Below are 576,716 nucleotides of genomic sequence, written 5' to 3'. Positions count from 1 at the left end.
CAGCTGGCTTGGCAGCGAGCAGCAGTGCCAGTGAGCCTGGCGGCAAGCAGTAGTTTGGCTGCCTGCAAATGCTGCCCACTGCCTGCTGCCTGCCGGCAAAGGTGGGAGACTTAGGAGTGCGGGGAAGGGAGCAACCCATTTTGAGGGGAGCAGACACACTGGGGTGTCAGGCAAAGCTGGACATAAAATAGGAAAGAGTTTTCATAAGTGTTTTCAAGGAATGGATTTTAGCTCTGGAAGTTTTGTGGAGACCTGCACTTTCATCAGCCTTGAAAGTCTGGGAACACTGGAGGGCTTTCATGTGGCATTTTTGGAGGTGGGGGAGGACTTCGGTATTTTTAGAGGCTCTCCATCTCTCCTCTGTTGTGTCTTTGCTTTCTCTGTTTGAAGGAAAGTGGAGAGAGGAAAGGGAAAAAGGAAACACTCCAAATTGAAACAGGAGGGCTTGAAGTTTTGCTGGAAAGCAAAGGAGAAGAAACCTCCCCTGGTGGCCCTTTCCTGGGGGGAGAATGAAAGGAAATGTAGTGAAATCAAAGTATTTGTGGAAATGTAAATTCCTAGTAAATACCATGGGGGAAGGAGACTGTGAATATTTAAGTAATTCTACTTAGTTGTATGAATGGCAGCTCAATCCTGGTGGGGGGACTGCCACCTCTTGGAGCCCTGTGACATGGGACCCCCCTACACCCCACAGCAAGCGATTCATCCCACGGAATTAATCTGCACTGCCACAGAGAGATGCTCCCTGCTCCATGGGAGTTTCTATTTTTGCCATGACTTACAGTCATCACTGCTCTAATGGGAATGGCCGGGTGTTAATGAGCATCCCCGGATGAGATATCTTGACTCGCTGTGTTTGACAGCAGGATGCACGAGCTCCAGCCATCCTTGTCAGCCCCGGAGGTGGCTGATGGGCCTCAGCGGGACCTTGCGTGTGACTTGGACAGGAGAATTAACAAAGACATTCACTTCATCCAGAAGGGAAGAAGATTATTTGCTGAGAAAACTGCTGCAAGAGGAGCAAAGAGCAGTCCATGATGCTACCTGCCTTTTGTAGAAAGAATCTGTGCAGATCCTTGCCCAAAAATCTGGGGTCTTGGGAGAGAGGGCTTGGCACGTACAATGCTTTTGGAAGCACATAAGTCTACCAGGGCAATTGGTTGGTTAGTGGCTTGTTTGTATTGCACAGCAGCTGGAAAAACTTTCTTTCTGGGAGGACCTCTTAGTAGTGAGCGTCAGAGGTCCTGTCCCAGACACCCAGAGTGGGAGGACAGGGACCCAAGGAATCCTGCAGTGTGAGCCGGCTGTGCCCTGAGACTGATGCCTCAGCAGCTATGTACTGGCATGGACACACAGCCTGCAAGACTCATGGCTCACCCTTGGTTGTCTCCCCAAGGTGATTCACAGCCATTTCAGGGATATCTATTGCTGCTTAAACCCAGAGCAGGTGAAGTTCTTGGCTTAGTGTTACACCTCTGTGCCCAGAGATCCCCTTCTCATCAAGTCTTTGGGTAGGAAAATGAGAGAAGTCTAAGTCATGGGTTAAAAAATCAGGACAGAGCTTTCGAACAATTTATTTTAAGCATCCTGATGACTTTCTTCTCTAGGACCTGGCCTTGCTATGACCGTGGGAGTTTCAAACATGGGCAGAGCTCTGGTCTGGCAGAAAAACATGGTTGCAAGAGCTGGAAAGCACTGCCCAGACCCAAGGGGTGCCAAAGGTGCCCAAGATGTTCCATGAGGCTTCTCCTGGCAGCCAGCACACGAGCTCCTCACTGGACTGGGAATGCTGGTCCTGTGTCCCCTCTGAAGACAAGGATGGGGAATTGCGACTGGGGAGAAAAAAGTAATTCAGAGCTCCTCAAATCTGCAGAGTTAGTGTGAAGCTGGTAGATAGTGGAGGCAGGGGAGAGCAGACTCTGTTGCTGAGTACTCAGCATGAAAATGCGGCTGCAGTTAAAGGGTCTATTAAAGAGCCGAGACATACACAGACTTTATTAGCCACATGTCAGAAAGCACTTTCTACAGTAAATCCTACTCAATAGCCATATGCTAGGAGAGAATTAAATGCCTTTTAGCTCCCAGACAGTTATGTAAACTTGAGAGAGAAGAAAAAAAAGATAACAAATATCAGCAGAGGAGCCTTTAGTACATACCAGTTATTAATGTATTTATCTAGGCCATTTATTTATTGAAGATATATTTTTTTTTTCTGGGACAGGGCTATTAAGTCTGACAGCTTAATCAACACCCAATGGGAAAAATGCCATTTTATAAAGTAGTTAAACTCCCATTGATTTCGATATAAGCTCTATTTTTTATTTTGCATTTTTTTCCCAGCCATCACAGTCTGTTTGACAGACTCGTTAACAAGATATTAAACTGTCCCACTCTTTTTTTGAGGACAATAAATTACTATGGAGAAACATGCTGTTGTCTTAACAGATGCCTTTCACAGTGTAAACATCCCTTGACTGATAAGCAGAGGGAAGCAGCGTGCAAACTAGCCTTTTCATGCTAAATAAATAACAGGGCTGGAAAACTGGCACTGAAATCAATGCTGTTTTGCTCTGCGAAGAATGCTGTACTGGAGGACAGGATGGTTTAGGAGATGGATAATGGAATACAGAGTTTTTTGCTTGGTTGTGGTTTGCCATGTTAATCCATCCTGACTGTGGGGGAGAGGAGCTTTGCGGCTGCCTGGGAGATTCATGCAGGGATGTGACTGATGAGGGCTGTGGTGGTGGGCTGCATGGCCTCATCTTGCTCTGGCATGGATGTTGGTCAGAGCAGGTCCTTCCCCCAGCCGTTTTCTTCTCCTGGGTGACGGGCACAGCACGGCTTGCAGCAGGAGCTGGCTGACCAGCAGCTCAGAGGGGCAGAAGGAATAGTCTGAGGTGACACTAGGTTGGTGACCCACGAGCCAAAGTGGGCCCATGATGCCACATCATTGGGCACAGGGGAACCCCTGCCAGCCACAGCACAGCCTGGATGTGGGCATTAGCAAGGGTCTCCAGGGTTAGATGATGGCAGCAGTCTGCTAGCAGGCAGGTGGGAAACCCACCCATCCACAGAGAGGAGGAGGATGGGGACTGCAGAGTTCATTACCAAGGGCCAGAACTAACATGCCAGCACCAAGCAGGACTTTCTGGATGTCCTCTCCAGGAGGGGTGAGGAGGACAGACCCACAGGTGTCTCTGCATGGCTACCAACTCCAGCTGGGCAGGAAGACTGGGGAACGGCCAAGCACGTGGGGCTGCAGGTGGTGGCTCAGCATCATCTGGCTCAGTTCAAGTCCTCCCTGAGCTCTCTCCATGATAGGCATTTTAGGCTGGATTCCTCCTCTGGCAGGAGCAGCTCCACCCAAGGTGGTGTCACAAGACATCATTCCCCAGGACAGCAGCACCTTCTCTCCCAAGGAACAAAAAGATGCCTGCAGTCAGTGACACCAGCAGTTACCTCCCCAGGGGCTGGGCCTTGGCCAAGCCACCTGCAAGTCACTGTTCAAGGCTCCCAGCGCACCCTCATCTTTACGTTGAGTGCTGCTGGGCTGGATTGGTGACTTTTCATTTGCAACTGTAAATAAAGGGGGTGAGTTTTTATTTTAAAGCTGAGATTCTGCCAGACAAGACAGCAGCTCTGAGAGGGGCAGCTCTGAGTCTGGCTGCAGGGCATGGGCAAGCTGTTCAGGGCAGCTTCATCCCTGGTCTACAAAGAGGGTCCTGGCTGCTGTCACAGCCACCGGTGTTTGGTGCTGCGGTAGCAGTGGAACATCACAGCTCCTGCTGTGTCCCAGTGCTTGCCATGCTCTCAGGTATAGATGCTGGCCATGCTCAAAGCCTTGGTGTCTATCACACTGAGGCAGCAAGAAGAAAATGACAGACTTAAGATTTTGTACATTTAACCTTAATCCTTGTATTTGACCCTGGTGAGGGTCCTTTTCTTATAATCGTCACATCCAGGTCTTTTCCTGTGGGTGCTTTCCCAACATCCCTACTAACTGCTGCATTGAGTCAAAAACATCCTGGCATCCCCTTTCTCCCTCCTCCCCCCAAACCAGTCCTCCCCATCCAACATGTTCCCAGCTCAGAGCACTGCACTAATACTCCATTTTATTGCATGCTCTTAATGATGCATCTGCAGATATTTCCCCTCTCTGAGCAAATTCTTGCTGGGATGGAAATTTAAAAATGAGATTCAGATTGTTTCCACATCACAGGGCACAGCCAGGCTTTAAATACAACAGAATTCCTGAAATCCGTTATCCTGTCACCTAAGCATTTAAATAATTAACTACAGAAACATCCCACAGGCCTGGCTAGGAAGTCAAGAGTGTTTGCATTCTAATTGATCACTAAATGCAAAGCAAACAGCTCAGGGATCTGTCAATAATTACTTTAGAAGAGGCAGCTGTGGTCACTAAGATGATCTTAATCTACTCAAAGGCTCAGCAGCACTTACAGGTGTAAGCACCGGCTCTGGCTGTTCACTCTAATGACTTTATTATTCCTATGTCATTAGTCCTGTTTCTCTCTAAGTTTTGCTAATGGGCATAAACATAACCAGCTTTTGCTACTGAATCATTCTCCCCCTCCTTTACTTATTCCTTTCACTCTGTGGGGGCTGCAATTGCTTTCTATATCTATGCACATACGCATATGGATCTTTCCCTTTTTTTTCTTTTTTCTTTTTTTTTTAATTAGAACTGAAAGGACAATTTTCTTGCTGAAGGTGGCAATCAGAGGGGAGCACGGTTCATTTCCAAGGGGCTCCCACCTCCAGATCCCTAGCACATGATGTGCATCCCAGGCTGCCTTACATAAAGACACATCAGAGTGAGGAAATGAGCCTGGCTGCTGTTTAACTGTTGGGATGCTGTCGCAGCTCTTCTCTAGGAGCCTGGGAAGCTGAAACAAAGCCGGGGCATCCTCTGAGTGTGTCGCTTCCTAAATCCATCATGCCCTGGCTCTTCGTCCCTCCTGGCACCTCTGTCCATGAGCTTGGCTGAACCAGGCCCAAGCATGCTCACTCCCTCTGTCCAGACTCTCTCCACTGTCCCCCTCCTTCCCTGCTGCCCCAAAGCCCCTGTACCACCTTGGCTTCATGTACCAAAAAACCTTGGGTTTGCTCAGGGGAGGCAGCTTCCTCCTCTTGGGTCCCAGCATCTCCCCCCTCCAGGGCCTGGCACTGCACCAGGGGCTTGGTGGCACCTCCGTTAATGAGGACTGGTGCAGGGGGCTCTGCAGCTCCCTTAGTAAAGATCTGTGACTGACCATATCAGAACTCCAGGGGAGATTGTTTTTCAGGATTTTCCATGAAATGACATGTCAGAAACTGCATTCCCACTGGTCCCTGTAGGGAGATGACTCGGGGCAGGACAGTGACTGTAGGGAGACAGATAATTTTGCACTTTCGGGATGGTCCTTCAGTAAAAGAAGGGTGGAGGTGAATAAAAGGAGGTGTTGGAGGACAGGTAGCTTTACAGACTCACTGAGCTCTGCTGGGCACCAGTAACGCCCCTCACTGTACACCCTGCAGCCACATTTGGAGCAGCGCTGATTAAGTCTTATTACACAGGCATTGAGTATGAAGCCCAGCTCTGCCTCTCTTCAGAGACATCTTCCATCCTGTCCTTCCCTTTCCTAGGGCAAGTCAGGCAGGTCTGCAATTGCAGTCTCCCAGTTAGCTGACACATCACCACTTTGTCCCTGTCTGCAGCAACAGCTCTTAGGAAAGTTCTTTTGGACAAGTCTGGTTTGGGAAGCAGCAATCACTCCCCATCACAATGTATATTTGTACTGGAAAGCTTCCCCAGCCCTGTCTTTCTTCAAACTGCCACATTTCAGAAGGATAAGTGCAAATATATGCTGCTACATGTCCCAAGCAGTGGGTTTCAAGAGAAGCACTGCCTCCTGTGCACAGATGTCCTGGAGGAGACACAAACCAAAGGTGAAGGGGACAGTGCTGACATTTTAGTTTGAGGAGGAGAAGGCTGAGGGGAGACCTCATCACTCTGTACAACTACCTCAAAGGACATTGTAGAGAGGTTGGTGCTGGTCTCTTCTCACAGGTAATTAGTGACAGAACAAGAGGGAATGGCTTTAAACTCCAACAGCGGAGGTTTAAGCTGGACGTTAGGAAAAAATTTTTCACAGAAAAAGTGGTCAAACAGTGGAATAGGCTGCCCAGGGAAGTAGTGGAGTCACTATCCCTGGATATGTTTTAAGGGTCATTTAGATGAGATGCTGGGGATATGGTGTAGGGGAGAACTTTGTAGAGTAGGGCTGATGGTTGGGCTTGATGATCCCAAGGGTCTCTTCCAACCTGCATGATTCTGTGATTCTGTGACATCCTGGGACAGGGCAGAGTCACGGAATGTCACTGCACACTGGTTTGCACACCTGAGATATGGAGCCACAGGTGGCCCTGGTGATGCCCAAGGTTGGGCTTTGGTGTTTTCCTCTGCCTTGGTCTTTCTGTGGGGCTTGAGGCAGGACACCATGGCTTGAGGAATGCTGAATTCCCAACAGATTTATCCAGAAATGGCCTTAGAGGCTCTTGGATTTGGTCTTCCTTAGTTTTTTAGAAGGGTAGCGTGGATGGGGGGACATCCCCTCTCTCTCTCTCTCTGGGTACATCACAAGGTGAGGAGTACAGGGAACCCCCTGCTGCTTCTAGCCCAAGTTTCTTTGCACCCCATGAGCAGGTGGTCATGTGTCCTTTCCTTCTTGTCTGCTGGGACAGGAGCTCTTTCAAACAGCCACCACTGCATTTATGTGGCACATAAGACTCCCCAGACCATGCAGGGCAGAGAGGGTTAGTCCACTGCGTGATCCCTTTAAAAGCATTAATATTTCTTCATTCAGCAATGTCCAAAACTGCCTGCTTTTGACTCAAACTCCTTGTTTAGTTCAAACTCTAGCAGGATAGAGGCCCAGACTCACTCTTTTCAAAGCCAGTCATCTAAAAGATGGGAGGATAGTTTCCCTGCAGGCATCCCAGCACTGCTTGGAGGTGGTGGTGATGTATCTTTGATGTGTCCCAGCTCTGGGTGCAGGACACACACGGCAGGCAGTTCTGACTCTGCCATCCCCCGGCCTCCCAAGGATGAAGCAGTGATGGGCACTGCTGCTTTTAACCTGGAGCACAGATCTTCTCGCCAGGAGTGTGAAGAAGTGCCTCGTAGGTGGATTATTTTCCTTGGCATTAAGCTTGAATAAACAGGCAGAGGACACTGGGTGAGGGACGGAGGGCACAGAGCACAGAAACATGCTAATGAATGTAGCATCCTTGAGTATGCGAAGGAAGGGAAGGCAGACAGAGCTGTCTGTGTGGGAGGCCTCAGCACTGACAATACACTAATCAGTACAGCTTCTGCCTCAGCCCTGCTATTGCTCATGCATTAGTTGAGCTGTTATCAAAAAGCTTTCCCTTAGCCCACCCCTTAGGTGGTTCTGGCTCACAAAGAAAAGCAACTCTTGGTTTTCTTTGGAACATCCTACTTATAAGATCACCTGTGACCAACAAGGGGCTGGGGAGCCCCATACTGCTCCCACATCCACCAGCTGCTTCCTACACCCCGCTCTCCAAAGGGACTCGCCAGTCTCCTTTTTCCAAGTTGTGTGGTGCAAGTATCTGTTCACCCACCTTGCTCAGGGCATCTTCCTCTGTGAGAGACAGAAGTGATTTAAAAAATCAGATCCCCTTTCTTTATTTTACAAGGTGAAGGGATGATGCTACAATGATGTTTGTGCCACTGTCACAAGCTCCACCATTGTTTGTGGTCAGCAATGTCCCAGCCCCACTGTCACTTGTGTCCACACGGTCCCCTGTACTGTGTGCATTGGGTTTCAGCCTTTTTTTCCTCTTCGTTGCATTAATCAGTGAGGTAGCAACAAGCCTGGGCTATTCAGCTGTGTCTTCGCTGAAGTAACACAGAATAAATAACTCCCTTGGGCAGTCTTTGGGAGAGCTCCCTGGAAAATGGAAAAGGCTGAAAACAGCTCTTTTAACAATCCCCACCATGGCTCCGCCACCAGCCTCTTTGGCTTTGTGATTTATTTCTTTTCAGGAGTGAGCTAGACCGTGAAATCACTTTGAAGTTTTGCTCCTGAGACGAAACATCAGGAAAGTATTAATACAACATTTTATTTATTTTTTTTTGCGATAGAGGAAGAAAAGAAAACCAAGGCAAAAATAAGAAGAGCTCCTGCAGAGTTGTTTACTCTAGATTAAACTGTCCCAGACTCTCCGGATCTTAACAGCTTTAGCTGAAGAACAGCCTGAAAGTGATTAATTTATAAGGTGACAAATATCACTTGCAGGCAAGAGGCAATTTGACTGTTTGGCTGAGAGTGAAGAGACTGTAAACAGGTTGTTTTACCATGTGAACAATATATTCACTATCAAGTTTGGGGTAAAATTCAGAGCTCCTGGTGCCTCGGGTTTTTATATCTGACCCAGAGCTTTTCAGCTGTAGCTTTGCTGGTCTCACTGATGGTCTTTTACCAGCTGATGGCCATTCACAGCTATGTGTGGCCTGAAGGCCACATAACCCCTGAGAGCTGCCGCAGTGAGTGACTCAGCCAAAACTCTGCTGGGTTGTTCTGGTCAGGCAGAGGAGGGTTTTCAGAGGGAAGGTGCAGACATGCTGCCCATCCCGGGGAACACAGCACTGCCTGTGCAGCAACCTGCAAACACCAGTGGCAGGGCAGGGGCTGGAGCTGCTTCCCAAGTGTGGGCAGAGTTACCTGTCTCGTGAGTTGTCCTCAGAAGGCCAGATCATCTCTCAAGACTAATGACATTAATTGTGCCTGGATGAAAGAAGACATACACCACTTAATTTATTCTTCCTGTATTGCGTTTGATTGCTTGTTGTTATTACCCCCCCACTGGATAGATCTTGTACTCAATTATTACACTGATGACCCGCTTTTGCTGCTAATGTGACACTCTTGTTTCCTCTTCACTACAACAATCTCTGAAATAACACAATGCATCAATTCTGTGCAGTGGCACACGGGGCTGGGCATTGTGAGGCTCCCATGAGCGGATGTTGAGCAATTCTGGCAGCATGAGACACAATCCTTCTGCGATATTGCTTTAATGAAACATTTTGCAAGTTGGAGTTGTCTCTGCTGCTGTCCTCAGGCCCTGTGTTTTGACCAGGCACCAGAGGCTTGAGAATTATTGATCTGCATAAGTCGGGGAGTTGTGAACAAGGTTGTTCCCTCCAGCAGAAGGAGTCATCTTGCAGGAGATATATGAAGACATTGGCTCACACCTTGTATCTACCACAGGTTTCCCATATTTCTTCATGGTAAAATATGCTCTGGCTCAACTAAGATAATAATTTGAGGAAGACTGAGAGCTGTAGGAAACACAAAGCATTGGCAACCCACAACCAGGATGTGGGATGCCTTTATAGCCTAGCAGGTCAGACAATGGGGCGCAATACAGACCAAGACTTGAGCTGTCTTCTTCCAAGTCACATTGACTTGAAAAATCACTCCTTCCCCGCTTCAGTTGTGTCATGATACCTTCTGTGCAGCAAGATGGGAGTTCCCGTCTGCCACCCAGATCCCCAGTTTGACTTTCTGCATGGTCTTGCCAAGCTCAGCAGGGAAACAGGTCACAACCATGCAGACTGAATGAGACCCTGGAGGAGGGACATGTGCAGAGCAAAAGATGCTTATCCTACCACAGTGATTTGCTTTCACAGGGCACCTGTCCTGAGCTGTCCACCAAACATCTTGGGTCCAGGGTGTTTTCCTCCCTTCTTGTGTTCTCTGCAGAAGTTTGTCTCCAATGTCTGCAAGCGTCTGGCATCTCCTTTGTAACCTCTGTGTTGCTATGCCCATGCTGCTGAAAGAATATGCTGGAAATTGCTTGCTTCCCCCAAAACTGTGCCTGGGACTCATGGAGGAATGAGAGGGTTATCCTCTGCAGAAGGATGCTGGGTCTCTACAGTTGTGTTCCAAGCAGACCCACACTCCTCTCCCCAGTCTGAGTGAAGCCCTGTTGCTACCTTATAAGTATGTGAAGGGCCTGGGTGGTTTTCCCTTCCCCATTGCCTTCTTCAGCAGTGATGTATTTCAAAACAAGTTTTTCCAGTTCATTTCTACAGTTACAGAGAAAACCCCTTCCCCAAGGCAGTGATTCTCTGACTCAGTTGCTTTGTTTATATTGCTGGCTGCAAACAGGCTTTCAGAGCTGGGCTCCAACTTGTCTCCTTTTAATAATGTCTCAAAAAAGACTGGTTGGAAAGAGGTTCCTGAAGGATACTACATCTTCAGGTCTCAGCAATGTTCATTTGTTCTCTGCTAAAGGCAGTGCTCAGGTTGGTTTTAGGGAGCTGTGACCATCACAGGGCTGTTGGACAGACCCCATGCAGGGGTGTGGAACATCTGCTTCCCTGGAAAGTATAAAAGCAGATTATCCTCAAAGCTCAGCCTCTCAGTGGCAGTTAAAAGCTGGGCTGGGGCAGTTCCTTCCAAACCATGGCCAAAACCCTTTAATTGAGCCTCCTTCTGCTGCCAGCGGTGTTTTATCTGCTCCGTGAATTCACGATCAAGGGCTCAATCTCAACCTTTGGCGCTGACTGTCTGGCTGGCTGCTCAGCCACTGGGGGCATCCCTGCTGCTCTTCCAAGCTTCCTCCCATGGACCAGCCGATAAAACATCCCTGGTACTAGCAACTGATCTCAGAGATGTTTTATTTCCCCTTCACATAATGTCCTAGTTTCTCATAAATGCAGGAATATGAAGCTTCCAGTTCTGCGTGGTACAGAAGTGCCATTAGGGCGGTCGGCGCAAGCGCTGAGCAGCAGGCAATTTAGGATGATAGTGTGCTAAAACGGTTGAGCAACCCACTGTCAATTCAAAAGCTTTCTGGCAGCTCTCTCTTCATTTTGGAGATTTCTATCTTAACAGACTATAAAGGAACAGATTAGTAGAGATAAATTGGATAGCAGCTTGGCCTAATGTGTCAGCAAGGCTAGATTATGGCTCTCTGATGCTATGTAATGCTTGGTAATGCTCTCAGAGACTTCTCCCAGGTCCTGGAAGAGGCTTTTGTGGGCTTCTGCCCAGAGCACAGGGGCCCGCGGGGGGCAGGGAGCGCCTTGTGCTGATCTTTGTGGTGGTGGTTCGAGGCTGTTTCACACTCAGGTGCTGCCCTGTCCCTTGCCAGCTATGTTGGCTGCCTGGACCCCAACCATCCCCATGGGCACTGGAAAGAGAAAGGGGGTCTGTCAGAGCACAAGGAGGACTTCAGGCTTGGTGTCATCTCCAGCTTGCTCCTTGGAGTTATCATTCTTCCTTCCTGGCTGCATGCAAAGCTGAGGGAGGACCTCCTGTGAATTTAACCCCTTTGAAGTCCTGAGAGGCATCGAGCCCTCCAACGCGGGCGAACCCGCCTTGGTGCTTCTACAGTTCCCTGTGATCCTTACCCTCCTCTCTGATCTTGTCCAGATGCCCACCACTTGTTAAATACAGCAGATTTTGCATCTTTGCATCCAGCTGCTTAGCATCATCCAGCTTCGATATGAAGAGATTCGCAGTGGAAGATATCTGTGAGCACGTTCCTGTCTGCCCGTAAATGCAGATCTTTTTTCCTTTTAAATCCTGACGACTATATGAACTCCATTCTATTTACTCCATTGCCCACAGGCAAATTGTAAAATTATAGCCCTGTGCTTCAGCTGGGAGGCTGTGCTTTGAGCAGTTGCTGCAGCTCAGAAACTCCTATTAACGCTGTGCTATGAAGAGGAGGGTTGGGGACCAGGGAGCCTCTGATTACACAAGATAAAAATGATGGGAAGTACTCCAAGAGGAATGCACTGAAAAGACTCCCCAGTTTATTAACCACTGAGAATGGGGTGTGTACTGAAGCTACTCACTTTAAGCCTTATTTGCCACTCTAGGGGATTTTGCTCACTTTCCTCACTTAATCCACTTACTTTTGTAGGCAGACAGACAGATGGACAGGGACTGATCTCTCTCTCACTCCTCACTGAGATATCTGCTGACCTCCCTCTGCCTGACACCATCATTTAGCGGCCCCTGCCTGCATTTCTTTAAGGTGTTCAAAGTTGTTCTTTGATAGATAAATCCTCCTGCATCTTAAACTGCCAGATCTGAAATAGTCCTGGCTGGAGAAGGGATTAAGCAGCAAATCCTTTCTTCTTGGTGCTCAAAACAGACTATTTCTACGAGGCATTGCCTGTCTTGCCCCTGAAGGCTCATGCCCTGGAGAGGGGCACTTCTGGCACTGACCTGCCCTGGGAATTGAGAGAAGATCCCCTAGTTGAGCAGGGGAATGCCCTGGGGGGTGCCCTGGGGACCACAGGGAACAGGGGAAGCAAAATGGCCTCAACTGTCTACAGAATTTTGCGTCATTGTGCTTTTAATCTACTCGCATTAAGAGCACTTGCATATCTGGATGGAAACATCCTTAGGCATAGTTATTATATTAATATGATGTTTTTTAACAAAATACTCTAAATCTGAACATTAAGTTGCATTCAGTGTATCTCTGGAGATGTTTTGGAAACCACCTAGCAGTAATCTGGACTCTAAGCCCACTCAAAATGGGAATCCCAAGAAAAATCTATGAGAGATGGTATCTGGGGTCCAAACTGGCAGGTAATGGAGTCTTCAGAGCTAATAACTTCATGCCCTTTTGTTGACTGGCAGCTTCAAAATTGAATGTCTCTGGTTGTTGCTCTTGGGAGCAGAGCTTCCTGTGGCTGTTCCTCAGCAAACAGTGATTAAACTGCAGCTTTATGCTGCTAGAAAAAAAAAAAAAAAAAAAAAAAAAGAAGGAAAAAAAGTAGCTTTGTAAACAAGCTCTCAGGAGAAACCCTCCAGCTTGCCCTGCTCGCCTTGTACATTCGGAAAGCAAATACCAGCCTCCTTCTTCCAAATTCTGAGGTTCACTTAAAAATTTCCAGGCTGAACTGCTTTAATACATTTCAAACACAGCTGGGAAACTGATTTGTTGTTTTGTTTTTGCCACTGTTCAGATTCTTATTTTTCCAGCTTGACTGTGAGCTGCACTTGAAGAGGAGAGCAGAGACAAGGTACCTGGAGCCCTGACTGCACAGGGCAAAGGTTTGGGGTTCACTCGTTATCCAGGCAAAGCTCTCTGCTGGCTCTTTCCTGCTCTCTTGGTTGCTCAGAGACTTTACCCCAAAGGCGAGCTGCCTTGGCCAGACCTAGTAGGGTGCTAAGGCGTAGCAGGGCCATGAGGCATCATTCCTGGCACATGGGGTGACTCCCTGAATGCAGCCAATGCTACACTCTCAGTGCATCGTTTCCCCAGATTTGCCTGCTGAGCAACTCTTCTGCAAGAACATTTGGAAATGAGACACTCGTGCATGCCATAAATGAGCAATCACATTTTTTGTTTGATTTGCTATCCTCTGACTTTTTTTCTCCTCTTTTCTCCATTTTCACTTAGAGGTGCTCAGGACCAGACATGACTGCAATGGATGTGACGCAAAAGCCACTTACAACTGTCCTATCCCCGTGCCAGGGCTCTGGAGCAGGCACTGGCTGCGAGGTCGAAGCAGATGCTGAGAGCAATAAACGCTGAGATTAAACCCAGAGGAATCAGTCGTTTTCCTTATGCCCTTCAAATAAAGCCCATTCCTGTTGAACAGGGGCTGGTTATTGCAGCATCATGAGAGGAGGGATGTTGCCATATAGCTAATGTGATGATTTCAGGTACAGTTGCTGATGCCTGATTAAACATCTCTGGGATCAGGCAGACTGCTTGGATTGAATGGGCCATTATTCTATCCTGGTAATAGCAGACTCACAGAAGCACGTTATAATTAAAATCAGGATAAATGTCATCGCTAAACTTTGATGAGAAGAGCTTCTGTCTTTGTGCACATCCAGGCACGTCGGGTGAAAGGCAGAGGACAGATTCTGCAGCACTCTCTGTTTCAGCACATGGGAGCACTTTGTAATTGTACTGTGTTGGGGGGAATTGGGGATATGAAATATAAGTTAATTCTAGAGACTTGAAGGAGTAGAGTAGATCTATTGCTATTGCCTGAACTGAACATAACGCCTGCCAGGCTCTGGGTTCAAAGAAGCGGGCATGGGAAGTGGGTGGTGGGACCCTGAGTCCCAAGCCCTGCTATGGGTTTGGGGATGCACTTGAGCACTGGTGGCAGCCCTGGTCTCCACACTGATCTAGGATGAAGGGGGTTAGAGGACTACAAAGACGACTAGAGTGATGCAGGGAATGGGAGAGCTGCCTTATGAGGAGAGAATAAAATAGCTAGGACTCTTAGCAGGGAGAGGAGAAGGCTTGAGAGGGATGAAATCATGAAGGTTTTAGGTAGGTGACTGCAGTCTTGTTCACCACATCCCACAGCACACTCATTGAAACTAGCAGGCTACCAATTTAAAACAGATACAAGGTGGCAGGTTTTTTCACAGAGGTAGCACATTTCTGAAACACCCTGCCTGGATGTTGTGGAGCTGACAGTGTCAGCAGGGTCTGTGCGACTGCTCATGCAAGAGCTGGTGTTACTGTGGCTGTCCTTCAGCCCATGGCACAGGGCAGAAACAGCACCGAGCACAGTACTACCCCACCACTCAGTGCTCAGCAAACTCTCCTTATTTCTCAGTGTAAGCTATTCAAGTAAAGGTGTAAAATTCCTGGGGCTGCTTTGCAAGTGGGATGTTTGTCATGATCAGCGTGGGGTGTCACTTAAAACCTGATTCATCTGGATCCCCCTGGAAAGACATGTTTAATATGAATTATATTTTATCCTCCAGCAATTTTCTGACTGTTCCTCTCTATAGATCTGCAAGATACAGAAAATGGCATATATCTCCTATCATGCAGCCAATGTGGAAATTAAACAACTTGTTTCCTCAAGGGACATATTTTCCCCCAAGCAGGAGCCCAGGTAGCAGAGCTGGCAGGCTGCTTCATCGCTTCTGGTTGCAGAGACACAGCCTTGGTCAAAGCCCCTTGGGGACACACACTGTCTGTGTCCAGCTGTCCAGATAGCATCCCTCCTGTTCAGTGCAGCTGGATTCCACCTCCCTTTCCCTGAGATAAAAGCCAGCTGGGGATGCTCCAGTGCAGTCTCTGCATCATGGGATCCCTGAACCTTTTTGTAAAGGTGAAGCCCCCCAAATTGTACAGATGAAGCAAAGAAAAGGGATTCGTTTGCTCCACACCTCCCTTTCCACCCAGCATGGGTCATTTCCCAGAGCTTTTCCTCTTGGAAATGTTTTCCACCATTTATCTGGGCTTTGTCCCCCAGCCCTTGCCCTGGCTCAGTACCATCTCGCTGGTCCCACTCAGGTTTCCCTCTCTAGGCTGGAGACACTGCCCCAACCCTTGGGCATCACAGGGGCTGCTGTGCCCCAAAGTCCCATCAGAGAAGGCATCCCTGTGGCTGGGGAGTCTCTGGCCCATTTGCAGACTACTGTAGCCATGCACGGAAAAATCCCTGAGCAGGACCAAGGTTTACAGGCTGACCCTTGGGTCTGAGTCCGTAGGAGGGCCGCTGCCTGCTCCGCAGTACTTAGTGCACAGCAGACACGTGACAGCAGGTGTGTAATGAGTGTGTGTGCGTCTCTGCATGTGTCCGCCCTATTTGCTTGCCTCTGTGAGTACATATGTTTGCAAGCACACGTGTGAGCCTGCGTGTCCAGACTCCTAACCCCATTTCTCTGGGAAGAAGCCACTCAAGAGCTCTTTCCAAGTAACATTTCCAATAAAGAAACCTGCGTAAATGGTGCGTAAAGCTTTTATGAATCAAGCCCTTAATCAGAACTTCGGGTTTCCAAGCACATCCTTCAGGGCTAACAGCCATTTAATGCATTCATCACATTAAGAGTTAATTTACAACACGCGGTTTGAGACGAGCTCTCGGCCCTTTGGTAAGGATCTGCCTGAAGTGCAAGCCATGCTTTAACAACCCAAATGTATTCTGCTCTCAGGAAAAAAAAATTACCCCTGATATTTTTGCCCTTCAAGGGAGACTGTGGGTCGTGGAACAACATAGCAGTGGTGTGACAGGCCCACTGCCGTGTTCATGAATTTTAGATGCCTGCGAGAAATTATCTATTTTGCCGGACCCTTGCTGGGCTCAATCAGTTCCTCCGTGGTTGGTGACAATTAAGAGCCAGTATGATGCAAAGAGGATATTTTAGACACTGCTTGACACCAAGGCTCCCGTCCCACTAGCTTTAGTCTTTTCTCTACCTCCTAGGACATGTCCCTTCTTTCTCTTTCCCCTAAAAGGATCAATATGTCTGACATGCTCCCAGTTTCCAGGAAATGGGATTTCATGTCCAAAGGCTGTGTGTTTCTATACAGAAATGATAATTATGTTGGAAGAAGAGGAGTTCATTGCCTAAGGCCCATCTGCTCCTGCAGGATGTTGGGGAGCCTTGGGGTGGGACTGCAGAGTACTTCGGTCCATGCAGAGTGGGTATCAGAAAGGATACCCCACTTCTCACTTTCCTTCCTCTTTCTGTTTCCTAAGCAGATAACAATTTTCAGACCATTTTTCTCTTTTGAGACAGTACCATTCTGAAGCCAAGCCACAAATCTGCAAGTGAAATAAAAAGGCCATGCAAAGCGCTTTGTTAAGCATCGTCTTTCCTGGGGAGATCTTGCAGAGCTTTGCAAAGCTTTGCAGATCTAGAAGGTCACAACACTCAACGTGCTGTTCTCTTCATGTCTCTTTTGTCTTCTCCCTCATAGTAACAGGTCAAAAACTGAGACACAGGGGACATGATGGGAGATTACAAAGCCGAAGTGCCAGCACTACAACACTCTCCCCTCTCCTAAACCCCACTGTCCCCCTTTGCTGCACCAGCACTACTGCATGGCACAGCTCCCTGTCTCAGCCTGTCACATCCCAGCTGCAGATGTGGGCTCCACTGTATTCAGGAGAGTCATACCAGAAGAAGGGAGATGATAATCAGCTGTACCCCTGATAGAAATGACCAGAAAAGCTTTACCATTTTGGATTAAAAATAGCTATTTTAATTTGAATTAAAATCTTTTTCAAAACATATCAATTTCAGCACAATATTGTCTAGGAAAAAGAGGCTCAAATTATCCTGTATTCATATGATGGCATTGGATGATTTCCATTTTTCATCTGTTTTGATTCAAAAACAAACCCACAGTTTATAAGATAGATATATGTCTCATGTAGCTTTAAAGGTCAAAGCAAAATGCAGCTTGAATTCACTAAAAGTAAACATTTCAATTAAAACAGTTTTTACAAGTTAATAACACTGGAAAAGTCTAAAACTTTGTGGTTTTCTATTTCAGAACTGGAAAAAAAAAGAAGGATTTGTGGAATTTTAACAAAAAACCACCCTGCTCTTCTACTGATGGGCTGACATGAGGAACACAGGAAACCTGGGTTCACACACCTCACCTGCTTGATTTAGACTGGAGATTTAGATGTACCTCTTCTACCAAAAAAGCCTTACTTATCTATTATGGGCTGCTGTCATTACCCCTGCTCAAATTGCTCCACTTTTCCACAAGGTAAATAGAACAGACCTGTTAGGCTTTGCCTGGACCTTGCTTAGAGCAGCATCCCTCCAGCAGTGTATTGTCCCCTGCCTTGATCTGACTCATTTTAAACTGCCAACGAGGAAGATAGCATTGCTCTTGCTAGACAAGGTTAGCTCAATCTTCCATTAAAAAAACATTCCTTGATATGTAGTTTCCTCCCAGCATCTGCCTGTTCCTCCTCTTGCTCAGCAGAAAGTCTCTGCCCACGAGCATCTTTCCAACATTACAAAGTCTGGCTCACAAATGGGGAGATCTGCTCTCTTTTGTACAAGCATCTTGGTTAGCTTAATGCCAGCTACAGAGGTTTTCCTGTGTTTATATAAGATTGTGAAAGCTGTGTGGTGTTACTGAGAAAGCTTCAATTTCCCAGCCCAGGCAAATACTCCATTGACTTTTGAAACAGAGCAGAGACAAGTTCTTCGCTGCACAACCAGCAGACAAATAATCCTCACACAATGAGTTGATCCAGTCTTTGAATTTGGGAGCCTTCTACCATGTAAATACATATGAAAGGCTATTAGCTCTTTTGATCATATTAACCTGCTGCTGTGCACAATTAGTTTGAAATCTTTGTCTGAAAAGCTTCGTATTAGTGGAAGAAGAGACACAAGGGAGGGATTCAGCTTGTCAGAAGAAAATTACTTTTGAGCAGATGAAAATTTTGTATGATTATGTGACTCAAACATAATTCTTGCTAGTCTAACGTGGAAACCAAGCCCGACTGTATCATAGAGAGCTCCAGGATGCCACTGAGCCCTCTGCTAGGCTTGTCTTGGGGCAGACACAGTATCTGACTGTGGGTGGACACAGCATATCAAATAGTGGGGTGACAAATAGTGACAGCACGGAAGAGAAGACAATGTCAGGGCCTTGATACTAAAGAATACATGATCTAAGTAAATGTTCCCATTTTAAAGATCTTATCAATCAGTGGCTGATATATATAAAAATTTCCAAATTAAATGCTAAGTTTCCAGTCCAGTATCTTCTCTTACCCATGAGATGATCCCTCCCTTTCTCCAGGGATGCAGTTTTGTGTTCTTTGAAAATGTGTTGATCAACTCATGGGATGGAAGATTTTATATACTGCAGTTTCACCTTGGCTGTTGACCGTATCAGTATCATTGCCTCAAACACCCTTGGTGTCTGGAAGGAATGTCCATCCTTTTTGCTCCAAACACTGCCTGACATCATCCTTTAAGTAAACCCTTGAGGAAGCTCACTATCCTTGTGAGATCAGTCTGGCCTCTGCTGGAACCGATCCTACCTCCTCTCTCCCACATGAACCATTCACCTGACAATTTATCACTTTTAGCCTCTCCAGTTAGGTGAAAGGATTAAGACAATGACAGTGTTCTTTCTCCTATACAAGTCATGGGAATTACTGCTTCTACTCATAGATTTCTACCTTTGCCTTGGTCTTAATGCTTGAGGTGGCTGGAGCTGCAGCCTCCCAAAGGAAATATAAAGCTCCTCAAACTCGCTTCTCCACTCGTGCAATAACATCAGTGTCTTTTATCCACAAAGACCATATAAGCAGTGAAACAGTCCATCTGAGCTGGGCACAGTCAGGTTTCCAGTGCAACTAAATATGAGGATCAGTTATGGGGGGAAGGGAAGAATTCAACCCTGTTCAACAAGGGTATTCCAGAGGGAGATGGTTAAAATAATGCATGAGGCTAATTAGCCATGTTATTTTCTTGTTATTTCTGGGTCCCCTGGATGGCATCAGATGTTTGATAGTGGCTATTCTCCAATCACCAGCAAAAGGAAATAAATAGCATCTTCTGAATGCTGGAAGAAAGTTCATTATACTGCATCTTCATCTGTGCAAGACGTGGTGAGATCAGCATCTCTGCACAGCTACTTGGGGCTGCCAGTGCTACCAGAAAACAGTGGTTCTCCTTGTTTCATGTGTCTGGCAGTGCTGGTATGCTCTGGTCTTCCTGGAAAAAGCTCACACCACACTGTTTGAAAAATCTAAGCTCCTTGCTCTGCAACTCGCACTGCTGTCATATCCTTAGCTGACATTCAGTCTACACAATTAGAGTTAAGTGCTTTGTTTTTCAAGAGGGAGATGGAGGCAGAGATGAAAGAGCAACGCATGCCACATGTTTTGTATTTGCACACATGCTGATTTAGCCTCTTGCAAAGATTTAAGTGGAGCAGCAAAGAGGCTATTCTGACCACTCTAAAGGGCCTTGTTGGCAAAGGGACCTGGGTCCCGACATTGCCTCACTGAGCCCTCTGTGTTTTTTGCGGCAAGGTGGTGAGAGGAGAATGTGAGTCCTCTTGCAAACTTAATTAGAGTTTGGGAAATGTTTGCCTGAATATGGCATCCTGGTTTGTGTTGGGCAGCAAACTGCTGGCTTAAAATACCCCAGCCAAATGTTTTGGTGCACAGAGCTAAACCTTCTGAAGTGGGAGGAACTGGGCATAAAAGACGCTCAACAGTTATCAGTTACTTGGCACCTAGCTTTTTCAGAGGATATGAGACCTCATCTGAGGCAGAAAACATGCACATTATAGATGAGGCCCAATTTCAGACCTGTTCTTGCCCTCCTAGACAGAAATGGAACCAGGCAGCGAGCAGCAGCAGGGAGAGAGGGGGATTGCTACTGTTCGTATATGCAGAGGAGATGGTTCCCCACAACTGCATGCACTTTCAGCAAAAGCAACTCTGGGATGTGCTGTGGAAAAGCTATATTCCTTGGACAGTTTCATGGAGGATGATACTGGGAAAAATTATACCATCTGAGCACTGTCATGCTTCTCTCCTAACTGAGCTGAGTGACCCATACGCTTTTTGGCACTGTGGGGGACTGTTTGCTAAATGAGACAACAGCTAGGCATCTCCAGGCTGGTGATAATTTGGGGAATTGTAAAGAAATAAATTGTTTACCAGTTGAATAGAGCAAAGAGAGGAAAATAGCAGGGAACGCAAACACCTGAGATATCTTTTCCCTGCAACCTTGTTAGTAATGGTTCTCTAAGCAGTAATAATGCAGGAGCAGCCCTTTACCTCCACAGCTGACTGAGATGATTTTCTAATTAGCCAAACTTTCAGGTTGCCTTTCTTGAGCTCTGTGATGTGTTATGTAGCTCTGCTTGTCATTTCCACCCTTTCAACTCACCTTGCTGCCTGTTCCTCCTTGCAAAAACCATGAGACCCAGGCACAAGTTCATAACTGCACATGTCCTTGTACTCAGGAAAATGCCAGAAAGCTGCTTTACAACAGCTGTGGCAGTGAGGAACAAATGAAGGAAAGGGAGCTCTGCTTCTCTGTCTGGGGCTTGCCCTGAGTGTTGGACCCCTGCAAATGCCATTGGATCAAAGCCAGTCTCAGGGACCGCTGCAGCAAAGGGGCTGGACTCAGGGAGAGGATCTGCTGTCCCCAAGCAAGAAGGCACCCAGTGAGTACAGCAACCCCTTTAGCTCAATCAGCTCCTGCAGGGCCACAGAGAAACCTGACTGTCCAGGTGGAAACTAAAGAAACCCACTGCCTCATTTACAGCAGTGATTCCTCGTTAATGGATGCAAATCACCATAGTCTCATGGCTGGATCTTGCTCTGAGCACACCTGATCTGTGAATATCAGTTTGTCTAATACATCTTCTTCCTCAATCTGTATCTCAAAGGCTTTCATGTGGCTTTTCCAAAGTGTCCCTCAGGACCTTCTGTGCCTGCCAAGGCACCCTGGATGAAGGGGACCAGGGTCTCCATACAGGCTGTTCTGAGTTAGTCTTGGAGTGCCAGCAGCACCGGGACTTTTCAGGTTTGCAGGTGTCTAACAGTCTGAACACTGATGGGAAACCTCCCTAAAAATATATGGCCCATTCAGTCAGGAGTTCTCATTGGATTTCTGAGTGGAGTTTTCTGAACTGTGTAGTCCACGAGGTCAAACTAAATGGTTTTAGGACTAGTATTTCTAGTCCTAAGAATTTGCTAAAATCCCCTGCTTCTCTGTTGCTTGGTTTCCCCTGCCTTTAATCTTCCTGAGACTCGGAGAAATAAAACCCCAGGGACTGACTTTTGCCTTTTTCTTTTGTAAGGACTCAAGCCATCTCTTCCTTGGGGTCTGTGAAGATGCTTGTTACAGTGACTTGCCTGGGCAGAAGAACGTGCTGGGAACAGGATAAGTAACAACCACAAGGAGGCAAGTGTCACCCAGTGAAAAATACTGCTCTGTTCTCTAACCTTTAACTTTCCAGTGAAACAGGGAGCTCTTGTGTCTGGTGGCAAGTGATCCATTGCCAGTCTGCCTGTGTGATGTGCTCAGGGGGCTGGAGCGGGGATATTCCTTAGAGGTGTGAGCACATAGTCAGGATGTCACTTGTGTGTCTGGGGTATGGTCGGCTTTCACTGCTGCCGAGCACTGACACACTGTGTTAGCAACACAGAAGGGAATCTCGCAGGGGTGCCTGTTTTTGGGCAGCAGCACTTGTGCTTTCCCAAGGATGCAGTCATACGCAGTGGCCTCTCAGCATGAGGCAAGTACCTGTTACTCAAGCACTTTGAAGCAAGCTAAGGTTCTCATTATTTTCTGAGCCTGGCAACAACGCTGTTCCTTTATCTGAGGCTGTTTCTTGTGCTTCTGAGGAGCTGACAGTCCACCCACTCCCCATCAGTGGGGAGAGCTCCTGAATAAGCATCCTGCAGGTATGTGCACTCCTGCAGGGCCCAGCTTGATCCCTGGATTGCTTTGCAGGCCAGGGCTGTATTCACACCACCATTAAGCTGCCATGTAAGGATGGTCTGGAGAATATCCTGGAGACCTAATCCAGGCTATATCTGTGCCAAAGATGAACTCACAGCTCGTGGTAGCATCTCTAGCCCAGGCAGCCTTTTCTAAATGGGTACTGGAAGAAAAATAAAGCTGGCAGAGAGCAGCTGGAGAAAGGGAAGGACCTCAGCTATAACATCAGAGTTCTATTGGTATTTCCTTTAGGTATGGAAATTGTAATTAAACTTTTCTCCTCATCCCTTAGTGGGTTTTGGTTCAAGCCCTGCAGGTCACTTTGGTGGAGAGACAGTGCTGATTCACAGATACCAGAGAGTAGATAGTTTCTCTACTGGACTATTTTCTGTAGTGACATTTAGTCACATTACTCACACTGTCAGCACCTTCAGCCTGATCCAATAGGGAACCTGTTCTGAAGAGCATCACTGTGCAAATGCTGTAAATCACATTGCCCCCAGCAATGGGACTTGCAGGGATGGGTGTGTGCTGTGGGAGGGCAGAGTTTGGGAGAGGCATTGGAAAGCCAGGCTGCAGGTTGCTGGGGTGCTAGAAGTCCCATTACTAAAGACTTAGCCTGAGTTTCTTGGGCATAATGGCATACTTCCCAGTCATGATGCCTTCTTTCCATGGGCTCTCAGGGTTGTGAGCCATGCCAGGTACCTCGAATGCTCTCAGATCTGCATATTGAAGTTTCTCAGAGATGAATTACCATGTGTAATTGCCGTGATGGATAACACAGGAAGATATTGAACGGGGCCCTGGAGTCATTCAGGACCTACATTCGCCCCTTTTGCTCAGATGGAAAATTAAATGATTCTTAAAATAATAAATGTACACCCTGGAGAGAAATACTCAGCTGCTCCCTCAAGAGGTACTCTGCTGTTCTGGTGTTGAGCAAGGAATAATGAAGGTAATTGAAAAGTTATTACTTTGGGGGCAAATTTGTCTTGGCTTGTATAGTCTTGCAAATACACTTGACTGGTGATGCAATCCACGTACTGCAACAGGGAGAACAGCCATGCTTTAGAAAACCAGGCCATCAGATCTGGGGTCAGATTCTGCACCGCCTTGTTCTTTGTGTGGTTGCAAAGGTCTTGAGCTAATCCCATGCCAACCGGCTGTATGGTGCTATTTGATCAGACCAGGATGAGAGTGTGCAAGCTAATGAGTGTCATCTAGGCTAGGGCAGGCTAAGATCTCCCACACCACGGAGGAGAACTCACTAAGCTGCAGGCTTATGTGATGTAGATCGGATATAAAGAGCCCTACCATTGGCATTACTGAGTCATGTCAAAGGAGACTGCAAGGATTTGGCCATGCTTCTACTTACTGGTATCAGCCATTCAGTCTCTTCCATGCAATTTTGTCTTCTCTGTGGCCATAGCTGAATGGTGGAGGTGGAAGCTGAGTGGGAGGACCAGGGGGTGTGGAGAGGACTGTCTGGACCATCTGGCTTGAAGCACAGTGAGCGAGCTGGAGAAAGCCCATCAGAAGCCACTGAGATGGTGGTGGCAGATTTATGAGGCGAGGTGGGAGGGTATGGTTTGTTTGAGTCTGAAGATGAGAAGGATGAGGATATCACTGCTAGCTTCAGCTACCACCAAGGGAACTGAGAGGCTGGAGCTGGACTGTCTTCAGAGGTACACAGCAACAGGACAAGAGGCCACAGGCCCAGGCTACAGCAGGGGCAATGCCAACAAAGTATAGTGAAAAAACACCTTTGTAATGAGTGTTGCAGCCCCAGGGCAGGGCAGTGGTGGAGGAATCTCTGTCTTTGAAGATATTAAAAGCTCAGCAGGACAAGTTCTAGAGCAACATGACTGAACTTTGAAGTTAGCCCCTTTGTACAAAGGGTAGGACCAGAGACCTCCAGAGGTCCCATCCTGCTTCTGTACTGGCCCCACTCCTTCTTTGGTGCTGATTTGTAAAGAAGATGAATTAAACCTTGCTAATTCTGTGGAGGCAAGAAAGCTGCAGGAGCTGGGTCTGCCTCACTGGAGAGTTTTATCTCAGACGAAGGTACAGCTGCTGAATACTTGGTGCTGCTAATGGTTTGAAGGGGGTTTTGGATCTCTTAGACCAGGCAGTGTCAGTGACTTTGTCCCCTGCAGCTCAGTGAGGGGTAGGAGTCTCCTATGAGATAGCACGTTGATTTTTTGAGATGTTTTTAGTGATGGTGAAGGAGCGGTTGTGTGAGCATCCAGCATGTGAGTGGTCCCCCGTGCCCTGCGCTCCTTGAAGAGAGAACAGCATGAGAAAAACAGAAGGGAAAATTTGCTCCTGCGTGTCTGCCTGGGACCTAGCCTGGCTGCAGGGAATTACAAAGCAATACTTACCTCAAAAAGGGGGGTTTTGGTTTTTTTGGTTGGTTTATTAGTTGGGGTTTTTTCTGTTTGTTTTTAAAAATTAATTCAAATGAAATGGAAGTTTTCACATGTCGAGTTTGTTTTTTTTTAAAAAAGCTCTCAAATAATTAGAGTGCTCAGAGTAAACAGGCTCTTCATGCTTTATTACCTGATGTGTATTTTGGCTCCATTAATGCACTGTGGCATTTCTGCCATTTACCATATTTAAAAATGTTTTAAAGATGGGACTCAAATCATCAACATTAATTGCCAGCAAAACAGAAATGAACCTTCTAAAAGGGAAATAATTTTATAGCTCTAATTTGATTAAGCTGTAAAGCTCATTGTTTCCATCTTAGGTGGACAGTAAAAACACAAGTAAAGTTAATATTTATTAATCTTAATGTGCAGGCCAGGTAATTACATTGCCCATCGTGGCAGTGAGCACTATATGACTCTCACTTGCTCTCTCGCTGTATGTTTGCACACCCTTTGGGAAAACAGGAAAGAGAGGAGGGTTTGGTGCTAATTAGAGAGATGAAATTCTCTTTTCAAAGGGCTTCTGATTTTAATCGTGTGCTCTGGACTATGGATGCAGATAGGTAATTGCGTTTGATGACAATGGCCAAAAAGCAGGAGTGGGTGAGCAGCTCTGGAAGGGGCTGTGACTTACATATGCAGACATATGTGTGTAGGCATGCGTGTGCGCACACACACAGAGTCACACATATACTCTCCTGTGTGGTGTTCATTTTGCATACTTCCAAAATTATTTCCCCCCCTGTTTTTTCTCTTCTTCACCCTCTCCTTGCAGCCTTTAAGCAAATCCAACTCATCCTGATGCTGCGAGCAGGACCAGCAGCGCACTGTCACCAGCATGAGCTGTGGGACAGATGTGTCAGGGGCATTGCTGGAACCTGAGTCTTTAGCTCAGGAACTTCTGGGGTGTTTCTCTCCTTCTGTGACTCTCCCTGTGCAGTGTGACAAGGGGACAGAGCAAAGGCAGGGGCAAATCTGAGCCGAGCATGATGGCTGGCAGGGAGAAGAGGTTGAAGACCAGGAGAGCTTTTTGCAACCGGTGGACAGATGCTTCTTGACTGCTGGTTCTAACCCACCTCAGGACAGCTGTGTCTGGAAGGCTTTGCTTTTAATGGTTTTACTTGCCATGTGTCTATAAATCTGCTCATTTCTATTACTGCGTTGAGCACTTGTTAGTGTCTTGGCTGGTAGACCCTGGGCTCTTCTGTAGGAAAGATGCTTTTACAGCTCAGGTATCGATACAGATGTGGGAGAAAGATCATGGCAGTTGCCCAGGGCAGATAAGACCCATCACTTTGCTAAATCAGAACCGTGCTAGGTGCAGAGAGCTTTCATGTCTCTGATTTGCATGTACCTCTATCAAGCCCACTCTAACCACAACGGCTTCACAGGGGAAGCTGAGCATTGTCTTCAGCCAAACCACGTCTGTTCGAATGCCCAGCCAAGGCCCCACAGCTCTGCAGACTGGGCTAGCTGGATGTGAGTAGATACAAAACCTGTGACCTCTGGATCAGCACTGACCTGAATTAATACAAGTTACTTCCACAACCATTTGTGCTAGGCAGAAGCAGATTTAGAATTTGTCTATCCTCCTCTCAATCAACCCAATGAAGAAGAAAAGAGCCCCAGAGCATCACAAGTCTACCGTTTGATTTCCCCACCAAGCCTGCTCAGCATCTTGCAGGATTGGCCCTCCTGCATCCTGCCTTTTAATTGCTGACTGATTGTAATATGGGATTTTATTTTCCCTATAATGACTCTTGGGGCCCCCAGATGTTCTCCTCAAGTGTGGTTGCGTCAGCACTAGAGACTGAATGACTGATACCAGCAATTTTTACAGCTTGAAAGAAGAGAAATATGTGAAGGGGATTTAATTTAGCTCTAATATTGTGTCTTCATCTTCAAGACTCTACAAGAAAACGACACCAAAAGGTTATTTTACAACGAGAGGAGGGAGAATTAGCCTGAGAGAGGGAGAGATCACCAAGCTGGCTTTCTAATATCAGTTCATTACAGAGAACACGTTTGCACAGTCGCTTTGCTGCTGCTGTTAATTTAAGCCTGGATGATTAAAAGCTGTAATTGCACCATTTTAAATAAATGTCCGCTATCTCGATTATTATATTTTTAATTAGTGTGGCTCTGTCGAATGCTTTTATCCCTCTGATTGATTTGTTTATACTGTATATATTTATAATTCATTGATCTCCCTGACCCTGCTCTCTCCTGAGCATGCAATTTGGTCATGATTCCAGCAAATGGAAGAGGACTGAACCAGGAAAGAGCAAAAGGTACCAGGTCACCTCCCCCTTATGAGCTCTTTGCAGGTCTCCTTCTTTGCCTCCCGACCCAGGTGCTCTTTTGCTCTTTGCTCTTCCCCAGGGCTGTGGGGGAGGATGAACAGCCTGGAGGACTGGCTATCTAGGAGGCAGGATGGGGGAAAATTGAATAGCCATCCTCAGGCTGTGAGCAAACCTCAGGATGTGGTGCTGGCAGGAGCATCCCAGGACCCCAAGGTTTCATACTGTGTGTTAGGACCCATTCCTTAACCCTTGCTTCACAGGCAGGAACCTGCTCCTCTGTCTCTGGGGGACTCTAAAAATGTAAATTTTCCCTGGCAGGCTGGGTTACATGTGCTGGAAATAGCTCTTTCAGGGCACAGGCCTCCACTGTCCAGATCTGAGTGTAAAGCATATTTCTAAGCCTTGTTGTCTTGACATCACCCAAATGTGACTCGGGTAAAATCCAGAATAAGGACCTAGACCCATGCTGGACCATGATATCCCCTTGTGTGCTGTTGTCTGCCAGGGGCAAGGAGGTGCAAGCAAGAATAACTTGCAGATCATCATCTTAATATTCAGGGCACTCCTGATTGCTACTCTGGGGCTGTGCTGTGGGGCACACGTGAGAACGTGTTGAGAATATTTGAGGTCACTTGCTCCTGTAGGACTCCAGGACATCTGTGCTGATGTACTTATCTCCTATCACATGTAATATCTGCAGGACAGGGACTGTTACTTTTCTGACTTTGTGCTGAACCCACTATGGGAGGTTCCTGACTCCTGACAAGGGCCCTGAGGCACTCTGATAACACGATGCAACACGATGAAGAGTCTGCCTGCCTGGCCAATACTGCAAAGCTTCCAAACACTTGACTTTCCCTCATTTTCTACAGTCTCTGGAACCCTTAAGGAATGGATCAGCTGTTCAGCATTATAGAAGAGGAGCCTGCCTGTGTCCCCTGGCTACAACATAGTGTGTGGCCTCAGCATATCAGTGCTGTCTACTGGTTAATGTCTTTTCCTCCAGCAGCGTTCCAGATGCAGCACTGCAGCTGCAGCATGGGTCAGGACAGCCTGGTGACAGCACGTTGCCAGAGAGGCTTCTGCAAGGGGAACACTATTACTGGGCAAGTTTCAGTGTGGACTGAGTGACAGTGCAGTGGATGGACAGACCCTCCCAGGTAACTGCTGGAATGTTTGTGCATCTGTACAGAGCATTTCCAGGATGTGGTGGAGAGGAAGCTCCAAAAGCAGCTGCTCATGGGGTACTGGATACGAGCAAAAAGGGAGCATAGCATTGAAGGAAACCTCCTGGAACAGCATGTCCAGTCATCCGATCTTACAGCTCAGCACGGATATGAATTTACTTTTGGAAAGCTATATAAAGGGCAGCCATTTGTGTTGCATGTGAGCTACACAGCTCCACTCCAGCCTCAAAGCTTATGTCCTTTAGCACAAAAAGAGATGGAGTCCCAAGGACAGAGCAGGGAGGAATCAAAGAACAGAAATTGTAGAGGCTCGTTGTGAAACTTCCAGCTAGCCAGCCTGAAAATAAGGCAGAAACTAGATATGGGTGTACCAGAGCCTGATTTCATGGGTACTGGAGCAGCCCCTGGGCAGGTACAGCACTGGATGAATGGGGTAGGTGAGGGGATGACTATGACTTTGTAACAGTATTAGAGAGAATTATAATCTGTAGCAAACGGGTCAATTTGGCCATTCAGAAAGGGTAATTACACTTTCAGATCTCTGGGGTGTATTTTTCTTGTTGGCTAGTAACCAGACTGTGTATTCCTTTTCACTTATTTTAATTAAAAATATTGGTTTGCCATGTTCACCAGGCAGCTAGCACACTCTGCCTGAGTACAAACACTTAACAGCATTCTGTAATTTGCTGAATTGTCTATTAATAAATAAGCCTAATAATTTAGTAAGCATCCTTGAAGTGATTACTGTCACACCTAATACAAAGCTGAGGACTCCAACTTTCAGGAACTTACAGGCAAGAGGGCTGTTAAAGACAAATCAAGGTGGTTTTACATGAGAATGACAGTGTGCTCCTTGGGAAAAGGTGGACAGAATGGGCTGGGTTGAGGCATTGACGTTCTGCTGCTGTAAGTAGTAACTCTGTGCTCATGCTCTTGAACTCTTTCAGTCTGACAAGTGGAAGTGGATTTGAAACTCTATGTCTTATTGATTTTACCTAAGAGAAAACAGAAACTTGTACAAATCACTTTCCCTAATGAATGTCCTGTTGCAGCCTTTGCCTTTGGTAGGCTCTTGTGCAACTGGTGGTCATTGTGCAGAAAGTCAGAGATGCTGTCCAAAAGCCCTGATCTCTTCAGCCACCTCCTAGCTGGGCACCAGGGCACTGCTGGTCTGATACTTTACTAACTATGAATGTTCTGACTGCTAGAAAATCCCATATCAGAAGGACCCTGTGGACATTGTCCAGGCAGGGTTGGGTCCTTGACTGGTTGTGTGCCCTGTGTCCTGGACAGATTTGTGTGTTCTGGGTTCAGTTTTGCCTCAAGGCATTGGTTTCACCCACCTTACTTTTTTAAACGTTGAAAAGTTGTGCTGTGACATGAAAACATGAAGACTTTGCCCTCTGGAAACAAGCAAACCCTATAGTTGTTCCCTGCAGCACACAGGGAACCTGGGAGACCCTCTTCCCTTTGCCTGGGTTTCACATCTTCTGGTCTTGAGATCTATCTCCTCTTTGGCTTTGAAAAGGGTAGCAATTTGCTCTTCTTTCTATTTACTTCATCCCTTGGGGAAGGGATCAGCCTCCACATGCTTACCCAAGGAGCCCAGCCTGAGATGGAGTGACACCTCCCTATGTACACACATGCTTTTATGCTCCCCAGCTGAGTACTGGTGCCCCAGCACTGCCTGCCCCACTCTTTGCTCTTCTGAACAACAGCAGCAGAGACATCAACAAGAAACTGAGACCAGCTCCTGGAGGCTACAGTCCCAGGGTGCCAGAGCACAGATATCTCACCCAGTATTCATGCTGGAGTTTTTTCTTTTTTGGTTTGTGATTCATGTGGATCTAAGGGGAGATGCTTCCACCTCAGGGTACATCCCCAAGGGAGGAGGAGGAAGATGCTCTCTAGTGTCCTGTTCTGTCTGGATGATGGCCAGACTTTGCTTCACATAGCTCTGCAAGAGGAGGGAGAGGTTTTCTAGGAAAGACTCCAACTCTCCCTCAGGCCATTTTTTCTTACATTCATATAACTCCTGTAGACCATCCCTCAAACTCCCCTTGGAGCAAATTTTCTAGAACATGCTCTCTAAAACATCACCTGCTTTGTCCTTTGCAAACCTGTGAGCTGCTGAGGGGGTCTCCTCCCCTGCTCCTAGAGATGGTTTGTTTGCCCCTTGCTTAGCAGTAGGACTGACTGTCTTTCAGAAGTAAGCTTCCACTTCGGAGACAGCTGGATCCTCAATCAGTGTAAGGTTGTCCAGGATCCTCACTCCTTTCAGCTTGCACAAGTTGTGCAGCAGAGTTTTCAGGATCTACAGCAGGAGTTTGTGTGCTGCCTCAGTTTTTCCTTTGAGAGAGCCTTTATGAGCATGTGGGCATCTGGCAGGATTTCATCCAGGTTGACAGTGTTGATGGTGCCTGTGAGAAGCTGTGTGGTCCTTCACAGGCACTTGGCCAGCAGGTCAGAAAACTTATCTCAGCAGTCAGGCTGTCTTGGAAGAGCTTCAACAAAGCACAAAAAATCCTCACATGGTCAGATTTTTCCAACACCCTCTTCATGAGGACATTAACGGACTGTATGATCTTCTGATCTTCCTCTAGATCTTCATCCAAGAAGTCTAGCATCAGGGTAAAGATATCGTTCATTACATCCTTAACCAATTCCACTGAGGCCTCCTGAGCCAGTTTCTTCTCCTGGAAGACACAGCTACAGGCCTGGAGAATTCAGTTACATCACAGAATGATTTATTCCTTCCCCCATATCTTATCTGCTTCCTTTTGCTGGTTGATAAACTTGATTGATTGAAAGCTGCCTACAAGGCACTCATTAATGTGCCCAGACATGGCTTCTGTTCTGTTCTTCTGTCTCAGGATCTCCTCAGTTTTTTTCATTGCCTGGATGCTGGTGTTAGTATCACCCCTGCTAATGTGACAAATAAGGGGATTTGAGGATTGGCAGCTGCTCAGCAAGCCACTGCACCAGCTCTTGCTTCTGTAAAGGCATTTCTTCACCTAGATCTTCTGAAATGTCCTGCCCACCCAGTCACTCCAGTGTGTTGGTCTGTGCAGCCCAGGCATTCATGGCAGCCAGGGTGGCAGCTCTCAAGCTGCTCCTACTTTCTCTAAAAAGAGCAATGAGGGGAAAGCCAAAGTCCTTCATGTGCTGTTTGATGTTTGAACCCATGACTGTGGAGAGTTGCTGGAGGACCCTCAGGGCAATCTGTAGCAGGGTGGGGTTCAGACTGCAGACACAAGCCCTCCCGGATCTTGGGAACTCTCTCATGTTTGGCTGGATGAATCTGGTGCCCTGAAGGATGCCTGCAACCTCTTTCAGGCCCTCCCTCTGGATGGTCCAGTTCTCCTGCAGCTTTGACACCAGCTTTGGTGTAATCCTGTCACCAATGTCTATGGCTTCAGTCCTTTTGTGATCCCCTGGGTCCCCCTGGGTCCTGTCATCTAGGCATGGCTTGGGGTTGGCACCACTGGCAATTGTTGGAACCTGTCCATGCAGTTTCTCCAGCTCAGCATCTATCTGGGGAAGAAGGGGCAGCTCCTCACTCTCAAATGGTGCTCTCAGCAAGTCTCCCATGTACCAGCAAGGTGATGGCTGATCTCTGCACACCTAGGTGAACAACAGCAAGAGCGATCTTCAGGGTATTGACCAGTGCCTTGGCCTCCATCCCTGCAAAGCCAAACTCCAGTATTGCATTTGACAGACAGTCCAAGATCTTGGAATGGATCCTGGAGTAATTCTGTGAGAAGGCCAACAACATAGCTGTTTTTGCAGTCCAAGGCAATGAACTCTGCTATAGCTGACAGGGGTCCTTGAGCATTGTTGCTGCATAACACATCTTCCACCATTTCTACCACACTTTCCAGGACAATTTGAGCAGATGTTCTGTAGAAATCCCCGTTCTGGGCTAGCAAAGTGATGATGTGAAGTTTCTTTTGCATCACCTGAGGCTTTGTTTCCTTGTGTCCTTGTGACAGCAGTCTCACCAGGGCTTGGCATGGTATCTTGCTTTTCTTCATTTCCCTGAAGATCTTCTGAAGGGTATCCATGCTGGAAATCCTCTCTTTCCAATCTTTGCTTTCCAAAGCTGTATGCAGGTTTCAGGGAGAACAACCACTGCCTTTTTCTCACATGCTTCTGCTGAGAGCTCTGGTTTGAACATGTTGCTTGAGTCTAATTTTCCTGTTTGATATTGGCCTCTGTCCTTCCAGGGATGGTGGTGTTTCCTTCCAAGGACCGTAAACCAGGAGGAAAATAGTATTACTGGGCATCCCTGCTGCTAGGCCATGCTGAGGGGATAGAGATGTTAGGGCAGCAGCTTTGGGGCTCTCCTGGCAGGGTGCATGGAGCACATGAAAGAGCCCTGGAGTGCACCAGCCATTGAGAGGTTGGTGTAACACTGGCTGTGCTGGGGGGACAGACCATGGGGAGCCACACTAGTGTGGTGGTGCCCCATTGCCACAAGCAGCTACTGCTCTTCCTGCAGCAGGGACTGAGACTCCAAGGTCTGGGACCACTTCTTGTAGCTGGGAAGAGAAGACATCAGCACAGGCAACATCACCACCAGCCCCCATTGCCTCCAGGGGCTGTTATTCAAGCCATGGAAGATGCAGTCTCCTGCAGCCTGGAGCTCTCAGGTCTGGGAAAGAGTGACTGCCAAGCATTGTGCCAAAGTGCCACCATCAGAGGCCATGTGGTCCCCTGAGCCTTTAACTGGACATAGCCCTTCCTCTCTCTGCCCCTGCTATTGCTGCTTAGACTGTGAAGTTTCAGAATAGCTGAGTCAATAAGGAGCTGTTCAGGATGCTGAATAAAAGGAGGAAGATTTTCATGGAAGCAATTTCTTACAAGTTGCCATTAGAATAAACCTCACTGCATTTAACCCTAGATAGAACAGTTCACTTACTTATTTTCATGTTATTTAACTTTCTTCTAACCCATTAAAAACTGGCAACTCTGACATGAGAAATGCCTTTTAGAAGTGAGAAGTAGGCACTTAGCTTGAGGGAAGAATCTTTCAGTGCAGCAGCACTGCCTGCATCCTCACACTACTCTGGCCCCCGAAAGTGCAGCTCCATGGAAAGCCCCTCTTTGCAGGAGCCCTGTCTCCAGCCCATCCCCCTGTGGTAAGGTCTTAACCAGAGCTCCGATAGCCCCTGGCACAGAGGACACCCACCCTAAGCATCTGCTCTTACAGATATAAACCATAAATAGGACAATCTGTGCTCTTTGGCTCTCTCTGCTGGCTGCAGTGAACCCCATTCCTGGGCTTGTGCTCAGCAATGTCCCCCCCCATTGCACCCTTTGGGGAACAGGCTGTCGTGGGGAGCAGAGACACAGGGAAAGGAATACTGTATTTGAGCCTCTGTGAAGAATCACAAACCCTGACAAGCACAAGAAGTAAAATAGGGAAGAAAAGAGGCGGCAGTGAAGATTTACAAAAGAGTCTTGCAAATGTGACAGCCAATTTCCAGGGGGATCCTTTTTCTTCCTTAAACCTCAGTCCTGAGCAAAAGGAGATATTTTCCTTGAAGGGGGAACAAAGCTGTGTAAGGGATCAAACGCTCTACCTCGGGATACAGCAGCACCAGGCTTATTTCCAGGTGGAGAGGGATTCATCAACTTCTCCTCTGTGCCCAGGGGAATCTCCTAACAAGGGTTGAGGGATGAGCAAAGGGAGGGCCGGTGAGCATCTCTCGGATCACCTCCCAGGAATGCTTTGCCAGGGCTGGAGGCCAGGAGTGTTTCCTCCCTCCGCACAGAGGAGCTCAGCAGGCTGCCAGCAGCAAGAGACAATTGCATGGAGGGGGAGACAGGCAATGGAGAGCAGTGGGAGGGATGCTCTGCTGTTGTGTGCGGGACCAAGTCCCTCTCTCACTGGTCCAGCAGCCAGAGAGAGTTTGATGAGCAAACTGTGAATTGCAATGAATCATTTTATGCTTTGTCAGGGAATCTCCCCGTAGGAAGTACTGGGGACCTTCATTAAATTAGTTTTTTTAACTGAATGACCAGGTGGGTTTCTTTGTCAGATGATGCTGGAAATATTAGTTGATGGCACATTGTACTATACGTAGGAGAAAAAACAAACTTGGTGATTTTCTGGTGACATTTTTTGTGTTCTACAAGTTTTTTATGGGATAAGTCTCCTGAGACTGCCATCCGAAAAGTCTTCTGAGGTACTCACAGCACCTGGCCAAAACGCTATCCTTGGAAGTGCAATTAGGAGTTAATAATAAGTAACAAATAATTCCCTAATAAAACAAAGGAGAAGACAATGCTCAGTGTGAGTGAGTTTTATTCCATTATTCTGGTGAGAAGCTATCGAAGAGTCAGAAGGTATTCAGAGAGCAGAGTACAGGCTGTTCCTTCATCATAATAACTTTTATTGCCTAGGTATAGTTTTTCTCACCCTGGTCAATAAATATTCTGCTGCTTTGCTTTCAGAGAATTAGGACTTGGTTGCAGCAGTGAGTGCTTCTTTCCAAATGCCCGGTGCTGACCCACATGGGGTCTGGGCTTGCTCTGTTGCTCCCTAGAGGTGCTGGGAGTTTAGGCAGGATGAAAGGGAAGAAGATTCCTGTGGTGAGAACAGGGTTCTGGGAATCTGAGATGCTCCCGGTGTCTGCGGCGGAGTGATGGTATAATGCTTGCTAGGAGACACAGAGGGAGAGTAAAGGCAGAGGCAGCACAGATAATCTTACAGGCTCTTCTGGGTAAAGGGCAGTTGTGCCCATGGGTCCAGGCTCTTGGTCTTTTCTGTGGAGCCTAAAGGAGTTAGCTGGTGCCAGAGTGGACTGAGGCTATGAAATCTGGATCCCACAAGTATTTCTTCTGTATCACAGCTAGGATTGTTTTAAGCGATCTGTCACCAACAAGCCTTCTGGGCCAAGGAAGACTTGCCTTTTTTACCAATTTGGGCTGCACATTAAAAAATTCCTGGCCTGCTTGCTAGAGTGAATGACCCCCGCTGGCATCGTTAGTTGGAGAGTTTGCTGCTGGGGATGGCTGAGAAGCTCATCACTGACTTCCCATCGGGGGATGTATGTTTCCAGGCCTTATACAAACTTTTCTGGTTTTCATTAAAAGCAACTCTTCAGACAGCAGTTTCAAGCCCTTTCATGTGGTTCCTCATGGACATTTCCCTGCACTGCCTCAGATGAATCACTGGCTGAAGGTACCTGCTGGAATGGGGGTCAGCCCATGATACCAAGTGCAAGAGGAGAGATGAATCAGCTGTGTGTGGATCATCAGCCCCTAACCTCCCCCAGGCCCGTGCTGAGGCTGCTCCTCTGTGGAGCCTCAGCTCTGAGCTTCAGAGAACACTGCTTGAAAAGCTCTCACAAAAACTGCTCTCCCCTTTGGCAGCTCTGGCCCATGGGAGCTGACCATACCTATGTGCTCATCCCAGATTCAGCATTGACCAGCAAGAGTCTTCCCAGCCCAGGACACTGTTCCACGTCTGCGTGGCCAGTGATTCAATATAGTAATTTAATCTCTTTACCCCATAATTCCCACCTATCAAAGAGAAACAATAAATATTTGTCTTTCTAGTCTTTTTAGCTCAGCAGGGCAAGACCATCTCATGCATTGTGTTTGTATGGCTCCCAGCACCTGGGATTTCTGGCACTGCTGCAGTGCAATTACATGTGGTGATACTGTATTTAATGCCCTGGGAGCCGTCTACCCAGACTCCAGGAGCTCCTGAGTTGATAGAAGGAACAGGTTTGTCTTTCTGCCTCTGAGCTGAGGACATTCGCACATGCCTCCACCAGTATATCTTCATTAAGCTTCACAGAAGCTGCCGTGACGTGACACCAGCTGTATTGCTGAAACAGGCTTGTGTAGCCTGTGAATCACTCTGTCTTTAATTCCTGCTTGTGCTTGAGGATCATCTACATCCCTCTTTGTGATGAGATTCACTCCAGTAATTGCCAGGATTAAACTCCCTTCAGAAGCACTGGCTGAGCATAGTGACCAAGAGGAAAAACCTCAGGCGAGTAGTGGTCTATTTATATCCCATGAAAGACAGACTCGGTGCCTAAGAATATTCAAGCCCCTGGCACTTCCACCTCCTTTCTGTTCCTGTAGCTGCTGTCTTGAGACTGTCTCCGAATTGAAGAATTAGCTGCTTTTTGAAAGCTAAGTGGAACCTCAGTCAAGACAGGAGCAAGCAGCCAGTGATGGGGAGGTCGGTGCTTTACTGAATCCCCTAAAATCTGCTCCCTTGACGATGCAGAGAAGCAAAGGAATCAGATATGAGCTAGGGCCATTGCTCTCTCTTCAGAGAGTCTGTCTCCACTCTTTCAAATGAGGTCCTGTCTGCTTTTAGGGTTGAGAATGATCTGCTTTACCTGCACTTCTCAAATGTCTTTTTGGAGGCTTCCCTGCCAACAGTGCCAGCCCTGCCCCTCTCCCAGGGGTGAGTTAATCCTGCATCCTCCACAGCTGCACCAGTTGCAGAAATCCAGAGGGTGAAAAAGGGTGCCCGGTGTGCCAGGGCTCTCCTCCTGTCCCCCCAAAGCACCGAGAGGATCGCCGTTCCCTGCCCAGTCTGCGGCGCACCCAGCTCGGGTAAAGGGGGCAGACCCCTTACCCCTGCCACGCTGCATGTAGGGCAGTGGAGGCTGAGGACCGTCCGTTTCTCCAGGTCACACCAGAAAATCTATCCCTCTTACAAGGGAGGAGGAGAGGAGGCTCCCAGAAGCCAGGGAGGTGCAGGATCATGTCACAGCAATGCTTCTCCAGCCGGGCGAAGGATCCAGCTTTTTGCTGGCAGCAGCCAAGCAGGGAGCAAGCAGCTCCTAACCCTGCCTGTAGCACAGGCAGCAGCCGCGGCTGCCCTGCTCCAGGGAGGTAGGGCAGCATCCAGTCCTGCCTCTGGGCTCGGAGGGGCCGATGCCAGCAGGTCCCCTCCCCGTGTGCATCCCTTGCTGCCCTCCCCGTTGCCAGTCGGCTGTGGAGCAGCCCAGACAAGCCCTGAAGTGAGAGAATGTGGCTGGGATTTCACATTGGCACTGCTACAGTTCCCAGGGATTCACCTGCCCCCAAGTCTAATCTAACAAACCCCTGCCCGCAGGGAAAGGAGGCGCAGACCAACGGCCCACGGGCCATCAGGAACGATGCCCCACAGAGAGCTATGCTCAGCACAGGCCAGAGGCAATTTAACATGCCCCCAGCTGGGGAATCCACCTCCACCAGGGTCATGCTCAGCCCTCCACCCATGAGCATCTCCAAGATCCCCTATTTTTCAGCTTTCCTTCACATATGATGGCTACAAAATGTTTGTTACCTTTAATGCTGAATGATGAATTTCTCATCAAAGTGACAGCTGTGCTCCATGCAGGATGTAAGCTCTACAGCTCCAACTCGCCCACGAATGCATGCCACAAACCAGAGCAGCCAGAAAGGGAAGAGACTGCAAAACCCCAAAGAATATCTCTTCCATTGAGAGAAAAATGTCTTTTTTTCCGATGCTATCTTTTACTCTACTAAACCTTTAAATATACTTTTAATGATGATGTAGTGGGTAGAAAAACTGCTATAACCAGTTTATTAGATTGACAACGGCTGATGGCATGGGGTTAACATCTCAGCTTTACAGGGATGTGAAACTTCCCCCTGTGCAGAACAAAGGAAAACTTTCCAAAGGAGAGGATGTTGAAAGGCATAAAATATGCCAGGTAAGAACACATATTAGTGTTTGTGGATGAGGAGGGAATGAGGTATGTGTGGGGTAAACTTGCACTGTGAAAGACTTTTATGATCCCCATCGCTTGGAATACACATCTGTGATTTACAGTGATGCCTCTGGTGATTGGGTTGAAATCCTCTAGACTGACTGAAGTGCCAGTGCTGTGGATTTGACTCAGCCACAATTACAGGGATTTGATATCTAAAATACCACTGTGTCTTTAGGTGCTTTAGAAAGACCACAGCAAAAAAAAAGCCCAACAGATATTTTAAGAGATACTGTGTGTGCACACATACACATACATGTGGATGCTGTTTGCTGCTGCTGCCTTGCGACAGGAGACATTTTGAAGACAAACAGCCTGAGAAATGTCTTAGGTTTTCTCATTGACCACCAAGTCTCAGCATCACCGTTTGAAACATAAACTTTATTGCAACAAAGAATTAAAAATAGTACATCTGAAGTAGTTGCAGAGTGCATGTCATTAAAGAACTAGTCAGAAATCACAACTCAGGCGAATCGTGTACAATTGGAACAGAAAGTTTTATTAAAACAACTGGAAATCAAACTCAAATTTTCCTTGTTTGTTTAATTTCACCATAACCGTGGATTGTGTATTTACAGTCTTCGCCTCTTGTGGTGAAGGTTCTGCTCAGGGCGGGGGGCTAGGAAGAAGGCAGGGATGGATGGGGAGGAGAGGTGGGTTTCAAAAGCTAACAGGATGTGAAAGTTTTCCAGAAGAAGTTCTTGCAGCCCGCTTTGCGTTCCCGGGGCGCCAGAGCAGGGTTTGAGTTAGCCGAGCGCTCCAGCTCCAGTCTCACTTCGTCCTGCTCAGCCCCTCGGGACAAGTCCTCAGACTCCAGGGCTTCATTTTCTGTCTGGCTTGGCTCTGAGAGCAGTTCTGCCAAAAAGTACTTGGCCAGTTCCTTGGGGGAGAAGAAAGAGAAAGAGAGAGAGAAAGACCACAATTACTCCTTGGTTTTGGGGGGTCACCGCTGTGTCCCTCTAAGACAGCTTTGTGCCCAGATTAGAGACATGCAGGACTCTAGAGGAGAAGGGGAGCTGTGGCTATCTAAAGAGCCCAGCCCGACAGCTGCTGCGCAGCAGCTGTGCCCACGAAATAAAGTGGAGTGGAAGAGCACCAACATCTACCTGGTGTGGGGAAGAGATGGCTGTCCTGGCTATGGCAGGGAATGAACTCATCTGGGCACCACGTCACCTTCCCTTCCCTTGCCACCTCCAGCACACTGCGCTGGACTCAGCGAGGATGCTGCGAGGCTGCTGCTCGAGTGCCACAGGAAAGGTCTTTGGGGGAACTCGCAGCAGAGGCTGACTCGGGTCACCCTCTCACTGGGGGCTATTTCTCCTTGTGTCCCTCCAAGCCCTGGCTGTCCCCTTCATGGCTAAGGACATCCTCCTGCTGCTCCGGGGCAGGTGCCTTGGTTCAGTGCCCCAGAGAAGCCCTGGAGAGCTTCACCAGGGGCTCTGTCCTCTGCCCTGGCAGCGGCTGCTCCTCATAGCCAGCAGTGCCCAGCTGGGCTGGGCTGGGGGACGCTGTCTCCCCTTCCCTTTCCCGGCTGCCCAGCCTGTCGCTGGCTCAGCCCCAGCAGAGAACTGGGGGGATCTGTCAGAGAACTGGGGTCTGCAGTAAGAAACTGGGGGTCTGAAAGGGGGACACTGGGGAGGTCCGGTGAGGAACTGGAGGTCTGCTCTGAGGGTACTGGGGTATCCAGTGGGAAACTGGAGGGGTCTGCAGCAGGGAAGTGGAGGGTATGCAACGGGGGTGCCAGGGGCTTTGCTGGGGAAACGGAGGGTCTGCAACGGGGAATCAGGGGGGTCTCTGCAGCAGAGAAGCGGGGGTCTGCAGCAGGGCCGTCGGGGTGCCCAGCGGGGTGTTCGAGGGTGCCCGGGGTGGCCGCCCCGTCGCGGGGCTCTCACCTGCTTCCCGGCGGCGGCAGCCAGGGACTTCTGCAGGAACTGCCGGAGCCGCGGGTCCGAGGGGGCGGCCGAGACGGTGCCGAGGGCCAGGGCGATGGAGAGCAGGGCCAGGGCGCACTGAAGGCGGCACGACAGCATCTCGCCGGCGGGTCGGGCGCGGAGAGGCGGCGGCGGGGAAGCGCTGACGGCTCCGCTGCGGCTCGGCTCCGGCGTTGGGGATCTCCTCGCCGCCCGCCGCCTTTATAAACCCTTCTCCTGACGTCAAGGCGGGGGCGCCCCCCTCGCCCCACGCCGCCGGGGGTGGGTCCCTGCCCGGGACCGGGGCGGGGGGGGCAGGACCGGGGATGCTCCGCTCTGCCCATGCCAGCCAAGCGTCCACGGTGCCCCCCCGAATACCCCACCTCCGGCCGCCCCCCTGCCGCCCCCGTCCCCCGGCTCCTTTTCTCCCCAAATTACCGCCCCTCTGGAGCCCCCGACCCTGCTCGTCCGCTCCCTCCTCCCCAGCCACAAGCCCCCCGGCGCGGCGGTGGGGTGTCCCAGCTGTGCACCGCCCTCACCGCAGGTCTGACCCCCATGCCGGAGGGATAAGCCCCCCAGCAGTCCCGGTGCCAAAGCTCCTCACCCTGGAGCGGCTTCCCGCCCCGTCGGGTAAGAAACGCCTGCAGTGACCAGGGAGCTGGAAAGGATCCCTTCAAGGGCGGATTTTCCCCCGGCTTCAGCAGGGAGTGGGGGATGTTGAGCTGCTCCCGGGGGTCCCTTCTGCCTCTCTGGTCCATGTGGGGCTCTCCGGCACCGGTCCTTGCCCAGACCCTGCTCCCATCCACCGGCCGTCGGGGCAGCTCCCCTGGCAGCCGGCAGCCTCCCGGGATTGTGCCCCGGCTCTGCGTAAGCTCTGCAGCTCGGGGAGCAGTGAAAAGTCTGTGCCTCGACCGGGGCGTGCAGGTCCCTGGCTGAGCCTGCAGGGACCCCTGTCTCCATCCCAGGGTCAGTGGACCTGCTGGCCCGATCGAGGATGAGCCTGCTCCAGTAGGAAGGTCAGTGTCCCCCACTTGTCCAGCCTGTCCCCGTGAGCTGGCAGGTGCCCACACTGAGTAAAGCTGCTGCAAGCCCCTGTCGCCCCAAAGGATGGGCCTCTTCAGCTATCTCCCACCTGGCAGGAGCAGAGCAGGATGTGCAAGGAACAGGCTCTGCTACCACCCAGAATAGGGGTTTCAGGGTCCCTCCCGCATCTCAGTTTCCAGCTGAAGAAAGTCAAAGGCTTGTGGAGACAAGGACCCAAATGTCTCCAGAAATCTCCAAGAGGACATTTTATTTCACATCAAATTAATGTGCCTCCCCACTCTTCAACCCTGGTGCTACTGGCTGGGTTTGCTGAGGCTGACCTGGGAGCATGGAGCATGAACCAAGGTGTTCCTGCTCTGCTTTACAGTCCAGCAAGAGGAATTAATTGGTCACTGATTCCAGACCAGGCAGACCTCTGGGCTTATCTGGGACTGCCCTCCCTGCATTGTGCCTCCCTCCCTTTGTGCAGACCTCTGCAGCCATATATCGCCTTCATCCTCTGCATCCTCCCCAAATCATGGTGCGCATGAATGACACCCATGAAGGACAAAGCCTTCATTTGTAGCCCAGGACACCCCCTGGGTTGGGTTGACCTGTGCTGCTTTTACAGCCAGCTTTTCTCCAGCTGCCTGACCTGAACAAAGCCAAGCCCCGCACTCCTGGGACCCTGTCTGTCTTCTAGCACTGGCATTGCTCTGGGGTAACTGGTAGAGAGGATTCAGTCCCTGCTCTGGTTGAGACACTTTCCCTTGTTTTGGACACAGGACACAGCCTCCTGCCAAGGCCAACAGGAGGGATATGGACCCAAAAAGAGCAGATTGCCTCCAAGGGTCATGAGTCCCAGATACTCTCTCTTCATCATGTCCCTGTGCTAGCAGCTGAACCAACATCTCTTTCCTCCTGCAGTCAAAAAAGCAGAGCTGGTCCTGGGCATGGCAAACACCAGGGCATCAAACCTATCCTGTCCCTCTTGCCTGCCTTCAAGAGAGATTTCCTAAGGATGGTTTCTCCCAGTAACAGTAATTTCCCCACTTGTCCCAGCTGTGCCAGTAGCAGCAAGCTGGGCTCTCCCAGTTTACTTGCACTGGAATAGACTTCTTTTGTAGCCCCCAAGCTCTCACCCTTGGCACAGCAAAACCCAGCTGCACCATGCTGCAGTGCCCAGCCCCAACTAACCTTGCAAAGGACCCCAACTCCCCAGCAGCTTGTCCCAGATCCCACAGCCCAGGGCAGAGCAGCCTGCTTGGGTGCCGTACCAGGGAGGAGAAGAGATGGAAATGGGAGGCAGCACTGGGTTATTTTGGACTCCCCTTCGGATATTGAAAGTTGTTATCTATTGTCCTGTGCCACTTCACACAACAGACAAGTGTCCAGCCTGGCACTATTTTGCCATTCAGCTTCCCAAAGGGAAGGGGAGACTGGGAACCCCCATCACTCCTGAGTGGGGAGGTGTGGCAACCAGGTCCTTGAGATTCCACAGTTACGGATCTGCACTGATGTGCTGCAGGGTTCAGTTCAGCACCTGTATTTCCCAGGGTATAGCAGTGGGATGGAGTGCAGCCTTGGACCGCTGCATGGGATGGAAAGCTGTGCTACGTTTCAGCACTGTTAGGTCCCATCTGTACACCAATGTGGAAATGGGAGATGTAGGACTTGCTACAGTGCAGGAACAACCTCCTTGATGAGTTCCCCATCTTTCTTGTTTCCTGTCAACTTTGTGTGGGGCCAGCAGGACTCAGACACATTTAACAGGATTTTGCAGAGGTGCAGAGCTCAGTCTGAGATGAATGGGTTCTGGGTGAGCCAGCAGGACTGGTTTTAGGAAGATGGTATGGTCATGCTGGCATAAAATGGGGGAAGATATCAGACTTGAGTCCTTAAGGGGGTTTGGGAGGCCATTCTTGATGCCCTACCTAAACCCAGACTGCTAAGTACCCCACTCTTCTCCAGCTACCTGCAGCCCCTCTGTGTATGATTCCAGCCCTACTAAAGACTTTCAGCCCAGAGCTGTTCCTTGCTAGCCCCTGTCTTCACTCACCCTTTGTTTTTCATTTTAATATCTATCCAAGCCAAGCCTGTCCTGCCAACACTCCCTGGCCATGTGCAGGGCATCCTGCTGCAGAGCAATAGTGCACAGCAGGGCTGCGGGCTTCGAGAAGTGGTGCTGCAGTTTGATGTGTGCAAGTCTGTGAACAGTCTAGTTCCAGGCCAGGACAGATGCTCAGCCACCTCAGGGGTCCCTGGTTTTGATGGTCACTCTGGCTACTGTGGCTCTTCCAGACACACGGGGACAAAGTTTGGAAGACCAGGTTGGCTCTGACTCCATCCCTCAGTGCTGGAGCTGAGTGGCTGTCCCCCTTCTCCCCGCTCTGTCTGGGGGGAGGCTAGAGGGATTATACCAGTGTCCTCTAGCAACAACAAAAAATATTACTGCAGGCTAATAGCTTGGATTTGTCCCACTGAATTTCAGATGCTTACTCAAGGAAAGCAAGGGTATGCTCATTTTCTGGTCCTGTGCCCCATCAGGAGATGGCTCCTGAGCCAGAGCAGCCTCAGGAAGGCTCTGATATCCACTTCGGCTATTTTTCTCCTCTTGGGATTCAGCTGAGGTTGTGAGGCTGGTGGAGGCAGGACCAGAGCCAGGGCTTTGATGGGAATGTTCCCCTAGAAACATCTCAGCCTGTTTAAAGGAGAGAAACTGAGTTCCCATCAGGTCTGAGCCTTGCTGATGGATAAAGTGTTGAATGTGCCAGAGTTCTTTGTGATCTCAGGTAGTATTTGGGAGAATGACTCGGATGTTCTCCATCTGAAAAGTATTGACATTTAATTTCAAGGAGAATCTAAAGGAAAAATACCATTTAAATGAAGATGAAAACATGTGTTTTGGTTCAGAAAACCCTCTTGTTCTGACCTGAAGGAACCAGCAATGAGGAAGTGGAGAAAGGGCGTCCATCTTCTCCATACATCTTTGGACTGCCTCTTGCTGAGTACTGCTGGGGAGGGGGTAAGGGCAGACCTCCAGATGTCCTTACGACTCTGGCACAGGCATGGAGTGGCGAATAAGTTGCAGATTGATTTAGCAGTTGCCCCTCCCCCAGCCCCTCTATGGGATCAATGTGCTCTGAATTTTTTTACAGTCATTCCACAGCCAGATAAATCCATCATCCACTCGGCTGCGGCAAAGGCTATTCTGTTCCTTTCTTTCTGACGCAGCGCTGCGGGGCATGTGTCTTTGCAGACGATTGAATTGCATTGAATTCCTGTGACTGCTTCCTTACCCCCACATTTCCAGCTCTCTCCACAGATCCAGACAGTCCAGCAATGCCCAGATCTGCGTGCACAGGCTGCACGCTCAGTGCTGTGCCAGCAAAGCGTGCCCTCTGCTGTCACCACGGCCATAAGCCTGGCTCTGTTCACACCTCACCTCCCTGCTTATCACCTACAAAATGCTCTCCAGACCTTCTCAGCTCCGCTTTCATGAACAGGACAGTTTTATCATGTATCACTACCTTGCCAGCAGGGAAATGCTCTTTTTCTTATATTCTAGCACTCAACCCAGTAGGGCCAAGCTGGGATCTGGGAGCCATGGCCATGGAATTCCTCATTCTGGCTCTGGACATGTAGCTGGTGTGAGGCAGTGAGGAAGCTACCACAGCCCCACAGCTTGGCAAAAACCTAGAAGAGCAGGTTTCTGCTTGGGGAGGGGTGATTCTGCCCCAGGAAATACGGAAGAGCAGTTGGTCGTGCCTGAGTGATAATGGCAAACAAGAGCTCAATAAGGGAAGAAACTCCTGCCCAATGATACCATGTGTCCCTCCAGTGGGCCCTGTGGTGAGCGGTGGTGTCAGGATTGTACATGGTCTTGCAACAGCCCTGAGAGGTTTCTGGATAAAATGATGTTTCTATAGTAAAACTGGGGCACAAATCCACAAGAACTGGATTCTTCATTAATTACAGGACTCTGAGATTTCTGCTCCAGGTAGCAAAGTTGGAGAGGAGCCAGGCTGTGAACGTTCACAGAAGAGGGATCCTGCTACCTAATTTTTGTGATGTTTCTAAGAGCCCAAGCTGCGTTCAGGATTTCTGTTGTTGCTACCCAAGATTCATCCTTAGTCTCAGCCTCCTAGGATGCTGCCATGGAATCTGTAGGGCTGAAATCAGCCCCCTTGAAGTCAGACAAGGGAAATGTGCAGAAACAAAGGTGAACAGGGTAAGCTAAGCACTGTACCAGGGTATTTACCTGTACTACTGCGGTGACTATCAGGAGCCAGGGATGGGGCTGTGTTAGGGACTGTACAGATGCTGGTCCATGCTGTAAGGAGCCTCTAGCATAAGGCAAGAGATGAAGGTAGGTGAGCACATGAACTCATGAACTAATACAGGGCTCTGCTCTCTTGCTCTCTATAACTCTCCAGCTCCACAGCAAGAGCTTGGGCCTCCCTCCCCTCTGTCTGTGACACTGGGCCCCTCTCTGAGAGGCCGGACCAGGAGGCACCAGGTGGCCATGGGCACATGTGTCCAACCCCACAGACAGGCAGCGTGCACCCCAGCGACACAGGATCCTGCCCGTGGGATTGCAAAGGCGCTCTCAGGCCTCTCTCGGGCAGCTCAGGCTGCAGCTGGTCATTGCCCACAGCAGATCCGCACTGGGGTGGGGGGAATGGGCTGGCCCTGGGGATAACCTACAGGCAAGCACCTGCCTTCTGCCTACAAAACTTCCCCCGGTTGCAAGATTTTCCTCGACAGCAGCAGATGTCCCAGCTCAGGCTGCAATTTCTTTTTTTTTTTTTTTGGACCGATATCTTCATTCCGGAGACTCCTTGCTTTAAACTCCGTCTTCGCCTGCCCTCTCGTGGAGACCCGGCAGAATACAGCGGGCCCGGCGGGGCGATGAGGGGCTCCCCCGCCGGGAGCAGCCGGGGCCGGGGATGCTGCGGGCGGGGGGCGCGGCGGGATGTGCGGGGCAGGGGCCGGCAACGCTGCCAGAAGAAAGCGAGCGCCGACGGTGTCCTTGAGCCCAGCTATACGCCGAGCAAACATTCACATTTCGGGAAGTGACCGCTCCTGTGCCTGCATTTCCACATTTTAGTGGTGGTTTTGCTCAGCACAGGTTTTTCAGCACCAAAATCAGGCCCGAGGACAAAAGGTTAAACTGGTGAGCGCAGCAAGTTCGGCACAGTGGTTCGCAGCATCGCTGTGGGCACCCCTAGAGCCCTGCTCAGCCCCACAAAACCTGAATCCCCATTTCTTTCCTGGGCCTCCCCTAAGTAAGAGGGGGAAGGAGCTAGCAGTGTGGAAAGGTTTGGTGGGGTTTTTTTGGTTTGTTTTTTTTTTTTTTTCAGTGCAGAAGAAATCTGAAGAAAAGGAAAACTCAACCACATCCCCACCTTTTGGGCAGGTCTTTATGTGGCAGGAGGAGATGGGTACCAAAAGAGCTGCTCAAAGACATTCTGGGAAGCTTCCTGGAAACCAGCCAGTTTATCAGTCTGGTGGGGACCTCTCTTCTGAGGCTCAGCAAGAGTCAGACTCTGTATTTGGAGCCGGGTTTTCAAAAGGCAAATTACTCAGTGGGACCAACATGGGCAGGCCTGACCAGTTCAGTGTTTGTGGGCTCCTCAGCCATAAAACACGTGTAGGGCAGCCCCGTGTGTGACTGCTCCCTCGCCTCTGCAAACACCAGCCGCGTTGAGCAAAGCTTGTTGGCACTGGTTGGCCGTGCCAGATGCCTGCAGACCTCTGGCCCGTGGATAGTAAGGGAGAGATTGCTATTGCTTCAGCTGAACTGTCTGGAAAAGCTGTGACATCATTGTTTAAAAAAAAACCCAAACAACTGTCAGGAGGAAGAAACGCAGCCACGATCCAGGAAAATACAGTATTTATTTTGCAAATGGAGCTGAGCAAGTCAATGGGAAATAGAGGTCGTGGCTATGCAGCCTGCTTGTCTGGGGCAAGTGGAACTGTCAGCCCAGCCCAGCCACTTCCAAAAGTGACAACTGCAGTAATTAGAGAGGTAGTGAACTAAAAGACAGGCAGCTCCTGACAGAGAGGGGAGAAACCTAAGTACGTATGTCAAATGAGGATAGTATATGTGTCAAAACCCCATTGTGTGGACAAGCAGTGCTACCAAACGTTAAAAACATACTGTGGAGAATTGAAGAGAGGAAGCAAGTGAGGGAGCAAGGTGGAAAAGCAGGTATTTGCTCTTCCCAATGCTTAGGCAATGCCCCATTTGTTGCCATTTTTTCTCCCACCCTGTACCTAACATGAATAAACTGGTGAGGGCTTGTGCTGGGCTCAGTCCTGCCGAGCAGTCAGTGGGGTGCACCCAGCCTGCGGGCTGAGAAATAGGCTCCTGCCCTGGGAGAATGCATGAAAAGAGAGGTTTTTGCAGCCCAGAGGACCTCACCCCACAAAAAGCCTACCCTGCAGGCTGCCAGGCAGCCATTCTGCCCAGCCAAATCAAACAGCAGGAGGAAGGAGAGGCTGGTTGCAGCTCAGTGCTCAGCCCTTGCTTTCTGGGGGGCTTCTTCACGTGCCAGCAGATCTGGAGTGCTGGGAGACAAACCGGAGGAGCTGGGAGTCCTGCAAAGCAGTGCTGCAAATTGGCTCCCCCAACTTGGCATTTCCCTCCCATGCAGGGCTGCCTTCACTGTCTCATGTACACCTCTGTCCCAAGGTGTCTTGAAAAGCTCATCCTCCTCTTCATCTCCAGCTCCTCTTTACAGCAGTCAAATCTGACCCTGCAAGCAGCCAGGCTATCTGCTTCCAGATGGTGTTTCCAAGACCCCCACACTGTGAATCACACACACACACACACACCCCCCAGCCCTGAACCAGAATTATCCATGAATTAACTAATCTAAAAATGAAACAAGCCCTGGGTGGCTCAGACCCCACCCTAGGCCGTGATGAGCAGTGGTCCAGCCCCATACCAGTGCTGGTTGCAGCCGGTCCTGCCTGTGTAATTCAAAGCAGCTTTTTACATGAGGCTCTTCGGTTTTCTGCAACTAGTGAGCCCTCAGCAGCAAAGAGCTGCTGTGTTGCTTGCACAGAGCACAAGGCACCTGCATGCATCCCAGGCATCCCCACTTCCCAGGGGCCTGGTCACCCTGTGGCTTCACCCCCCAGCTCCATACAGCCACCCAAATGGACCAAAGCATCTCCTCTGCTTACTGGGGGAGAGCAGGGGGACTCCCTCAAGCTGGGCTTTCTCAGCTCTGGCCCACAGCCAGTGTGCAGTGGCTGGAAGCCCAGAGATGCTATTGGCCAGCGAATTCCTGGAGGGGGTTACAGACCCTGGTCCACCGACGCATTGCACAAGACAGCAGAACCAGCAGCCCCCTGTCACCCCAAGCATTGGAAAGTGAGAGGAGCAGCAGGCAGCCTTCTTCCCTGAACAATTCTGGCAATTGCATTGGTTTCCAGGAAATATAAATAGCTACCCGGCCATCTGGAAGCAGCCCTGGGCTGGTCAGCAAAAGGTCTCTCCCAGGCTCTGCTCTATTTCTGCTGGCTGCTCAGTGCAAATGCAGAAAGTATGAAGGAGATGGCACAGTGGGACAGTCCCCATCAGGATGCAGAGCAGCATGTTCAGGTCTTGCTCTGACCTCATATCAGTGACCATCTTCACTTGATCCTGAAAAAGGCTGCACCAAGCCAAGATGCTCAGCCCCTTCCTGGGGCACCCACTGGCCTCCAAGGTGCTTCAGGAGAAGGACAGGCAAGAACAGACCCTTCACTCCATCATACGTCACTTTTCTTCATTTTATTCTTTTATTTGTACAGCTATATTTTACAGAACGCATTAATGCAGTTTAGACACAGCCCAAACCCTGTCTCCCGAGATTGTTTATAACACAAGCATGTAAAATAAGACCAAAAAAAACCAAAAACAAAAAAAATAAAAACATTCCCCGATAGAGAGTTCCATCAAAACTCCTTTTGCAATATCAGGCTGTACCTTGAAGAAACTGAGCTCAATATAGTCCATACATTGAAAACTTCCATTGAAAAGAAAGGCACCGTGCGAAACCACATTTTACATATATACAGACTGAGAACTAGAACAAAAAAAAATTACACTTTATTATTATTTTAAATTCCTTCTGCAGCTTTGTTGGTTTAATACACACTTTTTTGTAAATTGTAAACCTTCACTTGCAAAAAAATACAAATACACTGATGCATTTAGACAAAATATTTTCTTACTTGTACAGATGCAATACTTTAAAATATCTCCTTAAGTGCTCTATCATAATAAAGATTCTCAGAGTGGCTTCTGCCTGCAGAGTCCAACTGAGCCTTTAATGCATTTTATATATTTTTAATATAGCTTTTTTTAAAGGTCTATATATATTTATTTTATATATATATTTATATATTTATATCTATATATATTTACAACTCTGCCATAGATTCCTTCACCTTTGGTTAAAAAAGTTAAAGCCCTCTCTTTAATAGCATACTTTCTCTTTAAAAGAACACACATTTTGCATACAAAAGAAAAAATCTGTTCCCATAAATCAACATTACATTCCTCATCTTCAAACGGCAAAGGCTGTGAAGGTTAGACTCCAGAGTTTATCAACACTCCACTGCACAGACATTTAAAATGACTATTTTTACTTTTTACGTTTTATATACAGTAAGATCTGAATAATTTTATTTTTCTTTTTGTTTCACATAACTGGGAAAGATAAAACCCGTGTATTTGTGATTTTTTTTTTAAAATTTCTAATGTTTTTCCACCTATCTGCACTATGGGTTTAGAGGCACTCCATCATATGATGAATTTTTTTTCTTTCTTTTTTTTTTTTCTTTTCTTCCTTTTTATTTTAAAGTGTTGCAAGTATCCTTTGGACAGCTTCGCCCCCCCACCCCAAGATGACCTCCTCCTGGGAAATCCTGTGCCTTCAGCAGGCCTTGGGGAGCTCCGGAGGCACCTCGCTCGCAGAGATGCGGTACTGCACCTTGGTGTTGGTGATGGCCCCGTGCTTCTGCCGGAGGTGAAGCCGCAGCTGGCTTTTGTGGCGGAAATGCAGGTTGCACTTCTCACACTGTGGGGTGAGAGGCAAAGGCAGAGGGTGTGAAACGTGGTGGCAGGGATGGTAGGGGACAAGTCCTCCCCTTCAGGGTGGGGGTCCCACAGCAAACACCTGTTCTGTCCCCCACCCCAGGGTGCTACTCCCATTATACCGGTGGATGAGGGAAAACTGGGGACGTGATGGGAAAAGCACCACCCGGGGGCACCCCATCCCAGGCTTTCAGCAGCACATTTCAGTTTATGGGATGCACAAAGGCCGAGGTCCCTTAGGAGAGGATCCTGGCTCTGGTGGATGTAGTGCCAAGCTCCTTATCTGGATGCTCAGACCAGCTACAGGGCTATTTCAGGAGCTGCTTTTGACCCCTGCCAAACTGGATGGCTCCAGAGGGATGTTTGGATGATAACCCCTGCTCCGATTCCCTCTCTAGCAGTTAGGGAAAGCCAGAAAAGCCTCAGCAAAGAGCTGGAAGCACCCAGGGCTGAAAGAAAGGCAGGGCAGGCTGCTTGCTTGGCATGGGTGCCACCAGCACAGGTGACCCCAGGCCAGGCTGTCTGCTCCTCTCCCCCATCCCCACACACAGCGGGTGGCTGTAATTTAAGCCACAGCTATTTGAAGAAGTGTGACCTTCTTCCAGATGGGGTAGAAGAAAAAAGAGCAGCTAACATGTACCCAGCCTGGGCTGCACGTCAGTGTTTCCAATGCAGCCGTTTATGACAAAATACCATGTCGGCATTGGCTAATGCACAAGAGGGGGACGAGGTACAAGGAGCAGGGATGTGACCTTGGCACAGGGCCTCACGAGGCTGCTGAAGAGCATTGGGGTGCTGCAACCAGCTCACACAATCACCCAGGTGTCTTCTCAGCCCCCCAGGTTTGGCAGCATATTCCCCCAGACCTGGCTGAGAGACATTCCTAACCACATCCCCCCCCAAAAAAAAGCAGGGTCACTCACATGATATGGTTTCTCTCCTGTGTGGATTCGAAGGTGACTTTTGAGGGTCTGCAGGTGCCGGAAGCGTGTGCCACAGATCTCGCAGGGGTACGGCTTCTCCCCAGTGTGAATGAGCACATGAGCACGGAGGTGGGCCACCTAGAGAGAGCAGTATTGGGTGAGGACAGCCCCAGGGATGAGGGCACCCCACTGGGAGCAAGGGCATCCCACCATAAGCAGGGTTCTGCCCAGCTGCCTTTTTTAGGTCTAAGTGGGACCTGGCAATAGTGGCCCTGACTCCCAGCTAAAACCCATGTGTCCGAGGTCTGATAGCTTCAACACTTACCAGCAAAAGGAGGAGAGGAGCTAAAACCAGCAATCAGGCTTCCTACTAAGCCAAACTGGCCCACACGGACCTTAGGGCCCCTATTTTTCCCACACCACCATAGGAAGAGCTGCCCAAGGCAGCGAATATGGCCTGTCAGCCTCCTCCCTGCCATGAGGCATCTCTGGTCCAGCCATGTCCCACCTCCCCAGGCACTGCAGGTCCCAGAGGCCACATGCACCTGAACAAATCTGGCCCCGCAGGTCTCGCACTTGTAGGGTTTCTCTCCGGAGTGGATGCGTGTGTGGGTTTTCAGGTTGGCTGGCCGGTTGAACTGTGCCCCGCAGATGTTGCAGCGGTACGGCTTTTCTCCTGCAGAGCCCAAAAGAAAGGGTGAGGGATTAAGCACAGACATCTCAGCCTCCATGATGCTCCCCAAAGCGAAGTCCCTTCAGGTGCCAGACCCCATGCCATGAAGCACTAGCCCTGACTCCTGTCCCTTTTGGAGGTGGCTGTGGACAAGCAGCATCAGTCAGGACAGCTCAGGATGTCCCCACAGCAGGATGAGCTCAGGAGGTACCTGGGCACCAGGTACTTTTTCTTTTTTGGGTTGGGAGTGCAGCCTTCAGGGCAAGACAGAAAGTCAGGAAGCTCTGCCAGTGAGGATTAACAGCATTGTTCCTCCTGGCCCCATGACAGTGGCTGGTGCCTGTGTCTCCCTACAGCCATCAGTAAGACTTGCAGGGCCACCTGGCTCCCTTTGAGCTCCTCATGGTTCCCAGAACATCCTGCCTTGGTTGTTTGTCACCTCTTTAGAGGAGCAAAAAGAGCTGATAGAGCAGAAAGCCAAGGCATGCCCAGTGACCCAGCTCCCAAGTCATTATTTGGTTACAGTCACCACTGCTGTCCCCCAGAGATGGGGGAAGCTGCAAAGAGGTTTTAACCAGTTTCTTTAGGATGGTTGAAGATGGGCTTGATATGGAGCAGGAAACATCCATTGTCTATCCCTTCTTGCCTTTCTCTTTTGTTTCCAGGCTTCGACCCCACACACCCTCAAACTCTGCCCTGACATTTGTGTCATCTCATTCACCTGTGCAAATCTCCTGGAGCTCAGGTGAGGCTGAGGGAATTTATGTCTAATTAAGTGCAGGAACACTGAGTCGTCAGCATGGGCTTCCCTTCCCCAGCTAGTGAACTGGCTGTTGACATGTTAAGCATGAAAAAAAAAAAAGTCCCTAGGTTTGTCAGCAAATGACTAAACCCTTAATATCCCCTTCCTTTCTCAGCTTTCATTGTGCTGATTCACAGAGCCCATCCATTCACAGATTTTCCCATCAGCAGAGTTTCTGCCAGGCTAGATATGATCTCGATTTCTAGGATGTAGGAAAAAAATAATCCCAGACCCCTCCTTAAATGTTCTTTTGATTTTTAACTTTTTTTAAGTCTACCACAATGTAACCTGGAGGCCACGCATCTGATTCCAGCCATGCATTTTGCAAGATGCCATTAGCAACAGTCGTGCCCAGTGCTTTACAGCAAAGGAGCTTGAGCTCCATCCCTGCTGTGAGGCCAGGCAGCATCTCCCCGGTTCCCAGGTTTGGTGCTCTGCCCAAGGGCTACCTGGCAGTGCCAGGCAAAGCACCTTGCTCTTCCCATCAGGGACAGCTTGTGACATAGAGCAGGGGATGCCGGACCTGGGATAAACCCAGCCATAAACACCTGCATGCCCAGTAACCCGCAGCCTCCCCAGTAAGTTGTCCCCGTGGCCAACACTGTACCTGTGTGGACAGTTTTGTGGCTGGCAAGGTTCCCCTTGTAGCGGAAGGAAGCCTGGCAACGGTCACACTTGTAGGGCTTGTCACTGTGGACTTGCAGAGAGTGTCTCTTGAGAGAGGCCTCCTCAGAGAACCGGCAGTCACACTCGTTGCAGAAGAAGGCTCCATTCTCTGGGAGGGCAGAGGAGAGAAATGAGATGGGCAATGCATGGGCCAGCTTCTTGATGGGCTTGGGATGGTGGAGAGGGGCAGCCAGGGCAAGTGTTGGAAGAAACTGAATGCAGATGTTCGCGGGCAGCAGTGCTTGCACCGTGCCATTACTTCCTGACCTCCTTGTGCACGCAGCAGCAACATGGTTTGAGAAAGCAAAGTCATCGCAAGCCATCTCTCTTTCATTGTGACACAAGCTGCTTCCAAGAAGGCAACATCTCACCTGGACCTCTTTCAGAGAGGTCCACAAAGGCACCCAAGTTATCAGGCATCCTCCAAAGGATGGATGCTCAGCTCTGGGGCAACCCCAGCACCTTTAGAGGTCTTAAACATTTGCATGTACAGATGCTTCCTTAAGCATGGGAAGACCATCACCATCTGAAGCACAAGGCAGGTGCCCCCAGTAGGAGGGTGCCTAACTCTAAAGTTCTGTATGGGGTCCCCTCTGTGGATCTCTGCCCACACCATAGGTGACAATTTTGCATTCCCACTCCCTGAGCTACAGGCAGATGGGTGCACAGATACGCGTTTCTTGGCTTGTGGAGTTTTGCAACAAGATTGCAAGCCTCATTATCTGCATTTCTCCAGATGTACATATTGGGCTCCCTGATAACAAAGATATCATGACGGACGCATGAGCCACACCATCTTGCCCAATCCCCATTAGGGTCATTAAATCTGCCAAGCTTGTTCTCCTGTGGTTCTGGTGGGGTGGGGTGCACTTTGTTTCCTGTCCTTAGCTGCCAAGTTTGCAGCAGGTGACTAACTCCCTGCACAAGGTATCTGGATGGTGTTGAGGAAGGGGAGGAAGGAAGCAATTCCCGTAAGCATATGTCCCTCAAATGCATGCACACAGCTGATCAGCCAGTTAAGAGGGGACTGTAAAGCACCTTGTGATCCACCAGCATCAGGGAGAGGCCTGACTGCCCATTTGGACACAGGGCACTGTGTGGACTACACAGCCTTGCCTGCAGGTTGAAAAAGGAGACCAGGGATGCAAGACTCACCGCAACTGGAGTCAGAGTATTCAGACTGGGTTTCCCCAATCTCCTCTCCAAAGTTTGAGCCAGGGGTGTGAAGGCACATCTCAGCATGTTGTGGGGACTGGCAGCCACAGGAGCTGCACTTCGACGAATGCATGTACAGTGGGGACTGCCCTTCGCTGCTCCGGGGGGACCCATCCCGGGACCTGTGGAAGGACAGCAACACACATAGCTGTGAGAAGGCTCTTGCCGTGCTTGAGCTACCAGGCCCTTGTTTGCACCCTTCCAGACACGAGGGACAGCCATGTTTTATGGGGACACTTTTGTGGTGAGATGCACAGCACAGCCCTGACCAACAACAGGTCCTTGAGCCTCAATCCTTCGGGTGCCCATCACCAAATGACCTCAAAGCTCTCTAGGAACAGCCAAGTCTAGAGGATAGCATACTGTTCCCTGGTAGTTTGGCTCTTCCAAAGCTGGGAAAATCCAGGCTCCAGAAACATTTCAGAGCCACCAAAGTGAGCCAGGGATTCCTGACCCAATGTTCCCAATTGCATCACCAGTTCAGGCTAGCATCGCTATGGTGGGGACTGGCAGTGATCCACCAAATGCAGAGGCTTCCACCTGATCATGGCTGGACTTCTCAGGCCAGTGCTACAGATATTTCACACATTTCCAAACCCTCACTAACAATGCGGGTAGTCCTGTCTCTCATGGGGACGGGAGGGGTGTGTAGGGTGGGGAAAACTTACCTGTTAACGATATTGTTGAGTCTGCTTGCTTGCGGGATAGTAGAGTCTTCTCCATTCACACTCATCTTGGTGGGGGATTGCACGCTGAGATGCTCTGGCTCCATGGACTGCTGGCAAGTGGACATGGGCATGTAGGTGCGAGGAGAGAGGGTTCCCATCTCATTCTGGTCAGCACTGTCTTGCTTGGTGTTCTGATTGAGAGAGTTGAGGACTATGAACTTGTACTTCTTCCAGTTGCAGGCTTTGGGGTCTGTGGGGCTCTTGGTGAAGAGGGAGCTGGAGTTCTGGCTGATACGGGCATTCTTGCTGCTGCTGGACTCGGTTGGCGAGTTGGGCTGACAGTCTGACTTCTGGGGGCTCTGAGGGCTGATGAGTCCCTTGCGGTCCAGGGGGGTGTTGGTGGGCTCAAAGTGCTGGCTGATCTCATCCTCTGAAGAGGTCCGCTCCTCCTCTTTGGCCACTTTGTCACAAGAGAAATAGGCATTGTTCCGGATTGAAGGGACGACAGGTTTGGGGCCAGAGGCTACGCTGTAGTGCATGTCACTCCTGGCTTCTTCAGCAGCACCTTCTTTTGGAGCATAGATGGTAGCATGGCACATGTTGGCCGAGATGTCGGTAATGGTTCTCATGTACTCGGTGGGGATTGTCCTGGAGCTGTCACACGGCAGGATCCTCTCCTTGGGGAAGGCACCTGCCCTCGAGAGTTCGGAGAGAGGCATCCTCATCTCCCGCAACTCATCATCCACAAGGAAGCTATTTAGAGGGAGAGGGCTGTATCCATGATATGAAATGGGGGATCCAGACAAACTATTGATCAAACCAGGTGCAAAGGCCCTCCCATTGCAGAGGGACCCATTTTGGAGAGGCATGCCGTTCTCAGAGACATCTCTGCTCCGATACGCCATCACCTCTGGGTGGCTCAGCATCCGTCCAGCCAAAAACTCTTCCCTTGGGCTCTTCACAGCAGACACCATCTCTGCTTCACTGAAACGAAGCAAAAAGTAGGGAGACAGTCATTTTCAGCCCACAAGGATAAGTCTGCAGATACTTTGTCAGTTCTCCCCTCTCCCACCCAAACACACCATCCCAGGCTCTCCAGTGTCCACTCATGGCGCTCACCTAGACTTGACAAACCTTCGGCAGGTATCAACCACGTGCTCCATCTGCAGGTACAGTGCTGTGGCCATCACAGCCATGATATTGTTCTCCCTCAAGTTCAGGCGGGATGTATACATGAAGTCCAGGAGGATGCAAAACCCCTCAGGGTTAATTTCGGGATCCAGGTTGATGACATTCAAGTTGCACTTGAGCTGGTCAGTGAAGATGCTGTAGAAGAGGCCACTGCAGGGAGGAGACAGGAGAAAGATGAGCATTATGACAATTCAGCAGAAGAAAGGAGAATTTGTCTGAAATCCCTTAGTACAGAGGGGTTCATGAACGGAAAGGGAGGAGGAGGCAATTACAGAATTCCCTGAGCTTCACCCTTATTATCAAGCTTGGTTTCTCAGCTTAGTAAGCGTCTTCAGCACTGCACTTTTCGCAACTGGAACAGCCTGCTTTTAGATCTCACCTGCTCAACAACTCCCCACTGCCTCCATTTAGAAATTCCCCCCCTTTTTTTTTTTTTGTTGCTGTTCTTACCACCACCCCCTTCCCACTGTGACTCATTTCTTTCAGAAGCCTCTTGGGGCATCCATGCTCACTCTTTAACCAGAAAAAAAAAAAAAAAAAAGAAAAAAAAAGGAAATGTTGGCAAAACAGATTTCAGATGTCTTAATAGTCAAACCTTGGCTTTTTCAAATCTTTGTACCTTATCAGCAGGAGACCCTGGAAGGCATCTGCCATAATTCAACTGGGCAATGGTGGGATGTTAATTAGCATTCACTAGGAAGCAGTTCCAGCAATCCTAGGTGCTGGAAAGGGATTTCAGACCCCACCGGGCTTGCAAAAAAATCAACAAAGGTGGGTACAGCCAGTGGCCTGGAAGCCAGGGAGGAATAGCTCTAAAAATAGCAGCAGCAGGGGACACCACAGTCACAGAGGACTCGCTTGCCCCAGCGAGCATCCAGCCCTCCCTCCCCTCTCCTGTCCTGTCCCTGCGGAGCATTTGTGCTCTGCCTTCAGGGATGTGTCTCTTGTCTGCTGTGCTCTTGTTTGTCTCCATGTGCTGTGTGTGGGCAGATGTGGGCACACAAGGAGGAGGAAGGTGTGAGCATGCAAGGAGAAAGGTGTGAGCACTGCACTGGAGGCGAAAGGTCTCAGCTCTAATCCTATTACAGGTACAAATTTCTTAGCAGTCCCTTTCAAATCTGCTTCTCTGTCTCTGTTTCCCTGTCTGTAAACACCACAAGCCATCCTGAGGCTGCAGCAGTGTTGCTGGTAGCCAAAAGCAGAGGGAGCATGGAGGAGAGGCAGTGAGGGGACCCTGCTCTCACCTGCAGGCCATCAGGACTGTTTTGTGGGCTCTGAACTGTTCCCGATTCACGATGATGACAACATCAGTCAGGATATCCCGGCTTCGAAGGCGGTTGAGATTGAGGAGGACATCGCTCGCATGGCGGGTGAACTGGATGCAGCTGTCTGCTGGTGAGGCCATCTTGAGTCTGCTTGAAACAGAAGCAGGAGGAGGATGAGAATGAAAAACTAGCCAGGCAAGTACCCTAAACCCAGTGAAGAGACAGCTGGTGCTCTGGGATGTGTTCAGACAGCCAACTGCTGCTGGTAGGGACACCAGCAACTTGGTCCCAAGGCAAACAGCCCTGCACCATGCCAACCCCCTGCCAGTCTGCTCAATGAGGTCTCTCGGCCAACAGCGAGACCTAGCATGTTTTCAGTCCCACCCAGAAAGTTGGCGGGCAAAGGCAACCAGACCCTCCTGAGGATTGGCTAACCAACTGCTCTTTCTCCCTGCCTCGCCCATGGCAGCTCCACCCCAGCCCACTCCTCCCACCACCACTCAGGTTTATCTCCATGAAGCTCCCAACACAGCTTCCTATCCTTCAGATCTTCCTCAGGAGCCATCCCCCTCACCCACCCGCTGTCTGGTTGTAAATCCAGCCATGGGAATCAAAATAAGCCTTAATGTCTCAACTAAAGCTGAAGGATTTCAACATCCGGAAAATCGAGCCCACAGTGGAGCACCAGCCCTCACCCACCGGCAAACTACTTTCCTGCTCCCAAGTGGTGGCTATGCTGGAGAAGACCTGTCCACAGTTTCCCAATGAATTGATGATGGCAATGAGGAGTAGAACTCATCTAACCTGCTGGGCTGCTACCCACACTGCAGCCCAGTCTCTCCCAGTGAGCAAGCCTTAGGTTAGTCGAGGAACACAAAGCCTTCCCTCAACAGAAGAGCCATTGACCGATCTCAGAGTTCTCCCAACTAGCACCCAGGAGAACCCACATCTCCCTGTGCCTGAAGTTTGGGCTGGAATCTGCATCTTCAGCACCAAATTTCTCCATGATCAATCAACCCCCTCCCACAACCCTGACTCCTCCTCCTTCCCCAGTGGCATATGAACGTACAGTATTTTCTACAGAGCAGCTGCTCTCCTGAAAACAAATTCCAGCTGGGTCTAATGAAACATTTCATTCAACATGGTAAAGGGAAGGGGGCGGGGGGGGGGGGTTAGGAGGGGAAGCACAAAATTTAAATTTACATACCCAATGCCTCAATTCACAGTCCAAAAGTTTCTTTCAAACCTACAAATAAAGCACAAGAAAACAAATGCCACATTAGCTGGTAATTATGAATTGGCCATGGCAGGACACAAGCCTGCTGTTTTGCTCGAGTATCAGTTGGATAAAAGCTAGAGATAACAAACCTTCTACTCTCCAGTAAGGTTAACATTTGTTTCTTCCGGTACAGTACGTTCTTATCACAACCACAGGCTTTGAGAATCCAATCATAGCTTCTTCCACACCCTCTAGCCCAAACCATGGGCGTATGCCAAGGAGATTTTAATTTCCATGACTCAGGAACTTAAAGGCAGGTGGAGAAGGGAAGTCGAGCGAGAATTTTCTCACCACTTCTTTCAGAGATAACTCTTCCCCTGCCAAGACTGAATTCCTGGCCAGTGCCATATCCAAGACCAATGCCATATTCCCAGCACCTCGTTAACAGGTATGACTTACACACAAACATCTGCTGCCACTCTGCTCAGAAACCTGGAAAGAGCCTGAATCCAGTCCTTCAAAACAGCTACTGCCCTTCTCGGAATACCCACGCGCTCCAGCCACCAGTGAAAACACCCTTGGACGGGACTGCCAAACAGACTTGGGAGGATATGGGCGTCAAGTACCAAAGTGACTTGGCCAGGATCACATAGGAAGCCAGTGGCGGAGACGGATGAGGACCCAGAAAAAACGCCTTCCTCTGGCTGCTGGAAAAGCCTTCCCCTAAACCGCAAGCTTTGTCTCCAGCCACTGGCTTCATGGGCAACATGGCTGGGGCAGCATGGCAAGAAAACCCAGGAGTCAACTGCCTTCTAGAACTCACACTATTACTCCCAAATGTATTTAAAACCAACAAAGGCAATTGACCTGGCACCAACACAGGAAGAAGGTCCTCAGACAGCCACTCCAAGCAGGGAAAAATGCAAAAAAAAGTGACCAACAAACCCCAAAAACTTCATCACGCTATTTTAAGGACCGACCCCAAACACTGGATGGAGACAGCAAGGCAGCCAGCACTTGCAGAGATCCCATCCAGTCCTGTGAGGACAAGTGTCCCCTTCCCTCTCCTTTGTGGGAGATGCACAGTTCTGGTGCCAAAGGTCCCTCATGTCCCTGGAGATGCAGGGGTAGGATAAAGAGGTGAGATTTAAGGCAAGGTATCACACACAAAACACAGAGGGGTGTCTTAAAGCCCCATTCCAGCCATCAAATGCAAATCTTCAGAGCCGCTCTGAGCCTGAGTAGTTTAAAACTTTACGCACACACAAAAAGTGACTCATTTCCCAAATACTGCAGACTCTGACCTTTCTGTACACACTCGCTGCCAGACGCTCGCTACCATCAATTGCAAGCCAAGGGACTCGCGGCACTCTGCAAGGAGCCCAGCACGCATCCGTGTGTCCATATGAGCGGATGTATGCACTTGGGGCAGACGAGTGGCATCCTGACCTTGGCTGCAGCAGCAGACATGCTCCGCTGCGCTCCCGGGGACTCACCCGGGTGTCATAGACACGGGGAAGTGACCCATCCATAAACCAACACAGTTGCAAACTGCGAGATGAACTCTGCGCCCCTGAACATCACGTGAGAAGTCGTTGCTCTATCGCCAAATTCCCTTACTCAAGCGAGGCCGCAGCACTGTCCGGAGAAACACCCAGCTCCCCTCCCAGGGCAGGACCCCAGCACAGACCCCTCCCCACCCTCCCCAAGTATCCCTCCCCAACGCAGTGCTGCTGGAACGCCCACAGCTGGCTGGGCAGGTGCATCCCAAGCAGCTCCGGGCTGCAGGATGTGGGCATGCAAAAGGGAAAGGGACCTTCCTTCCCCTTGCTCTGCTGAGCCGCATTAACCCTGTCCCTCCCGGTCTCTGCACAGCACCAGCTCTACACCCCAGCATGGAAGGATGCTCTGACCAGAGACAAGCAGAGAAGGGGACAGCAACAAGGAGCAGAGACCAGTGATGGGGAGCAGAGACCACCAGGACCAAGCATAGTCTTTGCCATCCACACCCCCCTCAAAGCCCATGAGGCTCCCCCAGGCTCAGCTGAGGCCAGAGCATCACCCCAAGCTCCCCCCAATGCAGTTTTCCTGCTCAGTACCTTGCAGGTGAGGGCTCTCCGGCAGTGCTCGGGGATGCACGCCGGGGCTTGCTGTGCCCGGAGAGGAAAGTCTGGGCCAGGCGCGGGGCCCATGTCAGGGGTGGCCACACGGGACTGTCGCTGCTGCTGCCTTCCAGGAAGGCAATGGGTCTGCCCCGGCGGTTCAGGGAACGGCCCTTCCCTGCCGGCACCTCCCCGAGAAAACCCATTCCTGGAAGGGAGCCCAGGGCTGGCTCTGCCCTCCCTGCAGCCGGCTCGGTAAGCACAGGGAGGGCGCACCTGCGTGGAGGGGAACCCTTCTCAGCAGCACACCATGCAAAGGGGAGACCCTCACAGCTCCTCCACCCCAGGGCAGAAGGGAGAACCAGGGATTCCCGTGCCCTCATCCATCTTTCTGCCATGCACAGGCAACCCCTCCATCCATCACTCTCCCAATCACAGGGACTCCCTTTTCATCCATCCTCTCCCAGCCTTGTTCACAGGGAGGACTCCTTGCCCCTCTACCCCTCTTTGCATAGGGGATACCCCATGGTCTTTGCCCTCCTCCCACCCCCAAATATACAGTCTTGGGGAGGGCACCAATCACTCCCCGGCCCTGGGCCCCAGTCTCCTACCCCTCCAGAGCCTGCAGCGCCGACTCCCTCTAATCAATCACCCCGGAGGGATGGCTGGGTGAAGTCTCCCTTCCCCACAGCCTCATCCCACACAGTGCGCTGAAACTGCCCGCCCAGGGGAAGCTCCATCCTGCCCCCTGCTTCCTCCCCAGACCCACGGGAACATCCCCCCCTGCCTGCCAGGGCACACTGCCAGCTGCCTCTTCACCCTGCCAAGGCATGCCTGGTTTCTCCCAAACAGGGACCAGAGGGACAACCAAGAAAACGGGGTGGTGTGAGGGACCCCTCAGGCACAGCCATAGGTGTTACAAGCCACGGTGAAGAGGATGTTTTTGGCTGAGGGAGTGCAAGCGCCCAGCTCGGCTTTCCTGATGTCATGGAATCAGGGGGCACTAAGCGTCCTTTAGCTGTCACAGCAGAGTTTTATTAATTTAGCAGCTTCTGGTTGGCGTCTAGGCCAAAACGTGGCTGGGTTAATAATAATCCAAGAAGAGATCGAGAGAAGTCCTAGCGCACGGTGTCAGCACAGATCAAAAGCAGCATCACTAGTGCAAGCCCTGTCGTATTTTCCATCATACCCTTCCGTGAGCGGATTGCACTCACTCTATCGAGCGGTCTCTGCTAACTTTCAGTCTGATCCAATTTCCTGCCAGCAAACAAATGTTTCTAGGAAATGCAATACATTATCTGGACGGGTTTACTATCAGCATTTGGAACCAGGAAAACTGCATATTTTCTCGAGCGCTGCAGGGAACTTTATAGTTTGTACTTCAAAAGAGGGTTTAAAAGGATTGCCCTTGAAAGCTGGCCCGGCTCAAGCCTCCACATTGTTTTGGTCTTTGCAAAAGAAAATGCAGAGGAGGAGGGGGAAGCATACTAAAGCTGTCTCCAACGTTTTCCACTCAAGAGGACTCCCCTGCCCTCTGTGGAGCCAAGCTCCGACCGTGAGGCAGAGGCGGTGCGTGCCCTTGGGAAGCGAGGAGTCAAGCCTTCTTCAGCATTTCAAACGACCCCAAGCAATTTGGCACATTAATTTTTCAAGGGAAGGCAGGAACCGTGTTCCGGCTGAAGTTGAGGGAGCTGCTCCAGAGAGCGAGGAACCAGCACCGTGCTCTGCCAACACCAAGCCCTGCACCAAGGTGTTGACCCGATGGTGGGGTGCTGACAGAGCCGGACATCCCCAGCAGCCGAGCCGGGTCCCTGGCCCGGCTGGGCTCAGAGGAGGTGTCCCATCATCCCGACCCTGTACCGGGGCAATAAATCACCAGCTGGCACCAATGCCCCCCCGCCACCCTGTCTCTGTCCTCCTGGGGCTGAGGGTGGCACAGCTCATTTTGGCAGTGTGGGACTGCTCTGGCATCCTGCCTGGATGGGACCAGACACATATGCAGCTTGGGGTCCCTTGGCCAGAGGAGAGACACTCTGTCACCCCTATATTTAGCCAAACAGATTTAAGGAGACCCATTTCAGAGGGTGCCCAGTCCTACTGGACACGTTCTTCAGGACCCGCTGTCCTGCAGCGTTCTCATCCCAAGCTCTCTCCTCTGTAAACAGGGGTCCCACATTCCTGCTGGGCACTCGCCATGCAGCCCACAGGCAACGGACTGACGAGGAGAAAGAGGGGGAGGAATACAATATAGCCCAAAAATTCCTCCCCTTGCCCAATGCCCTTAGCTCTCCCTGTGCTTTAAATGTGAAGCTCAGCTGAGATTGCTGAGGTTTTAAAACAATCCTGAAGACTGCACACTTGCTCCAATTTAGGGGTGTGTGTCTTTTGGCTGCCAGCATCCTGCAGCAATGGGAACACAGAAGATGTAGCATGGATTAAAAAAAAAAAAAAAAAAGTGGGGAGGACTACATTTGCAGTCTAAATTTGCAGTCTGAAGGAGTTTACTGGTCAGATGCTGACTTTTGGATACTCATCTAACCAAACTGCAAACTGTGAACTCCTGAGGTTTGCCAATGCCTGCTGTAAACATGGAAACCAAGTGTCACTTTTTGCCAAACAGAAGAATGGTTTAAAAATAGAACTAGAAAAGAATACAGGCACTCGGCATACAGGGCTCCCGTTTATAGACTCCCATGCTACTATAAAATGGAACAAGAGGTTATGAGCACACAGGCAACTTTTCACCAAATTTAGATTTTACAAACTTCTCAGAAACCTGAAAACAACATTTCAGGCTCCAACTGAACCAGTAAAAGCTCTTCGTGTGGAGTTTGCAGCCCAAACATTACAGCACACTGACTAAAACAGGCATGAAATGTTTTTTCAATCTCAACACCATAAATACATAAAGGTACATACGCTGCACACTGAGAAATGAACCTACTGGTTAGAGCTTCTTTTTGCTCACCTATAGACTTTGTAACAAGATTTTCTTTTTAATGGAGTACTTACATAAAATGAGAGGACACTCACCCCTGCTTCTATAACACAGGACTGCTTCACAAAGTTTTACCACCTGTATTTGTAATGGGTTTTTGAGGACAACATTACTGCTTACTGAAAAAAAACAACCCAAACCAAACTCTGTTCCTACAAAGTAATATTAGGCTGTTGCCATCAGGGGCTGAAAGCTTCCCCCCTCAAAAAAAAAAAAACCACAAAACAAACGCCAAAGCATAGCTTTACAATACATCCTAAATTAGGCAGAAATTCAAGGGCAGATTAACACCACAACTCGGAAAGATTTTCACATGTGATTTCATGACCAGAGCGGAGAGAACTCCATATGGAAATGTCAGTGACTTTAATAAGCGCTCAGTTGTTTCCAATTAGGCTCCTTAAGTAAGTTCAGTGGCATCCAGAGTTTCCTCTGCCACCTTCCTCCTGGCAAGCTTTTTTTTTTTTTTTTTTTCTTTTTTTAAAAAGCAGTTAATAAACATGTTCCCACTCTCCCGAGACTCCCGGCTCCGCCAGCCCCTGCCCTGGCCGGGGAGGAGGGAGAAGACATGACACTAGATGGCACCAGTTAGCTTTGCTGAAGGAGCAATTTTTCCCCTTGGAAAATAAAACATCCCAACCAAACCTGGAAAACATATAATTTTGTCGATGTAATTCTGTTTCTCTTAAAACGCGTCTGAGCAACATTATTTTTATGAGCTTTTCCAGCCTTGTTTTGAAAAACTTAATGTTTCTGCTAGGTTTATTTTTGTCTCATCAGACAACACTGAAGTCCTCCCAGCGCTGCAAACAGGGATGTCTAAAAAGTATTATAAAGACTTTTGACTCTTTTTTTTTTTTCTTCTTCTTTTTTTGGGGTGGGATTTGTAAGAATCACTTCTCATTCCGACTTCTTCCTTCGCAATAATAACTAACCAGTTAACCTCCACTTCCTCTCCCAATATTGACTCAGACAGTCAGAACTGAGGGGGATTGGAAACTGGAATTGAAATGCATCCCAAGAGATCTTTGATCTGTTTTGCCAGTCAAAATTGAATGCTCGGAGATGAAGTCTTTTCTTACTGGAACAATGTACTAATCCATTCTTCTGGAAAATTGCTAGACACCCTCATCAAGCCTTTAATGGCTTGGTGATTTGTTTCACAGGGCAAAAATTGCCATCTATAACGTGAGTTTTTAAACCTGAGATCCTATCATTAAGAGAAAATATCTGAACCTCAGGTACTGCCTCTCCGTGTATATATGAGAGATTTCCCCTAAAATATTTTTAAAGCAATTTTTGAACTGTAACCCCCCCCAAGGACTTCAAGAATCAGCCTGTATTTGCTCTTAAAGCACTTATCCTTTAAACCTTTGGACCAAGACGGCAAATAATAATTTTTAGAGCATTTAAAACCTCATGACAAGAATCAATAAGCATCCCCAGATCGAACGAGGGCCTGATCCCATACCCAGCCCTGCTGACACTTCCCCTGGCGCAGGTAAGAATTTGGCCCCAGACAGAGATTTTGGGCCAACGCAGCGCTTCTTGCTGAGCCTCATCTGTCTGGCCCCAGCCTCCCTTCGCACTGATCCTGCGCCTACTGGAGTCAGTGGAAAAAACTAACCCAGGCCGGGTTTGTTTTTGTTGTTTCTGACTCATGATTTTAAGCCCAGATTTGCCTCTTCCCTGGAAATGCAACAGGGGGGTCAAAGGCAGCTTTTTAGGCACATCTGAGAGGCCGCCGCAGATTTTTCTAAACAAACGCCTTGCTTTCTGTTTCCCTCCTTCCCAAGAGGCGATTTCATAACATTTCATACTGTGACTTTGCAAACTAAAGGCGGAGGGGGGCGGGGGGGGGGCAGGATGGCGAGGCGGAGGGGCGGCGGAGGGGGGGCGGGAGGGGGGGGCGGCCGGGAGAGGTCGCTGCCGCCCGGCCACGAAAGTTTTCATAACAAAGTTGGGCTTTTTCGGTTTTGTTTTGCCTTTTTCTTTTTCTTTTTTTTTTTTTTTTTTTTTTTTAAGGGGGGGGGTGTTAAAAAAAAATTTATATATATACAAACGCAAAACCACACACCTAACCAAAAAATAAAAAGCCTTGTCCCTTCCCCCATTCGCTTTTGGGTTTTTGGGGGGAGCCGGAGGGAGGCTGGCGGAGCGCAGCGGCGCGGGCCGGGCGCGGTGCGCGGGGGTTGCGCGGCTCTCCGCGGCCGGCCGCGCCGCTCGCTCCAGGAATAGCGTGTGGCCGGGGGCCAGCCCCGCGGCTGCCGGCGGCAGATTTACGAGCGCCTGTCGCCGCGCCAAGTCCGCCGCGGTAGTAAACACAGGGGAAGGGCTGCGATGGGGGCACCGGGGGGCTCCCCCCGCCCCGCAGCCGGGACCCCATCCCTTGCACGGCTGCACACCATTTTCCCCGCCGGCCGCTTTCCTCCAGGCGGAGGACCCCTCTCGTCCTCGCGGGGGTTGTTTATTATTATTATTGCTATTATTATTATTTTGAGCACTGCGCGTAATGGCCGGAGTTGCTCCATACGCTTGCCCCCACCTCCTTCCCGAGCTCTGCATCGCGTTTTATTTCCCAGCCGGCAGAAGCCCGTCGCGGCCGGCCCGGCACACACCGTCGGGGCGAGCGCGGTCCCGCCCCCCCCGCCCCGGGCCGCCGCTCCGCGATGCTCCGGGGCCGGCAGCCGGTGACGGCCGAGCCTCCCCGCGGGCTCCCCCCTTCCCTGGGCAGAGAAATGCCGCAAGTCTTCTCCATCACCGCCCGCTGTTAGCCCGGGGCTTGACAGATCACGGCGCAGCCCCGCCACAGGTTGCAAAACGCACCAGCCGTTTCGCAGTTGCATCGGGGACGGAATAACAACAATAACGATATATTAATCAAAACAGAGTGAGGGGGGGAGGAGGGAAAATGATACGGAAAGGCCGGAGCGGCGGTGCCCGGCGCGGCCGAGCCCCCGCGCTGCCGCCAGCCCCGCTCCGCGGCGGCTTTTGTGCGGCGGCGAGACGACAACAGCGACACAACCCGCACGGAAAAAAAAAATTAAAAAGAAAACAGAAAAAATAAGAAGAAGGGGGGGTGAAAAAAAGAAAAAGGGGGGTGTGGGGGAAATAACACACCCCGACCGAGGGATCCAGCCATTGGGAACCGACCCCGAGTCACGCAAAACGCCGCCAGCCCGGCGGCCGGCAGTCCCGCTCGCCGCCGTCCTGCGCCCGCGGGGCGGCTGCAGGTGCAGAGAGGAGCCGCCGCCGTCCTCCCCGTCCCCACCCGGCCGTCACGCGTGCGGGAAAGCCAATAATCCCCGATAACCGACAATCCCCGGGAGAGGACGGCGGAGGAGGACGGGGGGTCCCGGGTGCGTTCCCTTATACACGCTCCCGGCGTTAAGACATGCAGGTACCCCTATTTTTCTCGCTTGACAGCGGGCAAGGAAAGAGGGGGGTGTGTTTGGGGGGGGGGAATTAAATAAATAAACGAGGCAGGGAAAAAAAAAATGTAAAATGTAAGGGATAATAAAAAAAAATAAATATTGAAGGGCTGTCGGGGCACCTGCCGCGGGAAAAGGGGGGGAAGGAGAGAGGGGGGGAAGAAAAAAAATGGGTAGAAATATATAGAGGCGGCTCCGCGCCAGGCGTCGGAGCGGGGCAGGGAGGGAAAGAGGAGGGAAAAAAAAAAAAAAAAAAAAAAAAGGAGAGAAAAAAAAAAAAAAGAGAGCGAGCGCGCGCGAGAGAGAGAGAATTAAAGGGTAAAATCGGCCGCGGCAATAGAAGCAGCAATCACCTGGTCTCCGGGCTTTCCTAGAAACTCCTTGCATCACCACTTCTAAGAACCCCAGTTCTAAGAATCAACAGAGCCCAATTCTCGGAATTTGAGCTGCAGACTCTACCATCGCGCTGAGCATGGGGAGGGCCGCGGACCTCCCCCCGCCGCTCCGACGCCGACGCCGACGCCCTCTCGGGCCGCGGGGTGTCCCCCGTCCACCCCCCCCGAGCCGCCCCCTTCGGGGGCGGCTCGGGGGGGGGGACGGGGGACACCCCCGCGGCCCGGGAGGGCAGCGTTGGCGTTGGGGGTCTCATGGAATCACCCCTCCCTCCCTCACACCCCCCCCCCCTTTCCCCGTTACCGAATGGTCGCGCCCGGGTGGCGGGTCACGTGGCGGAGGGTGCTGTGTGTGACGTGGGGGCGCGGCGGGGTGGCGGCGGCGGCAGCGACAGCGGCGGGAGCGACAGCGGCGGAGACGGCGACAGCGGAGGAGGAGGATGGGGGGTCCCGGGTGCAACTCCGGGCTGTGCAAACATACATCCCCCCCCTCCGCGCGCCCCCACTAACCCTCATTCCCTCTCTGAGAGAGAGAGAAAAGGAAGAAATCTGAAAAAAAAAAAAAGCCCCAACAAACCCCCGCTTTCTATTTTTTTTTTTTGTTTTTTAAATATTATTTTTACATTTAATTTGGGCCGGGGGGTCACTTTCGCCTTTAAAAGCAACCCTACCCCCCTAAAAACAAAAAAACAAACAAAAAAAACCAACCCAGCGAGCAAAGCCAGGATCCTGCTGCATTGCACTGGATTTTTACTTTTTTTTTTTTTTTTTTTTTTTTTTAAGAATTATTTTTCCCACAATCAGCTTTTTTTAATAATTTTTGCAAGCAGCCACGCTCAGCTCACGGCCTCCGATGGGGATTTACTCTTGGGGAAAGAAGCTTTTTCCTTAAAGATCCCCCCCTCCGTGTGTTCCCCTTCCCTTTTTCCTTTTCGTTTTTCATTTTTAATATTTTTTTTGCCAGGATTCTCCAGACTAGAAAAAAATATTTTTTTATTTTTTTATCCATTTTCTCTTTTCCTTTCCAGGACTCTGGAGTGGTGGGTTAATTCTTTGTAGCTGTTGTTGTTATTGTTGCAAAATAATCTGTAAGTCTGTAAATACTCTGCTTGTATGGAAATGTCGGACTGTGCTGGGGATGCAAAACCGGGTTGGCTTTTCTGGAAGGGATTTTATTTCGGCACTTTTTGACTATTTCTGGGCAAAAGGCCTTTGCTGGGAGGTGTGGGACGTCGGGGAGTGTGTGGGGGGGAATAATGCAAAACCTTTGCAGTCCAGATTTCGGATGGGTTTTGCAGGGGGCTGCAGAAGGAGGTGGCCCATCACCGCAGCCTTCCCCCGGTCCTGTATGGAAATGTATCACGCTGTATGTAAATCCGTTGAGATTTCTGCCTCTATCGCCCAGCCTTGCGTATTTATTTCAAGCGGGCCTGCTGCGAGGGTTTGTCTTGGGGAGGGGGGTGTGTGTGTGTGTGGATCAGCGGAGCTCAAGTCTCATTTTTCTTTCTCTGTCGTTTTTTGGGGCTGTGAGGTGCTGCTGTGGCAGGGAGCAGGGGGACGGCACGCTCCGGGCTGCGATGACATTCCCAGGCCGTTGCAATTAATAGAAATTTGTTTATGAGAATGACCACTGCAGGTCACAGTGCCCTCGGTCCACTAATGCAATGGCTCAGAGCTACTGCTTCAGCCACCGCTGAGCCCCATGGAGGGGCCACCTTGGACGCAAAGTCCCCGGGTGCTGCTTTTATTTTGATTTCTCAGCTGAGTCTTGAACCGAAACACTTTAAAGGAAGGGTGGGGGGAAAAAAAAATTAGGAAGAAAGCCCTTCTGCTAATCCGACTCATATTATCATTAAAAATAGCCCGGTGGCAAGACAGGGATGGTACTCCCGAGACACTTGAGATGGTACAGATATGCTGGAGAGACAGCTTTCCTGTAGTTAAAAAGCAATATGTAATTCCCAATGAGTGAGTGCAGCTCAAGCTGTGTGACTCCGATTCCGGCCCAGGGCAGGGAGGGGGCTCCCCGGGTGTCTGCAAGCAGCCGAAGGAGGAATGGACCCAATAATATAAACTCTGCTCTGAGATTTTGATTTCTTTTTTTTTTTTTTTTTTTACAGCAATGAAATTAAAAGGAAGGCAGTTGTTGGGGGGGGGGGGGGGCAGATTTTTTCTGTTTGTCATTTCTCTGCAGCGTGTGATGCTTTCGCTTTAGCCGGAACGTGTGCCCAGCAGAGCCCAGCGCCTGTAGGACGCTGGGGAGAAGTGAGAGGGCTGCCGCTTGTTGGTTTTTTTTTTTTCGGTGGAGACCCGAGGTTGAGCACGGCTTCTGTTCAAGTAGCACTTTTATGGGGGAGATTTCTTACTCTGCCTGGCCGATGCCAAGCTGAGCTTGCATCACAGTTTCCATTCTAACCCTCCTCGTTACCGGGACGTAGAGAGCAGCCACCAGGCTGCCCTTTGGGCTGGGAACTGGGCGGCCTGGGCTCCTTCATGGGGTTTTTGGCCTTTCTCCTCCAGTTTTGTACCTTCTCTTTCCCCCTCCATCACCTGGGGCCTGGCTACAGCTCCACAGCAGCTCCTGCCACTTGTCCCCAACTCCCACTGTTTCCTTCTGCCCCCCAAAAGCAGCAGCGGTCCCCATAGTGCTTCGCTGGGGACTCTGGGGTGCCGGGGATGGGGTCATTTCCCTGGGACCCCTCTCCCCACATCGACCAGAGGGGTCAGTGCCGAGCGAGGCCTTGCCACCCTCTTCCCTTGCCTGTCCCATCTGGGTCCCAGCTCCAGGGACCAGCTTGGCAGCCAGTGGCGGTGGTGGGGGCTGCCAGGCGGGCAGGGTGGCGATGGCCCGGCGGGGCGGCCTCCCTCGCCTCCGCTGGCCGACAGCAAGCAGCTTCGCTCTGGGGGGGAGGTGGCCCCATGATGGGGAGGGTTGCCTGGGGTAGGAAGCCACCAGCAGCCCCCATGTTGGCTACAGGACATTCCCCACCGGCCTCGACCTTGAGCTCTTTCTGTGGCACATGGAGGGGCAGCAGCTCGGCCCCACGGGTGGGGGGCTGCAGTAACCCCACTGTGGGGGGCCAGCCCCATGCACCCCTCTCTCAAAAACACCCCCCCACACACCTTGCAGAGAGCCCCTCACCCAGGCAGGAGTTTGAACCCTGATGTACTGCCCTGAGAAGTGGTGGCGATGCCGGGACGGGGGCGATGCTGCTGGAAAACCGTCCCCTGGGAGTTAGCAGGGGTATTTCTGGGGGCACCAGAGGAGCCGGAGCGGAGGCAGGAGCAGCGCTGGGCATCGCTACAGGTGCCTCACACCCACCATGAGGTGTCTCGCTCCAGCCTCTCCGTTTCCCCCCATCAGCGAAGCTCCCCAGATGAAAAGCAACCCCTCTGCCTGTGTGTTGGCATGCGGGGCACAAAACGGTGTGAAATTATTTAGCCCTCCCCGAGAGCTGCAGTTTGTTGTTGAAGGCCCTCGGAGCCGGTGGTGCTGCTCGGTGGCGACGGGGAGCCCCCGGCATTTGGGTCGTCCCCCCCAGGGGACACAGCTTGGGTTTTCAAGCAGCATTGAGGTTAGTGCGTATTTTTCCCAGGTGAACTGCAACTCTGGAAAGAAGTGCCTCGTCTTTTACAAAATATTGGTTAAATAAACAGTGCCCCAATATAATTCTTTCTTTTGAAATTAACTCCTTCAGGCCATGAGGCTTACCCATCCCCACACAAAATAGCTGCCAGGAGTTTTATGGGAAAAAAAAAAAGTGTCTGAGAGAGAAAAGTTTAGCCTGACAGAAGACAGCCCATAAATCTCTCCCCTTCCCCGTGGCAGTCGAGGATGGGTTGTGGGAGCAGCCTGCCTGTTTCAGAGCCGGGTGCTGCCGCACCAACATTACTTAAAAGGAGTTTTGTGCATATTAATGCGCGTGCACCGAGGCCAGGCTGCACACTGCATGGGGACAGCCTATTCCCTGGCTGAATTGAACTATCTTGTTTTCTAATCTAACCTACTTTTTTTCTTTCTCTCTTTTTTTTTTTTTTTTTTGTCAGAGGTTGGTGCTTTGCAGGAACCTGTTCTCAGTGCAATCTCAGAGCTTTTTGTGGGTGTCTGATTTCTGTAACACGTTTTGGTTTCCAGTATGAATGTAACGTATGAAGAATATCATGACACTGCTCTAGGTGTACGTGATCTTATCTACCTGACATTTAGGGTTTTTTTAACCGTCCAATTCTCCTGATTTGCATAAAAATCACATGATTTTTCTTTTTTTCCTCCTTTTTTTCATGCATCATCATAACAAACTACTCAGGTTTACCAGGCTGTTTTCTGCCTGTCAGCATGAACGCAGGGCCTGTCTCTCTCCCCTTCCTTCCTCCCCGATGGAGGTTGGGGATGTCAGAGGTAGCACTTGGAGGGGACCTGTGATCCCAGACAGCCACTGAAATCTTTAATAAGCAAGCGTGTACAGTTTAACTTCCAAGAAAACAAAGCAGCTGAGCATGCATCCCATCTGGTTCTTCTTAATTTAAATAGATGAGACTTCATTTTATTGATAAGGAAACTCCTCCGGAACATCCCCCCGGATCCCAGAAGGCTCCCCCTGCTGCAGCCGTCCTCATTACAAAACAAGGCCGCAATTAAAATAAACTCCAAGAGCTAAACAAACTGCTGCCTCTCGCTGGTCATGTGTTAGCTTTAGCCTTTAACGCAGAACAAAATGTTTTCCTGGGTATCGAAAGAGGCATGGGCTCTGGCTGGGAGGGGAAGAGGGAGCAGCAGCCAGGCGTATGGAAATGGCAGGGAGTGGAGTACTGCGATGCTCATCGGGGCTCCTTTTTCTTGCTTGCTCTTTTTTTTTGGTTTTGTTTTGTTTTGTTTTAATTGGAGTGTTTGTGATCTGGCTCGGTCCTTACTGTGAGGGAAAGGACTGGAAGTGGAAAAACTTGAATGTCGTGGTAGAGCCTGGCTGTTCCAGCACACTCTGGGCACGCCTGACTGTACCTCGCCCCTGCCCAGCCCGGCCCCGAGTCAGCCCACCGACCGCTTGTCCCTCCTCAAACCCCCGGCCCAGTTTGTGTTGCTCCCATCACGCCTCATGCAGAGGCTTTAGGCGGCCATAGGTACCACTCAGCATCCGCCAGCATCTGGAGCTGGATGGGTATGGGGGGGGGGGGGGTTGCATGGGGAGCCCTGGAGGACAGGAGCAGAGAGATGGAAAGACAGAGGGAGGGAGGGAGGGACACCCAAAGGCTGTGGAGGGGTGTGAGAGCCTGAGAGCACATTGTCGCCTCCATGTCATGTGCAGACACCCTGTCTGGGGTAACGAATCGTGCTTGGACCAATACCTCATGAGAAGAACTGCTCCGAAGATGAAGGGCTGTGCATCCACGCCACTCTCAGATAAAACCCCAGGATAATATTCCTGCGAAATTGCCCAAATAACTGGCATATCTGCTTGGCTCTCACTGCCAGGAGACAGTGCAGACTTGCCTGTCAAAAATTACTTTCCTCCCACATGGGCAAAGAAGTGAGATATCTATCTAATCTTCCAAACACTGACTATGAGTAAATATCAGTTACCAGAAGGTACGTAAGGATTGTCCCTGTCCCACTGAGCACCAACAGCCCCCTGCCATCTCTGCCCCATCTTTGATTTAAAAGAGAAACTTCACCCAGAGGTCTTACAGCCACAGATAATTGCCTCCTACCCCTCCCCAGTCCCAATCAATTTTTAACCAGTTATGGACCAAAGCCTGGCAGTGCCTTGATGGGGCAGTGCTGGGTGAGGAGCCTCCTAGCAGGACACATGCTGGGGGAGCCTTTGCCTGACCAGCAACCCCAGCCCACTCCCTTGCTTGTCCCCAAATCTTGTCATTCTGGCACCCACAAAAATATGAAGCGTGTAGCCCATGGAAGCTGAAAATCCTGAGCCCGTGGCTGAGCGGCACCACTGACCTCTTTCCTTTCCAGCAGATCTGTCAGCTTTCAGCTGTCAAGATTAAAAAAACCTCACTAACCCCTACAGATACTTTCCTGATAAGGAGTTATGCTGAGGTAGTTCAAACCTAATGCAAAAGTGTTTGCTTTGTTGGGGAAAAAAAATGGAAAGAATAAAGGCAGTGCTTGCTTTGGATGGTTAATAGTATTTTTTATTGCTCTTATGCTCATGCCTCTGACAATCTTGCAGATCCCTGATATTAAAAAACAGAAGAGAGCCTGAGAAGAAGGATGGTGCCTTAAAGTTTTATGGGCACAAGCACATTGAAATTAAAAGAGGGATTTGCATCAATCCTGATCATTTTGAAACAGGCCTCTAAAGTTCAGGCTAAACCAGCCTGGGGTTTTTTTTTCCTTTTTTCTTTTTAATAACTCCTCGGACTTCTCAACCAGTAGAGTGCTACGTGAATTTCAATTTCTCTCTACAAATAAAACATCGATGTAATTTTTATGTTCTTTGAAATGATCTGTACAGTTTTGTTCACTGAAACACTTTGATTTAGACTTAAAGGATTTAGCAACTGGATGGGAGGGTATCTGGAAGTAATGGTGAAAATGGTAATTATTTGTTTTACTGCCTCCTGAAATTCTTTTATTTCTCTGTACTATCTCTAAAAGCATGTCTGGCAATAACAAGCTGCCTCTGAAAAGAATTCAATTAAATATATTGCCAACAGAATATTTTATAATTTTTTATACCAGTAGTTAGAGTGTTAAATAATATATTAGTAGATTTATAGACTACATTTAGGTATGACTATGAATAGCTACAGTAAAAAGCCAGAATATTCACGTAAAAAGGGAGGGGGGAAGTTTGGTTTCTGGGTTTTAAGATTTTTTTTCTCCTCGTCCTTCTTATTTGAGTTTCAGTTTTAGTACTTAAAAAGAATTAGATTTTCTCATCTTTTTCTGTTATTCTGAAATGACAAGAATAAGTCAGCTATTTTTTGAGACAAAAATTCCCGTGGGATTTTTCCTTGTTTTAAATAATTAAATATTAAAGGAGTAAGAAGGAGGCAGATTCTACGATATGGACATGAATCGAATGGGATATTTATTTGCATAGGTACATGTCAAATAGGGAAGGATTGATCCCGAAGCTGTATGAAATTGCCAGTCACTCCATTACAGTGTTACAAATAGATTATTACCCATAAGAACATAACTCTTAATGTCCTAAAAATAATTTAACTCTAGGATTATATTTATTTAATCTGGTAAATGACAAATATATTTTTAATTCCTATAAAGCAGAAATAAAACATCTCCCAGGAGCTGGAAACTAAACCCAAATGCCCCCCCCCATTTTTTTATGGACATTTCTTTCCTTTTTTTTTTTTTTTTTTTATTCTTCTTTCCTTTTTTTCCTCATGAAGTCTCATCGGCTCTTCTGAATTTTGCAATTTAATTCTCCTTCCTTCTCCCTCAAGAAAAACAATTTTCATCAGAAAACATGATACTTTTTTTCTGCCGAGCCTCCCAGCAAATTGCCTAGCTCTCTCCAGACAAGTTTCTAGGATCAACAAGTTAACCTTCAGAAAGATTACAAAGGTACAAGTGGGCTGCTTAAGAGGTGAATCATTAAACATAAGGTGAAGTAGTCGACTGCAGAAGGTTTCAATTAAAGTGACAGTTCAGGCAGCCTTCGCCTGCCCAGGAAAGGTATGCTTTTCTTCTCAGTGCCGCGCTGGGAGCTGCATCCATCCCGGGCAGGGAGGGTTGGTTCCCCCCGGCCACATTCTGCCTTGCCAGGGCTGCTGCTGCTGCTGCAGTCCTCGCTCCTGCAAACAACTCCACCGGTTTCAGTGTGATAAATTCAACTGTGACAGCATTAAATATGGGAAAGGGGCCAGATCTCCTTTCTGTCCCACCCAGGCTGGAACGAAGGAACCCGCCTCGGACCTGCCTTCCCAGAGGTTTCACCCAGTGCTCTTCATTACCCCAGCCTGAGGGAGAGCAGGATCAGGCCCACAACCTTCCCCATTACTTCCCCAAATCCTGCTTGCTTCTACTTACTATTATTTTTTAAAGTAGTTTTGTTTAAATATGACAGCATATTTAATAAGCAGCCCCAGGGTGGAGGGAGGAATGCGAGATCCTTGCCTAGTCGTGGAAATCCTGCATGCCTGCTGCCTCGTTCGTCCCTGCATCCCCGCAGCTGCTGGGAGCGGGGCTGGAACATTGGCACCCCCTTACCGAATTTCCCGCAGGTGCCCAGGGACTGTCTGCCCCAATGCAGAGCCTATATCTATACGCAGAGGGCAATGCATGGACGGCCAGCCCACAGGCAGCTGCTACTGCTCTGTCTGCCCTGCACGGAGGTCCCGCGTGCTTGGAAGGGGTACGTGCAACTCTGGGCTTGTTTTTCCTGGCTTCGGGGAGTACAGGCATCACGGTGGTGAGGCAGGAGGTAGAGAAGGGTCAGGTCAGCTGTTGTCCTGACCTGGAGCAATGTTGTGACATTTTCTGGCACTTTCCTGATTTAAACTTTAAATATTTCTGGGGTTTATACTTCGCTCTGGCATGTCCCCGTACAGCAGCCCCAAGTATGGATGAGATCCTCTGCACAAGGATGCTCCCGCGACTGGGTTAATTCCCTCATGCTAATTCCTTACATAATCATGTGGGCTCAGATCCTCAAAAGTATTTGTGTGCCTGCCTCCCTTGGAAATCAGGGAGTTTAATTGTCTGCTAAAATTATTGTGTTTTGTTTTGAAAGCAGAGTAGGAAATAACAAACTTGGGTTTTATGAGATTTGTTTGCCTCTCTGTGGTCACAGAGCATTTTATCTACCTTTGCAAATAAATTCACTGTTAAATAGTGTAGTGCCCAGATTACAGATGGATTTTAAGACTGTGACCAGTAGGAACTGGGTGCCAGCATAGGTTAGAGGTGCTGGGTCTTGGCCTGTTGGTGCTTCTGGTCCGAGCTGGTAAAATGAGTATAGGACAGTGGCACGGTCTCGCAAAGGTGCTGGAGGGAAGAATCCATTAAAGACTGCAAGATGCTGAGATAGTAGGATAATAGAGATCACGTCAGTGAGAGATGCCATCTATTACAGATAACTATTGCACAGCTGACTGCATCTCCCTCTCTGGAAATGGCTCCTTTCTTAGTTTCATTTTTGGCTACACGACCCAAAAGAATTCTTCTCACTCCTTGGCATTTGTCCCCTTCAGATACTTCACACAATACAGAGGAAGGAGGAATCAAAATACCATGACATTGAAGTTTATTGCCGATTCTGCTCACGTCGGTTGAAATCAGTCACTAAAACCTCAGCCTGCTGGACCTTGTGCTCTGTATTTTTCTTGTCTAGGTAATTGCGATGGCAGCAGGGGGAGGTAAGTAGAAGGGAAAAGGACTGATTTTATTAGGTGTTAGAAGAGCTTATTAGAAAACAGGGGGAAAAAAACAATAAAATTATTAAGATAGGAATTAAAACAAGTGATGAAATCCAGTCCCTGCTGACTGCAAGGGGACACTTCTCTCCTCATGCACCCTTTCTCAGTTTGGAAGATGCTCAGGCACTGATAAACATTTTACAAGAGTCCGACTCCGTAGCAGCAAGCAGTGGTGAATATCAGTAGAAAAAATACTCTGGGGCCGGGATCAGCCCGACAGTTTCAGAGGCAGCATTTAACCTGCTGTCTTGCAGCCTGTGGGCCCTGTTTGGGTTTGTTGTCAGCAAGCAATTTGGATCTGCTGTATACCTGGCTTATATTTAGGACAATTAAATTAATTGCTGGAACAGACAACCCTTTTTAGGCCCAAGGCACTTTTTGCCCCCCTTCTCAATACCGTAGGGCTGATGTAGTGATTCTGGGGCTTTGGTTTGGCATTCAGAGCGTGTGTGTATTTTGCGTAAGAAACAGCAGCAGGGATGGATGCTGCTAGACAAATATTTGGTTAATTTTTGTAATTATTAGTAATAACAATACTCTGCTCTTTCAAGCACCTTTCATCTCCGGGCATTTTTGAAACACAAGTAAAGCCAAGCCATGCAGCTCCCCTCTAGGGGCTGTAATTAGCTTTAGCTCCATGTTGTAGATGTGGAAAGCGAGGTGGAGGGAGGCAGGAGGATCAGAAGTGCGGCAGAGCTGGGGAGCCGTGCCCTGAGCACCAGCCAGCAGGGCCTGCCTGAAGCAAAGCTCCAGCCATCACCAGGCTCTTAGTGGACCCATCCTGTGAGGCAAGATCATCTCACCATGCTGTGCTGATATTTGAGCCAGCTCCTGAGCCAGGAGCCTGAACTTTGTCTCCTGGGAGGTTCAGGTGCACTCTGGCCAGGCGGGTATCCCTTGGCCACCAGCTTATGTCATCTTCCACCAGTGTCAGAAGTGATGGGGCAAGACGGTTTCATGTGGTTCCCTTTCCCAGCCCTCCTGCTGCCTAGGCTCCACATGCCAGAATCTTACGAGATGAGGATTGTCCCTCAGTGACCAAGAACTTTGGAGGCTAGTCCCCACAGCTGTGGGCCACCACATCTTCTTTGGCAGCTACAGACTTGCCACGTTTGCTTTTTGCCTCTGGCTGGCTGTTGTAGGACCTCTTCCCCTCATGGTTAGGGTGCTTCTTCCAATTTCCACCCTATGTTTGTTCACAGACTGTTGGTCCCCCACCATGCTTAGGTCAACTCTGTGCCAGCTTTACCTTTCTGATTCTGTATGCTCTAGGTCTCTTGGACATCTGTGTCCAGGCTGTGTTTGTATTGCTTTGAAATGGGTAGAAAACTCAAAAATTTTATATTATGCTTTAGGAAATTAATCATCTCATTCCAAAGTGATTTAATAGATCTCTGCCTGTTTCTGACTGACTGATCCCTGTCCCTCTTTTTGGCTCTGAACCAGGGCAGCAGAACACACCATTTGTCCTGCAACCTGGCCACCAACCCAGTAGACTCCCCCGTGCCCTTATAACCACCTCCTTCTGCAGTTAATACATGGGGCTTTTGTCCATGACCCTGTTGGATATAGTTGTGGTGGCTGAAGAGGTTGACATTCCACACTGTGACTCATGGATGTATGTGGAGGACACAGGCTTCTCAGGGGTGAACTCTCTGAGATCTCAGGACATGAATAAGGTGATTTGCATGGGCCTTTCCAGTCTGCACCTTCCTTTAGTAAGTTCATGCCGTGTTAGCCGGAATCTAGGCCTAAAACTAAGGTGGGTACGTATGTTCTAGATCTACTTTTGAAAAAAAAAAAAAAAGAAAAGGAAAAAAAGACTTAATAATCTATTATTCTATTCTATTCTAAATGCATCACAAATGTGTGTTCATAGTAAGTTTTCCTGTTTAGGCCCTAAGTACCATCACAGAGATCCTGACTATAATGCTGAAATTAGTTGAGCCCAGCAAGATTGTCAGAGCTTTGACCCGACAAAAGGATTCAATCACCTAAGTGTATTTCAGATCCCAATTGACCCAGTACTTCTCTCTTTTATTATCCATGCACAATCTCTCCTGCTGTGCCAAGATTTCTGTGTTCTTCATTTCTCTTCCGTCTCTGATGCCACAAAGTCAAGTGAATGTCTTCAAGGAAATCTCAGTAATAAAACCTATTTCCTCCTTCCTGCTGCAAAGAGAAAGCAGAGTAATAATTTCTTTATCCATCAGGGACCGGTTAATGCCTCGCTCCTCATCATCACCAAATGCAACTAATAAAGGAGTAAAGGAGATTTGGCAGTTTAATGCAGCAGCTAATTTTGTGCCTGCTGCCCTGCCAGAAAGTGTTTTCACTTTTGGGTGATGCCAGAATAGCAGAGCTGATTAATTAGCCTTCTCTTGAGCAGGAAGAGCTCAGCTAAGATGCCTGCAGCCCCCAGACATCCCAGGCATTGGCCAACCTTGTTAGTAGCCGATGTTCCCAGTATCTCAAGAGTTCATCGGTATGTCTGTCTGAGTAAGGCAAAAAGATGACAGTGCAGAGCTTTCCCTCGGGAGGGAGCAGGTCTATAATACAGATCAGGTCTAGCTCTGTCAGTGAGAGAACTGGCTAGAGAAAGCTCCTAGCACGTACATGTGGCCAGGCACCACTGACGTGGTGGCTCACACTAGGTCAGTTCTGCATTTGAGGAAGACAGTACACAGGCTTTCAAGTCCCTATGCAGATCCAGCTTTGGAGGGGTCAGTGCTGAAGCCGTCTCATGCAGGTGTGGTTTCTACAGGAGACGGCTCTCAGGAACATTAAACACGTTTGTGTAATGAGCAGAAGTGCAAAACAAGGAAATGCCAACCTTGATGGGAGAGTCCCTCAGCAGAGACATTCAGACTCATTTGTCGACTGCAGTCAAATACATGGGAGACACCAGCCACACATGTGGGCAGCCCCTCAGAACAGCACATGCCCACAGGACCATAACAAGCAGAGCCACTGTGCTGGCTCAGTAGTGCTCTCCGTGGGTTTTTAACTCATCCCAACCTCTCCCTGCCCTGCCTTTGTCTTCCGCAAGGTGTTTCAGAGCAGCTTAAACCCGTGTATAGATTAATTAAACTCAGGGACAGGAACAGACAGTTTCTGTAGGGCCTGGTTGTCTTCCTTTCCATGTAATTTCTCAGAGGTTTTATGGTAATGCCTGTAAGAGTTTACAAGACCAGGAACTTAGTATGTTTGTAGGCAGAGAAACTCCTTTCAAGCATGTGATGTGTAGGATCCAGCAAAACAAGTCCTTTGGTCTTGGTTGGGTCCCTCTAGATGCTGTGACAGTGATGATAATACCAAGAATTTCAGTCTGGAGACTTGAACAACTGCTGTCTGAGAGCCGGTGGGGAGATGAGTGACTGTGAAGAGGGGAGTGGGCAGATGGTATGGTGTGTTTCTCCTCTGGACCTGCCTCTGGGGTGCAGAGTGAACCTGGGAAGGTACCCCAGTGTGAGCATCTTCACTGGGGCTGGCTAGCTGTGCTGCTTTTGTAACGAGTGCAGGAAATTTGATGCTCCAAAGAGGTCCTTCATTTCATCCCCATGAAGCAGGCCATGGTAGGCTGGTTGTGCCTAGACATACCTCCAGATGACTCCTCAGATGCAAGCACCAGCTTTGCAGATGTTCAAACACAGCTCCCATCTGGGGTTCCCTGCTTGTTCCCAGTGACTGGTCCTGCTGGGCTGGTGCTGAGCAGGTCAGAGCACTGGCTATGCCCTGGCTCAGAGCCAGGCTGTGCCTGTGCTCCACCTGTAATGGCCAGGGTTAAAACAGAGGACAGAAAGTCAGGGGAGGCTTTGGGAAATATGGGTCTCAATCTCATCTATTTGCTGACCCTACAGCAGAAGGTGAATAACTGTTTTTTGTGATCTAGAGAGTATGGATAGGTTAATTAATGTCACAGAGCCCTCCAGATGGAGGCCACTGTAAGCACACAGTGTTGTTATGATAGTGAATGTTGCTTTACTATCCTTACACAGTGTCATTACTCTATTAGAGATGTTGCTGTGGGGAACAGCACCTGCACTACACCAGCCAGCAGCAGAGGGGAAGACCCCTTTGATCCCACCTCCCCAAATCAGCTTTCCTGGGAGCTGCCCTCAGGCATAGCTGCACTTTGCCGGGCTCACTCCGATAGACCCGATTTTCAGTTTGGTCTTGATTGCAGCACATCCTGCTCACCTGGAGTGGGGTGCCAGGGCTTGCTGTCCATCCTTCTCTGCCTTTGCCTCTCAGATGCCTCTGTGTCGTTCAGGGTGCTGTTCCAACCTTGCTTGTGTGCCCGTCTGTCTCTGAAGTGGAGGGATTTCTGCCCCAACAAGTGGAAATCACCCCCATCCTGAAGGTATCATGGAATCCCTGGGCTATTCCTGCCTCCTTTGTCTTTCTGTGCATCACTCCTGCCAGCCCTGTGTGTCAAACTGAATTTCCCCACTTGGGTGCTAATTCAGGGAGACACAGGCTTAACTTCATCCTTATCCATCAGAGAGCTTGAACACATCCTTAGCAAGAAGCGAGGGCTTATACCCTATTGCAGGGAGGTGAGGCTTAAGACTGTCTGTAAAATGATCAGGTCAGAGGGAAATGTGGTGTCTCTTGCACAGACACCCAAAACATCTGGTGACATTTCAACATGCCAGACTGCTAAACTGCAATACAGAGAGGGGAAGCCTTGATCCAGCAAAGGAGATAAGACAGTTGGTACAAAGTAACCAGTACAAAACTGGACTAAAAGCAAGAGAAGGTTGCATTTATGAGGTGGTGCAGCCTGGTGATGGGGCAGCAGCCTTCAGGCACAGTGTGCCGTGATGTAATGCAGAGATAAGGGAGAACAAGCACGCAGATGGAAAACAGAAGCAGGATCAGTTTTTCATTTTTCTGGAGCGAAACACTCTTCCATGTAAAACATATTGTGCAGGTGTCTCTATCGCACCATATCCAACTTCACAGTGAGGGGAAAAATGTTGCTTTTCTTCCACAGTCCAGCTTTGATATGTCCACTCCCATCGGCACAAGACCCTGGGGATTGCTTAGGGGATGCAATGGCAAAGCGGTTAGGAAGGGTGGCCTTGGCCTTTCCCAGGCACGGCAGTGCGTGTGCATGATGAGAGCTGTGTGAGGCTATAGCATCCCCCTGACCGTGCAGAGCAGCCCCCCTGTTCCTGGAGAGCAGCATGCCGAGGTCTGGCTGTGCAGGGGTTGGTGGGTGGCCCAGTGTGCTGTGGAAGTGCTGTTAGCACGTGGTGGAGATGGAGCTGCGGGGGCAATGCACGACTGCCTGCTTCCCAGTGTGCGGTAGAGATTGACAAATCAACTCACCTTGATTTATCTTGCTCTCCCAGATGATATCTTGAAATGTCTCAATCCCATTGCTCCAGCCTGACCTGCCAGATAAGAGACAGCTTGTGCATTCCTGGGACAGGGTTTGGGCAGCCAGTGAGTCCAGCTGGCAGGAGGTGCATGCCTGTCTGAAAGGGGACAGTCACGAGATCAAGAAATGCTTTTTCTTCAGGAGAACTTGTTGATTTTAAAAATAAAGCAGCCACAGCCTATGCTCCCAGGAATGTCTGGGATCAGGAAAATGGAAAGACGTTTTTCCATTCCTCGTGTAATTTGCACTGTAAAACCTAAACAGTGTTTGTACTTCTGGGCCTCCCCAGCTCCACACTTCTGTGACATTTACCGACAGTGTTTTGGTGAGAGACCTTCCTCCAGATCACTAACATGGCTGAAGTGACAGTGAAAGTGTCAAATTCCTGGTATCCAACAGCTCTCCCCTTCCTACCCAGAGCAGCCAAGTGGATCTAGGGAGTGTTCCGCTCATGGAGCAACCAGCCTGATCTGAAGGTATCTTTGGATCAAACCAAGGCCCAAACCTGTAAAAACTTGTGCACCTGCTCAGCAATGAAAGCATGAGTAATCTCAGAGACTGAACATATTATTTCTATCATTTATTTGTGCGCGCTATTTCTATGGCTCTCTTCCCCTATTATCTCAGTGTCTCGTAAACATTAATGAATGGTTCTCAGGTCCCAGCACACTGCTTCATTGTTTGGGTTACAGGTTATAAGGAATTATTAAAATGACAGGAAAAAATGGGGGGTTGGATTTAAAAATGTCTGGTTTCATTAAAATTTCTTTCCCTAGCTTCTGGAGCGCAGGAAATTCAGGCTACCCTACCGGTGGGTTTTTGAGCCATTTCAGAAAATCAGAATCATTTCCCAGGCTGCTCTGTTTCATCCCACTCTGAAAGATTCATGAAAGCCATTAAAGGTGCCTCTAAACCTTGCTGCCACTAAAGAGTTAATGCACATGGCTATAAAACAAACTTTCAGGTAATTTCAGATGAAAACCCATTTCCTCTGATTTAACTTACCTCTGAGAAAAATGTTGTTCCTAACCTTGGCTGCCTTCATTTTCCCTGGGACCTCAGAAAGACAGGGCTGGCTGAGGCCCACCCGGGCTGGGCTGTGTGACCGCCTGCCCTTGTCCCCTGGAAGGGTGCTCATCCCCTCCAGTTCTGGAGGCTGGTGCAGGGAAGTGACTGCTGTGTCCCTCATCAGGGAGATGAATTTCATCAGGGAGCAAAGCCCTGAAGGATTGGGTTTTCAGCAGTTATGCAGCTGAGGACCTCATGTTGGGTGCTTGGGAGTGATATTTTTGTCTCTGGACCCCTGACATGATTGCTATGGGGTTGGGACAGGTTATCTCAGTGTGGGATCAAGACTTGGGGTGGGTTCCCTGGTCTTCAGACTGGGGACTGGCCTCATGTCCTCTTGCCATCATGGGAAGGAGAGTGACCTACACAAAGTCAACCAGGAGCTTGAGGACCTCAGTGTGTCACTTGATCACTCTCTGTGTGACACCATGCTTGGGGAAAACCTTGCCAGAATGTTAAAAGGACAGAGTTGCTCCTATACAATATGCAAAGCCTGGTCTGGAGATGTATCTTCAGCAGTGAGATGTTGGGTGCAAATGTCCAGGTAAGTCTGAGTTAAGTCACACAATGGCAAAGAGCTGGGAGATATCCTCAATTCCCAGGCTCAGAGCTGGGGATGGGTGAAATTCTTTCACCTGAAACTTCCCTTGTGTGAAAAATGCAAATTTGGTGACAAACAGTTTTGAGCATTAGTGCCAGTTGTACTAAATTGTTTGTCCTGAGAAAAAATTTCCAAGAAAGTACATTTGCAATGTTTATTTCAGTTTGAAATTCCCCTCCATTTTACTTGTAAATTGCTCTAAATCAAAGTGCAGCATTTTCTCCTCACCTTTCACGGTTGTTGTAATTTAAATAAATAGTCCTAGTTGCAATCTGAACTAATTCCCTCCTTCCTGACTTTTCAGAACTACTCATGAAACAAAACAACTCCAAATTCATTTTTTCAGACAGCTCTCCTCAGAACCATTAGACGCATTAACATCCACCACATAAATGAAACCACAGGCTATCAATGTTTTGAGACAGCTGTATTTCCCACCAGAAATTTGCATAGCATCACCTTTGTAGCGCTCTGAATTACTCTAACAATATTTTTTGGGGAAAATGAAAGTTACTGGTACCAGGTCTAGAATTAGGAGACTAAAAGTCCTTAAGCAAAACCCCAGCCATGATCTTATCCACGAGTCCCAGGTCTCTCCTCCTGCCTACGTGCTAGCACTGGGCAACCTTCATTCCTTATCCCATCTCTCCTCACTGTATCTGTCCCTAACAAAGTGGCATCATCCCATCTTCCTAAACCATTTCTTTCTTCTCTGGCAAAGCCATCCTGCTGAAAGATCTGGTCCTAAGAAAGGTTTAAAACACCTTTTCTGCAACAAAGCATGACCTTTCTGAGGGTTCCACCTGCTACCTCTGCAAAATTTCCATTTTTGCCACCATTTAAGGTTTTTATCAAACTCTCATCTAACAAAGTGTATTTCTCAGCAACTGGAAGCAGAAGCAATTCAGCCCTGTGGGCAGTGATATTTGTCTGCATCAAGAAAATTCTCCCGATTGGACAGAAAATGGATATTTTTTCCCCTGTAATATATACTTCTAGTGAAATCCCCCAGCTCAATTCCCCTCCCCCCTCAGAAAAATTATAAGAGCAGAAAGAGATAATAATGAAACAAAAAAATGCTTTTCCTGCAGAAAGCACCATTTCCTGGTGAGCTCTGCCACCAGCACGCTCCCACTCTTGTCTCCTGGGAGGCACGAGCTGAGAAGGTGCGGGAAGGCAGCAGCTTGCCCCGGTAGCTGTGTGCAGTTCCTGCCTGCTTTTTGCTTCCCCCACCCCGAGGTGACCAGCCCCATGGAAATGCAAGGTTTTGTTTTCCCCACAGTGGGGAACATGAAAAGATGAGCCTTTTTTGTTTCGCACAGTTGAGTGGAGATGAGGACCATGGTGGGCTGACACATTTCTCTGCTCTCCAGTGAGCCACATCTTCTCATCAGGAATGCTGATGGAAGTTGCCCAGCTCCCTCCACCCATTGTCATGCTGGGATGTGAGGTGGGGCCAGCAGCTGAGGACTGTGTCCCTGAGTGGAGGGGCTTGGTGTGGAGCCCGCAGCCCCCATCCCTCCAGTGGGATGGAGGAGGCTGGCTCTCCATGGTCCCCAGGCTGGCATGCAGTACTCGGCACACCAAGCTCACCCTGCTACCTGCACCCATGTGGAAATTAGGCAATATTTAAGGAAAAAGGATGGGGGTGGGAAAAGGAAAATGAGAAAGAAAAAGAAATGTGAAGGAGGTGATGATGATGAAATGTTTGCCCTGCCTGGAAAACTGCCCTAGCAGGGCAGGGGCAACGTGAGCAGCACTAGCAAAACACACTGACGCTACCCCAGAAACAGCCTGTGGAAAGATGTGGGTCAGTTAAGATGGGCGTACTCAGGAGGCCCATGCCCAGAAATGCCAGCTGTAGGAGTCCTGCTGGGCAAATGCCAGGGCACTGTCGTTACATGGCCATTGCAGAGAGGTGCTGCCAGGGCTGGAGAGGAAGAGGAGGAGGAGGAAGAGGGAAAGAAGGTTTGGGAAGTTTCTCTCATGTCAATACCATGGGTCCTGGAAGCCCAGCTCAACATCCCTTGCCCTGGGAAGTTTGAGTCTTGTCCTGACAGGTTATGCTGGAGCGGCCTGACTGAATGAGGAAGGTCCTAAATAAGAAAGCCCAGGGTGGGCATTCTCCACTGTTCCATGTTTTCCTCTTGTGTCTGAGTTTGGGGGCTAGAGCTGCTCAGAAGTTCAACAGGTAACCTCTGACTTTTGTCTCTGGGCTTCCCTGCAGGGAGTTTGAGCATTTTTCAGCCTGTGCACGCTGAAGTGTTGCCCAGGAGAGCTTGGTCCTTTCTGAGCTCATTTACAAACCCTCATGACAGGTTACTTTGCAGAGTAATCCTTTGCAGAGCTTTTTCTTCTGGGGACAAAACTCTTCCTGAGGACAGGTCTCCAGAGAGAGGCCTTGAGCTGGTACCAGATTGTCATACTCAAGCAGGTGCAATATTTTGCATGGAAAAACTTCCTCTAAGAAGACTCAGATTTTCTCTGTGTCCGTCAGTATCTCCCAGAGGTGTGCAGGCACTGGTTTACCACATCTGTGTCAGATGCTTCCAGGGTAGGAGCCTCCATCCTGTCCCACCTGCAGCACCACAGTAAATCCAACACAAGTAGAGACAGTATTCGGAAATGAGTCTGTCTCTCTTACAGCAGCAGAGCAGGGAGCTGGCGATGGTTCGGCTGGCCTTGCCAAGGCACTGCTTGCTCCCTCCACAGCTGGCAAATGCTTTGGCACCTGCAGCTGCTCCCCAAGAGACATCTAGGAATGGAGGAGCTGTTGCCCACTTACCACGCCTGGCATGGCAGATTTGTGGAACAAATCAGGATGAAAGTGCTGCATATGAATAACTGGGGTTTAGAGATGCAGCTAAAGGAATCATGTACCCACAGTTGGGTACTACTTGTTATTGCTTTCCCTAGGCTGTTTGTTTGGGCTCCACAGAGATGTGCTGGATACTTAGAAACTCTCAGGTTCTGAAACTTTCCACTCACGTCAGGGGAATAATGAAAACCCAGCTCTAGTCATCAGGTTCTCAAATTTAATCACTCTAAAACATGTCAGCTTTAATCCCAGCCCCCATGAATACTTTATGACATCAACTACGTGTTGACACTCAGAAGTCAAGTATTTTTTAAGGTATTGTTCAGATCTTTTATAATTAAAAGGATTTAAAAATATAGAAATGTATTAATTTTACTCCCTCTAGTTTCTGTCTCCTCCTCTTCTGAACAAACCAATGAAGTCATAAAAAGCAGGTGTAATGGAAAACAAACCCAGAAATCTCCCCGCTGAGAAATGTTGTCTAGAAATGGATTTTTTTTTTTATTTCAGCAGGAGGAAATGGTGACATCAAAATGATATTGTAACATAGTTACAGTATAAAGTGCTCTAGATGACAGCCCATCATCTCATATGCCTTCTATGCTCCAGGTGTTGAAAATAAACCACTTGTCACAGAGACCGTAAATGTATTTCAGAGACTGAGTGAGATCCAGGAACATCAGATACTGTGGCTATCCTGGGTGACTGGTTGCACTGAACTTCCCTCTCACTGTGAGGCATTTCAGAAGCATCCTGGTGGCCCCACTGGTCCCAATGGTCAAGAATCACATCCCAGTCGTATGCAGTACACAGCCCATGATGGGGCACCAAGCCCACGTGCAAAATGTTCTTGGCCTCGTGCTGTCACCTACACCAGGGTTTTGCCTTAGCAATCACACTACAGCTAGTCCCCTGGCCATCCTCACCAGGAGGCAAAGGACGAACCTGTGGGCTTGGTGGGCAACTGTCACACTTGTCTGATATCCAGAAGTGTCCCACTCATTGCTCAGGGCATTTCCACCTGCCTCTCAGCTATGTGCCAGGGTCCCACTCCTGAGCTGTATCTTAAGCTCTATCCCTTGCTTTCCAGAGCCAGGCCCTGGGCAGGGCAGTCATTGCAGGGCAGTCATCTGGGACCCATGGCCTTGGAAGAGATTTTGTGAGGCTGTACCATCCCCATGGGCCATGGGGAACAAGAGGAAGGAAAGAAACAAGACTTGGACTCTGTTCTCTGGAAAAGGTTTGGCCAAACATCTCTGCACTTCCCAGAGTATTCATGTGGTGCCAGCAGCCAGGTTCCCAAGGCACAGAACAGTTGCCTCTGACCACCTCCCTGTGCCAGCAGCTGACAGTGGCCACACCAACATCAACAGCAACATCCCACCACTCAGGTGCTGTATTTTGCTCCACCACATGCACTTTAGCCACCCCTTCTCTGATCCTTGTTGTAGGTATAAAATCTCCCTGCCAGGAAGCCTATTCAGCAAGGCCAAGTATTTGTCTGGTTCCTGCAGGGCTCCCAGTGAGACCAGTGAAAGCCATTTCAGCCAGAGCTGTGAATGCAGTGATGGCAGGGTCTGGCAACTACACAGGGAGAAGATCCAGTAGTGGGGGAGGCCAGCTGAGGAATTCACCTTGCATCATGACTGGAAGCTGCTTGAAATATCCAGGTGGTTTGAGGTTACTTCTGTCCATCCCTCTGACCCTGACCCTCACCTCATTCCTTCCCACATCATACCTCACCCAATCCTTACCAATCTCATGTTCATCTTTTCACCACTGGGCCCCCGCTCCCGCTTGGTGTTCTGCAGGTCTTCCTTGCTGCGTCACCACTTGATTCCTCTGCTTTGCATGGTGAGGACACTGGCTAACTACACTTTCCTGTCCTCCTTCCCTCCCACCCATAGCAGGTTGGAGGGAAGCAGTTGAGAAGGAGCTGGGGGATTCCTTCAGCCTAGCGGAACCAGCTGACCTCCTACAATGTCTCTTTTTTAGGAAGGGACAGAGGAGTCATCCTTGCAACATTTTGTGAGTTTCTAGGATAATGTACAGCGTGACAAAGAGAAAAGAAACCCAACCACTTATTTGAAGACTACGGGACACTCAGGACTGACTCAATTTGATACTCGTGTTCAAGTGGGGAATGATTGAGCAAGAACTTGATTTTATCAGAAGGAGGTTGTCCATTCTCTATTCCAGCAGGGATTTCTTTGGTTATTATCTATTCACGCATTTAATTTCTTTAGAAACAGCATCTGCCCAAAAGCTCTGGGCAGTCTGCCATTCCTCTGATGTACAAAGTGTACTTGTTATTGAACCTGGGAATGCATTAGCTGCTGATCAGGCCTTGGTCTTGCAAAGCTTTTTCCATATGCTTGATGCTATATGTATAGGGGATATTCAGAGGAACAAAGCTAAGTTTTCCATTACTCTTTGTGTTGCTGGAGTTACAGTGAGTTACATTCTAACCACTTTTACACAAAAGACACAAGATCCCACCCCACCTGGACATGTGGAATGCAATGATTCTTTCCTACTTGTGAAATTATGTCAAGTAACTAATGTTTTCAGCAGGTGCTATTCACTGTTTCATTCTTTAGAAAGGTCTAAAGTAGAGCAATTCTTCTCAGCTGCAGTCTATGCAGTCATATGGTCTTGTCGCTCTCAGGAGCACTGGACGAGTCCACCAAGTGTCCCAGACTTTCAGCTGGGGACTGATTTAAAACAAACACCTGCCTCTGTGCACAAATTGCAGGTCAATAGAGCAACTCAAGCACTTTAGGCAGCCCCAGTGAAGTGACATACAATCTCTTGCTACTGTTTCCTGCAAAAGCAACCATTCCGCTTTGCACAAGAGTTTCTGACACCAAAACTACCCATAAGAAAGAGGATCCCAGAAGATCCTAAATCTAGAAAAGGACAAGTTCCTTGGAAAATATGCATATATGCCTCTGGAAAAATTTCCAACTGTAGTAACTACCAATAAAACCTATTTTATACTTTTGTGACCAGCTGAACTTATGCAATCACTCTGCTTCTTACATAACGCTGGCAAAATGCCACCCCCTCCCTGTTCTGGAAGAACCAAACTGACATGTTAGAGGAATATGATTGGAAAGGCTGGCCTGGGCCATTACTTTGCTGGAGCACTTAAAGGACATGTGGAATATACTGAAGATGCCATGAAATAATAGCCCATGTCAAACAAGTTCTAGGTCTTCTAGGCCTTGATCTGGCCACTGAACACACCTGTTCCCAAACTGGGGTGACATGTTGCTCTTTCTTTGGAGCGTATGGGTGGACCCAGACATGGTCTTCTCTGCTCCACCCAGCTCAAGGGACTGGGTGAATCCAAGAAGACACCATGGCAGGAATTAACCACGTGGGGAAACCCACAACATTCCCATTCTCTACCATCCTCACCAGTAGCTTGTTTGCAGTCTGTCCTTGCCAAGGAGGTGAGTGCAGGTCAGTTCCCTGGGTAGCGCCAGTTTCCCCTTATTAGTAGAAAGGAATTTCCCACTCCTGGTTAATGACAGACCAGATATGTGCCCTTCATCCCTCTGCTGCAAGGATCCTACATGAGGTCACTGCTGCTGAGGATGTTCTCATTCAGCTCATGTGGTTGAGTGGAAATTTGGTGGGAAGGAATAGTAGAGCTGCTGGTGACACTTGGGTTTGACAGGCAAGGGGAATTGTTTTCCTGTGGGCAATGTTCCTTCTAGCCCTGCTGCGGATGTATAAAGAAATAGTGGAAGTTGAGAAATAAATGAGAAAATGCAAAAGCTGCGAAGAACCTTCAATATATTTTGTGGACATTAAAAAAGACCCTAACCCTAAAACAGCTTCTGTGGGCTCCAGAAGTAAAGAGGAGGCATGAGCATATGCAGCTGAGGACCCTCCATCCTCTCCATCTGCACTGCGGCTCTTTGCCTCGTGATCGCTTGGCTACAGCGCTGGTGCACGTAGGACCATGCAAGCTCCCTGGAGAGGTGGGAAGCACGGAGGGGTGCCAGGCCCTGCTGCAACCCACACCACCGGGGAGCGGAGTGTGCTGGTTCCCCGCTGGGTGCAGGAGCCAGGGGCGCAGATTCAGCCTGTGCTGGAGCAAGCGCTTCAGTGTAAACACCAGGGTGGGGAAGGCGTCTGGGCCAGGGCAGGCTCAGACCTGTGCAGCACTGGCAGCCTGGCTCTCTCCATGGGGTTTCTGATTTCAGGAGCAAAGGCGTTCCAAGAAAGCACCCGTGCTGGGCACACAGACCCATCGCCAGACACCGCTTAGACTGTGGTCTTCTTCAGCCCCTTTCTTTGCCTCTCTGCAGCAACTATTCTGTTGTACAGATGGAGTTATGAGCATGGGCTTTTAACAGAATAGTTTGTGAAAAAAAAAAATTACTGTGTGGTTATGGCCTTCTTAAATCTGCTCATAAAGGGCTACAACAGGCAAGGGAGGAAATTACTGCTGACCTGCAGCTGGTCAGCTTCTGTGAGGGCTCTGTCCAGGCTCAGTGTTTCACTGAGCTTTTCAAGATGTCATCTCATGAGATTTTACAAGCTCAGTGGGAGCAGGCGAGGTCAGTGCCTTAATGGGAGAGGAGCGAGGCGACGCCAGGAGCGGGTGCGCTGGTTCGGCAGGCGGTGCTCTTGCCCGTGCCGTGCCGTGCCGTGCCGTGCCATGCCGTGCCGTGCTGTGCCAGGGGAGCTGCGCTCTGGAGCGGGGCTCTGATCACTTCGGTAGCTGCAGTGGTGTTGGTTTTCAGGAGTGCTCAGGTGTCAGCCCCAGCGGCCAAGCCAAACTACTAGTGGGTTGGAGACAGAAGGCCACCGAACAGGTTTGAAGGGATGAGGAAACATTTAGGTCATTTTTATCCAGAGCTCGTCTGCTATCTCTGAATCTTGCCAAGTGGGCACAACACCAGGAACAGGAGGTGAAGTGCAAGAAAAAAAACAATGCCAGGCTTTTTTCTTTCTTTCTTTCTTTCTTTTTTTTTTTTTTTTCACCTCCTTCTCCTCTCCCATCCGTTTCAGTGAGATTACACCAAACGCAACACATCTTGAATGCATGTGACATGATGGAGATGCAGACAGCCAAACTGGCAGCCCAACTAGTTTGGTGGAAACTCAACTCCACTCTTTGGAGATCAACTTGTCTTCACGGAGTGAATGGGTCTTATCCACCAACTCTTCACACAAGTTCTGCCCAGCCACACTAATGGGGAAGACCACAGGGATGTGGGAAAGGTCTGAGCTGGTCTTCATGGAGTAGAGCAAGGGCTGCACACCGGGTTTGAACAGAGAGAACCAATTAAACTCCTAGATTCTCCAGAACACTGTGTTTTTGAGGACAGAGCGGGGATATTTATCCCCTTTTCATTTCTTCTCCTGGCTCTGGAGCAATGTGGGCTGTACACACAGTGTAGGATGTGAGCACATACTGTACATCTGAGGTGAGATGAAACACAAATATGCCTTTTCATAATAGCATTTACACCTGGAAGAGAAGACCGGTTTATTACCTTGGTAAACAAAAGTTAGAATTCAAGCAAAGTACAAACTTTGCCCCAGGCTATTCTGACAGCGCACCTTGTGTTTGTGAAGTGAACTCCGCTGCTAATGTGCAGCGTGAAGCAACGGGGCCATTTCCAACCCTCCCCCATCCCCTCATCCAAAGCCCAAAGTTTGAAACTTCTTTCTATTTTTTTTTTTTTGGAGGAGGTACTTTTAGCTGCTAAGGTGCACCCCGGCCACACCAGCTGAGATGGCTGCTGGTGGTGGGGAGGGCTGTGCGTGGCATATCTCTGCTGTGCATCGGGTTTTCTCTCTTTCTGGAGAGGGTGGGGATTACAAGGTGTGTAGATTTAGCAATACACACTGTGCCGAACTGAGACTTGTGCTGCAGGAATATACTCAGGGATGAGAAATACCTAGAGTCCTTCTCTGCACATGGCCTGCTACACGAGAGGACCTGAGGACCACGGACCTGGTTACAGCCCACAGGGTGGCTCTCAGACCTCCAACGCTCCAGTGTTTCAAGAACTGGACAAGGTTCTGGACCACTAGGAAACTGTCTTCCTATGTATAGGACACATGGACTTAAACCCAAAAGCCTCCTGGGAACCAGATTTCACTCTGCAGTAATGCGATTAGTTCCCATGTTGCACAAAAGAGCAAGCTCTGCCCTGTGCCCCAGCTTGCTGTGTTGCAGTCCACACAATCTGCCAGCTGGGCAGAGAGGAAGGGGATCCAGATAGATCTGCGAGGAGCTGGAGCAGCAGGATGTGTCTGGCACCACACTCCCAATCCATCAAGCCTTAGCCATTTTTATCCATGCCAGAAGACGGTTCCTGGACCATGCATAAGGCTGGCTCTGGGCTGGCCTGCTCTGTATCCTCATTAGGCAGTGCCATGTGCTAAGGGCAGAAAACTGCCAGCTTTGCCTGAATAAAAGAATGAGCTTGTTAGGGTAAAATTTACAACTGTTCCCAAATTTCTAGTTCAAATATTTGACCAAGCAAAATCCCAAACTTTTTTTTACAAGTTTGAGAAGTCCATATAATTTCAATCTGTTCTCACTGACGCCTTTATTTAATTCTGGTAACAAAAGGGTAAGCGATTGCAGTGCTTAAATAGTGTCAGAGAGGCTTTTAGCTTCAGGATCTGCAGCTCATAAGAAAGACTAGATTTCTGGTGAGACTGTTCTGTTGAAAAGTTTCTGAAGAATCCCCACTCCTGGGTGTTATTTCCAAAAATGTAAATTGCCCTTGCTGGGCCTCCATGGAGCCGATGTGCCCAGGGTTGTAGTGAGGATGGAGGCGTGCCAAGACAGCGCAGCTCTGCCTGCTGCCTGGCAGACAATGGTGTCCCCCTGCAGTGGCATCTGCTGACCCAGCTCTGGAGGTCATTAGCGAGACACTGTGTATCTCACCAGGCCATGTATTTTACTGCAGGTCATTGCCTGCTTTTTCTGATGACTTAAATACTCTCATCACTCTGTACAGGAGCTGTACTGCCAAGGGGATCTGAGCCTTTGAAAAATCTTGCTCTTTTGTAGACCACAGTGTTTTTGTTGTTTGTTTTATTTAGCTCTGTTGACCCCAGAAACCTCGAGGGTTACTTTAAGGAAACAAAACATGTCTGTTGGCTAGATGCAACTGAGCTAGAAAATACACCAGATATTTATTCTCAGAGCCCCATGTTTCTGGCAGTTAGAATTTACCCCCTGTGTGAGCCCAGCTACTAGAGCATGGCATGTACATTGCCATTTATCTGTGCTGCAATCTCTTCGGACAGCTGGGAGGGGACCTTCTTGTGTTATGCTTTCAAGGGTAGAAAACCAGGACCCTGAATGGTAAAAAAATGACTTCTACAACCACATTTTTTCTGAGTCATTGACTGCTATTTGTTTGCATGAAGTGAAACATCACCCTCCTGAAAGCAGCCACTGCCACAAAGGGGCAGACCCATAAGTAGACCTTAGGCAACAACACTGAATTAATTTAACATATGAAATCCAGCAGAGAGTCTTAGTGGAGGAAAAACATCTACAGGGACATGTTAACAAGTGTCCTCTGCCTAGGTGAGGTGTCCCTGGATGAAGTGCCTTAAATCAAGGAAGTGGTGGAGGAGATGACAGAGAGGAAATGCTCACTCAGCTCTCTGATCATAACTTCTGTTGACCTGCTCACTTTTCTGGATTACAAAATAGTCATGAGGGTTAAATTTAATCTGAATATAGCAACCCCATTAATACAAGTGTGATTTCAATTTGTTGAATGATGGCTTTGGCTATGTTTACTGCAAGGTTTTAAAAATTCTTGGAAGACAAGTACTTACAGAAATTAAATGCATTTCTGCATAGGATTTGTTTAACCACATCAAACATGCTTAAGTATACATTGTACAACTGTGGGACTCAGTTCTGATTGGAGATATAAGATTCCCCCGTGCCGTTTCTGCAGCACTATGACATAACTTTGCCTGGCTGTTCTAGTCACTTTGCTTGAGTGATTAAAAACAAGATGAGGCAAAGCAATGAATATAGCCCTGGGAAAAACTCTGCCTGGCTCATGAGAGATTGCAAATGGACCTAATAGATCACTTCCATCTCTCACTTCTTCAGATTCAGTCACGATCCTCTTAGGCACTTTGCAAAATATGCATGACCGTACCCATGGATTTGCAATGGGTCCAGAGATGAACAGAGCTGTATCTAAACCTGTCTGAGAATGGCTGTGTGAACTGTGGGTTCTGGTCAGTGTTAGGGCACAACTTGCTGCATCTCCAATTTACACGTCTTTAAGCTAGACCAGAAAAAGTGTTGTCAGTTATGAACATCTGGTTCAACTCTTTGCACGTGATACCCACCACAGCCATGAGATTTACAACTGCTTCCCAGTGGTGCGGGGTCTGGGTCTGTCCTGGAGTGTCCATTTTCTCAGTGCTCGTGTTTGTCCTGAAGTTTGTTTCCACAACATCCTTCCAGAAAATCTCCAGCTGAAAACAACACAGTGACTGGAAGACAATCTTGTCTTTGCGCACTGTGAGACATCACTGAAGTGACACAGCTACACCTGGGCTCCAGGAAAAATTGGGCATATTCTACTGGCTGTGTTGACATTTGCAGCACCTGCACCAGCACTTCACTTGGGCTCCAGCCACCTGCATGTGGCAGTGAGACCAGTTCCATTCACCTGAATAAACACACCACACTTGTACAAAACTACTGAACAACTGCCTTGTGTGTGGTGAAAGGGTCACGTGGATCATGGTGCAAAGCAGCTTTGTCTAGTGTTCTCTACAATGGATCTCTTCTGACATTGCTCCTCACTGGTACTGGTAAAAAAAGAAATGCTATCCATGCAGCTCAGAGATTGAATGGTGAGCCCCATAGGGGATGTATCCTTGTTATGAGCAAAGATGTACCTGGGAACAGCTGCCTGTGCACCAGGCTTCCTCTCCATGTGGCTGGCATGAGCTTAGCTGCAGCCCAAAACTGCAGCCGAGTCATGTGAGAGACACCACGTTTGTGAAGGGCTGGCCATGGGTTGTCCGCCTGTGGAGGGAGTGGTAACACGCTCTGGTATGCCGGTCCCTCCATGAACAAGAGCTTGGCTAACATTATAGCCCCAAACAGGTTCAAGCTCTGAAAGAACTGCAGAGAGCTCCCAGACTCAAGTGGAGCCAGCGCCCTGCTTGGGTGTGAGGATTTATGATACAAACAGTCCAGGGAGCAGAGTCTGAGATTGCTCAATGGACAAGGCATATACATCTCGAGAAGCCTTCTGGGGCAGTGCTAAGTAAGGGACATGGATCTTGGGTTTGCACCTGCAATTCCACCTGCGAACACTCTGACACAGAGGTGTGAACCTGCAGAGCTGGACTATGGACATGGACAGAAACAGGGTTTATTTCCCCATATATGGATGACACGTTCAGGTGTGTCTGCTCTTGTGTGCTCCTGAGAGTGACTGAGACTCCCTGGGCAACTCCACGTCCATGCATCCCCTCAGTGCACCTGAGGAGAATGGGGCAGCTCTCGGCACTGGAAAACAAGAGCAAAGAGTTCAGTTCAAAGGCTTGAAATGCTTAGTTCAAAGACATTTTAACACTTCATAGTTACTTTCTCCGTGCTCTACTGTCTGCCCGTTAGCTTTAGTACAATTGCCAGATTACATCCAGAGTAAACCTGTTGTATAGAATACAGCTTTCTATTTGTTACTTACTAAATATATCAATAATCAGCTTTGTCCTAAAGCAGAAGGTATTTCCAGCAAATGCTTGCCTGCCTAAGCTAATGTAAAATGTTGAATAACTTCAGTTTGCAATTCACTAAGTATTTCTTAAATACTGAGACAACAACAATAATAATTTTTGTGCTTTCATTTCTTCGCTTACTGAAGATCTTAAAGTGTGTTACAGAAGGTAATTGATAAGGTTTCACAAGAGGGAACTGGGCATTGCTTTGATAAAAGCATTATTTATTAGGAAAACACTGAAAGGTCTCAGATTTGGAAAAGCTTTGAAAACTTCCCCAGATTTCTTTGCAAGATCTGCTTCCTTATAGAGGTTGTCTCTCCCCAAAATACTACTGTCCCCTTCCCACAGAGCCTCATCAGGATTCTAAGGGATGTCCAGGGCCCTGGCCATCACAGTGCCACCACAGTTGGCCTGGCTGTGACTGTTCCTGTGGGACACAGACCTGCTCTGTCCCACTCCATGTTGGAGTTTGGCTGGGCTCATCAGCCCCACAGGACGTCCCCCTTTGCTTGTGCTCAGCATTGGGGTTCATACCGGGAGCAAGAGCAGACAGTCTTGGAACCATGCTGCAAGGCGAAACAGGGGAAGTTTGCTCTCCACGTTTGCTAAGGCTCAGCTGCAAGCCCTAGGCTTATGCCATAGCAAAGGGAGGGCTAATTCAGAGGTGGGGGAGCAGCCAGGTAAGAGGTGCCTTGCAAGTGATTGCCTGGGAGCAGTAACAAATCCGTGTCAGGAGATATCTGAGGAAAAGTTAGACAGTGCCTTCTCCAAAGGGCTCAGGTAAGGTCCTTCCCAAGCCAGGTCTGGGATTCAGAGACCTGGGCCTCTCGCTGCCCAGCTTTGCATGCAGGAGCACTGCTCATCCAGTGTTATTTATGGCGAACGGCTGAGTGCCCAACCATCTGGAGCCCAGCCCCACTAATCATGTCCTCTGCCAAAATAAATTGAACCTAATTGGTTGGAAAAGGAGGAGGGGGAAAAGCAACAACAGCAAAATCAACAACAACAACAAATACCCCAACTCACCCCAACCCAATGCTCAAAACAAATCATTAAGTATCATTTAAAGTCAAATTGCACCAACTGTCTGACTGAGGCTTGTCCAAGTTTGGCCTTATCAGCATTCAGCACCACTGCCCCGGGATGGACAAGGAAACACAAAATATCACTAAAGGGTAAGCCGGGGAGAAAGAGCCCATGTTTGTGTTCACTCCAAGACCCTTTATGCTCTTCCAGAAGATAGAAAAAATATATCTAACTGGGAAGCAGGTCCATTTATTACCTTTGCTTACAGTGTTGTAAGGGGTAAGGGCTTGTAAGGTTGTAAGGGGTTACAGCATTGGTGGATAAGGGAGGAGCAACTGATATAATCTACCTGGACTCGTGCAAAGCATTTGATGCTCTACCGCATGACACTCTTGTCTCTAAATTGGAGAGACATGGATTTGACAGATGGACCATTTGGTGGATAAGGAATTGGCTGGAGGGGTGTACTCAAAGAGCTGAGGTCAAAGGCTCGATGTCCAAGTGGAGAACAGTGATGAGTCACATTCCTCAGGGGTTGGGATTGGAGCCAGTGCTTTTTAACATCTTTGCTGGTGACATGAACAGTGGGACTGAGTGCACCCTCAGGAAGTTTGCTAATAACACTAAATTGTGTGATGTGGTCGACATGCTAGAGGGAAGGGATGTCGTCCACAGGAACCTTGACAGGCTGGAGAGGTGGGCCTGTGCAAGCCTTATGAAGTTCAACAAGGACAAGTGCAAGGTTCTGCATGTGGGTCGAGGCAATCCCAAGCACCAATACAGGCTGGGTGATAAGCCGATGGAAACCAGCCCTGTGGAGAAGGACTTGGGGGTACTAGTGGATGGAAAACTGACCATGAGCCAGCAATGTGCACTCACAGTCCAGAAAGCCAGCTGTATCCTGGGTTGCATCAAGAGAAGTGTGGCCAGCAGGACAAGGGAGGGGATTGTCCCTGTCTACTCTGCTCTTGTGAGACCCCCTCTGCAGGGCTGTGTCCAGCTCTGGGGGCACCGACATCAGAAGGACATGGACCTTCTCAAGAGGGTCCAGAGGAGGCCACAAAGATGTTTGGGAGAATGGAGCATATCCCTTATGAGAACAGGCTGGGAGAGCTGCTTCATCCTGAAGAAGGCTCTGGGGAAACCTTATAGAAGCCTTCCAGTACTTAAAGGGGGCTACAGGAAAGCGGGGGAGTGACTCTTAGAGAGTATAGTGATAGGACAAGGGATGACAGTTTTAAACTGAAAGAGAGTAGATTTAGATTAGATATAAGGAAGAAATTCTTCCCTGTGAGGGTGGTGAGGCCCTGGCACAGGCTGCCCAGAGAAGCTGTGGCTGCCCCCTCCCTGGCAGTGTTCAAGACCAGGTTGGACGGGGCTTGGAGCAACCTGGGCTAGTGGAAGGTGTCCCTGCCCGTGGCAGGGGGTTGGAACTAGATGTTCTTTAAGGTCCCTTCCAACCCAAACCATTCTATGATTGTATGACTAATCTGGCTAGAAGGTGTCTCTCTTTCTCTCATTTCTTTGCAGGAAGAGCAGGAGCTCACACCTCCTGGCATTGAGATCGACTGGTGCTCAAGGCTGCATGGCTACAGGTCAGCTCTGGGCTCTGCTGCAGCTCTCTGCAAAAAAGCCATGTGGCAGTCCTCCTCCTAGCCCATCCTTCTTCCATGGAGGAGCTCAGGACTGTTCCTTAGAGTCTACCTTGGTACCAGAGCATCCACAGACACTTCCCCACCTCAGGGTGATACCAAGGGAGGAGAGTGGCCAGCGTGTCTGCACCTTGGGGACCCCTCTGCCTCGGTGGGTCTCCTGCTGCCTCCTGATCGGTTGGGTTCTCACACCACCTCATCAGCACAGGATCTGATCTTCCTCTGGCGTTAGGCATGGTGACATGATTCACATCTGCTGCTTGCCTATTCTCTCACCCTCTCCCGGGGGAGGACCATGTGCAAGGCACTGTTCTGTTTTGTTTTCCCTCTGTGTCTGTATACATATATTTATATATGCATAGGTGGAAACACAGATACAGATACAGATACAGACATGGATTTCCCACCTTTCACCTTCCCTCCCACTCACAGATTAATACTTCTAGACATGCTGCTCTCTCTCCAGAAATAAGAGTGAGGCTGTTTGGCTGCACAAACCCCAGCGTATCCTGGTCCCAGATCTATGTTTTAAAGAATGCAAGTGTGGAAAAATAGGTCAAAGTTCCTTACACCTACCAGGTGGGGTACTTGGTCTGGGATAGCACATCGAAACTATTTTCCTTCCTAGGCAGGCTGTGGTTTCCCCTCAAAAAGCTTTCCACCAGAGGACTTTCTCTTAGCCACAACTAAGATGGTGCTATAGGGCTAAAGAAGAGATGTTGCCATCTGGGCCCCCTCTCCTGGATGTGGTGTGTTTCCTGAAGCAGTTTTTATTTCCCATTTCAGGGCTGTGGGTCAGATGTGATAATAAGGTTGGGTATGGAGGGGTGCATGTCCACACCTCTCTGTCACCCACTGGAAAGGTTCCCTGCTCCCACATGCACTCTCACATGCACAAGGCTCTCCCTGACCCATGGGTTTCTTCTCTGCTGAGTTTTTTATGCTAGCAACTAGATGGGTATAGAGAGGGAAGTCCCAGCTGAAAGCCTTCAGAAGTTATTTTGTAAACTGTGATTTTCCCTAATCTTCTGTCTCAGAGGTGATGGAAATCCTCTGGACTCATCTATGAGCAATGTCTCTTGGGACATCTCTTAGATGTTTTGAACAGCAGTAATGGGAAGACAGAAACGTTTTGGATGCTGTGATTTTTATTTTTTTCTGCCTACAAGCCAGAAATGCCTTCCAGACAGGCAGCGCATGGATAAAAACAGGCCACGTCACCAGAGGGACCATTCCCCAGACATTGTTGACAAAGGTGAGAGAGATGTTTCACCCATGCTTTCAAAAGCTCTTCGCTTCTTTTTCCCTTTTCAGTGGGGCTTATCCATTCCCCATCTGGAAATGCTTTCTCCTCTGCTCTCTGTGAGACTCCTCCGTAGAGCTCAGTTCCAGTTCTCCCTTTTCCATTTTCCCTGACATTTCCTTTGCCCTTATTCCAGCTACAAAGGACTTCCTAGTCCCCTGCTCATCCAACATTTTATAATCCCCTCCAAAAATGACTCAAGCTTCATCCTCAAACTAGTGCCGTCCCTTGGAGCCCCTGCTCCTTGCAGGCAGCTGTTGCCAAACTCCATGCCAGTTAGAACCCTCCTCCTAATTTTTTTCCCAAATGTCTTCATACAGCAACTGATCCCCCATTTGTTCTCATGCCAACAGGATCTTTTAGCTTGGATAGCTCTTCTCCCACCCCAGCGTTCATGCCTCTGGTGTATTTACAGACAACAAAGCTATGCCCTCTCCTCCTTAGTTTTACTAGACTAAACAAGCCAAACTCTCTTGAATGTGGGTGAGAAACACATTCCAGAGACCTGCCGAGCCTGGGACACTGATGGGAACGGCTGCTGGGGGGGCCCTTTGGGGCCCTGCAATGCTTTTACTTCAAATTGCAGGAAGAAAGGAGCCTGTCTGACTGCCGGAACAGTTTATCTCCCTCTATCCCCATCCTTGGACAATTTTTCTGCCGTCTCCTGCTGGACAGTTCCCCCACTCCCACTGCCCTCGTCCTCCTCCACCCCGGGCTCACTCTCGGACCTCTGCCTGTCAAGAAGTGCTGTGTCTGCCTGTCTGCCTAACCTCCTGCACTGGATTTTCAGATGGCAAAGCTGTTTGTGAGGGTAAAACTATTTGTCGTCCAGTTTGGTATCGTGTGGGCGGGCAGGCTGCAGAGCCGCCTCTCCTTTCTTCCTTCCTTCCTTCTTCCCTCCTTCCAGTTGCCGTGGCCGTGGTAAAGCCTTGCACAGCCCCCACATTTCATCCTTTCTGCTCTCTGAAGGAAAGAATGCCATAATCAGTGGGGATGGTCATTTCCTTGCACTTTATGAATTTATTCAACCAGCATGCAGCAAGTGCCCATTGTCTGGGGGATGTTTGTGCTACTCTCATATTTGATAAGGGCATAACCAAATCACCTTCTGTCTCAATACCCCTTGTCCTGCAGCTGTGGCCTGTGCCTAAGCTTATCTCTATGCCATCCCTTTCAGAGTGAAGGACTTTTTACTCAAGCATTTTGAAAAGAAAGTTAAGAGGCAGGGAAGAAAACAGACATACTCTAGGTGCCTTTCCCTGGGCTCAGAATGGCAGTGCAGATGAAAGGTCTCATTTTCCTTTTGCTCAGCCTGGTCAAGTGGGTTTCACTTTTCAAAAGGCGCTTTCCAGCTCTCTCTCAAAGGAGAACGGCTGTCTGGGTTTGCAGCAGGGTGAGTGTGTGGTGGAGAAGGTCCTGGTTTCAGTGCATTGGGGTTTTTAACCAATGAAAGGATTGCCATCAGATTTTGAGCTGAAATACACCTCACTTGGGGGACCACTGACCTCTCTCTAAAGACAAGGTTTTGGTTAGCAGCAGCTGCAATGTTGCAGGCTGGGGTGTGGAGACCTGCCCAGCCAATGGCTGTCAGAAGTGCAGAGGAGCCGCTGTGGTCAGCTTTCTCTTTTTGCGATTTCCTCTTTTTCGTTATGACTTCTTGGCCAGTCTACATCCCAGAACTGCAAGGCTCCTGCAGCAGCCTGCGGGCAGCGGCACGTAGAGCAGCATATTCATACCATGAAACCATATGGAGTGCTGCAATATAACAGCCTTTCTGCAGGCTCTGTGTGTGTGTCTATGTGTATCTGTGCATATACATATGCTGGTGTTTCAAAATGTGATTTAAGAACACAGTGAGTGAGGAGAGTTCAGTGGGGAATAAAGAACAGGAAGGTAACAGTACAAATGTAATGAGTTTCAAATCTAGGACCACCTTACTTCATTTTAAGAAAGCCTTGGGAACAGTGTATTTCAGCTGCAGCTTAATATATATTTGCCAAAGAGTTATACTTAATTTCATACACACACATTGTTCCTGCAGAGCACCAAAAGCACTTTACAGAAAGACAGCAAGCTATTGAATCAGGTTTGAAGCCTGGAGCTGTATCCTTGAGACACTCTTTTTTTGAGACAACCTTGGCCTAGACTATTTTAAAGTGACATGAAACTCGGATTGATAATTTCTCTTCCCTAGCACAAAAGAGCTCCCTACAATAAAAGTTTGAGCTGTCCCTGAGAGAGACAGAGCTCTGCCAGGCAGCTGATCCACAGCTGTGGGATCCCTCGGTCTGTGATCCTTACCCTGAAATCAAGAACTGGGCACTGAGCCTAAGACTGTTCCAAGCAAATCCCTGTTCTTTCTCACCCACAGCCCAGGAGTAATGAAGATGAAGCCATACATGACTTGTTGCCCAAGTGAAAAGCACAGAAATAACATGAGCAGGCTGGTGTGAGAGCTGAGGAGAGAATTAGACACCTCACACAGTTGCACTTATGGGGCACTGACATCCCTGGTGGTCATCCAGCAGCTGGGATCCATGTTTCTTGATCATCACTTGTGGTGCACAGGCAGCTTCCAGAAGTTTCTGGACAAGTCTGTTCTGCTCATGAGAACTTCAGAGCTGGAAGCCAGGGTCCTTTGCTGCTTTGGGATGCTGCAATGTAAACTCAATGGGTTTCTGACACCTGCCTTGTGCAAAACATGGCAGTTTCAGTTCACAGTGGCTTGGGCAATCACTTTCCATTGCTTTACCTTTATGCCCGCTTGAGTTTTGCTTTCAGTTTAGGGTTCAGGCTCACACAAATCTTTGAGGTGAAATGAGCTCAATAGAAAGTAGCATGAAAGAGGATGCTACCCGGATTTCCTTCAGCCAGGGCCTGTGTTCTCTAGAAATGTGCATGAAACTTTGAAATTGGAGGCTGGTTCATGTTTTTAATAATATTGTAAACAAAATTATTAAACAAAACATTTGCTACCTTCCAACCCATGATATGGGAATTGATTTGAATGCATCCCTGCAAGTCTTTAAAACATCTTGGCTCCTTCACTATAAAGCTCCCACTGAATCCTCTGCAGGGGTAATACAACTGCTGCGACTTTTTCTCCCGAGTTGGAGTTGTTTCCAACATTTCTCCCTTTAGTTTTCAGTGTACCAGCAAATCATCTCTTTCTGTTGGAACCAGATATCACCCTGACAGCCTGAGGGGTGAAGTCTGAAATGAAGTAATAATTTAGCTGCTGTGTGATTTCTTCTTCCTCAGTATTTGTCTTGAGTGGTCCAGCAAACATCAGATTTTCTTGCAGGCTTCCTACCTCTGATCTGCTGCAGAAAATCTTGGAAATTTAGCTTGATAACTTTATATCCTTGCCCTTCACATTTTCTCCCCAGCCTCCCTGCTGCCTCTGTCCTGCTGTCTCGCGTATGCTTCTTCATGGAGTCCAGGCTGGAGTTCCAGGCAGGAACTTGTGTGATCCAACAATGCTGTGTACCTGGCCTTTAGCAATACTGCTTCCTGACACATTCTGCTTTCTAGAAGCGGGTTCCTGCCCTGTGATTGTTGCATGTATCCCTATATCACAACGGTCTCACAGAGTGATACAGTGGATGGGTGACCTGCTGTGCTGACTCTACAGTTTTAATTGGACTTTAGTAATTTTCAAGATAATTAAAATCTCTTCTGTGCAACCTTTCCATGTTCTGGGTCAGAGAGATTAAAACACAAGCCCACACACACCCGGGGCAGACTTCTTGTTCCAATACCTTCTGAGCCCAGTGAGACAGTTCTTCTGTACTGACTCAGAAGGAAAAGCACACTCTATTGAATCAGCAACACCACTTCCTTCCTTTGCAGCTCTACCATTCACACACTTACCCTGCTCTTCTTGAGAGAACCAACAAGAGCAGTCCTGAGGAAGAAAGGCTGGAGGTGCAGAGAAAATGTAGCAAAAGAGATGCAGGGTAAAATACTCTGGAGGGGAAAGGCAACCTTAATCCTCTGCAGCTGATGTCTGTGATTACTGTGCTCTTTATTAAACAATGTAGCTTGGCTGGAATGGGTGTCACTGAGCTTAGTATCCTCCCAATAGCTGATGAAATGCACCATGTCACACTGCCAGGGCAAGAATGGTGGCTGTGGGGGCTGCTGTGGAGAAAAGGTCGTTGACCCAAGCACAGAGGAGCAGCTGCTTTTACTAGGCTATGCCATCCGATGATTCTTGCACCAGACACAGCCGCCTCAGGGTGTTTGTGATGGCTGGTCACAACAACACTATGGTGAATAACTGATTTCCCTGCTGCAAAAAACCTGGGCAGCAAGACCCATGGTGGCAGGATAATGAAAAGGCTTCCTTTTTTTCAAGACCTATCATATTCTCATGTTTGGCTCTGATGGCTGAGGGAGGCCTAGAGTGGTACAACCCTACATGCCAAGGCAGAGTGCAGGGGTGACAGCAACTTCCCACTGCAGAACAGTGGTGTTGGCTGGTGCATTCTGGTGGCCAAGGGTCCAACACTGTTGCCTTCCATTGCTTGCAGCTAGGAACTGCACATGGCCTCAGCTGTGATGGGAAATGGGGAACTATAGCTCCAGATGTGCTGAGCCATGGTACCAGTCATGCCTCCATGTCCCTGGTACAGTCATTCAATGATGGATTTCATGTCCCAGTGAAGAATGGGACAAGGAAACACCAGACACAACTACAAAGCTTCACAAACCCTTGTTGGGATGTTGCATCTGCCCAGGGACTGTTATGGAAGAGGATGAGTTTATAAAGCTTCAGGAATGGTCTGGGCAAATGTCACCTGACTGTCTTCACTCAACCTCAAACTGATGGCCCAGGCATGCGTGCAGTGTCCATTATCAGCATCACTGGCCAGGAACCATGTCAAAGGAGCTGTTTACGAAGACAGGGAATGAAGCCATCTACCCATTTCCCAGAGTAATAGCAGTGGTTGGGATTTATGTGGCACAGCTGGATTTGAAGCAGTAACCTGTGGGCCAGTCCTCGAGCAAGCCAACTCCCTGCTCACTGAAGAGAGTCATACTGGTTTGAGACCATGCGGGACAGGAATGCAAGAGCAGACATGAGGAGGAAGATTTCCTTTCAAGCTAGAGGCACGATAACAGGATTTGATTTTGACTTTTTCTAATTCTTCACTATTTTGACACCATTCTGATTTTTTTTTTTTTTTTTGGTCTTTTTCACTAAACCTTCACAGAATCGTGTGAACCAGGGAGCTCAAAAGCTGCGTGAAATTTTTGCCCCGGGCTCTCAACATGTAAGATGTGTTCGTGTGTGTGAGTATTCATGCCTTCATACGCACAGATGAGTCATTCGTACTCTTGCTCATGTTATTTCCGGGAGGGGGAAGTGAGGTTTAATCCAAGGTAGGGGAATGCAACACACAGACCTCCTGGCATGGGGGGATGGTGTGCATGAAGGGTTTTCTGGCTCGTTGGAGGTGGCTGGAAGGGGAACCTACTGCTGCTTTCCTAGTGGAAGAGTGGGAAAAACAGCCCTTGGCCCCTGGTACCTGGCTGGTCAGAAAGCAGCAAGCACATATCATCTCCGTTCCCTCACTTTCTGTATGTCACTGTGGGCAGAGGCAAGAGTCAGAGAGGAAACCGCAAGTGGTCTGGGCTGCCGAGTCTCAGCAAGCAGCAGAATGGGCTCCAGGTGCAGCCTGTTTGCTTGCCAAAGGACCTGGTGCATTGCTGTCTGTCTCTCTCCTGGGGAAACATCACCTCCTGCATGTTTGCTGGGACATGCCACCTTTCCTTGCCCTATCTACCCTTCTCCTTCCACCACCTTCTTGAGTAGAGACTGACCTTTTTTGTCTCCTTGTTGTCCCTTCTTATTAAACCTATCTGATGGCTGGCAGATTTAGGGCTGGCAAAAAGGTGCATGCCCAATAAAAACTGACCCAGATTGTCACCCATGATTTGTACTGAACTCAAATGGGACTGTTCCTGAGGCTCTCAGTTGTTTAATTCAGTGTAAGATGAATTATTTTTAATCATCTCACTCCTTCTGGATCCTGGCTGGGGACAATACTGTCTATATTACCATATATTAAAATGGAACTGAGGTTGAAAATACACATCAGCAAAGCAAGCTGTTCCTGGGGTGATTTATGGCTCATCCCATAGCAAAGACCAGTGAAAATCATCCAAGAAGGTGTATCCTGCAGAGAAGGTGAGCCTGAGTCCGGAGAATCAAAAAGTGCAGATAGGATCTGGATAAACTTTTTAGGTCAAGATCCATTGGTGCAAGCACCACGGGAATTAGAGGAAGGAAATCAGGCCAGGATCTGGCCCAGGCCTTTGGTTGTCACCCATCTCCCATGGCTGGGAGGGAGAAGAGTGGCGATGCCCCACATCCAGGCACCACGTCGCACCCCTGGTTTTGTCACACAGCCCCTCCATGTGTGGTGGGTGCCTCTGTGCTTTCTGTCTGTGTGTAGGTTATGCGTCCCCATGTTACATGTCACCGGTGGAAGCTGCCCTGGCTCCCTGGCTGTGTCCCTCTTGCCCCAGAGCATCGCCATCATTACGACACAAGTTGTGTTTGGAAATGTTTGCTCAGTTCAAGGCAGATCTATGTCTTCTCTAGCATCTTTTGGGACTTCTGTCTTCTGTGACGCCTTCTGCAAGTAGATGACACACAGGTGCCCTTGTCCCCTCACACAGTCCTCCTTGCTCCTGTGGTTCAGGACTTTGCAAAAGCCATTAGTAGCTTCATTTTCCTGCATGTTGCTGGACATCTATTCAGAAGTATCAGAAGCAGAGACATTTCCAAAGAGCTCTCAGGCATCAGGAAGAAAAAGTCAGTAAACAGCTCCACTGAACTCTGAATGATTTTTAATGTAAACCTCCCTCTTGCCTCTCCAGGAAGATAAGATTTTCTTTGGAATCAGCTAGTGGTTGTTTCTGCCTGCTGGGAAGGGGGAGCAGGCTGAAGCTTCCTCTAGGCATCAGTGTAAGAGCCATCAATAAGATGAATAGTACAAAAATCCTTTGTGGTTGTTGAAGCAAGCACCTCAGTCTGAGGACAAACACCCCAGTTGCATCCTTCACTGCAGTACTGGGGAGCACTGAGATTCTCCTGGTGACACCTAGGATTGGCCAGGGCTGCCCCAAAGTCAGGCAGTGACTCTGCAGGCAGGATACCCACAGGCCTGTGACCAAGAAGCCAAAGCCACTCAGGGACATCCCTCCCACATCCTTTCCCAGAGCAGGGCTCTCTCTGAAGCACTCTGGATGCCTTACCAGCAGCACTGGGAGCTGCAGTCTGGGGAACAGGTTGTGGCAGCACTTGCGGGGAGGTACTCAAAATGTAGGAAAGCCATTGGTGTGCCAGCTTTGCTGCCTGAGACAGGGTTTGCTGGAGATGTGGTGTTTCACCTGAGTTGTAGAAACTTGGGAGATTATAGTGGGAGGTGCAGAAACTTTGGTGCAGGTTGACCTAGAAAGGCACACAAGGTCAGAACTTCTTAGAAGTTCTGGCTTATTTTCTTTCAAGTGACATACAGAAGATTTTCATTAGTGTCTAGATGGACATTAATGGCTTTGCAGTTTTTTGTGTCACTCTGGAAAGTCCAGTTTACTTTCCCTTAACTACTGGAGCCTTTTCCAGGCACACAGATAGGACAAAGGATTATTTTTTTCACTGAGTTATTTCCAAACAGCATTGGAATGTGCCTTCAGAAGATTGATAGAGGAGATGGAGGACCTTGACATGGTGGCCTGATGGAGATCAGAGATGTCCTGCTAACTTGGTAAGCCGTGGTTGTGATTTTTCTAGTCTCTGTGAGGGTTAAGGGGAGGTTAATGCACATGGATGTGATAAGACACCTGTGGTAGATATTCTGAACAACCAGAGAGCCTGGGCTGACGCAACTGCACAAGAGCAGGTAGTTGTGGATATATAGTGTTCCTGCTCTGAGCCTAGGGCCATGGTAAGAAATGCATATGTCTGTGCATAAGGCCTTTATTAAAATGACCTCACCCATATGTATACATTTTAATCATGTCAGTGAATGCCTGGTGTGTTTGTTTTTAATACAGCACTTGTTTTGATGTTACAATTGTGATGATGTGGATCTAATGGTGGTGACTCTTCATCTTATGCCTTAAATCCAGAGCTGAAAGTGAAAAGACACTTTGCATTACTTTAAAATACAAAAGGGAATGTCCCTGGGCAAATTAGTCCTTCATTTCCATTCTAGACTGTAGTCAGCTGTCTGCTGCCTGGAGTCCACAGTGCACAAGTTGCTCTGGAGGTCACCTGAGGTCCCTTCTCCTGCTGCCTCCTGCAGACGACCGATAGGCGACCGAAAGGCAAACAGAACTTTAGGGGAAGGTTCACTTACACGCTGAACTTCAGTATCACCTTGAGGGTAAAACACTGTCTTTGCTAGCCCTGACTTTTATTTGAGGTGCTGTTAATTCCCTCTTTCTTGCCCTGAATAGCTCTAAAAAAAATCTCCAAGAGGAAGGTATATAACCTAATAGCCAAGCCTAGCACAGCTTTCCATCAGACACTGTGTTGCTGGTGTTATCTATTACACTAGCAGTTCCCATCAGCTTTTCATAGAGGAGAGGTGTAAAGAAAAAAGCGTAAACTGAAAAAAGATCAGCAGAGATGTTGGCAGCCAGTCCATGTGATGGAGCCTCAGGAAAACCAGGGATTTCTAGCTTCAGCCTTGCACTTTGTCCTTAAATTGTAGCATTGTCACTGGGTCTGCAGAGATCTCGCCGTTTTGTAATGCATGATGTGTGCTGGTGATAGACAGGCAAGCCAGCGAGCTGAAGGCAAGCTGCCAGCCTTCCCTTCACTTTGAACGCCCTTGGCCGTCCCGAGACTCGTTCCAAAACATTTAAATTGCTTAAGTGTGCAGTGATGTGTTTTAATTAATGCAGAAGAAGGGGGCAGTAAAATACACGTCCCTTCAGTACTAATTTGGCCTTGTGGTTGAGGCGCAGGTGCTAAAAAGCCAGGAGTGCCTGGATCTGCCTCTGCCTCATTGCAGCATGAGCAGTGCCGCAGTTTCCCCAGTCTCCGTGGGGCTGACGGTGCTGAGCTACCTTCCTCAGGTGCCTGGGACACAGGGTACTGTGGGAAAGGTGAGTATAGCACACAGGTATTCATAACACCTTCTTGGTGCTCTGTCTAGGAACTGAGCTTGGCAAAATAAACAGCAGGTTTATTATTAAACAGCAGAACCTGGAGACTGAAGCCTTCCTGTGACACACTTTGTGAACAGTTTTAATAAGTGGCAGAGTTTCCTCCAAAGTCCTCTCTCCATTGCAGGGCAAGCGATAGCATCATACAAAGAGATTGCTGCTCCCGTTGCACAGGTGGGGAACACAACTGTCACACAGCTGTGCGACTTGCCCAGGAAATGTGGCATTGAATTAGGGCTTCACATATGCTGTCTGGAGGCTTGTGATTTACCCCAAGACCAAATTTCATTTAAAAAAATCCCCAAACAGCCTATGTGTGGTCCTGGAGAGGGGATATTTCTGGGTCCACTATTTTCCCTATGAGCACAACGAGGAAAAGCAAAGTGGAAAACTTTCTGGCTCATAATCAATGTAAAAGGGATCAGAGGATTTTTGAGTTTTCAATGACACCTGGATTATTGCGGGTTACATGTTGGCTCGTTGAAGTGGCCTGACTTCAGCACCTACATCTTAACCATGATTCTTTAACAGAGGGAGGATATCTTGACTTGACCATGTAAATATATTGTCCCCTGCAATGCCAGCAATGCTTCCTTCTGAGAGATATCAATGTTTTAAACGTCTCAACCTGCAAGCTGGTCATCCAATGACCTGACTGAATTTGGAAATAAAAGGTCAAATTCTCAGCCAGGCTGCAACAGACTAGGACGTTTTTGTGAGAGATTTCTCCTTAGAAAGCCGCCGTAACTAGATCTTCTAAGCTCCTTAGATACCCAGAATTTGAATGGCAGCTAGGAATGGCTTTGATTTTGTACAAGTTTTATTGGGGAAATTTAACCAGCACATGCAATTAGTCAGCGTGAGTCTTACCAGAATGGTCAGTTCCTTAATTTAATGAGCATTACAAGAGTGATTCATTTCAAAGTGGAACTTTGTTATATTGCTGCAAAAAGAAGAAACGACAGAGAGGAACAAAGAGAATGAGGAAATAGTTGTTTTAGGCTGAAAAGGGAGCAATATGTTCCTGGAAGTACACTTTCAGCCCCGGTGCAGGCCTGGCTCTAGCTGAGGGAGAAATCTCTGTATACAGTTGGCTTTTCTTTTCTTAAAAAGGTTTAGCCTTATCTATTCAAGCCAAAGCTCTGCAAGGCTGCAGGTACTGCCTAACACCATGTGCCAGACTGCTTTGTGCTCTAGAGCCATGCAAGGAGCATTTTCTGTGCATTTCCTTGTTCTGTGAAAGTGCTAACAGGTTAAATGCTTGCATAGAAATGTAATGATAATGATGAATGCATTCCTGCCCAGGCTCTGACCATCCTTCTGACATAATCTATCCTTCTTCAAGACTATAGATATTTTGCTCATGCCGATGGGTGTTTGGCCCTGCATTCGGACAGAAGTCACGAGGAGATGAAAATGTTGCACCTCTTGCAAGATTCAATCCACCCATTCTTGACCAAGTATATGCCTTCCAGAGTAATAAAAGCAACATAGCAACTAAGCCTGTAAATAGGAGATCAAGCAGAGAAATAAGAAAGCATTCATTGCCTGGGAAAAAGTCCTGGCAAAGCTCATGGTGGTGAAACCAAATGGAAATATTGCAAACTTTCACCTAGAATAAACAATCTGAATCAGCTGGAAGCGCTTTCCATCGCACTGGTTCCCAGGAATGGGGTTGCATCATTTTCTTGACACAAGGCTGCCAAAATCTGTAGCGACATACTAGAATCCTGCTGATTAGCCAAGCTCTTGGCATACTTGTATGGCCAGAGATTTTTTATTTATTGTTATTTTTCTGGTAAGAATTGCTGGTAGATTAAAAATGGGAGGCAGGCAACACAAATACATATTTATTTGGGTGGAGGAGACTTTGGCTTTAGGGTAGAATAATGCGTTGTGTTACGTGGCAGCTTTCTGTCGGAGGACCTCAGACATGAAATACCATTATTAACCTCCTAGCATCGTCTGTGGCAGATGAGACATGCTCCATTTCTCAGATGGTCAAAAGCTGGCCAGAGATATTAGGCACTGAATGCTCTCAGATCCCCTTGAGTCAAGCCTGACTTGCTTCTCCATGGTTCTGAGGACCCCGCTCCATGTTTTTATATTAACTTTTGAAAGCTGCCTGCGGCACACGCAATTAGTAGGCACTCTGGTTGAAGAGTTAGTGCCACATGAGGATCTGAGCTCAGGAGCTCTGGCTTTCATGCTTTGTACTTGTTGGGTTATGTCTGGAAGCAGGGACACTGTCCCTTAGTGTTTGCACTTCAGAATTATCCTACAGTGAGAAAATAATTTTTTCTTTTTTTTTCACAAATGTCATCTTTCATTTCACGTCTGTTCTTCAAGCACTGACTAAGCTATCTGTTTAGATGGCTGTCTAGCCCTTGCTACTTGCCGTTCTTGGGACACATAAACCAGGTGCTGGAGCACCCCCTTCACCCACCTCATCTTTACCAGTTCTCCCACAGTACCTATTTCTTCTTTTCACCCTTCACTGCCTGAGCCAGTACCCTCCTGTTGTTCAAGGCAGCCTTTGTACACACTTCCTTTTTCTCTGAAACTCTAGCAACACGAGAAGTATGAGCTCAGAATAAAACAAATAACAATGATGAGGTTTCCCTCTCTCTTCAGCATGGTTTCCTTTAGGAATCCTGTTCATAATTTCTTGCCATTTGAGACAGCATCCCAGGAACCAAGCTGCAACATAATAGATTGTGGGCTAAGTTTGAAGGGGAAGCCAGATGCAGACAGGAGTACTGGTGAGGAGTGGAAGGAAACAGAGAAAGTTCAGATATAACTGGACATCCAGCAAGGCCTTGCAAAGCCAACTGGCAGCCCCATCTTCCAGGGAACAGTCTGAAAGCAGAGATTTGTCTAAATCAGAAACTTCCATCCAAACACACATGAACTTTGAGAAGGGTCAGGTCCAGATTTGTTCCAGATGGACTCCAGACCTTGATAAGAATGTTCCTCCCCTGGGCCTCAAGAGCATCTGAATCCTTGGGCAGCCTCTATACTGACCTCTCCTTTCCAGGGTCTGCAGGATTTTTTACTCAGTTACTAGGTCATGATCTTACAGGAGACCAACCCACTTTGGGATTGTTTGTTTCACTGTCCAGGGACATTCTTCTTTCTGCAGGGAGCTCTGCAAAGCAATTTTTCAGGAGGGGAGGAGATTCAGCATGACTCAATGGTGTTTAAGAAACAGGGGAGACAAATGAGGAGATCCTAGAGGTACTTCCTTTCTAAATAGCTCAGAGATTAGTAACGCTTTGCCATACCTGTAAATAGTTCACACAGAGACATGAATGCCAACAAGAGCTCTGGAAAGCTGCACCTCTTTACCTCTTGTCTTCAAAGTGCATTTGTGATTTTTCAGCAACTACCTACCAAAGCCAAGAGAAAATAAAAAGATCCCTGACCTTTCACTGCTCTGATTTCCTAATAATTTGGACACCTTTAATCCTTGCCTCAATCCACAGGGCACGATTGTGTAACACAGACACAGTCCAGGAAGGGCCTGGCACAAGAGAAATGCTGGACCTGGAACACCCTTGATGTGCAAAAAATCAGGAGGAGTGCAAAGAAGAAAGCATGTCTGGGGGCTCACAGCAGCGCTAACCGTATTTCTTCAGTGTTTAGGGAATTAGTCAACACGTGGAAGGTCTTTGCTTGTCACCAAGATGGCCACTCAGAGTGGTCAGACAAGTTGGGCAGTGAACACATTCACATTAATATTTGCTGTCACCAAGATTGCAAAACAAAAGCAGACAGATCATTTCAGGACTTGGCCTCCTTATCTCCACCTACCACAGCCTATAAAGTTGCATAAGAAAACAGGACTGAATAGGAAGAAGTTTGAAGTGGAAACCTGAAGAGAAATAAGCAGATACAGCAACACTGAAAGGCAAAGCTCCCCCAGAATGGGATTTTATGGTAATGGCAAAGTAGTTCTGAGCTTGTCTCAAACCCTGACTTCACATCCTACCCATCTTAGGCCAAAAGAAGTTAAAATTAAGGAGGCTTCTTTTGTGGTTTGTCATATGCTCTGTGATTATGGACACTCAAAAAGCTCATTCTACTGAAAGACTCAAGGATGAGCACCCCCTTGGAAAACTTCCTTGTTTAACGTGTGTAATTCCAGTATGCAAAAACTTAATGACTGAGAAAAAGAGGAAGATGTTCCCATTGTGGTTTAGTGGTGACAAAAGGGTTAATCATCTCCCAACACTCCCGACAGGGCCACACTAAAGGCCATGGGAGTCCCAGCCTTCTCCTAGGCTGCAAGAGCAGCACAACAGGGACAGCCCCTGCAGAAACAGGATCTCCACAGATCATGCAGCAGAAGAGACAAAGTGGCTCTGAAGTGCTTTTGATCTGTTGGAAACCCTGACTTTATTTTTAAAAAGTGAAGATTTTTTATCGGGAGACATGAGCATCTGCTTAGTGACTTCTCGGTGCAGGGGACAAACAACTCACTGGTGTCTTGCCAGGGAAGCAGCAGACAGCATTAGGTCATGGCAAACAGTTCTTTTTGGGCTCCATCTGTCAGATAAGGACCGTATCACTGGTAAGATGTTTGTTATGACGCACTCCTTCAGCTAAGAGAAGCCAAATGTGAAGCTTGGTAAAGGGAGAACCTAAGATGCCCTCCCTAGACCAGCAGCAGCCGATCTGCTGCCATTAGTTGGTTAATCTCTCATTAGCTCAGGTCAAAATGAGCTGTGTGAAGAAGAAATGTCTCTGTCATGACATGTCAGACCTGTGGAGACAACTGAATCCCAAGTACAGAATCTGTTAGGGGCCACAGGGATGGTTCTGGCTCTGAATTACCCACGCCTGATTATGTGTGAGAGACAGCATGCATCAAGGCGTGCTCTGCAGCCTTCTCCAGGCTCAGCCTGCAGGAGACAAGTGTGTGTTGCAGCCTCACGTTCACCAGCTTTGGAGCAGGCCCTACTTAGCGACCATCCAAATACAATGCTGTCAAGGAAGAAGCGCAGCACCTAATAGTGGTGTAGATTAAGATGAGATTAAAAGAAAACCTGTGGTTCAGAGGAATGACGCCATGGAAAACATCAAGGAAAATGAGATGGAATGTGCAGTCATTAGCAAATTGCTTTATTTATGGCTATTGGACACTGCTGTTGTGCCAAATCTTGAATTTATTGGGTGCTGTGGATTTCTTCATTAAAATCGTATTATTGAATTGTTATTTGTTGCAATTTGCAGTGACTGTCCCCTTAGCTATTTTTATTTTTCCTCTGTGTGTGTGTATGATCCTGTAAAAACGGGCCAGTCTGTGGGGAGAGAACACATTTCTAGTCGTGCTTTTTAAATGGCATAGCTGATTTTGTCTGAGTTCACTAGCTCATCTCCTCCATTTTGGCTTTGTGCTTCAGCTTGCAGGCTGCACCGCAGTGGCTCCAAACCCTTTCCCTCCCAGTTATTAACGTTAAGCTGACAGGCTTTAAGCAAGGATTTTCAGGTGTCTTTACAAAGCCCGTGTTGGCTGCTAGGTGTTCCCAGGAGGCTGCAGATCCTGGAATCTTCCACCCTGGCAATGTGCCCAGCCCATCGCAACTGTGACCTTACCAAGATCTCAGTACGGGGATTTTGCAGCTGTTCAGAGATCTCCAGACACCACAGCAAGTGGTTTCTGCTCTCCAAGCCAGCCAGTTGCTGCTTTAGATGATGCAGACCCCAACCCTTTAAGGTTTTCCCACTGTTCCTTGGCAAAACCACCTTCAGAGTTGGTCTCTTTGAGATGGAGATGGAGCAACAAGTGGAGGATGGTGATTGTGTCACTAGTCTTTAGTTTGCTAATGACAACGTTTTTGGCAGCTGGTCTTCAAGGAAGGCACATAGAGACGGCAGGCTAGGGGAGAGCTGAGATCTCCAGAGCTGATGATTGGATCAGCAACCAAGTCTGCACATAGGCTGTATTACACAGAAATCACATCAGCTCTCTTCTCTCACAGTAATGAAATCAGTTATGTGATGCTGCATGGATCCAAATTGCATTTATGTAGTTTTATGCTTCACAGCCTGCTGGATCACTGCAATAGCTGTGCAAAGCTGACAGTGGCTGCAGAAGGACAGAAGCAGCTCACCCCCAAGCCCTGCTCCCTCAAATCATGCTCTCCCCTGATGCACATTTGTGTGCTGGAGCACTCTACAGCAACCCTAGAGCTCATATTCTGGATTGTCCAATCTATCAAGTTATCAAGATTTACAGCTCTTCTCTGTCTTCTGACCAGGTGTGGTCATAGTAAGAGCACAGATCCTCACCCAAACAAGGTAGACATTGTTTTTCAGTGACATGCCCATCATCAATCCCTACAGGAATATTTTTTGGTTTAGAAGATCAGAAGGACATCACATTACCCTACACTCTGTGCTGCTGTTTTGCATAACACTTCCCAGTCTGTTTGAACTAATCCCTGGGCTCTCTCAGGTCTCTTTCAGGTGTCTTTTGTCCTGAGGGAGAAATCTCTCTTGAGAACAGCAGTATTGGCCTCATGTGTTGCTCAGTTACAAGCAAGCAACAGGAGTCTGGTTACAACCAGGTTTGTTAGCAAGTTTCACATCTTGCATGAAGCAAGACCAAGAGTTTTGAATTTACTTTCATGATCTTTTTTTTGTTGTGAATTGGAGCACTTGGGGAGTAACCTGGATGCTAAAGGAAGCTGAAACAGGCAACACTTGGGGTATTCAGGGCAGGTGGGAGTGTTCCTAAACCATCTCAGCAGGTATGATACTGGCCTGACACCATCCTGCACCCATCAGTTTGTTGCCCCCTTTTTTTTTTTTTGGTCCAGTACCTCGTGAAATGAAAAGCACAAGTGCAGAGAAAGCTCTGTGGTGACACCTCCCTTGTGGTGACCTCTCCCGCAGGGTTTAGCGGTCCCAGGGGGCAGCAGTCTGTGTGGAGGCTGGATGTGCACTCACTTGCCTTCAGCAAGTGGCATCTCACAGATGCTGAGGTCCAGGGTGGAGGATGCTGAAAGGCCCATCATTTGTATTTTGGGTCTTCCCTTCATCTTTCTCCAGGCAAAGGACACTTAGCAGGGCCTGTTCCTCATGGTAGTGAAATCTAAATAATCCCTCTAATTAGCTTTCTGACAAAATCAGGCTACTGGCTTTCCTCCCAACACAGACACACACACCTGGGAAGGCTGGGTGCAGCGGTTTCAGGGGAAGATAAGATGCTGCTCTGTCAATCAGAAACACTGTGAATAGCATTCACTCTGCTTTTGTGGCACGGTTGTCCCTTCCTGTGACTCTTCACCAGGCTTCCCTGCGGATGGAAGGCACCTGGCAGATGGCTCTCTAGACTGCCATCCACAGACCGGCCGAAGCACACGCACACACCTGCCTTCAGCCAGATGGAAATTGGACATGTCATCTATTGCCAAAGAAGGTTTCTTCAGTACCAGAATAACTAAAACTTCCTTAAAATATGCAGGAGTGCTTCCAGATTGCAAAATGAAAATCACTGCCCGGAATCACTGAATCCAAATTAGGGAAATATCCCTTTAAAGAAACCCATTGGCAATATAACTAAAGGCCCTAAAGCCAAGCTGATCTTCATCATAACTTCACTGAGTCCAGAGAAATACACCAGGGATTAAGTTTGGCCTGACAGTGAAAACTACAGGCAAGTGAGAATGATTCCCAGAATCAGGCTGAAAAATATAGTTAGATTTTGCCCTTAAAGGAGTAATTTTCTTAATAGATAAAATGAAATGCTTGTCAAAATTATTGCAAGCATATGGAGATGAGATGATCAGCGTTGTATGAATTATTTCCTTCAGCAGCTGGTAATTCTAAAGCTTGCAACCTTCCTACTGGCTCTTCTAGATTTACTACCTGTCCTATTTGTTCTTGCCTTGCTAGAGCCACAGACTGTGGGTATTTGGTGCTAATCCCAGGTTTGCCACTGAGTTTCTGTGGGATTTTGGTGAAGGTTTTTTTGCCCAGTATCCTCCAACTCCATCTCTACTGGTACATCAATATGTGGAACTGATCCCTGGGCAATGTTAAGGGTAAAATACCTGTTGTTATCTTCCAGGATTGGGCCCTTGGTCCTCAATGCCTTGCAAGCGTTACCAAGCAAGGATGAAAGTTAGCACAAAGACAAAACTCTCTCAGAAGCAGTGGCTGCATATGGGACTTTCTTCCCAAGAGAGGAGAATGAATGACCACAGAATTAATCTCTTTCAAAGCTCTGTCCAAAACTCATTTGTTGTGTTTAACTTGTTCTCAGCAAGTCCTAAACACACACTCAGAAACAAAGAGTAGAAAACCCAACTGTCGCTGTTCACAAAAACAAACAAAACCAAAACAGGAGCAACTTGCCAGTGTGCTAAAAAGATCACTACCAACAAACCTCTATAAAATAATCAAGTTATTTCACTTACAGTATTGAAAAGGCAAAAAGAGAAAGGTTAGAGGCTTTTTTTTTTTTTTTTTGGATGTTTATCAGTTTGGGAGCAGTTACCAAGAACTCCAGGGTTTTTCATTTGCTTTCTCACCCTCTTGTACCTTCCAAGAGGCAAGAGGCCTTTTAAATTTTATTTTTCTTCCTCAGCTTTGTAGTTCTTGGTCTCAGAATTCATGGCTGCAAGGGAGTGCTGGAGACTCCCTCCTGAGCCCCAGCACTTCAGGGATCCCTGACTATCACTCCCTCACCTCTGTGTTTAACTCATGTTTGGCACAGCACAGCTTGATCTCAATCAGACCTCCTAGGAGGGCAGCCAGGCTGGATTTGACAACATCAGGAAATGTGGATCCAATCCTGCCCCTGGAATTCATCCCAAAGATTAAACATCTTCACGGGTAAAATGCGTGCTACTTTCTTACTTGAAATTACCAGGATGGAGTGTGCCTTTCCTGGAGTTAAAGACATTTTTCCTACCACCATTTCTTTCTGAAGGTGCTTACACATTATAGTGACATCATCTCTCATTTAGTTTCTGGATGAATTTAGTATGTTAAATTCTTCAAGTTTCTCAACTTTTTTCTTAAAATGCAGAGACCAACAATGGGGAAAATATTTTTCTGGTTAAGACCATCTGTGGAACAAGGACTGGTCCATACTTCAGTCTGCAGCTCCTCTTTTCATCCATTCAGAGCTCCTGCAAGGCCCTTTAGCCGCAATATCACACTCAGCTCCTTGTCCACTCTGACCTCAGCACCCTTTCCCTACTCCATGCTCTTCTTTCCAGGATAGGGGTTCTCCCTCTGCACCAGCCAGCTGCATCCCTGGATGCTCAGCACAGGGCTCTGGCTGTCTGAGCACGTGTGCTCTGCCTGCATGAGCCCAGTGAGCTGGATCTCTCCACACCACTGCCCCCACCTCTTCATCAGATACCTCTCTACCTGCCTGGTGTCATCTGCAGGTTTTGGCAGCAGTCGTTGTGCATCACCTTCCAGATGGGTGATAAAAGCACTGAAAATAGTTGGATGTCCTGTCAGTCCCCGAGGCTGTCCTCTGGGGATGTGCCCTGAATGACTTGCCAGGGACTTCTCATTTAGTGGAGCTTTAATCTCACTGCTCCCTAAGCCACGTACAGCATGTGCTATTGATATCATATATTCTGATTTGTGAAGAGAATGTGTTAAGTCAACCACCTTGCCAAAATCTATCCCATCCACAGAGTTGCTTTTCCCAACCAAACTTTTAACCTCTCCAAAGAACATAATTAGTTTTGTCTGAAAAGCCTGGTTTTCATTTAAAAAGACTGAACCAGCTGCTGAAAATAATAATAATAATAATAATAATAATAATAATAATAATAATAATAATAATAATAATAAATAGCTTTTAACTCCATTCAGTTCAGTTCCCCAACAGTTTTTCCATCATGTTGTCCACAACTGGTTTCATCCCATTGTGTAGTTCAGTTGTGCTTTAAAACCTTGTTACATCCTTGTGATTTTGAAGATGCTGAGAGATGTCTAGGATGAGGTGCCTAGTGCTTTGAGGAGACAAGATCCTCTTGGGAAGGTCTCAGGGTAGAGTGCCTGCTCACACATCATGTGTTCTAAGTGGGCCAGATATTGATCTGAAACTGGTAGAAATTCTCTAGCATGATGCAGCTACCATTTACATGCAGAGGTGGGGGAGTCTGTGCTAGAAATAGCATGGGAATGTTTCTTTTTCCTTTTTTTAACCACTTTTACCCTTCATTAAGTGCTTTCAGACCCAGCCTCAGGCTTGATTTATTTTTGAAAGAACATTTTTAGCCACTGTGTCTTAAAGAAAAAAAAGAAAAAAAGAAAAAAAAAAGTCTGCTGAATTTATTTTTAAAGAAGAAACCACGCACATGCACACTCTGTCACAGTTTTTTCATTTCTCAATATCCCTCAAGATCCTCCCCACTGTGACACTGGCATATCGCTCCACTCCTCTTGCCTACAGTGATATAACACCTTTGGGGTGGCAGGTCTTCTGCTTTCTAGGCCGGAGCATGAAGAGCAGTAATGTCACAAAATTACCAGTCAGGAGCAGCCCACTTCAGAGTAACCCACCTGAACCTGAAGACTGAGAAAAGTGTCTTAAGCAGGTATCTGCCAGTGTTCAAACACCCAGGCTTTCTTCCTGGCTCTGATTTGATTCTTGTTGCTGTTAAGTTTCCTTTCCAACTGCCCTGATAATGCAAGACTTTGAACTAGCAGCCTTTCTTCTTGAATTTGTAGGCATTTACTAGCAGTGTTTAGTTAAGGGACTAGAGATGTACACCAAAGAGGATGGGATATGGTGGGTTCGCAGTCAAAGCACAAGGCTCTGAATCAGGAAATGATCAGAATCAACTTCGACTGATGGGACCAGCCCACAAAGCTCAGCTCTGCATCTGCTTTTGTACTGAGCTCCAACTGCCCTCAAATTTAGGCTGATTTGGTCTGTGGCTGCTGCATGGAGATCACCAATTCTTTCCTTGGACTTTCACAAAGCAAATGCTTATTAAAAGCATTACCGAGTGTGCCAGATTGCAAAGAGAGTTCAGTACAGCTTCTCACCAGTGAAGGATTTTGGACCCTGTGGACATCACTGGCTTGCAGGTGTCACGAGAACTTTCTTAGCTTGTCTCCTGAGATGTGCTGCTCACACACAGCCTTAGCTTGTCCCCAAGCTGGAGGTCAGTGGCCACAAAGCTGATGGCATCCCTCTTCTCTGAGCTATCTGTGTGCATCAAGCCGGAACTATCTGCGAGGAGCAATAACAAATTCCCTCCACGTTCAACACCACCACAAAAGATGTACAGTACCTGATTCCCAGATGGCAATGTTAAAAACAGAAGGCAACATGTCTGGGAAAGTACCTGAGGCATACCTGAACAATAGAAATAATAGAGATGTAAGAAGAAGATAGATACTTTCTTTTTTTCTGATATATGCATGCCTTGTGATCACTTAAAAACAAACAAACACCTTTTTTGTGTCAAGCAGGAAACATACTGACTGAATAGAAACACAGTCCGAGTGCTAGAGTGAAGTAGTTGAAATAGGTGAAAAGTTGGTTAGCGTGAGCCTTGTGCCAGGCTTGTCTGCTCCTGATGTCTGTGTTGTGTGTCATGTGAGCACGTAAATCCTTGGAATCCCTCAACCTTTATTCGTGTACTAGCAGACTGAGTGCATATCTACCTTGCTAGCAACTTGGAGGACTTTTCTTAAGGGCCAGGGTCCCCTGGCTAGTCTGCTTGCACACTCCAGAACACGAGGCTCGGGATAGGTTCTTATGCATAGATTTTATTTTAGGCCCTCTTAGGACAAGGTTTAAAAGGCTGATGAGAGGAAGAAGTGGCTGCCTTGTCTCACACATTCCAGGAGCTAAACATCCTGCAGAAACCCAAGATGAATTGTTTTCTGAGATACCTGTCCAAACATCAATGAGATGGAGATACCACCCCGATGAGCAGCAGGCAGCTTCATGCAAACATACCAGCTTATGTCTCTCCAGTCTCGCCCCGCCTGCATTTGTTCCTCTTTTGCCTGATGGCACATCTCCCCCACACAATGGCATGTAAAATCTAATCTCTACTGAAAGCTCTTCAGGGCAGGAACTCACACATTCAGATCCAAATAGGCTACTCATGCCTTTTTAATTTCACTGGATCAGAATAACAACAGCAAGGAAATAAAGTAACAGCCAAAGAATCAAGTCAGCGCAACGAAACAGGTCCCTTCCCTGTTTTACAAGTTGCATCCACACCACCCCAATGGCAGCGGGTAGTCTTCTAGTCACCACTGGCAAATCTTTTCCAATCAAGCAGCCCCAAAAGCTCTTAGCCACCAAGAAGTGTCCGGTGATGTCCACTACACCCAAAACCATGTTGACTAGATCATGCCTGTGAAGCATCCCAGGGCTCAGAGGTGGCCAGAGCCCTTCTGTACCAGCTCAGGGTCTGGGAAGAGCAAGCCTGGGGTTGGTGCACTCCCATGCGCATCTGCACCCCAGGCTGGCACCATGCTGATCTCCGCAGCCATCAATCCTCCTGCCATCTGGATGACAGTTCTTGCACAAGACCCATGCCATTACATAAGGCTGAGGCTGTTTACAACTTCCCGCCCAGCGCACACCCGCCATGTGTTCATCAGGATGGTTCATAGTCAGTCCTGGAGTAAACAAATGCAACTTCACCAGAAAACATGGGAGCCACACCTCTTTACTCCAGGTGTGCATTTTGGCCCACTATCTGTTTCTCCATAGCGATTAGTGACTGGTATTTAAGACAATTTCTTAACAGGAGTTGGGATCGGTGGTTTATCTCCTCATTAGCTTGGTAATATCATTAATTAAGGTTATGTCAGTGTACATGATGCCACAGCAGATGGGTGTTATCAGTGGCAACAGCCTTCCAGGGTTTGGGCTCACAGACTGCCTACTGCGATGCACCAATTAGCATCCTTTCCAAGGCTCGACCTGCCCTTTCCCCACACTGTGACTGAGAGCTTGCCCCACAGTAAATACAGTTTGAGGCAGGCTCCAGAAATCCCCTCAAAAATCCCTGCTCTCCCACCAGTCTCAGTATCCCAGCTGACGAATGAGTTCAGAGAGGGAACAAGCAGCAAATGTGGAGTTTCGGCAGGACAAAGCGGGGGCACAAGGGCTGTATCCTCTGCCGTGTCCACCCCAAGAGCAGCGTTCCCTATGGTGTGAGTTAGGTCCCCCACATAATGTGGTGACTCATTCAGCTGACTCTGCATTTTTAACTAATTAGCAAGTTACTGAGAGACCCAGGGCAGGATAGCTTAAAGCAAACAGGCTGGCAGGGCTAGAAGGAATTGGGTGACCTTTATGTTCCCTCTGAATTCAACCCATGCACATTATGAGAACTATGACTGTGAATTTTGTGGCTTCAGAAGTAAAGAAACAGTGTGTTTAGTCTGTCCTGCTCAGGCGATACACGTTGTTGCAGTAGAAAAAGTGTGAAGACCTTTTAAACACTTTCTTCTTTCTCCCCTTTTACTCCAGGAGATGTATAGTTAAGTCAAACACACCCTTGGGTCAAGTCTTGCCCTGGTTCTGTGCAGAAGTCCCAATATATCCCATAGACTCAGCACACTTTAAAAATACGTCAACAGTAGCATGTGCTGGCCAGAAGAGATTTTAAAAAGCGGTCCTTCAAATGAATACAGTTTTAGTTGTTTTCCTCGGTTGTTTGAGGTCACAGTTCCCCCACCCTTGTTAATAAAGATGTGATTAATGACTTTTGGCAAAGCTGCTGCCTGAAAGAGCCAATGCTTTAGGAAAAGCAAAACCAGTTTTCAGGTATTTTCTTTAAGGTTCATCTCAGAAACACACAAATACATTTCAAAGCATTTACAAAACACACTGACGCCCCCTTCACTCTGTCTCCAGCCCCCTTCAGACACATTGCCATTCATAGCCTGCATAATTGTTTGCATTTACCTGGGAGAAAGTTCTTGCTGTTCTTCAGCTGGAAAGGAAGCCCCTCTGCATCGTGGGACACATGAGCATCAGCGCAGAGCAGTTATCACGGGGCTTCCCAGGGTGGCCGTGTTGCAGTAATGGCTTTGTGATTACTCTCCCCAGACTGAGCAGTACCTGAAAATCCTGAGTGAGGCCCCCAAATCCCTCTTTAAATAAATCACAGCAGTAGGGAAAAAAACCCAACAAACTCACACAACAAAAAAAAATGAAGTTGTTTCCTCTGAGAATGCTGGGCTCATGTTTTAAAGCCTGTTTCTGCAAGCAGGGAGGCTCAGAAACCCCAGCAGTTAAAAGCAAGACAGCAGAAGTTGGGATTCTCACAGCCAGGCCCAGGGTGTTGCACGGGGGATTTGAGGGAAAGCACCAAAAATTGGGGTGTATGTGAGAGGTGCAGTAGCAAATGTAAGAATTTAAGCAGCATTGCCTCTGCTGAGGGCCCACTGCTCCTAAGCAGGGCCCGTTTCTCACAACAGCTTGATGTGGCTTAGCTTTCACAATCAGGTGGTTTAAATCTTCTTGTTGGCATGGTCTAGCCTGCACCATGGAGGGCAGCACTGCTTTTGAGGGGGCCAGAAAGGATGTCTGAGAGAACATAACTCCTGCTTGGGGATAGGGATAGAGATGGGATAGGGATAGGGATGGTTGATGCCGATGCAGACATGGGGTTATGGATGTGGATGCAGATGCACCGGGCAGTGACGAAGCCTGAAGGCTCATGCATGGGGAATCAAATCTGCGTTGTGAATTAACACCACAAGAATTAGGACCAAAGCAGAGGTGGTCATGTCTCAGCCCAGGAGGGTACAAGACCCATGTGCCGCTAATGTAAAGACCACATCAGCTCCTTAGTCCTCCGCGCTGACCCTCGTCGTGCTGGAGCTGATCTCTGAGGATGTGAGCTGACCTGTCTGAGGCAAGCATGGCTGCAACTCCACGGCAGCTGGACAGAGAGCTGGGGATGGCTCTGAGGTACCTCAGTCCAGGCATGGGCACATCATGTGCCTCACACTGTGCTCAGTGGGGATGCTTTTGCAAGGGGGCAGTTGTGCAGCTTTCCCTGGGGAAGGGGTGGCTGTGCAATGAAACGTTCTGCAACCCTGACATGCAGCGCTTGGCAGAGCTGGTGTTTTTCCAGCTGCAGGAAACTGTACTGGAGAGATCCAGTTTGGATGAACCTCTGACATTTTATAATCCAGTGGAAAAAAATGAGGGCTCCAGTGTCAGCTTGTCTTCAAAGCCAAAGCAAATCCTTTAAATTAGAAGACCACTCAGGCTAAGGGATTATACAGAAATTCTCATTGCTGTGCACTTTCCCCAGCAGACACCAAGATGTCTTAAAGCACTGCTAAACTCCAGGCAAGCAGGAGATGTGTCTGTGAGCTCTTGCCACTGGGTTTCTGGACTGGTCCAGTCCAAGTAGATGGTGAAATGGCAGCACTTACAATCAGATCCCAATCCATGTGCTGAAGCTTCCCCAAAATTGCTGTGGGTGGCTCTAATTATAACCTGTGTCCTACCGCCTCCCCTTTCTGTGAGTAGGAAGGAGACGAGCTTTCTTGTTACTCTAGCTGCCTGCCCGTTACCAGTTCGAGATTGCTGGTGGGATAAGGGCTTTCCATTTGTTTGTAGTACTGATGTCCTACTTGGCAACATGCACCTCATTCCTTCAACCCTACAAAGGGAAGAGCCCCAAGCAAAGCAGGTTTGTAGCTGGCTTAGCAAGAGGGCTGCTCTGCATTCCTGTAAATTTCCAGGTTCAAGTGCAGTTTGCTTTTCTTTGTTGCCAAGCCAAGTGGACATCTTGCCCCCCCCCCCCCACCCCCCCCATCCCACCGCCAAGCCTTTGGGAAGGCTGATGGGACCTGAGAGAAGCTGCGGCTCTGAGGGCAGGCGCGGGGCCTCAGCAAGGCAAGTGGTTCAGTGATGCAGATGAAGGCAACCAAGAGCTGCACCATCCGCCCACCTCCAGGCTTCCAAAGCAAAAGGGAAGCTTGCTCTTGAGGTCTGAGGTGAAGAGGTAAGTACAGGTATAGATCCAAGTCCCCAGGGCTAGTCTGATTTATTTGGCAGTCCAGCCAGCCGATACTTTCAACCTTGGATGCAATGACTCTTTTCTTCTTAGCATGTGGCTTATTCTTGTGTTCCCATTACTTTATTACATGTGTGGTTGGTGTTTCTTCATTGTTTTCTCCTGTACATGATTGACATGAGCAGGAAGGAAATGTGGAAACTATAGAAACTGTTCTCTGTGCTGAGGGAAGGTGCCTCATATTCTTCTGAACCCAACCCCATTGTTTGCTGCCGCGCCCACAGGCACGTTCTCTGTCGTGCACTGGAAGGACCAGGGCATCCTCACCCAGGTTTGGGCAATGGTCACCATGAGAGTAAAGGGCTGGCCCCATTCCCACTTCAGTCTGCAGGAGTTTCACCCCTGATTTGATCAGGGGAGGAATCAGACCCCTAGTTACACTATATAAATAGAAGGATTTGATTTCAGACAGATGGATATCAAGTTGTTCTGAATATTTCCCCTGATTTCATTAGTGAGGTGATTTGTGTTACAAGGAAAACTTGTTCTGAAGCTGTCATTATTTACCTAAAATGCATCTGCACTTTGAAGTAGGCTCTGGAAACACAAGCAGAATGAAATTGCCCATAAAGCAGAGGTGGAGTGGCTTTTTCTGAGGTTTGAGACTGTTGGGTTCCCTCTACACTGGAATGCAAAATTAATGCCCTAAATTTAAACACTCACTAGGCTTTTTTTTTTTGTGTGTGTGTGTGTTCATGACTTGAGAATGAATTCAGTCGTAAAAACAAATGCAACTGACACATTTGGCATGCAAAACAGCCATTGTTTTGCCAGGGGGTTTCATGAGCACGTGTGTATGTGTTTATCTGTAAAACAGCTTTATGGAAGACTTGCACAGTGGAAATGTTGGCTCTGGCTGCCCAGAAGACGTTAGCATCCATTTCTGGTCCTCGGTCCCCTTACAGATCATCCAGGTTCTGCCCTAAGTATCAACCCAGCTGTATCCAGTTACAAAGACTTAACATCATACAAGAACACTGCAGTCCCAAGCCATTAAATGAAATAATTTAACGACTAAATTTTCAGACTGGAAACTTATGTGAGCTCAGACACAGTGCGTGGCTTTGTGCGTGCACCTTGTTTTGCTGTGCTGCTTTCTTCCCAAATGAATGGTGTGATAAAAGTAGCAGCAGCAGCTTAGTGCAGAGTGCCTAAAAAAAGGTGTTTGTTTCCATCGCAGCGCTTAGCTCATTGTTCCTGCTACTCGTCCTGTTGACTGCCTGCTCAGGAAGGCCATGTTCCCAGCAGCCAGGAGCTCCTGCCTGCTACCCACTGCTCTGCTATCAGGTTCCTAAATTCACACTTTTCATCTCCAGTGCCTCCTTCTCTGTCTTTGTCAAAAGAAGTGGTTTTTAACTTGTCTCACAGGAATGTGGTGGAGACTTTTAAAACCTCTGAAAGCTGCTTACAGTTTCTCAGGTGGCCACAGAGAAATGAACACTGGTATAAGTAGCTGGAGTTACAGGCATGCTGATGTGCCAGCTCTCATGTATCTGTTGCCTAAGCTGTGCGATAAATTGCACCACTCCATATTTTCTGGCCACCGGAGGGTTAACTGAAATTCCCTTGTATGCTGTACTTGAATGAAAATGCCAGCAAGCTCTGGTATGACGATATTTATATCTGAATCATTTTGGACAGTCTTGGGATGAATGGGATCTTGCAGGTTTGCTCTCCATTTCACTATTTTTCCCCGGTGCTGCACTTTTTCCCAGAGAAGGAACAGGCAGGATCAAACCCCTCTGGGCCCTGGGTGCTGCCAGATCTCCAGACAGGGTCCTTGCCTACCTCTCCTGCCTCCTGTGGTCGGGGGACATGGGCTCGTATCGAAGGGTGAGAGATGAGTCAGTCTCCATGCTTCTGTTCTGTGTGGCTTCCTGAAAGCAAGCATTGAATTACACAGCCCAGTTTTGCTTTTTTTTAATTTGCCCACCAGATTCGGAACTGAAACCATCAATTCATTTCACTGAAGATCTCGTTCTCAACGCAAATCAGCAATAGCTATCTCAGCTAGCACCAGATTTCTACCCACTGAATCAGCCGTCCTGGCTCCTATGGGAATGAAGGTACCTGTTTTGTGGTACGAGAGAGGTTTTTTATTCAGAAAACAAGGTATGAAATTTCCCTAGACGTTCACTACACACCTTTATGTCCCTTATTGGAGACACGTTAACCCCACAGCAATGTGCTGAGGTGGAAGAGGGGAGAGCTGACAGTGGGCAACATGGGGAAGGTCCATCTGAGCATGAGATTTCCCATCCTGAGGCACACCATCTGATTAGCGAATGACTCCCATGGCCTCCAACCATGCTAATTTGAGATCTACTTCCCAGATCACAGGCCCATGTTACTATCCATTTCCATAACCCCATGTCACATCGGCTGTGTTGAGAGCATAGGGAAAGGATGGGTACCATAGGGTGATGGCCGCGAGAAGGAGCTCTGCTGTGTGTTGGTCTTGCTGTGGTGTGTCAGATAGGGATGGTGCTGCCCCAGGCTCCAGAAACAGAAATTCTCAGTATCTGTTCTCATATCTTTCAGAGCTGAACCAAAGTCCACTGAGATCAATGGAGTTTTCACACTGACGACCATGAGTTTTGAATTCTGTTTCCCGAGATGAAAGTGTTAGAAACAGGCAGGAAATTATCCACTAGGAAATCTGTTTCAATCACCCCCTTTTATGGCAGATGCTTTGGAAATGATTATGTGCTGTGTAAAGAAATACGGCCTTCTGAATTTATCCAGGCTAATTCTGAGACAACCCAAAGCTCTTTTATACTGTTCAGGCTGTGCAAAGAGTCTTAATGCACACAGAAATTAATTTACAACCAATTTAATTTGTCTTTGTTCTGCCAGAACCATGGAAAGCAGAAAAGCCTAGGTCTACACTGTTTTTCATACTTGTGTGTTGGTCAAGAGCGTGTTTTTCTTTAACTACTGCAGTTAGAGTGATAGAGTGAGCATTAGAGTGATAGTCAGACAGAGTGATTCCCTAGGGTGGGTGCAGCAATGGCTTTATTCAAGTATAATTTATCCCCCCTTCTCATAAAGGAATAAGCCCCACACGTATAAACACCTCTATAGCATTACAATTCCAAGCACAGTAGGGAAGTTTCCTGCTTTCCCACACGCAGACACAGGCTTACAATAAATGTTGAGGCCCAAATCAGCAATCATCAACTTGCTCCATACTGTGGGATGAGTTCAAAAGAAAGTAGTGGGACAGATGATTCATCTTTAACAAAAATCTCGTTTGCAATGGCCTTGACAAACTTCTCTTGCCTTCTATTTTCTTCAGTTTCATGTTATTTGCCACACATCTTGACGGATTTCCAACTGACATCAGTGGGCTTGAGTCTATCTTCAACTGTCTCAGAGGTTCATCTTACATTTGACCTCATGACCCCATGAATTCAAGTCCTGGAAGTGTCAAGCAACTCATTAGTTGCTACATGTAGATTGATCTCAGCCACTACAAAAGCTCACTTGCTCACACACATGCAAAACTCTTAAAAAGAGCAGTTCTGATGGATCTTTCTTTTCTGTTCACAAGGATATCCCCTCTGATATTTGTTTCAGTTTTGGGATATTTTTTTCTCTCCCTGATTTAAATTGCAGACCCCTTGGGTTAAGGAATCTTGACTCTTCTCTAAAAGCACTAAATCTAGCTGGGGTCTGTATAAATCACAGTATCAGAGACATCCGTTAATTTGCTTATCTCTTCCTTGCAGGGGAGGGCTGAAAGGGAGCTGTTGTTGTCTTCAGCCACTCCATGCTGGAGATCCCCTAGGTTTGAATAGAAAGCCAGGGTTTCAGTCTGCCTGTACAGGAAGACAATCCAAAGTTCATCCACACTGTCTGTAAGTGGCTTCATGCTCAGCACTGCGCTCAGGCGACTTACAGTGCCTTTACAAGGAGAAGAGTCCAAACTCTCCCTGCTGATGCCGAGATGGGGCACTGAAGGGTGAGGGTTGACCTCTTTGCAGACCAGGAGGTCCAGGAGATTATCCAGATGCTTTCAGCCAGATTTAACCCCCAGTGATATGGATAGAAAGCCGATGGCATGAGAGTCACCATGGGCTCCAGCCTCCTCCCTGCCCGGGGTACCCCAAGGGGCTGTGCTCAGGGGCGGGTTGTAAAAAGCCAGGTGCATCAGCTAGGGCCAAGCAAGCCTGAGTGCAAAGCAAAGGGAGACCACAATTTACTTTCTCCCAACAGAAGGAGAGTTCTGTTTGCTCTTCCCATAGACCTCACAGTTTCACCACCTATGTGGCTGTTTCAGGACAGCCTCCCCAAGCTGTTTGAATCTCAGGAATGGCAGTTAGAATGATGCTCTTGTTCCCCACTGCAGCATCTTCAGGTTTAGGACAGCACCAAGCCCATTGTTGCTGAAAGGCTTCTGGGACATGGACTGGTTGCCAAAATCAACCTCCCCATGTTTCCTTACTCTGAACATGCATTTGTGGCTGACTTCAGCCAGGAGATATCAGCACACGGTTAAAGTTAGGTGCCTGCTTCAGTTCCCAATCAAGAAACATATTCACCATGTAAACCATGGTGCTACTCGGTCAAAACAAGTCAAAATAAAAGCACTGTCTACTAAGAGTAAGAGGGATTTGTTTGGTATAAATTACTTGGCAAATAATCCTGCACCTCAGATACATTTCAGAAAATCGTGACCTATTTCTGGATGACTTATCATGCCCACACGTGGCAGAATTCCTCCAATAAATCAGTTGTGATGAATGATATCAATGTTGTTATTATTATTATTATTATTATTATTATTATTATTATTATTATTATTATTACCTGGTTTGGCCACCTTAAGTGTTCTGAGACAAGATGAAAGTACAGAAACTTCTAATGCTTCCCTGTAGAGTTGCTATTGTAGGACTGAAAGAGAGAAGAATGGATCAGTTTTTAGTAAAACCCATGGTTTATGTAAAGCATCTGATTCAAAACCTATTTTCTATGTAGCCTTTTCTTGCAGACTGAAATAGTAGGCTGCATTCAAACTAGACTTTGAGCTCAGTGAAAAGGAAACGCTGATGAAAATCACGACTCAAATACCCTCGCATCATTTAATGCTGTTTGTTTTATTGGTGAGGTACAACCCAGGCCCCATTCCACTGCTGTAGAAAGAGACTTGAGGGAGGGCAGAGGCCAGCCTCAGGCTAAGACAGCTGCTGGACCGCAGGGGTGAGATTTGGACCATACCAAAGTCCACGGAGACTTTATCATCAGCTTCAGCAGGGCCAGATTTCACCTTAATGACCACTTCAAGTGCAGCCCTGCAGAAAGGAATACGTTTCTGTTATTAAAACAGGTATCTGTTGCAGGGTTCAAGTTCTCCCAAGGGCAGCCCCTCTTTCCTCTTTGCACCCACCCCAAATGATGGAGAGCAGCCATGCACCGGGTGCTGGGCAAAATCCAAGCCCCACTTCTCTGCACGTGGTTGGTGGGGTTCCCCTCTCTTCGAGCCACCCACACAGAATTCATGACAGCTTTCCTGGCTGCCCCAAGGGTTTGTGTTTCACTTGCGTGACTTTTGGGTCTTGATATTTCTACAGCAATTGCAGCTTCTGAAAAATATTTCAAACATTTCTGCCTGGGAGGCTTTTGGTTCACAGGCCATCACCTTTTGGGAGAAATGAAGCTATGAGGCAAACTATGTGCAGCGAGTGTGCACACATGCTTGTACCCACAGATCTGTGGTGGCACAAGCAGACATCTCTGCAAAAATCACTGTCCCGCTCTCATTTCTACGATCTCTAAGTAGCTTCCCATTTTCTATATATGAAAAAAATATTTATAGGTATTGGGGAAGTGGTGACACGAACTCAACCTAAAATGCCTTGCAGCAGAAAAGAGACAAAGTTCCTTGTTGTGGCTGCTGGACAAATCCCATTATCTGGTCTGGCTCTGTTCCTCACGTGAGCGGTGTCACAGTACCGGAGGCGCTCAGTTCAAGGGAGGGCTGCCACTGCACTATGCTGTGGAGTGGTGATGGTGAGATATTGGATCTTAGGAGAAAGGAGCCTGGCACTGAGCAGTCACAGCAAAAAGATACCTCTCTAAGGAAGCTGAAGCCAACACCTGAGAAGCTACACAATAGTCGTAAAAGGTGCTCAGCCTGCAGTGCCTGATGAAATATGGATCACTGTAATTGTTTCTTATGCTGCTGTAGTATATCAAAAAGCAACACAGAGACTCGGGGTATTGTATTACCACTGCACCCTTCAGTGGCTACAGCTAACAGCTTATCTTTATTTCCATGCTGACAGCACCAAGCAAGTTGATTTATTTTCTGCGCTGTCTTAAATATCAGAGAAGATATGCATATCCTAGAATCTGAGGCATGGGATACAGCAGATGAGCTAAGTGCATGCTTAACCAAAGCCTTCTCTCAATGCCCTTAGCCTTACCTGAGTGTTTGCTAAGTGAAGCTCTGCAGAACATTTGTGAGCTGGCATCCACCAAGGGTCTTTGCATGTAGCAACAGTGATTTGCTGACGTGGCTCAGGTAAGCCACAATTGCACTGATCATTTCCTACTCCCCTTTCTTGAGCTCTTTTGTCGTACACTTAACAAATATTGCTCCCAATCAAGAAATGTGTGATTAGCAGGTTTAGACGGAAGACTGGTTTCATATTATGTGCCTTCTGGTTCTGTAGCTCCGTGGAGGACATGTTTTCAGGCTTTCTCTTCAACCACAAGATTTAGAAACTTACTTTTATACTTTTTTTAAAAAGAAAGCTGAGATTCTCATGTAATCACCTACCTCCAGCAGCTGGGGCTTAAAATACAGGACCAAATATGGTTTGAAGTGGAAACAATGAATGATCAGCTTTTCTCACATGAGTAGTCCCTTTGAAGGATAAGAGTCTATAATCATGAGCAAAGTTATGTGTATATATGAGTGCCTGCAGAACCAGAACATGAACAAAATAAAAAACTTAACTTACCCTAGAAATACAAACCTTGTATAAATATTTGTTTTGTAGTTAGGGGAAATACCCTTTTTACTAAACTAAACATATTTCTAATCTTTTTTTCCTTTCCTTTTTAAAAATACCTGCTTAGATGCAGATGCCTTGTAAGCTCTACTGTTTTAAGTCTTTCTTTAAATGTTTTAGTAAATATTAAGAAAGCTTAAGGCAATAACAGAAGTTTATGACTTTTTAAAAGAGCTTGTTCCTTTCCCTCCCACATTATGCTGTGTTGTTGTTTTTTTTTTTTAAAAAAAAAAGTCACATAACCTACATCTTTATCTGCTCCAGTCTGAAGGTTTCTATTTATAGGTTTTGGTTATGAATGTTTTTTCCTATGAAAAGGTCAGACCTCGCACATATACAATGGTGGAAAGCCCTGCTTATTAAAAAGCAGGCAGATGGATTTGTTAAAAAGAAGTAATTTCATAATGCAGCTGCTGTGAAAGGAGGCTGCTTTAGCAGAAACATCCTCATGCTGCTTTATGAGAAAAACAGGTAAAGGAGTTTTGTTTTGCAGCTAAGTAATTTTTCCTTTCCCAGCCTCCATCCTCACATACGCAGCATGTTCTTTACTTTTATTTACATGCTTTGTCCTACACCCACGCAGACACACACGCACACACACACATATGCACAACTGTACACACACACTCACACTCACTTGCCATGTTTTTCCCACCCCTCACTGCCCTGGAAAGGCAGGAGGAGGTGGTGGTGCACCATTTCAGCATCTCCTGCATGGACCAGTCACCTCCGGACTGTTACCCAGGGCTCACCCAACACCACCCAACACCACCCAACACCACCCAACACCAGGGCTCACCCAACACCAGGGCTCACCCAACACCAGCCACGCTTGGCTTCTCTTGTCCAAAACAGATTACGAGTGCCCTTGGTCAGCACTGGAGAATTGGGGTAGATCCAGAGGTGGGTTCTGGCCCTGGGGCTGGGGTCTGCAGGCCAGGACCCCACCTCGCTGAGGCAGTTCCTGCTCAGGGTGACCTGAGAAGGGGTGGGTGTTGACTGACAGATGTCCTTCACCAGCACCCAGAGGAGCTGCACTGTTCAGCACAGGGTTTTGCTTCAGAGGATGGGATCACCCAGGGTTTCTGACCTTGACAACAGAATAACAACCCGCAACCTCCCTCATGACGAACAATCAGAAGAGACCTCTCTCACCTGATGATGGTAAAAAGGAGAGGTCTTGTCCTCTTTGTTCTAGCCCTAAGCGAGAAGCTTTGATTAGCTGAATAAAAAACACTTCATCCCAAAAGCTTTTCTCTCCCTCTTTCTTCCACTCTGAAGCATCCTAAGCACTCCCCACACCTGCAGCACCCTGGGGTGCTAGAAACAGTGCACATAGCCTCAGATTTCCTGAAATCCTGTGTTATTAAGAAAGGCCTCTCATGTTTTATGAAAGCATATGCAAAACTCCCAAATCAAACTTTGAAAATAGCCACTTATCTCTAATTTCTGGCTGCTTGGTACAAAAATGGCCCCCATGCTCTGACCTGTCTCTTTTGCTTTGAAGGAGCAGCCTGTGCAGGAAGGGATGGGGTTGCTGTTGAATGCATAAGGTGTCCTCCCTCAGCCTCTAAGGGCACATCCCTCTCAGGGTTTAATTTCCAGGGAAGCATTGCAACATGTACACTTTGAAGGGCTTTGTCTGTGCCAGCTTCTGCTCAGCAGCACCCCCAAATAAGTTGTCCCCAGGGTTTTAAATTTGAGAGTCCACCTGTGCAGGAAATGCCCTGTTAGTGTTTCCATCACTGGTGCTATCTGTCATGTCACTCCTGTGAGGAAAAAGGAGGATGGATTCACTGAAAACCTTCCTTTTCCCCACAGTGGGCTTGGCCCAGCACCTCTGGGCTTATTCATCGTTTTCTTCTGCTACCATGAAGTAATGGTCTGGGTGCCTTCTCCACAGTGCCCTCTCACAGGGTGCCAGCTCTGCTCCCAGACTCACTAGCTGCATGTGAAGTCACAGCGTGGCCAGGACTTCCTGACAAGCACAGCCTGCTCCAGGGAGGCAATAGGACTCATCAGTCCTGGTCAGCACCATTGACCTCCCTGGGGATAGTCACATGAGTGGGCAGTTCCATCCACCCTTCACATCTGCTCTTGGATCCATCTCCATGGATGGCTCCCCATGCCAGGATTAGATGGTCCCCCATGTGCTCATCTCAAATCCTTTGGTGGGGGGAATGGGCCGCAGCAGAGCTGGGCTCCAGAACTCCCATCCCAAGTGAAGCAAAGCTCTCATTGCTACATGCAAGAAGAGTTAAGCAAGCCTCCTGGTTGAATGTCATTTCACCTAAGCTTTCAGAAGCAGGGCTCAACAGCCTTACTCAATGCCAGTCAACTTCTTGATGGAGAGATATAACCGCTTCCATTTACCTGCAGCACTGTATTCATATCAGCAGATTATCACCTGCCAATTTGCCACCTGCTTGCACCAACAGGGTGAACACACAAAGCTTCTGGAGCAACAAAATTCATGGGATTTAGAGTTTCAGTGATGTGTGGATATTTTGCCCCAGGTTAATCTCACCCATTTTGAAATCTGATCCAGTATCTGATGGGATCCCATAGTGATCATCGGTAGACCTGGAAGATCAGCACTGGAGATGTGCAGAATATGAAGAAGGAAAGCTGATCTAGTCCAAGAGTCAAAGTGAGTCTGGAATTTGGAAACATGGACTGAAACATGAGCCTTCATGACAGACCATGTAGGTGTAGCATTTATTTCCTTATCTGCAGTGAAATCAGTAAAAAGGTTTAGTAAAACAGAAGTGGAAAAACAAGAAGAAACAGTCTTTCCAGCTGACCTGCTGCACCACTCTCTTGACTGTCGTTGTTTCAGAGATGAGCTGCTGATAGCCATTTAACCCAGTGCAACCTGGCTTTAGCTTCACCTCACATGCCCTGTCCCACTCCCAACTCCCAGGCTACTGCAGAAACATTAATTACTGCTTTTGCAAAAGAGAGCATCTAATTGCACCACGGGGCTTGATGCATGTGAAAGGGGATACATCAAATTACAAACTCTAAGCTGCAATGTCTGTATGTGCACTAGGCCGTAAGTTACTCTGGCAAGAAAAGGCATGTTACAGATTTGTAAAGTACCATGCACATGGCCATTAAAAACAATATTGCAGTTGTGGAGGCAGATATTAAAATGTTCATATCTTTTATGGTAACCATATTAATGCAAAAGGAAATCAATTTATTATAAACTTGCTAGTGGCCAAGCCTGAGATTGTCAAGCTCTCCCTCTCTGCGACCCTACATAGGAAACAGCTGTGCAGCCCAGCTCTGCTGTGCCTGGCAAGCAGGGTCCCAAATTTTCCCTTGCTCTGAGCATCCTTTGGACCTGAAACCCACCTGATGTTCTTCAGCATCATCTACGTTACCCTGGCTTGGTGTCCCCAGAGCTCTGAGGATTAAGGTGCTGTGACCCACTGAGACTAAGATGCTGCGACCTACTGAGAATTTGGGGAAAAGTGCCCGGGTCTGTCAGAGGAAGGATGGTGCACCAGTGAGGCTGGGAGGTGTGGAGCCCGGCAGCACCGTACACCTGCTTCCCAGCTGTGAGTCTGCAGACCAGGGGAAAGTGAAATAGCTCTGCCCACACCACTGTCATCGCAGGGGGCTGGGGAGTGGGGCGGCCTTAGTAATACCGAGAGCAAAGAAGTCTGCCTTAGTCAGATATTTTTAATTATCTCTCCCCACACAGGGCAGGAAGTGAAACCGAGGTCCCAGTCGAGCCCCCCCTTGCGCTCCCCTGAGGCACCCCCCGAGGCAGCGAGCCCGCCTGCGTGGTCCCACCATGCTGGTGCGCGGCAGCAGGCGAGATGTCGTGCTTTCAGTCAACTCGGTTGGGATGCTGCAAGCTGGGCTCCCACACTGTCACCCGGCATCCTCCCCAGCCCCACACAGCCCGGTCCGCCCCCATGCCACCCATGCTGCCCACGATGGGGATGCCCAGGCAGGGCTGGGTTATGGGAGGAGGACCAAGACAAAATTTTTGGCCTGCCATCATATAATCTAAGATGATCTTTCCTGGCTCTGTTTCCAGCCTAAATGGGACCTGCAGGGCCTGGTGAGCCCCCCAGTGACCAAATGCCCCAATCCTCGAAGGACTGTGTGGCCAAGCTGGTCCCTGGAAATTGCATCTCCTTGGGAATCTGTGGCAGCACTGATTTTATTGCTGCCATATTGAAGTCTGTCCCTCCTTTGATGTTCTCCTACTGATTGAATAGTATGTGGCAGGCAAATTAGAGGGGCATCATCCGAGCCTTGTGCGAATGCAGCCCTTTCTGAAGCAGCGTACAGGTGCTGTGTGATGTTGCACAGCAAGGACACCAAGCAGCTCAGAGCAGACACTGAAAGGAAAGGAGGGCGGAAAGCAGGAAACATTTGCTGCCTGCTGAGGCTCCCAGGTGGCAGAGCGGTCCCAGTGCTTGAGCTTTCACCAGCAGAGCTGCAGATCAGCAATGTCCTTGGGAAACAACCATCCTCCTGCCAGCTTGCACAGAGCACAGGCTCTGTCCAGACCTGTTCTGGCATTCAGCTTGCAGTTGCTGAGGGTGGGTATCCCAAAAGTTGCATAAAGAGGTGGTGGCTTGGTCACCTTGGGTACTCTGGAGGGGATGTTCCTGCAAGAAACCTACGAGTAGTGACATCCCACCATGGCAAAGCCCAGCTGGCAGGACCCAGATGAGCTGAAGAGAAAGATGTGAAGGTACTGATGCTTTGAGTAGTTGTGAGTGAAGACGGTGGGGCAGATCCTGACCTTGAATTCCCAGGAAGTCCCTTGAAAAGTGAAATCACTTGAATGTGACTGGGTTGAGGAGGATGTTACATTGCAAACTCTTCCCCAGCTGCTTCCTGATGCCTGTTCCCATGGCAGCTGTAGGAAGCGAATGTCTTCACCTCCCACCCTGTGCTGAATCCTTAGACAGGTGTCCCCAGCCTCCCAGGTGAGACTGTGAGGGGTGCCACTGCCACATTTGCTTCAGGGAAGCCTCAGCAGATTGTTCATTGCTACTGCGCCTGGGTGGCTTTGGGTGGTCAGAGTACATTTCTACTGTGTACAAAGTGGCTGGGCAGAAGGGACATCTGGCAAGCTGATTAGGACCTTGGGTCCATTCCCTCTAACAAGGACAACTCAAGGGAAGTGACCGAACAGCAGCGCGGTCCTTCCTCCCGTTAGTCTGATCTGCAGAGCTCGGTCAAAGGCCTTTTTATTACGGTTCTCTACTCCAATTAAAATAACCTACAGATTGTGCTTGGCAGACTCTCAACAGCATCCAGAACTAAAGCCTGTTAACAGGATACAGTCAGCTAGGTTTAGGACTTCAAGTAAGCCAGAGGCATAGGGAAGCATTTGCCAACTTCAGTGTGCCAAGTCCTATGGTCTGCCCATTTTAATTCTGGCCGTTAATTGCTTTCCCGAAGCACCTACAGGTCCCAAGTGACAGTTGGAAGCCAGTAGCCAAAAATGCACATGCCTGGAGTAACGGGAAACCCAGCTTCAGGGAGCTGCATGGCTCCCTTGCACTTGGGGTTTCACACATGGACCAAAGGAGGATAGCAGGGGCAGGGTGGTGGCCTGTGCCTGTGGACTTTTGTCAAGTCAGCATGGTGGGCTTGAGGACATAGTGCCCTTCTGCCAGTCGAGTGTTGTTCAGTGTTATATAAAGCCCTCTGGGCATTGGCAGAATTGCTTGGCCTGACTAGGAACTCAGTCCTTACAGGAGCTGTTTGAGATATGTCAGCTATTTTCTGATGATCGCTCCATCCCTCACCTCCTTCAGAGAGCGGTGCTTTGCAGAAGGATTTTCACCAGCAGCAAAGCAATGGAGCAGCATTTCTCTGGGGTGCCAAGGAGGAATTAGAAATAAACAAAAGATGTAGTTACCTCATACACTAAGGAACAGCATCTGAATTGATGGAAAGAGGTCTATGTCATGAATGTGACAATTCAAGGTCAATAATACCCACAAAAGAGATATTTCAGAGCCTCTGTGGAAGGGGAGGGGGAGAGGGGTCACAGCTCAATTTCCACATTAATTGGCTTTTGGGGAAAGCACCCAGCATAGGGTCCAAGGACCCTTTTGTCAGGTCTTGGGCAGGAACATGACCCCTTTGCTAAGTGAAGTCCTGGCTAGGGAGATGGAGGTGAGCTTCAATATTGAGCTGGAATGTGTGAGCACTGCCGCAGGAGAATAAAAGATGGGGTAAGCAGGGGGAAACTCTGTTACACTCTTTGCTCCGGGTGGATCAGCACTGGCTCGCAGCAATGCAAGGGATGGAGAAAAAAAGAAATGAGCAGAGTGAAATGGCCAGTCTGGTTTCCTCATGTAAGTTGAGAGAAATACAAAGTGTGAACCAGTGCCTGATGAAAATAAGGTGTGATTCACACCAGTCTGGAGACTGTAGGATCCAGTGATTTTCTTTCCAGCTCAGTTCTAACATCAAGTGAGTTTGATTTTTACAACTCATTCATTTTTAATGACCTATGGGTGTCATTAATGATTGAGCTAAGGACATATCTTTTAGATAGAAAAGTTTTATGTTGACAGGGGGTCTTTTTAATTGCTTCCTATTGTTTGGTTTTGTTTGTTGATTGTTTTTTTAATTTCCAAACATACACATTTTCCTTATCGTTTCTGACAACTGTCAGCCAGAAGCACAGCCTTGTGTATCTCCTGTCATCCCTGACCAATGTGCAGGGAAATGCCATGCATGTTATGTGGGAACTGTGCCAGCAATTCCAAAGATCAAGTAGGGAGAACAGATAATGCAAATAAATCATAGGCACAATGGAGAACACCCCCTGTAGGGACTGGTGGCTTTACCCTCATCCAGACCAACAAGAGTCAAAGGTTAATGCAGGTGTCACTTGAAAGGTAATTTTCTATTGATTTGCAAGTAGGTCCCTGATCTACTGACCTTTGTGCTACAGGAAATAGGAGTTCCCCTGGAGCAGCATATGTGCAGGCAAATGTATTATTTACTTTGGTAGTCCCTCTAGAATTTATAGGTCCAGGCAAGACCAATATAGATAACCTAAGGAATGTGGTAGCCCTTGTAAAGATTTCTGCCTCACGCTTAAATATTTGGGCAGCAGAATAGCAACCTTGATCGTAATTTGACAAAAGAAAACCACAAGGGCGCTGTCCGATTTCTACATCCTCTTACAGGCAGTAAAAAACACCCATAAATAATTTTCACGCAATGCCTCAGGAGCTCCTTGCAAGGGTCAGCTCAAGACTCACTGGACATGATTCATGTTGGGGAGGGGTGTAACTCCATTCACTTCTGGGGAGTTGCTCCTGGTGTTTGCAGCGGGAGGGGCTGGATGAACAGGATTCAGGAGCATGCAGCAGTGTGGTGCTGCTGATGGGGACCACGTTTTGGGTTAGTCTCATGAAGCACCTCCAGAGGCTAAGCTGTGAGCACCAGTCTCTGGCTAGACAGGTTCTTGAGTCTGGAGCCAGGATGTAGCAGCAAATCTTCTGTGGCTTGGCCACAGATTGGGAACTGTGTAGTCAAATTTTCCTTCTGTTTCTTCAGTAGGAAATGATGGATTTTTTAATGAACAACTGAAAACCCCAAAAGACTTAGCACAGAGACATGGCTGCAGCGCTCCCTGGGGACTGTAATTACGTCTCACTCTCCCTCTGCTTGTGCTGCCATGGATGGTCTGTGATTCACGGCTGATCAGAGAGGAGATAGCACGCGCGGGGAGCCTGTCTCCTGGGAAGCACAAAAGGGCGTAGGGCTTCCAACCTGAGAGTCAGCAGCAGATTTCCCAACTCAGAGAGGTTTACGTTTACAAATAAAAAGTGAATATTTTCAGTGGCTGGAAGGATAAGGAGGAAAGTGGTGAAGAAACAAGGAATATGCTGGTTTTGACCACACGCAGCTGAAATGCAAGGGTTACCTGCACATCCTGAGCTCACCTCTCTTACCTTCAGCCAGGCAAGGCAATTAAGTTTGTCAGGGTCTACCACACTTCTCAGAGCTATGCTCAGCAGTCCTCCCACTCCCATCCCTGGTGCTCCCACACTGTCCCAGGTACTGCCTTGTGCTTGTCTAGGCTGTCCCTTCCCCTGGTGCCCCATGCAAAGGAAGGGGCCACCATCCAGGAACTGGGTCAAGGGTTGTACATGGCAAATGGCAAAGGAGATGGGCCTTCTCCTCCACAGGGTTTCATAGCAGCCCAGAGGTGTTGAAGCTTGCAGAGCTGTTGCTGTCAGTCCCCAGCTCCTCTGGGTATTGCTGACAGCCAAGGCTCAGGGGTGCGGATGCTACAGAGCCTCCATGGCCTGCCGGGAAGCGTCTGGATCAGCTCTCAATGGGTCTGCCAGCTCCAAGGGAATTCAGTTCTCATCCTCCCACAGAAAGACTCTCAGACATTTCTTTTCAGCTCCGCTTCCCACACCCCACCCCAGCCCAATTCTCATTCCTGGTTCCTCTCCTTTTCCTTCCCACTCCCAGGGCCTTGATCTCCCTGCCAAGCCGGGTCTCCTCCAGCAGGCTGCTAGCTGTCATCTTCTGCCCCACACGGCCTTCTGCCAGTGATGCATCCAGGCCTGCCTCAAAATTTGGGGCACAGAACCTGGCAATTGCACCTTGACCCACCCAAGCTTGGAGTCTATCGCAGCCTGGGGACACCTTGCCCAGGTATGACTCAAGCTGCTCATTACCTGCCAGGGCTGCCAGTCAGACAGGGCATTATATACCCTGCGTTCTGGGATGGCTTCCCAGAAGACCCAATTTCAGACAAGGATTTTGGGGACAGTCTTGGCACATCCTGGGGGTGATTGCAGCTTCAATCCAGTCAGGCCTTTCCCTACCCACTGGGAAAGACAAACATGGTAGCCTGGTGTTCTCATCTCCTTTTTGCAATGCATTGCTTCTCTACCACCACCACACACACCTCTGTTCCCCAGAGCAAGTCTTGCTTTGACTTTGCTCTTGGTAGAAATCAGGCTACAGACAAGGCACCTTCATGCTCACTTGCATGGCAATGGTGTCATTCCGAGGATGCCAAACCATGCCTGTGATGCTGGAAGAAGTTAATGCTCCCAGGGCTCCTCTGCCTCTCCAGTGGAGCAGGAGGGACAGGCATTCAGTGGCTGTGTGACTCAGCAAAATTATTTTTGATGGGTTCACCCCCTTTGTCTCCCAGCCAGGAATGTGGGTTACGCAGCAGCCCACCTGCCAGCCATTGGTGCTCACCTGTCACAAGAACCAGCTTTAAACAGCCTGTGAACCACAGGCAGCCCACAAGCCACAAATTACCCAGCCCTGGAGGTGTCACCCCATCTGCAAGCCTGAAATGCTACAGCTCTAGATTTGGGGAGTCAGGGAACCTGCAAGAAAGCTGTTTCAGGAATGTTGTGCTCCCCAACACCTTCCCTGCTCCTGTTCCTCCTGGTGCTGGTAGGAATGTTCTGCCCCTTGTTCAGCAGCTGCTATGACTTGTCTGTTTCTCTGATCTGTAGGTCAGGAGAGAAACCACTCACCACTCATTGGCCATTCTGGTGTCCCCTGGGGCAATAGAGCTGGTTGAGGAATGAAAAAGGGAAGATGGTTTCATCTCCCTTTCATCACCCCCCAGTGTGGGGCTGAGCAAGCATCCACCAAGGACCACAGCCAGGCTGTACTGCTGTGTGCAACCCTGTGGCAGGATTCCCCCACCTTCCTCCAACAAGTACAGGAGAGACACAATCTTGATTTTACAGAGAAAGAAACCAGACACAGGGGGGTTTAAACATACTTTGCTTTTCCAGAGCTGCCTAGCCCCTGAAGAGAACCAGAGTGAATCCAGGTATGAGCTGGGTTGAATTCTGCTGAGCTTTTCTCCCCTAGATGTACAGCACCTGATCCATACATTGCTGCTGCTCCTTGGTTGGAAATGGTATTTATTCTTTGAAAGAAATCTGTGGGTAAAGCTATTTTTGGATTAGGAGAGAGGAAAAGAAACCCTACAGTACAAGCAAGTTTAAACAAAGCTGTCACCACAGGCGACTCTTCTTTGACTCACGTCGCCTACAGTTGGTCAGTGCCACTGCAGAGAGTGGCACAGCTAAAGATGATGATTGAAAGAAGTGCAAAAATGCATTGGCAAGACAGTGACTATTCCCACCAGCAGTCTTGCAGATCTGCTAGAGCCGGACTCTGCTCAAGTCTGCATAAGGGGAAGGCACTGACTGCTCTCAAAACGTGGTCTCCATCCGTACTTACAGGGAGGGTTTTCACAGCCGTACTTTTGTAATGTCTGTCACCTTTCCACTGATACAGTGGGCACTTGTGTCAGCTCCTCTGCAAAGGGCAAATGAGGTTTCAAGTGCAAAACCAGGGCATCTTTTAATAGGCCAGGTCAGCAGCAGATGGGTAAGATAGAAGAAAATTTACAATATAGCCCTCCCTGAGAGAAAACTTTTTTTTTTTAAAAGAGCTTTCAGCCTTTGACCTCTTTTATATGCACAAACCCAGGCTGCGAAGCAGAAGGATGCTGCTGGGTGGTGTTAGAGGTTGATGGCTGCTCCTCCCTACACAAACTCCCCCAGATGCTGCTGAGGAATGGAACGGCAGTTGGTTATTATTTTTAGCCCCCTGTTCACGTGGTCTGAGGATCAGATGCACATTCCCAGATGCTCATTCCACAAATGCCGAGATCCCTCCAGCCCTCGCTGCGTGGATGCACAGAGCTGGCACAGCACATCACAGTGCTGGGGGTAATGGCAGGGGCCGGTGATCAAGCTCCCCACCATCCTGCAGACCCCACATGTACACGTGCATGTACACACCACCTGCTTTGTTCAGGAAGCCTCCAGTGAAAAAGGATTTCTAGGAAACTTGAATAAATATGTGGGAGGAAGTCAAAGTGAATCAATCCGTCAGGGCACACACGCTGCAGAGCAGCCTGCGTCCCCCAAGGACACAGGCTGGCTGGGAAGGCGAAGAGCTGTGTTTCAAGGGGAGAAGCCGGGCAGAGGCAGGGAGAGCAGGAGGCAGGGGCCACCTGCGGGAGGAGCAGGGTGTTAGGAAGGGGATGCAGGAGAGCGGGAGCTGGACCTAATAGTGAGGGTGAGCCAAGGAGCCGCGATCCCTCTGCCAGGTGATGACAGCCAGCAGGCACTGAGGTGGGTACCACTGCCCATTCCTCCAGGAGAAGGTGGTTCCGAGGGGTGTAGAGAAGGGAAAGAGGGGAAAACAAGCCCCGTAGTGAAGAACAGTGAGAGAATCCTTGGCTCTGTCCTGAACTCTGCAGACACTGGAGGGGGACTCTGACATGTCCAAGGTGTAGGGAACAGACTGGGCACATGCAGGGCATCTGAAGGACATGCACAGTCAGTCTAACCCTGGGGAAACATGTGTGAGCTGCTTTACCTGTGACTGTGTCACACTGCTCTGAATGGGCTGCCTGGCATTCAGAATGTCAAATGACAGTCTGAAGCCCTCACCTTTCATCCAGGAAACATTTCTGGGCAGGGAAAAGAGATGCTCAGGCTAACCTAGGCTCAGGAAAGTCTTGCTGGGAGGTGATGTGCTACAGGAGTTGAATAATGCCAGGTCTGCCTGGCTATGGGAGGTGAAACAAGATCCAACGGCCTCAATCTGAAGCCAGACAGATGCAGATTAGGCATAAGGTGTGTTTCTATCAGGAGGCTTAATTAACCACTGGCACAGCCTTGGAGGGCCATGATGGATTCTCCAACACTGGCAAGGGTCCAGTTTGCATTTGGATGTATCCCTGAGCACCCTGCTCTTGTTCAAGTGCAGATATTGATCTAGTGGCAGAACTGATAGTGGAAAAGCCTGAGGCCTGGGCTCCCCAGGTGATCAGCAGTGGTGGAGCATTCATTCTGGTGTCGGTTTTGGCACCAGTGGAGATTTGGACTGGCACCAAAACCAAGAAGAGACAAAGCCTTGTAGATAAGACCCAGGATACCAAAACACTTCTGGCCTCAGTGGTGGATGTGAAGTGACCTCAAAACCTGTGACAAGGTGTAAGGACCATGGGGACATGAGGAAGGCAGGTCATTGCTTCACTGCAAGATGTTCCCATGAAGTCACTTCTTGTTTGCTCGTGACAGCACTGCAGAGAGCAAGCGATATCTTGGGTGCCCAAGGCCAGATGCAGGCTTGCCTTCTGCTCTGCAGGCTGCAAGTGGTCTCTCTGCCATCCCACTCTCCTCTTCCCTTACACCAGGCAATGGCACAGCTGCGCCAGCTGGGAGACGCTTGGGGTGAGCTTATGGGCTTGGGAGGACTTTTGCAAACTGCTGGGGTTGCTCCTGGCTTGGCTGCCTGAAGAAAACTACTTACCTTGTTTAGGGAAAACTATGTTTTACTGAAAGGACTTTTCTCCTGGCTTCTGTCCCTTAGACCAGTTTCTGACTGGTAGATAGCTATGGAGTGAGTCACTTTTTGCCTCAGCTTCCCAGTCCGCAAACTAGCTGAGAGCCTGAGTCTATTCACATTGATTCAGTCATAGTGCTCCTGAGGGAGGACGAGAGGAACTCTCTGAAGCAAACCCAGAACCTTAATGCCCACAGATTTCCAGGGGCAAAGCCTCACAGCTCTTGATATCACACTTCTTACCAGCACAGTCATCTTGAGAAAGTTGTTGCGATACCCAGAGTGGCTTCTAGCCCACGGACACCCAGCAACTGTGACCACAGCATGACACTTCATGCTGTGCATCTCCCTCAAGCTCTGCTTCTTCCCGAGGTGCATGGTACATCCCGACCCCCAGACTGGCTGGAGCAATCACCTTTGGGGCAGGGTCCCAGAGTGCTGGGCGTACCCCAGCAGCTCTGCATAGCCAGCCTTGAAGGGAAAGGGGAAGAAGGGGAAAAGAGATTTTTGATTAATTGACCTTCAGGCTTCTGGCAACCCATAGCATCTCTGGGAAGCAGGCAAACCTTTCCTGGGATGTCTGCATGTATAGGTGATCCCTGTAATAACCCTCATCAGGGCATGGCATTCTTCCCATAACAAAAATTGTACATACTCAGACTAGTAAGCAGAGGAAACATTTGCTGCTTTTATTAATAAACGTAAGTGACCTGTGCCTTCTGTTCTTTAGCAATAAACACCAACCCCACATGGAGAAGATTTGCTAATGATCCCTCCACTTTCCACAAGACTTTTAAAACATACAAAATAACTTCTATTCCCTTTTCTTTTCTGCTGAAGATAGGTAATTTGTGAATTACTGCAGCAGCGCTGACCATGGGATCTCCCTGTCTGCAGGTCTGGAGCACTCACCTCTGCGAAAAAGAACACAGAGGGGACCAGGCCTTTCTGCCTAATCTCCTGCACAGCAAACAAGAACTACAAATATTGTGAAATAATCTCAGGAAAAAATCTGGTTAATGTTCCAGGTCTTACAAAGCATTTTCCTGTGTCCACTGCTGCCCTTCAAACTCCAACCACCTAAAGCAGGACCTGCTTTCCCAGTTGACCATAGAATTGATTTAGTCTTTGTTTGTTATTGTGTCTGGTATCCTTCTCTCTGTAAACCCTATGTACCCATAGACAAACACACAAACACACACACATACATGGAGATCTCCTGCCCATGGCACATCTCAGCTCTCTCTTCTAGGGAGAAGTGCAGTCAATGACTGTTATGTTAGCCTGGGGCTGGGACAGCTGGCTTTGAGCCTGGACTCTATCCCAGACCTGTGGGTTGCATCTCTTCGATGCTCTGTGCCTCAGTTTCTCTGACTTGAACAGAGGAGAAAAGATTCAGACTTCCTTTACAAGGTACTTTCAGATCTAGAGACAAGAAGAGCTGCTTTGTGGTGGTGGTATTGGAGCCTCCCAAGCCCATCATTATTTTGCATTACTTTGATGCCCTTGAAATCAAAATATCACACTGTGATTTCATTAGTTTTCAGAGAGGATATCAGCAATCTTTCTCAAGTGTGTGCATGCGTCAGGTGAGGGGCTGAGGGTGGTGGATGTTACCTGAGATGAGTATTAATGACTAACAGTTTCAAGCTCCAACACCAGAAGTGAGAACACCTAAATCTAGATTGAGGCATTTAATTAAACGTTTATTAAACTTCCTTCAACACATGGGCAAAATTCTCCCTTGCTTTGTGAAGCCATGAATAAAAAAAAAAAAAAATTCCCTTTCACACTTAGGAGAATGTTACTTCTACTTTACTTCAAAATGAGTTGGTATTCAAGGAGCAAGAGTAGGCAGTGTCCATCTCCCTCTGGCCTCATTTCATCACCAAGGGCAGCAAAATTTAACTACACAAACAGTGGCATTTTGGTGTATCAGAGCCCAGGGCTGTAGACTGGCCATTTTTGGCTAGTTGTTTCAAGGACAGCAGCCTGCTTTGCATTAGGATTAGCAGTCCCCCCAAGCTCTGATCAAGAACATCTGGACCAGAGGATGGAGGTCTCTGTTGCCAGCCAAGGTGGAGCCCAGCCCAGCCAAGACCCATGTTCCCCGGTCTTTTGTTCCTGTGACTTTTGTAATCTATATATAAACCTTCATTTGGCATGGCCCAGGCAGGTGGTCCTCTTGTCTTCCTGTTGTCATGGCCCTGACCCAGGTAACACACAGAAATAATAATATTAAAAATCTCTAGCATCATTAAGCAGCTATAGTAATTAATCCTTAGTACTTAGCCCTACCTTTTACACTTTCAAGATACACAATGACATTCCCTGACTGTTCTCTCACCCCGCTTCTCCTTGGAGAAAACTCTATATTACTTGCTCTATTATAGAGGGAATGAAGGATAACACGTCCATGGGCAGCCATGCATTTCAGTGCACCAGATGGGAATATGGTATTATGGTTTAAACAGTTTGCTGTCCTTGAGTGGCAGTCACAGAGTTCCCTGATTCACAGGGCACTGGAAAGCTGCCAGAACAGCAGCAAGCCTGCAACCAGGTCTTGCAAGTTTGGGCAGATTAGCCCAAAGGACTCCTCTAACCACGCTTGGTGTGCTTTCTCTGCTTTTTTATTCTATTGTGCCAGGAGTGAAGGACATATTATTCTAGACCTGTGGTGGGACAGTGATGTCTAGGCTGTGCTTGGTGCTTGAGGAGAGCTAATCTCCTCAGAGATAAGCAGCAGAGCTGGCTGCATGCTATCAGTCACACTACTTGGCAGAAGCAGAACTGGGATGGGCCCATAGGACCTAGTCCTGCTCCTTGGTGCCATGCTCACAGCAGTCTGAAACACACGCCTAGAACGTAGCACAAGTAAGTCTTTAAGTGTGTGCTCAGATCTGAGCATAGGAGTAACCTACTGCAAAACAATGCTGACTTCAGGAGCCTTATCTTTGCTTAAAGGTCAGACCGTGCTTAAATTCCTCAGTAGCTTAAGATCTTAGCACTCTTATGAAGGCAAAATGAGAAGCTGTCATTTCCAGCAAAGCAAACACTGGGGACCTGGATTCTCCTTTCCCTTCTGCCCAGTCCCTTTGCCGATTAAAACTGGACATCTTCTGAATTTATGCTGGGGCAAGTGGAACAGGACCCAAGTGCTTTTCTTCACACCAGAGGAATGGTTGGGCAAATGGCGTTGGGCCAAACTGGAATAGTGCCTGCACCGTCAGCACAGCCCCTACACTAATCCTTGGCTAAGAGATGATGGCAGTATCTCACACACTCTGATGCCCTGAGGAAGGCACAAAGTGCTCCTCAACTCCCAAGAGACAAAAGCCTCCAGAGACGTGTAGGTCAGAAGCTGGGGAGCCAGGCAGCATGCAGAAGTGGCCAGGGGACAGCCAACATTCGCCCACCACGGCCACCCGCAGCACGTCCCCTGGTTGCACCATGGTGTCCACCATAGAAACCCTGTCCTGGCCCCCCAAGAGATATTTTGAGGTCTTGTTTTGATCTCCTTTGCATGTCAGTTATGCTATTTCTGAGCGTATTTATTTTTATTGTTTTCCGGTGGTGAGCTTGTCGCCTTACATTCTCGCCTTGATGTTTTCCACTTCCTCTCACTTTCATGCCTCTTTCTTTCCCCACTGGGTGGATCAGTTGAGTGTTTTTGTCATGGTTGGTGGATGAGTAGCATCCCCACCGCGCTACAAGATCTGGCCACCCCCAGTGGAGACTCCTCGCGGAGGTGGGAGTGCAGAGTCAGCCCCGGGAACCGGGGGCGTCTGTATGGGTGCCGTCACCCTCCCGCCTAGCTGGGTGCCATACCTGTTTCCAGCCACCACCAGCCAGTCGCTGTCATGTGGAGAAAGAACTGTTGACTCATTAATTATCACGATGTAGGTTATGGTTAGGCAGATGAGCAAAACATCTTCCAACTGGTGTGGCACCACGGAAAGGAAGGGTTTGCCCTTTAATCACACAGTTCCAGAAATAGTAAAACAAACCAGGCACTGCTGGAAGGGGCCACTGGGAGACAACGTCAGCTCCCTGCTGAGGAAACCCAGCTCACACCTCAAAGCTTAACTTTTGTTTAGTTTTGTCTACTCATAGTAGACATTATTAATCCAAATGGGGGGGGATCTAGGAGGAACAATGATGTCTGGCAGCTGAGGAGAGAGAAGAAACTTTTTCAGAAAACTCTTGGACTTTTTCAGAAAAACCTTCCTCTCAGCAGCATCATTTTTATTTTGTTCAAAGTATAATTTCCCTCCACAAATCTTCAACAAGACTTTTTTTTTTTTTTTAAAAAAAAAAAACAAAAACAAACACCCTAATTTTTAACTACAAAAGACCCTGGATTTAAGCAGGTACTGACGCCAGATCCATTGTAATCTTAGCCTATGTTCAACACTTGTGGAAGAAATGCACAGCCATGAGCTATCACAATGAGTGGAGCTCTGCTTTAAGAGGATTTTATTGAAGCAATTCCAATGGTGAGATACAGGAGAGAATCTGTCACACAGACAGGATCAACATTCACAGTTCCACAGAGATGGGGCAAAACAACAAGTGAAAAAAGCGGTGTGACTCTAAGGCACAAACCCATGGCCAGCTGAAGGTCAGCAAGCAAGGTGTGACCCAGGTGAATGCTGCACACATGTGGCAGAGCCAGATTGGATGCATGTTAATGAAAGCCAGTGGATTCTGTACAGCAGAGAGAGTTGCACTAACAATGAATCATTTATCATTATTATTGTACCATCAGGTGGTTAGTGAAGGTTTTCTCTCCAGATAGGCTCTTGCCTTCCTGTGGAGCAGCTGGGATCAGCCATTTGGGGAGATGAAGGAGTGGCATGCGTGCCTTGAGTGTCTGAGTCAGCCTGTTCAGCCTTAGGCTCCTCTGAATAGCCAGCAGCTCCCTGCAGAAGGACACATTAACACTGACCTCAGACTCTTGCTAGCTCAGTGCTCCATCTTTCTTCTCTCTCCTTGCTCTTGCTTTCTTCCAGTCTTCCCATTTGCACTTAGTGGGCCTGATCCCCAGCTGGTCTAAGTCAGAGTAGGACCACCAGAATGAATAGGGTCAGGCAAAATCCCCCTGGGCATGTTTTGGGCTGGCTGTTAGCCCTTGGCTCAAGAGCAAACACAGAGCAGCTGATTAGATAATTGTCAGGTGGCAAGTCCCCAGTTACTTCAGTTAGGGTCAGTGGTCCAGAGGGTCAACTGGGGATCAGCTGTTTATCTTTCCTAAGGCTTAGTTTCTCATTTATAGCTGCAGGGAAAAGTAAGGACACTTGCAGCAGGGAAAAGCAATGATAAAAGAACAGAAGCATCCTGTAGTGCTGAGGTTAGATAACAGGAGGGAAGGGGGTTTAGGATTTACTCAGGTGTAGTTTGGACGGTCTGACCAGCAAATCTCTCTTCCCTCCATCCCAGCCCTAGACTGGACTTTTTAAAAAGAGTATCAGATTTCTGGTGACCTCTCTTCTCATCATCTCCTGGGGCAGCATTCTCCCCTACTATCCATGCTAATTAGCCTGGCTCCTCTTCCTCAACCTGTGGCAGCTATGTGGAGTTCATTGGGCTTGAAGCCATAAGCCAGAAAGAGCCCATAACAAGGTTTAAAAAAAAAAAATAAAAAAGAAGACAATGAGAATATCTGCTTCAAACGCAAATCTTGCTGTTTCACAGAGAGCCTGCTCCCCAGGGCTGGGTTTGGCTGTCAGTTTGCAAGTGTGATAAAACAGACAGGAAATACAGGGTCTGGCTTCAGTGCACAGGCGCTGCCCTACAGAGATACCAGGAGCTTGCTCCAGCGCTGCTGACACGCAGCCTGGGAGCAGGACAGTCCCACTCATCTCCTGCATGGTCTGAGTTAATAGTGCTGTGGGGAAAAAAGGTCTGTCACTTCCAGCAGGGACCGTGCTGTCATGGATGCCCTGCTGTGGGTACCTGAGAGAGTGTGCACAGGGGAGCTCTGGGCAAAGCACAGCCTGGTGCAGACGTGCCAATCGGTGGCAAAGCAAGGCAATCCCCTTCCTCTCCTCTCACCTGCCTCTGTCACGTTTCCTTCTCAGCTCTCTCTTAGCTTCTCATGCCCAGCCTAATGTCCGAAATTTAGCAATTCACGCCTGGCACAGCCTTTTCCCTGCTTGCATTGGTCATAATTGTTATTGTATCAGATAGAAACATCTCCTGTCCTAGGCCCCTTGCTGCCTTCCCTCTACTTCCCTGGGAGCACTGGCCCAGGAAGAAGGTCCCAGGCCGCGTTCATGCCGCCCTGCCCAAGGCCCTGTGCTACCCTGCCATGACTTTCCGATGCCGTGATTTCTATTGAACTGCTCTGAACTCCCTTCCCACTCACAACCTCCATTCATCCCTTGACCACCTTGTTCTGCTTGATTTTGGTGCTAACATACCCCCAATTTCAGTTGCTTTACTAGTCTCCTGCTGGTGCCCTCCGCACAACCACAAATTCACCTTCCAGCCCTGCCCAGCCCTATGTTTGCTATTTTTCCAACAGCCGCCCTGCACGGTCCAGTGCTGCCTCTTTGCTTGAGCAGAGCCAGGCATGAGCTCTGCACAGCGTGGCTCCCTGTAGCTCATCCCAACCGTGGGCAGCAGCATGTGCAGGGAGCACAGGGGTGGTTGGGGTGCGGGGACACACTCCAAGGGGCTTGAGGAGGAGAGCTCATCCCGCTCCCTTCACCCCACGCAGGCTAATCAGCATCTTGCTTTTTCCAAGTGTGATATTCCCACATGGAGTGAGAGGTTTCAGGAAATTTCTGCTCCTCTCAAAATCACTTCTGATTTTTCTAGTAAAAGCGTCTGCCAGCCTCCTGCCGCCAAGTTCCTTTTTTTTTTTTTTTAATACATATACGATTCAAGCTGCGTTGGCTCCGCTCCTGAAGTCTGGCAGGTGCTCAGTGACATATGTTCTGTGATAAATGTTTATTACATAAGTTCATTCAAGCTAACATGGATTTTGAGATATAGTCGGCTCTCATTATACAGCTTGCCTTCAAAGCTCAGTGTCCAGATTATGCCTTTTCTTGTAGGGATGTCTCCCAGGGATTGTTTGCTCCTTCCCTGATTTAGCCAACTCTTGATTGGTTCATCAAGGTAGTTAACGAAGCACTCAGACCGACTCGGGGGAAGGGAGGAAAAGGAGCAATTATAACTTCAGCTTGTTCCAGCTCATTATTTTAATCACTGTGTATCATATTTGGTGAAAACATCTCTCTACAAACATTAAAACTTCGGAGCTGTCATCGCTCAGAAACAAAGGGTCTGATTTCACTGATCCCCAAGCATCAGTCCTGCCTTAGAGGTGAATTGCATCAGGTTGTTATTGCTGTGTCTCACTGGAAGAGTTGCTTCTGATTCCTGCTGTTTCAGGACTACGGATACAACTCATGCTGCCTGAGATTTCAAAGTGTGTTCATCTTCATCCAGGCTTTTCTAAAAACCTCTTGTTATTGTTTAATCTTGTTCTAATAAATTCCAGTCACTTTGTGGGCTGTTCTTTGGATGGATGAAATTACAAGGGCTGCAGCATGAAATCCTGAGCATCCTCTGCAAGTCCAGGACAACACTGCTATTGAATTTCTCCTTTTAATGTGCATCAGATGGCAAAGCATCAGGATAAACACTTCTTTGCTTTAGATGAGGAGTTTGGGTATGGCAGAAGCCAGATCTGCCTTTGGGCTGTCTCCCATGTTCCCAAGTCAGAGCCTCTCTCTGGGCTTCACAGAGTCTCAAACTCATTTTGCTCCCCAGGTTTTGGCAAGGTTCACAAGACACATGCATGTGTGTGTCCAGGAGCAGTACGGTGTGCCATTCTGGGGGGAAAAAATTAGCCCTGGTTGAAAAAGTTTTGTGTGAGGCACAGATCTCCATGTTTGCTCTTAGGGATTGGGCTGATCCTGCATGTTATCACTCTCAATGTGACAAATGCGTGTGCAAACTGGATGATTCACATACATTTTGCAAAGGTCTCGTGACTCTGGTCTCTCTGGTGAGTCCAACCTTGCTGAGGCAGGGTGGGGTTTTGGAGGGTACACCAGCAGCAAATGTGACATTTTCTTGTAGGATCCCCTTACTCCCATGAGTTGGGGGACAAAAATCTCGGGACTGTCTATAGGCAAACAAAGGCCTGGTGCAACACACTGCACTCTGCCAGGATAAGCCCTCTCCAGCGGGGCTTTCAGAGCTCAGCAAACAGGAGAGCAGGCTGCGTACTTTACACTTGATCAGTTAGGGGCAGCAGTAACAATAATTTTTTAGTCAACACATGTGTCTTATCTGGCAAATTCTGAAGCAAACGCACAGTGGACTGGCTGTTGCTACATGCCTGCACCTCTCTGGGTCTGCAATCCACGCGTTAGCAAATCTTACATTTGCTGTTTGAGCAATCTTAGTCAGAAACAAACCAAACTCTGTGGACGCGGCAGATCTGCAGATGGGAGGGTTTACAGTTAAGGGACAGCACTGGGCTATGACATGTGGTTAGAGTTATAATGTATGCCTGGGTTATTATGGTTGAAGCGGCATGGGTTTTTTTTTAATACAGCTGCATAAGATAGTATGTCAAGCCTTCAATGAATGCATTAGTTTTAGCTGGATGTGTGCACATTACTCAAAGAATCTAAGGTTAAACTTGCTGAGCTGTAAATCTTAGCGATTGGCATGTACTGTAATTCCAGGATGTCCCAAAGCATGTCTGGGAAAAGGAGAAATGCAGAGGACATCATGTTTAGAGTGCTTGGGATCAGAAACGCAGTCCGGCAAAGATCAGCTGTCTCTGCTCACACTTTGCCTTGGGCTGACTGTAATCAGCCTCATGTTTCAGAGGTGTGGAAAGGGTAAAATCTGGTGGACAGAAGAGAGTGGTTGCAAAAAGGATGAAAGGAACATTAAGGGGAAAGCCATGTCACCAATGACCCCAGACTGGTCTTCTGTTTCTCTTGTATCTTTGGGAGGAATTGGGTGTCCTTGCTGCTAAATAATGCACAGTGGAGAGCACACGGGAAACATCTCCTGCACAAAGAGGAGGAACACAACCAGAACAGCAATTAACGTGCTTTTTTAATAGGCATAGGTCAAAAGTCCCACTCCATGTCTCTTGGAGTTAGCACAGCTGCAATGGGCAGCTATCTCCAATGGACATGGCTGAAGCAAGGGGTCAGGGGCTGTGCCCTGCATCATCCCTTTTAGAGAATTCCCTCAGAAAAGGCTGTGGAAAACAAAAAATTTATCTGAGTTAAATCCCAGTTGGGAGAGACTGACTGAGCTTGAGGGGCAACTGGGCATAGTCAGTCCTAGAGGCCCTGTGGGGTCAGGATTTCTCTGCTGGGACGGGAGGATGCTGGCATCAGAGATGGAACAAGAGCCTCTTTGAAGACTGGATGGTTTCACATAATCTGGGATCGAATAAGAGCACTGAAAATAATAAACCAGCACCCCAGAAAGGGCTGGGGTTGTTAACCTGTCTCTACTATGAACTTTTCCTGCCAGGCTGCAGACTTCTTTGCTGTAACTTGTGTCCAGCCCCTAGAGAAGTCAGGAAGCACCTGCAGTGGCATTTGCATGCACTGCAAGGTTTTTGAGGCAGGGACGGTCCTTTGGTGGCTTGTGCTGGCAGCCTTCAGAGCCAGGGGTCCTGGCTGGGGCACACCTGCAAGGCAAACCTTAACAAACGGGTGTCCGTCTCAGCCACTCCGAGATGAAGCATCTTGTCTCTGGCTGGGCAGATGACTCAGACCCAGAGCAAATTAGTGTTAGCTTGGGTGGAAGTGTGATGTGAGTGTCTAGCCATCACTTGTGGGGAGGGTAAATCACAGTGTTGCAGCTCCTTAAGGATGACGCGACCATTCTCCACCCGCAGAGAATTTGGCCCAGACTTTTTTAGTCAGCTCCTTGTGGTAATGTGATTTCCCTCTGCATTAAAGACATTAATGTTACAAGTGCCTTAGATGCAGATGTGACCCATGTACCAGTGGAGGTGGTGGTTGTGCGTGTGCTGACATCCAGTCCCTCCGAGCAATGCCCTGATCACCAGACTGCTTTTGGAGCATCCTTACCTCAAAAGAAGCTGCCACTGTGCTGAAATTAGAGCTAAGATCACTCTTTAGAGAATCAATTTGCCTGACAACCCTAATCCTCAGGGGGGATGACATTAGTGTAGTGGCTATCATCAGTCAGTCTGCTGCTGGGGGCTCCCTGATCTGCAGGCGTTTGAGTACTCTCCACGCTGGGATGGGCCACTTAAAGCATTTTAAAACTGTGATTCTGGGAAATCTGGTCTAAATTGTTCAGGAGGGACAGTGAGGAATGAGACTGAGAAAGGTATCACCAGAGATGGATGAGTCTTCAGAGCTTGCAGAACCACTCACAGAGTGCTCCAGAGCTCCGTAAGATTAGGCTAAGTTCACAAGCATTCATGGACTGTGGATGAAAAGCATGAGGTTGATTTAGTTGGGTTGGTTTTCTAGAGAGGCCAAAATTCAGACTTTCTTTTTGAATGGACAGCTATGTTCTCTTTCAGGCATGAAACAACCCCTTCTGTTGTCTCTCCCATAAACAAGTCTGGCAAATACTTGGTTGAGTTGCACAGCCTCAGGGTTAAGCTTTCCAAAGGTGACTCCTCATTGTGGGGCCTCCATTTCTGGGACGGGTGGGCAGAGCTTGCAGGAGCAGCCTCTCCTTTGGAGAGCACCAGGTCTCTGACTGCTACATCCTTCAGAGATCCCTCCAGAGAGATGCCCCAGGCACAGACCCTCTAAAAGGTCTGGTCACTCCTGAAAACCCTGGCATGCCTGTAGTGTGACTGTTCTCTCCCAGACCTTTGCTCTTGCTCTTTCAGTCCCGTCCTCCAGTCCATCATTTGTTCATCTCTTTGGTGGATTCTTCTCTCATGCACCTTTGCTCTGTCAGCTTTCCTATTCAGAATGTAGATGTAGGAATCATCCAAGACACTAGTTGTGGTGGATTAAACATTGTCATTTGCATTTCCTCACCACTGCCAATTACTAGTGTTGCAGCAAAAGTCAGGATGCACACACTGACTGTTGCTGCTGCTGCTACTGATGGAAAAACCAGAAGGGAGCACTCCTTCCATCATAACATTCTCCACTCGTACAAACAGCAAGTCTCTGCACGCTGTCAGGTTGTTTCGTGCACCTCTCCTTCATCACAGCGATGTGGAGGCTTGTACTAAACACCCTGGATTGCACCGCTGCGCTGCTGCTGCCCATAAAAACTGTTTGGGGTTTGACGGGTCATGGGTTTAAAGGAAAAACACCCTCCTTGGGAAGAGCTGATACGCAGGGAAATTATTTTGTCAGAGTTGCTTGCTTAAGCACGTGGAGACAACTGCTCAGGGTCAGCCACGGATAATGAGCCTTCAGATGACAAATGGCAGTCCTTGGCTGTACAGTAAGGGGTGTATGTTCCCAGCATGCTCTCTGCGAATTATTGCAATGGCAGCACTCACTTCCCTTCTCTGGGAAAGAAACAAGAGCAAAGCAAGCAAGAACTAGCAGCAGATGGTCCCTCCTGTGCCCAGATCGTTCCAGCCAAAACAAATCTACATCCCCAGCTGAAGGGAAGGGTACAGGAATAGCGCAGGAGTGTGACTCAGATCCAGTGACTCAGACAGCAAGGCGAGGGGAGAGAGGGAGGGGGAGAGGCAGAACCTGGCGCAAGAGCCTCTTACGGATGACAGTGATTATTGCTATTATTCCAGTGAGTGCTTGCGGGCACCAACAACTCTCACTGCTGCTCCTGTTCTCTTTTTTTTGGGTTGGTTTTTTTTTGTTTTGTTTTGTTTTGTTTTTTTAGTTTTTGATGTGTGTCTCTCTGTCTCCCTTTTCTCTTTTGTGGGAAAGCTGTGAGCAACTCTCTCTGCATCTTTATCTGTTTGCGAGCTGGTAAATAGCAGGCCAAACACTTGTGTGCCAGATATCAGATAGGCTCAGCTGTTTGCATGCCAGCAGAAAATGCCACATGCCCATCCTCCCTCCGTTGGGGCAGCAGTATGTGAGATTCCAGGGATGGTCCTCGACTCGCCTCTCCCCTTCCCTCCCCAGCCCATGGACTCTTTTGCCATGTGCCTCCCCACACAGTGGTTGTGTTGAATGAGGATGATGTTTGCCCAACCTTAGCAAGTCACATTTTGACTAATGAGCTCAAGTGCTGAACTGTTGGTGTTATTCCGTCAGAGCTGCCAGGCAGGTCAGATTAGCTACTGCCACTTACGCCTAAAATGTTTTTGTGGCCCTTGGGTTTTCCACAGAGAGGATGGGTTCACATCCTGATACCCCTTAGATGCTACGAAAGGCTTTGCAAAGCTCCTGAAAAGCACTATCACTGGAAAAACTAGGCCATTGGGTGAGATCATGCATTAAGCACTAGGGGCTGGCTGAACAATCTGTCCCAGAAACCAGCCTTGGATTAGCACTGTGCTGTGCTCTGGCCCTTGGCATAAGCACAGGTGGGACGAAGGGACCAGATCCTGCCTGACCGCATCAGAGGAAAATTCCCCTGTGGAGCAGAACATCCTGCCTCACTGGGTGCCCTGGTTCCAGGCAGAGGGAGTCTGGGCAGTGGGCAGAAGGTCCTATAGAAACCCAAACTCTGCTATGTACCAGCAGGAATTCTGTTTCTTTGTCTCCATCCCAAGTCATCCTCTTGATGTCTTCCCCAGTTAGTCAGAAGTCAGAGACTTCTGATTTGTATCAAACCCAAAACTGCTCCACACTAACCCCACTGAATGGGATATATCCCATGGCAATACGCTCCATAAGCACTGGCATTGTATGTTGATGATCCTTCAGCAAAGTCTCTAGTTCACACATGCAGCTTGTGTAGTGCAGTCATGTCAGTTGGGATCTTTGGAAGAGCCTAAATGGCTGGGAAACATTGGTTTCATTGACTTCCAGCTAAACCAGATGCCCTAAAGTGAGTAGACTGTGACTGTAGCAGGTATCCCATACACAGTTTGGGTTTCATGGGAGACAAGCACCAGAATACCACTGTATTAGGACACAGAAGTGTTTGAATATCCTATCCTCTCTCCTGAGGTGGGTCTCATGACTAGCACAGTGCCTGTGGACCCAGCAGAGCTGGCTGGGGACTTACAGCTTACTCATCATGAATGCAGACACTGGCACCCAACCCTAAACTGAAGGCTCATCGGGGACAGAGTCAATGCACAGCCATGAGCATGTGCCAGCCCACGCACTGCTCACCAGTCAGTGAGGGGTTCAAGAAAGCCCTATGGTCACTAGCCCAACCAAGACATCTGTGTTGGGGGGGACAGGACCCAAAACTGAAGTTTTGCCTGTTGGGATTGGAGGGTTTTCTCTTTGGGGTAGCAGAGATGGAAGGCAGACACTGTCAGAGCTTGGGTCAGTTGCTGAGGGACATCAGCCCAAGGTACTTGAAGGGAAGAGATAAGTCGAATTTATGTATAAAAATATCTAGATGTTGTTATATAAACTATATAGATATTTTTAACTTTGGTACCCACTCTGGGTTCTATTTAACTGAACAGGATACAGAAGGTAAAACATTCTTCATGGCTACATGAACAACTTCCCCCTTCTTTGCATGTGTTGGTGAGGCTTTGACCCATTATAGACCATGGCAGTGCTATATTTTCACATGTATAATGTGCTGGTTTAAAAAAAGTGATTCAGCAGTAATGCAGACTGCATGCACGTGTGAGTAACTCAAGGGGAACTTTAACGTAAAGCCCCTTCTCCCCAGTTACACACACACACACACACACCCAGCCCTGCTATGGGCATGAAAATACAGCATGTTTTCTTCCCTTTTTGTCCTTGACCACCTTGTATAATGCTGTACTGGATGAACTACCTAAAGGATGCAGGATGATGGACAGATCACAAACCTTAGGGTCAGCCTATCAATCTACTGCTATCCATGTTGGGAGAGGAGCGAACCTTCCTTTCCCAGCCCAAGCCGATGCCTTGGAGGCATAACCTTTACAAGCACGTATACTAATGCATGATCTGATGCTGTATCTGCCATAGTGTTGTTATACCCAGAGGCTGTTCCTGGGGAAAGTTTGCATGACCTAGATACAATCTTGTGGTTCTTGCAGGGAAGATAGTGTCTGAAGTCAAGACATTGAGGTGGGAATCAGGAGTTATTCTACACCAAGCACCTGCATGGGCTTCCTATATAAGCTCACTAACCAAGAGGGGTGTTTGTTAACTAGGGTGCTGTGCAGATGAACAAGGCATTTCTATATGCAGAGTGGATTGGTACCAGAGACTGAGAGGACTTAGGTGAGGGAGAATCATTAGACTGTGTAACCTGGCCCACAGAGTGCAGATCGATTGCTTTTACCTTGTTACCCCTTACCAGCACTCAGCAACTTGCGCTCACCTAAAGCATCTCTTCCAGAAAGGTGTCTAGTCACGATCTGAAGATATCGAGAGAAGGAGAAGCTGCCCCTCCCTTTGGTCATTTGTTCCAGTGGTTAATCACCTCTTTGTTAAACACGTGTGCCTTGCAGCTAATTTGAATTTGTCTGGTTTCAGCTTCTAGCCAGTGGCGGTTCGTGTTTATGCTATTCTCTACTACATTAAAAAGCCCTGTCCCACTCACTATTTTCCTCCGATGAAATTACTTACATGCTGAACTTAACTCACCCTTCAATTTTCCCCTCCTTCCCCCTTCGGGTGCATGAAACAGATCGAACAATTTCAGTATCTTGCTCTAAGGTATTTTCTCTATTCCTTAATTCATTTCTGTGGCTCTTTCCTGCTCTCACTTTAACCACCTTTTGAATATTAAAATGTGAGCCCCAGGCCTGGATGTGTTATCTTATCCACTTTAGTCTCGGTGCTTTATATGGAGGCAAATTAACCTCCCTGATCCTACTTACTACCTTCCCTGCTTGCTCACTCCCAGGCAGTCCTTGCCACTGTTTGTCAGCATGCCAGGAGAGGTGCTTGCACGGAACCACTTACCCACAATGACCTCCAGCCCTCATTCAGGAGATCTGCTACATGCAGCCAGTCCTGCTTGTAAGGGATGACCCACACTCCTCCTCCCTCCAGGTACCCTGGAGCATTGGCTGCAGAAATTACTCTCAGGTGAGCCCTGCTTACCCAGCAGTCACCATCCCTTGTTGTGGTTGCCTCATCAACCACCTTGCCACCAAAGCCAGGTCATCCATGCCCTTTGTCAGTGACCATTTTACTTTATCTTCCAGATAGCTGATAAAAAGCATAGGATAAAACAGGGCCGAGTCCCAAACCTGCTTGGAATTTGTTGTTTGGTGATGAGTCCTCACTGACAACAACATTTTGAGATCTGTCAGTTATCCAGCTCTCAATCTGTCTCACATATCCTCTGGTTCATACTATCCTGTGCTATTTTTTAAGCAGGATGTCATGGTTTTAGCTCAATCCCCTTGTAGAAAATCTAAGTATAGCATATCTGCGTAGTTACCTTTATCAGGCAACTTTGTAATCTCCTCAAAGAACTAAATCAGATTTTTTAAGTGCTGTTTTCTCTACAACACTGAATCACATTCTCAGAAGAGGAGAATGTTAAAAGGCTATTGTTTTTTATTATTTAGGCTGTTCTCACCTAAATGAGAAGACTCAACCTATATTGTTGGTCTTTTAGATGTAGCACCTTCCAGTAGAGCAATCTAGCGAGATCACAAGGTCCTCTAGCTTACCTGAAATGCAGGAGAGGGCAATGGTTTGGCTGTACATGGCAGCTGGGTGTGCATTGGAGAGCATGACCCAAAGCAACTGGTTGCGATGTAGTATGGGCTAGACTGTGGCTGCTGTTGCAGGCCCTGCGGGCCATCTCTTGGGCTTGTGCATGTACCACCAAACCATGCTTGCCTGAAACACCAGCTCCAAGACAGAGGAGTAGGAAAGGGCTCTGTGCCTCCTTGCTCCTTCCATCCTCATGCAGTCTGCTAGTACCTTATCAGGGGGATACCATGACTCCATTGTGATAAAGGTCTAGAGAAGCAAAGAAGGGTTGTTCTCAGGTTTTGGATGCTGTCTCCCCTGCAGAACTGCCTGAGGATGGCTATGCTCAAGTCCCTTGAGTCAGCCCAGCTTTATCGTGTTACAAAGCAAGGTGAAGCTCTTGGATCTATGGTCTCATTGATGGATCAAGCATCCTATGGGTTTCTACCACTGCTCTAACCTGTCCTGCCTGGAGAATTTTTCCTGGCGAGTGTTGCAAAATTATGTCTCTCCTTCCTGGCTACAAGGGCGCACTGCAGGGAGGCAATGGAAGATTGTGCAGCACCTGCATGAAGCTAGTCCACTTCTGTGTGGGATGTGGTCGTGTTAGCAGCTGAAGAGCTGAGCTCCCACTTTTCTTTATGTGCTCTCCTGACTCAGCCAATCCGTGTTAGAAGCGCAGCTGCACTCAAGAGAAGAATATTTTATAAAGAGACTTCAAACTGGCTCTTCTGCTGTGTTAAGTTTTCAGCTACCATCTCTGAAGCACATACTTCCTTCCTGATGGCCATGTCAAATGGTTTTGCAAAGTCCTTTGCAAAGTCTTGTAAAGATGCTGAGAAAGGAGGCCCAGATACGTGGTGTTTGCTACCTCTTCTTCAGAAATGCTGTCCTCATCACCTCCTCTGTCTTTGCATGATAATTAACAATAAAGCATGTCTGAGGAATGGACAGAATTCATCAATTAGAAGAGAAACACCCCAGCCTTTGCCTTCTTAACACCCCAGTATATCACTGGCCTTGGGGTCATGGTGGACTGGGAGGCCAGATTCTGTTTTACTTGACCTTTGAGTCTTTCCTAGCAAGAAGGGAGCTCTCATGATTTATGTCACAGTAATGAAGTTCTAAAATATATGCCATGTTTCCACTGCAATTTTCTTTCTCAGATGTGCCAGCTGCTCTTTTTCACACTTTTGCTGCACATTTACGAGAGTGAGAAGGAATGCACACACATACACGCACATACACACAGCTGCAGCCGTAAGACCAGCCTGGACTTAGCCCACACAGTGCTTTCAAGCCCATGGATGTATTTATTTAGAGCAGGAGAAAGGAAAAGAAAAATTAAAAAAAAAATGTTGCTGTAACTATGTCTGGATTCCCAAACACCTGCACCAGGGTTTCCTGATATTTCTGCAGACATTTGCATCAGAGATACAGCTGCCACAGCTCTCACACCAGACCTTAGCCTCCATTTGATTGTGATTCTATTCTCATTTCATTTTGTCTTACTTAAAACAGAGCTGAAGTCTCATGTGCAGCCAGAGCTGCAATAGTTGAAGTCCACACTTGTGAAAAGTATCCAAAGCTACTTACACCAGTTTAATATCATTTAGTGAAAGGGCTGCAAAAGGCTGTATGTTCTCTGTCAGTTTAGTGTAATTTGAATACATGAAGAACATGCTGTAATGGATTTTAAATAAGACTGAAAACTTGTGTGCAAAGAAAGCCTAATTTGATGATGTTGTAGTTTTTGGAAGGGCAGACCTTTATTGCTATTTTAAGGGATGAGACAAGTTTTAATTTGTGATAGTTTTTATTCCATCTGCAATATTTCTTTCTTGATGAGTACATTAGTTTATCAGATGCTAGGGAATTCAATAGGATAACCAGGGCCAAATTCCCACCTGCCGAAAACAACAAAACAGGCTTTTCTCTGGTGGGTATTCCTGACATGTTCAGAGTCTTCTTCTTCTACTGACTTTCCTGGGGCACGATGATACCCACTACTGTGGTCCCTTACTCAAAACCGCCCAACTATATAACAGATGCCCTAGACAAGTAGTGATGGGAGTGAGAAATGCAAGTCAGGCAGCTAGTTCATTCATCCTTCTCAACTTAGAAAAAAGAGAATGGGGACTACCACTCAGTATTTCTACAGAGTTTCACTCTCTGGTTCTCATGAGGTAGCAAAAAGCTGAAAATTCTGTAGAGGAAGCCAAGCAAACAATTTCAAAAAGCATTCTTGAAAAACAAAGAAAGAAAAAACCCCACAGCAAAACAAAACAGCAACAGCTGAAATGTTTCTCTTTATCTTACAGATTCTGTAAAAAAACCCTTGATTAACTAAACCTTGATTTGGGACCCACATCAACCCGACAGTTTCCTTTAATTAAAACCTCATCCGCAGTTCAACTTAGAAAAAAACACAGTGACAACAAAACCAAACTTTAGAAAACAAATGAGATGACATCTGTTCTTCAGGCAAGGATCCTTTGTCCTGAATTCTAGAGAGCTGGTTATTTAAGGAGAGATTTATGTGAACAAGTAAGATTAAACAGAAGCAGCTACACACCCTGATGCAAGCATGAGGGTGTTGAAATTGCTCTGCTCTTCTCCCCAAAGACATTTCAGATCCCATTTCTTGAACACTGTTTATGTCGAAAGCGCTCACATTCTGATTTCCTCTACAGCCAGTTCGCTGCTTTCTGCAGTCTCTAAAAGCATCATCAAGCGTTTCCTCATTAGATAATATCATCACACACCCTAATGATTAGGCTCAGTGAGTCACCTTCCTTTTTGGAGCACTGTATTCAATCCAAAATTGTGTATCCTCTCTCCCTTGAAGAGAACTCCCTCCACATACAGATGTCTCACAAGACCAGCCCAGCTGTAGCAACAAGTTCATTAGCCAGCCCATTGTGGCAGATCCTAAAACCCCTTTGTGTGATGCCAGTAAAACTGGTGTTAGAGTTAGGGGTGTTGTGTGATAGGGGCAGTGTAGACACTTCAGAAAGGGGAGCCCTTGCCTTGGGGAACTCTGCCATTTAAGACTCAAGAAGCCAGCTAAGCACTTAGTGAAAGGCTTTGGGGATCAAGAGGATGATAAGTAGTATCAGGGCAACTGTGGGATGAACAGAGAGGAGGCAGTAAATACACCAAGCATATGGTGAAGGAGAAGAAAGAAAAAGAAACACTAAATGGAGACAATAAAAATTTTGTAGGCAACAAAGCAGAGGCTAGTAGAAGAGGAAAAGGGATGGGTCCCTCTTGTTTGATTAAAGAGGCCTTTTCCTGTCATCTTGCCTGCAGAACAGGTTTTATTATTTATCTCTATTTTTTAATTTAGGTGGCATTAGCAGTAATTATAACAATAATGACATCTCTATTGTCATATGCATTATTTGCATTCCCATAAAGCCTACAAGCTGCAGGCAGGGGCCAGGGAGAGGGCCCTTCCCCGGGGGCTGTGGCTAGTGGAGGGGACCAGCAGGGCAGGGCAGCATCCTGCGGCCCCCTGCACAAGCAGCCGGTTTGGCCTGGACTGCAGCCAGGCAGGGAAAGCCTGTTGCTCTCACAAAAGTTTTCATCAAAGGGCTTTCCTGCCCCTCCCCTCCAGCAGTAGTGCGTGGTGGACTCTTCAGGACTTTTGCTGGTTTCATTTATTTTTGTTTTTATAAACATTGCAAAAAGCAGATACTTCCCCTGGGAGATGACTGTTTGCATCCCCTTGCTTGCAGATATTTATAGGGCTCCCCTCTCTGCAACATCTGAATGCCTTGTGTTTTCAACTGGATTTGTCCTCACATTTACCCCTCCTGTGCAGGGAGTTTTGTGTAGGCACACAGGGCTGAAAATGAAGCAACTAAGCCCAAAACTTATATCTAGAAGAAGCCTACTCAGCTGTCATTTAATCTTAGCCATGCCTCAGCCCAAAGTTTTTTGACAAATTCCAGTTCTTGAGGCACGCATAATTCTGCTTCTGCCTCTGGACCAAATGCAGCAACTCGTTCTTGGTAGCATTGAACAGCACACCTCCAACATCCTGAAACTAGGTGGAGAAATGCCTTAATTCCCAGTGGAACACTTTCTAGATGTTTTCTGAGCACATGTAAGACTTACACCAAACAAGCTGCTCCACTTTTAGGGACGAGGTTTGCATGTTCCCTCTCACTTACCCAACCCACTTATAGGATGTGCCACCACATGGGAACACATCCCCACTGCCAAGCTATAGGTTGTCTGGGCTTGACTCCCTGGCTCTCCTAGTGAAATGGTGACTCACTTCAGCCTCCTGGTTAAGGAACCCATGTGCATCACCTTCCATTATCAAATGTGGTATATTTCTTCTGTGCTTATACAAGGATTGAGAAGCATTTCCTCCCACTGACAGAAAACTGTGGTCACTCCTGCTTTCTCCTTCTGGTTCAACCACCGTTGGTTTATTCTTCAGAATGCTGTCTGTTTGGATCCCATTTCTGAGGTTTCCACATGTTTCCTAGAGAGACCCAGCCCCATCCCTGAGCTCCAGAGCCCACTCTGATTTAGGTACCTCCTCCCTTGTCTATACCTGCTCCCCAGAAACCCTCCACCAACACAGAGGGTTTTATAGCAGAGGATGGAGATGTGGGACCAGCAGCCCTGTATCACAAGTACCTGTTCACAGACCAGCCCTCCTCTCTCGCAGCTTGGGTGCTGCTGCACTCTGAGAGGTTGGAAAGGCCCCCAACTTGGGACTCTGAGTGCTGGTCACAGAGAGAAGGGCTCTATACTCTATACCCACTATACCAGGCATCTGAAGTGAGCTTTGAATGAAGGGTTACAATAACTATTTGCTGCAAGCTCTTGCTGTGGACAGTAGCTTGCTTGGAGCTTGCTTGTACTCTTCTTCTGTCTTTCTACCCCTGGGGAAAGGCGTCCCTCTTGAGCTGCCTTCCTTATGCTGCTGAGGACTTGTGGTCCACCTGGATCTTTGGACCCATGATGTTTCTACCTGAGAAGGATATTTCTCTTCCAGTCCCTCCTTTCTCAAGCATTACTTAGGTTTCACTGCTTTCATCATCAAAGACGGACCTCTTAAATACTGTCCCAGTGAGTCCTGCTCAACAGAGGAGGTTTGGTGCTCCACAAACCAGGGAGAAGGCACAGCTGCTCTGGTTTCTGTCTGTTCTGCCTTGATAATTTGTTGCTCCCAGTCATCCGCCTCCTCCTAGGTCTTTTCTCTGGAGGAGGTACTCTTGTCTCCCTGTCATTGTTTCATAGACACACGCTTAGCGATTTCCCAATGGTAGTATGTGGCAACAATGAATCCCCAGTGCACGGAAATGCACATGAAATTGTATTAGTCACACGCAATTAGGCAACGCACAGTCACCATGCAATCAGGGGAAGCCTAGATGCAGATTATTGAGGCGAAGAGGTTTTTGATGAACTACATTGTCACCCCAAAATGCTAATATATGAGAAATGAAACATTTTCCCTGCAAGAGGTTGTACTGGGCAAATTTTTCAATTTGAATTTTATTTTAAAGGTTGGAAATTGCCCCTTTATCATTTCCAAAATAAAAAATTCATTTCATTCAAAATTACTTTTGATTTCACAATTTAAGCTAATGAGGTGGTTTTGGGTTGTTTTTTGTTTTGTTTTGTTTTTTTTTCTTTTTTGTACATGGCTGAACACAAAATACTTTAAAGTTATCAAAATGAAACAGTGTTGATTGGCCCCCTTGAGCTTTTTTTCCCCACTTTTATAAAATGCTTATCATCACCTATATTTGCATTTAGGGGAAATGTTTAAACATTGAAAATATTTGCAGGACAGAGCAATCATGAGCTGTTCATCTCTAAAGCAATGGCAATTTCACCACCCCCTTGTTACATGATTATGATATGCAGTCTTGTCTTCTTGACATCTTCCAGGAGAATGTTTCTTTCCTTAGGGCAGGTACCTGGCTATGCACATATTTACAAGCCGCAAATCCACACAAACCTTTCAGAGCACTTGCTAGATCATGCAGCTCTGTTGAGATGGAGAAAATGGATGTGGTTTGATTTGCCCAAGTTGGATGGGGTCTCAGTGGGGCTGAAATGGTATTGACTTAGTAAAGGGAGACCTTTGCATGTTTTGCAGTCTACAAGCGAGATTTCCAGCATTGATCTGAGGCTGCAATCGGTGTACTACCCATCATTATAATTCCATTATAATAACTGGAGACTTGTTCAGTATCTCAGAATGTTTCCCATAGGTGGAATGTTTGCACACACCATAGGTGCTGCTGGCCAGGATGCTCCCTGAGACATGGGGCCTCTTCCATGTGGTGCTGGGAATGCAGCCACACATGTTTGGGGGGAGCACCCTGAAACTCCCTGCATCGTGCATTGCTGACCGCCAGCAAGCCCTCTCTTTGGAGGGGTGGTTATCATCTGGTTATCACATTGAGCAGTGTCACCTCTGCGTTTCTTTGGACTAGCCCCTCCATCTGCACTCCTTGCCCTTTGGACTACACTTACAGTAAGCTCTGGGGCACACAAACGTTCTGTCCCGTGTTACGGCATCTCACATAGTAAAGATCCTGGCCCAGAAGTAGCATGCTCAGTGCTGCAATAATATAAACACTTTAGTACAAGACATTTCTCTGAAAATGCCCACAGTACAGTGAGTTCTGCCTAGCAAGAAACATCTGAAATTCTCACTGGTGCCTTGTGAAGCGGACATACCTACATTATTCAGCAGCCAGGGAAGCCCCTGCTGCCTACATGAAGCCAGAAAGATTGAACAGGTTGTGTCACTCAACATGTACAGCTGCTGTAGCAAGGCCACCCTGCAGCAGAGCCTGTGAGGTTCCTGGGCACTGCTAGGGGGTCTGGCACCATCGCACCATGCAGTCCCTGGATGTGCTGTGCACTTTCAGGAGCTGTTGGAGCAGGGAGCAGCAGCGTTAGAGAGCAGCAAAGAGGAATTGCTGGGATCAGCCTCATAGGTCCTGCTTGCTTCTGAGCATCAGCCAGTGAAGGGTATGTGACTTTAGCAGTCTCAAGGGTTTTGCTGATGGGATGTGTTGGAAGTGCTGTTGGGCAAACTTCGATAGCATAATGTTTGTGTCTTTCAGCTACCATGGGATGAGGGGCTGTTGGACGGTGCCTGACCTTTGTGTAATGGGTCTGTGTGAGGCAACCACACAGAGAGTAACTTCCTCAGTCTGGGAACAGATGCCAAGGATTCTGGATGCCAGCCTTTGCCTTTTTTAAATCATCCGTTTTTCTCCTTTGTCATACAGAACAATTTAAAACCTACCAGGTGACAGCGTCTGATGCTGACCAGAAGACTCTATACAAAAATTCTTCCATAACATGGATGAAAACAGAACTATAGTGTGTTACAAACCAAGGTAATCCCAAGTGCAGTGAAGAACTGAAAGACTGGGGTCTCCCCAAGACAAGTCTCTTGTGCCCAAGCTTCACAGGAAGGGGGTGATGATTAGAAAAGGAGGCTGCGATGTCATAACAACCATTGAGAATATGACAATAAACAATTTGTTTTAAATTATCTCGCATTCAGTATTTTACAGTAGGAACAACACAGATCATGAGACAGGAAATGCAGAGTAAAAGCGCACTAATCACAAGCTTTTCCCAATCAGAATAAATACATTTAAAAAAACCCATCAGCATTAAACCCCAAAATATTTAATACATGTTCACTTTTGAAATACTCTTGTCTCAAACTTGAGAGGCAGGGCTGCTCACATGCCTGTCTGGCAGCAGCTTTCCTCTGCTGAAGCAAGAATTGTATCCGTCATCTGATTCCCGTCTTACATAATACACAGCTCTGCCAGGCCACACTGTGACTGGACAGGGGAAAAATAACCCAAGATTTTCTGAAACGCACTTGTCACAGTGGTGCCTTAATGTTGGTTCACCACTGTGTTTCCAAAAGATAAATTTAGTAAAGACACAGAGGCCAACCAACCATATGAAGTGTTCTGTCTGACTGTAAAAATTAACAGGAGTTAAATTGCTCTAAGGTTGCTTGTTCTTGGACTCATTCCTCCATGTGGACCATCCCTTTCAGAAAGTCTAAGCTTGGGTGCCCTATGTGACCTGAAAGGTAAAGTACATACACATATACGCAGGTGCACACATGTACATACGTATGTGTGTATATGTATATGTTTATATACACACGCAGAGATACTTGTGCATGGGTGAACGTTTTGGAAAGACCAGTCCTTGCACCCTGCCTCAGGGAACAGAGGTCTCCAAACAGACCCGGCCATCACTTGCATGAAGAACATCTCTCCGAGGCAGTCTGGACAGTTCTCATGCCCCAATACCACTGGTCCTTAGAGTCTGAAGGGCAGAGTCATGGCCCATCCTTGGTATAGTTGGAAAGCCCCAAAAATGTTTGTGGTTTTTGGCTGTTTCCCTGTACCCTTACTCAGACAGTACCCCATGCCACTGCCAAGCCCACAGCTTGTACCCACAGTTTCTCTAAGCATTTTGGCTAACGAAGCTGGCCTGAACAAGAGGAAATGAAGCGCTTTTTTTTTTTTTTTTCCTTTTTTTTTTTTTTTTTTTTTTTGTATGCAATCATGCATCTGTCTGTCTTGTCCTGTCACCACAGAGAAGATGTGGTTGCTGGATCCTGTGGTTGCCTCCCACCACCCTCTGAAGCTGCTGTAAAGGACAGTGGTTAGGTGGCACGGAGGAACAGCAGGAATTCAAGCCCAGCCACAGTGTGGTCTCACAGGCTTCAGGTCTGGCTCCTCAGTGGTCCTTAAGAGCCCTTAAAGTAGGTGTAGGCTAGTGAACCTGCCCTGTGTCCATGTTTATAAGAGTTCTTGTTTGTCTTTCTTTCAGTGATTTGCAGTGTGTAACATGAGTGCAAAAGGGAAGCACCATAAGCACGCTCTAGTGATTTGAACTTAGTTTGTAAAAAGTAAAGCAGATTGCTGTTGTGTAGGCTCTGCATAGGAGCATCCCACTTCACTCTAGAGTTAGTTATTATTTAAATAGGAAAGCATTCCTCAAGAGTAAAGAGACATTTTTTCCTCACTCTCATTAGCATCAAGAGCTCAAGGAAATATTTTTTCCAATAAAAAAGCAAGACTTGGGGTTTTCTCCTAATGCTGCCTGTGATGTGCCATCTCTTTTCCTCTCACATACACAGCAGCATTGGTACCTCTTGATGTATCCTCAACAAACTAATCTGTCCTGATAGATGAGATCCAAGCAGTATAACTGCCTTTCTACCACACCCCTCAGGTATCTGTCCACACCACAGGAACTGAGCACTTCCCAGGTCAGTCAGCCCTGCACAGGCAGATACTGCTCAGCTTCTGGAGCTCTTCTACTCCTTTTCTTTTTCAAGTGGAGGAGACTTAGGAAGGGTTTGCACAGGGAGGGTTTTCAGGGAAGGGTTTACATCTCAAGGTCTTTTTCTCTCCTTATGAGCATTCACTTCTCTCTAAATACGACAAGGAAGCTCTGTAAATTGCCATACAATGGATAAACCCAGTCTCCTGAAAAACTTGCTTCTCCATTGACCTTTTCAATCCATTGAACTTTTATGTGACTTGGATGCTTTTTTTAGCTAAATATTTATATAGTAAACATTCAGTGTATGGATTGTTGTTAAGACTGCAAGCTCTGCGGGACAGAGGTTGGCTCCCTATTGTGCACCTTTCACAGCCATAGTCAACAAAATGCACAGCTATAGCAACAACATTCCTATGGTTTTTGAAGGCGCAGACTGTGACTGATTTTCTCAGGCACAATGGAGCTGCTATCATCAGTTGCTCTGAGAAAAAAGTTTCCAAATTCACCTTTTCTGCAAAGTCTGAGGAGAATGGAGGGGGTGTTGAATTCTATCACGACAATATTAGAAAGAAGATGAGTCAAACGTGCCACAGGGGTGTCCATCAAAGAGTAGAGATAAAAGTACCAAATTCCAGCAGCAAATTGTGCCTGGCAGACACGATGAAATAATGCTGCTTGAAGGGAGTGAGGGGAAGTGTCACTGCTCCCCGGGTGCTAGAAGTGCCTCTGTGAGTGAAGTTGTCTTCGCCGCCGCGCTGCAGACTTTCTGTCTGACGCTGGGTGAGTCACTGACGTGTGGCTCATTGCAGGAGTGCGAGTGCCTGACTGCTGTGGAAATCAGTATAGGTCAGGTCCTGAAAAAAATTTAAGGATCTGAGTGTCTTCTCTCCTGTGACGTACAGATAATATTTCCTCTGTTCCTTTATATGGTAAGGTCTTTGAGGAATGAAGTGGTTTGTGCTCAAGGTTGCAGCCTCAAGTCTTGAGCTCTAGGGATTATTTTGGCACAGCAATAATTGGGGAAGGCCAAAATTTGGTTTGTTTTTTATAGGCAGGGGACAGCTTGTGGAAATGGCAGCCCCAGAACAAACTCCTCTTGCTCAAGCAGAGCAGCAGGTAAAAGCCCATGTGAGTCCAGTCAATGCATAGCAGAGCATGACCTGGCACACTCACGCGGTCCTACCTCTGCATTAGCACCAAGGGAAGGGAGCTCCGCTATACTCCATGCAAATGGCATTGCCAGACTCTTGATGGGGCAGTGTTTGGGTTCCCCTGTTGCAGAATGACAGGCAGAACAAACCATCTGGGAAATCCTACCACTGGCGGACCGTTGGTGTCTGCAGGGCGTGCTATGTGGCCAAGGACTCACCAGCCAGCCCTGGAGGAAGCTGCCTATGCTGTGAAATTAATTTTTTAACCAAGAAACAAAGTTTCCTTTCCTGTAAACCCAGACTTATGAGTCAGCACTTCACACATCAATTATTTACAACAAAAAGCAAGAAGAGCAGTTTTGAGATTTTGTAGGATGGAGGGAAAGTAAAGGGGAGACATTGCCCACAACGCTCCTGAGTTAAATGTGCTTTTCAGGTCCTCAAGAAATTTTCTTCATTTTGGTAGTCTTTTGTGTGTAACAGCTCCAGGCCTAGAAATTTGTGTTTAGCCTCAAGGCCAATGCAAAGGAAACATGTTTTACAGCTAGGCACAGGTAGCTGAAATAATGCAGCTATGTCTTTAATCCCCCATACCAGCTATATTATGATCCTACCCAAAAACAGAGAGTGTGCACTCCCTCCTAGGAGATGTGGGAATTCAAGTAAGGGTATAAATCCCGTTTGTGCGATAATCTTGAAGGCATTCATTTACACACCCTTTGGTAATGAGTGCTCAGCTCTAGACTGTAAATGAAAATTGCTTTGAGTCACAAGGAAAATCCATGCAACTCACAACCTCAATGTCTAACGGTGCTGGTGAACACTGGCTGAAGTCATGGAGACAAACATGGCCTTCTCTAAGTGACAAAGTGATAGCTAACTGCCTAATGTCTTTTCCAGCTTCCACGGGCTGTTTGGCTGCCGCAGTGGTATAGTGAGGTGGTGACAAAGGATGCAGGAAGTTCTTATGAGGAGGATGCTGTGACGAGGAAGCAAACAAGATGAGCTGTTAATAAAAGACAAAAAGCACTGAAATCCCTCAGAATATGTGGGGAGTTTTCTGGTGAGTAATACCAACATTTTAGGAGCAGAAAAATGAGTCATTCCCATTCCACATAAACTCCTCTCATCCTGCCATGATTTACAAACCAAAGCAGTCCCATGGAGTCCCTCACTGAGGGATGGAGTAAATGACACTTCTCCTGTAGGGTTTCAGCATTTGCCCCAGACACCTGTGTCCTGAGCCCTCCCAAGGAAGGCTGCGCTGATGGGAAAAGGCATTAGGACCCTCAGGGAGAATATGAAAGGCTAGTGGGATATGCCCAGTAAGAAGAGCAGCTATCCCGTACTCTCACCAGCTGGCAGAAGTCTGCATGCAAATACATTAGCAGCCAAAAACTATATGAGGGATCAGGTTAGAAGCACCTTTCCCTCTTCTCTTCCTCCAGCCATCAGTTCATGAGTATCATTGGGTGCTGTAAGGTAGATGGGAAAGCTGCCTGCCCCGTCTTGTTTGGAGTGATGCAGCGCGTTAAAGTAAGTAGGGCTGGTGAAAGTCTTTGTTATGATGAGCTGGCCAGTGGCTCTTGCAGAGGCCACCTCACTGAGGGCTGTGAGCGATATCTGTAAACATATTTCATGCAAACATAGTTAACCTTGGCAGCTGCAGTAAAAAAGCTGCAGCTTAAATGAGCGTCTGGTTCCTCAGCCTTTCCTGTGCTATGATCTCATGTTACAATGTGAGCAAACTTCCTATCTGTGAAGAAGGGAAGTGGAGAAGCCCCGGGGGAGCTGAGGTGGATTTTCCCTCCTTCCCATCAGGTGCTACTTTTAGAGCAGGGCTGTGGTATATCCAGAGCCTGGGCCAGGGTTACCCAGGGGCTGCCTGCAGCCCTGCTGGTGAGATGCTCACCCTCTAGGTCTCTTGCTGCATTGCCATTGAGCCAGAAGCACGTTCCATGGTCTCTCTGGGGTCCTGCTGCCCACTTTGGGACACAGCCCTGCCCTAGCATGGGAAGAGGGCAGTGTGTTCAAACCCAGTCTCCGAAAGGTAGGAGACCATAAATGGCAGAGGACTGGTGCTGGCATGGAGGAGTTGTGTCAGCCAGACTGTTCTGGTGAGCTGCTTTGTCCCTTTTTTCTCCTCCAAGATCTGGGGCTTCTACTGTGCTATGGGGCACCCCTACAGCAGTCTAGTCATTCAGGGACGAGAAGAGAATCTTGTGTACCTCCATACAGCAGGGATTCTAGGGGGACTAAAGCTTACCCAGCTGGGCGGAGTAAATGGGTGACTTTCATCCATCCTGGGTCCAGTGCCAGCGTTCTACAGCAAGAGCACCAGAAACCTGTGCAGATACCTTTGGGATCCAGGTGCTTATTTTGATACTGTGGCTATGTTTGGATTTGTGCTTGCTGTGATTTTTCTTTTTTTGGACTCATAGTGGATTAGTCCTGGCTTGTGCAATTGTTGTACCATGTTCTGGTTTTGTGTTGTATGGGGGGTTGGCAACAGCGCCAGGAGACGCTTAAGTACTCTTATTATTTACCCTTATTGTACAAGCTGCACCAAGTAAGTACCAGGCATTTCCAGAAATTGCTATTGATTGGGCAACTGTGTTTACAAAGCTAATCAATAAGTTCCCCCCACCATATATTTATTTGTGATACAACTGCTCTCTTTGTGCGCCTCATGTGATTTCCAGAGCTTGTAACTTGTCCAGTGTAAATAGCTGATTTCATCCTTTTTCCTGGGGAAAAAATAGCCCTGCTATTATAACATCGTGCCTCTTCTGGTGAGGGAGGTGTATGTGTCTTCCTGCCTTTAGGGTGGGTAATCTCACCCTTCACAGGAAGAAGATGAAGGGATGGGAAAGAGCCTTGTTGTTTCCTGAACACAAGAGTTACTGAAGTCTCCTGTGGATTTTTGTCCTTTGGCCTTTTCATCCTACTTCTGTTTCTACCATAATAACCCCAGCTCTTTTCACACTGCTCTTCCTGTGACTCTACGCCACAGAAGATAACATAATGCTGTAGCTGGGACAGAGCTGTGCAAGTGCTAGTTGACCAGCCAGGACACACGTGCTGTTTGGCCAGGCAGCCGTTTCCTAACAGTTGTGTACTGCCTGCCTTTCCGCAGTGGGAAACTCGTCTGGGTCTCTATCTCCGCTCCTCCAGAGGTTCTCCCAAACCCAAACCCTGTGGGCATTTCTTGTTGCCGAAATTTCTACCACCTCCCAAACCCTGTGGGCATTTCTTGTTGCCAAAATTTCTACCACTCTTTCAAATGTGACCAAACTGAGTCAAAAGGTTCAAAAATTCTTTGAGGAGGCTGGGTGGCTGGAGGATCATCTGAGTGTCAGTCCAAAAATAATCATCTCTGTGGATGCCTGAATTGCCAAAATATTTAGAGTTCTACTTAGGTTTCAAATTAAGAAGAATTTGGATAGCTTCCTCTTCTGGCCTCAAATAACTTTTTTTTTTTTTTTTTTATGCTGCCCCTGCAGTCCTGGCTTGCCTATGGTGAGAATGAGAAAGCACACAAAGCTCTTCTAAAGGACTTCCCCACTAACTGGAAGCACCAGAATTTTGCAAGAACTTCTCTGTAGTGTGGGACTATGACTAAAGAAACGTTGGCTTTTGTTGCTCCACCACGGCTGACAATGCCCTGTGTGAACTTGGATATGTGAATGCCCCCACGTCTGTTCTCTTTTAAGGAGAGACAGACCCACATTTGACTTTTGAAACCCAATGGATCCCACATTTCTCCTTGGAAATTCCCACTTTTATCTGTATAGTCACCACAACTGGCCCCATTATGGACATCTTTAACTTTCCTATCACGCACTGATTTGCTACTGGATCCAGGATGGGATTTAAATCAAGAGGTTTGCATATTGGCTTACACAAGATTTTGAGACTTTCTTAGGAACTACCACTCTGAGCATAATTCTGAGCAAGGCCGAAAACAACATAGTGAAGCATGTGGTGTGTAAGAATGTTAATTATTGCCAAAATATTAATACTAGTAACTTTATTGTATTTCTTCAGAAATTTGGACCTTCAGCCAATCTAAACAGGGAAGCAGAAACCTAAATCTTGTTGCTAAAAGCTTCTTGAAAATTAATGGTCAGGCAATGGTGTGCCCTATATACATGAGTCTGGGAATTTTCAAATGTCACAGGTTTGGCCAGCTGGATGACTGTCCAGTTGGAGCACAAATAGCCCAAAACAAGCCATAGCAAGTGCTTCTTCTTTCCCAGATGATAGAGGACATGGGAAAGAGCTGAGTGTATTGGGAAGGTGGAGAGTTTTGAGGATGCCATTGGTACTGGGCTGGGAAAGGGATAGGTCATAGTGGCTGTAGAGGGGAACTCAGAGCCCTGTATGAAGGGAAATGTGGGGGACTCTAGGGTAGATATACTGGTGGAGTGAAAGGACAGATAGTGCAAATTCTTAGATCATGAAAAGAGGAATGATGAGCCTGGAACAGTTTGGATGATAAAACACAGGTGTATGATGAAATACTTGGTTTCTCATTCTAAAAGAACTCCTATTGCACATTTTCATCAGGTTTTTAAACAACACAAAGTGCCTTTCTTTGGCACTAGGTACAGTATAATGGTATGTCCTGAAAAAGTCAAATTGACCTGTGTATAATTAATGTTTCTGCTTAATATACCTGAAGGCTTACAGCCAGTGGAGCTAAGCTCTTAAAACCTGAACTTTTGTCTTCTGACTTCACATGAGATTACTTTAATCCAAGGCTCTAGACACAATTACAATTAGCTCCTATACCTTCCTTCTGCTCCTCTATATACTCAGTTGCTTGTTCACACCCTCAGCTTCTTGGATCATTGACTCAGACGTTTAAATGGAAAAATACTCAGCATAAGTTTATTGCAACAAGCAGAAGCAAAGGGGGTCTCTGGAAATATCTTGGTTCTTTGTATGCAGCCAGGTTCCCCTTTGTTTACTTGACTTCCCCAGTTATTTTCAAGCCACTAAGGTCATTGCTAGTTAATAGTTGTCTAGAAATCAATAGACAGAGATGGTTAAAGATAAGTTTTAATAATGGGTACAATCAAATTCTAGCAACTTTTATCTCTCTGCTGCTGCCAGTGGTGGGTGGTTTTTGTGCAGTGACTCCATTCATCTTCCAGCTGTACAAACTCCAGGCAGGGTTTTTATCTGTAAAATAAAAAATAAAAGCTATTGTAGTCCACCCTAGTGCCTAGTGGCTACTGCCCTGCTGCTGGAGAGCTGAGCCAAAGTGTGCTCAATGCCTTCCAATGGTTTCAACAGGATTTTCATCCCATGTTCACTACTGTCCTGAGAAAGGAAAGCCCCAAAACATGGAGTCAGCCAGAGACGGAGCACTGTCATTTCTTGACTGTTTTCTAAACAGAGAGGGGCGTCTCAAGGAGCATTGCTCAGAAATTCAGTTATTAGTGGCTTCTGCACCTTTAATTGAGCATTACATTGAAGTTGGATTTTAAGAGCTAAGCTTCATCTTGGAAGAGAAAACATTGTGCGATGATTTATGCCTTTAAGCTCTGGGTTTGCTTGGTTTGGAGTGTGTGCAGAGCACTGCAAAAGTCTAATAGTTATCTCTTGCCAGCTGGGCATTACCACACGCAAAAGCAGATCTCACAAATACCTCTGGTGTTGAGTGATCGCTTGAACAAGCGTGTTCAAAGCGTGCTGAAGACAATGGCTGCTGTTGGGCTTTGGATCAGGTGCTGCATGATGCTGCTTGTGCTGGAGGTTCCTTGACTGCCCACAGTTTGCCTGGCGATCCCGTGCCTGGCACTAGGTTCTCTTCCTGAGGGTTTTGCAGAACGTTATTGGGCTGTGATGCAATGGCATCGCATCCTGCTGCAGCAGATTCACCCAGATAGGTATGGCTGGCACTTCCATGTGTGCTCGAGCAAGTCAGAATCTTAGACTGTCTACTTAAAGCCCTGCAAAAGGTTTGCACAAATGCGACTGGCCGTTGGCATGGCCTGGGCTTGGAGCATCTTTCAGGAATCTGAGGGACTTGTGCTCAGTTCCCTGTTTTGCCCTAGACTTCATCTTCTGCCTCCGGCAAGTTACATCAGTGCTGTGACTCAGTTCCCTATCAGTACAATAGAAAGAGCAACACTGCCCTAACTTGTGGGATTATCGTGATGGTAAACATCTCTAAGACTGGGAGATACTGTGCTCCTGTGATCAGGACAGCCACATCAGCACCTACTGTATAAAAAGTGACCCGAGCTCTTGTATTTGCTGAATGCTTCAGGGAATGGTTTGACTTTTAGGAGTGCTGAACCTGCCCCAGGGTGTGGGAAGGGACTAGGTAACCATCTGAGTGAGTGCCCATGAACTCCTCCTGTGAGACCATTGGCAAATCCTGAAGGTCCTGCTGAACTGGCATGTCACCTGGAAACTTGCACCAGGTACCTGAGGTTCCCCTGTTGCAAGAACTCTGTCCAGGCTATGAATCAGGGAAACTCAGTCTGTGAATTTGGGGCTATGAATTCAGTCTGTGAGCGAAGAAGAGCTGCAGGGCACAACTGACTAGCCAAAACTACCTGCTTGGGGATTACCCAGAGCCTGCAAATGTTTGCAACTTCTCCAGGGTACAGAGACACTTAAATGAGTGCAACAGTTGCTAGGAACTTGGATAAGCTACTGCTGGCTGCACTGCCCTCTCAAAGCTTGCAGTGTCCTTACATGCATCACATCTCTGGACTAACTTCCCCTTCTTCCTAACATCTCCACTTCTCCCTCCTTTCTGCAAGAGCTGGTCTGCTAGGAGAGAGGTGGTCCCTTGGCCGACAGCACCCCTTTTCAATCCGCTACGGGCAAAGGCTGTTTTGGCTACTTTAGCTAGCCACAGGGACACCTGTTTGGGCAATTGAAGAACACTAGGGCATGGTTCCTAACAATTCCCTGGTGGGAGAGAGATGGGGACTGTTCATTACAAATCCTGCTGAAGATGAATATTCTGAATGATCCTAGTAGTAACCTCATGAGGTATTAGGTGAATGAAAACCGGCACAAGAAAGAATAGTAGAAGGTCTTGAGAGGTTTGCTGAGCACCCAGACAACATATGGAGTCCATTTTCATTATGAGACACAAATGAAAACAGTTCACATGTAGAGTATTTTACATTTATATGTAAATACAGTATGCAGTTTCCAAATTAATAGGTCAAAGCTGTTACCAGTTTGTTTTGTTACTAGTGTGCAGTAACAGGACACCTCAATGGATTCAGGGTGGTCATGTTTTTATGGGTAACCTAGGATGCTGCCATCTCAGCAGTGGCATTATCTAGCACACCAGCTCATCACCCTGTCTAGGAACTAGTTCCTTGTCCTTCACTTGTAAATAACTTTCAATCCATTAGGGGGTAAAAATCTCTGCATCTCTGCTCTTGATAATACATTAGAAGAAGTAAATGTCTTACCCCGGTTTTATCAGCCCCTCTTCTCTACGGATTTTGTCCACAGAGCAGTGAAATTGGAATATAGCTGAGAATCTATTCCTGCTTTCAGTGGGAAAATCACATAATATCTCACACTCAACCTGTTAAATATAATTTAATTCCTCCTGATCCATCTTCTGGGGCTAGAGGCTGTTTGCTTGTCTGTGAGGATCAGCAGGTGAGAGCATGGTTTCCTGGCATTTGTGATAAAGAAAAGTCTGTAAGCCTATATATTCTTCATATCCCTGCCTCTGTGCTGTGTGAATGGTGAGTGGCCTGTCACACCTGGCACAAAGCCACACCTGAAACCCAAACCTTTGTTGGGCTGATAAGCCAAGCCATATAATGAGAAAGGAACACTCTGCCTTGCTGTTGAACACACTCAAGGACACACACAATGTCAGGTTGTCCAAAGGTAGGAAGGATTTGTTTGAAAAGGGGAGAGGAAATAAGAAAGGAAAACCTTATTTTTTAATACTGAGCAAACAAAGAGAGGGTTTTGAATGTTTGGGGATTAAGACTTTGAATCTGTAAGCATTAGGCTCTCATTGTTTCAAATAAGGCCAAGGTCATAAATGACTTGAAGTCATGGGTGTGTTGCTTTGCATGAAGAACTGGTTAGATTTTGTGAATGAGCAGTAAATTTTCCCCAAAACTGTTTCAGTAAGGCCCAGCCTATTTGCTCCTTAGTGTCAAATATGGTCTGAGTTTTGGTCAAGGGAAAAACAGGCATGATGACATCAATCATTTTCCCATATCTTGCAGACTTCTGTTTTTGATTCTTCTGATTTTGACTTCTGTTTCAAAATGATGTTTTCTATGTTTGAAGGTGTGGAAAGAGAGGGGGCAAAGTTAAATAACTCCAACCCCAGAATTTTGCTTGTCAAATTAAATGTTTTGGACAGACCCTGAAGTACATTTCCCAGTTATCTTTGTTTTGCTAAAATTGTGTGTTTTCCACTTGGTTGTCAAGGGGGGAAGAAAGGTAAATCTTCCTTGTACTCCCAGTTTAAATCACAGTATCAGGTAGGAGATCGCATAAAAGTTCTGGGCTCATTACTTTGGGTGCAGCACAGGCAAGTAGCAAAAACAACCTTCCACTCCCTGACGAACGCCCGAACAGGAATTAGACAGGATGTAACAAGTGGACAAAACGCAAATGGGAGTGTTGGAGGAGGATGAAATGAGGAGGAAGCTGTGCCTTGCCATGGGCCAACCTGCTGCCAGATGGGTGTGAGGGGTAGGCTTGTGGCACAGAGGTGTTTTAAGGAGCTATGTGAAAGATGCTACTCTACCTGTTGACAGGAATTTTGAAGCTCACATGGTAAAAAAAAAAAAATCTCTGCTGTTTTTGGCATTAATAACTAGTAGTTTCATCAACAAGACCTGAATGTGAATGCTGTCATGGGAGTTTCCACTTTCCTCACTGTCTCAGTGTTATAATTCATGCTCAGAGCTTGTTGAGCTTGTTTGGGCCCACTGCCAAGGTCCATGCAGGAGCTGTCTGGGGGGCAGGGTGCTATCTGCCCTGGGGAGTCAACCCAAAGGCTTCAGAAGATATCAGTGAACAGACTGAGGATGCTCAAAAATGCCAACTGCTCATGGTTCCTGTTGTTTGGAAATGAGCTGTGGATGCTCAGGTCATGACTTGAACAAATGCCAGAGTAGGATTCTCGGTAGCAGTCAAATGCTTAAGCACTTTGCAATCCAGTGGTGATCAGATACTCAGAGATGTTCTTGTTGACTCTTCAGCAAGTGCTGAACTGGAGATGCAGATCTGAAATTCTCTCTGGAGTCTGCACTTCTCAAAGCATCTCCTGGAAGCTACATGAAAACTCTTGAGTTGGTTCAGTTCCATTTGACACCTTTGGAACTGTGCACCCATGTGTAGCTGAGGCAGAGAACAAGGATGAGATGGGAGGCAGCGCAGAGTAGTAGTGCAGTGGCCTGGGTGGGTTGACTCAGCTTGTGGTTGCTTGAGCAGTTAGCCCGTGAGACCTGTGAAGCCCTCTCTGCCCTGGCACTAAATCTCATCCTTGGTCTGAACCGTAGTGGGACCCCTGTAACAAATGGTACCCACCCTACAATCTACCATATGTCAATTTTCCAGATCACTGGGGTACAACAGAAAGTACTGCTCCGGCCAGCTGGAGATCAGTTAATAGTTCAGCACTTTTTTCAGGGTAACCAACAGCTGATTGATAGGCATCAGTTAAAACACTGTAGTCATGATCCAGCAGTTGGTTGACAGCTGTCCTCTCAAGGCTGGGACAAATACAATTTCCTCCTTGTTGACATTCATGTGTGGATCCTTCTGGTAGGTTGCTCCTTAAAGAGATGAGGAGAGTAGCTACTAAAGCTAAAGGAGAATGTTGTTCATTAAACACAAGAGTCTTTGGCTGCTAATTAGGAAAAAGTTTCTAACCCTCAAATTTTGAAATTGGTTCCCAGTAGGAGCAACGAATGCAAGAAAGTCCTGCCTAAGGAAGTAGCTTGACAAACTTCAAAAATCGATCACAATTACAAGAAGAGAACATTTGCAATAGCAAGAGATTAAATCCAGTAATCTGTCTTTCCAACCTCCTGTTCCAGTTGTGATCTTCCTGTGATATTAGCTCTTTTTTCAGAGCAAACTGGACTAAAACTTCAACCCCTTGGTATAATCTTTAGTCTATTCCCATCCCTAACCAAGCTATTAACTTGCAAAATCAGTTATTAAAGGCACCTGTGACCCCCTACAAACCTCCAGAGCCAACTGACTTCCTACTTCTCCTTTCTGATCTGATTTGAGGTCAAGAGCTGAATATGTTTCAGCACTCCAGTCCAATTAAAAAATTCAATTTGTGTTTAAAATTTGTTTGGGGGTCTTTAATTCCCTGGCAGTAGATTCCTCCCCTCCTTGCAAAGTTGTAGGGAAAAGCACGTTTGGTGTTATTAAATGACTCACAAACTAGCCTAGTGGCTTAGCGGGCTTATGTGAAGCTTACTGTACTCAATGGAGCATGGTGGGACACCCAGCACTGTCTGCCAGGTCAGGAGTTGAATCAGTGCTATCTGAGTGATATTATCCAGGATGCCTGGGGACAGAGGAAATTAAAAGTCACTAATGCTTACTGCCCTGAGCCAAGACTCAATTGCAGAAGCACCTGCAGGGTTGGCCTGCACACCTACTGCTTTTTTTTTCCCCTCCCTTTGTTGACTCTTCAATGTGTTTGTATTTCCAAGCCAGTGGATGGCATAAGGCTGGCTCTGGATGGCCAAAATAGTCAGGGATGAGGCAGAACTGCTGATGTGCAAAAGGTCTTGGGGACACTGTTGGGAGTGAGGGAGAACAGTGATGGGAAATGAGCAGCCCTTCCCTGTTCACTTGTGATCTCTGAGCCTACAAAAACCAGATGTGGGTGATGGCTTTTGCAGCATGACAGGAGGGGAGGAAATATAAAGGCAGGCTAAGGCTGTTCCAAAATTTTCATGAAAGGGCTTTGTCCAAGGAGAATCTGGGGTTTCAACTGACCAGAACTTCTTTACTGGGAGAAACATCTGCTGTTGAATCCCCCCTTTTTAGCTGGAAGTTAAACTAATAGAAATAGTTTTGGATCAAATGAAGCATTCCCTTTTTTGCAGTTTTTTAAACAGAATAAAAAGTTTCTTTTTAAAGAGAGTAGAAATATGAAATATCAAGGTGAGCTGAAAGTTCTGAAAAAAAATTCTTCAGTTTGACTCAAAATAAAACCTTCAGATTATTCTGAACTGCCAGTGAACCGAAAAATCAGTCATTTGCACTAATGATAAGTAACTGGCAGGTTGTTTTGCCTGTCAAATTCTGTGTCTTGTGGAGTGAGCACATTGTTGTCTGCTGACATGATCTACTGAGCTGTTAAAAAAAAAAAAAAATCAAATACAGATCCTCTCTGGCAATAAGGTTCGCTGACAGGTGCAAGGGACTTACTTTTTGCTCCTGTCTGAACCATGGAGATGAGAGACCCCAGTCCCAGTTTGTGCCCTCAAACGCCATGGTCTAATAAATATTGCAAATTTTCTTCTAGGTAGTGATGTTCAGAGACTGTCATAGCAATAATCGCTGATTATCTGGATGGCAGTGGCATCTGCAGGCAGCTGCCCACGCCAGGGCACAATACCATAGTGTGTCCCAATGGGGAAGGCAGAGTATAAAATGTTGGAGTGGAGGAAGGTAGTAAGTGTTTTTGTCAACCCTCTGCTAAAGCTTGGTGTTACCCACCACCACAAACAAGCACAAATGACAGAAGTCAGCTAGCCTCTTTGCTAGGGTAAGGAAAAATGAGGCAGAAAATGAAATCTGGGTGTCTCCCATCTTCTCCTCCCACTGTGAGATGGATGTGTGTGTTGGGAAAGCAAGCTACCTTCTCCCACAAAGGATACATTATGTGCCCCATATATCTTGATGCTTCTACTTATTTAACCTTGGGTGCTTTTCTGATAACACTGCCAAAACAGAGGGGAGCAGGCTGCCTAGCAGGTGGGGACTGCTGTTAGCTGAGAGGTGGGCTGAGACTCGTAAGGGGCTGATAGAAAATAAAATCCTGTGACTTGGGGCAGAAGCCTGCCCCAAATGCCACATGGGCCAGGGAGTTGTCCTGGACCTGTAAGAGAAGAGCAAGCTGAGAGGGAAAGGATGGCCTGTGGGCAGGGTGGATGGAGGGCTGGGGCACAGTCACCGCTGGCAGCTGCACTGCTGGGGGCTTGCTAAGCAGGAGAGGGCTCCTTACTGCAGGTCTAGTGGTGGGGTAAAAAAAAAAAGTTGCAATGAAGGTATACAGCTGTAAGTTGCTGAGGGGAGAGGATGACACATGGAGATGAACTGAAGCTGTCAACTTGCAGCAGTTCAGACTAGATGGCCAAGAAAGAACAGGGGAATCATAATAACTAATTTCATGGTACCTCTACAAGGTGACCAGGGACTTGCTGAGTGAGGTGGTGTCTGAGCTGGAAGGAAGTTCTGCTAGGAAACTGTATGAGGGTCTGGTTTTCATCTGAGGTGCATCTGGTGGTTGTGGTTAAGGCAGAAATCTGGTAGTTAAACCAAAGCGGGGGGGGGGGGGGGGGGGGGGAGGGGGGGGGGCGGGAAACAAGCTGACAGTGTGGGCTAAACCTCTCATCTTCATATTGTCCCTCCTGTCTGCTGTGTCGATCCCCAGGAGGTTTCTGACCCTACCTGCAGAAGGTGAGGCAGCTCAGCAGGAGCCTGCCCAGTGCAGCCCGAGGACTGGCTGCCAGAAAGGCTCTTGGCAGCCTTGCTGATGCTCTGGGAGAGAGCCCAACCCTGACACCTATGGAGTGGGATGGGAGCTGTGGGACTGAGCTATTTTAGTACTGAAGTATAGAAGTAACTCCTGTGCTTATTCTAAATGCTTGAGTGTTTAGGTTATGCATGGTGATTCAGTGTTTTAGCCCTGCTAGACCCTGTAAGCTTGCTACCCTAGAAAAAGGGAATCAATCTAGTGAGCATGAGGGGCCAGGTCTGGCTCTACGTCCAACTTGCTGTGATCTCTGGCATGTTATGGGGATAAAGAGCAAAGCTCAATAACTACATGCACCCCTCCCCAAGGAGCTGGAAGTCTCACTTAAGGCTTGTTTATCAGAAATCATCAGGCTATGGTGTACGTAAGCATCCTTCTAGAAGCTAAACTGGCTGCTGAACACCAGAATAGAGTAACACGTGGTGCTGTGTCTCTGTTCTCCACTTGAAAAAAAAAGTTTCATTTTCCTTCCTTAACTGTATTCTCTAAAATATAAGGTGCCAGGGTCCATCAGGTGACAGCCAGTGTGGTAGGAGAAGGGAGGGCAGGGTTGGAGCAAGTGCTTATGATTCCTCTGCTCACAAGCTGTGTTGCACACATTAGCCTTATTTTTTCCCCTAATTAAAAAATTCCAGGCAACAACTGTCTTGGACCCTTGGTGCCTGTTTGCCCAGACCAGCTAGGTACAAAATCAGAGTACAAATAACACCAGCAGTAAATAGCTGCTTTCCCTGTTCACTCTCCTGGGTGCCCCAATACTTTGTTCCAAGGAAAGTGGAATGAAGGCTACAGGAGTATTCCTGGTATCTGCAGACCCCATATGAAGGGTAAGGAGTTAGATTCAACAGGCAGTACTGGCTGCCAGCTCCAGCCTTCATTTGCTGACTGCAAACAGCATTTCTTTATCGGGTGATGGCTCCTGGTGCCAAGTCCTGGCTGCCCTCATGCACTCTTGCAGTTTTCTGCTCTTCTGCCATCCTCAGTAGCCTTTGCCATGAATATGACCCATGTCATGTGTTTCTGCTCAGTCCTGACCCTCATCATTGGGAGAAAGGACAGCATGAGTGAGGTCTTCATCTTCAGATGTGCTTGCTATTCACACCCTGGGTACTATGCCATGCATGGTTGTTCTCCTGCCCTCTTCACTCTCACTCCAAGAGAGACCGGTTGCTCTTCCTTTTGCTGTGCTCCTGTTCCACTTGTCCCCATTGCATTTTCTGGTAGAAGGAATCATTTCTGTTTTCCAGGTCTCACAGGTCATCTCAGAACAAAAAATACTTTTTTTTTTTTTGGCCTCTTTTCTGTTAGTCATCTAACAGGATCTCATCTCCAAATAACCTTCTAGCCCTTAAGGATCTTATTACCTGTCTCTCCTACACTCTACCTGTGCCAAGCACAGGCTCCTCACCGCCCCTTCCTGACACAGCTCTGCTGGGGTCGAACCAGTGGTTGCCTTCCTTGACACCTCCTGCCAAAGCTGAGACTGATGCTGCTCTGCTTCCCAGATGGGGGATTAGAGATACAGCCAAAAGTTACAGCAGAAAGTATCTGCTCTGCTTTGTTAGTCTCTTGAAAATGAAGCCAGAGCAAATTGTTTTCATTTGTGGAAGGACCATTTCTCTACTATGTTTCTATCTAAAATCAATGCAAATTTTCAGTGTTTAGTGAAGGGGTGTATATTAGGCTGCAGAAGTCACTATCCCAAGTTGAGGTCAAAAGCTGTCAAAGGTTTTGGTGAGTTTCTTTAGTTACATTGTACGGGATAAAAATGCACAGAGGATGGGTTCTCCAGGATAGAAATCGGCTACCTCTCGATCAGTGTCAGCTATGGATACTGTGTGCATCTGAGGGCTTAATCAGCCTTTCACAGAGAGTTTACACCATTTTAAGATGCAGCAGCTACTCACCATTCAGGACTTGGGTAGCAATTTCCAGGAGGGAAAGGAATAAACTCTCTGTAGCAACCAATTAATTCACAACATCCAGGGCAATGTATGTGCTGGGTCAGAAAAACTTGTAGCATCTGTTCTGTTCTGTGTCCTGTCTCTTCAAATAATAGGCTTGGCCCTGAAAGACAGATTATAGGATGTAATTCAGCATCACCAGGTAGAGGACAAGGCAGAATTACCAGATCTTTTTCACGTCTCATAACCTGTGCTCTATTTCTCCAGAAAGAAGGCAAGTAGGTCAGTTTGGATGGGATGATAGCTCTTTCAATAAACCTTACTGAACTTGGACAAAATTACACAACAGGAAGGGGTTAAACCCTAGCACAGGGAGGAACAAATCTTCACTGGACAAAAAAAAAAAAAAAAAAAAAAAAAGTCATACTTCATTTTTAGTTTACCTTTATTGAAGTTGCAGAACTCTGTTTACACTGAACAATGCAAAGCCAAACTAAGATCAACATGTCCTTGATTTTGGTTTGCATGTTGAGTACTGCATATTTACCCCTTGCCACCTAATTTGTGAATTTGACAGGAATCGAGACATCCGTTTAGACTAGCCAGGAAGACTGCAGAGTATGAGTACAGCTAGATCATTACCTAATGCATGGTTATGATGTACTGAGGGTGGCTTTGCTAAGTCTGATGAACTACAAAAACGCATCTAGACAGAGCAGATTAAAAAAAAAAAAAAAAAATCTGTTCCAAAAGCTGATTGTTGGTAGAATTAAATTGGAACGTTTCAGTTTAAAAATATTTTCCCTGTGGAAAAGCAGTAGAGGCTTGTGAGGGATCGAAGATCGGGTGTTGGCATCTCCTTTGAGGTAGGCTCACGGATGAATCCTAGTCCTTCCTGAGACCCTCTGGCCTCTTCCCCAGGCAGGGAGGGTGCTGCAATGCAATCCTGGGCTGACTGCATTGTATGGTGGGAAACACAGCCCAGCTGGAGACAGAGGGGAAGAGAGGCCCCCATTCTTCAGTGTCTGTGCAAGCCAGAGTTTTTTTCAGGGACAGAGGAGTGGTGAGTGGTCAGTATGGGGTGCCTGGGATGCATGAGCTGTTGCATGCATGTTTTAAGATATTTTTTTTTCTGTGTAGGCACACTTGGTCTGATTTGCCCCGAGTTGTCTGTCTTGGAGGTAGCACAGCCATGTATGAAAGAGAAGAGTGTTCCTTGCTTAAATTGTTCATTATGTTTGGTTGTTTTGCCCCTAGAAACTCTTCAGTAACATCAGACTTTGAAGTTAAATCCAAGTGTTTAGGAGAAATGCTGCAAAAACTGCTTTTTGTACAAATTTCTGTTTTAATGATCTAGGAGGAGCTCCAACTTTCTCACCATACTTGCTCCTTACTGTTTCTCAAATCATTACGTTCAACAGAATAAAAAGTCATCTCATCACAGCTCTCAGGCTGTCACAATTTTATTATGTTTTCCCCAAATATCAGAAAATGTAGCTATTGGTTCATTAGAATACTGAACTGGGAAGAACTTAAGCTGCCCCTGATGATCTGTGTGAGTGTTGGGATGTCTCTGACCATTGGATGCCTTAATTTGCCCATCTGTAGAACTGAAATTGTTATGGTTTTCTTCTGGCTTCCAAACATCTTTGAAAGCTGGACAGTGATGCCCATATGGTGTTTTAATAAGCAATCAATGAAAATATGGATAAATTAAGAAAAGGAACACAAAAATGAAGTAAAGGACACTTTTGCTTTCTACCTGGTTTTGCAACCTGTCTTCTAAAGGAATGGGAAATCCTACTACAGCTAAGGTTGCAAACTGAGCTCAGCTGTATTATTAGACATCAGAAAATCCAGCTTGGCAGGAGCAAGAGGAAGGCAGCCTTCCTACGCATCACTGTCAGGGAGCTATTGCATTCACTCGAGTGTGGTGTTAATGAATTAACTCTGGATCTGTTGGGTTTCTTATTTCCATATGTAGGCTCTCAGAAAAGGAAAGTGCACAGGATTTTCAGGGTTGTTAAGAAAGCAGCAAGTGATGTCAGTCTGCATCTTGTACTGTTGTCTACTTGATGCACAATGGTAGTTAATGAGGTTAACTGGAAATATTAATTGTCCTGCACTTCTTGCTGTCTACACTTGCTCTGGCTCTGGAAAATTCATGCATAGCAGCAGCTGGAAACTCAGCAAAAAGTGCTTTAACATAGGAAACAGGCAACATTTGGCCCAGTAATATCATAATGCAGGTGGCTGAGAAATCACTCACTCAATTATATGCATGAGGGGGACTCCATTTAAGAGCAACATTTGGAGCTTTATGGGCAACATAAAAGGAGAGAGAATGAGGTTTTTATATCACTGTGCTCAGTTGTAGAAGAAGCGGGAGGTTGTTTCCCACCCCTTTGCATATGCTTGGACTGTTCAGGGAAAATGAAAATGTCTGCTCAGAGATTTGGCATGACACCTGGGGAGGATGGGCTGGACCTATTCCAGAGACCCCCCTGCACACACCCTGCTATATCCCCTATTTTAGAGGTGATTTCATGTGTTCAGAACCGGGCAATGTCAAAACAAAATCCATACTCTAAAAATAAAAATCTTGGCTCCTTTGCTAACAGTGAACTCTCAGAGCAAAGAAGTTTTCAAAAAATATGATCATAATTAATTGCTGCTTTTCTTGTCCCTTGGCAGTTGCTAGAGCAAGTGAAGTAAGATTATCTCCCAGCACGCACAGCTCCTGCCATTTTATCATTGCTATTCTGTCTCCTGTAGGGACCCTGCCCCTGGAATATAGGGGGTAAATCTCTTTATTAAAGCTTCTTTTCTAATGCTTATGGTGGCTGAAGGAAAGCACACAGGTAAGATTACAACACCTGTCAGGACAAAGTATTTGTATTTTCCTTTAAATTCTTTTAGTGCCTCAAACCATAATTTTTGTGAGGCTAGGGTTGACAGGGTTGTCTCTTTGACACCGCAGTGGTTGTGTTCACCCTTTCCTCCAGACATGCCAGCACCTAAGCTCTCCCCATTCCTTCTTCCTACTGCTGATTAGAAGAACCAAAACATTTCTTTTCTGCTGGCAGGGATAGTACTTTTAATCTATTTAGAGAAGATCCATCCACTAGCTCAGTGCTCTCTTTACATTCCTAACAGAGAAATGCCTATTTTATTTTATATTAAACAAAATACAAAACTACCACAAATACCTTAATTCTTTTTTTCTTGCTGTAAAGCTTGACATCTGGGCCTGTAACAGCTCATCAGTGGATCTGTGAGATGAAGCGAATGACATTTCTATATAGAGCACTAGCTGCTGTAGAAATCAGATGGTGAAATGGGACTGCAAAGAATTTGGTATTGAGTGATGATCTTCATCCAAGGATCTCAGAGTACAGCAATCCCCACTTTGCTGACACAGATGATGGGTGACTTACTCCAACCTGCACAGCAAAATTGGCCTCACATCAGAGTATCTCTGGGGACCTGTACATAGAGCACAAGCACTCTGGAGCAGGCATCGCATCTCTGCATTTTATAAAGCTCTTTATTATAATAAGTCTTTGATTCTGGTGCGGACAGAAGTGCATCTGTAACTGTATGTGGAACGCTCGTCCCAACCTTGCCATGCATGCAACCCACTCAGATGTTTTCCTGTTCTTTTGCCTTGGCAGAAATCTGCTGCTGACTTGCACTTTGCCTTCCCTTTGAGCTGTATTCTGTATAAACATTGTTTCTGTGCCTTAAAAGCGAGCATGGGATCAAGGTAGCCTTTCTGCTCTGTTCTGACCTCAGCAGCACTGCTCCTGAAAAAAGACTGGAGAGCAGTTCCCAGCAGAACTACTGGGGCTGCAAAGGCAAAGCAAAACCCGACAACCTGGCGTAGTCTTGAGACGAACCTGGCGAAGTCCTAGGATGTGTTTACTTCCCGCAGCAAGAGTCTGGGCTCAGCAGCCTGGGCTTCCCTTCTGTGCCCAGTTTGTAGCCCCCGGGATGGGGCCGGGTCCCCGCCCGGCGCTCGGCGGCGGCCGCGCCCGGCGCTGCTTTCCCCGCCCGCTGGTGCTGAACCGCGGCCCTCGGCACCGCCTCCTCCTCCTCCTCCCCAGGAGAGCTCCTTCCCGGAACACAGGGAATCGTCCCTGCTGTTAACGGGCACTTTTACCCCTCACTGCGATGCCTTTCACTGCAGAGGGACAGCAATAAGCCAGAGACCACGGTTCATCTGAAAGTGTCGAAGAGCAGAGGCACGCTGCTGCATTTTCAGTGTTTCTCTCACTGGTTTAGTTCCTCCCTGGGTGCCCAGGGACGGTGTTATGTTCTTGCTGCAGCCCCTCCCAAGAGATTCACAACGGCAATGCCAAGTTCTTCACAGTGTGCCCGCAAGGTCTGCAGAGTTCAGAGATGCTCCTTACATGAGCTGTTTGCCAGTGTGCCATGGTGGGGATGGCAGGAGCGGATGGGACACACAATAAAGCACACCTCTGCCCAGCGCCAGCGGTCATCGTGTTGAGACACATCAAGAATTTCTGACTGTCACCAATTTCAGCATCTCTGTGGTTCCGGCATTCCTGAACGATGCCTGAGTCTCACCCGCCTCCTTTTAATCTCTGGAGTAGCTGGGCACTGCCAGGCAAATTCTGCTCGTGATGATGTGGTGCTTAAACCTTGTGCTGAGGTAATTAGTGTGCTTCAGTAAAGGCAGGTGATTTATACCAGCTGGAAATCTAGTTGTGTACTCCAGCTAGTACATTCAATAGCGAAGACATTTAGACCCAGCTGCACCATCTCAAGCCACATCTGATCAAATTTCTTGAGTCAGCAGCAAGAACTTGCTGATTCCTAGAAATCCCATGGCTTATAGAAAGATGGGAGTGATAGTTGTCTATCAGCCAGTCAGTGCTGTGCTCCAGCCTCTAGCGGGACAGGAGGGTGCCATACGGGTGGCCTAAAGGGAGTCCCAGATATTCATGGCCATCAGGAGCTCTGTGGCACTCTTCACTAGAGAAGGAGCATTTGTATCTGTCTCCTGCTGCCTTTCATTTTGGGGAGTTATACTGGCTTTTCACACTTCCAGCTGAGCCTTTTGTTGAAAAGAACTGAAAAGCTATAAAAGTCACATTGTTATTCATTGAGATCTCAGTTTTGCTGTTACACAGGAAAAGGTTCTCATAACATTCAGCTATCATTATTTTTAATGAAACCTTTCAACTTTGATTGCAACAGCCTTACATATAAACATATGTGTAAATACACACACACATATATATATGTGAGTTATGCTTGGTAATTAAAAAATACAGCTGGTTGGAATTTTCTTTTCTGGAGGAAATCACAATGTGATTCCTTTCTGACTGGAAACCATGCCATGCTGTAACACTTCAAAATCTCCTGTGGAACTGAATGCGCATCTTGTACCTAGCATGCAGCTCACCTGCTTGTTAAAGGGCTGGATGGGGCTGAAGCAGGTTTCTGACTTTACAAATTACTTTGGAAACTGTTAGGAGCTAGAAGGTATGTGGGTAATAATGGAAGCTACCTCAACAGCTGTGAAGATGTTTGCTTGCTGTTGAACTGAAAGGGCTTAGCTATATCTTAAGCAGAATACTTGGTCAAACTTGGAGACTGTTCTACCTCAAGCACAGGCATTTGGGAGCAGGAAAACTTATCTCTGTTCCTGCTCTTGTCGTTTGCTTTCAGGTGACCGTTGCTTGCCCTGTTGTTTCGTAAGAGAATTTGCAGGTGAAGATGTTCCTGAGTTTAGTGCTACAGATTCTTTGCAGCTCTAAAAACAAATCCATGATGAACCCAGGACAAACTGGCTTTGCTTTCTGGGAATATCCACAGGGAGGAATACAATGAAGTGGCTCTGAAATAAGTAAGACCTTGAAAAGCATAGGAAAAGGCATGTCAGCTTGAGTGTATCTTGAGTGGTGCAGGATGATCTGTCAGTGGAAATCTATCTTTAGAAGAGAGCTTTCTGTTGAGAGCCGCTGTGAGGTGCCCCCTGCAATCCAGCATCCAGGCGTTCCGTGCCTGACAATGCCTCATCACTTCCCTGAGAACAAGGGAGATAAGGAAATAAAAGAATGCCAGAAATGGCTTTATCAATTGGCAACTCTATGTCAGGTTTTCATTAAAACAGTGGAGAGTGGGGTGAGCAGTCTGTAGCTTTGCTTGATAAAGAGATTTCTACACATACCAAAAAAAAAAAAAAAAAGTCTAACAAACCTAACAAACCCATTACCTTTTATCTCTGTTGTACAATAGCACCAAGTGAAGGGTGTTAGTCACTTCTGGAAGAGGGAAAGGAATTTTACAACATAGAATCACATCTTGTTTCTCTCTTTCTTTTTCCAAGATTTTGTCCATCTGTTCCCTTTTTCAAAAACAAACAAACTATTAATACAGTGCTTTGAAGCCTTCTGTTCAAGGCTCTTAAAGTGCTGTACAGATATTCATGATTTTATTTGCCAAGAAAGAGACTTTAAGAGATAAATCTTAAATTCCTTGCTTCCCATAGGGCAGATGGCAGGGAGGCTCTGTGTGTGTGTGCATGTGTGTAGGGCTGATGCCACAGCTGGGGCCCTGACTTTGGACTCTGAAGAACTTGCTCAGTCCCTGGTTCTATCTCAACATTCCCATAGGATTGTACAGTAAATGCCTATTTTGTTTGTGTCTCAGTTTCCTTATTTGTAAAATGTAGGTATTTCTTCTGATCTGCCTCGCTCATCTGCACGCTGTGACCTGACTTCAGCTGATGCACGGGCACACCATGATCCAGTCCCTGCAGTACAGCCTTGGCCAGGGATCTGTGCTGGGTGGTTATTTCTGCAGCATGGCACAACCAGAGCTCTTAGCAACAAAATGTTTGGTGCTGGACTGGCTGGGTTGGGCACCATTATCAGTGTAGTCCTGGCAACAGGACTCAATTCCAGATACCCTAACGCTTGCTTGGATTCCTAGGCAGGTGATGCGATGTGGTGCAAGGACATGGAGCAATGCATTGATATAGGGCCACTGATGCCAAATCTTTTTACTTTTGTGAAGGCACTAGTAACACCTGTACAGTACTGGAGGAAATGTACATGTAGTAAGGACTACATATTGAGGATCTCCCCTAGAAATGGCTTCCTGAAAATCTCCTTGTTGACTGAAACATCAGAGCTAGGGATTGCCAGCCTGGGACAGCAGCCCAGTCATGATGTTCTCTTAGTCATTTTTTTTGGTCCTTTCTCTTGGTGGAAAAGATAAAAGGATAAATTGGATAAAATGCCCCAGATGGAAAGCTTTTGTTATCAGGGAAGAAGCAAAGGCATCCAAGAAAGGAAGGAATGAAATGTATCCAGCGCTGAAATGTATTCAGGAACATCCTAGTTACCACTTATCAAAAGTCAGAACCTCAGAGCCACAAAAAAGCATCTTAAATCCCTTAATAAAAGAGTAGCCAATGCAAAGTTTTCATTTTTTAAAATGAAAAATAATCTCCCTTCTCACTTTGTTTTGAAATAGAGCTCATGATGGTTTTCAAAATATAGTCTGCAAGTCTGACTTGGCTTCTGAGCCATTTATCCTAAACACAGACTCACAAAGTTGACCTGATCTGAATAAGAAATGGCTTTCAGCAACACTGGCCAGCCCCTGGGTTCCTCTGCATTGCAAAATTATGTTACAGCTGGGCATAGGTGGCAGCTTCTCCTCAGAAGCTCAGAATAAGATTAGTAAACTGGGTCAGGTTTAAGTATGGTGGGATTGTAGGATGTGGTAAGTGTAGCAAACAGGGCTTGGGTCATAGAGAAGAAATGGGCAGGTATTGTACGTAGACATAGGGAGAGACTGCTTGGATGAGCTGAGCAGCCATGGAGAAAGCCAGATAACCTTCAGGAGGGTTGATATCAAGCTGTGCCCACCCAAGAACAGTGCAAACAGTGGTGAAAGTACTTATTGTGTATCTAAATCAGGAGATGCTCACAGACAAAACCTCTAGGATGAGAAGACACTTGTCTGAAAGGATCAACTGATCCTTTCTTTGCTACAGCAAGAGATTCTTTTGATCTGTCTTGGGGGAAAGTGTCTTTTCATCATGTGATAACTGAGGGCAGCCAAGGCTGCTTTGCTCCAGCAGAAATCTCACCCTGCAGGGCCGGGGTGCCTGCATACACAGTCAGAAGGTTGGGATCTACACCGGGCTTCTTTTTTTTTTTTTTTTTTTTTTGGCTCATGAATATGCTAGACATGTAGGCAGAGAGGACTGAGCTGCCTGAAAGAGGGAGTATGGGTGGCCTTAAGAATCTAATGTCACTCCAGAGTGAATGGAGAGGCACTGCTGGAGAGCAATGTGAAGAGACTTCAGGGCAGCATGTCCAACTCTCTGAAAGGGTTGAAGGAAAATGAGATGTCAGAGCTCAGCTGTGTTCCTACAGATCTGTTCTCTCACCATCTCATACCACAGAGCTGTGAAAGCCACTGAATCTTTGGGTAGAGAAAGTCCCTCTGTTATAAGATCTCAGGGCTACTTGGTGGTAGGTGACACGGCAAAACAAGATACTTCAGGAGGATAGGTGGGGAACAGTGAGAGTTCAGCACAGTGAGTACTGGAGAAATGAGGCTGGGTATTGTTGTGCAATTTCTTGTCATGACTTGGCGTGACCTCCATTATGCCCATGAGATCACCTCCAGTGAGTATCAATAGCCTCTTCTCCTATGCCTTAATGTATTTTTAATACCATATAACTGCCAGAAAATAATATTGTTTCTGGAAGCTTTCACTGCAACATTTAGTTATACATTTATCCTATTGTCTGTGAATTCAGGATCCTTAGTTACCCTGGGCCCAACACCTGCAAAAGGAAAAAGGAGGTTAGGAATACATATCCACAATAGTTTTAAAATAACATTGAAAGTCATTGTTATGTGGCCTGGTTGAGTACAAAGTCTGATACAAATTGTGAAAGGCAATTTCTAGCACCTGGACTGGGATATTTTGAATTATTCCAACTTACTGATGAAGCAGTCTTTTAAAAAGCTATAAACTATGCATACAATCTTCCGCATAGTTTTAGTTCCAGCTTTTTGTTTTGTTTACCAAATATCACACCTTTTCACAGCACACGGATATTCAGTAGCATGTGAATTATGCTCTCCATCAGATGCAAGTCCTAGCTTTGCTAGATCTTAGTTTAGTTACTAGCTTAGGACACAATGTTGCCCATCTTGAATCAAAATTGGGTAGGATTTATGAGGTTGTATAAGTGCCTAAAATGTTCCAAGCAGTAAATATGGATTGGTGAGAAGAGCACATGTGAAAAGAGTGATGATAAGGACTGTGCCATAAATATAACTAATCATACAGTTATTGCCTCTACTTCAGTCAACTACATGACAATAACATTTAATGCTCCTGATCAGAGGATCTCAGATCATTCTGTAAGGAAATCTTCTTGTTCACATTATACTAGCAGTGCAAATTAATATCTGGGAGATACAGTGAACATCTGAGACTTAAACAAGCCATTACATATGACATGGAAAAGTACAAGCCTCACTTCCCTATATATCCACTGTGATGTTCTCCCCACTGGGCTATGCTGCTGTTTCATGTACATGTCTGGCTGTGGTTATATACACACCTGTAAGCACATACAGCTTCAAAGCAGCACAGAAACAGACCTGGCACCAGAATCAGTGCCAGAATTGCCTGGCTGCATGGCATGTGAAAGGACTACGGGAGAGGAAGGGCCCCTTTGAATGGCTTTCCTGGGAAGGGAATGACCTGGCAGGTAAACTTGTTGATTCTCTCTGACCTAAAATCTCATGAACTTTGGTATTATGATCCTATCCTCTCTGCTGGGTCAAGAGACAGCAGCATGATATCAGCAGTGGAGCTATGACTTGGGATCTACTTCTGCTTGGGCCTCCCATGTCCTCCCTCAGGAGTCCTCTGTCCCGGCTCTCTGGGAAAGGACTGCCTTCTGATCCCTCCATACACCTGCTGTGTAACCTGCACCTTGTAACCAGCTCAGCTCAGTGGTGAGTGGATGTTGAAGGGATGAAAAATTCCCTGCACCAAGCCCTGAAGTGGTTGGCAAGAATAGGTCGATAGTCTGATTCAGCGGTGACAACGCTCCACCCTCCTTCTGTAAATGCCTCATATCTCCTGCTGCCAGTCATGACAGAAATACAGACGTAGCTTTTCTCAGGAGGATCTAAATGTTCTGGTTGCTCTTTGGTAAGGGGGATATTTCTCCAATTAATTATTAAGTGGAGCTCTGGCTGGAGGAAGGGGCTGCAGAGATGTCAAAGTGAAATGGGGAGAGCATTTTAACCTTTCTGAAGCTCTCCTGCAATCGGCAGCAGGTTTGCTTTGTGGGTCCTGGCCAGTTCTTGTTCTACAGCACATCATCAAGGCTAGCCAGCAGAGAATGGCCTCACGGGGACTCTGCCAACTTCCATGGCTCATGGGCCCATCTTTTCTCTCTCCTTGGCAGCTGAAATATGCTGAAAGGAAACTGCTACCTACCACTCCTGGCTTCATCCTGTCCTTATTCTCCTGAGCTGAGATGAAGGGTCCTGGCTGTGCAGCTGTAGGAACCAGGGCAAGCAGACTTGAAAGCAGTTGCAGGGACAGGGAGAGGATTGATCGTCTGAGAAGGAGTAATGGGAAGGGTAGCATGGTCTATTGGATGTGGTGTTAGACTGGAAGTCCAGAGACCTGGGCTTTTATCATCCTAGATTACATAGACAAAAGACACTGCAGTGATCACCTCACCCCATGCACTGGCCCTCGTTCCTTGGTGGCACCATGAGAAAACTGCGGGGCCCCAGGTAAATCACTGCATCAACTCACGCCTCAGTTTCTCCAGCAGTAAAATAATACTCTGCTATGTTGGTGTCCAAAAGAAAAAAAAAAAAAAAGCACTTTTCAGGAGCTGAAGTGGGAAGAATTAATTGTGCTGACTTTTTCCAGGTAGAATTGCTGAGGCAGACCCTGCACTGGTGTGAATCAGTACAGTCTGTACAGTGCAAAATATTTACTATAGGACCCAATGTGCAGGAGTATCTTGCCTAGACCCTACGCTTTTCTTTTCAGGTGGCTTAATTGTCCTTACAAAAAAATAGAGGAAAATATGTGAGACAAGACTCGGCTCCATTAATTACTAGATGTCTGCTCAAGCTTGAGCTGAGCTAACACTGCAGATCAGCACAGCACTCACCTGGCCCTGTCTACCGCTGGGGACTCTGCTGTAGTACAGACACTAAGGCCAAAGGTATAATAAGTCTCTGATTCAACTTAAAAGTTGTCTAATGCTGTGTGAGGCTGTCCTCTTCTACTCAATAAATACCGCAATCAGTAGGTATCCTGAAGCTTTTCTGATTTACCCATGTCTTGGCAGCTGCAAAACAAAGTATAATTTCAGCGGTTGAGTTCCAATATTCTTCTCAGTGGCCCTACAGTGAAGATAGTGTGAGAGATTTCTCACCAGCACAGGGCCAAATCCAACAAACAGAAGTCTTAAGTGAGGAACAAGTAAACCAGGAATGACCTCCAAAGAGTTCATTCTGCTCCAGAAGAGAGGCTTTCCCAAGGTCCTCTCCAGTTTTTCCTGTTCCTATTGCCAGGTGGTGCCTCTGCCCTGGCAGGTGCAGCACCTCTCCTTGCTGCGGTCAGGCATCTCACAGCTGAAGTGCATAGCTCGGGCCAACTTTGCATTAGGCTTTGGCGCAGCACAGGACAAAAGGACAGCCCCTTTGCCACAAAACTTGCTTAGACTATAAGCCTTTTTTGGCCTCTGCTCCTTTTTTTCCCATTTTTCCTTTTCTTCGTTTCCACCCACAAAGCTTTCCTGAGAAATTCATGGTTTCAGGTCCCAGACACTTTCTGCGGTCTGGACTCCAAGACCTTGCTCATGAGCACAGCCATACCACTGACCCGGCCTGCCGTGTCTAGGGAGATTACTTGAAACATGTCTCTGCATGAATCAAGCTGTGCCACTGAAGCACATTCATCTGCTGTCCTCTTGTCCTTAGCCAGGCGTCTGCAGACAGCTCAAAAGCCGGGGTCTTGGGGGCAAGACTCCTGGCAGCACACTGCAGTGTTGGAGTGAGGAACAGGAGGCTCACTCCTAAATCAGGCCCTGCCTTGCTGCTCATCCTATCTAGCCCACATGAGTGACTCTGATTTATTTTTTCCTTTAGTCTGTCTCTCTGCTCTTTTCCATGTGGTTGCCATGAAAGGTGCCAAGGCTGCTTCTGATCCTGCATGCCCTGGTTTCAGGGCTACAGGACCTTCCTCCTTGCCCCAGGACCATCAGGTTGCAGTATAGCTCTACGTCCTGTTTCTTGGTTATGTCACAGGATTTGGAGACAGCCCTTTGCATTGGTGTCCCCTTGTTGCTTCAATCCGTGCATAGTGGTTGGTGACAGCTCCTCCTCTCAGCAGCATCAGCAAAGACACAGTTTGTTGGGGACTTCAGAGGATGAAAATTGGCTTTGAGTAGGAAAATATCCAAGCTGACTTCTACCATTAAGCTGTCAGCAGGATGTGCTGAGGTGTTTAAATATTGATGCAAACACAGAAGAAATAGTTGCCTTCTTCCGGAACAGGCGAGGGATTTACAGCGTAAATCATCCCAGAGCTATTTGCCAGCATTGCGTAGGTCACAACTGTTCCTCCCTGGTACCAGTACACCGTAACCATGGTGGTGAAAAACCCTCATCTCCTGCTTGACCAGACCCAGAAACCCAAAAACCAAGAAAGACAATGCTCTGAGTAGCACAGAGAGATGGGTTCACAGGAGAGAAGTCTTTCCTGCACCTGAGAAGGAATCCCCAGCCTGGGGGTAAAAATCTGGTGGAAATGTTGAGAGCTGGAAATTGAACCTCTCCTTTGGATCTGAATGTGATGGACTCTCCAGGGAGAGGGGACAGAAAGCTGCTGAGCTAGAATTTTGCTGTTCAGGAGCTGGAGTTTTGTTATTTGGAGCCTCCACACCAAAAATACTTGAAAATGAAGAGAAACTTTGCTCCCGGGGATGTCTGCAGTGGCCTTCCTGCTGAGCCTTCTGGCAGCAGGTTGTAAGTTTGAGCCAGAATCACATGTATGAACATTTTGGTATTTTTGTAGATCTAAATACTCAGTCTTCCTCACCTGCGTCCAAGAGAGGCACAGAAGAAGCCTTGACTTGGCTCTCAGCATGTTTCCAGAGGTAAATCCAGGCATGGTTGAGCTTCTTGCTCCTGGTGTTTCTCTTAAAACAACTGGAAAAGGTGAACATAGAGGCACTGAGGGGGACTGAACAGGGAGCACAGGACAGGTGTAAGCAGAGCCAGGAGGATTAAAACCCTTAACCATTTTCTGGGCATTTTGGACAAATGTCAATTTCTTTGACAGGGTGGAAATGAGACACAGGGGTTTTTCCCCAATCAGCTGCAAATGCAAACTCCCAGTTAAACCTCTACAGCTCTTAGGGCCAGTGCCTGGTTTTGTCACATATGAGAATAAGCACTAACAGCCCTGGTCTTGCTCAGGAACAGTGTCATGTCCCCCCACAGAAACCTCTCGCACGGCCACTCCCCACTCCCTCAGCTCAAGGGCTTTTCCTAAACATCTCCTGGCTGGATGGCGGAGCAGCACCGTGCCACTCTGGCTGCAGCTGCTGTACCACATCTGCACAGATATGGCTCACCACTGCCTCATCTTTATTTTCCTAATGCCAATCTTTCTTATTATAGACCTGTGGCTATCAGCCAATAGGCTCCATTTTTTAGACTCGTTACTGGAGTTGGGATGTCAGGCTGAATTTTTCCTAACTGTCCATAATAACAGTAATAGCTTGACTTCCACCATGAGACAATTAACCTTCTTAAAGTTTAGTGCCTCAGGCTGTGCCTCAGAAAGATTCCTTCTACAAAACAGACAATTACCTTTACTTAATAACCTTTCCCTTTTTAATCTGATATTAGTGCCAAAGTAAATGTAAAGGGCAGCACTCTATGTCCCCTCTTAAGTACTTTAAATGCCTGTCCATGAAGGCTAATGAGCTGCCATTTTGCTTAATCTAGATTTGCTGTGGATCTAACAATACTCTGCAGCATCTTCCTTTTAAAAAATTCTAGAATCCAAGGATATAGCTCTGTTTTAATTTGTATTGAAACTTTGTATATGAAAAAAGGAAAACTCGTGATGCAGAAAGAAAAATAATGATGTCCAAACTACAAAACAAGACAAAGCACATTCAGCATTGGTCTGATGCTGGTTTAAGGCTGGTTTCAGTAGGAAGCAGCGTCAGTGTCTGTAAACCAGGAATTTGTCACTGGAGCTTTGTAGGATTAGTGCCAGCCCCTCCTATTGACTCCGGTGCAGATGTGGGGTGGGGAGACAAGGTTGGGCAGTTTTACAGCTTCCTATGCGTGTCTGGTGCACACGTGGTCTGTTGGCCCTCACCAGCCGGGAACACTGACCTCTCTGGTAATGGCGGCGGCAGACCTACAGCACAAGCATAACTGCCATGCGGATGTAATTTCTTCATGGATTGCTGCTCATGGTAATTAATATGTACAACATTAGTAACTGTTGAGACATGAAATGCACTCTCAGCGCAGAAGTTATTGCTCCGCTGACCCTGTATTCTGCACTTTCAATGAGACTTCTCTAATAATATTGAAGTCAACCTTTGGTAAAACCACACAAAAATTTCTGAGGTAAATGTAAAGCTGTAGGCACTTCTTGATCATATAAGCAAACATCATTTTTCTAAGAATGCTAGTTAAAACAACAAAAAGCAGGCTTAAAACCCAGGAAAAGCAGGGGTATGGCTGCTCTTACCAAAGATGCCTAACTCTTCTGTAACTACTAAATGTATGTCTTTGGATGCAGAGTGTTTCCACACACTGCAGAATGTCTCTTTCAATTGTTTTATTACAGTGCCCTTGCTAAGTCTGTTGCCTGCTGCTGAGCCAACATTTACTCTCTTCTTGTAAGAGTGCTCTGGTTTCATCATCTCAATATAATGAGGTTTATATTATTTTTTTATTATAATAGAAGCAGCCTCGGGTCCTAATCAAGATATTGGGCTAATTGCTATGGAAACCTAATTAGACAGACCGTGTCTCAAACTCTGTAAATATTTATACATGCACTTAACCGTCTGCATGCAAACCAACTCACCCCAGCCATGGGAATGAAGCTTAGCACATGCTTAAGCGTTGATAGGAGTAGGAGTTTCCTTTAAGATGAAGTTTAGGTGTGCTGCAACAAGTAGAGAGGAGCATGGAGCAGTAATCAGATTGGGATGGTGTATGTGCAGATGAGGATCAGATCAGATAGGAGCTGGGTTATGGGTTTGAGTTAAGAGCTGAACAGAACTTTGGAGCTGCTGCATTTTTTTATTATCTTATAGCATAATAACTCAAAAAATGTGAGTCGCTGTACCAGACACAAACATAACATATAGAAATACAGGTATGTATGAAGTCTCCCTGGCCAGAACAAACTAACAGGTGTCCTTTACTATTTCTTAGCATAGCATTTTAAACATTATTTTTAAAATGTTTTTTTAACTCCATTTTAGAACTCACTTTGCATGCATGAATTGGCTCAGATTTACATGTTTATTGCAGCTGAGTGAAAAGTCAGTGTTAGCTTCGGTATAAACACTTTAGACCGCTAAGGCATTAACTTTAGAAGCTGAATATATGGAACTAATCAAAATCCTTTCATAAACAGATTAATGAGGAGACAAAAATGCACAAGTACAAGCTGCTAGGCTTTGAACAGTCACATCTATAGCACCTTTATTTATTTATTTACTTTAACAAGTATTTTAATTGGTTTCGTTACATGTCAGTTGTGGGAACGGTGAGGTGGGGTGAATTTGCCAAACATGAAAAGCTGCTGGCAGATAGAAATATAATAATGTAGCTGGAGCTCTCTGCATGAAACCCCAGGTCCTGGTGCTGATCTTTTATTTCTGTTTTTCTCTGTCCTCTGTGTTTGCTGCACCCACTTGTCTGAGCCCTGCTCCCTCATATGCAGCCTTGCAATTTTGCATGCGATATATAGCCTCCAAGGTGGAAAGAAAGGTAGAGGAGAAGGGCATTTAATTTAACATAACCAGTATGGCAGCATCCAACCAAGAATCGTAGATTCTCTGCTGCAAAAGCTGAAGATCCCCTTTCCAAGACTTTCTGTTGAAGCACATTGTCCATTAATGCCATTTATTGCTAGTAAATAACCTTGTACACAGAAAGCAATGTAACACTCCAAGAAAAAGAATAAAAACGACCCCAAAAGCAAAATTAAAAGAAACTCCTGCAACTTGTTTTTAAACCCTGTGCTTGAAGCAAAGGGGAACGGAGTGATGGGGCTGCTCAGAACAAACGTTTCCTGTGCTGTCTGAGTCACTGCAAAGTTCAGCAGTACAGTCCTGTTGGGGACGCCCTGCAGACCTCACTCCCCATTCAGGACTGTAAATTTCCTTCCTGAGTTTGTTAGCAGTGAACAATGTGTAAAAAAAAAAAAAAAAAAACCAACAAAAAAACCCCCAAAACCTAACAAAAAACACCAACAAAAAACCAACTAAAGAAAACCAAAAAAACCAACCAACCAAAACCCAACACACAATCAAAAAAAAAACCCCAACCCAATCCCACTATAGCTGCTGGCATTATGCAAAAGATCTAATGCTTAAGCAATCTGCTGCCTATGGACTTGTGCAATGTGACACCAGCCACTGCAGAAAACAGCGCAGCAGCTCTCCCAAACCTGGAGATAAAGAAGGGATCTTAGGCTGGTTGCAAATTTTCCATTAAAGACTTTTCTTTTAACCTGGCTCTTGAGTAACCTATTTTTTTTTTTCTCCAAAGTTACGTCATTTCTGTACAAAACATCAACTTCTCACTGAACCAACCAAACAAGACTCTCCTCTCTCTTTGTTAATCTGAATAATTTTTACCCTGGGAAAATGTCACAGGAAGTGCCTCAGCAAAATTTTAGTTCAAAGACCTCAAGTCCTCATCAGCCTCCAAGGAGCAGGTTTCCCACCCGCTGCCCTGACCCCAGGAAGGGCTCCCAAAAAAAGGGGAATAATGGGCAGGAGTGCCAGTGCTGCATGGGAAACCAAGTCTGAAAAGGGCAGCAAGGGAGCTGGGGGAGAATGGGGCTAAGCTCCCTGGTGCTCCAACTCCACAGTTAGCCTTAATTTCTATTTCCTATCTTTCAGTGTGTTACTGGGATGCCAAATTTTTTCTTATAGGAAAATTAAATTCCAGTTGCTGCTGAAGTTAATCCTTAACCTAAGAAAGTTCCAACTTTTCTTTCCAGCTGAGATGTCTCTTTTAATGTTTGCCCAAAGCTTTAAGAAGAAAGAAAAAAGCCATGGGATTCAGAGAAACTTGATATTTCTCATGTTTAAAAAGGTGAGTTTTTCTTTATAAAGTGAGCTTCTCTTTATACGTCAGAAAGGAGAGTAGCAGAAGTGACAACAAAACATGCAGCTATTTTTTGATTTGCAGTTTACTGTGAAGAGCTGTTTTCACCCTCTCCCTCTTCTCCCTTTAGGAAGAAGTGTTAAATTAGCAATGAAACCAGCACATTAGCTGACAGGTACTGCAAATAATCTAATCATGAGACAGCATTAAAAAAAACAATTCAGCATGTTGTGGATGGTGGGGTTATTTTCTTCAGCAATTACATCTCAAGAAAGCTTTCCTTAGATATTTAACAGGTTGCAGCAAAAGAATTTTTAAAGCACATTACAGAGTTGCTGGTAGTTGTGAAGGATCAAATATTTCATACTCACTGCTAATTTTTACAGTTGATTATGGTACATCCCAAGTTAAGCTGCTTTAGTACGAAGCTGGCAGTGCCTAACACCAAATGCCGCAAAGGAGAGCCTCTCTAGGCATAAAAGGAGAAGAGATGGGATGCAATGCTGGGCATCTTCAGTAAAAAGCCTTATTCAGCCAGGGTCCAAAAGTGACTTTTTTTAATGCTTATTTTTAACTAACTGTGAACTTGTGCAATAAGTACAGAGTGCTACTTGGCTCCTTAAATAGCTGTGATGATGAGCTGGCATTCACTTCTGTTACTATGTGAATTTATGGAGCTGTTGTCACACGCTTTGTTAGAGGAAATATATGGTGGTTCTGTCATAGGGACTGGACACCTATAATTCTCATTTTCTTTGCCTGCTCATAAATCCCTGCTGCTCTGCTGCACCGTTATTATACTCTGGTTGCTGCTATAATCCCATCACTGGAGCAAGGCTATCGCAGCTCCTTGCAGGGGAAGCGCTGAGTCACCAGTATCGCTCCAGTAGAGATGAAAAGCTGCACAGGGCTAGTGACTGCCTGCGCTGCAAAGGAGATTCATGCGCATACATCTGCTTCAGGGGCATGCCGACAAATACCTCACGGGTGGATGCTGAAAGGCACTGGGTGCCTTAGAAATGCCACTGGTTGGGGGGGGTTGCCATCTTGGATAATGTTTCATGGCTTTTGGTGCCGGACTGGCACCAAAGCAAAGGGACAATATTTGCCTTTCAATTTCTCTTCTAAGGCCCTGCTCTTTCTTCCCATCTCCCTGCTTTTTGCTCAGGTCAATGCACCAGCTATGCAGGACTTGATTGTTCTTCACTTGTGTACATAAAGCCTTGCCTTGCCCAGCAGGCCTCTGATGGCTGGCACTTGAGAAGTGCAAAGTCTTTTGTTGTTCAGACATCTTCAGTCTAGCTGGGCTCTGGACTGGTTTGATTGTGCCGGCTGCCCTCTCAGACCCCACATCTTTGCTGCGGCACTGCTTTATGTCTGACACTGGAGCCACTCTGTGCCCAACGGCTGCCACCGCCTCTTGCTTTCACAGTCAGTCCCTTCTCTCTGTTCCTCCAGCCTCCAAACCCCTTTCATCTCACCCTGTCATGTGCTGCAGCCAGCCTTCTTTCATCTTCTACCTGCCTGTGGAAATGCCCTTTCAAAACCTGCCATTGGCCTCATCCAAATCACTCTTTGAGGGGCCCCTTTGCAGCAGGGCACGTCGCTGCTGCATCTCGTGTGGCAGTGGGTGCCTCGCCAAACCCCGCACTGACCCACGCTGTGCCGGCAGCGACCGCTGCTCTGCTGCCTGACCTCCGGGAAATTACTGCTCTCCCCTGCACCTCTGTTTCTCTTTCTGGCTTTCATCTGTCTTCTTTGCTCAGGCCGGAGGCTGCTGTGTGTGACAAGCCTGACAGTACCGTGACAGCCTGGTCTCAGCTGGGAACGCTGCCGTAACGCAGATAATAACCGCAGTGCTGTAAGCCGTGTCCCTGCTATAAGCTGTGTCCCTGCTCTGCCCCTCATCTGCACAAACAGCAGTCCAGCCTGTCTCTCATGTCCACTGTTTGGAGACAAATGAGCCCTCTCAAGGAGAAGGTTTGGTTTGTGTGGCCTCTTCTGCACCTCTGTGGGAACAGTAAAGACTAAAAATTGGCTGTGTTTATTGCAGTCTTGGACTGACTGCACTGTGGGGCTTGGCCCCACGTTGGAGACAAGTGGGTCAGCTGTCAACTACATCCAACTGTGACCCTGCCATCAGCCCAGGAGCCACCAGGAGCAGCAGCTGCGTGTTGGGACAGCACTGGGATGCTCCTGTTGCTCCAGGCTCCCTGCAGGTTCCTGAGGGGCTACTGTGATTCATCCCAACAGCTTGCAGGGGGCCAAGCCTCAAGGGAAGGCATACTCCCCAGGAAGAGAAAGTCCTGAGGACAGAGGAACAGCACAATCATTGTCTCATGAAGTAAGTAGCTCTCAGGAATGATGCTACATTCTTTTGAGTGGCTCTTGCAGGGACTTTATCCATGGCCTAATTACCACCAGAGGTCTCCTAGACCCCTGGCAGCAGCCAGGCACAGAGGTGACATGGAGCTTTGTCAGGTGTGGAGTGTCCCCTCACCCTGCTGAGGGGCTCAGGGATGTCCCCCATCTTACTGTAAGCAGAGCATGGGGAGAGGGGATGGAGACACGAAGTCTCTCTCCTCTTCCCCCAGCACCGTGCGACAGCCTGCCTCGCTGGCAAGTGGTCTATTGATCAGGATCCATTGCCAATTATTTCCCGGAGAAGCAAGCAGTGATTGAAGCAAGGTTTGTTCTTCTGATACATACTTTCCTCCCTGGGGCACTGCACTTACTTACCTTCTGCTCCACCACCAGAACAAGAGGGAAAGGCATAAGCCCGCCCAAGGCTATCATTGCTTTCTAAAAGGCAGAGTAATGGAGATGGCCGATGACGGGCACTGACTGGAGGAGCTTAATCCTGGATCGTCCCATTTTGACAATAAAATTACACGTTTTGATAACAAAAGCTTCCACCTGGAGAGCTCGATGAAAAGCACGGGGAGGTATTGGTTGTAGGCAGGAATTTGCTCTACTGTTCTGCTCCTCTGGAGCTTTCATAAGTAGGTTTCTTTGCTACCACAACAGAAAGAACACCTCTTTCGTAATGAATTGCCTTCAACTACCGTGAGCCAAGCTTAAGGGTTTTTTTTGTTTTGTTTTTTAAATGTGGGAGCATAGAAAATTAAATCTCTGTCGGATTTTTTTAAGCAATTATTTTAAACACTGTGAATAAACAAGGAGTGCCTGACAAACACCTGTTATTTTTCCCATTGTGAGTCTGGCTGCTGCTGAACAGTCAGAAATGCTGCTCTTTAGAGGATCAAGTGTGTTTATCTGGCAGAGAAGAATAGGGTTTGTTTTCACCATGGAATAATGCACTGGCTGCCGTATAAAGTGCAGCACCAACTTTTATTGAATTGGAGGCATGTGTTCTCTGGCTTCCTCTGTTGCTGACAGATTGGTGAGACTCAGTTGCTTCCATCCCAGAACAGGCACCTCAGACCTGGACAGAAGTAACTGGGGCCATTTCACTACTCACTTCTCCAAACTTCTGGGTTTGCTGCAAATATGGAGCTGAGCTGCAGTACAAGTATTGATTCGGATCTGGCTCTCAGCCTTCTTCTGAAGAAATTGGGGGAGCCAAGTCTGGGCTTCTGAACTTCAGTAGGAGTAAGGTCTATCTCAAAGTCCATATTCCCAACAAGCACTGAAAAGGGGAGAGCTGGAAACAGTTCTGGGAGATTCTCATGATCAACTGCTTCCTTCTTACCCCTTTTCCCCATCTCCCTGCCTGGATGTTGCAGGCTGGTGGTACGATGGGGACAGGGTGGAGGGGGTGCTGCTCATACAATAGCATCCAGCACCCAGACAGAACAGTGCAGGGACCTGAGGCAGAGGGATTACAGAAGTAGTTGGCTGGCTGATCTGACCTGATTGAGCTGACACTTCCTCCTTTTCCAGCCTTAACCTCTGTGGAAGGTTGTCACCTCCTCTTGCCCATCTTCTGTCTGGATGGGGGGATGCTACAGGGCACCAGAGTGGGAGCTCCATGAGCAGAGCACAGCCTCAGGGAAGGGAAAGAAGTCAGAGCTGGCTGTGACTCCATGGCAGATGAGGCAAGACACAGAGGCTGACAACAATGGTTTTGCAGCATGCAATTGGTATTGCAGGTCAGGCTTGAGGTGAACTGACCAATGACCATTCTACAGAGTCAGTCCAGATCCTTTGTCCTCCTCCCCTCAGGTAGCAACAAACTACCAGCATTTTTCAAGTGCATGTCTCAAGACAGCAAGGCTTGCTAACAAGCTAAGACAAGCACCACATTAGCCCCTAGCAGGGATGATTTTAGCAGGGACACTTGCAAAGCTTGATTATAGCCAGGCAGCAAGTGTTCTGCCTCCTGGGTTTTATTAGTTGTTGGTACGAGAGGATTTTTTTTCTAAATTTTCTTGCTTCCCATAAACCAGGGCAATTTTGAAGCTCAGTTAAAGTTCAGAAAGAGGGTGCAGGAGAGAGGTGAAAGTGTACTGGGATTAACTCACTCCTGTTGGTGCTTGTGTTTTTGAGCAGTTCAGATATCCATGTGTCTGGTTTTCCTCCTTCTCCTACTGGTCTGTTACTGGTTCTGCACTGGACCTTTGCTCTGCCAGTCGAAGTGCCCTGAGCAGGACATGGACAGGAGGGGAGGGGGATGCCATGTGTGAGGCAGAACAGAGATTTGCCACCAGACTGGATGGTTTAGCAAAGCACTGGAAGTCAAGCAAAGTTGCCTGGGATCTGAAGAGCTGTGAGGGAGGCAAAGAAATTGCACCAGTTTTACTCCCGCTGGTGCTCTTTAAAAGTCTCTAGCTGTGAGCACATAGGCAGCCAGTCTGCATTGCTCATGGTGAGCTCCTGCATGGTGAATGGGGACAGCAGGAACCTTTGCCAACTGTTGGCTAGTGGCAGAAAGGATGTTTTTAGTGGTTAAGGCATAATACAGGTAGCAGAGACCAGGCTTCCATCCTGGGCGTTGTTACCAGTAAACTGTGTGAACAAATCCCTCAGGCCAAAATTTTCATTGCCCTGCCCTTCTGAAAATCAGGCCACGAGTTGCGTAAATATGGGTGTAGGTACCTAGCAGTAGGCAGCCAGGTTGGAACATTTTGGCTTTAATCCCTGTGCCTGAGTTACTTCATTTATAAAATGGGGATAATTCTCTGCTACCTCGAGGGATGCTCTGAAGCACAACTCTATTGATGCTGGTAACACATGTCCCAGCTCGCTGGATAGCTATTATTCTACACTTGACAGAAATTAGATATGGCAGAGCTGAACAAGTGGTCTTGGTGTAGTTTTCTCTGTTGCCACTGGACAGCCTTTGAATCACAACTCTCGCCCTTGCAGTGAGACAGAGTGGACTAGGTACACTTTTGGCATTGCCACAGCTCCGTGTTGCTGCTTTAAAAACCCCAAGTGTCCCAATAACTCTGCCCCTGCTGTCACTGCTCCAGGGTACTTGGACTGGCAATATAACACGTATCTTTCCCCCTGCAATGGGAGATAAGTGTTGCCAGGACACTGTATAGGGCGACTTTGAAAGTTTCTCCTGTTAGGAACAAATTGTGTTTATACCTATGCAGTTTGCTTTCTCGTAGCATGAACTCAGTATCTCTGCTGTGGGCCCAGCTGCCTGTAGAAGCCAATTAAAATAGCAAATTGATTCAGAATATCTCTGGATTGGACACTCTTCTTCTGCAATAAAATGGTCTCTTCCTCAACATGAGCTGTTGATAACAGGAAGCATTCCCATCAATTTCCCATATAGATAAATCCTTAATTCATCCCATGATTTCCACATAATTTTCAGTCAGCAGCAAGACACTCTTTCCAATAGAGCTGTGCTCCACCTTTCTTTTCCCCAGTAACCTGTCTCAGATGCTCCTAAGAGAAACACAGATGATACACCATTTTATGCTAAGAAACACGTATTTCAAAAACTCTTAACAATATTTCACAATATTGGTAGAACAAAACCTTGCACTTAGAGTCACTTTGCAATTTAAATCATAAGACACTGACAATAAGACTTTTTAATTGAAAAGGAACTGGCTGCTTGGTTTTCATCTTCTGTCCTCTTGGAAACTAAAGCGTAGAGGAAATCTTGAGAGAAGCATGTTATCCTAGGATTCCCTCGTTGGCCTCATCCTCAGGGTGAGGTGATTTAAGTTTGGGTGCCTATCTTCAATTACAGGTGTTCTATCTTCTGAGTTTCAGCCCTCACCATAATGACAAGTGAACCTCCGTGCCCACCTTTGCACCCAGCTGGTTTCATATCAGGTAGTTTCACTGCCCACACATTGGTTAGATAAAAGAAGAGTCTTCGGCTCTTTTGCAATCCTCTTACCTCCTCAGAAACCTTCTGCAATCTGGATTGTCTTGAACAAAGGGTGAGCTAAAAGATGAGTGGGATACTTCATTATAACCTCTGGCTGTGCAATGAGTCACACCTGTGATTTTGAAATGCAAAATAATAAATTAAGAGGGCAGTAGTGAGATTGAGCTGACAACCTGATAATAAAAATACTGGGCAACTTGTCAACTTCAGCTGAGTAACCAAAGAACGACACTTTCTGGCAAGCACAGGCAAATGAGAGGCTCTCTTTGCTGCACTGTTGTCATGTTGTGGCCAACAGCAATGTCTAGTGGTGCAATAAAATGTAAACACCAACTGTATTTTCTAGAGCCAACTTCTCTTTTTGTCCTCATGGAGAAGGAAGGTTGGCATCTAGGAGTCTAAAGTAAGGAATGAGAGTTGGGAGTCTTGCCTTTGTCTTATATTTACGCCAACAGAAAAATCTCTATGACTCAGTTTACCTAAATGTAGATGACTTTATAAATGGGGTTTAGAAAAGTTTAATTACTGTTAGCCTGATTCTCAGAGGGAAGGCACTGATAAATATTCTTTATTTATCATAATATACAGTCATTTCACTACAGTTGTCAAACGAACTGTCAAACTCTTCTTAATTTACTTCATTTGCTCAGTGGTACAAGACTGTGTGGTGTGGGGCAAGCTCGCTATGCTGAGCCAACTCAGTGTACAGCGCCACAAAGCCATAATGCAACATATTGCCAACAACTTGGGATGCAACTCCATGAACGAGCTTTGCAGAAGAAGGAACAGCAAAATGCCATCCTCCCACCATCATCTGGGTTCAACAGCAGTATAACGCCCCTTACATGGTGATGTCTTTTTCAAGAAATAAGAGAAAAAAGAAAGGAAGAAAGAAAAAAAAAAACCTAATCAGAATTTGGGTACAAAACAATGCCCTTCCCCATGGAAAGAACAAAAAAAGGAAAAGACTTGTCATCAACATGTCTTCTCCTTTGGGTGATTATATGAATAGGTATTTGCAACCAGGAAAGCCAGGCTCTTCTGTTGTTCTGGGCAAAGAGCTCACTCTCTTTGTCTGTGAGGGGGAGGAACGCTTGCAGTGTTTCTTTGGAGAAAGGTGCGGCTGTAGCTGTGTAACTGAGATGTTCACGTGGAAGTTTGGCATGACCCAAAATTGTCATCAGGACAAAAAGATCCCCAGACAAACCAGAAAACTTCCCAGCGGAGTGAAATCCCTACTGAAAGCATACACAGAAAGCTATTCTCAGTAGCAAGGTGAGAAAGCTCCTACCACAGTCACAAGATTTCTGGTCTTAAGAGAAAAAGATAAAGTTTATAAAAAAACCATTCCTGAAGATTTTTTTCTCTTTTCTTATCATTCCAATAAATATGGTGTTGGGGAATGGACATTCTCGTATGAGGCAGAGCCACTGCATTTCTTGTAAATGGGCTAAATACAAGCTATTTTACTTCTTGGATGCTCTAAGCAGGAACTCTTGGCTTTTGAACACTGATGATACAAAACAAAGCACTGGAGTTTTCGCCCATCACTACAATCACTAGAACTGCACATTTAGTTTCATGTGTATACGATAATGTCTGAAATAACCACATTTCCAGCCAACGGGACAGCAGTGATTGAACTGCCAAGGACGTACCCATTTGGACCAGCTGTGAGTTGGAGGATGGTTCATGGGAGGGGACGGATGATTTCCTTGTGTGTACAAGCACTTCTGATCCAGTCAGCACTATTTCACTGGTCATTTTTCCTGTCTTCAGTTCCAGAGTTTGTTAGTATTTGGCTTGCCGAGCACTGGATACTATAATGACAGAGACAGATCTAGATTGAATCTAGTTGGCAAGTGGAGCATGCCTTTTTTATAGCAGAAAGCATATCTTTTTATGTTGCAGCAAGGTAATTGATGCATTACAGTAGGTCAGCACTGTCTTGAGGGATATGGGTCCGTGGGGCAGGCTGTACCCCAGCGTCATTCACAACCTCATGTTCTTATTACATTCTGCAATAGTACATGCCTGTGTCTATGTTTTATAAAAACAACTCCGGTCAGGATGCCAAGCTGTTCTTGAAGCAAGTGAATCTGGCACTCCAGAGGAAGAGCTTGAGCCACCTTCTTGGCCATACAGTGGTGATGGAAAGGTGAACAGGATAGGTGGTGGCTGCTATATCAGATACCTGTCACTGCTAAGCCTTGACTCTGCTCTGTCATTTCACCCAGTGAAAACCTTAAGAGTAGTTCTGAACCCTGCCTGGTTGATCACCTCCACTTCCCCAGGCATGTACATGGATTTAATCCAGTGGGAGCTAGAAAAGCCTATCAGACACATGTCCATAGTGAACAACCCCTCAGAAGGTGTCATGGCTACTACTGCAACTTGTTATCTTTGACTCCTTGAACTGAATTACCACATACTTATTTACAACCGGGGCGTCCCTCAGCATGAGCAGAGAGAGACTTGAATTCCTACTGTTACCTATGCAGTGAGACACCTCTGTTTCTCCACTGCTACTGCCTGCCAGGGAATGCATAGGTAAAGCAAGACGCTACCTTTTGTCACCAAGGGCAATGTGCTCTTATTAGTCAATAGCTGTTGGCAAGCCCTGGAGGCTGGACATGCTTCTCATTTCGGCAACCTGGAGTGAACATGGAAAGCACCTGGCTACTGTGGCAACAAGGGCTATAAACAAATAGAGACCTGACTGGGAGTGGCCGCTGCAATTCTGCACACAGCACAGGAGTTTAAATGCGATACAAAGCAAGGCACCTCCTATTACTAAGGAAAACTCGAGCCATTTGTCCCTGCATGGTTCTGTTACCAGTGCCAACACACCCAGTCAAGAGACACTTTGGGATGGAGAATCGGCTGGGCCTGATGCAATGTTCTCACCCTGGGATCAGATTAGTCCTAACCCAGGATCTTATGCAAATCCAAGGCTGAAGGAAGCTAGAGAATGAAATAAGAGAAAATCCCCATGATCAAGGTTGCTGATAAAAGCAACCGCCTCCAGCCAGTGAGCAGCCACCGCCCACAGCCTGGCTTCTGGCACGCCAGGCTGGGCAGAGGCTCAGGTGCCTAATGACAGTCCAGCACAGTGAGTGCGCCCATCGGGTAAGAGCATAACAGGATGTTGTCCCATCCCACGCACCAAACAGCTCCATCTGAGCAAGCAGGAGGCCATGCCAAACACGCGGACAGATACAAACATATATTACACGCCATACACGGGGAGTCCAGGGGCAGCCGTACTAATCTCCCCACTGTAACGGCTGTGTGGAGGGGCTGAGTGTGGGCACTAGGCAATCCTCCCTTTTCCTGGGCTTGCTAGTTATCCTCTGTTCAGTGCATTATACATCTACCTTCTAGTTGTGGACAAGATTTGGGAGTTAAGAAGGTGACCATGTCTCCTACCTGCTTACAGATAGTGTTCACAGAGTGTTTGTTATGCCATCCCTTTAGTGAGAAGAGATCTACTTTAGGTATCCCAATTATTAGGAGTGGAACCAGGTCCCACAATTTGTTTCACATGAGCTCATAAAAGCCATTCAGATGGCAGCATCTTCTCTCCCCTTCATCCAATGCCACACACTGCAGAGGGTGCACATAGAAGTATAAAGCACTGCAATTAAAGAAACAACGTCTATTAGCCATTGTGATCCCTGATAATTACTCTGTCTAACCTTCCCCGGTGCCTTACAGATGCTTGATGGCTGCTCAGCAAAGCCAACTGCACATCCTACCTACGTGAGACTCTTAGTATCTGGTATCAACTAAGACTGACTTGCAGGTTCTGCCGCTTACCATTCCCAAGAAACTTTCTCCCAAAGGGAGTCTAGATACCTGGTTGCAATGGCAGGTATTTTGCCCATTTAAGCAAGTGAACTGTACTATGTTGCTGGTTGACATTTAGATCAGAGCAAGACAGATTGGAGGAAGATGTTGTAACCTTGTTTATGTTGGCAGTGGATGGGGTTGCGAAAAAGCCCTAAGAGAAAGTAACAAACAAAGGGTGTGTCTTGAAAGGAGGCCGAGTTCACAAACCTTTGCACAATGTGTAGGCAACACGTGCAAGAGCCAGGTGATTCAGAGCTGCTTTCCTAGCTCTTGTGACCTAAATCCCCCAACAAAAGGGACTAGTATGTGCAAATATAACAAGAGCCTTCTGGCCTCTGTACCTGATTTTCCAGGAAGAGCTCTTCCTCCTGGCCTTGTTGTACAGAATTACACACTTAGGTGCAGCATGGTACATTTTTTGGGTTGTGTTTCAAGCCTCAGGGACTGTTTAAGATCAGACTTGGGGGTAGTAGCCCAATATTTTAATCTTTGTGTGACTGGGTTTCTTGTAACATAAAGCTGCTTTTTACATTGCGTCGTGTAAGTTGACCCTTCTATGAATATTTTAGATTCTTTTCTTTTTTTTTTTTTTTTTTTCCAAAATAGAAAACTGCTTTTGTTTGCTTGGGGGAGCAGAGGGTTAGTATTCCATGCTGAGTGATGCTTCAAGAAGTCTTCTCTCAGCTCCAGGCATCTAGAAGAGTGCAGCAGGCAGAATCAGCAGTACCTGTTGGTTACAGGGAAAATGTACTTTGCAACTTCTTTTGGAGCTCCAGGAGGTAAGTGCAGGTGTTCCTCAGTCCTTCATTTCAACCCACAATCCTAATTACTCTTCCATCTGCTGTGGGAGCTCCTCCATAGCACAGTGCTGTGTCACTTCACAGAAAAATTTTCTGAGCCCACATTATTTCCTGGGATGAGTGTCGATGAGATGACCATGATTTTTTTTTAATCCCTTTGGACACCTCTTGATAGGTTGGTCACAGCTTTCTCCTGATTTTGTATGGGGACCACACAATGATGCTGACACAGCGCTACAGTGTCATGAGGCATTGATGAGGTAAGATGATGCAGTGATGTCATGAGAGTGGAATCTGCATATCCTGCTGGAATAAACAGACAAACACCAGGCTGAGCTCCTCCATCATCTCCTGCATTCTTAGATCTTCTGTGATTCAACCTTTTGAAGCACCTGATATTTGTTTTTTCCCACTACTGAATCATTTGCACATTATTCCTTGCTGGAATTTCCCCAATCAGTGTCTAGACAGATAGTGCTGCTTTGCAAGGAAGACAGGTGGAAAAGCACATTTTTACTCCTGAGTATCTCAGAAGCTTTTCTGAGAGGCAGAAAGTACGCTCACTCCTTTGAACATCATACAGACTACAAAAATCAGACCACAGCATGGGCAGAGATAAACACACAGTGCATAGGAAATACAATATTCAGGTAGGGTGGCCAACGCAGCGCTTGACTGTGTCTTAGTCTTTATAAATCGGCCAGATGTCTCACAAGCAGAACAGAATAAATAAGGTCTCCAGAAAGCACTCCAATACAGTGAGAGAAGAAACTTCATGAATCAGCTCGGTGTATACTGAGGTCAGTGAGGAGGAAGGCAGAAGGACATTAACATGAGAAGAGTCATTTATTAAAACGCTGCAGCCCTGAGAAAGAAGAGCAGGAATTGTTGATTTCAGAGACAATGTGCAACAACTGCCAGACTGGGGACTTCCCTTTTCTCCTGGAGTATGACCTCCTCTCATACTTTAGCTGTTCTGGTTTATATCTGTATGTTGTAGCTCCCAAACCCTCACAGCTGAGTTGCTCTGCAATATTTTTACGTAATGCATTTATTTTAACAGCTTCCCTACATGGACTGTGTGCAGTTCTTTGGGGACAAGGCCATTTTTCAAAGTTAGTGCTGCAGAGACAATAAAAAAGAGTTAAAACAGATTAGAGTTTTGACTCTTACTATATATCAGGGAAATCTTACTGGAAACCTCAGACAGATGCACAGTAAAAAGGCTAAGCACGCTGCTTCTGTGATATATTTGCCTGAAATTGCTAGAAGACTCATATAACTTTTCCCTGTTTGCACTTCAGAAACAGATTGCTTCACTTCTTGATCCAAAGTTTGAGCAGTTCATGCTTGAAAAACTGCAAACAAAGGGGCATTGGCTGATAATCATGTAATTGTGCTTTTTTTTTTTTTTTTGCTTTTTTTTTTTTTAGTGTATTTTGACAGCACATAAATCATTGTAGCTTTCCAGATAGTTATAATGGTAGAGCTCTGCTCCCAAGATTTTAAGGCAAAGCCTTGCAAAATGAGCACTGAGTATCAGCTGAGCCATGGTAACTATCACTGTCAGCTTAGCTGACAATAAAAGGAGGTTAAGCTAAACTGCACAGACTGCGAGCCTATGCTCTGCAAAGTCACACTGATTTTGTTTATTAGGGCTCAGAGGGAGCACATGGAGAGTTATCACAGCTCAGCTGATATATGGTAAGTTGTTAAGCTTGTAAGTCTCGAGTCCCTATTTTCTGATTCAGATCTGACACAGGAAATGGAAGACAATAATTAATGAGTGGAAGAGGAGATATGTCTTTACAATAGACAGAGATGGTGAGATAACCTTATTACATATTTCATTGGATCTTTTACCAAACAGATGATAGACTCATTATAAAGGGTGCACAGAACAAAGGGAACATTGACATTTAAAGAGATTCTGCTCCGGAAAGCAGCCACAGAATTGGCATTATAGTTTTCCGTGACTTTTGTGTTTGGTTTTCGGGTGAAGGAACAGTTTTGTGTCTATTAGACCTGCAAACTGTTGCAATGTGGGAGTTAGTTACACTGATTTTGAGTCTGATGAGAGTTTGGTCTTGAAATACATTTCTGTTTCTTTCCTCTCTCTCTCTTTTTTTTTTTTTTTTCAAAAAAAAACCAAAACAACTTTTTTTTTCCATGAAGGCCAGGTATCAGCAGCTTTTCTTCCATTGTTTTCTTTGTTTTATTTTTCTCATTTGTTCACAGGGTAGGTCTGCTTTTCCTGCTATATTGTTGCTGCCTCAGAGCTGCCTACACACAAGCTTATATCAGCTTAATTCAGCCAGTGTGAACTGCTGCATCTGATGCACTTTATCAGCTGTAGAATGTCTTATTCTCATTAATTTAAACAATTTTTCTAACCAACTAGAGCTGAAAAAACAGCTCTATTGATACTTAAATAAGAGAGTCTGCACAGCCTTGTGCCCTGATTTAGTTAAAACTTCTTAAAGCTGCACTCTTTTAAATTAGTGTCATTTGGTATTCACTTGATGTCTTGGAAATATCATGCCAAGCTTGTACAACCTATTGTCTTTGAGTTATATCCTCAGTAAGATATAGTAAAAGTCTTTGTTTTCAGTGAGGCTGGAAAATAAGAATTTCAGTGCTTCTAGGCTCAAAAGTATCTAAGTGCGCTGGTGGAACTGAAGCAGTGACAATACTAGAATAAGTACATGGGGTGAGACAAAACTGCATCTGGCTCAGTGTCACATGTCCAGACGTGTTTCCTTACATCTCTCTGACAGAGCACCCCCGACAGACTCCACAGCTCCCTAGGTGTCTTCGGGAACTGGGTGCTGCCTGGGTGCATTTGGGATCACTTGGAAAGTGAAGCATTTTAAGCTATCTTAAGTCTCATATGAAAACTTGTAGATAACACCCAAACAAAAGGCTGTAGTGAGGCCATTTTTCTCTTTCTGAAATGACGTTTCTCAGAATTTGAGTTCAAAGGAAATTGCAACTTTCCGGTTTGATTCAGGAAAACATGAAATGTCAGATTTTTCTGTGGAATAGAGATTTCAGTGTTCATTCAGCTCAGCCAGCAGGTGAGGAGAAGCTTAACAGTAGCACATGGAGTTAGTGACCACCACAGTAATCCCTTGAGCAAAGAGCACATTAGGCTGGAAAGCTCTGAAAGGGAAGTCAGAATGACCCTAACAGAAAACCTTTCCTAAAGGAAACCACATCTGTTCAAGCTGGCATGCAGGACTGTTCTCAAGAGGAGCGAGATGCAAAGTTCAAGGGAACTGCCTGTGAAGACGCACCGTGTCTGCACTGGGGTTTATATAATGAGCCTCGGCGCGAGGAAGCTCTTTGTTCTATTTACAAATCCCTGTATTACTGACAAGGAAACTTCGGTGGCTGCCTTCCAAAGACAACAATGAGAAAAGAAAGAAAGGTGGGTTTTTCTTTGTCTTGAAGCTCCCATGAATCCCCTCCTATTCTGAAATGTGATTTTTTTAAATTATTTTTTCCCCACTGTGTAACCCCATCATACATTTTAGAAATAGAATTACAAACCAATCAAACATGGGAGCAGTAACGAAGAGTTCAGCAAGGAACGCTGAACATATTTGTTTGAAAACACCACAGGTGCTGCTTACATCTTAAACACCAACATTATTGTGTCTGAAGAATATTGTTTCAGCCATGAAGAGGTCAAATACCAGAGAACATTCTTGGATTTTATGTGAGATTTAAGTCAGACTTGTTCCTCAAAGACAGCTTTATAAAGCAGCTTCTCTGATACAAAAGCCCTCAAACCCTGAGAAAGCTCAGGGTGAGATTGGAACACCAAGGGAGAGGATAGAACAGAGGTCAGAAAATCATGAATAATGCAGAGAAAAGGAATAGGGAATGATTAATCACTGTTTGCTATAGCATGAGAACACTGATACTCATTTTTTTAAAAAAATCACAATCATTTTTCTGTGCAGCAACAGGCTCTTATTAAAGAGACTTCACTAAGCCAATCTCTGGGACTCTGACTCTACCACTCAGACACTTTTCTGTACTCCTCAGTAAATACTTGGACTGAATGGTGTAGAGCTGCAATGTCCTCTGGGAATTAACCCTTGGTACCTGTTACTAAATCCATTCTGTATACTTACTGGTGAACAATTTGACTCTAGACTAACACCGAGTTGCAGTTCTTATGCTGTTCTTGTTATTTAGCGAATAAATTATTCTGTGAGATCCACATCTTCGTCTTTAGCTATTAACAAGTTATCATTTAATTTCCTAGGTATTTTGGGGAAAAAGGCATTCAACTGGCAAAAGCACATTTCAAAGAGCTACAAGGTAGGGATAGTCCTTCTGAGTGTTGTTCAAACTCCATTTCAGACATCAGGAGTCCTTTATCTCAGCTCTCTATCTAGGAAAATATTTACCCATTATAATGATCTAATCACAGGAAGAGGCCAGGGCTCTATTTTTTTCTAGTTTGCCTGCCTGTCTCATCATGGGGTGAGGCTTGATGCAGGGTGTGTACCAGTCCCAGATCCTTGTGCAGAGCTTGCAGTTGATGTTCAACACCAACAGCGTCAACTGGTGCAATACTCTGGGTGGCCATGACACAGTCCCAGTGCTTCCTAACGCTTCTTTGTGACATCCAGCTTCTTTGTCAGCACCTTGTGTGCAGAGCAGCCACCTCATCTAGGCATCTCCTGAGCAGCGCCGACGTGGCTAAAGCAAGGCTGAGTAGCTTGTTGTTCCTACTTGAAGGTAAAGAAAGAATGAAAGGTCTTAGTTGGAAGGCACCGAAACCAGTCTGTTTAGGACAAAGGGAGAGCAGGAGAGAGCCCATATGAAGTCTTGGATATTCAAAGAGTTGACCTGGCTGATTCTGCTGTGTTCCTACAACTGAAAGTGCAGGCTGATCTCTCTGATTGTAATACGATAGGGTAGGAATAGTTATATTCTTAGGTTGCTTGTTGCCTCAAACCCTCCTTCTCTGTAATGCTAAATAAAACAAATACTTCAAGGATATAGGTCACTATCCCTGGTCAGCTGCCCAAAGGGAGTGAACAGAGGGTAGTAAACAGCTGACACATGGGTGTAGCCAGCTTTTGATTTAATAGCGGAGAAAAGTGTCATTTTTCAGCCTACGCTTGGGAAGGGTGAGATGGTGAACATGTGAGATGGGCCTCCAGAAGTCCTGTAAATGCTGGAACCATGTGGCTGAAACATAGGCAGGATAATGCAAATACCAAATGAAAACTTTTTATTTTTTCCCCTGCAGTAGGTGTGGGCCTGAAAAATATGGGTGATGCCAAACTGTCAGCTTTCCTGAAGTTTTGAAGCCATTTGACCCTTTTTAAAAGCTCTGTGTGGAACAGGTATTTCTCAGTCTGGACTGCCAGCCCTTGCTCAGACTGTTACCATGGTTCTGCAGCTGCGGTGGCTGTGGTGGGTCTATAGCATCAAATATGTAATTGAAGGAGACGTGTCCTGCAAGAAGGGAAAGGATAAATATAGGTGGCTCTGACATCTTACGCACTTGCCAAAGCACCAGCGAGATTGTAAGGTTTCTCCGGCGCAGCCATCTTGTAATAGCTGTGCACAAACTCAGTGTCCCCAGGTTATTATGTTGAAAGGAGGGGAAGATGGTGCTCTCAATGCACGTTTATTCTCAAATTGTACGCTAGATTAGAGACAAGCAATTTGGAAGAGATCTATGAGCAATCTGGTTTAGCTCTCTGCAGACATTCCTCTCCAGCCGCAAGCAGCTCATGAGCAGCTCAAGCCCAGCTCCAGTGCCAGGGATCTGTCACCTCACTGGCAGCAAGGATGGGCTGGCTCCTCAGTGATCCAAATTCTTGATGGTGTGAGGAAATGTGCATGTGGGGATGTCTCAGCTCAGGGCTGCTGGGGTGCCCTGTGTTGCCTTTATGTCCCACAGAGGAATGAGGCAGATGGAGCAGCCTGTGGGCAGAGATGCTGTTGGTCAAGGTCAAACACATGGGTTATAATGGGCCTATAAAAATTGTTGCTCCAATCTATATTTATGTGCTATAAGGTATACAGAGCTCTTAGGGTAACTAATGGAGGTAGCAAGTCCATCACTTTATTATCTGAGTGTGTTCTCCCAGAGGCTGGGAAGGGCTGTTGCCTCTTTTTATAGACGGTGCACTGAGGCACAAAGCTCCAGAGTCACTGGGGAGGGACACGTTGGATAAATGTTTCTCATTAGAAAATGTTTATTTGTCAGACATGATTCCTTTCATGTTGTGTGTGTGGGAGTGTATCCATTTCAGCAAGACACTCTAGGAAACGTTTTCTTGGAATCTGCATGGAATTTCTGGCCAAAATGGTCCTCCACTGTCATCCCCTGGGGTGGCTGGGAGACTGTAGGTTGGGTCTCGGAGCTGAGGCTGGCAAGACGGTGAATTAAAGCAGGCAGAACAGTACCCCGATCCTTAGTTCTGACACTGGGATTTGTTTTTCATTGCGTGCTTTTTGTCCTTTATTACAAGGGAGAAAAGTCCTCCAAAAATGTTGAAAAGTTCTGGTTTTGTCACAGTAGAGATGGGAAAGCTTCCAGACTCTCCAAGATATTGGCAAATGGTGGAAGCTCTTTCCATCTTAGCTCAATCTGCAACCTTCCCAAGATCCCACATCTGCTCTGTTGCAGAGCAGGAGCCTTAACCCCCTTTTCCTACAAAGAAAACAATGTCACACAGACTGCCTAATCATGTAGCTGAGAATGGGCAAATCTGGCAGCCAAGAACTGGAGACCCAGCAGGTATGTCCTCTCCTTTTGACTTCATTGTCCTCTGTTTACAAGATGGTCTGTCAAATTGGTCACAACCCTCAATTTTCATCCCTTATATAATCTTAAACTCTTGCTTCTTTAAGGCTTTAAACTATTTAGGACCTCCGTAGGAGATGGCTAGGGATTTTGAAGCACTCCATGGAAGACATCTCCTGAGCCAGCAAATCTAGACCTTCGCTATTGCCCAGGGCACTGTCTTATGGCACGCGATTTGGGCCTACCATGTCCTCCTGGAACATCCACCTCAAGTTATTCGTCTTTGGCATTAGCCAAACTGCACAGCTTTTGATTTCTTAAACTCTTCCCACCAATCAGTCCTGTAGTTCTTCCCTCAAGCCTGCCCAAAGCTCAGGGAAATGGAAATGTCCAGGGGCCAAGCAGAGAGTTCAAGTTTTTGTTCAGATGGAAACCATCAAGAGAAAGAGTGTACTACCTCTGAGCAGGTGGGCCAGAAGGTCATTGGCTTATTTTGCGGTCTTGTCAAACATCTCCTCTATCATCTGTTACTCACCATATCTCAGACTATTTGTCTTCCAGAATAGCTCTTCATATTTAAATTTTGGTTTTTGAGGTTTGGTTTTTTTGTTTTTTTTTTTTTTTTTTTTCTGGTGGGGGTGGTTTTGTTTTTTTCTGTGTGAATTATTTCTCCTACATTTCACCAAGGGAAATCTAATTTCTTCTTTTCCTCTCTTCCTAATATTTCAGATCTCTAGGCATAGAAACACTACACCCATCTTCCCTGGTTGAAAGAGTTACATGCGAAATTCACGATTGGCATTTCTAGCTTACAGACATTATATTTATGTGGCTGTACACATTTTAACATGTTGTAACTCTATTTGCTTTAGAAGAAGAGCCCACAAAATTGATGAGTGAGGCAACATATTTAAAATATACATCTTGTAAATGTGTTAATGACTATACAGGCTATAGGTCCCTGCGGAAATAAGAAAAGGCATTCTTTTAATAAACAATGGAGTGCATCCAGTTTTTCTTCCTACTTAAGTTATTTCCAGCACATTCAGTAAAATGCTACCAGATTCAGTAATATTCGTCTCTTTCTTGGCTTCTTACATACATAGCTTTCTTCCTTGACAACAAGTCCAAGATTTTTTGGAGCCAAAGCAGGAATGATGATGTGTTTTTGTTGTTGTTGTTCTTCTAACCAGCTGTCTCTGCTCATCTTGCTGTCACTAGCAGAAGACATCTGCTTAGTACATTCAATATTTTTGCTTTGATTCTCAACAGGGAGGTCAGAGCCTATGCAAAAATGTCCCCCGAAATATTTGTTACTGCAAACATTTCTCTTAAGAATGGGATACTTCTTTGTTTATTCAGTGTAGACTCTGTAAAGAATTTGACCAATTCCCTTCCTGTAAAACGAAGCACTCATGATTTCAGTGCTAAAACCTGGACAAGAGACATTTACCATTAGCGAGATACTGTGCAAGATATCAGATGGTGTAAAATACGAAGTCCAGTGACTTCTGTTTTAATTGTATCACATCACTCTGATGAGATACTCTACACCTGCTTTTTTTCCCCCCCACTAAGCTGAGACTCAGAATATGAGGGTTCTTAATGAAATTGTCAACTTCTTTACCAATTCTGTGTGAGAATTTAATCAAAATTGATTAAGAAAATGGAGTGGTGCTAGTTATGGCTTGCCTGTGGCCACAGAACTCCAGACAGCTCTTTCTTCTAGGCACTAGGAACCTTCCTTTCTCATTAACCAAAGATCCAGTCTAGCAAAACACTTCAATCCTTAAATCCACCCCTGTTCAACAGAACGCTTAAACCTAAGCTAAAATCTCTCTGGGCTGAAATTGGATTTAAGTATGTCCTTAAAATTAAGCATGCTACACTGGCACATTGCTCAACTGAATTTCTCAGCATCAGGATTTAGCAGTTTTACAAAGATTTACCATTCCTTCCAAGTGTGGCACAGGCAGCTACGGCCCAGACAGTGGACGGAGCTGAGTGGGAGCTGAGCCTGAAATGGGTGCAGGGCAGTTTATAGTTTCCTGAGCTACCCAAACTCAGTGGCCAACGGTGAAATGATATGGAATTCGATATGACTGATCGCCAGGTAAAACCGATCATCTGGTGAACTATGTGCAACTCAAAGATGTGTACAGAGATGCAGGGTTTGATGATAGTCACTATTTCCAGTATACTTACAGAAAGTTGCAGAGGTTGTTGGAAATTGTATTTCTCATCAGTGAAGCTTCCCTTGGGGTTCTGGCCCAGACTCGATCGCTGTCAGTGATCTGTGACTTAGTAACGCTTGCCCAGTACGTGCCTTGCATTCCTGTCTGGATGCAAAAATGCCTGCAAAATGGGGAACGACAAAGCTTGGCTGTTCCTAGATTCCTTCCACCAGGCAGCAAGCATGTGTGTATCTCTAAATCAGGAACATGCACCCTGGTTGGAAATGAATTTAGGCTTGCAGGTTGAGTCTTTTCTCTCCTGTCTGCCTAGTATCCATGCTGGTGTTTCCTCATTCCTTCCCCAGTGCCACAGGAATGCTATTGCTGTGAGCTCAGACTTTGCATGTGCTTCCAAGAATACCCTGTGGAGATCGAAGGGTCAAGTGTGCTGCTGCAGTGTGTCTGGATGGAAATGGGCGTCCTCATGGTGAGGTGGGTGAAAAGTGCTGCGGTTTGGGGCAGAGGAGTCTCCAGTTGATCTAAGGCTAATTGTGCCTGATCTTTGTCTGAAAATTAGGTGGCAACTCTCCCAAGAACACGTGCTTAGTGTGTTTTCCAGCCTCTCTGGCTTTCACACACGGAAGGATTAGTTCACCAGGTGGGCGACTTTCCTGTTGTTCTGGAATTGTTGCTAGTAAGGGAATACGTCAGATCCCCGCAACTTCATCTGATTAAGAGTTGAACTGCAGCAAAATGACTTGAGTTAGAGATTAGGAAAATTTTTCTAACTGTGAAGCTCTGGAATGGATCCTCTAGATAATCCTTTCAAGCAGGGTAGGTGAACTTCTGGTATAGTTTAGGCAATGCTGCTCCTGCTTTATGGCCTGAGGGATGAATTCCTGCGGTTTCCTAAGGGTTCTTCCCATCCTGGGTTTGTTTTGATGATTTTTATATCTGAAAGCAGAGAACCAAAAAGCAGAGACCCAAACTCCGAAAAGCAAGGTTTCACCTGCTGAATTCTGGAAACTTTGTACAGAACCAGCTTGCATGCAGTCTGATGGGGTGTCATGGTGTGTCATCCCCTGCACTCAACCTTGTGCTGCAGGTTTACATGGGCTCCTCCAGACACGAGGAGGTGAACCGACTGCTCTAAAGTCGTGCAACACAGGAAAAGTAGGAACAGAGTCCAGGTTTTCAGGCTTCTAGTCATGCACCTTAACCACTAAAAAACTTCATTTCCTTGAATTAATATTGGCCCAGGCTGACTCTTGTATTACTGCCTCCTGAGTGGCCTATGCAATGTCAGGCATTTCAGTCTTTCGCTGTTTAATTCATTTTGCTGCTATGGTGCAGAGTGCAGTAGGTATTACCGAAAGAATGATTGCATATTGCCAGTACTTTTGATTCTTTCCAGGCAAAGAGCAGATTTTCACAGCCAGGCTCAACACCTTGAATTTTCTACTTTCATTTCCAAAGTGTATGATATTGGTCATGATAGGAAACTGAAAAAAAAAAAAAGAAAATTCACGCTGTGCTTGACAAGGCAGTGACCATTCTGGGCAGTGTGTTACAAGAGTAATGGGCTGCGAATCAAACTTCTGCTGCTGTGCTGCAGAGGATTAGTCACAGTTCATCTGCCTGCAAAATGGAGGTAGTAGTGGTTACTATCTCACACTTTGGAGGCTCAAAGCTTAAAACTTTTGGGATCATTCAAAGGAGGCTGCTATGTATGTGCAAAGTATTCTCTCTTCTGTTAACACGACTGGAAAATTGCATAAGCTTGATGGATAAAGAAGCAATAATTGTTGGATATGGGACAAGGAAAGTATTTGACCACTGGTTTTCTCTGAAATACGAAATGGAGAACACTTGTCTCTCATCTTGGGCCAAAGAGTTTCTTTTAGTTTTCAGATGCTTCCCCTAGATACCAGTTGATATAATACAAGGGCTGTTGCAGATTTTCAAGAAAGATCCAACAGAGAAGAAAAAAACCAGGCAACAATCCCTCTGGAAATCTGTTTCTCTGGAGTATTAAAAATCTGGGCTCTGTGAAGAGCCCCACCATGCTGAGGTTGACATATATGAGTGCCAGGAAGTCCCTTGTGCTGACCGCCTGCCCCCTGCAGCAGAAAATACCATCACAAGTTGTCCTCGGAACACAATGAAGAAGGAGCGTGACCTTGCAGCCTGCTGGTCAAAGCACTCAGCTGGAAGGAGACACATGAACTGTAGGTTCTCCAGGGAGGGAACTGAACCAGGTTTACAGGGCCTCAGGCAAAGGCTTTGCCTGCTCAGCCTGTGCTGGTCTACGGTCTCATTCACCCGGACTTTAGAAAGCAGCCATGCCCGTGTCTTTCACAACAGGCCATGTTCACAGAGCGCTCTCAGCTCTCTAGGTACACCTACGGCACAGGGCCCTGGTGACTCATGCGCTATTCTGCTTTGGTTTTGGATCTCAGCAGGGTTTAAACACAGGGTAGGCGGCTAGGACAAGGCTAAGGTATCTCTAGTTATAGTCATAATGCTTAGAAACGTCTGTGGCTGTGACTGACAGGCTCACGCAGATTTAGCTGCAGTGCTTCTAAGATAGCATCTGGTCCTGGCAGCCCTCTCCATCCCTCCGGAGGAATTTAGCACCCCTGGTACAGAGGCCAATGCAGGACATCAAACCAACCACAGATGGGGATTTGTACCCAGGACTGAATTTGGTCTAACTCATGCTTCCCCTGCAGCGGGGCCTGCCATGGAAGGGGTATCCGTCGGGGTGGGGTGGCATCTCCTGGGGTTTCCACTCTGCCAGAGCACTTGGGTCAATCTCGAGCGTGCCATAGACACTTTGGCAGCCTGGAAAGAGGGAGAGAGGCTGGATCATAACTCTGTACTCCAGCTTCTAAGTCTTTTAGGCACTTAATGTCCTTTTTTGGGTCCTTACGTGCAAACTTTCCCTCCTGGGGCTGTCAAGCAGTGACTGTGGACATTAAAGCTGGTAATGGATAAGACTGTAAACATCTTCTGAAAGTGCACAGCAGAGCCCTTCATCGTCAAAATGAAATACATTTAAAGTGCTTAAAAACTCATCCAGAAATCTCTTTCCAAATGAGTAAGGCTTGGCAACTCTCCCCCCCTCCCCGAGCCTGAATGCAATGTAACCCTTCTGTCTTCCTGTTCTCTTCAGGGCACATGCAGATACCCAACAGCTACTTACGGGGCAGCATTCCATTATAAAAACAATCACACTCGAAATCCGAATTATTTTAATTGCAGCCCTTATAAATAGCCACAAAACAATCAGAAAGCGATTCAGAAAATAGCTTCCCTTCCCCCTCTCCTTGGTATGCTCGACAGGTTTTGCTTTGAATCTCTGAGCAGGCAGCTCCTTTTGTAACTCCGAGCACCTTTTACCTCCCCCACTTCTTTAGGCGCCCCGTTTGAGGAAGCACAGGGAAAAAGTTGGTTGGAAAAGCAACCCCAAAAAAATCGTTGAGAGCCCTGGACAAAACTTCTCTGTGAAAAGTTGGAATACTGCAAAGCACGGTGCGCGTTTCTGGGCCTAACTCCCCCCCGGGTTACAGGGCGGGAGGGTGATGCCCGAGGGGTCGGGGCTGCCTCCAGCCCCGTCGTCCCCCTCCGAGGTTCCGGTGGCTCCGTCCCCCGGCCCCGGCCCCGGCCCCAGCCCTTACATGGACAAATCTGCCTGCAGGGAAAGGCAGGAATTTGGGCCCTTGACGTCAGCCCCGGGCACAGCGCAGCGGCCCGGCGGGGCGGGAGGCAGCGGCAGCCGCTTTCGCTTTTTGTTTCGGGGGCGTCCCGCCGAGATCGGGGCTGCCGCCCCCCCCCTCCCTCTGCCCGACGGGAGGTAAGGGCCGGGGGCGGGGGGGGCACGGAAGGGCCGGGGGAGGGATGCGGGAGGCGGGGGCGCCGCGGCCGGGAGGATGCGGAGGGACGCGGGAGGGGGCTGGAAGGACCGGAGGGAGGGATGCGGGAGGGCGGAGCGCGGGAGGGGCTGGCCGGGGGGATGCCGGCGGGATGCGGGGACAGAAGCAGCGAGCGCGGGAGGGGCCGCCGGGGGCCGCGGCGGGGCAGCGGCGCGGGGCGCGGGAGGGGCCGGCGGGCGGAAGGGGCCGGCGACGGGGCCGGGGGGCGGGCGCGGAGGGGCGGTCCCGGGCCCCGCCGTGGCCCCGCCCCCGGACCCGCCTCCCCCCGCCGCCTCCTCCCGCCGCCGCCGCCGCCGCGCTCGCCTCCGCTGCCTCCTCCCCCGAGGTATTGTTGCAGATAATAACTTGCCCCCTTCCTCCCCCCACCCCTCCGCCCGCCGAGGCAGCTGTGCAACAGCTGGAGCCCCCGGTCGGGGCGGGGAGCGCTGCCGGCCGCCCGGGGGGGGCCGCGCCTGGCTCCTCCCTCCGCCCGGGGCGCCGCGGCCGCCGGAGGGGGGACGGCCCGGCCCGGCCCGGTGCGAGCTCGGCGGCGGGGCGGGGGCAGCGCTCGGGTGCGGGCCAGGGCCGAACTTCCCCGGCACTTCAGCGGCCCCGCCGCACGCCTGCCCGCTCCGCGGCGGGCGGGGGCTGCCTGCGGGCCGGGGTCCCCCCGGGGCGGCCGGGCTCGGTGCTACCGGTCGCAGGTGCACCCGGCCGGGGCCGCCCCGCTCCGCGGCCCCGCCGCACCTGGTGCCCGCCGACCCCTCGGCCGGGGCTCGGTAGTAAATAACGAGTTGAGTAAAGCCCTAGAAGGTTTTTATACGCCAGGGGAGGCCCATCCTTCCCCAGCAGGTAAGGACGTAAAAGTTTCCCACACCCTTACGTCATCCAAGGCTTTTTTTTTCTTTTTATATATATTTTTTTTTTTCCCCCTCCCCCTTCCAGTTGCCCCCTCCTTCTGAACAGCCAAATCTTTCTCCTGCCATTGTTCAGGAGCACACGCTATGCCCCGGGGCTGTGCTGGGGAGAAGGCAGAGCTCTGGAGTAGGAGGTGTTGATGGAGAAACTCATGTGTAATTGCTCTGGCTACTGTACCTCGAGGTGCCGTTTGGCTCTGTTGGTGAAACAAGTGAGCGTTGGTTTCTCCTGATCTGTTTTGATTATTGTTTGGTTGTTTTGTTGTTTTGGGTTTGTTTTTTTTTTTTTCCCCACACCTGTACGAGTTGGCTTTTTGACCCAGTTGTCTTGTTTTGATGTTGGGTTCCAGTTTGGTATCTTTCTGTCCAGAGGCAATTGATACACAAAAGTTTTAAGAGCTTGCAGGAACCATCAGGCTTGCTGGTGTGTGTCGTCCTGCACATCCATACCACCATGGCCCCTGTGCACTAAGTGGTTTTGACGCATGTGAAGTGCAAGATCTCACGTGGAAGTGTGAAGTTTTTGGAAACACTCTACATTTGACAATTTCTTTATTTCCTTGGACTCATTTACCTGTAGAGTTTGTGCTTATTCTTTCCAGGAATGATTTTTGGGCAAGATTGTGTGAGAGAGCAGGAAGTCACTGGATGTCTTGGGAGCTGGGTGGTAGCAGCAGGTGCTGGCTTACCAAGTAGTTAGAGATACAGGACATTAGGAAGGCAGGGGAATATGTGGAGCCAGGGAACAGGACACAGGATTTCATCGCTGTGTTAACACTGCAGCTGTGTTCACGCTGGAAAATGTTGGTCGCTGTCATGTGCGTAACCCAGCCTGCCGTGTAGCAGTGCCGTTTGGGGATGTGAGGGACTTCCTGGTAACCCCCACCCTTGGTGCAGCAGGACTGGTCCAGGCAAGGCTAAGTGATACTCTGGAATATGGGATTTCCCTCAGGAAATCTTTCTATCTGAGGATAAAGATTTACTGTTGAAAACTTTTCTCTGCCAGCTGGCCTGTTCTATCTCCTCCTGCCCACCCTGTGACCTTTCATCCTATCACTCCTAAATTTGTTAGTTCTGTTATTCCCCTTTCAGTTTTTTAGCCTTTATCTGAGTTTTTTTTCCTGTGGGATGGGCTGTCAGCAGGTGACGGTGTGGGTGATGGCTGTAGGGCCACCTAGTAGTGAGCTCCTACCCTCAGTGTCTTAATCCTGCCTGCAGCTCCAGTGAGATGCTGGTACTGCTGATGGGGCCTTCAGCCCTGTGGCCCTCTAACTGTTGAGTTTCATATATAGTTTTCCTGTAATTGTTTTCTTTTTTTATTCCCCCCTCCCCACCTGAGTCAGCTTGTGTTGGCTGTTGTTAGGAAAAGCTACTAAGTTGGAGGAATCTGGTCCAGGATGGTGGCAGCATGAAGTCCTCATCAGTTATGGTGTTGGTGGTTTTCCTGCTGTCAGATGTCCTCTGGTCCTTGTAGGCCCTTCTCCCAGTCCTGTGACTGGAGGGCCTGTTTGGAGCACATGGGTTGCTGAAGGTCACAGTAGGCTTTTTTGGGGTTTCTTGGCTGGAGAGAGGTGCCTGGTAGTGGGTAGGTGGTGTGCAATGAGTCTGTTGCGACTGGGGAAATGTGCTTGTTGTGTACAGAGAGGGCCCTTGAGTGATTTTTAACAACTTCTTCCCAAAAGTCAGCCCCAGAGCGTGTGTGTTGTGTGGACACCATGGGCACGTTCACTGTGCACGTACCCTGTGTTGCCAGTGGTCCTGCCATCCAGAAGTTGCAGTCAGGGATATGTATGCCCTTGTATGCTGCATGGGTAAACTCCTGGGTAGAAATAGAGGATGCATCCAGGAAAATGAAGCTGAAACTGTGTCTCATTGAAGCTTCTGTAGGTATAGGTCCAAACTGCTATGAATCGCTGGTGTGCAGTCTCCACAGCGCGTGGTGCCTGGGTCAGTGAGGATTACAGCTTTTGTCATTGTGTGGTTAACTCCATTGTGCAAGTTGTCATCACCCGGTGTGGCTGGTACCATTGCCCCGCCATTAGTTTGGCTGGGTAGAGAGGATGGTACTGAGCTGGGAGGGAAGCTCCAATTCCTGTTGCACCATGGTGTGATTTTTTTCACCTTTGGAGAATGCTTGGAGATCAGTCTGGGTGTCAGGGCAGGATGCTGATGACCATGCCCATCTTGGTTGGTGTGGCTCCAGCTCTGTGGGTCCTGTCCTCTTCTGTGAGTTGCCATTTGGATGAGCAGTCACCCAGCTTTAGGGGTTAAAAATGTTGAATGATTCTGTGAAGTGCTCTACTGAAACAAGGGCAAACCACCAAAACCTTGCCTCTAGACCAGTGGTCCAGGAGTGGATTTCAGGTCCCATATCCCAGCAGTCATGGTTAGCCTACAGAAAATCCCAGGTTCCTGTGCAGTTTAGGTGCCTTGTCTCATGGAAACTTGAAGAGCACATTGGACCTCCAAGGTGCATTGCTCTGAATATTGTCTTCAGCTGGGATGTGTTAGTGAGAGGTAATGGACTCTGTTTTACCGGAATCAGGAACTGGTGCAGTGTAATTCAAGCTTTCAGACAATGAAAGTGCAGATTCAGATGTGTATCCCTCACCAAAGCACTTGTTTCTCTAGGATTGTTCAGGGGTGAAGCTCCAGAGCTGGACCAGTGAGTTTTGCCAGTGCACCTAATAGTGTCAGCTACAGTCTCAGTGGAGCTGGAATGCTTTTAAATATATAATATGATAATCGGTATGTATTTTTAATTATAACTCATGGTACAAATTGTGGTGTGGGGGTTCATAGTTGGAGTGGAGACACTACTCGCTTAATTTTGAAGCCTGACTGTTGCCTCATTTGTTAAAATTGCTGCTTGTCTGTATAATGCCTGATCATAAGACTTAAGTGACTGTTCTGATCAGTGAAGCCTGGTGTATGCAGTGTTGAAGAGTGAGTGTAAGAATAGCGGTGAGCTGGAAGACCTGAAGCAGTTTGACGGGTAGTTTGGGATTGCTCCTATATAAAGGATACATGTTAGAAAGGCATCACAGAAGCAGCAAGTGCTGTGGAAAAGGGGTCTCTGTTCTTTTGTACCAATGCAAGCCAAGGTGAAAGTGGCTGATTGAAAATGAACAAAATTAAGTGTTTTTCCTTGTTTACTAAATGGTGGCATTTATCATGCAGAACACTGCTGAGGACAAGAATTCAGCCATGTCTAGAAGGGAGATGGGACAGTTGTGTGAATGTCAGGTACAGTCAGAGTTACACCAGCTAATGGTGATGGCTCTTACATCATAAACATCTAATTGGAAAGAAGAGACTGTTTGCTGCAGATTTCTCTGAAACATCTCTTGCTGACTGTAGCTGGAGAAAAGCAGTGGCTTGGGTGGATGACAAATTGCTTGCAAAAAGACAGTTTCCATGCGTCTGTGGAAACATATACCCTCAGGGTGCCCACAGTGGTTTCTCTATTCCTTTGCCCATCATGGTTGTGTGAACAATGCATCCTCGGTGGCATTTCCTTCCTTGTCAAGCATCTGAAAGCCTGACCAGCACAGCTCTGCCTTTCTCCTAATAAACTCTTCTGGCTCTGACATGGCTCTGGGTGGGCCCTCTGCTCTGGCTGGCCCCAGACCGTGCTGGGTTTCACCTCTTCCCTGTGCTGTCTGTGGTAGCTCTGGTAATCAATACCTTCAGGTGGAGGGAAGTCCCTGTGGATGCACGGAGAGGTTTTAAAGGTAGCATTGGGATGATGAAGAAATATGCATTTCCTTTAGGTGCACCTCTGCTTTTTAGGTATGTAATTTTTTTGATGGAAAGAAGCCTTCGGGGAAGCAAGTTGAATACCAAGTCTATGTGACCACCAGAAGTCTGGGATTCAGCCTCTGTGTTTGCTGCGTGCACATGTGAGCAAGACAGTGATGCTCCTGCCTGCTTTCAGTCCTCCGCAGCCTGCTTTCTTACCCCAGTAGCTTTATCATCTCGTTTTGCTCTCACTCTCATAGCAGGGTAATTCTGCTGAAAGCTAGAGAGCTTACTGGAACTGCAGTCACGCTTCAAAAGCACGCAGGAGTGAAGGAGACGGAAACCATAGCTTATCTAAGGATGTGGGTTATCTGAGGGACAGATTTGCAAGGAACAATACCTTTAAAGAGTGTGGGTTATATGTAGGAAAATACAGGACTTAAAATAACTTTATTGAGCAGCAGCTCCAGAGGAGAGATTGGAGGGAAGGTGTTGTGATTGGCTTTCACATGTGCATTGGGGTGCTGGAGCAGAATGTTGATAAAGTCTGAAGAGCAATATGTTTTCCTCTTTTTAATTTCGGGAGCTATTTGTTTTGTAAAATAGAAACAAACAGAGAAAAGAAAACAACAAATCAAACCGAAAACCACAGACCAGAAAAACCCCACAAAGTTTAAAAGCTTTTTGAGAGCTCGTGCCTGCCCAAGAAGTGGGGGTTAGTGGGGTGCACAGCTTGGCTCTTTCCATTCCTCCTGCTTCTGGGCACAGCAGGGCAGGTAGGGCTCATGATGTTTCCAATCCGGACCTTAAAAAAAAAACCCGTTACCCACACTTAATCATTGTGATTAAGGTTACCAGTAGAGACACCTCAGTGGAGATTATGCTTTCATCTCAAAGACCTGGTTTCGATCACATTCTGAGCAAGCGTGAGAGCTGGCATGAAAATGATAATTTTTAAGTTGTTGTCAGCAAGTCTCTGTCATTTTAGACTGTCAGTATCTGTTGTTGGGATCTGTGGGTGACAGTGACACACGTGTGAGTCACTCAGAAGCACTCCCAAACTATCGCAATATGCTCAGGAAAGGAAAACAAACATCGGTAGAGTTGTGGGCTGCTGATAACCTTTTCTTAGAAAAACATACAAGCTTTGGAGCATTGCAGGCTGTTAGGGAGGATGTTTTCTGTAGCCCTTGATACCATAAGGGACCCTCGTAATACAGTGATTCCTCGATAACCCCATAAATTGCTTTGTTTTGGAGGGGTTGGGATGCTTGAGGGTTTCTGATTTATGCCAACTTTGTTTCTGTGTGAGAGCTCCTGTCAGCCCTCTTTGGGGTTTCCAGATCTGTCTGGGAGGGATCCTTTTTTGTGCCGAAGTGGGTTTATGCACTTGAGCTGCCTTCCTCCCCCTGCTACTGCTGCCCAGTGATGCTTCAAGGCAGGCAAACTTCCGCCAAGTCTTGCATGATTGTGCCGTCGGTGGAATAGTTAGTTGAGATTTAATATGGCCATTATCTTTAGGTAATAAAATATCAACTAACTTGCCATAACTATCTTGTTTAATGTCTATTAAAAGCCCCACATACTTCATTCACTGGGTGAAATTTAATAGAAGTTCATCTAAGCATTTATTGCTTATTTAATTTAAAAATAAGTTGATCTCCACAGTTGGTAACAGGCACTGAGGATTTAATTAACATTCAGTAAACTACCCTGTTAGCTCTGAATTACACAATGAGGTCTGTGCATCAATTTGTAACCTACCCTTTCCTGCCCCCTCCACCCCCCGCCCTTAGGCCAGTGGATCTCACTGTGGGGACTTGCAGTTCTCTCCTCTTCTCCCTCTGCTCCTGATCTCTCCTCGAGCTGGGAGACCCTCTGCCGGGGCTGTGTGGGTCCTGATGCTGCTGAGGAACCAGGACTCAGCTGCTGCTTTGTGGGTGGAGGAGGCTGACAGACCTTGCTGCAAACCTTGAAGAAAGGGCTGTGGAGCCCGGTGGGGTGGGTAGGGATGCACTGCACAGTGGGGTGAAAGCGGTCCAGCTCCAAACCTTAGTTAAGCATCACACAGGGAATTTAAAATATCTCCTGTAGGGCTTCTTCAGCAACATGGCTGGCTGCATGAAACTCAGGTTGGTGAGGTGTGGTTTTTTGGAAGAGAAACTTGAGGTGATTTACAGGTGAGTTGCAGGTGCTCCTGCTACAGTTCCTGTGTTCACTGTACCTCAACTGCGGTGGTTTATATCTCAGTAACATGCATGTGCACCTTCAGTGTTCTGTGTGCATGTACCCTAAGAAGCTCTCTCTGTTTCAGCAGTTCATTACCTCACCTTAACAGACTTGAATTACTCCACTTAATGAGGCGAGCTTGAATGAAAGCAAGGAATCTCCCAGACAGTGTGTGGCATGCGGTGACTGGGTTGGGAGAGTGATTGGATCAGCAGTTTATAAGTGGTTGTAGCTCCAGCTGCTGCATCTCCCCTGCCTCACTTGCCTGGGTGTCAGTAGCATTCCTGTTTCAGCTCAGCCCCGCAGGAGATCAGCTGTCTTGAATTTAACACACCTCATCACCTGAGGCAGAGACTTGGTTTGCTTTTCATGGGTTTGGGCAAATCTTGAGAGATACCTCAGGCTATTACTGTGGCCAAGACAAGCCTTTAATCTGTATTTCCCAAGAGTAACAGATAGTGACTGTGGCAGCCATGTGGCAGTCCTGTAGTTAATTACAAGCGGTGAACTTGGTTAAAAGAATGGTGTTAAAGTTGCAAAGTCCAAGTGGTCCAAAGCTACAAGATGCCAGAATGAAGGTCATTGATGAAACCTTAATTTGGCCTCCCCTGCAAGCCCGCACTATGGTATAGCCACTTAATTGCCAGAACACCTACTCTTTGTGCCCAGAGTGGAAGGTGATACTTAATGAGCATCTATTCAGTTTCTTTTTGTGCAGTGTGTGGCCCCAAGCCTTATTTACTACATACTATTCAAACTGGGGACTGAATGCAGAATTATTAATTTCCTTTTGTGCTTTTCTGGAGTGCTCTTTGCTCTTTCATTGGAGTGCTTTGCAAGTTGGGGGGACAGTTTTTGCAGTGCCTTCCCAAGGTGAAGGGAAGTTATTCTTGACGTTTTACTAATGCAATACTGAGACTTGGAGAGGAGTGATGTTGGTAGTCTGACATCATTCCTGACACTGAAATCCAGGAGAGAAAAAAAGCCAGTTAGACCAGGGTTATTCTCTGTAGCTAGCAGTCATAACTGATAATCAAACAGAGAAATGGTTGAAAAGAATTGTTTGTAATTGCAGACTGAAGTTAAGATCCTTTCTACCCAAGTCTGGAGATTACTCTGTACTGCTTATTGCAGTTATGCCTGTCTTTACAGTCTATCTCCCCCATCTTTTCTGCTTTTACCTGCCTCTTATGCATTATCATTATCCTTGACTGGGGACCAAGGCCTGTACTTATCATACGTAGGTATTGAAATGCCAAGTTTATTATGGAAGCTGGTGGTCTTTGCCTCTGGCATTTAGAAACCAGGACAGCTTAATGCTGTTTAATCTGAAACATGGTGGTGGGGAGGTCCAGAAATGAGAGACAAAATGGTTAAGGTCCAGGTGGTATTTATGTATAAAAACATATTTCAAAGAGTAGAATAAGGGTAATGGGGACTTTACAACATCCACTGGACACTTCCTCAGTGGCTTGTTTTCCCATGTACAGTAAGACTGCCATTTTTTAGGGTAGCTTAAGCTTCCTCTAAAGCTGTGGTGGTTCTCCATCACTTCTGATCCTGCAGGCAGTTTTTTGGGAGAATGAGAATTATACCTTCCCTAGCACAGTTCCACTTTGGTGCTTTTTCAGAGAATCCGTTTCTTTCCTGGGTTCCTTGGGATGTGCAGAGCCGAGCTTGGAAAGCACAGCATTGCATCTTTGCCATTTATGGAGGGCTTGGTGAACCTTCTGCGTAGTAAGTCTGAAATTCAAGTGTATGAGTAATCCAACTGAACTCTCTGCAGCTACTTGTGTCCCTAAAGATAAGCAAGTGTTTAAGCACTGTCCTGTACCCAAATCCTAATTTGCCCCCAAGGCAGACAGATGGGGAAGAAACTATGAGCAAAAGGGTTAAAGTTATCTGGGGAGATGTCTGGCAGCTTGGCAGCTTTTCTGAAACTGTGCTGTAGCATGCAGAATGGTTGTAGCCTATCTGCAATGAAGAGTCAGCCTCGTACAGTGTAGGAGATAATACTGTGAGTGAAGCAGTCAAGTTTCAAGCCTCTAACAGTGTCATTAAGTGACAAACTGTGGGGCAGAAGCGTATTTTGGAAGTTAGGAATAATGCCTTGGATCTCCACGTTGCTGTGGGGGTGAGTGTGGCGTTCTTGGTACGTAATGCCTCTTTTTGTGTCTCCCTCTGCATGCGAGATTTGGGAATAAGGCCAGAGCAGCAGGTGAACTTAAAACAATATAAATGAGTGTGTCTTTCCAAGGCACTCCGCCCACCCAGGTACTCAAGTGTCTGGGTGAAAGGATGGCAGCTTATGGAGTGCCTGTGTGTCTCCTTCCATGGCTTGGCATGGTGTGCTTTGTTCTGCTGCGTGGGAGAGCTGTGAACTCAGGGTGTGCAGAGGCTGGGGAAGTCGGTGGAGAAGTTTTCAAGGGCTGCATTGTAGAGTGGGAGGAGAAGGAGCTACGAGAGCAGAGCTCGTTGCCTTACTACACATGAGGATCCCTGTAGGGTGGATTCATTTGTAAGTTACTCTGTGTGAAGTTAGCTCTCATCCCCTCGCTGCACGCGACCTATGAGCAGTGTTTTGTGGTCACTGTTTTTACAGTGCATCAGATATCTGAGGATGCAGGACAGATGGGTTGGCATAACCTCACCTTTGCACTGCCTGGTGTCTTGCCTTGCTGTGATGTACCCTGGGGTGAACAAGAGGGTTCATGCTCTGGTGTTACAATGATCATCTGTGCTGGTATTGCCCCACCTTGTCTGGGGTCAGGCCACTCACTGGTTTGTCATACCTATACCTGCACCACCCTGGTTCCCTGGATGCCACAGCCCAAGCCTCCAGTCTGTATGCATTTGTACACCTGAGGTGGTGGTTTAGTTCTTGGGTCGTGCTGTCATGTGCAAGAAGCCCTAGCGAAAGTGATCTGCTCCAGCTTTGTGTTCAGGGCAGCTGTCTGCCTGCATCGGCTGCTCCCCATCCTTTGAAGGTGAAGTGCAGTGAGGCACAAGCAACCTTATGGGTATTTGCAACAGCACTTGGTAAGCTTCTTGTGTCTGAGATAATTTGATTCACACCTGATAAAGGGTGTGCCTAATTTCATGGGTGGAACTGGATGTACAAAGGTAGCTGTGTATTATCAGAAAGTCCCCCATTGGATCATCTGGTTTAGTTCCAGCTGTCTTGGTAGATGTGCCTGCTAGGATGGGAATACTTTCTGTGTATCTTAGCTGTGCACATTCTACTTGATGTGTAATGGAAGTGACTTCAGACGCTCTTGATCTCCAGAACATGACAAGGCCTATCTATCTAATGAAAGACATGAGTAATTCTGGGCATGGTATTGGTATGTTCCTGGGCTCCTGTTCACCCTTCTCTTTGTTTTTGCTTCCATATCCCATGGATAACATTGTTTTGTGTTGTCTATATCTCTGAATTTGACCTGTAGCATCTGGGGCTGAGCCTGCCACTTGTTACATTGCCCAAAGGAAAGTAGTGAGTTTGCCAAACTGCGTATTAAAGTCCTGTGAACCCGAGCAGAGAGCATCAGCTGCACCCATGGAGCAGCGCCTGGGTCTGAGGAGCTCCTGCCCTGGGAGATGAAGATAAAGCAGAGGATGGTGAGAGAAGAGCAGAGCGATTGACTTGGGGACATAGAGACTGATTATGAGGGAAGATGAAAAGGATGTAAAAAATGTGTGTTAGCAGAATGTGACTAAGATGGAGACCTGATAAGTATTGAAATGTGTCTGCAGAGGAAAGGGGAACAGTAGCTTCTGGCAGAGCAAAGCTATATGTCTAGGACTTGCAACCTGATTCAAAGCAATTCTGAGTCACGGGAACATGTGGCTCCTGTGGCCCTGCCATTGCAAGCCATTGCCACCTATAATCCCTTTAACAGACATGCTCAGTTAGATCTGAAACCTACTTGGGCTCTTCCCCGTCCTTCCTGGGGAGTTCATCTCCCCCATGGCTGTTTATCTCCGTGGTTCATGAGCTGTGCATGCTTGCTGTCTCATTCCTCAGCCCTTACTCACAGGAGGCCTATGTGGGAGGGAGGGACACCCAAGAGAAATGTGAAACTTGATGCAAAGTCGCTTGCCATGCGGAATTTGGGTGGCTGATCTGTTGCAGTTTGGTCTCTGGGAGCCTGCTGGAGATCCGTGGGCTGAGAGTCTGTGATCTGCAGCCCTGGTGGGGCTTCAGGGAGTGGGATGGAGGCTTGAGGGAGGGTGGGTTTCTCCTGCAAAGGACAACCTATATGGCATTTGGGGGCTCCTGGTAGAGCTGCACTCACCGAGGCTGTTAATAAATTCACTTGTGCGATTGGATGGGGTAAAGTGGAGGAGGGGAGCAGTATGACTCACCTAAATTAGCAGTGACCAAAAGTGGGCTGTAAACTATAGGTGACACCTCATGCCTCCGTCCTAGCTTCACACAGTAAGATCTGGCAGAGGAGATACAGCCATATGTGCAAATACAGTATGTGGGTTTGGGTCTCCGTCCAGCATTCAATCCATAAATAGGTCAGCCCCTTCCTTACGATAGAATTTGTGTGCACTTTACAAACATGAACCAACTAATCCCAACAGATGTTTGGCAGCCTCCTGAGCCCACAAGGAAGTTAAATATCATTGCACTTTGCTAGAGAGATGCCCAGGATTCAAATAACACCTGCTGGAAGAGCCCATCTAAGCTGGGGTGTGTTCATGGCTGTGTGGGTGCAGCTTTGCAGAGCACCTGCCACCGCTATGTTGGGCTGGTCTGACTGCAGTGGTTTGTGCTGCCTTCAGCTATGCAAGGGCCAGGCTCTGTTTCCATTGAAATCAATGACACAAATTTCCTTAGTTTTTGAGGGGAATGGGATTTAGCTTGGTGTTTGAATAATACTTTATTAAAATCCAATTGAAAGGAGGGAGCTGTGGATTTTGCTTGCTGCCTGCCTTTGTCCGCCTGCTGATGCGCTGTACTGGGTCTGGCTGAGCTGGAACTGGTTTTCCCCTACAGCAGCCCTCACGGTGCTGTGTTTTATGCTGGGAGCTGGCAGGGTGTGGGTAGCACCCTGGTGTTGGGCTACTGCTGAGTGGTGCTTACACAGCACCAAGGCTTTTTCTGACATTTTCCTCCACAGTGGGACAGGGTGGGCAAGATCTTGGGAGGGGACACAGCCAGGACAGCTGACCCAAACTGACCAAAGGGACATTCCAGACTATATGACATCTGCTCAGTATAAGCTGGGAGAAAGGAGGAAGGGGGTGGGGGTCACCCTTGGTCCTCTGAGGAAACCACTAGGTATATTGGAGCCCTTCTTCCTGAGAAGGCCCGACAGCTCCTGTTAATGGGAAGTAGAGAATAAATCTGTTTTTTTTTTTCCTTCCGCACACGGACCTTTGTTTTGCTTATATTAAAACTGCTTTTGTTTTACTCACAAGGGTTGGTCTATCATATTTTGTTTTCCCTCTTCGCCCTGTTGAGAAAACAAGGGGAAGGGGGGAAAGTGATAGAGTGACTTGGTGGGTCCCTGGCATTTAGCCAAGGTCAAACCACCACATGTACCCACCTCCTTGTCAGTGGTGTGTGAAGGCACAATGCTCCTGGCTGACTTGAATCCTTTGCTTGCTTCCCTCTCTTTCCCCACATGAGAACATTTAGTTACAAGCTCCATGATACCTTGGAGGGCAAGCACGTTATATGGATGTGTGTTGCTGAAGCAGCAGTGTATTCTGGAGTTGTATCTGGACTCTTCAGTTTGCAATTCATGTCCTGGCTGTTCCCGTTCCATCCCACCAAGAAGCACAGCCCCAGCCAGCTGCCAGAGATAACACACTTAGAACCAGGGACTCGGTAACTTTGCCTGTATGGAGTATTTGGAGGTCCTGGATAATCAATGTCTTGGAGTCTTTTTTTATCAGGAGAAGTTTGCTCAGTGTTGCGTGGGCCCAAAGCTGCCTGATGCTTTGCTTTCCCCTAAAAAAAAAGGCTATTTGGCTAACTTTCCAAAGAGAAAATGAAGTTGTAGCTTCATCATAGAGGAGTGAAGAGTAAGGAAGGCCTCTATATGTCCCAGCAGCCTCCAAGGTCCATATTCATCCTCTTAATGACATTCAGCAGCAGAAGGGGAAAAGAACAGGAATTGATCTTCTTCATATGGATCATTAGTGCCCCAACAGCAGGTCTGCAAAGAGCAACTGGGAATAAAACGAGCCCCTGCTGCATCTAATTTTTTTTTTTCTTCTGGGTGCTTTGAAAGATGATTGGGATGCTTTAGACACTTGGTTTTCTTGCTCAAGAAGAGCTGAGGATTGTATTCTTTCTCCTGGTTCTATTTTGTGCTCTGGCTTAATGGCTGTCCTGATTTTTCAGGCAGAGTTATAAGGCTGCTGAGTGGAAGGGGAGACAGCGAGAGGATAGTACTGGAATACTAATAAATCAAGGACTTTTCTTAGATGTTTCCTCACTCAGATCTTTATCAGTCCCTATTAAATAGGGTTGACAGTTCCAGATACCAGGGTATCCTCCCGCTATCTTCTCAGCCAAAGCTTCCTGAAGTCTCCTCAGGGCACAGACCCTGCCAGTTTTTGCCCTTCAGCATCTCAAGAAGGAGCCTTGGGTGTCTTCTGCAATGATGGAGGCTGTGGACTGCTCTTCCTCTCCCTCATCACTCTGAACCAGCTGTGGTTGCTTTGTGTGTGCATCTGACTTGCCCCATGCTGCCGGTTACTGCTGCCTGGTCTTTTTGTCTGCATTAGTTTAATTGAGTGAGGAGCTTGCAGGAGAGGCTATTCATTCCCCTGGTAACTATGCTTGACAATAAGAAGCTATTCTGGGGGTGAAGGAGTGGTACAGATTTGTTTTCCTTGGCTGCAGATTCGTAGCCCCTAGTAGTTTCTCACTCATATGAAGTGAGGTTGACTTGGTCTGCCACTAATTAAAAGCCAAAAGGATATGCAGTCCTCTCCAAAATAATTACCATCTTTGGTGAATGGAAGAAAACTCTGCTCACTTCCTGTTTGTTTACAGATCCCTCTGTTTTGCTGCATTACCTTTGTGCTGCCCATGATGCATGGGAGGGCCCTAGCAGGGCCAGCAGCTCCATTCTGGTGCAGAGGGAGTTTGTGCTTGAAGCATTTCTCTGCTTCTGGACCAAAGGGTACATATGGGAAAAGCACGGAGTTATCAAAAATTTTATTAAACCTAATAATTTAATTTGGTGGTGTGTGTTTTTTCTCCAAGGGAAGCCACTAAAGGTGACAGGCAAGTGTGTGCACCCCGTGTGCAGGAACACTTTTTATCTTGACTTTTTATGGGCTAGAAAATGACCAAAAAAAAAGTTTTGATTGTGACTATGCTCACTACCAGGAACCCTGAATGTGGCAGCTGGAGTTCCTAGAGAGTTTGGTTTCTCTCAGTAATTGGTTTCAGATACACATTAACTTTTGATTCATGCATTGTTCTGGGCCTGGTGACGTAGTGGAAGGTGTCCTCTCTCCTCCCCGTTTGCTCAACCTCTGTGTTTGTCATGTTTCTGTCACCATTGGGGCTGGAGCAGGAGGAGAAGGATGGAGGGTTTCCTCCCTTCAGCTGGTCCTAAGTGTCCATGTAAGTGTTTGTGCTTCCTTCAGTGCAAAGTGGAGGGGGCTGTCTGATGTCAGCATTGGCTTGAGGGCTGGAAGATGTCCCGTCCAAAGTGGTCAGGTTCCCGGACAGCAAGGGTTGGAGCCCTGTGGATCCTGTTTGCTCTGTGCATGCAAAGGCAGAAGCACATCTCCAGGCTCTCTACTTACCCCCACCATGATCTCTTGGTCGGGTTTTGGCCTCTGAGCACCAGCTGGTGTAGGAGTGACCAGCTGTCTGGGCAGTGGTCGCTGGCTGAACGTACATCCTCTCAAAGCAGTGGTACAGGGGTAAGCAGAAGTCTCCTAGGACCAGGTTTGGAGGGTGGGGCAGGACCAGCTCCATCCATAATGCTGCTTATGGGGATGTGCCCAACCTGCTGTTGGAGGTTGGTGATGGAAGCCATGCCTGCTCTCCTGCAATCGCCTCTTCTGCTTTGGTACCCAAGGTGCAAAAGCAGGTCATGTTCACTTTGCACAGGGAGAATTCCCAAAGTTGCTGTGCCTGCCTGTGGGGCTCACAAGAAACAGCAAATGGGTTGTATTTTCTTTATCTGCCTTTTTCATGATGGCAGTATCAGGCTGTGCCCTTAGTAACAGGGTTTTTTTAATGCAGATCAAGTCCCTTGTTTTAATTGACTAAGAAGAAGGAACTTGAAGAGGGTATGAACCCATGACCTTGAGATAAATAGTTTCTTATTGAGTCCCCAAGCCCCTAAGCTGCCCCCTCTTCTGAGAGTAGCGTGGTTTAATCAAAGGTCAGAGGTTTTGTCGTCTTTGAGAGCCTCAGAAAAGGAGGGCAATGTGAGCAGGCTCTTCTCAGTCCTCTATGAGTGCAGTCATTCTTGGCCTGTCAAGTTCCTATTGAGCTCGCTGTGCTTATACTCTGTTCCTAGATGATGACTCTCTTGACCTTCTCTGGTCTCTGTGAATACTGATAAAGGCCTGGTGATCAAGTCAGATGTGTTTCTGGGGATTGTAACTAGATACATGGTGGCTACGGGTGAATGGCTTATGGGAGGCTGCTGTGAGCCTCTCTGTGCAGCAGGCAGATTTGCAGGCTTGATAGGACATAGTCTTCACTTGCCAGGTCTGCCCACTCAGCCTCCCACGCGTGTCTCCTGTTTCTGGGCTGTAGGCCAAGTGTGGTATCTCATGTACCACGGTGTGGTCAGTCTTGGTGAGTGCTGACTTGTGCATGGCCACTGCTGTCTGAGATGATGTGGTTGCTCACAGAAGTCCCCACCTCATTTTATTCCCTGTGTTTCCTTCTTGGATAGTGACCAGGCATGTGGCTGTACCTCTCGTGACAGGTACAGTATTTGTCTTACTCTTTTCCTCCATTCCTTCCTGCTTCCTGACTGCAGTCACTAATACTCCCTGAGCCTGGCTGATGGCTGATATGGAGCTGGTCTTGCTTGCCTGTTGGATGCTGTCTTCCTCAATGTTGTGCCAAGTCAGTCTTTGAAAATATCAGCTAGCACGTTCTGGAGAGATCTTTATCTCAAAAAGCTTCTGTGGTTCCTTTCTGGTTTTCCCCATCACCAAATGAAAAAATAAAAACACTTGGCTTGATAACAGAAATGCTGGCTTCAGGGCTGGTGACAAAATTCCCGCTGACAAGCTTAGTATGGTATGGTAGGAGTAGGCGAGGACAGGTATGATGGTGGTGTTATGCTGTTAGGTGCTCCTGTGAATCACACCAGAGAGATGGAAGAAGGTTGAAGAAACCTTTCTTGGTCTCAAGTGTGTGATGTTACACCCAGACACTGTAGCTAACATTTCAAACGAATAGGCATGTACTCTTCCAAAATACAGCACTAGGGTGCAGCAGGTTGGAAGATATCATGTGGCAAACTCTTGGAAGAACGCAGCGAATTAATAGCGAAGAAAACTTTGTTCTGAGAAACAGATAGGTGTATGGGAAGAAGCATGATCTCTCCCTGTGAGTATCGATGAGATCGGGTGCTGAGAGATGTGTAATTGCTAACTTTGCCGTTCTGCAAACCAAAAGCCTCTTTCCACTGAGAAACAGGAATGTAGTCAGAGTGAACCAAATCATACAGGTTCAGGGGTGCAATTTTATAGTCATTATTGGTGCTACAGGCAAGCAATAAAGGAAATACATTGCAAGTCCAGTGTATATATTACTCCAGGACAAGATAAAATGGTGTGGATGGGCTAAACCCTTTTTATTCTTTATTTTTAAGGAGAGGAAAGATGTGACAATACTTGCACTTACTGTGATGAAGGTATGTGATAAATCATAGTTCCCTTTTGCAGGCAATTAATTAAGCCCCTTTGGGAGGAGGGTAATCCACAGAATTCCCACGGAGTTCAGTATGCTGGTTCTCCTGCACAAGGTGACAGAGGGATGTCTGAGCTCTGCTGCCTTTCCTTTGCTTGAGCCCAAGCGCTGGCTGGGAGGATGGCAGCGTGTATAGGGCTGGGTACCGAGCAAGCAACATGACAGCTGCATCCTTGTGTTCTCTCAATCCCCACCACTGTCACCTTTGGGGGAGAAAGTTCTCCCTGACATGCAGGGGAAGAGTGTGGAGCTGTGTGTTGTCCTGCAGACAGATTACCAGGTCGGTGGGCTGAGGTGGATGGGTGTTTGACAGCTAAGCTGCAGAATGGTGTGTGCATGGTCCTGCTGAGCTGGGGGATTAGGATCAGCTTTACTTCCCATTGTAGTGCTGCTGAGTTTGCTGGAGACCCTCTCTGTTCCCTTATTTTAGTTATCAGTGCTGGGCTGAGGCTTGCACACGCTGGGGTGGTGGTGATGACATGCGGGGAGAAGAGGGGCAGTGGCTTTGTCTGTGGTGAAGGTCTGGTGGCTCTGTGTGACAGCAGCCATGTGTGTCGTCCCACAGTGGAGTAAGAGGTGGCACAGAGCACCCTGGCCGTCCTTCCTCCCCATCCCAGCCTGGCGGGCCACTTTGTCACAGTGCAGAAAAGTTTATCGGTGTAAAGCATGGCCTGAAAAACTCCCCGTGCTATTTATTTTTTTAAAATTTCCTTGGCAATAAGGGTTAAATTCAATGAGGAGCCTGGCTTCCAGCTGAAGTGGGGGTAATTTAAGAACTAAAACAGCTTTTTTTTAATGTATTTTCTATATGTCTCCATCCCCATCTATGATGGAAGTAATGGTACTTTCTTGTTCAGAAGGTGGATGAATCCACAGGCATCTGTGGTCCTCCTTGTTTTGAAATGTAATAAAAGCAGTTATTAGGGCTTGTCAGAATTGCTCCAGAATTTTTTATCTATATTTGGTATAAAAGGCTCCTTTCTCAAAACGGAGTTTCTGCGGGAAGCATCAGTTTGCAACTCAGTTCTTGTTTTGTAAAGGGAAAAAGTGTAGTGGTTTTTTTTATTCTTCTGTTTGTGTTGGTAACAACATTTGTTGAAAACAAAAATGTTTTCATGAAAAGCAGTCAGCGGTGAGGCCACTCCACTCTCTGATGTCTGATTGCTATGCTTCCATGTTAACCTGTGCCTCTCTGCCCCATCAGGGCTTTTTTGGTTTGTTTGGGTTTTTTTTTTTTTGAAGGAATATGCTTCCCCAGCTTCTTGATACAGCTGTTTGGAGAGAGGAGCAGCTACACTGAGAAACTTCTTTTTTTTCAGTACAGGTGTTCAATGCCCTTTGCTGATCCCACCTGACTGTATTGTGCCAAGGCTGAAACTGGGGCAGTTTGTTATTAAGGTGTAAAATGAAACAAGATAACTAATACTTGGTCATCCTTGGAGATGGTGGGGAAGGAGGGGACAGACATTTCTAAACCAGAAAGTTTTACTTATCTTGGCCGATTGTGGTTTTTTGTACATCATGATGGATGATAATGCTTTCAAAAATATCTAGCCTGACCAAGTGGGCACAGGAGTAGGGAATCCAGTTGAGTGACAGGTATTTGTTGCTGTTTTCAAATGATCTGGTCAAAACTGGATAAAGCATAGAATCATAGAATTGTTTAAGTTGGAAAAGACCTTTAAGATTGTCAAGTCCAACCATTAACCTAGTGCTGCCAAGTTCATCACTAAACCATGTCCCTAAGCACCACATCTATGTGTCTTTTAAATACCTCCAGGGTAGTAAGTCTTGAACACAAAGACTGTCTGGTCATGGAGGCTCTAAGTTTTAGAAGTTTTGTTTCCAAATGTTTTTAAGATAACCAATAAGAGCTTACCATGGTGCCAAGGGTTTCATTGTGGTGGCAGTTGAGCAAGCCTGGGATAAGATGACCTTTGCCTTCAAATTTTGGCCATTTAAAACCAAAATGGTTAAAGTAACATTGTCCTTTATAATAAAACCCTTAGACTTGAACAAATGTGCACAAAAAAAATGCCATCTCTGCCCTAGGAGATTTCAACCTAAAGGTGAGCAGCAGAAGACCCTGGGCTGGGAGTGGGGAGAGCCAGGTGCCTTCCTGACCCCCTTGGGGTGCAGTACTTCTCCTCTACTTCTATATGTGCTTTTGGTCACTCACTGTTGGTCTCTTTTCTTGACTGAGCATCTTAAGATGCGGGGAGGTGTGTTAGGGCAACATTCTGCCTGTGCTGTCTGGTGAGGTTGGCCATTGCTTGCGGGGTGGTGGTGGGGAAATGACATTGTATTGGATTGCAAAACATTATCCTTTCTTTGAAACCCCGGGTCTGTGGTGCTCTGATACTGCGTGAGAACTTGAAAGGGAAATCAGTTATCCTTCCTTGATCAAGAAGGTGGGGTGCCTTTGAGTGACAAACTGCCCCCCTCTTGCTCAAGATCTCTCTGACCAGGCTTGGTGAAATGCAGACAGCAAACAGCAGGGGGGAAAAAAGAAAAAAACCTGAAAATCAGTGAGGCTATTTGGAAAATCTTCCACTTCCAGTAGACTGAGGGAGTGTGAACAGCATGAAGCCAGTAGTCTGTGCTTGAAAATACAGGGTCCAGTGCTGATGTCAATTACAGACACGTAAATCACAGGCAGCACTGCTGGCAGCGATGGGGAGCTGCTGAAAGGTCACTCCAGCATGGGACCCACAGGCTTTCTGGCATAGATGTGCTGATTCCTCTTGCTCCTTAGCCACCCTTCTTTTCTAGCTGTCCTTGTGCGTTTAAAATAACACGGGTGTGACATGCCTGGTCCTGCTGATGGGTTGGTCCCCAACTGTTGCCCAGTGGCTCCAGCTGAGAGCTAGTAGGGTGGCTCTTGGCCATCAGGATGCTGTAGGTAGGGCTGACTTGTAGCTTCCTTAGCCACTGCTTAAATCTGTCCTGCCCAAAGTGATTTTTTTGTTTGTTATATTACAGCAGTCTCGATCCGGAAAAGCTGGATGCCGTCCCTTCAGTGCAAGCTGGATCCCATCCCTTTGGTGCTGCCATGCCACTGGAGTGATGTCTCCCGCTTCTTCCCCCTACTCTCCTGATCTTTTTTTTTTCCCCTCTTGTTTTAGTCTCATTTTTATGAACCCCAAGATGAATCTGACAGCAAAGATAAAAATGAGTCCCCTGGCCACAAAGCCGGCTGTACCACTGCTGCAGGACCCCAGGGCTCCCACAGGGAAATGCTTTAATGCCAGGGGCTGCCAGTGAATTTGCTTTTTTATGGGAGCTAATTTTCCCCATCGGAGATGACGATCCATGCTGCGGTCAGCATCAGCCTTCCTCCAGCATCAGGGCTGGACCAGGAGTTCGGAAGCGATTAAGTCCCATTACAGCTAATTTTGACACGTGGGGCTGCTGCGGATTTGAAAGCAGCTCTGTGCTGAGTATGATATAGGAGGGGTGTGTGCTTCCTTGCAAATCGAAACTCGCTATTCGCATAGTTGCTGCTCTACACCAACACAGGATCTGGCCTCCCAAAAGGCAGCAGTTGGGCGTATTAGCTGTTGCTGTTTGTATTGATGACTTTCGGAGCAGGTGCCACTGTTGGCAGCAGAGCGGAGGAAACGTGTCTCCAGCTTTTGTTATCTTGCGTGATCTTTTTATTAGATAACTTCAGCAGTGTGCTTTTGAGTTGAGCAGTTTAATTTTAATAAAGAAACCTGAGAAGCACAGAAGCAAACACAGAAAGCTATTAGGGCTGGATGGATCCTGCAGGCACCAGTGTCCCAGGATAGCAAGATCAGTCCGTGCCTCTGGGTGGCTGTCTTTAAGTTACCCATACATATAAGCTGAATTTTAAGTTGGGTTTGGACTCTGAATTGAGGTTTGCATGTAAGGGATCTGATTTTTTGATGTGTGAGGATGTGGAGGCCTCAGACAGCTCCCTCAGTGCTGTTGGTGGCCAGAACCGCTGACGATCAGGGCTCTGGCAGTGGAGGAGATAACATGAGATTTCTGAGTTTGGGGACTTTGACCAACAAATAACATATTGGCACAGCGCAGGAAAGACTTAAAAATACATATGTCAGAACAGGGCAGGCTTTTAAGTGTTTTTTATTTGAAAAGAAAAGGTCAGATTGAATGGGGTTGTTGTCTGGGGACCTGTATGTACACCTGCCAATCATACAGGAGGGACCCGTGTCAGTTCGTGCTGATGGCTGACTTGCTGGGAGCTTATCTGAGCTTAAAAACTGGTGACTGGAACAGTTTAAATGACAGTTTTCCTTGTGGTGGTCAGCCTGAGCCATCTGCTCCATGAAGGAACAGGAACGAGGGATCCCAATGTGAGATTGCTTTATCCCAGTTTAACTGGTGTTCATGCTTGGGCTTCTAGAAGTATAACCATACTGATTTAAAAACTAAAATAAAATTAAGCTCTGACTGTTGGTAACACTTTCAAGTGTAACGGACATTTAAAAGTGAATGCAGCTTTCAAGTAGCCAGAAAAGCAGATGACATTCAGCCAGGCTGTTATGTGAGAAGTGTAATTAGTGCTTGCTGAAATTATTTTCATGGGTAAGATTTTCTAAAAGAAAGGAAATGGGGAGTCTGGTTGCCTCAATTTCTAAGTGACCACTGTAAGGTTATGCTAGGGATGCCTGTTTTTCTGAAAGTCCTGATTGTACTTCTTTGAAACTTGGAATTCTTGCAGAGGTTTTAAACTGTCCACTTTTGAAAAATCTGAACTATATAAGAAAACTGAAACCTTATTTTCCTTTCAGCTTGGGATGGCTTTTTAAACTTCTAATCACTTTCTCAGCTTTTTAGGAGCTGTACCTTAAATTTAACTAGTTGGAAGGCAAAAATGAAGAAAAAAATCTTTTGTGAAGGGCATGCTCTTTTGATAAATTCTGGTTCTGGTAGTTTCAGAGACTCAGTGCTTTGTCTGTGGTACCTGATTCCTGCTGTTTGGGCATTTGCTTTAAATTCCTTTTAAATGGTAAATAACCTACTGAAATGGTGCATAAAAATAAGTGGTTTGTATTGTGCTAGGCATAAAAATGAAGATGCAGATGTGCACACGTAGATCTATACAGGCTCCAAAGTCTCGGCTGCTTGTAGTTGGTGATCTGGAGGCACAAGAGTCATACTTGAGTTATGCCAGATGGGAGCTTGACAGTGTAAAGCTGTGTTACCAAAGAGACTTTCCTGCTGTTATCTCTTGCAGGACTGTGATAGAAAACTGGGATTTCTTGTTGCAAGATGGAAATCAGCTGTGTGCAGGCCACTGAGCATCTGTTGCGGTGGCTCTGAACTAAGAGGACCTCAGTTTTGTAGTGCTAAAAGCCTGCCTGTTGTTACTATTGTTGTTGTAAAAGCACCTGGATATTCCCTGGAAAGGTTGTTGGGGTATGTATGAAACCCAGAGCTCCTTAGGGGACAGTCTTTGCATCTGTGTCTCTGGGGACTTCAGTGGGAGAAAGACTTGTGCTGGAATCGATGGCAGTGATTTGGGTATGTCTCTACTGTGCACTCATTTGTCTTTACCTGAGACAAAGCAGAAACGAGCGTGATTGCAAGGGGCAGACCCTTTTCTGGGACTTGTTGGCTCAAGATCTGTATCTCTTGCCTGCTTCCTCAGCAGCACTGGCATGGTTAAGGCATCGCTTTGCTAAGCCTCTATTCAGTCCTCTCTGGTGCGAGTCTCAGGGGTGCTCCTTGCTGAGGGATGTGTACAGGCAACTGAGAAGAGGGACTTTGGGGAGAGGAGCTCTGCTAATCTTCAGGTTTGGGGGCCTCAAGTCTCGAGAAATGCTCCCCAATGGGAAATGCTTGTTGAGATCATGTGTTGAAGAGATCTGATTTGGTGGTGGCATCATGGCTTGATGGCTTGCAATTGGGTCTGTCCTTTGTGTTTGTCTTCTGGGTATTTCTGTGCTCGAAGACCCAGACTGACTTTTGCAACTTCCTGGTAAAGAAATGGAGTCACAAATGTAGTTTGACAGACTGGCTCAGGTGGATATTTCTGTGACCGGTCAGACTGTCCCTGTCCTTCCCAACTGTGCATGTGTAACCAGGAGGGAGCATGTGCCTGGGCATCAGTGGGTTGCTGCCCCTCTGGAACCATGCTGGGCCCCAGTTGCTGCTGGGGAGGGTGTTTCCACAGCAGGCTTCAGCTGGGTGCCTCAAGGAAGGGTATGTGGGGTCCTGCTCACCTTGCTGCCGGAACCTCAGTCACAAGGTGATGGGAATGTCTGGTGTGGAAAGTAAAGACAGGAAGATGCGGTTCAACTAGTCAAGTCTGCTGAATCCTATAAATGATCTTGTCAACATTTCTTGAGCTAAACCCGGTGAAAGACAAGCCTGAGCCAAGATCTTCTAAACACAGATTCGGTCCCAAGAAATATTGTCTTACCTGGAACTCCCGGAGGTGCTGTTGTGAGTTGAATTGAAATGGTGTTGGAACCAGAGAGGAATGTTGTTGTCTTCTGCCTTTGCAGATAAGACTGAAGGGCATATTGCCAGGAGCCTGTGGGAAGGACCTAAATTGTATATAACTCTACATCATTTTAAAATGAAAAGTAAACATGCACAACCATAATATTTGCTTGTACTTGTCTCCTCCTTGATGGATGGAGAGAAATTGCTCTTTGGCTGAGTTCACCAGCAATAAAACCCTGTGGTTACTCATCTTCATCCCAAGCCTGCAGTGAGTGGGAGAGGCCATTGCGATTTCCAGTTCAATTTGTCCTCATCACCCCTGCAGGGAATGTTGAGGGTCCTGGGGACTTTTATACCTGCCCAGCACCATGGGGAAATCGGGGCTGGGTGCCACCACAGGGACCATGGAGCTTGGAAAATACCTCCTGGGTCAGGGTGGACCTTGGTGTGCTCTTGGAGTGTGGCTCAATGGAGATCAGCGACCACTGGGAGAGGTGAGAGCCCAGTTGCTCTCCTGGCTGCTGTACCATCAGACATGGTGTGAGGGACTAGAGGTGCTGGCAGGGCCAGGAAGCCATTTCACTGTGTGACAGGGAGGAGGGACCTGGACTGTGAGCCACCAGCACTCTCTTTGCACTTTGCTGCATGTTGATTGTAGGCTCGTGGGCTCACATGCATCCACGTGAGCAGCACAGGTACAACAAACACAAGCCTGAACTGAGCATTTCCATCATTGCAGCAGAAAATAGCAGTAACATTTTCTGCTGAATGGTGATGATGAGGCAAGCCTGCATTTGTCATGAGCAGAGATAGGGCTGTCAGAGTGGCCACGATGTGGCTGGGATGGGTTGCTGGCTGTAGGCTGGTGGGAGCAGGAAGGAGTGTGCGATTGAGATGCTGTTTATCTCCATGGGATGCACCCCACCATGTGTCCTGGCATGCCATGTGCAAGAGGGCGGTCATGTGGCCTGGCTGACCCCTCTGCTCTGCCTTCATCTTCTGCAGAGGAGAAAAATGACTCTTCAAGAAAGGGTCATGTCTGCTTTGCAGCTACAGGAAAGAGTGAGGCAGTCCCTGATGGGTACTGGGCAGAGCTCCTCAAAGAAAATGCTGCGCTGAGGTGGAGGGCTGGTGAACTGGGTGGTGGTGTAGTTGCTAGTGGTAGTGATAAAGCCCCAGAGCTTTGAACCAAATTAAATGATGCTTCCTAGCTCCCTCACTGTTCCTGAGGTCACAGAGATGAGTGATGGATTCACCCTGTTCTCTTATGCCTCATTTTGTGTCTCCTTTTACCTCCACTTTCTCAGGAGCATTAAGAGCAGTAAAGGAGCTGTGGCTTGGGGAGATTCAAGTTGTTGGCCAAGCTGTGGCAGCTGGTGCTGATCGTTGGCCCAGTTAGAGGTGGTGATGCTCAGTTTTGGGGGGTTCCAAAAGGAGTCCAGGAGTATGGAGGCTTCTGCCGAAGAAAGCTGGGGAGGAAAATGCTGCATTTCCCAGAAGTTGTGTGGGTTAAACTGTAAGTTTTGGAGACAAGCCGTCAGAAGGCCCATCCAGCATGCATCACACGAGTATCTCTCTCTTCACAGGGCTGGGAAAGAAACCCAAAGTCGTGACTCTGGTGGAGCCCCGCGTGTCTCCAAAAGCTCTCTGAGTTCGTCCCACCAGCAAGGCTGTACAGCGTGAGAACTGGTACGTAAACACGCTTCGCAGGCGAGAGGGGCAACTTCTCAGAAGGATCTGTGGCTTTTCTGACAATGGCACTCTTGTTCATGGTTTTCTGTAAAAAAATAAAGTCCTCTCCTAACAGAGTGTGGAGGCAAGGGTGGGGTCACTGGAAAATAAGACAAACTGGTGGTTCCCTGGTGGTGCTTGCACCCAGAGGCTTTGGTGGGGAAGGGCTCAGCAGGGAGAAGCTGTGAGTGTTCAGGAGTCATCCCAGACTACAGCACCGAGGCTTTAGACATGCTCTGTCAAGCAGTGTGTTGTGTGACAGGACATGTGGATAAGTGATGTGGGGGGTAATGACAAATGCATGCATGAGAAATGTACATACATACATATATATACACACACACAGGCTGTACAAATCTAGGCACATGGAAATAAAGATGCGCAGTGCATATATAGTATATACTATATGGTGGCATATGAGAGCTTGGGGGTGTATATATCAAATGTCTGTATATACTATATATGGTGATAAAAGAATGCATATGCATTCATGTTCTCCTTTTTTTTTTTCTTTTTCTGTCTCTTCTGTCTCTCTGTGGAGCTGTTGCAAAACTACCAGATTCAACCTCCTGGGGAGCCTTTCTGGCCAAGGTTTTACAAGCCAGCACCTGCTTTGCCTGCCTGACTTCTTTCTATATTTATTCCTCCGCACCCGGATTTTGCCTTTGCCTGCAAAGTGGAACTGTCACAAACATTTGTGCTAACTTCTGGCTGCACAGGACTTCAGCCTGCAAGCCCTAAGTCTGCTTTTATGCATGTTGGGGGAGGAGACGTAATGTGTGTGCAGTGCATGTGTGTGTATGAGCATCCCTGGTCCTTGCTGTGTGTGTTATTAGATGGTCTGTGTTCCTGTAATGCTGCAGCAGTCCTTGTGTTATGTATGCCATGCAAGTTGTGCTTTCTGCCCCTTCAAGACATTTTTATGAATCAAATATTCTCAGCTGCTTATGTAATATCATTTAAATTAAATTAGCCATGCCTGCCCAGTGGCTGATTGATAATGACCTGTAGCGTTGTGCAGGAGGCTTGAGTTCGATTTTATTCCCAGGCCCCCAGGCTTTTACTTACCAGAGTTAGGGCTGTGACAAGGAGTGGGTCTTGCGGTGCCATGTAGCAGGGAGTTGTGGTTAGACATGCATGTATCTGTCCCTCTGTTTCTCTGTGTCATTTGGGGTGGAAGGTGGTCTAAAACAGAGGTACTGAACCCCAGCTCATGTTTAGGTACCACTGTTTAGAGTGAGTATAGTAGCAAGAGAGGGGGTATAATGCCGTTTCAGCTGGGAAGCCAAGGGGAGATCGTAATCCCTGGGAACATGAGGCTGGGGGAATAGCTGCATGGTGGGTCTCATCAGCAAATGCTGCTTAGACGCGCACCCGTTCCCGGTCCAATGGGTACGACTTGTGCTTATTGAAAAGCAGTGCTGGGCTGCCTGCCAGGAGCCGGGAACCAGTTTGTCCTCATGTGCTCAGGCCCCTGAACTCCCAGCCTCTCTAATAGCTATATTTGTTTCTGGCATGAGAGTCCCTCTAAGGTCATGAAGCCCAGGTTTCAACTCCAGGAGCCATAAAACGTACCCTGCCTGACCCTGGTGCAAAGGCAGAGGCAGCACTAGCAGCCTGTGTTCCCCTGGGTTTCTTTTCCCTGTCCCCACCACGTGTGCCACTGCAGCCTGCATTCCTCTCTGGTTCGGTAAGCCCTTTGCCTCTGGAGCTGACACAGCTAGTATTTCCCCCGCTGGCAGGGCAGGCGAGGTAGTGGCATTTAACTGTTAAGGAGAACCTTGATCTGTTTGTGCTGCAGGAGCCCAGAGCAGTAAGGGCTGTTGCATGCCTGGGACGGGGCTCCTGCTCTTCCACCATGCCTTGGTTCCCTTTCTTGGCTTACCATATTCTCTATTTCATCCTCCTGTTTCTCCTTGAAAAAAGTAGTACCTTGGGAATTGTTTTCTGCAAGGTGCTGGAAAACTGAGTCATAGTTTGTAAAACCTGACCTTCTTACCCTGGTTTTGGAGCATCTTCTACCACAGTGCTCAGAACATCTCCATTTCTGGCCATGGAGAATGCTTCTGGTGGCCTGGCTGCTGGTTGAGGCGCATGGCTCTGGGGGAGGTTTCAGTGGATTTTTAGAAAACTAATTCATCAGCTGCCCATTGAGAGCTAATCCCAGCCCACATTGCATTGGCATTGTCCTGGTGCATCACTTAGTGCCACTTGGACTGTTGGCTCTTTAAAGCTGCCTTTATAACTACCAGCGTAATGGACATGTGCTGGTACTGCCTGGCAAGGTTTATTTTTTGCAGTGATAGATCACTAAGTTAAATGTGCTTCTTATTCTAAAAGGCAGAAAGCTTTGTTTTCCTCTGAAGAAAAGATTTTTGTTATTTTCTGTTACCTGTGATATCAGGTGCTAAACTCATGCTGCCATGGACCCCTGGCCTCTGGTTACTAGAGTTAATTGTACAGCCCCTGTCACTTCAGGATTTCAGCTCCCCCCGAAGCCTGTGCTTCAGTACCAGTGAAAGCCAAATGTACTATAATGTCACTTTTTTACAGTTTGTTTTGGCCATACATGGGCAGAGTCAGCTCTGGAATTCCTTCCCTATAAATTCAATAGCATCTTGTGGGTGGTGCTGGTCCGGTTGGATGCCTCAGCGGCCTGTTCCCCTTGAAAACCTGATTTGTCCTGATTTGCACATTCCTGAGAGGCTGCCTGCTCCTGGAGCCCGTGGCTGCAGCCTGAGGAGGCAGCTGTCCCATGCTGGCAGGCGTAGTCACCTCCCTGCTGGCCATGGGTTGGCTGTTGCAGCTGAGAAGCGGTGCCCGTGGGAGCGGTGGCATGGGTATATTGCTCCTGTGTGCAGACAGGCTCTGCAGGGACAGTTGTCCCCTCTGAGTATAACCGTTCTGCCCCCTAAATTTGCTGTATGGGTTTGGGCATTAACCCTCAAGCCCCTTTCTGGGGGAGGGGGAGGGTGGGGGGGGTGCTTGGTGCTTCCCTGTTCCTACCTGCCATGGGATGCTGCATTGTGTCCCCCCACAGGGACTGGGTGCTGCCATGCTGGGCTCCCTGTCCCTGCAGGGAGATCTTGCCTTGTCCAAGCAGCATGTTCCTTTCTGAAGAGCTGTGGGTTGGTTTTTTTTGGGTAAAGCATCATCAAATACATGCTTTTCGCAAAGCACTGTCTAGATGAGCTAGGGCAGGGGAGATTTCCAGCCCCAGGTGAGCAGTCAGTGTGGAACCTGGCAGCAGGACCTCTCTAGTGGGACTGATGGCTGAGCTGTGCCTTTTCTGGTGTCAAGCTGGCGTCACTATAAACGCAGCCTGAATTTGGCTATTTTTCTCCAAAGAGTACTCCAAAAATCAGTTCTACAAGGTTTTGTGCTGATGAGTCAAGGGACAAGAGGGAGGTTTGCTGTAGTGGGCAAGGGGTGATGGCTCCTGGAGCTGCCCCCATTGCATCTCCCTGTGCATCCCTGGGAGGGGACAGAGATGCAGTGTCACCCGTTGAGCCAGGAGCCTCCAAAGCACAGGTCAAGGCAGCGACATGTGTCCCTATGTCCAGGCTGCGTGTAGGTCAGCAACAGTGATGTGCTCAGCTCAGGCTCCAGAGGGGCAAGTCATCCCTGTGCCAAAGCCAGGGAGAGAAGGGTGATTTTTTTTTTGACATCCTTTGGAGTTTTGATCTCCATATTTGGAAATGTTTACCCATTGCTCTGATCTATTGCAAGGGAGGGGAGGTGACTCAGGGTCTGGTGGAAGCAAGATTTGAATTCCTGTAGTAAGGTTGGTTTCCCCCTCACCCCCCCACCCCCCCCACCCTTTCTTGTTTTGGAAGCTTGTTGTGGTCAGTTCTCAGTTCTCTCTTGCTGGACCTTGTTCCAAATTTGATCTGCTCGAGAGGGAAGCGTGTTAGCAAAGGAGTTTGCCTGGATGCTGGTAAGTGCATCACTACTGCTTTAGCAAGCAACTTCGGATTTTTTGATTTGTTTTGTTTAGTCAGATGGATTGCATCAAAGTGTATGTGTTGCTGGTGGAGGCAGGCATGTGGATCACCAGTCAACAGCAAGGGACCCAATGAAACCTTCTGTAGCAGGGAAAGTTGGCTTAGTGGATTGAACTCAAAGGCAAAATGTTTCTTCAGGCCTAGGTGTAAAGATAATTTAAGCCAGCTCCCATTAAATAGTGTTCTTTTTAGTTTCGCTGGTTAATGCAGCAAGGCAGCAGAGCACTGTAGAGTTAAATGAGTATATGTGCATGTGGTCAGCAAGTAAAATATAGCTTAAGTATTATTGCTGTCTCTTAAGCAAGAGTGTGTTAAAAAGGCTGCATAACATATGGATATATTTCTCTCAAATTTAATATTTAACTCTGTTTTGTTAGGAACCTGAAGAAGTTTAGCTGCAGTAACTGGTTGAAGGTTCAGTATCTGCTTTTTCCTGTTTTTCGTTATTTTTCCTTAGTGTGAATTTTTAATCTGTCTGATACTGCAGCTGGCTGATTCTCTTTTTTTTTTCTTCCTCCCCCCCCCCCCCCCCCCCCCCCTTTCCTTTCTCTTTCCTGAAAGGAAACTATGGTTCAACCAGACAGTCAGGGGTGCGTGGGGAACCTGGAAGATTCTGTGCTTCCTGTTTTATTCATGGCAGATAAAACCATGCTGGGGAATCTGAAATAGAGATCCACCATCCCACATTCCTGTTGTCATTTGGAGCATGTAACACGTATAGAGTGCTTTTAACGCTGCTCCGTGGGTTGTGTAGCAGCTAGTCCCGTGCCTTGGACAGAAAGCGCTGTGCTTTGGCCTTTTACTTAAGAAGAGGCATTGGTGAAAAACTCTTTATAGTTCCATCTTCTCAGCTAACTGGTATTTTTAGACTGATTCAAACCTGTTGTTACCATACTCTTCCTGTTTTAAATTTAAGACCTTTGTGAAAAGTTAAATCTCTCCTTGGTTTGCTTTTGCCCTTTTAAATAGGGATTAATACTCAGTGTGAGGTTTGGTTTTCCAGAGATGTGGATTTGCAGCAGGTCCTTGAGGTGCAAAACTGTCTTGATTGTTCTGGGCAAGGAAAGAGACTTGGCTTAGTTTGCATGAGGATGGGACCTGAGCTGAAAAGCACTTGGCTCCAAAAGGTGATAAAGGGACTCCTGGAGCCTGTTACTGCAGGACATGTTGGGAATTTGTAGGCTTCAGCTGCGTTTTAATCCTTGTTGTTTCAACAGACTACTTGGATTACTGCAGTTTTTGGGGTTGGGGCCCTGCTGGACTGGGCTTGGTACCGGTACAAAGGGAAGAACTGCTGTCCTAAAGAGTGAACAGCCTAATGGACAGTGTAGGTGATGGGTTGGAGAACAGGGCCCTGGGGAGATGTATGGAGCTGCTGCAGCACCTGAAGGCTCAGCCCAGTGACTTGCCAAGGAGCCACCCATTGTTCGTTGTGTGTGGTGGTGCCAAGCTGCGGAAGGCAGTGAGCTGGTGGTCTGTGTGGCTCCTCCTCGTGTGCTGCGCTTTGCCTTTGCGTGCGCATGTGTGACCCTGCACGATGGGTGATGCCTCCTCCCAGCCCAGTGCTTGCCTGGTCCGGGTCCTGCCCTGGGTCAGCCCCTGCTCCTGGTGGCACTTGGATGTGGCACGTGCAGGCTTTGCTAGCTGCCTGTGGCCAAGCTTCGTGTTTCAGAGACAGCACGGCAGGACTGTAAATGATGATATTCTGTTCCCCTCGCAGTTTCCCCCCTTTCCTGCTCACCAGGACAGTCTGCTTGTTGGAAGACAGGATGAGCAGTGCCTGGCTGCCATAACCCAGGGCTCCAGGCAGTGCTAGTCTGGCATGCCTGAGGAAGCATGTTGGGGCCTTTAATCTTCATGTGCTGATTCTTCTCTATGCAACAACTCATCGCTGTGAGGATGTGACTTGAGAGCTGGATGGACTGTGAAGGATGTGCTGCTGCCTATATCTCCCCAGATGGGTGCAGTGCAGGGCTGGGGGAGCTCTGGAGGATGCCCACAGCTGGGACCACAGGCTGCCAGGGCTCTCTGTCTGGTATTTCTCCAGGACGTGGGCACTGATGCTAACCAGCATCCACAATGGATTTTCTTCTGCTCTAGGAACACAGCCATTAAGGGCTGACCTGTAAATTAATACAGCTGTCTAAAGAATTTTCCTCCTGCAGCCTGGCACCTGGTAAAGAGAGGCCTCCCATGGCACTGGACCTTGAGCGTGCTCAGGGAGCCCCATGCCTGCCTTTCTTAAGCTTCTCTCAGTCACTTCTAATGATGTATTAAATGTATAGGATTTGCTTTAGCTCCCGTGTAAGGAGGATTGGTTCACAGCCCATCCTTCATCCCAACTATTGCACTGATCAATCCAGGGCTGGCACCGCAGAGGACATGGTGAAGTGGTGACGCTGTCCTGTGTGACTCGGGTGCTGTGAGGGGATTTAGGGTGCGCTAAGGGTTGGGGATGTGTGCCCCACAGCAGGTAAGAGAAGCTGCTCCAGCGAGCATGGGGCTAGTACATGTGGGCATGGAAGGGATGAGGATATGACAAGGTTACGGACCTGGATGGCTCTACATAGCTGATACTTTGCATTTAGGTAGACAAAGGTTTTAGAGCCTCTAAACACTAAATTGTGCCCACAGAATTTGGAAAGCTGTATTATCCTGATGTTCGGGTGTAGAAACTGAGGCACCGTGCGACAAACTTGGGAAAAGTGCAAAACTCTGGATTCCATGTGACGGTTCATTCTCAGCTCCTGCAGACAGGCAGGCGCTTCACAGCTTTGTGTCAAGTGGTACTGTTAAACTCATCTCTCTTACTAATAAAGTCATACTTTTCTGAGCACAAAATATTTCTGTATTGGTTGCTTAAAGGTAAACCAAATCATACTGAGTATTTCATGAAGTTGGTATATGTTGCTAGTGTGTTACTTCAGGAATTTCCAGATGGCAGCTTACCTAATCGTACTGCTGCTCCTTCCTAGGATCTAGGCAGAGTGCAGGCTTTTAAGAAATGTCTGTTATTAGCTTTATAATACACATTCCTGTGTAACAGCTGTTGCAAGCAGCAGGAGGTCTCACTCACAGCCTAATTCTTCAGTCAACTTTGGGGAAGCGGGAATTTGCTCCTGTGAACTAGGTATTTGCATTTGGGATGAGATCTCCCAAATGAGAAACACTTGTTTGCCTCCAGTGAGTGTGTTGGTTTAAGAACTAGTGTGCCTGGAAGGAGGAAACAAGTTACTCCTGTTGCTTTACCACCATCTTCTAATAGTTAACTATGTGTAAGGCTCCCTAGTTGCTTATTGCTTGACGTGGCGGGGGGGTGACTACATTTTAAAGAAACAGCAGGTTTTGAAAGTCTGGCTGCCTGTGGTGAGGAGGAAAGGAGTCCTTGTGCCGGGCTGTCTCACACCCCTATGGTGAAAGTATCACAGGGATGAGTTCCAGTGAAGCTGCCCATTTCTGGCAGCCACCTCCCTCCTACATCCTTGTTTTTCAGGTAAATCTCTCTTTGACTCTGTTAGCTGTTTCCCCCTTCCTCCCTGAAAAGTCATTATCATCACTTGAAATTAAGGAAAAGACAGGAGGAGGGAATAAACGGATGTTAAGAAATAGAAAACAATCAATTAAATAGTACATAGCATGTAATTTTCCTTGGAAACTTACCATGAAATTGAGGAGCACTTTTACAGCCAGTAATTTAAATTGCATTTGAACACTGCTAATGGGTTGTTTGCATGGGAATTTCGGTCATTTCACAGCAGGTCATTGTCTTTAGTACCCCTTCATTCAGTTAAAAAAAAAAAAAAAATTAAAAAAAATCTCATAATGAGGAAGATGCTGCAGACAACTAGTCCAACTGTTGCTAGTAGAAGGTGGTACCATGAAAGTTTTGCAAGGCCCTGTTACATTCAGAGCCATTTATGCCCTTAGCATCAGCTCTTCAAGTGTTAAATTCATGGGAATTTGGCACTTTTTATCTAGTAAGATGTGTTATGGCTGAAAGGTAGGAAAATAACGTTATCCTCATCACACTCACAACAATGATGGAGGTGAGGAGGCTGAAGAGGCTCCTCCAGGCTCACAGGATTGGGGTTTGCAGCCGTGGGACGGACCTGGGAGTGAAGCCAGTGGCTCGGTCTTTATCACCTTTATCAATCATAACAGTGCTTTGGGATCTGATCCTGGCTCACTCCAGCTGAAGAGGAACAACAGAGAGGTGCTGATCAGCTGTAGCTGCAGGGTATTTTTACTTAACTTAATAGTCTTGTTTTTCCAGTGTTTAATGTTCTTCACCACCACTCTTTTACTTATAAAATGCCAACGATTTTCAGCAAAAGCTAATATCAGCCTAATGGTGTGCTATTTTGTTGCTGATGGTGCTGGTAACAGACTCTATAGGAAGGCAAATGCAAGTTACTTGTAGCCTGTTGCTGAATGAACATCCCATTTTCAGAGCAGGGTTTTTGCAAATCCGTGGGCATGCTTAGCATATGGAAGGGGGTTCCAGTATCAAAACAAATCTGGCCTCCTGTTTCTGGATGTGTAGGTTGTTTCTTAGAAGATGGAACCTTTAAAATCTGTCCCTGCAAACATGGTTGTTAAATCCTGCTATTTCTAGAGATGAGAGGCAGCTGTCTGCACCGAGATAAGCTATAAAAAGGCAATATTTTCCAAAAATGATTTTTTTAGCTATACCTGCTAGACAGCTTGGCCAGCAGGAGTTCACCAGGAGCGTAGCCGCTGCTGCCCTTTTATGTGCAGGGTGCTGAGCAATGCAAAAACTTCTGGGCAAGTCTCCAGGGGCAGCGTTAAGCACCAGCCCTTCAATCTTTCTGTCTCGTGAAACGCTGCTGCACAGATAAGTGCATTCAGCACGAAGAAAGGGGTGCTTGTTTTACCCAGTCTCCTGTTTTTTAGGTGATTGCTTTGTCCTTAACTTTTGTTCTGAATTTTCATTGTGTCTGTCTTGTTGCTGACTCAGTGACCATCGCTAATCACAGCATGGTTTGAATGCCCCCCCCCCATTATTTACTTGAAAGCATTCCGGTTTGCTGTGTAGTCTGAGAATAGCTGGTGAGTTCAGATTAAACCAGTAACAAACCTTGTAATTTTTCCTAAGGGTCTGGATGGGGTTTCTCGTAGAATAATGGTGGTATTGCTTATACTTCCTGATGCACATGCTACCCGCAGTAGTTGTTATCCGCTAATTCTCCGCCAAGAGGTATGAGTGTAAGAAAGTTACATCAGATAATCTCGTAGAGGCTGTTAAGACTATAGGGACAGAGAAGGACATGGCTTTCGAGCATGCTCCCAGTGAGGAATTTCTGAAAGATGGGAGGGCACAGAAGATGGATGTTTCCATGTGACCGAGGCAGTGTCCTCATGTAGGCGAGGGTCTGGTGTGTAGGGGGAGGCAGGGGGTGGAGTCCACATGGCGGAGTGCAGGGGGCCAGAGAGCAGCAACTTGGGGTGTTAGGAAACCCTAGACAACTCAGATTCTAATGAGACAAGGAACCAGCTGATAGTCGTCTCTGTGAACTGTCTAGCAAGTACTCTTGCCCTCTTCTTTTAATTTTTTTTGGTTGAATGAGCATGTTATCACACTGATTCCCAAGAAGTGCTACTCCTGCTATGCAAATCCCCCGTCACACGTGTGTTGTTGCCAAACAGCCTGCTGGTTTGATGCATTGGCTCAGCCCTGACACGGATGGGGGGTTTTGCCTTTGCTGCTTTTTTTCTTTGTTTTGTTTTTTCCTTGGAATATGGACTGCCTCTTAGTCACCTCTTGATGTCCTGTGTGTTGTGGGTAATCTTTTGTTCATAACTTTTTTCCTTACCCCAGCTTTCCATTTCAGCAGTTCACTTACCTCTTTTCCAGCCTCCTTCCAAAGGGATACACACACACAGCTGGTGGAACTTGATGCAGATTTGATAGACGCTCCCCCAGCAAATAGTTGTGTGTGTCTGCTCATCCAGAAAACCACTGAAAACTGAATAGAAATGAGACACATGGGGTTTGAAATAATCCCAATGAGTTATTTCTGTCCGTGTTCTCCCTTTGCGGTGCGTCCGCAAGCTCACCTACACCTCGGGGTTTGAGTTTATGGGTAAGCAGGGCTGGTAAAGGCCCTTTGTTTCCCTACCTCCCTTTCTCAACTATTTTTTGAAGAATGCTGATAAACTTATGTGATAACCTTGTAACTGAGAGATAAGGAAGAAAAAGTCTTATGGGTAGATTAGTTTGCAGCAGAGGGAAGGCAAACACCAGGGTCCTCAGTGGAGGGAGCCCACCCTGAGCTACTCTGAAGTGCTGAGACGGCTTATTTGTAATTTACCTGCTTCATAAATGAATACTGCACTTTATAAGTGGGGAAGACAACAATCCTTGTCCTAGAGAGTCTGCAATCTAAGGCAGACAAATATGCACTTGAGGGCTGGGGAAGGGACAGCATGGGTGATTGCTGGAGATCAAAATCTAGATAAAGCAGATTCCTAGAAGAAAAAGACTTCTGAGATGGGAGTTGTGGGTGATGAGAAGCGTGTTTAAGGTGCCAGAGGAGTGGATAGACAGAGGAAGGCAAATGGGTATGGAAGGAGGTGAGAAGACATGAAAGGAAAGAAGGTTGAAGGAGGGGGGGTAGAAAGCGAGAAAAGAAGTAGGAGGAAAAAGAGCAGCGAGTAAGCTGTGGGAGGGGATACTGTGGGATGCTGTAGATGAGAGTCGAGATGACCTTAGCGTCTCTTTGTCATGTGTTAAAAGCTATGCTGTAGCTCAGCTACTGCGATTAGTCATCTCCCACTATATGAAGTACCAGTTTCTTTTCTGAATGGAGAGTACTGGTCCTGGCTGAATTCCAGTGCTGCAAGATCTATTTGCCAGGCTCAAGTGCCCCATGAGTCTGGTGGGGTGCTGGCTGGTTACATGCCATGTAATCCTGTGTGTGCATCATTGCCAAACCTTAAAAGCAAGTGCATAAGTAACTTGTCACCTTCTGCTTAATGCCAACAGAGTTAGTCCTCTAGAGTCTTAGCCAGTAAATCAGAATTTGTGTGTGTGTGTATATATATATTTAATATCAATGTATATGGTATGGGTAGGTTTTGAAGTGCAGCAGGATGCACTTCAGTGACATCTGATAGGATATGGGTGGGATCAGTGGTTTATGTTGTGGTATGTTGTGTTATGTTATGGAACTGAGCTGGGAAAACTCGCTGGTCATCTGGTTCCTGCATGTGCTGCTTTCAGTTCCCTATAAAGACCTTGGGACCTCCACAACTTACTTAAGGGTCTTGTTTCATCCTCAAGGACTGAGGGAGTTGAGGAAGAATTTACTGTCACCAGCCTTATTTCCCTTTCTCTGATTTCTTCTCTGTTTTTGGAAATGGTTATCCTTGATGTTTGGCAGTTATATCCTGGCAAGTGCCTGTAAACTAGAAAGTTCACAGAGTTCTCTTGGAGCATCAGTAGTAGCTTCACCTAAACCCTCTCTGTCCCCAATTTGATTCCTTTTCAGTTTGCTTATTGTTTTTGGGGGCTCATGTCTGATTCCCATCTGTTTTCTGGGTCTCCTTTCACTGCTGATACCTTCCAGATCTCCCTTTTGGTTCCTCATTTCCTCTCCGAAGTAGTCTTTTCCTAATCACCCGTTAGTTAGATGCAACTTCTTTATAGCCACTAAAAGGTGGGGGAACATGAAGGTCATCTCTTCTGGAGCTCAGTCCATCTACTGTCATGGCATGCTGTTCCAGCAGGAGAAAAACCTGAGTTTAGAACATCTGAAATTGCCGATTATCTCGGCTCATTTCTTGCAGTCCGTAATTTGGGGGTGGGGAAGCGAGGGGAAGAGGAGGCGAGTCACTCTAAAAATGACTCATTCCACAATAGATCGATACAAAATGTTCCATTACATTTTCATTGCCAAAAATGACTCCCGTCTCCCACCCCCCTTCTGTGAGATGCTGCAGAGGCTGCTTTGCTAGGCCTGGTGGTGGTATCTCTTGGGTGCATGTAGGTCAGTGGCATAGCCAGCCCAGCAAAAGGATGTCTGTGTTTTGGTTCAGACGTTATTTTCTGGGTGGGCTGAGGTTGAGCATTGTGGAGATGACCTGCTTTCAGAGGGGAAGAGATTCTCAGATGCTCTCAGGGGGTTTCACATTGCTTGAGGCATGGAGCAGACCTGTTTGACAAGAGGAGTCACTTCCAGCCTTCCTCTTTGGGAGGGAGGCCAATGGATGTGCAAGGCGTAAGGCAATATAAAGGGACATAATAGAGAGTATTGTGGGATATCTGCCAGCAGTCCCTTTGGTCTGGTGCCATTGATCCTTCCCTTAGGCTGGTGAGACTGTTCAGTGGTGCATCCTTACTGAAGTTTCTTGCTCTTTGCAGTGATGGGGTGGAGATGGAGATACTGGCTTTCTCTTGGCTGCAGATGTTTACACAGTCCTTGCGTTTTGAAATATGTTTATGGCAGTGATGTTGCTCTCTGTTTACTGACCAGTAAGGGAGGGAGGCAAAGGGATTTACCCAAAGTTACATAGATCTGCATAGGCGTATATAAGCATTTGTATGTATACGTGTGTATGTACCTATATGGCAAAGCCAAGAATTAATCCAAGTTTCTGACTTCTCTTTAGAAGACTCCTTCCTGAGATCTCCAAGGTCACCTTTATAGCCAGGCTTACTGTAGCAGCTGGCCGTAATTGTACTGGCGCATAGGAGGGTGCTCTCCTCAGGGGCTCTTTCCATAAGGTGGTACCCATCCACTGCTCTGGCCTGGCATGGCAAGTGCCTTGTGCCTGTGAACAGGACAGGAAATATCAATGGGCTGACCTCAATGCCCTCTTCAAAAGGCTGCAAAGTATTTGCAATTATGGCACATCTTCCACCCACTGCAATCGAGGCCTTGATCTGCTGGTAAACTTGCAACGTTGCTTTGATAAACAAACTCCACTGCTAACAGGTAGGGTTTTGCTTGAAGAAATTCAACCTGCAGGGGAGGTGGCTGGGTTCATGAGCGTGCATTCCTGGTAATGTTATCTGTTAGTACAAATGGCACCAACGACATCTTCCGCTTCATCCTGCACTGGGAGAAGGTCTTGCAAGGAGTCGGGTGGTGTGGGGTTCTGCATTATGATGGCAGGGGCAGGATCCAGAATGCTTGGCAGTCTCTGGTGAACTGTCTAGGTAGCTGCTTCTCTACTTCAAAGCTGCTGTTGTAGAAACTGAATCTTATGGGATCCAGGGTGTGCACAAATGTGTTTACAGAGCAAATAAAGGTGGGAGAGAAAAAAGGAAAAGCCTCAAAGTGGCTTTGGGTGTTAAAGTGGTAAAACTGAGAAATTCCTGAGTGTATGCAATTAATGTCTGTTTAAACAGAAACTTCTTCAATAGCTGAAATACCAGCTCCTATGGAAGAGCTTTCTTGATGGGTCTTTTTCATCTCTAAGCCTCTGCCCTGCTGGGGTGTGCAAGGGGATGTCTCTGACGGTGCTGGGCTTGGCATTTTCTATTAGGCTTCTTAGGTAGGTGTTTGCAAAGGGCGATGCCTGCCTTTGTGCCTGGCTTGCTTCCACTTCTCTGTGTAGGGGCAAAAGTGGTAAATTCATACAAAAACTCGCCCATTTGGGTCACAAGGGTCCTGATGTTTGTTCTGGTGGAGTGTCATTTGGCATTACTGTGTATATGGGTATATATGTTTAAGTATGTATGTTTAAGTATATACAGCAGTTGAGAGGGGCAAGTATTTCTCAGGGCTTCAGACAAGTTATCAGTATGTTATTATTTACTCAAATCCTGGAGGAATAAGGTGCAGAATGGCCTAAAGGGCTTTTCTTCCATTTAAGCTGTATGCACTGTGTCTGCAAGCAGGCTGCTGTCTCTGAGCGCCTATTCTGGTGAAAGCCCATGAAGCTGTCAGGGTAAAACCACGGGAACAGGGTATGTGGCGGAGGCAGAACAGGCAGTGACAGAATCTTTGCGGGCATGACCTGCCCACTAAAACTTCACAGGGTCTTACTGGTGGTATGGATATCATACCAGCAGCCTGCTGTGAACATGATGCTGTTTGGATATAGTTAATTTTATTTTAAAATAAAAAAAACTAAAACAAGCACAAGGATGTTTCAGAGCACCATGCTGAGCGGTGACAGTGGGATACCTTCTCAGAACAGCCTTGCTGAGCTTAAAAGAGCACAGTGAGCACCGCAGTCACCCTCCTGGTTAGCTACAGCAGTGACCTGGCGCTTTCTGCTTGTGCTGGAACATGCAAAAGTACACTTTTCCCCTTCTTCCTTTTGTCTTTTCCTTTTAGAAACATCACTTAAGTGCCTCTGGTGCTTCTGCAGCATTGCTTCACCCTATACCGTTGTCCACATGCTTGTTGGAGTCTCCTTCGTTATTTTGATAGCACTTTCACAAGTAGATTAGCTGTAAGGAATGGTCTGCAGAACCTGTTGCAGCAGGGCAACACTTTACCTGACCTCGGTGATGCATGGGGCCAGATCCATAGCAGGTGTCAATGGCAAAGTGTGGTACCTCACAGCCTGCTCTGTCAAGGCTGTTCTCTGGATATAAAGGAGCCCTGTTGAACTTCTTGAAGTTTATAAGGCTTTGAAAGCTTGACATGGACACGATGTTCCTCTCTGAGATGTAGCTGCTGGATCTCTCTGCAGTTCTTTTGTTGCTTCTGAGTGCTGGAATTAATGAGGAGCAAACTTCGAAATGTTTGAATAAGCTGCACTCTCCCTATATTATTGCTTTTTCCCTAGAGAAACAGGAGGAGATGTTCAGCCCTTCCTCCCAAATTTCCTTCCTCCTTACAACCTTGGGACTATTCCGTTATTGTGGATTGCTTGTGTCATGCACAAGTGTGTTGCATTTGTCCCCTGAGAATGCATCAGTCGCTGCTGATTTGTCTCCAAATCATTGATTGTCCTTGCAGTTTGCATAATACCCGCATTAAGCAGGTGGAGCTGATACAGTCACTTCCAATGCAGCTGACGGCAACTGGGTCAGATTCTTTCTCACTGTTTCCTGCTACAGGAGAAAATAAAGCACTTGGGAAGGCAAAATATATGAGTTTTCCCCTTTTCCTCCCTTCCCCACCCCCCAAATCATGGTTTCCTCAACAACAAAAAAGAAGCGTCAGCCAATCTGTTTCACGGAAGAGGCTGAATTTCTTAGAGTCAACATTTCCACATCTTGACAAAGTTTAAAAAAGTATTTAAAAAAAAAAAAAAGGTTAGAGAGGCTGCATGTGGTCTGGCAGGCAGCCAGGCAAGGAGTGCTCTTTGGGGTTATTATTAGGCAGATAACTGTATCAAGAGCTTAAACATCAACCTGGTTCTGAAGGCTGCGGCACTCTGAAATGCTGATGCACGTTTGATGCTCGTGAGAAAATGTATTGTGCTATCTGAAGCCACTTTTTAATATTATTTTTTCTTTTACTCTGCAAAAACTTGGGTGCCAGCAGAGTTCCTGGGAAGGGATTACGGGTGCTCCATGGGGAGCTATTTCTAGTTTTGAGCTTGCAAATCCTTTTCTATTCCTGACTCGAATAGGAACCATACCTAGAGTTTGCACATGTCAGATAGAGGCATCCCTGAGTGAATTAGACTCCTTGAAAATCTTGCCCCTTCTCAGGACTTATCTCAGCAAGAAGGGAAGGAGTTTGGGGCGCATGGGTTCTGGTTTGGGATGTGTGTGTACAGAGGAGTGCTTAGGGGTGTAGGGAAACCCTGTCACTGGCTCTGCAGTGCCCTGTAGCAGAGGGAACACATGGGAAAGCGGAGAGACAGACTCTTCATGATCCTTGAGAATTGAGATGCAGCACTTAACATACTTGAGGAGCACGAGCCAATGGAGAGATGCACGGGGCAGGGTGACATGGGCAGAGCTGCTGGCTGGGAAGTTTCTTCTCAAGTGCTTCAAGACCAGCAGAAGAATGTCTGTTTGTAATGCTGCTGGATACCATGTATCTGTCTGTGTTCCCATCTATAGATGGTATGTGCAAAGCTATATATAAACTCTATCGTGGCTGGTATTTTGGCTGATACACTCACAGTTTTGTGCCACATTGAGAGATTTAAAAATATCTCCCTGTTCCAGGAACATCTATACCATGGCAGATGTCATCCGGCTTGGGGAGTGGCTTCTGAAAAGGGAGCGCAACGTTATTACTATGAGCCTTAGTAGTCTATTAGATTATTTATTGCTTCACTGCCACCATAAGACATGTGAGGTGCGTTATTTCTGCCTGTCGGAGTTTTTTCACACATGCAGGCAGGCAGCATCTGTCACTCCTCCTTGCAAGTCACTAGCTTTCATTCTCAATGAATTTTCTTTCCAGCTGGAAGGCAGGCAAAATAAAGGCTTCAGGACTATACTGAGCTGATTAGCAAGGAGTTCATTAACAATTATTTACCTTGGAGTCGTGCCTCTGAGGACTGTCTTGAATTTGGGTCCTTCTTGGCTAAGACACAGTCATATCATGCTTGCTGTTGTTTTATTTCAAGGCAAATCTCTCAACCTGTTGTGTCAGGCCCTGTGGAAACCTGGTATGAGTCAGACTCGTCTCAGTTGCACGAGACAAAGAGTAGGATAGGAAACACATGAGAAATGACTTGCTCAGGACTTTCTTTTGGGAGTAGCTCCGAGGTTCTTTGGGCCTCAGTTCATCAGCCAAGGACCTAGCAGTGCTGCCTCATCCCCACGACCTGTCAGAGTGTGGGCAAGTCCCATTTTGTGTGTCCTCGTAGAGCTGTGGGGTTTCTGTGGTGGTTGTGAAGCACTGACTGTGCCAGCCATGTTATGATGGAAGTGCTCAGAGGCTGAATGCTGGCATTATCAGCAAGCTCTGCTTGTACATGTAGGGGTAATTCTCCATTGCTTATGCTTTGGACGAAGTTTGGGTGGAGTTTTTCAGACTGGAAGGACTGGAGAATGTGTTGGGGTTTGTACCTCCACTGCAGAGAGTTCCTGGATCCGTAAAGAAAGTAAGGTAGTGAAAAATGAAAAGACAAGAGATGTGAGAAGTCACACCTGAACCTTGACCTAGGTCTCTTGTTTCTGGTTACTGAGTAAAGTATCTGTTCAAATCCTCCTCTGCATGCTGGTGGGGGATCCTTGTCCTGTAACTGAAAGCAGGGGAGCCGAAACTTCTGTGTTTGTAGGTGAGGTTGAGGGTTTTGAATGTGGGTTCATCTTCCACATTCACTGGTGGGGGGAAAAAATGACCAGTGGAGCAGCAAAGGTGTGGAAAGTGGGATTAGAAGCAGTCAGCTCTTCTTATGATGACTGAGCAGGTAGGAAGAGTCCTTGTGGGGCTTGTTACTTGTCTGAGCTCACCAGGTGTGCCATCCTCCTTGCCCAGTTTGCTCATGTTGTCAACACTGGCCAGGCATCCTTGTCTGCCAGCTCTTTGCAGAATTGCAGCATTATTGGGGGAAAGTTCGCTGTAGAGGCTGGAGATAGCCTGTAGCTCCATGGAACTGGCCTAGAGAGTCACCATTGCCACAGTATTGGTGATTGGGGAGGTGTAGAATGACCAGAGGGTTTCTGCTACCTGTTCAAGGGCAGCCGAAAAGCAGAAGAGTATTGTGGGTTTAATGCTCACTGGAGACACAAGGGACTGTTGGGACTGCATCAAGGTAGAACATCAACTTTTTCTATCGCTTTGTTCAGTCCATCATTAATGTCAGAAGCAGAGGGATGTTTGTAAGGTTTTTCTGTAGATCTGCTGTTCCTTGCATCCATCCCACAATTCTGGCCCACACCCATTCACTCTTGCCAGGTCAATGTACGCAAGTGATAATTCAAATGAGGTTAAGCCTGGTACCTCCCTCTGACCTGGAGATGGACCTTTCCTGACAGGAGAGGAGTGGGAGGGACATGTCTTGGGGCTGTCTTCTCTCTGCTGTAGCTGGGGATTTGGTTTCCAGCAGTGACACTGAGCTGGTTCAGACCATGTCTGTCCAGCCCAGGGTCCACCTCTGCCTGTGGCCAGCAGCGGATGCCGAGAGAAGGCTATCAGCTTTCCGTTCACTAGCGGAGAGGCATGGCTGAAGTGAGCCCTGACCTTGCTCAATGCCCTTCCCTCTCTGACCTTACAAAAGCCCTGAGCATCCACGCCACGGCCCTGTCAGCAGATGAAAACCAAAATACATCGAAAGCTTCGGCAGTGTGGGCGTGCATTGGGAGAACAGAGACGAGGGGGGGTGGAAAAATAGCTCTGGTGTCGCCTCACCGGGTGCCAGGAAGTGGCCCAAATTCGGGGTGAAAGACGAGCAGGGTCCGGCCGCCGCGGGGTTGGAGGAGCCGGCAGCCCCGGCGTGGCGGCACATTCTGTACATTCTGCAGCCCCACAAGCACGTGGGGCCACCCGGCAGCCTTGGGTTGTGCTGCCAGGCATGCAGCTTAGCTGGTATTTCGTTATCCTGATACCCACTAAGTCTCTCTTTCTGCCTTTTTTTTTTTTTTTTCCTCCCCGCTCTACTTTTAACTGAGGTGCACTTGTTTATCTATTGAGCTCTACAGCCTATAAACAGGATGTCTCTGTGTTTCCTCTCAGCCCAGTAACACTAAACCGCTTTCAAGAGCAGATAACACTTTAGTAACTCTCCTCCTGGCTGAATGAACCTTGTGTTGGTCATAGCTAACTCCAGATGAGACAGCATGCGCCTGTATATATAGATATATATATGCGTATTTACGTAATATATGGAGGTGGTATGAGTTGGCCATGGTGAACAAATCCAAATTGCTGAAAAGGAAGTAAGTGCATGTTTTAGGCAGGGTGGCTATAACAAGACACCAATTTAAACCGGATTCTGAACTTACGTTTTGTAAAAACAAGCTATTGTATAAAACTGTAAGCCTGTGAAACCTTTTGGAGGAAAAAATTCTTCAGTTTATTTTGTTTAAATGTTGCTTCTTAAAGATTTTCCCACTATGCTTGAGACCTGGATACTGAGAGCCTGACAGTGAAACAGACCATGTGGAAGGGCATTGCGTTAACTCTTACTTGTAATGTTGACTGAAATTTTGAAGGGAACCCCCCCCCCAAAAAAACCTAACACTTGTATTTCAAGAAATTGTCTCCCTCAGAAAGACAGTGCTCAGCCTGTGTGAAAGCAGTGAGGATAAAGGTCAGTCTTCTGAAGTACTTTTTGATCTGAGACCTTGCAATCACAAATAATAGTAACAAACAAAATGGAGATTTAATTTGAGATGTTCAGTGTCTTCGCTTTGATGTTCAAGGTGTTCGGTGATTTCTACTGATTGTAATCTTGTTGTAAATTCTGCCCTATATCAACTCTTTTATAGCCCCTGCTCCCTTAAATCTGTAATTTCCTTTAATATCTAATCTTCCAGTTAAAATAAACTGGTTCTGAGCCTTGTGGCTGTGTAGGAAAGCTTTTGGAAGAGGGTTCTCTACACAGAATGCTAATAGGTGGGAAGACTTTAAATACACTAAATTTTGTGGTGTTAGGTTTTAAGCCAGTCTTACAAACTTCGAGGCTGGACTGATGATTTCTGAATGCTTGAGGTTGGAAAACAGGTCTCTAGAAAATAAGATTTTTCTTGGGTCGGTGTGTCCTTAGTTCAAGGGAATTGTCAGTGAGAACTTACGGTTTTGTAAAGGTTTTTAAGCTTCTACCCACCACTTTAACTGGGTTGTCAGATCAACACAACGTCTCGTTTATGGAGACGTACTCTGGATCTGTTACTGAGCTGTAGTTCAGAATAGCTATTGAGGAACAAGTTGTTCTGCCACAGCTCTTCTGTGAGCACTTCATATGCATGCTGCTTCATTCCAAAATGAACATGCCTTTTTTGACTTAGTTCAGGCTATTTTGGAAGGTGGAGTAAGCTAAAACACAGAGGAAAAAAGCTCTGTTCTTCCCAAAATAAGGTGATTTGCATTGGGCATCTTTTCTGAGAGTTTTCTGTATTTTGAGGTCATTACCTACCTGGGCGGGCAGACCCCAAGCCTGAAATTTTTGCAATTCGTTTTATGGTAACTGGGAGTCCTTAGGAGATCAGCTGTTTTCTATAAAAAGCTGGATGATGCTGATTTTAATAGAGGGGTCAATGTCCTTGCCTTTCATGCCCTGGCTTGGCGCATTGTCTTTTTGTATGAGCAGGCTGGGTGAGTGACGGGGGATACTTGCACCTGGTTGCATAAGGGGTTGACACAAATTAATTGGGTGATGAAGCTGATGTTCCACCTGCCATACAGATACCATTTAAATAAAGATGTCCCCCTGATCCCGAAAGCATTTGCCCATCACAAGGGCTGGCAGCGCTGGGCGGTGTTTAAGCTGTTCCACTTAGCTCATGGAAAACAGGAGTAGATTTCAGCGTTGCTTTTCTGGGTGGGCCGTGTGACATTGCGAGCGGTCATGAGTCTCTTGGCTGCTGAGAAGCCCTTGTGGAGCTGGTGGCCGGGGGAGCAGGCAGTGCTGGAGGGGTGGTTGATGCTCTGCAGCAGTCTGGGCTTGTGAAATGGCCCATCCCTGCGGACTGCCAGGGCAGCAGAGGTTTCTGAGATTGGGGTTTGCTTTCCCATGGTGCTGTGTAAACCCTCCCGCCTCCCATTTAGTGTGGTATTATCCAACTGCTGTTGCTTCTCTGGTAATATGCTTGCATCCCTCAGACTCACATTTCCCAGGAGAAAGTGGAGCTGAATGATGCGAGGTCCGTAACTGGGCTAATTGCCCCCTCACGTGTTGGCACTGGGATCAGTTGGATCAGTGGCAAAGTTTCCTAGTTTCCTCTTCCCTCTACCACACCTGGGTGCTGTGGCAGGGCTTGTTGCTTGTCTTGCACAAGTGGTGTGGCACCTCCAGTGTGCTCCCCCCCCCCCCCCCCCCCCCCCGTTTTTTTTTTTTCCTTTTGAAAAAGGGCAGAGTAGGACTGAAGGGGAAAGGTAAAGCTGAATTTTAATGGTGCCCAATGTCAGTAGTCAGACTTCTTGCTTGTCCACACCTCCTGTTCCTGCAAGCCCAGTGACTACGGTAGGGTGCACTGATAGAGAGACAGTGGCTTTACTTACTGGTGACAGGGGATTTTCTCTTACTTATTCTTTTTCCTTCTGAAAAAGCATTCTCTGTAACAGAAGTGACAGCAAATCCTTGCTTTTGGGTACCAGACCTGGATCAGGAAGGCAAGGTGCTGCTTAAACAGTAACAGAACTGTACAGGCTGGGTTTCTGCTTAGATTGACCATCAGGGATGGTGCCTAGTCCACACTTTCCCGCTGGAAGAAGGGCAGTGCTGAGGACCTGGGATGCTCTTGGCAGCTGATGGATGGACACGCCACTGGGTGAGAGCAGATTGCCACGGAGGTATATAAACAGTTGAGGTTTTACTTCTCACCTGAAAGCTTGAGTCCTCTTTCTGTAATTGGTGACCACAAGTCAGTAGTTTGTAGACTTTGGACAGATTATATGGGGACAATATTTTGTTTTGTTTTTGAGGGGAAGGGAAATGAAAGGTATGTTGGGGAAAGATTTAGAGGAAAAGAAATTTAGAGTGGAAGTTGGTGAGGCTCCTGGAGTACACTGGTGACTGCTGTGGTCTAATCCTGCCATGCTCTTTTCCTCTTCGAAATAAGTCTTGCATTTTATAGACTTGAGCTAAATGTAATTGCAAGGAACAGCTTTTAGGCTGGGAGTGTGGGAAAACCTACCTTTGTTTTCCCGAGGTTGCTCTGATAACCTCAGCTCCTTTGGGAATGGTGTATGGAGTACAGCAGGGGCTTGTAATCAGGGAGAGGCTTACCATCCAGTTTGTCAGGATCAGGAGGAGACTGGACTTGCTGGTGAGCACTCAAAATATTGATGTGTCCTGTAGAAGGGAAAGCAATGTCTCTTTAGAAAATTCTGGAACTGGTAGGACAGCATTTGAAGAGGGAAGAAAACAAAAAGCATTGCATCTGTGCATAAGAGATGGATGTTAGAACAACCGCTTCACTTCTCCCTGCCAGAAGTCACTTGGGACTATTCTCCTCACGTTCAAGCAGCTGCTTGCTGTCCTGGCCATCTCTTGAAGTGGTCTCCATGATTAAAGCTGCTCTGTGCTCCATGCATCAAGGCCAAGAACTGTGTGTTTCCCTATCTCGTATCGCGTAGAGAAGCTATCCTTCCCCATTGCTCACCTTGGCAAACATGAGGTGCTCTCACCTAACAGGAGTAACCGGTGTGTGGTTCCTGCTCGAGCAGGAAGATGAACTGGGCTGAAAATTGTAACTATTGTCATTGGTGTGCCTGGGAGGGGACAAAAACTGCTTTTGTCTTATGTCAAACATTTGCTGACACTCTAGTAGGTTGAGGAGGTGATGTGGCACGATGATCTCTAAGTGCTGCTACCTTTGTTTGGTTTGTGGCTGACTTCTGTTGTCAACACAAGGGACTTCATGAGTTAAAAAGTTTGGCCCTAAACCTTGCACTCCTGATTCCTGTGTATTCGCTTGGAGAGGCTTTAGAGGATTTGCCTGGTGTGTGTTCCTGATGCTTTAGCCGCTCTGCACCTTGTGGCATTTAAAAGTAGGAGGGACGTTATACATGATGTGAAGAAGCTTGGTAAAAGACACAAGAGAACAGCTATTTCTAATGTATCCAGCAATGCTGGTTGAAAAGCGGTAGAAAAGAGAAAATGTAGAGGCCGGTCATCTTAGTGGATAATTTCTCTGCAGTATTTAAAAGTTTTGGTGAAAGAAATAATATTTGCAAAGTGTTGCTATGCTATAAGAGAGTAAGGGCAGTGTTGCATCAAACTGGGGAACGAAGGTGAACTGATTAGTTTCCTCACCATTCCTCTCCCCACCTTGTTTTAAAGTGGAAAATGTCATCTGGTTTGAAAAATGCCACTTGGTTAAAGAATAAAAATAACTAACCAAAAGGTTTAAGCAAGCATATATTATGTTGTGTGGTGGGCGGGATTGTAGGGCCCACAGAAAAACAATGCTTGGGAGCTGGACTGGCCCAGGAAGGAGTAGAAGGGGGTGATGTGGTGAAGATGGATGTGGCACAGTGATTCTGGTGTGAAAACAAGGTGGTGTAAACAGTTCCTCCTCCCAAAACTAAGATGTGTTGATTCTGTGCACTAGTTAATAATATATAAAGGAGGAGCAATGGTTAATTTGTTGGAATAAAAAAGAGCCGGGGATTAGTTTGGAGTTTAGAAGGAGGGCACTGCAAATGCTGGGGTAGTGCAAGCCTGTCCAAAGTGCTCCCCATCATCACTGGTGTAGCAGAGGTTTTTGCTGTGCAGAGTTCAAAACTACTGCTTGGGTGGAAAATGGGAAGTGTTTTCATGTGGGGGAAAAATTTAGAAAGAAACAGGAAAAAGCATGTCCTGTTTTCGACAAAAAAATAAGTTTTAAACACCTTCCTCTCTGCCCCTGGTAAAACCCACAGGCCTCTCCAGAACCTGAACTTTCGAGCTTTCTAGTTCCTCTTTGGTTTAAGAAAAACAGTACAACACAAAGCTCCCTCCTCTCCAAAACACTGAAATATTGACTAAAAATCATGCATAAGTGTTGTTACTTGGTGGTGGTAGATGAGCAGAGTTGTTCTGAGGAATAAATTAATGGGAGAACTCCCAAGTGCTGCCCAAAGCTCAGATGTTCTCTGCTGCTCCATAGCACTATGTGGGTTTGCTGGGAAGAGGTTAAGTTTCTTGAGGATTTTTTTAATGGTGGTGGATGCTGCTCAATCTGGTTTTTAATGTAATGCCCTCAGTTGTGCCTGTTATTTGTGCATTTTGGGAACCTAACCGTGCTTAGCCTTTCTTTGGGTTTTTACCCTCCTCCTCAGCTGTGTAACTGGGTAATTCTGGTTGATAATCCCTGGCCTCAAACTCTGATTTTCTCATTGCCTGCACCCTGTGGATGTACTCCTGAGATGCTGGGTGTGGGTTACAAGTTCCTGAAAAAAATCTGTGGGTAAGTAATTAACGTGGTATAACACTGAGCTCCCTTTCTCCTCTCCCTGGGGCTGACTAGTGACAGTGAATATTCCCATTTTGAGCCTGGTCCTGCCTGACCCAAAGAGCAGATCTCCTTGATTGGTTCTCTCCCTTTTTTTTTTTGTTTTTTTTTTTTTTTTTGTTTTGCCTCCTCTTTGGGAGAGTAAATAATGCACAAACTGCAACGAGGTAGAATCGCAGACGAGGAGCTGACCTGTAAATCTTTGTTGATCTGGTTACATCCCTCTTGGCAGAGAAAACAGCTTCTCGCTTCAAGGAAGGTAAAGTGAGTTCTTTCAGCTCAGACTGATGCAAGGATAAAGCTATTGTGTGCAAACAGCTGTACTTGGTTGGAGTCTGGTTTGAGCTTCCAGAGCATACTTGCAGCAGCACCCAGACCACCATGGTAGATGTGCCTGATACGTTCTCACCTCTCCTACCTGCTTCCTTCTGAGCTGAGCAGGGTGTGTGCTGCAAAGAGAAACATCACTCCAAAAAAGCTTTCCATAACCAGTCTGAGCTGGAACAAAATGTTCCTCTGGGTGAGCAGCTCTTCCTCTGGCAGGAGGCAGACCTGAAGGTCATTCTGGCTACTGCAAAACATGAGCGTCATGAGCTGGACATGAGAATGGGGAGAAGGAGACAATGAGTGAGAGTTAAAACTGTGGTGGGAGTTATGGCCTGTAAAGAAGTGGTTTGGAAAAGGAGTTTTGAGGTGTCTGTCAATGAGAGTTCAGTGCAAGCTTCTACCATGATGTGGTGGCAAAAAGGGTGATCAGTGCCTCTGCAGCAGGGTAGTGATGAAGATACCAAGGATGGACTTGGTATTCATAGTCCATATTCACATTCATACATCATATGAATATTGATATGATATTTGTGTGAAAATGAGTGAAATGTTGTGTCCTGTTTGGCTGTGTCTGGTGGCTTGGGTTGTGCATGTGCCATTATGATGGTTCCTCATGGGTTTGTGACTCCCTGGATCAAAAAGTATAGAAAGTGCTCTAGCACAGTGAGGATGGAGGGACATGGGAGATGACTGGGGAAGAGTCGGTTTGCATCATTCCTTCCTGATTGTGATATCTCTAAAAGCCTGGTGGTAGCTGTCCGGGAGGTTGGGGAGCGGAAGGACTCAGTGATATCTGAAATCCTTTCCGTAAGCCTCCACATCAGGACAGGGGACAACAGTCCTGGTTGCATTGATTAAAGGCCACACACTTGAAAGCTGCAGTAAAGTATGAAGTGCAACCAGTCTGTGTATTGTATTCTTCATTGGGAAGACCCACGAGTTGCACTATGATTAAAAGCAATACTTATGGTAATGAAGTTCAGGGCAAGTGGATTGTTGGGAACTGCCATGTTGAGATTGTCAGAAGCAGTGTGGCCTCACCAGCACCTAGGGCAGTAGGTATGGAGAGATTAGACTGTGAACATAGTTGCTGCTATCCTGGAAACTCTGGGATTATCTCATTTGTTTGCTATTTGTCCCAAAGCCCTTCAGCAGCAGGAAGTTCCCCCTCCTTTGGGCATTTCATCTGTACACCAGACCCCTGCCATGTACAACTGTGTCAGTCCCCTTGCTCCCTAGGGACCTGGGGGACTGCCAGCTGGTTTGGTCATCACCCTAAAGCGCCTCTGCTCTAGGCTGATTTAAAACAAAAGGTATATTAGGGGCTGGAGCAACGGCTCTGCCAATGCTCTGGTTTTAGGCCAGGCTGCGCAATGGTGTGCACAGGTGTGTGTGCTGGGGCTCTGGGAAGCGAGGGGATGTGGTGCTGCTGCAGCATTGCTGGGGTCCTGTGTGGTCCCAGGGTGGGGACTGGACATGAAGCATGGTCTGTGCAGGGCTTGGTCTATTCTGCCCAGGAGCTCTCCTACCCAGAGGCCTGCTGCCTTCCTACAAAGGTGGGCCTCTTACTTCCTATCTTTCCTGCCCTGTTTCAATCTGGGTGGCAGGAGAGAAGAGATGACAATTTGAATGTTTTAAGGACCAAACCTTGTGCCCTGTGCTGTCCCTCCTGAGGCACCAAACCATTGGTACGTCTTGTACCTGTCCATTTGATAGTCCACCTGGCTCCAGCCAAGGGCTTTTTTCATTTTGTTTGTCCTGGGTGCCACTTTGTATGTAAAATCCTAGGAATCCTATAAAACAGAAGCTCTCAGGAGATGAAGAAATATTTTATGGAGTAACTTGGGTTGTGAACCCACAAAATTCAATATTGCTGTTTTCAGCTCTGTCACAGATTCCTTGTGTAATTTTGGGCCCCTTCAGTGCTTCATAGAAGACCAGTGTGACACTTGTGTTTTGGTGGGGTTCATGTGGAAATTTGTAGGTTAAAAAGACCAGGCTCAAGGTTAGTTCCAGAATCAATAGTCTCAAGTGAATTGATTCTTGAAGTTTGGAAAAACACCTCTCATGCTTCTCCGTGCCTCAGCTTCCCCTTCTGGTAAGTGGTGCTGTGGAAACCTCCTCCTGTGTGTTGTACAACACTAGCTCAGCCTCAGTCAGACATGTAGTATGGCAGTGAGGTCTGTGGAAGGACCTGCTGCTGATGAGACTGAAGAGAAAGAAAATGGGACACACCCAATGTGTCTGCAAAAAAAAGGAACCCAAAGAGTCCTTTGGTCTCAGGCTTTTGTGGGTTTCTCTTTATTTTCCTTGCTCATGCTCCTTGGAGGATTTCTGGATGAGCTCCAGAATTCAACCTTGATGAAAGCCACCTTCAGACCTATGGGCCCTGTCCCCAGTGGGGCTGAGTGTGTGTGAGGAGTTTTGGCCATGGGGCAGGCACTGCCATTTATGTGGCTGCCTGGACCAGTTCCTAAAGTGAAGTACCCAAAGCACAGCCAGGCGGATTAAGTGTTTCCCCTACCCAGTGTTATTTGTGGTGATGTAAAGCTGGAATGGTTCCTAGAAAGCATTAAAACACAAATAATATTAACCAGAACCAAGAGAGAACAGCCAGTTGCTTGGAAATGAGAAGTATGTTACGGTGAGAATGGGTCAGTAGGAGTGAGGCTGCCTGGTTTCTGCTACTGAATCCCTCAGGAGCCTTGGTGAAACCTGTTCCAGTAGGACAGGGCACAAGCAAGGCACGTGTCTGTGCCGGGGCAGACTGGGAGGCTTCGATTGCAGGTGATGCTGCTTGAACTGAAGCATACTGGGCAAGGCTGGTCCTGCCTGAGGACCCTGAGATTGGTCTGGGGAGTCAGTCCCTCTGACTCAGCATATCTGCCTGTCAGCTGTGACTGATGCAGCCCACCCACCCCAGGGAGGCTTAGGAGGAGCATTTCTTTGTAAGGTGTTTTGGAATCCTGGGAGGTGTCATGCTAATCACATGCAAAGTGCTGTTTATTGTATGCACCAACTGTTTATTTATTGAGACATTTACCTGGATGATAACATCTCCTTCCCTTTCCTCCAATATAAAACGTGCTTGATAACTCACGTGAGCGCTCATAAGGCCAGAGGGACAGTCAGCCCTTTTAATCTGTGCTGTCATGGAATAAATAACCCACTGGGCTAATTCCCTGCAAGCTTGTCCTAATCTCACCTCATCCTCATCTGTGTTCACATGTGCAAATGCATGCTCTCAGCAGTATGTAATGTGCTTCAGCAAATTCCACAGTACCAAAACTTTGGAGATAGAAATTGCATCACGTTGGTGGGCTTGGGCATGTGATTCAGGTGACTGAAGCACAGCTTGAAAGTATGGCGCTGACTTCAAAGAAAATACATTCCCTTCTATTGAAATTTCACACTATAATTCGAGGAAAACTATGTTTTCCGGTTTTGCTTCATGTTAAATAGATGCTTGTATTTCAAAGTAGTTAGTTTCTCCCATGGTTTGTGCAAGACTTTCCCACAGCAAGGAGGAGAGAAAGAAACTACTGGCAACCACTTAGGTTTTTTAAAATTTTTTTTTTAACATACTTGAAAGGTGGGCAAGGGACTCAGCACAAGGTCCTGAAGCTACCTGTATTTTTCTGAAGTCTTACCCTTCATTGACACAGCAGAACTTGATGGTAGAAAGTTTGTTGTCTTGAAATGAGAAGTCGCAGCACTCAGCAACTCTCCTCCTGCCTCTGTTACTCCTGATCTTATTTGCTCTTTTGTCACCTTTGGAGGAAGATATGATGTTTCTGTGCAGCGGCGGAGGGAGGCAGGCTCCTGGTGTGTTTTTGTAATATAAATCCATATTTAAATGACACAGGCAGTAAACTTTTCAGTTTTCTTTTCATTTTTGGATGGAGCTTGATTTTATTCTTGTGGGGGGCACGTTGGGATGCTGCACTTCCCTGTGGGCAGGCTTGCAGTGATGGCTCTCCTTCTCCCTGCAGTCACAATGTGGTCACTAATTGCTTCTGTAATTTGTCTTATCAGCAGATATTTTGACATATGTGTGTTTTGAGAGGCACAGGCAGGCATTTAGCCTTCAGATGGGGCAAGGGTCATCATCGCTGTGCATCTCATATTCATATGCAAGACTTGCACAGAGACCTTCCAGTTCAAAACCCCTCATCCCTTTGTGTGGGAGTGCAGGTTGAGACTTCTCACTAGCTCTATGAGTCCCCGTGCTATTGGATACGCAGGATCCCATTGCAGAGGGTGCGGGAGGTCCCAGAGTGGGAAGAAAAGCCCTGAAGTTGTGTTGCAGCAGGGAATGGTGTCACTTGGTGCCCCTCTGTGCAGTAGCCCTGGTAAGCAGCATCTTTGGTCTTGGCTTCAGGCACAAAGCTGATGGTCAGGCAGCTCCATTGGTCCTGGAACCTGTTTTGCCATGCTGGGAGAAGTAGTTTAAAAAGGGCAATGTGGGTTTGAATTGGAGGCCAGTCCCAGGCACAGAGAAGTTGTAGGTGTACTAAGAGCATGAGTTTGATGTCCTGATCCTTTCTTGCTTCCTGGCAAAGGGCTCCATCTTAAGACCTTGAGATTTTGAATCCACAGCTATTTCTCATCATAATATTTTCACTGGGTGGCATCCAAAAGAAAGAGAGGGATTTCAAGAGGTAGAATAATGTCATCTTGCACTACTGAGCAGAGTGTTGAAGCAGAATTGGGTTTTATTCAGTTGGGTCTTCCCCAAATGGAGGGTTGTGTGGAGCCATTTTGCTGGGGGAATCCAAAACCTGGATGCAGCATTTGATGTCTTACTGTGAAGTGTTTCTTCTCCCATGCCAACTTCATCACTGTAGAACTAGTTGATCCCTTATTGAGGTGCTTTGGGAGTGATGATTAATGCAGGCAAAGGGCCAGGACTTGGAAAGGATAGTGTGCATCACTCCTCTGGGTGAGTAACCTAAGGGGTGGGTGGATGTGAGAGCAGCTAGGCTGTAATGTGGGTCATTGAGGAACAGGGAAGGGTGAGGCCCTCTAACCTAGAGGGGTTTGGGCTCTGCCTTGGGCTAGGAAAATAATCATCAGTGTCAACATCTGGCCCATCAATTTTTCCATTAGAAACTCAGTTCTTTGTGGGATTTTAATATCTTGGCTATTTTGGATCACGCTGAGAAACAGCATGCCCCTGTGCAAGCACTCAGCATGGATGCTTTAGCTGTTTGCAAAGCCAACATATATAATAATAATTTATTGCATTGCCTTGGGAATGGGCAAAATGGGCAAACCAAGCTCCTACATAGTAGGAGTTTCTTTCTATTAGGCAAGCTGTAGGAATGATGTGCTTGCAATTAATTGTAATAGCAAGAGAGTAGCTGGTAAGAGGAGGGGTTGGGCAAAGGGGCCTTTTTTGGCTGAGGTTCTGTTTTGAAACACGAGAGCTCCTTGATGGCTGGTTCAAATGTCTTTTGGTCACTGCTGTAGTCCTTCAGTCCACTTTGCTGGGCAGGACTAAAGAGTGTTTTCCGTTAGTTTTTGCACCATTCCTTGCTCCTGGCTCTGTGGTTGCCTATGTGAAACAATGCTACACTAGCTGCTGTGGTGGGGGAATATGTTGGGTTGCATGGTGGTAGCTGCGAGCATAATGTGGGCTGGTAACTGTGTTCAGGTGAAAGGTCCTTCTGGTAACTGTTGTGTGTGCACAGCCCAGTCCTGGTCCATAGTGTGGTCTAGAGCAGACATAACTGGGCCCAGGAAAATCTTCTCTTCTTGGACAGGTCTGTAACTGCAGTGTATTCTAGTGTGTCTCATCAGCCTTTGCATCACTTACCAAGTCTAAAACCTAGATCTGACCTTTCATAAAGTCCCTGTTCCAGATAAAGCACTTCCAAACCTCAGGATGGTTATTTAAAGCTCTGTGTGAAACATTTAGGTCCATAGGTAGGCACAAAATTAAGTCAGTCTGGTTTGCAGCTAAGCTGAGAAGCCAGAGCTTTCCTGAGGGCATGAGCTGCACGTGTGTATGTGTGTGTATGCAGCATCCCTACAAAACAGGATCTGGTTTAAGAGAGTATTTCTGTACAGGAAAGCACGTAAGTCCTACGGAAGTCAAAGCAACTTAAGCGCATATTAAAGTTAATCATGTACTTAAGTGATTTTCAGAGTTGGCGTGGATCTGGAATGGCACATAAGGCTCCCCTGAGTTGGGATTCACAGCCTTGTTCTGTAGTTTCTTTTGAAGGCAAGTGCTGATTTATTTAATTCTTTCCTCAAAGATGGCCTGTTTAGGCCTTACTGCTTTGTTAGTTATTGGAAAAGATGATGTGAAAAGTTAAAGCGCTCTGAGCAACAGCAGTCCTTTTGAAATGACTAACAGAATTTGTACCATTCATTTCAAAAGGGCTCCCCATAGCAAGAATAATGCCTTAACAAGGATGTTTCACTGAAGGATACTGCTGGAGTTGAAATGCCGTCTGGTGTGATCAGAATGACAGCCTGCCTGAAACTGGTGCGCTGTAATGTGCTACTATAGATTACTTTCTTTTAATGCAATCTTTTTTTTTTTTCCTTCCTGAAGTCTTTTTGTGATGCGTGGGATGCTTACAGCATGGATTTGAATGCAATATTGTGTAATAAGAATAATAAGCAGGTGCATTGTATAATATTTAAGTGGAAAGCTACTGCCTAGGAGGGAAAAGTAATGTGGTTACTGCTGCATCTTTTCCCCATTGAGCATTGTTCCCTAAGCACTTATGGGATTCCCTGTGCGTGAGGTTTATTTAAGGTAAATTCCTATTCAGGTGGATGGGACACGCTGCTTCTGAATTGACTTTTTGGCAGAACTTTTTAAATATATAACAATAGACGGTGCTAAAATATAGGTTCTTCATGAGAAGACTAACATTTTGCCTGGAAATAACAGCATCATTTGATGAATGGAGTGAGAGAGGAAATTATCTTTAATAAGGTGTTTGAGTGACATTTTTCTTATAGAATGCCACCGTATTTGATTTTCACAGAAACAAGAAACCAGAGTTGTTCATGAGGCAGGTGTGGTGCCTGAAAACTTGCCTTGGTTACTTCTCTATGTGCCTTGGTACCATCCTTGCTCTATTGCAGGTCGGTGCTTCCTGGAGTCTGCAGCCCTGGCCAGCAGCGTCCCTTGCTGTCCAAGGGCAGCCCAGCAGATGCTGTTCTCCTGGTGTTTCAGCCCATGTTTGCAAAGTGCTCTCTGTTCTTGTGTTCTGTGTCCCTGCTTGGCCTGGCTGGGAATGGACCCTTGTCTTGACCTGCTGCATCCTCTGGTAAGAAGGTTGGCAGGCGACTTCCAGCTGAAAACACAGTGTGCTAGGAAAGGGAATAAGTTACTTTTTGGATTGAATTTTGGACCTCTGGTTTCCAGACTAGGCAGATCCTCTTTCTAGTCCTTGCTGTAGTAAATCTAACGTTGCCAAGACTAGCAGTGATGTTGCGTGCTTTTGTAATCGAGTCCTCTTTCCAGTGTTGGCCTGAGCATAACCTTCCAACATCAGGTCACCCTAAGGAGGAAGTTTGTTCCTGCAAAGGTGCCTGGATAACTCCCTTTACTGAGGAAGGTTCTCAGCTAATGCTTAAAATCCATTTTAAATCCCACTAACACAAATGAGGAGGACGGGATCTTGCAGCTTTCATCTCTGTGTATGATGTGGTGCTGAGGGCTTGTTTGTGCAATGTTGATATCTCCTAGCTGTACTGATGCATGTTTCTTTGCATCAAACATCCATTTTTTTATCACAGGACTAGTGAAAAAATGGATTTATCAATCTAGAAAAAGGACCATAGCCTGTCTTTTGGGAACTGGAGGGTGTCAGCTTTGAACTGCTCAGAGCTGTTGTTAGGAGTGTCCAGTCTCTGAGAAGCAGCAGCTCACAGGTCCCCTTAGCTCCTCAAGGCTTGCACATGCTAAAATGAGAACAAAAAACAAATCGTGAGGTGTCACCCCAGAAGGGTGGTTGGTTCCTCATTTAATGAGGAAACACTTGGATTCTTGGGAGCATGTGTCTGTGATATGGGCTGGAAAATAGGGGGAAAGCAGAGTTCTTTCCTTGACTGTAGTTCTCTCTGACAACCCACTGCTCCTACAGATGCGTAGATTTTCTTCTCTGGAAATGCAGTAATAGTTTACTGTAGGTGTGTTATGACATTTGTAATGAATGTGTTCTTGAATTGTATAGGTACAAAGTTTAAGTCCTTGGTGGGTTCGGTATATTAGTGTGTTTAAGCCAGTGAATTCCAGTAATGCTCTAAAGGAAATTCTAGAGCTGTTGATGAGGGCTACTGTTCCCAGTGCTGATTTCCACCCTGAGCTGCAGCTGGTTATTTCACTTAGACTTTGAATCTCTGGAAGGGGACCAGCTCTGAAAGATCATCACCCTCCTGCTCAGGGTGTCAGCAGCACCTCAACTATTAATGGAGAAATATGATCTTATGTCAGAGGGGATGAGGGAGGAGTGGGTTTGAACCGAATACGTTTTTGGAGGGGTATATGCAGGTGGCCCATTGTGATTTTACTCAGATATTTGTTGGTAAAATCTCTAATGGAAGGCAGTGCTCAGGACTGGCTTGATTTTGGCTGTTTGGGGTATCTGAGCACATGGGGATTCTTCTGTTGGAGCTGGAAGCACAGTTCTTCAAGAGCAGGAGCAGCCCAGCTTGACACTAGCTGTGGCATTGATCCCCATCTGCCTGTACAGGGATGGTCATTACTTGCACCCAAAAAGCTGTGATGTAGAGGGTCACAAATTCTGGGGTGAGGGAGGGAATCTTTCCCAGTGCAGTTGTCCTATGTAGGATAAAGACTGTAGCATCTATTTGTAAGGACAGGATCTGGATCTTCTGGGTTTTTTTTGTTGTGTTTTTTTTTCTTTTTTTGCCATGTGCCTTATGGCCACAGCATCTTTCTTGCTGGCTGGCACTTGCTCAGCTCCTCCTGGTCCCATATGCTTTCCCTAAGCCTCAGCCCATTTACTGCCTTCCAGGCTGTACCTGGTGCAGCCATCATCCCACATTGGTCAAGCATCCCCGTCTTTTCCATCCAGGAGGGAGTGTGATCAGGCAGTGCAGTTCAGATTTCACCTCTTGGGCTGGCTTTAGTTTTTGTTTTGGTTTTTGATTGTTTATTTTTTTGTGGTTTGTTGTTCTTGACCTTCCATTTCTCCTGTCTGCAAAGTGGGGATAATGCTTTCCTTCGTGGGACTGCGAGGCTGCAGGGAGGTAGTTCGTCATCACAGCTGAACGTTGGCTGAGCTGTGGCGACCACGTGTGCTCCCAGCCCGCTGTAAATGCGAGGCAAAGCACTTTAGCTGAAACCACCGAGAAGTCACTTCACCCAAATTTGTTAAGCCACGGTGACTTTTGGTTGCAGTCACCTTGGTATTTAGAAAGTACTCTGTTGTCTGAAAAAGAAAGTATATTGTGGGGTTTATTAGTTTTAATTTAAATGTTTTTGAAATGCTGGAGGCTTTTGCTGGGAAAAAGAAAGGAGGTTTTGGTTTTCTTATGCTGTCAAACCATCCCTGGACATGGTGCAGACAGCTGTGTGGTTGCTGGGGACTTGCCACCTTAGATGTGATATTTTTGCAGACACAGCTTCAAGTACAATTCTGTTGAAGCCCTTCGCAGCCTTATAGCAAAGGGAATTATAAAGGTTTTTCACAGCCTGGCTTGGAGTTTCTGAGCTTATGAAAATGAACAGTGTAAAATGTTTTTGTCAGGCTTTTGAGAGCAGCTGTCTAGACACATGCATTGTCATGTAATAAAGGATCTTCTTTGTTTGGGTTGGGCATCATCATCCTTCATTACAGCAGCAGGAATTTACCTGAATCCATTGTTCTAGAAGTCTCCCAAAATGGTGAAGACTTCTGTCAACTAGTAGTCACATCCCTGTTAAGGGAGCTTCAGTCCCTTATGGAAAATAGTTCTTCATCCATCCCAGAGCAAGAACAGGGCTCAGATCTGTTGGGTGCTCCCAGTGTTGCTTTTACTGCTGGGGTGCTGCAGCCATGAGGACCAGATTTGTCCTGTGTGTGCCCATGGGAAACACTGGAGGAATCTGAGTCTTGTGTATTGGGTGGAGATGGCCACTGTGGCTTTGGAGTATCACAGCTCTATGGTAGCTGCAGGAATTTGTTGCCCAGAGCATGCCTCTGGCCATCTAGTTCAAATAAGGCTTCTTTGGTTGATGGGCCAGGTTCGGGTTGATTTGGGTCTTCAGTGGTGGAAGAGCTGTAGATGTGGCTCTGTTTAGCTGAAAGGAAACTTTTGCCTTCTTGCAGTGCTGCATCTGTGCTTGCTTTCTTTTGTTGTTCAGAGGCAAAAGCAACAGTAAAATAAAAGAAGAAATCCCAAACTTCACAGCTTCTGGGCAACTGGGCTGCAAACCTGTGAAGACAAAGAGGAGAAATACTGTTGAGAAAAAGCAAATGTGAGCCTCACATTGATATGTTTGGCCCTTAAAGGACTCATGGTCCTCAGTAGCTTTGCAGTGAAGATAGGTGATGTCCCTGGACATATCACCCTTGTTTTTTATCTCATCTTGATGGAGAAGAAAGGTGCCACACTTAAAACTATGGCAATCTTCATTGACCGTGATGGTAATAAGTGAAAGATCATATCTTCCTTGCTGATTATGGACTTCCTGCCTCTGTGCCCCCCAAAACCAGAGGGGAGCAGTGAGTCCTGCTGTGTGTGCTAAGATGGTGGGAGGTTCTGCACAGGCATTGGTGGGCCACTCCTCACGGCCCCCTTCCCTGGGCTGGGCGCTGCCCTCCTCTGGATTCTCTCCCTTGCTCATACAGGAGTTTAGCAAACTGCTTTCCAGGGCTTTTGAGGTCCCTACCTGGTCCCTGTAGCTGTTCCTGTGGAGGTCCAGGGGGTCTCTCCTTGGAAAGGGTTTGGCTGCAGAGATTTGGCTCTCTAGGTGAGCTGCCAGTGCTTGAAAACAGGTCACGTTCTATATCAGGAAGGAGGGGAAAGAGGAGAAGTGAGATAGTTTTTTCTCTTATGAATGTATTGTTTTAAAGAAGAAAAAGTAGGTTAAAATCACAGCATTATGGACCAAGTCCTCAAAGGCAATGACTATGGTATCGAGACATGACAAACTGAGGCTTCTCACTGGCTTCTCATCCCAGCTGGCGGCAAGGCTGCTGTGTGCAGATGTTGGGGCACACAGGGTCATGGTCCTTTCAGGAACCATTGGGCAACCAGCTTACCTCCAAGAAATGTGGGCATGCTTCTGCTTGGCTCTTGTGAGCGGCCTCATGGGTCCGCTGATTCTCCCCACCTCTCACCCCTCCACCTCCTTGGGCTGCTCATCAAGGACTGGTGCCTCCTGAGAAGTTCCAGGCATATTGTTTATTACAAGACTTTTTTCTTTTCCTTTTTTTTTCTTAATGCTGCAGGAAAGATGAAGATTTTCAGCTGCCTACTTGAAGCAGGGTAGTTACAGAGCACCTACTCTGGGGCCATCCCATGGTGGTGACATCCCATGAGGGACAAATGATGGCTGGTGCTGAGCCATGGGGCACCGGATGGCTTCCTGCGGGTACGGGACAAATATACTTGGCGGGGGGCAAGTGTTGGCCTGTTGGCAGCAGGGAAGGAAGCATTCACTCTTGCTCCTCATGACACAACTTTTTTTTGCTAATCATTCCAGCCCACAGGAATTTTTTATTTTGCTGTTTTTTTGTTGGTGTTAGTTCTTTTGGTTGTTGGTTGTTTTTTCTTTTTTTTTTTTTTTTTTTTTTCTATTTTAATTGTTGGAGCTGTTTTTAATCCCTGACCATAATAAAGCCACACTGTTAACACAAGCAGCAGGGCGTCTGGAATTGCAGCTGTACTGCAAGCTCTGCTTTTAATTTCAGGCTGTTATTAATGAGGCTGGAAATCTTCCCCTCTCCCAGCTGACTTTCAACTGTGTGTCTTCATCCAAGTCGCTTCAATAGGTGCTTCAGAGCATCCCTGACTCCTGAATGCAACAGGTGAAGGCTGAAGACTGTATTTGGATGTAATGAAGAGGTGTCCTGGCTGCTGTCCTTCCCATTCCCTGGTGCAGGCACCTCTGTGCAGGTGGAGGACTGGGAGCAGGCAGCTTCAGGAAGTGGGGCTGGACCTCCAAGGAGAAGGTGGCGGTGGGGAATCACAGCCCAAAGGTACTGGTACTGGTGAAAGAAAGGGACTTGTCTTCCCACCTCTGCCAAGCACGTCAGGACAGGGCGATTGGGTGGGTTGAGGTTGCTCATGAGCTGCTGCCCGCTGCTGTGGTCCTGGGACCAAGCGTGAGGGGCTCTGATGGCCGGTATTGTCATCCAACGGAGCAGCACTCTTCAGTCTCCATAGAGGGAAGCTAGCGTGGTGCTGATGGGTAATGTTGCACTTCTGCCCAGGCAGCATCCTGACCTCTGAATGTGTTTGCAGAGGGACTGAAAGCAGTAGGATCATCCTCTCTGAAGCAGAGAGATATGTTTGTGAGTGGGGAAGCAGCTTTGGTGTGTCTCTTCTCCTTGTCCTTATATGTAGACATGTACAATGGTCAGTCAAAGACTAAGGATGAGAATCTTGAAGCTGGTAAAAAAAAAAAACCAAACAACTCTGTCACCCAACCTGTAATTCAGAGCATGGCGCTTGTTGCTAGAGGAGGCTTTTGAGACTAATGATATTAAGATCCAAAGGCAGACTGGACGCTTCTCTGTTTGTGTGAAGAATTATTTCAGCGTTAACAACTACTGGCAAAAGAACAAAATAAAATTGGGAGCAAGATTAAACCTTCTGCCTCAGGATTAAGTCAATCTTTATGTTTTGGACACTGGAATGAGATGGTATCTAGGGCAGAAGACTGTGAACCTGCCTGTTATGGAGGGTTTGCATCATCCTTCAAGGGACTGAGAGTCAGCCTGGGTCAAAGGCAACACCCTTGGGGAAGTGGGCCAAGTTGCTGATTTCTTTAAGGCTTCCCATCATCTTCCTGACCAGCTCTGTTGTGGCCTCTCTTGGGACCCTGATGCCTGGCTGAGGAAAGCAGACAGAAGCACATCGCTTTGAAGTAGCTGAGGGTAAGGAACAGCATAGATGGTTTTGCACATATTTTCAGGGCTTCTGTACGGGAAGAAAAGCCAGGACTGAACTGGAGACAATCTGGACATGAGCAGTGTGTCTGTGGTCTTCCCTCTTTCCTGGGGCTGTTTGCCATGCTCTGATGGTGATCGATCCCATGTTTGTGTCTTCATCCCTGCAGCTGTTGTCACCACTCCTGTGGGATGAAATGAGTTGCTCTTTTGATGCCAAACAGGGCTGAGAAAGGGGAGTTGATGCAGAATGTTCCTGAGTGTTTGTGATCAAGGATTTCCTGCCGTTGGAGGAGTAAGTCTTTCTCTTCTTCTTTTTGCTCCTGCAAAGTTCTGGGTGCCCACAGGAATAGCCTGCTGTTTACAGTAGAAGCAGCAATGGCAAAAAAGTTTTATTTTTTAGAATGTAATATTGTAAGTGCATCAGGGATATGGAAATCCCAGTCTGCTGCTGAAATTGCTGCAATACACTTGAACTTAGACGTTGTCAGGACTTTAGGAAAAATTCCCAGCAATTTGCATTTCTAAAGCATGGTCCCACCCTCTTGTCTATAACCTGTGTGTGTTAGAGATGTCATATTTCTCTGTGGCTGAGGGCACATAATCCTCCGGGCCCCAGGTGCATACACTGAAGGCCACATTGCCTTTTATTTCCTGTGCAGGTATGACTTGAGTTCTGCTAACCTGGGAAACAGCCCTTTTAGGACTGTAGCTGAAATAGTCTCAAGTGTTTAAGTTAACACCCCCTTCTCTCCAGTGTAATTAAGAAAATTACCGCCTGTGCATGTGCATGCATCTCTGCAGGAGCACTTGCTGGGCTGGTTTAGTTCAGCTTGCTCCTCTTTTTATGCCACATCTCAGAAGCATGATGTCTGAGCCCGATGCTCTGCAGTGTATGCACCAACCTTTTTCCTAGAGGGATTGATTGGACTTTCAGTAAAGACAAACAAAGTCGGAGGTATAATGGCACTGAGCACACAGCGCTGTGCTCCCTGGCCCAGCCTGCTGTGCTCAGCTCCTTATACGGCCAAAAAAAAGGAAGAGGAAAAGAAGCACAGTGTGAATACCAGACATACGATGCATTCTTCCCAGCTGCAAGCGTGGAGTTCGCTCTTCCCCAGAAAGTGGACCCTCTGCACATCCATTAATTCAGGCTCTGTACTGTTTAGCAGGGAGAGGGAAGCCAGCATTGAGCTGGCCCCAGACAACACTTAATTTTGTGTAAAATAATTTCTTTTCTGTGAGGGTTTTTTCTCTCTTTGTTGAGGGACGGAGGAGGGAAAGGGGCTGGGATGAGGGAGAGGAGGCCAGATTGTCCTGAACCTTGCTATGACTTGGCAAGCTGCAAGAAGGTAGACTGCAATTACATCCATTCGTTCATCCTAAAAATCAATCCGATTCATCATTAGCCTCTGCCTTTAAATTATAATATCCCTGAATAGCATCTTCCAGTTAGCAGGAGGTGGAGGGTAGATAAGTGAATCGATCCTGGTATTTCATTCATAATCTGGCTTCAGCTTTCCCTCTGTGTGCAGCCTTCGTTGCTTGAATAACTATGGGCATGAATGGCCAGCTGCACTCAGAGGCTGCTCTAATCCAAGCTTGGACTGTAGGTGCAAAGCACAGGCCCTGTATTTATTAGATATGGGCCCTGATATCCCCAAGTGTGCCCAGGTTTCCAAAGCACTGGTTTGTTAGCTTGCATTTAACATCCTCTTGAGAGTTTGAATGAGAGTCAGCCCAGTCCATCACCTCTCCTGGTTTGCCATGGCAGGTGTTGTGGTTTTCTAGATTGTCTGGAAGGCAAATTGTGGACTAGAAGCCACAGCAGAGTGAATCAGAGCACAGCCTGCTGACCTGCCAGCACCTGAGGCCATGCTAGCAGGGACACCTCCAGCCAGCCTTGTTTGCACTCACTTCAGGAGAGCTTTTCCAAGACCACAGATGTGACCTGTGCTTCTTGGTGCATCCTTCCGTGGATGCTCATTGTGTTTTGTGGGGGCCAGAGAGGTGGGAGAATTGGGCAATTGTCACTCGGCCAAAAGGCATTTCTAGTAGGGGAAAAAACAGCCTAACAACTTTGAGTCATGTTTTATTGCCTTGGGATCAGAGTGCCTGGAAAGCAATTCTCTATTGTCTCTTCGCAGGGCTTGTGGAGGTAATGATGCTACTTAATTTCACAAGCTCCTTTCATCTAGCTTATGCACTGTGCTTTCCCATCTCGAGGATGGGCTGTGACAGCACTTGACTAAGGCAATCTGTGTAGCTACGTGAGGATTCCATCTGTTTCTCTACTTGACAGCTGGGTTGTTCCATGTTACTTGCCTTCTTGCTTTCCTGTAAAACCAAGCACGTTATTAGGACCCAAAATAGTAGCTCCTCTGGGCCATGTTGTAATAGGAGGGTGTTTCATGATGACAAGTTCCAGCATTGCATGAAGGCAAAGCCCTTTTATACATGTAAGGAAATAGCAACAATCTGCTTGCCGGTCATGCATGGCTCAGCTCTTTGAACTTTACATTATCAAGTGTATGCTGTCTCTGTTCTCAGAGACTGTACTTTGAAACAAGCACTGTAAATTATCCAGCGAGGATAATAGGGGAGTTTGATGGTAGAAGAAAGAGAAATGAATGGCAAATTTATGCTAATGAAAACATCTGTTGAGTAATCTTGTTACTCTTTCCTCATCCATCCCCCCACACATCCGGAGGTTGTTTAAAGCCAGGTGGAGCAGAGACTTTATTTTTTTCCTCTGAGTGGACCTTAGGCACCTGTGTATAGGTAGGTGTAGGTGCTAGGCAAAACATTTGGGGTACAACTGGCAGTTGTTGTTTTTTTGACACCATTTCACATAAGCACATTCTTGAGCTCTTTGCAATACATGGGACTTAATGGTGCTCCTTGTGTGTTAGCCAGAGCTTCCTGAGAAGTTGGACAGTGGGCTTGGTGAGCGTTGGATTTAGGGTGCCTCAATGATTTGACTATCTGAGCTCTTTATGATGGTATTGATGTGGATGATGCCTACCCGTTGAGAACAGGAGAATGGCATGCTGGGAGGATCCTGTGGGAGGTGAGCATAGTGAGTGCCTGGGTCCCATGTGCATCTGGCTTCCTTCTGGAGATGGGGAGGTCCAACTGCCTCAGCCATCCCAGCTCCACAGCTGGATGTGGTGCTGGATGAAACGTTGAAGGGCAGCCACGCTCAGGTGTCCACAAAGCCCTGGCTGTTGGTTCAGCATTGTGGCTGCTCATCATGGGAAACCAGTGAGCCTGGTGGGAAAAATGGGTGTCAGGACTCCACTCCTGTGTCCCCAGTGGGTGTATTGCTTGCAGAGGCTTTTTGGATGCTTGCAGATACCTGACCTGTGTGTATGGTTAAGGACCATTATGTGTTTTGTGGGTGCTGAAAGGTCACAGCCTCTCTCTGGCTTCCATTTCTGCTAGATTTAAATGGGAGTAAATCTCCCCCAGTTGTTTTTCTAATTGAACAAAACACTGGAACTGATGAAGAAGGAGAAATAGATGGGTGGCTGGTGAATATTTCTGTAAATGTTGCGGTGTTTTATTTTCCACAATGTTCTCTTCTTGCTGGGAAAAAAAAAAAGTTAATTCTTTAAACACAAAATGGGCACCATGTTTGCACCCTCTAAGTGCAGGGGAATGCCGTGCTTCTGTTGTGCTTTTTTTTTTTTTTTTTTTTGTGGTACTGACTTAAGGTGCCTTACCAGAAGTAAGGGCCATCATTATTAGAGAATCCTGTAAAACAGCTGTAATAATTGCACAATGTTCTCTATTGCTATCAGTTTTATAATTATTCATAGGTTTTTTTAAAAGCCATGAGGGACTGTCTCTGTACACATCATTGATTTTGCTAATAAAATCTTATATTTTAATGGTACATTTCATTGGAAAAACATCAACTGCTCCATAAAATTAAGACTTATAGTATCGTGGGATAGGAATGTTTCCTGTTGTCTTGATGGAGAGATTGATCTAGATGGATTTATTTGATTGCTTAACAGCTACTGGGGAAGGGTACAGAATCAGATGCCTGATCTCCTCTGCTCCAGCCTCTCTGACCAGAGGTTTGGAGTTTGGCATCCAGCTCTTACCCTTCATTTTCTAAGTGAGCTGTTGTGATGGCCTGATGTCTGTCCCATGGGTCCATCTGTGATGCAGAAAGATGCTGCATGGTTGGTGCTGAGCTCAGTGTGATTATAGGAACATAACTAGCTGTGCAGCTCCAGCTCGGCATCATGCTGGAGGCTGTGCTGCAGCCCAGTTCCCTTATTTCATGGGGTATCAGCTCCCCCACACCTTGATTTCATCTTCTTTCCAACCCATGAGAAGCCTGATGCAGACCCTGGCCCGTGGCTCTCATCTTTGCCAAATTGTGCCTCTGTTTTCTTAAACATCTCTCCCAAGCTCCCAGTCCCCCCTGGGCTCTCAAGGACTGATGGGATTAATGTGCCTGGCACAGAGGGGTGGTGAGGCTCCCAGGGCTGCCAGTGTTCCCTGCTCTCCTTGCTCAGCAGGATGTGAGAACTGGGGGATCTGTGGTTTGCAGAGGGGGTCTCTGCATTGCTCTGGTCTGCTGGTGTGCTGGAGGAGAATGTCCCACAGGCATGGAGGTGATGCAGCCTTGTGCCCACACATTTTTACTTGCTGTAGTGAGTGGGGATGGTGCTTAAAACCTGTTTGAAATTATTCCAGTGCAAGGTGTGGGGAGAGGATAGCTGTCAGACCACAGCCACTGTGTTGTCCCCAGTGGTTCCTCCATGCAAGGTTCCTACCTGGCTGCTGTGGCCACAAGTCTGCTGCTCAGATGGAGGGTGTTATTTCTATTCAGGCTATTCAAGGACCATGGGCATATTAAACTGTCTCCATCCAGCATCAACTAAAACATACTTGAAAGCCCCAGACTGAGCTTTCTCCAGCCTTTGCTAGCTGAGCTCTGCAGGAGCTTTGATCAGCAGAACGTTGTTTTAGATCTCACTGCAAGCCCAGAGCACATGAAAGGGCCCAGAGCATGGTGAATCCAAGCACTGCTCTGATTCATTTTGCCAAATGCCACCCTGCCATTAAATATCTTTTCCCCATAAGGCGGCAGTCAGTGTTGAACTGGCAGTCAGGAAAGCTACTGCTGAGCCAAAACTCCAGTCCTGTATTTTGCCGTAATTAGCCGGTTTGAGCACATCCTTAGTTCAGCAAAAAAAAACAAACAAAAAAAACTAGGTGATGACACAAGACTGTATTTTATTGTATTTATTTATTTAGAGAGCGTGTGTGTGTTGTATTTCAGGGAACGTTTAGCGTTCAGGTTCGTAGAGCTGAATCCAATTTAGTTTTACAGGAGACAGCCCAGTTGTCCGTAGCAACCTGAAATTGATTTTCCCCCCTTGCTTACCGAAAGCTGTTCCCTCTTGAATCATCCCTTTAATTTAATACAGCGAACAGGATGTCCCTGCATGCGGAAACTTTTTTTTTTTTAACAAGTAACCTAGGCAAAAAAAAAAAATTCTTATTTGAGCAACAGCCCTGACTCTGTCTTTATTACTGATTGGCATTAGTCCTTTCCATGACATTTCCTTATGCTTCATTTCAGGTACTAGAGGCCATTATCAGTATCGGTTAATCACTGCTGCTGTGCAGGGAGATCTCCCCCTCATGTTCCAGCCACCTTTTCTTCTTGGCAGCTGGTCCCTCTTCAGCATGAAACCCTTTGGGCTGCCCTGCTCTCCCCAGTATGTGCTGTGTGGGTTGGCCTGGTGTGTGTGGTCATGCTAAAAAATACATTCTTTGTAGTCTGCTTAGCATCAGTGTTGTTCTTTTCCCTTACTGTAACAGTCCTGGCGCATGGCTCTGGCGATGGCCTGCACCAAGGAGCGGGGCGAGTGCTCCCTGCAGCGCCAAGGCGGTGCATGGTTTTTCATTCTGACTTGAGGGGAAGGGATGAGGCATGCCGCTGTTCGGGGCAATAACATCGTCGTTAAGCATCCTCTCCACCTTTTGCTAATGAGGGTGCTTAGGGCTGGGAGCTGCTGGTGACTGCTGCGGAGACCTGGTGCAGGTGAGGTGAGGGCCGTTGGCATAGTGCTGCCCGTGCCTATAGCTTGGGGCGTGTACAGGCCGGGAGATAGCTGTATGCTCCGTATTGACCTTGCTGAATATTTTAAACTCAAAAAGCAGTATAATGCTGCTGCTTACAGTCTCCTCTGACTTGTGCCACTTTGGCTCTGGTTTCCCATGCTAGGTCTCTGCTTCTGTCAAAACCTCTTTTTGCAGGTCTTTCCAGCCGAAGCAGTGGAGCTGCTTCAGAGGCGGCTGGTTGGAAGGCCTTTTGGAAGAATGGAAAGAACTGTAGTACTCTTTTGCGCCTATTTAGAAATTTGTGTCCTTCCTGTCTCTGTGGTGCCTGAAGACTCCAAGGAAGTGACTTGCCTTGTCAGAGGAGTGCCAGGGATGAGGGATTTAGGGCATCTGTAGTTTTGCTATCTGGAAGAGCACTTGACTACATCTTGGAAGTACAACAACTTGCATGTGGTCAGCAGAGACTACAACCTTGTTTCACAGTTGCTTGTGTCTGGTTTTTGCACACCATTGCAAGACAGCACAGACTTTCTCCTTTGCTCATAGTTCTTGTCCTGCTTGTTATGAAGCTGTTGGAGGAGGTGTTGCTGGGCTGGGGCAAGGTGTGCTGTGGTAGCAGTTGTCTCACCAGAACTTGTCCCTGTTGACTGTTCCACACGAAGAGAAGCGAGCTGCTGCTTGCATCTATGCTGAGGCCATTAGCACAAATTGCACCAATCTGTGCTGTGAAATGTCTGCCTTTTTCTGGCTTGTTTTCTGAAAAGTTAAAAAAAAAAAAGTGCACAAAATCAATATGGCAGAGGCTTCAGTTGTGTTCACCTGCTGTCGCTTCGAGAGGAAACCATGTCACTCAACATGCCTGGTGTATGGCACTTGTTGAGAAGATAGTTATTTAATCTTTCTGTTTTCTTCACATCAGTCAAAAAATTGGTTTATTTAATGTGCATCATCTGAACAGTTCACTGAATAAGCTACCTAAAAAGGTTAATCTTGAATTCCATACTGCTTTTACTGTCTCATCCAACTGCTTCAAAGACAGTAATGAGTGTATCTCTAATGATGATTTTCTGATGCAGAGGTAGCGGAGGCATCTACTATTTTCAGGTGCCAAAACTGAGACTTACAATGCCTGTTTTCTCAGAACACTTCATGTTTTGTAGTGCTGTACATGGTTATAGTACAAGTTTCAATTAGAGATTGAACGGAGAATCTCAATCCATGACTGCTGGTTCCTGTCACTTCTGGACGTGGTCTTTCTGTGCCTGTAGTTAGCCAGAAAAGGCACAGAAATAAATATCTGGGAAAAATTTTACATATGTGACTTTCCTCTTATTGTTCAGGAGGTTTATGGCAGAGGCATAAATGGGATCTAACCTTTCAAAGTGATGCTCAGCTGCCAGACCACGAAGCATCCTTTCTGGTCTCCTCACCATTGCTTGCCTTGCATGCTCCCCATCTTCCAAAATCTGCGTGAAGGTGAGGCCACTGTCTCACATGGTTGCAACCTCCTTTTCCACATGACCTGGCTTTCATACACAGCTAGCAAGTAGAGTAGACATTGCTCCAGGTCTCAATGAGCTTCCATGTGTCCTTGTTTGCATTCCTTCCTTCAGCAGGAGCACTGCCTGCCTGAGAACTGGGTTTAGAGCTGTGTATGATCTGGCCGGGATACGCAAAAGTTCCTCGACTGTTGTCTGTAACTTCTGACAGCGGGATATTTGTAAATTTAAACGCTTCCTCCCAGAAGTATCAAAGGAACTAAGGCCACTTTTCAGCATGAATATGAAAGGCTTTCGTGCACTAGTGCAGCAAGGATTGCCATGGAGAACAAAGGCTTTTGGTAATCGCTTCTAATGCCTTTCAAGTTTATGCCTCATTTTTTCCCCTTTTTCAGACAGCCTCCCAGAGTACTGAGGCTTCAGTGACTGACTCACCAAATAATTAACAGGAGGAGGACTCCATCTCTGAAACTTCTGAACACCTCTTTTAATTTTCTTAAACCAGCCAGTACCCTGGCCAGGTTCCAGTTTGTGTAATTACATTTGACCTAACTTAATCCCTTGGCAGTTTCAGTTGCACGTGGTACTCGTCTTGGCTCCCTGTCCTGAGCTGCCATTCAACGCTACTCCATGGTTTTCAACAGCTGTTGTAGTTCAGCTATAGAAACGGGTGTATTTTCTTGGTGGAAACGCTCCTTGTATCTCTCTCCTTTGCTAAACATCCTCTTCTCAGTAGTATTTTGGGTGGTAACACGTCTGAAGATGATCTTGCTGAAGTCTCTGGAGCTACTTTTACCCTCAGAGATGAGCATGCATTTAAACTCTTTTATTAGTTGGCCATCATATATTCTGAGCTTACTTTGAGTTCTTCATCTTCAGCAACAGGCATTTGTTGCTCAATCTCTGCAGCTACTGTGTGTTGCTGTAGGGACGTTATTGGTGCAGGTATTCCTCTTTAGTCTTGGAAACACTTAGCACTTCTGTTATCAAATCTGTGCTAAATAGGAGCATGTCACCTTCCTGTGCTGACGGTAGTTGGGCCGGCTGTTAAGTGTTGGCATTGGTAAGGGTGGAAATGATCAAGGAAAGCAAAAGTCCAGGGCGACTGAGAAAGATTGCAAAGGAAAAAAACCAAAAGCCTTCCAAGTGGAAGCTTAGAGATGGACAAAGTGCAGTAGCAAAAGGGATTGTCAGATGGATGGTGCATGGAGAGGACACTGAGTTGTTGCACTGGCACATCCTTAGATGTGCAACAGGCATCTTGTTTTCACAGCAGGTGGCAAATTAAGTGTTTCTTGGCTTCAGCCCTTGGAGAAGGTGTGTTTGTTACAAAGCTGCTTGATCCTTTGGGGCTAACAGCAGCCCCTGCTAAGGGGAAACAGGAATTTAGACAAGATGGGGTGCAAAAGGCAATCCACTGATGAAAAATGCTGTTGTGGCAAATTGTCTGCTACCATCTAGCTCTGTTTTTCTGAGAGCCTCCAAAAGTAAGATGGCAAAAGTATTACTGTTGCTCTTCCCTGTTGCTTGTTCTCTCTCATGAAATTTGGAATGTTTTTGTTATTCAGAGGTCTTCCCTGTGTTTCAAAACACACTCATGTGAATAATTTCTTTATTATTTCCTCGTTGTCACCAAACCCTTGTGTTCAGGAGAAAGATTTCATTTTGCTAGATAGAACATCCTGAAGATTGGAAGGCAAGGACTGTGTTGTGAACACAAAAGTTACTCAATCTTTCCTCAGACCTTACTTTTCTCTTCTGGGTCTATCCCATAATTATACACGCTCAAATCTCAGACTAGAAGTCGTGTCTCTGTTGGTTTCAGTGACACTGTAAATAAAGTCACCAGTGAAAACATTAAGATTTGTCCTCTGTGACAGTGAATAAAGCTTTGGAGTCGGAGCCATCTGATTTTTGATGTGTGGTGGGTATTGCTTATACCTTGACAGGACCTTCTACAAAGTCAGTGAGCACTTCGTTTCCTAGAACACAGATTTATCAAACACTTATGGTGATTGTCAGAGAAAATGTGGCCAAGTTTGAGTGGTGGCGCATGATGTATCTATAGTCACTGATGTTGCTTTTGAAGATCTGTTTGAATGTTAAATAGTGGGGTGGAAGAAATTACACTTCAGAGCTGTTGGGTTTTCCTTACTACTGGACCCTCTGCCCACCATCCTAAACACAAATATTTTCTTTTTCTTCTTTCAGAGTACTTTATAACTGCATGCTGTGTGTGCCTGTATGCATCAGCCTTTGGATGTGTGCATCTTTTCCTGAAACAGCCTTGTGATATCCTACCTGCCCGTCTCTTGGGGTAAGAAAAGAAATACACATGCAGAGAAACAAGGTGAAGAAAGTGCTTTGAGCAGAATCAGAATGGCAAAGAGAAGACAAGCCACACTGGTGCCTCAGCTTGTAAATTTTGGAAATAGTGAACTTGTTGTGGAGAGAGGGAATAAACTGTAAATCTGCCCGCTGTAAATAAGACAAATTATGCGTTTAAGTGGTAACAAGAGAAATCTAAATGAGACATTAGTAAATGATCTCCTGCATTAGGAATAGCTGAGCACTGGAACAGATTGTCCAAGAAGCTTAAGCAGTTTCAGTCATTGGAAAGGCTTAAGAAGAAGTTTGAATAGCTCTAGCAGACATGCTTTTAGGAGAACTGATCGTTCCATATGGTGGAGAAATGGACTAGATGACTTCTGGAGAGCCCTCCTAACCCATCAATGGTTAGAAATGGGAGCATGTGAAATTCTTATCTCAGCAACCTTATTCAAAACTGGTAAGGTAAAAGGCAAAGCTCAGTGTATTTGTGCAAAAGAAGCTGCCTGGTCTGAGGTTGAGCTTTGATAGAACAGCAGTTAACTCTGGTGATCAGTGTCTTTGTTAACTGGATGGTGATCGTGATCTGGAGAGAAGTGTAAGCTAGCACAAAAGGAGTTTAATCCTCTGTTGTTCCTCTGTTGTTCGCATGTAATGTAAACTTGTGATAAAACCAGGAGGTTGTATCAACTCTGGTTCCTTTGTAGCAAGTTCCTGGGAGCTTGTGTCTCTTCTGTGATCCATGTAAAGGCTTTACTCTTGCTCTCAGGTGGGTAATCTCATCTATTTTATTGTGACATGAAAACAGAACGCTACAGATACAGGTATACTGAGAAAAATACAAATATCATGTTGGAACACAGAGGAACCAAGTGATTACTTTCTCTCTGTTTCCAGGGGCTGATGAAATGGAGGAGAGTTTAATTTTTCTTTTCTTGTTCTTCTATTCCTGTTCTCCATTGTGTTTCTTTGTCCTGTCTTGAACAGCAAACGCAGCAGGCTTTTTCTGTGTTTAAAAATGCTGGCTTACCAGCTGGGTCTTGAAATTATGTCCTGAAGATGGCTGCTCATTTAGTTCCCTTGCTTATTCCTCGCTCTCCTGGGAGCTGCAGATGACAAACCTTGCCTGGGCTCAGGCAGCCTCTGAGCCTTCATCATGAGAGGAATGGGGTTCAGGTGCTTCATCTTCCTCGATCTGATTAAGAAGTACAGTGAGATACCTGTCCTGTCTCATAGGACACCCAAAATCCAATGGGAAATTCTCCAGTCTCCTGTTGGAGTTTGTTTGGGATTCTTTTGGTTTCTCTTATATTTATCTTTCATCCTTAATGTCAGCAAATACTGATGTCCCCTCTGGAGTTATAGTAGTGTCTTATTGTTTGTTATCATCATCTGCTTAGCAGAGATAAGCTGTTGTGTCCCAGGGGTATGGGAACATGGAAGAAACTTTGAAATAACTCTAAGAAATGTGGATGGTGTCAAGAGAGAAATAAGGGGATGCCTTTCTGAAGTCACCTTTGTATGTGGGTTTTTTCCTCTTTATTCTTTTTTTTTCTTGTTGAGCTTTTCAATTCCTGCAACTATCTGCTCAAATCTTGAAAGCAAAACGTTCATGGAAAGATACAGTGTGCCCCCTGATCTTTTGATCTCAATCAGTCAAATAAATCTAAGACCTTGCAGTTCACCTTGTTGCAAGGACAGTTAATAAGTTGAGGGGTTGTGCCAATGGCAGTGATGATTTTCCAGCCTTGTGCTTTTTTATTGTTGTTATTATCATTTTTTGTGATTCAGACCTCTCAGGCTGGTCAGGGTAAGATTATTTGCAAAGAATACTCCATAAATATGCTTGTCAGGATTGGAGTTAACATTCAAGCATTGCTGCTTAGCAAAAGAAAACAATATGCCAAAGTTCAATTGAGATTTCCCTGCAGGGTTGAAAATAATGACAAGACTCACTTAACATGGCAGAGATGAGTCCTGCCACCTTTATGGGAGCAGTTGCCTTACGGTCCCACAGCACATCGCAGCTGTGTGCCTGGTTAACTTGCTGATTGCGCCTGAAGGTTGGGTGTCTGTCATCTCGTGCTGGGGCTACCTTGGGCCAGAGGAGCCCTGGATGCATCTCCCAGCTCCCCAAGGTGCAAGGTCAGTCAGTTAGTAGTTTTCTTTGATTTTGCAACTGATTTTTTTTTTTTATACCTAATGCCGCACTCCTTGCTTATGCCTGTAAACGAGGTTTTGTGGAGCTGTTCTAAGCTCTGAGTCCTGCAAAGCAGTCCCATTTCCATCCTTGCACTCCGAGTGCAAGCCAGTGTGCACTGCAGGCGTTGCTTAAGAAAGTCCTAGCGTGTCCTGGTGTGTTGTGAGCAGTGCCCTGTGGGCTGCTCATTATGAGCGTTTGGGCGCTTTGGGAATCCCAGAGTTTGGTGGGCAGCTGGTTGGGTTTTCCCTGCTGTGACAGTTCATGAAAATAGTTCCTAGATGTCTCCCACCTAGTGTTTGCCACCAAGGAGGCTTGCAGCATCCAATGGCCAGAATTTTGCTTCTGTCAGAAAGTATAATGCTGATTATCGATGTTTCTGCTGTCCTGTCAGCAGAATTGACTTCTGTGGGTGAGAGAAGCATGAGGAGTGAAGCTGGGAGCCAGCAGCTGCTATTAAAGTATTAACCTGCAGTGTTTGAAACCCACACCAGTCTGTTGTGTAGAAATGGTCTCTCTATAGAGTGTGGTCATGGATGGAAGTATAGTTTGTCAGAAGCATGTGGCTCTTCTGAGGTTATTTCTTCCTCCTTGCATAGAGAAGAAAGTGAAAGTGTTGAAGACCACTTGTTTTACACACAGGAGACTGCATGGCAGTGGAACCCCAAGGCTGGGTCTGAGACCCGTAGGTTTGGTGAAAAAAAGAAAAGCTACATGTGGTGAAAGGCAGCTCATTCTCTGAAAAATTTATGCCATCAATAGAGAAAGCAGACTGGGGCTGGGTCGTGAAGTAACGGTGCAAAATGCAATGTGACTTGTGGAAAACCATGTGGCACTTCAGTGACAGATCCCCTGTGACAGCCCTGTGGCTCTGGGTCCAACTCTGCAAAGCTGTAGCTTTCAGTGAAACAGATGTGTCTGATTCCTTGTCAGCATCGGCTGAAAAATAAAATAGATAAATTAGTGTTTAGTCCCATCTTAAATTCTAAAAGCCATTTCTCCAATGCCTGTAAATAACTTAAACCTTTGCTGGATTTACCTGCCTTGCACATAAAAGTAGAGATATAGTAAAAATAGATTACTGAAGGTGGCAGAAGGGTGCCTTCGCTGTGTGCTGCTGCACCCTACCTGGTGGCCCTGCCGTGAGTTGGGGAGAGGTGTCCCCATCCCCATGGATAGCTGCCTTCTTTGACGTGCCAGGGAGAGAAGCCCTCCAATATACAGGAGTTATGCACAGTCCAGACACCGACACTCTTTTTTCTTATTCCAAAAGGGACTGGCAATTAGCAGCAGGGGTAATAGCCACCTTGAGTTAAATCGTATGGAGGCGCGAGAAATAGCAGGGTATATTTGGAAATATCTATTGCATATACGTATTCCTCTTAAGAAACATGTTGGAGATGCCATATCCATAAATACTAATAAGGCTGTTTGATTCCAATTTTCAGGTAAGATTAACATTTTATTGAGTATTATATCTGTCACATTCAATGCTTTAGTGTACCATCCTCTCAGGCTTATTAGCATAATTGCAGTGCTTAAGCAACAATAAAAAATTCAACAGTAAAATAGCAGTTAACACAGGCAATTTGTTATCAAAAGCTTTTACTTAAGGACAGCTTTTGAGCATATTTATTATCAAGTTAGGGCTATACATTATTTTTATTTAGAAAAACAAGAAGAAAATGTTGTAGGATTTATTTTTCTTTTTTAATGGCTAAATCAGAGGGCCTGAAAATTGGTCACAGCCTTTTTCTGTTTCTTAAAATCGCTCAGCAAATTTGCTTGGGGTGGGAAGACAAGGTGCTGAAACAAGCTCAAGTCTGGAGCAGGGTTGTGATGTTAACTCAACAGAACAATATTGATAAGTCCTGATGCCAACTTGAGTGCCCTTTTAAAATTCCCTTGTTGTGTCCCAGGCTCTGAAGACAGCATTCTCCCCCTCTGTAACTGATGGCACTGCCACTGGAGCAGTGCAAGGGCAGGGTGTCCCAGCCCCGTGTCCCAGCCATGGCGGCAGCCCAGGAGGTGATGCAGCTGTGTGCTGCAGGGACGATGTGCCTGCAGCAGAGGGGAAGGACCAGACAGGACTTTGATGTCAGTGCTGGCTGTCTCTGAGGTTGGAGTGGAGGAGCATGGTGTGACTGTGTGACAGTGTTGTGTGCTCCCCCTGTTTCTGTTCTTCCTTTGAGGACACTGGGGAATAGTCCTTTTGCAGAAAAGCTGTAGCGTAGATGTGAATGCATGTATACTTGTGCACATGCACCTGCTTGTGCACATACATACATGTGTGCCCATACACAGAGAAAATCCCTCTTGCCAGCATCGTAAGATTTCATGGGTGTATTTTAATTTTCAGCAAAAGGCATTTTGAGGGCAAATTTCCTGTGTACATTTAAAACACAAAGTTGTACCTCATAAATGAAGTAAATTAATTTTAAACAACAGAAAAAGTCTTCAGACTAAGAGTTCCATCAGGAAAAGCATAGGCTTTTGGCAAGAGGAAGACAGTTGCTGTGATTGCTTGTGATTCCTTTGCTGGTGGAGGCTTTTTTCAGGCCCTGCCTCTGCTTGAGTTTGCTCCTCCAACACCCTTCAGCTTCTGCTTGAGTTCTTCAGATTATGACCCTCCATTGTCCTGCTTGTTCCTCAGAACAACAGAGGTGTACTCACCTCCAGCATCCCTGTTCTCTCTGTCACTGGAACTTGACATGTCTCTCCTCTCATGTGTTTTCCTCATCCTTCTTTGCTCTGGGAGACCTCCTCTGCTCTGTGCTACTTTTTTGGAGGTTGCTCTCCCGTCTTATTGATGGATAACTCATGGTGGACCTGGCACTTTGGTGGTGCCCCGAAGTTTTACCCCTTTGCCGTTTTGGTGGTATCCCATGCCATGCTGAAGAGCTGCCACAGCCCTGGCAATGCCTTGATTGGGCTCACAGCCTGGACAAGCAAGAGGGGTAAACTTGTCTGTTGTTTTTTTTTTTTTTTCTTCCATTTTGACTGTTACCTAAGCTCACCCCATGAGGAGAAGTGAAGGCAGTGCTGCCCTGGGGCAGAAGCTCATGTTCATAGTGAAACAGGATGTGCAAGCAGGTTGTAGGAATTGGGAAGGGAGTGCATGGAAACAGGTGAAACTAAACTGGGCACATATTAGAGAAGTGATGTGCTGCGGGGTCCTCTTCACAAACACCCTCTTCTGTGAATATGTGAAATTTGAAAGGATCTGGTTGTTTCAGATCCTGTTTTTTTGGGGTACAAAAACCCATGTTATTCTTCAGAGATAAACTGTATGTTTCAGGTTCTTGGGTAGTTGTGACTGTTGTGTTGATACACAGCTCACTCTCATGAAACTGCCTAGTACTGCACACTGTCAACCAGAAAGCTTGGTGATGCTCCTGGGAAGATGAATGCACAGAAACCGACTGTGGAGAGCTAAAATTCCTGGGAACTTCACTCTCAGTGGAAATTTGGCTGTGATTTGAATTGCACTTGAAATAGGCATTCTCTGCCTCTGTGGTCACCTCCAGGAAGGGGGACTTGCTGCTCTCCCCAGAATGAGCAGGTTCCTCCACAGTCCTGCAGGTCCCTGCTATCAGTCCTGGCTCTGCTTGTCTGACTTTAGCAGCATCCAACGTATTAGCTACCTGAGCATCTCTTGCTTGCCTCTAGCCTAGTAGCTAGGTACTGGTGAGTGTCTTCTGCTATAGCCAGGGAAGGACTCTTCAAGGTCCTGTGCACAGGCAGAGGGTTCCCACGTCTGTAGGAGGAGCTGGGGGACCAGGGAAGGTGCTTTCTTGGGTGTTGATGTGATTGAGGACTCCTACCCGAGATCTGTAGTCCTCCAACAGTTAAGATAGAAAGGCCCTTGCAGGTCTCTCGTGCAGCCCCTAGCTCAAAGCAGGCTTAGCTTTGGGGTTGGGTGAGGTTGCTCAGGGCTTGTCATGGCATTGGTGGTCTGCTGTGATCTTGAGGGATGGTGATGGTGTTTGCCCTGATCAACAAGAAGAAACCTTATGGAGGGCTTTGGAGGCTTTACTCTGGTGTCAGGGTAGTGGAGCAGTGAGATTTCTGAGAGAGGGGCTGTGTGAACAGTCAGCTGAGAGCCAGAGTCTGAGCTCTACAGTGACACAGGTCCTACATCAATGCTGCTTGTGAAGTGGGGAACACCATGCTCAGCTCTGCAGGACCAGTAGTGTTTGGGGCTGGCTGCCACCGCAGCCGCTGGGGAAACTGCACGGCCCTCCTTCGTGGTGGACGGGGAGGGATGATGGGAAGAGAGGTGACAGGAGCTGTGGCTGTGCGTGAACACGTCTTCCTCGAGGAGAAAAGTGCCTGCATGCTTCTCAGGGAAAAAAATTGGCTGAAAGAATTTAGCAGTGATAAATGTCATAAAAATACTTATGCTGGAATTTGTAAAGCCTGGAACATCTGTTCTCAACAGTGCTTTGATCATGTTGTGCGGCTTTTAAAATGATACTTCCATGAAATAAGTGAGATCCTTATGGCTGCAGGATTCCTTTCAGTGCCCCTTTTTTCATGGAGCAAAAAGGCAAATTTCACAGGGAACATTACATGACTTGAAACACATACTTTAATGGTTAGTATCAACCAAACAATGTTTTATTAGGTGCTAGGAAAATGTTCCAGTTACATACCCCAGGAAGCAAAGCACTCTCATTTACTTTTAAGCTTATGGGAGCTGTACTTTGAGGAAAAAAAAAAAAAAAAAAAAAATAAAGAAGTCATTTCTTGTGTATTACTGTATTAAAAACCAAAACAAACACGGTGAAATGAGCTTAAACATTTTGAAGTTGTTGTCAGGAAAAGGGCCTTTTTGGGTTTTGTTTCGAGGCAGAGTTGTAGACGAGCAGGGATCTGCATGTTTTCTGAGGGACGTGCAGCAAACAATTGCAAAACACTGACAATTTACTTTCCTTGGTGCTCTGCTTTGGATTGAATAACTTTTTAGTCATGCACTTTTCTCCAAGGACTCATCCTTTCCCCTTCCCTTGGTGTTTTAGCAGGCTCCTGCCTGTTGCCCTTCAAGCAGCTGCGTGTTTGTGGCTGAAATGTTGTGACGCCGGATGTCTCCAGTGTTTTAAGGAGCGCGGAGAGCTCTTCGCAGTGTGATGCTTGGCCGGAGGATTTCTGCTCCTTTGCCTTCCTGCTACACGTAGGGGAAAAACCCAAATCTCCTGGGCTGTGTTTGTGGAAACAGCCAGTAGGACACGGGGAGCAGCAGGAGGGAGGGAGAAACTGAAGAGAAGATGTGGAGTGAGTGGGTCTCTTTCATGCGTTCATGTGTTCGTCTAGGCAAATCCCTTCCTGCTGCTACAGCCAGAGAGTCCAGCAGCTCCCAGCAGGATGCTGGGGAAAGGCTCCTTGCTTCCATCTCCCCTTTCCGTCACTGGATGGATGAATGGGCTTGTGTGTGGCCCCAGGGCTCTTCCCAGCAAGAGGAGTCTGGGTCGGTTCATGGTTTCTTCATGTAAAGACTGCCCAAGCTGTGAAAGGAGAAAGAGTTATGGCAATAAATAACAGAGAAGGAGTATGGCTGTGCTTTCTAGTAGGTTCTGAGTGTCAGGGGTTAACTTATGAAAACTAAATTGTTTAATTAATTTCTACAGCACCCGACAGGTGAACAGGAGGCTTATTACTGTGACATATCCATTTATAGCAGTTTGCCTTCGCTAACACCTGCAACTCAGTTCTGTTACATGCTTATGCTGTCTGTTAATTATTTACCAATGATTTACAAGTACAGAGTGCAAATAAAATGCTTTTATGCTGAAGACTGCATTGAACATCTAAGATTCCTGGGTTTTATGCCACCGTACTACCAGGTACAATCCCATCCTCACCCCCGGGATTCTGATGGAGGATTCTTCAGGAAGCATCCTCTTGCCCACCAGAGCTTGCACACAGAGGGGCTGCAGTGTTAGTGAAGGGCTTGCTACACATGTGGCTCTGGTGTATGAGGGGATCTATGTCCTTCGCTTCCTTGCAGATTGATTTTTGCCATTTTGAGTGACTTCCCCCCCACAAAGGCTCATTCTTCTTCACAAATGATGACAGAAGCAAACTGTTTGAAAAAAAAAACCCTCACTGTGTGATGTGCTGCTTGTTCTTGTTTTTTTTTTAAAGAGTAAAATAGTATAAAAGTCAAGTAGCAGATCAAGTTCTGACTCAGCTGACTTATGATCCTGTGCTATTTCTGTAACATTTTTAGCTTATGACCAAATTTTTCTAATATTAGGACATTGCCATAGAAAGTGTGTCAGTCCCAAGCTGCCAGGACCTATCACTATACAGAATATATACGTTTCTGAGAAAGTGTGCAGGACCAGTCCAGTAACTTTTGTTGTGCTTTTAATTGCTGTACTTTTTTTGTTGTTGTTTGGGGTTTTTTTTTGTTGATTCACTTACCAGAGAGCGCTGTGTAGAACAACATAGCTGGTTTTTGTTTCTCGTGCAGTCAGGCAGCGAGGTTCTGTCCCTAGCTGTGCCTTTTGCTCTTGCAGTTGCCTTACTGGTAGATTTTCAGCTGGTGTGAACTGCTCTAAGTCAATTCAAGCTGTACTAGCTATATGGATTTTATGGAAGTTGAGAATCCAGTCATACAGCTCATTGTTTTAGTAAGGAAGGAGTTCTGGAGATGGTCAGCCTGTTCTAGGTGGGCAAGAAAGGACATGCAAAGTTTCTCTAAGCTCAGGGAAAGTGTGTGTGAACAAATAAGCATCTGTGTTGCAGTACAAGGGAAGGTGATTACTGAGGAAATCCCAAAGTTTACAAGTAGGATTTTTTTATAGGTCCAAATCTGCTGTGGTTTCAGAGTACCTAAGGACACTTAAAATAATGAAACTCCAGGCAGTCCAGCCCAAACATGCATGACACACAGCAGCGGAGCAATCATTGTGTTTAGCGTTACCAATCAGCTAGCTAATGCAACAGCTGCTCTGGGATTTTGTGTTTCATTTTTGTCAGGATAATAATGAAGCACGCAGGGTTAATGATCTGTGTCCGGTTTCCCTCCAAAGTGCTTTATTTGCACTTTGAGGCTACTTTTCATGGTTCTTTGCAGCAGCCCCAAAATGTCAACTGACCTGAAGAAATTGACAATAGATGCTTAAAAAATCCGAACTAGAAGCTAGAAAGGATGTTGCTTTCTAGCTTTTCATGTGAACACCTTGTACTCAGACTCTCTTTGATTAAGTAACCAGCAAAACTGTTCACATGTACTCCAATTAAAATTTAATGAAGCAAGAGGATGTATTCATATATGCTGACTAATGCGGGAGGAATAGATTCCAGTAACTCGGCTCTGCAATCCCTTTGCTTTGCCATCAGGGCTCGGTTTACTAGAAAGCTCCTCAGCAGCTGTGGAGCTCCTCTAGTACGAACAACCCTCACAACTCTGGTGGGGTCATGCAGTTACAGCAAGAGGCACTGATGGCTTATACAGAAAATAATGTGCCTCTTTTCTAGGGCAGAACCTTACCAATGAAGTCTGGTTTGGCCAATTGCAAGAGGTGAGGCAAGGCTCTTGTCCTAATGTGCTCCATCAGAAGAGATCAGAGAGTTGGTGGATGTGTGTGTTTTATCTGCCCTTGTGTCAAAACTCTTATCAAGCAGCAGTTGGATGAGTGCAGCAACGCACATCAGGAAAGGACACCCTGTTGGCCCTGATTTTTTAAGTAGGGGAATTGGTGCTCAAGTGGAGGCTGTATGACAGCTAATCTGGTGTCAGAAAATAACCAGGCTTTTAGTTCTTTCATCTTTGCCACAGGCTTACTGGGCAGTTGCTTTGGCACTTGCATTCCCAAAGGAAAATGGCCTTGCTTTGCAGATGATTTAACTTCTAAAATGTTGCTCCCACCAGCAAGGAATTCACAGACCTCTGCGTGGACCATGAAACAACCTGCCCTGAGTGGTGCAGAGACTTGCTTACTTTCACACTGCCTCTTCCTGAGTATTTTCACCTCGCAAGCTGCTGCAGAGCTCCTGCATCATCTCACAGGATAGGGTTTGGAGAAATGGTGTAAGGAGAGCTCATCTGCTCATTGCACAGTGCCCTGTGGCTTCAGCTCTGCGTGGGGATTGATATCCCACCTCTGGAGTGGAATGTGGCAGCAGGGTGATGATGCAGAGCTATTTTAAATGGCATTTTTGGATAAGCAATGAAAGATCCTGCTGTATCCACTCTTAGTAATGGGTTGGGCGAAGAACGGAAATGCCATGGTGGAATTTGCCTTTGCTGCTGACCCTTGCATGACACGCAAGAGCTTCTCATCACCAGATCTTTGTTTTGCCTTATCCATAATACAAAGCAGTGCTTCATCGGCATGGCTGGCTGTTTTCCTTCTGGCTTGACTCAGTGGTAGAACTGCAGCAGTCTGTCCCGAGGTATACTGCGTTCTCCAGTTATCAACTGTTTCAATCCCCATTCGTCCTGCAAAGGCTCTTGCTTGCTGTGTTGCACTGAAGTGCTGAAGAAGCCATCAAAGGGAGATGCGACTCTGGAGCTGAGATCTTGTGCTTAATTTTTGGCCTGGAAAGCTGCTCTTGGAACAGTAAGCATGAGATATCTCTTAAAACCTTCTTTGTGTGCCTTTCTGAAGGAATAGCTGGAAGGAGAAGACCTGTCAGTTGAGCTCTAAAAGAGAAACCTATTGGCTCTGAATACACTGGGGACATTATTTAAGGTCAGTTGATTTGTGAGAAGGCACGACTTATCTAACGCAGCCTAAGGTTAGTTATGCAACAGATGGGCTGTTCTTTGTTTTGAAGAACAACTTTAGTGTGTGCCTGTGAAAATCAAAGGTCTTGCTGAAGGCATGTTGTGTTCTGGCTGGAAGCTATTGGGTGTCTTCCTCTAGTGATTTTCCTTCTGTAGTAGATTATCATTGCAGAAAGGTTTCCAGTGGAAAAGACATTCATCAGTTGCAGGCTGCAGAAGTTGAGCTGCTAGTAGAGGTATACTTTGGTGGGTGCTGGTGCAGGACCATGTGCATACGGTGTTGTTTCAGACCAGACTTCACTTCCTTCTTTCTCCACCATACATCTCTGTGTCATAGGCCACATCGCTGGATTGTCTAGATACCTACACAGGGCAGTCTTTTTAAGGTAAACAGTGAAAAGAGGTGTTTTTTGACTTCTAGAGAGAGATATGTAACAATTTTCCGTTTATATTGGTTTGAAATATGAGGTTTGCAGCGTTCCGGCTGCATGACACTGACGTCTCCTTTCTTGGAGAACCTTTCTTACCTCTGTTAGCTCACATTAAAACATGCTGTCCAGCCAAAGTGCTGATATCTCTCCAGAGAGACTCGGCATCACTCCGCAAATCAAAGAAAGGGGATTTTTTTCTTTAGACCCTAGGATTGGTTTCCTATGCCTTATGGGGTGGGTAGGAGTGAACAGTTCTGGGTAGCCATTTTTTGAGTTTGAACCTTTGTGCACAGTGAAAAATGCTTTATTGCTTGTGCAGAGCTAAGCATAATATTCAGCAAGATTGCCTGACGTGCTTGCGGACTATCTTTCCGTGCTTTTCATTTGTGTGGTCTGTTTCAGGTGGTTTAGTATTTGCAGAATGAAGATATTTTAACTAGCTTTGCACAAGTATTGTCGTGTGTGGTTTGTTAGCTGCACCCTCGTGAATGAACTCTGGGATAATGAAAATAATCAAATAGCTTGAGCTTTTTTCTGAGGACTTTATGTAAGAGATGGAAAAATTAAACCTTAAAAGGAAATAAGCAAGGTGTTAAGTCATAAAATGTCGATTTTCCTAGAAGTTCAACTTTATATATAGACGTCTTGTTGAAACCCAAATTGTCTGTGGTGGAAATGTGCTGACTGATATGGTGTGACAGTGGGGGAGCTGGGGAGCAAACTTGTCAGGCTGCAGCGATCCCTGGTCTGGGTGCCTCAGAGGTGCAGATGCTCTGAGTTCAGGAAGAGCGTTTGCATCTCCCTCAATACAGGTTGGGACCAAAAGGGGTTTTCCTGGTTGATCCTTGCTCTGGAAGTCTTTTGGCTGTGCAGCTCTGTTTTTATAAGCTCCTTTTGAAATAAACTAAGGTGTTACAGTTAGTAAGAGATTTTTCTCTGCTTTGCAGCATCAGACTCCTCCTTCCCCCTTCTCAGCATCCAAAATGATTAGCAGTTTCTGTAAATCCAGGCCTATGGATTTTTTGAGGACCCCTGACAGCCAAGGGTGATCGTGTTCTCCCCATGTGTTTCTGAAGTAGGAAGAAATCAATGCCTCAAGGGGGACTGTGCCTGACATCTATTAATTACACTCTCCCCTTACATCTAATATACCAGGGGACGGTCTGAGGCGACCCCCTTTGCCCTGGCTAATTGATCAAGAAGCAAATTCCCTGGATAATTGATCCAGAAACAAATCAGCACAAGTGAATGTAAACTGGTTCCTTAAGAAAGGGGAACATTTGTTTGGTAGTTGAAATTGGAAGGAGTAGTTGCAAACCGAAATAAAACATACAGTAGCATGAGATACATGGCTGCAACAGCCCCTGTAAATGGTCCCACCAGCCCTGCAATGCCCTACGCTAAATGCTTGGGAATAAAACATGTCCTGCTGTTAATGCTGCATCAAATGAAGGCATTGTGGTACCCGCCCGGGGCGATGGGCTGGGGGATAATTACTGTTTTCTTCCTGTATACCATAGATGAGATAATTTTGAAGCTTTACCATCCTGACTCCTACAGCACACATTAAGCTGAATATGACATCAGTGTTAAGAGTTGTGGCACTTGTGGTTACGGCTTTGGGATTCCTTATATTTACTTTCTAGGGAACTAAAATTCAAAGCAGCTTTTATGGCTGTCACGAGAATACTGTCAGTTTCGAAAGAGGTGGGTAAATGTGCATTGACCTTTAACTAATATGGCCATATCCTATTTTCTGTGTGTTTCCAATTAGGAGAAGTATGTTATGATTTTAAAAAAAAATAATGTTAAAATAAGAAAGTTATTTAACTGCAAGACTTCTTCTGCTTTTTCCTAAAATATAGTGAGTTGTCCATGGGCAGAAGTTTTCATGCAATTACTATTATAAACTGGCAATCAAGATTTAATAATAGCACTCACCATCTGCTACCAGTGGTGGAAGAACAGGACTGAACCCTGGACTGCTGTAAGCAGTTTTAATTTACAACTTGCAGCAAGGCCGCAGGGCTTCACGTCGTTCTGCGGAGGAGGGGATGGCATTCTCAGTTGCCACTGCTGATCCTCTCCCTGAGCTTTTGGGTTTTTAGCACTGTAAATCCCATGTGCAACATCTTGTCATTGCTCAGTGTGGTGAGTTGTGCTTTCAGAGTGAAATAAAGGAGAGTGCTGGCTGTGCCAGACTTGACCCAGCTCTGTCTGAAGCCAGCTGCAAACTCCTGGTTGTCACTGCTGAGAGCTGGACCTGCTCTCTGGTAAGACCATGGCTAGTTTTTTCCCATACTTGGATGGTGGTGGAAGGTGATGGGCACATCTGGCTGAGGTAGAGGAGGGTCTCTCCCTGTGCTGCTTCTTAAAGGGCACACCCCTCCTCCTTATTTTCCGTATGTGTGTTGCAAAATAATTTTATGTCTTTGTTCCTAGGACTTGGGATCCTTTTCATGAGCCGCGGTGGATCTTTTGCTACCTTAGAAAAAACAGAACATATTTTTCCACTTTTAAAAATGTACTTTGCTAAACAGGTATTTTTGTCAAATTGCAGTTTCCTCCAAAACATTTTTCTTTATATAGAAAATGGGATTCCACCTCTCCTAGACCTTTGGTAACAGCTGTTCTGCTAGCTAAATGTCACTGAATTAAAAAGAAACAAAAATAAGAATATGATGTTTTTAGTTAAAGATTTTAGTTGACTATTTCGGTCCCAGGTAGAAGAAATTCTCCTCTCTTCTGAATGTTGAGATATTCTGGGGTTTACTGCCCTGCTATTTTACATTGCAAAACACTGTAATACTGCAGCATTTCTGGAAAACTGTTATATGTGTGTATAAACATGCTCTACTCTGGCTCTTACATTGCTCCCTTGCCCAGAGAAGTGCTGGGGCACCTCTGTATGACCCTTGGTGCTGAAGTGTGCTGCTGGTTTTGGCAGCTCAGCTTTTGGAGCTGACCTATAATGAAATTGGTGCAATGGGATAGTTTCAGGTCGGGGTGCGTAGGAAAAGAGGACCTGTGCCAGCCTTTTGAAGGTTGCTTTGATTTGTTGCTGGGTACAGTGAGGACTCCTGGGGTATTATTTGAGGATTAAGTGCAACATTAAACATTGGAGCTGGCTTGTCAAAGAAAGGGCAGTTTATCAAAATATAATTTATAACCAACGGTTTACTACTAGCTACAGTAATTAATACAGAACATGACAGGGCCCATCATTAATGTGCTTTGTTGTCTCAACTTGCATTACTGCTGCTGGCAAGGCCAGCTTCTGAGGCTAATGAAGGACAGGGAAGAAAGAAATTTGTGCTGTTGTTAGCTGATGGTAATATTTCTCCAGGTCACACACTGTACCGTGCATTGCATCTGATCACAAATCTCGACCAGACTTATCTGTTCAGTAAAAGCTGGTTTTCCAAATTCTTGCTTAGAGAGGCACGGAGGTAACTCAGAACCCATGACAAACTCTGTTAATGTTGGGATGGGGGAGAGGGTGTCCAGACTGGTCTGGAGGATGGGAAGAAAACTCTTCACCTCATCTTCAATGGTCCAAATACTGCTTGGGTTATTGGTGAGGGAGAGCATTTGGCTCCAAGTTTACTGAAGTTGTCTGAGGTAGGAGGAAAATGGAAGAGGCGTTTCCAACATTTTCTAATGGCCAGGTGCCTGTGTGAGGGCAATGACTGATGCTGTGTTGCTGATGGGCATCTCTGTTGGTGAGGAGCTTGTGGTTGTTTTGAGATGGGTCCCACTTCCTGATAGCCCATCTTGAGCTGCCTGAGAGCCATATGACTTCAGCAGAAGTTTTATTATTGCACTAGTTTCCAGAGAGATGTTTGGAGCCATTCCCAGCATTGGGTTAAGCTGCAGCAGCAGTGTAAAGTCCTTTCTGGTGTTTTGGTGGGGGATAAGCCAGCTGATGGCTCTCCTAAGGTGTGTAAGGAGTTTGCGTTAAAATAAACAGACTATGGGAACAGCTTTGTTTGCTTTATCAAGTCTGTTTTTGCCTGTATTTCAGAGAAAGATCCCACAATGTCATCAAACTTTGAGAAAGACTTGGAGACGGGGAGTGGTCAGGTCTCCTGCATGGGGATAGCAGTGGGAAAACCAAATACTGTTGAAATTTGGCATGCTTGAGCTCCGTGGTCACTGTGATCTATTGTGACATTAATTTAGAAGAATATTTTTGGTTTAGCACCCACCCTTAATTTAAACATTTGGTCAAACAGCACTTTCAGACTATGACTGCCCACAGTGGCAACACCTAACTGGGGCACTTTTATAGCAGAGTGTGTTACATATTAATTTTATTGAACATTTCCCAAACATTTGAGAAGGATGTTGTAAAGTGCCTTGCATTAGTCCAGATTTATTTACTGCCATTTCCCGATACCATCAGGGCTATCTGCAGGGAATCCAAAGGAATGAACCTGGAAGGTTTCAGCAGTTCTGCTCCAGCTAGAACCAAGTAAACAATATTCTCACTGTTCTCTCTGTGCATCTCTTCCAAACATGTCCTTTTTGGCATGTTTGATGATAAAATCAGATAAATTCAGTTCATGTTAAGATGACAGAGTAAATGGTACGTTTGCCACTTTCATTTCCGTGGCCTTGGTTATGGCTTTTGCTGTGTGCCCTTAGTCATCGCTATTGCTGGCTGTAAAGGGTGGAGGATGTGCCTTGTGGGGGATTATATACACCCGTCATGTCCTTTTTTAGATCGCAGTGCTTGACCTCCCTATTTAACCCATACAGGAGCCTATTGAACATTGGCTAATCCCACCAGGGTTTAAGCAGGCTGGCTGAAAGCCAAGTCCTTCATGGGTGGGTGCAAGATGCATCAAGAAGTTTGAATGTTTGTGTCCTGGCTTGCCTAGATTAATCTTGGTCAAAGCAGCTGGATGACTAGGTAATGCAGTGTTATGCCATCACTGTTAAGTTAATGCCAGATAGGGCATGACTATTTTATAATCATAAAGAATATTTGTGTGCAAACTAGGAGGCTGGTCCAGAGAGAAAAATCACTGAGAATTTGAGATTCTTCAGCCTGCGCACTTAGTAGGTTCAGACTCCAGAGCTGGCCAGATGACTTGTCACAGGGTTGAAAACCTTGCTGTTGGTGATTTACTTTTCTTCTTCAGGAATATTTAGTATTCCATTTGTTTTGAGATTTTTATGTTGGATTGATGTTTGTGTTGTAGCAGCAGGTGAATTCTCTCTTTAGGACCTTCAGTATATTTGACAAAGATGCATGTCTTTGAGAGACACGAGGACAGCATGGTCAAGGATTCTGGAGTAGAGCATGTGGCCAGAAAAAGCTATCTGGAAAATGAACATTTCTGGCCAAAATATCAGTGCTCTCATCTGTTCTGTAGAGTGTCCAAACGCTGTAAGTGGCATGTTTTAGTTTGATGCTAGAGCCAGTAGATTGCCCATCCCCAGTAGTTGCAGTGTCCTTCCTGTTTGGAGGGTTCTTAAGAAATTTTTGCTAGAATTAAATTCATTCTCTGCAGCGTGATGGGGAAAGTTCTAAATATTACGGATACTTTTGAAAATAGTAATAATCTGATCATGATGAATAGCACAATAGTCATGTGTAAACGTTGGCTCAAATGTCACTCAGTAATCTTTACCCACTGTGTATAGTGCTTTGGGACCCTCGACATGGATTGCAGCTGAGTTCTAGTTGCTTTTCCAAACACGAAATCGGTCCTTTTTCCCAAAGAAAACCTTGTGTTTGCTGCTTCATGTGTCTGTATCCACAGATGTATGCATAGGTAGACTTGGTAACACTAATGCTGTCTTCTGTGATTTCATGCTGTATTAGTGAGGAGTGTATTGTCAGCAAGCTTTCCAGTATTTATAAAAGGTCTACATGGGGTAATAAAATCTTGTTGTTGGGAAAATTGTTCTAATTTTGAGATCAAGAGGTGTGAGAATAAGAGATGCTTTACTGTAAATTGTAGGTAGATAACAACAGAAACTCAAATATTAGAAGAAACTGGGTATCGCACAAACCACACACTTTCACATCACTAAAACAAGAGCTATGCTCACACAGAAACATGAAGCTCTTTGCAAACCACAGAAAGTAAAAGGGAGCACTCCTGTTTCATTATTGATCTAATTGCTCTTTTCTTGATATGAGAATAGATATGAAATGCTCTTGAATATTCCAGCATGCACAAAAAAAGACCATCACTTTTGGAAACTTTTAAAGGTGCAGCACATGGTGATAAATAGCAAGGCCATTTAATTTTGAGAGTTAGAACCACCCCTCTAATGTCACCTAATTGTTCTTCTGGAACTGAATATATTATAACTTTGATGAGAACTTTCCACTTGGGAATGATATTAAATGAAGAGAGTCTAGCCCATATTTTCATGTGACTAATCAGTTTTGGAAGATAAGTCAGTGCAATCTTTTAAGTAAGTCCTGTTTTAAGAAAGATTCCCTGAAGATTGGGTGGTTTGGGGAACCTCTGTGGTGGGCTCCTGCAAAGCTCCCTTCCAATCCAAATTGCTCTGCAGTTCTTTGTGGTCTTTGCCTTTATGTGTGATCTCTTTCCTTTGGTTTCCCATTTAAGACTGAGTTTCCCGAGTAACCTGTAAGTTTGGGCCTGCGGGACTTGTGCAAAATGCGTGTGGTTAAAACCTTGCCATGTTTGCGTGTGAGAACAAACATGCATACAAATGAGGTTCCTGGATTGATCCAGTGAAGGCTGGACGCGTTTCAAAGATTTGAGAGTGTAGTGAGGCGTGCTTTTCTGTGGGGGAACTGTGAAGGTGAGTGTCAGTCTGTGCTCACCTCCATGTTTTACAACACACTTCCATTTATGATCTCCACCAGCTTTGCTGCTCTGCCTGCTCCTGCCAGCAATTGCACCTCCTACTCTTCTGCCAGGCTGAGCAGATTCTGGAGTCAGGCAAGCTCTCTGTGCTGGCTGCAGGCAATGCCAGCTCCCTGCCTAAGCTCTTCCCAAGGCTGCAGGCAGAGCTGAGCGTCGCGGCTCTTCGGTTCTCCTTGGGTTTTGCTACTGGCTTGCCTCAGTGGCGTTGGGCACCTTCTCTCTCCCTTAGTTCCTACAGCTAATAAGCACCCGTACCACCAAATTTAGTAGAACTCTCAGCTATAACTGCACAGTGGCTGTTTTCTTGTAGTGGGTAGTTCATCCTAAATACACAAGGGTGAGAGAGAAGCAAGATGCAACCTTTAAAAAAATGCTTTTGAAGCAATTTAGTTCATTTTGAGAACTAATTTTCGCTTCCTAGAGTTCTCCAGTATACTTCAATATGGTCTAGAGATTTGCAGAAAAAGCCAGTTCCAGCAGTAACTAATAATAAGAGGTGGAGAGGAAGAATGACTTCACTTGATAGCTTGTTCTTAAGACCTCTCAATGACTTGTTTGATTAATCAGCAATGAATTTTTGCCCAGATTCCCTGGAAATTAACTTTACCTGTAAACCATGTTCAGCTCATTGTAGCTTTCCTTTATTGTTTATTAATTTGATGATTATTCTCCCTCTCCCAGGAAAACCAAATTAATTAGTTTTGTTTAAATCAACATGAGAGTGAGTCTCCAACTTGGCAAGAACATGACTCTGTGGTTGGAGAGAGGTCACTTCTACAGTGAAATGGCTTGGTAGTAGTTGTCCAAGTCGATGTATCACCATCCATGTTCCTTCTAAGGGCATTTTCCCTTGAATTGTTGTGCAGTTCCAAGGCACTGAAGATAAACTTGCGCAAACCCATCCGAAAGTCAGACTCTCAGAAATGCTAGGAACTTACTGGCTTTGGGTTTCTGTTGCTGAGCCAGTAAGAGAGGAGGTTGGCTTTTGGTTTAGGCAGATTAGGCCAAGCCCTCATTTGTTTGCATTTGTTCACCAAGTTTTGTTTTGGTTTTGTTTTGTTTTTTTCTAGAATGGCAACTGTATATAGAATATAATGTGGGAAAAGATTAAGTAAGCTCCTTTCTGAAAAGCTTTATCAGACATTTGCCAAAAAAGTAAGAAAAAGATGATGATTTTGTTCATTGTTTCCTCAGAGCTCAGAGAACCATTCTTTTGAGTCAAGGTGCATTATTGATGCGTTTGTAGGATTAAATAGCTGTTTCCAAGATGCAGGTAAATAGTCTGCAAGTTGCTAGATGCTGCCAGGAGGAAAAGTAAATATTTAGCTCTGGAAATGTACAGATCACTTTTAAGTACAACATTGTCCGTGTTGGGTGCTCAGCCCACATAATGGCATTTTGAATTGTATGAATCAAAATTTAAACCAACTTCCACTTTCCATGAGAGTGGTCCAGTTCCCACTGAAGGATCACGCCTTCCTAAACTCTCACACAGTTTGTGCTCAGTGATGTTCGTTCTTCCATCATGAACTGTGGCATGATGCTGAACTGAGTACTCACCCAAGAGAGGACCACGTTTCAGTGGCAGATGAAATGATTCCTGCTTCTGTGAGTTTGTGGATCTGCTTTGGGATCCTCTAGGACAGAAAGTATTGTTGTTTGCTTGTCTGAGACAATATTTTCACCACACTTTACTTCCATTGCTCCTGTTAGATCTGTCAGTTTTCATTATAACTTCAGATAAGGCTCATGTGAAATGGGCTTCTGTTTTGTTTTCTCACCAGAGGAGTGATTCATATTCAAATTGAAATGTTGTCTTGCTCTAAGCCAACCTTCTCCCCGTGTGCTAATGGGAGAAGAGGGAGATGCAGGCATGGACTGAGCAGGATTATTTTTCTCCTACTGCACTTAGAAACGTACCAAATGGCTTTTAAGGAAGGCACAGGGACTTAACTGCCTGGCATGGGAGAATCCTGGTCTTGCATGTTTTAAGAACATGAGATGAGCCTGAATCTCATCACTGGTCTGTTAATGCTGCAGACCCATATGCTACCAGCAATGTTGTTCAAAAAAAGATAATTTATGATCCCCTTTACGTTGAGGGATATTTTCAGGTTTTTTTGTTTGTTTGGGGTTTTTTGTCATCTTCGTTAATGTGGTTCTATATTTTCTCTTTATTCATAACATTAATTTTTAAGAAAGTTGCTTGCACTTGTCTTGAGGCAGTGACTCCTCAGGCACTTTCTGCAGCACAGCCAAGGCCATCAGCTCACGATTTCTGCTGCTGTCTGATGCTTTCTTCAAAGGAGTGGTTGCCCTACATGGAAGAGGAGAGCTGCACAGTCTAGCACATGTTTCTGATCTTGTTAGAAATGGATGCTGGCTGGTCCAGTCCAAACTTGCTCGAGAAACTTTATCACAGGTACTCTAAAATAGAGAGAACAGATGCTGAGATTCCAGCTGGGGGTTCATATGTATTTTGAGCTGTGTTGCTCTGTCACCTGCATCTCAGAGTGAATGTCATTGTAGATCTCGTGAAGCCCACTGCCTGTCCCATAAACACCCAGACTGAGATAATAGCGTATTTCATGGAAATCTGTAAAATTCAGGTGAGTATCCTCACCTTAATTAAAGTGACCTTAACTAACTGAGCCTACTCAAGAGGAGATTTGCCATGTTTTAAACTCACAGCTCACCTCAGTCTATTTGCTTCCTTGGTCCTCCCAAGTTGGATTTGGCTGTGTGAAATCATCCTTCACCACTTGCCATTTTCATTCCCACAGACTTTGTGAAACGGTACCCTGAGGTTTTTAGATAAATGTGATACGTGAAGAGACATTGACTTCCAAAGTAGCACCTGAAGAGCCACTGAGCCTTGGAGGATCTGTTGACTTCAGTGGAATATCAGTGGTCATGTCCTTTGTGTTGCTTTGACAATTCAATTACAACAACAGGCTGAAGACCTTGCAAGGATCAAAAATATTCTGCATTGTTGTGGCATAAAATTAGAATTTACATGAAAGTTTTTCTGAGAAAGAGAGAAAAGAGACATTGGGAGGTCTTCATAGCTGCTTGCAGGTTTGTTCACCACTGGAGAGCTCATGAGACAAATGTGAGACCTTGGTTACATGTCACCTAAATGCTTTCTGACTTAAGGGTGTTTGAGTTGGAATCACTTGCAATTAGCATGTGCTTGACAGAAACTGGCACTGCTGCTGTTTGCATAGAAACTGTTTGCGTAGTCCAGTTGTGCCGTGGGGAGAACTGCTTTTAGCAAGTAGCACAAGTGTAGTCTTGAGGTGGTGTCTGTGCAGTGACTGCTCTTAGAGCAGCTGATGTCCTTGATTGCACAGTAGCAACTGTAAAAGTGAGAACATACCTGTCTCCTGTACCTGGTCTCTCTCATGTAAATGTTATGGTCTTTAACCTATTTATCATCATATCCACACATTTATTAGGCAGCTGTTGGTGTCCAGAGTGCTTTTAACTGCATTGCTTGTGGGAACTTAGGCCTGTGCATGGACCAGGGAGATGTGAGCATTGCTCTGCCCCTTCAGAGTCATCTTGGATGAGGCAGTTTCTACCACAGTTGACTGTGGTCAGGCTGATGCAGATTGCAACCTGTTGTAGGCTCCAGTGACCCATCTGGGATCAGTTGCCCAATTGACACAATACATTATTTCTAGGAGTTTGTTAAATTAAATAATGAGGACCAGAGGGTACCTGCTGGTCCCTAAAACCTGTGCTGCTACTTGGAGGTTGGGCAAGGTGTCTCCTGCCTGCTTGATGGAGCCTGGGAGCTTGTGAGTGGGTGGCGTGGGAACTGGGGACAATTGAGGATTCGTACAGGGATACAGAGTTGCTCCTTGGGGCAGAAAAATAAACGTATGATTCTTGGCCCTAGAATGAAGAAAACAAGACGCTGTGGACTTGTTGCAACCCGTGCAGTCTGTGAATGTTTTCTTCTTGTCAGATGCTGCTGTCACATAAGTAATTTTACTGCCAAAGGGCAGGGAATGAACTAATAAAATGGGAGAGAGTGCTACTTATTGAAGGGCTATGTGTTGTGAACATCAGTGCACCAAGTGTACAATTCTTCACTTTCTGCTCTTGTAGTGTTTATTTATCTACATGGTTTGGGGAGGGGGAGAAGGGATGGTGGTGCAGGCAGTAAATCTGTCTCATCCAGGAGAAACTGAATGTTCGGATGAGAAGGCATTATGCACACAGTGCCTGAAATTAGCCCTTAAAATAGCACACTTCACATCTTAGCAATGTATTGAATATACCTGGATAAGAAACAGTCTGAAGTATTGAGCTTATTGTAGTGGATCTGCTGTGACTCATCAGGAAATTGAAAGCCTTGAGACAAAACTCACCCCCCTTCAGCCTTTTTTGGAAGAGACAGGAATTAGTCTTGGATGGGAAGTAATTAATTGTTCTGTGATTGTCAGAAATAGGTACCAAACAACACGCTCATACTGAAGTATTTATATCCGAAGCCCTGTCTTGTGAGCCCAGCTATCAAGTCTCCATCAGACAGAGACAGTGAAAAAGAAAGTTCTCTGGAATGAGCAGCACTTACACCTACATGTGTTTAAGTGAGACAGAATGGAGGTGAGCTGGTAGGCTGCATGCTGTAATAAGCCATTTACTAGGATAATGGCTGCAGGCTACAAATGCCGTTTCTACTTAGTCTGTCTATTCAATGCAAACATTAAAAAAGAAAAAAGAAAACCCCCTCTATCTCAGTAAAGTCTATAATACTCTTAATCCCCAGTGTACTCCATGAATATTAACTCAGCCAATGTCGCAACACCCTACAGAGGCAGATGACATGTAGGCACAGCCTTCTTCATCCACCAGAGAAACTGAGGCAGTGGGAAGGACTTTAATTTAGGATTCTGGTTTTAGACCCAGCAAAATCCCAGGCAACAGCCTGTCTTGACAGTGAGCAGGATGAAGCCGTCCTTTGGTCCTTGGTGGGTCTGTGGGAATTCTGACTTTCAGGGACTATTCCCATAAGTTTAGGGTTTCCTTTGGAGAGATTTGTTGCCTGCTATTGCAGGCAGGGCTGTCCTGGGTGCATTAGCACAGCAGGCAGATTGTGAGGGGATGAATGTGTACAGGAATATCTCCCTAACTTACTGAGTAGCTACTGCCATTATGTATCTGACTGTGGGATATTGCTGGAAATCCAGATGTTGGGAAAAGAAGAAAGAGAATCAAGATGATCAAATACCTGTTTAAAAAAAAAACAACGCCCAGGGAGAAGGAGCTTGATGCCTTTGTGTTTGTCTGCAGTGAAGTCATGGCAACAGAGCACTCATTTAGCAAAATTAACTGTTTCTCTATCTTACCAAACAAAAAAAAATCACATGAAAATGATGCAAGGGAACATCCTTTTATCTTAACCAAATGAGTCCGTTTGTGCCAAAGCAAAGGAGTCATCCTGGGGAGTTTGCTCAGAGAGCACATACTTTATTAGAATAGAAAGTAATAGTTGTCCCAAAGGCATAACTGTAAGAGCCTGGTGCCCTAGGCGAGTGCTTTTAGTAAGAGGAAAACCAGAGTTAGGTTCCTGCACCCATATGATGTTGAAATGCACGCTTTAGAGCATGATTTGAATCAGCTCTTGGTTGTTTGGGATTTCAGCTCAGTTAAACTCTGGATACAGCTTTCAGAAGGGCTATAATCTCTTTGAAGTTCCTTATGGCAATGCTTAGTTTCAAAAGTATTTAGGCACCTAGGGACAAAACGCTGATGCTGCTTCACTTTGGGTGTACCCAAATACTCATAAAAATGTTGCCTTTAATTCCCATTGGCTTTGAGACATACACTTCTTTGTGCCTAAGAGTCCTTTTTAGCTCCTAACCTTAATAGTATTTGAAATAATTCTCACACAAACCCCGGATATAACACTTCTGTGCTACTTCTGTTTTGATGTTCACTGCCCATGTCTGTGCACAGACTGCTCTGTAAGGCAGCTCACAGGGGTGAACAGCACGGTGATTGTGTTGGTAGGAGCGAAAGCTCATTTTATATCACCAGGAATCTCATATTTGAAATTCAGAAATTGTTCATCTTGGTAATGAGTGAGGGCAAGCTCCAGGGGAAATACCTCGAACTCAAATGTGTTGCTTGAGGCGCCTGGAAAGTGGTGTTTCTCTTAAGTAGTGTTTTCCAACCAGATCGAATTTTCTTTTGTGGCTCTCTTGGAGATGGTTTTAGGCAATTCCTTCTGGCTTCCATGAAAGCATCTGACAGCAGAGATACAGAGCTTTTATCTGTATGAAGGAGTGAAACAGTTTGGGGAAGATTTTTAAGGATGATTCCACTTTGATGTGGTTTCTGTTGAAAACGTTCAGGAACCTTCAGACTAATTGGAAACCTGACCAATCATTGACATCAGTGCTCACCAGGTGAATGAGTTGTTTTCCATTGCTTCTCATACCTGGGTGAAACTTGTGCCTTTCTCTTGCAACTTAAACTTTGGTTTAATGAATGAAAAGTGAGAACTGAGCGTAGGTGGATGAGTTTTGGTCAGTGAAGGAAGGAAAGCTACAGTCACTTTATATATAGGTAGGTATCTTGGACATTGCTGTGGAGGTCTTTACTGTAAAAAGCCAGTGTTTGAGGGATTTTTTTGGAAAGCATCTTTTTCAGGAAGGACCTCACCTGAATATTTATGCTCTTCATGCTATTGAATCATCCTTGTCAAATAGGAGTGCAGAGGCTGGCTGGGGGTGCGTGACGTTTCCCAGCTCAGCCTCAGGCTGGTGTATTTGCAGTGGCGGCTGGCTGTTTCTTTCCACCAGTTTCTCTTCTCCAAGGCTGGATGTAGCCCTTCCGTTAGCTGTTAATAGTATGAGAGCAGAAGGGCCAGGCTGTAGCAGCCTTCTGCCAGAGCGATGCCTGTGGGCTCAGGTATGGCTGCCCGGAGGTAGTAGAGCAAGTGGGTGAGGGTAGGAGTGCAAATCCCAGATGGTTGCACATGAGATTTTGTCGGAGGCTTTCAGTGAGGAACAACTTTTATCTTGGGCTGTTCTGGGTGAGGGCTGAGATCCCCAAATAGGAACGCTTGCAATGAGGCAGCCCCAGCCCCACGGGTTGTCCCAGTGCGCATGGGGCGAATAGCGTGGCGGAAAAGCCTGAGCAACTGCTGCCAAATGACTGGGAAGATGCAGCCCACGATGTCTGTTGTGTCTGAGATCTCTGTAAAGTCTCTCGCATCCTTCCTCAAGTTTAGTTTTCCAGTGGAGGCTGTCGCGGTAATGAGAATGTCTCCCATCTGCTCCTCACATAGCTTGGCACATTTAGCTAGAATATATATATTTTTATTATGGAGTTAGCCAGTGGTAACCATGACGATTAGACTTATCACGCAGCATTTTTTTCCCTCCTCAAGTCAGTTTGAAATGCTGACAATTAAATAGATACAGTACACTTTAGAGATCCATCAGTCTCTTTGTTGTCTTGACAACCAGACTATATTTAGAAACGTAACAAGTACATGGAGTTCAATTGCACTTTTGCTAAAACATAGTTTTGTAGCTTGAGAATTTAATCTGTTGTTTGTAGATGCAGGTGCTTATTTGAGTGGTGCCTGACTTTCTCTTTGGTCTCTCTGGGAAGCTCCTACATAGCAGTGAGGAGACTTGGCCAGTGGGAAGAGGGTCCTTGTCAGGTGGGGAGCAAACCTGCCCGCTGCTTGCTGGAGATGTTGTGCATGGCGTGGGCAAGGGCCTGGCAGCTCCTGTTTACTCGGATACTGGCTCTCCTGTAGCCCTTGGGTGCTCATGGTGCCCAGTAGCCCTGGGTAATTGTGGTTGGGCTATTGATTTGCAGTGCAAGAAGAATGTGTGGGATCATTTTTCCAGATCTGCTGTTCCTGCAGATGAAGCTCAGCAAAAGGTACCGGTGAGGAAGAAGTAGCTTGTCTGAGCATCCTCTCCCCTCCCAGGTGAGCTGCTCTCACGGTTCAGTAGCACTTTGGTACAGGAGGATGGTACCAAGGAGTGTGACGTTGGAAGACTGTGATGTCTTTCCTCTTGCACCTGAGCTACCTGAGTGTTGATTGGAGCTGAGACCTGCTCTCTGCCACTGAAGCAATAGCGGGGATAGTTTATCTGTATCCCTTCTTCTGTTTTGTCTTTGATTTGCCAGGAGTGTGTTTGTTTAACTTTGACAAAATAATACTACTTTTTTTTTCTATCCCTTCCCATTTGACTGGCAAAATTGAGGTCATCCTCTCCTTATGAGCTGGAGTAGCAGCCCGTGGGCTAGGTCTCTGGAGCTATGGATTTTTAAGGTTGCATTCAGGGCTGGAAGAGCAGAAGGGGCTGCTGATGGAGTGCACCTTGGAGGGCTGTAAATGTCCCTGTCCCCCACCACCCCTGTGCACACACTGATGGTGGGTGTGCATTGTGTGGCTGTGCTCTCTGCCCTTTTCCTTTCGAGCCAGTGGAGGTCTGTGCAGGCGCCTGTGTGGGTATCACAGCCGTACCTGTTGTGGTGATGTGCAAGCCTAGAAGAGCAGCTGGGACATGTGGCTGCCATCCTGCAGTCCAGTGGTTGTGAGACGTGGGCTAGCACCACAGTGGTCTTGTTATGCTCTTACGATACGAGCTTTAAGATAGGCAGTGCTGTTGGCTTGCAAAGCTCTTTCTGAAGCAAGACACACTCAGGATCTGAGGGTATCTCCCTGTCTTGAGTGATAAATGAATGAAATGAAAATCAGATGAGGAAATAGCTCAAACATTCCCCACCATTCCTCTGTGGCTGACCCAGGTTGTGACACTGGTCAGGGTTGCCCCTTTGGAAGGCTCCAGGTCAAGGGGTTGTTAAAAAGAGCTTCTTTGGGATGAGGTATTGGTGGCCTTTCCTAATCAGCACCTGAGCCCTGGGGCAGGGCCTGGGATGTTTGTGGATTTTCTGCAAAATGTCAAGCAAGGCTCTTTCACCTCTTCCTGTGTGATGCTTGGCTTGTAAATGATGCTCGGCAGTATAATTTGAGCAGGACAACTGAAACAAACAAACAAACCAAGACTCTCCTTCATCAACAAAGCTGCGGCAATGCAACAGTCTGAACAGGAGCTTCGTTATAGTGGATGGGGTGGCCTTTTGCCCAAGGGAACCAGTGAATTGGGTGAGATGGTTTAAAGATAACAACCCCGAGTCCATGGTATGGATGTAGTGATGGTCAGTAGCATCCACCCTTGGGCCGAGAGCTGTATAAGTAGTCATCAACAGCATTGCTCTGATGTTGAGGAGTGAGCACAAGCTTGTCGCTGAGATGCTTTATGACAGGGGTGAGGAAGGCTCAGAGGAGAGGAGCCCGACCTGAGATCAGCTGTTATGGCCAATGACAGCCAATGAAGTACATCTGTATTTCCTGGGGTGCACATCTGTCCACTGTACTTGAAATATAATCTAGCAAAGCTCAAAAGGAGGAGAGGATTGGGTTTTTCTAGCATGATTTTGCTTCTCGTCCCTCTGTTTCTTTTTAATTCATTATCTGTTAAATAACAGGGGTGATTTTTTTCAGTGTGTGTGCACAGCTCAGTTTCATTTTTCTGTTTTCTTTGCTTTCTCCATTTTAACAATTTCCCATTGAAAATCCAAAAACATAGTTATATCTCCACTCCAGCTTTATTTGTAAACTGTTAACATTCCTTTTTCAAATGTTTAATAGCTGCTGGGGTTTATTCTTAAAATACAACCACCAAAACCCAACGATGCTAATGAGTCTTCAAGAGTGCTTTAAACAAGTTATCCCAATGATAATGGTCTTCTGTTAGAAGATATTTAGCTGGAAGTTGGATGAGCAGTAATGTTTATGGGTCTGTAGATCCATAACCAGACAAAATCAGAATAACTCCTTCGATTTCAGTGGAGCTGAATCTGTTTATTACAACTGAGGCCTAGGCGGCACTTTAGATGCAAATTGCAACCTCTCTGAAGTTAAGTGGGGTTTTGATTTAATTCCTGGAAGCAGTAATGTCAGCAAAGAAGCAAAGAGCTGGGACCCACGTACGCTGAAGTCTGTAACTTTGGGTTGCTCTCTTTCCCTTGCTGTCAAGATCAGATTCCCTTGATTTGGGCTAGTAATTAAAATGCAGCTTCTCTTAAGCATCTCCCAAAGGCAGGCAGAGAGAGTGGAAGTGCAGCCTATGCAGATTATTTATATCTCTTTACATACTTTGCAGAAAATGCCAGTAGTTATGTTGTTCTCTCTGACTACTCATGGCTGGGCTGCTGACCTGGAGCTTGTGTTTTCCAGCTCCAAAAATGCAGAGGCGCTACTGCTGAATTACTAGGCTGTGATGCAGAGAGGGCTGTGATCTCCTTTCTCCCAGTGTATTTGTGTCGGTGTGGTGCTTGGGAGACATGGACCACCGCTCATCACCCCCACTGTGTGTGGCATAAATGATTCACCATGCATTCATTTCTGGTCACATAAGGGCCATTGGTTTAAAGCAGGCTTGATGCATAGGTTAGCGTTAGCTATTTGAAGTCTTCGGTCTGGAAGCAACATCAAACAGGGGGCAGAAAATTTATCATGTACAGAAAAATCTCTAGGATTTGTTTGCCCCTTTAAAAAATAACAATAATAATAAATTCCAAACTGCTCACATGCTGTCTCCTCTGTGGTCAGGACACCTGTCTGCATCTTTGCTGTTACTTGATATGGGCTTACAGTGCTTGCAAAAATGTTAACATGAGTTTTTTGTCATGGCAAATATGAAAGGAATATCCAGCGTCTGTGTAGGCAGGTCTTCAGCAAATTTCTCTGTGCTTCTTGCTCTTTGGTGTGGATCTGAAGCAACTGCTGCAGTTCTCATCCCCTGTTCTCCCCTTCCTTCACCACACACCAGGAGCGTGAAGCTGCTGCCCTGCCAGACCTGGTTCCCCTGAGCAAAGACAGCTGATGGTGGGGCTAATGGGTTTCAGCCTGGCTTCCTTAAAAAAATAATGTATGTGACTGGCTAGATATGTCTCTCCTCCCTCTTTTTAATGATTTAATCTCAGCCATGTTTGTTAAGAGATAATTTGGCTTTAGTTAGGAGGAGCTGGGTGTGACCTGGGGCAGCTGGGAGAGTGGTAGGCAGGGGGAGCTGGGGCAGGTGGAGGTGGACTGGACTGTTCACTAATCATCACTATTATTTTTTAAACTTTCTTATTTCTTCTCCAGGACCGAGATGAAAGGAAATAGAAAAGACCAGAGTAGGCTCAGATATCCCTAAGCTGGAAGTACGAAAGGCTGCTGGTTGAAAGCAGCATGTGGTAACTTAGAAGACCTGTGTTTTCTTTTTAACTGGGAGTCTTTGGAGGCACCCAAAAGGAAAGCAGGGTTGGAGGTGGAGGTAGGGTTTAAGCTGTCCCACCCTGCTGCTTCTTCCACAGTTGCTGTGTGTTTAATGCATTCCACCTCAGCTTCAGTTCTTCTTGGTGCTCTCATGCAAAGCCAGTGCTGGAGGGGTGACTCACCACTGGCCTGAGCAGCAGAGGAGGCTCGGGAAGAAGAGGCTCTTTAAGCATGAGAGGCAGAAGGGTGTCTGGTCAGGATCTGAAAGAGACTTTGTTACCTGCAGCCCTTACGTCAGTGCCTTTCACCAGCTCTACAGTGATTTAAAACAAATAGCTTCTCTCCCAAGTAAACCTCAGCTACTCTAACATTTGCTCAGATGTAATCTGTCCTGCCAACATGTGAAAAACCCTTATATGGGTCAAAACAGGGACAGACTGACACATCAGTTGTATCAGAAGGGAAAAAAAGCTGTGGTCTGCTCCGTACAAGATGACAGCTGGCGTTGTGGGCCCTTTTGGGGCTGTTTTCTTGGCAGGGTGTCGCAGCCAGCTTGATTTACTTTCTGTTCTCTTGATGAGCAAAACATTGATTCTGACCTTTCTGTTTGCACCCACAGAGGTCCCTTGGAAGAGCCTGTCCATACGTCTGTCTGGGTGCCTGACAAGGCTGCCTTGCTTCCAGGTGAGGAATGGATCAGGTCCCAGGGATTTTACCAGCTGCTGAGTTTAGAGAGAGTGGGAAGACCCTGGGACCACATTTGGCCATTTAGCAAACACTGGGCATTTCTCCAAAGCCTGGGTGGTCGGAGGGCAGGCTAATGTGAGAGACTCAAGGTGGTTCTACTATTTCTGGGTCCAGGTCTGGAAGCAGCAAACGTGCAGGCCATCCTGGGAATGGGAGTGTTGCATGGGAAGGGTTGCGTGGTCCTGTGGGCTCTATTATTTTGATGTCTTTTTGAATGAGACTTTCCTGTTTCTGGACCTGAACTCGCTCCCTGTCCACGGCATGGTTCTGTGCAGCCTGGATATGCTCCCAGCTGATGATGGAGAGCTGACTGTATTATTAGCTTTAATATAACTGTGCTTCAGTGTATGAAAGTAGAAAAGTATGTAAGTCTATTAAGAATAACCTGAATACAAATTTATGTGAGGGGCAAATCAATCCATTCTTCAGAATTGCCAGTTCCATCAAATACACTGGAGATATTTAGCTGTGACTTAAGGATCACCCTGATAAACTACCCCAAATTCTTGTAGGAGTCCCTTACCAGGTTATGCGTTTTGTCCCCATCCTGTAATACGATGATTCAATTGCAGCAAGGGTAAGACTGCAAAAAAGGAGCAGTGTCAGGGCAGCAGGTCTGTCCTCAAGCCTCCCTCAGTTGTGCCATCCCAGGAGGCAAAAGAGGTTGCTAGAGGTGTCACAAAGTCACAACAGCTGGGGGAAGAAAGCAGTGAGCAGCCCTGCTGAGAAGCTGGTAATGAATGAATGTGGGTAGCTGGTCTACAACAGCTCAGTGGCCATGAAGTTCTCCAGGAGGAGATGTGCCTCAGGAGAGTGCGGTGCCTCTGGGCAGTCTTTGCTGTGGTGATGGTTCCCTGAGCCCGGTGCCTGCACCAGAAGGCCACGCGTGGTGCGTGCACTGGGAGCTGCATTGCAAGCCAGCGTGGGTCCAGAGCAACCCATTGCCATGTGGGAAGGTGTGTGCGGGGTTTTGTTCTTCCGCCACCATGGTGGATTCAACTAGGGGAGCTTTTTAATTTGCCTTGATCTTACCCAACTTGAGAGTTGTAAGAGATCCATAGGGCACACTGAAATCAGAAGTGCCTCTTCTTTACACTGTTGTGTCACTGAATATAACTGCACTTTCATTCTGCTCTTTCGATATGCAGTGCACATCTCTGCTTTCTTTCTTTACCTTCTTCTTGTTGTTTTTTTTTTTTTGTGTGTGTGTAAATTATGGCTAGCTGGAGATGAGATTTCAGCATCCTGTTTACTGCAAACAGTTGGGGACATTAATAAATGTTGAAAGACAAAGACAGACCAGGGATTAATAAGTAGAGGACAGGAGATTAATAGCAAGAGAGTAGTATTTGGTTCAAGGCCTGGTCTTCCCAGTTGCTGGGTTATGGAAGATTAATGGCAGCTCGTCTGTTAGTCTCACTCTTTCTGTGGCAGCTTTCCTGGCTAAGTCTAATAAACTGTCCCAGTGGGTTGCTGTAAATATGAAATCTAGGAAGAAGCCCATCCTTATAGACTGTTAACTAAATGAGTCAGTATTAGTTTTGCTTTCTATTCAAAGCTTAAGCAACAGCATCAATATATTTGTGAGTGGTGAAGTCAGATGTTCAGGTGCTTACAACTCAGGACAAAAACATGTCATAAAATGTATTTGCCAAGCAAGCTGTCTCCTACAAATTGTTTTTTTACTCTGTGCCCTGTGCAAGAGATTGATTTTTCCTCTCTTGACTAGGTTTTCAGCTTTGTTTCCTTGGAGAACCGGGCTCTTGACCTATTGCATCTGGCCTCTCATTAGGCTTTGTGTGAGATCAGATCATTGTAAGGAAACGCTAACTTTGCAAAGAGCATTCCTGGTTAAATTTGCTGGAGGATTGTAGAACATTGTAGAACTGCATCACAGAAAGTCTTTATTCTGGTAGAAGGGTGCATGCTGTTCTGGGTGTCCTCTATCAGTCTCAAACTCCTACCTTAAGGCTGAAACTGCCAAGTCAAGCGTGGCAGTAGACTTTTGGTGTCTGCTCTCATGTATTTTCACAAAGATGTTCCCAAGCTCTTCATGCATAGGGTTATACCAATATGCAAGTATGTGCATGGCCATTTTGGGAAGGAAGCAGCTGTGTTCCTGTACAGTGAGTGTGATGAAGATAGGGCTAACATCAGCACTTCATGGAGCAATAACTGAATTTCTTTTTCAGGGAAGAAAGGCCATGCACTGCTTCAGTGTCCCTGTAACAAAGCCCTTCCCCTCTCGTCTGCTCTTGCATGCAGTGCCCTTGGCTTTTCAGAAGTTAATTGATTTGTCCATATTACGATTCTCTCTTTAGTTTTATTTGTGTAAAGAAAAACACATGCTAATCTTCCTCCAGAGAAATGTTTCACACTGCTCCTCTTTGAACGTTGGCCCCGAGTCTGCTGCATTTCTTAATGAGTCTCTAACTAAACAGCCACAGTTCCCACATGCTCCATGCTTGACACACACATACTTGTACACCCACATGCCTGCTCCCAGTTGAACCGAGCAGCCTGTCTGCTCCCCTCTCACGCTCACTGCTTTGGGATTTGCATTAGCAAGGCAACACCTCCCTGGGAAGCCCTACATGCAAGAGAGGGCTTTATACCCACAGGTATAGATATATTTGTCATCAAATGAGCTGTCCTGTCAATCGCAAAGGCTGTAACCTCTTTATCACACTGTCCCCCCACCCCCAGGCTCATTTCATGTGCTTCTCTGGGAGCCTGGATTCCTGCGGGCTGCACTACCCGTGGTGAGGACCTGAGCTAGCGCTGAACATGGAGCCGAACACCCAACACTCAATTACTGTCTGGTATGCCACTGGCTGCCAGATCTTTGATAGCTTGTTTTTAATGAAGATTCCTCCTGTAATTCCTAGAATATCTTGCAGTGCAAAAAATGAGCTCTGTGTGTATTTTGCTGTGGGCTGAATTTTTTTCCTGCTCTTCACAGTTCCCTCCATGAACAGAGAGGAAAGGGAGGGGGAAGCAGCTGACTGCTTTTTTTGTTGTTGTTTTTTTACTTGACTTCTGTGAAATATGTGGCGATCAATCGCTCGCAACTAACAAAATGTTTTTGTTTCTCTTTGCAAAAGCATATGGGAACTGCAGAAAAAGCATATGGGCGTTTTTAGGAAAACATATTGGTGAATGGACAAATTATAGTGGTGCCAATATGTTTTGGATGTCTGGCTAGACCACTACTACTACCACACTTGCTGGCATGCAAACACATCCACAAGATTTCCAGCGTGAGAGTGGTGTGTAGCTGCTCCTGGGGAAACACAGGCTGTGCTGGATCAGACCTCTGTTAAAATAGCATTGTGATCCATCTTCGGTGTGCGTGACTGCCTCACCATGTCCCAGACTAGGCTCTGGGCTTGTGTTTATGGCAGCATATCCATTCTCTCAGTAGACTGGGCCCAGAGCTCCACTTGCAGCTGGCTGCAAGTAATGATAATGATGGTAACCATTTTTCTTTCTAAAGCCCTTGACTGCAGTCCTAATAACACCTGAGCATCTTGCAAACAGGCTAGGCAGCCTGTGGTTTTCCTCTGCTGCTCTATCAAGGTCTTTCTGTGTTAGCTGGAGCTATTATTTTTAATTTTTCCATCAGTGGGCTGCTTTTGAGGAAAAGCAAAACATTGCTTCTGGGCCCAGGCCTGTTTGCCTTGATACTGGTGATCAGGGAAAGGGATCTGCGATCTGGGAAGAACTTGGTGGGGAATGGATTAAGTGCTCTTAAATGGTGTGTTGATTCTGGTGGCTCACAGCATCCCTACAGCTTGTTGCCCTGCTGTAGACCTCCATGCAAGGAGAAGTCCTTGCTAGCTCTGTCTGGGCAATCCTTCCAGCTCACCCTGGCAGGGAGGGAGGGAGGGAGCGCTGCCTGCTCTGCTTCTAGCTGTGTGGGGTTGCAGGGGTGATAGCAGCTCTCTGCCCACATAGGGCTTTCAGCAGGTCCTAGGGGACTGGCTGAGATGGAGGTCTCCTTGTGCTGGCATGCATAGGAAGAGACCCTTCCTGTCTGTAAGAGCTCATGGTCTAAATGGGCAAAGCAGAGTTGCTGAGAAGGATGTAATGGTCTCTGAGTGTCAAGGAGATGGGCAATAACTGAACTCAGACAGTGGTTTCATGAGCAGGTTCAACTAGTCTGAGTTTGTACAGTTGCTAGAAGAGGTGGTCCTGCTCTCTGTGTGTCCGTGACTCTCATTCCTGGCCATACAGTCACTTTTATCCTTTACAGGCACAAGCAATGAGACAGAGGAGAAGGCAAAACATGTGGCTAGAGACTGAGAGGATAAGCAAGATACGCATTTGGGCAGTCATTTGGACGTCATGTTGTTTATCTCGGTTATGAACCTGCACTCTCAAATATTCTGAGTGGTAATTCAGCACCTTTTAGCATTCTTCCCCTTATGCCAACTTTGGGATGATTTGCTACTGAGTAATTTTACATTATTTAATGTAGCCACTTCCCTTATAGCTCTTTTGTTCCGTGAGACAATTCCCTATTTTATTATGCAAACAGTACATTAAGATCCTTGTGGGCCAAAGTTCCCAGCAGTGCTTGAGATGACGGCAGAGAAGTAGGTTATTTCAGAAATAATGATTCTCTTCTCTAGAAGCTTTCTTGGAGTTCTGCTTTAACTGCTTTTGATATTATACATGCTTTAAAAAAAAATAAAATCCAGTACTTCCTAAATGTTATAGAGCTCAAAAAATACACTGTATGCCTTGTCACAATATTTAATACAGAGTGCTATTTACAGTAATGAATCAAAATGTCAGTTTTTAAAATATGAACTGTCAGAGTGTTCCTACTTTGCAGAAAACTTTGATATGACAGTTTGTTAATCATATGACTATTACATCAAATGTGTCTCAGAGTACTTTTGCTCAACAAAGTCTTTTTTTATTCCTTCCCCCTCTCTTTTCACTGTTAATTCTGGTAGAGTTGTTTGACTGAATGCACTTTGATGAGAGGTCAGAAGAATCCAGAACTGAATGCTTTTGCATATTGACATATGGGATGTATCAGTGCCTGTGTTCATGCTCATCTTGGTCACCTAATCTTAGGTACAGCCTGGCTTGGATCACCTTCGTTTACATCCCCAGTGTTTGCCCCAAGCCTGCAGTGTGCTGGGGCTCAGGCAGCAGTGCTGGTGGAAATGAGCCCTGACCAAGCAACGCTGATGCCTCCAGGTATAACTGCATTTGGGGCAGCTGGGGTAAAACTGTCTCTTGAGTAATAAAAAGATGGCTTGTACAGTAACGCTTCTAATCCCTACAGCTTTACCATGAAGGGACAAGTAAAGTAAAGATCTCAGGGCTGCCTGTGCATCCTCCTGTGAGCTGAAGGGCTGGTTGTGCGGGGCAGGGTTGCTGTTGCTCCTGGAGGAGGAGACGGGGCTGGGGATGCAAAGGTCCTCTCAGCAGTGGCTTTAGTTACTCTGGACCCAGGTCAATGAGTGTGTTTGTGCCCTGAACTCCCCAGGATACTTTCCTCCCTGAACAGACCAGGATACTTTCCTTCTTTTTTGTTCTTTTGTTTGCTTATCTGCAAAATGGGAGGAATTAATTGATATTAGTTAACTTGCAAGTGTTCTTAAAGCCGATTACTCAAACAACTGCACTGCATGATGAAGACAAGGGAGAGCTTATGTAGATAACTGTGCTTTAGAAAACAGCCTTTGGCAGAGAGGGTTCAGCATGCTAATATGAAGAGTGGAGGCCAGAGAGGAGTCTCGGGTGTAGCAGAGCTATGTACCTCTGCCCATAACATCTTTGTGCCACATTGCCTGGGGCTTTAGATGGATTCCCATTGCTTATTAAAACTTGCTGAGTTACCAAATGGCATAGGTCTTACAAGCGCAATATTTCTCATTTGGAGTTGGCCCAGCACAGCTATGGGAATAGGAGGAGTTTAAAAAGGCAAAAGCTGTGTATCAGCAGTCCTGAAAAGAGGAGTGTGGGCGGTACAAGACAGTAAATATTAGAATCATAAAATCATAGAAAGGTTTGGTTTGGAAGGAAACTTTAAAAATCATCTAGTCCAAGTCCCTGCCATGGGCAGAGACATTTTTCATGAGATCAGGTTGTTCAAAGCCCCGTGCAACCTGGCCTCAAACATTTCCAGTGATGGGGCAGCTGCAACTTCTCTGGGCAACCTGTTCCAGTGTCTCATCATAAAACATGTCTTTCTTAGGTCAAATCAGAAGGTTGTCTTGATTGTGGGTGTTTCTTGGAGTGTGATTAACTTGACATTTTAGCTGGGCATGTCTATTAAGTAAAAATCTCAACTCTTTCACTAATGTTATTGGAGAGATGAGAAGAACTTGTTTTCAGGGGTCTGATCACATATTTAAGTGCAATTTTGAGTGGCACATTAGCCAGCTCTTGCATGGGGAATGTACAGGTAAGGGCACTGAACACATCTGAAGTTTAGTACACTGAGGCTTACGGGGTCTCTCAGGTGGAAAGATTTGGGAAGGTGGAGGCATTGCTGTAGCATCTCTCACAGTAATATCCTGCTGATAGAGGAGGGGAGGAGAAAGCGGAGGGGAAAGGAGGTGGCTGGTGAGTGCAGTGATGACAGCATGAGAGGCTCTGCTGGTGGTGGTGCCTGGTGTGGACCACCAGGAAGCCTGAGAGAAGCCATGCAGTGAAGCCCATCCCAAAAAGGCTCTTAAACAAACATGCCCGGGACAGAGGGGCTGCCAACAGTGAGGGCTGCTGTTTGGGCCACTGTAAAGGTGTCACTTTTCAAACTATGTATCCGTCACCTTCATCGAGCAAGTATTGCTGCTTGCTGCATTCCATCATCCCGCAGAGAAAAATTGATTATTATTCAATTTTCATTTTAGACAAACCACATTGTTAGTGCGATGATTTTTCTTTTATTATCATTACTGCAATGGATGGAAAAGGAGCTCTAACAGATGTATGATTAGCAGGGCATGAAATTAAAAATGTTTGTGTACAAGGAAAAGGTTGTTTACTACCAAAGTCCTCATTTGAAAATTAAGCTATACTAAGATTGGCCGTGCAATTCTGCAGCAGGCATGCAGCCCGCTTCCCTCCCTCTCTCCCAGCAGCATCAGCTGAAAAGTAACAGTATTTTAAATGTTACCTTTATTAAAAAAAAGTAATAACACAACTGAAAGGTCAGTGCTTGCCTTTGGAGGCAGATTATCTAAACAGCTTGTTCTCCTGCTCTGGCACCAACTGTGTCAATTCGAGAAAATATTTTGACTGATGCTTAAGCCCCATTGATTAGGGCAAATTGAGCATTTTCTATCAAAACTCTTTTGGGTGGAAAATAAGGTTCTGACTGAATAATTCCAAGTGTGGGTGTATACATGACTGAAAAGTATTTGTTGTCAAAATATTGAAAAGCATGTATTTGGAGTCACTGCTGCAGCATACACGGAGGGGTGTGGATTTGTATGCAGCACCCAGTCCCTTGCCCCTCTTCGTGGGTCAGTCTTGTAGTCAAGCCACATTGTCTCATTCTGTGCATCTCACCTATCTCGTTCTGTTATTTTTGTCCTCTAAAAGTTTTGTGGCCAAATTCAAGGCTGATGCTAGTTGAAATCTGTAGGGCTACTCATGTGTAAAGAAAGTTTCACCTGGGTGAGTGTTTGTAGGACCCAGACCCAAGGCGTTGTCGTGATGGATTCTGCCCGCTGAGCCTGGATGGCATTGAGCAGAAAATAGGAAGGGGGCTAAAAGATTGTTCCTGCGCTCTGGGAACAATTGAGACAGAAAATTGCTTCCAGGATTTCTTCACTTTTCCGCAGAGGGTAATCAGCCTGTGTAATTCTCTGTCACAGGAAATACTGCCTGAATCTGTTACCCAAAGACAGCAAGCAAAGTTTAGATAGCAACTTGAATACCAAAGGTCCTGCAGAGCAGGGACTGTCCCTTAATTGTTCTTGTTTGGTTTTTCTGGTGTAGTGGCTGCTATGTATGTCCTAGGATGTCACAGGTGGTGCAACTGATATTACAGATAATTTAGTATTGGCTTAGATACTTGTCATGTTCCTGGTACGCAGTTAGACTTGGGTGCCCTGAACAAGGAAACAAGTTTGTATGCTGAGATTTTAAGTAGAGTTTTGGTGAGTGTGGTGCTCAGGTTATAAACCTGAGATTGTGGAGGAGGTTAAAACAGTTCCAGTGAGATGATGGGTGTCTGAGCCTGTTCTTGTCTTATTTTTAATCTTAACTCCATAGATACAAGCAAATTGCCATTTCTGCACCTTTATTCATCTGGAGGGTGGGGCGGCACTTGGGCTACTTGCAGGGGTTTGTGTTAAGTTTCAAATAAGGCCTTTCAGCCACATGTTTTATTGAAACTTTTAGGGGACATTATTTACATTTTTTACTTGAGTGAGAACAGTCGTGGCTGAATCACTACGTTAGCATTATACCTGCTGGGCACCAAAATTTGCTTCCTAAATTCCCATTAGCAGGTCATACTGGGCCAAAGGATCTTGAGCTGTAGAAGAGAAAAGAATAAAACAGAATGAAGTTGGTGTTTGGTTATGGGCTCTGGATGTCATTGTTCCTGGCTGTTCATCTGGCTAATGTTTGCTTTTGTGTAGTATTTGTCTGTGTCTGTGCTTCTGTGCACATGGGGAAAAGGAGGACAAATATCACTGGGGTGGATTAGCATTAAAAAATAGTTAACTGATCAAAGCCATAAAGCTTGTCCAAGTGAATTCTTCAGAGAAACAGCTTTGAATTTCCCAAGCAGCCGCAGGCCATAAAAGCGAAGCACTATCATTCAGAGATGCAAAAAATCCCCTTCTGTTGGAGTGTTGGACCTATTTGTTCCTTTTTAGGAGGGCATTCAAAATGTTTTCTTAATTTTCTTCTGAACAGCTCATTGCTATCCATCATGAGCCTTTGCCAGCTGAGATGGCTCTGCTTCCCCTCAGTTTTAACCCTCCACTGAAATCTGTATATCCATGCTTTGCATTTTGGATGCCTTTCAAGCTCTGGGCACTTAGCAGTGGGGTGGCCCATACAGAGCACTTTCTGTTTCCGAGTTCAAAGTGTTGTAAAGAAAGGGCTCAAAGTTGTCCCCGGTGTCTGGATGGAGGTGACAGGGAAGGGAAGATGCAGTGATGTCTGGGAAGATTTCCTATGTGGCCTGAAGGGATGGCAGGGGAACCTCGTTCCCTGATGTCATGTTCTGTCTGGTCATCAGTCCTGCCCCAGCAGGAGCACCAGCCCCACCGGGTCTGCAGAGCAGGTGGGGCAAAGTAGGAGGGAATTTCATTTTACTTACATGGAGGAAAGAAAGCACATTGTTCGACTGCTCAGTGAAAGTTATTGAAGGCTCATACTGAAGGTTAGGCAACCAGCCTCTGGGAATTGGGCACATAAATTTGCTTTATACTTACGAAAGTGTCTCTTTCACAGTGTTTTGTTTTGTCGCTTCTTAAGACGTACAGAAGAGTAAAGTGCTGGTGTATGGTCCATACAGAGGATATCTGGATAGCACAGTCATTATTAGGAATGGAAATTACACTGTGGTGTCTCAGAACTTGCCAAGAAAAAAAGACAAAACTCTCGGAAGACACGAGGCGCTTTGTAGCTGGAAGTGCCTGTCGCCCTGCAAGGACTCAGCTGTCCTTTTCAGATCCAATCTTCTCTTACTGAAAGTATTTCACTGCCTAATACCTACTAGCTTTTTAATACTGCTTAATTATATGCACACCCCCCCAGAAGAAAGCCACACATATTTTTCTGCTCTTGTAAATGTTCAGCTTTAGGGCCCCCAGGGAGGGGTGTTAATGGCCGTGTCCCGGCTGCCTTTCAAGCAGAGAATTCCACTTTTGCTTCCCTTCTGAAACTTGGAGTCTCATTCTCCAGATAACACAAATTTTTATATAACCACATTTAAAGTGTACGTGTGTGTGTGTGAATATATATATATATATATATATATATATATATAAATTTTCTTCTTCAGGTGAGTTAATGAAAATCCTAAGTAGATCATCCTAGAAACTGAGGTTATCTTTGTAACAGGTGGGCAACACATGGAGGCCAAAGCTGTGACTGGGGGATAGGGCTGCAGCTTTTGGAACGGGATTAGATCCTTGCACAGGTGTGGGCATGACATCTGTGTGCACCATGTATACATATCCTCTGCTTGGTTTCTGTGGTAAAGCAGAGATAATTTACCCACATAGCAGGGCCATTTGCTAGGGTGAAGTCATCAGTGTCCAGTTATTAAAGCACTATAGAGGTGCATCCATATACAGGATAGCACGAAGTAACCATCCTTCTCCTCCCAGACTGTACTTTGGCCTCTTGTATAGGCCATATCCTACCCTCAGATGCAAGCAGTGCTTGGCTATTGATAATATGGGCAGAAATTGAATCTGCAGCCTAGGGCCATTCTGCACAGGGAGAGTATTGGGAAACAAAGCCAGGGTGTGAATTTAAAGTGCAGTGGCTGTTCCGAGCGTACTTCTCATGTGGGCAGTCTTATTCTGCTCTGAGAAGGCCTTTGTGCAGTTCTGCTTCATCCATTGCCAAAGGCACTCTCAGTGCAGAAAGAAGAATGCCCACACAGGGAGCGAATAGCTTTTCCAGGCTATTTCACCATGCTGAGGAGTCCCAGGAGATGCACATGGTTTAATGTCCCCATGAATGTTGCAGGAGCTTACCCTTCAGCTCACTCTTCCACCAGAGCTTTCACGTGGGAGACATGCTTTGAGATGGGCAGTTGGTGGAGTTGTGTCTTCCGGACCCTGCTAGGTGCAGTGTGCATCACTCATTTGCCTGAAGTCATGGGGCTGGCCTCAGGGATCCCCGAGATCTGGGCTTCGCTTGACATCGTTGGTGTTGCAGTTTGGTATTCTCCATCAGTACCATCACCTCTTGCAGTGTGTCCTAGCTGCTGAAGAGAGCTCCTGTGAGATCATGTCTGTGTTCATGTGTTGTTCCTTTTCATATGAAATCATCAAGCAAACCTGTGCACTGGGTATGATCATTATCTGAATATTGTTGAACAGGAAAAAAAACCAAAAAGCCCATCTGTTCTACAAAGAGGCAGTGTAAAGAGCAGGCTCTGTGACTAAATAAATTCACATCTGTTTAGCAGAACCATCAAATGGCGAGCAGAGGGGCCTAATGTGAATCACATGTTGAAACCACAAATATGAGTGAGATGAGCTGCAAAAGAGAGAGCCTGGAAGTGTTGATCCATGTGAGCGACTGTTGGTTTCTCTCCTTATTCTTTCCCTCTACCAGTTTCCTAAGAAAATAATGTAGAAACAAAAAAACAGGGATGTGCACATGTATATGCATACATATGTGCATATGTTCTTATTCCTTGCATGATTAACCTTCCTGTATCTTCTTGAGCCATTAGATCATATCTTCAGTTGGAAGGGCAATGGGTTATAGAGGGGGCTGCAGAGGAGGGAGGGCAGAGCTGGCGTGAAGAGAGCAAGTGAAGCTGTTCCCTGGTGGGGTTGCTTCACAAAAAATGGCCCAGAGGTAGACTGCTTTTAAAATGGACTTACCTTGGAAGTGAATCCTCAGGATGACATCTCCAGCAGTGTCATCTTAAGGAACCTGATGGGAGCAACCTAGAAACTTCAAAGGGTGGTTATGCCCTCATGCACTCAAGCTAGTTTCAAAGTAGTTATCTGTGTACCAGTCCTAACAGACTGCATCTTTCCATGGATCAATTTAATTTGTTACTTAGGGTTTCCCCTTGGAGTTTTAAGTCATGCAGAAACAAAAGGCAGCTCAAGTTTCTGTATTGGTTGCATTTGCAGTTTATTTTTTTTCTGTGCCAAGAACATATCAATACACTTCCAAAACATAGTATTTTTATGACTTGAGGCAGCAGCATTTCTAACTTAAAAATAAGAAAGCTTTGGAGATGTACAAGGAACTCAGGTGCCTCAGTTATATTATTTGGCTGGTCTCCATAGCCCCTTAGAGAGTCCATGCAGAGGAGCAAGCATCTTCTCTCCCACAGGATCTCGTGAAAAGAAACATGCAATAATTGCAGTCTCAAAGGTGGTTTCTTGTTGCTGTCTTGCCTTTTGTCCTAGATATTTTGCAGTAAATGAGGCCAAACTTGTGGGAACAAAGAGGGATGGTAGATAAGCTGTTAGACCTGATTTGCACAGATTCTGATCTCCTTCAGTTCAGTCTGCTTGCTTTAGCTGACAGAGAGCTGTGCTCATACAGCTCACCTGGGATGTGAGCTCTGCAGAAGTGTGCTGGAGGTAATGAAGCACTGAAGGGGCTGGTGGGGTTGAAGGTCCCCATGGAATGATTAAGGTGTTGGCAGCTTCGTTACTTCGAAAGAGAAATACGTACATTACACAGCAAAGACATGCTGAAATGCCTTGCAGACACTTGGTTGTGTGTGGGAACATGCTTTACTGTAGGCCTGTGAGAGAGCGGTAGCAGCTATTGGAGGGCATTTGATTAACTGAGCTGTGTGTGCACTTACCAGCCGCATGGCCCAGCTGCCCTAGTGTAGTTCAAAAGCAGAATACAAGTGGTTGCCAGCAGTGGCTAAAATGCAGCAGTGTATCACTGTCTCTAGATACATTAAAAGTTTGGTTCTTCCTTCCCTCCAAAAATTCCCTCTGCTCATGATTAATTTCCTATCTTCCACCACTCCTCCCCCTCTTCTCTTCTGAGAAGGTGCAGTGAAGATGCATGAGCACTGTAATATTTCCCTGGAGACTGTGAGATTTGAGCCATTTCACATCTGGGGAACCAGTGTGACCAGTCTAGTATGGAAACTCTTTTGTCACAACAAAATTTCATGCTGATTTCTGGGAAGGAGACAAATGATTAATTTGGGTGGTCAAAACCAGAAGGCACCAATGTGATAGTAGTGGAGCAACTGGAGTTGGCTTTTTAATATGATGAGCTTGTTTAGCAAAATTTCAAGGCCACTGTGGATGCCTGGCTGGGTTAACTTCATTGCTGACACTGTGGTTTGCACCAGCTGAGGAATTATCTCCCAGAGCTTTGAGTATCACTGTTCGTGAATGAGCAGACACTGAGTTAAAAGGGAAAAGCAACAGCTTCCTACACTGGTGCTCAGTGGTTTTATGAGTTTCAAAGAAGAATTGAAAATCAAATCTCAAGCACTTGTCCTCAGTCACAAGTTTCTATTCAGAGCAGAACTAATGGCCTATGGTTACTAAAACAGAACCTTATCTTGATGTGCTCCAGAGTGTCACTGCATACTTGCCTTTGCTCTTTAATATTCCTTTTTACCCATTTTCCTGTGCTTCCAGAACACCCCTCTTTGCACAGCTGTCTTATCAATGAGCTTTATGCTGTGTTTATCACAAATAGCATAGGGGTAGCTAACAGCACCTTGTGACATACCCTCCTACCCACATGGCCATGGACATTCTGGAGCTCCTCCAGCTTAGGCACCATCTCAAAATATGCCTTTTGTTCTTTATTCTTTGACGAAAGGACCTAGAGTAGGCAGTCAAACCTGAGTCCAATGTGTGCTATCATTGCCAATAAAGCAAACTGGATATGAGGTTGCTTCAGGAGAAGCCTGGACAGTAGACTGAGATGAGTTATTGTTCACCTTTACTCCCTGCTGGTGAGGCTGTTACCCGATCTTGGGTCCTCGAGTTGAAGTGGGATGTTGGAGAGCTGGAGAGGGTCCAGAGGAGGGGCATTCAAGGACCTGGAGTGCATGGCCTACAAGAAGAGGCTGAGAGAGCTTTGCCTGCTCTCTCTGATGCAGTGATCCAGTGGCAGCCTGTGACTACCGCCAGGGGCATTACAAAGATGATAGAGCCAAATGCTTCTGTCCAGATGGCAAAATAAAATGCTGTGGACATTCATAGTGGATTGGGAGATTTAGCTGTAGAGTTAGAAGAATATTTTCACTGGGAAAATAGTGCGACACTTGAACAAGTCACCAGGTAGCAGAGGATTCTCCATTTTGGAGGCTTCCAAAGCCTTATCTAGTGTTGGTGATAGTCCAGTCTCCTGCTAAAAGCAGGACTTGGTAACCTGCAGAGATCCCCTTTCTTTCCTGGCAGTATCGGAGGCTTTTAGCTTCTTAAAGGCGGAAGCACTTAAATCTTTTTATTCTGCTTTGTGTTGCAGGAGGGAGACAAGAATACATTGGGGTGCTCATGTTTTGATGATGTCAAATCACCTGTTGTTTTGAAACTCAGAGAAATGTAGTCTTTCTTCTGACTGTTTATACAAAGGGGTCTGCGTACTTCCTTTCCTACAGTTTTCGTGCACTCAAATATCTTGCTTCCATTAGCAATCTCTCCACAGCATCAGTTCCCAGCCATCTGGCAGCAATCACTCTTCTGTGTGTTAGGATATAGGATTTGCCATAGGAAAAAGGCTATTTCCCCTGATTATTTGCAAGGTGCCATGGCTTGAGCTGCCAAAAATGAGGCACAAGTTGGTGCAGTGCTCAGGAAGGAGGAGAAATCATCCGGGACTTGTCGTACTCAAGGCTGTGACTTCCAGGATGCCTTGGAATCTGGGGTAGGAAAAGTGTCAGGGATTAAAGAGTTTGATCCTGGACACATCTTGCCCATTAATTGATCTAATTACTTTTTAGGCATTACGATCTCAGTCTGGTTTGTACTGCCAGCCCCTTGAGGTGTCACAAGAAGGTTATAGTGGTGTTGGCCCTGTGTGCGCATCCTTCTTGAGTGGGGCCCGTGCTGTGCCCATATTCTGGGCTGCAGCTCCTTTGCCATTCACAGCAGTTCCCTCAACATTTTGGGGTTCAGACTGCCAATAGGAGATCCATTTTCTTCCAGGGATGGTGGCAGCTGACTCTTCCTGCAACTGCAGCTGTTTTAGAAGAGAAATGGAGTATAGGGAGCCCATCATAAATAAAAAAACTCACCTACACCCACACTAGCCTTGCTGGGTAGGACCTCAAGCTCTGTACTGCTTCCTTGTTCACTCTCTATTAGTTCCCACTCTCTGCTGAGCTCGGATCCCTGCTGTTTCTCCCTGGGCTGAGACATATACACACAGCACTCTGCAAAGCTAATACAATTATCTATGTGTCAATATGCTGCCACAGTCCCATTTGGTCCCACTGGGGTCTTGTTGATATCTCACTGCTGAGCTGAATGTCAGTTCTGCACGGTTCTTCCTTGTTTACCGCCAGCATCAGCATCCAGACAGCCTGGGCTTGCTGTGACAGCTTTAACCTTGCCATCTCTTGTTGTCCTGATTTCTTTTCTCTTATGTGGGACTCTTGATAGGCCCAATTCCAGTATGTCTCCATTGGTTGAGAAGTCTAGTCCCTTAACCATTTTATTTGATGGATAAGCTCTGTGTTGCTTGGCAGTGCCTTGCTGAAGTAGGAAGCCAAGTACTGAGCTGTGCTATAGACAAGACAATGAATATGGGCATAGAAGGAATAAAGGCATCTTTTTTTGGCAGAAAATAAATCGTGTTCAGGAAAACAGCATTTGTGTAAGAGAGCTCATAGCTGAGACTCCCAAAATAACCTTTCTGCATCATTTTGCACATTCTTTTGCTGTCCCTGTTAATATATTTCCTCTCTCATTTTATACACAAAATTCCAAAACATCCATCTCAAACTTTTCTTTGGGGTACAGCAGCACCCTCACAAACTTGCAGGTCAGGTTATCACGAAGAGAAGCGTTAAGAATTGGAAGAAATTTGTCTGGCTCAGATCTACCTCCGGGCTTAGCTCTTAAGGTTCAACCACAAACTTTGCTGTATTTGAGTAAGCATTTTGGGCTGGCCAACAGGTCTACCTCCTCCATTGCAATTGCCCTGGGGTGTGTTGTGACTACAAGTAGCTGAGGCCTTGGATTAATGTTTTATCCAATGTGATTACGTTTGGAGTGGCTGAGGATTGTCTCATACCACAGAAGTCAAGAATCGGTCTTCTCTCTGGTGAAACTGTAATGCGGTTGTTAGAGTTGTATTAGATTAGATAGATCTATCTATCTCCAGGGAGTCAGTACTGGCTCTTTGTTTCAATGCACATGGGCCAGTCAAGTTCAATTTATTGGGATTTTAAAGCCTAGTTTGTCATCCAACACCAGGATGTGACATGGCTGTAAAAGGAAGATCTCGTTCATCAGCTTTTATGTGTGTGTTTTGCAGCAGCAGTCAAATTCAAATAGCCTGCATCTAATCCCAAAACTACTAATGCAATTATATTGGGAAAGAAAAGAAGTTTTATGTTTAGTTTGCCCTTCTACCTTTTCCATTGAAGCTGATGCAAGAGAAATGAAGTAAGAAGGAAACTTAAGAAAGGGTAAGTTTTTGGTTGGTATCAAAATTTCCCCAGCAGCAGAGTTTTGGTGTAAGGATTTGTGTGATATTGGGTTGGTATCTGATGAACCATATTCATGGTGACATTAACCTGTGTCAAGCATCTTTGTAGCAGAGAGACCATTCTTTATAATCTCCACTATGGACTTGCTATCTTCTGTTATGCCTGAGTAAAACTGCAGAAGTTATAGTGACTTTATTACATAAAACAAAGTCACATCCCAAACTGGTGTGGATCTGCTGGCAAAAAACCCAAAGGTGGATGCAGCCATGCTGGGAAAAAAACCCTTATTTTGCAAGTATTGGTTATTTAGTTAAAAGAATGGGCACACACTGTGTTCATTTGTGAACCACTGCAAGTAGAGAATAAGGAATATTATATTGTATTGCCAGTAGGTGATATTACTTGCATATCTTAAGTGGGATACAGCTATATTGCTGCAAACCCTTTTGAGTGCAAATAAAGTCACAGCTGGAAGTCGGATTTTAAAGTCATAGAATAATTGATTTTGGAAGTGATCTCTGGAGGTCATCAAGACCAACCCCTTGCTCAGAGCAGGGTGAACTTTGAATTTAAATCAGGTCTTCTGGAGGATCCCCTGGAAATTTGATTGAAGGCAGTAAAGACAGAGTGAGATGATACTAGATTATATGCTTTGAGGAATAATTCAGTACAAGCAGTGCTCTAACTAGGTTTATTACTCTTTTAATTCCTGTGATTACATTAGTGATGTCCCACAGCAAGAAACTGGTGGGTAATTTCAGCCCTGTTTAACTGAAGAAGTAGCTTTGATTTTTATTTATTTGTTTCTTTGGAGGGGATTGATCTGAAGAATTCCAAGCAATTGGAAGAAACTCTGCGTCTAGGGGAAAAGAGAGAGTTGAACTGGCTCCAGCTAACACTTGCTGTGAAAGACTAAAGCAAATCATGAAAAAAATGTCCATTAAACAGTATAAAATGGGTGTAAGCAAAGAAACCTGATCTCAGGAGAAATGTGCCACAAGAAGTCAGAATCCATGTGCATCAGGTTTGCATATGGTCAAGAAGGCAGTCACTGGAGGGTGACAGCATGTTCCATTCCTCTTCTTCATATCTCAGAGTTGCTTGGTATCTCAATTTACTCCTGTTAGCTCTCCACTGCTCACCTGAGCCCCTCGCACAGGATTCTCAGTGCTCAGAGTTGTTCCTGCAGCTTTGTGGTTCTGGTTGCTGATGTGATGTTTGAGGAGCATGAAAGATTAGAGTCAGTTTGCTCCTGGAAGGGTCTGAGGGAAGATCTTCTTTGGACTGGTTAATATTACAGGACTTAAATTTGGTGAGAAGTTGTGCAGATTGGCAATGATTAAGGGAGTTCAAAAGGAATCTCAATTCCCCAAATCACATAATTTCCCATATGATGTAAAATTGATGAGGATAAGTAGTACCATATGGGAAAAACATCCCTGGAGAGCTTGGGCTGAGTTTGTAAGTACCTGTGGCACTTCCTATGTTTGGTTAAAGACCTCTAATGAGACCAGAATTTTGACATTATATCTTCTTCTGGAGGCCACAAGAAGCAGGAAAGCTTCATGGCTAGAGATCATCATCCATAAATAGAGAAATAAATTAATTTAACATTCAAAGGGGAAGAGTGCCAAGAGAAACAAGCAGCTTTGAGAGTTTGTAAAGAGTAAATCTCTCTGGTCAGCCTCAGTTACTGCTTTTGGCTAATCAGTGGAGTGGAGGTGATGAGAACAAACCAAATAAGTGTATTTCAGCAGGGAATTTGGGTTTGTGCTTTGGGGAATTTTAGAAGAAAAAAAAAAGAGGACAATTAAGCCTGGAGTGGAAACATTTAGTCTCGTGGGTTGCACCTCTAACTGAAAGGGGCAACGTGTGGCATTATTTTGCATCATAAAGGGTGTCCTCTTGGTTCAGTGCTAGAGCGGATCTTGCAGTTGGAAGGTGAAGTTTGAAGTTTTCTCTTTGAGTTCTTTTACATGGACGAAAGAGAAGGAAGAGTGGTGAGAATGCAGTCTGCCTTTCTACACATGGCTCTTGTAAGCCCTGAGAGACAAACTTGGGTTATCCAGGGAAGGGGATGTCTTGATCGTGTTCCTGAATAGTATCAGAGAGAAGGCACGGTAGGACTTTCAGTTGCATCTACTGTCAGCAAACAAGGTCTTGATTCTCTGTACCTGGTCAGTCCCTTGGCCTTAAGAGTGATGGTTAGCTGTGCTCGAGTGATAGTAAGAACATTATGGACTTACATCAAGCCAGTGGATTTAGGAAGGAGTGGGATGGAAGACAGAGCAGACTGTCTGGAAGCACTGACTGTTGCTCGTTTTTTGTTAAACACTGTTACTACCCACTATGAAGCATTAGCTTAATTAACAAAGTCTTCTGTCTTGGCAAAGTCTGTCAACATCCAAGGAGTATTTGATCCATGTTATAAATATGAAAATGAAATGAAGATTTATTTGGGTACAGTCTAATCACAGAAGAGCCAGCCTGTCTCAGAGATGAATGTACTAACAGTTTCAAGAGTAGACAAATTGGTACTTTACCTTTCCTTTGCTTATCTGATGCGAGGCTAAATTGACTTGGAACCCTCTTTGTTTTACCTTTGCTTCTCAAAGGTGAATGACATCCTGTAATTAAAAGCAAAACCAAGCACTTATGCCCACACATTAAAAAAAAAAAAAAGGGGGGGGGGAGGAACAAAAAAACCTTGTCAGGCTTTTATTACTGCCTGGTATTATCTTCTATTGATATTCCTGGTCTGACATTTTTAGATAATGCGGTCTCATCTTGGGATTCGTGGATTCCAGTTCCTCTGCTGCGGTGTATTCTTTCATGGTTAGAATTTTCTGAACTCAGGGCATTAAGATTGTCCTAATGATAGAACCAGAGCACACTGTTTTTCTTATTTATGCAGCGTGATTTCACTCTTTGCTCTTAATGTTATTTATCATGGTTAGTCCAGTCTTATCCTCTGCCTCCAAAAGTAGGTGATGACTAATGCATCCAAGGAAGGAAGGATAACAGAATCTCGGGCAGCCACAGCTTATTTCAGTCTGTTTTTTGTCTTTGATATTATTCATCATTTTACCCCTTCCATTTTAAGTTACCATTCTTGAAAAAATGGTCTTATGTTAGCATCCACCATTTCATAAAAGGTAGCTGAAAAATTGAGGAGAGTTCAGAGTAAATATAAATGAATGAATCAAGAGTAATCTGCTCTTTACAGTGAGTTTAATTGATACTTAATTATAATGTTTTGATTTGATTTAACCAGTGACCTGGCTGTGTTGTGAAAGGATCTGCTTAAGGAAAAGAGGCAGGTCTGTAATGCAGATGACAGGAGTGTAACAAAATCCAGTGGTTGGAAATGGAGCTAGATAAATTTAAAGCCAGACACAAAGGAGAAGCTGTAATTACGGTGCTTAATTGCTTGCCCAAACAATTTACCTAATGCTGTGGTGAATTCTCTAATACTTCCATTCTTTCAGTTGAAGCTATGTGTCCTTTATAAGAAATATTCTATAGCTCAACAAAAACTTTGTGGAGTAATAGTTCGGTAGAGTTCAGTGCCCTACACAGTGCAGAAGGGGCAGACGAGATGATCAATGAGAAGGGTTTTCAAAGACATTATGTTAGGAAGATTTAGGAGATGTTTGTCTGGGATGGGGCAGTGAATTTGGATAGTGCCAAAGTGGTCAGTAATAAGGAGTCACAGGAAAAGCTTGTAGCAGCCATATCAGAAGTGGAGCTGTTGAGTTACTGCTCACCAAGGAGGATGTCTGTGTGTGAGAGTGGCAGGCAGAAATGCAGAAGTCTTCTGCCAAGAGAGAGGGAGATATGGCACTGATGGGGGAGCAAGAGGTTGCTGCCCCTCTGGGCAGGGGCACGGGCTCTGATGGCAAAAGTTGTTCCAGCCTGACTGTGTTAAATGTTGAGGGGCTAGATTTATTCAGGTTTGCTAGGAAGGGGCTTGTTGAATGCAAACCATGCCTGATTAATTACTTGGGGAAGAAATGTAGGGGAAACTGCAGATTTAACTTAGAGTTTAATTTTTTACCGAGAGCTTGGTGGTCCAGCCATTGACTTGAGCATCCAAGGAGCAGTAATAGGTGGCTTGTCCGGCAAAAGGATGGTGAGACGCGCTATTCTCCAGTGGGGGGGATTGTTTCTGAAGAACCAAAGTGATCAGATTGGGTTTGGTAGATTTTCATTCTATATGCTGTTACCCTCGAAGGATGAGCTTGCTGTATTCACCCTTAGAGATGGGTAATGCAGCTATTTTAACAGCTCCCTCCCTGACAGCCAAGGTGAGTGGATGCACTTCACGACATTATGTTGTGCCAGTGTGCATGCTCCTAGAATGATTTTTCTGGTCCTGCTTCTTTGGTTCCCCCAGCTCATCAATATTGATGCTCCTTTTGTTGTGTTTTACCTGTTCCTTGGTTCTCTCAATATGGTTTGTTCTTTTTATGCTCTCAGTTTCTCAGTGACTTTAGCCTTCTTGCAGCCACTGACTTCTGCAATCCTCCACATCCCACATTTAGTTTGAAACTTCTGAAAACAATACTTTTTACTGTAGAACTGGCAGAAGTAACTTTTTTGAAGGAAACACCTGAAAGACAAAAGTGAAACGTGGTTGCTGGTTGTGTTTGCTGGCTAGACAGAAAAGCACTGCCTTTACTTAGTGGAGGTGCTCACCCAAGTGTGGGAACCACAGCGATGCAGAGCTGGTGGCATATGTAAGAGTAAGTTTAGAGTAAGAGAACTGGTTGTAAGCCCAGGTTTTTCTGTGCTGTTTTGTTTACTTGTCCACATCACAAAATGTTCATCTGTTTTGCTCTAAAGAAGCTTCTGATTGAAAACAAGGCAATATTGCAGGGAATGGTGGGGAGCACTGATGACTTTGCCTGAATTAGCCAGGGTGCTCCACCATGGGAGAAGTCTGCAGAGACAGGTGGAGGGCTGTGCCCATCTGCAAGCCACTGTCCCTTATATTTTGCCTTGCTTTTGGCCTTTTACCAGATGAAAAAACGGGGGGAAAATAACAGCAAATCCAGAAGTTTAGCTACTGTTGTTAGAGAGATTCATTCATTTTCTTAGATGAGGAAAAGGGAACTTGCTGAAAACGTTGTCAAGGCACAGATAGAAAAATGAGTGACAGCAAATGCATAACAGAAATGAGAGGGAAAGAAAGAGGAAGAGAAAAAACTAACGGGGAAACAATTTGAAAATACCACCACCAAAACAAATGCATTAGAGGGTAGCTGAGAGGGAGTTGCGTGCCAGCTTACAGTCAGCAATTGAGTTATAGCAGTGTGGTCTTCATGCTCCCAAACTGTCCATAAGAGCAGTCTGCTTTTTAAGCTTGTTCACTGAGATTCACATCATCTTCAGCCATCCCCAGCACTGTGCAACCTGGCTACTGAAGCAGATACTCTTGGTTTGTGCATCACTCAACCCATCCCTGCCATCAGCCTGGCAGCCCATGAGAGCTCAGTGGGACCAAAGCGTATTGTCTGGGAGGTCGTTAAGGAAAAACTAGGGAGCTGACAGAACAGGAATGAAGATAATCTGGTCAGTTCTGAGATTTTTTTTTTTTTTGCTTTGAATCACTGTGGAGGTAAAGTCTCAGGCCTGAGGGTGCTTCACTCAGCAGGACGCTTTCATATGAAATGTCAGGCCAGGGGCTGAAAACCTGTGAGAATAAAACTCTAGGATGCTTTTAGCAGTGGGTAAGTTATAGTCATCTTTGTATGTAATAACCCTGCAGAGTGCAGAGTTGTCCTGTTTAGCTCTTAAGGCTGAATGCCCTCATTGTTTTCTGCTCTTAAAACCTAGATAGTTGCCTGAGTTTTATTGCTGTGTTTTACATTTTTGAAGGATGTGGGAGGAGGAGGCAGCAGTGTAGGTGAATCTTACTACTCAAGTGGGAGTTGTTTTCTAGGTCTGTCAGGGCTGGTGTTGGTAACGGGAAGTACCAGGCAGTGGGAGCGTGGTTCGCGTGCCCTCCACCCCCACCCGTTGTGGCTGGTTTCCTCTCCAGCCCTGTGGGGAGGACCTGCCTTTCACTTCTTGCTTTCAGAATGATGCTCCCCACTGATGATGTGAGGTCAGAAGGCAGGCATATGTGGGAGGGAAAGTTGTGTCCTTTCAGCTCGACCTTGGATGCTTGTCCATCTCCAGGGTGCTCCTGCCATGCCCCATCTGCCTCATTTCTAGCCAGTCCCTCTGTGCTGGCCCTGGTGGCTTCCCTTCACTGGTATCAGATGTCTAGCACAACAGGCTCATCCGTCAGTGATAGGGATCGTGAAACCACTGCACGCCTGCCAAGCAGTCAGACACGGTGAGGAAGAGTCACAAGTGTTGGGGCTGATGTTTGGCACTTGCCAGTTCCTCTGCCACACAAGGAGGTGGAAGATGACCACAAGTTGCCTATCTCCTAGTGCTGAGTCAGACATTGGGACTTTAAGTAGACATGACTTCTCAAGTAGAAAACCTGTTACCTGGAGCAAACTTACTGGGCTGGAATAAGCACACAGATAGATATATACACATTAGTTTTAACAGTCATTGCTGTTAGCTAGAGGTACTGTCTGCACACTGCGATATGGAAACCGTGTTCCTTTCCCCCAAACTGTCTCAGCATTGCTAACAGCATATTGCTAGGACAAGGTTATCCATGCAGGAACCTACAGGGCTGCTTTCTCTAATTTATACCCAAAGGCGGTCTTTGATAAAGAACTCAACTGTATTTGCTCCACCATGATGCTTGTAGGATGCAGGATGAGTTGGCAAAATAGGTCTGCTCCTATGTCCCAACAGCTTAGTCTTGATGTTTCTAGTGATGTGTGAGCCCAAATTAGGAGAAAGGGGAAGTGAAGTGTGGTTTCAGCTTAGTTTTCTCTAGGTAGACTTAAATATGCTATCAGAATATGCTTTTTTCCTGACTAAATGATCCTTATAATCTTGGGGGCTGCTTGAAGAGCTCAGTGTTGTTTGTTTCTCTGAGAAGCATGTATGCATGGAAGTCTTAGCTGTGAGGCGCCAAGGATATGCCCAGATAGGCTAGGAGTGAACCTGTGACTGAATTCGTGCGTGGTATCCATGAGCTCTGTGGGCTGTACTCCTCTTTAGAGCTTTAGAAGTACCTCTGCATGACCCATTCAGATAGACGGCTGCATCCATGACCACAGAGCTGTAGCTCTGTGGACTTTGGTCATGATTTCACTCCAAGGGGGTCTAAACCTGCCAGAGGCCACCCTGTGTCTGTTCCCTTTCCTCTTCCCACCCTGAGCTCAGAACTGTTCACACCAGCTAGTACAGCCCTTTGCTGCTGCACTCAGCAGAGCTACAACTCTCCTGCATCTCAGCCCTGGCAGATTGCGCTCAGTGCTGCAGTTCGAGACCACCTCTGCAATTCCAGCAGTCCCTCTGCTTTGTCCTGTTGTTCCCAGATGGAAGTGCTTTTCTGCTATGTCAGTCTGCTAATGTCTCCCATGGCCTAGTGCTATCTCTTGCACTGATCCTTTTCCATGAACAAATCTTCCCTGATCAGGTTGCAGCTGCTTGCTGTTTTCAGTAGACTTGAGGCATCCTGACACCAAAGAAGATCGTGGGCAGAAGTGACAGGGTGCTCAAGAGCTCCAAAATTAGCATTGACTTTTGTCTGTGTGGGGTCTTAATTTCTTCATCACATCTCAAATCCAGCTCTGTAGGACCTTTTGATGGTACTGTAGGACCATCACTGCTACCCAGCAAGTGTGGGTTGTGCGTGGTGAAAAGCACTTGTTCATTGCAACAAACAGGGTTTTTTTATGGGCAACATTTTCAGCAGCATCTGAGTCCAGTTCTCAAAAGTGATGTAGGCTTTTAAGAGGCCAAAGCCAAGATTTTCATAAATAAGTAATGTTTTGGGCTGCCTCTCTTTTCTGTTACACAAGTCGAGATGTCTAAAAGGAGCCTGGTTGTCAGCAGTTGTGGGATTCTGGCATTTTTTCAGAATTAACATGCTTTTAAAATACCTTAAGCTGGACATTCAGAAATGGAGGCATCAAGAATGATCAGCTGCATTTGATATCCTTTTTATTAAAAGTTTGAATGAAAATCACTGGGACATGGGATCCTAAATGACATGTGAAAAACTGCTAAAGGTGTTATTTTGGAAGTGTGTCTGCCTATCTGCAAGTACACTTGTCCACAGAGCACCTGCACTGTTGTACGTTAATGTATTCACAAAAGCCTAACAGGGAAAGGTAAATATATCACTACTATGCTGAATGGGTGGTGTGGGTGATGGGCTTCTCCAGGGTATCAGCCTGCCTCTGCTTCAGTGTGAAAAGGAAAACAGCAATGCTTTTTGCACATGCCAGTGATGACCTGATCAGTAATTTTTACCTCCTGGAGAAAGAAATAAAAACTTTTATCTTAAGTCTTATACATTAGGACCAATATATTTAAAGGTAAGCATGCACAGGTTAAATGTGTTGAAGGGTTTTGTAGGTTTGATTTTATAAACTGGTAAAGTAGTAGGTTTGCAACTGTATTTCCCTAGCCTAAATTCCTTAAGTGTGTCTCTCTTTAGCTCTCCTCTCAGATCTGAACCATGTCCCACCCATCCTGGCTGCCACCCAAGAGTACCAACGAGCCTGTTGGTCACGTTACTGCAAGGATGGAGACCACACACACCTTTGGGACTCCCAGCATCTCAGTGTCCACCCAGCAGACGCCAAAGAAGTTTGCCCCTGTTGTTGCCCCCAAGCCAAAGTACAACCCATACAAGCAACCGGGAGGTGATGGTAAGTATTTATTTTTTTAGGAAGGAACCATAACTGTCTAATTCAGAGGGATTGACTGCAAACACAAGCTGTTCTTGACTTGCTCTTTGTTGATGAGTTTGTGGGAGCCTCCTTGTTTCAGATCATTCAAATCAATAAGAATGTGAAGGTATCTCTTGCCCTTGCTCTGGCTAGCTATCCTCCTGAGAGTTGCAGGGCTGGGGGAGGACATGGGGACAGATCTTTCTTTTTTTTAATTGGAAGCAGATGTCCTGTGTCCAAGACTGGTACTTTTCAAGAGGTTTTGCTTGTTTGGTCTCTTCTGGCATGTGTTGATCCAAGGAGCTTGAACAACCCTTTTCAGTGTTGGTTCTTTCATCCCAGCGCAATGGGAATCCTTTACACACATGGGGTTGAGCTATGGGAGTATGGGTATAAATGGGTGGTAGGGTGTGAGTTTGGCAGAATGAGTCTAGGAGTGCTTCCTCTCCAGCCTTGCTGGTTTGGTTCAGTTTTATTTTCATCCTCTTCTCTCTACTATGGAACATTTTTGAATATGAACTAATTTAATGAAATAATTCTGAGGGTATTTACATGACCATTGCAATAGCCTTTGTTGGGTGTGGGAGCTGGATTCCTGACTTGTGGATACATGGAAGGAGGGAGTTCCCAGCAGTGGAAGCGCATGACTGGGAGCACCTCTGGGGTTTGCAACTGGAAACCTGCCAGCTGGAGCACCCAGGAGGCCCCTGTCTGACAGTGGAGAGCATGATGGAACCTTACTGCAGCAGAAACTACGTGGAAGCTAGGGAGTTTAGGAGGGAGTGGTATCTGTCTTAGCAGAGTAGTGACTTTTCTATTCCTGGTGATTTACTATGGTTAAAAATCAGTGGAAAACTCCTCCCTTTCTTCCTCTCCATCCTCCAGCCAAAGAACAACTTAGTTGTATTCAAGAAAATTGCCAAACCAGCTTTTGATTTTTGTTTTTGGATGCTCTACTTTGTTCCATCACTGTTTTTCCCTCTTTTGTGTGGAATGCAGTAAGATAAATGTCATCTGTATCTTTTTTTCCATTTTCTACTGTATCTTTTGAAAGCATATGCATTTTCAGGAAGACTACAGAATAATGGAAAGGAGAAAGAAAAACAAAGCAGCATATTGAATCTTGCACTTGAGCGATTCTCTAAAGTTAAGGACATTTTGTAGGAAAGTTGGAAAAGTCTGACAAGTGTTTTGGTTTTTTTCCTCTGCCACTCTAACTTTGGAGAATTCAGAACGAAAAAAGAAAATGTGTTGGTGGGGAAAAGCGAAGTCATATGCACCTGTTCTGTTGCCTTCAGTAACAAAACATTAGCGAGTAAGAGGAAGAGAAAGACATTTGGAATTAAAAAAGCAAAAAAAAATCCATTTCTGAAGTGCAATGAAAATGTCACCTTCAAGTCAATTGGAAATTCTTACTTTTCTAATTCTCTTAAAATTTAAAATAATAGAAAATGACACTTTTTTTTTTTCCTCTAGGAAATCTGTTGTTGATCAGCCACCATTTTTTTGTGAAAAAAAATGTCAGTATGTCTTAATTGTCAGTGCTTTAGTGATTGTAGATCCAATTATATGTGACACAAGAACATTATCACATTCTAAAAAATTATTTGTTTCTTGGTGTTTGGGGAAAGAAGCTTTCCCTAAGAGCAGAGCAGGCATTCCAGGCCGAGAAGGGGACATTTCTTGTTCAACCCTGATGACCCAGTCCCACAAGCAGCTGAGCATTGCCATGTCTGTTAGAAACTGGGAGACATCAGGAGCTCACAGGGGACTTTTCCAGTGCTAATCCCTTGCCTTGTCTGATGCTGGGCTTTTGGAGATCTCATCGTTATCTGACAAGCCTGGAAGAGCTAAGGGTTGGCCAAGACCTGGTCAGGCACTGGCTTAGTGAAGTGACAGCATGCCTGCAGCTTAAGCTAATCCACTTTCAGAAGGTGACACGCTGCTGGTCGGTGTCAGCAGCCAGTGCAAAGCCATTAGCCCAGCCGTATATAACCCTGAGAACATGAGGCTTCTGGGATCTGGCAGGCAAGAGGAGGACAGTAAGAAAATATTTAGCCCAACGTGCTTCATTCACTCTCTATTGCTCCCTTCTCTCCTCCAGGCTCCCTAATTGTTTTTTCAATGACCTCCATTGTTTTTGCAGCAATAATTCATCCTGGGGGACGACTCCATGCCCCACTGGTTCCCTGCATAAAGGGGCACTGTGAGTCATTTTGCCTAAATTTGTTCTCTGTTGCTCACAGGTCTTTCCCATCTGGTTAGCCATGAATCTGTAGGTGGAAGAGCTGCAGAATCCCCTTGCACACCCTGGTGTGTTTTCATCCCTCCTGCCTCACCAGAGCTGCTTCACTGAAGGCACATGGGCTTTCTGCTCAGTGTGCGGGTAGCACGTAGTGCAGCATCCTTCTGCTGGAGATGAGCGTGAGCAGTGACACCGCTCCAGGGAAGGGCTGTCCCAGGGCAGCCACGGGGCACATCACAGCCTGGCACAGCCTTGCTTGTCCCAGCTGTGTCACCGGTGTTACTTCCCCACTACCAAAGGCTGCATGGATGGTATCAGGAATCTCTCTGGGAGACCAGTAAATTCTGTTCCTGCTAATTTCTTCAGCTCATTGCTTTTAATATTTGGGAAAATGCAGCCTCTGGCCTTGTGTTTCTTGATTATTACGTCACTCACACATAGCAGGTCTGCTCACGCGGTTTTATTTCTTGATCACATTGAAAGTGGGGGGGAAAGACACTGGAGTGACAGGCTGTGGAGCAGGACCTGTGTGCACAGGGCAGGATTGCCTTTACCCTCCTCTCCCTTGCACCAAGGCATTTCCTTGGTCTCACCTTGGTTTTGATTTTGTTTCTTTTCCCCCAACATCCACACAAAAATCAGCCAGAATGTGCTGATTCAAAGCTACTCAGTGGAACTTGAAAAGAAGTTTGAAATGGTTAAATGACTGAAAAAAGTGGAATTGCAACAGCCTTTAATGTGACTTGAAGCACTCAAGGTGTATGTGGTTTAGACCAGCTAAGTGAGCAATTTTCCTAGTGCTGCCAGCCCCCCCTCCTTGCTGTTTGCCATGCTGACTCACTGTGACTTGATTCAAACTAGATTTATCAATTCATCAAATCAGAGACCCTGTCTTGCTGTCACAGAGATCCATTTGGGGGTCCCAGGCATGACTTCAGTAGTAGTAGTAATAATAATAATAAAGACAACCACAGCTCTGATTATTATCCTGTATGGGTATCTGCTGTGCAGCTAGCCAAAGAGGCAGGCACAGATGTGTTTTTATAGGTCCTGCAAACACCAAACCAGACTTCCACATGCTGTGGTCTGGGCTGGGTTTCTGGAGGATTTAGTGCTCATGTTCCCCACTGTGACAGCTCACGGGGGATTAACCTTGCCTGATCCTGGAAGGCATGAGCACCATAGTCCCCAGGATGTACAGGTGCCCAATGTCTTAGTTCTGTATTTAACCCACAGAGGGAGAAGATCTGTTTGAGCTTGGGGAAGATGGTTTTCTACAAGATAAACAAGAGTGCATGGGGAGGAAGTGTAGCTGCTAATGAGTTAGGCTGGAAATCAAAATTAGATGTCCAGATATTTGATCACTGGCTCTAAAAGAGTTCAGCCAGGGCCAAGGGTGGTCCTTGGATGGAGCTGAATATGTTTGAAGTTTGAGAGCATCTTCTCTTCATGTTGCGGGAAGGTGGGTCCTGAGATGCATGAGACATCATTCAGCCACGGGTCCTGACAGTCCACTTCCTATATTTAGCTCCTTTCTCTGTGTTCATCTGTGTGGTGTTACCTGTCTCCTCCCTCTGTTCCTCAGCAGACCCTGTCCAACAGTGTGCATAAGAGGTCTTGTCCTCTGTACTTGCTGAGCAAAAAAAATCTCTTAAGCAAAATAATGCCTTTTTCCAAGGAGATGGTATTAATTTTGTTTCCTTTAAAAGCATTGGATGCCCCACTATTGGAAGTGCTCAAGGTCAGGTTGGATGGGGCTTTGAGCAACCTGATTTAGATGTTCCTACTGATGGCAGGAAGGTTGGATTAGATGATCTTTGAAGGTCCCTTCCAACCCAAATATGTCTGTGATTGCCCTCCCTCCATTCCCTGCAGCTCATTTCTCTCCTGCTCTCCAGCTTTTACACTTAAATTGGTATTTCAGCATCTTCAACAGAGCTGGGGCCTTGGGGAAATGCTGCCACACAGCTGTTCCCATCTATGCTGGGCTCAGGAAGATGGAGAAGATTTATAGCTTGCACATGAAGCAAATTGCCTTTTCTCCTCTTTTCCCTAGTCCCAGAAAATAGGGCCTCACCCTCTAGGGCAGACTAAGGAGGTGTCTGACACAGAGCAAGGTTGGTGATGGTTGATCCACCGGCTTTGTGTGCGCTGTGGTGGGGTTAGGGGCAGCAGCGCTGGCACGATCTTGCACACTCCATGGCACAGAGAGGAGAGCTGGCAGCTGCTCCCAAATGAGTGCCGACAGGGCAGTCAAGGTATGCTGGAGTGGCGCTGGGGGTTGAGGACAAAATCAGGAGTTCAAAAATGTGTGAAAATCTGTTGTCAGTCTGAGACACTCAGAAGAGCCTGAGCTGGGGGTCTTCGGGCTGTTGGATGGCTTGAGTGCAATGAGTGGCAACGTTTACAGTGTGATTTGCCTTTTTGTTTGGATCCTTTTGGTTTCAAGCTTGTTTTCATAGCTGCAAAAGCTCTTTTCCCCTTGCCTTTTCCCCTCCCCTCCAAATAAAACTCTGCAGACATGAAGCAGTGCAAGTTCAGGAGAAACTATACTGTGCTGATGTGGGTTGAGCACAGCTGGTGAGAAGCCCAGCTGCGTTGCAGGGTTGGGCTTTCCAGTCATGTGTGGTCACTCAAAGGGTGATTTGATCATGTCAGGGAAGGGAACGAGTCCATGCTCTCCTACAGAGAAGTCCCAGATCATTGCTTGGCACCCAGTAGGTCTCCTGGTCCTGCAAAGATGACTGTCTCCACACCCAAGAAACCAAGTTCCTCATATTCTTGCAATGTCTTTCATTCATATAAATCTGACCATGCATGTTTCTCAAGCTGCCTGAGACAGACTGAGATACCGCAATGCCAACCCTGGCCAGAAAATGATGTGCAGACAGCATCCCTCTGGGACAGTTGCTTGATTTACGGGACTGCACAGTGCTTGGATGTGCTTCCCTGTCACCCTCTGAGGCTCTGAGGACACGCTTTTCAAAATTATCCACTTTATTTTATACTGCTGGGTCCCTCTAAATTCAGTATTTATTAGTGCTGATATATTTTCCTTGTAGTTGCCACCGTTGGTGAATATACTACCTGTAGAAACAGTTAATATGGGTTTAATAATGGAAGCTAAATGAAGGGATGAGAAATAAAGCAAACTCTTCTTTCTTTCCCTGGGTGGCTTTCAGATATGGTGAACAAGACGACTCACGTGAAGGTCTTTGAGATTTTCCTTTTTAAAATTTTCTTTAAACCATCTGTGTCCATTTACATTGGTTGGAGGACAGGACAAGTAGCTCATGAGACAAGACACAACAGCAGGACTAGCTCCAGGGTGAGGTTACGTGGTTGACACCAATGTGTATACTTGAACTCAGCTGATCCAGGTTTCCCAGGGCTTGACTCTCCCTGCACTCCTACTCTTCATGTGTGTGGAGGCTCTTGAGCACTGGCAAATTTTATTCTGTGTCTCTAAGGGACTGGGAGCATGAACTGTCAGGCTGTTGGGTTTTTTTGGTTTTGTTTTATATTATAGCCAGCTATACCTAGTGGGTTTTGTTTACAGCAGCTGCTGTCTGTAGCTTTGTCTAATTTTTGAAGGTTGAATATGGATTTATTAGACTAGACACTCTGCTTTAGCTATGCTGTTCTCTGCTCTGCAGTCTTTGACAGTTCATAGAAGCTAACCAGGTCCAGAGTCTATTCATTATTTGGATGAGAGCCCTGAAAGAATAAATTCAGGCTGACTTGGGAGATTCTGCGGGTTTTGAGGGTTTTTTTCTGGTTGTCTGTGCTGGATCTGCACCATAGCAAGAGGAGTCCTTGCTAGTGAGAAGACTGTGTTGATTGAGAGGTAGAGAGGTGACATACCTGCTCCTTGGTGCATCTCATGAGCTTCTGTTGTTCTGTGCTCATCAGTGGAAGGAGGCTGGGGTGCAGGAGCAGCAAACTGTCCAGCCACACTCCGGTGGTGGTGTGTGCGTGCCTTGTCCATCAATAACATGAGATAATGCAATTTAGTCTTTCATCGTGGTGGAAGCAGAGGCTCACTGTCTTGCACGTGTTGCAAGTTACACACATGGACCGTTGCTGCAGTCCAGATGAGGCGTGAGAATACAGTGTTACTTGGTCAGTTTGATGCTGAATTGAGTCCTGTGAGTACCAGAGTTTTTCCAGTGGGATCTTCTGGTCTCTGCCTCCTGCTTCACTCCTCATCTCTGCCACCAGCTGAAAAAATCATTGATGCTCTGGTGGGGAGGCAGTGTCTCAGTGATGGGACAAAAAAGTAGGCTGAGAAGTCCACTAACCCTTTTCTGGTCCCATCATTGCAGGGGATGCTATGGTCCTATCCCTCTCGGGACTGAGCTCGCAAAGATGAAAAATGTGCTGGGGATAAAGAGGTAACCTTACTGTTGCAAATCATCCTGACTGTGCCTGAGCACAGCCCCCGTGTTAGTGCTTGCTTTTTAGAGAAAGCTTTTTTAAAGTGCATATTATAAACTTTTAAAGTCCTCTTGTTTTTCCATGTATTTCATGAGCTGAACGAAATGGAGCAGATGAAACAATACTTTATTCATTAGTGTCAGAACTGCATCATCCACAGGCTCTTACAAAATACAGCCCGTGAAAATGAACTTGAAGCTCCAGGCCTCTTTGTGGTGGCTTTGCTACCTTCTACACAAGAGCATTTAAAGCACAGAGCAAGCCCCCGAACCCCTCAGAACAAGCGGGAAGGCAGGGGTCCCTCATTAAGGGGTAGCTGTGAACCAGTTCGGAGCAGCCTTTCGGAAGTCTCCATTGATTTCTCTCTAATGACATCCTCTTCCCTGTTGGTTAAGAACCAAGTGAAACCAGTTGGAAACGAGTGGTGGTTCTCGTTTGTTTAATAGCGGATTTGAACTGCCCCGAGCAAGCTGAGCTGTGCTGAAGAGGCGTGAGACCAAGCTGGTGCCTTTGTGCCTGGGCAGCATCCCTCTCCTTGGTAGCTTTTGCATTATGGAGAGATGGAGTTTTGCCCAGTTGTCCACATCACAGTGACCAGTATCAGGACTTGTGATTCTCACCAGTGTAAATAAACTGGCACTGGGTGGGTCCTTCTGTTTTGATTGCAGTCATCCAAAAGTTGTTACTGCTTGTGCTGGATAACAGTGTCTGCATCTGTTTTTTTTTGTGAGAGACAAATACATAGGTCTCTGCTCTTGGCTTTGCTCTCAGGATGAGCATTTTCTTTTCTGAAATACCACCTCAGATAATGGCATGGGGAAAAATGCAACATAAAACAGGTGCATAAAAACTATTATTGAGCCAGTATACTTACCCGTAGTTCACAAAATGTCAAGTCAAGCCACCAGGTTTTATTAACAATTCTGACTGTGTTTTGTTAGAATTACAAATATTAAACTTTCACAGGCTCTGGAACACATTGCCTCTTATTTGGGAACTGCTTGAAGTAGTGCCTAGCCTTGTTTTTCATTCTGGTGAGTGAGCTTATATTTTCTGTTATTTGGTATCATAAAGCAAACATTACACTCCTCAGCAGGTAGATTTTTAATTTTTTCTGCCATGCCAAATTTTTTTTTTCTCATTTTCTTTTCCTCCTGTCTGTCTGTTCTTACAAGATACTATATTTAATTTTTCCACTTCATTATTTCAAACATTGAATAGTGATTCATCTTTGCAGTGGCCTGTTCTGTGAACCACAATAGTTTGGGTAGAATAAAGAAAAAGGGCAAAAAGGGAAGGGAAAAAGAGAAAAAAAGACAGTTCTGACATGCACTGGAATGGAAAGAAGCCATCTTTTTATAACTCAAATTGCAAACATCTGTCATCGACTATATCAAACCTACTTTTAAAAAGATAATGTTTGTCCTCTATATAGTTTTAAAGGGCTGTGGTGCCCAATCAAAGCGAGAGAGCAATGTTAATGCAGAAATAACTTGAATTCAAGCAGGCAGCACTTGTCCCTTTTATTTTAATCTGAAATATAACATCCTCCAGATGCTAGTCTCTTAAATAATAACAATTGTTATATGACAGTTAACAGTCGAGTAATATTTTTTTTGTCCATGTTCACACAGTGCAGCTCTTCTATGCCCTGAAAACTGTTATAATAAAGGATTGTATGTATATTTTTCCTTTTCTCTGCCTAAAGCTTTTTCACTCTGCCAGACAGAGTACTGCTAAGTTAGAGCAACCAATAAATGTCTATTGGATTATATTACAGGTTGGTCTAATAAAAGGTTAGAAGAATGAATGAGCAAGTCTTGAAGCCACAGAAGCTGTACTTGTGGCCAAGGAGCAGGCATTTCTGGCAGGGAATACAGCACAATTACAATTTGGACTAAATATACAAGGCCCAGAATGCTTGTTGCTAAGCAAAGTGTGTTCAGATGGACTGGGTGCAAGAGTGTCCATGAGTAGGACTAAGAGTCCTGTGGCTCTGGCTGTCCTGGGGAAGGTGGTTATGCAAAAGGGGATGAGCAGGGATCAGGTCTAGTTCCTAATAAGCAGACATCCCTATCTAAAAAATCCCCTTCTGTCGTCTTTTTTAACTAGCACGCATGCTGAAAAGTTGTAGCCACGGAAGAACATACAAATGTGTTCTGGGATCTTGGCTGGGGATTTACCCAAACTGTTTGAGTAGCTGTGAAGTGCAAAAGTCTCACAGGTCTTTTCCAACTCTTAATTCCTGTGATGACAATGACTAAGGAAAGGCTTTGGTTTAGTCTAGACATGACCAAACCTTAATGCAAAGCCCAGCATGAAGGGCTGGTTGGTAGAAATCACACTGATGTGAGAGATAACATTTCTTTTGTGAAGCACTGAGTTTATGGGAAACGCCATCGAGATGAGGAATTAGAGGAGGGACCTGTTCATCTGGGCTACCTGTTTCAAGATTCATAGGGAAACATTTAGCAACTGGCTTTTCTAGATATTCTGCAATGACATTGGCCTTTGTACAGCCTGGCTACCTGTCAGAGACCCTCATTCTACCCAAGGGTCCTGACATGGGAGCTGCCCCTGAGCAAGCTGGTGGGAGGAGAGGGGGCCCTCAAGAGTAGGAAAACTGTACTAACACAGTACTAGTAAACACAATTTTTCAAAGGTAGGTTTAATATAAGAAATTATAGAAGTTTGAAAGTTATGGTATAAAAAGTGAACGTGATGAGTGTTTAAGTGGAGACTGATGGTCTCTGAGGTTGGTGACCCCATCCTGAGCCATACCAGCTGGCAGCAGACCTGTTCTTTGGTAACAACACCAACAAAATTGACTTTCCTTAACTTTTTGCCCAATGTACCCCTCAGTGCAAGCTCACAATCTGAGCTCCAAGTTTCCCATCTCTCCCACTGGCCCCCTCACCGAGGGCTCTTCTGCTAAGGACCCAGTAGCAAGCTGTGGCTGTTCCAGCACATATTGGGAGCATGTTGGGTATCACAGTGGCTTCCTTGGGACCACCATGCACCTGCAGTTCGGTGCATTTCCAGCTGCTTTCCTTGTCCAGAGGAATCCAGCTCTGCTGTCTGCAGGACCAGGTCATCTCTTGGCCCCTGCAATGTGAAGATCAGCTTTACAATGTGCCATCAAACTCTTCAAGGGAACGTGCTAACCTGACGCGCATTATGTATTTGCGGAGTTTTTTGCAGGAGAACAAAAAGGGATAATCGTAGTTCCCGGGCTGCTTCTCGGGAAGGATAAGGAAAGAAGGGTTTCTCAACGATGATCCATTAACACCATTCTGGCTGCCAGGCAGTGAAACACAGGAGGTAAAAGTCCATTCTTCTCCCTTCCCAGTCCTGTGATTTAAAATGTTTGAACGCGCACTTCAGAAGCCGGGGAAGTAAAAGCCCCCAGTTGTGCCAGGAGACTCTGCAAAGGCCACAGTGAGCGAAGGGGCTGTGGAGTGTTAATACAGTCCATCATTTTGTAACGAGCCCGATGTTCTTGTATGAGCCGTGTCAGGCTGTTGTCTGCACGCTGTCTTTGCTGATCACAGTAATCGGGTCATAAGAGAGGGAGAAGTAATAGCACGTCTCTTAGCAACCAGCCCCAGGAGAAAGAGAAAATTACTCAAACAGACTATCCAGCCAGGGAAGTAGAAAGATGAAATTTTCTGAAAGTCTGTTGGAAAGTGCTCAGGGACATAATTCTTTTATGTGTGGGATCCTTATAGGCTGGATCCAGTGATATCAGACGCTTTTTTTCTTGTCGTCTTCCTGGTAAACTTTTATTTTTAATTGGCCTCAGAAAAACAAGGAAGGGGAAAAACCTCTGAAACAGAGACATTTATAAAAATAAGTGGCAGATTTTTGTATTATCTTTAACAATGCTAGGGAGAAGGGAGGGGGAGAGGTCAGCGTGTCTCAGGCAGGAGGTGAGGGGAGCCTCTTATCTCTGTGCAAGTGCTTTGAATGCTTCCCATGTCAGTGCTAGCCAAAGCACGTTGCTGTATCTGCCAACGCCACGGTGGCATGCAAAACAAGTTTGTTGGGTCTCTGTTGCATTGCATGGGGTGTCATGTCCCATGAGTGTCACGGACTGTGTGCTGTGCTGACAGCTTGGCAGAGAGCTGGACTCGATGTGCCCTCCCAGCAGCCATGCCGGGACAGCTCAGCTGAGAGCTCAAATGGGGCAGATACCGGTCGAGTTCATGCCAGCAGCCTTCCCCTCATTACTCTGGATTTCTGTCCTCTTCCAAGTTAGGGATTTGTGTAAGACATGTCAGGGAACACCTCTGAGGCCTTCTCAAAGACTTTTTGGCCGTTGTTTGCCTCAAGACTAACAGGGGAGGGTACTGGTGGGGACAATCTGGAAGTCATAGTAATAACATTAGGCATTTGCACTTTGTGTCCGAGATGGGGACGAGGTGGTGTAATCATATCTTGTGCTTTTAAAAGACTTTTTTTATTCCAGAAAGTTGCACTTCTGTCTACGTCCTTCCTGATGGGGTATGCTGGCAGCTCAGGGGAAGGGGATCATGTCTGGGATAGTCTGCCCATGCTCACTAAACGAGAGCATAAATCCATGTGCCTTTAATGGAAAGATGAATGCTCTAAGATGGTTACGCCTCCCACAGATTTGCAGTTGCATCCTTACGATTATTGCAGGGACAAAATGTTTCTAAAAGCCTGGGTTAGTCCCTGAATCTGAGAATACATAAACAAACTGTTGTGTATGTGGAGAGGAAAAGACCCTTTTAGGTGACCGATTCAGCTACTAATCTGTGCCTTTCCTCTGCTTTTGTCTGTTTTTTGATCCTAGGGCATGTCTAGGTTGTGCAGAGGGATCAGCTCACCTCTACATGGGATAGCTTGACTTCCAATAACAGGTTTACCTGCAGATTTGTGTGGTTTGATGAAGACTTCAACCATTCCCCTAACTGGATCCTGGACAGTTGGGGAAAGGGTTCAGACTGACCTTAGGCTGCTGTGGTTGAACTGTTGTTAGTACCTGGGTTAGCTCAAGTCTCTGCATGCATGGGCTTGGGTTCAGCCTATGAGTGGTATTGCACACCTGTTCTAGGAGAGAATTGCTAAATCTTCAGAGTCAAGGCTGACTTCAGCATCTTATCCTGCAGATAATCAGTAGAGAAGAGAGGAGAAATAAAAAACATCTTGCAGCTCTACAGAATTAATAGCTTAAAAGCAACATCTACTACTGTCAGGGAAAAGTGAGATAAGGAACAATATTAATTGTAACTGCTTCCAAGCAAATCATAGAGGCTGCTGCTTCTTTGCTGTCTTGTCATAAAGAAGAAAGACTTTCTTCCTTAAAAGTTTAGTAATTGAAGAGTTTCCTTGCTATTTTTGTGAGTGCCAGTAAGTGATGTTTCCTGGAAATTTTCCCCCAGCTCTATAAATACCACCCCAGGACTTACAATGGTGACTCAGTTTGGGAAGTCAACACCATGCACTTCCTCAGCACAGCCAGGCAGCCTCCCGGCAGAGTGTGCAACTTCTGCAAAACTGTTAATTGGTTGTTAAGCTGCAGTACAATTAGACTCCTTGAAAACTGAATTCCTGTTGCTCAGGCTTACCTTCCTGTCATGTTAGAGATGAAGGCACAAGGGGCAGAGGAGGCTGAAGCACAGCTTGGGTCTAGAAACTTGTAATTGGTATCTTGAGGTGCCACCTTTCCTCTTGGTGACGTGCTCATAGAATGACCCCAGCTGACAGATAGATGAGCTGTTCCTAGTTGACACCTCTCACTGACCTGGGACCAAGATTAGCTTGAAGATCTTGCTTTTCTAATTGGGACCTTTCCTCCTTCCTGCTATGCTTTTGACAGCACTTTTTTTTACTGACTGGGCGCAAATAGGGCCATTTGTAATTCTTTGTATGGTGCCCAGGAGAAATAGGACTTGGCTGACTGAATTCATTCTGCAAGTATAGAAAGGAAGTTGCACTGGGAGCTCAGGTCTGACACAGATGTCTTATACAAAAATGAATTTATAAAGACAAGAGGCAACACATGAAAGAAGTGTGACCTGGGTAAAATCCCAGCTGGTCTGCATCTCCTCTGATATCAACATGGACATGAGACCACACAGTCATAATGGGTAATGTATGAAGTGTTGCAGTATATTTCTCATCTTCTGCTAAGTCCATTCAATGCCTTAGATTTGGATTAAATTCATAACTGAATTTTCCTTGTTAACCCATCCCCGCCGACAGTGGTCCTGCAGGGTTTGAGCCTGTAACCCTTCTCTACAGCAGAAAAGGCAGTGAGTTTGTAACATGAGAATACTCGACTGACTTCTCTTGGCGCATCAGGCGCTCGGCCTGTGTGCGTAAAAACAGGACATATGGCCTCAAGAGGGAGAAGCGACCTTGCGGCAGCAGGAGGGGGTCGGTCTGGTGGATCTCCAGCTGCCAGATCTCTAGGTTTCATTCAATTGTTCACTTCTCTCATTAGGGACGAGAGTCTTTTAGAGAGTTGCAGGAACGAGTGGTTTGCCTGAGCCTGAAAACTCTTGATATTTAAAACATTTCTCCATGTCAGTAAATCACTCTTGTTGGCCAGACAGAAAATACTTTTAAATTTAGCAGCTAATCTGAGATGAGATGTGATGTGTGATCACAGCTGAGCTCTTTCCCCTACAATCAGAATTGGACTTTTTAAACAAATAATTGCTGAACCACCATGTTTCCACTATTGAGTATATGGTGCTTTCCAGAGATATTACTGAGACAAGCTAATGGAAGATCTATTTGCCTTGTTATGCCTTCTCACGTGGGAAGACCACTGACCTACCTGTTTCTGGTGCACATTTAGCGCTGCCTGTTTGTATCTGTCAAAAGTGCTCTTCCTAATGATCACTTTTGCCCCAGTGAGAATGTGTTGTGTAACTGGGGTAGGGAAACATAAAAGAGAAATAAGGTAGTAGGGTAACTATTCTGAGAGATGAGCTTTTGCTTGGCAAGTTGATTTTCCCAGGAGATATGGCACGTCCAATAGCTCGTGTAAGTTGACTATCCAGCACGGCATGGTCTCTGGGGCGGGAATATTCCATTTTAAGAATCTGTTGGGTAAGGCACAGGCTTGTGCTTGATGGACATCGCCAACTATTGAAACGTTAAAGTGTTATGAATTCCACCTGTGAAACTGGAGGCGGAGGTAACACAAGTTGGAAAATCTTGTGCCTAAATGTCACGGCCTAAAGGTCACTTTTCATCGGTGGAAAGTGCAGTTGTCACCATAAACGTGAGGCTGCAGGAAGGGGATTGTGAGGCTCCCTGTCTATTTGATCTCCAAGTACCTGACCAAATATGCTTAGTTTACAGAAAGTCCAGAGATTGTTTTTTCTAACAAACCTGTCCAGCAAATGTGGTTCTGTACTTAGGACTCAAACTCCCCTTTTCTTGTTTGTTTGTTTGTTTGTTTGTTTTTCCCATGATCCAAGAGCAGTGATGAAGGTTCTGGGTATTTGGTCAGTCAGTGTCTGGGATGGAGCTGAAATCTGAGCTTTCTCTTGTAGCAGTGCTGGCTCCGTTATGCCCAGAGTAATGAGAGGAGCTGGAAAACTCATGAGGCATCAGGAGGATGCATCTTATCTGTATTAGCATTTAATTGTGAAATCTTTTGGCTACTTAGACATTCGCTGCCTTCCAATAGACTTGACTAATCATTTTTCTATTTGTGGTGACTAGGGAAGGTTTTATTGTCTCACACTTCTTACCTTCTTGTTTTTCATTCTTCTCTATTGCAAATGGTAAACAATGAATATGAGGGTGTGTTTTGAAAAGATTATTTCTGAAGAGAGCTTGGAGAGGAGTCTGTGCTTGTTTGGTAATTATTTCCTATGGAATAAAGAACATTTGCAAGTGGCCAAGAAACAACAAAGCATTTGTTTGCTGATCCCAATGTTTTAGCATGGTGTTTGAGAACAAAATCTTGGTTTTGTATGGTTGTGCCTCATTCAGCTGTCCTGCAGGTCACGTTTTCCTATGACACTTGTGCAGCCCGTTTGCTGCTAAGTTAAGTCAGTGGTGGCTCCTCTGAGTGGATTTATGTAAATGCAGCTGTCTGGAACTTGAAAATAAGTTTTATTTATGCACAACAAAGACCTGAATCCAGATCCTTTTTGTCAGGGCTGGCCCAGTAGAACTGAGAAGAGGCACACACTGCAAGGAAAAAACTTTCAGCTTTAGCCAGTAGCTCCAGTTTTTGCTGGGAATAATCTGCATCAGGACACAGATGTGTTTACTGTGAAAATGCCAAATTTATATCACCATATCTATGTGCTTTTAAATATTTTTTGGGAAAATGAGAGAATGGAGTTTTCTGTCTCTGTTTAAGTATTTTCCTGTTGGGGTCTGGAAGCTGTGTCCCAGCAGGCTTATTCACATATTGTACTTCAGCTGTGGGCTTATCTTAATGGGGAGGGAGTTTGTTTCACAGTTAGTTGGCAGGTGGAGACTAGGGACTGATGAAATCTCAGTTGAAGCTGAGTGTTTGTAGCTCTCATGTGAGTTAGCAAGTGGAGTAAAGCTGTAAGCAGTGCGTTATCTTTAGGTCACCCTAGTAACTCCAGGGAAAATCACCGATCACAATTTTGCCACCTCCTAGTCATTATGTGTGAGCTACTACAGTTAGAAGGCACCTTTAGCCCTAAGGAGGTCCTTAGTGAGCTTCTCAGATCTTATGACCGGTAGCATGATAGTTACGATGCAAATGGACTGGTGGATTTGTATCACTCAGCTGGCATATGATCTATGCTGCGGTTTTGGGACATTGCTTTGATCACAGTGTTGAAACCTGATCCATTTCCCATCAGCTTGACATGTTCTTCATTGACATTGGTACCTGATAAGCGAAGTGTTGCTTCTCAGACTTTATTGACACGTTGTCTGTTGCCTGTCTTCTCACAAATCTCCCTGTGAAGCTCTAAGTAAACACCCCTGGGTGGAATCAACAGATCATCTTTGTGGCCTTTCTTGTCATCTAAACAATAATTCATTAAAAATTTAATGACTCTTTTGCTCTAGAGAGGAAAAAAAGAGAGCTGGCGCCTGCCTTTAAAGTTTCTGTCTTGTATTGTTTGGTGATTTTTGTTTTGGTTTGGAGTTGTTGTTTTTTTTTTATTTTGGAGGAAATCAAGTTGATAAACTGAAAGAAAACCATCTTATTACAAAAAGCTTGAGTGCTTCTGAGGACATTTAAAACAAGGATGACTAGAAATGACCTTTCCATCCTGGAGCGAACTTTGAGTGTATTCTCCCTTTGGCATTTCTAATGATAGACTTTCCATCTGGTCTTTGCTTAAAAGCTAAGATGCAAGTTGGTTTTTTTCACATTAAAACTGTGCATACTCAAAAATGAATCCTCTTGATCATTTCACTTCAGGGAGAGACTGCAGAATCAGTGGGAATATTTGCTTATTATTATCTACTCCAGTCCTCCTGGCAGCAGATTCCTTTTGTCCCAAATCAAGTAGTTTCTGATTTGAGGGAACCCTGGATTTCCTTCTGCTTAAATCTGGGGAGACTATACAGTTTAGAGGAGATTTTAAAAGAAATTGAAGAGATGTCAGTGGCCCTGGTGGGGAGCGTGATCTGGATCAATGGGAGGGATTTGTGGTTATATTAGCTACCCCTGGTAATACTGTAATTTCTAATGCTGCAAATGTGCTGGTCCCAACTTCCTATGTGGATTCCCCAAAGCTGAATGTGCAAGAGGGAAATCCTAGCAAATGAATTCTTTGAGGAAGGATTGGGGATCTCCTGAGAGGTCCCACTGCAACCATTCAGCCTCGTTTCAGCAGAATCTGTGGGGAAAGTACGTACACTGATCCTTTTGCTCAGCAAAGCATTTCAACAAATGCCTAACTTGAGACATGCTTTCTGAAGGCCTGGGGGATGAAACATTTAAGCATGCACTTAACTTTAAGCATGTAACTGAGTCTGTGCTACATGCGAGCATGTGCATACACAAGGGGAACATTTCTCTAGATCACATATAGGAACACCAGACACTGGATTTTTTAGGGTTTTTTTAAACTTTGTGTACCATTAGTCGCTACTGAATGTGTTTTCTCTCTCTCTTTTTTCCTTCTTCATCCTTCTATTCCATGAAGTTCTACAAAAATATGCGTAGGTAAGAGATTACTGGCGAGCCAGCCATTCCTCAAATGTTGTTATGGTGGGAACATCAGGAAGTAAGTCTATTAGCAGTCATGTTTCTATCAGAACTGCATATGGGTCATGCACAGAAAACATGTTTTCTGGACCCCGAGAAGGCTCTGCAGAAGAGCTGATGTTGTTTGGGGCTCTTGGCAGGTAGATGCTCTGCTGAGGGTATTGGTGGTTTTGCTGCAGGTTCCTTTGGTGACCAACTCTATTAAAACAATGGGAGGGAGAAAGGATGTTGCAAATAATGGAAGAGAACAATTCTGGCACACATAGCTTCCTCTTCATAAAGCTGATTTTCCCTTGAGGCAATATATCTTGCGTCTTATGGGAAGGAAATCTTACAGTATAAAAGGAAGTCTAAACTACTTACCAATGAATTTAGAAGCCTGTAAGTTGGGTTCCTTTCATGAAGAGATAATACCAGTCCTGTTCCAGTATATTAGGGAAGCTTTTTTAAGATGCATCTCCTACTTTTGGAGAACTATGGGAATCACTTCTTTAAAATAGTATTTTTGTATGTGGCTTATGTTAATATTCCTGGAACCTTAGGGGATGTATGCTCAGCAAAATGAAGGTGTTCAGAGAACAAAAGCAGCAGAGAGATGGTATCTTTAGCCTGAGCTGCTCGACAGGACAGAACATGGGAGGATGGCTTCATATTCCTGGGGATGCCTGTGACATGGGTTAGAGTGGTCCGAGGGCTGTCCTCACATCACTCTCCTGCAATAGCTCCTGAAGGGCTGTTCTGCCTCCAAGAATAGCTGGCACATTGGCAGTGCTCTAATTATGCTCATTTTCCTGCCACATCTCCTGCACTGGGGACAGCATGCTTTCTGCAGGCTTTGCTGCCCAGAGGCTGCCCGCCTGCCGTGTTTCGTTCACGGTGGCCCCGCTGCTGCAGATTTACTGCTCCCTATTGTGTATCAGGGAAAAAAAGTAGGGTCTGTCCAAGAGTTTACAGCCTTTTAGCCCTTCCCCAGTGTTCTTCTCTTTTCCCATTCCCATCAATTAAAATAAAGGCATGGAGAGAGAGAGAAGGAAAGAAAGTGGAGTTAATCTTCTGTGAGTAATACAAGTGGCAAAGTCCAGATAACTTCAGTGGGCATATCCAAGTAAGGATGTTTTATGCAGATCTTACCAAGCTGAAAAACAATAAACAAAAAAGGAGGGAAAAAAACCAGCTAGAATCCTTCCAAAGAATTTCTGCAGAGTACATAATTGAAGAGGATTTTTTTGATAAAGGCTAAATTGTGTATGGGCATGAAAAATTCAGGAGGGAATTTAAGCCATTTCCAAAACCATGAAACATTAAACATTTTGCTCAAGAACAGCAAGATTTTTCTCTTGCAAATGTTAAATATATAGTACAGGAAAGACAGAGTAGGTTTTCTCTTCTTTCTCATGATGAGCGTGGAGCCATTACCATGAAAGATTTTGCTGGCTAACCTGACACATGCCTTTGTTTACCTATCTTGGCTAGATGATTTTACCTGCAAGAACCAGGGCAGCAGATACCAGTGCTGCAGTCGCAGCATGCTGTTCTGTGCTTGTGATCAGCTCCAGCCTTGGGCTCTTGTCTGACTGGCTCTCAAATTAACCTTTTAAATCCAGTGGAATTAAAGATTTTAATCAACATGCTAATCACCATGACATGATGCGATATGTATGGCCCAATAAGGATATAGAGTAAATCTCTCAGTCTCTTGAAAGCGGAGAATCCCATTCCTTAAATGATCTTCAACATCCACATTTAGGTTTTGCCTAGATGTGGTACTGGTTTGTAAATGTAGGTTATGCCTGTGTTTTTGAATTTGAAATTCTTCCTTTGTGTAGAAGGATAAACATTGGCTAATTTCAGATCATTTTCAGGTGTGTTCTTGATTACTTCTTGTCTTCTTGAGAGCCCAGGTACCCAAACATGCCATGTTTTCTCTTTGAATAAGGTTGTTACTCACTTGGGTGTCTTTCATCAAGGAAATCTGACTGTGATTGTTTAAATTCTCTAGGAACAAGCTCTGCTTTTGCATAAAGCAATCACCTTGGATGACTGCATGCAGCCAGTCATGCATTGCAAAATTACAGTGTGAGTTTTCAAAACCTGCTGTTTGCTTTCATTTAGGAAAGCTGGTTAGTGCTCTCCAAAGGAGGATAGTTCTCCTCTTCACCTCTAGGCAGACACTAGGGCCATGACTCTCTTGGGGTTTTTTTTCCACTGTGCCAGAGGTGGTCCTCTAAGAAAAGTCTGCACCCTTAAATATCTCCACATGCACTCTTACCAGGGCAGACAGTATGCTTTCTCATTGTTACGCTGTAAAAACACCCTGTTGGCAAGCAGCCACACAAACTTCTCATTATTTCACTTGGGACTGGACAAAGGCAGGAGAGTAGCGATAGTCCTCAGCCCCACAGCATTGCTTAGGATGTAGGGGAGGTCTAAACCAGGGACTGGATAGTGCCGATGCAACTAGTCTGCTACAGAGAGCCCTAACCTTGAGCAGTGTGGAGACAGGACAGTCCAGGACAGTTGGCCCAAAAGACACTTCTCTCCTTGTGATTCGTGAAGAAAGTAGAGGCATTAGCTACAAAATTCTCAGATCTCAGGGAGACTGGACTAATAAGAAACCCCAGATTACATGGGCTCCATGGTTCATCATAAAGCCCTCAGCACATCAGGAATCTCTGTACGTTAAAATAATTTCCAAGTAAAGGACCTGCCTGGGGTGTCTGGTGCTCTGCACTTGCTGGGAATGTCAGATTGGAAGTTATTCCTCCTGCAACATCTTCTGTCTGTTGGAGGAAAAGGTCAACTCTTTCAGTCTCACTGATGGAGGAATTTTTGTTAGAAGGTGAGATGGACCATCCAATCTTCCGCTGTGCTGCTGAGCACTCTCTTCTTCCCTTTCACTGCTTCAGGCGTGTGTTTGCGGTAGCATGGGGAGATGCATATGTTACAGTAAATAACCTTTGTATGTCACTGCAGGCATCAGCAGGCCTCAAAGTGTGATAGAGGTTTTTGTGCTCATAGAAGATTTATCCTCTTCTCTTGCTCCCTGAGCACACACTCAAACAATATATCCATTTTAATTGTTTTCTGAGAGGTTATTAATATTGGAGTGGGGATTTAGAGTGAAGATCAATCATTAATCTGAAAAGAATGGATTTGCACTTTCCTGCAGCAAGGCTGGAAAAGAAGTTAGGATGGTGGAGGTGTTCTCCACCTAACGTAATTTAATTCTTTCTTTTGCCTAAAATTGTCCAAGTAACAGCTCTGAGGGGAAAAAGTGAAGATTTCAGAAGTCCAGCCTAGAAACTGTGGCAATTAGTTCCAACAATTTGTTATTTTTTTCCCACAACATTTTAAGAATAAAATCTCTGGCTTTTCAAACAAAACCACAATCTTTGCAGAAGATTTTAATTTTCTTCCGCATTTTTCCTTTTAACAATATCCACAAATATTTCAGTAATTAATTTTCTATTGGTTAAATAAAAAAGTTTTAATTCAATCTGGAAACGATTTCACTCAGGTTTCTCTACACCAAATAATGGACTCTGCTTTTGGTGTGTTATATTTTACTGCATGGGCATCCTCTCAGTTATCCCGGGTGGTTGCCAGACCCTAATACTTTTTCTCTGCTAAGGAGACACCATGTACTGAGCAGAGTTACAGCAAAACTGCTGGGTTGATTGACTTCTTTCTCAGAATGGTCAGAAGCTTGAAATGTGTGTTTGGATAACTACAATATCATGGTCATTCCTCTTGGGAATGCAAGATGAGAACCACGTGTCCCGCAAAACCAGCACAGGTACCACACTGCCACCATTTATCCCTGCTTCGATTCTAAGAGTACACAGATCACCTGCGTCGGTTTAAGGAATGAATTTTTATATCATCAGTGTCATGGATGGGGAATATCATTCTTATCCTTGGGCAGTTCTTCTTGTGCCTCTGTCATTTACCTTTCCCTCATCCATTTTAGGATGCTCCTGATGGGAAGTGCTCTCTCTCCTCCCGTTTTCCCCACTGCGGTGCTCTGGGCTTTGACCCGCAAGAAGAAGGATGGGGCAGTTCTTGATAGGGTATTTTGTGGACTATGGAAAACATAAATGTTTACTTATCTAAAAAGTCAGTTTAGCATGTTGTTTCCTAGCCAGTTACTTGGTTGAATTATGCAAAAGTGTAAATTTTAAAGCATTTCTGCTCAAAATATGGCATTAACTGCACATATAAGTGCGTATAGCAACTTTGGGGTGCTGGGCAGTGGTCCTTGTTGCAGAAGGTGTGTGCATCAGTGGTTTAGGGTAAAATTCATCTCAAAGAAGATAAAGCCTGCATAATCTTTTTTTCTCCTTTGCCTTCTCTGTTATCCAGAAGTACAGTAAAGAGGCTGTAGAGTACCTCCAGATGGAATCTACCCAGGAAATGGTAGAACAACCCACTTTTTTTCTTTTGGTTATAATCCCATTTCTCCTCCATGGTTTAGCCAGATCATCTGTGACTTTTCTAGTAAGTACCAGCAAAAGGAACCAAACTCCCTCCACAAAAAACAGCACCACTCCATATAAGTATATGTTTATATAAATTTATATATGGAGATGTAAAGCATTAGTTATTTACTTTGAAAGAAGATGATAGAGGTGAATTCTATTTATCCAACATTTAATTTTATCTTAAATTATCTTCAGGGATTAAGGATGTAATTTATTATTCAACTGTTACACTGGTGAATAAGAAAGCGATTAATTTTGTAGCATGAAGAAAATCAAGCTACTTTTTCTGCTCCCCAGTAGCACTGACTAATTGCAATAGAGGGAAGAAAGCCAGGGCTGTTTGTATTGGTGAAAACAGCGAATTAAGACACATCTGGTAAAGGCACGTGTTTTGCTTTAATCTTTCCAAGTTTGGATGTTTGAGTTACATAGGGAGGGGTGGGGAAGAGGATGGGAGGAACTAAATGAGCCAGACTGAAAATCAGTTTATGGGGGTTTGTTTAATTAGTTCATCTGAGCGCTGTACATGCATTTCCCACTTGGTGTTTCTGCTCCAGTCTCTCAAGCCAAAAGCAGCAGACTGTGGAGAGGACACCTTGCAGGAAGGTTGACCCCATCACCCAGGAGAATGGTCTAGTTGTGGCAGTGGATTTTGTTGTCCCTCTGCTTTGCATGCTGGGCAAGCAGAATGGGTCTAGTGCTTCCAGATGTTCTGCAGCACGGGCCACTGCTGGCTCCAAGGCTCAAGCCAAGGCTGCAGCACATCAGGTTTCCTCTGACTGCTCTGATTGCAATCATCCCCAAAGTGGGAAAGCAACACAAAAAGTTATAGCCAAAGATAAGTCCAAGATTGCTTAAAAACTGTTGGCTGAAGCTTCCAAAACATGAGGAAGTCCCTTGGTATTAAAGAGCTCTGGGAGATGTTTTGTATTTCGTCACTAGGCATATAGAGGGTTTGGTTAGAGATAAGAAAGGATGTAACGGAAGGACACAGTCCCCATCTTCCCTGGCTGCCTCCTCAGGGGATAAAGCTGACTGAAAAAACAGATTCGTTTTGATTGTGCCATGCAACAACAGCCATGGAGAACAAGGTCTTAATCCGGTGGCGTAGCTCATTTTTTTCAACTCCTTCACAACAGCCCTCTTTAGTAAATTAATGCGTATATCAACTCTTGTCAGGAGCTCTTAGCAATGAACAAATGAGTTGAACACCATAATCTAATAAACAAATAGATAACCCGTTTCAGTTTTGTTCTGAGTGAGACAGCGTTTCCCTTGTTGAGTTGTTTCATGGATCTTTTGCTCTGCAGAGGAGAGGGATGGTGTGTGGGAATGCAGCCCATGCTTCCCCTCTGAGGATAGTGTTTGCTCTTCTGACTTAGATACCCTGATTTCCAGCATACTTCCAGTTGTTTGTGTTGAAATCTTTCCATCTCAGCAGGCTGTTTTCTGTCATTTTTTATAATTTGAAACTACTTTTGTCCCCATTATTGGACCTGAGCAGCTGCAACTGAAAGTGGGGTCTTGTACTAATTGCTGCACAGACCAAGATGGACTCTATCCTTACATCTACAAATAAACACTGGAGAGAAGGCAAAGGAAGGCTTTGCATGCCCATGAACTGAGGGACAGTGGAGCCTAGGTGACATCTCCAAAGTCCAAAAAGAAGTCTATGAGAAGGAGCAGTACTTGGAGCTTTTCTGTTAATCTTACAGCTCCTCTTTCTCCTATTTTAGCACTGATTTTAATTAAAGTTTTACAGTGCCGTGGGCTGTTTCTTGCATTAGCTCAACTTTAGTCCTTCACTAAGCTTTAGTAAAAGACTGATTTATTTTCTGTAGAGGTGAGTTCTGATACTAGCAGACCTCTCGGCAGGTATTAGCATTATGGAGATAGCTGCCATGTGTAACGTGATCTGAGCGGAGAAGAACTGGTTTATTCACATCGTGTTTACAAAACGGGTTGTTGAGGTGAGCAAAATAAGTAATTTCTATTCCAAAGGGGTTGGTCGGGGACATTAGCTGAAATGCTTTGCCCTGCAGTCATATGGAATAATAGTTGAAGAATCAAAATGGAGCCTTGTATCGATGCCTTTGTACTTAGCAGTGACTATTGTAAGCATACAATGAGTAGGATGTTCAGCTGATGTGCAGTAAGGAAAACAACTCAGCATGTGGTTATACCTGCCTCCCCCTGCCCTGCAACCATTGGGGCTGCAGGACCATTGGGTTGTGTTTGCTGGGAAGGATGGCAAGGCTATGTGTCTATGGACACAAGCTGAATAAAAACGCAGTCTCATCAAAAAGAAGTATTTTCACACTGGAGGGCATCCACTGTATCAAAGAGGCTGAGATTTTGCATAATTTGGGGAACTGAGCCTTTGTTTCCTACCCTCATGCTAATTACTGCCTTTGGGGTGTTTTGAGAGGGAGGTCAGCGAGTTCTGATGTGAACCAGAGGTATATGGGATTTTCCCCACTGGTGACCAGAGCTGGACTGAAATATTTGTGTACAGGACACTAAAGATAGCATCTGTTTGTGCTAAATCAAGTTGCTGAGTAAAAGCTGCATCACTTGAAGTGAGCCCAGCATGGTGTGCCAGTGGCACTGCTTTTAGCAGTCACAAACTTGTCGGTAGTGCAAGTGGTCCAGCTCCAGTTCCGCGTAGCACCTGGCTATGTCTAAATGGTGGTAAAACCCAGTTACCTCTTGAGAGGTGGAAAAAAATGGCTTTTGAGCTGCGGCCTCAGCTCAGACCCAAATGACAAAGCAGCTAGTGTTGGATCTCCCTGTTGGCACTCTCCCACGCAGCTCCTGTGTCCCCATCAGGGTCTCATCTGCTCCTCCTGAAAGCTTTAGTACCTTATTCTGGCTCTAGTGATGCTGGAAGAAATCCAGAGTGATTCTAGTGGAGCTATTTTGGATTTGCGTTTGCAAGAGGAATTGTACCTAGAGGTTTTAAGTTAATCGCATGGTCATTTTTCCTCTGTATGTTTAACCACCGAAGTTAATTAACATTTAAAAGTTTCACAGGCTGCTTCTTTCATTGTCTCAGCGAGCTGTGGTAAAAGGCAGCATGGCAGGAGGGTAGTAGTCTGCTGAAGTTATACAGGTAGGAAAAATGTTGGGAATTGTTTGCAGCAAATCCCGGGGGATTGAGTAGTTGGATGTTGGGACGAAGGTGGAGGTGAGGATGCATAAACTGCCATGGTACATGTTGCCTGTTGACTTTCCATGTAGTAAACAAAATTACCAGATGATTGTTGGTGTGTGGGTTTGTTTTGGTTTGGTTTTTTTTATCTGAAGAGAATATTTTAAGCAGGACTGCGATTCATAGTCCTGAACTGTAGGGGACTAATGTTCCTGTTCTCCAGCTGGGAGAAACTAATTCAACATCTTGTGTTGTAAACACTCACTCATTTTAACTGATTACACCTCCAATGTTCCTCAAATCACTAAAATTACTAATTGCTATTCCTTACACATCAGAGAGTGAATCCTGAATAATTAACCCCAAATAAAATTAGATGAATTGGCCCTTTTAATTAGAATCCCTGCTGCTGTTTGTTCTGAGCTTCCTTTTCTTACTGTTAAGAGACTTTTAGAATGATTAAAACTGTTTAAGACTTAAACAGCCAGTGACCTTTTAATACAATATAAATCCATAAAAGCAATATTTCAGCTAGCAGGTGGTGAAGTAAATTTTCAGTGCAACTACCTGACAGACTCAGTATTCCTTTTTTAAATGCTGCGGATGAAATTAGCTAGTGTGGCTTTTTTTTTTTTTTTTTTCCCTCCCTCCTGCTTATTAATGCAGTAGCTGATTAGCAAAAGTAGTTCAAATGGTAGGATTAGTGATTGGTAAGAGACTGGTAATTTAAACAGTGCTTTGGGTTGGTGGAGCTGCTTTATTTTCAGAATCACAGGCCAGTGTGGTATATTTAGGTAGACTCTAGAGCTGGTGTATAATCATGCAACGGTTTCCCCTGCACTGACGTGGTGTTGGTGACCCCTCATGACATGGTTTTGAGCAAGGATGTGCCAACATAAAACATGATTTTAATCATGTGCTTTCCCTGTCCAGCGATGTGTGTTAAATACAGATGTTACAGGAAAATGTTCATTTTGGGAAACTTAGTAAGATGTGTGTTCACACCTAAGAGTCACCAGGTCATATCTAGCTGAAGGTTTCTATAAAAATCCTGTGGAGTCACTTTTGCAGTATGAAGTTTCTCAGACCACTTAGTAATAATGCAATATTCTGCAGGTTTTTGCAGTGGGTACTGTGGAATACAGCTTCATGGTGGCCTCAATCAAAAGAATTTTCGCCCATGTAAATCTTAATTGTTTCAATGTAGATCACCCTCAGATTGCAAACTTTGGCTTTCTGCAGTAGAAGATACATCCTTGACTGGGGAATGGGAAATGGCTGTACCTGCTCGTGCTTTGCCAAATGGAGTCTGTTTGGATCAGAATGGAAACACATCTGTAGGGGTTTGCTCCATCACTGTCCTTAGTCTAGTCTCTAAGTCAGGGGAGAGCTGGTGATTCAAAACGATTCTGAACCAGCTTCAGAGTCAGAATACCAAGATGACAAAGAGAAAGGGTTATTTTTGTTTGGAAGGAGAAAAATGAAAAACATCTGGGCATATAGTCTTCAGATATCAGCCAGAGATCTGGGAGGACCAGTGTGAACCCTGTTTTGTTGGTTGATAGATTTCATTAAGTTACTGTTTTAGGGAAAAATACAGTGGTTTGCTTTTTTATATTTCCTAGGGTTTTTCCCCCAAACAGTCTCTTCTTACTGAACATGTGAGATGTTCCTCATGTCTAGAGTTTCAAAGCTCAAATCTTTATGTCTAAACAACAGTGTCAGACGAGAGGGGAGGCAATTATTGTGCTGCAATTCATTTGTTGACTGGCAGCTATATCTCCCTGAAAACAAAGGCTTGAGACTCGAGCCTGATCCTGCAAATAACTGAAGTGCACTTAAAAATTTAAAGACTAGACTGTAAGTAAGAAAGGTGCTTGGTGCATGAGACAGGATGTTTTTCTCAGTTCGTACTTGTACCCTGAAGGCATCAGGCATCCAATGGCAAAACTCTTACAAGTCTCTATTCGGCCCATCAGGCTTGTGTTGGTGTAGATGTCTGTTAAGACTTTAAACAATTTTTTAATTTGTACATTTGAAAAGTGTAGTAATGAAATGCTTAAATCTTCTTGGAAAAATGGAAGAGAGGAAATTTTGGGGAGAAGAGGGGTAAATCCTTGCAAATGCATCTGCATGGCACAGGTTTGATAGGAGCCAGAAGCCAGGCTGGGGCTTGGGAGGCATCACTTCTGATTATGGCTCTGCTGTAATTTCCTAACATAGCCATGACAAAGTGATTTAATTTCTGTCTAATTACTTGCATGTAAAATATGGGGGAGAGCATTACCGGGGCTCACGGTATCATCTCTTGTGGTTGCACCAGGTGATGCTCCGGCACAAGAGCGGGCACGGGTGCGGAGAGAAGAGCTCAGAGCTGCGGTTTCACGGCACGTTGCGCCGTTGTATCTGAAATAACTGAGCTGGTCTGTGTGTTGCACTGCGCAGCCCCTTCGTAGGTTGACTCATGATCTTCGCAGCTGTAAGAAGAAACGAGTAGCTGGCGCAATGAGGAGTGTTTATTTTCTCCGCTACATGTATGGTAATGGGCAGAGATTTCTCACTGCAAGAGCTGAAGTCAGGCTGTGCCGTGGTGCGAGAGGGGCAGGGTATGGCTCCCTGCCTGCAAACATGCCTGGCCCAGGCTGCCTCCAGAGGGGAACTTGCTGTTGGAATGTGATTTCACCTGCCTTGAAGTACAAATTGCTTTCTGGAGATGCCTTTATGTTTCTCTGTTGACATTGCTCAGTGCAGTTGCTCTCATAACTTAAATACTTCCAAGTGTTCCAGCTGATGCCAGGTGAATGTCAACCAAAACAGCAGTCTCGGTGCTGAGCAGTACTCAAAGCTCATAAGCGTTTTGCCCATCTTATCCCTTATTCACAGAGAGGCAGCAGGGTTAAATCAGTCAGGAGTGGGAGAGCGCTCAGGGTGGGATGTGTCCTCTACCAGCCCATTGTTAATGCTGGTAACCCCAGAGCCCCGTTTCCCCCACAGCCGCCAGTGCATCCGTGCAGACCAGAGGATGGTCCCTTCCCCAGACAGGTCCCCATGTAGCTGGCTGGCGCTGGAGGTGGTCAGCAGTGGGGGGCAGTAATATGCTCTGCCTGCACATGGACTTTTCTGCCTCCTCCTATGGCTTGCCTGAGTCTAAGCAGGTGAAATCTGTCTGGCTTGCAAAGATTTGGGGGTGAGGGAAGATCCCTGAGGTGCAGTGTAGGGAGGTGATGCTTAAAGGGAGCATAAGTTTGCTTTCAGCCTTTTTTCCTCCTTTACTCCCCCAAACGTAGACCTGTTTCTTCCACATGTCATCTAAAACCATACACTGCTCAGGACAGATTTTACAGTCTTTGCATGCTTCCCTCTCTGCCGGAGGGAGACTTCCAGCAATGCCAATAATAATAATAATACAGTAACAGCTTTCCCTCCTGCATCCAAGGGAATACTCTGCTGCAAGTGCAGTGGGAACAGCATCGGGTCCTATGGCTGTGTGTGGGAAAGAGGAAAGTGCAGTGGCAGAATAAATAACTAAAGCTGTGAAGGAGAAAAGTCCATCTGTGCACAGAGGACCACGAAAAGGCCAAACATCTGCAAGGTCCCCCCAGTTCACCAGGCATCTGCTCGCTGCTTCCCAGTCTAAAAACCTTCCCATTTGTGGGGAGAGTGGAGCCAGCAGCTTATCTGACACACAGGACAGAGTCAGCAGAGCTGGGCTGGGATGCAGTAAAGCCAGCTGTCTCTTACTGAAAAAAAAAAAGTGTTTTCTTCCAAACTCTAGAAAAGGACTCTTCTCTATTTTTGTCCTTTACTTCTTTTCTGAAAAATCTTGCCAATGTTTTTTTTCTTTCAGGAGAAACAGATCTTCCAAAGGGGCAAAATGGTATTTGTTTTGTGTTTGTTCTAACCATCATCGTTTTCCCCTTCTGTTACATCAATTGTTATTTTTCCCTTCTGTTTATGCACAAACCCTGTCCCTTTCCCTGTCTCATCCCCTTCAACACATTCTCTACCTAGATTTTTCTGAGGTGTTTTGAAGGGTTGTAATAAAGCAAGAGTGTCTGACTAATGTGCTGTGCAGGGAGATGAGTCTTTGACATCCGAGCCAGGACTAACTGGAGAAACATCATCTGAAGTGTGTTCTTTGGGAAGTATGTGTCCGCTGGAGTTGAATTTGTTTGCAAAATCACATTGGTTGGAGGGTCATTTTCAGAGCAAAGGAGGAAAGTTTACTTAGCACTCAAACATCCCAGCATTTTTTAGAACCAAACACCAAGCTATTAATTTCAAAATATTTCTTCTTTTCTTTTTACTCGGTATTGTATTTCATATGATTTGAAATAAAAGATTGGATTAATTATAGGGCAAAGAGGAGGATACTGCAGATGTTACTGGACATAATTTTTTTTTAAATCAATCTTGAACTCTATAATATCATGAGCCAGTAGGTTTCATGGGATTTTATGTATTGGAGCAACATGGTTGTCTTAAATTAGTTTTCAGTGTGTTGTTTTCAATCTGTCTTTGTGCATCTGTATTTAGGATGATAGTTTCTTAGGGATTCAGAGGAGGTTTTTTTGAGTCCTGTCCATGCTCACTTTGGGGAAAATGGGAAGAAATTACTTTCCTGGGAAATAAGATCCATGGAAGTCCTAGGGGGAGTTTGTGCCTTTTGAACAGAAGAGCTTTCCAGGGCTGCAGACCCATCTGCTTTCCCACAGCAAACAGTGTGAAGGTGCCATGATGGCAGTGCTGCCCAGCTGGTGCCTGTGCCTGGGGTGGACTGCCTGCAGATTTGAAGGCAGAGGCCTGTGGGTCACGGGGGTCTAGCTTGGCACCTTTTTGAGCGTTTTAGAGCCTGCTCCTTGGGTATTTGGGGATCGCCTGTAGGTGGGAGGTTGTGCAGCACATGGAGATGTGGAGGGTCAAGTAGGAAGCCCATGTTTCCTCCCAAAAGTGTTAAAACACTCCAAAAGCAACAGTTCCTATATACATGAAATATCCCACTTTTATTCATCTTGAACTTCCATCTCAAATGTTGCCCACAGGAGAGTCAACAGCAAACAGCTCTACTTGCAGCATCAAGCTTTACGAGAAGAAACAAAAATATACCAAATTGATTCAGACGACAGGCAGCTGCCTCCCCAGGAGCCAAATCCAGTGCTAATGGCAAACACCCTTTTTTTTCCACTCTTAGGAGGTGCTTTCGGAGCCTGGTGTTCTGCTGCCTGCAGCCTGTGCTACTCTGTCCTTGTTTTCTCCTTTGTGCTCCCACCTTCCATGAAGTTCTCAGAGAGGTCTCCCACCTCTATGCTAAGCTGAATGGCTTCACAGCCAATATGCTGCTTTGTCTTCACATCAGCACTTTTGGAAGTTTGATGAGCAGATTAAAGTGTAGATATTTTGTACATCAGTCCTGTGTAAAAAAGCTTCTTCAGAGTTAAAAGATGTGGATGCTTCTGAGCCTGGAACTGGCCCATCACATGGCTGTTGTCACTGAGAAGAGCCTGTGATCTTCCCAGCAGTCCTTTTCATGAAGTTATGAGGTCCCTATAGGAAGAGGCATGTGCAAAGAGAGTGGCTGCCTCCCAACAGCAGGGATGCAGGAGATGGGCTGGTCTAGATTTTGAGCTACTGCTTTTAGACAGCATCTGATGCTGTCTTTATAGTAATCAAGAAGAACTGGCATAATTTAGCACACAATAGCGGGTGAGTTGGATCGGATTCATTGCAAGGCTGGACACGGGGTGTTCATTATTTTAAGTTTTGTAGTTGCCTGCGGCAGGTTTGAGATGCAAGCTTTCATCTGTGGAGCTGGTTGTTGGTGCCTTCAGGCTTTATAGCAAGTCACCTTCTGCTGTGGGGTCTGAGCACCTCTAAGCAATCTGCCAAAGCTACTGAGCTGTTGTAGCCATCTCCTGAAGCAGTGAGGGATGCAGCTGAGCATTTAATGGTTAAGCAACGTGTTACTTCCCGTGCCACAAAACCGATGGCAGAGCTGTGAGTATTGCGGGGTTCATCCTGATCATCCATGTCATGATGTGGGGAAATGCTGGTGAGTCTAAGTTCTCCCATTCTCTCTCCTAGGGGACTTTCTTCCTCCACCCCCACCTCCTGTGGATGACCTCGGGAACATCACGTCATCACAAGGTGCCTTTCCCCCCCCACCCCCGCTGGATGACGTTACTTTCAACGTGCAGGTAAGAAGACCAAGAGTTTTAATTTTTGTGCAGAACTGGTCCAAAAATTGTGGAAATGAATGAATGATAATAAAATGAGGTGACAAAGTGCTGTAGTTAGAAATCATGTGTCAGGAATGACCAAGTCAGCTTTAGCAAGCAGCGTTTCCCAAGTAGGGAATATTTCCATTCAAAACTTGCTGGGCTGTTAAAGGATTTTTCCCATCCGGCTTGAATTAGAAGACTATTTGCCTTGTGTCCTTGTGATGGTGGATGGGAGTGAAACCTTCCCAGAATGAATTGTTTTCTGGAAGGGCGATCTCCTTCCATGGACTGTGGAGAGACTTTAGGGCAGTAATCTGATCCTAAATGTGCTTTGTTTAGATGCCTAAAATTAAGTGAAGCAAATAAGCCCTGGCCCAGGCTCCAGTGATGTCACTGAGACCCTTTTCACCCTCTTTTTGCTGGCTTGGATCTCTAGATTTGTCATCTGAATGAAAGTGCAAGTTATAAGATGCATCAGGTGTTGCTGGCATACCCTGTACGGATAGGGACATACCTTGAAAAACCTTTGAAAGGTATGAACACCTTTGTGCAGACATCACCAGCTTGCCTGGAGTGCCGGCTACTGTTGTGTTAGCTCAGGCACATTCAGGAGAGATTCATTCAGACTGCAGGACAGGCTATCAAGGTGTTCAAGGAGCTGATCTTGCCAGTGGAGACCAGGAAAGTTTGGCTTGTTAGCTGAGCAAAAGGAAAGCTGAGGGAGGGGATGTGCTTGCAAATTTGAAATACGTTTGGGGAATAAGCACTGGAGTGAAGAACTATTTCATCTCTGTGTGTGTTGGTGTAGGAACAGGAGAGGCTGAGATTGCCAGAAGTACCTTCATGCTGGTGTTTAGGAAGTTTCTAAGCACTGAGGCTGTGAAGGTCTGGAAGAGCCTTTGTGGGAGGAGTAGTGAGAACAAAGCAAGCGTGATCTAGGTTTGAGGCTGGTGAGAGTTCTGTAACCACATATCCACAGCCATGGGGCTGCCCTTGATGACCCTGGAAGGCTGTGGCAGTCCTGTGTCCCTCAATGGGTTTGAACCTTAGAATAGGCTAGCGGGCAGACATTAAATAGGATTCAAGAGACCTGACTTAGTTCCTGACCCTGCAAAAAACTCTAGTCAATTTATCTACTTTGTGCCTCTGTAGAAAGAAAGCGTTTCCCTCCCTTGTGGGCTTCCTGTGATCTCTTGCCTGTGGCAAGATGTTCAGATGTTATCACAAAGTCTCAGCATGTTCCTTTGGATGGCTTCAGCATTATAAGCAGCCTTCGAGAGGGAAGGGGTTAATGAGGGTTGCTTTCTCCCTTGCCAGGAAAGGCTGCAGCCATCAGGGACATTAGCCAAGTGCAGAACATGGCTTTTTCCAGCCTTGGGGGAATGAAGTAATTCCCCAGTAAGTGTTGTTCTGTCTTTTATCTCTCTGAGAAGAGTGGACCCCGTGGGAGCAGGGGAGCTTCCAGACTGCCCTGGGAAGCAGCAGAGCAGCAGGCTTCTGGCAAGGGCTGGGCACTGCCTGCACGGCTGCCCGGGCAGGAGCCTGAGCAGCGGGAAGGGGTCATGACACCTCACGTGCTTCTCTGGGGTCAGGCTTCCCACTTGCCAGGTTGCCCGAGGAGGGGACCTTGCCGTGTTTACTGGAAGGGACTCATGTCTTCAGCTCCTCATGCCTCCCTCCTGCAATGGGTCCAAAGATGTGCCTGAGCCGCTCGGGGCTGTCACTGGGACGTGCCCCTTAGGAGAACCACCCAATGGGACGGCTCTTCCCCACTGAGCTCATGAAATTGCTATTTGTCACACCCTTTCTCTCTGTCTTTGGGAAGCTGGGGCTGGGGCTGGAGCTGTGTTCACAGCACGTTGGGTTTTGGCAGGAGCTTGGTTAGAGCGGGCGTCCTTCGTGTGGCATCCTGTTTGGAGGAAGGCGAGCCTACCAGTCATACCCCAGCACTCCTGCCTGTTGTTACCCCCAGATGTACTCTACACAGCAAACACAGGTCCCTGCCTTTCATCTGTACCTTTTGCCCTTTCTCTTCCATCCTCTGAGGGAGATCAGGAGCAGATGAAGTCCAGGGCTAAGTCAGGAGCCAGCAGGGTCTTGTGTTGCAAGATCAGCTCCTTATCTTGCAGGAACAGCTAAAGCCTTGCTGAAGCAAGATGTAAAGCTAGAGAGATGAGGAAAAAAGGGCAGGTAGTGATGGGGGAAGCTGCTCAATGCCTTTCTGCATTGAACACAGTCATTTTCACGACGCCAGACAGAGGTTCCCATGCTGAAGGGACAGAACGAATGGTGGCTGTGTTCCTTCTGGTGTGAATCCCTTCTCAGCCTGCAGGACATGGTTGCCTGAAAGCAGGGATTTCATGAGCATGTGTTGGATCAGGCCTCAACAAACTAAAGCTGAGCCCAATTCTGCTCTCCAGTGCAAGGCCACTTCCATTTCCATGCCTCAGTTTCCCCTTTGCTAAATGTAAGTGCTGGAGCAGATGCTCCCATTCCTGAGCATGGACCAGATCTGAGATTGCTGCCTGCTGTGGTTCGGCCCCTGCGGACCTGGTGTGAGACCTCCAGATGTACGCCAGAGTTTGAAATTTATCTGCTCCAGCAAATCAGTCCCTTTACTACAGAAATTTCTCTCTGGATAGCAGAATGCTGATGACAGCTTATGAAATATGTGTGCTGTGGCTCCAGGTAGAGCTTTTTATACTAGATGTTAAGTTGATGAGGGCAGCAGAATATATATATATTGTTTATTATCATTTCATGCATTGCTGTTAGCAGATGGCTACAAATTGCACAGATTATTACAGTTTAAGTTGTAGCTTAGGAGCAGCAGTTAAAATAATAATAATGCCCAGTTTTCATAGGCCTGTTTATCTCTGGATCTCTATTTGGACAGTGGAACTGGCCACTTAGGATCAGATCCAAAAAGGTACTTTAGTATCTCACTTCCCTTGAGGTGCTTATGCTCTGATGGAAATCAGAGGACTGGGTTGCGAAATACCTTTGCAGTAGATCTGGCATTTTCTTGTAACTTCTTTTTTCCCATCTAGATCCATCATATTCAGATTCACAGCAGGGCTGGGGAGGAAAGGAGGAAGAAATTTAAACTCTTCTTACTAACTGTAATGCTTTAAAAAAATATAATAAAAGGAAATGTTTATTTTCAAAAAGAGTGTGTTGGGGCTGGGGGAGAGTTGTGTTGGGAAGTTCCCCTTCAGCTGAAGTCAGCCGGCGAAGGCAAGGGCTTGTTCCCAGAATGGTGGTGAGGGCGCGGCGATGGCGTGTTTGACAAATAAGGACATGAGCAAAGAGCCTTTTGCCACGTTGGCTTGGGCTCAGTTTAAAAGAGAAAAAAAAAAAAATCCTGGACGGGAAGAAAAATGAAATCACTGTTTGTCAAAGGGAAATAGATAGATCTGGGAGGGAGGGAGACAGAATTTTTTTTTTTGCCTTCTAGTTTCAAAACAGGCATTCTGCCCAGGCCAGGGAAAGCAAAAGTGAAAAACTCTCATAAGCAGCCTCTCGAGTGTCCTGTTTGCTCACAGAGAGGGACCCTCACTCATAGCACCAGCAATTTCTTCTTTCTCCACCAGGCAGGGTTGCCAGGGATGAGGACTGTGGTCCCTGCCCTGTGACCTGTCTCCGGGAAGGCTGGTTCTGGAGCTATGTGCGCCACGAGGGGCATCTTGATAAGTCATGTCGTGGGGGCTTCTGATCTTGCCTGGCTTTGAAATGATCACTTCTTAAAGGAGGGGTTCAGAGCCCAGCATTTTGTGCTGGGGCAGGACCTGGGTGGTTCAGAGCAGATGTGACCTGCCAGGGGCTGCCTTGGAAGAACATGCATTTACGAATTACTGCTAAATACCTACAGGTGCTGCACCTGCAATACGGATCTGATTTTCATTTGGGACCCTAGGTGCTACTTCAACACAGAAAGAGAGGATTGTATTCAACTGGGAGATCACCTCTTTCCCAGCAACCCCTGGCTGTTATCAGTGAGGTTTTTTTGTTGGCAGGCCACAAAACACTTTACAAAAGAAATACCAGTCTCTCCCTGATAAGGAGGCTGAAGGAGGGACAGTGTTTTCCCTAGGTCACCAGGCTAAAAATAGGACCTAGATCTCCTGCATCCCAGAGCAATTCTGTCTGCTACATCACACTGCCTCATTACTGTAAGAACTGCAAATTAACGAGTAAACACCATCAGCAACTGAAAACGGAAAGAATTTGGGATTTACGTTGTTCAGAAGTGGTTTAGGATGGGGGTCAGAGTGAAGAAACAATCAGGCGTTGAACAGTTGCGTGAAGTACGATATAAAATCATTTTTATAGCTCTTGTTATAACCACCTATGCATGCAGGGGCTGCAGTGCTGCAGCTACCGGGGCAGGGAACTGTTCCCATGTTCAGACCTGCTGGACTTACTGGTTGTATCATCCTGTTGCAATACGCAGAAAATCAGCCAAAGGGCTCAAATTCCTATTGCCAAGAAATTTTGGAAGGAGAAATGCCAGAACATGGTCTGAAGGCATCTGTGCCTTTCTCTGTGAGGTTGTTCAGAGGAGACCCGGCTCGCTTCTACCTAGTGCTCACGCCTGGGAGAAGGTGGGAATGTGTTAATAGATGTGAGCAACAAGAGCCTCATGCTTGTTATGGAGGAGGTTGCCAGGCATTTCGCTGTCTGACTCCCTCCCAGCGAGCAGTAGCGGTGGTGCCTCTTTGTGGGCTGTGACTCACCGGCTAAGGAAACAGCCAGAATGGAGGAATTTTTTATTTTTTTTTATTTTGGGTGCACATATTGACAAATATTTGGGAGGGAAGAGCATGATTTTTGCCTACAGGGGGTGCTGCCTTAAACAGCACATCTGCTCTGTGGCGTGGCGGCTGAGCTCTGCCTGGATGCTGGGCTTGCTTTAAATCGCCTGCCTTTTAATGTTCAGAGAAGCTGGAAAGGGCAAAGAGAGCAGAACATGTGTTCAGCCTCCCTCTAGTGCTAGATTTTGTTAATCAGTAGGATTATTGGCCTGGGTGTAGGTGCTTGCTGGTGAGCAAATCAGTAACGCAGAGCAGCTCTTGCTGCCGGGAGGGCTGCCTGGCTCCGGGCGAGCAGCAGTAGCTCCCAGTGAGTCTGTAAATAAAGCCATAGTCTGTGTGCATTGCTTGCCATTCAAGATCCAGCTTTTGCAGATTTCTGGAACTCCTGACATGATTTATTAAAAACCATGTGATAAGCAACTGCCGTTTATCTAAATTGAAGCTGTGTCCAACAGTATAAATACATTACCTGGTAATGTTAACCCTCTTATTCAAACCTCGGCTTTGCAGGAATGCTTTTGATCTCTTTCCCTTCTTCTGCATTCCTCGTGTGTTTGAGAGACAAGAATGCTGTGTGCTGAATTAGACTTGAACAAATAACATGTATGCTCTCTGCATGTTTAAATGCTCGCTGAGGCTCTATGGGTCAGTGTGTGTTTGCTCCACATTAGGGCTTTCTAGGCACTAAGGTGAGAAAAATCAGTAATACAAAGTCTGAATACGTTGATGAATATCTGGATTCAGGATAGATAAAATGCAAGGTTTTCTCATATGCATATATTTATATACAGGAGATATATATATATGAGAAGTTCAAAATCATTTGGGATGTAGAGCAGACCTCCACATAATTGGGGAACAATCATGCATGTTTTTTCCCTGATGCTTTTTTATCCCTTTCTGTAGGTAACATGACCAGTAGAACCAGGATCACAAGAGAAAAGGAACACTGAGCATTTCTTTCAGGCAGTTCTTGATGCAACCCATCTTATACGCATGTTTGTTTTACAATGCCAAACCACATTCTATTTTAAATCTTTAATGAACCTCTGTTCCCATCTATGTAACTTTCCAATCCTTACTCTCTTCAGAATAGACAAAGATGCTTATTATAAACCACAAATTTTACTGAAAGGGTAAACTGGAAAAGTTTTAATTGTACGACGTAAGCTTCCCATTCATCTCTCTGCCTGGCTATTAATATCTTGGCAATGCTATAATGCAATACAGCCTTTAATAGCTAAACCTCTCGGCAAGGGCTACAAAGGAAGGAAGGATCCAAACAGTTAACTGTGCTCATTATTTTCATCATGCTTATTACTGTGTTATTTAATGTATTTGTTATGTTATTATTTAATATAGTAACACAGGATGCGCCAGGACCTGCACTGGTGCACGCTCATGCCTTCTTTGGGAGGAGGGTTGTGACTGAGGCTGGGAGATTCTTTCGGAGATGGAACAGAGCAGCTTTTGATAATGTGCCATGCAGCAGGTGATGAGGTGAGGGAGCGAAGAAAGCAAATACAGATCATATGTAAACAAGGGTATGGGACCATCCAGAAAGTTGTGATAGGAAACAGAAAGGTCGGAGATGTTGGTGGTTGTGATGTTCAGAGATCACCAAGCTAAAACCCTTCCAGGTTAAGACATGGCGCAGCATTATGCACATGTGCTTCCTTGGCTCCAAACAGTATCCTGCAGTCCCCTGGTGCTGTGCCCGAGGTTAGAAGCCCTGGTGGGCACCTCCTGGCTCTTGTGGGTACATCTTTGTGGGACACTGTCACACTGCCAGCACTGGAGTTGGATTCACTTTGGCACCTGCAGAGAAGTTAATCTGTAACCTGGATTATCTACCCATGGCTAATAGAGACATGAACGTGAAAAGTAATAGGGGAAGCATGGAGAGCATGCAGAAAAAAGCAGGCAATCTTATCTTGTCAGAGCTCGTATCAGCCTAGCAAAAAGGCAAAACCATCTTTGTATCCAAGGTAGAATTACTTAAGCAGAGGGAAAATAAAAAGATAGTCAAGATGTGGGAATCCTCCCATCAAAGTAGGTGAGCTGAGTGATGGAAGACAGTGAGATAACATGATCAGAATTGAAGAAATTTCCATTCTTCTCATTTCTGAGCGCTATTCAAATCTTCTGTTGGATTAGCAGGTTTTAGGAAGGATCTCTTGCAAGATCAGTTGCTCCTGTGTCAAATCCTGGGTAGCCTGGGTTGCATTAGGAACTGTAATGCAGCAGAAAGACTAAGACAAACAGACTGTCAGTTAGAGAAAGGAATTCTAAAAATTGCAGCAGACAAATTATTACGCCTTTTGTATGAAGCTGGCTGGGATTGGAAGATGTGGTTTACAAAGTCAAAGTCTTTCCATGCAGCTTGGGCATGGTGGTAGGCTGGAACATGACAGAGCAGGCCGAGTCAGATTCCCGCCTCAGTTTTGGTTCTTTAAGCACTGTGATGCTGTGCAGTACATAAATGAGCTTTGGTCAGACAAGATGAAAGGAAACAGAGCTATACTGATTGGAGAATCCAATTGTCTGAATTCGGTTTTACAACCCTGAAGTAGTTCAGAGTAGAGCAAACTTCATCCTATTTTTGATGCTGATTTTGCCTGGCGGTAATGAGATGTGGAGATGCAGAAGTTGTGAGACCATCTAATTTCCAAGAATGAAAGTCGCTCAAATGGAGGTTACTCTCTCTGTTTCTTAGTTTCCGTTGCTGGTGAAAACCAGCATCAGCTCCCATGATGGGTGGTTTTGTTGTCACAAAATGTTGCCTCTGTGAAGAGCATGTGGCACAGGGACTGAGCAAACTGAAAGGTGGTCAAAATACCAATGAGAAATCTTTTTGTAACCAGAGCTGGAAGAATTTTGTTCCAGGACAGAAGGGTAGGCATCATTTTTAAGTGTCTGCTGCCATTAAACTCCACCTTTGCAGGACCATTCCCCACAATTGTATTTTTCAGTTTTGATTTGCTGATGAAAATGAGCATCTGGAAGACATCATATGATGTTTTAGTGTTGTTTTTAGTGGTGTGAGAAGTAAAATAGAAATGTTTAGGAAAGCTGTAGCAACTCCAAGTGTTGCTGAAGCCATCAAGTGCCAGCTCTGCTAGAGATGCTGTACAAACTCCTCTCATTCAACAGTCCCGAGCTACAGTTCCTTCTCTCTCCATCTCCTCATTTCTGCATCTCTTTTACCATGGAAACAGCCTCATGTCTTGTCACATCCCAGGTCTCGCTTCCTCTTCAGCCCTGTTACTCCACTCACTCCTTAGTTGCTCTTCCCTTCCTCCCCCTATCTCTGGCTCTGCAAATTCCCTGGTTCTGCCCTACAATGTCCCTCGGTGTGTTCCTAAAAAAATGCTACTGGCAAGGTCTGTGCAGACATTGGGGCGACAGCGCTTCCCACGGGTGGTGGTAGGGCCGCCCTCTGGGAGCGGCGTTTGGTTGGTGCAAAGGTCAGGTTGAGCCTCTTAAAGACAGGTGGGAAATAAACTTTCTGTGCAGAAATAAATCTTGTTTGGCTTCTGTGGCTGTGTTGGCCCCAAGCAGAATTACAGTTAAAAGATGTTTTCCTGAGGTCTAACGTGTAGTGGGGACACACGTGTTATCTGATGCCTGAATTCTTATTGAAAAACAACTTACATTCACTTACTGCATATGGACAGTATCATAATAAAGCTCAGGGCTCACCTGGGAAGTATCTGCACACTGGGGATTCTCTCTGCAGGGTTTTGCAGCTGTCTCTGGGCAGCGCAAGTTATTTGTTGTTCAGCTTTCTGTGTAATTCAGGTCCGTTTTCTTCAGCTGAGGTTCTCACTGAGGAAATGTGTAGAAGGTAAGGTGTCCGAATGAGGAGGCTCTAGTTAAAACAGAAAGAAAACCCACGGTCATCCAGCCAAATCAAATACCAGACACACATCTGGCAGCCTTGAAGGGAAGGTAAAAGTGGGCCTAATGGTTTGGAAAATGAGATTGTAAACTTCTTGAAGGCAGGACCTTCCTCCATGAATCAGAACTGCAGGGTCTGCCCAGCTGAGGGTTGCCCGCCCCGTGCACTGCAGCCGTCAGCTGCCCCAAAAACGTGTGGACTGAGGCAGAGTCCAGATTTTCCTCTTCTCAGCTTTGAGAGGCATATAGTAGATTTTGAACATGACTCATTTCTTCAGAAGCCAAACCCAAGCCATTGACTTTCATGTAGTTTTATACATTCATTTTGTTGATGTTTTGCCAGGCTCACTGGGAGATTCTTGAATCCTTGCAAACGCTTTGGCACGTACCCCTTCCTATTACAGCAAAACAAGCAAACAATTCAGAAGTATGTTATATGTTTAACTTCTGGACTTGGAGTTTATTCAGGCTGGGAAAATCAACTGGCCAATTTTAATTTTACATTTTTTTTCCAGTGGTGATTTCCTAATAGCTTCTCAGCTCATGTTCAGGAATGCTTTCTCAAATTCAGAGAAGCTTGACTGTGTGCTTAAACTTCATTAAAGTTGATAGAACTTAAGCACACGTGTAAAATTAAGCATATGCTTATGTTTTATACAGCCTTTTTGCAGGTGACACAAGCAGCTGCATATGGGTTTCTAACATGTGATTAAATTCCAAAAGGAGTTTTTAAAAACAGTTTTAGTCAACCTTAATTTTCTGAAATTGGTAGCTTTAACAAAACCTATCTTTTTTGATTAAAATTGCCTGAGACGTGTCCCTTTTAAAAAGCTCTTCATTTAACTGTCACAATATACAGTCTTGTGTGGGATAGAGTTTGTTCATGTAAATTTAATTTCCAGTTAAAGTGGTACAAACACAAAGTGATTTCAATAGATCTTTATGAATGCAGCAGTGCTGTTGCTTTCTAGCCTCTGTAGATGTGGGGGCCAGGCAGAACCATTAAATTGCCAGCTGTGCCCTTCTGTGTATTGCACATCATAAAGCTTTGCCCAGTCACCCAGGGAGACCAAAGGCATCCAGCCTTGATCCGCAGACATCAAGAGATGGAGAAATCTTGGAAGTTTATTCTAGCATTTAATTACCTGCAGTATTACACATAAGCAAGTTCTCTGTTATTTATAAATAGAATTTCCCTGGCTTCAGCTTCCCAGCTGCTGTGTGTTTTTCTATTTTGCTAGATTGGACAGTCTTGTGGTTATCTGGCATTTTCATTCTGTGAAGCTGTTTAGATATTGCTTATCGAGCTACTCAATCTCCTTCATAAATGAAACAAAGTGAGCTCCCTATGTGTCTTGTTGTCAGCTGTTTCTGCTTTTCTGGGGTGTCTCAAGATTTTAGAACACCGCCTTCCAAACTGGACGTGGTGTTTCAGCACTAGACTCACCAGAAATGTTGAAAGGAGTAAAATCACCTTCAGCTCTGCACTTTCCTTGCTCTAGGATAGTGTGGCACCAGGCAGGAGCTGGTGTTTGGTGTGGTTTCCCCCTGTGGAGTATAAATCCTGAGTCGGGGGGCTGGGTGTGACAGCTTACCCTGCGCGTAGGCGTGTGTAATTCATGGCTTGTCAGACACGTCCTGTGCCTTTGGAGGCATCCTCCTCTTCCCTCTTCTCTTAATGCCAGAAAAGGAAAGAGGAAGATCACAACTTGGCCAGGATGTGGAGATGAAGGGAGTCTTTGCTCTTGGACATCACCACGGAATCTTTTATAAATGTAATGTTCACATCATACGAGTCAGTGGGAAAGTCTTCCTTTATTGCAGCGGACACTTAATGAGCTATTTGGTTTCTACACTGATTAAACTTTGCAACTGTATTGGGGTAATTGGTTACTCTCTGGTTATGGTTCCCCTTGGAGGCAGGGGATGATATCCGATATCCCCTCGTAGTTCTCAGTTTTTCTGCAAGCAGCAATACTCTGTGGGGAACATCAGCTCTGCTTGATGGCTAATTAAACATTAATTTGTGATTATATTGGAGCAGATTTTAAGTTGGCGGGGGAGTGGGCAAAGAAAGGGGAAACTTTTAACAGCCACCATAATTATCAATAATGAGGCCTAATGTGATTGCATTAATTTAAAAAAAAAAAAAAAAAAAGATATATACCCTGCTGCTATAAAGTTGGTTAAAGTCAGTGAAAGTTGTGCTGGGTCAGAAAAATTTCATGGCCAGCTGTTCTTGCTACTTGAACACAGAAGTAGTGCTGTCCTGCAGAAGGCATAAAGAAAAAATTGATATATTCCACTTCATATTGAATATTCTGCTGATGAACAGGAACGTTTCACTAATTCAATTTAATTCCCAAGGACGGGTGATTGTAACTCCACCCGGAGAATATTAAATTGCCTTAATGGAAAAATAAACTGGTTTTATTCTCCCCCTTCTCTTCCCATCTTCCCCATTCAGTTTTCAAATAACTTTATGTGCCTCCTTAGTTTATTAATACACTTCTCATCTTGCTGCTGATTTTGCATCTGGTAGCACTTAACACAAACAAGACTCCCAAAGCTTTTGATCAGACACGTTAAGTAAACTATCAGGACTGTTGGGTCTGCTGCTCTGGCAGATGTCGGCTTGTGGGATGACTCCTCTCTTCGTCCCCCAACTGTTCCTTATGAAATCTGCCCTGTTACTTTCGTATGCTTGAGGATGACAGTGCCTCTTCCCCATGTACTAGCTGCCCCACAGTATGGACCTCCTCCAGTCAACTGAAACAGCATTTGCTGTTTTGTTGTTTTTCAGTAGCGCTGTAGTTTTGAAAGCCTTGTTTAGCCAACCTTGAAATCGCCAAAAGTTCCTTCCGTGAGCAAAATGCAGTGGTGAGAAACCTGAAAAAGCTGGGTACAGGTTTGCATGCCCTAGGTAGAGATGTCAGTCTGTGATGCAGGGAGCTGGATAATACCATCCTGGAGCAGAGTAGATGGGGGCTGAGGGGACCAAGCCACACAGGACCTTTGTGTTAACATGTCCAGCTTTGGGGCACCTACAAGCGCACATCTAGGCTGCCAGATGGATCTTACTGAGTGCTTTGACCTATTTGCTGCATCCTCTTTACTCCTGTCATATAATTGACTACTGTTGTCCTCAAGGGTGGCAGTGGGACAGGGAGTATTGTACATCTCATGGGCTATTGTCCATGTCCCATCACAGCCACTGGGATCATCTGCTGCTGGCCTTGGACCCAGTGCTTCAGCAGAGCGTGCCCCAGGCCATGGAGCTAAACCTCTGTGATGCAGCTTCATCATTTTTTGTTTCTCCTTATTCATCCTATATCCGGGGCCAAATCCTCTTCTGTGGTCTTGAGAAGCATGGACAAACCATGGGTGTTTGTGGCAAAAGCTTCTCTCCAGTGTTAAGGGCAGGAGCTGTTTGGAAAGGAATGTAGTTCTGGGCTCTGCCCTGGCATTATCGCTGCCCATCCACACTGGTGGCATCCTACCCCTGAGTGGAGCCAAGGTGCTGGTTTTGGGATTGGGGACCCTCTCAGGATGTCCAGAGGGTGTTGGCTTATTAAACAGTGGTGAAAGAAGGGTCACTGGCCCACAAGCCAGTGCTCAGTGTGACGATGACTCAGATTAGTCTGATCAGCTCTCTGATCAAGTGAAATTGGGGCCATCCTGCAGAAAAAGTGCAGCAGGAGCTTGGATGGCTTGGACAGTGGTTTGTTGTCTTCTGGCATGTTTTGTCAGGGCTAGGACAGCAAATACAGAGAATGAAATGTCCATTAAGGAGCTGGGTTGGCCCACTGGATTAGTGTCTTCATTTGGTGGCCAGAAGAAGCTTGGTTGTGTCTCTGAGTTGCAGCACCTCACTCCTACCCCTCTACCTGCTTTCCCTTCCCCAGGCTGGTATCCAGTTGACAATAAGCTCCTTGGGACAAGCATGTTTCCTAACTATTGTACGTGAGCAGTGCCTGTCACACTGATCTCTAGGGAAATATAAATCTTTATTGTTATACGGATTTGTAACTGCAACAAAGTCTTTGTTTGCTGTCTTTCATATATGTGTCCTAGGAGACTGAGTACAATTGGCTGTGATTTCTGTTCTCAGCTAGAAGGAGGGAAGAAGTGGGTTTCCAGGTGTTGGTCCAAGCCCTGGCACTAAGACAGTGGTCAGTTATCAACCTGCAGAGACATGTACACACCAGCAGAAATGACTCCTGGCTGGTGTCACCTGGCAGATAGGAAGCACAAGTGGAGGCTTCATGTAAATGTCTGTAGAAAGCCAAATCAGATCACCAGTGGTCAGTGTCCAGTGAAAAATATAAAAGGGGAAGCACAGAACATTTTTTACTTATTAAGTATCTTGGTGGAGTTTTCTTCCACATGGTTCTCCAGCTGCTTTTGAAATTCATGTAAACTCACAGCATCTTGCAGCAGAAGTATTGCTCTGCTGCTTCATAGCATGTTGTGTGACGAAACACCAACCACCTTTGCTTTGAGACTGATGCTTGCTAGTCTCATGCTTTCTTCTTCTGTTACCTGTTTTCTCCGTTTGTTTGTTTTTAAATATTTTTATTATTTGTCCTTTTTATAAGCTTCCTACACCACAGTGAGTTTATAAATTGATCATTAAGGTTTTGCAAGAGGTCTCCTAGCAGTGCTTAGCAAGTAACTTTTCCTCATCTGTTTGTTCATTTGTCCCAGCTGTAAGCCCATGCAGTTCTTTAAAACACCTTGTTGCTTCAGAGATAATATCAACTATTCCTTAGGATACTCTGTGCTATTTTCATTTTCTATGAGTGGGGAAATTGAGTGTGGAACTGTGGCTACCTTGGACCCATGCACTAGGACTGGGACTGAGCTGAGCTTGGAGTGCAGTCCCCTTTACCCTGCTTTGTCTCCTGCAGTTTGCTGTGGTACGGGTGCTGGTGTGAACTTTGCCAAAGGAAGATATTTGGCACATTTATTAGTCCTTTTTGGGGCAGTAAGGTAGGTTGGTATTTAGTGGATGGTTGCCCCCCACTCCATTTAAGTCCTGTTCCAGGTAGGCCCCACCTGCCTCCTTACAGGGAGATCTTCAAAAGTGGCTGGAGTTGTAGAATTGTTTCTCAGTTAAATGACAGCGGCGTCAGAGAGATACCAAATCATGCCTTTGAACAGCCCACTTTGAACTTTTGAAGTGTTTTCCTTTGGTCCTGCTAACATCCGGCAACACAAACCAGGTAAAACTATTCTGTGCCTGAAAAAAAGAAAGAGCGGGGGAAAAAATAAATCAAAACCTAACTTCTCTTTGGCTTTTATCCTTTATGTCATCAAAAGACTAAAAACGATTTCAGGCCTGGCTTCAGCCTGATGGAACAGCAGGGAAGTTCTTTTCTATTAGATCCTTGATACAATCACGTCTGGTGAAATCACTGCGGTCATATCTGCTGAAATCTTCCATCATTTTGGTTTTGTTTCAAAAGACTCAATCTTTCTGTTTTTAAAGGGCATGACTACTTTTCAGCCCCTCCTTGGTGCTTAGAGCAGTGATTAGGCATCAGTCAAGCATCTTAGACCCCCCCTCACCCCAAATGTTGCAGTCCGCTCTTGTCTCCATGTGCATGCTTGATGGGGCAGCCTCTTGGGACTGTTTTAATTTACATTAGGGAATTTGAAAGAAAATGTTTGCACTTCTCTTTAGGCTCAGGGGAGAACAGACACAGCAGCTTGTCTTCAGGGTGCTCCATTTTCCTGATAGATGCCTTTGAGGATGCACCTTTTTGCCACTGCAGTGTTTTTGGGCTTTAAATGGCTTTTGTGACCTTGGAGCAAAGACTGGGAAGTTCTGCAGTGAGAGAGATGGGGTAGCAAGGGTGTGTGTCTGAAATGGATCTTGCCTCTGGCAGTGGTATTGTTGGAGAAAGCGCAAAGAAAGGAAAGGAAAAAAAAAAAAAAAAGAAAAATTAAACACAAACCTCAGCCTGAAGTATATCAAGACTGAATCACTTCTTTTCTTCCTGCTTAACATTTCTCACAGTCTCTTCTTTTACGTATAGTGGATGCCACCAAAATCAAACGTCTTTCCCTCCTCTCCCCCTCCTGCCCCCAGCTGAAATAGGGAGTAAGAGCCCCATCCTTCTTTCTCTGTCTGCAGCACTGTCTAAGCCCAGCACCTGAGGCCATGAATAGAAAGAGATGCTAACTCCTTGTTTGGAGAGCTGTTTCATTTGCTCTTCTACCACCTCAGTGCCTACCCAGGATTTCAAGAGCCTGCAGAACGTGTCGGGTGGCTGCTGTGGGTGCAGCCTGGTGAAGTGGGCAGCGGTCACTGAATTTATCAGCTTTGCCACCTTGACTGGGGCTCAGTCACATTTACTTGAGGAAAAGACAATGAAGTCTATTAAGACAAAAGTCCTTATTTATTATCTGCCTGCTCACAACCCCTGATTTGCTTTAATTCCCCTTTTGTTTGCTTCTCTTGTTACTTTAGGCCTTTCTTCCCATGACTACCTGTGCTGCAAAGGGCTTTTCTGCTCCCTGCTTTTCCCCATTCTTGGATGTGTAAATGCAAACAGTGTTGACCTGTCACAGCCCGAAGAGAGCTCCCCAAGCACCTCAGGCTCCCAGTAAAACCAATGTACTGGGAACAGAAGGCACTGGGGTCCCCCAGCCTGTTTATTTTGAGTTATTAGCTATGACCTTTCTTAATATCCATGATATTCATCTCCATTCTTCCATTTGTGAGTTATGAGGTTATCGGTGACTTGTGATAGCACAGCGTGCAGCGTGGGCTGATGCCACGAAGAAGGTTGTGTGTCTAGCTGTAGCTCTGCTGTCTTGGACGTGTCTGTACATATATAACAGTACTGCATTTCCCAATAATGACAGCTCATGTTCCTGGGGCTCAGCTCAAAGGATGAGCTGGCCACAATGCTCATGCAATGCAAAGCTCAACCTACTTTAGAAAAGACTTGAGCAAGGCTAAGGTGGAGGGAGAGAAGGTAAATCTTGATGCTGGAAAATTGCACTGCAGTGGGCAAAGTCTTGATGCTCTGAAAGTGGTGAGCAGTTTGGCCATTGCCTTGTGTTGGTAGAAATATACACTAGTACTCTGAAGTTACTTCTAACCTGCTGTCCACGTAAGTCAGCAGGTCACTACTGCAAAGCCGCCCTCCATCTTTCCCTGACACAGCAACCCCACTGGGCATCAATGTGATTTCCCATAGAGGCTCAGAGACCAGCCTGGCAGCCCGCATTGCGTCTCTCGTCCCAGGGACTAATGACTGTCCCAAGCTGCAGCACTGCATGGCAGCAAACAGGTCATGGAGAGAGGAGAAAACAGAGTAAAAGAGAGGCGTCTGGATCTGGGTAGGGGAAGGAATTTGGAGGAGGAGCTAGAAAGGACATCTGGGAGCCAGATTCTTCTCTTTGAGCCCATTGCAAGGAGCTGACTTGAACAAACGAGAAGCGTTTTGTTTTTCAGCTATAACCTGTAAAATGTGATAAGAGCAGGTGATCTAGGTTGTAGGAAGAGGTGGCATCTAGGGAGATCATTGTGATTTTCATGTCTTCTAGCTTGATGAATAGTCTTATGGCCTTTTTAGCACAGCAAGGCAAGATTTTGAGGCCCTGAATTGCCCTCTGCACTGCATATTCTGTAATGAATGTCCCTTGGAGTGGTGCAGGGGGACCTGTGGCACTGGCTGGTGTTGGGTGGTAGGATTAGCAAAATTAAAGCCAGTTTTCATTAGAACAGAGTGGGTTGATGGGGCTTGGGAGTGGTTTGCCATCACAGCTGCTCTGAGCTGCACACCAGGAATTCAGTGGCAGACAAACAAGCCAAGCAGTGAAGCTCTCTGCAATTTTTCTCCCTTTTGCCTCGCAGCAGGGACTGAGCCAGGGGATAGGAGTGTAGGCGTTGCAGAAGTTCACGTGAGTGGATAGTCTCTGGCATGAGTAATTTGTTGGACTGGGTTGACTTGTGTTTGCTTTTTGTCGAACTCACGTTGGCTGGGCCAAAGATAGCATCCTTTTTCTTTTTAAACCCATTTTTCCATATTCTGCTGCCTGAAAGGGAGGGTGTGCAAGCGACAGGTTTGCAACAATGCCATAAACTCAGACAGAAATAGAATTAGCAGTTCTTTCTGGTTCCGGTGTTTGTATCTGCAAGGTTGTGAGCTTAACCAGTCTGGGCTTCTCAGAGCAGAGCCGTGTCTGTGCGAACCTGTTGTGCCTTGGGACCTGGCGCTTGGGCTTGGTTCCAGAGCAATATCATAAAACTTTTATAGCAACGTCATGACGAAGAGCATGAGAAGAGAAATAACTTAACCCTCTCTTGCTAAAGTTAGCACTGCAAATTCTTCTCCTGTTTCCATATGCATCAAATCTTTCAGTTGAATCTGGAGCACTGTGGGGAAAAAAAATCAAGATTCATAGAGATGGGGAAAAGAGAGCAAGCAGAAACCCATCTTTGTAAGGCTTACCTTTTCTTAAATGTACTTAAAGTCCAGTCCTGTCCCAGTAGGCCCTCACACACATCGGTAGCATTATTAGTTGGCACTGTCATACTGCATTGTGCCCCAGCATTTGTAGAATTGGGCTCTTAATCTATGTTGATTACGTTTTAATTGAATAAATAAATCTTTTGCAGAGCCCAGAATCAATAGAGATGTTTCCATGCTATTTTATTTTATTTTTCTAGGTTTCCTAAGGACATTTAACTTTTACAACCTTACAGCTTGTTCTGCAGCATTTGTTGGTCAGCTATTGCATAATTGTTCTGGAGAATGAGAACCTGGGAATAATATGGCCCAGAAATGCTAAGAAGCAGAAATGAAATCTGCCACCATCCCTCCTCTCCAGGGCCAGGGTACCAAACAGGCTATGTGTGGGCTCCAGTTTTATTCCCGGGTCTGCTATTGACTTATCACTTCAAATGTTGGGGCCTTGGGTGCCCTTTGCATCTCCCCCACTTTCCAGGCTGGCTTTTGGCTGCTTAGCTTAAAAACTTGCTGGAGTGGAGTAATCACAGGTTTTGTGTCTGGGAAGCCTGTGGCTGCCCTGTAGTTATAGGCCAACAACTGGAGGATGGAGTAAAACTAAACAAGAGCCATGAAGTGCACTAATAGTGGAAAGGAAATTGTACTTCTGCAGATCTAAAAATCCAGGTGCCTGCAGCTAGCCAGGAGTAATGGTCTGGGGTAGTTCCTGTGAAAAGTATTTCTTTTTTTGAACGACAGTTTGGATGGAAAAACTTTGGCTCTATAATAAAAATAGGCAAGAAGAATTGAGTTTATAAGTAGTTTCTAACCTGACTCTCAGCCTTTTAAATGACGTCTTCTTGCATAAAGCACATTGGAGCTTCCATTTTCTTGTTAGTCAAGCCAAATTTATTGTAATCCAATAAGATTTAATAATCATTAGGAACTAATGAATGCCTCAGCACGTATGAGCTTGGCAGATCAGAGCCTGCCTGCTTTGCATAGTCTGTCTCTCTTTGACCAACTTGCCATTTATGTGTTGGATTGATGACCGGGGAGTTCTGTAAAACAGGTAATGATCAAATGCTCCTGAAATGAAATTTAAATAAAAACTATCTGGAACAGCCAGTGAGCCAAAGGAAAAAGCCAATTTTTGGCTTGGAAAATCGAAGTAACTTGGTGAGAGTGAAGGCAAACAGAGCTGGATTGTCTGTGGGGAGGTGCTGGTATGGTCTGAACAGGCTTTACGGTTGAAATTAGGTGAGTTGTTAGGTAATTCTTTAGTATTTTTATTATTGTAGTAGTCAAACTGTGAATGAGCTCTTCTGCACTAACTCTGTAGTTGCACGTACACGGACAGACTTTGTCTGGGGGATCTGTAGATAAGTCAGACATGGAAGGACAGAAGAAAATTACTGACTATGACTCAGTTTGAGGAAAGACTTTCAATGTGTAATATTTCACTTGACTCAGGAACTTCAGTTTCTGTGCATGCCCTAAATGTGGGCTGGCTCAGTGGGGCTAGCTCCTGGCACCTACACTGCACCTGAAAGGGATCCTTAGCTGGTTTTCTTGAACTTCTCATTCCTGACAGATCTGCCTAATTTCCAAAGCACTGAAAACACTGAGGAGGGAGGTATTTCCTACCTTGTACCTGCCTTTGGGCACTGCCGGGAGACACTGCTGTTGGGTTGGGCTGTAGAACACGGAGGTCCTTCCAAGAGGTTTTGAACTAGGTTGATTTTTCAAAAACAAAGCATGTGAATGAGTCCTCTTTGAGAATGGTTATTCTAGCAGGGATTGGAGTGCAGCTCTTGAACAGTGGCTTGGGGATCACATATTCTCCTGCGGTGCTGAGACCTGGGTTTACCTTTCGGAGGTGGGTGGTGGTAGTGAAAATTCTTGTCTCTTCTCTTTGAAGTGATCATCCCTACCAGCCTGGGTACAAGTGGAGCTGGGCTGTTTTGAAAGCAGAGAGAAAGCAAGATCTATTGAATCAGAAAGGGTCCTGAGTGTATCTTGGTATTTGCTTTTAGCATAGGCTTTCCTGTGTAATAGCCCTTTTCAGAAGGACCTTATTTATGGTATTTTGTGACTGCTTATTGCAAATCATGCCCTTCACCTTGAATCTGCTAGAAATGAATTGAACTTTTTCACTCCTCCTTGAAAGACCTCATTTTTTAGATGGAAAATATGAAGAAGTGTTGAATCAGGCAGGTACAGTTTGCACAAATTGATTTAAAGTAATAATAGGTGCAGGTGGCTGGTCACTGGCCACTGTGGCTTGCAGCTCAGCTTTGCTTATGCTTTGTCTGGGATGGGGATGTGGCTGAAGAGATGCTCCCAGGATCCAGGTGCTCCAAGTCTGTCCCCAGCTCTGGTTGCCTAGCCAGGTGTCCTTCTAAAATACATCATTTCTGTCTGTGGGAGCGGGCATTGCCCTGCTTCTTCACATCAGCAGTGATTGCACACCAAGTTGCATAATCCTCCAAGTCAATTTAACACAATAGGACCACTGTGGGAAATACATGAAGAAAAGCCCCAAAGCAGCCTAAATCCTTATGAGATGGAGGCTTGTTGCGATAGCATTTCAGCATGTTTGTCCCTGCAGCCCAGGAGTTATTGCTGGGCATGGTAGCAGCTCTGTGAGGATGGTAAGAAACCATGTGCCGGGCCAAGTGGTTTGAATAACTGGAACTCTTCTTTCTTCCTTAAGGTGAATCCTGGTGGCAAGACGCTTGAGGAGAGACGGTCCAGTTTAGATGCAGAAATTGACTCTCTGACCAGCATCCTGGCTGACCTAGAGAGCAGCTCTCCTTACAAACCTCGGACTCAACAGGTTAGTGGCACATTGTGTAAACAGAGAGTGGGAAAGTGGCCAGCATCGACTGCTGGAGTCAATTTGCTAACTGCTTGGTATTTGTTGCGAGCAGGCGTGCCAGTTCCTCCTGATAGCATCCAGATGTGGCTGTCAGTGGGGAGAAGGGTGCAGCCACGCTGAAGGGGGCACCAGCTCAAAAGCTGTCATACCTCTGAGTGAAAGGCCTCTGATCCTTAGATTGCCACAGACATTGTTAGAAAAATAGTTGCAAAAAATGTAATTTCATTCACCTCAACTTCCCACCAACAATAGCTTGTGAATTAAAACCTGCTCAGTTCACAATTACTTTTACACTTTTACTTTCTTGTTGTTTTTCTGTTTCGTTGATTTTATCTGTCACACTGCTAGAAGGACTCAGATGTCTGTATCTCAAGTTGTTTTCTTTTGTTTTTGTTGTCTAATCAGTGGCGACGAAGTGGCTTGGATCATAGCTCAGCTGTCAGGGTGGCTGTAGCCCAGCAAGGCAGACTGGAATTCGCACTTACTCTGCTGTGTCTAGACAAGGACTGCAGGGGTGACAGCAGCTCAGCTGATTTTTGTCACTCATCTAGGTAGTGCTCGAGTGGAGCTATTTAAGTTCTGGAGAGGTGTTATCTATTTATCAGAAGAAGCGGTGACACCCCAGTGGCACTTTAGAAAGGGCAATTCTTGAGATCTCATAAATCATCCCAGATGTGTTTGTGCCCAGTTGTGCACTGCCTTTGCTCCCTAATCTCACGACTCATCTCATTTCTAAGATGTATATAGGTCTGTAGGCGTGTATGGAGCTATATGTGTGCAGTGTTTGTCTTACCAATGGCAGCCCTGAATAAAACCCTAAAAGTCAAAAGTATCAAAAGGATAGTTGAGTGAGGCAGTGCACACCCATTATCCATACAGGCCTTCTCTTTGGTTTATGGCTTTTCATTCTTGTATCTTATAAGTAATTGAGAAACAATACTTTTGGAGCAGAACTAAAGTAGCAATTGGCATTAGTTTAGATTTGCTCTTGTTTAAGTATGTGAACTTAGCAAAAGCAGAGTTAAATCAGATTTGTGCACTTTTGAAAGCATCCATCTGCACACAGAGGCTCTGGTGTGGTGGCCTGTGTGGTTTCCATCCCTTCTGCAGGGACCTCCCAATAAACTCTTCTTTCATTCTAGCAGCCTGTACGTAATTATTGCGTAAGCTTACAGGCTTGTCCCTGAAAAACAGTGATTTGAGTCAGTCGGTCAAAAAGTGCAACAGCGTAAACCAGATGAAATTCAGTCCTTTTCACAGTGGATTTTTGTTGTTGCGATAAATGAGAGAAGTTTTAACAGTGGTAGTGCTCAAGCACTGTGTCGAATAACCTGTGTTCATTTTACTTGCGTGGGCCAAACACATATGAATGCACACTGTTACTGGGAAAAACTTTCTACTGTGAAAACACTGTGAGAGTTAACTGGAAGAGATTTGTACTCATCATTTTCTTTGGCAATGCCCATGGTCAGCACCAGCATCTTCGTAGAGACATGTAACTTCTGTAACCCCTTTGCTAAGCATTTGCAATTTGCTGACAGTACTGCTGTCTGTCTTCTGATACTTCTTCCTCTGGGATCTGGTGTTCTGTGAATAGGTTGTTTTTTCACTTGTATTTTTTGCCGATACTATTAAAAAACAAAAATTAAAAAATCAGAGTGTTCAAATGCAAAGTTCTGCAGGTGTATTTGAGTTTCGGGCCGTTTGGGAGACATAGCCCAAGTTTTGGACTTGATCTGACCTCTTAAATTCATCAGCCTCCAAGATGACGTGTGCTCCTTGGTGCACATGCTTGTTCGCGTGGCTTTTGCCCACAGTTCAGGTGGGGCTCTGAAGACTTATACCCCACACCCAGGAGTGATGGGATGCTGCTGCTCCCTGGTGTGTTACAATTGCTGTGTGTGATCCAGTGGGCAGAAGCAGCTGAATTTCATCTCTGGGACCAAATCCCAAGTTTCTTTGTTGAGTTTTATCAGACTTTTCAAGATTTATTGGTTAACATAATGATGTCCTGTGGAAAGTACAGCTACAGCAACTTCTAACTATAACTGTTAGAAAAAGAAAATGTCAGAGTTGAATGTATGATCTGCTGTAATTAAAGAGTACTCAAACAAGTCCTTGAAAGGTGGAACTAGAATGTAAAGCTTTGATATTTTCCTTTGTTTGATCTGTCCTAAGTATTAAAACTGGTGAGTCATTTGATGGTCTTACAGTAGGATAATAGATTAGGCTGCGAATTGTGAGGTACTTACTCAGAACATCAGCACGTTTATTGGATTACACCTTAGCTGACCTTCCCAAGTTTATCAGGATAATGTCTGCAGATAGGAAAATAGAGTTATGGCTTGTTTTCAGAGAAGACGTTTCCAGTTGTGCTTATGCGGTTAAAGCATTATAATAATTTTATAGGTATACCTTGCCCTTGGGGACACTCCTATTGTGGAATAAGAGAAATTTTATTGTTAGGTTTCTTTTTTATATTATCTTTAAGATAGTTTTAAAGCAACATAAACTAAACTGTAACATAGTCCTCTCTCACCGGAGTAGGAGTGATAGCAGGATAATGACAAGCAGTTTATTTAACATTCACGACCCATTGGCATAAATTCACACAGAGGGAAGCTCTTTCGATCCTTGGTACGAGTTCAGGATTGCAATGAGACACACTGCACTGGGAGGTGCCTCTGAAGCAGAGGGATTTGTACCCTCTGCAGTAGGTTTGGAAAATCCGTAATACTTCTCAGAATGGGTGAGCCAATATCAACCGCAGATAATTCCCCTTGGCCAGCAGAACTGCTGTTGAGGACATGGATGAGTATGAATCTGCATCATCCCTGCATTGCTTATCTGCGTCACTCTGGTAAGATTTTTTGTGTGCCAGGCAGGTGACAAGGACATTGCCACGAGCTAAAAATGACCACCATTAATAGAGGGCAGAGGGAGAGTTTTGACACCTGCAGTGAGCAGGACCCTCCTTGTACCCAGTGATCTTGCTTAATTCAAGTAAGCTGAGCTGAAAAGTGAAGGTAGAGGAGTCACCCAGGTCTTGCTGGATGCTTCCCTTGCCTTGGGCAGAGATGGTAGGATGCTGTTGTCCTGCGGAGCTGTGTTTCCATCTCCTCTGAAGTGATGAGTTTGGAAAGCATTTTGTCAACGTAGATCCTTTACGGAGCAAAGATCTTTCCTCCCCATAGCAGCAGGTATGGTGGGAGGAGTTCTGCTAGTCTGGTACCCCAGTGTGAGTTAGCCCAGTGTTGCTGAACCACAAGGTGAAAGGTTCTCTCAGGCTTCACTTCTTGTTAGTTCTTGTCTCTGTCTTGCAGTTGTTGAGAGTCCCATGCAGCAGAGTTTTTCTAGGCATTGATGATGGTTTACTTCATATTGGCCATCAGCAACATGTGGGTGAGAAGCAGCTTTTGATTGCCATCACCTCAGCCCAAGGCTGAGCCCATGACTTGCAAGTGAAAGTCTCTGAGTCATAGAAGCAGTCAAAAGTGATTAAAATGTTAGGGGGTTTGTCTTTCAAAATTGCATATATGAAAAAGAGCAGAAAATTACAAGACTAAATCATCATCTTTAGCTGCAACACAGCGGCATCTAGGGAACTTTCTGTCATGTGAGGTGGTGTAGGAGAGACCATATTTCAAGAATGCAGCTGGAGCTGAAGTTTTAGAAAGGACCAAACGTCTCACCTGAACTTGAGAGGTTTCTGTGTGACCTTCACCAGTATGGCCAGTTGCGGCCTTCTGGTGCAGCGAATTGAAATGGAGGAGGAGACCGACATGATCTCAAAATGACCATGACTGCAGTGGCATGTTAATAGATGAGCTTGCCTTAGGTATTGTTTGAAGAACTGCAGGTGCATTATGAAAAAATCTTAACTAATATTTTCCTCCTGTTTGGTAAAGTTTAGAAATACTGGTGTGATGAGTGAAGTACAGAGCTCCTCTTATGCAGCTGCAGTGTGTTTTCTGCTTACATATCATGCCTTCTATATTTCGGTAACCCATTGGAAGGTTCAGAGGCAGAAGGACCACTTTGCCTTTCATTAGGAACAGGAGGTTGTATAGACAAGGCTTTTAAGTACGTAACTTCCATGGATGGCAGCAGGGGCTATTCCTAAATTGTGTGAACCCTGACTTAGGGGGCCTGGTGAATGCTGTGGTCATCTGGCTCCTCAAAGGGTATTTTGCCCAATTTTTACTTTTTCTGCTTAAATCCTTGCCGAAGAGATGAGTGCAGCAAGGCCTTAAGAAAAAAAACACAACAAACAACACCACGCAACAAAACAAACAAAAAACACATGCCAAATTTCAGCCCATAAAATAAATCTTTGCATTTTTTTACAAACAAGAAAACTTTGTGACTCTGGAGAGAGGGCTTCCAGCAGAGCCTGTGAAAATGAAATACTGGAAATAGCAGCATACGAAAGCTCAGGATTTTTTGTCCCTGCTGTGAATTATGTATTGAATGCTGATTGCTTTGTCTGGAATTGGACACCTGCCTTCTGAAACTCTTGAGTTTTATCACGAATTTCCAACAGATTGTCTGTTTGGCAAAATAAGACTTTGTGGGAGGTATACCAGGTAGTAAGATGTACCTGGCCCAAAGGTAATTAGCCTTTTTTTAAAAGCAAATACTGGGTGACCAAAATTTATGGAGTATTTAAATAGCAAAAAAACCTATGCTTTGATGGTCAAGCTCAAATCTGCTTGTGTACAGCTCTCAGAGGCAGCTTGATCCAGAGGGGACTGGGCTGGCACTCTGGAGACTTGTTTCATTCCCAGCTAGCACCACTGTGCTAAATGACCTTGAACATAGCATTTCTACTCTGCTTCCTCTCAAAATCTTTTCTGTCCTTGTAGCCTGGCAACCTCTTCAGTGTGATTTGCCTCTTACTACCCATGAGTATGGCATCTAGCAAATTGAAACCTTGGTCTGGCTTGAAGGACTTTAGGTGATGTGGTTGTATGAATTATGAGAAATAATTTTATTTTATTTTTTTTTTATCTAGCAGATAGGGAAAATGAAGGCAGGGTTAGGCAAGGTACCTAAGGATTCATGCCTATGTCCCTGCCTCTGTATCACTGCCCCCAGTACTAGACATCTGCCACTATGCAACATGTCAGCCTAAGTGAGTAATATTTTGAAGAAGAGGCTCGTTCTCAATGTGGGCTACGGAACAATAAAAAGGTAAAGAAAATTAAATTAAAAAATCAGTGATACATTTTCATTAAGTTCCAAACATACTGGGAAACAATGTTTTCTAATGACTGGAATTTAAAAGGGATTTAAATGTTTGACAGCGTTGGTTGTTATTCCATCACTTCTTTTGACAACCAGTTGGTGATAACAAAAGCAGTGAAAAGGCAATGGACATATTTTCTTGCAGAGTGATGGGACAGGATTGAACAGTTTCAGCTGTAGGATGGCAAACCACAAAACAAGGCAAAATGTTGAGCACTGAAGACTCATAGGAGCACTCTTCCATGTGCATTTCTAATTTTAGTGCCCCACTTATTGCTGCGCCAGGAATGCACAGCTAAGAGTTTGGGTGTTTTATCTTTGTTTACACGGAGCTGTATCTCCAACCATGAATAAAGCCTCCCACTCAGCAAAGAGCAGTGCATTCCCCCAGCATCAAAAAAGAGCCTTAGGATTGCTCTTGGTTTGGGCTGTGGATTGACATATGGGCTCTGTGAAAAACAGTTTGCTGAATCTGTATTCAAAACAGTCCATGCAAATTTGCTAGTCCAGACTCAGAGTCTGGTTTCCTTGTTCCTGTTATTTGCCTGATCTGGCTTCTGAGGTTGGAACGCGCCAAAAGTATTTTGCAAGCGCGGTCTGCGGAGTATTTGCTATCATCCCAGTTGTTGTCAGGAATGTTTTTCTTTTTTAAGAAAATGTAGGGGTACAAACAGATTAAGATAAATTTGGTGGGTTCAGAATCAATTGCTCCCTTCTGTAGTGTTTATGACAGTTTGTAGTTCCTCATTTACGGGAACTGGTGGGTTTTGGCTGTTTCAGGTGTTCAGAATGGTGCTGAGTCTTTTCCAATGCAATACGGGCTGAAATCGATGGCTTAGATTTTGCTGTCTTCAGATATGATATACGAGGTAAATAAAAGTGCCCAGGCCTCTTTCTGCTGGTCTGAGCACATCTTATCTGTGGGCATCTGTGCAGCTTTGCCAAAGAGGCTTCCGAGTCCAGCAGCAAAACATGATAGCCAGGCGGTGCTTTCCCAGTGGCAAGGAGCTCTCTGTATCTGTTCACTTGAGGTCTGTGCATTTTTGGTTTTGTGGGCTTAATCTCTTTGGTTGTGGGACAGAAAGGCTTCTTGGGAATAAGCCCATCTTCTGAAACTGAGAAGCATCCCCCATCCATCCTAAAGTGTTTAAGACCTTTTAATAAGACCATCCAGCTACTCCAGAGCTACATGCGCTACGTAACTTTTCATGAAGGCTGTGAGTTGCTGCCATTTTCACACCGACTTGGATGGCTTGTGTGGACACAGAGGGATGACAGTGTTTCATAGAGGTGTGCCCAAACCGGTGCTGAGGTGGTGAGCTCCGACGCTTGTAGCAGCACTGGGGGGCTCGTGCAGGCTCACCACAGGGCTGCTGGTGAAGGCCGCTCTCAGCGGGCTGTGACATTTTTGCCATAGTTACGGGCTGTTTTAAAGATGGGGTCACCTCTGAGAGCTGTGCTCCTGCTTCTGGCTGCAGTGTGTTGGCTTTGTGCTGTTTGGAAAATCCGGGTGGATTACTTAAAGTAGAAAAGGAAGCGTCCCATCTGGAGCAATTTCAGTGGGTTTCTCCCAGCACTCAAGACACAAAGCCTCTACATCCAGGAAACTCTTCCTCCTGTGGTTCCCCTCTCCAGAGGCGGAGTGTCATTCCCACCCTGTGTGGGTGGTGTTTGAGATGGTCCCGAGGTTGAAGCTTTCTAGGAGCAGCGCTGCAGGCGTGCTGGCTGCGAGCAGTGCACGTCTGTCACGCCGTCCCTGTCATGCCTGCGGGCAGAGGAGCGTGTGCAGGGCAGGGATGTTCAGCCACGTACGTGTAAGTTGGGAGGAATAGCCAACAGATGATTTCATATATGTTTGGATTTGGCCTTTCTCTACAAGAATGGGAAACCTTCCTGCTCTCATCAGCTCCAGCCGGTGCGTGCGGCAAACCGACACTGCTCTCTGATTAGCAGATGCTCGGATCGGTTGCATCTGCTGGTATGTATTAAACCTTAATCCTTTTGACAAGAGCATGTCCGTGAAGATTTTTAAAGAAAGTTTTCTGAGATCCCAGATTATCATCTTGTCACAGATGAACAGGATAAGAGTGACCTTTGCAGGGTATTATTTCTTCCTCTCGTACTATCATCAGAGTGAAAATAAAGCAGCACTACTCCTGCTGTTTCTTTTTTCTGATGCATAATCAAGTTCCCAGAAATCTCAGTAAGGTTGACTTTTCCCCTTTCTCTCTTTCTTGAATCTATTTGGGTTTTCTGCCTACGTGCTTGGCTACAGCTTTAGGTGACGACTAGTGTTGGATATGTTGGACTTCAAAATCTGTGCAGGCATCTCAAATTTGTGTGAGGATGAAGATAAACATTTACTTTGGGAACAGTGCTAAAAAGCAAATAGTACCTCATAATTTGGTCTTTTTTTCATTCTGCATTTGTGATTACTTTGTCATGAGTGGTTGAGAAGGCGGGCTCTTACTCTCTCAAGCTGTTCACAGCCTTCTACCTATTGTTATGTTTTGTTTTCGATCTTCTTCCCTGCAATGGGACCAAGCTGCTCTATACCATCATCTCAGGAAGCCTGTCATCATTTCCCCATCCTTGATTTTTAGCACTCACCTTGGTTTGGCACTCATCTCAAAGGGACCTGGCACACTTCACAAGCTGTCCACGTGTCCAGCCGGCAAAGAGCAGTCGCTTCTAGGGCGGAGACCCACATTTCATTGGGACACAGACTCTGTTTGCATCCTTGCGTGGGTCGATGCATCCGAGTGCTTCAGTGGCATTAGATTTACCACCGTGAAGCAGCCCTGTGAAATACGGAAGTATACTTGCTATTTCATGGGCAAGGGAGGAACCGAGGCACTGGGAGATCAGATGACTTGGTTAGTGCATGGGTCACCTGAGGAGCTGAGGCCAGACCATGGACACCCCATCAGGGATTGATCATCTTCTTGTAGCAGTGAATGGGTGGGCAGAGCATATGTGAGAATATCCTGTCGAGGATTTGGAGAGGTCTCAGGTGTGGGAAAATGCATCCACCTCTGTCTTGGAGTGTGTGAACTAAGTAAGGGAAATAAAAAAACCTTACGTCTCTTCTGTGGGAGGGTGTTGCTTGATACAGCTACAGTTTTGTGATTTAAAGCCGACACACTTCTTGATGAAATGTTTTGATAGTAAACCTTGAAGGATTCAAACCCTCGGGCCCAGAAAGTTGTGGTGTCATGGACCAGTATCATCACTCTCTGATCTACTCAGCACTCTAGAATTGGGAGGTAGTTTTCCTCACCTGCGTGCAGATGGAAGTTGAACTTAGCGCTCTGATACAAATCAGTGATATCCCCATGCGTGCAGCAGCCACTCTCATGCACAATATCCACCAAGGAAATAGCTGGTGCATTTTGAAATTAAAATCTAGTTGATTAATTCTTCCCAGCAGCACCCATCAGTGTATGGCAGTTGGCTGCTCCCCACCTACAGTTTGAATCCAGCAGATGCTTTTAAGTGGGTCTGAGAGGCATATATGTGTGCAGAACTGGGGAGGAGAGACCCAGATCTGTGTCTCTCAGGGAGCTGCAGTGAGGTGCTGGCTGTCCTCACTGTGGCCCATGGGCTTCCCCATCCGCACACGTGCACAATGAGCTCAGAGCTCGGTGTATGTCTTGCAGGCACCCTGAACTTTTGCTCTTCCAGGCTACGCTGTAACCAGGATCTCTGACCTGAAACATGGATTGTTCAGCTGACATACATAGATGAATGCCAAGGCTAATTCTAGGGGGAGAAGGGAAGCAGGGGGGGGGCGGTCAGGAGAGATAACAGAGGAGAACAGGAAGGGTCAGAGTCTGTTCAAGGTGTAAGACGCAAGTCCATAGGAAATTAGGCTTCCTTTGCTCTGTTCTTTATGCTTTCTGTTCCTTTTGTGTTGACTATTTCTCTTCTGCACACACTAGGAACCAGCTGCGTTTCCCTCCCTCTTAGGGAAAGGAAATAGTTCAGAGCCAAGGGAACAGCACAACAACTGAGTGAAACACCTGCATGGCAATGCATCACTTGGGACTTTGCTCCCACTGCAGCCTGCACTGTGCTTCTTCCCTAGGCCATTTCCACCAAAGCGGGAACAATGACTTTGTGATTTGTGCATTATACTCACAGCAAGGAGAGCATTGCCTTGATATGCCATTGAATTGCCTCAGATCTATCCCGAGACCATGGAAGGGCAGGTGTAGATCCTCACTGATGTGAGTTACTATTGAGTTGTGCTTTTTAAAAGAGGAGGGCAACTAACTTCTGTGGTTGCAGTTTCTGAGTACGTTTGAAAGGTGAAGGTTAAAACACACTAGGGAGCCCTAGCATTTAAAGTATGGCCCTTACAAGTTTGTTGTAGTTACTTACTAGTGTCTGTTTGCATGAGCACTTGTTTCATGCGTTTATCGTTATAATGCTCTGAGGAAGGAGAATTTTAATTCTTCTATAAATGGGGAACTGAGGCACAGAGAAACTGCGCAGCTCATTGTGAAATAGGGCTTTGGACATACATTAGTGATGTTCTGGACTAGTGTTGTCTATTCACCAGTCCATCCTGTCTTTCATGGTCTGTTTTTACAAGGGTCTGTCCCACCAGGGAGAGAGGACCTCTCCCTAGAGCCCTTGCTGGACAGTCTGATCAGATCTGTTCCCAGCTGCATTTCAGGTAGGACCATCTGGAAGAATCTAGAGCCCTAGAAAAGTAAGAGCAGGCCATGAAGTTTCTACATTAGACCCTGCTACCAGTGCATAAATAAACATGATACATTTATAGCCTGAACATATCTCAGGATTGTTGCAAGATGTTCCTAGTTCAAAACCGTTAACCATTAAAGTAAGACGCAGATGCATCTGTAGACGGTTTAAAGGGCTGTGTCTATATTTTCTCTTATTGATTGCCTTTTGCCTTCCTGTCTGGAACCTTTTGAGAGATGACTGTAATGCTGGGATGCATTGTCTCTTTCTGTATATTAAAGCTGCCTAGGCTAAAAAAAAACCCAACCCACACCCAGCCTGTATCTGAAAGCTATGAATTGATAGATCCTTGCTCTAGCTCTTCAAATAACTGTAAATTACTCCAGGCTGTTACAGTTTCATTGTAAGGAAGTTCCTTCCTTGATTCAGACTTCTTTGCATCACAGTAAAATGCAATTAGGTGACGTACATATTGTGGCTTGGAAGCACTTACAATTTTCTCAGCCTTATGTTGTCAACTTTTGCTCAATAGCAGGCTTGTGGACTGTGTCACTGTGCCTGTGTTAGCATATATTATCACCATATGGTGTTTCAATAGGGAATAGGAAATTTCTATGAGTATGTAAAAGAGGATGAAATGGGAAAAAAATATTACAGCAAAATAAACATAACATGCTGCTTCACAGCTGAAAGTGAGCACTCTGACTGCTACGGGAAATCAATAATGCGTTGGTCCAATGAGTATTGCTGTCTTCTCCCACAAATTTGACAAACAAACAAACAAAAAACCAAAAAATGGACCTGGCCAGAAAAATGAGATTTTGATGCAGTTGTTATAAGCATTTCTGCCGATGTTTGCAGTCTGAGACTGATTCCTCCCTGCCCGAGCAAAATATTCAAAGCCTTACAATGAATTCTTTGCTTGGAAGGTAGTTTTAGGTGCATCAGTACAGCAAGAGCAAGGGCAAGCTGTGGAGTTTTTCTGTCATTGTGTGTAAAGACAGATAGGATTGTTACTATTGTCTCACCTGGTTCTTAGCATAATCCAGGTCAGAGACTTCACTATCTTGTAAGTAGCACTGTTGTTTATCTTTGGGTTGACAAGAGACTGGTCATGTTACCCTCTCTGGAGTGATTTGTAAAAAGTCAATGGGAGCCTGTTGCTGTCCCAGGAAGCTCAGAGCCGTGAAGAATTGCCATCTTGCATACCAGCAATCACTCCAGTTGTCCTAGGGGCTCAAGAAATTTTGATTCCCTCTTCTAAAACCATTAACTTATGATCCAAGGAGAATTCAAGAAAGATGGGAGGCATCTGTTTCTGTTTCCATCCGGCAGAAAGCTGGGATGCACATGCAGTTTCGAGCTGTGATTATCAAGAGAGGAAGACAAGGTGTCAGGGTTGATTACTGTGCTGGTTTGCAGAAAGACCAACTGTGCATTACATGAGATATCTGTGCAGTTAAGACTGTTTTGCAGTCTTGAAAGTGATTGATAAGCCACTGTTATTCAGCTGGGATTTTTTGAGCACCGTACAGTTCAGCAGAGAGATAGTACAAATATTGTATTGAACTCTATTTAATCTTTTTCTGGAAACATTTTGACTGGAGTCTGCATCAGCAGCTAATGTCCAAAGTGCAAGACAGGGAATCTGGCTGTGGAACAGGGTGGCCATGAAGGTCACAGTGCTTTATGAGGCCTCAGTGACAGAGAGCTGCTACCATGCTCAAGACAGTACTCTCCACTTCGTATGAAAAGCCGTGGAGATACTGTGCAGAGGATCCAGTCATTAAGTGCTTCTTCAGAGTAAATGTAGATCACTGCTAGGTTTTGGAGGTATCTCAAAGAGCCAGCATCCCAAAGCAGGGCTGTATAACGCTAGATATCATCAGGCTTTTGAGCTTTTTGGCACGACTTGGCTTTGACAAGACTTGGCTTTGACTCTGTTGAGTAATGTGGTCATTTCTAACTAATGGCAATAAAACTTTAGAGAACACCTGCTGCTTCTATATTGAACATATGTGTGCGTGCTCATGTAAAATCACAAATGCATGCAGGTCTACAGAATACAATTTATATTTGGCATGTTTCCTACAGATCGTATTTTAGAACACCTCAAAGTCTTCCTGTAAATAAAATAATTTCAGAATTGAGCTTATTAATCAAGAGAAGAAAATGAGGTAAGGTACGAATTCAAAGGAGGAAAAAGGTTTGGTGTGGATATTTTTGTGGGCTTTTTAAAGGCAAAACAACCACTTGACAAATTCAATCATTTGCTGAGTGTACTCAGTGATTTCTCAGGAGGACATATGGACAATCTCAGGAGACTGTCTGCATGATAGGAACTGCATGGAGCCAAAAACAAAATGATGGGCTGATCGCTTAGAAAGTATAAATGGAGGGAACATCTGAGGATCTCTGGCTCTTTTGCTTATGAGCCAGTGCTGGATTATCCCCTATAATCAGTGCTTTCCCCAGCCGAGTTTCAAATAAATTAAATGTAAATATCTCCTTGCTTTCTTTGCGTGATTATTCCAGACTGAAACGTATACAGCTGCTAAGAGATTCAGGATTTCCTTGCTTAATTTGATCTCCTTGGTCTGAGTGACACTTCGTATATGTGTCCATGCACGCGTGCTCCGACCATGTGGATGCGTACCTTGTCTATACATACAGAATACAAGGGGGTTGATGTTTCCCACTACAAAGCTGTAATAAAAGGACTGACAGACTGGGTCTGTAATATGCCTGACCTGACAATTAACCAAACTTATGACCGTGTCAGCTGCCAGATGGATCATCTACTCATGATGTAATGTGTATTGCTTCTGAATGTATTGGAGTGCAGTTTCCTATTTTATGTTTGTTGAGCTGAGAAAGGGAGAGGGAAGAGACAGTTTTATTTGAACTAAACCCACTCGTTTCAAGTGTGTTTAATGATAGCAATATGTGACAGATAAAATAAAATCCTAGGCCCTGGTCCATGTTTATTTTAATTTCAAGCAGTGGGGAAAGATGGGAGAGATAAAATTATAGGCTAAAAATGTCTCTTGTAAAACAGCAGCTTGAGCCCTGAAGGGGCTTTCCTTGCTGCACTCTGCAGGACTCTCAGATATGTCCATCAGAGCTTTGCTGGGTAGGAATTTGGGGCTTTGGTCCTGAGAAAGGTCAAGTTGGACTGTTTGGCATCAGCTTTTCTAATTGTTTTCTCTAGGCTTACTAAAGATAGCAAGGCTATACTGAAAGAGTGAGGAGGAAAGAAATACTCAGTCTGAAGCGTCTATCACTAACCCAGACATTCTTTTAAGGTAGTTCCACCCTGAACCTGAGGCGGAAGGGTTCTCAGACCTGTGTTGTAGATGTGTCCCTGAGAGTCACAGACCTCTCACCTGTTGTTGTATAACCTTGGCTGAGCCATCTTGTGTCTCTGGGTTGCACTTCTTCTGTTAAAGAGGGATAAACCCATTTCTTTGCCCGCTCGCTCAGTTTAAGGTGTTTGGATGAGTGTTCAGTATCTGGTGCTGTGAGGATATGTAGGTAATGTGCTGTTTGTGACCTGTAGTATTTGCTTCTGGACTTCTGGGGCTTTCTTCTCTCCACTCTTCTGTGACTGCAGCATGGGTGGATTGGAACAAATCGTCTCTCTCCAAGACTTATGTTGAGCACAACCTTGCAAATTTGTGCAGCTGTTTCACTTTTCTGTGTGGCTAGGCTGGCACAGCCAACACCAAAACAGGTGTCTGTTTGTCTTTGAAATTCTGTTCTCCATTTTCAAGCTGTTCTCTGTTTGAACAGCTTAAGAACTCCCTGTACATCCAAACTAGGTCCCTCAATCTGCTAATACACCTCTGAGGAGCTGTAAGCTCATGATTCAAGGAAACGTGACAAAGATTGTCTTGTTCTGCAAAAATACTTGAACTGGCTTCCGAATGGGATGTTGTGCCTGACAGCAGGGAATTTTTCCTGCAGCCAAGTGTAGTATGGTATAAGAGAGGCAGTAAAGCTTTGTGCTCAGGACTGCCATCTCCCTTGGAGATGCATTGTGTGTGGACGTACCAGTGCATCCAGCACTAGTTCCATCACATGCTGTTGACTGGCCCTCCATTAATTGGCCTTCTCACATGCAGAAGAGACTGCAGTTTCACTCTGGTAGAAAACTATCCCCTGGGGAATTTTTAATATCTTATTTACCTGCCAAGTTTTCTTGAGCATCTTAAATGCTGGCTGTCATGAACACCCAGCTTCAGCTCTGGCTTGGCTCACTTGATGAAAGCATTGGTATCCTGCTTCCTGGACTCAGATAAATGGTTTTGTAACGTTGCAGGACCTTGTAGTCTGCAGCTGAGCTCAGAGGGAAGTCACATCTTGAATGCACTCCATCAAGTACATTTTTACCCAACTCCTATTATTATAATGTTGGTCTATTACTGTGGGGTTTTTAAGACAGAAGTAGCACAAGCCTGGTTTCTAGAAAAAGAACCTGCCTGGATCAGAATCTGGAATTTAAGCCTTGGCTTTTCAGTATCTTTCTGTCAAGTGTCAATGTATATAAGCCTGAAATGAAGACCCTGGGGTTGTCCATCCTGCATCAGATGAATGGTCACTCCAGCTCAGTGTCCTTCCCAGTAACTACCAAAAGAAGAAGACAAGAGTAGTGCAAATTCATAGCAATACTGCCCCAGAATATTTCCCTCTATCTAAGAATTTGCTGTTCACAGAGATTGGCTTGATAAAAATTGTTTTCCATAATACTCAGGGATTTTTCCTCCATCAGATCATCCAATCACTTTGTGAACTCATGTAAATCTCTGGAATTTAAAGCATCCCATGGGAAAGGAGTCCCATGGAGGTGGGGCAGACTCACCTTTATGTTCTCCTTTTGCCTCCCACTAGGGTGATTTCATGTTGTTTCTTTTTAGCCACTGGAAGAGACAGAACAATCATTCCTCCTGTTTGTACCACTCAGTTTTAGCTGTTTTCAAGGCTCAAAGCTCCTAGCATACATAGTTGTTTCAGAGGAATATGAAAAATTTAAGTGCAGCATTAATTTCTTTCTGAGCAGGTATTGCTGCCTAACTGCAAACTGGTGACGCCAAAAAAATGGAAGTGGCTCCTGGACCTGTGTTATTCCCTTTGTTATTTGCTATTGACTTACTCTGAAGCAATGAATTAACTATGGATTTTGTTTGTTAGAAGTGAAGCCAGTGATCTGGATATGGGACTTTCTTTTCAGGGTAACTGCCCTGGTTTTTCAATTTTATTTTTTTTTTCCAGTCATTGCACAGTTAAACAATTTGGATAGATTTTTGACCTCTTTGCCAAGGTTTCTGCAGGATAGATTCCAAAGACAGTATCCACTGGCACTTTGATGCTTGCGAATACAAAATGATAGGAGACATACAAGAGGACCGATTTGGGAAAGGTCTGGTGCAGACATGGTACTTTAGAACCAAATGGGATCTGCTGCTTTCCCTTTCCTCGCAGACATGTCCCCTTGTATTTTCAGTAAGATTTTGAACTGTTCTAGCATTGTTTCCCATCTGAAAACAGAGATGGTAATAATCACATATCTCACCTGGCTATCTGACTTCAGAAAGGATTTTCAGATCTTCAGCTGAAAATTTTCCTGCAAGCACAAAATATTGTTTTGCCAGCTTATGCAAAAAAATGTTTCTTACAGTGGAAAATCAGTATATCAAGTACTTTTTTTTTCTATAAGGGAATTCAGCATCAGACTCTTCCAAATGCGTTAGGTAATGTTTCACATTATAAATTGTGTGCGGTTAATTTAATTTCAAGTTCTATGCAGAGAAGAAAATGTTGAGTGTACTTCAGTGATTTATGCTATGATTTGATCAGTGTGTTAGTAGTCTGGCAGATCTAAACTTTCAGAAACATCTAGGAGTTCAATGCATTAGAGATGAATAAGATATGTACACGAACATGTGTGCTTTTATTGCTGAAGCTAAATTAAAACTTGAGCCCTTCTGGGCTGAAATAACTAACACTTCTCCAGCTCTTTTCCTGTCTTCCAAAACTCCTCTGTGCAACCAGTATGAATCTAATGTGCTCTGCATTATTTTGCTGCTTTAACATGGGGACCTGTAGAGACAGTGAAAGCTCTGTATAGAAAGTATTGTAAAGTGAGAGAGGGAGACCAACAAAGCTAATTATGCAGACACTCCCACTCTATTACCCTTTAGAGAAATTGAGCCTAACATTCTGCTCTTAAGCTCATTAAACTATTCTTTTTGGGTGCAAGGATCTTACTGAGGGAATAAAATAGCTATACTGTGTAATCAGAATGGGAATTGGAGCAGATCATTATATTTACTCATTTGATTAGCCATAAAATAGCTACTGAAGTTCCCCATTTTAAATCTGCTTAGCAATTGTGCAGCAGGGCAAACTGGATGTTTTAATTAGAAAAGAAAAGAGATTGCGGTATTTTTTATAAGTAATAAATATATAAACGCACGCAGATTGTGATCCTGTTTATGTAAATAATCTCTTCCCTGTGGGTGTTCTTGCCTCCTAATTGTTCAGGGTCTGTCTGCTTCCAGCTGAAAAGGGGAATGAAAGGTTCTGCACATCTACTTTAGAAAGGGCAATGCCTGGGACTTAAAATCCAGACAGAGATTTAGATAAGCCATTACGGTAAAACTGCTATAGGAGGGATAGGTAACCCCAGAAAAGATGGCATGGAGAAATGATAGGTCCTCAGTTACTGGAGGGGATTTAGGTCAGGTTGTAAAACACCTGTTAGGAAAGTTTAGGCAGGATCAGCCCTACCTTAAGGGAGAATACTGGACTGAACACCCTCCTGAGGTCCCTTTCAACCCGTAAAATTTGCTTAAAAAAAGCGAGGCCGTACTACATCATCCGGCGGTTGCCTTTGACCAGCTCCCATTCCCCGAGGGAGCCGAAGTCTCAGGTGTGCTCAGGCAGGGGCAGCGCGTGGTCTCCCCCAGCACATCTGAGACCTGCAAGTCTCCAGCTGCCTTCTAGTCACTGACTGCCTTTGCTCACAGCAAACAGCTGAGGATGCCCTGCTTTCTCTCTAAGAATAATTCACTGCCCTGCCACTGATGTGTCCATAAAGACTTGGAAATGAGCCATTACCGAAGGTTTCGTTTTCTGGCTTCCTTTGCAATCTGAGAGACTTGCAAACCAGCAGATATTCCAAAGGCAATGAGCTCTATAGCCACTGTTTTCTCTGTTCAAGATGATCCCTGTCTTAATGTTTCTTAAGTGTATAATATGCCTTTAGAAAGTTCAACAACTGCAAAAATATTCCAGCTTTTTATTTATTTGGTTTTAAGACAACCTGAAACAGTGAAACAAGCTTAGTTACGTAGAAAAGACTTGGTTTTTAAAGGCATTAGACTGTATGTGGAGTCATGACCATTGGCAAGCCTGTGTCATGCTGCTCTACCTTTGTGAGTCACTGAGAGAATCATGTTAATAGTGACTATTAAAAAAAAAAATCATTCTTGTGACGCTGCCTGTGGATGGCCTTTGGGCAGCAGGAAGGGGCAGAGTAGCATTTAGCAGTACAGTTGTAAGAGATGAAGTGTGGCCTAGTGACTCTTTTTTCATGGACAAACTCTCCAGTATTTCCTTTTCATTTGTTGATTTAACTGGCACCCAGGATTAGGACCTACTTGAAAATGGCCAGAGGTTCTACTGTGTTGAGAAGTCATATCCAGGGAGGCTCAGACCAGTCCCTCCCAGATGTGCTGTGGGGACTGAAAGGAGTCACCTCAGGGAAAGACAGGACAGCAATAGCTGTTCTCCATCTGCCAAGGAAGACATTGGTGCCTGGAGCTGTTACTCTGGCATCATTCCACAGCACTAAATTGCATAAGCAGAACATTGGGCAGGCAAAAAAAAAAAAAACAAAAAGAGCCATTATTAGGCCCAGCATACCATTAGGTATAGCTCCACGGCCAAGAGAACAAGCACCTAACTATAAAGAGGTTAGAACTATACTGTAAACCTTAATGAACACCTAATTCTCTTTTTAATGTGGCTGGGACACCTGCAGTTGGATGGAGCTGGTCTGCATTGCCCTGCATCACTGTAAGCAACTCAGGGCCCACCTGGCTGGCTGGAGGACCAAGGTCTAAGGGGAAAAAGGGAGTCTGCATGGTTCAATTTTCACTTGGTTGTGGCAGTGAAGATATTTAAGGGCTTTCTCTGAAGTGCTGCACACCTGTAGCTCCCATTGAAATTCATGGAGCAATCGACATCAGTGCCAATTCTTTTCCTTTTCTTTCCATGATCAGTCTTTGCTTAGATCCCTTCTGTGCCACAAGGATGGAGAGAGCACCAATCCAGTCTCACAAGCACAGTATATGCAGAAAAACTAACCGAGTGACCATCCTGGAGGAGCATTTCTAATATTACATACCTCCTTTTGATATGTGCCTTTCCCAAGCGAGCAGCTGCTTTGCATCCAGGGAAGCAGGGTTTGTGTTTAGAGCACGTCTGCGAATTGCGATTGTTGGACTGGATCAAGCTGTCGCTGTGTCACTTAAATGTTACAATCTCTCAAGCTGTCACAATGACTTTTAAGTTGAAGTAAAGGTGATGGCTTCCTTTTCACATCAACAGTCACGTCATTTCCAGAGCTGTGCATTCTGGCGCTCTGCCGTCTGCCTTCTGTTTTGAGGATTTTTATGCCCCTGACCTCCTTTCCAGGGGCTATTTGTGGCTCACCTGCCCAGCTGCCATGAGGGTGTGATTAGATCAGGACACACAACACCGTGTTTTCAGCCACTCAGGTGTTTTCAGCCAAGAGCGTAACATTTCATAGTAATTTGGTGTCATTTGCATAGGATTCTCTCCCTTCCAGGGAAAAGTGTACTACTGTAATCTGATCTAAAAGAGCTCCTGAAGGAACTCTTTAACTATTTCTCTAGAAGTATGTAATAAATTTCCCGGGAGGACTGGTGCTGTTCTGCGTGGTAGAGGAGTGAGAAAGTATTTAGTGAGATTTCCCAAGAGATGAGCCTGAATGCGTCTATTCTATAGACAAATCTGCTATTATTGCTCATTGCAGGGACATGCAACAGTGCACAGAAGCAGCTTTGGCTTTGCTGGTGTTCTGCCACTTCAGAAACGGCTTTCTCTTCTGGAAGAGCTGATCTCACTGATGCTTGTTTTGAGCCCAAACACTTGGGTACCTCTGCTCAGTAAAAAAGTGCTGGGTCGGCTTGCTGAGATGGTCTCCCCGTAGGTGGAATGAGCTGTCCTCATGCAGTCCCACCGCCAACACAAAGAGCTTTGATCTGTGAAACTAAGGCAAGGGCACAGCCATTTCTGTATATGTCCAGTTGTACATGTTGGGAAGTCTCTGTGGATTTTTTCCAAAGGTTGCGTGAGCTGCATTTTGGCATTTACAAAGCAACAAGATTGATGCATGTGTTTATGTGACAGGCAACGGAGAATTCATTTCGCTCCTAGTGAATCCATCAAAAGTTATTGGTCTCATGCTAATCCCTCAAGATCCTGCCTGGACTGGAGCAATACCCACCAAGAGCCTGATGATCCTGAGGTTACGGTACGCGGTCCTGATCTGGTTGTAGTGTTTGGTGTTTTCAGATGAAGCATTGGTACGTGAGGAGGTGGTGACTTGCAGTTAGCCCGAGCTGATCTGGAAGCTGGGCAGTTAGATGCTGTGTTTGAGCTCATAGTTGCTGAGATTTTGGGTAGGAGGAAAAGCAAATCAAATCTTGAAAGCTACAGGAAATTTGGTCTTTGGCATCTGAGTAGGAAAATGTGTGGCTTTCAGCATCCACAGGGAGCTTTGTGCTCTATTAGGTAAAGAGCTAGAGGAGCTGAAGAGTGTGATCTTCTGTCCACTTTAAGGCAGGGACATCACTGCCTTTTAGCCCATCCAGGCTAGCGCTTTGCAAGGGATGCCCTTTCCCAGGCTAAGCCGGGAGGTGAGTAGGCTGCTGGTTTTGCAGAGCTGTCTGAACACAGGAAAGCCCAGAGACCCGTTTCAGCCCTCCCCACAAAGCACCAAGTCACCTTCACTTCTGGGTTGGTGACGTTAGAGTTGAGTTTCTCCTTGGCCTTTGCACTGTTCACTCTCGGGTCACCTCCAGTCTCCAATGAGCAGGAGATGATGTGGAAATGTCCCTCTCCTGGCAGGGGCGGGCAGTGACGAAACTCACTGTTGCAGTCAGCTGTTGGCCCAAGCACTCCATTGGTATAATTAATGCTGCATGGGGGTGAGCAACTACTTCTCTGAAGCCCTTTGCAGGCTCTTTGGAGTCTGCCTGTGTGTCTGTGTGTCCCTCTCCCATTCAGGGTTGGTGGAATGACTAAGTAGTGCTGACGGCATTAGTTGTTGGCCTGTATTAATTATTTCCGCGGGTTCTATTTACTTGTGTGTCCCCTGTGGGAATGCTGTGCATACAGATCACTGCAGCACTTAATTTTATTGCAGTAAGCGGCTGAGGTTGGAGAAGGGGAGGGGGAAGAGGGGAGAAAGGGTCGTGTATGCGTCAGCCCTGTCAGACTTTTCCTTCTGTTTCATTTGTGCTGAGGTTTTTATTATCATTAAGCCGATTGTATCTGTGGCACAAAGGGCTGAGTTACCTCGGTAACCACACTAGCTGGGATGGTAATCCATTTATAGCATCACTGCTCAGGTCTGATTAAATTAGCATGCTGATGACGTAAATGCTTGGCTGGGTGATGCTGACGAGGCTGCTCCTAATAGGAACTCTCGCCCTTACATTTATTCTCATTTATTTCATGAGACCCCTGCAGGAAATGTACAGAAATAAGGCTACAGATGATTGACTCTTGTTTTCAGAACAACTTGTGCTGCTAGCAACAGACAGTGCTTTATCTGAATGCAGACGGCAGCCTGCACATTTCGCCTTGTTTCCTCCCGCTGCAGAATTCCCCACGCAGCCCTGCCGAAGCAGAGCCCCGGTCTCGAGCCCTGCTTGCCATCTGCCACAGCAGCAGCGGGAGCAGCTCCTCTGTCTCGTGGTTTATTTCCAGACACTGCTACAAAAGAAATAAAAAGAGTAATAATAAAAGAAAAGGAACACCCTGGTTCTTTACTCCCTCTTGTGAGTTTCCTGCAAATACAGATATCCTTTTACTTATTCAAAACAAGCCAGTTATTTATGTCTGAATTTTCATCATTGAACAATAACGTTCAGTGCTAGCATTTAATACCATGTGGATCAAATGCTTTCAGCATCTTCTGTCCAGCCCCCTTGAGGGAAAACACTGACAACTGCATGATCACATAGCTGTGCCTGTTGTTTGATGAAGTGGTGAGAACAAGAGGACTGAGAGTTGCTGAAACTCCTGGCTTCCCTTCCCAGCCCTGCCTCTGATTTACTGGATAAGCTGTCTTTGGGGCAAGCGGCTTCCTAGTGGGCCATTTTGGGCTCCCAGGACTTCAGTTTTTCATCTGTGGAAAGAGAATTAAAAAGGATGCTGGTTTTTTTTTTCCTTTTTGCAAGAGGCATGGGAGTGATTAAGTGCATTTAAGTTCCAAAAGTATTTGAAGATTCTCAGGTGGAAACTCTGAGGTTCTGAACAATTTGCCATTTTAATTGTCAGATTTGATTTATCCAGTCAGCATAGAAGGATTTAAAAGGAATTTTTGAACAAAAGCAGTTTGGGGATGGAAGACTAAAAATGCAATAAATTTTAAGTAGCAATAAATAGTTTGGCGTTTGCCCTGGAGTGTGAGCAGATGTGGCTGCACAGAAACCACTGAAGCTACACCTGCTCTGAGTCAGATTTGGATGCAGAAATCTGTTAATTGTGAAATAAAGAGCATGGTTTTGAGACACGAATGTGAATGGGTCAGTACTGTCATTTTCTGGGCCTGAAAATTCTCATCTAGAGCTTACAGGGCTTTTCCTTGGGAACACTGGGGAACAGTGATGGTGTTTGGGTGTGTGGGAGCCCTCTCCCCATGCCTCTCCCAGCCCTGATCGCTCCTTTTGTGAAGTATCCAGCACTCGGGGGACCCTGCCCAAACTTTCACAAGACATTGCTCTGTGAAGATGAGGGACACTGAAATTGTCAGCAGCAGTGCTTCACCCGCCTGGCAGCCAGCTGAGCCGGAGCATCTGGATGCTGCTCTGTTTGCTCAGTGTTCCCTGCGCAGCGATGGGGAGCAGCCGGGATGGGGATGCTCCTGCCCACTCCTTGATCTGTGTGGGACACACGTGTGCTCCAGCCGTGGCCCTGCCAGCATCACGCTGAGACGTTGGCTCTACTCACCCACCTCCTGCCAGAGCAGGTGCACTTTATTAATGAAGGTATTTTGAAGGGTTTGATTCTACCTCTGGCTCAGTTCAAAGCATCCCTCTGTTGAGAAGTCCCTCACCCATGGCACAGGATGCCTTACCCTGGGGCTTTCATTTGAATTTAAACTTTAATGGCTAATACCATTAATTTACAGTTTCCAGCGTAAAAACCATAAAAGTCACTAGCAGCAACGTGTTTAGGAGGGGCTGCGGTACTCCTTGGCTGGACTCTGCTTCCTCCAGAGGTGATGGGCACAAGCAGCATTTTGCTACTTTGCTTACCAGATAATTTTCAGCTTCTGGTAGAGTGAGCTGCCTCCAAGGGACACGGAACTTATGGTGACCCACTCGGCACATGAGGTGATGAAAGCTCTTAGCAGAAATGTCTGTCACTCAGGAGGGGGGACTCCAGACTGTACCAGGGCTTGGGAAGTCAGCCTTTTCCTCGTCAGGTCCATGGTATCTCTGCTTAATAAGTCATTAATAAATCAGCCCTCTCTTAATTACTACCCTTCGATTACTTCACCTGTATGCTGGGGCTGACAAGAGTGCGTGGAGAGGAGGTGGCTGGCTGTTCCAGCAGCATTCACAGGCTGACTGGCAACATTTTGGCGTTAAGACCATGCCTTTTCAGGGGCATCATAAGAGTGTAGCTGAGGTGTGAACCCCTCCTTTTCAGCTTTTATTTCGAAGATTTGTCCAAAATAAGAGTCATTTAGGTCTGTAGGGTCTGCCGCTGACTTGGTTTGCTGAAGGAGAAGTTACTCTGGCTCTAACAAGCTCAAGTCAGACAACGGCCACAGTGCAAGAGGGAAAGTCCCACTGAAATTCCCCTCCCTTCCCCACAGGTTTCTGTGATTTTTGGCATGAGTGCGTTGCCTTAGAGTGCCTGGAAATTTTCATTATAGGTGAGCAAAATTTCAACTCATTTGTCTACCAAATTAGAGCAAGGCAGGGGATGAACAGTAATAAAATTCCTCTTTGTTGCAACATACCCATTCTTGCTCATTTGGAGAAAAAGAAAAGTCTCTCGTGTTTGCATGTGTTTTGATTTTGATGCTGCTTGAGCCTTGTCTCTCTCTGAAGTCCTTTGGATATTTGTATTTTATTCCAGTGGGAGGGGAAACCATTGGCAGACTTTGGCTTAACACCACGAAGATTTTTTTTTGGGGGGTGGGGGGGTGGAGTATGATGGATTTTTTAAGCTTTTTTATTGTTCTAAAGGAAAGTTTGCTACTTATTATCTCACAAGCTTTTATCTGGTGCTGAGTCATGGAAGTGAGAGCATGTGTAGGCGTCTTAGCATAAGAGAGAGTAATTCTGTCATTTACATTTACAGACAGTTATGCTTTCCAGAAAACTTTTTTTTTGTGGGTTGCAAAAGTGATTAATCTACTGCTGAAACTGTCAAAGGAGGTTTTCTGTTTAAGAATTTTTTGAAAGAGAAAAATCTGTTTCTACTTATAGGAAATAATAAGGTAGAAATTGAAATGAAAAAAAAAATCATACTGAAAGAACAGACAAGAAAATGTTCCCTTTCCTAATGATATTTTTCCTTTTTCTTTTTATGTATCTATCCATCTGTCTATCAGCCTATATATCTGTCTGTCTCATGGAAAAGTCATGTGGACTTTGATAGATACAAAACTAAATATAGTAGAATGATGGCTGAGTTCAGCATTATCAGTTCCAGCTGTTAAAAATATCATAGGTTCAGTTTGAAATCATTTCTGTTTTCCCTTTAAAAAAACTTATTTCATTTTCTTCTTAGTTTTCCAACAGGCTGTTGAGCTTTTATCATGTTTTGAGCTTTTTCTGCAATCTTAAAAAGTACTTTTTAAAAACTAATTCCAAAATCCTCAATTAAATATTTCCTTGCAGCAGTAGTAGGATAAACTATTTCTTTTCCTTCTTCCTTTTTTCCTTTTTTCCATTTTTCCTTTTTTTCCCTTTTTTCCTTTTCCATCTTTTCCTTTAAAAAAAAAAAAAATCCAGTAGGTTTCTTTTATTATTAAAAAAAAAAGAATTAATTACAGATGAGGCAAAACTTTTCTTCCTTAGGATATATTTTCGCTGGTAAAAAACTGTAGTGCTGCTGAAGGTTAAAGACAGTTATTGGCTTCAACCAAATTTGTTCAGATCATCAACATTAACGGCATGACCTGCTGTGATTTTTGTTTGTTGCACCCGTTCCTAAGGATGAACTGGACATGAAATATTTAGTCTGGAAGTTTAGGGGTTTTTTTCTAACAAGCCAGGCAGTGATATTTTTAAATAATCTTCTAGCAGAGTAGAGGTGGGGGTACAAAAACTTGAGCTACTTTCAGCAGAGGTTATCTCTTTATGAAGAGTATGATATGATGCATCTGCCCAGAAAAAACTTTCATTTTAGGATTCCAGTGTAGCTGTTTCTGGTTATTTAGAGGCAAGGTAGCTAAAGCAGGATTCTGTGCTGCAAGCTGTAGTTGTCACAAGTAGCCTTGACAGAGCAAATGAGTATCCATCATCTCACCTCCCAGCAAGCAGGGCGTGCGGGGCAGAGTGCGTGTCCTCTCCAAGTCCCACCTAGCTGAAGCCCTGCGCCCAACCCCAAATGCCATGTCTGCTCATTTACTTTGGTTAGAAGGACTGTTTTTGGTGTCTCCCTTGTCCCTGCTCTGATTGAAGTGTTTGCTCTCCTCATCTCTCATTTCTTACAGCTACCCTTTCACCCTCCCCAACCAGAGTAGCTTCAACTATGGTCCTCTGGCCCTCAGCAGAAAATGATTTGTGTCATCTAAGAGGAATATTGATTTTCACATCACATGGCCTATGAGGCTTTGGAAATCCCATTTTTTTTTCCTGTTAACATGGTTTAGCTCTAGCTTTTAGGAAGAGGTCAGCATTGGGCCCCATGAGATTTCCTGTTCAGGGTGAACGGGCTCTGCATTTAGATCTTTTCACTGGAAAGCCACACACTGCAGCTGGACTTCTAAATTAAAGGGGGGAGGGAATTAACCTGGCTTAACCTAAGTTTTGAGAATTCCGTTGAGAGGCCACTGACTCATTTAGAGAATTCAGTGAGTCCACAAGGGCTAGAATGATACTTCTGAAAGCTTATAGAATGTCATTGCTTTGTGTTTTAACAATTGGGTCCTGCAGTGAATTCTTGTGGGTTGTTATGGAAAAGAGATTTATTGATGACTTGTGATGCCAGGACGCTTGCTCCGTGCATAATTATTTTTCTTAAAATACAAATACGTCATGAACTGAAAAAAAAAAAAAAAAAAAAAAAAAAGAAAAAGAAAGGCATTACAAGCTAGAAATGAAATACGATTTAATTCCGCTGTAAGTTCAGATCCAGACCTGAATTCTCCTCACTGCTCTCAAGTTCAGGTCTGGAGCTTAATCTGACCTGTGACAAACAAGAATGAAAGCCACGAAACTCTAGTTTGGATCCAAAATTCCTTGCAGTTTTTGGGCGTCCACTGCTGAGTTTTGGAGAGCGTTGAGCCCTTGTTAGAACACTGTTGAAGCCAAGCTGCTCAGAAGGACTAAATTAATACTCCCTAGTCCCAGAGTGTTTAGCATTTAGCACTCCTGCCCGAGGGCTAGAAGGTCACTGTTTCAAATTCTGAAGTTAAAAATGTCAAAATCGGTTAGGCTATAAATCCCAGTAGCCATCAGTATGCATTTATACATCCCCCAGAAGGAGAAAAGTGAGGAGAGAGGGAGAATATGTCTGTTTGTTTTGAATTAGCACGCTTGTTTTTAATCCTAATGCAAAAGTGTTTGTGGATGGGTGCACAAGTCAGGGTGCACAGCTGGCCCGAGAGCTGGACTGGTCAGTGCTGCTGCCATTATGTGCCAAGCTGGGTGTTTGGAGGTGCTGAGGTTTAGTCAGGTGCAGGCTGTATTTAGCCTTGATTATAAATTTCATTTGCTTTCTTTCAGGTTGCAGCAGCATGATTTGCCAAGATCTCCTTTCATGATGAGTTTAAGCAAAGCTAGACAATTATTACCTGGAGGAGGTTAGATCTGTAGGATTTGTTACAGTTTGCGTAGAAACTTCTGCTGTGTTCCCAGCGGGGAGAAAAACCTTCCAAATTCAGAGACAGTAGTAGGCCAAATCCTGATCTGCAACATCCAGTGCATTTGGAGTAAATCTTCTGGAGTCAACAGACGTGCTTAAGCTGGCACCAGTGTCACTGAGATCAGAATGTGGCTTTATATGAGGCACTTTTAAAAAGAATTAACTCAGGCAGCAAGAGGTAGCGAAGAATATTCTGGTTCTCGGCTGTGACTGTGTTAACCTTAACCCAATCGGCAGCCATGGAGCAAATGTCTTGGGATGTTATTTTGGTCTAAGAGTGGTGTAAGCAAGGAAAATTATAAATCATAACTTAATTGGGCTCATTATGTTATTATTGATGAAGTTTAGCAACCTTTTTTTTTATTTTTCCTTAAAACTGCTGAGCTGAGAGGAGTGTGGTATTAAACTAGTATGTGGGAAAAAAGTTGACTTGGACTAAGTATATAACCTATTCAGCAATATCAGTTGTTAAAAACGCAGCTCTTGCGTTCTGGTCAAGAATGAAGAGATGTTTTTTCTTGTTCTTCGTTTTTTTGTGTTTTTTATATTAAAACTTACAATGGCTATTTGTGGTTTTGTTTCCTCAAGGCATATTTAGGAGAACTGGATTAATTTATAATGCCATTTGCAACAGAACCAAGCCTGGTGAGGCAATGGATTTGAGATTGCTTTACACAGGCTTTTTAGAGTGATACTGTTATGATTCTAAATTTTTATCAGTGTGTCTTTTGAGGAAACACTTTATTAAATCTACATTTAATGTAATTATATGTTCTCTATGAAGAGAGGAAAATAGTGAGGAAGCAGTAATTATTCTGAGTTAATACTTTAAAAATATTCTAACTTTCTGTTTTGTTTTATAGTTGAGTATTTCTGTGGTACAGATGGCATTTTTTCTTGCGCTATAAATTAATGCTCTTTCACTTTCCTGGCTTTTTACAGTACTGCCCTGGTGTTTTGACTAGACATGTTGCAGTGGGTAAATTCTGTGTATCTTGGTGTATGTATTTATATACCTATAGAATAATTTAAAAAGCCACATCAGGTGAAAGAAAACCTTTCCAATCAGATAGGTTTTTCAACATTGTACTTGGAATCTGTGATACTGTGGAAAGACTAAGGTATTTCGGGCAGCGGTGATAACCCAGGCAGACGGATAAATGAGGGAACGTTCCACTCCGCTTCCCAGAAGGAGCCATCTGGGAAAACAGTTAAATTTGACCTGTTGTTGGAGCTCATGAGCCTTTTGGAAAGGTGTACATTGGACCTAATAGGAAAATAACCTCTCTGTCACATCTGCCTGTCTTTTACTTTTTTTTTTTTTTTTTGGTTGAGCTGTTATTTTTCTGGTGAGGCAGTATAGTTTTTTTCTGCTGATAACCACTCAGGTTACTAACTTGAATCATTTTGTAGCCCACTAAAAATATTGGTGGATGACAGTGGGTTCTGGATCTCAAGGGAACCATAAGAAAGCAGATGTTATATGAACATGGAATTGTTCGCTGATGCGTCTGCTCTTCTGTACTACTATTCGCACAGGCTTTAAAACGTGGGGAAAAGAAGAATAAAACCACATGTTTTTTACAGGAAATAGAGACAATACTAACATTCAAAAATGTTTATGCCCTCTGGTAGGATAATTTTTAAAATCTGGTTTAATAGACTTTTGGAATTTGAAAAGATAAATAGGTTATAAATGCAAGCAATGCAGCAAATAAATGGAATCGTAAACAAATAACAAGTAACACAAAGTAAACCAAGTGGTCTGAGTGCATATGTATTTCATATTATTTATGTGTGCATATGCACACTCTTTTAATGTTCTCTAGAATTAATAAATGAAGAAAGCTTGTATACCCTATAAACACTTGAAAACTCCTTTGCAATTTAGTAGACAATGAGAAGCTTTTATAGAGTTTTTGGACTGTTCCTTAAATCTGTTGTTCAACACACAATAGCAAATGATAACTTTTCCAAATAAATTGTAGAAGACTTCTCCAGAAGACTTCATGAATACATGTATTTTGTCCTGTCACTCACAGGTGCACATCCCTTCTCCTTACTCATCTTCCATTATACCTTTTTAATCCATTTTTTATAATCATGATACACATCCATGGATAGCAGCATAATCTGTATAACTCTCCAACCTGCCCATGTTTATCATACACACGAGCTTCTTTTCCATTACAAATAGCAAGCTATAAAAGGAAGAAAAAAAAATGTTTTTCTTGTGGTGTAATTATGATACTTCAAGCTTCGCTAGCTTAGTAATAGCAAAAGTCATAAAAATACTTTGCTTACCCAAAGTTCATATTTATAGGGGGGTGGGGGCTTCCCATTTGTCAGGCAGAGCAACATTTTGCCCAAATTAAGCAAGGAGACTTGTTCAGCCCATTAGAAGGGCCCAGTTTGCTGAATGGAAATGCTTTAGGCATTCCCATGTTGCTAAGCCTTAGAGAAGGTGCCTCTTAAGGAGCTCGGTTTCACTTCTTCATGCACACAGGGACTTGCCTGGCACTGCTCTACCCTCTTTGTGGTCTTCTGTCCTGGGACTGTGTTCAGTAGTTCTGTGGTGCACGGCTCCTTATGTAATGTGTTGCTGAGTCGATGTGCCACCAATTCAGCCAGTGCAGGGGACTGCCATTGCATGTTCCTGAGGTCCAGACTGGCACTATTTGTCATTTTAGTGATGAGAGTGGGAAATTACAGAAATATCCCGACATGAATTCCAAAAACATTTAACTTCTGGTGACTGGCATCTTCTGTTGCTTTTTGACAAAGATATTTTTCATTCTGATACGCGATGTTCTTGTAGATGAAATTGCTACTGCATTTGAACTGGTCAAGTGGAATTGATTAAATAGAGTTTTAATGGTAACTAGCCCTTTCAATGAATTAAGCTAAAATTATGGCCCTTGACTATCTACCAGACCTAGAAGTATTTAGGTCAATCGTTTGCACAGCTTTTAAAATTGGTCTCTCCCATAGTCCTTCTCATAAATACCAGATGATCACTCATCAGAAAGGGAAAAATGAATAAAAAAGCTCATAGTAGTCATCGTAGTGATAGCATTGGGATAAACAAATAAAAAAGTAAATAGGAAACTGAGAAGGAAAAGCAAAGTTCTTCCCTGGCATAACACTGTTGTGTTTTGGAGACCAAACATCTCAGATGTATTCAGGCTCTTTGGAATTAATGGAGTGTTGGAAAGTGGAAACCCAGATTGCCCAAAACACTTGACACCCGTACTGCAGGCTGATCCGAGGTGTGTGTCTGTAACTGCACGGGTCAGTTTTGAAAGGCTGCTTTCCATGATAAAATATTGGAGGTCAACTTGTTATCACCCTTTCTTTTGTGCACCCTCTTCTCCCTTGTGTTTCCAGCTGGGCCATCACAAGGAGTACAAAAGAGGTTGTGAACAGAAACATTAATAGCTCTGTTGACTCCTTTTCCACCCATGGTAGCAGCTGAAAAACAGATCAAAGTTCAGAAGCAGTTGTGTTCTTGTAATGCTTTATGGCATCTGTAAGGTATTCTCTTCATTTGAGAACCAGAGATGAACACTTTATTAGATTTCTCCTCTTCTTTTGGTATAATGCCTAGGAGCAATCCATTTCATACCTTGATAGCTTCTGGTGATCAAGCCAGCGCGTTGAATCCCATATAAACACATCTGGGAAGTATGAGTGTGGCTACTGATCCATGCACAGCCCATGCCTTCATGACACTCGCTTGTCAGCTGTAAACTAGAAATGAGAGAAATGATGAAACTGTAAAGAAAAGTTTCATCTGATTATAAACATGTTGTGGCGGAGGGCTTTAAGGTTTTGGATGAGACTTCAAAATTTTGGACCAGATTCTAAGTGCATTTTGACACATAAAGAAATTGTGTTTAGCGGTGTGCACCACATAGCAGCAGTGCAGAGGGGACTGATGTGTCCTCGGTGGGCTTGGCCTAGTATCTGGACATTATAAAGAAGGCCAGAAAATCCTATATATTGAAAATGCATCAGGTATGCTTTATGGGAGCAGTGTATCTGCCTAGGATCTCTAGACATTTAGCAACCCAGCTGGAACTCTACCAGGACTCCAGGTATTTGCAAGTCCCAAATGAAAGGCCAGATTTCTCTTTTTCACCCAGATGTTATTTTTGATAGAAAAATAGGATATGTTCAGGGGAACCTGGCCATATATTATCAGTAGCAGGGCAGCTTGTTCAAATACAGAATTTAAAGTCAGCAGGAGTTAGAAGTGTCTGCACGTCAGGAAACCCCGTAAAATGCCTGTTCACATTTTCAGGTACCTAAGGCCCAGGTTTCAAAGCAGAGTATTTGATTCTTCTCTGGGGTTATCCTTCCCAAATTGAGAGGGATCTGGGATCTGCTGCCTTAGGCAGGAGGGAGTCTCAGCCCAGCCACTGCTCTGGCAAGGCAGCAGCTCCAGTTCCAGTGAGATCCAGTGTTCAGCCCAGAGGTGGAAAAGGAGGTGGGAAAGGACGGCCCACCCAGGTCACCCCCCTGCATACAGTGGACATGCCTTTGGCGCCTGGCCTCTTGGTGTTGTGTTGGCTGCATGGCATGGCAGGGTCCCGACTGATTGTCTGAGCTGCTGGCACTCCGAAATCTCCTTGGTGTGCAGCACTAGCTGAGCCTGAGTGGCAGTCCACTTAATGCAGGGAAAAGGTATCTGTGCTTCTTACAGTCACATCAAAATTACCTGCTTATTGTGGAATTTGTCTCCACTAACTTGTGCTGTCTAAATATTCAGTGACTTGTCCTGGCTGGTTTTATGCTTCTTTTACAGTCAGTGGAGTGAAGTAGATTCCCCCAGTGGATGATTCATCTCCCCTGTTTTAGGCTTTAATATTAGAATAGGGTAAATGACCCCGTGGAGATGCATTTCACAGAGAGCTTTAAGCACCTCCAGCTAGCCGAGGTGAATGCCAATCCATGGTGTCAGGAGAAGCCAAGTTAATTTTCCACCCTTTGCTGCCTTTCCCACCCAGACCTCCAACCACCACCACCACTGAGAGACACTTTAAAAATTTCAGTTGGCGCAGTTTCAGTTGAACTCATGCCCGTGGATCATGCAGAAGAGTGGCTGAGTTAGGAAAAGAGATGCTGCACCAGCACTGGGAACTGGCAGCCCCCTGGGAAGCTGCATCCTGGGTTCAACCCCCTGGGAATGCTGCATCCTAGGTTCAGCCTGCTGGTAATTCCCACGTTTCTGCCTTTTGAGGAAGAAGGGTTGTTTCATTCTAGCCTGGAGTAAATAGTGACTGAAATACTCAACAAAGACAGCCCCAGCTAGAGCTGTGGTTCTCAACCTGTGCTCTGGAAACCCTGGGGGTCCGTGGATCACTCCCTAAGGTAACTAAGAATAATTCAGTGAAAGGTAACTTCAAAAACCATGTTTATTGTCAGTAGATTAACTCCCTCTGTAAAGGAGCATGTCTCTCCTGAAAAACATTTGGAGGCTGCCGTGCATAAAGGTTGAAAACCACTGAGCTGGAGTAATGTATCTTTATATGTGATAATTTGACAGCTAAAGGGCTAAAGCTATTCAACTGTACCTTTATGAAGAATGCCTGGAGAATTGAATAGAATGTGATAAACTTTGTGTTGGCATTTTTGATCCAGTCTGTGAAACTGAATAACTGAAGGGATTCTATAGAAAATACTCCACAAATGTACAAAATAAGAGGAGAATGAAATCCTTTTCATAAGGGTTCCAGCTGATCACATAGAATCATGATCCTGCTGTAGACTGTAGTTATTCTGTACTCTTTTTAAGATTTAACCCTGACAAATGGTATAGAATTATAGGCTAATTTTTGTAGAACAACAGGTTTCATCCCTAGTACCTATGTGATGACTTTAGTTGTAGGTATATGTTGAATTTAATTTAAGATCTATGTAAATAATTTCTACGGAATGAAAAATTGCACAGATACTCAGGATTTCAGGTTTACCCACCAGGGTAGATTTGAATCTAGATACCCAGCTTTGACAGACCCCTAGGACAGCACAATTTTATCACACCACCATAGACTTCTCGTCTATGATGGTGTGATAAAATTGTGTTTGATCGTTGATACAAGAAACTCCTCCAAATGTTTATAAACTTTTCACTGCATTTAAGAACACAGGGCAGGAGTTACCAAGCAAATTGATTCCCCTCATGGTTACACATGGTAACTTTTTTTAGAAGTGTTTTGGGGTTTTTTTCCTCCCACATTGATTGAGTTTTACTTGATTTTGTCAGTATTAGTTCACCTTTATTTGAACTGCTGGATAATTCATTTGTAGAAGAGGCAGAACATTTAGGTACTTCCATCTGTGTTTAAACAAGGCTCTTGTGCTTTCCCCATTAAAAAAAAAAATTGTATTATAATGTTTGTGGTAGATGAGGTTCTGAATTTAACTCCTTCCTATTCTAGTTTCTCTTAACAACTCTGCATTATCAGCACCTGGGGTTTCTAGTTTACTCTCTCTTTGCAAATATGAATTTTCAAGGAGTTGATGGTAAGTAGCATGGTTCTAATTTGCACTTGCGAAGTGTGTCAGACAGTTTCATCTAGTGCATGGCGAGCAGAGGAAAGCCTGTCTTCCTCTGCAAACAGCCCTTAGAGGATGTCAGAGAGCGTGTTTGGCTGCGATGGTCACTTGCAATATGGTTTTGAAATGAGCTGTCCAGGAGCTGCTGGAGGAAGGGATGCCTGCACTCCTATGAATCCACTCTTTTTCTCCTTTGTCTTTCTCCTGTTTCTACTTGTTTTCGTGCTTCTGGGCTGTCACTTCAGTGTGCTTTTGGATGAGTCTACTTTGGTACATTAACAAAAGTTCTGTGGACTCATTTGGATGAAACATTTGTGACAGTCATATGTTTTGCTAGGACTGTACCCAGTGATATAGGCAGCCCTTTCCAGCTTTTCTGTTCATTACTCCCTCTCCATCTACCTGGCACTTTATAGCTTCGTCCATCCCTCCTGTCCTCCTAGTGCCTTCTAGACATCTGTTGAAATCACTCTTCCCCATGGTATCTGAGTACCTTCTGCACATGACTGTCCTCAGAGCAGGAATCTTGTCCACAGTTCATGAGTGTTTATAAAGTCTTTTCTTAATCCATTAATAATCTAGAAGTTTAAGCCCGGGTGATATTTGAGTGTGTGGCTCAACATGCAAAAGGCTGGACTGTGGCCACCCATGTCACTCTCAAGCAAAAGGGCAGAGGATTTATGGTGATACCTCACCTGTGCCCTTGCTCAGGAGGTACAGCCAGCGTTCCTTTTTGCATCCCCATAAATCACCAGCGTTCCAGTAGTGTTAAGTTCCCTCTAACATGTCCCATTTCTCTACTACACCACAGTAACTAGCCTTACACCCTCTTCCTCCCCCTAAAGCCCATCTTTCATCACACACTTGCCCAGCACCCTCTGAGGAATTCAGAATGAGTCATGCAGGGTGCCTCTGGGGACTCCTACTGATGCAAACTTCCTCCTCCTCAAGGCAGCCTGTGGTTTGAATGCCACAATGCAGCCAGTACTTGTTAGCTTGAGCTTTTGCTGTGAAGTTGATGGCAAAGCTTGGTCGCTGACTGGGACACCCCCAACTTGCCGCCTTTCTTCACCAGGCTCTGGTGTAGGAGGGGAGACTCTCAGCTCATCCTCTTTGTAGTGTCAAACATGGGAGCTGCTCAGAGCCTTTCAGAGTGCCAGTCAATAGGCAGTGAGAGGTTTTTTGGAGAAAGGGGTTATCATTCATTCTTAAGGTGTATTCCAGTCCAGGCAGGAGACTAGCATCAACACATGAAGTGTTATGTGCATGTTTATATGTAAAATTAAAATCCCCCAGTCCTTGGGGTAGAATAGACTTTCATTGCAAGAGCTTTACTAGCGGTCTGTCATCACCTGCTTCCAGAGTGTGCATTCACAAACATAAGATGTGATGAATAGGGCTCATTTCTGGTTTGGTTCAGGCTTTCCCCCTCCCCCTAATAAGCTATTGTCTTTAAAACATTATCTACCTTCTCCCTCTCCACATGGAAAAGAAAAATGCTTTTCTGGTGGTAATTACACAGTGCCGCGTTGTGGACCTTTCATCCCATTACAGTAAGTGGGCAAACTACTGTCATTTGCAAGAATAAAATAGGTGAAGAAATGAGAAAGTTTCTAGCACTCCCAGGCATAAATGTCAAGCTGACATGGGAGATTAAGTCTGACAGAAAGGAAGTTTTCTTGCTAGCAATGAGTGCTGGTGCAGTTGTGCTTTGACACAGGGATTGAGGAATGCCTGCTCCTCCTCGGATGTTTAAGAAATAGAAGAATCAGGTAGTATTAATGGAGAGCTACAGACCCTTAACCTGTCTCTGCCCTTGCAGTTCAACTGAGACATGCTTCAGCTCTTCTTTGCTCCCAGTTTCAAAACCTCTTCGGTCTGCTTTGTCATGGATCTGTTAGCAAGGTCAGGGTTTGAATACATTGAGATGTTTTTCTCCAGCAGAAGTTTGCTGCCTTCTTATTCCCCACCTCTGCATACACATCTTTTACATCTCTCAAAACAGATTGATGGTCTTATTTGCCTGTTGTTTTGCTCATTTATAGTGATTCTTCATGGGAGGTTTACTCTCACGGGAGGTTTGCCCTGAAGGTGTGATTGCAGGAGTAAGGTCTTTACCAATGCATTGGCAAAAATGTATTTACACATCGCTAGGGAAGAGCTGTCAGCTGGGTAGCAGAGCTTCCTTATTCCTTTGGTAGACTTGCTTGTGGGCTGTGGACTAGAAGTTGAGTGGCTTGCTCTTATCTCCCTTTTCATATGCATTTTTTGCCAAATGTTGGGACACAGGTGGGGTGTGTCTCCCTTTCTCCCACCTTCAATGGAAGGTGAGTTTGTTATGCTTGGAGGTCCAGAGAAATGGGTGGTTGAAGTTACTTTCAAGCCACTGGCCCGGGTTGGTTTGGCAGCAATTTATTGCCGCCACCTGCTGACCAGGCAGAGGATTTCTCTGGCCCGGGCAGAGCTTGTGCGTGGGGTGTCCCCATGAACCCCCACCGCTCCCTCCCCTGTCCAGCAAGAGCATGATGGGGCAGTAGGTCGAGGTCAGGATGTCTGCATAAAGCAGGAACACCTGGGGACAAATACAAGACTGGTTGCTTAGAGAAAGGTGGCACATGCTTTAGGGTGAAGACAGCCATCAGTGAGGACTGAGTCGGTCTGGCTTTGGGCTGCTGTGAACTTATAGGTTATCAACCGGATCGCGGGTGAGACCAAGCCTGGTGCAGGAAGTTTAGGTGAGATATAACCTCATATATCTATAGCGTTAAGTGCAACAGCAAAGAAATACTGTCAAACTGTATGTCATCACTTCAGTGCATCTCTGTATAGGAAGGCATGAAATTCAGGTACTCTTTTGGAATAAAGGAAAATAGAGAGGCAAGAAATTTTACCTAATCCTGAACTCCTGAAATTCTAGTTTGCTCTTCTCTGATTTAGTGAAAAGACTTGAGGGTGATCTTCAGTGTTCAGAAACTGTTTCACATTGTTAGCTCTTTAACAAAGATGTCCTTTCACACTGGTGTTTTTGGATGTGGGATTTAAATAAGAGGTAAACCAGACAAACAGGTACAGACAGAAGGATGTATGATGCCTGTTAGGATAGTGTCACTGCATTAAATTTTCATTTGGTGGCCAAATTGCAGGAAGCAGTGTCACTTGCTGCAAACCTTTCTTCCCTGACTGCTGGAGTGCTGCTGTGCCTGGGGCACTGGTGCAAGGTTACATGGCTGCTGTGGTGGGAGCTGACCTCTGAAACTCTCAGGAATCCTGGCCCGTTTTCTGCCCTTTAATGAGCCATGTGTAACATTTGCCTTCTCTGGGGTCACTCCAACCTTGCAACCAGCAGTGGTTAGGAGCAGAGCCAGGGACAGGGACACCTCCGTATTTTGCTTTGATCTAAGTGAATTCTTGCAGCTTGGGAGCTGCTTTCAGGCTGTCCCATTCTGCTGCCTTCTGCATTGTTAAAGGAGCTCCCATATCGGGGGGCAGTGCCCTACTAGCACTCTAGGGACCCGAGGAATTTCATGTCTCCTTAGAGACTGTAATCTCATTTTCTCTCTTTTTCAAAACACTGTCATTTTCACAGGAATGCATGGACTCTCCCCTAATTATTGTCCTGCGAGTCTTGCTATTTCTTGCGTTTATCGCTTTTTGGTTTGTTTGGTCATTTGGAGGTGGAGGAGAAAACTCCAAGGAGAGACAAAACACTGTGCACGGCAGTTCTGCTCAGCTGCTGCGGCGCCGTTCCTGTTCTGTCAGAGCGGGGAAGGGTTGCTATTACCATTTTATAACATGGTCTCAGGTACATTCCTGCTTTCCTAAGCAGTTTGAGTTGCTGCACAGATGTTACTGTAAAACCCCACTTCCACTTAACCCTTTGCTTCTCGTCCTGATGCCCGAGCAGCCCCTCCTGCTGAGCAGCCCCTGCTGGTGACACTGCGGCTCTCTCTCCTTGCTCCCTAGGGCTCCGGGACCTCGAGCAGCTCCGCCGCAACCACTCCATCCGTGTCCACCCCTGTCACTGGCCACAAGCGGATGATCATCCCCAACCAGCCTCCCCTCACCGCCACCAAGAAGTCCACCGCCAAGGGCCCGGGGCAGCCAGCGCCAATCCCGGTCACTCCCGTCGGCACCCTGAAGCCTCAACCGGTGCCGGCCTCCTACGCCACGGCCTCCACCCCCAGCCGCCCGGCCTTCAACGTCCAGGTGAGGACGGCCCAGCCCAGCCCGCACTACCAGCCACCCGGCCCGCAGCCCGCACACTACGGCAGCCTCGGGCCCGGCCAGCCCTACGCTCCCCCGCCGGCCCGCCCGCCCGGTGCCCCGCAATACGGCCCTCTGCAGCCCCACGGGCCCGACTATGGCTACGCCCCACCACCTGCCCGGCCCTCAGAGCCCGCCTACAGCTATGCACCTCCACAGGGCCGCTACCAGGACCCCTACTACGGGGGGTATGGGGGGAGGAATGGCTCCGAAGCGCCCTATGTGCCACAGAGCTCCTGGAAGGCCGAGCCAGCGTATCCTGCTAGTAACACCATGGGCCAGGCTCCTCCTGGGCTCTACCAGCCACCCAGCACGAAGAAGACCTACATCACCGACCCAGTGCTGGCCCCGCAGCCGCCTGCGCTGCAGCAAAAGGTAGGAGATGTGGGCGCTCACTGGCCTTCCTGGGGGAGTGGAGTTCCCACGGTTGAACGGGCCCTGGGACCCTCCCTGCAAGGTGGTGTGGGGGATTAAATGGTTCCTGCAGAGTCCTGAGGCAGGCATCCCTCCATATGGCTTCTTAAAAGCTGGAAATAGACAACTCTAGTCTTGTTTGAAAAGAGGCTTTTGTAAGGGCTTAGAAACACCATCAGCCACCATCAGCGAGACAGTGTCACCCTGCGGGCAGGAGGGAGGTTGCGTCCCTCTGACATGCCGCTGCCCGAGGAGCTCGCTGGCCACACCTCCATGCGGCATTGCTGCACTTGGTCTTCCCTTCTGGGCCCTTCCAAGATCAAAGGAGAGGTTGGGTGTGAGCTTCCGCTCTGTGTGCTTGTGGACACCTTTGGTTCACTGGACAAATCCTTCCCCTTCTCAGACAGATGGGAGGTATGCTAGAGGCTGGTTTTGATTGTGGTTCAGAGCGATTGCGGAGGTTGACCTCTGGTGTGTCGCTGTTCAAAAAACACTTATCACTGAAACCACATGGAAATGAGTTCCCACAGAGCTCAGCTCTGATTTTCCTCTTGAGTGATGGTATGCCGGGTCGCCTCCATCTGCTTGAACTGGTGCCCGGACCTCATAAAGCAAAGCCAATTTGAAATAGTTAAACCAGTCTGCCTGGTTTCTCTGCCCAAACTTTGACCCTGGCTGGCTTTTGTCGCTTCTGCTGGTGGCTGTCTCTAATGTGGCTCTGGGGGAGACACAGGCACTTCAGCTTTGTGGGGTCCTCTTAGTGTATGGCAAGCTTAGGGTCCACTGAAGGGTGAGGACGGGCAAGCCCAGGTGGGTAAGCAGTGAAGCCATCGCTGCCCAGGCCCACCCTGCTTGTGTCAACACATCCCTGCTCTTCAGCTTGTGTCTGCTTGCGGGGGAAGAAGCTTCTGACACGTAACAGAAAGTCTGTCCTTTTGGCATTTTCCTTCACTAGCAGCACACAGACTGTTTTGCCTGAATTCCAGATTTCCTGACAGTGGGAACTTTTGAAGGTAAAGATGTTTCTCCAGGCAGTTTAGAGAGGGCAATAAATTACAGAAGTCCTTGAAATATTACCTGCTAACAGTTATGAAACTGCTTTTTCTCTTTTCTTTCCCTTCCTTACCAAGAAGCTAGGAGTGGGGAGAGAAGTAATAAACTCTCAGCTCCGCAGGTACTTGGTATAGAGCTTAAACTGGAAAGTAGTGAAAGACACAAAATTTGCACATAGCCTTAACTGGTGTAAATCGTTGTGGTTCCAGTGGAGTTACTGAGGAAATGCTGAGGTACAGCAGATCCATATTTAGACTTTTATAGATACAAGTAGGCTTATATATATAAAAAATTCAAAAACTTTAGTTCAGTCAGCATCTCTATGGAAACACAAATCATCTTGAACCACAAACAGCACAAGCCTGTTAGTCTCATTTGCATTACAAAGCTGGAGGGACAATTTAATTTAGCTCAAGTTTGGGGTTTCATGTATGCATATATATATTTTTGTATATATGTTTGTGTGTGTGCACGTGGCATTTGCAAATACACATGCAGAAATACTTCATATATATCACTTTAAAAATAATTCCAGTTCTCCTACAAAACAGACTATTATCTGCTTGGTGATAAATCCCGCCAGAACCTTCATTCCCTCCCAGCCTGCTAAATATCTGCATATCTATTTCACTTTTGAATTTACAATTCTTCTCTAACATATTGGTCGCAGACTCTGCTTGATGGCTGCTTTGTAACGTATATAGTTTAATTGGTGAAGAATTAAAGGTTACTTTACAGTCTAACAGGAAATGCGTAGTATTAAAACACGGTATGCTTTGCCGGTTGATGCAGTGTTGTCCACTTTTACTGCATGCTGTTCTCTTCCTTTGCAGACCAACTCATTCATAAAATCAACTTTTAAAATTAATTTTATTTACAGGGAAAAAAGGTAGGCTATGTTAGAGCCAGATATCTGACAGGGAGAATTGTCACTGTAATTTGACTTGTTTGTTGCCACATAAATTTTAACATATTTTCCTACACACAACTGGATTCTACATTTTGTTGTGTTTTGCTTTGTCAGGGTTGGTTTGAGGCCTTTCAGTTAAGAAAATTTATTTGAGAAGCCAGGGTAAGAAGCAGGCATTAATACGTATCACATAAATTGCAAGACCTTTAGGAATTTTTCTTCTTGCAAGAGAATGATCTTAAGATATAAAACAAATTCTAAATGTATTCAAAAAAGGGCTTTCTTAATTTTGAACGCACTTTATGTGCAAAATATTAAGGATGTTGTAACAAATCCATGTCAGATTAGAAGTTCATGGTCCTTAATTCTAATACATGCCATGATCCATCACTCTGAGAGGTAAAATTTTTCATTAAATTTGTTTAGGGTTTTTAAAAGGTAAACCAAAAAAAGCATGTTTATATTTTGCATTTTGGCTAGGAAGAGGTTCACAGTACTGTGGCTCTGTGTTTTTTGCTGTGTACTAATCGTGTTGAAGTCGCTGCTGATCCAAAATAAATCTGGATTGGTATGGGAACAGCAAATAATCTGTACTGGTTTTTAAAGCCCACTGAGAACAATGAGTTTTACTCACACACTGCGTTGCATTCTGTCCTTGGGCCAGCTATGGAAGTGAGAGTCATGCATGTGAAACCTCTGTGCATTTTAGTCTTCTGTAGCACCCATCCAGCATTAATGCCCAAGTCCTAGTTAGGAAATGAACTGGTGGAGTGCATGTCCTCGCTTAAACCTTCACGTGCTTCAAGGGCATTCCTGGCCAAAAACCTCAAGAGCTTTCTCCTCTGGATGGTAGGTCGTGGGGATTTCTGTAGGAGCAGCAGCAGAGTTGTCATGAGACCATCACAGAAACATGTGACATGACTAGCTACTCTCATGCTTTTTGCCAGCGGTGCTGTACCCACTAAGTCCAAGTCAAAATCTGAAGCTTCTCTCTTAACTTCTCCCCTCCCAAAGGCCAGGAAGGAAAAGACCAGGGTGACTCATTCATTACACTGGTTTCTGTCACCAAGATGTCCACAGCAGAAAACAGAAATGGAAAAGCCAGTTTCTTACGTGGAAAACTCCTGTAAGTTTGCCCTGTGGCCAAAACAGAGTTGACAAAACTACCACTGACCAGCTTAGCTACCAACAAATGTTTCTGTGCTGGACTGCTTAAGACACCAAATACCTTTGTTGTTATACCTCCGAATAAGTCTGGGTCCTTTCACTAGCTTTAGTCATGTTTCAGTGGTTTTGAGACACTATTGCATGTCTTCCAGGTAGCTTTGTGGATCTTTCAGGGACCTCGTGTGGCTCCTGGTGTATTTGAGGGATGGCAACTGTAGACACCTGGGAGGTCTGTCCTTCCTAGGTCTCAGATCCCTTGTATTCTCCTTCCTCTTTCTGAATCTACTTATAAGCCTGAGGAAACATATCCTCCTGGAGGGACCTACACGTTTTTGGCATCTAGACTGGGTGCCACTGAAATAAATTAAGACAGCTTGTGCTTTTGGTCCAGAATGGTGGAAATCTTAACAAAACTCACTTGAGAGCAATCTGCCAATTTGGGGAAGACAAAGGTGTCTCGTAGCTCTGATTTAGTATAGAATCCAAATCCATGGTCCTTTGCTGCAGATTTGCTGGAAGGATAAGGGAGCAGTGTCCTTTGGTAGCTGTGTCTGTTCTCACTAACATGGCACAAGAGTACAAATCCCCTAACCCAGTTAGGCCACACCAGCCACATTGTCCCCATTTACCCATATAAAAGCATCGGTGCATATGGAGCATGATCTCCTCTTCAGTCAGCCCTTCTAGGTGAGCGCTGTGGACATTAAGTGGGGAGACAGCTGGAAATCAGGAGGTAAAATTAATGAAGGAGCTTACGCTTTTGGCATGGTTTAGGTGGTGGTGGCTACTCGTGATTAGCAGACCTCAACCGCCGCATCGTTTCCGCTCTGCTGGAGGTTGTGTTTCTTTGCTGCCTGCTGCAGCCAGTATTGACATGGTCTCATGAAACGTGCAGTGCCCAAAAGGGGACTGGGACGGCTCACTGTTTTCTCATTTTACACAGCTTTTGTCAGTTTTTCCACTGATTTAATACCTATGATGGAGACATTCACTTGGAAGTTTCATCTTTGCCTCAGAAACATCTGCTCACCAGTGTCCTTTGCTATGACTGATGCACTTCTCTTGTACTGGTTTAATAATTTTTACAGTCTGCCATCACTCACATAAAGTAGATACCTCCGGCACTTGCGTTTGAACTGAGACTAATGCACTTACTGTTTGCTGTTAATCTAGCGACTAGGAATTTTTTGTTCTCTGCAGATGAATAAATGCAATCTGCCAGATTCCCTCCTGCTGTCACAGGGATATATTCTTTCTTAGTGTTGCTTTTTGCTTGTGGAGAAAGGCAGGCAGCTTACTGTACACTGCCTGCCTCCTCCTGAGTGTCTTCTCCCCCAAAATCTCATATCTCCACCCAAGTGTTTTCTTCCCAAAAGTCACGTATCAAAAATTTCCACTGGATGGGATTCAGAGACAGTGTAAAATGATGGTTGAAGTTGGTTTTCTGTCAGTGTGAGACAGTGGATTCCCATAGTTTTAAAATGCTAAAATAAAGCAGAAACAAGTAAAATGAAAAGGCTTATTTAAAATATTCTACTTCGGCATTTAATGATTAAAAGAGACAGAAAGCTAATGTACAATGAAATAAAAGGCAAAATTCCAAAATTCAGAGCTGAATTTGCGATTTCAACGTGACATTTCAAAATTTCCAGATGAATATGCAGTTCCTTTTTACCCTGAGAATAGCAACAACCGTCAAAATGTTGACATTCTTCACGAAACAGTAATTCTGAGTTTGAACCAGCACTAGCTGTGTACCAGCTCTGACTCTGTCATTGCTTCTAGGTGGATTAAATAAAATGTTGTTCCTTCTGTTAAAATGAGGAGGAGGGGAAGAAGGCAGTGGTGTCTAATGAATTGAGAAACTCAGACTTAGGACTTGGTGGTACTCTGGCGTTGAGAATGTTTTTTTCCTCTTCATGATATTATAAACCTCTGCATCAAAATCTTTGTGGATTTCTCCAGGATTTTCAGGTGAAAAGGTGCTGGCAAGAGGTGCAAATAGGTTTTTTCAGAATGCTGTGCTTATCCCGACTGCAGGAATCTGACACAGTCTGATTTATACCCTAAACTTTCAAAAGAGCCCAGTTATTGGCTTGAAATGTCTTTAACATCCTCATTTCAGAACTTTACTGTTTGTTCCTTGTATTGTATTTTTATTATTTAAGCACTCCATATATTATCAGGAACCAGCTGATGACAGAGCAATTAATCAGATTTGTCTCTTAGGAATCATATATTTGAGTTGCTTTCCTGAAATAGAGAAACGACAAGTTGCCAAACAATTACCTTGAAGTTAAAGATAACAGGGAGCCTGCAGTTACAGGAGCAAGTCAGGTCAGCATGTACTGAAAAACCAACTTAAATTTACAGCTTCAGGGTGCAGCTTTTGCAGCTTTAGCCTTTAGTCAGCCACAATGGGTTAGTAATATAAGACGAATAATTGAGAAAGAGGCTTTTGGCATAATACCTGGATGTTCTTACTTGCTCCTTCTTAAAATAAGCTGAGGACAATGCCTCCATACATGATAAGGCATGGGGAAACCTTGAAGTTAATTAAGGGCTCTGTTTCTGTGCTGTTTAACCCTTGATAACCAAGTGTGTACCTTGACAGACACTGCCAGATCATGTTACGGTCTGACAGATAAGAATTTTGTATCTGAGGCTATAAAATGTCATGAGCGTATATTTACCCATAGGCAGAAGGGAACATCTGGTGGGGATGCTGTCTGTTTTTTGAGCAATGGTGCTTGCCTGAACCTTGGGGCTGACTGAGATCAGGTTTATAATGGGCAGCCTGGTCTGTGGCATGATGAGGCAAGGACGGTTGGCATTGCTACCAGTTTACAGCTTTCAGTTCTAAAAGCAGCACCCATAAAAGTGAGTGCCACTTAATTCACAGGCATACTCTGGCTGTTGTGTGTGATGGTGCTGTTGATTACTGTAGGAACTGTTTCCTTCCATTCTAAAATACACTCAAGTCCAACCACATCGTAATTCTTTCAAAGCCAAAGTACCAAAGCATGTGGTAAAGCTGTTCTTCTAGCAAATAACCTCTGTGTCATTGTCAAGTTTATTGCAATGAAGCTAGGACATTAATAGGTAGGGAAACTTGCCCAAGCTTAGGCACCAGTTGATTAGTAGAGCTGGCAAGAACTAGAATACATGGAGCATCTTGTTGTCATTGGATGGCTCTTCTGTTTGAGGTGAGTAGGGCTCTGGCTGCCCTGTTGGTGGTGAAATGTCTTGGGCTTATGACCTGATGGTCATTCCAGTGTTAACATAAGAACTGCTCACATTGTAGTGATGCTTTGGGTGATGTGACATTTTGGTCATGTCATTTGGAGTGGATTGTCCTACATTTGGGTGATTTTCCCACTGACCTCTGTGAAGCATATTTGTGGTCTTAATCCAGTTCTTAATGGCACATATACACATATTATAGTAGTGGTTTCTTACTAAAGCACTGCTTTGTGTAGGGAGCTGTGCACAATTTAAAAGATGGTTCATCTCTCCATTGATAGGCTAGTACTTCTATGAGCAGGCAAGCTAGAAAACAGTCATAGTGCATAGTAAGCAGTGCAAGCCATGTAGGATCCCACCTGAAACAGATACGCAGTTATAAAGAATAGAAAGTAGTCTATAATGGCAGCTGATAGAATATTTTTTCCTCCAAGAGTAATGGTAAGAAATAGTTGGCAATATACAGTTACATTTACTGATCATAAATGTTCTGGTACTAAACTAACTTAGGTCCCCACATAATGGGCTTCCTGTTAAGATTTACCTCTGAATAACTATAAAGAAACACAATATAGTAAATTAAATAGCAGCCTTTGGGGGGAAAAAAAGAAGTTTTTTAAAAAAAAAAAGGTTTCCTATCACAAGCTGAAAGAACTCCTGCAAGGCAAAGAGAATCTGCAATTATACTGACAGTTTTGTTCTTAAATGAAAATAATAGTGAATTATAAAGCTGTAAAATTGTTTTCACAACAATATTTTGTTTTTATAACTCATACTATTTCACTTAGTAGCTGCCTGGCTCCAGAGCAAGTTACATAACATGATAATATGAATATGGTGCCTCAACTTTTTGTCTAGGGAATTAATTTAAGGGCTCTAAACTTTCCAATCACATTTTCTTCTTTGTTCCAAATGCAGTGTATTCTCTCTGCTTGCAAAAATATCAGATGAACTGTGTCTTGCTTGTAGCAGAGCAGTATTCATATGCTTCTTTATCCACAGTAATAGGGTAGTGACTTAGTTTTACATGGATCCTTAAAATAGTCCAGATTGAAATGTGCTGTCTAAAGTCAGCTACATAAAACAAATTAGAAGAGTGGAGCTGCTGTGTGTTAGCTGATCAATCTAGCATTAGCAAGGATTTTCCACGTTGTGGTTTAGCACCAGCACAGACAGATGAATTATTATTACTGTCAGTATCACTCATCCCCCCCAATTAAATCTTTTTCTAAACAAACAAACAAAATTTCCTCAAATGAATTGGCAGTAATTTAAACTGACGTATTAGGATTACTTTAGTCATCAGTCAAATAGAACCACGCCTGAGCTATAATACAGCAGATTAGCTATAATAATTTTCATCCTGTTATTGCCTAGTTAGACTCTATTTTACCAACACCTGAAGAATATTTTTTTCAGGGGTTTCCTCCAGCTTTGTGAGAGCTGGTCCCTCATTAAATGAATCGCCTTTCTGTTCTTGCTGTGAGAGAGCTTGAAGTGAAAACTCATGGCTTTTTCAGGGAAGAATATTGTATAAATGGCCAAGAAAGATCCTGCCGTATATTTGCCACTGATAGATTCCTTCTGAGCTGTCACCAGGTAGCCTAGTGGGGTTTATTTTTCAGTCTAAGTTGATGACTGGGGAAATCTTCGTGAAGAAGTGCCCTGCAACGTTTGTACTCTTGTAAACCTCAGTTCCATGAGTATCTTGCAGATTTCAAGTCCCAGGTGACTATCATGTTCCCCTGGTCTGATGATCAGCGTCAGAGAGGGACCTCCTTCTCCAGCTTGTGTTAGAAGGCGGCTCTTTAGTTTCCTTTGCCACATCAAAGTCCTTTCTCCCTCCTGTAAAGAAACTCTTATTTGTGACCTCTCTTTCCTCAAGCTGCACCCCAAGAACATGCTTTAGAAACACAACAATTCTTGCACAGCCTTATTTGAATACTTCAGTTAAAACTTTCTCCTAAGCCCTTTTCCTTAACTGCATTTCCCATAATGTAGATTTTTCATGACTTTTCATGACTTCTGCATGTTTCCACATCATTTTCCCTAAGGGTGCTTGTACCCCAAGACTAAAGCTTAAAACTGGGGCTTTTGCTGCTGTTGAATTCCCAGATCACTGAGCCAAGTGGTGGATGAGTCTTTCTAGTAGATTTTAAGTACAAAGAAACGCTGCAGTTATATTCCAGGCAAATGTGTCCCTGTAGATAGCAGAGGGTGTTGGAAATGCATGTGCTTGTGTTTGTTTCTTTGCAAGATTGGTCACCAATAAGTATGTCCAAATATAGTTTTCAAATCTGAATTCAGCTTCCCACCCGCCTTTCTTTACCCTTTCACCATCAGATCACCTTCTGGTGAATAAAAACAGTACAGCAATTAAAACCATAAGTGTAATTAAAAGAAATTCAGCATAAATTTAAACAGCATGAAGATAAGAAAGGTAAAAGGATGAAGACAACTGGAAGCTCAGTTCCGTGTGACCCGCTTTTGAATAAACAACATTATATTCTGCAGTCAATTATCCAAAAAGTACAATGTGTTCTGTTGCCAAAAAAAGGTTGTCAGATAGAAGTGGTTAGTCAAAAGGACACATGCACTGGAGTGAACATTACTCTATTGTACTCAGAATAATATTATACAAACAGGGCTGGTTTGTTGCTGGCTTTTTTTTTTTTTTTTTTTTAAATTTTTGACCACAGACAAGATTATGCAGCTTTTTAATATTATTTCATAAACATCTAATTGCAGGCTTCAGCAAGAGGTGCAGACATTGCTAGGGAAATCAAATAAGGTATGCTCAGTGCAGCCCAATAATAAGGCTTCCAATACAAAAGTGGAAAAACAAGTCATTAGTTACAACCATTGAACGGAAGAGGTCTAATGGGAGCCACAGGATAAACATTCCATTTTGTTATGTCTTCGTTATATGTTTTGCAAGACTCCGTGGTTATAAATTAAAATTGCTCTTTGCAGCAGTGGCTGTAAAATGTTTAAAATCTGTGAATGTACCTATTATTTTTATTTACAACACAGCAGGCTGCTAGCAAAATTAACTTTTTTTTCCCCTCTTGTTTGTTAGTTAAAAGATGGAAAATGCACACCAATTCATATCTGCACATAGCAAAAATGTCCCGTGTCCCCCTACCCTCCCCTCTTTTTTTTTTTTAACTCAAGATTACATCAATTTCAAGTGGGAGACAAAAGGCAGGGGGAACACCCCAGACTTCTCAGGTAAAATTAACTTCCTCCCCATTACACAAGTTGGTAGGGTCTGATATTTGTTTAGAAATTTAAATTAACTCTAGCGTCCAGACTGCGTACTGACACATGAGGTGGGGTTTATACTTAAAACCCTGCCGCTGACAAAGCAGAAGACTTTCCAGGGCTCTTCTCCAGTTGAACTGGCAGTCTTGAAGACCCTGATTAGCAGCAGAAAAAACAGTGTTAGAACAGGATTTTCCCATGCTGTCTTCTGCCTTCTGAGCGTGCAGGAGGCGTGCTGCTCTGTGAGGGCATTCAACCTCTGACTCTCTGTCCCAACTCTCTTCTGAACCTTCCAGCAACACAATTAATTTGGTTTTTTGATTCAGCTTTTGGAAATCACTACCCCAAGGTAACAGCCAGAGCAAGAGATTTGTGGAATGGAGGTTTGTGGTGGCTGGAAACATCTGTTTCTGCTTTTAAAAAGGATAAAAAGGACATGCAGTTGTAAACCCTCGTCAACCCTTCTGCTTCCATTTAGGAGGTTAATGATTAACTGTGAGACCATAGATAGCTGCTTCTCTGGAGGACAGGCTATCCCGTACCTGTACAGTAGATCAGCGGCTTTCACCTTGCAAATCCCAAGCATCAGCAAATTACTTCTGAGCTGTACTTCCCCCTGATCTATGATAGCTCCTTGTTGGAAGCTTAAATTCATTATGTGGGGGCCTGCGCATCCGAGGGAGGAAAAAAAAAAGGCATGCAAATTAAGAGGCAGAAAACCACTGCCCTAGGGACTTTCCTGCTCTTTTACATTAGCATTCCCCATGGGCCGCTGAGGAGACAAGCCTAGGTGGTCTCACTTGGGGTGGGAATTCCTACTGTAGGCAGGGACGAGGTGCGTGAGCATCTTTCTCCAGGGACTGGTCAGAAAGAGCCTCCAGGCAGGGACCACAGCACATCGCTAGGATGGATCAGATCAAAGCAAAAAATTATACGAACTTCTGAGTCTGCACAGGGCTGCTGCTGCTCCCTGGTTATCACTTTTAAAATGTTAGTAGTGTTGCTTCATAATTGTTCTAAATACTAGATAATGCCTAGAAGTCCATACCATGGGACCTAATTGTTTTTCTATCATTGGGAAATGAAAAAAAAAGTGTGTTCAGTGCCAAGGAGCCTGTTTTAGAGTAGAAACCTGAATTTTTCTACGTAAGCTGAGTTCCTGCAAACTTTGCCTCCCACTGTGCTGAGAGTTTCTGAGAAATTATTTTATTTCCCATTTTAGATGTTGGACAGTGACTCAGTATGCCCTGGAAATACTATCATTCTAGCAATTTTCTCATGTGGTAGCTCAGCTTAATGTCAGAGAAATGGGTAGTTATGAGTCCAGACACTATAACGTCGGACTTAGGTTCTAAAAATAAATGTTTGGTTAACTTTTAGTTGTCAACAACTTTTCTACTGCCACACATGCTAGAAAATGGAATAAGTGGCCTCATGCAATTCCAAGCACTCTCTGTTGTTAACAGAAATATCTGTAGAAGATTAAATATGCTCGTAATACAGATAAATGATGTGGCCACTTGCCATGTAGTGTGTACGCCCTGCTGTATAGAAGTTTGAGAGCAAAGGAGTTAACTGTTTACTAAGAAGAGCAAGCGTGGGTCTAGACAGGCCATGCTAACATGCCTCATTTCTCAGATGTCTCCTTCCTGGCTCTAGGCTGGGTAGTTTAACCTTTTTCCCTTTTAGTTTCCTCTGTAAAACGGGTATAATGTTTGCCTCCTGTATCACAGTGGGGGTTTTGAGACTTGATTGTCTGCAAAGTAGTTTTAAAGTCTATAAATGCAAAGTATTATTCCTATTTTCTATGTAAAAGGCAATTGAAATCATGTGCAGAGCCTCTCACAGCAGGCATAGTGGTTATTTGCAATGAAGGATATTTCTTCACCTTTGTATGGAAACGAAGAAAAGACCTCTCAAATTTGTGGCTATTAAAAGCAGTTAACTTTTAGCATTTACATACTGTTTTATATTTTCAGAACCCTCTTATGAATCTTAACTAAATTCTTCACAAAGCTTCTGAAAGACGTGCAGCAATACCTGCTTTTATGGTCATTTCCCCATACTCAAAGAGGGAGAAAATAACTGAGTCAGGCTCACATGGATAACAGCCACATGCTTTCTCCTCCATCGGTCTGTGTCTTGATGCAGTGACAGAGGGATAGCTAGGTACCTGTGCTGAGGAGATAAAAAGGCTACCTCAGAGATGGAGAATGAATTAATTAAGCAAGTCATGGGTTTAAGGATGAATTAGCTTCAGGACAATGCGGCATACACATGCTAGCCTTGAGGAATGATGCAGCATTCTGATGTTGTTTGGGTCTAGGGGCTTTGGTGGGATTTAGGATGAATGTGGCCTACTCTCTCACTTGCAGAGTGTGTGCTTAGAGAAGGAATAGTTAATGCCTCGCCATGGCATAAGTCCCTGATTTGTTTTGTTCCCAAGCATGGGGAAAGACCAGTGAGACCAGGCATGACTGGTAGCATCCTGGGCTTTTCTGTTACTGAAGTATCTTCATGTTTTATGATGAATCAGATGCAAAGAATGTGGGAAATGAGGAAGAGGATAAACACTGGTGCCTGGTGTTAAGGATTGTTCAACCAGTTTCCTTTGGTGTTCAGTCTGGGATGGCTCATCTGACGTTTGGTGGCCACGTTATGCCCCATTCAGTTTTAGAAGGCTGTAAAACAAACTCATTTATGAAAGGAGCTGTTTTACAGCTGGCGTCGGGCTATCTCCGTACAGTAATTCCAGCTGTTGAGAGTTTATGAGACGAGAAGCCAGGAATGGAAGCATACAAACATCCAAAAAAGCCACAGCATATACAACACCACATATATGAAGCCCATATAAAGAATATGTATGAAATAATATTTTAACAGTGAGTTTGATCTTTTCTATGAAGGCACTTGTAATGTACAGGTTACCATTTATGATATGTGTAGTTGACCAGAGTGATGTCATACAGCTGTATTAACTTTGGAGCAACGATGTTGGTTTAATAACAGCTGGGAGTATAGGTCAGAGGGTATCATAGTGTTTGTCATCTGGGCTTCGTAAGCAACAACTCGGAAACTGAGCAAATCATACAGAGCAGCCTCTTCTATTCTGTTACTCCCTGCCTGCCTAAAACAATTACACATTGAACCTAATTCTGGTTTTACAGTTAGCTCTGGTTGACATATTATACTTGCTGGTATGTAGGAGAGCTTGGACTGGTGTATACTAGCCTTAACATTTTTTGGTACTTTCTTTCATGAGACATTGATTCTGAGCAAACAGAGATTTTACTTCCCATATAACAAGGTATCCATGTGCGAGTTCTTGTAAAGAAGCAGCAAGAGGAATGCAGTAGCAGAACAGCTTAGGTAAATGGCACCCCACAGTGGATGCCCATCTATTTCTGGGGAGGTTTGCTGTAGCTTTGAGTGGGATGTGGGTGATATGGGTTATTTGTGTACAGACACCACCAGTGATTTAGGACTGCTCAGAAAGGACTGTTGGCAGTATAGCTAGAGAGCAAAGACAGGTGTCAGAATGGGTTGGTTGTAAGCATGCATCCTCACAGATACAAAGCAGAAATAACGTTGAAAATTTGGGCCATTTTTACAGATAGGTGTTTCCTCTTAAGCTTTCTTTCCAAGCCCCCTACTCCTGATTTTTCCCAGAAGGATTTCTCTGTATCTCACATCCCATTTTTCTTGAAGAGAGCTTTTTTCCTGCTTCACTTACGCTCTGCACAAGAGGCAGCTGTTCACTCCTCCTTAGAGATGAATGTATACAGGGTCTGTGCGTGAGGTTCAATATACAAGGTCCAGAGCTTTGTGATGACGGTGAGCAAGGCAGCTACACTGAGTTTTTGCTGATGAGAGTTTATTGCTGATGGTTTCATATCAGCTCATATCTGTCTCAGCTGTTCTGCAGATGCCTTTCTTCCCCAGCACTGATTTTTCACTGAATAGCAGGAGACTGTGATTCCTCGGCAAAGGTGTGCAGCTTTACTCAGACCTCTGTGATTGCCACTGGATAGATTTTAGATTGGCAGGAGCCCAAGAGATTTGAGTGCTGGGAGGACCATGAGGACTCATAAATCAGGGGACTACAAGAATGAATATAAAAACCTACCTGACAGGAGGAAGCAACCTGGCAACTGCCTGACATACATTGAGTCTGGGGCTTGCTGTGGGGTGTTAATACCCACATGCATGTGCATGTATGTAGGCAAATATCAACAGGGTAATTGCACTTCTAGAGCTCTACCATGTTCTCGCTGTTGGCTGTTCACCTGTGATCACCCACGATTGCTGCTCCTTTTATGCTGAGGACTAAAACTTTTGACCTTCAGCTGAACATAGGCAGTGAGTTGTCTTCAAACAAAACGTGGGTTAGTTTAAGTGGCTTAATGTTAGCTTTTAGCACACTCTGATCAAATAATTTGCCACCTTGGTTGGACAGCTTGGACCCTGTTACCTTCATGCCCCTGGGGGTTACTGTGAATGAGCTGTCCCACACTGATTTCCCCCATCAGCCTGCTTGCCCCAGACATATGCGATTCAGGTGGCTCGTTCTTCTTTCATAGGGACTCTGGTGGGATCTCTGCCTGCAAGGGAAGAAGCCTGGAGACATCTGTGTGCAAGCAGTGAAGGACCATAAGAATGCCTCTGAATAGCTGTTATTCTTCATGCAGACAGGGAAACCAAACCTTGCTTGGGTTAATTAATGTGCCCAAGTCCAGAGAGCAAGTTGGTACTGAAGTGGGGAAGTGAACCCAGAGGTTTTGACATGCAGTGGTCTGTGCTTCCTCTTAAAAGGAGAAGTTGTGATGGCACCTGTTGGGCCTAAAGGTTGTTGTGTGAGGCCATCCAAACCACCAAATCCAAGATTAAGTGAGTCTTTCAGTTTTCCTTGGTTCCTGCTGTGTTGGGTTGCCAGAGAAGCTCTGAGGAAAGAGGGCATGTCTGGGTGCCCTCCTGGGAGCTGCTGGGCACCACAGGTAAGCCTAGGCCAGAAGCTGGAGTTTGGATGTCTTTCAAGTGATGCTACAGAACAACATTGCCTCAGTGGCTGGGATGTGCAGACATGGGGCAGCAAGCAAAACAAACACGGGTGGGTTTGTGTGTGTCTGCGCATCACGGAGCAGCTGCCGTGTCTGCTTGTTTCAGAGCGCAAGGGAAAGGGGACAGCCAGCAGTCACGAGCCGCCTTTGAGATAACGTTTTACTAATTAATCGTTTGGTTGAGTTGTTTATTAGGGGATAGGACTGTCCACACAGCATGTAAGTTTACCCCATACTTTGTCTTAGTCTAAAGGCTAGGGCAGTCTGACGATGGAGTAAGTCCTAAATTCCTCCTCTGGACAACACTGAAAGAGCAAACCTCAAGAAAGGCTTTGAGAGTAGCTCAAGGCATAGTCAGCCCTGCTTGTTTGATCTCTACCTGTTCTCAGTCTCTTGCCACCACAACACACATTAGTGCTTGCTGATACATGAATGTACATATTCCCTTCTCCTCACTACATCTCTCTTGCATTTTCTAACACATAATGAGAAATCTGTGCAACTGGCTGGCTTCTGTTGAAAGCATCAGGCACCATGCAGGGTTGACCTTCAGCATTTCCTTCCCTCAATGTTCATGTTTTAACATGAACATGTTTTAACCCAGAGGTGACAGGTCAAGACCAGGGCCAGGCTTCCATCATGTTTGATGCTCTGTTGACCCAGCAGTGTTTGTCCTGGTTATTTCTTGTAGCAGTGACTTTCAGCAGTTCATTGCTGTTTCCTTTCCTGTTTCCTCAGCACCCTGATCTATAATACTGGCAGTCCTTTTTTTTTTTTTAAACATTTTTCCCCAAGCCAAGAGACTGTTAGACTCACCAGTTTCTGCAGTTCCCTGTATTGTAGAAGTCCATTGCATGTAACCATTGCTCTCTTTATCTGGGTCATTTGCAAATCTGCTAGTGCCACGTACGCAGATCAGCATCTTGCAAGACCTGCTAATTTTCCCATCAGTGCATGAGCTGGTTTGGTCCCAGTCTCTGCTTTGGACAGTTTCCCATTGTCATTCAGTGTCTAGGGAGCTGATGGCTTTCTTTTGAGCACCTTTGTTCGCATGTGCTGGGACACTGGCACTTGTGCAGCTGGGGGTGTGTATCGGTTGATATTTGCCGTATTGTTTGCTCTTGTCACGAAATGTGTCCTCGAATTACACTGTCCTGGATGGGTGCCAGCAGGAGGAGGACAAGATGTACAGCACAACGTGAGATGGCACGGAGAGGTTTTACTCAAGTGTGAGGGAAGACTTCATCCCACCCTTTTAGCAAATGTTTAATACTCAGAGGAATGTCCAAAGTGCTCTCCTTGTTCTCAGCAACCTGGGGCCTGGCTCTGAGCAGTTGCAGATAGCCACTTGCAGCCTTGCACATGAGGCTCTGCATGATGTGAACACGTGGCTGTTCTCACATAGGTGAAACCTCCACACGAGTGGTGTCCTTGGTGTCAAATCACCTTTGATCCACAAAGCACTTACTGATCCACCAAAAGCTCTATGACTGACTGAGACAAATCCACCTTTGAAAACTGAACTAGTGCAATGTGATGACTCAGAAACATCAAGGGGTTTTTTTGTTTGTTTGTTTGTTTTGAACCACAAATGGTTCTGTCTGAGGTTTACCTAGGGTCAAGCTACAAATGGTAGAGCCAAATTTTGATTGTGCCGATGTTTGGGGTTTAGCTCATTATAAGGAAGCCAGTCCTTAACTGGGATACATAATCAGATCTGAATTTCACCTCAGAACCAAGAACTGACCTGTAACTTCTACAGTTCTGCGTTTTCTGTAAAGTACATATTTATAGTCAATGTAACGCTGCCACATGACTGGTAAACAAGCAAGTCCCAAAAGTAAACACCATAAAATCAGAAAGCTTCGGACAGGATTTACATCATCAAAGTTTCCCTAAATATTTTCAATTATTTTCTTTTGTCTAATGTTGTCATCTTTTTTGTTTGGTTGTTTGGTTTTTCTTTTTGTTAATTAACCCTGTACAGATTTCTTTTAATCTGAGCTACACACCATGTTTTAATGATACTATGTTTCAGGGAAAAATGTGCATCTGATTTAGAAGGAAATCCTGTTCAGGCAAGAAGATAAAGCAAGGTTTGTGTAGTAGGTGCAAATTAGGTTTGTTTTCATGCTTTGTCATAGTATGAGAATAGTATTTATGTGGCGATAGGTGGTGCATGTTTCTAGTGCAAAACCAGTTGTTGGTCCTCCTAAACTGAGTGAAAGTAGCTGAAAAGTACCTGAAAATCCCAGTGAAAAGTAGGGAAGGATTTTTGGGGGTATGTTCCATGTCAGGATGGGGAATGTAACTTTTGGGTTTTGGATCTTCACATGTGATCTTGACAAAATTTCTAGCATGCTAGTAGCTCCCTTTCTTCACTGCTGCTTTGCTTTTTTTGACTTGCGATCATCTCAGCTTCATTAATAACAACTAACCCCTATCATCACTCTGTCTCTCTGTTTATTTAGAGATTGACCTTTTGAGTGTTTGCACTAACAGTTTCTCTTTGTGAAATGTTCAACTGCCGAAAATAAGTTCCAAGAAAGGGAATGTTATTTTCCTCTTGCATACTTGCAGTGTTCAGAAGACGTGCCCATGCACCTGCTTTTCAAAAAGAGCACACCCAGCTGCTCTTGCCTGTTTTGGGATGCCCAGATCTGAGGAGATGGTGCCCTGTAATGAACGTTAACAACTGTGATTTGGCCTGGAGGGTAGCATTAGGATGTATTGGCAGCAGTGATCACAAGGGGGTCAGGTACTTTGTTTTAGATCCCCTTTGAAAAATCCCCTCTCAGGGATGCATTACTAAACACAGTTTCTCCAGAGCTAGTTACATACATGAACAACATTTTCTACTATTTGTGGGGCTGGCTATGTGACAGATCCTGCAGAACCTGCCGCATTTAGAAGAACAGGAGAAGTATCGTCTCTTTATTTCCTTACAGCACCTAAAATGCAAATAAAAGGCAGAGAGATCTTGGATATAGAAGAGCCTGCACATTTTAAGTTTTCTGTAATCCTTGGCTACTGTCAGAAATAAATGTAGCTACATTAACAGGACAGCAAGGTCTTGATTGAGCAGTTGTTCTAGAGGTATGTTGCCTTCTGAACCATTGATAAGATTTTCTATATGAATAAAAGGCAGAAAGTTTCAGCGGGAAAAAGCAGAAACTCTGACCAAAGTAGAGGAGCAAGCACTAAAAAAGCACGGAAGCCTTTTTCCCCCAGAGCAAACCAAGGCTGAAGAGAACAGAAGATCCAGAGAAAGCAGGACCAAACAAAAGCAGCTTTGAAATAGTTGCATTGGACAGCACTTAGTACCTCAGCGCTTGGAATTAGACTTTTGACAGACCTCTAGCATGATACTCCTCTGCTAAGTGTGAGAAAAACAAGAAACCACAGGGAAATGACTGCAAACCTCCTTGTCAAAAGCTTTGAGAAATCTTCCTGTCTTTGTCTTTTCCAAACTTGTCATGTCAACCTGAGCCATTGCTATTCCTAAATCTGTTACACTACAAAACACAGCCCGTGTGCAAGCTGCTGAGTTGGTGGTTAATGAAGCATAGTTTCCTATTGCCTGTAAGACAGTTTTTACAGACGTGAGGTTTGCACTCTGGTTTGGTTACTAGAGCCCAGCCCTGAGCTCTAGAGACTGCAACGTTTTCAAGTGAGGGACAATCCTGTTAGTTCTGCGCCTCATTTAGCAACCCTGTTGAATTTACTAAGACTGATCAGATGAAAGCCATAGTCAGATTCAACCTCTGTAGCCCCGAGAAGAGCTATGAGAAGTTAGTCTTTGTGGTATTTGGTGTCACCATTCAGCTGCACTATCACCTGCACTGTTGTAACCACACAGTGCAGGAAACAGCAATGCATTAAAACAAGAAAATATGCTGCTCCCATCACAGTCATTTCAGGCTCAAAGCCTGGTCTGGCCATGTCCTCTGGTGCGTAACAACTTTCACTGGCTGTGGGTTCTGGCACCCGCCTCACACTCAGGTTTCTCAAAATTCGATCTGTTGATTAAGAGCCATGTTTTGTTTAAGTATTGTAGGAGCTGGTTGCTCATGCTGAAATACATGAGTGCTGTGCCCTGCAGGGCCCTGTGATCCATCTGCAAGAGCCAGTAACCTCCTGGGTGTCACTTGCACAATCCCTGAGCCTAGACATGGCCAGGATCTTCTTCAACCAGTAACTCATGCTGGTGCTGATGCCTGTTTCCCAGTATCTCTGGGTTAGCCTCTAAGGTGGTTGTTAATTTTATTCCTTCTCCTTAATTCATTATCTCTGAGACTGTCCAAAGCATGCTGCCTTTCTTTGGACTTGGTTATAGAGTAGGTTTGGCTTTGCTCACTGCATTTATATGGACTTTTCCTTCCTGGTTCTCTGTCTTTAGCTTGCACATCCATAATCCATGATTTATTCACCTGTCTGCAGCTTCAGTCATGTCTTTGCTGCAGTTCTCACCCTTCTCCTTTTTGACACCTCCTCTGTTCAGATGTCTGGGTGGACCATGACTGTCACGACTGGAACCATGATTGCCACTGGTTGACCCTGAGTGTTTTATCTTCAGCCTCATAAATCCACCACCTGCTTTTGTTCGTGGTGAGACTCCACCAGTCCTTCCATGTTGCTGTTAGACTGCACTGACAGCTGTGCTGGTAGGGTTTAGCGCAAAGCTGAGCAAATTACACAGAATGGATTTCTTTGGGGTTTGGATCATGTTATGGGGACAGACTGAAACATTTAGCAGCTAACCTGCCACTAGTGTGGTGAAAGCAACATTTTAACAATGTGGTCACCACCCTAACTCTGCTTCATCATAGGACAGCATCTCTGTAATGCAGCGTACAAGCCAGGCAGCCTCTGCCCTGCTTGCTTTTTGGTGGCATTGCAGAAGGCATGCTTTGGAGATGGGCAATCATGGTAGACCAGCTCCATGCATCTGTGACCCTTGTTAGGGATGGGCCATCGTTTCCTACATTCCGTGTCCTGCAGCAGTAGGGAGCATGGAACAAATGGAGTGATGCTGACCAGCAGGTATAGGGAAAATGGGAGGCACCCAGTGACTGTGGAAGGCGGCAGGGAGAGTGAGTAGGGAAACTCTCTGGTGACAGTGCAATATAACTAATAGGTCCTTGCAGCTGTCTCCCCTTTCTGTCTACACTTTCCCTCTTGATCTCCAGCACAGAGAGCAGCAGGGAAAGCCAAAAGTCTGTCCTGCTGGCAGAGAGGAGCAATTTGGACGTCTCTCTGCCAAAAATGTACATTCTTGAGAGAACAGCCAGATGCCTAGGTGTCACCCAAGATGCCTCAGTTCATTGCATCTTAGAAATGTAAAGGCTGGGAGGAATGGAGACTACCTCATCCCATTGCCCATCAGCAAAGTAGGATTAAACATATCCCAGGGACAAGCTTCCAGACACTTCTCCTGTCAAAGGCCACTTCTGTGTGGGAATCCCACCATTGCTACCTGCTATCTGCTGGGTCCTGACCTGAATTCCCACTGGTGTGGTGCCATGAGGATGCCCAGGCTCTCCCCACATACATTTGTCAAGCGAACCCTGTCAAGATGTTTCCTCCATGCCAAGTTTGATACCAATAGGAATGCAGGCCTGCTGTGGGGGCGGTGAGCCATGGTGCTTTTAAGACTAGATTTCAGAGGGTTTGAGACCTGGGCTGCTGTGTCTTCCCTGTTCTTAAAAAAAAACCCAAAATCTGCAGTTCTGTTGCCAAATGGTGTTTTTTTTCTACAGTAAAAAATCAAGGCCTTGAACCCTAGTTTTGCAAACACAAGTTAGAAGCTGGTCTTTTTCATTAGAAATTACTGTGCAGTGAGAGAGTAATACTGCTGCTGTAACACACTGCAATCTCTCTTCTCATTTTTCTTTCCTTTGAGGCCAATTTTTTCTCTGTGACACCCAGCATTAGACATATACATCTATATTTGGCTACTAAAGAAGCAGCCTGAGGTATGATTTTCCATAGCACAATGCACTGACTTCAATAGGGGCTGCAGGGATGCAGCAGTTCAGAAAAGCTGACCTCTGATTTAGCGTTTACAGATGCATTTCAAAGCTTGTCTTCAGACACGTGAATTTGAATATGTTTGACCTAAAGCTCTTTTCCCCTTTCAGTTTATTGCCATTTCTTATCTGGTAGTTACTGTAGCAGGTCACCACATTATCCCTTAGCAGCAGCCATCAGTAAGTGTCAATTCCCAGCAAATGAATTCAGCAACTTGCCAATATATATTTTTTTTTACGATGGCTATTTAAAGATGACAAAAATCATAAATCTTCCAGGCTTGTCATTGAGAGTTTATATTGAGTTTGTTGATGAAACAACTTCACAGCTCAACTGAAGAGGAACTGCAGGGTTTGAAGAAGCAAAAGGCTTTTGATAGTGTGCACTAGTCCAAGAAATTGAAGATAAAAACTGACTTGCTGGCATTTTGTCCATATTCCTTCCTCTTAGTCAGAGTGAGAGCTTCTCTTCACACCCCTGAGAGAGTCTGAGCACTTTCCAGCCCCTGTAGAGGCCAACCACCACATACAGTAAGGGGATGTTTTTAACCCTGGGGTTTACAGAAGGGGAATTAAGGCTGGGAGGGTGGCAGTGCTGGTGAGCACAACCTCTGTCAGCACAGCAGCGTTTTTTTCTCTCGTTCTTCACATCCTGCAGTGGAAAGTTCCACTGCAATTTTGTTAGTTTACAATTGCAAATTATGTTTGCTGAGGAAAGTTTGAATCTTGTGGACGTTTTGATAACAGCCAGTAAACTCTCCTCCATAAATCTGTTTGGTGAATCCCCTGGTTGCCATTTGCATTCTCATCCTCCGTGCAGGCCAGTGGTTCTCATTGACACTTATTTTGCAGTCAGTGAACTGACTAGCCGTTTATGGAGTAATTGCAGCATTATGCAACAAGTGGGAACGTTTATAGCTTTGAGTAGAAGGAAGATATAATTGTAGCAACTAATACAACTGCTTTAGCAACCACCATAACACCAGGTTGGTCCATAAACCTCCAAATTGGATTGAAAACAAAGTGTCTAAAAAGTGTGTTTCAGGAATAAACGTCTGTTTAACGGAGGAATGGATTTTAGTTGTTGAAGCTCTTTTAGGTATCCTTTTTCTTGAAAAGCAGGGATTGGCTGGTCCTCCAAGCTTCTGCTGTTTCTGAAAAGTGTGGCATGGTGGTTCTGTGGTTGTATACGTATCAGTCAAAGGAAACTTAAATATAATAGTAATATCTTTTGTTATAACAGCAGTTATCTTGTGTATCTTGTATATTTATTTAATGGAACAGGCATTCCTGTGTGTGTCGTGTCCCCTCCCCCCCCCCCCCCAAAAAAAAAAAAAAAGCGCCCCATTCTCTGAAGATAAAATCAGACTGTGAGATAAACCAAATACTAGATCATACTAGCCTCTGAAGAGAAATTACAGTTTGTAAACATGAATCTTGGCTAAATTCCCACTGACTCTGGCTGAGCCAAAATTTCACCTGTGATATAGTAAGCACCAATTTTTTTTCCCTTAAGTGAGGCCCTTTAAGTATCCTTGTATTTCTCAATCTTCAGGCAAATTACTTTTTCATACTTGACCAGAGACCCTATAAAACATACATACACTAAATCAAAATAAAAAAAATTAGCAGCACAGAATTGTCTTATGTCTTGGCATAGAGTATGGAGCCATTCTTTCCTTTTTGCTGTGCTGTCTCAGAGGTCACAGCTCCAGTGGCTGGATGCTGTTGTCCTCAGAGATATGTTTAGAAACACAGGTCCAAGGTGAAGTTTCCTGTATCTGTGTTAGGCACAAAGACAAGTGACTGGATCTTCTAAATGCTGTTCTGGTAGCACTTCCAGGTCACTTCATTGAGCTGCCCAGGTTCGCAAGTTATATGCTTTATAGGTGAGTGTGTGTTCATGTAGCTGTACAATGTGTCTGCGTGTATACTGTATGTATTATACGTATGTAGACTATATACTTGGAACTATATTTTTGAAAAATCTTGAAGAATTCTCCCAGCAACTCTTTTCTGCTGGTACCCAAAGCAAAGCATGGAGAGGGTATGTTAAAAGGACTGAGACTTAAGGAGTGGAAATGGGATGTCGCAGGCATGCCCAAGCTAAAGAAGTAAAAGCAATGTAAGTTTAATGCAAAGGATTTCAAAATGTTGACCTGTTGTGCATCAGGCCTAAAGCCCATACCAGGTTTTGCAAGGGGTTTTGGTATTGCCAGTTCCTCAGTTGGGTTTATTTTAAACTACCAAGCAAAACTACAAAGCCTTTTTTGTGTAATTGTGAGGATCTCAGAAAACTCTTTTCCACAACAGGGTGCACTGAACTACGACACTTGGCCTCCGAGAGCAGCAGTAGGTTGCTGTCGTGTATGTGGAACAGTACAGAATAGCACAGTGCAGACTACTCGCCTGTGCTGGCTATCAGCCATGCTAACAGTAATGTGTTCTGCAAATACCTCTCTAGTCATGCATATTTTACAATGCTATTTTAATAACTGAGGGCTTAATGCTAAACTTCCAAACTTTTAATGTTGTTTACACAACATACAAATTAGACCAATCATGACAAGCCCTGAACCTTTGTCAGGTGCAGTTATGAGCTTGTTCTGTAACAGCACTGGACTTTCAGGAATTGCAGTAAATAAATTCATGAAATTAAAAGCCCTGTGGTGAACTCTGACCAGGGCAGTGGATCAACTGGAGGCTGTCTGCCCGCTGTAGAACACCACTCCATCTTCTCTGATGAATCACTGAGTTGTGTGTGGCATTAATAAACATGAGCCAGAGAGCAGGAAGGGTGTTATCTAGATGTAATGAACTCCTGAACTGACTTGGAGAACGTGGCATGCTGACAAGGTGTCATCAACTATGAAGCAAGGCAGGCCCCCTCACCTCTGAAGCCTAGTGATAGATATCACAAAGCCACTGTTATCTGAACTATTATCTGTGGAGCCAGCCGTAAGTGGTTGCCCCATTAACATTTCATGTGCAAAGAGACAAGACTTCAAATGCTTAAAAGTCTCCCAGTGGCTAAACTGCAAAGCTTTTATATTTTCTTTAATTGAAGACTTAGCACACAGGTGTGTGCACGCACATAATCTTCAGCCTGGAGATTTCAAGCTGTTAAGTAAATGAAATGTTTCAACGAGAACTTTTGGGGTTTTGTCACTGGATACTGTTAGTAAATTAGGAATAAATACTTGCAAAGAGAGTTTCGTTTTTCTTTAGCACTATTTTCTGATGGCAGCTGGACAGATAATGGCAGCCACAAAGTAGAACCCCCTTATAAAGAAGCGCAAGTACAAGCTCTTCTGAGGCTTGCAGGCAAAACCCTGCAGCTTCATAGCAGTAGCCAGCAGTATTTCAAACAGTGAGAAGATAATGGTCACTCTGAAAGGTAAGAAACGGATTTGGATGGTGGGATTTCAAAACCAAGCACTGTCCCAACAATTGCGACCACATCTGATTGCATCAGTCATGCTGAAGGGAGGCCTGAACCATAGTCACACTTGAAGCCTTTGTGCATCCCTCTGGTTGTAAAAAAAAAAAAGGTTTTAAAGTGGGGGTTAACTAAACTGCACCTGCCTATTGCAGGAATTGCTGAAAAGGTGTAGGGCAGATGTGAACCAGGCATCTTGTGGGCAGGAGACTGATTCTTTCCGTTTATGGGCACTTACAGAACTTTTACTCTTAAAATTAAGTGAATGTGATGGTCTCCAGTATTCTTCTGCCCTCCTTGAAAACAGTGGGCTGCTCTGATTGTCAGATGGTGTTCAGTAGTTTTTAAAAAGCCCAGTTCCTTCAAGATGTCAGGCAGCAAGATGTGTCAATGTCTTCAGCAAATGTTGGTCTAGGTTTTTGAATGTGATTTAAGGTATCGTGAGCCATTAATTAACTTATTTGTTAGTCTGTCCTGCCCTCTTGTGAACCCAGTTGTTTTGCTTAAATCCAGAGAAGGGGAAAGTGAACCTTACCAGTGTGTCTGTAGGTGAGAGACTTGCAAAAAAAGTAATGTGAACTGCAAAAATGGAGAGAAGTCTGCTGTATCTTTGATCTTTCTCATGCATTCCTTCAACACGGGCAAGTCTTTAAATGCATGTCTTTTCTAAAATGCCTCATTTCCCCCTTTGTAATGGCTCTTGCTAGCCACAGCCACCACTATCCACTCAGCCCCTGAGTTGAGCTCCAGCTGTTTAGATCCTTGCTGCTCCATGAATTAATAACAGGAACAAAACCTGGTGAAGGAAGAGAGATGAGGGGATGGGGCTGGAGGAGCCCTGTGGCTCATACACCGCTGCTGCCACATCTCTGTCAGCATGGGGCAGAACCCTGTGGCGCGGTGAGGCCAGCAAGGGAGAGTGAACGCCCCAGGCTGCCATGGGCAGCTGCAGGACTTCCAGAGGCATGTGGCATTGGGCCATCCTTGCTGAGATCTGAGAGGTTTTTGCCACGGGTACTAGGCCGTAAGAAGAAATCACAGTAGCTTCCTTGGGTAAAAGCTTCCACAGAATTTGGTTTTGGCTGAATGGGGACTGCAGGGGTGTGCTCCCTTGATGGGGATTCAGATAACCTAGTAGAAACTTAAATATGCACTTATAAACTAGTATAAAAATAATACTGCCCATCTGTTTAACTAGTTTGGGTCTGTCTTGTAACAGTTCACTGACCATCTGTTACCATGGTGTAGAGATAGACATTATGAGTCTACTTGACTGTATGCATTTCAGAATTCAGTTTATTTTTGGTTGCTAGTACATATGGACTATGTTCTATTACTTTCCATGTGTTTATTCACAAGGACTTCTCAGCACAAATTTCCCTGGGAGGGGTGTTTCAGAATGGGGGAAGAAGGGGAAAAAAGCAATTAATTTTCTACTTCAACAATCATAAATAGTTTCTGATTTGAATCCCATCTCACTTTTTTCCCCCAGCAAGCTGCGTGGATGGGTGAAGCAGCCAGGGGAGGGTGGCAACCCAGATGTGAGCTGTCTGATTAATGAAGTCACTGTCAGGCATGCAGAGTAAAATTCAGGCAAAATGAATCATTTCAGAGTTCTCTTATCGGTACTTCTCCTCTCCCCTCTCTTTCACATGCTCAAAGGTTGGGCAGGGTGTTCAGGCACACACCCGGTGCTCATTAGTGTCCATAGGCAAGAGGTGCTGTAAATTAGAATTGCACTTAGCTGGTTGGATGTGTTTGCAGGGCCTGCTTGTGAGACATGCTCCTGGGTTTAGTGGTGATGCTCTTGGTTTTATTAGTGATACTCTTAGTAGCCCAAGTCAGAGTAGCCTCTGCACCAGGCAAAGATCAGGGAGAAGCGGGTCCTTTCCAGGAGCAGGCAGCATTATGAAAAGGATCTGGTATTTGGTTGGGCTTCTTCATGCTGCAGATCACCATTTGTTGCTGCATCTCTGGTATGTGGCTGCTTTATTGACCCTGACAGAGTTCAGTCATGGTGGAATGCATCGGAAGCAAATTTTTCTGAAGACCATAATGTAGTTCTTTGTGGACAGCTTCCAGGCAGGGGCTTCATAGTCCAGCAGAGCTGGAGGAGTGCTGTATGCCAGAGCTGGCTTTTCTTCCTGCTTCTGTTTTACAACAGGGTAACTTAATTCATGTCTGTAGTACTCCTGCCTTTGGGTGGCATGAGCTGGAAGTGAAACTTCCACAGCCTAACCAGCTATGACCTAGGCAGCTGTGCAGCTGCTAGGCGATTAAGATAAATGTTGACATGGTCTCCATTCCTTTGATGGAAGCATTTTAGAAAGGCTGTGCAGGTGATGCAGGAACATTCCAGGAGTTAGTTTGTACTTGTTCCTATTGCTCATAAAATGTTTCATGCTTTCTGAATTAGCTTATTTAGACAAGCAACAGCATTGATTCAGGCATCACCTAGCACTCCAAAAGAATCGAGTTCAGCTCTAGACCAGCTGTGAGCTATCAGGAAACCCTTCTAGTGGACACAGATACTATGGGGAAAAACACAGCCCTAAGTGTTGCACTGGGAGGAACAACATCAATATGTAGATGGAACAGTGCCTCAGCAAACTGTTGTTTCCCGACAGGGAAAACGTTTCAGGATCCTGCCAGGTCCCAGAGCATTACTGACTGTTGAGCAAAAGGACTGGGCTCCTGTGCAGTGTGGAGAAGCAACCGAATCCCCCTCATCGGGAACCAACAGCACTTCTGGGTATATAACTGTAACAGACACATAGACCAAACACGATTATGGTTCTGCATTAATTATCAACTAATTAGCCCCCTTGTTTTTAGACAAGGCCTACTTTATGAAAATCAGGTGAAAGGCTTTCTTGCATATATTACTTACCGCAGCTTTGTTAACACCTCACCGCCTTTAATCTCTCTCCATTCGTATTTGTATTTAGTAATCTATCTGAATTAACAGTGGTCTGACCCATTCTCTGCTGAGGCCAGACTGCCAGCTTATAGAAATTACTGAAATGAGGCGCTGAAGTAATGTAAGGACAAATGCCTCCCCGTACAGATTGGCACGAACACTGGAGGCAGCATTTGAGCGTAATATTGACTAATTATTTAACCATGAGTGGCAGCTTTGAACATTGTGTTCTTTTTGCTTCGCTTCCCGCATTTACTGTGAATCTAATTATGAAGGGAACAAGTATTTCTTCTCAGGACGCTGAAAACACAGCAGCTAGCTTCGGGAAATTGCATGGGATGCAAAGTGGAGGCAGCCGTGAACTGTGCGTCAGCTAGTTCTCGTACTAGAGCTAGTACTAGCATGCTAGCACTAGTACTCAATGAGCAGAGAGAGCAGGTGTTGGTGGGGATCTGGTCTGAAAATCCAAAAGCTGATGATAAGAGAAAAATAGATCTTGGAGTAAAAGTACATAGTTTGAAATGAGCCACTCAGATTATTAGCAACATGATTATTTTTTCCCTCCCTTTCCAGAGGGCTTGGCTTTTTAATGATGATTCTTTCTGTGATATTAACAAGAAGTGTCCCCAGTTGGATGCTTTTCAGTAAGGGTTATGTGTATCAAGAGATATGACCCCTAAAAGAGGAATTTAAGCTTCTGGCATTCACTTTGTGTGGAAAATCTCTCTGCTGTTGACAGAAACTTTTCTGGATTTAAAGGAATATACATGTACAGTAAACAGCTAGATCTCCTGATTGATAGGAGACAACTTTGAGTGACTTGAGAAGGCAGTGATCTTATTCTTTCCCTTGCTGCTATCTTTTAGTCTCCTAACCCATGAGGTGAAAAATAATAGACTTCAGCTCCTGAAGAGCTGAACCAATAAACATGACTGTAAGGTGGGAATTAATGTTTAGGTGCTGCACTGAAATTTGTGACACCCTGAGCAATTAGACATGTATCTATTAAGAAATTTGAGTCTGATCGTGTTTATTCTGCAGCCCATAGAGAAAAGGACTGTCTCTTCAAGTGGGTTTGGGTACAGTCAAGTCAGACTCATGACATGGACCTCAATGGAGACTTGTGTCCCAGCAACACCTGTGCTGAAGTCTCTTTGTGCCGAGTGTCTCTGCTTGCTGTCTCTGCTTTTACCTGAAAAGTATGCTGTTGAAGTGGCCTTGTGCCTTGCCTTAGTCCTTTGGATTAAGCCTGTCTTCACTCTTGGACTTTTCAGTTCAGAGATTGTGGTTTTAGCTCAGCCCAGACGTGAGCTGTGAAACTTGAGTCTCTGCATCTTCTCTGGCCATGTGCGTGTTGGCTGGGATCTCCAAGGGCACCTGTCTGCCACAGCTCCTTGTGCAGCTGCCAGCTCAGCCTCTCTATGGCTTTTTGGGTTTCTCTTCCATAAGTAAAAAGTTACCTGGAAGATTTTGCTCGGCCCTCAAGCTCAATCAGAGTCGTAGGAGACAGCCGGAAGACAGAGAGTACCTCAGTAGTGGAGCAAAGCTTGATGGATTGCTAACCATACTCCAACATCCCCTTAGCAAGCCTGGCTGCACACACCTATGCTTTTGTGGCAGATAAGCACAGTAATTGTGGCAGGCTAAGGACACCGTTGAGCAAAAGACTAGATTGCTACTGCCTTGATGTGCATTCTTGGAGGCTGGAGTCATGTGCTTTATAAATATATCCTCTTACTCTTTCATCTGGAGTCAGATGATGCCGGGCTATTATATTAAACACTGTGTTGCAGTGTGTACTCTATGGATGACTTTGTGAATGATACTTTTTCCATAATAAATTAGGTGGAAATCCCCTAGCTCTACACCAGGGTTTTAATACCTGCTGTAGCCATTCCTTTCCATTAAGCTTTATTGAGTTAGCTATGGTTGCTACTTGCTGATTTTCCTCTGTGAGAAATCTACTGGCTGTCTTTCCTGGAAGTGCCCAATGGATGATTTTTAACTACAGAGTTTACTGAGACATGCCAAGACCAAGATGTCAAGGTTGGCCTTGAGCATTTGTCTCCGTACTACCAGAAAATTTATTTCTGAAATAAAATGATTGCCAAAAACCCATTAGATAACTTGATGTCCTCTGTTCCTGGTTATTTCCAAAGTCTGCTACAGGGCTCTGATCCCAAAACGCACTTTTAATAAACTTGCAATTGCTTTGTTTGTTTTAATTTAAGGTACCGTTTCTGCAAACACATAGTTATACAGCTTTCTCTTTGCCCTTGGTGCTGAGTTGGTTGTGCATATTAATTAAGGGCTATTAGTAGAGCAAGTGCAGAGCAGTGCAAAATGTGACTGAGCACATGTGCTGTGCTGCAGTCTGCAGAGTTCTGTGTTGCACCACTTTTTGATGGGATTTGAAAAATTACAGGTGAAAACATACACTTCCTTTATTAGCCACTATTATTAGAACCATATGGCTTGAACTAAGGAATAAAGTGTGCCTGGCATGTGTCAACCTAACATGTCTCTGCAGATGAATATAATTTTTGAAATGCAGATTAAAGGGGAAATGAAGGTGGGCTAGTGTTATTCACACATTTGCTTTAGGAGATGCTGGCATTATTTCTCATTTTTAAGGTCATGCCACAGGGTCACTGGAGGATGATGCAATGGTGCAGGGCAAGTTCTCTATAGGAATGCTGATGTACTGGCATACACTTGCATTCAACTTCCTGTATTCCTTCATACAATGAGAATCATCCTTGTTTGTGTAGAGGTTACCCTGTGATACAAAGCACGAATCCATGGAGGGTATTTGCATATTGGTGTGCCACTGCTGGGCTGCTGAGCAAAGTTTAAGATGAGACCTTACCAACCTTGCCTGGCTTATCGTGAGATAAGAAAGCATGCTGTCACACTGCATAAGTCTCTGTTTTTGAGAAGAAACATAAATCTTCCTATCTCCAAGCAGTCTAATTACAAATTACCTGGAGTCAAAGAGGAATTAATCTTTTGACATACTATTTAGTATTTTATTGTTTTATGCTTCACCACTTCTTCATCAGGTGATGGTCCTTCTTGAAGACAGGACCTTGCAGTGGGTAGAAACTGCAGATCTGGTCTGCCCTGTGGATTACCTGAGTTTCCCCTTGTCTAGAGGGTGTTGTGAGTACAAGCACTGTGGACACCCAAGATTTGTGCTGTGCTATTACTAGGAAAATTAAATGCTTTGCTTTTCTCCTTCTTGGGATAGGGGGTTTATTGAGTGATCTCTCAAAATCACTTCCAAATCTGTTCTTTCTTGTTATTTCTTAGTCATAAAGGCTTGTTAGGTGTCCCCTCTCTGCCCCTTTTAGAGTTTAATTAAGTCCGTGATGGTACTGAAGGGCATTTGACCAGTCTGAAGCCTCGGTGTGTGACTACAGATCTGGGGAACCAGGCACTGCTCCACTCTTGTGCTGTCTCCTCGGGTGGCCAGGGGCTCCAGCAATAGGCATCATCCTGGGGTGAACAAGATCCTGCTTCCGATTGCCATCTCTCTCCCAGCTGCCATTGTGGGAGAGCCTCATTGATCTGACAGCAGCCACCACCAGCCTAGCATCAACTAGTAGCTAAAAATAACACAGGGTGAAAAAAAACATCTAACGTCTAAATATAAATCTCTAATGCCTCAGTAGGGAACACTGCAGTTCCTAATCATTCAGTCAAATTGTTTAAAGATTGATTAATACTGGAAAGCCTTTTGTTTCCACCTTAGTCACTGATCTCTCCTTACCCCGGCTCTTTCTTGAGAAGGCAGAAGTTTCCTTTTCCTTCCCTCCCAGTTCTCCAACAGCGCTTCCCTTGCTTGTGTGCCCTTTCTAATAAACCCTGCTGCCCACTGGAGCGGTGGGAGCACCACGCAGTGCCCAGCCATGTTCACAGAGCTGTGCTGGCCCCTGCAACAACCTCCCAGTGAGCAGCACATTAGGGCAAGAGGAGCGGTCCAGAGGGCAGAGCATGGTATTCAGCGCACCATGTCTTGCCATCTGCAAGCTGGCATGATTCCCGCAAAGTCAACCCATTGAGTTGCACCACCTGGGCTTGCCACCCACCCTTAATCATAGCACAGGTTGAATGAAATAACAAGCAGACGTGGAGAAAATGGCGAGAGTGCTTTTTTCCCCAACCCATCAGCTGGCTGCCTTTGAAAATCAAAGGCTAGAGATATTTTTTTTTCCTCGGGAACACATGCCAAGCAATCGTGCTCCATTGTTGCTGGCAGATTTGTTTTTGCGCACTTCAGACAGGAAGAACGGCACTCTCGGGGCGAAGAAGCTGGCACAGCGCGAGCGAGGTGGTAAGAGGGGAAAGAGCCAGCAAGTGGCAGCGAAATCTGCGGCGGCTTCGAGACGTTCCCTAGCAACCTGCGCCCCAGAGAGCCGCTTGCAATGTCTCCTCTTTATCAGCGCAGCTGCATGTGATGTACTAGCCTCGCCGTGGTCTGGCTCGCACTATTTTGGGTTTAAACACCGAAGCGTGTGATTGCAGTGCTGTCATGGGCATAAGGACTTTGGATTGCTCTCTTGCACAGATGGGAGCAATTCACAAGGAGGGTTGGGAAAGTGACTTTCTGTTCTTGCTTGAATGTTGTCTGGTACCAGCTAGTAAATACCGTCTTGTGGCTTAAAGACTTTGTGATGAGTAGATTAGATAGCTCCCCTAGCATTTGTTTTCCCCATAAGGTGGTATTGCAGTGAGCGCTTGTGTCGATATTTCTGAAGTAACTTCTTTCCTTCCATGCACTTCAGACTCACGTGGGTCTTTACACAACAGACACGTGGAGCATTTTGCTGTCTGGGACACATATGCTGATTTTCTGAATGCTTCCTTGCATGCTGTTTCCCTGCTCCTGGCCAGACTCACTGCATCCTGTCTAGTTTCTGGGAGGTTTTAATGGGGATGCAGCACCGAGTGCCGGATGGACATTCCTGTGGACCGGGACAAAAGAAGCCCTCTATTTGTCCAACAGATATTTACAGCCCATGCAATGGGTGCTCTGAATGTGACCTGCCTCATATACCTGAAGTCTAAACTGGAGATACAGCATCTTGGAGATGGTAAAAGAAGGGCAGTCACTGTGCCTGTTTAGGACCCAGATTCTTTGTCATACCATTTCTAAACAAACTTTCTTTGATTTAGTGTCTGGAACAAAACCATAAAGTAACTTAATACTGCACATGAGCTTCCTTTCCTATAAGCAGCTTCAGCCCATAAGGTTGAATGATCCATAAGGCCTTCAGCTGCCTTTGCTCAACTCCGTTGCAGAATATGTCACAACTGCTATCACAATCACAGAAGCATAAACAATAAGGCTGGAACAGACTTGAAGATCTGTCTGCTGCTCAGAGACAGGATCAACTCTGCCTAAGCCATTCTTCACAAATATTTGTTTGTTCCTACTCTGAAAAGCCTCAGTGATGGAAATAACAGACTCTTCCCAGACAATCTCTTCCAACATTTTGCTGGCCTCTCTGTTTCTCCTCCTCCACGTTGCAAACCCTCTAAAATGTGTGTGATTTTCAGATGTGTGTCCTACACTGTTTCAGTGGGCCTGAACCCCCTGTTTAATAGTGTAAAACTAATGCAGAGGGGCAGAAAGGGAGCATGGAGAGCCAAACACATGGTTTTGAGGGAAAGAAGAGGAAGGAGTCTGTAAAGTGTTTCACGTTCACAACTTTTTTCTATTTTTGAAGTTTGCTTGGCTCTTAGAAACAAGGGTAGGTGAGAAGGGAGGTAAAAGATGCATGCTTGCTCTGAGGTCCTCTTCATGAAGGAGCCAGCTCCTCAGAAGGAGCAAGAAGAGAGAAGGCCCAGAAGAACAGGCTAATCTGAGCTGAAAGGTAGTAACAGGAGTCACTGAAAGGCAGACTGAGAGGAGCCCCATAGTTGAGGATAGGGACTTTAACTATGTAAGCCTTAGAGTGTCACCTGCAAGAAAGAAGGTTTCAACCACTCATATCCCCAGAGAGTGGGGTCTTGGTGTCGCTCTTGGTCTGGCAGCCTGTTTTTTCCCTGCGTCATATGCTCCTGTGAAAGACAAATGCAGCTGAGAGCTCAGGGGGCTGCAGTTAGTCTGGGTCAGACTTGGACAGCCTTGTTGACTCAAATAGTGCCTCTCAACTAGCCAATGTACACCTGAGTACATAGCTTACTTTGGCATGCTGAGCTAGATCCTCCGCTGCTGTGTAAATCAGCGAGTTCCCTGGAGCGACTCTGATTTGCACCATCTGAATGTCTAGCCCATCCTTTTCAAGTAAATTCTGCAAGCAGAATTATATATATCTCTTTGTTTTTCCCCTTCAGCCTTTGCTCAGTCAACCTGTGAGCTGCTTAATCATTAAAAAACAGAAGGGGGCTGCTGCTGTTGTTGTGGTTGAACAGGACACAAAAACGTTTCACGGACAAAGTGATCTATTTAATACACCAAAGTGGTCAAGGCGCAGTGTTATGTCCTGCCGCAGTCCTCAGCTCTAATTACACATGCCACTGCCTCTTTCAGTTTTCTCCATTCTCCACGAAGTGCTGCTTGACCAATTAGTGAGATGTTTATCTCTAGCCCAGAAGGTATGTGGACAGCCGCCTTAGCTGCATCTCTGTACATGCAGGAATGTTTTGATAGCTAACCATGGATCTTGTTAAGCTGTCAGTTCTGCTAACTGTCCCAAGTGTCTCTTATTTATTGAACCATCAGGTTCTTCCTGACCTCCTCAAAGTCACGTCCAGCCTCACACAAAAGATGGCACAGAAATACATCTCGAGCATGGCCTTCTGAGCAGGGTGAGTTTCTTCAAGCATTTGATGCCTTGACCAGCAAAGATCATTAGGTCTGTGTGTCAGTGCGGTGGCTGCACCCTCAGGCTGACAGCAGCCCTAGAGGCTGCAGCTGGGGAAATTCAGATTCCCTTCCCCAGTGCACAGCCTGGTTTGGCTGCCAAGTTCTTCAGGCTTTTTAAGAGACTGATGGCAAAGCAGAGGACAAGAGAAAGCAGTAGAATCTGGCTCTGAATCCAGGGAGCCCCCATCCCCTTCTAGCCCAGCACCATGCAGGGAATTTCTTCTCCTTGCTCTTTATTCCTAACCTCATTTGGTTGGAGACCACAGATACTTCTGCAGTACACAGCACAGACCCCACAGCACAAGAACCTATGCACTTATCATCTGGAGCATCATGACCACAAAATAGTTTTCCGTTTGGCTTGAAAGCGTGCCTGTGACGGACATAAGATCACACACTAGATGCAGCAGAGGAAGCGGAAGGGGGGGAGTGTGTGACATTTGAACACCACATAACCCTTCCATGTGGGAATCAAGTGAGACTGAGGGTGTAGTGGTCTGCTCTGGGTGCCCACCCTCCCTGATGCCCCAGCAAAAGCATCCACGCACGTGTGTCTGGAAGTATCTGATGTTTTCCATCGTCTGAAGCTGGTGGGTTTTGGTTAGCATTGGGTAGTTCTTGTAAAAGCGAGCTGATTCAGTAAAGTCAGCTGATGCTGAAACCTCTCATTTGCTCTTGCTTTTCTGCTTGTCCCTGCTCTGAAGATGCTGTTAGTCCATCCTTCCATTTCATCCAGTTTCTTTACACATTAATCTTCCCTAAGCTGCTCTTCTTCATGCAGTGGGTGCACAAAGTCCTCTCTCCGTGGGCTCTTGTCAGCTCTGGAAGCTCCTAGCCAGGTTGCACTTTCTTCTTCTTCCTCTCTGCCTCATTCCATCCTCTTCCCTGATGCTGGGCTCTGTCTCAAATCCTGACTGCACACTACCTTCTGACTGGTCTTTCCCTCTTCCTGACAAGCACTTCTCTCTTGCCTTTGTATTTCTGCCTTTTTTAATTGTTATATCTGCGTTGGAAAAGGCTAATTTGCTCTTTCCCCTGGCTCCTTCCTCATGTTGCTGGAGCCCTCTTTCCAGGTCTGACCTTGGCCTCCCTGCTCCTGTGGCTCTTCTCTGAGGGCCATCTCCTCTTGCCCTCTCCACAGGCAGGATGAGTAGCATCCACAACTGCCATGACTAGTAGCACAGCCAACTCAGATCTTATGCAAGGAGAAGATTGAAACCCTTGGAATATTGAATAGTCACGGTGAAACTTCCTGCAGCATTTTTCAATAGCCCATAACTTCTGCTTCTTTGACTCCCTGCCATGATTTGGCTACCAGATAGGATGTGCTGGGTCGTCAGCCTGTGGTTCTCTCTGAGGCAAAATCATTCCTCATCTCTTGCTGCCCTTTTCTCAGCTCCCACTTCCCTCTGATTGTGGGAAATTCCTGAGCAGGGACAGTGTTTCAGGGGAGACTTGGAGCTTTTTCTGAGTAATACTTAACAGCCCTGGACTGTATTACAGGAGAATTATGACTTTGTTGAGAAATTTCTACTGCTGTGAGCCAAATGAGGGATCATTTTCATAAGTACATTGGTGAAATAAATGATAGTCTAGATGACGGGCATTTACCCTGGCTTTTTCACCCAAGTGCACTATAGAATTTTTCACTGCTTTGTTCTGAAAATACTATTTCTGATTATCCTGAGGTAATTGATAGTGAAATATGTACAAGTTCCTTCTAAAGCAGCAGTGCTTAGGCTACCAAGATGACATCCTCTTTCTTTTCTTGTGTATTACTCCCTCTGCTCCTGATGGCACTGTTTAATTTCACCACCTTTTTCCTTACTGCCAATATGTCATATCCTCTGCCTGACAGTGCTCAGCATCATAGTAGCACCTGCAAGTACAGCCAGTGCCTTGTGGATGTGGGCTGCACCACGCGCTTGATGCCAAACACTTTCCCAGACTCTAATGTGGGTGAGTAGCATTAGGTCTGCAAGCAAACTGCCTGCTTTTGGTGGACACCTCCATTTCACAAGAGGTGAGAGGGGTCTTTAAGTTTTTAATCACCAGTCATTATGATCAACTCCAGTCTGTTAATTTTTTGAAGAGGCTATTGTCCTCGCTTGGGCTGGAGATAACAGCGAGGCCAGGGCTTGCTGGTAGAAGTGATATGTATGAGCTGCAGTAAGCCTCAACAGTGACGTTCTGGGCAATTGTTCCTCATGAATTTTTACACATCTTTGCAAATGTTACTTGACATGATGTTAGATCGCTGAGCTGAGATTCAGGTGACCTAGAGATACCTGCAGAGGGCTCTTCATGAGGAGAATTAATTGTTTAAAATGCAGTAAAACTTCAGTCTCATAAAGATGTATAAAGCAATTCAGCAACAAAACCATCATATAGATAGTCTAAAATATAGAGACACTCTAATTGAGGCAGAAATCAGAGGACAAACTCTGATCTTTGCTGCTTACTATATTGTCTTGAGCTGTGTCAGTACCCTTTTAATACTCATAATCTTTCACAACAGGTTGTTGAGGTGCAAGCAAATGAGTTCTCCCTCTGAATTTGAAGGGTACCAATCTTACTATTATTATTATCAAATTCTCTTTTCTCTTGCATCACTAGAAAAGGTGTCATTTTGAAAATTTTTTGTCATCCTTGAAGCACACCTCAGCTGAGGGCTGAGCACAGTAGATAACCTGGGCAGAATCCAGATGCCTGGACTGTCTGTTGAGTTTCTGCCTCCTTTCCCCTGACTCAGTCACCTGAGAGACTGAAAGTCAAACGAAGGATCGTACTCAGATGTGCTGATGTGCTCAGAGCTCCCTACCCACTGTCCAAAGGAACTTTTACTCATTTTGTTAGAAGGGGTTGGGACCCTCCGGTAACTGCTTCAAGAAACGTGGCCTGTGCAAAGCTAAAAGAAAACCAGCAAAGCTCTTAGAGCAAAAGCAGCCACACATGAGGGAAAGAGAACAGGTGATTTTGGGATCAGAATATGAATAAAATGGAGCAATCTTCCAGTCCTGAGATAAGGAAGAAATTTCTGAGTCCAGCAGGAATGTAATTTGGTTTTGCTACACTATTGTTTTCACTAATATTATTCTTATCCCTTTTTATTTATACAATAAGACCACTGAGGGGCATGTTGGGAGACCAGTGTTTGTTTTGTGAAGATGTTATAATCCTGAAAGACAAAATGTAGGCACACGTGAGTGAAAGGAGGCACAATTTTGGCTAGCAAAGATAATTAATAATAGTCATAATTTGTACTCATTCAGCATCTTTCATTCAAGGATCTCAAAGCATTTTGTAATCAAGAGTTCATTGAGACTCTCAAACTCTCTTGAGACAGCCAAGCATTATGCACACCATTTATAACAGCAGGGTGCAGGATCAGACTGGGTAAGAATATTTCTGAGAATAAAACTCAGGGATCCTGCCCTCCAATACTATGGATTCTTAACCAAGTACCCACTCCAGTCTGAGAAGCTTTTTTTACTGTAATTTATATATATAATCTCTTAATGTTAAGCAAAATATGTAGTCTTCATTTAAGTCACTGGTGTCCTGGGAAGTGTAATGGCCCATGTCACCCTTGACTAAAAGTGAGACTAGAGATAGTGGGTTAAACACATTTGGTTAACCATTTGTTTGCTGTTACAGTTTTCACATGAAAAAAGCTTAGATTGAAACCTGTCTTGGTGATGGAAAGTGATGTGATTTTAAGTTTCTTTGTGTATTAAAACAGAAACCCAATTTGCATATTTTAAAGTATCTTTTCTAGCATATTCAGGCATCTGGCAAGAAAGCTATATTTAAACTGTTAATACAGTATGAATACAAGTTTCACATGCAAAATTAGTACCATTAAAAATGTGAGATTTATTTTTCTTTTGAAACAAGTGATGCCCCAGCACTTCTGTTTTTGTTACCTGATAAGGCACTGCAGCTGGGACGGCCTATTTTTTCAATAGGCGACGAACCTGAACCGCAGGGCAGGTGGTGCTCATTGCACAAACACCCAGTCCAACCCCAGCACCGCAGAGTGAATGGCGGTGAGCTCCCTTGTCGCTGTGGTCTGCCAGAGAAGGCACTGCACCAGAGATGGGTGTAAGCCCGTCATGCAGTGTCATTTTTCGTTGTCTGTGAAAATGGTGCAGGTCTGCCTTTGTTGAAGTGTTTTGCAAAAGAAAAACTTAAAAAAGAATAAGGCTGTTATTTTGTTGTGGCTTGGGGCTGCTTCTGGAAGGGTAGGTTTTGGAAGGAGAGAACATTTTGTCAGTGGTTTTACTGTGGCAATGAATTGCCCAGGCTAGTTGTGTACTGTGTGAGCAAACACTTCTATTTTCATCAGTACGAATTTTGGAGCATTCACATTTTTACTAGGTGTGCCCTTGTGCTTGTTCTGTAAGATGAGGATGCAGCTTGGTATGTGGGGAGACCATGAACCCCCCATCTTGGAGTGCCACTTGCTGTGAGCAGGGTCCCCCACAGCTTGATGTCTTTCAGTAGTGCTACCTTGTATTTATACAAGGGAGCTCTGTACAGGTCCTGAGGCTCATCATCTCCTCAAGCAAGAAGACCTAGGTGGCACTGTGTACCCCAAGAAGTATAGCCAAGGTGACAAGAAGCAAATTCAAACCCATCTACAGCACTTCCCTACACAGCTCGGGACTAAGGCTTTGAGACGCTCATCTATGGATGCCTATGGCTCCTGCTCTGAAATGCAGATTTTGACCTGCTGATAGCAGTAAATATAATGCTTAATTAATTAATACTTTGAAGGCAGCCCTGGAAGCCTACAGTATTATGACATAATGAGGAGGGGAGTTGATATACATTCTATAGGGTCTTTACTGCTAGTGCTGATGCATGGAAGTAAGAGAGCTCTTGACTCTGAGCCCAGAGAGATGTGGAAAGTAGAGCAGCTTAGATCAGAATAAAGCCTTCAATGTTGAAACAAATTGACAAGTAAGCATAAGACCTGATGTAATTTTATGAAGCAGACCAAGCTCTTCCAGCCAAAAACATAGGACTAAAAGGGTGCAATCTCTTTATCTGTATATTGGTATAATGGTGATGCCTCATTCTCCTCAGTAGTACTATCCAGCTTGTACCTTGAGCTCCTGGCTTTTTAAAAAAGTGCCTGAAATGTCTGTTACCAAAGTGGGGTTAATAGGAAAACACAAAACAAAACAGCCCTCTCCCCTTTTCATAGAAGATAAGCCTTGACTAGTAAAGTGTATTTGTATAATGATAGGGCCAAGATGCCCCAGGCAAGATCAGGCACTGCTGCACTTGTTTCTGTATATACATTTAAGCAGCAATGGGACATTAAAATGTAGTATTTTATAGGTATTCTTATTTGAAATACAGTTTAAATCTACTGTTTCCTGAGATAACATGTCAAATATTTATTACTTGGAGATCTGTTTGGTTTGCTTTTTCTAATGAGAAATGGCCAGTGTTGCTCCGTAAAAATCTAGCTCATCTCCTGTTAACCCTGAATATATAAACAAACTACAGTGCCTAGCAGAAACAACAACTCTCCATCATAGAAGTGGAAGCTGTCATTTAATGCAATTGTGCTCAGTGCAGAAGCAAGCAGCAGATAACTGGTGTTTCCAAATTATCCAACTTTTAAAACACCTAGCAAAAATAACCAGCCCTCCAGATTCAAAACATTAGTGAGAACGTGAAGAATAGCAAGAAAAGCTACTTAATCTGTTTGCATATAATAGAATACAGACAATCCAAGGACAAAACAGTCATGCTCATTTATTACTGTGCTTGATGATTAATAAAACACTGTCGCTGTGTAGTCACTTACATTGCAGAAGCTTGGAGAGCTTTGCAGGCGCTGATTAATTAAGAGAGAAATATTGCTAAACCCATTTTACAGAGTAATTAGGGTACGTGTACGGTGATCCTATTGAATTCAGTATCAATACACAGAGACCAAGATTTTGTTTTCATGACTATAAGCTAAAAGCTGGTCTCCAGAGAGTCAAAACAGGCATCTGCATGAGCAGCCTGATTTTCAGAAGTCCTGGGAATTTCTCAGCTATTTAATGATTTTGCATTCTGACTCTATTGTCTTCCTTTTATACCTATCAAACAAGATAGCTCCTCTTCCACCTGTCTGCATCCCAGTTTCACGGTGTAAGAAAAAGATATTTGGGCAAAATTGCAGGCTGTGAAGTTAAAACAGAGAAAAACAATTTTATTATTATTATTATTATTGCTCAAATTCTGTGTAACATACTGTCACAGGAGATCGTTGAAACGAAGAGCTTAGCAGGATTAGAATAGGGCTGGGAATGTGCATGGGTAGCTATGTGAGGATACAGTTACAATAATGAAGTTTAAAAATAAAGAAAAATATCCTCTAGAGCTTTGAAATAGTTACAAAACTATCCTGTTTCAAAGCAAACCAGTGTTTAACAAGTGAGGGCTCTGCTGCCAGAACTGCCTGTTCTGTGTTGCTGGTGTGTTGCGGGAAGCAGTGCGGGGCAGGTAGGCAGCGGGGGGACTGATGGCTTGTCCTTCTCCGTCATGTCCCAGAAGAGACTGCGCTCCTCCCTGCCCAACGACAAGTGCTGGTGTGGGCCGGTCACTGGCTGTCAGTGGGTACCTCCTCATGCAGGGCAGCTTCTTCAAAGGATCTTGATGAATTGTTCTCCAACCAGGAGTGAACCCAGGAACGTGCGTGTTGAAAGGAATCAAGGCAGAGTTGTCTTTTCAGGAATCTTTATGTACTCTGGCAGCTGTAACTTTTCACTGGGAAAATAAATCAAAAATTAAAATTTTTTTCCAGTGTATCTCCTCTGTAAGCGAGATCAGTTGGCCTTAATTATAAACTGAATTACAGCTGCAGGCAATCTTGATATTTCTGTGGGAGTGCAACTCATGAGAGATGTGGCACCATGCTGGATTTTTTGCTCTGAAAGTTTGCGATTGTTTTGGACAGTCAGTAACTTAAATGAAAAAGTATGGTCTTTGTCAGGCCATTGAATAAAAAATGTGCTGCAATGCTGTTTAACCGTTTATTTAACTGATGATCAGTTTTGGTGAGTGAAGTGAAAGGAAAGTGCTAACTTTATGCAGATGAACAAGAAGAAAAAAATGAAAGGGAAAGTAAGTATCAGTGAAAGATGTTTCTGGCTGCCTTTCAATTCCAAATTGGGCTAATTCTACCTTCTGAAAAGAAGATAATTTCCACGTTTCTGTAATTGGGAACACATAATTGAAGTTATTTTCTCTCAGAGAGAAGAAGATTCTTCTACAACATTTGCAAACGGACAAGAAAAATGACCACGTACAGTGCACTCTGAATGATGGTGCATTCATCACAGCATCATCTTCAGATGCCTTTGCAGATTTTGTGTGGTGGTTTTTACCTATTGAGGTAAAAATTTATATGTGGATGGGGAAGGTTCATGCTGGCGAACAGATCACACTAACTGCAGATCTTCCTTTTTTGGGTAGCCATTACATCAGACACAGCTGATTACCACTGAGATCTGGAGTAGAAAACGTGCACCAGAGAAGCACTGAAACAAGTATCAACTTCGTGTACCAGAATAATTATGCAGTGATTCCACACCACTGCTTCTTTTGACCTGGCTTTTTAGGAACTGAGCTTTAATGAGGAAGATAGCCAGATGTTGTTGCAGCACTTTGAGAGTAGCACAAGCAATTAACTCGCTTTCGTTTGTAGCATGAAGATATTTTCTGCCATGAGGTTTAACCCTGGGAATGCTGGTATTTTCCTAAACTTTCTATTAACTAAGCATGAAGGACAGTGTTTATTCTTGAATGCGTTTGCATCTGCACATGCAACTGCAATCGTCATGCTTTTCCCTGAGATTGTTTGGTTATTTGATGGTAGTAGCAAAGCTTGGACTCAGGTGCTTCAGCTCCCAAAGTGTGGTCCCTCCTGCAGGCTTTTTGTTGACAAAGGCACTTTTACATTTTCGTGGGTCAGTTTATCATCCCTGATGTTGCTGTGGTTAGCCAGACAGAGTGGTGCTGAGGGAACTTGGGAGACCATGTTGCAATTTGACACAGACCTCAGCTTTGAGCTGTGCCTAGCTAAAGAAATATTTATTTGTGTGCGTTGAGGCATCATGGAGAAAAGAGAATGCATGAAGATAACTGTGGTAGATTAGACAGCAAATTGGATTTCTAGGCAGCCTTGATCATTGTACAGATCAGGAGAAAATAGAGGAAGTTTAATAAACAACAACAACACAGTTTGTTTTGTAAGGAAAGCCAGAGTTATATTTTTACCCTGACCTAACAAAGAAGGAGGAAGGAAACTGTTTTGCTGAAACAAGCATTTTAGATTGGACTAAGGATACACTTTTCTCTCTATGTTTGTGTGCGTGCGTGTCCCAGAAAACTCAACAGCACGTTCATATGCATGAAATGCATTTTCCTGGAGGCACACAGTCAGCATGTGCCATGCAAGGAGGAAAAAGATGTGCCTAGCACTGCTTAAATGTTGGTCAAAAAGGCATAGCATTTTAGTCAAAATAAGTTAAAGCGTCTCATAACATTGCGGTTGGTATTTGTTATTTTTGCTGACATTGGGTACTGGATAAGTAATCTGCCTGGTTTTTAAAAGTGCACTGTAGATAAAATACGAGAGCAGCCTATTCATTGTCTGTACAAGGCAATGTGGCCTCCAAAACCAGAGAAAGACAGAACTGAAAATCTGCAGATTTTTGTCTTTTTAAATGGCACAGCCCAAGCCCTTAGTGAAGCAGTCGTGAGCGGGCCCCCAATCACATCACGAGGTATGGGAAGCCAGTGTGGAAGAGAAGGAGAGGCTTCATACACCGCTTGCCCAGGGTGTCCTGCTGAAGCCTGGCTGGTGGTGGCCTGCAGATGCGGTGGCTTTGGGTCGGAGAGTGGCCGGTGTAGGTCTGCAATGCTGAGTCCAGCCCCAGCAGGCTGTGTGCAAGGCTGAAGATGTGGGGCTCGCCACAGCCTGGCTGCAGGTGTTGCCTTTGCCTTAGAGACCATGTGTGATGATGGGCAAATCACTTCAGCTCCACACACCTTGCTTCCCTCTTCTGTGAACAGATAGCAGCTTGTGCCTTCTCTTGCGGTCCATTTATATTATAAGGCCCAAGAGTAAAAGCAGTGTTTAAGGTTATGTGTGAACAGAGCTCAGCAGAAATGCCAGAGCATGGTACTTCCATGCATTTGTGCTGAACTGGTGACTGCTATCAGGGGAGATAGAGGGATGGGGTCCATCATCAGCTTTGGGCCATACTGTCTTCTCTGCAAAGTCTAAGGAGGGAGTCTCAGTTGATGGGCTATCAATGGTCATTCCCTTCTGCATGGAAACTGAAATAGGTGCAATAGATGGAGTAATATTTTAAGAGGCTCAGTTGCCAGCTTGATTTCTCAAGCTAATAAATCCTTGGCTGCACTTGCTGTGTTAAAATATATGTTCAGGCAAGATTCATGATCAGCTCTTAGGAACAAGAGAGCAAAGGGAAAAAATAGGTTGTTCCAAGATTAAATGCTTTACATTTGGCACCTTTAATTGGCTTATTAATAAACCTTTTTTTTAGGGTTATGCTATTTATTATTCCTAATGAAATAGTTGTCAACTAGCCTTCTAAAAACAGCCACAAAGCACTGGCTAAGGGCATCTAGGTGTGCTGGGTCAAGTACCTGGCTCTGAAACTGCTAGTCATATGAGTGGCCTTATCCCCACCAAAAGCATATATCCCACAGAGATGGCACTTACGTGACTTAGAAAGCAAATGCAAGTCCTGTGCACCATACAGGCCTGTCTCCCCATATGAAAAAATAAGTTGTGGTAACCCAAACACATGAATGTGGTTGCATTTGCACAACAGAGTGTATTGAGCTGTGAGGGGGTGTCCAGGATTTCCAGATGTTCAACAGCTTCCTCAGAACAACTGATAGGCATCTAGAAATGCTGGGCAAGTGCACAAAATCCTTTAATATTGCTCAGAAAAAAATCCCTGAGATGAAAAAAACAACATCACTGGGAAAACCTGAACGTATGGTAGGTCTAATCTATATTCTCAGTCAGGGTATGGCAAATAGACCTCACACAGCCCTCCAGGGAAATTCATCCACCCTGGGACTTATTCCAGGTGCCCTTTCTTCCAGGGGACCATGCCACCCATCTCCCTTGTGCACTACTGCTACTCTGTTAGAGAGCAATTGGCGGGCAGGCAGCGGGTGCCACTGCCAAATTGTGTGTGCACAGCGAATCCAGCACTTCCAGGGAGTGCAGTCATCTGCTGCGCTCATGGTGCAGCGCCTGTGAGATAGATCAGGTCAACAAGAGAGGGGAGTGATGGTGTACAGCTTAGCATGGGCCCTAGAAAAATAAATGTTACAAGGTCAGGAACATGCAAGTGTTTGGTTTCTGGGAGTGGATGATTGAAGTATTATTGCTAAGCGCTGTTCTGAGACCTTCTCTACATTGATTGATGTCTCATTCGAAACCTCCTTCTTGCCTGAAAGAAAAAAGCATGAAAGCATTTAGTTAATTCTCTTGCAGTGCTTTAAAGCTGCTGTTCTGTGTTGAACATGACTTGCTCAATAAAGATTCATCATGCCAGATGTAGTCTCTATAAGCCAGATAGAAGGGGCCAGTGTATTGTTTCTCCAGTGATTTTACATTTTCTTCCCATTTAAGTAGGTATGGAGCACAGAAAAATGCTTCCTTATAGACTAAGGCCTGTAAGTTTCATATCTGAGGTCAAAACCTTGATGAAGGCAGCAATTAATCAATGAAATCACTAGCTTTACTGAAACGTTGCATTTCATAAATAAGTTAGTTTTCGCATGCAAGTCTTTCAAGAAAGCCGTGCGCACAAGGAAAGCTGGTGTCAGCATTTTTTAATCCTGAAATGACCGAGTTTCTCATTACGGACACCAAACTTAGCTTCTTCTAAGAAACTTCTAGGCATGAGGCTATTTCTGTGCTTCTCAAAATATGCTTGCGCTTCTGCTGTTTTTCAGGGAGAAGACTCACTGAGACAGACTGCAAATACCGTATGCCAGCTGTTAGCATATGAAGGCCAAGAGGTCTCAGTTTCTAAAACCTTTGTATCCCTAGTACTAAAAATCTGTGGACCAGCTCTTGATCTCACTAATGTTAACAGCAGGATTTGTGTCAAAATAAACAGGAAGAGAACATAACTAGCAGCTCGGGATTATCTGTCTTTGTCCATATACACTGTAGGAATGATTGTTCTAGCATCTTTTATATTGTGCTGTTAAGTGATGGAAGCTTTTGCCAAATCCAAACTGAAATGCTTCCAAAGCCTTTTTCAGTGTTGGAAAATGTTTGTATCAAGTTATCCTTGGAATAATTTTCTCCTTTATTTATTATTATGTGCTACCCAGTAGACACCTAATTATGAGGCACAGAACACTTCTTATTCTAGGAGGATATATAGCACCTCACTGGATGTTTTTAGGAGTCCATTTTCATTACATTAAATGAGATGTTTACTTGTATGAATCCCTTGGGTTTTAAAAAAAACAAAAATAAGACAAAGAATGAACTTCAACACCAAACAGCCAACAGAGCCTTTTACTGTGGGTGAACACTTTTATACCACATCCCAGACTGTGTGTCCTTTCTTTTTCAGAGTGGGTATCCAAGCTCTGGACCTGCATCAAGCACTCCTGCCTTCAGGCCTGAGGATGAGCTGGAACATCTGACCAAGAAAATGCTGTATGACATGGAGAATCCTCCCTCTGATGACTACTTTGGTGAGCAGTGCCATGTCACAAGTGTCCATAGCCCCTTTCTGTATTTACCGGGTTTGGTAATGAGGAGGCCTGACAGCTGTGCTGTTAATGTAGTGACATTCGTATTGATGGATTTGCTTTCTGTGCTTGGGCTGGAAGTGTAATCATCCATAGGAATTCCTCTGTAATTTCAGCATAAATCTCGTGCTCACTTGCTGTATGTTTATAATAGTCTTTCTGGTTATAAAGTTGATTTTTTCAGTGACTGGTTCATTTTCACACCATCTGTCCCCAGCTTCTAGGTTACCAGGCTGAATTCAGGTGCGCTGCACTGTCTTGCCCACCTGCCCATCCCTTCTCACTGCAGCTGCAAAAAGCCCATCAGTGTAAACATGGTCTGCTATCAAGGCATGGATTTTAATTTTCTGTATACTGGCATAGATTAAAAGGAAATCCATTTCGAGTCAATCAGGTTGGTTTTACATGGGGACCCGTTAGCCCAGAACTCAGTTCGATGAGTATGAGGAAGACAAATCTGAATTGATTGACTCATAATGATGTCATCTTCCTTGCATGGAAAAAGATAAGCAGCTGATTTCCTTTTTGAGTGGTTTAGAACAGAATTATCTCAAGCATCTATAGGCGTAAAATACATATCTTGCCTTTATATAAAACACAGATGACATAGCTTCTGAACTCTGCATTGAAGTCAAGAGCCTTGGGCATATTTGATGCATCTTGGCTGTATGCTTAGTTTCTTATAGGCTTGGGTGATAGTGTTTTTAGAAAACAAACTGCTGTAATTCGTAGAGTTAAAGACTGGGATAGGCCATTCATTTTGTGGTCTTTATCTTCCTTTATTTCATCATTTCTTAAAAACTTCATTTAGATTGCCCCATAGCTGTATTTACTATAGATTTTGGTTGGACCAAAACATTTTTGGCTTAAAGAAATTTTTGTGGTTAGGTTTAATCAGAAAGCAGGTGGGGCCAAGGTTTCACTAATAAACAAGGATCTTGCAGTGACAAGGATCTGATTACATGAGAAGGTCAGAATGTTCTCATCAAACAAACATTGCCCTTGTAGATGGGGTTGATATCAGTCCCCATTCTCCAGCAGTACCTTCTTCCTTCTATGGTCTCCACCCTCACAAAATGTCTTCTCTAAAAACATTGATAGTCGTCAGAGTTGATGAGTGGCAGAGATCTTAGGTGTGAGCAAGGATGACTAACTGAAGAGAGGATAACCAGAGAGCATTTTCTGTGCTGCTGTGTTTGACTTCATCTCTGCCCATATCCATTTGTACTCACTCTCTGATGTTTTAAAAGCGAAGAAACAACCAAACAAACATAACAGGTATTTAGCCATTAGTGTGGGTGGGCAAGAGAGAGAAACTTTTTTCCTGCTACCTTCAGGCAAATGGATGAAGCCCTGAAGCATGAGATTTGATTACAGTCATTTTCTTAATGCAGAGCTGTGAGTGGCAGGAGCTGGTTGATGGACCAAAGCCCACCCAGTTCTCCTCCTAGTCCAGGAAGGTAGGCAAGTGAACAAAGAACTTGGAGATTCAAAGGCTTCAAGGTCAGCAAGGACCTTGCCATTATACTGCCTAATGTGCTACTTGCAGTTTCTCCCAGAAACAGGATTGAATCATTACTTTAAAAACAAAAAATCTAATCTTATCTTAAAGACTTAAAGCAATGGTGAGTCAACCACCTACCCCTGATAAGCTGTTCTAGTGATTAATTTTCCTCACAGCTCAGAAATTGCTTCCTGAAGTGGAGCTTTGGTTTTGTTTAGCACTTGTATTTATGAAACTGAAATGCTTGGGTTTTGCAGGCTAATACTGTATCTCTAAGACAGCCCTGGTGTGTTTCAGACTGTGGTACATCAAAGTTTTTTCATCCAAAAGGGAGGCATAGCTCAAAGGGTTGGGACATGAAGTCCTCAATGTTAGGTCATCACTTTGGCGATCAAATAGGAGGTCAGACCAATGCCATGCCAATAGCTCTTAATTCAAAGCAGGAGACAAGAAAATGGAAAAAAGGCTCCAGAGCATTCAGAACTTTTGCCAGTGTTGTTTATATAAATGATAGCATGATCAAAGGTGGAATAATCATCATGATGCAAGCTGGAAGATGAAAACCAAACAACCACTCTAGTCCTACCTCAAGCAGGTGATGTTTAATTACAAGGTGCACCTGACATCTTCTAATTGCACCGAGTCTATGCTACTGAAGGTCATCTCTGAAAGTGTCCAGCCTTCACATTATTGATGTGCAAAAGAACCGTGTGTTGGGCTTGACTCCTCCTCAGCTCTCTAAGCATGCTGTGTCCCATGCAGCCATTTGGGAGACACAGTCACAACTAATTATATACCTACTAAGAAAAACATAAAACAAAACCAGCAGTTTTGGAGCACAACTGCTTTTTATGGTTGGATAAAATCAAAGAGGTAGGCTGCCCTCATTCCCCTAGGTTTGTTCCAGCCCGAGCTACTCCCAGTAGAAGATGGTCCCTGGAGTCATAGCTGATGAGACTTTTTGATATGGCAGTGCGGGCCAGGAGTTTTGTACTAATTCTGGCTATGTCAGAGCTAAATACCCATCTACTTGAGCTGTCAGCCAGTGCCTTTCAGTAACTTCATGCTCATGTGGAAAGAACAAATTAGGTGTGGGAGGAAGAAAAAGAGTCTTTCAGCTTTGGTTGACTGTCTCAACCAATATCTCTGCCTTTGTTCTTTATTTGTTTAGCATAGTAGTGTGGATTTTACAAGATTCATATGACACATTGATAAAATAATCAGAAAAAGGACAAATGGACAGAGACATTGACTCTGATTTGCATTAAATATCTTCTGCCTGAGGTCTAAATGCCGTGGTAATTGTAGCATACCAGATAGCTGTCAGCTAATCACTTTTATTAGTTTGAATTTAGAAAACTGGATTTCAGCATATTAAAAGTTGGTTAAGAGCAGATAGGTTTTGAATTGAGGAATCTAATTAACCTTGCTAGAAAGCTGCAAGGCGTTATATTAAGTCATGAAAATAATTTGTTGGAATAATTACATTTGAACTGTCAGGCTGGAGGAAGGTCATTTTACTTGTCCTGTCAGCACTCTAGGATCTTTTCTGTAACCATCTTCCTTCTGCAGTTTCACTTGCCATGTCTATGGTTTTTGATCAAGCCATCTTGATTCTGCAGTCAGTGTGGGCAGAGTGGAGGTTCCTGGGGAGAGAAGAGGAGTAGGAGTCAGTAAAGTTGTCTCTTTGCCCTGGAAATGCTGGCTGGTACTGCTGGCAGACCAAATGAGCTGAGTTCAGGAGCAGGACAGAGAGCACTTCCATCAGGTCTGTGCTCACCACAACTCTCTACAGCTTCCTTGGGTGGAAATTGCTGAAGGTGGTTTCAGAATCGGGGGAACTGTTCTCGCCAGTGATCGCTCATGCACGCACACACAGCTGGCAGCAGGGTATGGCGTTCCCAGGAGCTCAGGCACGTAGTGAGAAGCTGAAGAAGCATACTGGAGACACACTTCAGAGCAGTAAGATCACAGTTTGCAGCTATTTCTTGCCTAAACTTATCACAGCAGCACGATCCAGTCACTGGGAAATCCTCTAGCTGCCATTGGCAAGGCAGTGCTTAAACGTGGAGATGTCATCACTAAGCATAATAATTTTAAAAAAACACTGTAAATTTTTAGGAGTTAAATATGCATGCTGGGTATTCTGCCTTACTTAGTTTTGTTGGAAGGTCACGCTACCATACTAGGTCTAAGCACTCTGGTCTTTGATGTATGTTCCCTTCTACTCTCCAAAAGGTTTTGGAGTGACTTCTCCTAGAAAGTCCTTGGCAAATCAGCAAATTGAAGTCTTTTAAGTCTAAGCTACTCTTTCTTCTTTAGTCTGATTCAGTTGCTGACCTGTAGTAGTTGGCTGTCTTTAATCAAATCGCTTTTTATTAGAAAGGATTCCCAAATGTTATGTACTGTGCAGTAGGGATGTTTTTTCTCTGTCACAGTCCTCCCCATTGATAAATGTGCTGTTGTAGATAGGCATGTCTGATTTGTTGAAAGAAAAGAATACTTTGTGGAGTGGAAATTGGGTTAGGTTGGGGGAGGAGAAATGGATATTTATGGGAGATTAGGATGAAACTATCAAAATTTTTTGTTGGCCACCATGGGAAATTAAAGCCCTTGATTTTGCATTAAAAAAAAAACAAAATACACACACACAAAGATCACAACTGTTCTGGACCACTGTTTCAAGTCTCATAGAAAGAAATTACTTCTGGCAGCTTATCAGTCTCTATCATCATGCAGACAGTGCTGATTAAGACTGGAAAAGTGCCATCGGGGCCCCTCATCTCCTGTTGCCTTCTGGACTATGTCCCATCTGAGTCACTCCCCACAGCAGAGGAGTTTCCCTGACTGGTGGGAAGAAACTTTCGCTGATATTTTACTGTAAGCACTCAGAGCTGCCAAAGGAACCACCAGTTTTATGTATTTGATAACATAGCAGTCTCCTTTTGTAATTCCAGTGTGCTGTAGGAATGCACATGGGGAGAAGAGTAATACTAAAATGGTCCTGTTGAAAGTCTTCAGTTTGTGCAATAAAAGGACCTTGATTTGTCTCAAAGCTGATAATTCAGGATATGAAGTTTTCTTATGTGTGTTTGCTATATGCCCTGACATTGACAATGGGAGAGGTGGTGCAGTTAGGCTGAGGAGCAAGGGCAACAAGTAGGATGCTTAACTTCCTTTTCTGCTTCTCATCCTGATCTCTTGTGAGACCTGTGGCACATCATTTTACCTTTCCAAGTTTCCTTTTTCCTCCTTTCACCTTATTTGCAGGGCCCTTAATCTTCACAGTCTTTCAGACAGGAGCTGATTAACAGCAGCGCTGTATGAGTGTCCCCTATGGAGAAGCTTTCATCTCCAGTGGTTCTTTGAGATGCTGCGTCACAGTTAAGACTAAAAGAACAGTGACACCGGTATTGAATCTGTCAAGGTTCTGTCAACCTTCCCACTTACTGGCTTTGCATCTCCATTAGGCTTCCATTCATAAGCTAAAAATCCTTCACTAGGACCAGAGACCTGGTGTCCAAATGGTGTTGAAGGTGTTCCCTAATTTTACTTCTTGAGAGGAGGGACATGTGTTAGCAGGTAGCAGTCCAAGGAAGATGTGGGAGAGGTGTGGTAGAGTCATAGAAGCTTCAGATGAGGAGGCACGGTAGGTTGTCCAGGTATCACTTCCTTCAGTTCATAGTGTCTTTGTTTCCTCTGACATGGTTTTGTGTGCTGGACAGTTCTAATGTCTCTAAACTGAACACATTCTGCATTGCATTTCAGTCTTCGTCAGGCATTTCCGTAGCCTCTAACAGGCTCAGTTAGCCTCTTAGTTTCATCTGAATTATGACCAGAAAAAGAAAATGAAAGTTGTCATATATTGCCTGTATTCCTAGGTGTGAAAAGGTTATCATTAAAAGATGCCTATTATTATTACAAGAGTATAATTACATCGTAATTTTGCCACGTAATGTGATGTGTCATCATGTCCTTTGTTTAAAGGCAGGGTTTCTGGTGCAAGATAGCATATGTCCTCATCTGAACATCTGGGTCAGAAAATAGTAGGTTGGATTTTCAACCGCTGATGAGCTGACAATCATTTTCCGTTATGTAACCTCTCACAAAAGCAAGAAGAACAGACATATAATGGAGACCCTTTTCTCCATTGTAGTTCAAGTTATTATTTTTTATGTTCAAGACATATTCCAGCATTTGCACACAGCCTCAAAGGCTGGGAGCAGCCTTCGCTCAGGGAGGTCGTGGTCCGGTACCATCAACATCCAGGTGCCCTCTTGTGGCCTGCCGCAAGGGGAGTCACCTTGCCCCTGCTCCCCAGGGGCTTTAATTACCCTGATAAATGGCTTTCAGAGCCTGTTTCTTCAGTCTCACTTCTGTCAGTGTTTGTCACCCCTGTCTAGCTTTCTTTCAGGGAGTCCTGTGACTGCTGGCATCCTTGCACAGCAAGTGCAGTTAGAGTTTGGCGGGCAAACGTATGAGAATAGTCTCAATGCAACCTACAGGGTGAATTTTGGCCCACAGTTCCAAAGTGGGAGGAGAAAAGGAGAAGGCCAGTGAGTGGTTGGAGAGCAAAATGTACTATGTCTACATGCATTTATCTCCAGCCATGAGAAAGGGGCACAGGCTGTGACTGGTTTAAGTTGCTTATCAGCATTTGAAAGACTGGAAATGGCTGCAAAATTTTTACTCTTGCTGCTGATGTGATCCAGTCGTACTCTGCAATGATTGTGGGAAAAATGTTTTGTGGAGCTAAGCACCTAGATCTTTTTGTGTCAGGGATCTTAGTCACAAAGTTTTGAGTGCACATCTCTTAATGAAGATCCAGTAGATGTTGCAGTCAGTAATAAGGGAAGGTTGTACTCCTGTAAGCCCCAAGCATCTGGTACCTACATGGGCCGGGAGGCAGGAGACTCATGTTCCCTTTTTCCTCTTCTTATCCACACAAGAATGGACAAGAGTTTGCATCATGAGTGTTTCTGAAGCACAGTCTCTTCAGCGACCAGCAGTGCTTCACAGATGTGATCTAAATCTTGCATCAAAACCAAAAGTACCCTTTGTTACTGTAGGTGATAAAATGCCAGCTGGAACAGGTAGCAAGCAGCATGACTTCCTTGGTGGTTTTAAGTCCTGGTTTAGCTTGAATTGCTGGCAGTCAACCTAGACATATTTTTACTTTTAAACAGAACTGATTTGATGAAGAAGTCATTTAATGGAGAATAAGTGCAGAATAACAATGTAGCATTTTAGCAAAGGGATTTCCATGATCAATAGTAGGCTGTGAAAGAAACTTGAGTTTCAGGCCACGAGTGGAATTAGGTTTGTCCCAACAGTCAGTAGATGAAGTCTGACAATTTCCTGCTGTCTTCTAAGAGGAGTGAAATGTGATAATAAAATATCGTGGATGTGTCTTTCTAAAGTACAGCTGTATTCTACAGGATTCTTCAGCATGTTTAAAAATTAACATATCCATGAGGGTGATAGGGCCCTTAGTGTGCTAAGAACTATACAAATGGATAGCAAAGCCAAACCCCCCGAAATTAATAGTCCTACATGAAAACAAAGTAAATCTTTCTGCCTTTATTTGATAAGCAGTTCAAAGAGAATCCAGCTTGTTTATGATAAACCTACGTGCCCGAAGTAAACTCTCTATGGACTGAAATGGCTGAAGAATTGGTAATGAGCCATCAGGTCTTCTGCTGCAGGTCATTAGTCCGTAGCTACCTCAGGTCATTAAGAAGCGAAAGTGTGACCTACCTTCTGGCTGTTTCCTGCCCCACATGAAATGAGTTGGCTGGTCTCAAGGGGGTTCTCTGTGGTACGTCATCATCTCACAAAAAAACATAAATTGTGGCAATCGGAGGACCCCTGGTTAGGGATCTCCTCGAGGAAGCCAGGAGCTGAAGGCAGACTGTTAGTCTAGGGGCATGCAGGACGGAGAAGGTTTGTTCTCCCTTTCCTTCTGTTAGATCTGTTTTATGGAGATGAGTGAAACCAGGAGTTTCCATCCAGAATTTCATAAGCACTAAATTCTCACAAACAGGTATTTTAAGAGGGAGTGTATGTATGTGTGTCTGTGAATGATTTTCTATATTCCATTTCTGTAGAAATAACTTTCACTTCAGATAGAGCTTTGGAGTGTTTTAAGACTGAAGACATTCTTTTGTTATTCCTGACTTATGGCTAAGTTGTGGAGAAAGATACAGGCAGTCAGTTTTGGAGCTGGAATTAGAAACCACACTTCCAGCCATGCAGTCCTGGACAAATCCTTGTCCCAGTAACATGAAAACAGTTTAATTTCTCTTTGAGTTAGTTATGCACATGACCTGGCATAAATGAGCCCTTTCCTTTTCTTTTTTAAAACTAAAACCAGCTCACCTATTGTTTGAAGCTGGTTGCACTAAATTTGCAGTTGCTTCCGTGTTATATTATGGCTTATTTGTACTGCAGTAACATCTAAGGCCTGCTAGCAAGACTGTGGTCATGCTGTACTATGTGCAAATTAAACACGAAGTAGGAAATAGTAAGCATCCCTCGGAGCTCCCAAACTGAAAATACAGCAAGGACCAGGAAGTTATTGTTGTCCTTAATTTACAAACGAGGGGCTGACTGGCAGAGTTTAGATGACTCACCCAAAGTCATGTAGAGAACCAGTAGCAGAGTGGGAATTGAGCCTAGAATTCCTTCAAGTCCCGTGCCTTACCCACAGACATGGCCATGTTCTTCATTGTATGGGAAAATCAACAGAATGGACTCATGAGCTTTGTTTGATGAGAAGTCACGACCTGGCTGAAGGCTCTTCCCAGCATTTAGAGTACAAGCCTGATTTTCCAGGGTTAATAACATGGCTGTGAAAATAAGAAAGGGGGGAAAAAGTGCGCCAGGACCACGCTTGGTAATTTTAACTGCAGTTAATATAGTGTACCCACTAATGCTATCATGCTTCAGCATTTAGATAGTTCAAGGCTATTAGTAAAATTGATAATTCGCCATAGTAATCTGTTACTTTCCAGTCTAACAATCACCGTTCCACGGGGGTGGGTGGAGGGCACAATGTGGCATTTGTTATTTCTTCTTCTGGTGGCATTTGTCTCATGCTGTCTTTTTTGATATGGTGGTTTGTCTCTTGCCAGTAACTTTTGGGGGTATTTTGAGTGTCATTTGAAGTTTAGTTGGGGGGAAAGGCCAGATTTTATCTGAGAGTGAAATGTGGTAAAAAAAAGAATTAAACAGGGCTGTCTCATTTGCTGAGTGTTCTCCTCCAGCCTGTTCTCTTCTGATGGAAACGCATCAAAACTGTTTGGTTTTTTTCTTTTCTATTTTTTTTTTTTTTAAGGAATCGCTTTGACTCAGATTGTGTGAGATGAATCATAACCCACTTTCTCATCTGAGATGAGCAAAAAAAAAAAAAAATTCCAGCTCTGCTGTCAATGTCAGCATAATCAATACAGAGTGTTTCTCGGTGGTGCAAAGAGGTAGGGGAGGATTAAAGAATCAAAAGAATCAAAAGTAGCCAAACTTTCCTGCTGCTTTTAGTGAGCCGCACTCTTTTCATGTCTGCAAATGCACCTTGCTGTTCATCATGTCATCTTGGACATGAACACAGCTTTCACATCTCTAGCTACAACCCAGGGTCACAACCTGTGCTCAAAAGTCAGGAGACTGTCATCCCAAACTGTCAGGCAGATCACGAGAAGCCAGCCCTGGCAGACATTTGGGATGCTACTAGCAGCCAAGAGTAAACCTGTTTGACTTGTGAAACTTGCTGTTAAGATGTCACCTGCCTGGACTGTGCCAGCACAGATTTTGTCAGCTGATTAGGAGAGTGTGGCAAAGCACCATGCCTGTCCCGTGGCCCTGCCTGAGCCAGCCCTGTTGAGGGAAAGTAGCAACAGGATCACTGTGGGTGCAAACCGAAGATGGGAGACCACATCTGATACCTTGTCACCAGCTTTCATTTATGAAGTTGCTCATTTGCATTTATTTTTTCTTTTTATTCTTGTGTGTCTGCCAAGGCATACACAGAGATGTAGAAATAATTACCTCTTGTAGCATGAGCTAAGAGTGAGGGGTTAACCCCTGAAAAACTATGTTTGCAGCCCCAGGGTCAAAAGGGACAGCACAGGTAGGTGTATGGGTTTTAATAGTTGGTGAAATTAATCTCCACATTGAGTACAGTGGTTCCGTAAAACACTCTGGCAATAACAGACACCTCCATAGAGAGTTTAGAGGTGTGGGTGCAGCAATCTTACGAAACGTAAGACACTGTCCACAGCTAAAGACAGGCAGCTGGACTTGGGATGTGAATTACTTTCTCTCATAGATCCTTCCAAATTACTGTCCCAGCCATGCTAAACTATTTGTTTACAGCTGTGAATCAGGCTGTATTCAGTTAGCAGCAGCGTTCAACTTTAATATACAATTTCCTCAACAAATTCTGGTTCCAGGCAGTATCTTGAGAGGTTAATAACTTACTGTCTACTAAGCGCGTGTTCTGATTCTGTCTGTGCTGTCAGGGACAGACTGGGCAGATGATGTGCAGCATTTTATGTGAGAGCAGGTTGGAAGTAGGGAGAGTTTCTGTGGGGGTTTTGGCTGGTTTTATTGTTATTTAAGATTACACTCTGAAAAAGCCCAGCTTTTAAAATGCCACTATTTCCTCATTATCTGCTTGTCCTGAAAGGCAAATTAATTCAGCTGCTGGCTTCCAAAAAACCCACAGAAAGCCTGAAGTCTTTTACCTTGACTTTTCTCTTGTGTTGATGAATGACTGGTACATGACAGTACTGTCATATTTTCAACTTTCCACCTGGTTTTAATGTGGGAATTGTGATCACATGAGCTAAGGAATTGTGTCTGACTGAACTGTCCTGGAGGGACACATTTGGAAGGGACTCTAATGTGGGTCATTTATGCTCTGCAGAAGACTGTCACGCGCAGTCAGCTCTTCTGGACAGGAAGGTCCTAGCGATTGTCATTGCCAGCGTGGAGCTAATTCTGGTCATGTGTACTTTCTCCACGAGCTGGGCAACTGCTTCTCATTTCTGTCTCATGGCTGAAATTAGTGAGAATCATAAAATGCATATATATTATGTGTGCATATTTATGTAGTGCAGGATGCTACGTGGACCCTGGATTCTAATAGCATTCCCTACTTTCCCATTCTCCATCTCACCATGTCACATCAACTGATCCAGCTTTCAACGCCTACATGGTCTCGTGAAGTGTAACCATCTCCAGCACTGGCAAATCTGATGTGTGTGTTTAGAGGAGGGAAGAAGGTGTGGAGGGAGGACAGGACTGGGAAGGGAATGACTACAGTAAGAATAGATGCTTGAGTGTGACACGTTTAGATATTCCTCATTTACATGTATATGTCTAAAAACATGGGCTTTTTCTAAAGATAAAATGTCAAAGCACAGACTTCAATGTACTGTGCTTGTGTAATTCCATTAGGCCACTTCTGATGCTGAAACAACCATAACCTCTATTCTATGTATACTCAATTTCCATGCAAGGCAACAAGAAGAGAAAGGGAGTGAAAAAGGGAGATTGCTTATGGTCAGAATTATTTCCAGTGTTTTTTCACAGGCATAATTCAAAAGGTGAAGAAAGTGGAGCATGTGCACTACAGATGTGTGCAGCTGGTGCATTGCCATCTCTGTGGCATCCCTCCTTCAGAAGGGCGGCTGAGGAGAGCCAGAAGGGCTGTGTCAGTTATATGGCCAGCTCCTAGTGAAGGCTGGTCATTTAAATTCTCAGACTCTTTCTGCACTGCTGTCTCTATACCGAGTAAGGAATGGAAACTGCTCTGCTTGCTCATGCAGGGGAGAGACATGTACTTTCAGGTCTAGAGGGCTTAGGCAAAAAACTGTGCAGATGACACAAGTTTCAGGATCCTCAGCAGGAGATTCAGAGGCAGACATCTAAAAAGAGGCAATCCCCAAGCTTAGGGCAGAGGGACATTTCTGTTCTGGGTTTGCAGATCTGTGCCCTGAGCTAGCCCTGGTCATGCCATGTTCATGAGTAAAGTGCTTTGTTCATAAGGCCCATTGATCTAAGTGTGGCTTGGTCTTTTAAACAAAAACAATACTTCATAGAAAGCCAATTAGTCTTGGGATCTTGGTGGTTTTTCTGTTATTTCTTTGCTCAGGCCATTGGGTGAGGAGCCATAACTAAGCTGTTTCAGGTCTGCCCAAACTCAGTTTCCTTCTGTTTTTTACAATTGGAAGGTGTCCATGCACAGCCTCACTGCCTGTTGCCCTTTGCAGAACAACTTCCTTTCATTTAGGAGGGATAAGGAGAAGGCTGACCTGTGGCCTTGAGTCTCTTATAAATGACCAAAGTCCTGAGACTATGAATAACAGCTGTTAGGCAGCAAGTAGGAATGGTGTGCATCCAGCAAATGTCTGGCTTAGCAAAACTTCAGCTGTTCAGAAGAACAAGTAACATTTTACAGGATGATGTTTTGGAGCATGGTCTAATTGTGACGAATAGCGGGTCACATCTCAATAGGTGTGCATTGACTAGAAGATGTGTGAACTGACATCAGCTTGGCTAGAGGTCTGGCTGACTAAGTATAGCCTAGGCTCTCAGGAGGTCAAGTGTGCAGTGGCTTCATGCTTGTGCTTTGGGGACACAGGAGAACAAATCAGTATGTAGTGGAAATCATACAATAAAATGAGATATTTTTATTGTTTCCCCTGAGCGAGTGTTTTACTAGTCCTGTGTTCCTCTTAGCTAGGCATATCCCATCATGACCCTTAGTACCTCAGACAGGGCTCATCTGCAGGAAAAGAAGTTCCTAAGTTTTTAGTCTGTGGTTTCCAAAATGCCAGTCTATCTCTTTTTTGTTATGGAGAGGTTGCTTTGACTTTCTTCTGAAGTAGTACTGGAATTCAAACTATTTGCAGGTGTTCTAATGTTTGGACATGGATCTGGAGCTTAACTCAAATGCTTCTGGAGTTATCTGGTCTAGAACATGGTCTGGAGACTTCCCAGGAGCCACATAATACATGTTATTTCACAGGTCCTCATCTGTTCAGAGGCTGCAGAGGGGATGCTTAGAACAGTGCAAAACAATGAAAGATATTTCCAAGATGTTTGAAGCCTCAAACATTTGCATTGGGTCTCATGTTGCTGCAGTTCTCTGTTTTGGATGCTCATGTTTGCATGTTGTAGCCTTTCACTGGGACGAAAATCTCCCACACGGTTTCCTATGCTGGGGCGTGAATAATAGCTTCCACAGTTTACCCATCATATCTGACTTTGTCAACATAATGAAGCTGCATCATTTTAGGTGCAAATGGAAACCAACTTAACCCAGTGTTGACTTTCTGGGATTGATCATATAAATTCAAAAGTACCTGAAGTTGCCTAAATTTACACTAGTTAAAATCAGTCTTGGGATAAACTGAAATAATGTCTCTGTAGGTACTCCAGATCTAAATTTGGAGGTCTAGTGGATTTCAAATGATTCTGTTATCACATGTAAACAAGTTCATCAGTTTTCCCTACTGTCATACCAAAGTGCTTAATGAAGATTAAATATACTTACCATCTTCACAGTGAACTCCCATGTATGTAGGAAACCAGTAAAGAACACGCTGAAAGTTCAGAGCACAGTGATTTGCTATCTTTGTTCATATAGAGGTTGCCGTCACTGGTTCAGGACGTTCAGGAGGTTTTTCAACACCAAGTTTTTGGCAAATGCTTCTAATCCCCACTGATGATAGCCTTTTCTACTGCCTGCTCAAGGACATTGGACTAGCAGGACTCATCATGACCTCTGAATATCTGATCGGTCCTTTCCTATTGGTTCAGCCCTGTCACACGGAGGGAAAGCTTTTGGGGTTTCAGTTTCCATCTGCAAAATTCTCAGGTCAAGAATTGTGTGAATAATTCAGGAGACAGGGATTGGTGCCCTTCGTGCGGAAGCCAATTTAGAAAGAACCTTCCAGCTTAGAAATGTGATGAGTAATACTTTGAGCGCGCCTTTGTAGATGCTGATCAGAGCCTCCTCATGGAGGACTTCAGGTTAAATGTCAGGACATTCTGTATCATGATAAATATGGATCAGAACCCACATTTCCTATGTCTCCTACTGCTAGTCAACAGGCTCTGGAGACTAAACTACCACCTCAGACAGAGCAGTCTTAGGGCCATTAAAGAGCTTGGCTTTATGGTGTGTGGGTTTTTTTAACTTATTATTTTTTAAGCCTTGCTAATTATGAATCAAAATCTGTAGGATGTGTGAGAGTGACACATGCAATTGTGCAGATGGGTTTTCCACATACTTTCTTTAAATAAAATAATAATTTTTATAAATATGTATCTTATATTTTACACTAATTAACTTCTAATAGAGGCCAAGCAAGAAAACTTTTGTCTCCTTTTCCATAAAGCTCTAAGAATGTGACAATCAGGTGAGAATAATGATCTATGGTTACTTGATACCATCCTGCTGCATCATGGACTCCGGATATGCAGTGTGTGCCACAGGGAGGTCATTTTGAAAATAGTTTAGAGAGCTATCCGTATTATTTTCCATCTACCTCAGCCAGTAAAAGCAGGTCCCATGACCCAAAGGATAACCAGAATTGTAATTATCGTGCGATGAGTATAATTAATATGGTGTCACCAGCATCAGACATTATTTTAAAAGGACTTTGCTCTCAATACCAATGTCACGTTTTAAGGTTATGACATATTTTATCATCCCGAGAAGAAACAAATATTGCATGTCCCCTCCAAATGGGAGTGCCTCTTCATCCCATGTTGTAAAGCTCCTGTTACTTGTCCAAGAGAGTAAACAAATACTGGACCTTGCACCTGGTTGGAAAAGTCCCAGATTTTAGGGCAAAGAAGGAAACCTCTGTCCCAGTAGGTTGCTTTAACGAGAAAAAACAGAGTTAGTTGATTCCAGCTGCTGAGAAATTTGGAGTGATGGAATTCAGTGCAAGGGAAGGCGGATGGTCGGCGTACAGGTGAGGCGGTTTCCAGCGCCTGATGGATGTGATTTGTTGCAGGGCGGCTGTCAACACACAGACAGCACATGTTTCAAAACAGCAAGGAAGCTTTGGGCTGGTGCCGGATTGTGAAAGGCAGGGTTTTCAAAAGACCTTAAATAAATGAGGTGCGGGTTGAAATTTGGTGGGACATCTTCTAATGCCATCAGACACCTTTGAAAACCCTAGGCCTCAGAGCTGTTGGGGATATGAGAGCTGCCATTTGTTCAAGACTCTACTCTTTGTGGCATCCAGCCTTTCTCCACCCTTCTTTTTTTCTTTTTTTCACTTTTGGCAGGGGAAGGACAGGTTCCCTCCCTGTTTCTTGTTTTTTGTCAGACGTTTTCCCTCAGGCAGGCATGCAGAAGGCATGCCAGGTTGGTAGGCCAGAGCCATTGGCACGGGAAGCATCTGTGACTCAAAACTTCACCATTACTCAGGCGTTTTCACCTTCTCTGCTTAACAGAGCCTTTGGTAAAAATCACTTCATGCCACCACCCTCCAGGTTATGCAGCGAGGCAGAGACAAGCTGCCGAATACCAGCTGGAGCACAGCCAGGCTATGGAAGAGTGAATTGAGTCATTCATGCCCAGCAGCGGATGTGATTTTTGGCTAGGCTTGAGTCTGGTGAACAAACTGATGGTGCCTGTCCTGGGCTTATGAAATGGATTGGCTGGGCTGGGGGACAGAAGTGGTTTGAAGTGCCCTTGTGCAACATGGAAGCAGTTGGTGGTAAAAGTCTTTGGGAAAGGGGACACTTTGCGTTGTCTTTGTTGAGCACCTAACATCACAGGGCCTTGACCCATAGCTTGGTCTCCTTGGGACTGCTTTCTTGCTGAAAGAGGCAAACCTAAATGTACTCCTTCGGGAACACAATAAAAGACAACAAATTTTTTGACCTAGATGTAGAGTCTATCTGTATCAGTGTGAGTCTTAGCTGGTCCCTTCTGACTGTACCCTCGGTTCAGCTCTTAAAAAAGCAGGAGCTAAGTAGAATTTGATCTACATATGCTTGCACTGAGCAGCAGCATGAGCCTGTGGGCAGCTGATCGCTGGTCCTCCCCACCTGGAGGAGAGTGGGTGAGAGGAGATGCATGAACCGTTGCATAACGAATATCAAGCATCTGAATAGGAGACCAACTTGTCTGGCCTCCAGATCTGCTCTGTTTGCAGCCGCTGCTTATGTACAGGGTCAGGTGCAGCAGCCCCTGAAACTACCCTCCACTGCTCTACCAGCAAGTCTAATCTCCTGAGTCAGTGGATGAGCAGGCTGGGACAGCACGCTCAGAGAAACACCTGCAAGGGGGCCCAGACGGGCCAGGGAGAGCTGCCCCCACCTAGCCACTGGCAGGGGCTTCCGCTACTGGTCCTCCCAGTGATTGCAAGGTATTTTTTGTGGCTTTCCAAAAGAGGACCCTGAAATCTGGCGCAGCATTATGGAGTGAGCCCAGCAGATGAGGGGATCACCCAGGAAATCCCTCCCTACCCATCGCCCCTGATGATGATGGGAGGAGGAGTGATTTCTGCCTCCTATCCTGCCTTTCTTTCCCCACAGGAGGTCCAGAGAAGCATGGTTGCTCACCTTGTGTGCTGTCATATATTTGGTCCTTCCACTGTCCAGGGTTTATCATGCAACGTGGCTTTGCAAGTGTAAGCACAAAGGGACCTAGCTCAGTGATTGTTGCTGTTGGGATGACCAGAACTGCCAAAATTTATCAGATCCACAACTCTGCCAGCAACAGTTTGCCTCGCTAAGGTCCTTCCTGGGGAGGCAAAACCCCACAATATCGGCTTTGGGATAATTTGCCTGGAGAGAGGTTTCCTGCCTGCCCCACTAGGACTTAGCTGATACCCTCAGCTTCATCGGGGTTTTAGTGAAGAGCTGCTGAGGTTGTTCTCTGGGTGCCATGTAATAGTAAGGTCTCACTGAAAAATAAGATTTCAATGTTAGTGATGTGTTCCAAGGAGAAGAAGAGTCATCTTTGTTTCAAAAGCTCTTATTTTCCTATGAAAGTAAAATAAAAGAAGAGCTTCCTCAGCTTTTGAAAGCATGGAAAAGCCCCACTTTCTTACAGCCTTTATACATTTTACCCCATTTTTATTTAGGAAAAAAAGACGTTTTTGTCTCTTGCTTTTTTAACATCCTGTGTGTGGTCAGTTTTCCCTGAAGGAGTGATGGCACAGGAAGGTGGGGGACTTTTGTGAAAACAGGCGGGTTTTTTAAATTACTTGCTTTTTACCAAATGAACTGATTGCGTTCCTTATATAATTAAGTATTTGTCGCCTGGGGTTTTTTGTGCAAATCAGTGCTTGGAAAGCCTCACCCCCAAACACAAACATCTTTTTAATTAAAAAAAAAAAAAAAAGAAAGAAATGTAAAGAAATGTTACTTCTTTCCATCCAACTCTATACTTGCAACTTAAAACTAATTTTCTTTATGATATCCATGCCTAGCATTAAGCCCAGTCAGGGAACAGTAGTGAAAAGAAGCAGGTAGGAAGGAGTGCCCAGGAAGCAGCAATGGACATGGCACCCTGTTTGCAGTGTTGGAGAGCCAGGGGGAAACAGGGCCTGGAGGAGGAATTGCTGTTGCTTCCAGAGACAACCTCCTATGCCCTGGCTGAGAGCACCTGGCAAAGCTCTGCAGACAATACTCCTCCGCTTCCCGAGCTGGGGCTGTTCAGTGAGTATGCAACTGTAGTCTCTGTCATCTGGCAACTTTCATCAGCATTAAAACATTTCTAAAGGAAATATGAAGGAAATATATACAGTACATTTTACTCTCTCCCTTGCATTTCCTTGACTGATCAGCAAAGGGAGGAAAGGTTTCCTCTCTCTCACTTTTTTTTTCATCCCCCTTTTTTTTTTTCCAGATGTTACTGAGGCTCTATTTCAACCCCTTTGCACATGCTAAAACATGTGCCAAAAAGTTGACACAATGTAACCTAAAAAATACAACACACACACACAAAAAAAAAAAAAAAAAAAAAAAAAAAAAAAGCGGGCTGCAAAAGATGTATCTGGGACCTTAAATATTGTAGAGCATCACTGACCCCCACTGGGCTGGGACACTCACTGCAGATCACCCAAGAAGTTGGGGGACTGGTACTCATCGATGTGTTGGGCACACGGTGAGATCAACTTTTGCTACATTGCAAGGTGCCTTCCCTAGGGAGTGAAGTAGGGGGCATCTCTGCTTTAGGGTTCGTGAAGATCCACACTTTCGAAGCTTCCCATACAACTGGTGTAGACCAAACCAAGCTCATACATGTTCTTTCTGTCCATTGTGAGTAGAGTAAAAAGTCATTGACTTAGATTACTGCGAGGGACATTTTGGTTGGATGGAAAGAAAGGCTTGCTAGTGGTAAGGTTAAGTACTCACTGAAATTTTTTGCCCAAGTTGTTGGTGAAATCTCCATTGCTGGAGGTTCTTGGGAACAGGTTAAACAAGTATCTGTCAAGAATGTTGTAGAGAGTTGATCCTGCCTTTGAGACAGTACAATAGTTTCCATGACCTCTCAAGATCCTGTTCAACTTGAAATCTTACAGCTTTGTGAGAAAATCAGGAGTGCTCCTCTGAACCTTTTTTTTGTGGCAGTGATGCATTGTGGTTGCAATAATTTACGAAGGTACCTCTGCCACTTTGGTAAGAACTGATCAAAATCTGCTTATATCAGAAACAAGCTAAATTGTCTCTTGTGTCCCAGAGAGTTGAGGAGAGGGTGATGTAGACATGTAAGGGACAGCGGCCATCACCACATGATGCTGAAGGAAGCACACGCAGGCCTCTCTTCCTCTCTCATTAAGCAGAGGACAGTAGCAGAGGCACCAGACTCTTCATGCTCGGTTGATACATGGCTCAGCCAGGCTGCCAGAGGGTGACAGCATGGGCCACGCAGCAAGCATGTTCCTCCTGCCAGGGAGGGGATTCCAGCAAGACTGGTGCTGGGTGCTCCCACTGAAATGGAGGAGCTTTTGTTCTGCAAGCCTGTCTCACCATCAAGCCTTTTCAGAGATGGTTTTGTGGTTAAAGAGACTAGGGTGAGATTGAGAAGATGCAGTTTGAGTTCCTGGCTCTGTCACAAGCTCCTTGCGTGACCTTCAGAAAGTTACTTAACCTGTGTGGGTCTCAAGTTCCCCACCTGCATGTTAGGTGTCCTAACAGTCCTTCACCCTCCTGGGGTGTTAGCAGGATTCACCATGAGGTCTAGTGACTGGCTGAAATAGTAACCCTGTGATGAGCAGCATGGAGAAGCATTTGAAAAGGTACAGTAAAGTGTTAGCAGCGTGAGCCTGCACAGTTGCAGTACATTTGCTGTGTGGAGTGGAATGGGACCTCTGGGGCATACTGAGAATGTGTCAGGTTTGCAGCCAAGCAAAGTGAGAATATGAAGTTGTATTGTGGTTGGAAGAGAGGGGTGCAAACAACAGGAGAGTGCAGCTACTGCTGGACAAGCACAGTACAAATGACAAGGAGTTCACTGCAGAGACTTGTAAATCTGGAGTACAAGTGCAACACAGTTAAAACAGAATAACCAGGACACAGTAATTAAATCATGGCCTTGGATTTAATTTATGAAGTGTTACAGGCACACGTTACAGCATGAAGCTCTGTTTACTGTGAAAGATTGTGTTTTCTGATGTCTGCTGAAGAAGAGGGAATTAAGATTGATCTGTCTCGTGTCCAAAGACTGTGTAAGAAAAGTGATGCATACAGCCTGCTACTGTCAAATGGCGAAACTTCAAGCTGGATCCTGGCACAATAAACCATTGCCAAGGGCTTCCCACTCAGTGAGAAGTCTGAGTTCAAAAGCAAAAAAAAAGGTAGGTAAGGAAGGCAAAGATGAGATGAGATGAGATGAGATGAGATGAGAAAAAAACACATAGTTTCCTGCAAAAGGCAGAAACTACCTTTGGGTTTCCCTTTGTCTTGCTACTGCAGTGTCCTGAGTGCCAAAGTGTTGTATTAACTCTGGGACAAATATAATCAGTGCATCTTTCCCTGACATAATCACAGTTGGACACATACCTCCCATGCTCCACAGGAAGGGAATAAATCCTCTCTTGTGGATCAGCGATACCTATTTTAGTCGCTTTGGACAGATCAAGGAACCCAGGACCTATTTTGTGCTTGTGAGTTGCAGAATCTCTGCCACTGAGACTTAACTTGATTAAGGTGTACTGGCAGTTAAGGCCTGCTGTCACACTGTTATCCTGATGGATTAACTTCTGCTCCTGTATCCCTTTAAAATGGAATAATTGTGCCTGTCTGACATAGGTGTCCTGAGGAATCTCGTGTGCTTGGGAAATGCTTGAAAACCCTTGGATAAAAGTCACTAGGAAAGAAGAGGGAGAGGGGAAAAATCTTGTTACATTGTTGACTTATGGTCAACGTTGTCCTCGAAATGCTGTTTTGTCATCAATATTTCTTCATTAGGAATAATGATTTTTCCACATTTACTGCCAGCTGATTCAAAGCCATCCAAAAGCAGAATGTGTCATGAATCTCTAAAATGCATTTGCTGGCGAACTCTAAACAGAGATGATTAGAGAAATAACGCAGCGGAAATACTGGGTGTCTTGAGGCTGCCAGGGGAACTTTTAGTGAGAGATTTTGTTCAATGTATTTACGTATTATAAAAATGTTCTCAGTACACTTTTGTAAAGGCAGTATGCTGTATTTCTTTAGTTCTTTCTTGCACAGTGTATCAGGGCTGCAGTGAGAAATGGGGAATACACTTAGCTGATCAAGGGGAATTGTGTAATTGATAGGCACTGAGGATATGACCTTCTGGTATATTCCCACAGTACAGTTAGGTGGGAAGCAGTTTTTCCCATCATGAAGTTTTTGAGATATCAACATTTTTTCCCCTACATTTCAGCAAATGCAGAACCTTCCTACTTTGATGCTTTTATCAGAAAATTATCCCCTATCTCCTCTCCACATAGAATACATGCTTTGAATTAATGAATTTAAACCTTTTGTAGAGAGGTTTGCACATTTTCTCTCTGCTTTCTTTACTTTTAGTATCTCTAGTTATTGCCTGAATTGTCTGTTAGGCACTGTACATCACATAGCAAGAGACAGTTGGTGCCCCTGATGGCTTAGTGTCTAAGTAAGGTATGACAGACAAATAATGCTGTAGCCTAAAAAAGGCTAATGCAGTCCTTGGATGTACAAACAGGAGTATCTCAAGCTAGCTGGATGGAGTTACATTACCTCTGTATTTGGCTCTGGTATGATTGCTATCAGAATATTATGCCATAAGCGTTAGAATGACATGTACCTGTTCCATCATCCATCTTCAGTGGTGGATGTTTGTCTGATGGGCTCACATTCTTAATCTGACATTTAAAAGTGACTCATGTCCCAGATAAGGTTGGACATCCTCTATCTAAGTCCTCATCTCCAGATCACGCCCAAGACTCTGGCCAAATCTTAAGAATCTTGCTGAGTAACAGCTCAGATTATGGCCTTTCCTATTCATCTTCACAGATAAAACCTGCATCCAAGCTCCCGTGACCTTGAATCTCTGAAACATCCTTTTCTAAAAATGCAGTTTCTCCCTGTTCATGCACAACTAGAATGCAGCTGCAGAAATCGCTCTCTAACTCGTAACATAGGCCAGATCATTCCTGCCTCTTAATCTCTCCTCTGGTTTCATTTCTGCATCATATCAAACAGAAGCTTCTTGTCTTTACTTGCATGGCCTGTAATGGCCTATTCCCACCCTTTTTTTTCTCTAGTATTCCCCAGTGACATATTAACTCATCCTTTCTATCTGCAGGTGTCTGTGTTCAAGCACGTACATTCCCTTTTGTGCTGTCTTTGTCTTTTCCTCAGAAGCATCCCATTAAACTTCCCTCAAACTCCCTCTGGATCCTCTTTCAAATTCTCCTTAACCTCTTCCTTTGCTTGGCGCTCTACAGGCTCCTTGTCAACAGTAAAACGTTTAGAGTGCTGGGACCACAATTTTCCTTGCTGATCAGTTTTGTCTGGTTGCTCCTTTGTATTTCCTATCTATACCCAGTTGTTATTGCTTGTATTAGATTGTAAACTCCTACAGTTGGGCCCTTCTCTGAAATCTGTGTTTCTCCAATACTCAGCACAACAGGGTGGTTCCACGGTCTGAGCAGCCAGGATCTGTGGTGGTATAAGCAAAACCCGTGTAATAATAGTTATAAAATAATGAGAAGTTAGAATGTGGCAGCATGTGCAATACAAGCTCCTCTCCTCCCTTCCCTCTCTTCTGTCAGATTCACAATATTTCAAATTTCTTATACAATAAAAGACAGTAAATGGGGTTTATTTAAGATACTAAAAATACTAAAGAATAAGATATAGTAGGTGATGTTTCCTTTCAGCTGTTGAATTCTTTCCTTGTGATCCAGTCAGTAATGATGGTATTTCCAGCAGTTTCAGCAGGGAAGCCTCTGTGGGCACCTCTCGATGTGCCCCCAAGGTAAGACCAACATGTGGCAGCCAGGCTAGGCTGAAGGAAGGTCATGGACAAGGTTATGAACCTCTTTCATACAAAAATAGAGGACTCCAGTCTCCCAGGCTTGCTGCCAACGTATCACCTTCTAGTTTTGCTGAAATGATCTTGAAAAAAGACCTAAAAGAGACTGAAGGGGCAAAAGAAGAATGTTGAAATGACATAGTTTCATCTTCGTGCAGTTTAGTACTAATTTTGTCCTTTGTCTTTAAGCTGCCTTTTAAGTGCTGTTTGTCTCTGTGGGAAGCAAATGGGTCACGTTGTTCTATGTTTCTACTGTAATACGCTGCCTGCTATTTTTCTCTTAGATTATTTGTGTAATCTTTTTTTGTGCAATCTGTTTGTTCTTGAGTCTTGCAAGCTTTGCCTTTGCTACTTCTTTCCCAATAAGCAGTGCAACTTGTTCTGTATTCACTCATGGGCATTCTGCACACAACGGACTGGGTTATTTCAACCAGTGTGAAAATATTAAAATGGAGAACATGTGTGGGCACTTAATTGTGGTGAGTCCGACCACAAATACCTTCGCCCTTGGTAACTGGCACACAGGAAAAGCAGACCTTTGTTTTGTTTTTATCAGACATAATGATAGATACATTGTTTTTAGTGGGGTTTTTCTGGTTTTCTAAGGAAATGAGGCTTGTGCAATCACACCGCCTGTGTGCATGTGCTTCCCTCTGTCAGTTCCTCCCTCACCAATAATGCTTGAAACTAATAGCCATTTTTAACCAAATTTGAGCGAGGTGCAGGAGCTAGGGGAGGTGACCTGTTTTTACACAAGTCTTGTGAGTTCCCAGATTGCACCAAAGTCTGCAGAAGGTGCAGCCTCTAACAGCCACATCACTGCAAGCCACATCAGCCATGTATTTGCCCACATGCCTTTACATGGATCCAGCCACCTTAACTGTAAGGTCCCAAATTTGAATATTTTGGCTTATTTGCTTTTACCCTTTGGGCGAGTGAGTCAGTTGGGGGTGGTGCTAGGCACAGAGTTTGTATTTTGATTCTTGCTGAAGAGGCCATGTCTCACAAAAAACATGGTTTGCTCCAGGCCACAGTGTTACAATTTGCATATAAACTTATGAAAAAGGAAGCTTTCTTTAAGTTTTTGTGCAAGAGTTTACAGGAGCATTTCTGTCTGTGTACATAATAGCAGAAGCTGGACTTCTCATAAATGTAGATGGGTTAAGTCTGTCACTGCCTGAATGGGAATCTTCTGTGGAAAAACCCAGAAAGAGGAAGGAAAGCCTAAGGAAATACCAACTTCAGGGGAGAAGTTAGCCAAGACTTATGTTGTGCTGCTCTTTGGTTTGTACCTGGCCACCAGCAGTGTAGTTGGGGAATGCCTCAGAGCTGTGCAGGAATGTAGCCTCAGGGTACCTTTGGGAGGCAGAGAAGATGTCTTTATGCCCTTTGCTCAAAGAGAGAACAGAGGTAGACAGGCACCAAGTGATTTGCCAGAGATTACAAGAGTATATATTTGAGTTAGGAAACAAACCCAGGTCTCCTGACAGAAGAAGTACAACCAGAAGTATGGTCTACATATAGACAGCTTCTCCAGCAAATGGAGAGATGGCTTGGTCGAAGAGGAAAATAAATGTTGAAGTATACAAAAGCTGGCTGAATTATGAATGTGAGAAGAGGAGGAGGAGAAGAAAAGATTCCCACATGTTCTACTCAGATGTTAACAAAGAAAGCTGAGAAGTGTTTGCATAGACACTACATTATTCCATGTCCAAATGCCTCATAAAAATAATACCGGATGATCACAGAATGGCACACCAGGGAAAATAAATTCTTCAGTGGAATATTCCCTCTGGAAAAACACTGTGTAAAGTAATACACTAATGGCTTTCAATTTCATGTTTTATATATAGAGATATTAACTGCTCCCCAGACGTCTCTTTATATTACAGCCCAGCTACACGAGCAGTTTGGAGAAGGCCCTGGAGCACGCTCGGTCTTGTCCACACACAGGACCAAGCAGCGCTCTCCTGTTGTACATGCAACTCCTGGGGTGTATACAGTAGGTTTCTTCTGCTTCCTTCCCAGAGCAGTACTGCTCCCATGGTTCTCTCCAGTGGGTTGGGATTTTTTTTTTCGTCTTCCTAGCCCTCATGTTTTTTTCCATTCTTCCCTCGTGCTCTGTAGCCTCACCACCATGCTGGGAACCCTGCATTCCTTCTCTGCTCGTAAAAAAGGAGTCCTCACAAGAAGTGTTATGGTGGAATGATTAAAGCACAACACTGTCAGTCAAAAAGCTAATAACAAATGCTAAAGAAAGTTAAGTATAAAAACAACATTATTAATTCCTTTTGGAGGGGGTTTCCAGGCTTGTCTAGAATTATCTGGTGATTTCTCTCTCCACATTGCTCAGACTAGGAGCTGTTTGAGTCAGGAACTGTCTGTCCTGTATAACGCCAACTACGGTTACACTGTTGTAGCAAATCAGAATGATCTGGGTTCTTTTCCAAGCTTTCCTAATATATCTCAAATGTGTATATATATCATCCTGCCACATCCTGAAGGATCCAAAAGTAGCTTACACACTTCGTTCCTTGGATGTAGCCTGGGACAGGCAAGGAAGAAGTCATGAGTGTAGGGACATTGATGTTACTCTGCGCAAGGACAGCAGCCCTGCCATTGGGATAATGAGGCATGTCCAAGTCCTTTTAGGAAGTTTTGCAGTGTTTTTTTGAAAAGGCCAATAAACATGCACCATGGTATGAGAGAACATTATATAGTTGCTGGATTATTTAATTATTATGAGGGACATATTATTTCTAGTAATAATATTTTTAGTAATAGTAATAGTATAATTGTAGTAATTCTATTTTGAACTCGGTCTGCTTTCCTGCTTGCTCCTCAGCTCTTGCTTCCTTTGCCCTCCTTCCTACCCTCAGTGATCACACCACTCCACCCGCAGAGCTTTGAAGAAGTGCAGGGTCTCAACACTGAGGACACCACAGTTATTCTCAAACTGAAGAACACTGTTTTGAGAGGGACAAAGCCGCATACCACAGTTGCTCTGTTGCCTTCGGTGGGGCTCTCCTGCATAGGGTGGCTGAGGTTGTTCTAAATACCTTCCATAATTTTGTGCATGAATTATTTAAAATATCATTTTTATTTTAAATATCAACTAGCCTAGCATCAGCACGTTAGCAAGAGCAGGAGGATTAATGCTGCTATACTGGCAAAAGCATAAAAAGTGAAATGCTTTTGCCAGTATAATTGGCTTCATTGAGGGAATTGGTTTAAGCTGTACAAGCAAAAAGTACTCTTTAAATGGTAACAATTGCCCTGCCACCAGGCATCTTTACGAGGCATCCTACCACAAAACCCTTTCATGTGGAGGCAAGACTTTAGGCACAGGTTTATCCCATGTAACTAAGAAGCTGAGGATGACTGTATAGCTGTGTTAGATGATGGCTGAATGGTTTGCATCTGGGGCTTAGACTCCTTACGATGATTGCTGGCTAGCAACAGTAACAGTAGAACTGATATCAGTGCAGTCTCAGGAGCCAGTTTCAAACCTCTGTAGATCTTTTCATATGGGCCAGCACCAGAGTTCCTTCCATTGGCACTGGATCTTTGCTAGCAGTGCCACAAATTGCTCTTCTGTTGACTGAGCTGCCATGTCCCCCTTACCCACTATGCAACATAAGCTTGTGGGAGGACCTTCTCTGCAGCTGAGACCAGGAGCTTGCTTTAACTCATATCCTTTCCCTTTGGTGACAGGCCGCTGTGCTCGCTGTGGGGAGAATGTTGTTGGGGAAGGCACTGGCTGCACGGCCATGGACCAGGTCTTCCATGTGGAGTGCTTCACCTGCATGATGTGCAACAACAAGCTGAGGGGACAGCCTTTCTACGCGGTGGAGAAGAAAGCCTACTGTGAACCCTGCTATATTGTAAGTACCCACTCTTGTTTGCACCCTGATCTTTAATTCACAGACATTGGAAACATTGATTTATTTTACTGCTGTACAGTTACCTTACAGTTAAAACCTGACAATCCTATGGCGGTACTGTGGGCACCATTTTTTCCATGGTCTTCAGAACTCTGATCATTCTGCTTCCTGGGTGAATTTCATTTCTAATCTATCTCTGAAATGAAATGGCCAAAGCAGGGGAAAGAAGTGCTTTTTGTGATTATGTCAGCTCTATAGGGAGTAGACTACGCAGTGATTTTTAAGCAGCAGTGTTGCTCTCAGAAGCTTTCTGTATTGGGAAACCTGATACTAATGCTTACAGACTGTAGTGCCTGCTGATATTAAGGAGGTGGGATGCAAGGTACCCTAAAACTTCTAAAATCAAGACCTTTGCATTGCTTGATGGAAGTCCTTCCAGTCAACTAAGAGTCTTCGGATTGGATACCTTTTGAAGCTTACCGTACCCTAAAATTTCATTTCATGCCTCCAACAAGCTCTTAAAGCAAACAATTAGCAGTTTTTCTGAGGAGCTGCACCTTTTAAGACGCTGCCATAAGAACTAGTTGGCACCAGTTACACAGTTGTGAATTCAAAGAAACATCACATATTGTGCCTGAGGCCTTACCTTGGTGTGACTTTAGCATGCAGTATATAGGGATCATTGTTGTAATTTAGAATAAGAAAGGCACCAAAACATTCTTAAAGCATTGATAGGTCTTTCTCTAAACCTGCAATTCAAAGTTCTTTTTATAAACACTGAACCTGAGATCCTTCCAGAAGTGGATTTGCACTTCTGAAAGTAGAAATTGATGCTTTTCTTGACATTTCTGGCATTCCAAAGATAATTAAAGAATTAATATGTATTTCTGAAAAGGCCACCAATATTCCGTTATTCCTTCTGTTTCTGCAGAGCCTTTGCAGTAGCATTATTGCTGAATATAAAAAGGGAAGGTTCAGTCTTATTTACAATGGCAGTGATATATGGGCCTTGTTAATTGGCTTTTAAAAACTAAATGATCTTTTGATGGAATATGCACCTTTTAAACCATTTCCATTTTTGTTTGCACTGAAATGATTGCACCATAAAAAATTTAAGGTTTATTTCGTGGCAAGTTTGACTATGTACAAAGCACTGGAGACTTTAGGAAGGTGCATTCATAATATGTATGACTGGAAAAACTTTATGTAACTGGAATGAAACATTTCATTGACTTCAGGCAGGAATTGACTTCATCTTCTTGGAGATTGATGCTTTCTTTTCCTCTTTTTTAAATCAAGCATGCATTCTACACCACTCATCTTTAGTTTGGGAAAACATCTGCATTAGCCACTGTAGTAATGGTTTAAGATTATTTAATCCCATTACTTATACACTTCATTAGCCTGAGTGAATTGTTGGCAAGGGTTCAGTAAACTTCCTACATTGGGAGATAAAAGGATAAAAAAGGAAAGGGAGAAGGATTCTGTTCCTCATTTTCTTTCAAATTTATCTTCTATCTATTTAAGGGATAAAGGAACGATAATTGCCTGGTTGCATCTGCGTTTGTATGTTCTGTGATACGGCTTTGCAGCTCTAAGTACAGAGGAAAGAGTAAACGTTTAATAGCTTTCTTTTATATAACCAGAAGGGGCCTTTAAATGTTTATCCATGCAGTCCACAAAAACCTGGTTATGGACTTAACCCAAACCATGTCTGGATCCATCTGTTGTGGCACATGCAGGAAAGGATAGCGATGCTGATGGAGCTACATATGTGTAGCTGGACAGCTGGTACCATGAGTGGGAAATGGAAAAGGGGAATCTGGCAGTCCGATGCAGCGAAGGGAAAAAAAAAAAAAACAAAAAAAAAACAAAAACCAAACACCCAAGCACACATTAAAATCTTCAGTGTGGAAGAAAGAACTGTTGGAAGCCTAAGTCTCCAGTACCCTTCAGAAAGCTAAGAACTCTGCTGAGCCGAAATCCAGATCTACAAGGGATCTAGGTACCTGCCATGCCTGTGGTTTTAGGCCTGAGAAATTTGTGTCGGAGACCGTATGTCTCACTGATTTTTTCAATGAAATGAGAGATGCGTTGGCTTCAGTAGGGTGATGAGTGCCTAAGTACACTGAGGGTCTGAGCTAGGCTTGCAAGTTGTTCTTGCAAATGGATTGGGGGCCCTTAAATTGCTGAGGCTTTTGCCTTTAGACGTGTGATGCAATCATACTGAAGTCAACGAGAGTTAATGACCTGCTTAAAATCTAGCCTGTACTTAAGGATTTTGCTGAATTGTGGCCTCTGATTTTTTTGGAGCTTCCCCAAGTCCTATTATAAGAAAATATCTTGGACACTTGGAGCCCTAGTTCTGTAGGAAATCAGTGGGACTGATGAACCCAGACTCCGATTCCTGCGGACCTGAATTCCCATGAAAGGTGGAGCCTGTGTGACTAGCGCAAGATTGCACAGCTAATCCATGACTGTGGCCAGCTGAGAAAACAGGATTCTCAGCTGGTATAAATCGGAGTAATTCAATGAAGCTTGTTTACTGCTCTACCTAATTCACAGTTTTTGTAGCACACATCCCCATCTCCAAGTCCAAAACTCTTGACCTATTATGCAAGCCATTAGGCCAAACTACTTCATTTATATTTAGAAAATGAACTGTAATATTCGCCTGGTCATGTTATATATAAATTCATTAATTCTTTGATTTTTTTTTCAATAATTCCCTTGTGTGACTTGTGGCCTTACACACATAAAAACTATGCACAAAAATAAAAATACACGTTTTTCAACAGTTAGAATTGGCTAATCTTTTCAGTTTATTATGTGACTCTTCTTAGTTGTGGTGGAGTGAAGCCATAATTAAGATTACTGCAAAGAGCTGTATTTAATTACTGGTTAGTCAATACCAAGCCTAAATAGCCTGCAGAAGGGTTTTTTGTTGGTTTTGTTTTTGTTTCTGGTTTTATTTATCAGTGACCCAGTTAAGATGAAATTCCCCAAAAGTCTGAATTAACATCTGAGGAGATCAATTACCTGGTTAGAAAAATGTGGTTTTCCTAATGGGAATCTGAGTACCAGAGTTAATTTCTTTCACACAAAAATCCCCCCACCCAAAAGACAGTCACTATTATTTCCTGTTACTTCTTCTGAATGCAGTGAGTTCTGTTGTCAATGTGTTTGCTGGTTTTGCTCTGCATCCAAGGATTCTTTCATTATTGATGTTATTTCTAAAAGAGTACCAGTCTTCTCCATTAAGACGCTTCTGCTGAACGAAAAGCAACTGTAAAAAATAAAGTGTTAATAGGAGACAGATGTCTGCTAGTCATTATGACAGTCAAGTAACATCTGAAATATCATGATAGGGTTTCCAGTATAACCAGCATACTGCTGTACATGTGATGAATGCTGTTCTGCAGTATGTTATCAGTATACTTTTCCGCTCCCTTACTGGGCAAATTACTGACAAAACATTTGGTTTGCTTCCTTTAAGTAGTTGAAGGGATTCTAGTGCTGGACTCAGTGCAGAGAAAAGGTTAAGAGTAATATCAGTGGAACCGTTGTTATAAAAGATTGAAGAGCAAGATGTTAGAGCAGTGCCAGCTGTCTGCTTTCCAAATACCGTATTATCCTGAGGACTGAACACAAGGTTAACCAGACACGCTGGTCTGGCAAGAGTGATGCTGCTGTTTTGTGAATGGGATGTTCTTTGATGTCCTGATGACTTTCTCTGGGACGTGGAAATTTTCCTCCGTTCTTTATCCCCTTTCCTGGCAGTCCGGTGGTTGGCAGTTGGAGATAAGCTCTCTGAGGCTGAGAGGTGCTGAGCACCTGCAGTTAGCACAGAAAGCAGCAAGATCTTGCAGATGCTTCTGACGTCCGAGGGTTTCTTCTGTCATGTCCAACTCAATGTGACTCACTGCTGGCCCCCGAGGGAAGGACCATGGTGCGGTGGGGCAAGGAACGAGAAAGCAGAAATAATGAACCAAGCAAAGCAGAAATAGCCAGGGTCAGATGATGGAGAGTTCAGAGAACTGGTGGTCTAGAAATAATGAGCAATTGACAGAGAGGGAAGAAACTGTCTCATGTCTGCGTGTCTAGCTAGAGTGGAGGAAGATGGTGGGTATGCTCTGCGGTGCCCTATGGAGACCCAGGGATCGAGGTTTCCTGTTTCTGCTGCGCACTGCAAGATATTGAGGACATGACTTTAAACCCTCCCCCAAAGGTCATTTACAAGGATTTTGCAGGGTCAGGTTCATCCTTCTATAGTACTAAACCTGTGGAAGTGCTTGAAAGGGGAAGAATTGCAGGTGGAAGTCCTGCCCTGATCACTGCTGTTCTGCAGCTTTAAAGTCAGGATCATAGTGCTCCACTTTTTTCCCTGATTATTTGTTTTGTGAGAAGAAAACCTGCATCTTCAAGGTTTCTCTCTTACTAGCGTCTAACTTCCTGGCCTGTCAGATGCAGTAGTTCAATAGAAGATAGTTCAGACCAGGAGGCAAGAGAAATGCTGATGTTTTAGTAAATGCTATGACTAGAACCACTGGTGCCATGGAGCATTCTGGGAAAGCTTAAATTTGCTAATCGTTCCGAAATGTCAGTGTTAACTCAATTTGTGCTCATTGAGATATCTGGTAAAACTGCTGTCGGCTTCAGTGCGGCTGATATTGTAAATCTCACCCTGTATATGCACATGAGTGTGGTTGTTTGAAAGCCATGCAAGAGCAGCTACCTCCAGCACATATGGTTTAAAGTGTAAGGTTGATCCCTGCAGTGAAATTACATCTATTTTTAAAAATAATTCTGCAATTTGTAAGCAGAGATTACAGCACTAATTTAGCAACCATGTAACAATTTAAATTGAACCAGAAAAGAGAAACTATAATTTAAAGATTTTTTTTATGATACAAGTTTTCTTCTTTTTAAAGTAAAAAGCCCTTTATTCTTGTTTTTGTCAAGCAACGTATTGAATTTGAGAGTAATTTATGGAAAGTGCTGCCAGCATGGTATTGCGAGTGCTCCACAATTTGAATTTAAACTGCTCAATGGGATCATTAAGACTATTATGCCTGCTTTCCAAAGAGTTTGAATTCAAAATGACAACTGGAACAAAAATATAAAATAAACTAAAGAGAAGTCACGCACTCTTTACGTGGTGGAATTTTTCTGCCCTCGAAATATTTCATTGAGATCAATGCTCCTCTTCAGTCCTCCTCTAGAAAAAAGCTGGTGTTGCTAGTTTTAGTTCGGTGCTCCTGCGTGAGTCATCAGCAGCAGGGAGCTGAACCTGTGACCCGTGGATCTAAAAGCATTAAGTCTCGGCTGCTGTAGCAGAGAGATGCAGTTTGGCTGCACCAGGCAGCAGCAGGCTCCTGCCCTGGATATTTCTTAACCCACAACAAAACAGCTTCGTAGGCATAGCAGACACAAAGCAGGTCCAGAGTTTTGGTTTCTTACAGGCATGTTTTAATCCTATTGATTACTAGCTTTGATAATTTTGCTAGTCTAGGCCCAATTGCTGACTGAAAAAAATCATGGCAAGGGAAGACTGTCATTCCGGGTAAACTGATCATCATTTGTAAAACTGAAAAATCAATAAATCCCTTAAGAGTAAAACAGCCCTTTCTATTAATACCACCCAGCAACGGTTGATATAAAAAAATACAGATGGAAGCTGGGGGAGGAGTGGTGGCCATAAGCTCAGCGCTACTACTTTGAGTGGTAAATGGTCTTGTGCAATCTGGGCATAAAATAGCGGAGGATGAGGTGTTATTGCATAAGCTACACCTGGCTTTCCAGGAGTCCAAGTCTAGGGGGTTCAAAAACGTTTGTGTGTGAGAGGGAACACGTCAATGAAGCAGCTTCTGTTAAAACTGGGACGGATGCTGAACTTAGCTGACCCTCTTGAAGCCTGGATCTGTTTTTTCGGTGACCTACCAGCTGTTATAGGGGAAGGGTCATGCCTCTTATTTTGTCACTAGATAGGAAAAGGTTCTTTTGTGGGGGGTCGGGGTCAATAACCTCCTTTCGAACAGGAATTATAAGGAACAGGGAGAAAACATACCATGAGATGATGTGGTAGGCTCTATAGGAACTCTGCTGTGGAGACTCAGAGGCTGATATCAAAGAGAACAGGGCCAATTCATCTCACTGTTGAACAAGGACCGGACAAGAAGTCTGTAAAAGGAAAAAATCCTAAGTGCTTTTAGAAGACATGAGAGTGTGAGCCCTGCCAAGAATTGCACTGGGCTCACCTTGGTGGAGGAGTCTCTGAGCAAGATCACACACTTCTCTGCTGAGGGTGGCTTAGAGGATGAAATTATTCTTTTCTCAGCAAGATGTGCTTGACTAACTGGTTCAAATCACTTGATGGGATTAAAGGTGTAGTGCACCCTATTTTCAACCTGCAGTTGCTGTTTGCCTTCATGGTGTTGAATATTGCAAATGCAGCTTATTGATGCTGAAGTAGATAGTGAGAGGATCAGGCCACGCTTTGCTATAATTGACTTTCAGAAAGCTGAGCAGGGTGCTGCTTTAGAGGAAGTCCACCTATGGATTGTGGAGGTAAAGCAACTTGATACTACCAATGATAGCAGTGTTTTGAGGAGGATATTTTTGGAAAAGTCCCTGTAGTGCTGGACAGCATCTTCATAGACACATCTGTGTTGGAAGATTTGGCATGAAGTGCTGATTAACTAGTTCAGTGATACCTTTGTAGCTAAAAGTTTTGCTAGGGATGGATGGATCATTTCCCACTCTTCTCCATGGTCCATCTTTATGAATTTGTTCTTATTAGGTGAAGGTTCCTCCTCCACACCTGAGCTTACTTGAGACTTTTGTGATGGCTTGCTAGAATTCAGATCTTGCCTCCTGCATGTGTTGGCAATCATAACAACTTGAATTGTCTTCTTGTCTCTGCCTTGCACTTTTATATTAGAGGCACTTTTTATATTTCATTACATGAACTAAACATTGATATGACATGTATAATCTAGAAGAACCATGCCATGGGAAACTTTGTGGAGGCAGTTCTCAGTGTAACTGAAATAAGATGATATTGTGAAGAACCAGCTGGTGCCATTCAGTGAATTTCTCGCCTCACAGGATGAATTCCACTGGCCAAGTGTATTTTCTTATGAAGAAAATAGTCTCCCTTTCTGCAGGACCAGTAGGATTTTATTGCTCCTACCAATCCTACTTATGGATCATACTACAATAGAGGGGATGGTGAAGTCATTTAGCAATGACTTCAAGCTGTGTGTTGAGATTTCCCTTTACAAGGTAGCCCAACTCTTGTCTGCCTTTGAAAGCTAGCAGAAACAGCTTATAGGAAGAAATAATGTTTTATGTACCAGCATCTTTGTAGTAGTGAGAAAATCTTCCTCATTTGTGGTCAAGTGTAGATGGGTATTAGATGGCAAGCCATGTCTAGTGTTTTTGGCATTTGTCTCTGCTTTTCTTTCAATTGTACTTCACCTTCTGGGCAAACTATTTGCTGCTTTCACCCTATGCTACCTGAGTAGTATCTAGTGATCCCACTGTAATAAACTCTCATTGTGGTGTGTCAGTGAATGACAGGTGATAGCCTCTGCCTCTAAAACCCTTCCTGGTAAACAGCAGCAAGTGGAAGGGAAAGCCAGTGGCTTTGCCTCCATATTGCAGATAGAGAACTAACACTGAGAAGATTAAATGCAGTTTGTCTAGGGCATGGATCTTCATTGCTGGAAGCCTTCAAGTTGGGGGGGGAGCAAACATTTGTAAAGAACAGTAAAGATCTAGTCAAGCCTTCCCTAGGCAAGGGCAGACTCAGAGGTCTTTTCTAGCCCGTCTTCCTCCCATTCTAAGCTTGAGTGACCTGGCCAGGACCACAAACTATGTCCTGCAGCATACAGCTCAGGTTTTCCACATCCCAATGTTCTGTCTAGTTGCAGTTCAGCCTGCAAAGATCTTCAAGGGAAGGAGCTACCTTTCTTTTCTTCCCCTCCTCAAACTACTGCAGTTTGGGGACTGGGCATGAATATGAACAAGCAGCCGAAAGCTGGGGAGGGCGCTTGGAAAACCCAGGATGATGGGAGGTACCATGACTGTGTTCCCTTCCATGAAGTCCTACTGCTTGCTTGTAACCCCACATAGTTATTTGTCAATTCAAACTGCTGAAGACAATTATTTTGGAAAGGCTGCTATTTATTTGAAATAGGGCCTGTAATTTAGGTGTGTGTTTCCATCAGATCCATGTATTACTGAGTTTGCTCTGTATTTCTAATGCAGTGATGTCAAAATGCTGCAGTGTCCAGAGATAAAAACAATCAGAACTCACTGAAGTAAATACAGAGTTAATATTTTTAGAAAACCCTTTTGATTATTTTGCACTGCTGATCCTATGCTAGCAGAGCTGCTGGTAAAGCATAGGCCTTGCAGCCAGGCTGTGATACCTGCCAGTAACAGCTGAATCTGCCCTGGAGGGGTGCGTTTGGATTTAGCAGGTATGATTTCCCCTTAGCAGCCTTGCAGAGAACAGAAAGTCCTGTCTTGCTCGCTCTTCAATTCCAGATGCCCTCTTACTTCGGTCCAGACAGCAATTTGCAAGCCTGAGTGCCAGGGAGGCGAGCGGGCTCTTGCAGCGTGCCACTTCAGCCGTCTCCTTGGTGAAGCCGCATTCTGAGGAATTTGCTCTGGCAAAAACTCAGTCTGTGAGTCGATCCTCCCTCTAGCGTCCTGCCTCTGTTTCTTCACACCAGGACATCGGTTTGCCTGCATGCAATGTTTGTTTGCAGTAGAGGAAACTGTTTAACTTGCCGTCACGCACACACACAAACCCCAGTGGGCTTGGTAGATTTCTGGTTAGAAAAAACAAAATCATGCCAGTTTAGGGAAAGCGCAACAAGCATGAACGGTAACAGGAGAAAAAGTTTATTGAGTCTAAGAGTATGGTGAGTGTTTGGTGCTCATAGAGGGTCAAAGCAAATTGCAAGTATGTTGTTTTTTCTCAAGCTGCATTGATGATAAAGCTGTGGGCCAAGTGCAATATTGACAAGAGAGATAAATCATCCACTGGGGTGTTTTGGGCAGCATGAAGACCAGATTATAGCTCAACTCTGGTGCTGTAGCATTTGTTGGGGACAAGAGATTATTGTGCACTGGTAGGTAGCAGCTTTCACAGGAGCAGAGAGCATCTTGGTTAATGTGGCCAGCGAGACCTGCAGTCCCTGTATCCACACCCAACCCTGTGAGGACCATCCATATGAGTTGGGGCAGTGATGGCACCACGTGCATCAGCAAGTGTGGAGCTGCTGGAGCATCTGTATGGTTTAAAATGAGTGTTGAGATCCACAGAACATTGTCTCTGCTTTTCCCTGGCTGCTGTTTCCTGACAAACATTTGACATAGAAGCACCACGTGGGTTTTTCACAGCAACCTGATGCTGTAACCCTCAAAGCAGACTTGCCATGCAGCTCTCCGAGGCAGTGTAGTAAGTACAGGGAATTGGAAACTGGTGGCAATCTTTATGCTACATTCCCATGTTTCCAAAGGCTTTTGTTGTCAAAAATTGAGTTTCACATGGGGGGGGAGGGGGGCCAACAAAAAAAACCAAGAAAACTTTGTAACATCTTTGGTTTCAGATACAAAATAGGATTCGATAGACTTCTTCAGGCACCATAGAAATGTGCTCCTGCAAATGCTGGGGACTGGAAAAGATCTTTGTATTGTTTTGATTTTTATTGTCTTGCTGAAGTTAATATTCTAACATGTGATAGTTTAATGCTGTGGCTCAACTGTATTTGCATCTTTGCTGTTTGACTCTTTAACACTAAGCAGTCCTTTGTTGTTTTCAGATTCTCATGTTACCCAATGCTCTTTATGTAGGTATTTTTTCAAACTACTCTGAAAATCTAAACAAATGATGGTTATATGGTACCCCAAACCTAAAAGTTGCTCCTGACCAAACCTGGATTTTTTTCCTTGCTTGTGAAAGGAAATATAGCAAGAGAGGAAAAAAACCCAATGTTGAAATGTAAATTAACTTTCAGATGTTATCAGGGATTGAGATTTTAAGTATGAATATTCCATTAGCTCCCAACAATGTAGTTTTTTGTTTAAGGACGTGTTTGAACCAATACACCATCTTGGCGTTCCACCAACAGAGGTATCTGTGTAAACGCAATCTGTGTTAAAGCCAGACAACACTTTTAAAAATTTATTTAATATTTCCTACAACAAGCCATCTGTGACTGGTCATATTTTAGGAAAGAAACGAACATCATAGCGACATTCTCCACTTGATTTGAGTAACTTTTAGACTTTTTAAAATTAAATGTTCTGCCAAATATTTATGTTCTGTTGTGAAAAGAAAAATATTTGTTTGACATCCTAGTCTCCCTGGCAATTCACAGTTGGTTGCTCCTCTTAGGAGCTGTGCTTTTCTCATGAGTAGTGCAAAAGAAAGGTATGAGCATCCCTGATGCTACCTTTTGAGCTCACTCCTCAGCAGCAAGTAGGGGCAGATGTAGCACACAATGGGGCTTTGCAGGGAGCAAGAGAGGTTGAGCCCTGGGTCCTGGCGTGGAGGATACGGTGTGCAACAGGGGCACGTTTGGCGCCAGATTGTGCCCGCTGCTGGCATCGCTGTGTCAGGGAGCGATGGAATAGCCACCATGGCACAGGTGGCCACTGCAGCACTCCTGACAACATGCAAAAGGCTCAAGTGTTCCTGGAAAAGCCAAACCACTTTGCAAGATGTCCTCCAGTGTATCTACCACAGACACTGCAGCCATCACCAAGGCAACCAAGTTGCCAGAATTTTAGTGGCAGCAAGGCAGAAGGAAAAGTTAGTGATTGCCTAAATCATGTCTGGCAAATGCTACTGAGCCTAAACTGCCCTGATGGAGCTGAGCTCTTCCTGCTTTTTGTAATAATTTTCACAGAAATCTTGTATTTTATAATATGATTTTCCACAGATTTATGGCTGGCTTAAACTTAATCACTCTAACATAGTGAAATGCATTTGTTCAAGGGGTCAGAAATTGGTGTGATCCTCGTATTACACAAAGGTACTAATAAACAACTAAAATATCTGAAACAGTCCTGAAGTAGTTAATTCCATTTTGGAAAGGCCGAAATGTTCTGAAGAGTCCCTGGTGGCGTAGCACCAATTTTCACTCAGTACTCATTTGGAATGGTCCATATAACTTGCCTGTACTTACCACCTTGGGACTGTTGCAACCAGCAGAAGTCCAGCACATAACCTATCTACGTGTGTCTGTCACCTATAGTATCAATGCCATACATAGAATGTACATATTCTTATTTATATGCTGGAAAGAGGCCCTTGCAACACAGAGAAGGAAGAGAAAGCAGTCCTGATTTGCTCTATTACCTCTGACAGGTTTACTTTCACTGTAGCATGGCAATAAGATTAAAGTTTTATAGCAACATCACCTCCATCCAGACAAAAAAACCCATAAAACCTCTCTTCTCTGCTACTTAGATTTCAAACTCTTTTATAGAGCTTCTGCATCTGTTAATAAAATCCTTAATTCATTTTGAACATTTTATTGTCACTTCAGATAAAAGTTTAATCAGATAGAATTATTGCCCTTCTAATATTCCCTTAACCTTTGCATTTTAGACTTAGACCATATCAGTTAAATTTTAAAATCACTTTTTTATAGACTTGAATGCCCCCATCTCTGTTTTAGAGGGTACTTTTGCACAGAAATGCTGTAGTCTGTCTTGAGGTCATGTGAAAACTTAAAAGGCTCTAATATGAGCACTGCTCACTTTCCGCTGAAGTGTCTTGCATGCCCTATTAATTACTTTAATGGTGACATGCTGGTTTAAGGGAGTTCTTTATTAATACCACTAAATCTTTTTTTATTGTTGTTTAAACACTTTTTCTTTCCTTTATGTAGATGTATTTAATCCTTTCTGTCTTTAAAATAAATGAGTGCATAACTCCACATCAGGCATTTGACACTTCCATTTTGCATTCTCGGGAGGGGGTAGGGGAGCATTTTTCTCCTTTGCCTGTAATGTCCACGTCCCAGCATAGAAGTGCACATCTGTACTTGTGTCTAATCATTTGTGGTGGAAGCAATTTCTGAAATCTGGTATCTGCCTTTGCAGAAATAATATGCAGTGAATTTGCTTTTACTTTTCCAGGATGTTGAGATTTTAGAGGTCAGTTTGGCTTTCTTGTTGAAAAGTGTAGCACTCCCAGGTCAGGAGAGGACTTGCTTATGTTTGAGCCCTTTCCTAGCAAGGAGGACACATTGATTTTTCTCTCCTTAGTCTGAACTCTTTAAGTAATAGTATTCTAGTAGTTCATTTTAACTTTAAAGATGTATAGCATTCACTATACCAGTTTATTATAGAGTAGCTGGTAAAGCATTGACATACATGCCTGCAACTGGATTTTAGTCTCGGATCTCTATTTTTTTTTAAGGTGATATCTTTTACAGAATATGTATTTTTTGATCCATATTAGTTGCAGATTTTCTTGGCCTAGGGAGGGAAAACAAGGTATAAGAAAAAAATTATCTTCAGGACCTGCAGAAACATTTTCAAAAGCACATAAATGGCAGAGGAACTTGCTGCTTTTTGTTTTACTAACCCACTCTTAACAAAGAGACTTCAACTCTTAGTAATAAGTAATCTTATTCTTTAGTCTCTTTTGAAAGGATGAGGTCCGAAGTATTGCCTCTCCAGTAGCCGTTGATGGTAATGTCGCCATGGGAATCTCCCACATTTGAGATCTATAAATAAGACCAATTTTTCATTGGTCGTAAAGAAAATCACAATGGGTCGTTGGAAAACTAACTGTGAAGAGGTTTCGCCAACACTGACTAGTCTTTTCTTTTGTGAGGGGACAGTGGTTTTGAGCTGCAGGTCATCTTTTGGTTTCTATAGGCAAAGTATGAAATCTGTGCTGTCTGTCTCTTGACCTGACCTCTCCCAGATGACTTGTGGCTCCTAAAAGCATCTGTGCCCAGCTGAGTAATAGACTTTCTGTGCACCCTTCCATGGCCAATGTGCACCTGTGTGTACACACAGACTTGCACAGGAAGAATCTGGAAGCCTAAATTCAGTCTGAAATTACTTGGTATTTGCCTGGGAAAGGTATTCCTTCCTCTTGTGGACTTTCCCTCAAGTCGTTCCTGCAGTTATCAGCAGCACTTTGCTGTTGAGTGGGCAAAGCCTTTTGCTCACAACTGCTATTTAAATTTGGGGAGCAGTATACTCCTGCACTTAGGCAGTACTAAATGGTACTTTTTGCCTTTTCTATTTTTTCTAAATAGCACCCCTTGCATTTTAGAATAAGGAGCTCATTAAATAGCCAGGGTAAGTGCTGTTTGGCAGGCCATGGGTGTAGAGTCACTAGATTAGACAAGGGACATGATCCTGTAAATCAAATCAGTCCAAGGTAAGGGCCTGCTCCTACTGATCCTGATTTTAATGTTTTCCTTGATATTAATGGGAGCTGAATAAGACTTCTGGTACCCAAGACAATGTGGGTAATGAAAGCGTAAGAGGCATAGACCCCATGTCATAAAGTGACCCTTTTGATTGATTGTGTGAGGAGTCTAGATTGTCTTCATTAAAAGACTTTTCAACTTCTGTTTTTTAAATTAGAAAATAAGGAGGATTCAAGTGAATTTTAGTGGAAATTCCCTAAAACAAACTGAAAAGCTAAAACCATGCTTTTTCCCCTTTAAGCTTGTGTTTACTTCCCTTTCCCTTGTGGATACCTTGTTTATTTTTTAAATAAATAATCATATTTTAAAGCAGTGTAAATAAATTGCAAAGTGTGCTCCAATGGGGTGGATAAATATATTCCAGCTGCTGGGGAGTGATTATTAAATAATTCACAAGTGGCAAACCCAGGAGTGGTTATCCATTTTCCCCTCATTCATGGGTAATTTTTTCTACATCCCGTAGGAGCTCATTATGTTTTCTTTGTACATAATGTTTAATAATTTTTAAAATCTGGCACTAACCCCTCCATCTACAGATACTTCAATTTTTCCAAAATATTTGTGCATGTGTATGCATGTGTGTGTTGGCAGAGGAAGACATTTGTTTCCTTTCTTCCTTTTTTTTTGTGTGTTGAGAGAAGGTGAGCATTGATGTATGAAGTGAGGTGGGAAATTGGGAAGCAAATTTCCTTGTGTGCAAGGGAGTTTGCTCCAGCACGGATGGTGGAAGGGTCACATCCTTATTCTCACCCTTGTGTGGGAATCAGTGTGACTTCAGGGTGGTGACAGCAGTCAAGGTTTAGCTCATACTTCAACATTTATAAACAAAGGAATAGGAAGCAAAGAGAGGGATTAGGGCATGTATTTGAAGAGCATTGTCATCTTTGTCTAAATGTTAGGAAGAATTTGGTTATCATTTAAGGGACCAAGAGTGAGCCCAATGAACCTGGCTTGTGGATAAGCAGCAAGCAATTACCTGATAAAAGCTAGAGCTATATCCCATCAGTCGAAAAAATGCCTCAGATATGTGGATTGGTGGGCTTTGAGTCCAAACTTAAACTCCTCCTGGTAGCTAGCAGACCCAAAGGCCTTCTGTGTGGGCTTTAAGCAGGCAGGGAGGGCAGCTGGGAGGAGGACTGGAGGGGACTGGCATGTAGTAGGAGGCTGCACAGTCAGCAGCTGGCACCTACAGTGCTGGATCCCATTTCAGCAAGGTTCCTGTTCCTGTAACTGTGTCTGCATCACAGGGCAGGAGGTGAGGGACCACCATCCCATCCTGCAGCCGCCTGATGCTGGTGCCCAGGGTCCCGTGGTCAGAGCTGGGCTCTGCCCCAGGCTGCAGGCAGATGTTTGCAGTTAGAGGACAATCACTATCTTGGTGCTAAAATGTGTAATTAGCCACAGGAAATTCTTTCCTCAGCTGATGAAGACAGGAAGGTAAAAGTGTCTCTTGGTGCTTTCACTGTTTTTCTAGGGAGTTGAACAAATCCGGCTGCTCTCATAGGGGAGGAACAGCAGTCCTATTCCCAAGCAGGTAATGCTCTCTGCTGTTCTCTTGCACGTGTCCAAAGGCCCATGCTGTTAGCCAGAGAGAAACAAAACCCTCTCACTGAGAGGCAGGGAGCTGTTTCTTTTCTCTCTCCCTCTTTTTTACATTCCCTGTAGACATGTACAAGCTCCGGATTTCAGAGGCAGCTGTGCCTGTACTAAGCAGCAGCAAACAGATTTTCCCTGGGACAAAGAGCAGACTGCAACAGTTTGGTTTTGTCCATAATTTTCAAATGATTCTTGACCTGGAAACCCCTCCTTTTGTTACTCTGCTAATCCTTTCTCCTAACTGGGGAACAGTTTTTTGGGGGGGAAGAAAAAGTATAGTCTGAGTGTGAATAAGTAGGACCTTGAACCTTTAGCTTGTTTGTGAAGAAAGGCTCTTCTTTCCTTCTCAAGACACTTCCCAAGCTCTTACTCTGCATAGCTCCATCATAGTCAAAACTACACTTTCCATGACTGGTTTCTGTGCAAAACGTGAGTTGAGTTTTGCTGTTCTCAGTCCAGGATTGAAGTGCTGCAACTACTGAGGCTGGTGCTGGGCTCCCTTCCCCATCTCATTTCCTGCTCCAAACGGTAATTTTCACTCCTGGCAATGATGCTCCAGGATGGAGGAGCACAGGGAAGCTAATATCCAGGTTAAAGAACTGTGGCAAGTGATCAGATGGGATATGAAGTCCTAGAGCAAATGAACAGTTGTGTGCAGCACTCTGTGCGCTACAAACATACGAAAGAGGAGGTTACACCTTGCAGAGCAGGGGCTGAGAGGATAAACTGAGGTGTGCTGACCAGCATGCCAGCTCCAGGAAAGGTTGTGTGAACTGAGGATTTGCTGGGCTGATTTAACTTAAATCTCAAGAAACGAAAAAAAAAAAACAGCTGAGTGCTGAAGGGTGTTTGAAGGATATGGCTGGAGCTGGAGAGTACAAAATTATTGCCATGCTGGCTCATCCGTGCCAGAGGCTCATCCTTACATTAGCAGTTCTCCAGCCATACAGCATGGGAGACACCTGCCTTCTGCTTGCAGACCCAAACTTCTGGCACTTCTGTCAGGGATAGCATTTAATTCTGTGTTCATTGATGTCCTTGATATCAACCAGGGCTTAACATTGTCGCTTGAAAGCAGCAGGAACAGCAAGCTCAGTTCTCTAGGAACCTTAGCTCAGGATGCAGATGTAGAGATATTTCCATAACATCTTTTTTGCTTCTTACCCACATGTGCTGCCCTCTCCCCCTGGACCTTGCTGTCCTCAGGTCTCTGGCTCCTTCTTTTTGTGTGAATTTTCTGTCTTCTTATGGTGATCCAATGCTGCTCTTGCTCTCTCTGTCAAGCACGTTCAAAATGAGAGGAGAAGTGGTTGAGTCAAATGACAGGCTAAGTCCAAGGGCAGAGCTGGGAAGATGGCTAGGCTTCCCCGCACCCTGCACTGTGCATACCTGCCGTAACCGAAGCACCAGTTCGTGCTGCTCTTTCTCTAGTGGCAATGCTGGCAGCACCTCTGCCGAGATGCACAGTGAAGGCCCTGCACAGAAGACTCCCACCACAGCACACGCGCTCTCAGTACTAACACAAAGCCTTGTCCACTGGGCCGTAATGCGGTGCAACATGTATTACAATGTGCCATTAAGAAAACTGTAGTTGCCAAATGTTTCTGGTTTTACATAAAGCTATTCCACCGAGGTTGTTATCTGATTTTTCTCTGGTACTGAGAAGAGCAGTTGAATCAGACAAGAGACCTTGTGGGTGGAATACATTATGTCCAAAAATCAATCATAAGGCAAGGTAGGAATAGAATTGAGTTTATTTACAGTCCGTTGACTTTTATAGTTAGCACCATTTATTAGAGAAGATGAAGAAGAAGAAAATTAAGCAGAGGGCAGGGAAATGTTTCTTTGTGATATTTTTGTGCCTGGCAATGAAAAGAGATGTGTGTACGAGCTGACAATTTATCTTCTGCCCTGAAGAGAAATGACTTGTTCTCAAATGGGCATGAAATGAAATAGTGCAGAACACGATAGGAACTTTTCTGAGTAAATGGGTCAATTTCCTGTCATTCTCTCGATAATTGTATGTAGAGCACACTACGCTCCAAACACTGGCAAATGTGATTTTTTTTTTTCCTCCTGTTATTTTACTCTTCTTGTAAATGGGTGGAAAACATATTCCAGTGCTGGCACTATTATAATCAGCTTTTGCCGGTGGCTAATAGCAGTCCATTTTCGGTGAATGCTTATTACCTCCAAGCAGTCCAAGACACTACATAATAACCGAGCACTGTGTAGACTGGCACCACTAGGAACAAGATGTAGTTATAGGGACTCTATTGCAAATGCCTCATCACAGCAGGAAATTCACTTGTCCCTTTATCTTTTCTTTCCTAATTGCAGAATGAGCCCTGATGCTCTAGCTGGAGAAGGAGCCTTGTTTGCCTTCTGAAACTTTCTGCTATGGTTGGGGGCTTTCTGCTTTGCTATCCCTTAGCAGGTTGATGCATTTTCCTGTGCTTACAGCAGACTTTGCTGTTACTGAGGGGGTCATGAATTCAAGTCAGACTCACTAAGGACTGAGCTGGTAATTTTACTTTGGCTGTTGTTAATTAAAAATAACAGCAGTGCTGTAACAGGTGTTCAGTGGGTGACAGTTAGGACCCCTGTGGCATATTGGGTAAACTTCACTGGTACAGGTTAATACAGTGACAGAGCTTCATGAGGGCCTTTGAACCTCAATTTGAGGAAGCCTTTAGGAAAAAAGGGAGAACGTTATAGGGTTGTCTCCAAGGAACTGGATTCTGGCTGTGAGAATATCTGGATAAATCCCAAACGCTTGATTTCACTAACTCTCCTCTCTCTTAACTCCAAGCTAAGCAAGACCTAGACTTGTCCAGCCCATCGCATCATGCATAGCATTATGCTCTTATTTCGAGGTTATAGGAAGGATAAAAACACAATCTCAGCCTGATGAGAACTGCAGATACCTGAGCTATGATGCCTCAACTAATGGATGACACAGCTCTGTAAGAGCTAAAACCCATCACTGCCTCTCTAGTAACTTACAGACATGTACTCAAAGTTGCACAAGAAATGGATTTCAGCTGAAGATGACTGAGAATTTCTGTTTTCACCCCAGTTATCCCCCAAAACGAAAATCTTACATATTTTGAAGGATGGAATCTAAAAGCTTTGAAAGGAAACCCCAAGAATGGATTTTTTTTTTTTTTTCTCCCCATTAATGAAAAGCTGCTTCTTAAAAGTGGATCAGGATCAGGCATTTCCCATGGAAATTTTCATTTAGGAGGGGAAGTTGGAGCATTTCTGAAGTTTCAAACAAAATATTTTTTTATCAGCCCTACCTATAGCTCTTCGGAGAATACCCCCCAGGGTCAGTGTCGCCTTCATTCTGTGTATGCTGGACAGGTTTCACTACAATACAGGTTGGATTGGCTCACAGCTTAAAAAAAGACTATTAAAAGTTTATAAACTCCATTAGGGGAAATGACAGCTTCTAGTAGGTGTCTGTAAGAGCAGACAGGTCTATTTGTCTTTTATGTATAATCTTGATGCAAATGAACTGGAAATAAGGATACCCACAGGACAGATCTTCAATAACTTCTGCATCTGCTATCAGGAGAGGAGAGGAATTCATGTAGCAAACCTACTCCATGAATCAGCAGTTGCTAAAGTATTCTTACAACTGCTGGACAGAGTTGGCCCTGCTTGGCATATGTGTAATGCTCCAGACTCCACGCAAGTCATGAGGAACTATAAGTAAATGATCTCTGACCTGCATCAGCAGGGAGCATGGAGAAATGTGTGTTGTTTATTCCACCTGTCTTTGGAGATGTGCAGCCCTGAAGGACTGATTCAGAAGACAGTTATGCTCAGTAAATCTGGAATAACTCAGCTGCGAGGGGAGCGGATTGGCCCCCTGTAAAAGCCACTGGGGGAATCGGGTCAGAATTCAGCCAGGCTGCTGCTTCAGCCAGAGAGTAAGATCTAGTGACTCTTACTTGGAGCAAAATACGAAAAGATCAAGGGCAGAATTAGTCATTTTCCCCATGTTACATAACAATATTTTAGCAAACATTCTTCTCCCTGAACGTTTAAATGCATTGCTTGAATAATCATTGAAGACAATGTGGTAATAATATGTTCCTTGTGTGTTGGAGGCAAAGCATTTATTCTGGTTTTACTTTTGCAAAATATATTAAACTACTTAGTTTTTGTTGATGTTTACACACACAGGGAGTTGGGGGGGGTGTTTTGGGTTTTGCTGCTATTTCTTTAAGGGAGCACATTTTTTGTCTGATTTGGAGACAACTGTATTTCTATTAAATGGGTCTGATGCTTGTGGTGGAATTCATCCCAGATAACTTCATCTAGCTACAAGCCACATGCTTGGTCTGACATGCATGTCTCTTGGGAGTGATAGTGGAGACTTGTTGGTACCTCTTGGGGAAGAATATTTTAACCAGCCCTACCTACAACTCTCTTGCAATCACCCCAGTGTTGGTGTCACCTTTTCTCAGTGTATTTAAGGCAAGCCGCATCTGAGTGCCTAGAAAGTAGGTTTTCCTCCACCTATAGCTCCCAAGTGGCCTGGTTGTTTAGTCATGCTCTAATTCATTCAGGGCTGGCTCCACCAGAAAAGGCAATTCTGACCATTTTCTGATGCAGCCAGGAAAAGAAAGTGAGGTGCAGTACACCCAGATTGTTTTAGGAGATGTATGTGATTAGGAAACAGGACCCCAGAGACCCGGGCTCTGAAACCTCCACAACTAGAGGGCAATACTACCCCAAAACTGCCCTTTCTTTGAGATATAGGGGAAACATGATCAGAGAGGCTGCTCAGAGGGAGGTCTTGTTGCAGCTCCAGCTCAGGCCAGCATGCAGAAAATATTCTGGGATGTGCAGGACCAGAGGGGGTCAGGGAAGGGAAGTGCTCATTGGGAAGATGAGGGTCAGGACTGCACCTGTCCTCCCACCACGGGCTTCTAACCTGCTCCAGCTCCCCACTTGGAAAAGCACAGGGATAATATTGCTGACTGCAAAAAGGAGGCGGGAAAGGGTCTAGCTCCATGCAAGATGTGTGATGGGCATGGCAGTGCTGGAGGGATGCAGTTGTGTGGGCTACAGTGCTACCTGTGGGGAAAACATGGGTTGAGGAGGTTTGGTGTAATTTCTTTGGCTGGCTGGCCAGGAGGGGTTTTTATTGTCAGAAATGGATTTTACTGGGCTTGAAACTTGGACTAAAAAAATGTCTATATTAGCTCCAGACAGAGATGCGCCCTGGAATCTTGGAAACTGTTTCACTGCTGGCTTTGGGAGGAAATTTTGGCTTTCTAAGTTACAACATGACTGATATGTTCTATTTGTTTTTTGAGAATCTTTTTTTCATACTCCCATGACTCAAATCCATTTGAATTTTTCCCTTTGAACCATGTGTTTGTAAGCTCTGGCTAGTGTAGCATTGCATTTGATATTCTGGCATTGGGCAGTGGAGGATGGAGGAGTGTTTTTCCATTGCTACCACAGCGGCCTTCAGCTCAGTGTTGCAAAGCACAACTTTTAGCACAGTCTACCACACTCAGGCTCTGACACTTCCCAGGAGGAGCAGGCATGGGGATTTTGATCCACCAAGGCCAGCATTGCTGAATAGAAGCACTACAAAGAGAGGCACAAGCGTTGCCTTTTACTGTAGCATCTCCTTCTGGTCTGAGAAGTACCACCTCCTCCCCTGCCTGAGTTTTGCTGCTCTTCTGTGTTTAACCAGGGTCTGTCCTTTGATGACATAATCTTCTTCACTCACCCTCAGGCCCTTTGCACAGTCCCACTGTTCATAGCACTGACCCGAGATGTAGGATATTTAGGGCTGATTTTGAAGTCAGAGTTGAAAGGCAGCCCCCATTCTTCCCCCCTGCACTGCAGCGTGCAGATGGTTGATGTAGGCATCTCTTACTTTCTCCTGGGCAAGCATATCTGCTTTGCACAGGTAAATATTTGCTGGGCCAGAGAGAGACAGGTGGAGGAATTGATGCTATCACTGTAAGGTCAGGCTGTTTGCTGGAGAGACAGGATACCAGCCCTCCAGACATGCTCTAAGAACACACTGCAGACCCAGCTCTGCAAACAAGATGTACAAGGGCATGTCACATTTGTGACTTGCCACCAGCCTTGAGTCTCCAGCCAGCATTGAACAATCAGTGCATAAATGGTTGTGTGAGTGCCTGGTGATGAAAAATGGAGGCACCTCAGGGACTTTATTGAAAGCCTGTGTATTTTCTCTTCCTGCCATCTGCACCAGCTCCCCAAGGACTCTAAGAGTTGAGCCTGCAAGCTTGTTTGCTCCCTTACCCCTTACATGTTGTTTAGGCAATTGCGCAGGCCTAGCAAGGCTCTCGGGACATCCTCCCCACGTGAGGAACATCTCCACCACCGGAGTGCTGCCACAGCACTGGGGCCTGGTGGGAACATGGCCAGCACATCTCCTGATGCCTGGGACAGGAGTGGAGTCCACCTTGCTTTCTGGGAGCTGGGTTGCCTGCAGGGCTAAAAGGGGTAGAAACATTTTTGGATGTTGTTGTCAGCTGACCCGGCTCTGATGCACTCATGTAAGCAGGCAGCATTTTCACATCCATGCTGTTTGCTTTAACATGTCAAACAGCTGATATTTTTGCAAGGTTTCCCTAGCTCCTCCCTCCCCTTTTCTTCTGTCTCTATAAAATAATACTGCTGTAATCCAGTTTGACTCAGCAGGATCCCTTTCACACTGGCTAATCCCCATATATAGGCATCAGTTCAGGGAGGTGCACCAGAACGCTGCAATATTTTCCCTAACATTTTGTTTAACCAGGATGACATTATTCAGACAAATTAATTTCTCCAAGACGTAAACTTGTTCTGACTGAGTGCTGCAGCAGCCTTCCTGAGAGCAACAAACCATGATCTGACATCTTAACAGCTCTCCACACAGTCAGGGGGAGTCTTACATAAAAGATCTTTGGCTGTACATATCTGCAAGGTGCAGCTTCCCCTTTCTGTCAATAGATTTCTTTTCCAGCAGGTTTTGGTGAAAAATATCCTTTTAAGTGAATGGGATCTGAAGCACAAGCCATCTTGGAAAATACCCTGGCATATGAAAACAGAGGATAGAGACTACCCTACTCTCTGAAATCCTTTCCAAAGATGTAAAAGCAGGAGTCTACTTATGTCACCCTTTTTGTATTATGCATTGACTTCATCTTGCATGTCTGAGCTAGCATGTTTCTACATGGGATTTACAAAGCTCAGATGTACGTGTGGCTGATATGTCAGCTGTATGTGCCAAATGGCAGTGCCTATAGGGAGGGGAGAGGAAAATGTAACCAGCCCTTCACAAGTCTGTCAGAAAAAAGGAACTCCTGGTGTGCTTCATGGGGAGGAGGTCCCAGCATGAGAAGTTGGCCCTGTGGTGCTGCTTTTACCCAGTATAGGGTATGTATGGGCAGGTGAGCTATCCTGTACCCTTCTGTGACACCATCTATTTGGAGTGGCATGGCCAGGCTGCTAGAGCTCCATTCAATCCAGAGGTTTTCTGCCCACATTCCACCAAGAAGTTTTCCTTCTGCTTGAGTTACCTCTTGTACACTGTAATGTCTGGACTCTGGGAGCCAGTTGGGAAATTACTTTTTCCTCCTCCTGCCCAGAGCATCATTACGTCCATTCAGGTGCCTGCCAGTCCTTCAGTGCTTCTCTTAGCTCCTAGAGCCATAATCCAGCAGGTCTGTGTGCTGGCCTCAAGCATGCCAAAGCTGCTGAGAGTGCCCTAAAGCAGGAAGAAGGAAATGAGAAATCTGGTTAACTTAAAGTAGTTGGGGCTAAGCTATTTGAACACAGTTCTGGGTTCATATCTCACAGCCCTTGCTCCTACTCTGAATTCTTCTGCTGCCTTATGTCTATTTTTTTGCTCAGCTTGAGTTGCTTCACTGTGCCTCAGTTTTACCTCCCTGAGAAATGGGTCGATGTTAATCACTTGTTCATTGAGACTTTCATGAAATGTCTTCAGAGGGTTTAGCTGAGTGGATGGCCATGGTCCTGAGGTGCTGGGAGGTTCTAGCTGGATTTCTCTTTTACACCTTACCATCTCCTAGGCTAGCCAGAGCAGCTTGGGGAAAACATGTTCTCTTCTCTGCAGCAGTGTGTTATTGACAGAGGGCATCACTAGAGGCTCCTGGTACTTCACTTGAAGTACCTTAATGTAATATCATCACCATTAATTCAAACTGAGTTAAGGTTACACCAAATAAGTGTAATATTCAAAAGCCACTGAATATTTAAAAAGTCTTATAAAGTTCCAGCTTACAGAAATGGGGCTACAGATGCATAAAACTAGCTTAGATTGGTTTCAGAAATTCACCTGACTCTATATCAGCTGTTCCAGATGCTTCCTAGTTTCTTCCACAGGGATCTTTCTTATCTTTTTCTCCTGGTTTCATTTGTGAAAGGTCTGGCATTGGGAATGCACTTTTATACTACAGTTTTGTCTTTTGGGGAATAGTCAGTGTCCAAGCTCTCTTCATGCTTCCAGCCCTAGGATCATCTCTGTCTGGTGATTTTGAGCCCTTTCCTTGTTGCAAGTAAGCTTGACCCGTAGCTTTGAAAATGTTGTCACTTGGACATGCCTAAATGCATCTATCACCTACACAATAATAACCAGAGTCAGCTTGTTGCTTTCCAGGATCTTGTCAGAGTGATTAGGTGTTTATATTTTTCACCTGTAGTAAGGTGAAATACTTTTTTCTTCCCGTTGAAGCAATTCTTAAGTATTTCTGGAAAACCTTTTGTACACTGAAGTTGAGGGTTTTTTATAGACATGTGGAGTAACTACCACACATTATACAAACCCTGAAATGCCATTAAATCACACAGTTTGTTAATGGCTTCTGCTTAAGACTCCCTGTGATGGTAACTAGGCAGCTTGGGATAAACTATCTGTCCCCCAACCACGTCTTTGGAACCAGTGCAACTGTCCCTACAAGAGAAACTGTGTGAAAGAGCATGACTGAAATAGATTTCTAGTATGGTACTGCAGAGCTGCTATTTGATGCTTATCTGTAATCTGTTATTAGCAGCAAAGAAAAAAATAACTGCTGATAAAATTAGTGGATTAGTAGGATGTCAGAGCAGTGGAATGGAGGGGCATGGACTGATGAACATCCTGGATTCATTTGAACAAATTTGGTTTAATACACCCCACTGTGAGGCTATCTATCTATCTATCTATCCAGGAAAAAAAACATAATCTTCTGGCACACCAGCTCTATCTACCACTGGAGGCTCGTCCTACAAAGTGCTTTCCTTAGGAAAGAGCAGAGCTTTCCCTACAGCCAGCTAAGGAAGCCTTCTGGTGTTGTGGCAAAAAAGTCTGATACCAGCCCTTGGAAAAGACCTGCTTGGAAAGACTGGGGGAGACTAAGCTGAAGAGTGGTTTTATATCAAGTTCAGTGTTGGTGAGTGTGGAATCCCCTACCTCATCTGCTGTCCATTCCCTACAACACCGAAAGACTGAAGAAGATGAAAAAAAGAGGCAAAGGTGGAAGAAAAAATACTTTAAAGTGAATTCAGATAGTTTAGCTTCTTGAAGGTGATGTGATGTATAAGGCAGTGTACTGGCTAATAAAGAAACTTTTATAGTAGTGAAAGGCAGGACAACGGTGGAAGCAGTAGCCAAACATTCGCAGTAGAAATGAGACAAACAGTTTAACAGTATGACTGGTCACTACTAGAACCAGAAGACTAGTAAGCGATAAGTCTGCATTTCTAGATGTCTTCAGACTATGCCTGGACATGGTCATGGACGTCTTAATTTAGTCAAACCTGTAAAGCACTAAAAATCATAAGTGGATCAGTTGCCAGGGAATCTGCACAGAAACAATGCTGTGATGGTGCCAAGGACCTCACAAACTGTGGATTTGGGGTAGAAGGAGTGGTGCCTTGTTTTGTTTTCTTTTTGTCACATTCCCAGAAAAGAGCAGAGAGCTCTGGCATGGTAGGAAGATGGGAAGCATGCACATAGTATGCTGGCAAGATCCCTGTGTCCTGTACATGGCTCTAGCTAACACGTTCCTCCTGTTAGACCACTGCCATGGCAGGTCCTGATGTCAGTAACTCCAGCTGGTAATACTGAAGGATGATGATTTATGGCCACTGGGGATTTGTATGCCTTTGTTCAAGGAGCACAAGAAGAGCCCTTAGAGTTGGTGCTTAGGGTGGCGAGCCATCTAGGTCAGAAGAGGTAAAAGCTGGTGTTTGGAAAAATTAGCCTCCTTTGTAGCCGTCATGTGATTTGTCTTCTCCATGAAAGACTATGGGCTGCTTGCTTTGGTTTTGTTTTTCCAAGATGCTGAACATACCCCAACTCAACCTGTAGGCATGGAGTGTCTTTAAGAAAAGGCGATTTGAATTAATCACCCTAAAATATAGAACACACCGTCCCTGAGGACACTTTACAGTGTGTGACACTGAGTGATTGGTAGGTAGAAGGAGGGTTGTACCCAAAGCAAATTAATTCACACATCAGGACCTGAAAAGATTAGCTCTACACCCAGCTGTAGTTTTAGGAATGTCAGGCAAACAGTGGAGTCTAAAGTGCATGGAAGCAGGAGAATTAAATTGGAAAGACAGGTCTTTGGTATCCAAGCAGTATTTTCTCACCAGCAGATCTCAAAGTGCTTTCCAAAGCCTGGTAAGAACAAGGATATGTGGGGTCAGATGAACCCTGGAATGAGTGCCTGGTTTTCAGTCATGCATTCCAGATCTCAACTCAAATATTTTTGTGTTGGGTTTCTTTCAGAAAAGTACAGAAAGACCCTAGAGCCAGAAATACTGTATAAAACACACAGGATAATTAGCGACCTCTTGGAAACATGTGCAACTTTAATAAAACTTAAGCTCCAGTTCCTTCCCACAGGTGGAGTCCAGCAATACTGTAGGCAATATGTACAATTATGCCTCTTCATCTAAAAATTTGAGTGTTAAAACATATGTAGGTAAAGCAGGCGGAAAACTTAAACTTGCCTGTGTGCCATGCTCATTTGAACGTGCTGCATTAGCTCTGCAAAAAGCCTGGATTGCTGCTGAAAGTGTACTCAAGTGAAGATTTTGCAAAGAGAAATGTCTTCACCTACAAACCTGGCTTCTTAAAAAGCCCTATGACTTTGCAGCTCCAGAAGATATTGACTTTCCCTGCCAACCACAAAGGCGAATAAATGACTCTGTGAGGGCTCAAGTAATTATACAAAGTGCCTGGATCAACTTTTCCATGGGGATCCTGTAGCTACTGGTCTGATGGCTTAATAATGTGCTTCTGAAATGGCTGCTTTCCACTGCTGTTTCTCTCTGGGGCCAGATTTCCAGCAAGACTCCTTAGCTGCCCTTGCAGAACTGGCAGGAGGATGCTCGCTGGATTCATGCTGCATGTGAAGGAGCCAACATTAAATTTTCCTATGGAAAACTTACAGGTAGGACAGAGTTGGGCTATGCTGCCCCAGCAGCAAACCCGGAAAACGAGGATGACTCAGAAAGGCCTAGATTGTTTCCTTGCTCCCTACCCTTCACTGCCACTCCCTGTCCCTCCATCCTCCTCCCTTGTCTCTTTGGAAGCTGGTGTGGCAGTGCATGCGGGGAGGGACCACTTTGCACAGTAGGATAGTATGGTGGTGCCAGCAACAAAATGTGTTCCTTTCATTAGGAGACCACCAGCACTTGTCCATATTGTCTGCATTGGCTGGATCAGTCAGGTACATGAGCCACATGTTATTACCAGACTGTCTTACCCCTCGGCACCTGGATCTGGTCCATAGTTACAGCCTGATTAAGAATGACCCTTCCTTCTGTTGTTCCTAGTAGGCCCATTAAATCATCAGCTGTGGAAAGATGTGGCACATACCTGTTTTATTTTGCATGAGCTGCTTGGCAAAAGGCGAGGGTCAGTTTACTTTGGGTGTTCAGATGTTCTTGCTGGATAAATGACAATTTCTGGTCTTCAGAAAGGAAAGTTGGAAGTAACTTGTGTTAGGATGGAGATGAGCAATTCAGCAGTTATGTTAATGAGAAACAACCACTGGTGCAGGTGATCTCAGACCTTTTAAAATACTGCGTGTAGCACCAGAGCACGATCTTTTCCACTGTTGAGGAAAGAAAATCCCTGTAACAGAATGGAACAGTTACAGAACAGAATGATCCTGGAATAATGTTATTTTTTTCTCTATATTCCATGACTACCGTGATTTCAGCCCAAGAGTCCATACACCAAGAGGACGCTATTGACTGGAGAACGGACACGTTATATAATATCTATTATACATTCAATGTGTTTATATAAATGCACATTTCTTATGTAACTGTGTCATTAGGAAAACAGTGAGGTTGGACAAGTTGGTTTCTCCTTCAGTTGCTGCTCTGCTTTGCTTGTTGATTCTCAAGCGCTGTCACAAGACTGTGGTGTTTGTGTTACTGCTGTGTGTGCCCAAGTGAATCTCTTCTGCTTTTCAAAAGCTCCATTTATGTTTGGGTTTTGCTGTTTTTTCTCAACTGTTGTTTCTTTTTTTAAATGTAATATTTGGCTGAAAGCCTTTGGTCTTGCTTTCACAAATTCAGGAGTAATCTGGTTAGTATATATTAGGGACTGACAGTGAGTTGACTAGCACAGTGTTCAGAGGCTGTGCTTTTCAACTTTAAATAACATCCAGGGCAGCCTCCTCAAGTGATGTAAAAGACCTGGTAAAGAAATGCTAACTGTCAGCTTGATTTTCAGTCTGCTCTGCTCTGACATAAACCTTCCCGACAGCTCAGACCAGTGTCCTTCATATTCCAAACTAATCCAAAGTTTCTTGTGGTGATGAAAGGGAAAGAAATTACTTTAGAGTGCAGGTTTCCTGCTCTGAACATCCTTGACTAACCCTGCTGACACCAGAGAATTACCACCTATTCAGACATGTCCATCTGCTCTTGATGGCAACTCTGAGCCCAAGACATTTTTATTTGCATTCCAGTGGTTTTGCCATCCAAAATCTCTGTATCCAAGTCTCCATGTTGTCTGTCCAAAATAAGAAAACTTTTTTTTTTTCATAAGGAGCCTTATTTTTTTTAGTTTGAGAGCAAAAGAACAGTGCCGAGAGGTTAGATCGACTAGGTAGGCAATTGTGTTGCAAAGAATCTTCTGCCCAACAGTCCCACCACAGTGTCTTGAACAGAAGAGTGGCCCAAAGCTTCTGGTTTACTTTTCACACATCATTCCAGGAAGGATCTGTTCTATAGTGTGGGTATTAGTTTGTAAGTTTAGAAGAAATAATTAAATCTTTTTTCTCCCATCTGGACATCGAGCTGAGTTCTAGCAGAAGCAACCTTGGAGGTGGGCTGGAGGTGCAGTGGGGCTGATGTAAATCATTTCTTTCTGTGGATGAGATCATCTCGTATTGGAGGAAGGAAGGAGATGGATGGGTCCTCAGGTGGAACATCAGTCTCCAGCTAGAAAGCAGATGGATTTTCACTTTTCTCACATCTCACTTGACTTCTTTGGGAAGTTCTCTCATCTGTGCCATGCCTTGTCTGGACTTTTCTTACGTAGCTGTCTCCATTTTCCTTTTTTGTATCCCTTCCTTCTTTGTCACTCTTATCTCAGTAGGTGGCTCAAACCTGCTTCTCCAGACAAGGAACTCAAGCAAACATCCAGGTCATCTGAATGAAAAGAATAGGGATGTCATTGCATCTAAAAATAATTCCAGTACCTGCTAGGTGATATATTTGGCCCTGGACTTACTCAGCAGCCTGCATTTATTTCCAATTAGAGTCTGACTCGAGACAGAAGAATGGGTGTCGCTCCAGGGGATAACTCAGTTCAAGCCTCTGAAGAAATCCTGACCCAAAAAAAAAAAAATCCTGTCTTGGTGTAGAGGGGAAAGAGTATAGAAACACAGTTCTTGCCTTACATTGACTCACTAAATTCAGCTTCCTGTTGTCCTTGACAGTGGCCAGTACTGGTTGCCTATGGTCCCTGCCCAGTCTTCTTTCGAAGTCTCTAAAATACACATTTGACTCAGGAGGCTTTCTTCAGGAAATAAGAAATCACCTTTTCCCCTCCCTTTGGAAGCACCTCAGAGCACCCACAAAGTTTGCAGCCCTTGTATTCCAGGTGCAGATAAGTCTCCCATTGCCCTAAGGGCTCCAACATGTTCTCCTCACATCAGGGGTTTAAATTCATTTGGCATCTCTTTAAGAACCCATCAGGGATTTGGGAGAATCATATTCTCACTGTCAGTTCAGGCAGCAGCAGCATTCAAGTGCTGTGAGAGTTTTCAGGGTTTTTTCCAAGCTTTATACTGGATTACATTATCTATAAAAAGCAGCTATTTTTATGCTGAACTGTTGCCATGACCTGTATTTCACAACTTGCACGTATACGCTGAAAAAATATTATCTTGCACTCAAAAGGTGTTTCAGTGAAAGCTCTGTGAGATTCTGTGCAAAATCCCATTACCTTCCTGCTTGTTTTTTGATTTGGTGCGGTTTGGGGAGTTGTTTATTTCTTGGTAGCTCTAAGTGCCAACTTTGGTGTTCATAATAGAGTGACTTCTGTCAGAGCATCACAAGCCTCCCAATAGTTCGCTAAACCCATTCCACAAATAATGTGAAGCACAGAGGTGGAAACTCTGGGTCACTGGTGAACCCAAGGACAGAAGCCAATCACCCTTACTTTCCAGTGCTCTATCCTTACCACTAGAAAACACGACTTTCTCTTGTGACTTGTATGAGAGATTCAGAAGCTCTTTGCTTGAGCAATTTAGGTGGAAGGGGGGATCGTTAAACTGATATTCTGCTGAAATATTTAACCTTTGGTAGCTATTAGAAGCAACCTAGAGATGCCCTTATCTGTGACTTGAAATAACCAGGGGAAGATGGGTTGTGTGCTTTTCCTTGTGGCTTAGAGATGAGGGGTTTTTTATTCTCAGGCAGCAAAGCCTTTGTGTACAAACTTTAGAAGTACCCAGACTTTCAAGTAGTAGCCCTGTCTTTTCCCTTGGTTTCTTGAGGAAATCTCCCTTGGAGAGCACAGGGAGGGTAAAATGCCAGATTTAAACAGGTTGTAGTTAAAGGGCTGGTGGGGTTCAATCTGCCACCAAAAAAAGCTCAGCTTTGCTGGATGCTAGTTTACTGACAGTTTCCAACTAAAACTTGATTTCAGTGTTAATCAGTAAGGTTCCATTTTCTTGATGGTTTTTATGTCACAAATTATTGCACTGCTCAGACAGTCCTTCAGGAAACGCATGGCAGGCAAGAATTCATTTCTAATGTAAAAATACTAAGAAAGAGGAGGGTGAGGGGAACTATAAATAACTACCGAGATGTCACAGAGTCAGTCATTTTTTCCTCTGCAAGTCAGCTTTAGCAGTTAAAGGTCAAGATAACATTTCCATGTCAATGGTCAGTTACATCAAAATTCTAAAACAGGAAGACTGAATGGAATTTTGGATTTTTTTTCTTGTATTCTGCCCAGATTTGACCAATTTATAGTCTCTCTGGTCTGCCAGCTATGAGTTCCAGTGTTATTTTGGTTAAGCTCTTTGCCAAAGTGGCAAGCTTGGATTGGAGCATCAGGTTTATTAAAGGCTATGAGATTAAATTATCTACCAAAAGAAAAGAAAAAAAGCCCACTTCTTGCCGATAGTCACTTCTTTGTATTTCCTTTGATGCGGTTCAGTTTCACTTGAATTTTAGCCTAACAATTTGCTACACAATTTTGTTTTGTTTTCACAAAGTTCTAATCAGTTTAAACTGCAAGCAGTTTGAAATGCCTCTCTAACAGCTTCCTCAGCGTTGCTAATTAAGCTTGAAATCTCTGTGTTGTCCACAATTGTATCTAAACAAGGAGCAGAGTCTATCTGCTCACTGTTTGCCACATCTCCCAGCTGCATGTAATTCTGCTGCCTGTGCAGAAAGTAATCGGAACAGGACAGATCCTTCGGCCTTTATTTAGGGAAAACTCCCAGGGTGGCATGCAAGGTCAGGCACATCATGTTTTGAGGGAAGAGATGGGTTTGATGGTGAGAGCATGTAAGGCAAGCAGTGCTACATCTGTAGCGCAAAGACTGGAAGTGCTTTGGCACGGGGAGCAGCTTTGCTTTATCCTCCAGAGCACTTTGTACCACAGAGCCCTGAGTTACGATTATGATTTGTAGGTGCTCTCACTGGACACGTGGGTGTTGTAATAGGTAAAAGTACAGGCTATCAAAACCTGTGATGTATTACCCCCTGTCTCTCAGGAGCGAAGCTAATAGAATATCGTGGTTTTTAAACCATTCAAGGTTCTTTCCCGTGGAAAAAAGAGTCCTAACAAATCCTCGAGCCCATCTTTCTGCAATCAGCAAAGCCAGCAGATGATTTATCTCTAGGTAGTGACCCCAGTTGTATGAAGCAATATACTAATCTTCCAAGGTATGGCTACTGTTGTGTGACAGGGTCCAGGGATTTTAGTGGTAGTTCTGTGCCAGTTTGCCTGAGCTGCAGAAGCCTTGAACAAACTGTTTACCTCTGGCATTCTGGGAGGGATTTTGAGGGATTTCCTTCAAATTAGAAATCTCTGAAAATCAGCATCTTGCGCCAGGCGTTGTATTATGCAACGGTTTGGAACGAGGGCCAAAGGTCTGGTTGTGAGCTCAGGATCTCCTTGGATTGGAGAAATCAGAGATGGAAAGTGTCTTATCAGATCATCCCTCCAAGCCAAGGCAGGCTTGTCACTTGTGCTCTGCTGGTGCTGCTGTGCTTTACGGATGCTCATCTCTCCAGCTCTCCAAAAGCCTGCCCCAGCTTAGTGCTTGGATGTTTTCTGGATCAGATGCAGTCCTGGTGTAGCGTGACCGACTTCACGTGGTTACACTGGGGTTCATACCTGGCGCATGGTGTGGTCAGCAGTGCTAACAGCAAGCATGAGCTGTGCTCACCAACGTGCACAATGCACCGTTTCAGTTTTGTGGGGAACGTGGAGCTCTTCTTTTCTGGTGGCAGTAGACAAGATGTAAGAAGGTTTGGACATGCAGCTTCACTAGAAACAGGAGCTGATTACCAAGAGCTATAACAATGTCCTTTTACATAGTAGTTGCTAAGGATGCTTTCAGTTGTTTGGCTTACTGTATTGTATGCGACTATAATTACTGTTGTTGAAACAATATTCTCCATGCTTTCTTAAATTCAGCTGTAAGTTAGAAGCACTTCCCTAGTATTAAAGTACTTTTTCAAATTGTTGTAACCATATTGGAGTACCATGAGTAACAGCTCGGATGCTGTTCCCCAGTACTGGGCCTCCCAAAGTCAGACCTGATTGACTTTTGAGGTGTGTGCAATCCTTTTAGTTTTTAAAAAAAGAAGGTTTTGCTGTTAAAAAATACCTTGTTTCTATCAAGTAACCATTTGGGCACACAAACTACTTCACAAGTATTTATCAAACCTAACAGCATCCAGTTTCTCATGGGAATATGCAACTTCAACAGCCATTTTATTTACAGGCTGACTGAGGCACAGAGCATGGGAGCGCTTTGCTTCTGCTAGTTACTTGGTTGAAAAGTCAGAAGTAAATCCCAGTATTTTATCTTCCAGCCCACCAGTTTAGAGAACGAATCCCTCATTTGTTACATTCACAAGCGCTGCTGTTTTAAAGTGACAACAATCTCTGTTTGTCAGAGCAAGGAATGTACAGAAGATGAGTAGCTTTGAGTGCCAGAAAGTAGTTAAGTAATTTCCAACATCAGGCTTCTTGTGGATTTTTAGCTGGAAGGAGTCAGTGTGATTGTGGTTGGACACAGCCTAATGCAGAGCAGATCGTTTAACCCTGATGTTCCTTCATCGCTCTCAACTTGGTGGTACTAGAGATTAACTTGGATCTTATCTAAACTGACACTGGACAACAGAGAAGTCACCCTGTCCCTGCCTGTGCTGTCCCAAACATTATTACATTCACCATTAAAAATACATCTTTTTTCTCCAGGTAGCATGGCCAATTTCTGTTCTTGCCATATCCAGCAGCCTTCTCTAGGGTTCCTCTCCAGCCTTTGGAGTGCTCAGACAATGGCAAAGCCATCCTTTAGCCTTCACTTGATAATTTTAAGAAGGAGCAAATGGACCTCCTTCCTCGACTCACTGTAGAGCATATTTTGACATCTACATATCATTTGTGAAGGATTTCTCAAGCCCTGTTCCATTTTCATCATGGCCTTTATGTTATTGTACATTTGTGGACTCAGTTGTATGTCATCATATATCTAGTCTTTCTCTAATAGTTACAGGGCAAGGGGAAGGGACTCCTTCACCCTGTATGCTGAGAGGACTTTCTGCCGGGTTCACCTTCCTGCCAGGTTCACCTCTAGCTGCTCTGTCCAAAAATACAAAGCTGAATTCAGTTTTCCTGACAAGAAAAGCAAATTCCAGCAGAGGGAAAGCATGCCAGCCATGGTATTGCTACTGTGCTGGGAAAGCCACTAAAAACTGAACCGAATGGAAGAACTATTTGAAAGCCACTGAGTACAGCAACTTCCATGGCCTGAGTCTACGCTATGCAGCTGGTAGCTGTATGCCCACCTCAGACTCACGTCATGCTGGTGATGGTGAAGAGTTGCCAATGTAATTTATTTCTGTATCTTCTCTCCCCTCTCCCAGCAAAACAAGCCATACCAGCTAAAGAGCACCCTCACTGCTTACCACTGTGTCTGAATTAGGAGGTTTTGTCAGGATATTTTGAGCTGTCGGGGGTCACATCTCATGTCCCAGCACACTGACACAGCTATGGCAATGTGGCCTGAACATGAGAGAATCAGCCAAGATGCTTCCACAGGACTCTCCTCAATGGACCTACCCCTCTGAGAGCAGCAGGAAGAGTGTCACCCCCTGCTAATAATGTGTCCAGCTGGTCAAGCTAAGAGAGAATGATTAACTCACACATGCCCAAATTCTCTCCTCAAATACGGAGGAAAGAATTTCATGTTGGCCATTAGTGAATTAAATGTTGTGTTTGTCAAGATCTACCCATCTGTGGAGATAGCAACTGGGGATGGCTGTGGATTTTGCAGGGGGGGAAATTGAGTCTTGGATTTTACTTTCCTGCAAATAATGCCAAAAAAAAGGTTTTGAAAGTGTTGAAATTGCATCTTGACACTTAACCCCTCCACTGATGTCTGCTTTATATTTTATTTATAATCCCAACTATATATTTGCAGACCCAAAACTTAAATGAAACCATTTGAAAAAGTGCAGTGTTTCAATTGGCCTGATCTAATTTGGGGTTTATAAACTCACCAGACTTTTTGAGATTAAAGTGTTCTGTCTTCACTTAAGTATGGAAACGTTTTCAAGCCTCAAAAATTATCCCACAGTGGGGAAAATGTCTCCTGCTCTGCTCTCTTCGCAGTCTGAGGAAATGAAGGACAGAGTCACAAGATTTAAAGCAATTCACTTACCACACTTTACTAAGTTACAGTTCAACTACGGTAGTTGACCATGTGCCTGTTTTTAGCACAACAGTCACTTTTGATTCCTGCAGCTAATACCATCTCCTCTGCGCAGTCACTCCAAAAAATGTGTTTCTTCTGCAGTGCTTACAGAAAGTGAGTTCATGTCCCTGTGCACGAGTTGCCAATGTAATTTATTCCAGCAACTTCCCTCCCCTCTTCCAGCAAAATAAGCTATACCATGGTCATGTCCCCATGTGTGAGCTCTTCTTGGTCTGCTGTTCAGAGTGCAGGAGAGATTATTTATGTTCATTAGAGCTCTGGATGAATTGCCAATACAGAAGAAGTAATGACTAATCTCTGTGTGGTTTTTCTTCTGCATTCATTGCTAGGTCATTGTGGGAGGGTCCTTGTGCTGCACTATATTGTGAGTTACTGCTGTCTCCCAGAATTTGGTTATGAGGGGTTATAATCTACAGCATTAGGAAAGCAGGATGAGCTGCAGCCCACAGGCTGTCACTGCAGCTCTGCTCCTTGAAGCTGTTTGCCAGCTTTCAATGTCTTCAGTGGCTCTTGCACCCCAGAAGTCTTTCCCAGCAGTCTGGATTTTCACTTTATGTCTCATGTATAAATCTAACATCTGCAGAGCAACTCCCTTTGGCTTTCTGTGGTTTCTGAAGGGCCAAGTATTGCTACAGGGAGGCTCTCAGACAACTTCCACCACCACTTGCTATCAGATACTTGTTCCCAAGCAGCTTGTTCTCACTTTGCTGATGATTGTGCTGTCCATGTTTAACTCTCTTAGTTTTTACTTGCAATGTGATGCTTGATGTCCTGGTCATTTCAGTTCTTTGCTTGTGTTTTAGTGTATCTTTGCTTAGGATTATTTTTCTTACTGGTATGTTAGGGTGTGTTATTCTCCCCAGGTGATATTCTTTTTCTTTGCCATGAATAAGCAGTTCTGCCCTCAAGTGGACCCAGACTCAGCCTTTAACATTTGGCCAACCTTCCATTTAGAAATGGATGGTTACTTCTCCATCCTTTTCAAACACAAAAAAAATTAGTTGGATTTGGAGACACAAATGTCTCTTAAAAAAGAAAGGCACTCCCTGCCTCTTAGCAAAAAATCTGGGGAAAGGATGGTAAACTTCCCCCTCGGCCCTTGCTGTATTTATGGTCCATATTCTTATGACATGGATTTGACCACAGCCCCTAGGTCTGATGTTTCATAGCTGGTTCTTATCTTTCTTCTCTGTGCCTTGCTTTGGCCCTCTGTGTAGCTCATCAGATGCACTCAGCTCTACCTGTTGATTACAGATAGGGCTGACAATGGCAGCTTGGAAGAAAAGATGAAAAATAGGGCTGTTAGGTTTTTTTTCTTCATCTTGTTTGACTTTCTGAAGGTCTGAAAGCTCCAGGTGGTGCTAGGAAAGTTAGCTAAACTGTGAAAGAGAGCAAAATCAAGAAGCCAAACTTACAATCCTACAGGGATGCTATTCCCATAATGTGCAGAGATACCTTTGTGCAGGTTGTTAGCTGCTGGGGCAGTTCTTAGGCATGTGGGATAACCTGATTAGAGAATCAAAGAAAACCCTGTTAGCTCCACAGGCCAAATCCTGCCTTACAGCAACCTGATGTCAAATGGGTGTGATTCAAGGAAGCTTTCTCTTTGGCATCTTCTGGTAACACCTTGAAGAGAAGGGTCTGAGCCAGGGTTCTAGCAAGGAAAGAGGCTTAAGCAAATATACTCCCAGACAGGGAGTGAGCTGGAGTCTGAAACTAATGACTTTGTTTTTCCTCACTGGTACAGACTTGGAATGATGAAAAGAATAAATTTCTCAGGTCTGATTTTCAGGTCATATAGAAGGCTTAATCAGGAGTTGGTTAATTTAAAACACTTGCCTGTCTTAGCTGTGAGAATGTGAAAGGGTGTGACTGAGCTGAGATTTGGGAGCAGAAGATGTGTGTTTTCTGAAGGCATAATCCAGAAGCGTGATTACCTGCTGTCCTGGTCACTGCAAAACTCCTACCAAAGTCAGTGTTAATGCAAGATGTCAGACCAGATGATTGTAATGATCCCTTGTAGTCTTAAACTCTGTGTGTCTGAAACATGTGAGTAGGAGTTGTATCAGAGCTGTGGTGAGAGCAGTTCCAGGACATGCTGTTTGGTGTTAACTCCCTTTGCAGGGTGGATTGCAGCTGCAGGTAGGTTTCTACTCTGTTCATGGTACCAGGTAGGCTGTGCTCGTGTTGGAGTGCTCTTACATAGGCTGTGGTAGCAGACCAGGGGAACTGCTTAGCAGATCATCCCCCAACGTGTAGGTAAGTCCTGAAACTCGGGGCTATGTTGTGGCTGCTCAGTATTTATCAGAATTCAAAAAGTGATCAGGAAAGTTCATGGGAGAAATATCCACTTGAGGCTAAGTATGGTGAAGCCAAGCTCTGGCTCAGGAAGTTCCTAAGCCAGAAATTGCTGGAGGCTGGAAGCATAGCCTCAGGAATTGCTGTGTTTTGCTTGCCCTGTTCTCATACTTTGGCCTCTGGTTTTGGCAACTGTTGGAAATGAAGCAAGCAGTGACTTGGTGAGGCGATACCTGCACATCTTCAGGTGTCACAGCAAATGCCTTGCGAGTGGCACAATCCTCCATCAGCATCTGCAGGTATGCTGCATTCCATCCTTGGCAATGTAGAGAACAGCATGGATACGGACTGAGATGATGTGATCTGTTTATGCAAAGCAAAATAGTAAATTTGCCAGGTTATTTCTCCAAGGGGAAAATTATTGACCTTGCTTTTTCTGGCATACCAGCTACTGTTATAATGATGATGATGGTGACAGCAACCAGACAGAAAGGCCAGCAATAATTCTTTCCTGCCCATTATTACAAGGCATAAAGCAAAATCCTATCTGAAACCAACGCTAGCCTGGCTGTGCTCTCTTTACAGAGTGTGAGGCAGTTCTCATATGGGTTGAAATTCAGGACTTTTCATATCAACCTTTCCAGAAACAATCCTTTTGCTCTTCTGATATGAACCTGTGTGTTTCTACGTTTGTATCTTACCAGTGATTTGCAGTCCAGAGATAATGTCCGATAGCAAATATGTGAGCGTAGAAGTAACCTCTCTGAGCTCCTGGGTGATTCATCTCCTGACAATACATTCTGGCTGCACATGTAAGGGCTGGATCTTGCCCCTGAGAATACTGGCTCAAAGAAGCAATAACAATGCGGTCAGTCAAAGCACTACTTTCCCTGGGAATTTTGTTGCATGAGGAAGCAGAAGAACTTTAGCCTTCCTGTGTTTGTCAACATGATCTGCCTTCCAGCAGCTTTTTATATTTCTGTCCCATTAGATGTTTTCCTTTCCTTTTTTCCCCCCCTCCTTATTTCTGTCTATCTTAATCATAATCAGTATTGTAATCATAGACTTTGTAGCTCATCCAAGATTCAAATACTGGTTGATAACACTGATTGATAACTCCACTTGCATCAAGCAAATGTAGTAGGTGAAGTTTGCTTTCCTAAAGTCCAGTGAATGACCCAAATTATTGCCACAGATTTATTGTTTGCATCTGTGGGTTGCACCCTCCATTCATGGAATGTGCCTTTAAGGTGCTTGATTGAAAGGGTGAGTTGCACAGTTGGTGTCAGAAGGGCTGGTGTGGCTCACAGACAACCATCTGAAGCAAAATTATCTTGGTGTTTCTATAATTAACTGCAAGGGTGATTGAGGGTTGAAATGAATCATTCAATGGACCCTACTTTAAAGTTTTTTTGGCTCCAGCACTTCAGGAGCAGGCCAGTATGTAAAACCTGTGCAGCAAGGATCATGGCCTTAGAGCTGGCTCTTCACAGTCATTATCTCAAACATCATGGGCCAGAGGTAAATGAACAGTTTAAGTCATCCTGAACTCCTCTCCTTGCCATGCTTTCACTGCAGACACTGCTTTGTTCTGTCCCCAGACTCAACAGTAGTCTCTGTGGTGGGAGAAAAAGATCAAGATTTTCCTACAAGGCAGATTTTCCTGTGGGAGCTGTACTGGCAGAGCAGTTAGGGGGTCTCTGTGTAGCCCCAGGAGTTTGTGCTTCAGCTTTGTGTTGCACACTGTGGAGGTTGTCTCTAATCAGCTGAGCTGCAAAAGGTCATTCAGACTGGGCAGTCTGGGGGTAAAAACCCAGGAGTGCTGGCTGCATAACTCCTTTACGTGCTCTTGGCTACAGAAGCTGCAGTGTCTGAGATACACCTACCTGATGGGCCATCACATTGTTTATCAGAGCTGCTGATGGAAGGCTCTGGTTTGTGTTCTCACACTATACTAAAGGCTTGGCCCAGGCGCTGTGCTGTTGTCATACTCTTTGTTGACTGTACTGCACTTTTCTAGAAGAAATGAAAAGAAAGTACCTAAAGCTTCCAAGGAGACCAGCAGCAGCCTCCAATACAGCTGACCTTTGTAGATGTCCTGCCAGGATGGTGCTCACATCTGTTGTGTATGTTTTGTTTGCAGAACACACTGGAGCAATGCAGTGTCTGTGCAAAGCCCATCATGGAAAGGATCCTCCGAGCCACCGGGAAGGCCTACCATCCCCACTGCTTCACCTGCGTGATGTGCCATCGCAGCCTGGATGGGATCCCCTTCACTGTGGATGCCGGCGGGAACATCCACTGCATCGAGGATTTCCATAAGTAAGGCCTAAGCTGCTGTCAGTGGCTTTGCTTCTTGTCTTTTGTTTATTTCTCTTTTGTCCCTAAAAATCCTCCTTTTTTGGTCTGAGTGTCCGAAAAGATCTGAACCCTCTGCCACTTCCTCCCAAGCCTCTTAAACAGTAGGCAGAGCTTTTGCTCCAAGCAGGCATACCATGACATATGAGATTAATTGGTTAGGGGCCGATGCTGCTTGATCTCTGTTTTGCTTAGATCTGAATTTATGGATAACCTCTGTGTTCCTCCATTTCAAATGCTCTGCATTTCGCCTGCCTTCCCCTGCACTCAGCACGTGCATGTTTCTCCTCACCGCCTGTACCCACACGTCCACATCAGCGTCTCCTCTCTTCTTCCACCAAGCAATTAAGAGAGGTCCTGTACTGTTGCACTCGGCAGGTGTTTGCTTACTGGCTAGAGGGATCTAGGTGGCCACAGGATGCTCACAGCTCCTTTTGTTTCTAGTTGCTAATTAGCTTTTTTTAAGCTGCTACAAATACAGCCCTGGTAATAATTTATAGTGAAACTGCTATTTAAAGTAAGTTGAAAGGTATAGTTGCAAGTAGTTTCTGTCACTGCCACGCTACCACCCCCATCATCACAACTAATCTAAGGAAGACAGGTAGATATAATCAGAGCACAAATGTTTCCCCTGTATGGAAAAGACAGACACATTACACCCCTCAATTAAAAGAGAAATCAATACTGACAAATGTGAGTTTACATCTCAACCATTTATCTCTTAATTTCTAAGGGGGTAGACTTAATTAGAGCTTCTCATGACATCAGTGCGTGGGCCTGAAAGCTCAAAGAAGCAGGCTGACTTGACAGAAAGGGAAGCAGCCACGATCAACTGGCATGTTAAAATCCAACATGAGGATGTTCCCTGTAGCTCAGATAGGCTGGCTTAATTGGCAGCTGCTGTGTTGCCTTGCTTTTCTGTGCCAGCAGTTGTGTGTAAGGTAAAATATGGTCCTGAGCACAGGCCCAGCAGAAGGCTTACACATCACTCAGGTTCCTGAAAGGTTTCCCTCACATCCACATCACGGCTCCTTCCCCAAACCCAACAGGCCAAGGACTCACATGCCTTCAGGAGAAAGGTTGGGAGCAAGAACTGATGTCCCATGTTGGAGTCTTTTGGCAGTAACTAGATGTGGACCTCAGGGCTCTGGGAGCAGAAGGTGGGAGAATGTCAATTCAAGGAAAGGACACAAAATTGTTGAGTGAAAGATTGAGAGGAAGATGACAGGGACAGCACGAAACCTAATGTGACACTCAGAATGTCTTCAGCCAACTGTGCATTTAGCAGCACTTCGGCTGTCCCAGTTTTAATTGATTAGGGGTGGCGTGTCCTCTCGGTCTGGAGGTCAAGCGCTCTACATCTTGTACATTGTCTTGATAACAGAACTGTAGCTGATGCTCATGCTGTCATTTAGGTACCCCTGAGCTGAGGCCCCACAGTAGCACATCCACATCTCCTGAAGTCTGTAGGAGTCATCCCTGGGAGTTAATATGTGGCTCATAATGAATTACCCACAGTGGCCTGGACAAAGAAATGTGGAAGTATTTTTAAGCACCACATTTGAGTTAAATGGCACAAGGAAGCGCCTGCACGAAACAGCATATAATTAACTGCGATTACAGCTCCGGTCATATCATGATCCATTTAAGTTATTTTTCAGAGTGCTCGCTACAGCCACTGTTTAATTCATTTTTTCGTTAGATCGCAGCTACACAGACATCTTTCATCTGCTGCCACTGAAATTAATATTTTTCTTTATTCCTAGTACAGATAGATTTTATTTTTTTTTTTTTCCCTAAGCTAGTTAACTCTGAGGTGGTTCATGTGACAGACTGGGTGGCAGAGTCAATCTTTCCTAGGCATTTCAGAAGAGAAGGGCCTTTGATCTTCTTGTGTTCTGATGTTTGCCATAAGCATTGACCTCTGTCACTCCATAGCCCATGACCCCAGCTCTCATTACATGGCAGCAGATTCTGTAGGTGTAATTTCGTTTTTTGTGAGCAGAATTTGCAGGCAGGGAATTGGTACCCATAGGTTTTGAACCAAAACAGCAAATAATGATTCACTACAGGCTAAATGTTCTCAAGCATCCCCACCTGCCTAGGAGTAGACATGGCAACTTCTCATGGGCAACTGCGGAAAGCAAAACCAGAGCTAATACAAAACATGTGAATTAGCCAGAAGGACCTATGATGGGCAATATAAGGGGAAAAGGAAAAGTCTGTGCTTCTCTTGATCCCTGAGCTGTCCCTGCTTCAAGCTAATCCCTTCACACAGTGATTGTTATTATACAACACTGACTCAGGCCGACTGTGGAAGAGAGCATTGGTTGGTGTCTGCACCCAGACAGGTGTTCCCTTTTAAGCCTGGGCAACCCACTAACAGATTACTGAAAGTTGGTTTTAGCAAGAAAATGCAGCTAGTCAGAATTGCCCTGATGCTTCTTGTTTGAGAAGCAGCAGCTTGGAGTGTGCTCCTGGGTGCTTAACTGGGTAAGATGGCTCAGAAGTTTATAAAGGATGGGATAAACTTCAAAAAGTTAGTGTAGTGTAAGGCAAATCTATTTACCATCTCTATTAAGACTTTTTACCTACTTGTTCCAATCTCCAAATTTTAATATTTTGATTTTTTTTTTTTTTTTTTTTTAAGGACATACTCTTGAAGCAGATCCTGGTTATCTTTCTCACCTCAGAATTTTCATGGACTTTCTTTAGAGTTAGGCTGGTGGTTGAGCCTGAGGGTTGCAGCAGTGCATAGGTGTCATGATAGTGGGTCATTCAACAGGCACTTTAGTTGTTAATTAGGGCAAGCAGAATATGTTTTGCTACCTGTCAGATACTCTTGAAGTCCTCTCCTAGTAGTCTTCAAAATGCTCTTTAGTCTTTCAGGCTTGCAGGATATTAAAGTGCTCCTTCTTTCTTGTTTTCAAGGAGGCAGCTGAGCAAAGCTACAAACTGTGACATATGTGTACATACGTGTGTGTTTGTACAAATGCACACGTTTCTGGCTTCCTGGCGCATTTAACAAAAACTTTCGCTCTGTGTTTGAGGATGACTGGGACCTTCTCTTCTTCCTTCAGGAAATTCGCACCAAGATGTTCAGTGTGTAAGGAGCCCATCATGCCGGCCCCAGGACAAGAGGAGACTGTACGCATTGTCGCCTTGGATCGTGACTTCCATGTCCAGTGCTACCGATGTGAGGTTAGTATTTTAATGACGTGAAGGACGGAAAGCAAAGGTTGGCTTAATTTCATCACTGCCTCGTGTTACACACACGACAGGCATAGCCTATTGTAACACTGGCTCTACAACCAAATCACTTTGACTGCAGCATGCGAGGAATTTTTCTCATTTATATCAGTGCAAATGAGAAAGAAATCAGGTCCCTTGTTTATAACAGGTTCATTAGGAGAGCAAGAGAATGTGACTCAGATAATTAGGGCTTAATATTTGAGAACTTCATAAATTAGAGCTTGGACAGAAACGTTGCTCATGTTTATGTTCTTAAAATGAAAGCTAATGCATGTTAGAATTTGAGCAAGATTGTACAGGAAACTCAACATATGGCTCTGGGTTGAAGAATTTTAATGGACACATAAACATGATCATTCTTGTTTTGTGCAATGCTTTTCGTGCTATTTTCCTGTTCGGTTTCATTATGCACTTCATATAATTTTGATGGTAAGAATCTGAAGACAGAGAATAAAAATCACCTTAAAGCAATTAACATGTGGGAACAGCTGTGTTAGGGAACCTTAAAGAATTCTTCAGTGCAAGTATTACTTGTTGGATAATACATCAGCCAGATGGCAGGGTAAGAAAATGAGACCAAATGTATTTCTTATTGCAGTTGCAGGCTTTAATAACTTTAACCAGAAAGAAGGATGGACTAAGGCTTAAAGGTCTAGGCTGAAACTTGAGGCATCTGGTTCACTTCTCAATCTGACCTTGGCTTCCGGGGTACATGTCAGCCCATTATTTAGGCCCAGTTTCTAAAGTTGCTGGGGCATTCCTACACTAAATTTTGTAGAGCCTAATTCGTCATACAGCATGTCCCCATGCTGGCCACTGAGATACTTAATCTTCACACACATGAATGTCAGAAGTAGGTGCGGTCGCACAGGACACAGACACTCACCTGACCTTGATCTCCATGTACCTCAGCTATCTCAAAAGGAACAACAATGATAATCTGCTTTCCACCACTTGCTTGCCAGGTATATTTGGAAACACAGATTAATGATGAAGAGGCATGGCCTCTAAGCAAACTGTAATCCCCTCACTGCAGCTCCATCAGCAGTCTTGGGCCAAGTGATTGCTTGATCACACAGTGAGGAATAATTCCCAACTTTCCTAGCAGCTATACTTAGATTTATATATTTAGAGGCTGAGGTCTCTAAAGCAGGTTTTGTGGCTTTTATTGGGGTTTCCATGTGCCTGTCAGTGACCTCCTTTCAGCCAGAATCTTTTGGGCCAATTGCAGTACAAACACAAGTGTCAATTCTGGTAAGGGTAGACAGGCAGGGAGTTTCCTTAGCTGTCACCCCTGGAATGGCTGCTATAGCTCTGTGGCATTAACTCTTCCAGAGGAGATTACCTGTAGTCAGATATTGGTACCAGACTTCCTTCCCAAGTGATGCTTCTTTTTTATCATTTTTTGCATTAATAAATATATGCTTAGTTTGATGTTTTTTCCAATACTAAAAAAGGGAATAAAGAAGGGAAGGGAATAATCTCCTTTTATTTTCAATTGGATTAAATTCAGCAGAGAGCTTGGGAACCCATCTTCTCTGCAGCATTGTCTCTTATCAGGAAATGGCTTAATCGTGAAAGACATCACGTACCTCAGCTTCGTGCTTTACGCTGACTCAGGCTGGATCCTGTTACAAGGTGGAGAGTGAGGAGAGAGTTTCTTTGATTAATAGGTTCTTCACTTAATCTTGTTCTTCTTTCTTACTTACTTTGCTCTTTGTTTGGTTATTTCCTAGGACTGTGGTGGCCTCCTGTCTGAAGGGGACAATCAGGGCTGTTACCCTCTGGATGGGCACATCCTTTGCAAGACCTGCAACTCTGCTCGGATCCAGGCTCTGACTGCCAAGGCCAGCACTGATCTCTGAGTATCGACTGTGACCCTCCCCAGGATGCCTGTTGGGGGATATTGCACAAGCTTTGCATGATTTCTTTCCAGCCTAGGGTCTGAATCTCTGGGTTTGGGGTTTTTTTTTTTAAAAAAAAAAAGTAAAACTGGAAGGCCTTGGAACAAGAGGGCAGTTCAAGGGTCTGTGTTCAGACTGCCCGTGACAGGCACCTAATTTAGACATGACTTTCAGGAGGGCAGTGAGTCAGACCACCTGCTCTCTGCAGCTGATGGAGGTGAGTGGTCACAGAACCTAAGTTAGCTGCCTGGAGAAGGAGGTCTGAACATGATCGTAACTGCATTTCTGTTTGATTCCTGTCTTTTAAGTACATGAATGTAGATGGTGAAAGGTGGTCAAGATCGTTCTTTCTCCCAGGTTATTCTGCGAACCTGACCAACTCTCACTGAAGTCATGGGGAGCTTCCCTTTGACTTCGGTAGGATCCAGATCACCAGCAGAACTAGGTCCACTGCCTTAGAATGTGTGAGAGCAGACCCAGCACTCCTCTCATCACAACACAAACAGTGCAGCTTCAACTGTACTGCACCTAAGAGTGTAGGTGTGACCTTGTATCCTTGGGACGCAGATTTGTTATTACATCTTTTTTCTTAGGCCCTTACTTGTCTCCATTCCCTTCCAGTTAATAGGTTTTTTTTCTTTTTCTTATGAAATTATATTTTGCTATTGCATAAATTTATTCAGTAGCGATGCTTCCGATTCACAGAATATGAGCAATCACAGAAAGATGTGAGCTTGCACACACTATACACTACACACACACACACAATGTGCTTTTGATTTACCAGAGGTATAAGCCAATCATGTCCATTGAGAAGGTCTTTTAAGGATGTGGGGCTGGAAACACATTTTTTAAATCCCAGTGGTTAAAAAATAAAACTACATAGAACTGCAGTGCGAAGCGATGCTCAAAAAAATCTTACGCCACTCTCTCACACACCCCGTTCTAGTGGGACCACTGGCAGTGTTGATTTCTGGGTAGACGTTTAAGCACTAGAGTCTTGTTCCATCTCCTGTTAATTGCAGTGGTAGGATGTTCCTTCAACTGTTAACAGGGATTGAATCAAGCCTTGGGATATACATTTTTTTGGGGATGTTAACACACATGATCTGGAGTTCTCATTAAAAAAATTAAGGATCTTATTTGAACAGCAAAAAGGATCCTACTAAATACATGCTGTTGTTCAGATTTTATCTTAAGCTAAAGAAGCTATTAAATCCTTTGCTATGCCATTCCACAATGTACACTTTTTTTTTTTTTTCATTTTCATCCCAGCCTCTTATAATTTCTCTCTGGTGAAATGTCATTGCAGAAGGGTGCTGGGCCAGCAGCAGCATTTTCATCTTCGATCCAGAATTAATGCATGTGCCAAGGTAAATAAAAGCTGGGCACAGATAATCTTTTTTTCTCATGTTGGTGGGGGTGGTTTTTTTTTAGTTCGTTAATTAAAAAAAAAAACTTAAAAATTAGAAATCCACAGCACTCTAAGCAGCTATAATATTCTTGTTCATGAAACCCATAATAACTAAGGTGCAAATTACATAGTGAGGGAGTAATTTTCATATCACTGAATTGACATTAATATCTTATTTGCAGATGTAATCAAAGAAAATACCTTTCTTTGCACTTAAATTAAGAAGCAGAACTGAAACAGTTGCAGGCTGATTGACCATATAAGTGACAAACTGGCACTTTTCAAAAGTTATAAGAATTTTTTTCATGCACCCACTGAAAAACAATAAGAATGTGGTGCTTTCATCTTTATTCTCTTTTAACAGAAGCCTGGTATAAATATACCCACTAATGCTGAAAAGCTAGATGAGCTAGACTGATAGGAAACAACCAGGAAAAATTGAGATACTCACTGCAGCTCCTGCAAATGATGCATTTCCTTTCAGTTTAGCACTAACCTTTGTGGAAGAGTACTGTGAAATTTAATAGCTTTAACTGTATACAGTAAATTCAAATAGAGAAATACCAGTCTGAAACCTCTGTTCCTTACATGGTTTATATGTTGGCAAACTCTATCAGTGTCAGGGAAGTTTCCCAAAATTCACAGCTCAGAATGAATCCTTCTTTGTAGAAGGGTGGCATCATTAAGCAAAAGAAATTCTTCTCCACCACAGTGACTGTGCCGAAGCAGTTTGCCTTTTTATACTAGATTTCTACCATGGCCTTCAAGAATTTTACCGACTCAGACATAAACAGATTTTTTTTCACCGTGACTCCTGCCAGGTTCCATCTGGGCTCCTGCTCCCTGAACTATGGCACGTAAGGTACTTTGAGCTCGCTTCTTTACTTGCAGTCTGCACCACCACTAGTCAAAAACACCTCGCAACCATTGAGCAAATCCATTTTGAACTAATGCTGTGAAAACAAGCAAGGTCAGAGCTGGGATTGCTACCACCATTATATCCCTGTGCAGGATTTTACATCTCTGCAAGCACAGGGAAGGACATAATGCACTCAGGTGCAGAATAAGCCATTCAGGAGGCAGCAAACGTAACTCTGATCTTCCTTATTCTTGTTAGTGTTAAATCCAGTGGCTAATGAGACTCTCCACAATAACACTGGGATAATTGATGAAAGTGAGCTATTGTGCCTTCATGCAGAATGTGGCCTGGACTAAGGAGGAGCAAAGTCTGGAGCCTCCGGGCTTTTTATGACCCTGCCATAGCTGGACTTGGAGCTAGTCATATGGCTTCTTGTCTTCCCCTCTGCACGAGAGGGCTTCTTTCCAACTTCCCAGGAACGTTATGGGAATTAAACCAATCACAGATTGGCCCAAACTACTGATTTTTGGAGTTCTGTCATCTCTTTCCAGAAAATTTTGCTGGTATGTAGGTTTGGGATTTTAGCCCATTTCAAAACTAAGGGGCAGCCAGGAGATCTAGATCTGAATCCTCTGGGTTACTAGGGTGCTGTGGTGAGTTGGGCTGGCATGCAGAGAGGTGAGAGCCAAACTTTTCAAGCATTAAATACTCCATGGATGGACAATGTTTGACAAAGATTGAGCAGTGTTGATATTTGGTTCAAGGTTCTGTGGCTAATTTCTAGACCTGACACATCTGAGCAAAGGTACTGTCATGCTTTTGTTTTCACCCCTGAAACACCAAAGCCATCTGCCTGTTGGGGCGAGTGAGTGCCCAAATCACTCTTCTTTATTTTCTGTAATGCATGTGGTTTTGGCTTCTAAAATGGCTATAAATATATTTGGAAGATCATGCATAAACGTATATACATCACAGAGGCTCTCATCACCCGCATGTGTATGGAAATCTCCCCTCGGATGCTTTGGGATTTAATTAGCAAATGTTGGTGAACTTATCTCAATTGCACTGCAATTAAGAACCACTGGGATATTGCTTCATCACAATCTTTGTCACATATTTATAATATAGCCGGTTTTATCTGTTCCAAAGAAGGAGTCTTTTTGCCAAAGAGACCTTGCTTTTTTTAAGGTGGACTTGTTAGCCGTGATAAAAAGTCACGTCGTCTGTGGCTGTAGTGTTGTCTAAACTGTTCCTTTCAGAAATAATTGGAAGATCACACAGACATTTCTGTTCAAGTTTGCAGTTTTTGCTTGTGCTGCTTTGGCTTTATCTAGCATTTATTTGCAAGTAGGGCCTGATCCCATGATTTGTGTGGCCAGAGAGGGCCCAGGAGGGTCCAGGATCAGGTTCTAATTTAGCAAAATGTTTAAGACCCTGGAGTTTGTTTAAGCACAGTCTTAAAGCTATTGCATAGTGTGACATAAGCTATGGGTCTACAGTCATTAATACCAGACTGATTCTGTATCACCCAGACAGAGGTAGGATGTGGGCATAGTCAAATTTCTGTTCAAATTACCCAGAACACATGAATGGCTCCTGTGTCGCCCTTATGCCAACTGCAAGAGGGCACCTGCTGGCTGATCCAACATAACATTTGGACAACAGGAGGATGAGTTATTGCAAGATCAGTGCTTCGTGTCGGGTGGCTCTGGCACTTTCCATCTGTCAAAAGTAGCCCTACAGCCAGATTTACTGTATCTTTGAACCGTGGCTTTAAAACTGTCTACTTAAACTTTCTCCAGAAGATTGGGTTGCCTTGGTTACAGCCCAATCCTTAAGCATATCCCCAAGGCTAACACTAGTATTTTGTGAATGTGATGGCTTTATTGTCACTTATTTTAATCATTGCCTGAACGTTGCTTTTAAAAACAGAAAGCAACACATTGCCTTAGCCTATCAGATAATGCACCTTTAATTTTGTTTGGGTTTTTTTTTAAAATACTTTAATTCTTATCACGGTTGCAAAACACTTGGGTAATGACTTAATCATAGAGGTGTGGGAGTACCAAAGTGTTTATCATAGTGAACTCTACATAATAGTGTTCATCCTGACAGCAGGAGCGAGACTTCTATGAGACACAGGCCTTAAGTTGACTTTCTGCCTGTCAGCAAAATGTTCCTGAAAAGAATGAGAAAAAGGTGTCTTTTAGAGAAATGTTGGTTGTTGAAGAGAATACGCAACAAGTCATACTGAAATCTCTTTGGACCTGTTATGGTTGCTGCCTGGCCATCGTCAGCAAAGCCTAGCTTAGGTTTGGTAAATGCTGTTTCCTTTTGATTTTGAGAAAGTGACGGATAACAGTAGCCAAGAGAAGGTCCTTGAGGGAAATACTGTGTCTTTGCCCTCCTTCAGCATCAAAGATAAACATTAGATACCTGCTGCTTCAGCTGAATGGCTCAGAAAGGATGTGAGTTTATAACTGGTTTCTATTGCGCTCTGGTTCCTGCAGTTGGTTAATCATGGTGATTTGCTATTTGTTCACCAAGTTGGGTTGACTACACCTTATATAGACTTCAGTACTGTAATCGGAGAGAGATGTACTGAAGAATCTCACTGTGGTGAAATTCCTATGAGAAAACACTAGTGATGGTAATTGAGAGTTTGCTGCCAAAGGATAGCAGGAACTACTTAGTAGTATCTAGGGGTTAGTAAAGTACAAACTAAGAGAGAGCTGTGAGAACACTATTGCCAGTTAGAGCTGGTCACAATTTTTACACTAAATTATGTGATGTCAGAAGGGACCTTTTTTAAAATGAGAAATTCTTTCTTTTTGCAATGTGATCCACAAGAGGTGGAGTGGTTTTTTTGCTATTGTAATTAAAACCATATTGAATTTTTATCTAAATAAATTTCAGAATTGTTAAAAAATATTTTCGTTTCTCAAAAACCCATGTTATCTTTCTGGGTTTTGTAGTTCTTGGGTTTTTTCTGCTGGTAAATTGAAGTTTCTGTGATGATTTTGAAAACTTCTTCAGATAAAAATTCAATTTAAAAACAAGCACATGTGTTCTTGGGAAGTGGTTCAGTACTGGACCTGAAATAAAAAAGCTTTGAAACTTTTCACAAGACATTTTTTCCCTATTTTTAACCAGTTTTGCTAATTTTAAAGTCACTATTCCCTTTGTTAGAACAATCCAAATAATGTGACTCTTAAAGTAGCAGTGTTACTTCTGTTGGGTTCATTTTTCTTTCCCATCTTAAAGCTGTGGAGTGGCTGGCTATGGGAAGTGCCAGGGTCTTTTTCTGTGGCAATTACAATTTTATTGTTTGGGGGTTTTTTTCCCCTGAAATTATTGAAGAATATAAGTATATTATGGCAACTACCGTGAAGATCAAGAGATACTGATTGAACTTGATCTTCACATACCCTTCTGGGCTTGGGAATGCCATTTCTCCTTAAACATTTCTAGAAATACTACCTGGCTTCCTCAGCATTTCAAGTCTGAATTTGCAACAGTCGATTGCCCAACTGGCATTTGGAGCATGAGAGAGAGTAGACTTTAAATTTGTGAAATTTAAACATTTACCTAGCATCTAAAAATCTAAGAGTAAAACCATAACCTCAGTAGGTTTCCTGGTGGATGTTGAGGAACAGCTCTCATTTCAGCCTGGAAATTCTCTGTTGTGATATGAAAAAACCAAGCTCAAACGCTTGCAGACTGCTCTGGCAGATGCGCTCACACACACACGTAAGGTGGTTGGTTGTGGGGCTACAGCTCAGTAGAAATACAGGCTGCGATATTGAGCGCTGCTGCTTACACCCCACTGGGCTTTATTCCTGGCTGTGTGTTCCTGGTCTCTTTGGCTTCATGTTACATGGGGAAGCAATGGGGGTGATCCCTGATATCAAGAGCATTCAGTTCAAACTTTGGGGTTTTTTTAAGTTGTGCTGTTTGTCCACATTTCTTATTGTACCTAGATCTTTAGAAAATGAAGAAGGAAACAGAAGCCCCAGGTGGTGCCTTTACCTTTACATTTCCAGGGGTTAGAGTCCCTCACTGGGAACGTGACACTTGGGGTGTCTCTGCTTTTTTGCCTCTGCCTCCCTTTGTTTGCAAGCAGCTCTCTTACCCATTTTTTCCATTTGCTCAATGTGCACTCATCTTTGCAGTGAAGATGGTATGTTACTTACTTCACAGAGGTATTGTGAGCCTTAGCTAGTAGCTAAAAGAACTTTTCCAGATCTTTCATCAAGTAGTTTTGTGCATCCATAGTGTCAGTGGCCTGCCACATGGATATCAAAGAAAATTATTATAATTATTGCTTTTAAAATGATTATGAAATTGTGCCTTACTTTTTCAGTCATATTTAAACATGTAATTTAGAACCACATGATTGCAGGGATTGATCATGAAGAAATTTGTTTGAAGGATATTTTGTTTGTTTTTAAACAACTTTTTCTCCAAAACCAAATTTATTAGTTTTTCCTCTTTTATTTTTTCCTCCAGTTTTATTCCTTTAATATGTTTCTGTAAAAGGGCAACCAGAATTTGCATTCGTGACAGACAGAAGATTTTATTTGGTCTTGTATGTGGAGCTTTCATTTTCTTTTATGTTCCTTCAGGAAAATTCCTCTCTGCCCGGTTACTCATACTTAGATGTCTTTAAATGCAGGCTGACCAGTAAGGGTTTTTTGTTGTTGTTTAATTTAGTGTGTGGTTTGCTTTGTGTTTGTTTTTTTTTTTAATTAACCAGATACCGGGTACTGGGGAGGCATTGCACATTAATTCAGAATGTTAATGCTAATTTTCATAGAAAAGACAAAATTAGAGTCTTTCCCTGTCTCCAGTGCAGTTTTGTTACTGTTTTGTGTACAACACTAACATTAAGCCAGACTGTAAAGGCAAAATACTCAGAGTGACCTACTTCCATTCACCAGCAAGAATCCTTTGTCAGCTGACTCCTGTTTGTTTGTTCATTTTTAAATGTCAGATTACAGAACGACCATCTCCTAAAGATGAAAGAAAACAGTGATTTCATGTGCAGGAAATTTGGGGTTGCAGTAACAGAACATTTTCTTTGTGAATTTGGATGTCATGGTGTTTTAAGCTCCTGCCTGGAGCCTAAATCAATTTGGACTCTCATCCAGTTCATCTCACTGGTGCTCCTAAAAGGCTGCAGCCCTGCAAAAGCTCATGCAGCATTTTTGGCTGCTTTCCCTTGCTCCCATTTGGTACATATTTGCACAATTTAACTGAGCTTTTCTTTCTGCTGAAGGTCAGATGCAAGCGATACGAAACACTAAACTTTATAAACAAGCAAAGCCATTTCAACCACAGCATTTTGGACTAGAATGGATTTTTAGGTGGCGCACTGTCTGCTGGCCTTTGGAGAGGGGATCCTGAGACTACATTGGACTGGAACAGGATGCAAAGCCACAAGCCTGGGTTATTTTAATAAACTACTTACTGTAATCCAGCTACACAGTTTCAGCCTCACACTTCAGAAGAAGCTTCCAGCAGCAATGCACGTACAGGCACTTTCTCTCTTTCAGAAAGTGAAACTTTCCCAACCAGAGTAAATTTAACCTATTGCATAAGATGCTGGAAGTTGTTTTTTTTCCTTGGGATCCTCGCTGTAACCTCTATGTGCAGAGGATGAATAGCTTTTCCTTTTTTCCCCCCCTTTTTTTTTTTGACAAGATTAGATGTTGCATATTGATGAACTAGCATTTCAAAGGTCCATGGGGCTTTGGAACGTATTAAGAATCTCTGAAGTTTAATATTCACCATGTTTTAAATATTCAGAAGGAAAAATCTGCATAAAATGGCTTTTGATAAATACGTTCTAGGGATTTTTCTTTATCTTACGCAAGTGTTGTGGGGATTGTGGCTGTGCCAGTTTTGTTCCAAAGTGTCTTTTGTTTCAGGTTTCAGGACCATTTTGATCCCATTTGTATGCCCAGTGCTTGTCATGAAGTCTTTTATGGATTTTACTGGAACTGTACAGCAGGCAGGTGGATGTGACCAAAGCAAAGGCACAGTCGAGCATTGTAATTCCTGAATGTCTGCTTGATTGCTCCCCTCCTTATGACAGCTGGGCACATTCAGCCTCTTTCTGCACCTGCTTTTTGTGATGCAGGTTGGGATTAGTCCAGTGGTCAGGCCTGGCCAAGATCTTTCTGCAAAGGTGCTCTACACCAGTGAGGGTTTGGGAATGGAGAGGGCAAGATCCTGAGTGCAGGAGCAAAGCAAAGTGCCATTCATTGCATCTCAGATCTGACAGGGCAGTTTCCCTTTCCTTGGATGTCCCTCTTTGGTAAGAGTCTCAGCAGTAAGAGACATGCTTTTAGGAGAAATCCTCCCTTGGGGATACCCTGTTTCCCATACTGTTGAAAATACGATTGAAGCTTTAGATGAGGAGATGGGTTATGGGCTGCAAACATGCAGCTGTTTTACTGTATTGTAAACTCTCTTGTTTGCCTTACCCTTGACGTCTGATGGTACGTACCATGGTGTGCAGGACCACTTACTTGGTTCTGTTCACACACAGTCTTGACTTTGCCATGCCAGTCCCTGTTGAATCAGTGCCTGGTAGTTGTTCTCAGGACTGCTCTGGCTTGGGCCAAGGGCATCTCATGCTCCTATGCAAAAGGTGGTGCTTTCAGGTTTTGGCTTACAAATAATGCAGCCCTTTCAAACTCACCTTTCCCCTCTCATGTATTCCTGACAGAAGTAGGATTTTAAATATTTCATAGCATCCTTCTTTCTTCTTCCTTTTTGCCAGATGCCTTGAAAACATTGTCAGATTACGATCTGGGTGGGGGGTTTTCAGGATCGATTTCCTATCCTTCTTGATTGCATGGTGTAAGTTTGCAATGAGGGTTTGTCCTTTTTTCTTTTTTTCTTTTTTTTTTTATAGCCTGGCAGAACAGATGCCGTCAGTTTATGCAGAGAAAGATTGTCTATGATTAGAGCTAATCCAGGATGGCAGGATTGGACCCCCACAGTGAAAGCTAGAAAAGTGATTGCAAAAGTATTCTGTTTCTCCTTTATTAATTACACAGGAAGTTTCCACTGAAGGCTCATGTAGCACAACTGGCCTATGTAATAAGTAGCAGGGCCTGTAATTACAGTCTGTCTTCTGATCCTATCTGTGCTCTGACTTTCTAGGTACTGCAGTTCTATTTACATCTGTGTCTTTGTCACCTTTTAAATTTTTGATTGGTCACTGAGGGAAGTAGAGCACAAGCCGTGAGCCCTGCGGAGGCGCAGCGAGTCTAAACAAGGGAGTCGTCCTGCTTCTCAGGTATCCACCTGATTTGGGACATGGAACAGAGCACGAGGAATGGGGGGGATTTTACCAGCCGTGCAGCGGAGGGAGTGGGCTGCATGCCAACTGGGTGTCTTTCAAGATCTTGGAGGCTTTGTAGGACTGGAAATTTGAACCTTTTACAGGTCTTAACTAGTGTACTATCCTGGGAGGGAGTTTTTATATCAGCATTTCTTTGTTCAGAGCAGTTTCTACACGATTTGACCTTTCTTTTTTGTAAGATTCAGGGGTTTATGGTTGCAAAGATATTCTTCCACATATAGCATGAGGAGGAAGATGGATTTTGGCATCATGCAGAGAAGCTGGGCTAGAAATTCTGGTATCAGTGTGTAAAGCAATAGTAACTGGAGTGGAAGGGTGAAGGCAGTGATTTACATCTGGTTTGGTACTAGATTCACCAGCTCTGAGTACCAGCAAGTGCAGGCTCAGGCAGATCAGCTCACTGGGGTGTCAGTCCTAAAACCTGGCAATAAGTAAATGAGCTCCTTGAGAAAGTGTTTGATGCTGGTCACTCTGGCAGTAATCTCTTGTCTCACTGCAAATGTGCACTAAAGTTAAGGTAAAGCTACAGAATGGTGATCCCCAGTCTTTTTCTCCAAGGCATACTCCCAGTGCTATGTTTGATCGAGAGGAACAAAAGCCACTGTGCAAATACTATACTCTATGCAAAATACATTAACAGTCCACTATGGATACTTTTAATGTCCATTAAATTGTTAGACAAATTGTCCCTTTTGTGAAGCTGGCACTGTTATTTAATTATTTTTGGCCTGACTTCTGTTTAAAAAAACCCCTCAATTATTTTAAATTTTTTTCTCTATCTCTACTTCTAAGAAAGTTGATGCTTTAAAGGAAAAAAACCTGAGTTTCAAACATGGGTTTTTCAGGCTTCGAAATTAATAATTTCTACACCTGACCCAGTTCCTGCAGCTGCCAAAAAAGAAAAGAGAAAGCTATTTAAATTTCTCATAGAACCATTTATCTCTTAAAATATGCCAAGGCAATTTGAGGTGGGGGTGGAGACTCAGCTATTTATCTCAGCAGCTTGATTTTTCTCTTTATGTTTCTAACTGTCAGGGGAAAAAAAAAAACGGTAGGAAGCTATTCTTGGGCTATTATTGATGTATTGTGTTGCCATTATGCAGGATGTCTGCTTTGCTATATACGGAAGGACATTAATAATAGCCATCTACCCTGCCCCCATCCTCGGTTCCTCTTTGGGAAGATATGGTTTAAACTGGAGCATCTGCTGTATTCAGATTGCTGCTCCCTCCTCCCCTTACCCCAATTCATTCCCAAACTAGTTTTGGGAACAGGGCTAAGGGAATAAGGAGACAGGTTATATTTGCCATTTTTCTACCTGCTTGTGTGGTTGCTCCAGGCAAGTAATTTCCATGCCATGTTCCTGTCTACCCTCTCCCTTCCTGTGTATTGCCCCTCCTTTCATTTTAAGTTCATCAGTGCAAAAAAAAAAACCCTTTCTCACTGTCTTTCTCACAGGGGCTGGCTGGCAGAACGGGCTCAGCAACAGACCTCTGATTTATTATTACCTAATGTTTCATATCCAGAAACATTGGTTTCATTATATTCCATAAGTAGGAAAATGTTATTCCTGTTCCCATCCCTCCTACCCCAGGTTTAAAACATCGTTGTGAAACTTTAAAGGGTCAGTCCACTTGTTTAAAGACTCAGATGCTTGTTTTATTTTTGGAAGCAGAGTGTACGAGGAACAGGAATAGTTTGATGTGTAAAAAATAGCCCCACTTCAGCATTCCCCTGAAGTGCGGGAAGTCCTGTCTCCGCAGGTCTGTGCCAGGAGCGTGAGAGTCCAGAGAGCAAAGCTGACTTGAATAGGAAAAAGGACGGCCTGCCCCGTTTCATCTGTGAGGAGAGGTGAAAATAATAAATGTAGCAAAAAATAAAGGGCATAATTGCTCTTTTATTTAATGGATGTTCCTACATCACATGCTAAATTTGTTCCATAGAAGCTTTGCTTATTCAGCATTTCTTATAGTCAGGACCATGTGCTTTTTCCTGGTGTCATTATTTTTACTCATTGTTTGTTGTGTCCTAATCTTGCTCTGGTCCCTATATGGTGTGGAGACATTTTGGTTTGGGCACTGAATTAAAACAAAGTTAGGAGCTCTGTCTAGGAAAGCTGACCTAGAGTTTAGGACCAGAAAATGCAATCAGAATATTTTCCAGTACTGATATAGGGAGGTTTTCCAAATATGAATTCTAGATGGAAGGAATGCCTTCATTTGGGAAAGTGCTCAGATTTCAAAGTTGAAAGGAGATGGCCATTCAATATAGTTTCTTTTTATTGTCTTCCTCCACGGTGGCCAAGGAGAAAAACACCCTCCTCTGAAGTGTTCCCTAAACCAGAGCCAGAGCCCAGCAGTTCCTCTGCAGACATTTGCTCCAGTTTGCCACACTGCTGGCAGCATGGGAGCGAGGAAGGCCTGCTAACAAAGCAAGGTCCACCTCATCCTCTCCATAGGCAGAGCTGCTCCCCATGGTGAGTCTGTGTCTAGCCTAGGGCTTGGTCCTGCCTTCCTAGTGCAAGTATTTTGCCAGAAACCCATGTTTTCTCTCTGCCATTAGCTATGGGATTGTGTGCAATGATTTGGATTTGCAGGGAGGGAGGAGAAGATCCTGTTTCCATTAGGCTGCCTTTGTGTTCATGTTTCATTCAGGGATGTATGAGATAAGAGCAGCTTGCACTGAAATGCATAACCGGAGGTTGTGGCTTGCGTTCCAACTATGTTGAGATGGTATCCATTGAAAATACAGGACTGGGGCACATTTTTACATCTGCCAGTACTTTACTGACAGGTCTGTATGGGTTGGAAACCCATTTCTGTTTGGCAAATGGACATTTTCTGCCTTGTCCCCTGAACCTGGTCTAGTTCTTTGCTTTATCCACCTACAAAGTAGTATTAATGATGTACCTAGTGCCTGAGTAGCTAAGCATCTGACAAGCACCTAAGCAGAACCACCAGCAAGGTGAAGAGTAGGCTATTAACATAGCTGCCTTTACAGAAAGTGTTTTCCACTTCCTTCACTATGTGCCTTTTCAGAGACCTGTGGTGCTCCTTTATGGGCAGCAGAGAAATAGCCCTATAGTGCTGAGCAGGGATGGGAACTATGAGAATGATGTAGAAGAGAAGCAAGAGGTTAATTCTGAGCATCTGTTCATCGGGATAAGCAAAGCAATGGCTTATCCCATCAGCACTGCTTGTTGTCTTGCTTAACACACCTCACTGCCTAGCAGGCAGCTGTTCAATAGCAGAGATACTTGGGTGTATCTTTTCAAACTTATCTATCTTATCAGAACTCCTGAGTCAGTCATATATGGAGATTTTATTTGCTTAATACTGTCTTTTATAAGCTCTCCACTGTTCATTTTTTATATAATGTTAGAAGAGAAAATCTGAAGGTGAACCAAAGGCTGGATGTTTGATTGGTGCTACTGTATTAAAAAAAGCTAATGTGCTCTCACTTTCAGTCCCCAAAATCATGTTTTAGGAAACTTTTCAGAGAGGAAATGCAAGGTTTATTGGAAATGCAGCAAAGGGAAAGGTTTGATTTTTGATGCTCAGTACTTCACCACTGTGACTTCCTCTGCTGTCCCTCTGGAGAGGGAGTGGAGTATTTGTAGAGGTATGGACAGAGCAGTTATGCTTGGACTTTCTCGTGATCTTGCTAGATAGGGTCTGCCTTGGTAACGCTTCAACTTCCTTAAAGGTCCTACAGTTTCCACAACTTGTGTTATGGACCATCAGAGAGACTGGAGGGCAGCCTCCAGTGCGTTCCCTCCAGTTAGTCAACTGAGAGACTGGGAGTACTAATTCTGCAGTTTCGGTAACAGCACTTTCCAGCTCAGAACAAACAGCAGAGGTTTGTTGTGTTTCAGAGCCTCATCTGTCATACTGGCTCTACCTGTGGGCTAATACAAGGGGGTCTGAACCACACATGGGTCATTCCAGAGGGACTCCTCTTGGCTGAATACCCCATGGCAAACCCCCTGAGGGCTGGGAGATGAGTTTAGCTCATTCGAACTGCAGAGAAGTGGTGCCCCCAGGCATGTATTTGCCCTATGTAGCTGCTGTGCTTTGGCCTATCCATGCCAACTGTAGACTCATCTGCTCTAGGGTTCATCGGTGATGATATTTATTGGATGTGCAGTAATTAATTGTGGATGACTAGGCCAGGTTTGAGGTGGTATTTCAGGTTTTTGGTTGCTGTGGGTTTAGCCCTTGAGATAGAGAAGGTTTTGCATTGTTGCCTTTGTTGCAGTTGGGAGAGGAGCGTGTCTGAGCACACTCCTCCTTGTCCTGCAGCAGCAGACAGAGGTTCTCAGTGGTATGGGAAGCATCTTCCTTTTAAATGTGAATCACTAGCCTGGGTATCTGGGCAAGGAAGGGGCACAAGGAGGCATTCCCTACATGAGGGATGCCTTCTGCTCCACACTCCATGCCCTCAGATCCTAATGAAGTAACATTACTTGAGCTTTTAGGACTGGTCTCCCATCTGTCAGAGCTTGGGGGTACCAGTTTTACACCTTGCTGAGCACAAGCACTACACAAGTCTGTGAGGGGCCCAATCCTGCTGCCATTGGAGTTTTCCCAAATCCTGTGAGTTGCTGAGTGCATCTCCTGTGAGCTGCTGAGTAGCCTCTCTTGTCACTGAACCCATCAGGCCACTTATCTCCTTCACTGACTGTACCACAGGGCTTTGAGGGCACTCAGGAAATGCAATCAGCACCTTATAGGATTGGTCCACTAGGTAATATATGAAGTTTTTTCTCTGGTAACTTGTATGCATGAATTGAAAACCGTTTATTCCAGTTTGTTCTGAGGACAGATGCAGCATATACACATTTTCTATATTTATAAATATATATATAGATATATATATTTTGTTCTCAGCTAGTTACGTCTTCTAAACTGCATTTTTCAGAGCAACCGGCATATATATTTTATTCAACACGTAAAATGACTTTTTACAGTAAGAGAATGAAAACTGTTTTAAGCATGTGTTTTCTGTATTTTTATTACGCATTATCCAATTATATTGAGATGTATTTTCCTCTTTGCTCTGCTCTTCCAGTTGTTATCCTTTTTATCAGTTATGCTTTTCTAATGTTTCGTAAGGGAAAACAAATATGCAAAATCACCAGATGCCTTTTTTCTTTGCAGAAGAAGTATCACAAATGCTTTTTTATAACATTTTACCAATCCAATAAACTCCTTATAAATTTCATTTTTGTTTGCTAGCGTGTGAAATTAATTTTTCAAGTCGAATGGTATTTACTTTCTCCCAACCTCCACCTGCAATTATGCTTCATATCCTCCATCTCTTTCTCTCTCTTTTGGGTTCAAAATTTCACCGTGTGGCTCCTTAACATACTGAATTCAAGACCCTCTTTCACTATTGGGTGAAGCAAGGATGCTAGAAATACGTCACAAGAGAGGCTACCCCCTGCTTGTACTGGCCATCTCTTGACAAATTTTGCGCTATTCTTAAAAACGTGCATTTTTGCAGCAGAGAGCACTCCATTCCTAAACAATGAGGTAATTTGCAAAGGTGGGTTATATGTGGATGTTGCCCACAAGTATTCTCAAATTTGAGTTGTGATTGGGTGCCAGCAGAGCCAAGCACCTTGCTTTGCAGCTGACTGGAGGAACATTATTCAAACTAATATGGAGAGAGTAGAAAGAAATGTGTTTTGCAAAGCCTATCTCTTCTAGGAAGTTGTTTCTAGGCTCTCATTGCAGTAAATAATTGGGATTATTCCTGGTCCAATCCAATCTGCTTCAAAAATACCACTGATCACCACACAGCCTGACCTTCGCATCTCCAGTCAGAGAGCGTGGCACACCACCAAAATGCTTTCCCTGACTGAAACGCTTCAAGTGACGAAGAATCCATTGTATCCTGGTAAGCTTTTCCAATGACTGTTTCTTACCTGCTATATATCTGCACCCTGCTTATAGCCTCTGTTTTTCTACCCTCTCTATCCTTGGACCTTTTTCTAGAAGCCCTTTGCTCTCAGAAATCTCCTGTGCAGAACTTCACGGGCTATCTCCAAGGTGGGATTCATCTCGAAGAACTTTAGCAGCCTGGATGACAGCTTTGTTGTCCAAGGTGGCCCTCTGGTCAGTGGAGAAAGTCTGTCATCTTTAGGTGAGCATCTGAGACAGGTTTGTTTTGTGTCTTTAAGGGTTAAATGAGATAATTACTGTCCTCCATATCAGCAAAAGTAGTTTTCTTAAAACAGTTTTTCACGGAGTTGTAGAAAGATCCCAAGGCCCACAATACAGCTAAGCCCATTCCCCGTTTGTGACTCCCAACAAAATTTTATCTAGCATCCCCTTGAAGACATCTGCAGGCGGAGATCCCACAACCTTCCTGGGCAGTCCATTCCATAGCAGTGTTGTCTTTACCCTTGGACAGTCTTTCCTACTGTCCAGACTAAATATTCCTGGCTCCAAATTAAATGCCATACTTCCTTTCCCACCTCCAGTGAATATGAAGGACTTCTTCAGCAGGTTATGTGTTGTCAGGGGATGCTTTGTTAGCCATGGAAAGAGGCGCAAGCAGCAGCTTTGCTCCCAGCTCCTCCTCCCCTTCCCTGGGGGACTTTAGGAAGGGCCTGTGTTCTCCCTCAGGAAAGGATGAACTCTGCAGCTTGTTCCTACAGGACATGGGAGTCTTGACAGGATTTGTCTTGGCAATGAAGGGAGTGTGATGGTCTAGGCTTTCAAGTCCATTCAAACTGCTACACAGTTTTCCAAATTTGATATTATTACTTCCTTTAGAGCACAAGGTATTTTTTCCTAAACTTGTTACGATGGAAAAGTTCCAGGGATATGTTGTCCACACACAAATCAAAATGCATTAGCAGGCCAGGGGCCAGAGGCAAGGGCCAAGGGTGGGGGAGCTATTAATTTGATAGTTTGGTGCTGCTTTTCTTGCGATCAAAGGCAATGAGAATCCTCTGAAGACAATGAAAGCTTTGGGAGTGAATTGTGTCTAAAACCCAGGTGCCAAGGCGAGCCACACCAGGAGTTTAGGGCAGGATGGAGGTGGTGTAGGCTATTGGGCAGCCCCACAGGTTGTTCTGTTGGTGATGTTCCTTGTCAAATGAAGAAGCAGTCATACAGCTGCCTTTTCCTGATGCAGTGGCTGTCTCCAGCTCTGGCTACTGTAGATTTAGCCACCTGGCTTTAAACAAGGATGGGTCTTGTATATTTACATATATTGTATATTTACATTTGGATATCTTGAAGGTATCTAGGCTAACTTGCTGTATGACTTCCTCTGTGTCACAAATGAACTTCTATTACTGAGCAAGGATGACTTTTGCTTTCTAGTCAATTTTGAGAAGATTTGGGGGTCTTTGTAAGTTTCCTCGGGGGGTTTCAAAGCTGAGAAGAAACTTGCAAAACTGGGGAATCTGTCCCCAGTGCTGGTCTTAGCAGGGAGTATTGGTGTTCTGGGCAGGATTCACCTCTTCCATCTCTTTAATAGTTTGGAGAGAAGAGTCCAATGCAAGCGAGCTGCAGGGCTCCCCCTCTGCTAGATGGACACCTCCGAAGGGCCATTCCTCCAATGTCTCTTAGACACCTTCTTCATGGCGGGGTGAACTGTTTTGTGGACATGCCCCTCTCAATCCATTAACTGACAAGGAGCTCT

At 45.3% G+C, this 576,716-nt stretch overlaps 3 protein-coding genes and 2 pseudogenes across 7 annotated transcripts; 1 reads left to right on the top strand and 4 right to left on the bottom strand.

Annotated features, from left to right (window-relative positions):
- Positions 1–30,264: 30,264 nt before the first annotated feature.
- Positions 30,265–31,126, bottom strand: LOC141963292 (cytoskeleton-associated protein 5-like; annotated as a pseudogene).
- A 7-nt stretch (positions 31,127–31,133) lies between these two features.
- Positions 31,134–32,367, bottom strand: LOC141963291 (cytoskeleton-associated protein 5 pseudogene; annotated as a pseudogene).
- A 6,009-nt stretch (positions 32,368–38,376) lies between these two features.
- SST (somatostatin) lies at positions 38,377–40,046 on the bottom strand. The gene is made up of 2 exons (XM_074912396.1): positions 39,835–40,046; positions 38,377–38,822 (listed from the first exon to the last, which is right to left on the bottom strand). Exons 1-2 carry the CDS (start codon positions 39,970–39,972, stop codon positions 38,610–38,612), a joined length of 351 nt encoding a protein of 116 aa, XP_074768497.1. The 5' UTR covers positions 39,973–40,046; the 3' UTR covers positions 38,377–38,609.
- An 8,596-nt stretch (positions 40,047–48,642) lies between these two features.
- Positions 48,643–67,547, bottom strand: BCL6 (BCL6 transcription repressor). Its single transcript, XM_074911920.1, has 10 exons — positions 67,476–67,547; positions 58,580–58,618; positions 57,352–57,519; positions 56,036–56,257; positions 54,917–55,900; positions 54,189–54,370; positions 52,975–53,142; positions 51,438–51,568; positions 50,893–51,030; positions 48,643–49,952 (listed from the first exon to the last, which is right to left on the bottom strand). Exons 3-10 carry the CDS (start codon positions 57,510–57,512, stop codon positions 49,809–49,811), a joined length of 2,130 nt encoding a protein of 709 aa, XP_074768021.1. The 5' UTR covers positions 57,513–57,519; positions 58,580–58,618; positions 67,476–67,547; the 3' UTR covers positions 48,643–49,808.
- A 159,989-nt stretch (positions 67,548–227,536) lies between these two features.
- On the top strand, positions 227,537–559,370 carry LPP (LIM domain containing preferred translocation partner in lipoma). 5 transcript variants are annotated; one of them, XM_074912519.1, is made up of 13 exons: positions 227,537–227,620; positions 252,105–252,207; positions 299,456–299,561; positions 354,764–354,977; positions 385,586–385,698; positions 392,026–392,028; positions 405,618–405,740; positions 442,629–443,303; positions 488,947–489,070; positions 514,873–515,042; positions 554,039–554,217; positions 557,334–557,454; positions 559,242–559,370. In XM_074912519.1, exons 4-13 carry the CDS (start codon positions 354,785–354,787, stop codon positions 559,368–559,370), a joined length of 1,830 nt encoding a protein of 609 aa, XP_074768620.1. In that variant the 5' UTR covers positions 227,537–227,620; positions 252,105–252,207; positions 299,456–299,561; positions 354,764–354,784. The 5 variants fall into 5 exon arrangements, 4 of the variants coding, with proteins under 4 accessions (XP_074768620.1, XP_074768617.1, XP_074768618.1 ...); XM_074912516.1 differs by lacking the exon at positions 392,026–392,028; XM_074912517.1 differs by lacking the exons at positions 227,537–227,620; positions 392,026–392,028 and adding an exon at positions 228,001–228,126.
- Positions 559,371–576,716: the final 17,346 nt, after the last annotated feature.

The sequence above is a fragment of the Athene noctua genome, chromosome 8 (genome assembly GCF_965140245.1).
Source record: "Athene noctua chromosome 8, bAthNoc1.hap1.1, whole genome shotgun sequence".
Taxonomy (NCBI): Eukaryota; Metazoa; Chordata; class Aves; order Strigiformes; family Strigidae; genus Athene; species Athene noctua.
The sequence above is the reverse complement of the archived record's forward strand: the minus strand, read 5'-3'. Positions and strand labels throughout refer to the sequence as shown.

Bases quoted from the DNA above. Each gene is read 5' to 3' on its own strand.
- SST (XM_074912396.1), bottom strand. From the start codon at position 39,972: ATGCTGTCGTGCCGCCTTCAGTGCGCCCTGGCCCTGCTCTCCATCGCC. The intron at 38,823-39,834 runs GTGAGAGCCCCG...TTCTCCCCCAAG, and splicing joins CTGCCGCCGCCGGGAAGCAG to GAACTGGCCAAGTACTTTTT.
- BCL6 (XM_074911920.1), bottom strand. From the start codon at position 57,512: ATGGCCTCACCAGCAGACAGCTGCATCCAGTTCACCCGCCATGCGAGC. The intron at 53,143-54,188 runs GTGAGTCTTGCA...CTGCCCTCCCAG, and splicing joins ATACTCTGACTCCAGTTGCG to AGAATGGAGCCTTCTTCTGC. The intron at 51,569-52,974 runs GTACAGTGTTGG...TGGGCTCTGCAG, and splicing joins CCACAAAACTGTCCACACAG to GAGAAAAGCCGTACCGCTGC.
- LPP (XM_074912519.1), top strand. From the start codon at position 354,785: ATGTCCCACCCATCCTGGCTGCCACCCAAGAGTACCAACGAGCCTGTT. The intron at 354,978-385,585 runs GTAAGTATTTAT...TCTCTCTCCTAG, and splicing joins CAAGCAACCGGGAGGTGATG to GGGACTTTCTTCCTCCACCC. The intron at 405,741-442,628 runs GTTAGTGGCACA...CTTGCTCCCTAG, and splicing joins ACAAACCTCGGACTCAACAG to GGCTCCGGGACCTCGAGCAG.